Source organism: Conger conger, chromosome 3 (assembly GCF_963514075.1).
Source record: "Conger conger chromosome 3, fConCon1.1, whole genome shotgun sequence".
Lineage (NCBI taxonomy): Eukaryota > Metazoa > Chordata > Actinopteri > Anguilliformes > Congridae > Conger > Conger conger.
Window position 1 is genome coordinate 48,820,280 of NC_083762.1, and position 549,613 is coordinate 49,369,892.

The following is a 549,613-nucleotide window of genomic DNA, read 5'->3' on the forward strand; positions in this document are numbered from 1 at the left end:
TGTCCCAGTCCTTTACCTTAACCACTACACTACAGGCCGCCCTATGATGTCTTGATGATGTCTTGATGTCTTGATGATGATTTCTCGATGATGTCTTGATGATGATGTCTTGATGATGTCTTGATGATGTCTTGATGATGATGTCTTGATGATGTCTTGATGATGATGTCTTGATGATTATGTCTTGATGATGTCTTGATGATTTCTTGATGATGTCTTTCGTGATGATGTCTTGATGATGTCTTTCTTGATGATGTCTTGATGATGTCTTGGTGATGATTTCGTGATGATGTCTTTCTTGATGATGTCTTGATGATGATGTCTTGATGATGTCTTTGATGTCTTGATGATGTCTTGATGATCATGTCTTGATGATGTCTTGATGATGTATTGATGATGTCTTGATGATGATGTTTGATGATGTCTTGATGATGTCTTTCTTGATGACGTCTTTCTTGATGATGTCTTGATGAGTTCTTGATGATGTCTTTCTTGATTATGTCTTGATGATATCTTGATGATGTCTTTCTTGATGATGTCTTGATGATGTCTTTCTTGATGTCTTGATGATGTCTTGATGGTGTCTTGATGATGTCTTTGATGTCTTGATGATGTCTTGAGGATGTCTTGATGATCTCTTAATGATGTGTTGACAATGTCTTGATGATGTCTTGATGAGGATGTCTTGATGATGATGTCTTGATGATGTCTTGATGATGTCTTGATGTCTTTCTTCAGGATGCCTTGATGATGTTTTTCTTGATGATGTCTTGATGATGACTTTCTTGATTATGTCTTGATGATGTCTTGATGATGTATTGATGATGATGTCTTGATGATGTCTTTCTTGATGATGTCTTTCTTGATGATGTCTTTCTTGATGATGTCTTGATGATGTCTTTCTTGATGATGTCTTGATGATGTCTTTCTTGATGAAGTCTTTCTTGTTTTTGTCTTTCTTGATGTCTTGATGATGTCTTGATGGTGTCTTGATGATGTCTTGATGATGTCTTGATGAGGATGTCTTGATGATGTCTTGATGATGTCTTGATTGATGATGTCTTGATGGTGTCTTGATGTCTTGATTGACCATTTCTTTCTTGATGATGTCATTCTTGATGATGTCTTGATGATGTCTTTCTTGATGATGTCTTTCTTGATTATGTCTTGATGATGTCTTTCTTAAAGACGTCTTTCTTGATGATGTCTTGATGATGTCTTTCTTGATGATGTCTTGATGATGTCTTGATGATGTCTTTCTTGATTATGTCTTGATGATGTCTTGATGATGTCTTTCTTGATGATGTCTTGATGATGTCTTGATGATGTCTTTCTTGATGATGTCTTCCTTGATGATGTCTTGATGATGATGTCTCAATGATGTCTTGATGATGATGTCTTGATGATGTCTTGATGATGTCTTGATGATGTCTTGATGATGATGTCTTGAGCATGTCTTGTTGATGTCTTGATGATGTCTTGATGATGTCTTTCTTGATGATGTCTTGATGATGATGTCTTGATGATGTCTTGATGATGTCTTTCTTGATGATGTCTTGATGATGTGTTGATGATGTCTTGATAATTTCTTGATGATGTCTTTCTTGATGATGTCTTGATGATGTCTTGATGATGTCTTGATGATGATGTCTTTATGATGTCTTGATGATGTCTTGATGATGATGATATCATGATGATGTCTTGATGATGATGTCTTGATGATGTCTTGATGATGTCTTTCTTGATGATGTCTTCCTTGATGATGTCTTTCTTGATGATGTCTTCCTTGATGATGTCTTTCTTGATGATGTCTTGATGATGTTTTTCTTGATGATGTTTTTCTTGATGATGTCTTGATGATGATGTCTCAATGATGTCTTGATGATGATGTCTTGATGATGTCTTGATGATGATGTCTTGATGATGTCTTGATGATGTCTTGATGATGATGTCTTGAGCATGTCTTGTTGATGTCTTGATGATGTCTTGATGATGTCTTTCTTGATGATGTCTTCATGATGATGTCTTGATGATGTCTTGATGATGTCTTTCTTGATGATGTCTTGATGATGATGTCTTGATGATGTCTTGATGATGTCTTTCTTGATGATGACTTGATGATGTCTTGATGATGTCTTGATAATTTCTTGATGATGTCTTTCTTGATGATGTCTTGATGATGTCTTGATGATGATGTCTTTATGATGTCTTGATGATGTCTTGATGATGATGATATCATGATGATGTCTTGATGATGATGTCTTGATGATGTCTTGATGATGATGTCTTGATGATGTCTTGATGATGTCTTGACGATGATGTCTTGATGATGTCTTGACGATGATGTCTTGACGATGATGTCTTGATGATGTCTTGATGATGTCTTATGATGATGTCTTGATGATGTCTTGATGATGATGTCTTGATGATGTCTTTCTTAATGATGTCTTTCTTGATGATGTCTTTCTTGATGATGTCTTTCTTGATGATGTCTTGATGATGATGTCTCGATGTATTGATGATGATTTCTTGATGATGTCTTGATGATGATGTCTTGATGATGTCTTGATGATGATGTGTTGATGATGATGTCTTGATGATGTCTTGATAATTTCTTGATGATGTCTTTCGTGATGATGTCTTTCGTGATGATGTCTTGATGATGTCTTTCTTGATGATGTCTTGATGATGTCTTGATGATTTCTTGATGATGTCTTTCTTGATGATATCTTGATGATGTCTTGATGAAGTCTTTCTTCATGATGTTTTGATGATGTCTTGATGAAGTCTTTCTTGATGATGTCTTGATGATGTCTTGATGAGGTCTTGATGATGATGTCTTGATGATTTCTTAATGATGATGATGTCTTGATGATGTCTTGATGATGATGTCTTGATGATGTCTTGATGATGATGTCTTGATGATGTGTTGATGATGTCTTGATGATGATGTCTTGATGAAGTCTTTCTTGATGATGTCTTGATGATGTCTTGATGAGGTCTTGATGATGATGTCTTGATGATGTCTTGATGATGTCTTAATGATGATGATGTCTTGATGATGTCTTGATGATGATGTCTTGATGATGTCTTGATGACGATGTCTTGATGATGTGTTGATGATGTCTTGATGAAGTCTTGACGATGTCTTGATGATGATGTCTTGATGTCTTGATGACATCTTGATGATGTCTTGATGAGGTCTTGATGATGATCTCTTGATGATGTCTTGATGATGATGAGGTCTTGATGATGTCTTGATGATGATGGTTTCTTGATGATGATCTCCTGATGATGTCTTGATGATGATGATGTCTTGATGATGTCTTGATGATGATGGTTTCTTGATGATGTCTTGATGATGATGTCTTGATGATGTCTTGAGGATGATGTCTTGATGATGTCTTGATGATGTCTTGATGATGATGTCTTGACGATGATGTCTTGATGATGTCTTGATGATGATGTCTTGATGATGATGTCTTGATGATGATGTCTTGATGATGTCTTGATGATGATGTCTTGATGTCTTGATGATGATGTCTTGATGATGTCTTTCTTGATGATGTCTTCCTTGATGATGTCTTTCTTGATGATGTCTTCCTTGATGATGTCTTTCTTGATGATGTCTTGATGATGTTTTTCTTGATGATGTTTTTCTTGATGATGTCTTGATGATGATGTCTCAATGATGTCTTGATGATGATGTCTTGATGATGTCTTGATGATGATGTCTTGATGATGTCTTGAGGATGTCTTGATGATGTCTTGATGATGTCTTGATGATGATGTCTTGAGCATGTCTTGTTGATGTCTTGATTATGTCTTGATGATGTCTTTCTTGATGATGTCTTGATGATGATGTCTTGATGATGTCTTGATGATTTCTTGATGATGATGTCTTGATGATGTCTTGATGATGATGTCTTGATGTCTTGATGATGATGTCTTGATGATGTCTTTCTTGATGATGTCTTTCTTGATGATGTCTTGATGATGTTTTTCTTGATGATGTTTTTCTTGATGATGTTTTTCTTGATGATGGTGTCTCGATGTTGTCTTGATGATGATGTCTTGATGATGTCTTGATGATGATGTCTTGATGATGTCTTGAGGATGTCTTGATGATGTCTTGATGATGATGTCTTGAGCATGTCTTGTTGATGTCTTGATGATGTCTTGATGATGTCTTGCTGATGATGTCTTGATGATGTCTTGATGATGTCTTTCTTGATGATGTCTAGATGATGTCTTTATGATTATGTCTCGATGATGTCTTTCTTGATGATGTCTAGATGATGTCTTTATGATTATGTCTCGATGATGTCTTGATGATGATGTCTTGATGATGTCTTGATGATGTCTTGATGATGTCTTTCGTGATGATGTCTTGATGATGTCTTTCTTGATGTCTTGATGATGTCTTTATGATTATGTCTCGATGATGTCTTGATGATGATGTCTTGATGATGTCTTGATGATGTCTTGATGATGATGTCTTGATGATGTCTTGATGATGATGTCTTGAGCATGTCTTGTTGATGTCTTGATGATGTCTTGATGATGTCTTTCTTGATGATGTCTTGATGATGATGTCTTGATGATGTCTTGATGATTTCTTGATGATGATGTCTTGATGATGTCTTGATGATGTCTTGATGATGATGTCTTGATGATTTCTTGATGATGATGTCTTGATGTCTTGATGATGATGTCTTGATGATGTCTTGATGATGATGTCTTGATGATGTCTTTCTTGATGATGTCTTTCTTGATGATGTCTTGATGATGTTTTTCTTGATGATGTTTTTCTTGATGATGGTGTCTCGATGATGTCTTGATGATGATGTCTTTATGATGTCTTGATGATGTCTTGATGATGTCTTTCGTGATGATGTCTTGATGATGTCTTTCTTGATGTCTTGATGATGTCTTTATGATTATGTCTCGATGATGTCTTGATGATGTCTTGATGATGATGTCTTGATGATGTCTTGATGATGATGTCTTGAGCATGTCTTGTTGATGTCTTGATGATGTCTTGATGATGTCTTTCTTGATGATGTCTTGATGATGATGTCTTGATGATGTCTTGATGATTTCTTGATGATGATGTCTTGATGATGTCTTGATGATGTCTTGATGATGATGTCTTGATGATATCTTGATGATGATGTCTTGATGTCTTGATGATGATGTCTTGATGATGTCTTGATGATGATGTCTTGATGATGTCTTTCTTGATGATGTCTTTCTTGATGATGTCTTGATGATGTTTTTCTTGATGATGTTTTTCTTGATGATGGTGTCTCGATGATGTCTTGATGATGATGTCTTGTTGATGTCTTGATGATGATGTCTTGATGATGTCTTGAGGATGTCTTGATGATGTCTTGATGATGATGTCTTGAGCATGTCTTGTTGATGTCTTGATGATGTCTTGATGATGTCTTGCTGATGATGTCTTGATGATGTCTTGATGATGATGTCTTGATGATGTCTTCCTTGATGATGTCTTTCTTGATGATGTCTAGATGACGTCTTTATGATTATGTCTCGATGATGTCTTGATGATGATGTCTTGATGATGTCTTGATGATGTCTTGATGATGTCTTTCGTGATGATGTCTTGATGATGTCTTTCTTGATGTCTTGATGATGTCTTTATGATTATGTCTCGATGATGTCTTGATGATGATGTCTTGATGATGTCTTGATGATGTCATGATGATGATGTCTTGATGATGTCTTGATGATGATGTCTTGAGCATGTCTTGTTGATGTCTTGATGATGTCTTGATGATGTCTTTCTTGATGATGTCTTGATGATGATGTCTTGATGATGTCTTGATGATTTCTTGATGATGATGTCTTGATGATGTCTTGATGATGATGTCTTGATGTCTTGATGATGATGTCTTGATGATGTCTTTCTTGATGATGTTTTTCTTGATGATGGTGTCTCGATGATGTTTTTCTTGATGATGTTTTTCTTGATGATGTTTTTCTTGATGATGGTGTCTCGATGTTGTCTTGATGATGATGTCTTGATGATGTCTTGATGATGATGTCTTGATGATGTCTTGAGGATGTCTTGATGATGTCTTGATGATGATGTCTTGAGCATGTCTTGTTGATGTCTTGATGATGTCTTGATGATGTCTTGCTGATGATGTCTTGATGATGTCTTGATGATGATGTCTTGATGATGTCTTGATGATGATGTCTTGATGATGTCTTCCTTGATGATGTCTTTCTTGATGATGTCTAGATGATGTCTTTATGATTATGTCTCGATGATGTCTTGATGATGATGTCTTGATGATGTCTTGATGATGTCTTTCGTGATGATGTCTTGATGATGTCTTTCTTGATGTCTTGATGATGTCTTTATGATTATGTCTCGATGATGTCTTGATGATGATGTCTTGATGATGTCTTGATGATGTCTTGATGATGATGTCTTGATGATGTCTTGATGATGATGTCTTGAGCATGTCTTGTTGATGTCTTGATGATGTCTTGATGATGTCTTTCTTGATGATGTCTTGATGATGATGTCTTGATGATGTCTTGATGATTTCTTGATGATGATGTCTTGATGATGTCTTGATGATGTCTTGATGATGATGTCTTGATGATTTCTTGATGATGATGTCTTGATGTCTTGATGATGATGTCTTGATGATGTCTTGATGATGATGTCTTGATGATGTCTTTCTTGATGATGTCTTTCTTGATGATGTCTTGATGATGTTTTTCTTGATGATGTTTTTCTTGATGATGGTGTCTCGATGATGTCTTGATGATGATGTCTTTATGATGTCTTGATGATGTCTTGATGATGTCTTTCGTGATGATGTCTTGATGATGTCTTTCTTGATGTCTTGATGATGTCTTTATGATTATGTCTCGATGATGTCTTGATGATGTCTTGATGATGATGTCTTGATGATGTCTTGATGATGATGTCTTGAGCATGTCTTGTTGATGTCTTGATGATGTCTTGATGATGTCTTTCTTGATGATGTCTTGATGATGATGTCTTGATGATGTCTTGATGATTTCTTGATGATGATGTCTTGATGATGTCTTGATGATGTCTTGATGATGATGTCTTGATGATATCTTGATGATGATGTCTTGATGTCTTGATGATGATGTCTTGATGATGTCTTGATGATGATGTCTTGATGATGTCTTTCTTGATGATGTCTTTCTTGATGATGTCTTGATGATGTTTTTCTTGATGATTTTTTTCTTGATGATGGTGTCTCGATGATGTCTTGATGATGATGTCTTGTTGATGTCTTGATGATGATGTCTTGATGATGTCTTGAGGATGTCTTGATGATGTCTTGATGATGATGTCTTGAGCATGTCTTGTTGATGTCTTGATGATGTCTTGATGATGTCTTGCTGATGATGTCTTGATGATGTCTTGATGATGATGTCTTGATGATGTCTTCCTTGATGATGTCTTTCTTGATGATGTCTAGATGACGTCTTTATGATTATGTCTCGATGATGTCTTGATGATGATGTCTTGATGATGTCTTGATGATGTCTTGATGATGTCTTTCGTGATGATGTCTTGATGATGTCTTTCTTGATGTCTTGATGATGTCTTTATGATTATGTCTCGATGATGTCTTGATGATGATGTCTTGATGATGTCTTGATGATGTCATGATGATGATGTCTTGATGATGTCTTGATGATGATGTCTTGATGATTTCTTGATGTCTTTCGTGATGATGTCTTGATGATGTCTTGATGATGATGTCTTGATGATGTCTTTGATGTCTTGATGATGTCTTGATGATTTTTTGATGATGTCTTTCGTGATGATGTCTTAATGTCTTTCTTGATGTTCTGATGATGTCTTTATGATTATGTCTCGATGATGTCTTGGTGATGATGTTTGATGATGTCTTGATGATGTCTTGATGATGTCTTTCTTGATGATGTCTTGATGATGTCTTGATGATGATGTCTTGATGTCTTGATGATGATGTCTTGATGATGTCTTGATGATGATGTCTTGATGATGTCTTTCTTGATGATGTCTTTCTTGATGATGTCTTGATGATGTTTTTCTTGATGATGTTTTTCATGATGATGTTTTTCTTGATGATGGTGTCTCGATGATGTCTTGATGATGATGTCTTGATGATGTCTTGATGATGATGTCTTGATGATGTCTTGAGGATGTCTTGATGATGTCTTGATGATGATGTCTTGAGCATGTTTTGTTGATGTCTTGATGATGTCTTGATGAGGTCTTGCTGATGATGTCTTTATGATGTCTTGATGATGATGTCTTCATGATGTCTTGATGATGATGTCTTGATGATGTCTTCCTTGATGATGTCTTTCTTGATGATGTCTAGATGATGTCTTTATGATTATGTCTCGATGATGTCTTGATGATGTTGTCTTGATGATGATGTCTTGATGATGTCTTTGATGTCTTGATGATGTCTTGATGATCAAGTCTTGATGATGTCTTTATGATTATGTCTCGATGATGTCTTGATGATGATGTCTTGATGATGTCTTGATGATGATGTCTTGATGATGTCTTGATGATTTCTTGATGTCTTTCGTGATGATGTCTTGATGATGTCTTTCTTGATGATGTCTTGATTATGTCTTGGTGATGATGTCTTGATGATGTCTTTCTTGATGATGTCTTGATGATGTCTTGATGATGATGTCTTGATGATGTCTTTGATGTCTTGATGATGTCTTGATGATTTTTTGATGATGTCTTTCGTGATGATGTCTTAATGTCTTTCTTGATGTTCTGATGATGTCTTTATGATTATGTCTCGATGATATCTTGGTGATGATGTTTGATGATGTCTTGATGATGTCTTGATGATGTCTTTCTTGATGATGTCTTGATGATGTCTTGATGATGATGTCTTGATGTCTTGATGATGATGTCTTGATGATGTCTTGATGATGATGTCTTGATGATGTCTTTCTTGATGATGTCTTTCTTGATGATGTCTTGATGATGTTTTTCTTGATGATGTTTTTCTTGATGATGTTTTTCTTGATGATGGTGTCTCGATGATGTCTTTATGATGATGTCTTGATGATGTCTTGATGATGATGTCTTGATGATGTCTTGAGGATGTCTTGATGATGTCTTGATGATGATGTCTTGAGCATGTTTTGTTGATGTCTTGATGATGTCTTGATGATGTCTTGCTGATGATGTCTTTATGATGTCTTGATGATGATGTCTTCATGATGTCTTGATGATGATGTCTTGATGATGTCTTCCTTGATGATGTCTTTCTTGATGATGTCTAGATGATGTCTTTATGATTATGTCTCGATGATGTTGTCTTGATGATGTCTTGATGATTTCTTGATGATGTCTTTCGTGATGATGTCTTGATGATGTCTTTCTTGATGTCTTGATGATGTCTTTATGATTATGTCTCAATGATGTCTTGATGATGATGTCTTGATGATGTCTTGATGATGTCTTGATGATGATGTCTTGATGATGTCTTGATGATGATGTCTTGAGCATGTCTTGTTGATGTCTTGATGATGTCTTGATGATGTCTTTTTTGATGATGTCTTGATGATGATGTCTTGATGATGTCTTGATGATTTCTTGATGATGATGTCTTGATGATGTCTTGATGATGTCTTCATGATGATGTCTTGATGATGTCTTGATGATGATGTCTTGATGTCTTGATGATGATGTCTTGATGATTTCTTGATGATGATGTCTTGATGATGTCTTTCTTGATGATGTCTTTCTTGATGATGTATTGATGATGTTTTTCTTGATGATGTTTTTCTTGATGATGTTTTTCTTGATGATGGTGTCTCGACTATGTCTTGATGATGATGTCTTGATGATGTCTTGATGATGTCTTGAGGATGTCTTGATGATGTCTTGATGATGATGTCTTGAGCATGTCTTGTTGATGTCTTGATGATGTCTTGATGATGATGTCTTGATGATGTCTTGATGATGATGTCTTGATGATGTCTTGATGATGATGTCTTGATGATGTCTTCCTTGATGATGTCTTTCTTGATGATGTCTAGATGATGTCTTGATGATGTCTTGATGATGTCTTTTCGTGATGATGTCTTGATGATGTCTTTCTTGATGTCTTGATGATGTCTTTATGATTATGTCTTGATGATGTCTTGATGATGATGTCTTGATGATGTCTTGATGATGTCTTGATGATGATGTCTTGATGATGTCTTGATGATTTCTTGATGATGTCTTTCGTGATGATTTCTTAATGTCTTTCTTGATGTCTTGATGATGTCTTTATGATTATGTCTCGATGATGTCTTGATGATGATGTCTTGATGATGTCTTGATGATGTCTTGATGATGATGTCTTGATGATGTCTTGATGATTTCTTGATGTCTTTCGTGATGATGTCTTGATGATGTCTTTCTTGATGATGTCTTGATGATGTCTTGGTGATGATGTCTTGATGATGTCTTTCTTGATGATGTCTTGATGATGTCTTGATGATGATGTCTTGATGATGTCTTTGATGTCTTGATGATGTCTTGATGATCAAGTCTTGATGATGTCTTTATGATTATGTCTCGATGATGTCTTGATGATGATGTCTTGATGATGTCTTGATGATGTCTTGATGATGATGTCTTGATGATGTCTTGATGATTTCTTGATGTCTTTCGTGATGATGTCTTGATGATGTCTTTCTTGATGATGTCTTGATTCTGTCTTGGTGATGATGTCTTGATGATGTCTTTCTTGATGATGTCTTGATGATGTCTTGATGATGATGTCTCGATGATGTCTTTGATGTCTTGATGAGGTCTTGATGATCAAGTCTTGATGATGTCTTGATGATGTCTTGATGATTTCTTGATGATGTCTTTCGTGATGATGTCTTAATGTCTTTCTTGATGTCTTGATGATGTCTTTATGATTATGTCTCGATGTTGTCTTTCTTGATGATGTCTTGATGATGTCTTTCTTAATGTCTTGATGATGTCTTTCTTGATGACGTCTTTCTTGATGATGTCTTGATGTCTTGATGATGTCTTTCTTGATCATGTCTTGATGATATCTTGATGATGTCTTTCTTGATCATGTCTTGATCATGTCTTTCTTGATGTCTTTGATGTCTTGATGATGTCTTGATGATCTCTTGACGATGTTTTGACAATGTCTTGATGTCTTGATGATGATGTCTTGATGATGTCTTGATGATGTTTTGATGATGTCTTTCTTGATGATGTTTTTCTTGAGGATGTCTTGATGATGTCTTGATGATGATGTCTTGATGATGTCTTGATGATGATGTCTTGATGATGTCTTTCTTGATTATGTCTTTCTTGATGATGTCTTGATGATGTCTTGATGATGTCTTTCTTGATGATGTCTTGATGATGTCTTTCTTGATGATGTCTTGATGATGTTTTTCTTGATGATGTCTTGATGATGTCTTGATGATGTCTTTCTTGATGATGTCTTGATGATTTCTTGATGATGATGTCTTGAGGATGTCTTGATGATGTCTTGATGATGTCTTGATTGATGATGTCTTGATGATGTCTTGATGTCTTGATGACGTCTTGATTGACGATGTCTTGATGGTGTCTTGATGTCTTGATGATGTCTTTCTTGATGATGTCATTCTTGATGATGTCTTGATGATTTCTTGATGATGTCTTTTGTGATGATGTCTTGATGATGTCTTTATGATTATGTCTCGATGATGTCTTGATGATGATGTCTTGATGATGTCTTGATGATTTCTTGATGATGATGTCTTGATGATGTCTTGATGATTTCTTGATGATGTCTTTTGTGATGATGTCTTGATGATGTCTTTCTTGATGATGTCTTGATGATGTGTTGGTGATGATGTCTTGATTATGTCTTTCTTGATGATGTCTTGATGATGTCTTGATGATGATGACTTGATGATGTCTTTGATGTCTTGATGATGTCTTGATGATCAAGTCTTGATGATGTCTTGATGATCTATTGATGATGTCTTCATGATGATGTTTGATGATGTCTTGATGATGTCTTTCTTGATGATGTCTTGATGATGTCTTTCTTAATGTCTTGATGATGTCTTGATGATGTCTTTCTTGATCATGTCTTAATGATATCTTGATGATGTCTTTCTTGATCATGTCTTGATCATGTCTTTCTTGATGTCTTTGAAGTCTTGATGATGTCTTGATGATCTCTTGATGGTGTCATGATGATGTCTTGATGATCTCTTGACGATGTGTTGACGATGTCTTGATGTCTTGATGATGATGTCTTGATGAAGATGCTTTGATGTCTTCATGATGTCTTGATGGTGTCTTTCTTCAGGATGGCTTGATGATGTCTTGATGATGTCTTGATTATGATGTCTTGATGATATCTTGATGATGATGTCTTGATGATGTCTTGATGATGTCTTTCTTGATGATGTCTTGATGATGTCTTTCTTGATGATGTCTTGATGATGTCTTTCTTGATGATGTCTTTCTTGATGATGTCTTGATGATGTCTTGATGATGTCTTGATTGATGATGTCTTGATGATGTCTTGATGTCTTGATGATGTCTTGTTTGACGATGTCTTGATGGTGTCTTGATGTCTTGATGATGTCTTTCTTGATGATGTCTTTCTTGATGACGTGTTGATGATGTCTTGATGATGTCTTGATGATGGCTTGATGATGTCTTCATGATGTCTTCATGATGTCTTGATTGATGATGTCTTGATGATGTCTTGATGATGATGTCTTCATGTCTTGATGATGTCTTGCTGATGATGATGTCTTGATGATGATGTCTTGATGATGTCTTGATGATGATGTCTTGACGATGATGTCTTGATGATGATGTCTTGATGATGTCTTGATGATGATGTCTTGATGATGTCTTGATTGATGATGTCTTGATGATGTCTTGATGTCTTGATGATGTCTTGATTGACGATGTCTTGATGGTGTCTTGATGTCTTGATGATGTCTTTCTTGATGATGTCTTGATGATGTCTTTCTTGATGATGTCTTGATGATGACGTCTCGATGATGTCTTGATGATGATGTGTTGATGATGTCTTGATGATGATGTCTCGATGATGATGTCTTGATGATGTCTCGATGATGATGTCTTTATGATGTCTTGATGATTTCTTGATGATGTCTTTCGTGATGATGTCTTGAAGTCTTTCTTGATGATTTCTTGATGATGTCTTGATGATGTCTTTCTTGATGATGTCTTGATGATGTCTTTGATGTCTTGATGAGGTCGTGATGATGATGTCTTGAGCATGTCTTGATGATGTATTGATGATTTCTTGATGATGATGTTTGATGATGTCTTGATGTCTTGATGATGTCTTTTTTAATGATGTCTTTCTTGATGTCTTCATGATGTCTTTCTTGATGACCTCTTTTTTGATGATATCTTGATGATGTCTTGATGATATCTTTCTTGATGATGTCTTTCTTGATGTCTTGATGATGTCTTTCTTGATGATGTCTTTTTTGATGATGTCTTTGATGTCTTGATGATGATGTCTTGATGATGATGTCTTGATGATGTCTTGATGATGTCTTTCTTCAGGATTGCTTGATGATGTCTTGATAATGTCTTGATGATGTCTTTATTGATGATATATTGATGATGTCTTGATGTCTTTCTTGATGATGTCTTTCTTGATGTCTTGATGATGTCTTTCTTGATGACGTCTTTTTTGATGATGTCTTTCTTGATGATGTCTTTTTTGATGATGTCTTGATGATGTCTTGATGATGTCTTTCTTGATGATGTCTTTCTTGATGATGTCTTGTTGATATCTTGATGATGTCTTGATGATGTCTTTTTGGATGTCTTGATCATGTCTTGATGGTGTCTGGATGATGTCTTTGATGTCTTGATGATGATGTCTTGATGATGTCTTGATGATGTCTTTCTTCAGGATGGCTTGATGATGTCTTGATAATGTCTTGATGATGTCTTTCTTGATGATGTCTTGATGATGTCTTGATGATGTCTTTCTTGATGATGTCTTGATGATGTCTTGATGTCTTTCTTGATGATGTCTTGATGATGTCTTGATGATGTCTTGATGGTGTCTTGATGATGTCTTTGATGTCTTGATGATGTATTGATGATGTCTTGATGATGATGTCTTGAGGATGTCTTGATGTTGTCTTGATTGATGATGTCTTGATGATGTCTTGATGTCTTCTTGATGTCTTGATTGATGATGTCTTGATGGTGTCTTGATGTCTTGATGATATCTTTCTTGATGATGTCTTGATGTCTTTCTTGAGGATGTCTTGATGATGTCTTGATGATGTCTTGATGATGATGTCTTGATGATGTCTTGATGATGTCTTTCTTGATGATGTCTTTCTTGATGATGTCTTGATGATTTCTTGATGATGTCTTGATGTCTTGATTATGTCTTGATGATGTCTTGATGAAGTCTTGATGATGTCTTTCTTGATTATGTCTTGATGATGTCTCGTTGATGTCTAGTTGATGTTTCTTTGATGTCTCATTGATGTCTCGATGATGATGTGTCGAAGATGTCTCGATGATGATGTCTCGATGTCTTGATGATGTCTCAATGATGATGTCTCGATGTTGTCTTGATGATGATGTCTCGATGATTTCTCGATGATGTCTCGATGATGATGTCTCGATGATGTCTTGATGAAGTCTCAACGATGTCTCGACAATGTCTCGACGATGTCGATGATGTCTCGATGATATATCAATGATCATGTCTCGATGATGATGTCTCGATGATGTCTCAATGTTGATGTCTCCATGATGTCTCGATGATGTCTCCATGATTTCTCGATGATAATGTCTCCATGATGTCTCCATGATGTCTCAATGATGATGTCTTCATGATGTCTCAATGATGTCTCGAAGATGATGTCTCGATAACGTCTCGATGACGTCTCAATGACGTCTCGATGATGTCTCGACGATGATGTCTCGACGATGATGTCTCGACGATGATATCTTGATGATGTCTCATGGATGTCTAATTGATGTCTCAATGTCTCGATGATGATGTCTCGATGATGATGTCTCGATGATGTCTCGATCATGTCTCAATAATGATGTCTCGAGGATGTCTTGATGATGTCTCAATGATGTCTCGATGATGTCACGAGGATGATATCTCGTTGATGTCTCCTTGATGTCTCATTGATGTCTCGGTGATTTCTCGATGTTTCTCAATGATGATGTCTTGATGATGTCTCGATGATGATGTCTCGACGATGTTTTGATGATGTCTCGAAGATGTATCGATGATGATGTCTCGATGATGTCTCGATGATGATGTCTCGATGTTGTCTCGATGATGTCTCGATGTCTCCCTGCTGTATCCGTGATGTCTCGGTGATGTCTCGATGACGACTCGATAATGATGTCTCGATGATGTCTCGTTGATGTCTCATTGATGTCTCCATGATATCTCGATAATGATGTATCGATGAAGTCTCGATGATGTCTCGATGATGATGTCTCGGTGATGTCTCGATGTCTCAATGATGATGTCTCGATTATTATGTCTCGATGATGATGTCTCGATGATGTGTCGATGATGATGTCTCAATGATGATGTCTCGATGTTGTCTCGATGATGTCTCATTGATGTCTCGATATCTCGATGATGTCTCGATGATGTCTCGAAGTCTCTGTGATGTCTCGGTGATGTCTCGATGACGTCTCGATAATGATGTCTCGATGATGTCTCATTGATTTCTCATTGATGTCTCATTGATGTTTCTATGATGTCTCATTGATGTCTCGATGATGTCTAATTGATGTCTCATTGATGTCTCGATGATGATGTCTCGTCGCGGTGATGTCTCGATGATGTCTCAATAATGATGTCTCGATGATGTCTGGATGATGATGTCTCGATGATGTCTAATTGATGTCTCGTTGATGTCTCGTTGATGTTTCTATGATGTCTCATTGATGTCTCAATGATGTCTAATTGATGTCTCATTGATGTCTCGATGATGATGTCTCTGTCTCGATGATGATATCTCGATGATGTCTCGATGATGTCTCGATAAAGATGTTTCCATGATGTCTCGATGATGTCTCGATGATGTCTCATTGATGTTTCGTTGATGTCTCATTGATGTCTCATTGATGTCTCGATGTCTCGTTGATGTCTCGTTGATGTTTCTATGATGTCTCATTGATGTCTCGATGATGTCTAATTGATGTCTCATTGATGTCTCGATGATGATGTCTCTGTCTCGATGATGAAATCTTGATGATATCTCTATGATGATGTCTCGATGATGATGTGTCGATGACGACTCGATGACGTCTCGATGATGTCTCGATGATGATATGTCGATGATGTCTCATTGATGTCTCGATGATGATGTCTTGATAATGTCTCGATGATGTCTCGATAAAGATGTCTCCATGATTTCTCGGTGATGTCTCGGTGATGTCTCGATGATGATGTCTCGATGTCTCAATAATGATGTCTCGATGATGTCTCGTTGATGTCTCATTGATTTCTCATTGATGTCTCGATGTCTAGATGATGTCTCGATAATGATGTCTCAATGATGATGTCTCATTGATGTCTCGTTGATGTCTCGTTGATGTCTCGTTGATGTCTCGGTGATGTCTCGATGATGTCTCAATGATGATGTCTCGATGATGTCTCATTGATGTCTCGTTGATGTTTCATTCATGTCTCATTGATATCTCGATGATGATGTCTCGATGTCTCGATGATGATGTCTCGATGATGTCTCGATGATGTCTCGATAAAGATGTCTCAATGTCTCGATGATGTCTCGATGATGTCTCGTTGATGTTTCGTTGATGTCTCATTGATGTCTCATTGATGTCTTGAAGTCTCAATGATGATGTCTCGATTATGATGTCTCGATGATGATGTCTCGATGATGTGTCGATGATGATGTCTCGATGATGATGTCTCGATGATGTCTCGATGATGTCTTGATAAAGATGTCTCCATGATGTCTCCATGATGTCGCGTAGATATCTCGATGTTGTCTCAATGATGATGTCTCGATGAAGTCTCGATGATGATTTCTCAATGATGTCTCATTGATGTCTCGTTGATGTCTCATTTATGTTTCTTTGATGTCTCATTGATGTCTCCATGATGATGTCTCGATGATGTCTTGATGATGATGTCTCGATGATGTCTCGACGATGTCTCAATGATGATGTCTCGATGTTGTCTCGATGATGATGTCTCGATGATTTCTCGATGATGTCTCGATGATGATGTCTCGATGATGTCTTGATGAAGTCTCAACGATGTCTCGACAATGTCTCGACGATGTCGATGATGTCTCGATGATATATCGATGATGATGTCTCGATGATGATGTCTCGATGATGTCTCGATGTTGATGTCTCCATGATGTCTCGATGATCATGTCTCCATGATGTCTCGATGATGATGTCTCCATGATGTCTCGATGATGTCTCAATGATGATGTCTTCATGATGTCTCAATGATATATCGATGATGATGTCTCGATGATGATGTCTCGATGATGTCTCGATGTTGATGTCTCCATGATGTCTCAAAGATGATTTCTCGATGATGTCTCGATGACGTCTCAATGACGTCTCGATGACGTCTCGACGATGATGTCTCGACAATGATGTCTCGCCGATGATGTCTCGACAATGATGTCTCGCCGATGATGTCTCGACGATGATGTCTCGACGATAATATCTCGATGATGTCTCATGGATGTCTAATTGATGTCTCAATTTCTCGATGATGATGTCTCGATGATGATGTCTCGATGATGTCTCGATGATGTCTCAATAATGATGTCTCGAGGATGTCTTGATGATGTCTCGATGATGTCTCGATGATGTCTCGAGGATGATATCTCGTTGATGTCTCGTTGATGTCTCGGTGATTTCTCGATGTTTCTCAATGATGATGTCTTGATGATGTCTCGATGATGATGTCTCGACGATGTCTTGATGATGTCTCGATGATGATTTATCGATGGCTTATCATCTGGTTTATCTTGTTTATTTATCTGGTTTACCTGGTTTATCTGGTTTATCATCTGGTTTATTATCTGGTTCATCAGGTTTATCTGGTTTATCTTGTTTATTTATCTGGTTTATCTGGTTTATCTGGTTTATCATCTGGTTTATCTGTCTGGTTTATCTGGTTCATCGTCTGGTTTATCTGGTTTATCTATCTAGTTTATTTATCTGGTTTATCTGGTTTATCTGGTTTATCATCTGGTTTATCTATCTGGTTTATCTGGTTTATCATCTGGTTTATCTGGTTTATCATCTGGTTTATCTGGTTTATCATCTGGTTTATCGATCTGGTTTATCTGGTTTATCATCTGGTTTATCGATCTGGTTTATCTGGTTTATCATCTGGTTTATCTGGTTTATTTATCTGGTTTACCTGGTTTATCTGGTTTATCATCTGGTTTATTATCTGGTTCATCAGGTTTATCTGGTTTATCTTGTTTATTTATCTGGTTTATCTGGTTTATCTGGTTTATCATCTGGTTTATCTGTCTGGTTTATCTGGTTCATCATCTGGTTTATCTGGTTTATCTATCTAGTTTATTTATCTGGTTTATCTGGTTTATCTGGTTTATCATCTGGTTTATCTATCTGGTTTATCTGGTTTATCATCTGGTTTTTCTGGTTTATCATCTGGTTTATCTGGTTTATCATCTGGTTTATCGATCTGGTTTATCTGGTTTATCATCTGGTTTATCTGGTTTATCTGGTTTATCATCTGGTTTATCTGGTTTATTTATCTGGTTTATCTGGTTTACCTGGTTTACCAGGTTTATCGATCTGGTTTATCATCTGGTTTATCTGGTTTATCATCTGGTTTATCTATGTGGTTTATCTATCTGGTTTATCTGGTTCATCATCTGGTTTTTCTGGTGTATCTTGTTTATTTATCTGGTCTATCTGGTTTATCATCTGTTTTATCTATCTGGTTTATCTTTCTGGTTTAACTGGTTTATCATCTGGTTTATCTGGTTTATCATCTGGTTTATCTGGTTTATCTAGTTTATTTATCTGGTTTATCTGGTTTATCATCTGGTTCATCTATCTGGTTTATCTGGTTTATCATCTGGTTTATCTGGTTTATCTGGTGTATCATCTGGTTTATCTGGTTTATTTATCTGGTTCATCTGGTTTACCTGGTTTACCTGGTTTATCGATCTGGTTTATCATCTGGTTTATCTGGTTTATCATCTGGTTTATCTATGTGGTTTATATATGTGGTTTATCTATCTGGTTCATCTGGTTTATCATCTGGTTTATCTGGTGTATCTTGTTTATTTATCTGGTTTATCTGGTTTATCATCTGGTTTATCTATCTGGTTTATCTGGTTTATCATCTAGTTTATCAATCTGGTTTATCTGGTTTATCTGGTTTATCATCTGGTTTATCTACCTGGTTTATTTATCTTGCTTATCTGGTTTATCTGGTTTAACTTGTTTATTTATTTGGTTTATCTGGTTTATCTATCTGGTTTATATATCTGGTTCATTTGGTTTATCTGGTTTATCATCTCGTTTATCTATCTGGTTTATCTGGTTTATCATCTGGTTTATCTATCTGGTTTGTCTATCTGGTTTGTCTATCTGGTTTATCTATCTGGTTTATCTGGTTTATCATCTGGTTTATCTATCTGGTTTATCATCTGGTTTATCTGGTTTATTCATCTGGTTTACCTGGTTTATTTGGTTTATCTGGTTTCTCATCTGGTTAATCTTGTTTATCTATCTAGTTTATTTATCTGGTTTATCTGGTTTATCTGGTTTATCATCTGGTTTATCATCTGGATTATCATCTGGTTTATCTGGTTTATCATCGGGTTTATCTATCTGGTTTATCTGGTTTATCTAGTTTATCATCTAGGTAATCTGGTATATCTGGTTTATCTGGTTTATCTGGTTTATTATCTGGTTTATCTGGTTCATCTGGTTTATCTATCTAGTTTATTTATCTGGTTTATGTGGTTTATCATCTGGTTTATCTGGTTTATCATCAGGTTTATCTGGTTTATCATCTGGTTTATCTTGTTTATTTATCTGGTTTATCTGGTTTATCATCTGGTTTATCTGGTTTATCTAGTTTATCATCTAGGTAATCTGGTATATCTGGTTTATCTGGTTTATCTGGTTTATTATCTGGTTTATCTGGTTCATCTGGTTTATCTATCTAGTTTATTTATCTGGTTTATGTGGTTTATCATCTGGTTTATCTGGTTTATCATCAGGTTTATCTGGTTTATCATCTGGTTTATCTTGTTTATTTATCTGGTTTATCTGGTTTATCATCTGGTTTATCTATCTGGTTTATCTGGTTTATTTATCTATTTTACCTAGTTTATCTGGTTTATCATCTGGTTTATTATCTGGTTCATCTGGTTTATCATCTGGTTTATCTGGTTTATCTGGTTTATCATCTGGTTTACCTGGTTTATCTGGTTTATCATCTCTTTTATCTGGTTTATCATCTGGTTTATCTGGTTAATCATCTGGGTTATCTGGTTTATCTTGTTTATTTATCTGGGTTATCTGGTTTATCTGGTTTATCATCTGGTTTATCTGTCTGGTTTATCTGGTTCATCATCTGGTTTATCTGGTTTATCTATCTAGTTTATTTATCTGGTTTATCTGGTTTATCTGGTTTATCGATCTGGTTTATCTGGTTTATCTGGTTTATCATCTGGTTTATCTGGTTTATCTGGTTTATCTGGTTTATCATCTGGTTTATCTGGTTTATCTGGTTTATCATCTGGTTAATCTTGTTTATCTATCTGGTTTATGTAATTAATCTGGTATATCTGGTTTATCTGGTTTATTTGGTTTATCATCTGGATTATCATCTGGTTTATGTGGTTTATCATCGGGTTTATCTATCTGGTTTATCTGGTTTATCTAGTTTATCATCTAGTTAATCTGGTATATCTGGTTTATCTGGTTTATCTGGTTTATTATCTGGTTTATCTGATTTATCTGGTTTATCTGGTTTATCTATCTAGTTTATTTATCTGGTTTATGTGGTTTATCATCTGGTTTATCTATCTGGTTTATCATCTGGTTTATCTGGTTTATCATCTGGTTTATCTGGTTTATCATCAGGTTTATCTGGTTTATCATCTGGTTTATCTTGTTTATTTATCTGGTTTATCTGGTTTATCATCTGGTTTATCTATCTGGTTTATCTGGTTTATTTATCTATTTTACCTAGTTTATCTGGTTTATCTGGTTTATCATCTGGTTCATCTGGTTTATCTGGTTTATCATCTGGTTTATCTGGTTTATCATCTGGTTTATCTGGTTTATCATCTGGGTTATCTGGTTTATCTTGTTTATTTATCTGGTTTATCTGGTTTATCATCTGGTTTATCTGGTTTATCTTCTGGTTTATCTATCTGGTTTATCTGGTTTATCATCTGGTTTATCTGGTTCATCATCTGGTTTATCTATGTGGTTTATCTATCTGGTTTATATATCTGGTTTACCTGGTTTATCTGGTTTATCATCTGGTTTATCTGGTTTATCGATCTGGTTTATCACCTGGTTTATCTGGTTTATCATCTGGTTTATCTGGTTTATCATCTGGTTTATCTGGTTTATCATCTGGTTTATTTGGTTTATCATCTGGTTTATCTGGTTTATCATCTGGTTTATCTGGTTTATCGATCTGGTTTATCTATCTGGTTAATCTGGTTTATCATCTGGTTTATCTGGTTTATCTTCTGTTTTATCTGGTTTATCATCTGGTTCATCTGGTTTATGTTGTTTGTCATCTGATTTATCTGGTTTATTATCTGGTTTATCTGGTTTATCTGGTTTTTCTATCTAGTTTATTTATCTGGTTTATGTGGTTTATCATCTGGTTTATCTATCTGGTTTATCATCTGGTTTATCTGGTTTATCATCTGGTTTATCTTGTTTATTTATCTGGTTTATCTGGTTTATCATCCTTTTTATCTATCTGGTTTATCTTTTTTATTTATCTATTTTACCTAGTTTATCTGGTTTATCATCTGGTTTATCATCTGGTTTATCATCTGGTTTATCTATCTGGTTTATCTGGTTTATCTGGTTTATCATCTGGTTTATCTGGTTTATCATCTGGTTTATCTGGTTTATCGATCTGGTTTATCTATCTGGTTTATCTGGTTTATCATCTGGTTTATCTGGTTTATCATCTGGTTTATCCGGTTTATCATCTGGTTTATCTGGTTTATCTTGTTTATCATCTGGTTTATCTGCTTTATCTTGTTTATCTGGTTTATCATCTGGTTCATCTGGATCATCTGGTTTATCTGGTTTATCATCTGGTTTATCTGGTTTATCATCTGGTTTTTCTGATTTATCTTTTTTATTTATCTGGTTTATATGGTTTATCATCTGGTTTATCTGGTTTATCATCTGGTTTATCTATGTGGCTTATATATCTGGTTTATCTATCTGGTTTATCTGGTTTATTTATCTATTTTACCTAGTTTATCTGGTTTATCATCTGGTTTATTATCTGGTTCATCTGGTTTATCATCTGGTTTATCATCTGGTTTATCTGGTTTATCTGGTTTATCATCTGGTTTATCTGGTTTTTCATCTGGTTTATCTATCTGGTTTATCTTGTTTATCTGGTTTATCATCTGGTTTATCAGGTTTATCTGGTTTATCTGGTTTATCATCTGGTTTATCAGGTTTATCTGGTTTATCTGGTTTATCATCTGGTTTATCTGGTTTATCGATCTGGTTTATCTATCTGGTTTATCTGGTTTATCATCTGGTTTATCTGGTTTATCATCTGGTTTATCCTGTTTATCATCTGGTTTATCTGGTTTATCTTGTTTATCATCTGGTTTATCTGCTTTATCTTGTTCATCATCTGGTTTATCTGGTTTATCTGGTTTATCTGGTTTATCATCTGGTTCAACTGGATCATCTGGTTTATCTGGTTTATCATCTGGTTTATCTGGTTTATCATCTGGTTTTTCTGGTTTATCTTTTTTATTTATCTGGTTTATTTGGTTTATCATCTGGTTTATCTGGTTTATCATCTGGTTAATCTATCTGGTTTATCTATCTGGTTTATTCATCTGGTTTACCTGGTTTATCTGGTTTATCATCTGGTTTATCTGGTTTATCGATCTGGTTTATCATCTAGTTTATCTGGTTCATCATCTGGTTTATCTATCTGGTTTATCTGGTTTATCATCTGGTTTATCTGGTTTATCATCTGGTTTATCTGGTTTATTGATCTGGTTTATCTATCTGGTTTTTCTGGTTTATCATCTGGTTTATCTGCTTAATCATCTGGTTTATCTGGTTTATCATCTGGTTCATCTGGTTTATCTTGTTTGTCATCTGATTTATCTGGTTTATCTGGTTTATCATCTGGTTCATCTGGTTTATCTGGTTTATCATCTGGTTTATCTGGTTTATCATCTGGTTTATCTGGTTTATCTGGTTTATCATCTGGTTTATCTGGTTTATCTTGTTTATTTATCTGGTTTATCTGGTTTATCATCTGGTTTATCTGGTTTATCATCTGGTTTATCTGGTTTATCTTGTTTATTTATCTAGTTTATCTGGTTTATCATCTGGTTTATCTATCTGGTTTATCTGGTTTATCATCTGGTTTATCTGGTTTATCTGGTGTATCATCTGGTTTATCTGGTTTATGTATCTGGTTCATCTGGTTTACCTGGTTTACCTGGTTTATCGATCTGGTTTATCATCTGGTTTATCTGGTTTATCATCTCGTTTATCTATGTGGTTTATCTATCTGGTTTATCTATCTGGTTTATCTGGTTTATCATCCGGTTTATCTGGTGTATCTTGTTTATTTATCTGGTTTATCTGGTTTATCATCTGGTTTATCTATCTGGTTTATCTGGTTATCTGGTTTATCATCTGGTTTATCTACCTGGTTTATTTATCTTGCTTATCTGGTTTATCTGGTTTACCTTGTTTCTTTATTTGGTTTATCTGGTTTATCATCTGGTTTATCTGGTTTATCATCTGGTTTATCTGGTTTATCTTGTTTATTTATCTGGTTTATCTGGTTTATCATCTGGTTTATCTGGTTTATCTTCTGGTTTATCTATCTGGTTTATCTATCTGGTTTATATATCTGGTTTACCTGGTTTATCATCTGGTTTATCTGGTTTATCGATCTGGTTTATCATCTGGTTTATCTGGTTTATCATCTGGTTTATCTGGTTTATCATCTGGTTTATCTGGTTTATCATCTGGTTTATCATCTGGTTTATCATCTGGTTTATCTGGTTTATCGATCTGGTTCATCTATCTGGTTTATCTGGTTTATCATCTGGTTTATCTGGTTTATCATCTGGTTTATCTGGTTTATCATCTGGTTCATCTGGTTTATGTTGTTTGTCATCTGATTTATCTGGTTTATCTGGTTTATCATCTGGTTTACCTGGTTAATCTGGTTTATCATCTGTTTCATCTGGTTTATCTGGTTTATCCTCTGGTTTATCTGGTTTATCATCTGGTTTATCTGGTTTATCATCTGGTTTATCTGGTTTATCTTGTTTATTTATCTGGTTTATCTGGTTTATCATCTGGTTTATCTGGTTTATCTTCTGGTTTATCTATGTGGTTTATCTGGTTAATCATCTGCTTTATCTGGTTTATCATCTGGTTTATCTATCTGGTTCATCTATCTGTTTTATTTATCTGGTTTACCTGGTTTATCTGGTTTATCATCTGGTTTATCATCTGGTTCGTCTGGTTTATCTGGTTTATCATCTGGTTTATCTGGTTTATCGATCTGGTTTATCATCTGGTTTATCTGGTTTATCTGGTTTATCATCTGGTTTATCTGGTTTATCTATCTGGTTTATCATCTGGTTTATCTGGTTTATCATGTGGTTTATCTATCTGGTTTATTCATATGGTTTACCTGGTTTATCTGGTTTATCATCTGGTTTATCATCTGGTTCGTCTGGTTTATCTGGTTTATCATCTGGTTTATCTGGTTTATCGATCTGGTTTATCATCTGGTTTATCTGGTTTATCTATCTGGTTTATCTGGTTTATCTGGTTTATCATCTGGTTTATCTGGTTTATCTATCTGGTTTATCATCTGGTTTATCTGGTTTATCATCTGGTTTATCTATCTGCTTCATTTATATGGTTTTCCTGGTTTATCTGGTTTATCATCTGGTTTATCATCTGGTTCGTCTGGTTTATCTGGTTTATCATCTGGTTTATCATCTGGTTTACCTGGTTTATCTGGTTTATCATCTGGTTTATCATCTGGTTTATCTGGTTTATCATCTGGTTTATCTTTCTGGTTTACCTGGTTTATCTGGTTAATCATCTGGTTCATCTGGTTTCTCATCTGGTTTATCTGGATTATCGATCTGGTTGATCATCTGGTTTATCTGGTTCATCAATCTGGTTTATCATCTGGTTTATAATCTGGTTCATCTGGTTTATCTGGTTTATCTATCTGGTTTATCTATCTGGTTTATCATCTGGTTTATCATCTGGTTTATGTAGTTAATCTGGTATATCCGGTTCATCATCGGGTTTATCTATCTGGTTTATCTGGTTCATCATCTAGTTGATCTGGTATATCTGGTTCATCTGGTTTATCTGGTTCATCATCTGGTTTATCTCGTTTATCATCTGGTTTATCTGGTTTATTTATCTGGTTTATCTGGTTTATCATCTGGTTTATCTGCTTTATCTTGTTTATCATCTGGTTTATCTGGTTTCTCTGGTTTATCATCTGGTTCATCTGGATCGTCTGGTTTATCTGGTTTATCATCTGGTTTATCTGGTTTATCATCTGATTTTTCTGGTTTATCTTTTTTATTTATCTGGTTTATTTGGTTTATCATCTGGTTTATCTGGTTTATCATCTGGTTTTTCTGGTTTATCTTTTTTATTTATCTGGTTTATTTGGTTTATCATCTGGTTTATCTGGTTTATCATCTGGTTTATCTATCTGGTTTATCTGGTTTATCATCTGGTTTTTCTGGTTTATCATCTGGTTAATCTATCTGGTTTATCTATCTGGTTTATTCATCTGGTTTACCTGGTTTATCTGGTTTATCATCTGGTTTATCTGGTTTATCGATCTGGTTTATCATCTAGTTTATCTGGTTCATCATCTGGTTTATCTATCTGGTTTATCTGGTTTATCATCTGGTTTATCTGGTTTATCATCTGGTTTATCTGGTTTATCGATCTGGTTTATCTATCTGGTTTTTCTGGTTTATCATCTGGTTTATCTGGTTAATCATCTGGTTTATCTGGTTTATCATCTGGTTCATCTGGTTTATCTTGTTTGTCATCTGGTTTATCTGGTTTATCTGGTTTATCATCTGGTTTATCTGGTTTATCATCTGGTTTATCTGGTTTATCATCTGGTTTATCTGGTTTATCATCTGGTTTATCGGGTTTATCTTGTTTATTTATCTGGTTTATCTGGTTTATCATCTGGTTTTTCTGGTTTATCATCTGGTTTATCTGGTTTATCTTGTTTATTTATCTAGTTTATCTGGTTTATCATCTGGTTTATCTTTCTGGTTTATCTGGTTTATCATCTGGTTTATCTGGTTTTTCTGGTGTATCATCTGGTTTATCTGGTTTATGTATCTGGTTCATCTGGTTTACCTGGTTTACCTGGTTTATCGATCTGGTTTATCATCTGGTTTATCTGGTTTATCATCTGGTTTATCTATGTGGTTTATCTATGTGGTTTATCTATCTGGTTTATCTGGTTTATCATCTGGTTTATCTGGTGTATCTTGTTTATTTATCTGGTTTATCAGGTTTATCATCTGGTTTATCTATCTGGTTTATCTGGTTTATCATCTAGTTTATCAATCTGGTTTATCTGGTTATCTGGTTTATCATCTGGTTTATCTACCTGGTTTATTTATCTTGCTTATCTGGTTTATCTGGTTTAACTTGTTTCTTTATTTGGTTTATCTGGTTTATCATCTGGTTTATCTGGTTTATCATCTGGTTTATCTGGTTTATCTTGTTTATTTATCTGGTTTATCTGGTTTATCATCTGGTTTATCTGGTTTATCTTCTGGTTTATCTATCTGGTTTATCTGGTTTATCATCTGGTTTATCTGGTTTATCATCTGGTTTATCTATCTGGTTTATCTATCTGGTTTATATATCTGGTTTACCTGGTTTATCATCTGGTTTATCTGGTTTATCGATCTGGTTTATCATCTGGTTTATCTGGTTTATAATCTGGTTTATCTGGTTTATCATCTGGTTTATCTGGTTTATCTGGTTTATCATCTGGTTTATCATCTGGTTTATCATCTGGTTTTTCTGGTTTATCGATCTGGTTCATCTATCTGGTTTATCTGGTTTATCATCTGGTTTATCTGGTTTATCATCTGGTTTATCTGGTTTATCATCTGGTTCATCTGGTTTATGTTGTTTGTCATCTGATTTATCTGGTTTATCTGGTTTATCATCTGGTTTACTTGGTTTATCTGGTTTATCATCTGTTTCATCTGGTTTATCTGGTTTATCCTCTGGTTTATCTGGTTTATCATCTGGTTTATCTGGTTTATCATCTGGTTTATCTGGTTTATCTTGTTTATTTATCTGGTTTATCTGGTTTATCATCTGGTTTATCTGGTTTATCTTCTGGTTTATCTATGTGGTTTATCTGGTTAATCATCTGCTTTATCTGGTTTATCATCTGGTTTATCTATCTGGTTTATCTATCTGTTTTATTTATCTGGTTTACCTGGTTTATCTGGTTTATCATCTGGTTTATCATCTGGTTCGTCTGGTTTATCTGGTTTATCATCTGGTTTATCTGGTTTATCGATCTGGTTTATCATCTGGTTTATCTGGTGTATCTGGTTTATCATCTGGTTTATCTGGTTTATCTATCTGGTTTATCATCTGGTTTATCTGGTTTATCATGTGGTTTATCCATCTGGTTCATTTATATGGTTTACCTGGTTTATCTGGTTTATCATCTGGTTTATCATCTGGTTCGTCTGGTTTATCTGGTTTATCATCTGGTTTATCTGGTTTATCGATCTGGTTTATCATCTGGTTTATCTGGTTTATCTATCTGGTTTATCTGGTTTATCTGGTTTATCATCTGGTTTATTTGGTTAATCTGGTTTATCATCTGTTTCATCTGGTTTATCTGGTTTATCCTCTGGTTTATCTGGTTTATCATCTGGTTTATCTGGTTTATCATCTGGTTTATCTGGTTTATCTTGTTTATTTATCTGGTTTATCAGGTTTATCATCTGGTTTATCTATCTGGTTTATCTGGTTTATCATCTAGTTTATCAATCTGGTGTATCTGGTTATCTGGTTTATCATCTGGTTCATCTACCTGGTTTATTTATCTTGCTTATCTGGTTTATCTGGTTTACCTTGTTTCTTTATTTGGTTTATCTGGTTTATCATCTGGTTTATCTGGTTTAGCATCTGGTTTATCTGGTTTATCTTGTTTATTTATCTGGTTTATCTGGTTTATCATCTGGTTTATCTGGTTTATCTTCTGGTTTATCTATCTGGTTTATCTGGTTTATCATCTGGTTTATCTGGTTTATCATCTGGTTTATCTATCTGGTTTATCTATCTGGTTTATATATCTGGTTTACCTGGTTTATCGTCTGGTTTATCTGGTTTATCGATCTGGTTTATCATCTGGTTTATCTGGTTTATCATCTGGTTTATCTGGTTTATCATCTGGTTTATCTGGTTTATCTGGTTTATCATCTGGTTTATCATCTGGTTTATCATCTGGTTTATCTGGTTTATCGATCTGGTTCATCTATCTGGTTTATCTGGTTTATCATCTGGTTTATCTGGTTTATCATCTGGTTTATCTGGTTTATCATCTGGTTCATCTGGTTTATGTTGTTTGTCATCTGATTTATCTGGTTTATCTGGTTTATCATCTGGTTTACCTGGTTAATCTGGTTTATCATCTGTTTCATCTGGTTTATCTGGTTTATCCTCTGGTTTATCTGGTTTATCATCTGGTTTATCTGGTTTATCATCTGGTTTATCTGGTTTATCTTGTTTATTTATCTGGTTTATCTGGTTTATCATCTGGTTTATCTGGTTTATCTTCTGGTTTATCTATGTGGTTTATCTGGTTAATCATCTGCTTTATCTGGTTTATCATCTGGTTTATCTATCTGGTTCATCTAGCTGTTTTATTTATCTGGTTTACCTGGTTTATCTGGTTTATCATCTGGTTTATCATCTGGTTCGTCTGGTTTATCTGGTTTATCATCTGGTTTATCTGGTTTATCGATCTGGTTTATCATCTGGTTTATCTGGTTTATCTGGTTTATCATCTGGTTTATCTGGTTTATCTATCTGGTTTATCATCTGGTTTATCTGGTTTATCATGTGGTTTATCTATCTGGTTTATTTATATGGTTTACCTGGTTTATCTGGTTTATCATCTGGTTTATCATCTGGTTCGTCTGGTTTATCTGGTTTATCATCTGGTTTATCTGGTTTATCGATCTGGTTTATCATCTGGTTTATCTGGTTTATCTATCTGGTTTATCTGGTTTATCTGGTTTATCTATCTGGTTTATCATCTGGTTTATCTGGTTTATCATCTGGTTTATCTATCTGGTTCATTTATATGGTTTTCCTGGTTTATCTGGTTTATCATCTGGTTTATCATCTGGTTCGTCTGGTTTATCTGGTTTATCATCTGGTTTATCATCTGGTTTACCTGGTTTATCTGGTTTATCATCTGGTTTATCATCTGGTTTATCTGGTTTATCTGGTTTATCATCTGGTTTATCTTTCTGGTTTACCTGGTTTATCTGGTTAATCATCTGGTTCATCTGGTTTCTCATCTGGTTTATCTGGATTATCGATCTGGTTGATCATCTGGTTTATCTGGTTTATCAATCTGGTTTATCATCTGGTTTATAATCTGGTTCATCTGGTTTATCTGGTTTATCATCTGGTTTATCTATCTGGTTTATCATCTGGTTTATCATCTGGTTTATGTAGTTAATCTGGTATATCCGGTTCATCATCGGGTTTATCTATCTGGTTTATCTGGTTTATCATCTAGTTGATCTGGTATATCTGGTTCATCTGGTTTATCTGGTTCATCATCTGGTTTATCTCGTTTATCATCTGGTTTATCTGGTTTATTTATCTGGTTTATCTGGTTTATCATCTGGTTTATCTGCTTTATCTTGTTTATCATCTGGTTTATCTGGTTTTTCTGGTTTATCATCTGGTTCATCTGGATCATCTGGTTTATCTGGTTTATCATCTGGTTTATCTGGTTTATCATCTGGTTTTTCTGGTTTATCTTTTTTATTTATCTGGTTTATTTGGTTTATCATCTGGTTTATCTGGTTTATCATCTGGTTTATCTATCTGGTTTATCTGGTTTATCATCTGGTTTTTCTGGTTTATCATCTGGTTAATCTATCTGGTTTATCTATCTGGTTTATTCATCTGGTTTACCTGGTTTATCTGGTTTATCATCTGGTTTATCTGGTTTATCGATCTGGTTTATCATCTAGTTTATCTGGTTCATCATCTGGTTTATCTATCTGGTTTATCTGGTTTATCATCTGGTTTATCTGGTTTATCATCTGGTTTATCTGGTTTATCGATCTGGTTTATCTATCTGGTTTTTCTGGTTTATCATCTGGTTTATCTGGTTAATCATCTGGTTTATCTGGTTTATCATCTGGTTCATCTGGTTTATCTTGTTTGTCATCTGGTTTATCTGGTTTATCTGGTTTATCATCTGGTTCATCTGGTTTATCTGGTTTATCATCTGGTTTATCTGGTTTATCATCTGGTTTATCTGGTTTATCATCTGGTTTATCTGGTTTATCTTGTTTATTTATCTGGTTTATCTGGTTTATCATCTGGTTTATCTGGTTTATCATCTGGTTTATCTGGTTTATCTTGTTTATTTATCTAGTTTATCTGGTTTATCATCTGGTTTATCTATCTGGTTTATCTGGTTTATCATCTGGTTTATCTGGTTTATCTGGTGTATCATCTGGTTTATCTGGTTTATGTATCTGGTTCATCTGGTTTACCTGGTTTACCTGGTTTATCGATCTGGTTTATCATCTGGTTTATCTGGTTTATCATCTGGTTTATCTATGTGGTTTATCTATGTGGTTTATCTATCTGGTTTATCTGGTTTATCATCTGGTTTATCTGGTGTATCTTGTTTATTTATCTGGTTTATCAGGTTTATCATCTGGTTTATCTATCTGGTTTATCTGGTTTATCATCTAGTTTATCAATCTGGTTTATCTGGTTATCTGGTTTATCATCTGGTTCATCTACCTGGTTTATTTATCTTGCTTATCTGGTTTATCTGGTTTAACTTGTTTCTTTATTTGGTTTATCTGGTTTATCATCTGGTTTATCTGGTTTATCATCTGGTTTATCTGGTTTATCTTGTTTATTTATCTGGTTTATCTGGTTTATCATCTGGTTTATCTGGTTTATCTTCTGGTTTATCTATCTGGTTTATCTGGTTTATCATCTGGTTTATCTATCTGGTTTATCTATCTGTTTTTTTTATCTGGTTTACCTGGTTTATCTGGTTTATCATCTGGTTTATCATCTGGTTCGTCTGGTTTATCTGGTTTATCATCTGGTTTATCTGGTTTATCGATCTGGTTTATCATCTGGTTTATCTGGTTTATCTGGTTTATCATCTGGTTTATCTGCTTTATCTATCTGGTTTATCATCTGGTTTATCTGGTTTATCTTGTGGTTTATCTATCTGGTTTATTTATATGGTTTACCTGGTTTATCTGGTTTATCATCTGGTTTATCATCTGGTTCGTCTGGTTTATCTGGTTTATCATCTGGTTTATCTGGTTTATCGATCTGGTTTATCATCTGGTTTATCTAGTTTATCTATCTGGTTTATCTGGTTTGTCTGGTTTATCATCTGGTTTATCTGGTTTATCTATCTGGTTTATCATCTGGTTTATCTGGTTTATCATCTGGTTTATCTATCTGGTTCATTTATATGGTTTTCCTGGTTTATCTGGTTTATCATCTGGTTTATCATCTGGTTCGTCTGGTTTATCTGGTTTATCATCTGGTTTATCATCTGGTTTACCTGGTTTATCTGGTTTATCATCTGGTTTATCATCTGGTTTATCTGGTTTATCTGGTTTATCATCTGGTTTATCTTTCTGGTTTACCTGGTTTATCTGGTTAATCATCTGGTTCATCTGGTTTCTCATCTGGTTTATCTGGATTATCGATCTGGTTGATCATCTGGTTTATCTGGTTTATCAATCTGGTTTATCATCTGGTTTATAATCTGGTTCATCTGGTTTATCTGGTTTATCATCTGGTTTATCTATCTGGTTTATCATCTGGTTTATCATCTGGTTTATGTAGTTAATCTGGTATATCCGGTTCATCATCGGGTTTATCTATCTGGTTTATCTGGTTTATCATCTAGTTGATCTGGTATATCTGGTTCATCTGGTTTATCTGGTTCATCATCTGGTTTATCTCGTTTATCATCTGGTTTATCTGGTTTATTTATCTGGTTTATCTGGTTTATCATCTGGTTTATCTGCTTTATCTTGTTTATCATCTGGTTTATCTGGTTTATCTGGTTTATCATCTGGTTCATCTGGATCATCTGGTTTATCTGGTTTATCATCTGGTTTATCTGGTTTATCATCTGGTTTTTCTGGTTTATCTTTTTTATTTATCTGGTTTATTTGGTTTATCATCTGGTTTATCTGGTTCATCATCTGGTTTATCTATCTGGTTTATCTGGTTTATCATCTGGTTTTTCTGGTTTATCATCTGGTTAATCTATCTGGTTTATCTATCTGGTTTATTCATCTGGTTTACCTGGTTTATCTGGTTTATCATCTGGTTTATCTGGTTTATCGATCTGGTTTATCATCTAGTTTATCTGGTTCATCATCTGGTTTATCTATCTGGTTTATCTGGTTTATCATCTGGTTTATCTGGTTTATCATCTGGTTTATCTGGTTTATCGATCTGGTTTATCTATCTGGTTTTTCTGGTTTATCATCTGGTTTATCTGGTTAATCATCTGGTTTATCTGGTTTATCATCTGGTTCATCTGGTTTATCTTGTTTGTCATCTGGTTTATCTGGTTTATCTGGTTTATCATCTGGTTCATCTGGTTTATCTGGTTTATCATCTGGTTTATCTGGTTTATCATCTGGTTTATCTGGTTTATCTTGTTTATTTATCTGGTTTATCTGGTTTATCTGGTTTAACTTGTTTCTTTATTTGTTTTATCTGGTTTATCATCTGGTTTATCTGGTTTATCATCTGGTTTATCTGGTTTATCTTGTTTATTTATCTGGTTTATCTGGTTTATCATCTGGTTTATCTGGTTTATCTTCTGGTTTATCTATCTGGTTTATCTGGTTTATCATCTGGTTTATCTGGTTTATCATCTGGTTTATCTATCTGGTTTATCTATCTGGTTTATATATCTGGTTTACCTGGTTTATCATCTGGTTTATCTGGTTTATCGATCTGGTTTATCATCTGGTTTATCTGGTTTATCATCTGGTTTATCTGGTTTATCATCTGGTTTATCTGGTTTATCTGGTTTATCATCTGGTTTATCATCTGGTTTATCATCTGGTTTATCTGGTTTATCGATCTGGTTCATCTATCTGGTTTATCTGGTTTATCATCTGGTTTATCTGGTTTATCATCTGGTTTATCTGGTTTATCATCTGGTTCATCTGGTTTATGTTGTTTGTCATCTGATTTATCTGGTTTATCTGGTTTATCATCTGGTTTACTTGGTTAATCTGGTTTATCATCTGTTTCATCTGGTTTATCTGGTTTATCCTCTGGTTTATCTGGTTTATCATCTGGTTTATCTGGTTTATCATCTGGTTTATCTGGTTTATCTTGTTTATTTATCTGGTTTATCTGGTTTATCATCTGGTTTATCTGGTTTATCTTCTGGTTTATCTATGTGGTTTATCTGGTTAATCATCTGCTTTATCTGGTTTATCATCTGGTTTATCTATCTGGTTTATCTATCTGTTTTATTTATCTGGTTTACCTGGTTTATCTGGTTTATCATCTGGTTTATCATCTGGTTCGTCTGGTTTATCTGGTTTATCATCTGGTTTATCTGGTTTATCGATCTGGTTTATCGATCTGGTTTATCATCTGGTTTATCTGGTTTATCTGGTTTATCATCTGGTTTATCTGGTTTATCTATCTGGTGTATCATCTGGTTTATCTGGTTTATCATGTGGTTTATCTATCTGGTTAATTTATATGGTTTACCTGGTTTATCTGGTTTATCATCTGGTTTATCATCTGGTTCGTCTGGTTTATCTGGTTTATCATCTGGTTTATCTGGTTTATCGATCTGGTTTATCATCTGGTTTATCTGGTTTATCTATCTGGTTTATCTGGTTTATCTGGTTTATCATCTGGTTTATCTGGTTTATCTATCTGGTTTATCATCTGGTTTATCTGGTTTATCATCTGGTTTATCTATCTGGTTTATTTATATGGTTTTCCTGGTTTATCTGGTTTATCATCTGGTTTATCATCTGGTTCGTCTGGTTTATCTGGTTTATCATCTGGTTTATCATCTGGTTTACCTGGTTTATCTGGTTTATCATCTGGTTTATCATCTGGTTTATCTGGTTTATCTGGTTTATCATCTGGTTTATCTTTCTGGTTTACCTGGTTTATCTGGTTAATCATCTGGTTCATCTGGTTTCTCATCTGGTTTTTCTGGTTTATCGATCTGGTTGATCATCTGGTTTATCTGGTTTATCAATCTGGTTTACCATCTGGTTTATAATCTGGTTCATTTGGTTTATCTGGTATATCCGGTTCATCATCGGGTTTATCATCTGGTTTATCTATCTGGTTTATCATCTGGTTTATCATCTGGTTTATGTAGTTAATCTGGTATATCCGGTTCATCATCGGGTTTATCTATCTGGTTTATCTGGTTTCTCATCTAGTTGATCTGGTATATCTGGTTCATCTGGTTTATCTGGTTCATCATCTGGTTTATCTCGTTTATCATCTGGTTTATCTGGTTTATTTATCTGGTTTATCTGGTTTATCATCTTGTTTATCTGGTGTATCCTTTTTATTTATCTGGTTTATCTGGTTTATCATCTTGTTTATCAACTGGTTCATCTGGTTTATCTATCTGGTTTATCTGGTTTATCTGGTTTATCATCTGGTTTTTATGGTTTATCGATCTGGTTTATCTATCTGGTTTATCTGGTTTATCATCCGGTTCATCTGGTTTATCATCTTGTTTATCAACTGGATCATCATCTGGTTTATCTGGTTTATCGATCTGGTTTATCTATCTGGTTTATCTGGTTTATCATCTGGTTTATCTGGTTTATCATCTTGTTTATCAACTGGTTCATCTGGTTTATCTATCTGGTTTATCTGGTTTATCTGGTTTATCATCTGGTTTTAATGGTTTATCATCTGGTTCATCTGGTTTATCTGGTTTATCATCTGGTTTATCGATCTGGTTTATCGATCTGGTTTATCGATCTGGTTTATCTGGTTTATCATCTGGTTTATCTGGTTTATCATCTGGTTTATCTGGTTTATCATCTTGTTTATCAACTGGTTCATCTGGTTTATCTATCTGGTTTATCTGGTTTATCTGGTTTATCATCTGGTTTTAATGGTTTATCATCTGGTTCATCTGGTTTATCTTGTTTATCATCTGGTTTATCTGGTTTATCGATCTGGTTTATCTGGTTTATCATCTGGTTTATCTGGTTTATCATCTGGTTTATCTGGTTTATCATCTGGTTTATCTATCTGGTTTATCTGGTTTATCATCTGGTTTATCTGGTTGATCATCTGGTTTATCTGGTTTATCTGGTTTATCTGGTTTATCGATCTGGTTTATCTATCTGGTTTATCTGGTTTATCATCTGGTTTATCTGGTTTATCATCTGGTTTATCTGGTTCATCATCTGGTTTATCTGGTTTATCTTGTTCATCATCTGGTTTATCTGGTTTATCTTGTTTATCATCTGGTTTATCTGGTTTATCTGGTTTATCATCTGGTTCATCTGGTTCATCTGGTTTATCTGGTTTATCATCTGGTTTATCTGGTTTATCATCTGGTTTATCTGGTTTATCATCTGGTTTATCTGGTTTATCATCTTGTTTATCAACTGGTTCATCTGGTTTATCTATCTGGTTTATCTGGTTTATCTGGTTTATCATCTGGTTTTAATGGTTTATCATCTGGTTCATCTGGTTTATCTGGTTTATCGATCTGGTTTATCTGGTTTATCATCTGGTTTATCTGGTTTATCATCTGGTTTATCTGGTTTATCATCTGGTTTATCTATCTGGTTTATCTGGTTTATCATCTGGTTTATCTGGTTGATCATCTGGTTTATCTGGTTTATCTGGTTTATCTGGTTTATCGATCTGGTTTATCTATCTGGTTTATCTGGTTTATCATCTGGTTTATCTGGTTTATCATCTGGTTTATCTGGTTCATCATCTGGTTTATCTGGTTTATCTTGTTCATCATCTGGTTTATCTGGTTTATCTTGTTTATCATCTGGTTTATCTGGTTTATCTGGTTTATCATCTGGTTCATCTGGTTCATCTGGTTTATCTGGTTTATCATCTGGTTTATCTGGTTTATCATCTGGTTTATCTGGTTTATCATCTGGTTTATCTGGTTTATCATCTTGTTTATCAACTGGTTCATCTGGTTTATCTATCTGGTTTATCTGGTTTATCTGGTTTATCATCTGGTTTTAATGGTTTATCATCTGGTTCATCTGGTTTATCTGGTTTATCATCTGGTTTATCGATCTGGTTTATCGATCTGGTTTATCGATCTGGTTTATCTGGTTTATCATCTGGTTTATCTGGTTTATCATCTGGTTTATCTGGTTTATCATCTTGTTTATCAACTGGTTCATCTGGTTTATCTATCTGGTTTATCTGGTTTATCTGGTTTATCATCTGGTTTTAATGGTTTATCATCTGGTTCATCTGGTTTATCTTGTTTATCATCTGGTTTATCTGGTTTATCGATCTGGTTTATCTGGTTTATCATCTGGTTTATCTGGTTTATCATCTGGTTTATCTGGTTTATCATCTGGTTTATCTATCTGGTTTATCTGGTTTATCATCTGGTTTATCTGGTTGATCATCTGGTTTATCTGGTTTATCTGGTTTATCTGGTTTATCGATCTGGTTTATCTATCTGGTTTATCTGGTTTATCATCTGGTTTATCTGGTTTATCATCTGGTTTATCTGGTTCATCATCTGGTTTATCTGGTTTATCTTGTTCATCATCTGGTTTATCTGGTTTATCTTGTTTATCATCTGGTTTATCTGGTTTATCTGGTTTATCATCTGGTTCATCTGGTTCATCTGGTTTATCTGGTTTATCATCTGGTTTATCTGGTTTATCATCTGGTTTATCTGGTTTATCATCTGGTTTATCTGGTTTATCTTTTTTATTTATCTGGTTTATCTGGTTTATCATCTGGTTTATCTGGTTTATCATCTGGTTTATCTGGTTTATCATCTGGTTTATCTGGTTTATCATCTGGTTTATCTATCTGGTTTATCTATCTGGTTTTTTTATCTGGTTTATCTGGTTTATCATCTGGTTTATCTGGTTTATCTTCTGGTTTATCTGGTTTATCATCTGGTTTATCTGGTTTATCATCTGGTTTATCTATCTGGTTTATCTATCTGGTTTATATATCTGGTTTACCTGGTTTATCTGGTTTATCATCTGGTTTATCTGGTTTATCGATCTGGTTTATCATCTGGTTTATCTGGTTTATCTGGTTTATCATCTGGTTTATCTGGATTATCTGGTTTATCATCTGGTTTATCTGGTTTATCGATCTGGTTTATCTATCTGGTTTATCTGGTTTATCATCTCGTTTATCTGGTTTATCATTTTGTTTATCAACTGGTTCATCATCTGGTTTATCTGGTTTATCGATCTGGTTTATCTATCTGGTTTATCTGGTTTATCATCTGGTTTATCTGGTTTATCATCTTGTTTATCAACTGGTTCATCTGGTTTATCTATCTGGTTTATCTGCTTTATCATCTGGTTTTCATGGTTTATCATCTGGTTTATCTATCTGGTTTATCTGGTTTGTCTGGTTCATCTAGTTTATCATCTGGTTCATCTATGTGGTTTATCAGGTTTATCTGGTTTATCATCTGGTTTATCTGCTTTATCTGGTTTATCATCTGGTTTATCTGGTTTATCTGGTTTATCATCTGGTTTATCAATCTGGTTAATAATCTGGTTCATCTGGTTTATCAGGTTTATCATCTGGTTTATCTGGTTTATCGATCTGGTTTATCGATCTGGTTTATCTGGTTTATCATCTGGTTTATCTGGTTTATCATCTGGTTTATCTGGTTTATCTTGTTTATTTTTCTGGTGTATCTGGTTTATCATCTGGTTTATCTGGTTTATCATCTGTTTTATCTATCTGGTTTATCTGGTTTATCATCTGGTTTATCTGGTTTATTATCTGGTTTATCTGGTTTATCTGGTTTATCATCTGGTTTATCTGGTTTATCGATCTGGTTTCTCTATCTGGTTTATCTGGTTTATCATCTGGTTTATCTGGTTTATCATCTGGTTTATCTGGTTTATTATCTGGTTTATCTGGTTTATCTCGTTTATCATCTGGTTTATCTGGTTTATCGATCTGGTTTCTCTATCTGGTTTATCTGGTTTATCATCTGGTTTATCTGGTTTATCATCTGGTTTATCTGGTTTATCATCTGGTTTATCTGGTTTATCTGGTTTATCATCTGGTTTATCTGGTTTATCGATCTGGTTTATCGATCTAGTTTATCTGGTTTATCATCTGGTTTATCTGGTTTATCATCTGGTTTATTTGGTTTATCATCTTGTTTATCATCTGGTTTATCTGGTTTATCATCTGGTTTATCTGGTTTATCATCTGGTTTATCTGGTTTATCATCTGGTTTATCTGGTTTATCATCTGGTTTATCTATCTGGTTTATCTGGTTTATCATCTGGTTTATCTGGTTGATCATCTGGTTTATCTGGTTTATCTGGTTTATCTGATTTATCATCTGGTTTATCTGGTTTATCATCTGGTTTATCTGGTTTATCATCTGGTTTATCTGGTTTATCATCTGGTTTATCTGGTTCATCATCTGGTTTATCTGGTTTATCTTGTTTATCATCTGGTTTATCTGGTTTATCTTGTTTATCATCTGGTTTATCTGGTTTATCTGGTTTATCATCTGGTTCATCTGGTTCATCTGGTTTATCTGGATCATCATCTGGTTTATCTGGTTTATCGATCTGGTTTATCTATCTGGTTTATCTGGTTTATCATCTGGTTTATCTGGTTTATCATCTTGTTTATCAACTGGTTCATCTGGTTTATCTATCTGGTTTATCTGGTTTATCTGGTTTATCATCTGGTTTTAATGGTTTATCATCTGGTTCATCTGGTTTATCTGGTTTATCATCTGGTTTATCTGGTTTATCGATCTGGTTTATCGATCTGGTTTATCTGGTTTATCATCTGGTTTATCTGGTTTATCATCTGGTTAATCTGGTTTATCATCTTGTTTATCAACTGGTTCATCTGGTTTATCTATCTGGTTTATCTGGTTTATCTGGTTTATCATCTGGTTTTAATGGTTTATCATCTGGTTCATCTGGTTTATCTGGTTTATCATCTGGTTTATCTGGTTTATCGATCTGGTTTATCTGGTTTATCATCTGGTTTATCTGGTTCATCATCTGGTTTATCTGGTTTATCATCTGGTTTATCTATCTGGTTTATCTGGTTTATCATCTGGTTTATCTGGTTGATCATCTGGTTTATCTGGTTTATCTGGTTTATCTGGTTTTTCAGCTGGTTTATCTGGTTTATCGATCTGGTTTATCTATCTGGTTTATCTGGTTTATCATCTGGTTTATCTGGTTTATCATCTGGTTTATCTGGTTCATCATCTGGTTTATCTGGTTTATCTTGTTTATCATCTGGTTTATCTGGTTTATCTTGTTTATCATCTGGTTTATCTGGTTTATCTGGTTCATCATCTGGTTCATCTGGTTCATCTGGTTTATCTGGTTTATCATCTGGTTTATCTGGTTTATCATCTGGTTTATCTGGTTTATCATCTGGTTTATCTGGTTTATCTTTTTTATTTATCTGGTTTATCTGGTTTATCATCTGGTTCATCTATCTGGTTTATCTGGTTTATCATCTGGTTTATCTGGTTTATCATCTGGTTTATCTATCTGGTTTATCTATCTGGTTTATTTATCTGGTTTATCTGGTTTATCATCTGGTTTATCTGGTTTATCTTCTGGTTTATCTGTCTGGTTTATCTGGTTTATCATCTGGTTTATCTGGTTTATCATCTGGTTTATCTATCTGGTTTATCTATCTGGTTTATATATCTGGTTTACCTGGTTTATCTGGTTTATCGTCTGGTTTATCTGGTTTATCGATCTGGTTTATCATCTGGTTTATCTGGTTTATCTGGTTTATCATCTGGTTTATCTGGATTATCTGGTTTATCATCTGGTTTATCTGGTTTATCTGGTTTATCGATCTGGTTTATCTATCTGGTTTATCTGGTTTATCATCTGGTTTATCTTGTTTATCATCTTGTTTATCAACTGGTTCATCATCTGGTTTATCTGGTTTATCGATCTGGTTTATCTATCTGGTTTATCTGGTTTATCATCTGGTTTATCTGGTTTATCATCTTGTTTATCAACTGGTTTATCTGGTTTATCTATCTGGTTTATCTGGTTTATCATCTGGTTTTCATGGTTTATCATCTGGTTTATCTATCTGGTTTATCTGGTTTATCATCTGGTTTATCATCTGGTTCATCTGGTTCATCTGGTTTATCTGGTTTATCATCTGGTTTATCTGGTTTATCATCTGGTTTATCTGGTTTATCATCTGGTTTATCTGGTTTATCTTTTTTATTTATCTGGTTTATCTGGTTTATCATCTGGTTCATCTATCTGGTTTATCTGGTTTATCATCTGGTTTATCTGGTTTATCATCTGGTTTATCTATCTGGTTTATCTATCTGGTTTATTTATCTGGTTTATCTGGTTTATCATCTGGTTTATCTGGTTTATCTTCTGGTTTATCTGTCTGGTTTATCTGGTTTATCATCTGGTTTATCTGGTTTATCATCTGGTTTATCTATCTGGTTTATCTATCTGGTTTATATATCTGGTTTACCTGGTTTATCTGGTTTATCGTCTGGTTTATCTGGTTTATCGATCTGGTTTATCATCTGGTTTATCTGGTTTATCTGGTTTATCATCTGGTTTATCTGGATTATCTGGTTTATCATCTGGTTTATCTGGTTTATCTGGTTTATCGATCTGGTTTATCTATCTGGTTTATCTGGTTTATCATCTGGTTTATCTTGTTTATCATCTTGTTTATCAACTGGTTCATCATCTGGTTTATCTGGTTTATCGATCTGGTTTATCTATCTGGTTTATCTGGTTTATCATCTGGTTTATCTGGTTTATCATCTTGTTTATCAACTGGTTTATCTGGTTTATCTATCTGGTTTATCTGGTTTATCATCTGGTTTTCATGGTTTATCATCTGGTTTATCTATCTGGTTTATCTGGTTTATCATCTGGTTTATCATCTGGTTCGTCTGGTTTATCTGGTTTATCATCTGGTTTATCATCTGGTTTACCTGGTTTATCTGGTTTATCATCTGGTTTATCATCTGGTTTATCTGGTTTATCTGGTTTATCATCTGGTTTATCTTTCTGGTTTACCTGGTTTATCTGGTTAATCATCTGGTTCATCTGGTTTCTCATCTGGTTTTTCTGGTTTATCGATCTGGTTGATCATCTGGTTTATCTGGTTTATCAATCTGGTTTATCATCTGGTTTATAATCTGGTTCATCTGGTTTATCTGGTATATCCGGTTCATCATCGGGTTTATCATCTGGTTTATCTATCTGGTTTATCATCTGGTTTATCATCTGGTTTATGTAGTTAATCTGGTATATCCGGTTCATCATCGGGTTTATCTATCTGGTTTATCTGGTTTATCATCTAGTTGATCTGGTATATCTGGTTCATCTGGTTTATCTGGTTCATCATCTGGTTTATCTCGTTTATCATCTGGTTTATCTGGTTTATTTATCTGGTTTATCTGGTTTATCATCTTGTTCATCTGGTGTATCCTTTTTATTTATCTGGTTTATCTGGTTTATCATCTTGTTTATCAACTGGTTCATCTGGTTTATCTATCTGGTTTATCTGGTTTATCTGGTTTATCATCTGGTTTTTATGGTTTATCGATCTGGTTTATCTATCTGGTTTATCTGGTTTATCATCCGGTTTATCTGGTTTATCATCTTGTTTATCAACTGGATCATCATCTGGTTTATCTGGTTTATCGATCTGGTTTATCTATCTGGTTTATCTGGTTTATCATCTGGTTTATCTGGTTTATCATCTTGTTTATCAACTGGTTCATCTGGTTTATCTATCTGGTTTATCTGGTTTATCTGGTTTATCTGGTTTATCATCTGGTTTTAATGGTTTATCATCTGGTTCATCTGGTTTATCTGGTTTATCATCTGGTTTATCTGGTTTATCGATCTGGTTTATCGATCTGGTTTATCTGGTTTATCATCTGGTTTATCTGGTTTATCATCTGGTTTATCTGGTTTATCATCTTGTTTATCAACTGGTTCATCTGGTTTATCTATCTGGTTTATCTGGTTTATCTGGTTTATCATCTGGTTTTAATGGTTTATCATCTGGTTCATCTGGTTTATCTGGTTTATCATCTGGTTTATCTGGTTTATCGATCTGGTTTATCTGGTTTATCATCTGGTTTATCTGGTTTATCATCTGGTTTATCTGGTTTATCATCTGGTTTATCTATCTGGTTTATCTGGTTTATCATCTGGTTTATCTGGTTGATCATCTGGTTTATCTGGTTTATCTGGTTTATCTGGTTTATCATCTGGTTTATCTGGTTTATCGATCTGGTTTATCTATCTGGTTTATCTGGTTTATCATCTGGTTTATCTGGTTTATCATCTGGTTTATCTGGTTCATCATCTGGTTTATCTGGTTTATCTTGTTTATCATCTGGTTTATCTGGTTTATCTTGTTTATCATCTGGTTTATCTGGTTTATCTGGTTTATCATCTGGTTCATCTGGTTCATCTGGTTTATCTGGTTTATCATCTGGTTTATCTGGTTTATCATCTGGTTTATCTGGTTTATCTTTTTTATTTATCTGGTTTATCTGGTTTATCATCTGGTTTATCTGGTTTATCATCTGGTTTATCTGGTTTATCATCTGGTTTATCTGGTTTCTCATCTGGTTTATCTATCTGGTTTATCTATCTGGTTTATTTATCTGGTTTATCTGGTTTATCATCTGGTTTATCTGGTTTATCTTCTGGTTTATCTGTCTGGTTTATCTGGTTTATCATCTGGTTTATCTGGTTTATCATCTGGTTTATCTATCTGGTTTATCTATCTGGTTTATATATCTGGTTTACCTGGTTTATCTGGTTTATCATCTGGTTTATCTGGTTTATCGATCTGGTTTATCATCTGGTTTATCTGGTTTATCTGGTTTATCATCTGGTTTATCTGGATTATCTGGTTTATCATCTGGTTTATCTGGTTTATCGATCTGGTTTATCTATCTGGTTTATCTGGTTTATCATCTCGTTTATCTGGTTTATCATTTTGTTTATCAACTGGTTCATCATCTGGTTTATCTGGTTTATCGATCTGGTTTATCTATCTGGTTTATCTGGTTTATCATCTGGTTTATCTGGTTTATCATCTTGTTTATCAACTGGTTCATCTGGTTTATCTATCTGGTTTATCTGGTTTATCATCTGGTTTTCATGGTTTATCATCTGGTTTATCTATCTGGTTTATCTGGTTTGTCTGGTTCATCTAGTTTATCATCTGGTTCATCTATGTGGTTTATCAGGTTTATCTGGTTTATCATCTGGTTTATCTGCTTTATCTGGTTTATCATCTGGTTTATCTGGTTTATATGGTTTATCATCTGGTTTATCAATCTGGTTAATAATCTGGTTCATCTGGTTTATCAGGTTTATCATCTGGTTTATCTGGTTTATCGATCTGGTTTATCGATCTGGTTTATCTGGTTTATCATCTGGTTTATCTGGTTCATCATCTGGTTTATCTGGTTTATCTTGTTTATTTTTCTGGTGTATCTGGTTTATCATCTGGTTTATCTGGTTTATCATCTGGTTTATCTATCTGGTTTATCTGGTTTATCATCTGGTTTATCTGGTTTATTATCTGGTTTATCTGGTTTATCTGGTTTATCATCTGGTTTATCTGGTTTATCGATCTGGTTTCTCTATCTGGTTTATCTGGTTTATCATCTGGTTTATCTGGTTTATCATCTGGTTCATCTGGTTTATTATCTGTTTTATCTGGTTTATCTGGTTTATCATCTGGTTTATCTGGTTTATCGATCTGGTTTCTCTATCTGGTTTATCTGGTTTATCATCTGGTTTATCTGGTTTATCATCTGGTTTATCTGGTTTATCATCTGGTTTATCTGGTTTATCTGGTTTATCATCTGGTTTATCTGGTTTATCGATCTGGTTTATCGATCTAGTTTATCTGGTTTATCATCTGGTTTATCTGGTTTATCATCTGGTTTATCTGGTTTATCATCTTGTTTATCATCTGGTTTATCTGGTTTATCATCTGGTTTATCTGGTTTATCGATCTGGTTTATCTGGTTTATCATCTGGTTTATCTGGTTTATCATCTGGTTTATCTGGTTTATCATCTGGTTTATCTATCTGGTTTATCTGGTTTATCATCTGGTTTATCTGGTTGATCATCTGGTTTATCTGGTTTATCTGGTTTATCTGGTTTATCATCTGGTTCATCTGGTTTATCGATCTGGTTTATCTATCTGGTTTATCTGGTTTATCATCTGGTTTATCTGGTTTATCATCTGGTTTATCTGGTTCATCATCTGGTTTATCTGGTTTATCTTGTTTATCATCTGGTTTATCTGGTTTATCTTGTTTATCATCTGGTTTATCTGGTTTATCTGGTTCATCATCTGGTTCATCTGGTTCATCTGGTTTATCTGGATCATCATCTGGTTTATCTGGTTTATCGATCTGGTTTATCTATCTGGTTTATCTGGTTTATCATCTGGTTTATCTGGTTTATCATCTTGTTTATCAACTGGTTCATCTGGTTTATCTATCTGGTTTATCTGGTTTATCTGGTTTATCATCTGGTTTTAATGGTTTATCATCTGGTTCATCTGGTTTATCTGGTTTATCATCTGGATTATCTGGTTTATCGATCTGGTTTATCGATCTGGTTTATCTGGTTTATCATCTGGTTTATCTGGTTTATCATCTGGTTTATCTGGTTTATCATCTTGTTTATCAACTGGTTCATCTGGTTTATCTATCTGGTTTATCTGGTTTATCTGGTTTATCATCTGGTTTTAATGGTTTATCATCTGGTTCATCTGGTTTATCTGGTTTATCATCTGGTTTATCTGGTTTATCGATCTGGTTTATCTGGTTTATCATCTGGTTTATCTGGTTCATCATCTGGTTTATCTGGTTTATCATCTGGTTTATCTATCTGGTTTATCTGGTTTATCATCTGGTTTATCTGGTTGATCATCTGGTTTATCTGGTTTATCTGGTTTATCTGGTTTATCAGCTGGTTTATCTGGTTTATCGATCTGGTTTATCTATCTGGTTTATCTGGTTTATCATCTGGTTTATCTGGTTTATCATCTGGTTTATCTGGTTCATCATCTGGTTTATCTGGTTTATCTTGTTTATCATCTGGTTTATCTGGTTTATCTTGTTTATCTATCTGGTTTATCTGGTTTATCATCTGGTTTATCTGGTTTATCATCTGGTTTATCTGGTTCATCATCTGGTTTATCTGGTTTATCTTGTTTATCATCTGGTTTATCTGGTTTATCTTGTTTATCATCTGGTTTATCTGGTTTATCTGGTTTATCATCTGGTTCATCTGGTTCATCTGGTTTATCTGGATCATCATCTGGTTTATCTGGTTTATCGATCTGGTTTATCTATCTGGTTTATCTGGTTCATCATCTGGTTTATCTGGTTTATCATCTTGTTTATCAACTGGTTCATCTGGTTTATCTATCTGGTTTATCTGGTTTATCTGGTTTATCATCTGGTTTTAATGGTTTATCATCTGGTTCATCTGGTTTATCTGGTTTATCATCTGGTTTATCTGGTTTATCGATCTGGTTTATCGATCTGGTTTATCTGGTTTATCATCTGGTTTATCTGGTTTATCATCTGGTTTATCTGGTTTATCATCTTGTTTATCAACTGGTTCATCTGGTTTATCTATCTGGTTTATCTGGTTTATCTGGTTTATCATCTGGTTTTAATGGTTTATCATCTGGTTCATCTGGTTTATCTGGTTTATCATCTGGTTTATCTGGTTTATCGATCTGGTTTATCTGGTTTATCATCTGGTTTATCTGGTTCATCATCTGGTTTATCTGGTTCATCATCTGGTTTATCTGGTTTATCATCTGGTTTATCTATCTGGTTTATCTGGTTTATCATCTGGTTTATCTGGTTTATCTGGTTTATCTGGTTTATCAGCTGGTTTATCTGGTTTATCGATCTGGTTTATCTATCTGGTTTATCTGGTTTATCATCTGGTTTATCTGGTTTATCATCTGGTTTATCTGGTTCATCATCTGGTTTATCTGGTTTATCTTGTTTATCATCTGGTTTATCTGGTTTATCTTGTTTATCATCTGGTTTATCTGGTTTATCTGGTTCATCATCTGGTTCATCTGGTTCATCTGGTTTATCTGGTTTATCATCTGGTTTATCTGGTTTATCATCTGGTTTATCTGGTTTATCATCTGGTTTATCTGGTTTATCTTTTTTATTCATCTGGTTTATCTGGTTTATCATCTGGTTTATCTATCTGGTTTATCTGGTTTATCATCTGGTTTATCTGGTTTATCATCTGGTTTATCTATCTGGTTTATCTATCTGGTTTATTTATCTGGTTTATCTGGTTTATCATCTGGTTTATCTGGTTTATCTTCTGGTTTATCTGTCTGGTTTATCTGGTTTATCATCTGGTTTATCTGGTTTATCATCTGGTTTATCTATCTGGTTTATCTATCTGGTTTATATATCTGGTTTACCTGGTTTATCTGGTTTATCATCTGGTTTATCTGGTTTATCGATCTGGTTTATCATCTGGTTTATCTGGTTTATCATCTGGTTTATCTGGATTATCTGGTTTATCATCTGGTTTATCTGGTTTATCTGGTTTATCGATCTGGTTTATCTATCTGGTTTATCTGGTTTATCATCTGGTTTATCTGGTTTATCATCTTGTTTATCAACTGGTTCATCATCTGGTTCATCTGGTTTATCGATCTGGTTTATCTATCTGGTTTATCTGGTTTATCATCTGGTTTATCTGGTTTATCATCTTGTTTATCAACTGGTTTATCTGGTTTATCTATCTGGTTTATCTGGTTTATCATCTGGTTTTCATGGTTTATCATCTGGTTTATCTATCTGGTTTATCTGGTTTGTCTGGTTCATCTAGTTTATCATCTGGTTCATCTATGTGGTTTATCAGGTTTATCTGGTTTATCATCTGGTTTATCTGGTTTATCTGGTTTATCATCTGGTTTATCTGGTTTATCTGGTTTATCATCTGGTTTATCAATCTGGTTTATAATCTGGTTCATCTGGTTTATCAGGTTTATCATCTGGTTTATCTGGTTTATCGATCTGGTTTATCGATCTGGTTTATCTGGTTTATCATCTGGTTTATCTGGTTTATCATCTGGTTTATCTGGTTTATCATCTGGTTTATCTGGTTTATCTTGTTTATTTTTCTGGTGTATCTGGTTTATCATCTGGTTTATCTGGTTTATCATCTGGTTTATCTATCTGGTTTATCTGGTTTATCATCTGGTTTATCTGGTTTATTATCTGGTTTATCTGCTTTATCTGGTTTATCATCTGGTTTATCTGGTTTATCGATCTGGTTTCTCTATCTGGTTTATCTGGTTTATCATCTGGTTTATCTGGTTTATCATCTGGTTTATCTGGTTTATCATCTGGTTTATCTGGTTTATCTTGTTTATCATCTGGTTTATCTGGTTTATCTGGTTTATCTTGTTTATCATCTGGTTTATCTGGTTTATCATCTGGTTCATCTGGTTCATCTGGTTCATCTGGTTTATCTGGTTTATCATCTGGTTAATTTGGTTTGTCATCTGGTTAATCTGGTTTATGATCTGGTTTATCTGGTTTATCTTTTTTATTTATCTGGTTTATCTGGTTTATCATCTGGTTTATCTGGTTTATCATCTGGTTTATCTATCTGGTTTATCTGGTTTATCATCTGGTTTATGTGGTTTATCATCTGGTTTATCTATCTGGTTTATCTATCTGGTTCATTTATCTGGTTTACCTGGTTTATCTGGTTTATCATCTGGTTTATCTGGTTCATCGATCTGGTTTATCATCTGGTTTATCTGTTTTATCATCTGGTTTATCTGGTTTATCATCTGGTTTATCTGGTTTATCATCTGGTTTATCTATCTGGTTTATCTGGTTTATCATCTGGTTTATCTGGTTTATCATCTGGTTTATCTGGTTTATCATCTGGTTTATCTGGTTTATCATCTGGTTTATCTATCTGGTTTATCATCTGGTTTATCTATCTGGTTTATCTGGTTTATCATCTGGTTTATCTGGTTTATCATCTGGTTTATCTGGTTTATCTGGTTTATCATCTGGTTTATCTGGTTTATCGATCTGGTTTCTCTATCTGGTTTATCTATCTGGTTTATCTGGTTTATCATCTGGTTTATCTGGTTTATCATCTGGTTTATCTGGTTTATCTGGTTTATCTTGTTTATCATCTGGTTTATCTGGTTTATCTGGTTTATCTTGTTTATCGTCTGGTTTATCTGGTTCATCTGGTTTATCATCTGGTTCATCTGGTTTATCTGGTTTATCTGGTTTATCATCTGGTTAATCTGGTTTATCATCTGGTTTATCTGGTTTATCATCTGGTTTATCTGGTTTATCATCTGGTTTATCTATCTGGTTTATCTGGTTTATCATCTGGTTTATCTGGTTTATCATCTGGTTTATCTGGTTTATCTGGTTTATCATCTGGTTAATCTGGTTTATCATCTGGTTTATCTGGTTTATCATCTGGTTTATCTGGTTTATCTTTTTTATTTATCTGGTTTATCTGGTTTATCATCTGGTTTATCTAGTTTATCATCTGGTTTATCTATCTGGTTTATCTGGTTTATCATCTTGTTTATGTGGTTTATCATCTGGTTTATCTATCTGGTTTATCTATCTGGTTTTTTTATCTGGTTTACCTGGTTTATCTGGTTAATCTTGTTTGTCATCTGGTTTATCTGGTTCATCTGGTTTATCGATCTGGTTTATCTATCTGGTTTATCTGGTTTATCATCTGGTTTATCTGGTTTATCATCTTGTTTATCAACTGGTTTATCTGGTTTATCTATCTGGTTTATCTGGTTTATCATCTGGTTTTCATGGTTTATCATCTGGTTTATCTATCTGGTTTATCTGGTTTGTCTGGTTCATCTAGTTTATCATCTGGTTCATCTATGTGGTTTATCAGGTTTATCTGGTTTATCATCTGGTTTATCTTGTTTATCTGGTTTATCATCTGGTTTATCTGGTTTATCTGGTTTATCATCTGGTTTATCAATCTGGTTTATAATCTGGTTCATCTGGTTTATCAGGTTTATCATCTGGTTTATCTGGTTTATCGATCTGGTTTATCGATCTGGTTTATCTGGTTTATCATCTGGTTTATCTGGTTTATCATCTGGTTTATCTGGTTTATCATCTGGTTTATCTGGTTTATCTTGTTTATTTTTCTGGTGTATCTGGTTTATCATCTGGTTTATCTGGTTTATCATCTGGTTTATCTATCTGGTTTATCTGGTTTATCATCTGGTTTATCTGGTTTATTATCTGGTTTATCTGCTTTATCTGGTTTATCATCTGGTTTATCTGGTTTATCGATCTGGTTTCTCTATCTGGTTTATCTGGTTTATCATCTGGTTTATCTGGTTTATCATCTGGTTTATCTGGTTTATCATCTGGTTTATCTGGTTTATCTTGTTTATCATCTGGTTTATCTGGTTTATCTGGTTTATCTTGTTTATCATCTGGTTTATCTGGTTTATCATCTGGTTCATCTGGTTCATCTGGTTCATCTGGTTTATCTGGTTTATCATCTGGTTAATTTGGTTTGTCATCTGGTTAATCTGGTTTATGATCTGGTTTATCTGGTTTATCTTTTTTATTTATCTGGTTTATCTGGTTTATCATCTGGTTTATCTGGTTTATCATCTGGTTTATCTATCTGGTTTATCTGGTTTATCATCTGGTTTATGTGGTTTATCATCCTGTTTATCTATCTGGTTTATCTATCTGGTTCATTTATCTGGTTTACCTGGTTTATCTGGTTTATCATCTGGTTTATCTGGTTTATCGATCTGGTTTATCATCTGGTTTATCTGTTTTATCATCTGGTTTATCTGGTTTATCATCTGGTTTATCTGGTTTATCATCTGGTTTATCTATCTGGTTTATCTGGTTTATCATCTGGTTTATCTGGTTTATCATCTGGTTTATCTGGTTTATCATCTGGTTTATCTGGTTTATCATCTGGTTTATCTATCTGGTTTATCATCTGGTTTATCTATCTGGTTTATCTGGTTTATCATCTGGTTTATCTGGTTTATCATCTGGTTTATCTGGTTTATCTGGTTTATCATCTGGTTTATCTGGTTTATCGATCTGGTTTCTCTATCTGGTTTATCTATCTGGTTTATCTGGTTTATCATCTGGTTTATCTGGTTTATCATCTGGTTTATCTGGTTTATCTGGTTTATCTTGTTTATCATCTGGTTTATCTGGTTTATCTGGTTTATCTTGTTTATCGTCTGGTTTATCTGGTTCATCTGGTTTATCATCTGGTTCATCTGGTTTATCTGGTTTATCTGGTTTATCATCTGGTTAATCTGGTTTATCATCTGGTTTATCTGGTTTATCATCTGGTTTATCTGGTTTATCATCTGGTTTATCTATCTGGTTTATCTGGTTTATCATCTGGTTTATCTGGTTTATCATCTGGTTTATCTGGTTTATCTGGTTTATCATCTGGTTAATCTGGTTTATCATCTGGTTTATCTGGTTTATCATCTGGTTTATCTGGTTTATCTTTTTTATTTATCTGGTTTATCTGGTTTATCATCTGGTTTATCTAGTTTATCATCTGGTTTATCTATCTGGTTTATCTGGTTTATCATCTTGTTTATGTGGTTTATCATCTGGTTTATCTATCTGGTTTATCTATCTGGTTTTTTTATCTGGTTTACCTGGTTTATCTGGTTTATCTTGTTTGTCATCTGGTTTATCTGGTTTATCTGGTTTATCTGGTTTATCATCTGGTTCATCTGGTTCATCTGGTTTATCTGGTTTATCATCTGGTTTATCTGGTTTATCATCTGGTTTATCTGGTTTATCTGGTTTATCTTGTTTGTCATCTGGTTAATCTGGTTTATCTGGTTTATCATCTGGTTTATCTTGTTTATCTTCTGGTTTATCTATCTGGTTTATCTCGTTTATCATCTGGTTTATCTGGTTTATCATCTGGTTTATCTATCTGGTTTATCTATCTGGTTTATATATCTGGTTTACCTGGTTTATCTGGTTTATCGATCTGGTTTATCATCTGGTTTATCTGGTTTATCATCTGGTTTATCTGGTTTATCATCTGGTTTATCTGCTTTATCTGGTTTATCATCTGGTTTATCTATCTGGTTTATCTGGTTTATCATCTTGTTTATGTGGTTTATCATCTGGTTTATCTATCTGGTTTATTTATCTGGTTTACCTGGTTTATCTGGTTTACCTGGTTTATCTGGTTTATCTTGTTTGTCATCTGGTTTATCTGGTTTATCATCTGGTTTATCTGGTTTATCAGGTTTATCATCTGGTTCATCTGGTTTATCTGGTTTATCATCTGGTTTATCTGTCTGGTTTATCTGGTTTATCATCTTGTTTATGTGGTTTATCATCTGGTTTATCTATCTGGTTTATTTATCTGGTTTACCTGGTTTATCTGGTTTACCTGGTTTATCTGGTTTATCTTGTTTGTCATCTGGTTAATCTGGTTTATCATCTGGTTTACCTGGTTTATCTGGTTTATCATCTGGTTTATCTGGTTTATCGATCTGGTTTATCATCTGGTTTATCTGGTTTATCATCTGGTTTATCTATCTGGTTTATCTGTTTTATCATCTGGTTTATCTGGTTTATCATCTGGTTTATCTGGTTTATCATCTGGTTTATCTGGTTTATCGATCTGGTTTATCTATCTGGTTTATCTGGTTTATCATCTGGTTTACCTGGTTTATCATCTGGTTTATCTGGTTTATCATCTGGTTTATCTTTCTGGTTTATCTGGTTTATCATCTGGTTTATCTGGTTTATCATCTGGTTTATCTGGTTTATCTGGTTTATCATCTGGTTTATCTGGTTTATCATCTGGTTAATCTGGTTTATCATCTGGTTTATCATCTGGTTTATCTATCTGGTTTATTCATCTGGTTTACCTGGTTTATCTGGTTTATCATGTTTGTCATCTGGTTTATCTGGTTTATCTGGTTTATCATCTGGTTTATCTGGTTTATCTGGTTTATCATCTGGTTTATCATCTGGTTCGTCTGGTTTATCTGGTTTATCATCTGGTTGATCTGGTTTATCGATCTGGTTTATCATCTGGTTTATCTGGTTTATCAGGTTTATCATCTGGTTTATCTGGTTTATTATCTGGTTTATCAGGTTTATCATCTGGTTTATCTGGTTTATCATCTGGTTTATCATCTGGTTTACCTGGTTTATCTGGTTTATCATCTGGTTTATCATCTGGTTTATCATCTGGTTTATCTGGTTTATCAATCTGGTTTATCATCTGGTTCATCTGGTTTATCTGGTTTCTCATCTGGTTTATCTGGTTTATAGATCTGGTTTACCTGGTTTATCTGGTTTATCATCTGGTTTATCAATCTGGTTTATCTATCTGGTTTATTTATCTGGTTTACCTGGTTTATCTGGTTTATCATCTGGTTCGTCTGGTTTATCTGGTTTATCATCTGGTTGATCTGGTTTATCGATCTGGTTTATCATCTGGTTTATCTGGTTTATCAGGTTTATCATCTGGTTTATCTGGTTTATTATCTGGTTTATCAGGTTTATCATCTGGTTTATCTGGTTTATCATCTGGTTTATCATCTGGTTTACCTGGTTTATCTGGTTTATCATCTGGTTTATCATCTGGTTTATCATCTGGTTTATCTGGTTTATCAATCTGGTTTATCATCTGGTTCATCTGGTTTATCTGGTTTCTCATCTGGTTTATCTGGTTTATAGATCTGGTTTACCTGGTTTATCTGGTTTATCATCTGGTTTATCAATCTGGTTTATCTATCTGGTTTATTTATCTGGTTTACCTGGTTTATCTGGTTTATCATCTGGTTCGTCTGGTTTATCTGGTTTATCATCTGGTTGATCTGGTTTATCGATCTGGTTTATCATCTGGTTTATCTGGTTTATCTATCTGGTTTATCTGGTTTATCAGGTTTATCATCTGGTTTATCTGGTTTATTATCTGGTTTATCTAGTTAATCTGGTATATCTGGCTCATCTGGTTTATCTGGTTTATCATCTAGTTAATCTGGTTTATCATCTGGTTTATCTATCTAGTTTATCTGGTTTATCATCTGGTTTATCTGGTGTATCTTGTTTATTTATCTGGTTTATCTGGTTTATCATCTGGTTTATCATCTGGTTCATCTGGTTTATCTATCTGGTATATCTGGTTTATCATCTGGTTTATCTCTGTGGTTTATCTATCTTGTTTATCTATCTGGTTTATCTGGTTTATCATCTGGTTTATCTATCTAGTTTATCTGGTTTATCATCTGGTTTATCTGGTGTATCTTGTTTATTTATCTGGTTTATCTGGTTTATCATCTGGTTTATCATCTGGTTCATCTGGTTTATCTATCTGGTATATCTGGTTTATCATCGGGTTTATCTATCTAGTTTATCTGGTTTATCATCTAGTTAATCTGGTATATCTGGTTCATCTGGTTTATCTGGTTTATCTATCTGTTTTATCTGGTTCATCATCTGGTTTATCTATGTGGTTTATCTATCTGGTTTATCTGGTTTATCATCTGGTTTATCTGTCTGGTATATCTATCTGTTTAATCTGGTTAATCATCTGGTTTATCTGGTGTATCTTGTTTATTTATCTGGTTTATCTGGTTAATCATCTGGTTTATCTGGTTTATCATCTGGTTTACCTGGTTTATCGATCTGGTTTATCTATCTGGTTTATCTGGTTTATCATCTGGTTTATCTGGTTTATCATCTGGTTTATCTGGTTTATCATCTGGTTTATCTATCTGGTTTATCATCTGGTTTATCTATCTGGTTCATCTGGTTTATCTTTTTTATTTATCTGGTTTATCTGGTTTATCATCTGGTTTATGTGGTTTATCATCTGGTTTATCTATCTGGTTTATCTATCTGGTTCATTTATCTGGTTTACCTGGTTTATCTGGTTTATCATCTGGTTTATCTGGTTTATCGATCTGGTTTATCATCTGGTTTATCTGTTTTATCATCTGGTTTATCTGGTTTATCATCTGGTTTATCTGGTTTATCATCTGGTTTACCTGGTTTATCGATCTGGTTTATCTATCTGGTTTATCTGGTTTATCATCTGGTTTATCTGGTTTATCATCTGGTTTATCTGGTTTATCATCTGGTTTATCTATCTGGTTTATCATCTGGTTTATCTATCTGGTTCATCTGGTTTATCTGGTTTATCTGGTTTATCATCTGGTTAATCTGGTTTATCATCTGGTTTATCTGGTTTATCATCTGGTTTATCTGGTTTATCATCTGGTTTATCTATCTGGTTTATCTGGTTTATCATCTGGTTTATCTGGTTTATCATCTGGTTTATCTGGTTTATCTGGTTTATCATCTGGTTAATCTGGTTTATCATCTGGTTTATCTGGTTTATCATCTGGTTTATCTGGTTTATCTTTTTTATTTATCTGGTTTATCTGGTTTATCATCTGGTTTATCTAGTTTATCATCTGGTTTATCTATCTGGTTTATCTGGTTTATCATCTTGTTTATGTGGTTTATCATCTGGTTTATCTATCTGGTTTATCTATCTGGTTTTTTTATCTGGTTTACCTGGTTTATCTGGTTTATCTTGTTTGTCATCTGGTTTATCTGGTTTATCTGGTTTATCTGGTTTATCATCTGGTTCATCTGGTTTATCTGGTTTATCATCTGGTTTATCTGGTTTATCATCTGGTTTATCTGGTTTATCTGGTTTATCTTGTTTGTCATCTGGTTAATCTGGTTTATCTGGTTTATCATCTGGTTTCTCTTGTTTATCTTCTGGTTTATCTATCTGGTTTATCTGGTTTATCATCTGGTTTATCTGGTTTATCATCTGGTTTATCTATCTGGTTTATCTATCTGGTTTATATATCTGGTTTACCTGGTTTATCTGGTTTATCGATCTGGTTTATCATCTGGTTTATCTGGTTTATCATCTGGTTTATCTGGTTTATCATCTGGTTTATCTGCTTTATCTGGTTTATCATCTGGTTTATCATCTGGTTTATCTATCTGGTTTATCTGGTTTATCATCTTGTTTATGTGGTTTATCATCTGGTTTATCTATCTGGTTTATTTATCTGGTTTACCTGGTTTATCTGGTTTACCTGGTTTATCTGGTTTATCTTGTTTGTCATCTGGTTTATCTGGTTTATCATCTGGTTTATCTGGTTTATCAGGTTTATCATCTGGTTTATCTAGTTAATCTGGTATATCTGGCTTATCTGGTTTATCTGGTTTATCATCTAGTTAATCTGGTTTATCATCTGGTTTATCTATCTAGTTTATCTGGTTTATCATCTGGTTTATCTGGTGTATCTTGTTTATTTATCTGGTTTATCTGGTTTATCATCTGGTTTATCATCTGGTTCATCTGGTTTATCTATCTGGTATATCTGGTTTATCATCTGGTTTATCTCTGTGGTTTATCTATCTTGTTTATCTATCTGGTTTATCTGGTTTATCATCTGGTTCATCTATCTAGTTTATCTGGTTTATCATCTGGTTTATCTGGTGTATCTTGTTTATTTATCTGGTTTATCTGGTTTATCATCTGGTTTATCATCTGGTTCATCTGGTTTATCTATCTGGTATATCTGGTTTATCATCGGGTTTATCTATCTAGTTTATCTGGTTTATCATCTAGTTAATCTGGTATATCTGGTTCATCTGGTTTATCTGGTTTATCTATCTGTTTTATCTGGTTCATCATCTGGTTTATCTATGTGGTTTATCTATCTGGTTTATCTGGTTTATCATCTGGTTTATCTGTCTGGTATATCTATCTGTTTAATCTGGTTAATCATCTGGTTTATCTGGTGTATCTTGTTTATTTATCTGGTTTATCTGGTTAATCATCTGGTTTATCTATCTGGTCTATTTGGTTTATCATCTGGTTTATCTGGTTTATCAGGTTTATCATCTGGTTTATCTGGTTTATCATCTGGTTTATCATCTGGTTTACCTGGTTTATCTGGTTTATCATCTGGTTTATCATCTGGTTTATCTGGTTTATCATCTGGTTTATCTGGTTTATCTGGTTTATCTTGTTTATCATCTGGTTTATCTGGTTTATCATCTGGTTCATCTGGTTCATCTGGTTCATCTGGTTTATCTGGTTTATCATCTGGTTAATTTGGTTTGTCATCTGGTTAATCTGGTTCATGATCTGGTTTATCTGGTTTATCTTTTTTATTTATCTGGTTTATCTGGTTTATCATCTGGTTTATCTGGTTTATCATCTGGTTTATCTATCTGGTTTATCTGGTTTATCATCTGGTTTATGTGGTTTATCATCTGGTTTATCTATCTGGTTTATCTATCTGGTTCATTTATCTGGTTTACCTGGTTTATCTGGTTTATCATCTGGTTTATCTGGTTTATCGATCTGGTTTATCATCTGGTTTATCTGTTTTATCATCTGGTTTATCTGGTTTATCATCTGGTTTATCTGGTTTATCATCTGGTTTACCTGGTTTATCGATCTGGTTTATCTATCTGGTTTATCTGGTTTATCATCTGGTTTATCTGGTTTATCATCTGGTTTATCTGGTTTATCATCTGGTTTATCTATCTGGTTTATCATCTGGTTTATCTATCTGGTTCATCTGGTTTATCTGGTTTATCTGGTTTATCATCTGGTTAATCTGGTTTATCATCTGGTTTATCTGGTTTATCATCTGGTTTATCTGGTTTATCATCTGGTTTATCTATCTGGTTTATCTGGTTTATCATCTGGTTTATCTGGTTTATCATCTGGTTTATCTGGTTTATCTGGTTTATCATCTGGTTAATCTGGTTTATCATCTGGTTTATCTGGTTTATCATCTGGTTTATCTGGTTTATCTTTTTTATTTATCTGGTTTATCTGGTTTATCATCTGGTTTATCTAGTTTATCATCTGGTTTATCTATCTGGTTTATCTGGTTTATCATCTTGTTTATGTGGTTTATCATCTGGTTTATCTATCTGGTTTATCTATCTGGTTTTTTTATCTGGTTTACCTGGTTTATCTGGTTTATCTTGTTTGTCATCTGGTTTATCTGGTTTATCTGGTTTATCTGGTTTATCATCTGGTTCATCTGGTTTATCTGGTTTATCATCTGGTTTATCTGGTTTATCATCTGGTTTATCTGGTTTATCTGGTTTATCTTGTTTGTCATCTGGTTAATCTGGTTTATCTGGTTTATCATCTGGTTTCTCTTGTTTATCTTCTGGTTTATCTATCTGGTTTATCTCGTTTATCATCTGGTTTATCTGGTTTATCATCTGGTTTATCTATCTGGTTTATCTATCTGGTTTATATATCTGGTTTACCTGGTTTATCTGGTTTATCGATCTGGTTTATCATCTGGTTTATCTGGTTTATCATCTGGTTTATCTGGTTTATCATCTGGTTTATCTGCTTTATCTGGTTTATCATCTGGTTTATCATCTGGTTTATCTATCTGGTTTATCTGGTTTATCATCTTGTTTATGTGGTTTATCATCTGGTTTATCTATCTGGTTTATTTATCTGGTTTACCTGGTTTATCTGGTTTACCTGGTTTATCTGGTTTATCTTGTTTGTCATCTGGTTTATCTGGTTTATCATCTGGTTTATCTGGTTTATCAGGTTTATCATCTGGTTCATCTGGTTTATCTGGTTTATCATCTGGTTTATCTATCTGGTTTATCTGGTTTATCATCTTGTTTATGTGGTTTATCATCTGGTTTATCTATCTGGTTTATTTATCTGGTTTACCTGGTTTATCTGGTTTACCTGGTTTATCTGGTTTATCTTGTTTGTCATCTGGTTAATCTGGTTTATCATCTGGTTTACCTGGTTTATCTGGTTTATCATCTGGTTTATCTGGTTTATCGATCTGGTTTATCATCTGGTTTATCTGGTTTATCATCTGGTTTATCTATCTGGTTTATCTGTTTTATCATCTGGTTTATCTGGTTTATCATCTGGTTTATCTGGTTTATCATCTGGTTTATCTGGTTTATCGATCTGGTTTATCTATCTGGTTTATCTGGTTTATCATCTGGTTTACCTGGTTTATCATCTGGTTTATCTGGTTTATCATCTGGTTTATCTTTCTGGTTTATCTGGTTTATCATCTGGTTTATCTGGTTTATCATCTGGTTTATCTGGTTTATCTGGTTTATCATCTGGTTTATCTGGTTTATCATCTGGTTAATCTGGTTTATCATCTGGTTTATCTGGTTTATCATCTGGTTTATCTATCTGGTTTATTCATCTGGTTTACCTGGTTTATCTGGTTTATCATGTTTGTCATCTGGTTTATCTGGTTTATCTGGTTTTATCATCTGATTTATCTGGTTTATCTGGTTTATCATCTGGTTTATCATCTGGTTCGTCTGGTTTATCTGGTTTATCATCTGGTTGATCTGGTTTATCGATCTGGTTTATCATCTGGTTTATCTGGTTTATCAGGTTTATCATCTGGTTTATCTGGTTTATTATCTGGTTTATCAGGTTTATCATCTGGTTTATCTGGTTTATCATCTGGTTTATCATCTGGTTTACCTGGTTTATCTGGTTTATCATCTGGTTTATCATCTGGTTTATCATCTGGTTTATCTGGTTTATCAATCTGGTTTATCATCTGGTTCATCTGGTTTATCTGGTTTCTCATCGGGTTTATCTGGTTTATAGATCTGGTTTACCTGGTTTATCTGGTTTATCATCTGGTTTATCAATCTCGTTTATCTATCTGGTTTATTTATCTGGTTTACCTGGTTTATCTGGTTTATCATCTGGTTCGTCTGGTTTATCTGGTTTATCATCTGGTTGATCTGGTTTATCGATCTGGTTTATCATCTGGTTTATCTGGTTTATCTATCTGGTTTATCTGGTTTATCAGGTTTATCATCTGGTTTATCTGGTTTATTATCTGGTTTATCTAGTTAATCTGGTATATCTGGCTTATCTGGTTTATCTGGTTTATCATCTAGTTAATCTGGTTTATCATCTGGTTTATCTATCTAGTTTATCTGGTTTATCATCTGGTTTATCTGGTGTATCTTGTTTATTTATCTGGTTTATCTGGTTTATCATCTGGTTTATCATCTGGTTCATCTGGTTTATCTATCTGGTATATCTGGTTTATCATCTGGTTTATCTCTGTGGTTTATCTATCTTGTTTATCTATCTGGTTTATCTGGTTTATCATCTGGTTTATCTATCTAGTTTATCTGGTTTATCATCTGGTTTATCTGGTGTATCTTGTTTATTTATCTGGTTTATCTGGTTTATCATCTGGTTTATCATCTGGTTCATCTGGTTTATCTATCTGGTATATCTGGTTTATCATCGGGTTTATCTATCTAGTTTATCTGGTTTATCATCTAGTTAATCTGGTATATCTGGTTCATCTGGTTTATCTGGTTTATCTATCTGTTTTATCTGGTTCATCATCTGGTTTATCTATGTGGTTTATCTATCTGGTTTATCTGGTTTATCATCTGGTTTATCTGTCTGGTATATCTATCTGTTTAATCTGGTTAATCATCTGGTTTATCTGGTGTATCTTGTTTATTTATCTGGTTTATCTGGTTAATCATCTGGTTTATCTATCTGGTCTATTTGGTTTATCATCTGGTTTATCTGGTTTATCAGGTTTATCATCTGGTTTATCTGGTTTATCATCTGGTTTATCATCTGGTTTACCTGGTTTATCTGGTTTATCATCTGGTTTATCATCTGGTTTATCTGGTTTATCATCTGGTTTATCTGGTTTATCTGGTTTATCTTGTTTATCATCTGGTTTATCTGGTTTATCATCTGGTTCATCTGGTTCATCTGGTTCATCTGGTTTATCTGGTTTATCATCTGGTTAATTTGGTTTGTCATCTGGTTAATCTGGTTTATGATCTGGTTTATCTGGTTTATCTTTTTTATTTATCTGGTTTATCTGGTTTATCATCTGGTTTATCTGGTTTATCATCTGGTTTATCTATCTGGTTTATCTGGTTTATCATCTGGTTTATGTGGTTTATCATCTGGTTTATCTATCTGGTTTATCTATCTGGTTCATTTATCTGGTTTACCTGGTTTATCTGGTTTATCATCTGGTTTATCTGGTTTATCGATCTGGTTTATCATCTGGTTTATCTGTTTTATCTTCTGGTTTATCTGGTTTATCATCTGGTTTATCTGGTTTATCATCTGGTTTACCTGGTTTATCGATCTGGTTTATCTATCTGGTTTATCTGGTTTATCATCTGGTTTATCTGGTTTATCATCTGGTTTATCTGGTTTATCATCTGGTTTATCTATCTGGTTTATCATCTGGTTTATCTATCTGGTTTATCTGGTTTATCATCTGGTTTATCTGGTTTATCTGGTTTATCATCTGGTTTATCTGGTTTATCGATCTGGTTTCTCTATCTGGTTTATCTATCTGGTTTATCTGGTTTATCATCTGGTTTATCTGGTTTATCATCTGGTTTATCTGGTTTATCTGGTTTATCTTGTTTATCATCTGGTTTATCTGGTTTATCTTGTTTATCGTCTGGTTTATCTGGTTTATCTGGTTTATCATCTGGTTCATCTGGTTCATCTGGTTTATCATCTGGTTAATCTGGTTTATCATCTGGTTTATCTGGTTTATCATCTGGTTTATCTGGTTTATCATCTGGTTTATCTATCTGGTTTATCTGGTTTATCATCTGGTTTATCTGGTTTATCATCTGGTTTATCTGGTTTATCTGGTTTATCATCTGGTTAATCTGGTTTATCATCTGGTTTATCTGGTTTATCATCTGGTTTATCTGGTTTATCTTTTTTATTTATCTGGTTTATCTGGTTTATCATCTGGTTTATCTAGTTTATCATCTGGTTTATCTATCTGGTTTATCTGGTTTATCATCTTGTTTATGTGGTTTATCATCTGGTTTATCTATCTGGTTTATCTATCTGGTTTATTTATCTGGTTTACCTGGTTTATCTGGTTTATCTTGTTTGTCATCTGGTTTATCTGGTTTATCTGGTTTATCATCTGGTTTATCTGGTTTATCTGGTTTATCATCTGGTTCATCTGGTTTATCTGGTTTATCATCTGGTTTATCTGGTTTATCATCTGGTTTATCAGGTTTATCTGGTTTATCTTGTTTGTCATCTGGTTAATCTGGTTTTTCTGGTTTATCATCTGGTTTATCTTGTTTATCTTCTGGTTTATCTATCTGGTTTATCTCGTTTATCATCTGGTTTATCTGGTTTATCATCTGGTTTATCTATCTGGTTTATCTATCTGGTTTATATATCTGGTTTACCTGGTTTATCTGGTTTATCGATCTGGTTTATCATCTGGTTTATCTGGTTTATCATCTGGTTTATCTGGTTTATCATCTGGTTTATCTGCTTTATCTGGTTTATCATCTGGTTTATCATCTGGTTTATCTATCTGGTTTATCTGGTTTATCATCTTGTTTATGTGGTTTATCATCTGGTTTATCTATCTGGTTTATCTATCTGGTTTATTTATCTGGTTTACCTGGTTTATCTGGTTTTCCTGGTTCATCTGGTTTATCTGGGTTATCTTGTTTGTCATCTGGTTTATCTGGTTTATCATCTGGTTTATCTGGTTTATCAGGTTTATCATCTGGTTCATCTGGTTTATCTGGTTTATCATCTGGTTTATCTATCTGGTTTATCTGGTTTATCATCTTGTTTATGTGGTTTATCATCTGGTTTATCTATCTGGTTTATCTATCTGGTTTATTTATCTGGTTTACCTGGTTTATCTGGTTTACCTGGTTTATCTGGTTTACCTGGTTTATCTGGTTTATCTTGTTTGTCATCTGGTTTATCTGGTTTATCATCTGGTTTACCTGGTTTATCTGGTTTATCATCTGGTTTATCTGGTTTATCGATCTGGTTTATCATCTGGTTTATCTAGTTTTTCATCTGGTTTATCTATCTGGTTTATCTGTTTTATCATCTGGTTTATCTGGTTTATCATCTGGTTTATCTGGTTTATCATCTGGTTTATCTGGTTTATCGATCTGGTTTATCTATCTGGTTTATCTGGTTTATCATCTGGTTTATCTGGTTTATCATCTGGTTTATCTGGTTTATCATCTGGTTTATCTTTCTGGTTTATCTGGTTTATCATCTGGTTTATCTGGTTTATCATCTGGTTTATCTGGTTTATCTGGTTTATCATCTGGTTTATCTGGTTTATCATCTGGTTAATCTGGTTTATCATCTGGTTTATCTGGTTTATCATCTGGTTTATCTATCTGGTTTATTCATCTGGTTTACCTGGTTTATCTGGTTTATCTTGTTTGTCATCTGGTTTATCTGGTTTATCTGGTTTATCATCTGGTTTATCTGGTTTATCTGGTTTATCATCTGGTTTATCATCTGGTTCGTCTGGTTTATCTGATTTATCATCTGGTTGATCTGGTTTATCGATCTGGTTTATCATCTGGTTTATCTGGTGTTTCAGGTTTATCATCTGGTTTATCTGGTTTATTATCTGGTTTATCAGGTTTATCATCTGGTTTATCAGGTTTATCATCTGGTTTATCATCTGGTTTACCTGGTTTATCTGGTTTATCATCTGGTTTATCATCTGGTTTATCTGGTTTATCATCTGGTTTATCAATCTGGTTTATCATCTGGTTCATCTGGTTTATCTGGTTTCTCATCTGGTTTATCTGGTTTATCGATCTGGTTTTTCTATCTGGTTTATCTGGTTTATCATCTGGTTCATCAATCTGGTTTATCTATCTCGTTTATTTATCTGGTTTACCTGGTTTATCTGGTTTATCATCTGGTTCGTCTGGTTTATCTGGTTTATCATCTGGTTGATCTGGTTTATCGATCTGGTTTATCATCTGGTTTATCTGGTTTATCTATCTGGTTTATCTGGTTTATCTGGTTTATCAGGTTTATCATCTGGTTTATCTGGTTTATTATCTGGTTTATCTAGTTAATCTGGTATATCTGGCTTATCTGGTTTATCTGGTTTATCATCTAGTTAATCTGGTTTATCATCTGGTTTATCTATCTAGTTTATCTGGTTTATCATCTGGTTTATCTGGTGTATCTTGTTTATTTATCTGGTTTATCTGGTTTATCATCTGGTTTATCATCTGGTTCATCTGGTTTATCTATCTGGTATATCTGGTTTATCATCTGGTTTATCTCTGTGGTTTATCTATCTTGTTTATCTATCTGGTTTATCTGGTTTATCATCTGGTTTATCTATCTAGTTTATCTGGTTTATCATCTGGTTTATCTGTCTGGTTTATCTATCTGTTTAATCTGGTTAATCATCTGGTTTATCTGGTGTATCTTGTTTATTTATCTGGTTTATCTGGTTTATCATCTGGTTTATCTATCTGGTCTATTTGGTTTATCATCTGGTTTATCTGGTTTATCAGGTTTATCATCTGGTTTATCTGGTTTATCATCTGGTTTATCATCTGGTTTACCTGGTTTATCTGGTTTATCATCTGGTTTATCATCTGGTTTATCTGGTTTATCATCTGGTTTATCTGGTTTATCTGGTTTATCTTGTTTATCATCTGGTTTATCTGGTTTATCATCTGGTTCATCTGGTTCATCTGGTTCATCTGGTTTATCTGGTTTATCATCTGGTTAATTTGGTTTGTCATCTGGTTAATCTGGTTTATGATCTGGTTTATCTGGTTTATCTTTTTTATTTATCTGGTTTATCTGGTTTATCATCTGGTTTATCTGGTTTATCATCTGGTTTATCTATCTGGTTTATCTGGTTTATCATCTGGTTTAGGTGGTTTATCATCTGGTTTATCTATCTGGTTTATCTATCTGGTTCATTTATCTGGTTTACCTGGTTTATCTGGTTTATCATCTGGTTTATCTGGTTTATCGATCTGGTTTATCATCTGGTTTATCTGTTTTATCATCTGGTTTATCTGGTTTATCATCTGGTTTATCTGGTTTATCATCTGGTTTACCTGGTTTATCGATCTGGTTTATCTATCTGGTTTATCTGGTTTATCATCTGGTTTATCTGGTTTATCATCTGGTTTATCTGGTTTATCATCTGGTTTATCTATCTGGTTTATCATCTGGTTTATCTATCTGGTTTATCTGGTTTATCATCTGGTTTATCTGGTTTATCATCTGGTTTATCTGGTTTATCTGGTTTATCATCTGGTTTATCTGGTTTATCGATCTGGTTTCTCTATCTGGTTTATCTATCTGGTTTATCTGGTTTATCATCTGGTTTATCTGGTTTATCATCTGGTTTATCTGGTTTATCTGGTTTATCATCTGGTTTATCTGGTTTATCTTGTTTATCGTCTGGTTTATCTGGTTTATCTGGTTTATCATCTGGTTCATCTGGTTCATCTGGTTTATCATCTGGTTAATCTGGTTTATCATCTGGTTTATCTGGTTTATCATCTGGTTTATCTGGTTTATCATCTGGTTTATCTATCTGGTTTATCTGGTTTATCATCTGGTTTATCTGGTTTATCATCTGGTTTATCTGGTTTATCTGGTTTATCATCTGGTTAATCTGGTTTATCATCTGGTTTATCTGGTTTATCATCTGGTTTATCTGGTTTATCTTTTTTATTCATCTGGTTTATCTGGTTTATCATCTGGTTTATCTAGTTTATCATCTGGTTTATCTATCTGGTTTATCTGGTTTATCATCTTGTTTATGTGGTTTATCATCTGGTTTATCTATCTGGTTTATCTATCTGGTTTATTTATCTGGTTTACCTGGTTTATCTGGTTTATCTTGTTTGTCATCTGGTTTATCTGGTTTATCTGGTTTATCATCTGGTTTATCTGGTTTATCTGGTTTATCATCTGGTTCATCTGGTTTATCTGGTTTATCATCTGGTTTATCTGGTTTATCATCTGGTTTATCAGGTTTATCTGGTTTATCTTGTTTGTCATCTGGTTAATCTGGTTTATCTGGTTTATCATCTGGTTTATCTTGTTTATCTTCTGGTTTATCTATCTGGTTTATCTCGTTTATCATCTGGTTTATCTGGTTTATCATCTGGTTTATCTATCTGGTTTATCTATCTGGTTTATATATCTGGTTTACCTGGTTTATCTGGTTTATCGATCTGGTTTATCATCTGGTTTATCTGGTTTATCATCTGGTTTATCTGGTTTATCATCTGGTTTATCTGCTTTATCTGGTTTATCATCTGGTTTATCATCTGGTTTATCTATCTGGTTTATCTGGTTTATCATCTTGTTTATGTGGTTTATCATCTGGTTTATCTATCTGGTTTATCTATCTGGTTTATTTATCTGGTTTACCTGGTTTATCTGGTTTTCCTGGTTCATCTGGTTTATCTGGTTTATCTTGTTTGTCATCTGGTTTATCTGGTTTATCATCTGGTTTATCTGGTTTATCAGGTTTATCATCTGGTTCATCTGGTTTATCTGGTTTATCATCTGGTTTATCTATCTGGTTTATCTGGTTTATCATCTTGTTTATGTGGTTTATCATCTGGTTTATCTATCTGGTTTATCTATCTGGTTTATTTATCTGGTTTACCTGGTTTATCTGGTTTACCTGGTTTATCTGGTTTATCTTGTTTGTCATCTGGTTTATCTGGTTTATCATCTGGTTTACCTGGTTTATCTGGTTTATCATCTGGTTTATCTGGTTTATCGATCTGGTTTATCATCTGGTTTATCTAGTTTTTCATCTGGTTTATCTATCTGGTTTATCTGTTTTATCATCTGGTTTATCTGGTTTATCATCTGGTTTATCTGGTTTATCATCTGGTTTATCTGGTTTATCGATCTGGTTTATCTATCTGGTTTATCTGGTTTATCATCTGGTTTATCTGGTTTATCATCTGGTTTATCTGGTTTATCATCTGGTTTATCTTTCTGGTTTATCTGGTTTATCATCTGGTTTATCTGGTTTATCATCTGGTTTATCTGGTTTATCTGGTTTATCATCTGGTTTATCTGGTTTATCATCTGGTTTATCTGGTTTATCATCTGGTTCATCTGGTTCATCTGGTTCATCTGGTTTATCTGGTTTATCATCTGGTTAATTTGGTTTGTCATCTGGTTAATCTGGTTTATGATCTGGTTTATCTGGTTTATCTTTTTTATTTATCTGGTTTATCTGGTTTATCATCTGGTTTATCTGGTTTATCATCTGGTTTATCTATCTGGTTTATCTGGTTTATCATCTGGTTTAGGTGGTTTATCATCTGGTTTATCTATCTGGTTTATCTATCTGGTTCATTTATCTGGTTTACCTGGTTTATCTGGTTTATCATCTGGTTTATCTGGTTTATCGATCTGGTTTATCATCTGGTTTATCTGTTTTATCATCTGGTTTATCTGGTTTATCATCTGGTTTATCTGGTTTATCATCTGGTTTACCTGGTTTATCGATCTGGTTTATCTATCTGGTTTATCTGGTTTATCATCTGGTTTATCTGGTTTATCATCTGGTTTATCTGGTTTATCATCTGGTTTATCTATCTGGTTTATCATCTGGTTTATCTATCTGGTTTATCTGGTTTATCATCTGGTTTATCTGGTTTATCATCTGGTTTATCTGGTTTATCTGGTTTATCATCTGGTTTATCTGGTTTATCGATCTGGTTTCTCTATCTGGTTTATCTATCTGGTTTATCTGGTTTATCATCTGGTTTATCTGGTTTATCATCTGGTTTATCTGGTTTATCTGGTTTATCATCTGGTTTATCTGGTTTATCTTGTTTATCGTCTGGTTTATCTGGTTTATCTGGTTTATCATCTGGTTCATCTGGTTCATCTGGTTTATCATCTGGTTAATCTGGTTTATCATCTGGTTTATCTGGTTTATCATCTGGTTTATCTGGTTTATCATCTGGTTTATCTATCTGGTTTATCTGGTTTATCATCTGGTTTATCTGGTTTATCATCTGGTTTATCTGGTTTATCTGGTTTATCATCTGGTTAATCTGGTTTATCATCTGGTTTATCTGGTTTATCATCTGGTTTATCTGGTTTATCTTTTTTATTCATCTGGTTTATCTGGTTTATCATCTGGTTTATCTAGTTTATCATCTGGTTTATCTATCTGGTTTATCTGGTTTATCATCTTGTTTATGTGGTTTATCATCTGGTTTATCTATCTGGTTTATCTATCTGGTTTATTTATCTGGTTTACCTGGTTTATCTGGTTTATCTTGTTTGTCATCTGGTTTATCTGGTTTATCTGGTTTATCATCTGGTTTATCTGGTTTATCTGGTTTATCATCTGGTTCATCTGGTTTATCTGGTTTATCATCTGGTTTATCTGGTTTATCATCTGGTTTATCAGGTTTATCTGGTTTATCTTGTTTGTCATCTGGTTAATCTGGTTTATCTGGTTTATCATCTGGTTTATCTTGTTTATCTTCTGGTTTATCTATCTGGTTTATCTCGTTTATCATCTGGTTTATCTGGTTTATCATCTGGTTTATCTATCTGGTTTATCTATCTGGTTTATATATCTGGTTTACCTGGTTTATCTGGTTTATCGATCTGGTTTATCATCTGGTTTATCTGGTTTATCATCTGGTTTATCTGGTTTATCATCTGGTTTATCTGCTTTATCTGGTTTATCATCTGGTTTATCATCTGGTTTATCTATCTGGTTTATCTGGTTTATCATCTTGTTTATGTGGTTTATCATCTGGTTTATCTATCTGGTTTATCTATCTGGTTTATTTATCTGGTTTACCTGGTTTATCTGGTTTTCCTGGTTCATCTGGTTTATCTGGTTTATCTTGTTTGTCATCTGGTTTATCTGGTTTATCATCTGGTTTATCTGGTTTATCAGGTTTATCATCTGGTTCATCTGGTTTATCTGGTTTATCATCTGGTTTATCTATCTGGTTTATCTGGTTTATCATCTTGTTTATGTGGTTTATCATCTGGTTTATCTATCTGGTTTATCTATCTGGTTTATTTATCTGGTTTACCTGGTTTATCTGGTTTACCTGGTTTATCTGGTTTATCTTGTTTGTCATCTGGTTTATCTGGTTTATCATCTGGTTTACCTGGTTTATCTGGTTTATCATCTGGTTTATCTGGTTTATCGATCTGGTTTATCATCTGGTTTATCTAGTTTTTCATCTGGTTTATCTATCTGGTTTATCTGTTTTATCATCTGGTTTATCTGGTTTATCATCTGGTTTATCTGGTTTATCATCTGGTTTATCTGGTTTATCGATCTGGTTTATCTATCTGGTTTATCTGGTTTATCATCTGGTTTATCTGGTTTATCATCTGGTTTATCTGGTTTATCATCTGGTTTATCTTTCTGGTTTATCTGGTTTATCATCTGGTTTATCTGGTTTATCATCTGGTTTATCTGGTTTATCTGGTTTATCATCTGGTTTATCTGGTTTATCATCTGGTTAATCTGGTTTATCATCTGGTTTATCTGGTTTATCATCTGGTTTATCTATCTGGTTTATTCATCTGGTTTACCTGGTTTATCTGGTTTATCTTGTTTGTCATCTGGTTTATCTGGTTTATCTGGTTTATCATCTGGTTTATCTGGTTTATCTGGTTTATCATCTGGTTTATCATCTGGTTCGTCTGGTTTATCTGATTTATCATCTGGTTGATCTGGTTTATCGATCTGGTTTATCATCTGGTTTATCTGGTGTTTCAGGTTTATCATCTGGTTTATCTGGTTTATTATCTGGTTTATCAGGTTTATCATCTGGTTTATCTGGTTTATCATCTGGTTTATCATCTGGTTTACCTGGTTTATCTGGTTTATCATCTGGTTTATCATCTGGTTTATCTGGTTTATCATCTGGTTTATCAATCTGGTTTATCACCTGGTTCATCTGGTTTATCTGGTTTCTCATCTGGTTTATCTGGTTTATCGATCTGGTTTTTCTATCTGGTTTATCTGGTTTATCATCTGGTTCATCAATCTGGTTTATCTATCTGGTTTATTTATCTGGTTTACCTGGTTTATCTGGTTTATCATCTGGTTCGTCTGGTTTATCTGGTTTATCATCTGGTTGATCTGGTTTATCAGGTTTATCATCTGGTTTATCTGGTTTATCATCTGGTTTATCATCTGGTTTACCTGGTTTATCTGGTTTATCATCTGGTTCATCTGGTTTCTCATCTGGTTTATCTGGTTTATCAGGTATATCATCTGGTTTATCTGGTTTATCACCTGGTTTATGTAGTTAATCTGGTATATCCGGTTTATCATCTGGTTTATCTATCTGGTTTATTTGGTTCATCATCTAGTTGATCTGGTATATCTGGTTCATCTGGTTTATCTGGTTTATCTATCTGGTTTATCTGGGTTATCATCTGGTTTATCTATGTGGTTTATCTATGTGGTTTATCTATCTGGTTTATCTGGTTTATCATCTGGTTTATCTGTCTGGTTTATCTATGTGGTTTATCGATCTGGTTTATCTGGTTAATCATCTGGTTTATCTGGTGTATCTTGTTTATTTATCTGGTTTATCTGGTTTATCATCTGGTTTATCTATCTGGTCTATTTGGTTTATCATCTGGTTTATCTGGTTTATCATCTGGTTTATCTGGTTTATCATCTGGTTTACCTGGTTTATCTGGTTTATCATCTGGTTTATCATCTGGTTTATCTGGTTTATCTGGTTTATCATCTGGTTTATCTTTCTGGTTTACCTGGTTTATCTGGTTTATCATCTGGTTCATCTGGTTTCTCATCTGGTTTATCTGGTTTATCGATCTGGTTGATCATCTGGTTTATCTGGTTTATCAATCTGGTTTATCATCTGGTTTATAATCTGGTTTATCTGGTTTATCTGGTTTATCAGGTATATCATCTGGTTTATCTGGTTTTTCATCTGGTTTATGGAGTTAATCTGGTATATCTTGTTTGTCATCTGGTTTATCTATCTGGTTTATCTGGTTTATCATCTGGTTTATCTGGTTTATCTGGTTTATCATCTGGTTCATCTGGTTTATCTGGTTCATCATCTGGTTTATATTTTTATCATCTGGTTTATCTGGTTTATCTTGTTTATTTATCTGGTTTATCTGGTTTATCATCTGGTTTATCTATCTGGTTTATCTGGTTTATCATCTGGTTTATCTATCTGGTTTATCTGGTTTATCATCTGGTTTATCTGGTTTATCATCTGGTTTATCTATCTGGTTTATATATCTGGTTTACCTGGTTTATCTGGTTTATCATCTGGTTTATCTGGGTTATCGATCTGGTTTATCATCTGGTTTATCTGGTTTATCATCTGGTTTATCTTGTTTATCATCTGGTTTATCTGGTTTATCATCTGGTTTTTCTGCTTTATCTGGTTTATCATCTGGTTTATCTGGTTTATCGATCTGGTTTATCTATCTGGTTTATCTGGTTTATCTGGTTTATCATCTGGTTTATCTGGTTCATCATCTTGTTTATCAACTGGTTTATCATCTGGTTTATCTGGTTTATCGATCTGGTTTATCTATCTGGTTTATCTATCTGGTTTATCTGGTTTATCATCTGGTTTATCTGGTTTATCATCTTGTTTATCAACTGGTTCATCTGGTTTATCTATCTGGTTTATCTGGTTTATCTGGTTTATCATCTGGTTTTTATGGTTTATCATCTGGTTTATCTATCTGGTTTATCTGGTTTGTCTGGTTCATCTAGTTTATCATCTGGTTTATCTATGTGGTTTATCAGGTTTATCTGGTTTATCATCTGGTTTATCTGGTTTATCTGGTTCATCATCTGGTTTCTCTGGTTTATCTGGTTTATCATCTGGTTTATCAATCTGGTTTATCATCTGGTTCATCTGGTTTATCTAGTTTATCATCTGGTTTATCTGGTTTATCGATCTGGTTTATTTTTCTGGTTTATCTGGTTTATCATCTGGTTTATCTGGTTTATCATCTGGTTTATCTGGTTTATCATCTGGTTTATCTGGTTTATCGTCTGGTTTATCTTGTTTATCATCTGGTTCATCTGGTTTATCTGGTTTATCTGGTTAATCATCTGGTTCATCTGGTTCATCTGGTTTATCTGGTTTATCATCTGGTTAATCTGGTTTATCATCTGGTTTATCTGTTTTATCATCTGGTTTATCTGGTTTATCTTTTTTATTTATCTGGTTTATCTGGTTTATCATCTGGTTTATCTGTTTTATCATCTGGTTTATCTGGTTTATCTTGTTTATCATCTGGTTTATCTGGTTTATCTTGTTAATCATCTGGTTTATCTGGTTTATCTGGTTTATCATCTGGTTCATCTGGTTTATCTGGTTTATCATCTGGTTAATCTGGTTTATCATCTGGTTTATCTGGTTTATCATCTGGTTAATCTGGTTTATCATCTGGTTTATCTGTTTTATCATCTGGTTTATCTGTTTTATCGATCTGGTTTATCTATCTGGTTTATCTAGTTTATCATCTGGTTTATCTGGTTTATCATCTGGTTTATCTGGTTTATCATCTGGTTTATCATCTGGTTTATCTGGTTTATCTTGTTTATCATCTGGTTTATCTGGTTTATCTGGTTTATCATCTGGTTCATCTGGTTCATCTGGTTCATCTGGTTCATCTGGTTTATCTGGTTTACCTGGTTTATCTGGTTTATCATCTGGTTTATCTGGTTTATCGATCTGGTTTATCATCTGGTTTATCTGGTTTATCATCTGGTTTATCTTGTTTATCATCTGGTTTATCTGGTTTATCATCTGGTTTTTCTGCTTTATCTGGTTTATCATCTGGTTTATCTGGTTTATCGATCTGGTTTATCTATCTGGTTTATCTGGTTTATCTGGTTTATCATCTGGTTTATCTGGTTCATCATCTTGTTTATCAACTGGTTTATCATCTGGTTTATCTGGTTTATCGATCTGGTTTATCTATCTGGTTTATCTATCTGGTTTATCTGGTTTATCATCTGGTTTATCTGGTTTATCATCTTGTTTATCAACTGGTTCATCTGGTTTATCTATCTGGTTTATCTGGTTTATCTGGTTTATCATCTGGTTTTTATGGTTTATCATCTGGTTTATCTATCTGGTTTATCTGGTTTGTCTGGTTCATCTAGTTTATCATCTGGTTTATCTATGTGGTTTATCAGGTTTATCTGGTTTATCATCTGGTTTATCTGGTTTATCTGGTTCATCATCTGGTTTCTCTGGTTTATCTGGTTTATCATCTGGTTTATCAATCTGGTTTATCATCTGGTTCATCTGGTTTATCTAGTTTATCATCTGGTTTATCTGGTTTATCAATCTGGTTTATTTTTCTGGTTTATCTGGTTTATCATCTGGTTTATCTGGTTTATTGATCTGGTTTATCTATCTGGTTTATCTGGTTTATCATCTGGTTTATCTGGTTTATCATCTGGTTTATCTGGTTTATCGTCTGGTTTATCTTGTTTATCATCTGGTTCATCTGGTTTATCTGGTTTATCTGGTTAATCATCTGGTTCATCTGGTTCATCTGGTTTATCTGGTTTATCATCTGGTTAATCTGGTTTATCATCTGGTTTATCTGTTTTATCATCTGGTTTATCTGGTTTATCTTTTTTATTTATCTGGTTTATCTGGTTTATCATCTGGTTTATCTGTTTTATCATCTGGTTTATCTGGTTTATCTTGTTTATCATCTGGTTTATCTGGTTTATCTTGTTAATCATCTGGTTTATCTGGTTTATCTGGTTTATCATCTGGTTCATCTGGTTTATCTGGTTTATCATCTGGTTAATCTGGTTTATCATCTGGTTTATCTGGTTTATCATCTGGTTAATCTGGTTTATCATCTGGTTTATCTGTTTTATCATCTGGTTTATCTGTTTTATCGATCTGGTTTATCTATCTGGTTTATCTAGTTTATCATCTGGTTTATCTGGTTTATCATCTGGTTTATCTGGTTTATCATCTGGTTTATCATCTGGTTTATCTGGTTTATCTTGTTTATCATCTGGTTTATCTGGTTTATCTGGTTTATCATCTGGTTCATCTGGTTCATCTGGTTCATCTGGTTCATCTGGTTTATCTGGTTTATCATCTGGTTTATCTGGTTTATCATCTGGTTTATCTGGTTTATCTTTTTTATTTATCTGGTTTATCTGGTTTATCATCTGGTTTATCTGGTTCATCATCTGGTTTATCTATCTGGTTTATTTATCTGGTTTACCTAGTTTATCTGGTTTATCATCTGGTTTATCTGGTTTATCGATCTGTTTTATCATCTGGTTTACCTGGTTTATCATCTGGTTTATCTATCTGGTTTATCTGGTTTATCATCTGGTTTATCTGGTTCATCATCTGGTTTATCTATCTGGTTTATCTATCTGGTTTATATATCTGGTTTACCTGGTTTATCTGGTTAATCGATCTGGTTTATCATCTGGTTTATCTTGTTTATCTTCTGGTTTATCTATCTGGTTTATCTCGTTTATCATCTGGTTTATCTGGTTTATCATCTGGTTTATCTATCTGGTTTATCTATCTGGTTTATATATCTGGTTTACCTGGTTTATCTGGTTTATCGATCTGGTTTATCATCTGGTTTATCTGGTTTATCATCTGGTTTATCTGGTTTATCATCTGGTTTATCTGCTTTATCTGGTTTATCATCTGGTTTATCATCTGGTTTATCTATCTGGTTTATCTGGTTTATCATCTTGTTTATGTGGTTTATCATCTGGTTTATCTATCTGGTTTATCTATCTGGTTTATTTATCTGGTTTACCTGGTTTATCTGGTTTTCCTGGTTCATCTGGTTTATCTGGTTTATCTTGTTTGTCATCTGGTTTATCTGGTTTATCATCTGGTTTATCTGGTTTATCAGGTTTATCATCTGGTTCATCTGGTTTATCTGGTTTATCATCTGGTTTATCTATCTGGTTTATCTGGTTTATCATCTTGTTTATGTGGTTTATCATCTGGTTTATCTATCTGGTTTATCTATCTGGTTTATTTATCTGGTTTGCCTGGTTTATCTGGTTTACCTGGTTTATCTGGTTTATCTTGTTTGTCATCTGGTTTATCTGGTTTATCATCTGGTTTACCTGGTTTATCTGGTTTATCATCTGGTTTATCTGGTTTATCGATCTGGTTTATCATCTGGTTTATCTAGTTTTTCATCTGGTTTATCTATCTGGTTTATCTGTTTTATCATCTGGTTTATCTGGTTTATCATCTGGTTTATCTGGTTTATCATCTGGTTTATCTGGTTTATCGATCTGGTTTATCTATCTGGTTTATCTGGTTTATCATCTGGTTTATCTGGTTTATCATCTGGTTTATCTGGTTTATCATCTGGTTTATCTTTCTGGTTTATCTGGTTTATCATCTGGTTTATCTGGTTTATCATCTGGTTTATCTGGTTTATCTGGTTTATCATCTGGTTTATCTGGTTTATCATCTGGTTAATCTGGTTTATCATCTGGTTTATCTGGTTTATCATCTGGTTTATCTATCTGGTTTATTCATCTGGTTTACCTGGTTTATCTGGTTTATCTTGTTTGTCATCTGGTTTATCTGGTTTATCTGGTTTATCATCTGGTTTATCTGGTTTATCTGGTTTATCATCTGGTTTATCATCTGGTTCGTCTGGTTTATCTGATTTATCATCTGGTTGATCTGGTTTATCGATCTGGTTTATCATCTGGTTTATCTGGTGTTTCAGGTTTATCATCTGGTTTATCTGGTTTATTATCTGGTTTATCAGGTTTATCATCTGGTTTATCTGGTTTATCATCTGGTTTATCATCTGGTTTACCTGGTTTATCTGGTTTATCATCTGGTTTATCATCTGGTTTATCTGGTTTATCATCTGGTTTATCAATCTGGTTTATCACCTGGTTCATCTGGTTTATCTGGTTTCTCATCTGGTTTATCTGGTTTATCGATCTGGTTTTTCTATCTGGTTTATCTGGTTTATCATCTGGTTCATCAATCTGGTTTATCTATCTGGTTTATTTATCTGGTTTACCTGGTTTATCTGGTTTATCATCTGGTTCGTCTGGTTTATCTGGTTTATCATCTGGTTGATCTGGTTTATCAGGTTTATCATCTGGTTTATCTGGTTTATCATCTGGTTTATCATCTGGTTTACCTGGTTTATCTGGTTTATCATCTGGTTCATCTGGTTTCTCATCTGGTTTATCTGGTTTATCAGGTATATCATCTGGTTTATCTGGTTTATCACCTGGTTTATGTAGTTAATCTGGTATATCCGGTTTATCATCTGGTTTATCTATCTGGTTTATTTGGTTCATCATCTAGTTGATCTGGTATATCTGGTTCATCTGGTTTATCTGGTTTATCTATCTGGTTTATCTGGGTTATCATCTGGTTTATCTATGTGGTTTATCTATGTGGTTTATCTATCTGGTTTATCTGGTTTATCATCTGGTTTATCTGGTTTATCATCTGGTTTATCTGGTTTATCGATCTGGTTTATCTATCTGGTTTATCTGGTTTATCATCTGGTTTATCTGGTTTATCATCTGGTTTATCTGGTTTATCATCTGGTTTATCTTTCTGGTTTATCTGGTTTATCATCTGGTTTATCTGGTTTATCATCTGGTTTATCTGGTTTATCTGGTTTATCATCTGGTTTATCTGGTTTATCATCTGGTTAATCTGGTTTATCATCTGGTTTATCTGGTTTATCATCTGGTTTATCTATCTGGTTTATTCATCTGGTTTACCTGGTTTATCTGGTTTATCTTGTTTGTCATCTGGTTTATCTGGTTTATCTGGTTTATCATCTGGTTTATCTGGTTTATCTGGTTTATCATCTGGTTTATCATCTGGTTCGTCTGGTTTATCTGATTTATCATCTGGTTGATCTGGTTTATCGATCTGGTTTATCATCTGGTTTATCTGGTGTTTCAGGTTTATCATCTGGTTTATCTGGTTTATTATCTGGTTTATCAGGTTTATCATCTGGTTTATCTGGTTTATCATCTGGTTTATCATCTGGTTTACCTGGTTTATCTGGTTTATCATCTGGTTTATCATCTGGTTTATCTGGTTTATCATCTGGTTTATCAATCTGGTTTATCACCTGGTTCATCTGGTTTATCTGGTTTCTCATCTGGTTTATCTGGTTTATCGATCTGGTTTTTCTATCTGGTTTATCTGGTTTATCATCTGGTTCATCAATCTGGTTTATCTATCTGGTTTATTTATCTGGTTTACCTGGTTTATCTGGTTTATCATCTGGTTCGTCTGGTTTATCTGGTTTATCATCTGGTTGATCTGGTTTATCAGGTTTATCATCTGGTTTATCTGGTTTATCATCTGGTTTATCATCTGGTTTACCTGGTTTATCTGGTTTATCATCTGGTTCATCTGGTTTCTCATCTGGTTTATCTGGTTTATCAGGTATATCATCTGGTTTATCTGGTTTATCACCTGGTTTATGTAGTTAATCTGGTATATCCGGTTTATCATCTGGTTTATCTATCTGGTTTATTTGGTTCATCATCTAGTTGATCTGGTATATCTGGTTCATCTGGTTTATCTGGTTTATCTATCTGGTTTATCTGGGTTATCATCTGGTTTATCTATGTGGTTTATCTATGTGGTTTATCTATCTGGTTTATCTGGTTTATCATCTGGTTTATCTGTCTGGTTTATCTATGTGGTTTATCGATCTGGTTTATCTGGTTAATCATCTGGTTTATCTGGTGTATCTTGTTTATTTATCTGGTTTATCTGGTTTATCATCTGGTTTATCTATCTGGTCTATTTGGTTTATCATCTGGTTTATCTGGTTTATCATCTGGTTTATCTGGTTTATCTGGTTTATCATCTGGTTTACCTGGTTTATCTGGTTTATCATCTGGTTTATCATCTGGTTTATCTGGTTTATCTGGTTTATCATCTGGTTTATCTTTCTGGTTTACCTGGTTTATCTGGTTTATCATCTGGTTCATCTGGTTTCTCATCTGGTTTATCTGGTTTATCGATCTGGTTGATCATCTGGTTTATCTGGTTTATCAATCTGGTTTATCATCTGGTTTATAATCTGGTTTATCTGGTTTATCTGGTTTATCAGGTATATCATCTGGTTTATCTGGTTTTTCATCTGGTTTATGGAGTTAATCTGGTATATCTTGTTTGTCATCTGGTTTATCTATCTGGTTTATCTGGTTTATCATCTGGTTTATCTGGTTTATCTGGTTTATCATCTGGTTCATCTGGTTTATCTTGTTCATCATCTGGTTTATATTTTTATCATCTGGTTTATCTGGTTTATCTTGTTTATTTATCTGGTTTATCTGGTTTATCATCTGGTTTATCTATCTGGTTTATCTGGTTTATCATCTGGTTTATCTATCTGGTTTATCTGGTTTATCATCTGGTTTATCTGGTTTATCATCTGGTTTATCTATCTGGTTTATATATCTGGTTTACCTGGTTTATCTGGTTTATCATCTGGTTTATCTGGTTTATCGATCTGGTTTATCATCTGGTTTATCTGGTTTATCATCTGGTTTATCTTGTTTATCATCTGGTTTATCTGGTTTATCATCTGGTTTTTCTGCTTTATCTGGTTTATCATCTGGTTTATCTGGTTTATCGATCTGGTTTATCTATCTGGTTTATCTGGTTTATCTGGTTTATCATCTGGTTTATCTGGTTCATCATCTTGTTTATCAACTGGTTTATCATCTGGTTTATCTGGTTTATCGATCTGGTTTATCTATCTGGTTTATCTATCTGGTTTATCTGGTTTATCATCTGGTTTATCTGGTTTATCATCTTGTTTATCAACTGGTTCATCTGGTTTATCTATGTGGTTTATCAGGTTTATCTGGTTTATCATCTGGTTTTTATGGTTTATCATCTGGTTTATCTATCTGGTTTATCTGGTTTGTCTGGTTCATCTAGTTTATCATCTGGTTTATCTATGTGGTTTATCAGGTTTATCTGGTTTATCATCTGGTTTATCTGGTTTATCTGGTTCATCATCTGGTTTCTCTGGTTTATCTGGTTTATCATCTGGTTTATCAATCTGGTTTATCATCTGGTTCATCTGGTTTATCTAGTTTATCATCTGGTTTATCTGGTTTATCGATCTGGTTTATTTTTCTGGTTTATCTGGTTTATCATCTGGTTTATCTGGTTTATCATCTGGTTTATCTGGTTTATCATCTGGTTTATCTGGTTTATCGTCTGGTTTATCTTGTTTATCATCTGGTTCATCTGGTTTATCTGGTTTATCTGGTTAATCATCTGGTTCATCTGGTTCATCTGGTTTATCTGGTTTATCATCTGGTTAATCTGGTTTATCATCTTGTTTATCTGTTTTATCATCTGGTTTATCTGGTTTATCTTTTTTATTTATCTGGTTTATCTGGTTTATCATCTGGTTTATCTGTTTTATCATCTGGTTTATCTGGTTTATCTTGTTTATCATCTGGTTTATCTGGTTTATCTTGTTAATCATCTGGTTTATCTGGTTTATCTGGTTTATCATCTGGTTCATCTGGTTTATCTGGTTTATCATCTGGTTAATCTGGTTTATCATCTGGTTTATCTGGTTTATCATCTGGTTAATCTGGTTTATCATCTGGTTTATCTGTTTTATCATCTGGTTTATCTGTTTTATCGATCTGGTTTATCTATCTGGTTTATCTAGTTTATCATCTGGTTTATCTGGTTTATCATCTGGTTTATCTGGTTTATCATCTGGTTTATCATCTGGTTTATCTGGTTTATCTTGTTTATCATCTGGTTTATCTGGTTTATCTGGTTTATCATCTGGTTCATCTGGTTCATCTGGTTCATCTGGTTTATCTGGTTTACCTGGTTTATCTGGTTTATCATCTGGTTTATCTGGTTTATCGATCTGGTTTATCATCTGGTTTATCTGGTTTATCATCTGGTTTATCTTGTTTATCATCTGGTTTATCTGGTTTATCATCTGGTTTTTCTGCTTTATCTGGTTTATCATCTGGTTTATCTGGTTTATCGATCTGGTTTATCTATCTGGTTTATCTGGTTTATCTGGTTTATCATCTGGTTTATCTGGTTCATCATCTTGTTTATCAACTGGTTTATCATCTGGTTTATCTGGTTTATCGATCTGGTTTATCTATCTGGTTTATCTATCTGGTTTATCTGGTTTATCATCTGGTTTATCTGGTTTATCATCTTGTTTATCAACTGGTTCATCTGGTTTATCTATCTGGTTTATCTGGTTTATCTGGTTTATCATCTGTTTTTTATGGTTTATCATCTGGTTTATCTATCTGGTTTATCTGGTTTGTCTGGTTCATCTAGTTTATCATCTGGTTTATCTATGTGGTTTATCAGGTTTATCTGGTTTATCATCTGGTTTATCTGGTTTATCTGGTTCATCATCTGGTTTCTCTGGTTTATCTGGTTTATCATCTGGTTTATCAATCTGGTTCATCATCTGGTTCATCTGGTTTATCTAGTTTATCATCTGGTTTATCTGGTTTATCGATCTGGTTTATTTTTCTGGTTTATCTGGTTTATCATCTGGTTTATCTGGTTTATTGATCTGGTTTATCTATCTGGTTTATCTGGTTTATCATCTGGTTTATCTGGTTTATCATCTGGTTTATCTGGTTTATCGTCTGGTTTATCTTGTTTATCATCTGGTTCATCTGGTTTATCTGGTTTATCTGGTTAATCATCTGGTTCATCTGGTTCATCTGGTTTATCTGGTTTATCATCTGGTTAATCTGGTTTATCATCTGGTTTATCTGTTTTATCATCTGGTTTATCTGGTTTATCTTTTTTATTTATCTGGTTTATCTGGTTTATCATCTGGTTTATCTGTTTTATCATCTGGTTTATCTGGTTTATCTTGTTTATCATCTGGTTTATCTGGTTTATCTTGTTAATCATCTGGTTTATCTTGTTAATCATCTGGTTTATCTGGTTTATCTGGTTTATCATCTGGTTCATCTGGTTTATCTGGTTTATCATCTGGTTAATCTGGTTTATCATCTGGTTTATCTGGTTTATCATCTGGTTAATCTGGTTTATCATCTGGTTTATCTGTTTTATCATCTGGTTTATCTGTTTTATCGATCTGGTTTATCTATCTGGTTTATCTAGTTTATCATCTGGTTTATCTGGTTTATCATCTGGTTTATCTGGTTTATCATCTGGTTTATCATCTGGTTTATCTGGTTTATCTTGTTTATCATCTGGTTTATCTGGTTTATCTGGTTTATCATCTGGTTCATCTGGTTCATCTGGTTCATCTGGTTCATCTGGTTTATCTGGTTTATCATCTGGTTTATCTGGTTTATCATCTGGTTTATCTGGTTTATCTTTTTTATTTATCTGGTTTATCTGGTTTATCATCTGGTTTATCTGGTTCATCATCTGGTTTATCTATCTGGTTTATTTATCTGGTTTACCTAGTTTATCTGGTTTATCATCTGGTTTATCTGGTTTATCGATCTGTTTTATCATCTGGTTTACCTGGTTTATCATCTGGTTTATCTATCTGGTTTATCTGGTTTATCATCTGGTTTATCTGGTTCATCATCTGGTTTATCTATCTGGTTTATCTATCTGGTTTATATATCTGGTTTACCTGGTTTATCTGGTTAATCGATCTGGTTTATCTATCTCGTTTATCTGGTTTATCATCTGGTTTATCTGGTTTATCATCTGGTTTATCTGGTTTATCTGGTTTATCATCTGGTTTATCTGGTTTATCATCTGTTTCATCGGGTTTATGTTGTTTGTCATCTGATTTATCTGGTTTATCTGGTTTATCATCTGGGTTACCTGGTTTATCTGGTTTATCATCTGGTTCATCTGGTTTATCTGGTTTATCATCTGGTTTATCTGGTTTATCATCTGGTTTATCTGGTTTATCTGGTTTATCATCTGGTTTATCATCTGGTTTATCTGGTTTATCGATCTGGTTTATCTATCTGGTTTATCTGGTTTATCATCTGGTTTATCAACTGGTTTATCATCTGGTTTATCTGGTTTATCGATCTGGTTTATCTATCTGGTTTATCTGGTTTATCATCTGCTTTATCTGGTTTATCATCTTCTTTATCAACTGGTTCATCTGGTTTATCTATTTGGTTTATCTGGTTTATCTGGTTTATCATCTGGTTTTTATGGTTTATCATCTGGTTTATCTATCTGGTTTATCTGGTTTGTCTGGTTCATCTAGTTTATCAAATGGTTTATCATCTGGTTTGTCATCTGGTTTATCTGGTTTATCTGGTTTATCATCTGGTTTATCAATCTGGTTTATCATCTGGTTCATCTGGTTTATCTGGTTTATCATCTGCTTTATCTGGTTTATCGATCTGGTTAATCTATCTGGTTTATCTGGTTTATCATCTGGTTTATCTGGTTTATCATCTGGTTTATCTGTTTTATCATCTGGTTTATCTGTTTTATCGATCTGGTTTATCTATCTGGTTTATCTAGTTTATCATCTGGTTTATCTGGTTTATCATCTGGTTTATCTGGTTTATCATCTGGTTTATCATCTGGTTTATCTGGTTTATCTTGTTTATCATCTGGTTTATCTGGTTTATCATCAGGTTTATCTGGTTTATCATCTGGTTTATCTGGTTTATCGTCTGGTTTATCTTGTTTATCATCTGGTTCATCTGGTTTATCTGGTTTATCTGGTTAATCATCTGGTTCATCTGGTTCATCTGGTTTATCTGGTTTATCATCTGGTTAATCTGGTTTATCATCTTGTTTATCTGTTTTATCATCTGGTTTATCTGGTTTATCTTTTTTATTTATCTGGTTTATCTGGTTTATCATCTGGTTTATCTGTTTTATCATCTGGTTTATCTGGTTTATCTTGTTTATCATCTGGTTTATCTGGTTTATCTTGTTAATCATCTGGTTTATCTGGTTTATCTGGTTTATCATCTGGTTCATCTGGTTTATCTGGTTTATCATCTGGTTAATCTGGTTTATCATCTGGTTTATCTGGTTTATCATCTGGTTAATCTGGTTTATCATCTGGTTTATCTGTTTTATCATCTGGTTTATCTGTTTTATCGATCTGGTTTATCTATCTGGTTTATCTAGTTTATCATCTGGTTTATCTGGTTTATCATCTGGTTTATCTGGTTTATCATCTGGTTTATCATCTGGTTTATCTGGTTTATCTTGTTTATCATCTGGTTTATCTGGTTTATCTGGTTTATCATCTGGTTCATCTGGTTCATCTGGTTCATCTGGTTTATCTGGTTTACCTGGTTTATCTGGTTTATCATCTGGTTTATCTGGTTTATCGATCTGGTTTATCATCTGGTTTATCTGGTTTATCATCTGGTTTATCTTGTTTATCATCTGGTTTATCTGGTTTATCATCTGGTTTTTCTGCTTTATCTGGTTTATCATCTGGTTTATCTGGTTTATCGATCTGGTTTATCTATCTGGTTTATCTGGTTTATCTGGTTTATCATCTGGTTTATCTGGTTCATCATCTTGTTTATCAACTGGTTTATCATCTGGTTTATCTGGTTTATCGATCTGGTTTATCTATCTGGTTTATCTATCTGGTTTATCTGGTTTATCATCTGGTTTATCTGGTTTATCATCTTGTTTATCAACTGGTTCATCTGGTTTATCTATCTGGTTTATCTGGTTTATCTGGTTTATCATCTGTTTTTTATGGTTTATCATCTGGTTTATCTATCTGGTTTATCTGGTTTGTCTGGTTCATCTAGTTTATCATCTGGTTTATCTATGTGGTTTATCAGGTTTATCTGGTTTATCATCTGGTTTATCTGGTTTATCTGGTTCATCATCTGGTTTCTCTGGTTTATCTGGTTTATCATCTGGTTTATCAATCTGGTTCATCATCTGGTTCATCTGGTTTATCTAGTTTATCATCTGGTTTATCTGGTTTATCGATCTGGTTTATTTTTCTGGTTTATCTGGTTTATCATCTGGTTTATCTGGTTTATTGATCTGGTTTATCTATCTGGTTTATCTGGTTTATCATCTGGTTTATCTGGTTTATCATCTGGTTTATCTGGTTTATCGTCTGGTTTATCTTGTTTATCATCTGGTTCATCTGGTTTATCTGGTTTATCTGGTTAATCATCTGGTTCATCTGGTTCATCTGGTTTATCTGGTTTATCATCTGGTTAATCTGGTTTATCATCTGGTATATCTGTTTTATCATCTGGTTTATCTGGTTTATCTTTTTTATTTATCTGGTTTATCTGGTTTATCATCTGGTTTATCTGTTTTATCATCTGGTTTATCTGGTTTATCTTGTTTATCATCTGGTTTATCTGGTTTATCTTGTTAATCATCTGGTTTATCTTGTTAATCATCTGGTTTATCTGGTTTATCTGGTTTATCATCTGGTTCATCTGGTTTATCTGGTTTATCATCTGGTTAATCTGGTTTATCATCTGGTTTATCTGGTTTATCATCTGGTTAATCTGGTTTATCATCTGGTTTATCTGTTTTATCATCTGGTTTATCTGTTTTATCGATCTGGTTTATCTATCTGGTTTATCTAGTTTATCATCTGGTTTATCTGGTTTATCATCTGGTTTATCTGGTTTATCATCTGGTTTATCATCTGGTTTATCTGGTTTATCTTGTTTATCATCTGGTTTATCTGGTTTATCTGGTTTATCATCTGGTTCATCTGGTTCATCTGGTTCATCTGGTTTATCTGGTTTATCATCTGGTTTATCTGGTTTATCATCTGGTTTATCTGGTTTATCTTTTTTATTTATCTGGTTTATCTGGTTTATCATCTGGTTTATCTGGTTCATCATCTGGTTTATCTATCTGGTTTATTTATCTGGTTTACCTAGTTTATCTGGTTTATCATCTGGTTTATCTGGTTTATCGATCTGTTTTATCATCTGGTTTACCTGGTTTATCATCTGGTTTATCTATCTGGTTTATCTGGTTTATCATCTGGTTTATCTGGTTCATCATCTGGTTTATCTATCTGGTTTATCTATCTGGTTTATATATCTGGTTTACCTGGTTTATCTGGTTAATCGATCTGGTTTATCTATCTCGTTTATCTGGTTTATCATCTGGTTTATCTGGTTTATCATCTGGTTTATCTGGTTTATCTGGTTTATCATCTGGTTTATCTGGTTTATCATCTGTTTCATCGGGTTTATGTTGTTTGTCATCTGATTTATCTGGTTTATCTGGTTTATCATCTGGGTTACCTGGTTTATCTGGTTTATCATCTGGTTCATCTGGTTTATCTGGTTTATCATCTGGTTTATCTGGTTTATCATCTGGTTTATCTGGTTTATCTGGTTTATCATCTGGTTTATCATCTGGTTTATCTGGTTTATCGATCTGGTTTATCTATCTGGTTTATCTGGTTTATCATCTGGTTTATCAACTGGTTTATCATCTGGTTTATCTGGTTTATCGATCTGGTTTATCTATCTGGTTTATCTGGTTTATCATCTGCTTTATCTGGTTTATCATCTTCTTTATCAACTGGTTCATCTGGTTTATCTATTTGGTTTATCTGGTTTATCTGGTTTATCATCTGGTTTTTATGGTTTATCATCTGGTTTATCTATCTGGTTTATCTGGTTTGTCTGGTTCATCTAGTTTATCAAATGGTTTATCATCTGGTTTGTCATCTGGTTTATCTGGTTTATCTGGTTTATCATCTGGTTTATCAATCTGGTTTATCATCTGGTTCATCTGGTTTATCTGGTTTATCATCTGCTTTATCTGGTTTATCGATCTGGTTAATCTATCTGGTTTATCTGGTTTATCATCTGGTTTATCTGGTTTATCATCTGGTTTATCTGTTTTATCATCTGGTTTATCTGTTTTATCGATCTGGTTTATCTATCTGGTTTATCTAGTTTATCATCTGGTTTATCTGGTTTATCATCTGGTTTATCTGGTTTATCATCTGGTTTATCATCTGGTTTATCTGGTTTATCTTGTTTATCATCTGGTTTATCTGGTTTATCTGGTTTATCATCTGGTTCATCTGGTTCATCTGGTTTATCATCTGGTTCATCTGGTTTATCTGGTTTATCATCTGGTTTATCAGGTTTATCATCTGGTTTATCTGGTTTATCTTTTTTATTTATCTGGTTAATCTGGTTTATCATCTGGTGTATCTGGTTCATCATCTGGTTTATCTATCTGGTTTATTTATCTGGTTTACCTAGTTCATCTGGTTTATCATCTGGTTTATCTGGTTTATCGATCTGTTTTATCATCTGGTTTACCTGGTTTATCATCTGGTTTATCTATCTGGTTTATCTGGTTTATCATCTGGTTTATCTGGTTTATCATCTGGTTTATCTATCTGGTTTATCTATCTGGTTTATATATCTGGTTTACCTGGTTTATCTGGTTAATCGATCTGGTTTATCTATCTCGTTTATCTGGTTTATCATCTGGTTTATCTGGTTTATCATCTGGTTTATCTGGTTTATCTGGTTTATCATCTGGTTTATCTGGTTTATCATCTGTTTCATCTGGTTTATGTTGTTTGTCATCTGATTTATCTGGTTTATCTGGTTTATCATCTGGGTTACCTGGTTTATCTGGTTTATCATCTGGTTCATCTGGTTTATCTGGTTTATCATCTGGTTTATCTGGTTTATCATCTGGTTTATCTGGTTTATCTGGTTTATCATCTAGTTTATCATCTGGTTTATCAGGTTTATCGATCTGGTTTATCTATCTGGTTTATCTGGTTTATCATCTGGTTTATCTGGTTTATCATCTTGTTTATCAACTGGTTTATCATCTGGTTTATCTGGTTTATCGATCTGGTTTATCTATCTGGTTTATCTGGTTTATCATCTGGTTTATCTGGTTTATCATCTTGTTTATCAACTGGTTCATCATCTGGTTTATCTGGTTTATCTTGTTTATCATCTGGTTAATCTGGTTTATCATCTGGTTTATCTGGTTTATCATCTGGTTAATCTGGTTTATCATCTGGTTTATCTGTTTTATCATCTGGTTTATCTGTTTTATCGATCTGGTTTATCTATCTGGTTTATCTAGTTTATCATCTGGTTTATCTGGTTTATCATCTGGTTTATCTGGTTTATCATCTGGTTTATCATCTGGTTTATCTGGTTTATCTTGTTTATCATCTGGTTTATCTGGTTTATCTGGTTTATCATCTGGTTCATCTGGTTCATCTGGTTTATCTGGTTTACCTGGTTTATCTGGTTTATCATCTGGTTTATCTGGTTTATCGATCTGGTTTATCATCTGGTTTATCTGGTTTATCATCTGGTTTATCTTGTTTATCATCTGGTTTATCTGGTTTATCATCTGGTTTTTCTGCTTTATCTGGTTTATCATCTGGTTTATCTGGTTTATCGATCTGGTTTATCTATCTGGTTTATCTGGTTTATCTGGTTTATCATCTGGTTTATCTGGTTCATCATCTTGTTTATCAACTGGTTTATCATCTGGTTTATCTGGTTTATCGATCTGGTTTATCTATCTGGTTTATCTATCTGGTTTATCTGGTTTATCATCTGGTTTATCTGGTTCATCATCTTGTTTATCAACTGGTTCATCTGGTTTATCTATCTGGTTTATCTGGTTTATCTGGTTTATCATCTGTTTTTTATGGTTTATCATCTGGTTTATCTATCTGGTTTATCTGGTTTGTCTGGTTCATCTAGTTTATCATCTGGTTTATCTATGTGGTTTATCAGGTTTATCTGGTTTATCATCTGGTTTATCTGGTTTATCTGGTTCATCATCTGGTTTCTCTGGTTTATCTGGTTTATCATCTGGTTCATCTGGTTTATCTGGTTTATCATCTGGTTTATCAGGTTTATCATCTGGTTTATCTGGTTTATCTTTTTTATTTATCTGGTTAATCTGGTTTATCATCTGGTGTATCTGGTTCATCATCTGGTTTATCTATCTGGTTTATTTATCTGGTTTACCTAGTTTATCTGGTTTATCATCTGGTTTATCTGGTTTATCGATCTGTTTTATCATCTGGTTTACCTGGTTTATCATCTGGTTTATCTATCTGGTTTATCTGGTTTATCATCTGGTTTATCTGGTTTATCATCTGGTTTATCTATCTGCTTTATCTATCTGGTTTATATATCTGGTTTACCTGGTTTATCTGGTTAATCGATCTGGTTTATCTATCTCGTTTATCTGGTTTATCATCTGGTTTATCTGGTTTATCATCTGGTTTATCTGGTTTATCTGGTTTATCATCTGGTTTATCTGGTTTATCATCTGTTTCATCTGGTTTATGTTGTTTGTCATCTGATTTATCTGGTTTATCTGGTTTATCATCTGGGTTACCTGGTTTATCTGGTTTATCATCTGGTTCATCTGGTTTATCTGGTTTATCATCTGGTTTATCTGGTTTATCATCTGGTTTATCTGGTTTATCTGGTTTATCATCTAGTTTATCATCTGGTTTATCAGGTTTATCGATCTGGTTTATCTATCTGGTTTATCTGGTTTATCATCTGGTTTATCTGGTTTATCATCTTGTTTATCAACTGGTTTATCATCTGGTTTATCTGGTTTATCGATCTGGTTTATCTATCTGGTTTATCTGGTTTATCATCTGGTTTATCTGGTTTATCATCTTGTTTATCAACTGGTTCATCATCTGGTTTATCTGGTTTATCTTGTTTATCATCTGGTTAATCTGGTTTATCATCTGGTTTATCTGGTTTATCATCTGGTTAATCTGGTTTATCATCTGGTTTATCTGTTTTATCATCTGGTTTATCTGTTTTATCGATCTGGTTTATCTATCTGGTTTATCTAGTTTATCATCTGGTTTATCTGGTTTATCATCTGGTTTATCTGGTTTATCATCTGGTTTATCATCTGGTTTATCTGGTTTATCTTGTTTATCATCTGGTTTATCTGGTTTATCTGGTTTATCATCTGGTTCATCTGGTTCATCTGGTTTATCTGGTTTACCTGGTTTATCTGGTTTATCATCTGGTTTATCTGGTTTATCGATCTGGTTTATCATCTGGTTTATCTGGTTTATCATCTGGTTTATCTTGTTTATCATCTGGTTTATCTGGTTTATCATCTGGTTTTTCTGCTTTATCTGGTTTATCATCTGGTTTATCTGGTTTATCGATCTGGTTTATCTATCTGGTTTATCTGGTTTATCTGGTTTATCATCTGGTTTATCTGGTTCATCATCTTGTTTATCAACTGGTTTATCATCTGGTTTATCTGGTTTATCGATCTGGTTTATCTATCTGGTTTATCTATCTGGTTTATCTGGTTTATCATCTGGTTTATCTGGTTCATCATCTTGTTTATCAACTGGTTCATCTGGTTTATCTATCTGGTTTATCTGGTTTATCTGGTTTATCATCGGTTTTTTATGGTTTATCATCTGGTTTATCTATCTGGTTTATCTGGTTTGTCTGGTTCATCTAGTTTATCATCTGGTTTATCTATGTGGTTTATCAGGTTTATCTGGTTTATCATCTGGTTTATCTGGTTTATCTGGTTCATCATCTGGTTTCTCTGGTTTATCTGGTTTATCATCTGGTTTATCAATCTGGTTTATCATCTGGTTCATCTGGTTTATCTAGTTTATCATCTGGTTTATCTGGTTTATCGATCTGGTTTATTTTTCTGGTTTATCTGGTTTATCATCTGGTTTATCTGGTTTATTGATCTGGTTTATCTATCTGGTTTATCTGGTTTATCATCTGGTTTATCTGGTTTATCATCTGGTTTATCTGGTTTATCGTCTGGTTTATCTTGTTTATCATCTGGTTCATCTGGTTTATCTGGTTTATCTGGTTAATCATCTGGTTCATCTGGTTCATCTGGTTTATCTGGTTTATCATCTGGTTAATCTGGTTTATCATCTGGTTTATCTGTTTTATCATCTGGTTTATCTGGTTTATCTTTTTTATTTATCTGGTTTATCTGGTTTATCATCTGGTTTATCTGTTTTATCATCTGGTTTATCTGGTTTATCTTGTTTATCATCTGGTTTATCTGGTTTATCTTGTTAATCATCTGGTTTATCTTGTTAATCATCTGGTTTATCTGGTTTATCTGGTTTATCATCTGGTTCATCTGGTTTATCTGGTTTATCATCTGGTTAATCTGGTTTATCATCTGGTTTATCTGGTTTATCATCTGGTTAATCTGGTTTATCATCTGGTTTATCTGTTTTATCATCTGGTTTATCTGTTTTATCGATCTGGTTTATCTATCTGGTTTATCTAGTTTATCATCTGGTTTATCTGGTTTATCATCTGGTTTATCTGGTTTATCATCTGGTTTATCATCTGGTTTATCTGGTTTATCTTGTTTATCATCTGGTTTATCTGGTTTATCTGGTTTATCATCTGGTTCATCTGGTTCATCTGGTTCATCTGGTTCATCTGGTTTATCTGGTTTATCATCTGGTTTATCTGGTTTATCATCTGGTTTATCTGGTTTATCTTTTTTATTTATCTGGTTTATCTGGTTTATCATCTGGTTTATCTGGTTCATCATCTGGTTTATCTATCTGGTTTATTTATCTGGTTTACCTAGTTTATCTGGTTTATCATCTGGTTTATCTGGTTTATCGATCTGTTTTATCATCTGGTTTACCTGGTTTATCATCTGGTTTATCTATCTGGTTTATCTGGTTTATCATCTGGTTTATCTGGTTCATCATCTGGTTTATCTATCTGGTTTATCTATCTGGTTTATATATCTGGTTTACCTGGTTTATCTGGTTAATCGATCTGGTTTATCTATCTCGTTTATCTGGTTTATCATCTGGTTTATCTGGTTTATCATCTGGTTTATCTGGTTTATCTGGTTTATCATCTGGTTTATCTGGTTTATCATCTGTTTCATCGGGTTTATGTTGTTTGTCATCTGATTTATCTGGTTTATCTGGTTTATCATCTGGGTTACCTGGTTTATCTGGTTTATCATCTGGTTCATCTGGTTTATCTGGTTTATCATCTGGTTTATCTGGTTTATCATCTGGTTTATCTGGTTTATCTGGTTTATCATCTGGTTTATCATCTGGTTTATCTGGTTTATCGATCTGGTTTATCTATCTGGTTTATCTGGTTTATCATCTGGTTTATCAACTGGTTTATCATCTGGTTTATCTGGTTTATCGATCTGGTTTATCTATCTGGTTTATCTGGTTTATCATCTGCTTTATCTGGTTTATCATCTTCTTTATCAACTGGTTCATCTGGTTTATCTATTTGGTTTATCTGGTTTATCTGGTTTATCATCTGGTTTTTATGGTTTATCATCTGGTTTATCTATCTGGTTTATCTGGTTTGTCTGGTTCATCTAGTTTATCAAATGGTTTATCATCTGGTTTGTCATCTGGTTTATCTGGTTTATCTGGTTTATCATCTGGTTTATCAATCTGGTTTATCATCTGGTTCATCTGGTTTATCTGGTTTATCATCTGCTTTATCTGGTTTATCGATCTGGTTAATCTATCTGGTTTATCTGGTTTATCATCTGGTTTATCTGGTTTATCATCTGGTTTATCTGTTTTATCATCTGGTTTATCTGTTTTATCGATCTGGTTTATCTATCTGGTTTATCTAGTTTATCATCTGGTTTATCTGGTTTATCATCTGGTTTATCTGGTTTATCATCTGGTTTATCATCTGGTTTATCTGGTTTATCTTGTTTATCATCTGGTTTATCTGGTTTATCTGGTTTATCATCTGGTTCATCTGGTTCATCTGGTTTATCATCTGGTTCATCTGGTTTATCTGGTTTATCATCTGGTTTATCAGGTTTATCATCTGGTTTATCTGGTTTATCTTTTTTATTTATCTGGTTAATCTGGTTTATCATCTGGTGTATCTGGTTCATCATCTGGTTTATCTATCTGGTTTATTTATCTGGTTTACCTAGTTCATCTGGTTTATCATCTGGTTTATCTGGTTTATCGATCTGTTTTATCATCTGGTTTACCTGGTTTATCATCTGGTTTATCTATCTGGTTTATCTGGTTTATCATCTGGTTTATCTGGTTTATCATCTGGTTTATCTATCTGGTTTATCTATCTGGTTTATATATCTGGTTTACCTGGTTTATCTGGTTAATCGATCTGGTTTATCTATCTCGTTTATCTGGTTTATCATCTGGTTTATCTGGTTTATCATCTGGTTTATCTGGTTTATCTGGTTTATCATCTGGTTTATCTGGTTTATCATCTGTTTCATCTGGTTTATGTTGTTTGTCATCTGATTTATCTGGTTTATCTGGTTTATCATCTGGGTTACCTGGTTTATCTGGTTTATCATCTGGTTCATCTGGTTTATCTGGTTTATCATCTGGTTTATCTGGTTTATCATCTGGTTTATCTGGTTTATCTGGTTTATCATCTAGTTTATCATCTGGTTTATCAGGTTTATCGATCTGGTTTATCTATCTGGTTTATCTGGTTTATCATCTGGTTTATCTGGTTTATCATCTTGTTTATCAACTGGTTTATCATCTGGTTTATCTGGTTTATCGATCTGGTTTATCTATCTGGTTTATCTGGTTTATCATCTGGTTTATCTGGTTTATCATCTTGTTTATCAACTGGTTCATCTGGTTTATCTATCTGGTTTATCTGGTTTATCTGGTTTATCTGGTTTATTTGGTTTATCATCTGGTTTTTATGGTTTATCATCTGGTTTATCTATCTGGTTTATCTGGTTTGTCTGTTTCATCTAGTTTATCATATGGTTTCTCATCTGGTTTATCATCTGGTTTATCTGGTTTATCTGGTTTATCATCTGGTTTATCAATCGGGTTTATCATCTGGTTCATCTGGTTTATCTGGTTTATCATCTGGTTTATCTGGTTTATCGATCTGGTTAATCTATCTGGTTTATCTTGTTTATTTTTCTGGTTTATCTGGTTTATCATCTGGTTTATCTGGATTATCATCTGGTTTATCTGGTTTATCTGGTTTATCTGGTTTATCGATCTGGTTTCTCTATCTGGTTTATCTGGTTTATCATCTGGTTTATCTGGTTTATCATCTGGTTTATCTGGTTTATCATCTGGTTTATCTGGTTCATCATCTGGTTTATCTGGTTTATCTTGTTTATCATCTGGTTTATCTGGTTTATCTGGTTTATCATCTGGTTCATCTGGTTCATCTGGTTTATCTGGTTTATCATCTGGTTAATCTGGTTTATCTGGTTTATCATCTGGTTTATCTGGTTTATCTTTTTTATTTATCTGGTTTATCTGGTTTATCATCTGGTTTATCTGGTTTATCATCTGTTTTATCTGGTTTATCATCTGGTTTATCTGGTTTATATTGTTTATCATCTGGTTTATCTGGTTTATCTTGTTTATCATCTGGTTTATCTGGTTTATCTGGTTTATCATCTGGTTCATCTGGTTTATCTGGTTTATCATCTGGTTAATCTGGTTTATCTTCTGGTCTATCTGGTTTATCATCTGGTTTATCTAGTTTATCTTTTTTATTTATCTGGTTCATCTGGTTTATCAGCTGGTTTATCTGGTTTATCATCTGGTTGATCTATCTGGTTTATCTGGTTTATCATCTGGTTTATCTGGTTTATCATCTGGTTTATCTATCTGGTTTATCTATCTGGTTTATTTATCTGGTTTACCTGGTTTATCTGGTTTATCGATCTGGTTTATCATCTGTTTTATCTGGTTTATCATCTGGTTTATCTATCTGGTTTATCTGGTTTATCTTGTTTATTTATCTGGTTTATCTGGTTTATCATCTGGTTTATCTGCTTTATCTTCTGGTTTATCTATCTGGTTTATCTGGTTTATCATCTGGTTTATCTGGTTTATCATCTGGTTTATCTATCTGGTTTATCTATCTGGTTTACCTGGTTTACCTGGTTTATCTGGTTTATCATCTGGTTTATCTGGTTTATCGATCTGGTTTATCATCTGGTTCATCTGGTTTATGTTGTTTGTCATCTGATTTATCTGGTTTATCTGGTTTATAATCTGGTTTACCTGGTTTATCTGGTTTATCATCTGGTTCATCTGGTTTATCTGGTTTATCATCTGCTTTATCTGGTTTATCATCTGGTTTATCTGGTTTATCATCTGGTTTATATGGTTTATCTGGTTTATCATCTGGTTTATCTATCTGGTTTATCTATCTGGTTTATTTATCTGGTTTACCTGGTTTATCTGGTTTATCTGGTTTATCATCTGGTTTATCTGGTTAATCATCTGGTTTATCTATCTGGTTTATCTATCTGGTTTATTTATCTGGTTTACCTGGTTTATCTGGTTTATCTGGTTTATCATCTGGTTCGTCTGGTTTATCTGGTTTATCATCTGGTTTATCTGGTTTATCGATCTGGTTTATCTGGTTTATTATCTGGTTTATCATCTGGTTTATCTGGTTTATCGATCTGGTTTATCTGGTTTATTATCTGGTTTATCTATCTGGTTTATCTATCTGGTTTATCTATCTGGTTTATTTATCTGGTTTACCTGGTTTATCTGGTTTATCTGGTTTATCATCTGGTTCGTCTGGTTTATCTGGTTTATCTATCTGGTTTATCTGGTTTATCGATCTGGTTTATCTGGTTTATTATCTGGTTTATCATCTGGTTTACCTGGTATATCTGGTTTATCATCTGGTTCATCTGGTTTATCTATCTGGTTTATCTAGTTAATCTGGTATATCTGGTTTATCTGGTTTATCTGGTTTATCATCTAGTTAATCTGGTTCATCATCTGGTTAATCTCTGTGGTTTATCTATCTGGTTTATCTATCTGGTTTATCTGGTTTATCATCTGGTTTATCTATCTGGTTTATCTGGTTTATCATCTGGTTTATCTGGTGTATCTTGTTTATTTATCTGGTTTATCTGGTTTATCATCTGGTTTATCATCTGGTTTATCATCTGGTGCATCTGGTTTATCTATCTGGTTTATCTGGTTTATCTGGTTTATCATCTGGTTTATATGGTTTATCATCTGGTTTATCTATCTGTTTAATCTGGTTTGTCTGGTTCATCTTGTTTATCAATGTGGTTTATCTGGTTTATCATCTGGTTTATCTGGTTTATCTGGTTTATCATCTGGTTTATCTATCTGGTTTATCTATCTGGTTTATTTATCTGGTTTACCTGGTTTATCTGGTTTATCATCTGGTTCGTCTGGTTTATCTGGTTTATCATCTGGTTTATCTGGTTTATCGATCTGGTTTATCATCTGGTTTATCTGGTTTATCTATCTGGTTTATCTGGTTTATCATCTGGTTTATCTGGTTTATTATCTGGTTTATCGTCTGGTTTACCTGGTGTATCTGGTTTATCATCTGGTTCATCTGGTTTATCTATCTGGTTTATCTAGTTAATCTGGTATATCTGGTTTATCATCTAGTTAATCTGGTTTATCATCTGGTTAATCTCTGTGGTTTATCTATCTGGTTTATCTATCTGGTTTATCTGGTTTATCATCTGGTTTATCTATCTGGTTTATCTGGTTTATCATCTGGTTTATCTGGTGTATCTTGTTTATTTATCTGATTTATCTGGTTTATCATCTGGTTTATCATCTGGTTTATCATCTGGTGCATCTGATTTATCTATCTGGTTTATCTGGTTTATCTGGTTTATCATCTGGTTTATATGGTTTATCATCTGGTTTATCTATCTGGTTAATCTGGTTTGTCTGGTTCATCTGGTTTATCAATGTGGTTTATCTGGTTTATTTGGTTTATCATCTGGTTTATCTGGTTTATCTGGTTTATCTGGTTTATCATCTTGTTTATCTATCTGGTTTATCATCTGGTTCATCTGGTTTATCTGGTTTATCATCTGGTTTATCTGGTTTATCGATCTGGTTTATCTATCTGGTTTATCTGGTTTATCATCCGGTTTATCTGGTTTATCATCTGGTCTATCTGGTTTATCATCTGGTTTATCTTGTTTATTTAATTTGGTTTATCTGGTTTATCATCTGGTTTATCTGGTTTATGATCTGGTTTATCTATCCGGTTTATCTGGTTTATCATCTGGTTTATCTGGTTTATCTTGTTTATTTATCTGGTTTATCTGGTTTATCATCTGGTTTATCTATCTGGTTTATCTGGTTTATCATCTGGTTTATCTGGTGTATCTTGTTTATTCATCTGGTTTATCTGGTTTATCATCTGGTTTATCATCTGGTTTATCATCTGGTGCATCTGGTTTATCTATCTGGTTTATCTGGTTTATCTGGTTTATCATCTGGTTTATATGGTTTATCATCTGATTTATCTATCTGGTTTATCTGGTTTGTCTGGTTCATCTGGTTTATCAATGTGGTTTATCTGGTTTATCTGGTTTATCATCTGGTTTATCTGGTTTATCTGGTTTATCATCTGGTTTATCTGGTTTATCATCTGGTTTAACAATCTGGTTTATCTGGTTTATGATCTGGTTTATCTGGTTTATGATCTGGTTTATCTTGTTTATCATCTGGTTTATCTGGTTTATCTGGTTTATCATCTGGTTTATCAGGTTTATCTGGTTTATCATCTGGTTCATCTGGTTTATCTGGTTAATCATCTGGTTTATCTGGTTTATCATCTGGTTTATGATCTGGTTTATCTTGTTTATCATCTGATTTATCTGGTTTATCTGGTTTATCATCTGGTTTATCAGGTTTATCTGGTTTATCATCTGGTTCATGAGGTTTATCTGGTTAATCATCTGGTTTTTCTGGTTTATCATCTGGTTTATCTGGTTTATCGTCTGGTTTATCATCTGGTTTATCTGGTTTATCTTGTTTATCATCTGGTTTATCTGGTTTATCTTGTTCATCATCTGGTTTATCTGGTTTATCTGGTTTATCATCTGGTTAATCTGGTTTATCTTCTGGTTTATCTGGTTTATCATCTGGTTTATCTGGTTTATCTTTTTTATTTATCTGGTTCATCAGCTGTTTTATCTGGTTTATCATCTGGTTTATCTATCTGGTTTATCTGGTTTATCATCTGGTTTATCTGGTTTATCATCTGGTTTATCTATCTGGTTTATCTATCTGGTTTATTTATCTGGTTTACCTGGTTTATCTGGTTTATCGATCTGGTTTATCATCTGTTTTATCTGGTTTATCATCTGGTTTATCTGGTTTATCATCTGGTTTATATGGTTTATCTTGTTTATTTATCTGGTTTATCTGGTTTATCATCTGGTTTATCATCTGGTTTATCATCTGGTGCATCTGGTTTATCTATCTGGTTTATCTGGTTTATCTGGTTTATCATCTGGTTTATATGGTTTATCATCTGATTTATCTATCTGGTTTATCTGGTTTATCTGGTTTGTCTGGTTCATCTGGTTTATCAATGTGGTTTATCTGGTTTATCTGGTTTATCATCTGGTTTATCTGGTTTATCTGGTTTATCATCTGGTTTGTCTGGTTTATCTGGTTTATCTGGTTTATCATCTTGTTTATCTATCTGGTTTATCATCTGGTTCATCTGGTTTATCTGGTTTATCATCTGGTTTATCTGGTTTATCGATCTGGTTTATCTATCTGGTTTATCTGGTTTATCATCCGGTTTATCTGGTTTATCATCTGGTTTATCTGGTTTATCATCTGGTTTATCTTGTTTATTTATTTTGTTTATCTGGTTTATCATCTGGTTTATCTGGTTTATCATCTGGTTTATCTATCCGGTTTATCTGGTTTATCATCTGGTTTATCATCTGGTTTATCTGGTTTATCATCTGGTTTATCTGGTTTATCTTGTTTATTTATCTGGTTTATCTGGTTTATCATCTGGTTTATCTGGTTTATCATCTGGTTTAACAATCTGGTTTATCTGGTTCATGATCTGGTTTATCTGGTTTATCATCTGGTTTATATGGTTTATCATCTGATTTATCTATCTGGTTTATCTGGTTTGTCTGGTTCATCTGGTTTATCAATGTGGTTTATCTGGTTTATCTGGTTTATCATCTGGTTTATCTGGTTTATCTGGTTTATCATCTGGTTTGTCTGGTTTATCTGGTTTATCTGGTTTATCATCTTGTTTATCTATCTGGTTTATCATCTGGTTCATCTGGTTTATCTGGTTTATCATCTGGTTTATCTGGTTTATCGATCTGGTTTATCTATCTGGTTTATCTGGTTTATCATCCGGTTTATCTGGTTTATCATCTGGTTTATCTGGTTTATCATCTGGTTTATCTTGTTTATTTATTTTGTTTATCTGGTTTATCATCTGGTTTATCTGGTTTATCATCTGGTTTATCTATCCGGTTTATCTGGTTTATCATCTGGTTTATCATCTGGTTTATCTGGTTTATCATCTGGTTTATCTGGTTTATCATCTGGTTTATCTGGTTTATCATCTGGTTTAACAATCTGGTTTATCTGGTTTATGATCTGGTTTATCTGGTTTATGATCTGGTTTATCTTGTTTATCATCTGGTTTATCTGGTTTATCTGGTTTATCATCTGGTTTATCAGGTTTATTTGGTTTATCATCTGGTTCATCTGGTTTATCTGGTTAATCATCTGGTTTATCTGGTTTATCATCTGGTTTATGATCTGGTTTATCTTGTTTATCATCTGATTTATCTGGTTTATCTGGTTTATCATCTGGTTTATCAGGTTTATCTGGTTTATCATCTGGTTCATAAGGTTTATCTGGTTAATCATCTGGTTTTTCTGGTTTATCATCTGGTTTATCTGGTTTATCATCTGGTTTATCATCTGGTTTATCTGGTTTATCTTGTTTATCATCTGGTTTATCTGGTTTATCTGGTTTATCATCTGGTTTATCTGGTTTATCTTTTTTATTTATCTGGTTCATCAGCTGTTTTATCTGGTTTATCATCTGGTTTATCTATCTGGTTTATCTGGTTTATCATCTGGTTTATCTGGTTTATCATCTGGTTTATCTATCTGGTTTATCTATCTGGTTTATTTATCTGGTTTACCTGGTTTATCTGGTTTATCGATCTGGTTTATCATCTGTTTTATCTGGTTTATCATCTGGTTTATCTGGTTTATCATCTGGTTTATATGGTTTATCTTGTTTATTTATCTGGTTTATCTGGTTTATCATCTGGTTTATCATCTGGTTTATCATCTGGTGCATCTGGTTTATCTATCTGGTTTATCTGGTTTATCTGGTTTATCATCTGGTTTATATGGTTTATCATCTGATTTATCTATCTGGTTTATCTGGTTTATCTGGTTTGTCTGGTTCATCTGGTTTATCAATGTGGTTTATCTGGTTTATCTGGTTTATCATCTGGTTTATCTGGTTTATCTGGTTTATCATCTGGTTTGTCTGGTTTATCTGGTTTATCTGGTTTATCATCTTGTTTATCTATCTGGTTTATCATCTGGTTCATCTGGTTTATCTGGTTTATCATCTGGTTTATCTGGTTTATCGATCTGGTTTATCTATCTGGTTTATCTGGTTTATCATCCGGTTTATCTGGTTTATCATCTGGTTTATCTGGTTTATCATCTGGTTTATCTTGTTTATTTATTTTGTTTATCTGGTTTATCATCTGGTTTATCTGGTTTATCATCTGGTTTATCTATCCGGTTTATCTGGTTTATCATCTGGTTTATCATCTGGTTTATCTGGTTTATCATCTGGTTTATCTGGTTTATCTTGGTTATTTATCTGGTTTATCTGGTTTATCATCTGGTTTATCTGGTTTATCATCTGGTTTAACAATCTGGTTTATCTGGTTCATGATCTGGTTTATCTGGTTTATCATCTGGTTTATATGGTTTATCATCTGATTTATCTATCTGGTTTATCTGGTTTGTCTGGTTCATCTGGTTTATCAATGTGGTTTATCTGGTTTATCTGGTTTATCATCTGGTTTATCTGGTTTATCTGGTTTATCATCTGGTTTGTCTGGTTTATCTGGTTTATCTGGTTTATCATCTTGTTTATCTATCTGGTTTATCATCTGGTTCATCTGGTTTATCTGGTTTATCATCTGGTTTATCTGGTTTATCGATCTGGTTTATCTATCTGGTTTATCTGGTTTATCATCCGGTTTATCTGGTTTATCATCTGGTTTATCTGGTTTATCATCTGGTTTATCTTGTTTATTTATTTTGTTTATCTGGTTTATCATCTGGTTTATCTGGTTTATCATCTGGTTTATCTATCCGGTTTATCTGGTTTATCATCTGGTTTATCATCTGGTTTATCTGGTTTATCATCTGGTTTATCTGGTTTATCATCTGGTTTATCTGGTTTATCATCTGGTTTAACAATCTGGTTTATCTGGTTTATGATCTGGTTTATCTGGTTTATGATCTGGTTTATCTTGTTTATCATCTGGTTTATCTGGTTTATCTGGTTTATCATCTGGTTTATCAGGTTTATTTGGTTTATCATCTGGTTCATCTGGTTTATCTGGTTAATCATCTGGTTTATCTGGTTTATCATCTGGTTTATGATCTGGTTTATCTTGTTTATCATCTGATTTATCTGGTTTATCTGGTTTATCATCTGGTTTATCAGGTTTATCTGGTTTATCATCTGGTTCATAAGGTTTATCTGGTTAATCATCTGGTTTTTCTGGTTTATCATCTGGTTTATCTGGTTTATCATCTGGTTTATCATCTGGTTTATCTGGTTTATCTTGTTTATCATCTGGTTTATCTGGTTTATCTTGTTTATCATCTGGTTTATCTGGTTTATCATCTGGTTCATCTGGTTTATCTGGTTTATCATCTGGTTAATCTGGTTTATCTTCTGGTTTATCTGGTTTATCATCTGGTTTATCTGGTTTATCTTTTTTATTTATCTGGTTCATCAGCTGTTTTATCTGGTTTATCATCTGGTTTATCTATCTGGTTTATCTGGTTTATCATCTGGTTTATCTGGTTTATCATCTGGTTTATCTATCTGGTTTATCTATCTGGTTTATTTATCTGGTTTACCTGGTTTATCTGGTTTATCGATCTGGTTTATCATCTGTTTTATCTGGTTTATCATCTGGTTTATCTATCTGGTTTATCTGGTTTATCATCTGGTTTATCATCTGGTTTATCTGGTTTATCTTGTTTATTTATCTGGTTTATCTGGTTTATCATCTGGTTTATCTGCTTTATCTTCTGGTTTATCTATCTGGTTTATCTGGTTTATCATCTGGTTTATCTGGTTTATCATCTGGTTTATCTATCTGGTTTATCTATCTGGTTTATATCTATCTGGTTAGGGCTTGAGCCAGGTTGTTTGTCTATTACCTGTTAATCACTTCTACTGGTTGCATACCTGTAGAGTGATTGAACATTTGTCTTAAGTAACTTAAATAGCTGTGGAATTTATCAGTAGATTAGCTTTGATTTGGTATTGCTTGTGAGCAATTGTAGGCCATTTAAATAGGCGTGTCAGAGCAACGCTAGCGTCGCTCCGTCCCCGTTTGTGATGTTATGTTTCTCCCCATCCCAGTCTGCTCTCTCCCTCGAAGACCCCCCCTGCGACGTGGGCCTCCACGGCGTCGGAACCCCTCAAACCTCAGCTATCCCCCGCTGACCCCCTGTGAGGACTTTGCTGTCACAGGGGGACTATGGAACTGCCAGTCTGCCACTCGGAAGGCTGACTTCATCCCTGCGTATGCCTCCCTCCAGTCCCTACAATTCCTTGCCCTAACTGAGACCTGGATCACACCTGACAACACCGCCACTCCCGCTGCCCTCTCATCCTCCTTCTCCTTCTCGCACACTCCCCGGCCTTCCGGCCGTGGCGGTGGTACTGGTCTTTTAATTTCCCCCTCGTGGAAATTCTCTGTTCTCCCCCTCTCTGACCTGTCCATATCCACTTTTGAATTCCATTCTGTTGCAGTATCCTACCCTACTAACCTTTTCATTGCAACTTCCTTGATGAGCTAGACACCCTTCTCAGCTCCTTCCCTGAGGATGGCACCCCACTGATTCTCCTTGGAGACTTCAACATCCACCTAGAAGCCTCCCAGTCTGCTGCCTTCCTACCGCTAATCCACTCCTTCGGCCTCTCCCTGCAACACTCTCCTCCGACCCACAAGGCGGGCAATGTCCTAGACCTTGTCTTTGTAAGGAACTGCTCATGCTCCAATTTCACGGTTACCCCTCTGCATACATCTGATCACCACTTCATCTCATTCTCCCTCCCTCTTCCTCCCCATCCTCCTCTCCCTCCTCCCTCCCACACTTCCTCAGCCCGCCGTAACCTCCGCTCCCTCTCACCCTCTTCCTTTGCCAGCACCGTCACCGCCTCACTCCCCCCTCTCGAATCCTTCTCCAAACTCCCCGCTGACTCTGCATCTGCCACCCTCCTTTCATCTCTCTCCTCCGCCTTTGACTCTCTCTGTCCCCCTGTCTCAAAGCCACCTCGCACATCCCCTCCCAATCCTTGGATATCTGACACCCTCCGTACCTCCAGGGCCAGCCTCCGCGCAGCGGAGAGGAAGTGGGGGAAATCCAGAGACGCTTCCGACCTCATGACTTACCAGTCTCTCCTGGCGGCATTCTCTTCCGATGTCACTGCCGCCAAAGCAAAATACTATCAAACGCAAATTCAGAACTCTGCTTCTAACCCCCGGAAACTGTTCTCCATTTTCTCCTCTCTCCTCAACGCACCGCCTCCTCCTCCTCAGTCCTCCTTCGCTGCTGATGACTTTGCTGATTTCTTCGATGAGAAGGTCGCAGTCATCCGCAGATCCTTTACAACCGCCGCCCCCCTCACTGTGCCCTTCCCCCCCTCTAGGCCCATCCCTTCCTTTTCCACTTTCTCCCCCCTTACAGACTCTGATGTTTCTCAACTCCTGCTCTGCCACCGCCCTACAACCTGTGCCCTTGACCCTATCCCCTCTTCTCTTCTCCAAACTATCACACCTGACATTCTCCCATTTGTCACCTCCCTTGTCAACTCCTCCCTGTCTTCCGGCTGTTTTCCGGCATCCTCCAAGAGGGCCCACATCACTCCGCTGCTAAAAAAGCCTACCCTGGACCCCTCCATCATCCAGAACTACCGCCCGGTATCTCTTCTTCCTTTCCTTTCTAAAACTATAGAACGAGCCGCTTCTACTCAACTTTCTTCCTTCTTTTCTAACAACAACCTGCTAGACCCCCATCAGTCTGGCTTCAGATCGGGCCACTCGACAGAGACTGCACTCCTCTCCGTCAGTGAGTCACTTCATGCCGCACGAGCAGCCTCCCTCTCCTCTGTCCTCATTCTTCTAGATCTCTCTGCTGCCTTTGACACTGTGGATCACTCCATCCTCCTGTCTGCCCTGTCAGCAACGGGCATCTGTGGCACAGCCCTGGACTGGATTGAGTCCTACCTCTCTGGTCGCTCCTTCCAGGTTGCCTGGGCTGGTTCGGTATCGACACCTCGGCCCCTCGCCACAGGAGTTCCCCAGGGCTCAGTCCTTGGCCCGCTTCTTTTTTCTCTCTACACTCGCTCCCTTGGCCCTGTGATCACTGCACATGGGCTATCCTACCACTGCTATGCGGACGATACCCAACTCTTCGTCTCGTTCCCGCCGTCTGATACGCAGGTTTCAGCCCGTATCTCTGCTTGCCTGAGGGACATCCAGAGCTGGATGGACAACCACCATCTAAAGCTCAACCCAGGTAAAACTGAAATGATATTCATCCCTGCTAATACCTCTCCCCATCTGGATCTCTCCATTTCCCTCGGGGATACCACACTCACGCCGTCACCCAGTGCAAGGAACCTCGGCGTGGTGATGGACAGCAGACTGTCCCTTTCCGAGAACATTGCGGCGGTGACCCGGTCTTGCAGGTTCTTCCTATACAACATACGGAGAATCCGCCCCTTTCTCACCCCCTACTCGACCCAGCTCCTGGTCCAAGCGATGGTTCTGTCCCGCCTGGACTACTGCAATTCCCTCTTGGCTGGCCTCCCAGCGTCTGCCATCAGACCCCTCCAACTCATCCAGAATGCAGCAGCTCGTCTGGTCTTCAACCTTCCCAAATACTCACACGTCACCCCCCTGCTTACTTCCCTCCACTGGCTGCCTGTCATGGCTCGCATCAAATTCAAAACATTGGTGCTAGCCTTCCAAGCAGTTAAAGGGTCTTCCCCAGCTTATCTGCAAAAAATCATCAGACCCTACACCCCTGCCAGACCTCTTCGTTCAGCCTCCACAGGCCGCTTGGCACCTCCCCCTCTCAGAACCTCCACCTCACGCTCACGACTACTGTCTGTTCTGGCTCCACGGTGGTGGAACGAACTCCCCGTTGAGGTCAGAACTATAGAATCCCTCCCCACCTTCAAGCGCAAGCTGAAGACACACCTCTTCAAACAGCACCTCTCCCCATCCCTCCCTACCTCCCTGTGAACCTTAATTGTTGTCTCTGTGACTTGTGTATCAGTATTTTAGTTGGCTAGGTAAGCAGTGTTTGGATAGTTAACTTTGGTGACTTTTGCTCTGTTTGTTTGTTTGTTCAAAAAAAAAAAAAAAAAAAATGGCCCTTGTCCTTATCTTTGTTGTACAGGTAGCAGTTGAAATTGTACTTACCTCTAGGGTCTTTCAGCGAACTTATCCCTGGTTATGGGTATGCACTTTGTTGTACGTCGCTCTGGATAAGAGCGTCTGCCAAATGCCAATAATGTAATGTAATGTAATGTAATCATCTGGTTAATCTGGTTTATCTTCTGGTTTATCTGGTTTATCATCTGGTTTATCTAGTTTATCTTTTTTATTTATCTGGTTCATCTGGTTTATCAGCTGGTTTATCTGGTTTATCATCTGGTTTATCTATCTGGTTTATCTGGTTTATCATCTGGTTTATCATCTGGTTTATCTATCTGGTTTATCTATCTGGTTTATTTATCTGGTTTACCTGGTTTATCTGGTTTATCGATCTGGTTTATCATCTGTTTTATCTGGTTTATCATCTGGTTTATCTATCTGGTTTATCTTGTTTATTTATCTGGTTTATCTGGTTTATCATCTGGTTTATCTGCTTTATCTTCTGGTTTATCTATCTGGTTTATCTGGTTTATCATCTGGTTTATCTGGTTTATCATCTGGTTTATCTATCTGGTTTATCTATCTGGTTTATATATCTGGTTTACCTGGTTTATCTGGTTTATCATCTGGTTTATCTGGTTTATCGATCTGGTTTATCATCTGGTTCATCTGGTTTATGTTGTTTGTCATCTGATTTATCTGGTTTATCTGGTTTATAATCTGGTTTACCTGGTTTATCTGGTTTATCATCTGGTTCATCTGGTTTATCTGGTTTATCATCTGGTTTATCTGGTTTATCATCTGGTTTATCTGGTTTATCATCTGGTTTATATGGTTTATCTGGTTTATCATCTGGTTTATCTATCTGGTTTATCTATCTGGTTTATTTATCTGGTTTACCTGGTTTATCTGGTTTATCTGGTTTATCATCTGGTCTATCTGGTTAATCATCTGGTTTATCTATCTGGTTTATCTATCTGGTTTATTTATCTGGTTTACCTGGTTTATCTGGTTTATCTGGTTTATCATCTGGTCCGTCTGGTTTATCTGGTTTATCATCTGGTTTATCTGGTTTATCGATCTGGTTTATCTGGTTTATTATCTGGTTCATCATCTGGTTTATCTGGTTTATCGATCTGGTTTATCTGGTTTATTATCTGGTTTATTTATCTGGTTTACCTGGTTTATCTGGTTTATCTGGTTTATCATCTGGTTCGTCTGGTTTATCTGGTTTATCTATCTGGTTTATCTGGTTTATCGATCTGGTTTATCTGGTTTATTATCTGGTTTATCATCTGGTTTACCTGGTATATCTGGTTTATCATCTGGTTCATCTGGTTTATCTATCTGGTTTATCTAGTTAATCTGGTATATCTGGTTTATCTGGTTTATCTGGTTTATCATCTAGTTAATCTGGTTCATCATCTGGTTAATCTCTGTGGTTTATCTATCTGGTTTATCTATCTGGTTTATCTGGTTTATCATCTGGTTTATCTATCTGGTTTATCTGGTTTATCATCTGGTTTATCTGGTGTATCTTGTTTATTTATCTGGTTTATCTGGTTTATCATCTGGTTTATCATCTGGTTTATCATCTGGTGCATCTGGTTTATCTATCTGGTTTATCTGGTTTATCTGGTTTATCATCTGGTTTATATGGTTTATCATCTGGTTTATCTATCTGTTTAATCTGGTTTGTCTGGTTCATCTGGTTTATCAATGTGGTTTATCTGGTTTATCTGGTTTATCATCTGGTTTATCTGGTTTATCTGGTTTATCATCTGGTTTATCTATCTGGTTCATCTATCTGGTTTATTTATCTGGTTTACCTGGTTTATCTGGTTTATCATCTGGTTCGTCTGGTTTATCTGGTTTATCATCTGGTTTATCTGGTTTATCGATCTGGTTTATCATCTGGTTTATCTGGTTTATCTATCTGGTTTATCTGGTTTATCATCTGGTTTATCTGGTTTATTATCTGGTTTATCGTCTGGTTTACCTGGTGTATCTGGTTTATCATCTGGTTCATCTGGTTTATCTATCTGGTTTATCTAGTTAATCTGGTATATCTGGTTTATCATCTAGTTAATCTGGTTTATCATCTGGTTAATCTCTGTGGTTTATCTATCTGGTTTATCTATCTGGTTTATCTGGTTTATCATCTGGTTTATCTATCTGGTTTATCTGGTTTATCATCTGGTTTATCTGGTGTATCTTGTTTATTTATCTGATTTATCTGGTTTATCATCTGGTTTATCATCTGGTTTATCATCTGGTGCATCTGATTTATCTATCTGGTTTATCTGGTTTATCTGGTTTATCATCTGGTTTATATGGTTTATCATCTGGTTTATCTATCTGGTTAATCTGGTTTGTCTGGTTCATCTGGTTTATCAATGTGGTTTATCTGGTTTATTTGGTTTATCATCTGGTTTATCTGGTTTATCTGGTTTATCTGGTTTATCATCTTGTTTATCTATCTGGTTTATCATCTGGTTCATCTGGTTTATCTGGTTTATCATCTGGTTTATCTGGTTTATCGATCTGGTTTATCTATCTGGTTTATCTGGTTTATCATCCGGTTTATCTGGTTTATCATCTGGTCTATCTGGTTTATCATCTGGTTTATCTTGTTTATTTAATTTGGTTTATCTGGTTTATCGTCTGGTTTATCTGGTTTATGATCTGGTTTATCTATCCGGTTTATCTGGTTTATCATCTGGTTTATCTGGTTTATCTTGTTTATTTATCTGGTTTATCTGGTTTATCATCTGGTTTATCTATCTGGTTTATCTGGTTTATCATCTGGTTTATCTGGTTTATCTTGTTTATTTATCTGGTTTATCTGGTTTATCATCTGGTTTATCATCTGGTTTATCATCTGGTGCATCTGGTTTATCTATCTGGTTTATCTGGTTTATCTGGTTTATCATCTGGTTTATATGGTTTATCATCTGATTTATCTATCTGGTTTATCTGGTTTGTCTGGTTCATCTGGTTTATCAATGTGGTTTATCTGGTTTATCTGGTTTATCATCTGGTTTATCTGGTTTATCATCTGGTTTATCTGGTTTATCTGGTTTATCATCTTGTTTATCTATCTGGTTTATCATCTGGTTCATCTGGTTTATCTGGTTTATCATCTGGTTTATCTGGTTTATCGATCTGGTTTATCATCTGGTTAATCTGGTTTATCGATCTGGTTTATCTATCTGGTTTATCTGGTTTATCATCCGGTTTATCTGGTTTATCATCTGGTTTATCTGGTTTATCATCTGGTTTATCTTGTTTATTTATTTTGTTTATCTGGTTTATCATCTGGTTTATCTGGTTTATCATCTGGTTTATCTATCCGGTTTATCTGGTTTATCATCTGGTTTATCATCTGGTTTATCTGGTTTATCATCTGGTTTATCTGGTTTATCTTGTTTATTTATCTGGTTTATCTGGTTTATCATCTGGTTTATCTGGTTTATCATCTGGTTTAACTATCTGGTTTATCTGGTTTATGATCTGGTTTATCTGGTTTATGATCTGGTTTATCTTGTTTATCATCTGGTTTATCTGGTTTATCTGGTTTATCATCTGGTTTATCAGGTTTATCTGGTTTATCATCTGGTTCATCTGGTTTATCTGGTTAATCATCTGGTTTATCTGGTTTATCATCTGGTTTATGATCTGGTTTATCTTGTTTATCATCTGATTTATCTGGTTTATCTGGTTTATCATCTGGTTTATCAGGTTTATCTGGTTTATCATCTGGTTCATAAGGTTTATCTGGTTAATCATCTGGTTTTTCTGGTTTATCATCTGGTTTATCTGGTTTATCATCTGGTTTATCATCTGGTTTATCTGGTTTATCTTGTTTATCATCTGGTTTATCTGGTTTATCTGGTTTATCATCTGGTTCATCTGGTTTATCTGGTTTATCATTTGGTTAATCTGGTTTATCTTCTGGTTTATCTGGTTTATCATCTGGTTTATCTGGTTTATCTTTTTTATTTATCTGGTTCATCTGGTTTATCAGCTGTTTTATCTGGTTTATCATCTGGTTTATCTATCTGGTTTATCTGGTTTATCATCTGGTTTATCTGGTTTATCATCTGGTTTATCTATCTGGTTTATCTATCTGGTTTATTTATCTGGTTTACCTGGTTTATCTGGTTTATCGATCTGGTTTATCATCTGTTTTATCTGGTTTATCATCTGGTTTATCTATCTGGTTTATCTGGTTTATCATCTGGTTTATCTGGTTTATCTTGTTTATTTATCTGGTTTATCTGGTTTATCATCTGGTTTATCTGCTTTATCTTCTGGTTTATCTATCTGGTTTATCTGGTTTATCATCTGGTTTATCTGGTTTATCATCTGGATTATCTATCTGGTTTATCTATCTGGTTTATATATCTGGTTTACCTGGTTTATCTGGTTTATCATCTGGTTTATCTGGTTTATCGATCTGGTTTATCATCTGGTTCATCTGGTTTATCTTGTTTATTTATCTGGTTTATCTGGTTTATCATCTGGTTTATCATCTGGTTTATCATCTGGTGCATCTGATTTATCTATCTGGTTTATCTGGTTTATCTGGTTTATCTGGTTTATCATCTGGTTTATCTGGTTTATCATCTGGATTATCTATCTGGTTTATCTATCTGGTTTATATATCTGGTTTACCTGGTTTATCTGGTTTATCATCTGGTTTATCTGGTTTATCGATCTGGTTTATCATCTGGTTCATCTGGTTTATGTTGTTTGTCATCTGATTTATCTGGTTTATCTGGTTTATAATCTGGTTTACCTGGCTTATCTGGTTTATCATCTGGTTTATCTGGTTTATCATCTGGTTTATCTGGTTTATCATCTGGTTTATATGGTTTATCTTGTTTATTTATCTGGTTTATCTGGTTTATCATCTGGTTTATCTGGTTTATCTTCTGGTTTATCTATCTGGTTTATCTGGTTTATCATCTGGTTTATCTGGTTTATCATCTGGTTTATCTATCTGGTTTATCTATCTGGTTTATTTATCTGGTTTACCTGGTTTATCTGGTTTATCTGGTTTATCATCTAGTTAATCTGGTTCATCATCTGGTTAATCTCTGTGGTTTATCTATCTGGTTTATCTATCTGGTTTATATATCTGGTTTACCTGGTTTATCTGGTTTATCATCTGGTTTATCTGGTTTATCTTCTGGTTTATCTATCTGGTTTATCTGGTTTATCATCTGGTTTATCTATCTGTTTTATCTGGTTTATCATCTGGTTTATCTGGTGTATCTTGTTTATTTATCTGGTTTATCTGGTTTATCATCTGGTTTATCATCTGGTTTATCATCTGGTGCATCTGATTTATCTATCTGGTTTATCTGGTTTATCTGGTTTATCATCTGGTTTATATGGTTTATCATCTGGTTTATCTATCTGGTTAATCTGGTTTGTCTGGTTCATCTGGTTTATCAATGTGGTTTATCTGGTTTATTTGGTTTATCATCTGGTTTATCTGGTTTATCTGGTTCATCTGGTTTATCATCTTGTTTATCTATCTGGTTTATCATCTGGTTCATCTGGTTTATCTGGTTTATCATCTGGTTTATCTGGTTTATCGATCTGGTTTATCTATCTGGTTTATCTGGTTTATCATCCGGTTTATCTGGTTTATCATCTGGTCTATCTGGTTTATCATCTGGTTTATCTGGTTTATGATCTGGTTTATCTATCCGGTTTATCTGGTTTATCATCTGGTTTATCTGGTTTATCATCTGGTTTATCTGGTTTATCTTGTTTATTTATCTGGTTTATCTGGTTTATCATCTGGTTGATCTATCTGGTTTATCTGGTTTATCATCTGGTTTATCTGGTGTATCTTGTTTATTCATCTGGTTTATCTGGTTTATCATCTGGTTTATCATCTGGTTTATCATCTGGTGCATCTGGTTTATCTATCTGGTTTATCTGGTTTATCATCTGGTTTATATGGTTTATCATCTGATTTATCTATCTGGTTTATCTGGTTTGTCTGGTTCATCTGGTTTATCAATGTGGTTTATCTGGTTTATCTGGTTTATCATCTGGGTTATCTGGTTTATCTGGTTTATCATCTGGTTTATCTGGTTTATCTGGTTTATCATCTTGTTTATCTATCTGGTTTATCATCTGGTTCATCTGGTTTATCTGGTTTATCATCTGGTTTATCTGGTTTATCGATCTGGTTTATCTATCTGGTTTATCTGGTTTATCATCCGGTTTATCTGGTTTATCATCTGGTTTATCTGGTTTATCATCTGGTTTATCTTGTTTATTTATTTTGTTTATCTGGTTTATCATCTGGTTTATCTGGTTTATCATCTGGTTTATCTATCCGGTTTATCTGGTTTATCATCTGGTTTATCATCTGGTTTATCTGGTTTATCATCTGGTTTATATGGTTTATCTTGTTTATTTATCTGGTTTATCTGGTTTATCATCTGGTTTATCTGGTTTATCATCTGGTTTATCTATCCGGTTTATCTGGTTTATCATCTGGTTTATCATCTGGTTTATCTGGTTTATCATCTGGTTTATCTGGTTTATCTTGTTTATTTATCTGGTTTATCTGGTTTATCATCTGGTTTATCTGGTTTATCATCTGGTTTAACTATCTGGTTTATCTGGTTTATGATCTGGTTTATCTTGTTTATCATCTGGTTTATCTGGTTTATCTGGTTTATCATCTGGTTTATCAGGTTTATCCTGTTTATCATCAGGTTCATCTGGTTTATCTGGTTAATCATCTGGTTTATCTGGTTTATCATCTGGTTTATGATCTGGTTTATCTTGTTTATCATCTGATTTATCTGGTTTATCTGGTTTATCATCTGGTTTATCAGGTTTATCTGGTTTATCATCTGGTTCATCTGGTTTATCTGGTTAATCATCTGGTTTATCTATCTGGTTTATCTGGTTTATGATCTGGTTCATCTGGTTTATGATCTGGTTTATCATCTGGTTAATCTGGTTTATCATCTGGTTTATCTGGTTCATCATCTGGTTTATCTGGTTTATCTTTTTTATTTATCTGGTTTATCTGGTTTATCATCTGGTTTATCTGGTTTATCATCTGGTTTATCTGGTTTATCTTGTTTATCATCTGGTTTATCTGGTTTATCTTGTTTATCATCTGGTTTATCTGGTTTATCTTGTTAATCATCTGGTTTATCTGGTTTATCATCTGGTTCATCTGGTTTATCTGGTTTATCATCTGGTTAATCTGGTTTATCATCTGGTTTATCTGGTTTATCATCTGGTTAATCTGGTTCATCATCTGGTTTATCTGGTTTATCATCTGGTTTATCTGGTTTATCTTTTTTATTTATCTGGTTTATCTGGTTTATCATCTGGTTTATCTGGTTTATCATCTGGTTTATCTATCTGGTTTATCTGGTTTATCATCTGGTTTATCTGGTTTATCATCTGGTTTATCTATCTGGTTTATTTATCTGGTTTACCTAGTTTATCTGGTTTATCATCTGGTTTATCTGGTTTATCGATCTGGTTTATCATCTGGTTTACCTGGTTTATCATCTGGTTTATCTATCTGGTTTATCTGGTTTATCATCTGGTTTATCTGGTTTATCATCTGGTTTATCTATCTGGTTTATCTATCTGGTTTATATATCTGGTTTACCTGGTTTATCTGGTTTATCATCTGGTTTATCTGGTTTATCTGGTTTATTATCTGGTTTATCTGGTTTATCATCTGTTTCATCTGGTTTATGTTGTTTGTCATCTGATTTATCTGGTTTATCTGGTTTATCATCTGGGTTACCTGGTTTATCTGGTTTATCATCTGGTTCATCTGGTTTATCTGGTTTATCATCTGGTTTATCTGGTTTATCATCTGGTTTATCTGGTTTATCTGGTTTATCTGGTTTATCATCTGGTTTATCTGGTTTATCGATCTGGTTTATCAATCTGGTTTATCTGGTTTATCATCTGGTTTATCTGGTTTATCATCTTGTTTATCAACTGGTTTATCATCTGGTTTATCTGGTTTATCGATCTGGTTTATCTATCTGGTTTATCTGGTTTATCATCTGGTTTATCTGGTTTATCGATCTGGTTTATCAATCTGGTTTATCTGGTTTATCATCTGGTTTATCTGGTTTATCATCTTGTTTATCAACTGGTTCATCTGGTTTATCTATTTGGTTTATCTGGTTTATCTGGTTTATCATCTGGTTTTTATGGTTTATCATCTGGTTTATCTATCGGGTTTATCTGGTTTGTCTGGTTCATCTAGTTTATCAAATGGTTTATCATCTGGTTTATCATCTGGTTTATCTGGTTTATCTGGTTTATCTGGTTTATCATCTGCTTTATCTGGTTTATCGATCTGGTTAATCTATCTGGTTTATCTGGTTTATCATCTGGTTTATCTGGTTTATCATCTGGTTTATCTGTTTTATCATCTGGTTTATCTGGTTTATCTGGTTTATCATCTGCTTTATCTGGTTTATCGATCTGGTTAATCTATCTGGTTTATCTGGTTTATCATCTGGTTTATCTGGTTTATCATCTGGTTTATCTGTTTTATCATCTGGTTTATCTGGTATATCGATCTGGTTTATCTATCTGGTTTATCTGATTTATCATCTGGTTTATCTGGTTTATCATCTGGTTTATCTGGTTTATCATCTGGTTTATCATCTGGTTTATCTGGTTAATCTTGTTTATCATCTGGTTTATCTGGTTTATCTGGTTTATCATCTGGTTCATCTGGTTCATCTGGTTCATCTGGTTTATCTGGTTTATCTGGTTTATCATCTGGTTTATCTGGTTTATCTTTTTTATTTATCTGGTTTATCTGGTTTATCATCTGGTTTATCTGGTTCATCATCTGGTTTATCTATCGGGTTTATCTGGTTTATCATCTGGTTTATCTGGTTTATCATCTGGTTTATCTATCTGGTTTATCTATCTGGTTTATTTATCTGGTTTACCTGGTTTATCTGGTTTATCATCTGGTTTATCTATCTGGTTTATCTGGTTTATGATCTGGTTCATCTGGTTTATGATCTGGTTTATCATCTGGTTAATCTGGTTTATCATCTGGTTTATCTGGTTCATCATCTGGTTTATCTGGTTTATCTTTTTTTTTTTTATCTGGTTTATCTGGTTTATCATCTGGTTTATCTGGTTTATCATCTGGTTTATCTGGTTTATCTTGTTTATCATCTGGTTTATCTGGTTTATCTTGTTAATCATCTGGTTTATCTGGTTTATCTGGTTTATCATCTGGTTCATCTGGTTTATCTGGTTTATCATCTGGTTAATCTGGTTTATCATCTGGTTTATCTGGTTTATCATCTGGTTAATCTGGTTTATCATCTGGTTTATCTGGTTTATCATCTGGTTTATCTGGTTTATCATCTGGTTTATCTGGTTCATCTTTTTTATTTATCTGGTTTATCTGGTTTATCATCTGGTTTATCTGGTTTATCTGGTTTATCATCTGGTTTATCTATCTGGTTTATCTGGTTTATCATCTGGTTTATCTGGTTTATCATCTGGTTTATCTATCTGGTTTATTTATCTGGTTTACCTAGTTTATCTGGTTTATCATCTGGTTTATCTGGTTTATCGATCTGGTTTATCATCTGGTTTACCTGGTTTATCATCTGGTTTATCTATCTGGTTTATCTGGTTTATCATCTGGTTTATCTGGTTTATCATCTGGTTTATCTATCTGGTTTATCATCTGGTTTATCGATCTGGTTTATCTATCTGGTTTATCTGGTTTATCATCTGGTTTATCTGGTTTATCATCTGGTTTATCTGGTTTATCTGGTTTATCATCTGGTTTATCTGGTTTATCATCTGTTTCATCTGGTTTATGTTGTTTGTCATCTGATTTATCTGGTTTATCTGGTTTATCATCTGGGTTACCTGGTTTATCTGGTTTATCATCTGGTTCATCTGGTTTATCATCTGGTTTATCTGGTTTATCATCTGGTTTATCTGGTTTATCTGGTTTTTCATCTGGTTTATCTGGTTTATCGATCTGGTTTATCTATCTGGTTTATCTGGTTTATCATCTGGTTTATCTGGTTTATCATCTGGTTTATCTATCTGGTTTATCTATCTGGTTTATTTATCTGGTTTACCTGGTTTATCTGGTTTATCGATCTGGTTTATCATCTGTTTTATCTGGTTTATCATCTGGTTTATCTATCTGGTTTATCTGGTTTATCTTGTTTATTTATCTGGTTTATCTGGTTTATCATCTGGTTTATCTGCTTTATCTTCTGGTTTATCTATCTGGTTTATCTGGTTTATCATCTGGTTTATCTGGTTTATCATCTGGTTTATCTATCTGGTTTATCTATCTGGTTTATATATCTGGTTTACCTGGTTTATCTGGTTTATCATCTGGTTTATCTGGTTTATCGATCTGGTTTATCATCTGGTTCATCTGGTTTATGTTGTTTGTCATCTGATTTATCTGGTTTATCTGGTTTATAATCTGGTTTACCTGGTTTATCTGGTTTATCATCTGGTTCATCTGGTTTATCTGGTTTATCATCTGGTTTATCTGGTTTATCATCTGGTTTATCTGGTTTATCATCTGGTTTATATGGTTTATCTGGTTTATCATCTGGTTTATCTATCTGGTTTATCTATCTGGTTTATTTATCTGGTTTACCTGGTTTATCTGGTTTATCTGGTTTATCATCTGGTTTATCTGGTTAATCATCTGGTTTATCTATCTGGTTTATCTATCTGGTTTATTTATCTGGTTTACCTGGTTTATCTGGTTTATCTGGTTTATCATCTGGTCCGTCTGGTTTATCTGGTTTATCATCTGGTTTATCTGGTTTATCGATCTGGTTTATCTGGTTTATTATCTGGTTCATCATCTGGTTTATCTGGTTTATCGATCTGGTTTATCTGGTTTATTATCTGGTTTATTTATCTGGTTTACCTGGTTTATCTGGTTTATCTGGTTTATCATCTGGTTCGTCTGGTTTATCTGGTTTATCTATCTGGTTTATCTGGTTTATCGATCTGGTTTATCTGGTTTATTATCTGGTTTATCATCTGGTTTACCTGGTATATCTGGTTTATCATCTGGTTCATCTGGTTTATCTATCTGGTTTATCTAGTTAATCTGGTATATCTGGTTTATCTGGTTTATCTGGTTTATCATCTAGTTAATCTGGTTCATCATCTGGTTAATCTCTGTGGTTTATCTATCTGGTTTATCTATCTGGTTTATCTGGTATATCATCTGGTTTATCTATCTGGTTTATCTGGTTTATCATCTGGTTTATCTGGTGTATCTTGTTTATTTATCTGGTTTATCTGGTTTATCATCTGGTTTATCATCTGGTTTATCATCTGGTGCATCTGGTTTATCTATCTGGTTTATCTGGTTTATCTGGTTTATCATCTGGTTTATATGGTTTATCATCTGGTTTATCTATCTGTTTAATCTGGTTTGTCTGGTTCATCTGGTTTATCAATGTGGTTTATCTGGTTTATCTGGTTTATCATCTGGTTTATCTGGTTTATCTGGTTTATCATCTTGTTTATCTATCTGGTTCATCTATCTGGTTTATTTATCTGGTTTACCTGGTTTATCTGGTTTATCATCTGGTTCGTCTGGTTTATCTGGTTTATCATCTGGTTTATCTGGTTTATCGATCTGGTTTATCATCTGGTTTATCTGGTTTATCTATCTGGTTTATCTGGTTTATCATCTGGTTTATCTGGTTTATTATCTGGTTTATCGTCTGGTTTACCTGGTGTATCTGGTTTATCATCTGGTTCATCTGGTTTATCTATCTGGTTTATCTAGTTAATCTGGTATATCTGGTTTATCATCTAGTTAATCTGGTTTATCATCTGGTTAATCTCTGTGGTTTATCTATCTGGTTTATCTATCTGGTTTATCTGGTTTATCATCTGGTTTATATATCTGGTTTATCTGGTTTATCATCTGGTTTATCTGGTGTATCTTGTTTATTTATCTGATTTATCTGGTTTATCATCTGGTTTATCATCTGGTTTATCATCTGCTGCATCTGATTTATCTATCTGGTTTATCTGGTTTATCTGGTTTATCATCTGGTTTATATGGTTTATCATCTGGTTTATCTATCTGGTTAATCTGGTTTGTCTGGTTCATCTGGTTTATCAATGTGGTTTATCTGGTTTATTTGGTTTATCATCTGGTTTATCTGGTTTATCTGGTTTATCTGGTTTATCATCTTGTTTATCTATCTGGTTTATCATCTGGTTCATCTGGTTTATCTGGTTTATCATCTGGTTTATCTGGTTTATCGATCTGGTTTATCTATCTGGTTTATCTGGTTTATCATCCGGTTTATCTGGTTTATCATCTGGTCTATCTGGTTTATCATCTGGTTTATCTTGTTTATTTAATTTGGTTTATCTGGTTTATCGTCTGGTTTATCTGGTTTATGATCTGGTTTATCTATCCGGTTTATCTGGTTTATCATCTGGTTTATCTGGTTTATCTTGTTTATTTATCTGGTTTATCTGGTTTATCATCTGGTTTATCTATCTGGTTTATCTGGTTTATCATCTGGTTTATCTGGTTTATCTTGTTTATTTATCTGGTTTATCTGGTTTATCATCTGGTTTATCATCTGGTTTATCATCTGGTGCATCTGGTTTATCTATCTGGTTTATCTGGTTTATCTGGTTTATCATCTGGTTTATATGGTTTATCATCTGATTTATCTATCTGGTTTATCTGGTTTGTCTGGTTCATCTGGTTTATCAATGTGGTTTATCTGGTTTATCTGGTTTATCATCTGGTTTATCTGGTTTATCATCTGGTTTATCTGGTTTATCTGGTTTATCATCTTGTTTATCTATCTGGTTTATCATCTGGTTCATCTGGTTTATCTGGTTTATCATCTGGTTTATCGATCTGGTTTATCATCTGGTTTATCTGGTTTATCGATCTGGTTTATCTATCTGGTTTATCTGGTTTATCATCCGGTTTATCTGGTTTATCATCTGGTTTATCTGGTTTATCATCTGGTTTATCTTGTTTATTTATTTTGTTTATCTGGTTTATCATCTGGTTTATCTGGTTTATCATCTGGTTTATCTATCCGGTTTATCTGGTTTATCATCTGGTTTATCATCTGGTTTATCTGGTTTATCATCTGGTTTATCTGGTTTATCTTGTTTATTTATCTGGTTTATCTGGTTTATCATCTGGTTTATCTGGTTTATCATCTGGTTTAACTATCTGGTTTATCTGGTTTATGATCTGGTTTATCTTGTTTATGATCTGGTTTATCTTGTTTATCATCTGGTTTATCTGGTTTATCTGGTTTATCATCTGGTTTATCAGGTTTATCTGGTTTATCATCTGGTTCATCTGGTTTATCTGGTTAATCATCTGGTTTATCTGGTTTATCATCTGGTTTATGATCTGGTTTATCTTGTTTATCATCTGATTTATCTGGTTTATCTGGTTTATCATCTGGTTTATCAGGTTTATCTGGTTTATCATCTGGTTCATAAGGTTTATCTGGTTAATCATCTGGTTTTTCTGGTTTATCATCTGGTTTATCTGGTTTATCATCTGGTTTATCATCTGGTTTATCTGGTTTATCTTGTTTATCATCTGGTTTATCTGGTTTATCTGGTTTATCATCTGGTTCATCTGGTTTATCTGGTTTATCATTTGGTTAATCTGGTTTATCTTCTGGTTTATCTGGTTTATCATCTGGTTTATCTGGTTTATCTTTTTTATTTATCTGGTTCATCTGGTTTATCAGCTGTTTTATCTGGTTTATCATCTGGTTTATCTATCTGGTTTATCTGGTTTATCATCTGGTTTATCTGGTTTATCATCTGGTTTATCGATCTGGTTTATCATCTGGTTCATCTGGTTTATCTTGTTTATTTATCTGGTTTATCTGGTTTATCATCTGGTTTATCATCTGGTTTATCATCTGGTGCATCTGATTTATCTATCTGGTTTATCTGGTTTATCTGGTTTATCTGGTTTATCATCTGGTTTATCTGGTTTATCATCTGGATTATCTATCTGGTTTATCTATCTGGTTTATATATCTGGTTTACCTGGTTTATCTGGTTTATCATCTGGTTTATCTGGTTTATCGATCTGGTTTATCATCTGGTTCATCTGGTTTATGTTGTTTGTCATCTGATTTATCTGGTTTATCTGGTTTATAATCTGGTTTACCTGGCTTATCTGGTTTATCATCTGGTTTATCTGGTTTATCATCTGGTTTATCTGGTTTATCATCTGGTTTATATGGTTTATCTTGTTTATTTATCTGGTTTATCTGGTTTATCATCTGGTTTATCTGGTTTATCTTCTGGTTTATCTATCTGGTTTATCTGGTTTATCATCTGGTTTATCTGGTTTATCATCTGGTTTATCTATCTGGTTTATCTATCTGGTTTATTTATCTGGTTTACCTGGTTTATCTGGTTTATCTGGTTTATCATCTAGTTAATCTGGTTTATCATCTGGTTAATCTCTGTGGTTTATCTATCTGGTTTATCTATCTGGTTTATATATCTTGTTTACCTGGTTTATCTGGTTTATCATCTGGTTTATCTGGTTTATCTTCTGGTTTATCTATCTGGTTTATCTGGTTTATCATCTGGTTTATCTATCTGGTTTATCTGGTTTATCATCTGGTTTATCTGGTGTATCTTGTTTATTTATCTGGTTTATCTGGTTTATCATCTGGTTTATCATCTGGTGCATCTGATTTATCTATCTGGTTTATCTGGTTTATCTGGTTTATCATCTGGTTTATATGGTTTATCATCTGGTTTATCTATCTGGTTAATCTGGTTTGTCTGGTTCATCTGGTTTATCAATGTGGTTTATCTGGTTTATTTGGTTTATCATCTGGTTTATCTGGTTTATCTGGTTCATCTGGTTTATCATCTTGTTTATCTATCTGGTTTATCATCTGGTTCATCTGGTTTATCTGGTTTATCATCTGGTTTATCTGGTTTATCGATCTGGTTTATCTATCTGGTTTATCTGGTTTATCATCCGGTTTATCTGGTTTATCATCTGGTCTATCTGGTTTATCATCTGGTTTATCTTGTTTATTTAATTTGGTTTATCTGGTTTATCATCTGGTTTATCTGGTTTATGATCTGGTTTATCTATCCGGTTTATCTGGTTTATCATCTGGTTTATCTGGTTTATCATCTGGTTTATCTGGTTTATCTTGTTTATTTATCTGGTTTATCTGGTTTATCATCTGGTTTATCTATCTGGTTTATCTGGTTTATCATCTGGTTTATCTGGTGTATCTTGTTTATTCATCTGGTTTATCTGGTTTATCATCTGGTTTATCATCTGGTTTATCATCTGGTGCATCTGGTTTATCTATCTGGTTTATCTGGTTTATCATCTGGTTTATATGGTTTATCATCTGATTTATCTATCTGGTTTATCTGGTTTGTCTGGTTCATCTGGTTTATCAATGTGGTTTATCTGGTTTATCTGGTTTATCATCTGGGTTATCTGGTTTATCTGGTTTATCATCTGGTTTATCTGGTTTATCTGGTTTATCATCTTGTTTATCTATCTGGTTTATCATCTGGTTCATCTGGTTTATCTGGTTTATCATCTGGTTTATCTGGTTTATCGATCTGGTTTATCTATCTGGTTTATCTGGTTTATCATCCGGTTTATCTGGTTTATCATCTGGTTTATCTGGTTTATCATCTGGTTTATCTTGTTTATTTATTTTGTTTATCTGGTTTATCATCTGGTTTATCTGGTTTATCATCTGGTTTATCTATCCGGTTTATCTGGTTTATCATCTGGTTTATCATCTGGTTTATCTGGTTTATCATCTGGTTTATCTGGTTTATCTTGTTTATTTATCTGGTTTATCTGGTTTATCATCTGGTTTATCTGGTTTATCATCTGGTTTATCTATCCGGTTTATCTGGTTTATCATCTGGTTTATCATCTGGTTTATCTGGTTTATCATCTGGTTTATCTGGTTTATCTTGTTTATTTATCTGGTTTATGTGGTTTATCATCTGGTTTATCTGGTTTATCATCTGGTTTAACTATCTGGTTTATCTGGTTTATGATCTGGTTTATCTGGTTTATGATCTGGTTTATCTTGTTTATCATCTGGTTTATCTGGTTTATCTGGTTTATCATCTGGTTTATCAGGTTTATCCTGTTTATCATCTGGTTCATCTGGTTTATCTGGTTAATCATCTGGTTTATCTGGTTTATCATCTGGTTTATGATCTGGTTTATCTTGTTTATCATCTGATTTATCTGGTTTATCTGGTTTATCATCTGGTTTATCAGGTTTATCTGGTTTATCATCTGGTTCATCTGGTTTATCTGGTTAATCATCTGGTTCATCTATCTGGTTTATCTGGTTTATGATCTGGTTCATCTGGTTTATGATCTGGTTTATCATCTGGTTAATCTGGTTTATCATCTGGTTTATCTGGTTCATCATCTGGTTTATCTGGTTTATCTTTTTTATTTATCTGGTTTATCTGGTTTATCTGGTTTATCTGGTTTATCATCTGGTTTATCTGGTTTATCTTGTTTATCATCTGGTTTATCTGGTTTATCTTGTTTATCATCTGGTTTATCTGGTTTATCTTGTTAATCATCTGGTTTATCTGGTTTATCATCTGGTTCATCTGGTTTATCTGGTTTATCATCTGGTTAATCTGGTTTATCATCTGGTTTATCTGGTTTATCATCTGGTTAATCTGGTTCATCATCTGGTTTATCTGGTTTATCATCTGGTTTATCTGGTTTATCTTTTTTATTTATCTGGTTTATCTGGTTTATCATCTGGTTTATCTGGTTTATCATCTGGTTTATCTATCTGGTTTATCTGGTTTATCATCTGGTTTATCTGGTTTATCATCTGGTTTATCTATCTGGTTTATTTATCTGGTTTACCTAGTTTATCTGGTTTATCATCTGGTTTATCTGGTTTATCGATCTGGTTTATCATCTGGTTTACCTGGTTTATCATCTGGTTTATCTATCTGGTTTATCTGGTTTATCATCTGGTTTATCTGGTTTATCATCTGGTTTATCTATCTGGTTTATCTATCTGGTTTATATATCTGGTTTACCTGGTTTATCTGGTTTATCATCTGGTTTATCTGGTTTATCTGGTTTATCATCTGGTTTATCTGGTTTATCATCTGTTTCATCTGGTTTATGTTGTTTGTCATCTGATTTATCTGGTTTATCTGGTTTATCATCTGGGTTACCTGGTTTATCTGGTTTATCATCTGGTTCATCTGGTTTATCTGGTTTATCATCTGGTTTATCTGGTTTATCATCTGGTTTATCTGGTTTATCTGGTTTATCTGGTTTATCTGGTTTATCATCTGGTTTATCTGCTTTATCGATCTGGTTTATCAATCTGGTTTATCTGGTTTATCATCTGGTTTATCTGGTTTATCATCTTGTTTATCAACTGGTTTATCATCTGGTTTATCTGGTTTATCGATCTGGTTTATCTATCTGGTTTATCTGGTTTATCATCTGGTTTATCTGGTTTATCGATCTGGTTTATCAATCTGGTTTATCTGGTTTATCATCTGGTTTATCTGGTTTATCATCTTGTTTATCAACTGGTTCATCTGGTTTATCTATTTGGTTTATCTGGTTTATCTGGTTTATCATCTGGTTTTCATGGTTTATCATCTGGTTTATCTATCTGGTTTATCTGGTTTGTCTGGTTCATCTAGTTTATCAAATTGTTTATCATCTGGTTTATCATCTGGTTTATCTGGTTTATCTGGTTTATCATCTGGTTTATCAATCTGGTTTATCATCTGGTTCATCTGGTTTATCTGGTTTATCATCTGCTTTATCTGGTTTATCGATCTGGTTAATCTATCTGGTTTATCTGGTTTATCATCTGGTTTATCTGGTTTATCATCTGGTTTATCTGTTTTATCATCTGGTTTATCTGGTATATCGATCTGGTTTATCTATCTGGTTTATCTGATTTATCATCTGGTTTATCTGGTTTATCATCTGGTTTATCTGGTTTATCATCTGGTTTATCATCTGGTTTATCTGGTTAATCTTGTTTATCATCTGGTTTATCTGGTTTATCTGGTTTATCATCTGGTTCATCTGGTTCATCTGGTTCATCTGGTTTATCTGGTTTATCTGGTTTATCATCTGGTTTATCTGGTTTATCTTTTTTATTTATCTGGTTCATCTGGTTTATCATCTGGTTTATCTGGTTCATCATCTGGTTTATCTATCGGGTTTATCTTGTTTATCATCTGGTTTATCTGGTTTATCATCTGGTTTATCTATCTGGTTTATCTATCTGGTTTATTTATCTGGTTTACCTGGTTTATCTGGTTTATCATCTGGTTTATCTATCTGGTTTATCTGGTTTATGATCTGGTTCATCTGGTTTATGATCTGGTTTATCATCTGGTTAATCTGGTTTATCATCTGGTTTATCTGGTTCATCATCTGGTTTATCTGGTTTATCTTTTTTATTTATCTGGTTTATCTGGTTTATCATCTGGTTTATCTGGTTTATCATCTGGTTTATCTGGTTTATCTTGTTTATCATCTGGTTTATCTGGTTTATCTTGTTAATCATCTGGTTTATCTGGTTTATCTGGTTTATCATCTGGTTCATCTGGTTTATCTGGTTTATCATCTGGTTAATCTGGTTTATCATCTGGTTTATCTGGTTTATCATCTGGTTAATCTGGTTTATCATCTGGTTTATCTGGTTTATCTTGTTAATCATCTGGTTTATCTGGTTTATCTGGTTTATCATCTGGTTCATCTGGTTTATCTGGTTTATCATCTGGTTAATCTGGTTTTTCATCTGGTTTATCTGGTTTATCATCTGGTTAATCTGGTTTATCATCTGGTTTATCTGGTTTATCATCTGGTTTATCTGGTTTATCATCTGGTTTATCTGGTTCATCTTTTTTATTTATCTGGTTTATCTGGTTTATCATCTGTTTTATCTGGTTTATCTGGTTTATCATCTGGTTTATCTATCTGGTTTATCTGGTTTATCATCTGGTTTATCTGGTTTATCATCTGGTTTATCTATCTGGTTTATTTATCTGGTTTACCTAGTTTATCTGGTTTATCATCTGGTTTATCTGGTTTATCGATCTGGTTTATCATCTGGTTTACCTGGTTTATCATCTGGTTTATCTATCTGGTTTATCTGGTTTATCATCTGGTTTATCTGGTTTATCATCTGGTTTATCTATCTGGTTTATCATCTGGTTTATCGATCTGGTTTATCTATCTGGTTTATCTGGTTTATCATCTGGTTTATCTGGTTTATCATCTGGTTTATCTGGTTTATCTGGTTTATCATCTGGTTTATCTGGTTTATCATCTGTTTCATCTGGTTTATGTTGTTTGTCATCTGATTTATCTGGTTTATCTGGTTTATCATCTGGGTTACCTGGTTTATCTGGTTTATCATCTGGTTCATCTGGTTTATCTGGTTTATCATCTGGTTTATCTGGTTTATCATCTGGTTTATCTGGTTTATCTGGTTTTTCATCTGGTTTATCTGGTTTATCGATCTGGTTTATCAATCTGGTTTATCTGGTTTATCATCTGGTTTATCTGGTTTATCATCTTGTTTATCAACTGGTTTATCATCTGGTTTATCTGGTTTATCGATCTGGTTTATCTATCTGGTTTATCTGGTTCATCATCTGGTTTATCTGGTTTATCATCTTGTTTATCAACTGGTTCATCTGGTTTATCTATTTGGTTTTTCTGGTTTATCTGGTTTATCATCTGGTTTTCATGGTTTATCATCTGGTTTATCTATCTGGTTTATCTGGTTTGTCTGGTTCATCTAGTTTATCAAATGGTTCATCATCTGGTTTATCATCTGGTTTATCTGGTTTATCTGGTTTATCATCTGGTTTATCAATCTGGTTTATCATCTGGTTTATCTGGTTTATCTGGTTTATCATCTGCTTTATCTGGTTTATCGATCTGGTTAATCTATCTGGTTTATCTGGTTTATCATCTGGTTTATCTGGTTTATCATCTGGTTTATCTGTTTTATCATCTGGTTTATCTGGTATATCGATCTGGTTTATCTATCTGGTTTATCTGATTTATCATCTGGTTTATCTGGTTTATCATCTGGTTTATCTGGTTTATCATCTGGTTTATCATCTGGTTTATCATCTGGTTTATCTGGTTTATCTGGTTTATCATCTGGTTCATCTGGTTCATCTGGTTCATCTGGTTTATCTGGTTTATCTGGTTTATCATCTGGTTTATCTGGTTTATCTTTTTTATTTATCTGGTTTATCTGGTTCATCATCTGGTTTATCTGGTTCATCATCTGGTTTATCTATCGGGTTTATCTGGTTTATCATCTGGTTTATCTGGTTTATCATCTGGTTTATCTATCTGGTTTATCTATCTGGTTTATTTATCTGGTTTACCTGGTTTATCATCTGGTTTATCATCTGGTTTATCATCTGGTTTATCTGGTTTATCGATCTGGTTTCTCATCTGGTTTATCATCTGGTTTATCTGGTTTATTGATCTGGTTTCTCATCTGGTTCATCTGGTTTATCATCTGGTTTATCTATCTGGTTTATCTGGTTTATCATCTGGTTTATCTGGTTTACCATCTGGTTTATCTGGTTTATCATCTCGTTTATCTATCTGGTTTATCTGGTTTATCATCTGGTTTATCTGGTTTATCATCTGGTTCATCTGGTTTATCTTGTTTGTCATCTGGTTTATCTGGTTTATCTGGTTTCTCTGGTTTATCATCTGGTTCATCTGGTTTATCTGGTTTATCATCTGGTTTATATTTTTATCATCTGGTTTATCTGGTTTATCTTGTTTATTTATCTGGTTTATCTGGTTTATCATCTGGTTTATCTATCTGGTTTATCTGGTTTATCATCTGGTTTATCTGGTTTATCATCTGGTTTATCTATCTGGTTTATCTATCTGGTTAATTTATCTGGTTTACCTGGTTTATCTGGTTTATCATCTGGTTTATCATCTGGTTTATCATCTGGTTTATCTGGTTTATCGATCTGGTTTCTCATCTGGTTTATCATCTGGTTTATCTGGTTTATCGATCTGGTTTCTCATCTGGTTCATCTGGTTTATCATCTGGTTTATCTATCTGGTTTATCTGGTTTATCATCTGGTTTATCTGGTTTACCATCTGGTTTATCTGCTTTATCATCTGGTTTATCTGGTTTATCTATCTGGTTTATCTGGTTTATCATCTGGTTTATCTGGTTTATCATCTGGTTTATCTGGTTTATCATCTGGTTCATCTGGTTTATCTTGTTTGTCATCTGGTTTATCTGGTTTATCTGGTTTATCTGGTTTATCATCTGGTTTATCTGGTTTATCTGGTTTATCATCTGGTTCATCTGGTTTATCTGGTTTATCATCTGGTTTATATTTTTATCATCTGGTTTATCTGGTTTATCTTGTTTATTTATCTGGTTTATCTGGTTTATCATCTGGTTTATCTATCTGGTTTATCTGGTTTATCATCTGGTTTATCTATCTGGTTTATCTGGTTTATCATCTGGTTTATCTGGTTTATCATCTGGTTTATCTATCTGGTTTATATATCTGGTTTACCTGGTTTATCTGGTTTATCATCTGGTTTATCTGGTTTATCGATCTGGTTTATCATCTGGTTTATCTGGTATATCATCTGGTTTATCTTGTTTATCATCTGGTTTATCTGGTTTATCATCTGGTTTATCTGCTTTATCTGGTTTATCATCTGGTTTATCTGGTTTATCGATCTGGTTTATCTATCTGGTTTATCTGGTTTATCTGGTTTATCATCTGGTTTATCTGTTTCATCATCTTGTTTATCAACTGGTTCATCATCTGGTTTATCTGGTTTATCGATCTGGTTTATCTATCTGGTTTATCTGGTTTATCATCTGGTTTATCTGGTTTATCATCTTGTTTATCAACTGGTTCATCTGGTTTATCTATCTGGTTTATCTGGTTTATCATCTGGTTTTTATGGTTTATCATCTGGTTTATCTATCTGGTTTATCTGGTTTGTCTGGTTCATCTAGTTTATCATCTGGTTTATCTATGTGGTTTATCAGGTTTATCTGGTTTATCATCTGGTTTATCTGGTTTATCTGGTTCATCATCTGGTTTATCTGGTTTATCTGGTTTATCATCTGGTTTATCAATCTGGTTTATCATCTGGTTCATCTGGTTTATCTGGTTTATCATCTGGTTTATCTGGTTTATCGATCTGGTTTATCTATCTGGTTTATCTGGTTTATCATCTGGTTTATCTGGTTTATCATCTGGTTTATCTGGTTTATCATCTGGTTTATCTGGTTTATCTTGTTTATTTTTCTGGTTTATCTGGTTTATCATCTGGTTTATCTGGTTTATCGATCTGGTTTATCTATCTGGTTTATCTGGTTTATCATCTGGTTTATCTGGTTTATCATCTGGTTTATCTGGTTTATCATCTGGTTTATCTGGTTTATCTTGTTTATCATCTGGTTTATCTGGTTTATCTGGTTTATCATCTGGTTCATCTGGTTCATCTGGTTTATCTGGTTTATCATCTGGTTAATCTGGTTTATCATCTGGTTTATCTGGTTTATCATCTGGTTTATCTGGTTTATCTTTTTTATTTATCTGGTTTATCTGGTTTATCATCTGGTTTATCTGGTTTATCATCTGGTTTATCTGGTTTATCTTTTTTATTTATCTGGTTTATCTGGTTTATCATCTGGTTTATCTGGTTTATCATCTGGTTTATCTGGTTTATCTTGTTTATCATCTGGTTTATCTGGTTTATCTGGTTTATCATCTGGTTCATCTGGTTCATCTGGTTTATCTGGTTTATCATCTGGTTAATCTGGTTTATCATCTGGTTTATCTGGTTTATCATCTGGTTTATCTGGTTTATCTTTTTTATTTATCTGGTTTATCTGGTTTATCATCTGGTTTATCTGGTTTATCATCTGGTTTATCTAGTTTATCTTGTTTATCATCTGGTTTATCTGGTTTATCTTGTTTATCATCTGGTTTATCTGGTTTATCTAGTTTATCATCTGGTTCATCTGGTTCATCTGGTTTATCTGGTTTATCATCTGGTTAATCTGGTTTATCATCTGGTTTATCTGGTTTATCATCTGGTTTATCTGGTTTATCTTTTTTATTTATCTGGTTTATCTGGTTTATCATCTGGTTTATCTGGTTCATCATCTGGTTTATCTATCTGGTTTATCTGGTTTATCATCTGGTTTATCTGGTTTATCATCTGGTTTATCTATCTGGTTTATTTATCTGGTTTACCTAGTTTATCTGGTTTATCATCTGGTTTATCTGGTTCATCGATCTGGTTTATCATCTGGTTTACCTGGTTTATCATCTGGTTTATCTTTCTGGTTTATCTGGTTTATCATCTGGTTTATCTGGTTTATCATCTGGTTTATCTATCTGGTTTATCTATCTGGTTTATACATCTGGTTTACCTGGTTTATCTGGTTTATCATCTGGTTTATCTGGTTTATCGATCTGGTTTATCTATCTGGTTTATCTGGTTTATCATCTGGTTTATCTGGTTTATCATCTGGTGTATCTGGTTTATCATCTGTTTCATCTGGTTTATGTTGTTTGTCATCTGATTTATCTGGTTTATCTGGTTTATCATCTGGGTTACCTGGTTTATCTGGTTTATCTTCTGGTTCATCTGGTTTATCTGGTTTATCATCTGGTTTATCTGGTTTATGTATCTGGTTTATCTGGTTTATCATCTGGTTTATCTGGTTTATCATCTTGTTCATCAACTGGTTTATCATCTGGTTTATCTGGTTTATCGATCTGGTTTATCTATCTGGTTTATCTGGTTTGTCTGTTTCATCTAGTTTATCATATGGTTTCTCATCTGGTTTATCATCTGGTTTATTTGGTTTATCTGGTTTATCATCTGGTTTATCTGGTTTATCATCTGGTTTATCTATCTGGTTTATCTGGTTTATCATCTGGTTTATCTATCTGGTTTATCTGGTTTATCATCTGGTTTATCTGGTTTATCATCTGGTTTATCTATCTGGTTTATATATCTGGTTTACCTGGTTTATCTGGTTTATCATCTGGTTTATCTGGTTTATCGATCTGGTTTATCATCTGGTTTATCTGGTATATCATCTGGTTTATCTTGTTTATCATCTGGTTTATCTGGTTTATCATCTGGTTTATCTGCTTTATCTGGTTTATCATCTGGTTTATCTGGTTTATCGATCTGGTTTATCTATCTGGTTTATCTGGTTTATCTGGTTTATCATCTGGTTTATCTGTTTCATCATCTTGTTTATCAACTGGTTCATCATCTGGTTTATCTGGTTTATCGATCTGGTTTATCTATCTGGTTTATCTGGTTTATCATCTGGTTTATCTGGTTTATCATCTTGTTTATCAACTGGTTCATCTGGTTTATCTATCTGGTTTATCTGGTTTATCATCTGGTTTTTATGGTTTATCATCTGGTTTATCTATCTGGTTTATCTGGTTTGTCTGGTTCATCTAGTTTATCATCTGGTTTATCTATGTGGTTTATCAGGTTTATCTGGTTTATCATCTGGTTTATCTGGTTTATCTGGTTCATCATCTGGTTTATCTGGTTTATCTGGTTTATCATCTGGTTTATCAATCTGGTTTATCATCTGGTTCATCTGGTTTATCTGGTTTATCATCTGGTTTATCTGGTTTATCGATCTGGTTTATCTATCTGGTTTATCTGGTTTATCATCTGGTTTATCTGGTTTATCATCTGGTTTATCTGGTTTATCATCTGGTTTATCTGGTTTATCTTGTTTATTTTTCTGGTTTATCTGGTTTATCATCTGGTTTATCTGGTTTATCGATCTGGTTTATCTATCTGGTTTATCTGGTTTATCATCTGGTTTATCTGGTTTATCATCTGGTTTATCTGGTTTATCATCTGGTTTATCTGGTTTATCTTGTTTATCATCTGGTTTATCTGGTTTATCTGGTTTATCATCTGGTTCATCTGGTTCATCTGGTTTATCTGGTTTATCATCTGGTTAATCTGGTTTATCATCTGGTTTATCTGGTTTATCATCTGGTTTATCTGGTTTATCTTTTTTATTTATCTGGTTTATCTGGTTTATCATCTGGTTTATCTGGTTTATCATCTGGTTTATCTGGTTTATCTTTTTTATTTATCTGGTTTATCTGGTTTATCATCTGGTTTATCTGGTTTATCATCTGGTTTATCTGGTTTATCTTGTTTATCATCTGGTTTATCTGGTTTATCTGGTTTATCATCTGGTTCATCTGGTTCATCTGGTTTATCTGGTTTATCATCTGGTTAATCTGGTTTATCATCTGGTTTATCTGGTTTATCATCTGGTTTATCTGGTTTATCTTTTTTATTTATCTGGTTTATCTGGTTTATCATCTGGTTTATCTGGTTTATCATCTGGTTTATCTAGTTTATCTTGTTTATCATCTGGTTTATCTGGTTTATCTTGTTTATCATCTGGTTTATCTGGTTTATCTAGTTTATCATCTGGTTCATCTGGTTCATCTGGTTTATCTGGTTTATCATCTGGTTAATCTGGTTTATCATCTGGTTTATCTGGTTTATCATCTGGTTTATCTGGTTTATCTTTTTTATTTATCTGGTTTATCTGGTTTATCATCTGGTTTATCTGGTTCATCATCTGGTTTATCTATCTGGTTTATCTGGTTTATCATCTGGTTTATCTGGTTTATCATCTGGTTTATCTATCTGGTTTATTTATCTGGTTTACCTAGTTTATCTGGTTTATCATCTGGTTTATCTGGTTCATCGATCTGGTTTATCATCTGGTTTACCTGGTTTATCATCTGGTTTATCTTTCTGGTTTATCTGGTTTATCATCTGGTTTATCTGGTTTATCATCTGGTTTATCTATCTGGTTTATCTATCTGGTTTATACATCTGGTTTACCTGGTTTATCTGGTTTATCATCTGGTTTATCTGGTTTATCGATCTGGTTTATCTATCTGGTTTATCTGGTTTATCATCTGGTTTATCTGGTTTATCATCTGGTGTATCTGGTTTATCATCTGTTTCATCTGGTTTATGTTGTTTGTCATCTGATTTATCTGGTTTATCTGGTTTATCATCTGGGTTACCTGGTTTATCTGGTTTATCTTCTGGTTCATCTGGTTTATCTGGTTTATCATCTGGTTTATCTGGTTTATGTATCTGGTTTATCTGGTTTATCATCTGGTTTATCTGGTTTATCATCTTGTTTATCAACTGGTTTATCATCTGGTTTATCTGGTTTATCGATCTGGTTTATCTATCTGGTTTATCTGGTTTGTCTGTTTCATCTAGTTTATCATATGGTTTCTCATCTGGTTTATCATCTGGTTTATTTGGTTTATCTGGTTTATCATCTGGTTTATCAATCTGGTTTATCATCTGCTTCATCTGGTTTATCTGGTTTATCATCTGGTTTATCTGGTTTATCGATCTGGTTAATCTATCTGGTTTATCTTGTTTATTTTTCTGGTTCATCTGGTTTATCATCTGGTTTATCTGGTTTATCATCTGGTTTATCTATCTGGTTTATCTGGTTTATCATCTGGTTTATCTGGAGTATCATCTGGTTTATCTGGTTTATCTGGTTTATCTGGTTTATCATCTGGTTTATCTGGTTTATCGATCTGGTTAATCTATCTGGTTTATCTTGTTCATTTTTCTGGTTCATCTGGTTTATCATCTGGTTTATCTGGTTTATCATCTGGTTTATCTATCTGGTTTATCTGGTTTATCATCTGGTTTATCTGGATTATCATCTGGTTTATCTGGTTTATCTGGTTTATCTGGTTTATCGATCTGGTTTCTCTATCTGGTTTATCTGGTTTATCATCTGGTTTATCTGGTTTATCATCTGGTTTATCTGGTTTATCATCTGGTTTATCTGGTTTATCTTGTTTATCATCTGGTTTATCTGGTTTATCTTGTTTATCATCTGGTTTATCTGGTTTATCTGGTTTATCATCTGGTTCATCTGGTTCATCTGGTTTATCTGGTTTATCATCTGGTTAATCTGGTTTATCTGGTTTATCATCTGGTTTATCTGGTTTATCTTTTTTATTTATCTGGTTTATCTGGTTTATCATCTGGTTTATCTGGTTTATCATCTGGTTTATCTGGTTCATCATCTGGTTTATCTGGTTTATCTTGTTTATCATCTGGTTTATCTGGTTTATCTTGTTTATCATCTGGTTTATCTGGTTTATCTGGTTTATCATCTGGTTCATCTGGTTTATCTGGTTTATCATCTGGTTAATCTGGTTTATCTTCTGGTTTATCTGGTTTATCATCTGGTTTATCTGGTTTATCTTTTTTATTTATCTGGTTCATCTGGTTTATCAGCTGGTTTATCTGGTTTATCATCTGGTTTATCTATCTGGTTTATCTGGTTTATCGTCTGGTTTATCTGGTTTATCATCTGGTTTATCTATCTGGTTTATCTATCTGGTTTATCTATCTGGTTTATTTATCTGGTTTACCTGGTTTATCTGGTTTATCGATCTGGTTTATCATCTGTTTTATCTGGTTTATCATCTGGTTTATCTATCTGGTTTATCTGGTTTATCATCTGGTTTATCTGGTTTATCTTGTTTATTTATCTGGTTTATCTGGTTTATCATCTGGTTTATCTGCTTTATCTTCTGGTTTATCTATCTGATTTATCTGGTTTATCATCTGGTTTATCTGGTTTATCATCTGGTTTATCTATCTGGTTTATCTATCTGGTTTATATATCTGGTTTACCTGGTTTATCTGGTTTATCATCTGGTTTATCTGGTTTATCGATCTGGTTTATCATCTGGTTCATCTGGTTTATGTTGTTTGTCATCTGATTTATCTGGTTTATCTGGTTTATCATCTGGTTTACCTGGTTTATCTGGTTTATCATCTGTTTCTTCTGGTTTATCTGGTTTATCATCTGGTTTATATGGTTTATCATCTGGTTTATCTATCTGTTTAATCTGGTTTGTCTGGTTCATCTGGTTTATCAATGTGGTTTATCTGGTTTATCTGGTTTATCATCTGGTTTATCTGGTTTATCTGGTTTATCATCTGGTTTAACTATCTGGTTTATCTATCTGGTTTATTTATCTGGTTTACCTGGTTTATCTAGTTTATCATCTGGTTCGTCTGATTTATCTGGTTTATCATCTGGTTTATCTGGTTTATCGATCTGGTTTATCATCTGGTTTATCTGGTTTATCTATCTGGTTTATCTGGTTTATCATCTGGTTTATCTGGTTTATTATCTGGTTTACCTGGTGTATCTGGTTTATCATCTGGTTCATCTGGTTTATCTATCTGGTTTATCTAGTTAATCTGGTATATCTGGTTTATCATCTAGTTAATCTGGTTTATCATCTGGTTAATCTCTGTGGTTTTTTTATCTGGTTTATCTATCTGGTTTATCTGGTTTATCATCTGGTTTATCTATCTGGTTTATCTGGTTTATCATCTGGTTTATCTGGTGTATCTTGTTTATTTATCTGGTTTATCTGGTTTATCATCTGGTTTATCATCTGGTTTATCATCTGGTGCATCTGATTTATCTATCTGGTTTATCTGGTTTATCTGGTTTATCTGGTTTATCATCTGGTTTATATGGTTTATCATCTGGTTTATCTATCTGGTTAATCTGGTTTGTCTGGTTCATCTGGTTTATCAATGTGGTTTTTCTGGTTTATTTGGTTTATCATCTGGTTTATCTGGTTTATCTGGTTTATCTGGTTTATCATCTTGTTTATCTATCTGGTTTATCATCTGGTTTATCTGGTTTATCATCTGGTTTATCTGGTTTATCGATCTGGTTTATCTATCTGGTTTATCTGGTTTATCATCCGGTTTATCTGGTTTATCATCTGGTTTATCTGGTTTATCATCTGGTTTATCTTGTTTATTTATTTTGTTTATCTGGTTTATCATCTGGTTTATCTGGTTTATCATCTGGTTTATCTATCCGGTTTATCTGGTTTATCATCTGGTTTATCATCTGGTTTATCTGGTTTATCATCTGGTTTATCTATCTGGTTTATCTGGTTTATCATCTGGTTTATCTATCTGGTTCATCTGGTTTATCATCTGGTTTATCTGGTGTATCTTGTTTATTTATCTGGTTTATCTGGTTTATCATCTGGTTTATCATCTGGTTTATCATCTGGTGCATCTGATTTATCTATCTGGTTTATCTGGTTTATCTGGTTTATCATCTGGTTTATATGGTTTATCATCTGGTTTATCTATCTGGTTAATCTGATTTGTCTGGTTCATCTGGTTTATCAATGTGGTTTTTCTGGTTTATTTGGTTTATCATCTGGTTTATCTGGTTTATCTGGTTTATCTGGTTTATCATCTTGTTTATCTATCTGGTTTATCATCTGGTTCATCTGGTTTATCTGGTTTATCATCTGGTTTATCTGGTTTATCGATCTGGTTTATCTATCTGGTTTATCTGGTTTATCATCCGGTTTATCTGGTTTATCTGGTTTATCATCTGGTTTATCTTGTTTATTTAATTTGGTTTATCTGGTTTATCATCTGGTTTATCTGGTTTATGATCTGGTTTATCTATCCGGTTTATCTGGTTTATCATCTGGTTTATCTGGTTTATCATCTGGTTTATCTGGTTTATCTTGTTTATTTATCTGGTTTATCTGGTTTATCATCTGGTTTATCTATCTGGTTTATCTGGTTTATCATCTGGTTTATCTGGTGTATCTTGTTTATTCATCTGGTTTATCTGGTTTATCATCTGGTTTATCATCTGGTTTATCATCTGGTTTATCATCTGGTGCATCTGGTTCATCTATCTGGTTTATCTGGTTTATCTGGTTTATCATCTGGTTTATATGGTTTATCATCTGATTTATCTATCTGGTTTATCTGGTTTGTCTGGTTCATCTGGTTTATCAATGTGGTTTATCTGGTTTATCATCTGGTTCATCTGGTTTATCTGGTTTATCATCTTGTTTATCTATCTGGTTTATCATCTGGTTCATCTGGTTTATCTGGTTTATCATCTGGTTTATCTGGTTTATCGATCTGGTTTATCTATCTGGTTTATCTGGTTTATCATCCGGTTTATCTGGTTTATCATCTGGTTTATCTGGTTTATCATCTGGTTTATCTTGTTTATTTATTTTGTTTATCTGGTTTATCATCTGGTTTATCTGGTTTATCATCTGGTTTATCTATCCGGTTTATCTGGTTTATCATCTGGTTTATCATCTGGTTTATCTGGTTTATCTGGTTTATCATCTGGTTTATCTTGTTTATTTAATTTGGTTTATCTGGTTTATCATCTGGTTTATCTGGTTTATGATCTGGTTTATCTATCCGGTTTATCTGGTTTATCATCTGGTTTATCTGGTTTATCATCTGGTTTATCTGGTTTATCTTGTTTATTTATCTGGTTTATCTGGTTTATCATCTGGTTTATCTATCTGGTTTATCTGGTTTATCATCTGGTTTATCTGGTGTATCTTGTTTATTCATCTGGTTTATCTGGTTTATCATCTGGTTTATCATCTGGTTTATCATCTGGTTTATCATCTGGTGCATCTGGTTCATCTATCTGGTTTATCTGGTTTATCTGGTTTATCATCTGGTTTATATGGTTTATCATCTGATTTATCTATCTGGTTTATCTGGTTTGTCTGGTTCATCTGGTTTATCAATGTGGTTTATCTGGTTTATCATCTGGTTCATCTGGTTTATCTGGTTTATCATCTTGTTTATCTATCTGGTTTATCATCTGGTTCATCTGGTTTATCTGGTTTATCATCTGGTTTATCTGGTTTATCGATCTGGTTTATCTATCTGGTTTATCTGGTTTATCATCCGGTTTATCTGGTTTATCATCTGGTTTATCTGGTTTATCATCTGGTTTATCTTGTTTATTTATTTTGTTTATCTGGTTTATCATCTGGTTTATCTGGTTTATCATCTGGTTTATCTATCCGGTTTATCTGGTTTATCATCTGGTTTATCATCTGGTTTATCTGGTTTATCATCTGGTTTATCTGGTTTATCTTGTTTATTTATCTGGTTTATCTGGTTTATCATCTGGTTTATCTGGTTTATCATCTGGTTTAACTATCTGGTTTATCTGGTTTATCTGGTTTATCTGGTTTATGATCTGGTTTATCTTGTTTATCATCTGGTTTATCTGGTTTATCTGGTTTATCATCTGGTTTATCAGGTTTATCTGGTTTATCATCTGGTTCATCTGGTTTATCTATCTGGTTTATCTAGTTAATCTGGTATATCTGGTTTATCATCTAGTTAATCTGGTTTATCATCTGGTTAATCTCTGTGGTTTATCTATCTGGTTTATCTATCTGGTTTATCTGGTTTATCATCTGGTTTATCTATCTGGTTTATCTGGTTTATCATCTGGTTTATCTGGTGTATCTTGTTTATTTATCTGGTTTATCTGGTTTATCATCTGGTTTATCATCTGGTTTATCATCTGGTGCATCTGATTTATCTATCTGGTTTATCTGGTTTATCTGGTTTATCATCTGGTTTATATGGTTTATCATCTGGTTTATCTATCTGGTTAATCTGGTTTGTCTGGTTCATCTGGTTTATCAATGTGGTTTTTCTGGTTTATTTGGTTTATCATCTGGTTTATCTGGTTTATCTGGTTTATCTGGTTTATCATCTTGTTTATCTATCTGGTTTATCATCTGGTTCATCTGGTTTATCTGGTTTATCATCTGGTTTATCTGGTTTATCGATCTGGTTTATCTATCTGGTTTATCTGGTTTATCATCCGGTTTATCTGGTTTATCTGGTTTATCATCTGGTTTATCTTGTTTATTTAATTTGGTTTATCTGGTTTATCATCTGGTTTATCTGGTTTATGATCTGGTTTATCTATCCGGTTTATCTGGTTTATCATCTGGTTTATCTGGTTTATCATCTGGTTTATCTGGTTTATCTTGTTTATTTATCTGGTTTATCTGGTTTATCATCTGGTTTATCTATCTGGTTTATCTGGTTTATCATCTGGTTTATCTGGTGTATCTTGTTTATTCATCTGGTTTATCATCTGGTTTATCATCTGGTTTATCATCTGGTGCATCTGGTTTATCATCTGGTTTATATGGTTTATCATCTGATTTATCTATCTGGTTTATCTGGTTTGTCTGGTTCATCTGGTTTATCAATGTGGTTTATCTGGTTTATCATCTGGTTTATCTGGTTTATCTGGTTTATCATCTGGTTTATCTGGTTTATCTGGTTTATCATCTTGTTTATCTATCTGGTTTATCATCTGGTTCATCTGGTTTATCTGGTTTATCATCTGGTTTATCTGGTTTATCGATCTGGTTTATCTATCTGGTTTATCTGGTTTATCATCCGGTTTATCTGGTTTATCATCTGGTTTATCTGGTTTATCATCTGGTTTATCTATCCGGTTTATCTGGTTTATCATCTGGTTTATCATCTGGTTTATCTGGTTTATCATCTGGTTTATCTGGTTTATCTTGTTTATTTATCTGGTTTATCTGGTTTATCATCTGGTTTATCTGGTTTATCATCTGGTTTAACTATCTGGTTTATCTGGTTTATGATCTGGTTTATCTGGTTTATGATCTGGTTTATCTTGTTTATCATCTGGTTTATCTGGTTTATCTGGTTTATCATCTGGTTTATCAGGTTTATCTGGTTTATCATCTGGTTCATCTGGTTTATCTGGTTAATCATCTGGTTTATCTGGTTTATGATCTGGTTTATGATCTGGTTTATCTTGTTTATCATCTGATTTATCTGGTTTATCTGGTTTATCATCTGGTTTATCAGGTTTATCTGGTTTATCATCTGGTTCATCTGGTTTATCTGGTTAATCATCTGGTTTTTCTGGTTTATCATCTGGTTTATCTGGTTTATCATCTGGTTTATCATCTGGTTTATCTATCTGGTTTATCTGGTTTATGATCTGGTTCATCTGGTTTATGATCTGGTTTATCTATCTGGTTTATCTGGTTTTGAGATGGGTGTGTGGGGGTTGGACCAAAAATGCACGACTCAGAAACAATAGTAATATAAAGACCCCTCAGGGCTTTATTCGGGACGAATCCCAGGAGAGTAGTCAACACAAGCAAAGTCCATACACGTAGATCCAGCCAAACAAAAAGTAAACAAAGAAAAAGCACGGTGCCGAGGGAAGAGGCAAACTCGTAGTCGGTAGACGTGCAGGGAGGTCCGGTAGCAGGAGAGCTGTCAGCGGGGCAGATGAACAGACGGACGGCAGGCAGAGGCGTAGTCGTGGACGAAGCGGGAGTCGAAACCATGAAACGATCAGCGGGGCAAAAGTACAAAAACGGTAGGCGGGGACGTAGTCAATAAACAAACGAAGGTCACAAAACAGAAATCAATAATCGATGGTCAGTAAACAGGCGTGGATCGTAACGTGTAATCAAACAGTAAATAATGCTCAAGAGTTGCGTGGAAAACAGAGGCAGACAATTTCGCAGTGAACAGTTGCGCGACTGGGCTATAAATGCAGATGTAGACAAGTGTGGACAATTAGTTAGAGCGTAGCAAGGAAATGGAAAACAGGTGCGATGGATGACAAGTTTAACAAGGAGATTAGTAATCGTTAGTAATAAACCTATCCTGCCCTAGCATTAGTAAATTAGTAAATGACATGCACGAGAAACGTAAGGTAACATGAACACATGATTAGTCTTGTTAGTTTCTACCCAATCCTGATCTAGCGTTAGTAGTTTTAGTAAATAGACAAATAGAAACATTAGGGGAGTGAAGGACAGAACGAGAGAGAGAGAAAAGGCGGAACGCAAGGTTTGCGGAAAACATGTAAAAGTGTATGCATAACAGCGACCAGTTAACGTAACAATAAACATAAATCGAAACATAACACAAAGCGAAACTAAGACGATAATCACTCAACATAACCAGGTAAAATAATCGTAACGAAACATAACTAGACATGACGAGAAAATAAATCGTAATGAAACATAACTAAACAACATGACGAACCTAGACTAACATAATACATGAAGACACTACGTGACTAATACAACATGAATAAACATAAAACATGGCGAGACAGACCTGAAACGTGACAGGTTTATCCGGTTTATCATCTGGTTTATCTGGTTCATCGATCTGGTTTATCATCTGGTTTATCTATCTGGTTTATCTGGTTTATCATCTGGTTTATCTGGTTTATCATCTGGTTTATCATCTGGTTTATCTGGTTTATCTGGTTTATCATCTGGTTTATCTGGTTTATCGATCCGGTTTATCTATCTGGTTTATCTGGTTTATCATCTGGTTTATCTGGTTTATCATCTAGTTCATCTGGTTTATCTTGTTTGTCATCTGGTTTATCTGGTTTATCTGGTTTATCATCTGGTTTATCTGGTTTATCTGGTTTATCATCTGGTTCATCTGGTTTATCATCTGGTTTATCTGGTTTATCATCTGGTTTATCTGGTTTATCATCTGGTTTATCTGGTTTATCTTGTTTATTTATCTGGTTTATCTGGTTTATCATCTGGTTTATCTGGTTTATCTTCTGGTTTATCTATCTGGTTTATCTGGTTTATCATCTGGTTTATCTGGTTTATCATCTGGTTTATCGATCTGGTTTATCTATCTGGTTTATTTATCTGGTTTACCTGGTTTATCTGGTTTATCATCTGGTTTATCATCTGGTTCGTCTGGTTTATCTGGTTTATCATCTGGTTTATCTGGTTTATCGATCTGGTTTATCATCTGGTTTATCATCTGGTTTATCTGGTTAATCTATCTGGTTTATCTGGTTTATCAGGTTTATCATCTGGTTTATCTGGTTTATTATCTGGTTTATCTAGTTAATCTGGTATATCTGGCTCATCTGGTTTATCTGGTTTATCATCTAGTTAATCTGGTTTATCATCTGGTTTATCTCTGTGGTTTATCTATCTTGTTTATCTATCTGGTTTATCTGGTTTATCATCTGGTTTATCTGGTTTATCATCTGGTTTATCTGGTGTATCTTGTTTATTTATCTGGTTTATCTGGTTTATCATCTGGTTTATCATCTGGTTCATCTGGTTTATCTATCTGGTATATCTGGTTTATCATCGGGTTTATCTATCTGGTTTATCTGGTTTATCATCTAGTTAATCTGGTATATCTGGTTCATCTGGTTTATCTGGTTTATCATCTGGTTTATCTGGTTTATCATCTGGTTTATCTGGTTTATCATCTGGTTTATCTATCTGGTTTATCTATCTGGTTCATTTATCTGGTTTAACTGGTTTATCTGGTTTATCGAATAAACATAAAACATGGCGAGACAGACCTGAAACGTGACAGGTTTATCCGGTTTATCATCTGGTTTATCTGGTTCATCGATCTGGTTTATCATCTGGTTTATCTATCTGGTTTATCTGGTTTATCATCTGGTTTATCTGGTTTATCATCTGGTTTATCATCTGGTTTATCTGGTTTATCTGGTTTATCTGGTTTATTTATCTGGTTTATCTGGTTTATCATCTGGTTTATCTATCTGGTTTATCTGGTTTATCATCTGGTTTATCTGGTTTATTTATCTGGTTTATCTGGTTTATCATCTGGTTTATCTATGTGGTTTATCTATGTGGTTTTTCAATCTGGTTTATCTATATGGTTTATCTGGTTTATCATCTGGTTTATCTATCTGGTTTATCTATCTGGTTTATCTGGTTTATCATCTGGTTTATCTGGTGTATCCTTTCTATTTATCTGGTTTATCTGGTTTATCATCTTGTTTATCAACTGGTTCATCTGGTTTATCTATCAGGTTTATCTGGTTTATCTGGTTTATCATCTGGTTTTTATGGTTTATCATCTGGTTTATCGATCTGGTTTATCTGGTTTGTCTGGTTCATCTAGTTTATCATCTGGTTTATTTATGTGGTTTATCTGGTCTATCTGGTTTATCATCTGGTTTATCTGGTTTATCATCTGGTTTATCTGGTTTATCTGGTTTATCATCTGGTTTATCTATCTGGTTTACCATCTGGTTCATCTGGTTTATCATCTGGTTTATCTGGTTTATCGATCTGGTTTATCTATCTGGTTTATCTGGTTAATCATCTGGTTTATCTGGTTTATCATCTGGTTTATCTGGTTTATCATCTGGTTTATCTGGTTTATCTTGTTTATTTTTCTGGTTTATCTGGTTTATCATCTGGTTTATCTGGTTTATCATCTGGTTTATCTATCTGGTTTATCTGGTTTATCTGGTTTATCATCTGGTTTATCTGGTTTATCATCTGGTTTATCTATCTGGTTTATCTGGTTTATCATCTGGTTTATCTGGTTTATCATCTGGTTTATCTGGTTTATCTTGTTTATTTATCTGGTTTATCTGGTTTATCATCTGGTTTATCTGGTTTATCTATCTGGTGTATCTATCTGGTTTATCTGGTTTATCATCTGGTTTATCTGGTTTATCATCTGGTTTATCTTTCTGGTTTATCTATCTGGTTTATCTGGTTTATCATCTGGTTTATCTGGTTTATCATCTGGTTTATCTGGTTTATCTGGTTTATCATCTGGTTTATCTGGTTTATCTGGTTTATCTTGTTTATTTATCTGGTTTATCTGGTTTATCTGGTTTATCATCTGGTTTATCTATCTGGTTTATCTGGTTTATCATCTGGTTCATCTGGTTTATTTATCTGGTTTATCTGGTTTATCATCTGGTTTATCTACGTGGTTTATCTATGTGGTTTATCTATCTGGTTTATCTATATGGTTTATCTGGTTCATCATCTGGTTTATCTATCTGGTTTATCTGGTTTATCATCTGGTTTATCTGGTGTATCCTTTCTATTTATCTGGTTTATCTGGTTTATCATCTTGTTTATCAACTGGTTCATCTGGTTTATCTATCTGGTTTATCTGGTTTATTTATCTGGTTTATCATCTGGTTCATCTGGTTTATTTATCTGGTTTATCTGGTTTATCATCTGGTTCATCATCTGGTTTATCTATCTGGTTTATCTGGTTTATCATCTGGTTTATCTGGTGTATCCTTTCTATTTATCTGGTTTATCTGGTTTATCATCTTGTTTATCAACTGGTTCATCTGGTTTATCTATCTGGTTTATCTGGTTTATCTGGTTTATCATCTGGTTTTTATGGTTTATCATCTGGTTTATCGATCTGGTTTTTCTGGTTTGTCTGGTTCATCTAGTTTATCATCTGGTTTATCTATGTGGTTTATCTGGTTTATCTGGTTTATCATCTGGTTTATCTGGTTTATCTGGTTTATCATCTGGTTTATCTGGTTTATCTGGTTTATCATCTGGTTTATCTATCTGGTTTACCATCTGGTTCATCTGGTTTATCTGGTTTATCATCTGGTTTTTCTGGTTTATCATCTGGTTTATCATCTGGTTTATCTGGTTTATCATCTGGTTTATCTGGTTTATCTTGTTTATCATCTGGTTTATCTGGTTTATCTGGTTTATCATCTGGTTTATCAGGTTTATCTGGTTTATCATCTGGTTCATCTGGTTTATCTGGTTTATCATCTGGTTTATCTGGTTTATCATCTGGTTTATCTGGTTTATCATCTGGTTTATCTGGTTTATCTTGTTTATTTATCTGGTTTATCTGGTTTATCATCTGGTTTATCTGGTTTATCTATCTGGTTTATCTATCTGGTTTATCTGGTTTATCATCTGGTTTATCTGGTTTATCATCTGGTTTATCTTTCTAGTTTATCTATCTGGTTTATCTGGTTTATCATCTGGTTTATCTGGTTTATCATCTGGTTCATCTGGTTTATGTTGTTTGTCATCTGGTTTATCTGGTTTATCTGGTTTATCATCTGGTTTATCTGGTTTATCTGGTTTATCATCTGGTTCATCTGGTTCATCTGGTTTATCTGGTTTATCATCTGGTTTATCTGGTTTATCATCTGGTTTATCTGGTTTATCATCTGGTTTATCTTGCTTATTTATCTGGTTTATCTGGTTTATCATCTGGTTTATCTATCTGGTTTATCTATCTGGTTTACCTGGTTTATCTGGTTTATCATCTGGTTCATCTGGTTTATCATTTTGTTTATCTGGTTTATCGATCTGGTTTATCATCTGGTTTATTGATCTGGTTTATCATCTCGTTTATCATCTGGTTTATCTGGTTTATCAGGTTTATCATCTGGTTTATCTGGTTTATCATCTGGTTTACCTGGTTTATCTGGTTTATCATCTGGTTTATGTAGTTAATCTGGTATATCTGGTTTATCATCGGGTTTATCTATCTGGTTTATCTGGTTTATCATCTTGTTAATCTGGTATATCTCATTTAGCTGGTTTATCTGATTTATCATCTGGTTTATCTATCTAGTTTATTTATCTGGTTTATCATCTGGTTTATCATCTGGTTTATCTAGTTTATCATCTGGTTTATCTGGTTTATCTGGTTAATCTTGTTTATTTATCTGGTTTATTTGGTTTATCATCTGGTTTATCTGGTTTATCATCTGGTTTATCTGGTTTATCATCTGGTTTATCTTGTTTATTTATCTGGTTTATCTGGTTTATCATCTGGTTTATCTATCTGGTTTATCTGGTTTATTTATCTATTTGACCTGGTTTATCTGGTTTATCATCTGGTTTATCATCTGGTTTATCTGGTTTATCTGGTTTATCATCTGGTTTATCATCTGGTTTATCTGGTTTATCATCTGGTTTATCTTGTTTATTTATCTGGTTTATCTGGTTTATCATCTGGTTAATCATCTGGTTTATCTGGTTTATTTATCTGGTTTATCTGGTTTATCTGGTTTATCATCTCGTTTATCTATGTGGTATATCTATGTGGTTTATCTATGTGGTTTATCTATCTGGTTTATCTGGTTTATCATCTGGTTTATCTATCTGGTTTATCTGGTTTATCATCTGGTTTATCTGGTTTATCATCTGGTTTATCATCTGGTTCATCTGGTTTATCTATCTGGTTTATCTGGTTTATCTGGTTTATCATCTGGTTTATATGGTTTATCATCTGGTTCATCTATCTGGTTTATCTGGTTTGTCTGGTTTATCTTGTTTATTTATCTGGTTTATCTGGTTTATCTGGTTTATCTGGTTTATCATCTGGTGTATCTGGTTTATCATCTGGTTTATCTGGTTTATTTATCTGGTTTACCTGGTTTATCTATCTGGTTTATCTGGTTTATCATCTGGTTCATCTGGTTTATTTATCTGGTTTATCTGGTTTATCATCTGGTTTATCTATGTGGTTTATCTATGTGGTTTATCTATCTGGTTTATCTATATGGTTTATCTGGTTCATCATCTGGTTTATCTATCTGGTTTATCTGGTTTATCATCTGGTTTATCTGGTGTATCCTTTCTATTTATCTGGTTTATCTGGTTTATCATCTTGTTTATCAACTGGTTCATCTGGTTTATCTATCTGGTTTATCTGGTTTATCTGGTTTATCATCTGGTTTATCATCTGGTTTATCTATCTGGTTTATCTGGTTTATCATCTGGTTTATCTATCTGGTTTATCTGGTTTATCATCTGGTTTATCTGGTGTATCTTGTTTATTTATCTGGTTTATCTGGTTTATCATCTGGTTTATCATCTGGTTCATCTGGTTTATCTATCTGGTTTATCTGGTTTATCTGGTTTTTCATCTGGTTTATATGGTTTATCATCTGGTTTATCTATCTGGTTTATCTGGTTCATCTGGTTTATCATCTGGTTTATCTATGTGGTTTATCTGGTTTATCTGGTTTATCATCTGGTTTATCATCTGGTTTATCTAGTTTATCATCTGGTTTATCTGGTTTATCTGGTTAATCTTGTTTATTTATCTGGTTTATTTGGTTTATCATCTGGTTTATCTGGTTTATCATCTGGTTTATCTGGTTTATCACCTGTTTTATCTATCTGGTTTATCTGGTTTATCTGGTTTATCATCTGGTTTATCTGGTTTATCATCTGGTTAATCATCTGGTTTATCTGGTTTATTTATCTGGTTTATCTGGTTTATCTGGTTTATCATCTCGTTTATCTATGTGGTATATCTATGTGGTTTATCTATGTGGTTTATCTATCTGGTTTATCTGGTTTATCATCTGGTTTATCTATCTGGTTTATCTGGTTTATCATCTGGTTTATCTGGTTTATCATCTGGTTTATCATCTGGTTCATCTGGTTTATCTATCTGGTTTATCTGGTTTATCTGGTTTATCATCTGCTTTATATGGTTTATCATCTGGTTTATCTATCTGGTTTATCTGGTTTGTCTGGTTTATCTCTTTTATTTATCTGGTTTATCTGGTTTATCTGGTTTATCATCTGGTGTATCTGGTTTATCATCTGGTTTATCTGGTTTATTTATCTGGTTTACCTGGTTTATCTGGTTTATCTGGTTTATCTGGTTTATCTGGTTTATCATCTGGTTTATCTGGTTTATCATCTGATTTATCTTGTTTATTTATCTGGTTTATCTGGTTTATCAGCTGGTTTATCTATCTGGTTTATCTGGTTTATTTATCTATTTTACCTGGTTTATCTGGTTTATCATCTGGTTTATTATCTGGTTCATCTGGTTTATCATCTGGTTTATCATCTGGGTTATCTGGTTTATCTGGTTTATCTGGTTTATCATCTGGTTTATCATCTGGTTTACCTGGTTTATCATCTGGTTTATCTGGTTTATCTGGTTTATCATCTGGTTTATCATCTGGTTTATCTGGTTTATCATCTGGTTTATCTTGTTTATTTATCTGGTTTATCTGGTTTATCATCTGGTTAATCATCTGGTTTATCTGGTTTATTTATCTGGTTTATCTGGTTTATCTGGTTTATCATCTCGTTTATCTATGTGGTATATCTATGTGGTTTATCTATGTGGTTTATCTATCTGGTTTATCTGGTTTATCATCTGGTTTATCTATCTGGTTTATCTGGTTTATCATCTGGTTTATCTGGTTTATCATCTGGTTTATCATCTGGTTCATCTGGTTTATCTATCTGGTTTATCTGGTTTATCTGGTTTATCATCTGGTTTATATGGTTTATCATCTGGTTCATCTATCTGGTTTATCTGGTTTGTCTGGTTTATCTTGTTTATTTATCTGGTTTATCTGGTTTATCTGGTTTATCTGGTTTATCATCTGGTGTATCTGGTTTATCATCTGGTTTATCTGGTTTATTTATCTGGTTTACCTGGTTTATCTATCTGTTTTATCTGGTTTATCATCTGGTTCATCTGGTTTATTTATCTGGTTTATCTGGTTTATCATCTGGTTTATCTATGTGGTTTATCTATGTGGTTTATCTATCTGGTTTATCTATATGGTTTATCTGGTTCATCATCTGGTTTATCTATCTGGTTTATCTGGTTTTCATCTGGTTTATCCGGTGTATCCTTTCTATTTATCTGGTTTATCTGGTTTATCATCTTGTTTATCAACTGGTTCATCTGGTTTATCTATCTGGTTTATCTGGTTTATCTGGTTTATCATCTGGTTTATCATCTGGTTTATCTATCTGGTTTATCTGGTTTATCATCTGGTTTATCTATCTGGTTTATCTGGTTTATCATCTGGTTTATCTGGTGTATCTTGTTTATTTATCTGGTTTATCTGGTTTATCATCTGGTTTATCATCTGGTTCATCTGGTTTATCTATCTGGTTTATCTGGTTTATCTGGTTTTTCATCTGGTTTATATGGTTTATCATCTGGTTTATCTATCTGGTTTATCTGGTTCATCTGGTTTATCATCTGGTTTATCTATGTGGTTTATCTGGTTTATCTGGTTTATCATCTGGTTTATCATCTGGTTTATCTAGTTTATCATCTGGTTTATCTGGTTTATCTGGTTAATCTTGTTTATTTATCTGGTTTATTTGGTTTATCATCTGGTTTATCTGGTTTATCATCTGGTTTATCTGGTTTATCACCTGTTTTATCTATCTGGTTTATCTGGTTTATCTGGTTTATCATCTGGTTTATCTGGTTTATCATCTGGTTAATCATCTGGTTTATCTGGTTTATTTATCTGGTTTATCTGGTTTATCTGGTTTATCATCTCGTTTATCTATGTGGTATATCTATGTGGTTTATCTATGTGGTTTATCTATCTGGTTTATCTGGTTTATCATCTGGTTTATCTATCTGGTTTATCTGGTTTATCATCTGGTTTATCTGGTTTATCATCTGGTTTATCATCTGGTTCATCTGGTTTATCTATCTGGTTTATCTGGTTTATCTGGTTTATCATCTGCTTTATATGGTTTATCATCTGGTTTATCTATCTGGTTTATCTGGTTTGTCTGGTTTATCTTGTTTATTTATCTGGTTTATCTGGTTTATCTGGTTTATCATCTGGTGTATCTGGTTTATCATCTGGTTTATCTGGTTTATTTATCTGGTTTACCTGGTTTATCTGGTTTATCTGGTTTATCTGGTTTATCTGGTTTATCATCTGGTTTATCTGGTTTATCATCTGATTTATCTTGTTTATTTATCTGGTTTATCTGGTTTATCATCTGGTTTATCTATCTGGTTTATCTGGTTTATTTATCTATTTTACCTGGTTTATCTGGTTTATCATCTGGTTTATTATCTGGTTCATCTGGTTTATCATCTGGTTTATCATCTGGGTTATCTGGTTTATCTGGTTTATCTGGTTTATCATCTGGTTTATCATCTGGTTTACCTGGTTTATCATCTGGTTTATCATCTGGTTCATCTGGTTTATCTGGTTTATCATCTGGTTTATATGGTTTGTCATCTGGTTTATCTGGTGCATCTTGTTTATTTAACTGGTTTATCATCTGGTTTATCTATCTGGTTTACATTTTTACATTTTACATTTTAGTCATTTGGCAGACGCTTTTAATCCAAAGCGACTTACAAGTGCATAGCTTCTACCACAAGTCAAAGCATCACATCCAGAACTAGAAAAATACACCTGGACTGCTGTTCTAAACATATAGTCGTCATCATAAGTGCAATTTTTTTTTTTTTTTTTTTTTTTTTGGGGGGGTTAGACAGGGATAGGGGTATCAGAAGGGGGGGGCGGGGTAAATCAGGAGGGGGGACTAAGGTAGAGTTTGAACAGGTGTGTTTTGAGTCTGCGTCGAAATAGGGGGAGGGATTCTGCTGTCCTGACAGTGGTAGGCAAGTCATTCCACCACTGAGGAACCAGAACGGAAAACAGGCGTGAACGTGCAGCTCGACCGGTTTATCTGGTTTATCATCTAGTTTATCTATCTGGTTTATCTGGTTTATCATCTGGTTTATCTATCTGGTTCATTTATCTTGCTTATCTGATTTATCTGGTTTAACTTGTTTATTTATTTGATTTATCTGGTTTATCTATCTGGTTTATCTATCTGGTTTATCTGGTTTATCTGGTTTATCATCTGGTTTATCTATCTGGTTCATCTGGTTTATTATCTGGTTAATCTGGTTTATCTGTCTGGTTTATCTAGTTAATCTGGTATATCTGGTTTATCTGGTTTATCTGGTTTGTCATCTTGTTCATCATCTGGTTTATCTGGTTTCTCATCGGGTTTATCTATCTGGTTTAGCTGGTTTATATAGGTTAGCATCTAGTTAATCTGCTATATCTGGTTTATCTGGTTTATCATCTGGTTAATCTGGTTTATCTATCTGGTTTATCTAGTTAATCTGGTATATCTGGTGTATCTGGTTTATCTGGTTTATCATTTGGTTTATCATCTGGTTTATCTGGTTTATCATCAGGTGTATCTATCTGGTTTATCTGGTTTATCATGTAGTTAATCTGGTTTATCTGGTTTATCTTGTTTATCTGGCTTATTATCTGGTTTATCTGGTTTATCATCTGGTTTATCTGGTTTATCTATCTAGTTTATTTATCTGGTTTTTATCATCGGGTGTATCTATCTGGTTTATATGGTTTATCTAGTTTGTCATCTAGTTAATCTGGTTTATCTGGTTTATCTGGTTTATCTGGCTTATTATCTGGTTTATCTGGTTTATCATCTGGTTTATCTGGTTTATCTATCTAGTTTATTTATCTGGTTTATCTGGTTTATCATCTGGTTTATCTATCCGGTTTATCTATCTGGTTCATCTGGTTTATCTGGTTTATCATCTGGTTTATCTGGTTTATCATCTGGTTTATCTGGTTTATCATCTGGTTTATCTTGCTTATTTATCTGGTTTATCTGGTTTATCATCTGGTTTATCTATCTGGTTTATCTGGTTTATTTATCTATTTTACCTGGTTTATCTGGTTTATCATCTGGTTTACCTGGTTTATCATCGGGTGTATCTATCTGGTTTATATGGTTTATCTAGTTTGTCATCTAGTTAATCTGGTTTATCTGGTTTATCTGGCTTATTATCTGGTTTATCTGGTTTATCAACTGGTTTATCTGGTTTATCTATCTAGTTTATTTATCTGGTTTATCTGGTTTATCATCTGGTTTATCTATCTGGTTTATCTGGTTTATTTATCTATTTTACCTGGTTTATCTGGTTTATCATCTGGTTTATCATCTGGTTTACCTGGTTTATCATCGGGTGTATCTATCTGGTTTATATGGTTTATCTAGTTTGTCATCTAGTTAATCTGGTTTATCTGGTTTATCTGGTTTATCTGGCTTATTATCTGGTTTATCTGGTTTATCAACTGGTTTATCTGGTTTATCTATCTAGTTTATTTATCTGGTTTATCTGGTTTATCATCTGGTTTATCTATCCGGTTTATCTATCTGGTTCATCTGGTTTATCTGGTTTATCATCTGGTTTATCTGGTTTATCATCTGGTTTAACTGGTTTATCATCTGGTTTATCTTGCTTATTTTTCTGGTTTATCTGGTTTATCATCTGGTTTATCTATCTGGTTTATCTGGTTTATTTATCTATTTTACCTGGTTTATCTGGTTTATCATCTGTTTTATCATCTGGTTTATCTGGTTTATCTGGTTTATCATCTGGTTTATCATCTGGTTTACCTGGTTTATCACCTGGTTTATCGTCTTGTTCATCTGGTTTATCTGGTTTATCATCTGGTTTATCTGGTTTATCTGGTTTATCATCTGGTCTATCTGGTTTATTTATCTGGTGTATCTGGTTTACCTGGTTTACCTGGTTTATCGATCTGGTTTATCATCTGGTTTATCTGGTTTATCATCTGGTTTATCATCTGGTTTATCTATGTGGTTTATCTATCTGGTTTACCTGTTTTATCATCTGGTTTATCTGGTGTATCTTGTTTATTTATCTGGTTTATCACCTGGTTTATCTATCTGGTTTATCTGGTTCATCATCTAGTTTATCTATCTGGTTTATCTGGTTTATCTGGTTTATCATCTAGTTTATCTATCTGGTTTATCTTGTTTATTTGGTTTATCATCTGGTTTATCTATCTGGTTTATCTATCTGGTTTATCTGGTTTATTATCTGGTTAATCTGGTTTATCTATCTGGTTTATCTAGTTAATCTGGTATATCTGGTTTATCTGGTTTATCTGGTTTATCTGGTTTATCATCTTGTTCATCATCTGGTTTATCTGGTTTATCTGGTTTATCATCTGGTTTATATGGTTTATCATCTGGTTCATCTATCTGGTTTATCTGGTTTGTCTGGTTTATCTTGTGTATTTATCTGGTTTATCTGGTTTATCTGGTTTATCTGGTTTATCATCTGGTGTATCTGGTTTATCATCTGGTTTATCTGGTTTATTTATCTGGTTTACCTGGTTTATCTATCTGTTTTATCTGGTTTATCATCTGGTTCATCTGGTTTATTTATCTGGTTTATCTGGTTTATCATCTGGTTTATCTATGTGGTTTATCTATGTGGTTTATCTATCTGGTTTATCTATATGGTTTATCTGGTTCATCATCTGGTTTATCTATCTGGTTTATCTGGTTTATCATCTGGTTTATCTGGTGTATCCTTTCTATTTATCTGGTTTATCTGGTTTATCATCTTGTTTATCAACTGGTTCATCTGGTTTATCTATCTGGTTTATCTGGTTTATCTGGTTTATCATCTGGTTTATCATCTGGTTTATCTATCTGGTTTATCTGGTTTATCATCTGGTTTATCTATCTGGTTTATCTGGTTTATCATCTGGTTTATCTGGTTTCTTTATCTGGTTTATCCATCTGGTTTATCATCTGGTTTATCTATCTGGTTTATCATCTGGTTTATCATCTGGTTTATCATCTGGTTTATCTGGTTTATCTGGTTTATCTGGTTTATCATCTGGTTTATCTATCTGGTTTATTTATCTGGTTTATTTATCTGGTTTACCTGGTTTACCTGGTTTATCTGGTTTATCATCTGGTTTATCTGGTTTATCATCTGGTTTATCTGGTTTATCATTTGGTTTATCTGGTTTATCATCTGGTTTATCAATCTGGTTCATCATCTGGTTTATCTGGTTTATCATCTGGTTTATCTGGTTCATCATCTGGTTTATCTGGTTTATCATCTGGTTTATCTGGTTTATTTTTCTGGTTTATCTGGTTTACCTGGTTTACCTGGTTTATCGATCTGGTTTATCATCTGGTTTATCATCTGGTGTATCATCTGGTTTATCTATGTGGTTTATCTATGTGGTTTATCTGGTTTATCATCTGGTTTATCTATCTGGTTTATCTGGTTTATCATCTAGTTTATCTATCTGGTTTATCTGGTTTATCTGGTTTATCTGGTTTATCATCTGGTTTATCTATCTGGTTTATTTATCTTGCTTATCTGGTTTATCTGGTTTAACTTATTTATTTATTTGGTTTATCTGGTTTATCTATCTGGTTTATCTATCTGGTTTATCTGGTTTATCTTGTTTTTCATCTGGTTTATCTGGTTTATTTATCTGGTTTATCTGGTTTATCATCTGGTTTATCTGGTTTATCATCTGGTTTATCTATCTGGTTTATCATCTGGTTCATCATCTGGTTCATCTGGTTTATCTGGTTTATCATCTGGTTTATCTATCTGGTTTATTTATCTGGTTTACCTGGTTTATCTGGTTTATCATCTGGTTTATCTGCTTCATCATCTGGTTTATCTAGGTGGTTTATCTATGTGGTTTACCTATCTGGTTTATCTGGTTTATCATCTGGTTTTTCTGGTTTATCATCTGGTTTATCTTGTTTATTTATCTGGTTTATCTGGTTTATCATCTGGTTTATCTGGTTTATCTGTTTTATCATCTGGTTTATCTGGTTTATTTATCTATTTTACCTGGTTTATCTGGTTTACCATCTGGTTTATTATCTGGTTCATCTGGTTTAGCATCTGGTTTATCTGGTTTATCTGGTTTATCATCTGGTTTATCATCTGGTTTATCATCTGGTTCATCTGGTTCATCTGGTTCATCTGGTTTATCTGGTTTATCATCTGGTTTATCTGGTTTATCATCTGGTCTATCTGGTTTATTTATCTGGTTTATCTGGTTTACCTGGTTTACCTGGTTTATCGATCTGGTTTATCATCTGGTTTATCATCTGGTTTATCTATCTGGTTTATCTATCTGGTTTATCATCTTGTTTATCTGGTGTATCTTGTTTATTTATCTGGTTTATCTGGTTTATCATCTGGTTTATCTATCTGGTTTATCTGGTTTATCATCTAGTTTATCTATCTGGTTTATCTGGTTTATCTGGTTTATCATCTGGTTTATCTGGTTTATCTGGTTTATCATCTAGTTTATCTGGTTTATTTATCTGGTTTATCTGGTTTACCTGGTTTACCCTGTTTATCGATCTGGTTTATCATCTGGTTTATCTGGTTTATCATCTGGTTTATCTATATGGTTTATCTATGTGGTTTACCTATCTGGTTTATCTGGTTTATTTATCTATTTTACCTGGTTTATCTGGTTTACCATCTGGTTTATTATCTGGTTCATCTGGTTTATCATCTGGTTTATCATCTGGTTTATCATCTGGTTTATCTGGTTTATCTGGTTTATCATCTGGTCTATCTGGTTTATTTATCTGGTTTATCTGGTTTACCTGGTTTATTTGGTTTATCGATCTGGTTTATCATCTGGTTTATCATCTGGTTTATCTATCTGGTTTATCATCTTGTTTATCTGGTGTATCTTGTTTATTTATCTGGTTTATCTGGTTTATCATCTGGTTTATCTATCTGGTTTATCTATCTGGTTTATCATCTAGTTTATCTATCTGGTTTATCTGGTTTAACTTGTTTATTTATTTGGTTTATCTGGTTTATCTATCTTCTGTATCTATCTGGTTTATCTGGTTTATCTGGTTTATCATCTGGTTTATCTATCTGGTTTATTTGTCTTGCTTATCTGGTTTATCTGGTTTAACTTCTTTATTTATTTGGTTTATCTGGTTTATCTATCTTGTGTATCTTTCTGGTTTATCTGGTTTATCTATCTGGTTTATTTATCTTGCTTATCTGGTTTTTCTGGTTTAACTTGTTTATTTATTTGGTTTATCTGGTTTATATATCCGGTGTATCTATCTGGTTTATCTGGTTTTTCATCAGGTTTATCTGGTTTATTTATCTGGTTTATCATCTGGTTCATCATCTGGTTTATCTATCTGGTTTATCATCTGGTTTATCTGGTTTATCTGGTTTATCATCTGGTTTATCTATCTGGTTTATCTGGTTTATCATCTGGTTTATCTGGTTTATCTTGTTTATTTATCTGGTTTATCTGGTTTATCATCTGGTTTATCTGGTTTATCACCTGGTTTATCTATCTGGTTTATCTGGTTTATCATCTGGTTTATCTGGTTTATCATCTGGTTTATCTGGTTTATTTATCTGGTTTATCTGGTTCACCTGGTTTACCTGGTTTATCGATCTGGTTTATCATCTGGTTTATCTGGTGTATCATCTGGTTTATCTATGTGGTTTATCTATCTGGTTTCCCTATCTGGTTTATCTGGTTTATCATCTGGTTTATCTGGTGTATCTTGTTTATTTATCTGGTTTATCATCTGGTTTATCTATCTGGTCTATCTGGTTTATCATCTGGTTTATCTATCTGGTTTATCATCTGGTTTATCAAAGTGGTTTATCTATCTGGTTTATCTATCTGGTTTATCATCTGGTTTATCTATGTGGTCTATCTATCTGGTTTATCTATCTGGTTTATCTATCTGGTTTATCTGGTTTATCATCTGGTTTATCTATCTGGTTTATCTGGTTTATCATCTGGTTTATCTGTTGTATCTTGTTTATTTATCTGGTTTATCTGGTTTATCATCTGGTTTACCTTGTTTATCATCTGGTTTATCATCTGGTTTACCTGGTTTATCTGGTTTATCATCTGGTTTATCTGGTTTATCTCGTTTATCATCTGGTTTATCTATCTGGTTTATCTATCTGGTTCATCTGGTTTATCTGGTTTATCGATCTGGTTTATCTATCTGGTTTATCATCTGGTTTATCTCGTTTATCATCTGGTTTATCTGGTTCATCATCTGGTTTATCTGGTTTATCTTGTTTATTTATCTGGTTTATCTGGTTCATCATCTGGTTTATCTGGTTTATCATCTGGTTTATCTATCTGGTTTATCTGGTTTATCATCTGGTTTATCTGGTTTATCATCTGGTTTATCTGGTTTATTTATCTGGTTTATCTGGTTTACCTGGTTTACCTGGTTTATCGATCTGGTTTATCATCTGGTTTATCTGGTTTATCTATCTTGTGTATCTATCTGGTTTATCTGGTTTATCTGGTTTATCATCTGGTTTATCTATCTGGTTTATTTGTCTTGCTTATCTGGTTTATCTGGTTTAACTTCTTTATTTATTTGGTTTATCTGGTTTATCTATCTTGTGTATCTTTCTGGTTTATCTGGTTTATCTATCTGGTTTATTTATCTTGCTTATCTGGTTTTTCTGGTTTAACTTGTTTATTTATTTGGTTTATCTGGTTTATATATCCGGTGTATCTATCTGGTTTATCTGGTTTTTCATCAGGTTTATCTGGTTTATTTATCTGGTTTATCATCTGGTTTATCATCTGGTTTATCTATCTGGTTTATCATCTGGTTTATCTGGTTTATCTGGTTTATCATCTGGTTTATCTAGCTGGTTTATTTATGTGGTTTATTTATCTGGTTTACCTGGTTTATCTGGTTTATCATCTGGTTTATCTGGTTTATCATCTGGTTTATCTGGTTTATCTTGTTTATTTATCTGGTTTATCTGGTTTATCATCTGGTTTATCTGGTTTATCACCTGGTTTATCTATCTGGTTTATCTGGTTTATCATCTGGTTTATCTATCTGGTTTATCATCTGGTTTATCTGGTTTATCTGGTTTATCATCTGGTTTATCTATCTGGTTTATTTATCTGGTTTATTTATCTGGTTTACCTGGTTTACCTGGTTTACCTGGTTTATCTGGTTTATCATCTGGTTTATCTGGTTTATCATCTGGTTTATCTGGTTTATCATCTGGTTTATCAATCTGGTTTATCATCTGGTTTATCATCTGGTTTATCATCTGGTTTATCTGGTTTATCTGGTTTATCTGGTTTACCTGGTTTATCATCTGGTTTATCTGGTTCATCATCTGGTTTATCTGGTTTATTTTTCTGGTTTATCTGGTTTACCTGGTTTACCTGGTTTATCGATCTGGTTTATCATCTGGTTTATCATCTGGTGTATCATCTGGTTTATCTATGTGGTTTATCTATGTGGTTTATCTGGTTTATCATCTGGTTTATCTATCTGGTTTATCTGGTTTATCATCTAGTTTATCTATCTGGTTTATCTGGTTTATCTGGTTTATCATCTGGTTTATCTATCTGGTTTATTTATCTTGCTTATCTGGTTTATCTGGTTTAACTTGTTTATTTATTTGGTTTATCTGGTTTATCTTGTTTTTCATCTGGTTTATCTGGTTTATTTATCTGGTTTATCTGGTTTATCATCTGGTTTATCTGGTTTATCATCTGGTTTATCATCTGGTTTATCTATCTGGTTTATCATCTGGTTCATCATCTGGTTCATCTGGTTTATCTGGTTTATCATCTGGTTGATCTATCTGGTTTATTTATCTGGTTTACCTGGTTTATCTGGTTTATCATCTGGTTTACAATCTGGTTTATCATCTGGTTCATCTGGTTTATCATCTGGTTTATCAATACGGTTTATCATCTGGTTTATCATCTGGTTTATCATCTGGTTTATCTGGTTTCTTTATCTGGTTTATCTATCTGGTTTATCTGGTTTATCATCTGGTTTATCTATCTGGTTTATCATCTGGTTAATCTGGTTTATCTATCTGGTTTGTCTGTCTGGTTTATCTGGTTTATCATCTGGTTTATTTATCTGGTTTATCTATCTGGTTTATCTTGTTTATTTATCTGGTTTATCTGGTTTATCATCTGGTTTATCATCTGGTTTATCTGGTTTATCTGGTTTCTTTATCTGGTTTATCTGGTTTATCATCTGGTTTATCTATCTGGTTTATCATCTGGTTTATCTGGTTTATCATCTGGTTTATCTGGTTTATCGTCTGGTTTATCTGGTTTTATCTAGTTCATCTGGTTTATCTGCTTTTATCTGGTTCATCATGTTTTTTTATTTAATTTATTTGGTTTATCTGGTTTATCTATCTGGTTTATCTGGTTTATGTATCTGGTTTATCTATCTGGTTTATCTGGTTTATCATCTGGTTTATCCATCTGGTTTATCTGGTTTATCATCTGGTTTATCTGGTTTATCTGGTTTATCATCTGGTTTATCATCTGGTTTATCTATCTGGTTTATCTGGTTTATCAGGTTTGTCTGGTTCATCTGGTTTATCATCTGGTTTATATATGTGGTTTATCTTGTTTATCTGGTTTATCATCTGGTTTATCTGGTTTATCTGGTTTATCATCTGGTTTATCATCTGGTTCATCTGGTTTATCTGGTTTATCATCTGGTTTATCATCTGGTTTATCTCGTTTATCATCTAGTTTATCATCTGGTTCATCTGGTTCATCTGGTTTTTCATCTGGTTTATCTGGTTTATTTATCTGGTTTATCTGGTTCATCATCTGGTTTATCTATCTGGTTTATCATCTGGTTTATCTGGTTTATCATCTGGTTTATCTATCTGGTTTATTTATCTGGTTTTCCTGGTTTATCTGGTTTATCATCTGGTTTATCTGGTTTATCATCTGGTTTTCCTGGTTTATCTGGTTTATCATCTGGTTTATCTGGTTTATCATCTGGTTTATCATCTGGTTTATCTATCTGTTTATCTATCTGGTTCATCATGTGGTTTATCTGGTTTATCATCTGGTTTATCATCTGGTTTATCTATCTGGTTTATCATCTGGTTCATCTGGTTCATCTGGTTTCTTTATCTGGTTTATCTATCTGGTTCATCATCTGGTTTATCATCTGGTTTATCTGGTTTCTTTATCTGGTTTATCCATCTGGTTTATCATCTGGTTTATCTATCTGGTTTATCATCTGGTTTATCATCTGGTTTATCATCTGGTTTATCTGGTTTATCTGGTTTATCTGGTTTATCATCTGGTTTATCTATCTGGTTTATTTATCTGGTTTACCTGGTTTACCTGGTTTATCTGGTTTATCATCTGGTTTATCTGGTTTATCATCTGGTTTATCTGGTTTATCATTTGGTTTATCTGGTTTATCATCTGGTTTATCAATCTGGTTCATCATCTGGTTTATCTGGTTTATCATCTGGTTTATCTGGTTCATCATCTGGTTTATCTGGTTTATCATCTGGTTTATCTGGTTTATTTTTCTGGTTTATCTGGTTTACCTGGTTTACCTGGTTTATCGATCTGGTTTATCATCTGGTTTATCATCTGGTGTATCATCTGGTTTATCTATGTGGTTTATCTATGTGGTTTATCTGGTTTATCATCTGGTTTATCTATCTGGTTTATCTGGTTTATCATCTAGTTTATCTATCTGGTTTATCTGGTTTATCTGGTTTATCTGGTTTATCATCTGGTTTATCTATCTGGTTTATTTATCTTGCTTATCTGGTTTATCTGGTTTAACTTATTTATTTATTTGGTTTATCTGGTTTATCTATCTGGTTTATCTATCTGGTTTATCTGGTTTATCTTGTTTTTCATCTGGTTTATCTGGTTTATTTATCTGGTTTATCTGGTTTATCATCTGGTTTATCTGGTTTATCATCTGGTTTATCTATCTGGTTTATCATCTGGTTCATCATCTGGTTCATCTGGTTTATCTGGTTTATCATCTGGTTTATCTATCTGGTTTATTTATCTGGTTTACCTGGTTTATCTGGTTTATCATCTGGTTTATCTGCTTCATCATCTGGTTTATCTAGGTGGTTTATCTATGTGGTTTACCTATCTGGTTTATCTGGTTTATCATCTGGTTTTTCTGGTTTATCATCTGGTTTATCTTGTTTATTTATCTGGTTTATCTGGTTTATCATCTGGTTTATCTGGTTTATCTGTTTTATCATCTGGTTTATCTGGTTTATTTATCTATTTTACCTGGTTTATCTGGTTTACCATCTGGTTTATTATCTGGTTCATCTGGTTTAGCATCTGGTTTATCTGGTTTATCTGGTTTATCATCTGGTTTATCATCTGGTTTATCATCTGGTTCATCTGGTTCATCTGGTTCATCTGGTTTATCTGGTTTATCATCTGGTTTATCTGGTTTATCATCTGGTCTATCTGGTTTATTTATCTGGTTTATCTGGTTTACCTGGTTTACCTGGTTTATCGATCTGGTTTATCATCTGGTTTATCATCTGGTTTATCTATCTGGTTTATCTATCTGGTTTATCATCTTGTTTATCTGGTGTATCTTGTTTATTTATCTGGTTTATCTGGTTTATCATCTGGTTTATCTATCTGGTTTATCTGGTTTATCATCTAGTTTATCTATCTGGTTTATCTGGTTTATCTGGTTTATCATCTGGTTTATCTGGTTTATCTGGTTTATCATCTAGTTTATCTGGTTTATTTATCTGGTTTATCTGGTTTACCTGGTTTACCCTGTTTATCGATCTGGTTTATCATCTGGTTTATCTGGTTTATCATCTGGTTTATCTATATGGTTTATCTATGTGGTTTACCTATCTGGTTTATCTGGTTTATTTATCTATTTTACCTGGTTTATCTGGTTTACCATCTGGTTTATTATCTGGTTCATCTGGTTTATCATCTGGTTTATCATCTGGTTTATCATCTGGTTTATCTGGTTTATCTGGTTTATCATCTGGTCTATCTGGTTTATTTATCTGGTTTATCTGGTTTACCTGGTTTATTTGGTTTATCGATCTGGTTTATCATCTGGTTTATCATCTGGTTTATCTATCTGGTTTATCATCTTGTTTATCTGGTGTATCTTGTTTATTTATCTGGTTTATCTGGTTTATCATCTGGTTTATCTATCTGGTTTATCTATCTGGTTTATCATCTAGTTTATCTATCTGGTTTATCTGGTTTAACTTGTTTATTTATTTGGTTTATCTGGTTTATCTATCTTCTGTATCTATCTGGTTTATCTGGTTTATCTGGTTTATCATCTGGTTTATCTATCTGGTTTATTTGTCTTGCTTATCTGGTTTATCTGGTTTAACTTCTTTATTTATTTGGTTTATCTGGTTTATCTATCTTGTGTATCTTTCTGGTTTATCTGGTTTATCTATCTGGTTTATTTATCTTGCTTATCTGGTTTTTCTGGTTTAACTTGTTTATTTATTTGGTTTATCTGGTTTATATATCCGGTGTATCTATCTGGTTTATCTGGTTTTTCATCAGGTTTATCTGGTTTATTTATCTGGTTTATCATCTGGTTCATCATCTGGTTTATCTATCTGGTTTATCATCTGGTTTATCTGGTTTATCTGGTTTATCATCTGGTTTATCTATCTGGTTTATCTGGTTTATCATCTGGTTTATCTGGTTTATCTTGTTTATTTATCTGGTTTATCTGGTTTATCATCTGGTTTATCTGGTTTATCACCTGGTTTATCTATCTGGTTTATCTGGTTTATCATCTGGTTTATCTGGTTTATCATCTGGTTTATCTGGTTTATTTATCTGGTTTATCTGGTTCACCTGGTTTACCTGGTTTATCGATCTGGTTTATCATCTGGTTTATCTGGTGTATCATCTGGTTTATCTATGTGGTTTATCTATCTGGTTTCCCTATCTGGTTTATCTGGTTTATCATCTGGTTTATCTGGTGTATCTTGTTTATTTATCTGGTTTATCATCTGGTTTATCTATCTGGTCTATCTGGTTTATCATCTGGTTTATCTATCTGGTTTATCATCTGGTTTATCAAAGTGGTTTATCTATCTGGTTTATCTATCTGGTTTATCATCTGGTTTATCTATGTGGTCTATCTATCTGGTTTATCTATCTGGTTTATCTATCTGGTTTATCTGGTTTATCATCTGGTTTATCTATCTGGTTTATCTGGTTTATCATCTGGTTTATCTGTTGTATCTTGTTTATTTATCTGGTTTATCTGGTTTATCATCTGGTTTACCTTGTTTATCATCTGGTTTATCATCTGGTTTACCTGGTTTATCTGGTTTATCATCTGGTTTATCTGGTTTATCTCGTTTATCATCTGGTTTATCTATCTGGTTTATCTATCTGGTTCATCTGGTTTATCTGGTTTATCGATCTGGTTTATCTATCTGGTTTATCATCTGGTTTATCTCGTTTATCATCTGGTTTATCTGGTTCATCATCTGGTTTATCTGGTTTATCTTGTTTATTTATCTGGTTTATCTGGTTCATCATCTGGTTTATCTGGTTTATCATCTGGTTTATCTATCTGGTTTATCTGGTTTATCATCTGGTTTATCTGGTTTATCATCTGGTTTATCTGGTTTATTTATCTGGTTTATCTGGTTTACCTGGTTTACCTGGTTTATCGATCTGGTTTATCATCTGGTTTATCTGGTTTATCTATCTTGTGTATCTATCTGGTTTATCTGGTTTATCTGGTTTATCATCTGGTTTATCTATCTGGTTTATTTGTCTTGCTTATCTGGTTTATCTGGTTTAACTTCTTTATTTATTTGGTTTATCTGGTTTATCTATCTTGTGTATCTTTCTGGTTTATCTGGTTTATCTATCTGGTTTATTTATCTTGCTTATCTGGTTTTTCTGGTTTAACTTGTTTATTTATTTGGTTTATCTGGTTTATATATCCGGTGTATCTATCTGGTTTATCTGGTTTTTCATCAGGTTTATCTGGTTTATTTATCTGGTTTATCATCTGGTTTATCATCTGGTTTATCTATCTGGTTTATCATCTGGTTTATCTGGTTTATCTGGTTTATCATCTGGTTTATCTAGCTGGTTTATTTATGTGGTTTATTTATCTGGTTTACCTGGTTTATCTGGTTTATCATCTGGTTTATCTGGTTTATCATCTGGTTTATCTGGTTTATCTTGTTTATTTATCTGGTTTATCTGGTTTATCATCTGGTTTATCTGGTTTATCACCTGGTTTATCTATCTGGTTTATCTGGTTTATCATCTGGTTTATCTGGTTTATCATCTGGTTTATCTGGTTTATTTATCTGGTTTATCTGGTTCACCTGGTTTACCTGGTTTATCGATCTGGTTTATCATCTGGTTTATCTGGTGTATCATCTGGTTTATCTATGTGGTTTATCTATCTGGTTTCCCTATCTGGTTTATCTGGTTTATCATCTGGTTTATCTGGTGTATCTTGTTTATTTATCTGGTTTATCATCTGGTTTATCTATCTGGTCTATCTGGTTTATCATCTGGTTTATCTATCTGGTTTATCATCTGGTTTATCAATGTGGTTTATCTATCTGGTTTATCTATCGGGTTTATCATCTGGTTTATCTATGTGGTCTATCTATCTGGTTTATCTATCTGGTTTATCTATCTGGTTTATCTGGTTTATCATCTGGTTTATCTATCTGGTTTATCTGGTTTATCATCTGGTTTATCTGTTGTATCTTGTTTATTTATCTGGTTTATCTGGTTTATCATCTGGTTTACCTGGTTTATCATCTGGTTTATCATCTGGTTTACCTGGTTTATCTGGTTTATCATCTGGTTTATCTGGTTTATCTCGTTTATCATCTGGTTTATCTATCTGGTTTATCTATCTGGTTTATCTATCTGGTTCATCTGGTTTATCTGGTTTATCGATCTGGTTTATCTATCTGGTTTATCTGGTTTATCATCTGGTTTATCTCGTTTTTCATCTGGTTTATCTGGTTCATCATCTGGTTTATCTGGTTTATCTTGTTTATTTATCTGGTTTATCTGGTTCATCATCTGGTTTATCTGGTTTATCATCTGGTTTATCTATCTGGTTTATCTGGTTTATCATCTGGTTTATCTGGTTTATCTGGTTTATCATCTGGTTTATCTGGTTTATTTATCTGGTTTATCTGGTTTACCTGGTTTACCTGGTTTATCGATCTGGTTTATCATCTGGTTTATCTGGTTTATCATCTGGTTTATCTATGTGGTTTATCTATGTGGTTTATCTATCTGGTTTATCTATCTGGTTTATCTGGTTTATCATCTGGTTTATCTTGTTTATTAATCTGGTTTATCTGGTTTATCATCTGGTTTATCTATCTGGTTTATCTGGTTTATTTATCTATTTTACCTGGTTTATTTGGTTTACCATCTGGTTTATTATCTGGTTCATCTGGTTTATCATCTGGTTTATCATCTGGTTTATCTGGTTTATTTATCTGGTTTATCTGGTTTACCTGGTTTACCTGGTTTATCGATCTGGTTTATCATCTGGTTTATCTATGTGGTTTATCTATGTGGTTTATCTATCTGGTTTATCTATCTGGTTTATCTGGTTTATCATCTGGTTTATCTTGTTTATTAATCTGGTTTATCTGGTTTATCATCTGGTTTATCTATCTGGTTTATCTGGTTTATTTATCTATTTTACCTGGTTTATTTGGTTTACCATCTGGTTTATTATCTGGTTCATCTGGTTTATCATCTGGTTTATCATCTGGTTTATCTGGTTTATCTGGTTTATCACCTGGTTTATCTATCTGGTTTATCTGGTTTATTTATCTATTTTACCTGGTTTATCTGGTTTACCATCTGGTTTATTATCTGGTTCATCTGGTTTATCATCTGGTTTATCATCTGGTTTATCTGGTTTATCTGGTTTATCATTTGGTTTACCTGGTTTATCATCTGGCTTATCATCTGGTTCATCTGGTTTATCTGGTTTATCATCTGGTTTATCTGGTTTATCTGGTTTATCAACTGGTCTATCTGGTTTATTTATCTGGTTTATCTGGTTTACCTGGTTTACCTGGTTTATCGATCTGGTTTATCATCTGGTTTATCATGTGGTTTATCTATCTTGTTTATCTATCTGGTTTATCTGGTTTATCATCTGGTTTATCTGGTGTATCTTGTTTATTTATCTGGTTTATCTGGTTTATCATCTGGTTTATCTATCTGGTTAATCTGGTTTATCATCTAGTTTATCTATCTGGTTTATCTGGTTTATCATCTAGTTTATCTATCTGGTTCATTTATCTTGCTTATCTGGTTTATCTGGTTTAACTTGTTTATCATCTGGTTTATCTATCTGGTTTATCTATCTGGTGTATCTATCTGGTTTATCTGGTTAATCTGGTTTTTCATCTGGTTTATTTATCTGGTTTATCTGGTTTATCATCTGGTTTATCTGGTTCATCTGGTTTATCTGGTTTATCATCTGGTTTATCTGGTTTATCATCTGGTTTATCTGGTTTATTTTTCTGGTTTATTTCTGGTTTATCTGGTTTATCTGGTTTACCTGGTTTATCGATCTGGTTTATCATCTGGTGTATCATCTGGTTTATCTGGTTTATCATCTGGTTTATCTGGTTTATTTATCTGGTTTATCTGGTTTACCTGGTTTACCTGGTTTATCGATCTGGTTTATCATCTGGTTTATCTGGTTTATCTATCTTGTGTATCTATCTGGTTTATCTGGTTTATCTGGTTTATCATCTGGTTTATCTATCTGGTTTATTTGTCTTGCTTATCTGGTTTATCTGGTTTAACTTCTTTGTTTATTTGGTTTATCTGGTTTATCTATCTTGTGTATCTTTCTGGTTTATCTGGTTTATCTATCTGGTTTATTTATCTTGCTTATCTGGTTTTTCTGGTTTAACTTGTTTATTTATTTGGTTTATCTGGTTTATATATCCGGTGTATCTATCTGGTTTATCTGGTTTTTCATCAGGTTTATCTGGTTTATTTATCTGGTTTATCATCTGGTTTATCATCTGGTTTATCTATCTGGTTTATCATCTGGTTTATCTGGTTTATCTGGTTTATCATCTGGTTTATCTATCTGGTTTATTTATGTGGTTTATTTATCTGGTTTACCTGGTTTATCTGGTTTATCATCTGGTTTATCTGGTTTATCATCTGGTTTATCTGGTTTATCATCTGGTTTATCGATCTGGTTTATCATCTGGTTTATCTGGTTTATCATCTGGTTTATCTGGTTTATCTTGTTTATTTATCTGGTTTATCTGGTTTATCATCTGGTTTATCTGGTTTATCACCTGGTTTATCTATCTGGTTTATCTGGTTTATCATCTGGTTTATCTGGTTTATCATCTGGTTTATCTGGTTTATTTATCTGGTTTATCTGGTTCACCTGGTTTACCTGGTTTATCGATCTGGTTTATCATCTGGTTTATCTGGTGTATCATCTGGTTTATCTATGTGGTTTATCTATCTGGTTTCCCTATCTGGTTTATCTGGTTTATCATCTGGTTTATCTGGTGTATCTTGTTTATTTATCTGGTTTATCATCTGGTTTATCTATCTGGTCTATCTGGTTTATCATCTGGTTTATCTATCTGGTTTATCATCTGGTTTATCAATGTGGTTTATCTATCTGGTTTATCTATCTGGTTTATCATCTGGTTTATCTATGTGGTCTATCTATCTGGTTTATCTATCTGGTTTATCTATCTGGTTTATCTGGTTTATCATCTGGTTTATCTATCTGGTTTATCTGGTTTATCATCTGGTTTATCTGTTGTATCTTGTTTATTTATCTGGTTTATCTGGTTTATCATCTGGTTTACCTGGTTTATCATCTGGTTTATCTGGTTTATCTCGTTTATCATCTGGTTTATCTATCTGGTTTATCTATCTGGTTTATCTATCTGGTTCATCTGGTTTATCTGGTTTATCGATCTGGTTTATCTATCTGGTTTATCTGGTTTATCATCTGGTTTATCTCGTTTTTCATCTGGTTTATCTGGTTCATCATCTGGTTTATCTGGTTTATCTTGTTTATTTATCTGGTTTATCTGGTTCATCATCTGGTTTATCTGGTTTATCATCTGGTTTATCTATCTGGTTTATCTGGTTTATCATCTGGTTTATCTGGTTTATCTGGTTTATCATCTGGTTTATCTGGTTTATTTATCTGGTTTATCTGGTTTACCTGGTTTACCTGGTTTATCGATCTGGTTTATCATCTGGTTTATCTGGTTTATCATCTGGTTTATCTATGTGGTTTATCTATGTGGTTTATCTATCTGGTTTATCTATCTGGTTTATCTGGTTTATCATCTGGTTTATCTTGTTTATTAATCTGGTTTATCTGGTTTATCATCTGGTTTATCTATCTGGTTTATCTGGTTTATTTATCTATTTTACCTGGTTTATTTGGTTTACCATCTGGTTTATTATCTGGTTCATCTGGTTTATCATCTGGTTTATCATCTGGTTTATCTGGTTTATCTGGTTTATCACCTGGTTTATCTATCTGGTTTATCTGGTTTATTTATCTATTTTACCTGGTTTATCTGGTTTACCATCTGGTTTATTATCTGGTTCATCTGGTTTATCATCTGGTTTATCATCTGGTTTATCTGGTTTATCTGGTTTATCATCTGGTTTACCTGGTTTATCATCTGGCTTATCATCTGGTTCATCTGGTTTATCTGGTTTATCATCTGGTTTATCTGGTTTATCTGGTTTATCAACTGGTCTATCTGGTTCATTTATCTGGTTTATCTGGTTTACCTGGTTTACCTGGTTTATCGATCTGGTTTATCATCTGGTTTATCATGTGGTTTATCTATCTTGTTTATCTATCTGGTTTATCTGGTTTATCATCTGGTTTATCTGGTGTATCTTGTTTATTTATCTGGTTTATCTGGTTTATCATCTGGTTTATCTATCTGGTTAATCTGGTTTATCATCTAGTTTATCTATCTGGTTTATCTGGTTTATCATCTAGTTTATCTATCTGGTTCATTTATCTTGCTTATCTGGTTTATCTGGTTTAACTTGTTTATCATCTGGTTTATCTATCTGGTGTATCTATCTGGTTTATCTGGTTAATCTGGTTTTTCATCTGGTTTATTTATCTGGTTTATCTGGTTTATCATCTGGTTTATCTGGTTCATCTGGTTTATCTGGTTTATCATCTGGTTTATCTGGTTTATCATCTGGTTTATCTGGTTTATTTTTCTGGTTTATTTTTCTGGTTTATCTGGTTTACCTGGTTTACCTGGTTTATCGATCTGGTTTATCATCTGGTGTATCATCTGGTTTATCTATGTGGTTTATCTATGTGGTTCATCTGGTTTATCATCTGGTTTATCTATCTGGTTTATCTGGTTTATCATCTAGTTTATCTATCTGGTTTATCTGGTTTATCATCTGGTTTATCTATCTGGTTTATCTGGTTTATCATCTGGTTTTCCTGGTTTATCTGGTTTATCATCTGGTTTATCTGGTTTATCATCTGGTTTATCATCTGGTTTATCTATCTGGTTTCTCATCTGGTTCATCTGGTTTCTTTATCTGGTTTATCTATCTGGTTTTTCTGGTTTATCTATCTGGTTTATCATCTGGTTTATCTGGTTTGTCTATCTGGTTTATCTGGTTTATCTATCTGGTTTATCTTGTTTATTTATCTGGTTAATCTGGTTCATCTATCTGCTTTATCATCTGGTTCATCTGGTTTATCATCTGGTTCATCTGGTTTATCATCTGGTTTATCTATCTGGTTCATCGTCTGGTTTATCATCTGGTTTATCTGGTTTCTTTATCTGGTTTATCTATCTGGTTTATCTGGTTTATCATCTGGTTTATCTATCTGGTTTATCATCTGGTTTATCATCTGGTTTATCATCTGGTTTATCTGGTTTATCTGGTTTATCATCTGGTTTATCTATCTGGTTTATTTATCTGGTTTATTTATCTGGTTTACCTGGTTTACCTGGTTTACCTGGTTTATCATCTGGTTTATCTGGTTTATCATCTGGTTTATCTGGTTTATCATCTGGTTTATCAATCTGGTTTATCATCTGGTTTATCTGGTTTATCTGGTTTACCTGGTTCATCATCTGGTTTATCTGGTTTATCATCTGGTTTATCTGGTTTATTTTTCTGGTTTATCTGGTTTACCTGGTTTACCTGGTTTATCGATCTGGTTTATCATCTGGTCTATCATCTGGTGTATCATCTGGTTTATCTATGTGGTTTATCTATGTGGTTTATCTGGTTTATCATCTGGTTTATCTATCTGGTTTATCTGGTTTATCTGGTTTATCTGGTTTATCATCTGGTTTATCTATCTGGTTTATTTATCTTGCTTATCTGGTTTATCTGGTTTAACTTGTTTATTTATTTGGTTTATCTGGTTTATCTATCTGGTTTATCTATCTGGTTTATCTGGTTTATCATCTGGTTTATCTATCTGGTTTATCATCTGGTTTATCATCTTGTTTATCTATCTGGTTTATCTTGTTTATTCATCTGGTTTATCTATCTGGTTTATCTATCTGGTTTATCATCTGGTTTATCTATCTGGTTTATCATCTGGTTTATATATCTGGTTTATCTGGTTTATCATCTGGTTTATATTGTTTATTTATCTGGTTTATCATCTGGTTTTTCGTCTGGTTTATCTGGTTTATTTATCTGGTTTATCTGGTTTACCTGGTTTATCATCTGGTTTATTTATCTGGTGTGTCTGGTTTATCTGGTTTATCATCTGGTTTATCTGGTTTATCATCTGGGTTTATCATCTGGGTTTATCATCTGGTTTATCTATCTGGTTTATCCTCTGGTGTATCTGGTTTATCTTGTTTATCTATCTGGTTTATCATCTGGTTTATCATCTGGTTTATCATCTGGTTTATCATCTGGTTTATCTGGTTTATTTATCTGGTTTACCTGGTTTATCTGGTTTATCATCTGGTTTATCTGGTTTATTTATCTGGTTTACCTGGTTTATCTGGTTTATCATGTGGTTTATCTATCTGGTTTATCTGGCGTATCTGGTTTATCCTCTGGTGTATCTGGTTTATCTTGTTTATCTATCTGGTTTATCATCTGGTTTATCATCTGGTTTATCATCTGGTTTATCATCTGGTTTATCTGGTTTATTTATCTGGTTTACCTGGTTTATCTGGTTTATCATCTGGTTTATCTGGTTTATCATCTGGTTTATCATCTGGTTTACCTGGTTTATCTGGTTTATCATCTGGTTTATCTGGTTTATCTCGTTTATCATCTGGTTTATCTATCTGGTTTATCTATCTGGTTTATCTATCTGGTTCATCTGGTTTATCTGGTTTATCGATCTGGTTTATCTATCTGGTTTATCTGGTTTATCATCTGGTTTATCTCGTTTTTCATCTGGTTTATCTGGTTCATCATCTGGTTTATCTGGTTTATCTTGTTTATTTATCTGGTTTATCTGGTTCATCATCTGGTTTATCTGGTTTATCATCTGGTTTATCTATCTGGTTTATCTGGTTTATCATCTGGTTTATCTGGTTTATCTGGTTTATCATCTGGTTTATCTGGTTTATTTATCTGGTTTATCTGGTTTACCTGGTTTACCTGGTTTATCGATCTGGTTTATCATCTGGTTTATCTGGTTTATCATCTGGTTTATCTATGTGGTTTATCTATGTGGTTTATCTATCTGGTTTATCTATCTGGTTTATCTGGTTTATCATCTGGTTTATCTTGTTTATTAATCTGGTTTATCTGGTTTATCATCTGGTTTATCTATCTGGTTTATCTGGTTTATTTATCTATTTTACCTGGTTTATTTGGTTTACCATCTGGTTTATTATCTGGTTCATCTGGTTTATCATCTGGTTTATCATCTGGTTTATCTGGTTTATCTGGTTTATCACCTGGTTTATCTATCTGGTTTATCTGGTTTATTTATCTATTTTACCTGGTTTATCTGGTTTACCATCTGGTTTATTATCTGGTTCATCTGGTTTATCATCTGGTTTATCATCTGGTTTATCTGGTTTATCTGGTTTATCATCTGGTTTACCTGGTTTATCATCTGGCTTATCATCTGGTTCATCTGGTTTATCTGGTTTATCATCTGGTTTATCTGGTTTATCTGGTTTATCAACTGGTCTATCTGGTTCATTTATCTGGTTTATCTGGTTTACCTGGTTTACCTGGTTTATCGATCTGGTTTATCATCTGGTTTATCATGTGGTTTATCTATCTTGTTTATCTATCTGGTTTATCTGGTTTATCATCTGGTTTATCTGGTGTATCTTGTTTATTTATCTGGTTTATCTGGTTTATCATCTGGTTTATCTATCTGGTTAATCTGGTTTATCATCTAGTTTATCTATCTGGTTTATCTGGTTTATCATCTAGTTTATCTATCTGGTTCATTTATCTTGCTTATCTGGTTTATCTGGTTTAACTTGTTTATCATCTGGTTTATCTATCTGGTGTATCTATCTGGTTTATCTGGTTAATCTGGTTTTTCATCTGGTTTATTTATCTGGTTTATCTGGTTTATCATCTGGTTTATCTGGTTTATCATCTGGTTTATCTGGTTTATCATCTGGTTTATCTGGTTTATTTTTCTGGTTTATTTTTCTGGTTTATCTGGTTTACCTGGTTTACCTGGTTTATCGATCTGGTTTATCATCTGGTGTATCATCTGGTTTATCTATGTGGTTTATCTATGTGGTTCATCTGGTTTATCATCTGGTTTATCTATCTGGTTTATCTGGTTTATCATCTAGTTTATCTATCTGGTTTATCTGGTTTATCATCTGGTTTATCTATCTGGTTTATCTGGTTTATCATCTGGTTTTCCTGGTTTATCATCTGGTTTATCTGGTTTATCTGGTTTATCATCTGGTTTATCTATCTGGTTTATTTATCTGGTTTATTTATCTGGTTTACCTGGTTTACCTGGTTTACCTGGTTTATCATCTGGTTTATCTGGTTTATCATCTGGTTTATCTGGTTTATCATCTGGTTTATCAATCTGGTTTATCATCTGGTTTATCTGGTTTATCTGGTTTACCTGGTTCATCATCTGGTTTATCTGGTTTATCATCTGGTTTATCTGGTTTATTTTTCTGGTTTATCTGGTTTACCTGGTTTACCTGGTTTATCGATCTGGTTTATCATCTGGTCTATCATCTGGTGTATCATCTGGTTTATCTATGTGGTTTATCTATGTGGTTTATCTGGTTTATCATCTGGTTTATCTATCTGGTTTATCTGGTTTATCTGGTTTATCTGGTTTATCATCTGGTTTATCTATCTGGTTTATTTATCTTGCTTATCTGGTTTATCTGGTTTAACTTGTTTATTTATTTGGTTTATCTGGTTTATCTATCTGGTTTATCTATCTGGTTTATCTGGTTTATCATCTGGTTTATCTATCTGGTTTATCATCTGGTTTATCATCTTGTTTATCTATCTGGTTTATCTTGTTTATTCATCTGGTTTATCTATCTGGTTTATCTATCTGGTTTATCATCTGGTTTATCTATCTGGTTTATCATCTGGTTTATATATCTGGTTTATCTGGTTTATCATCTGGTTTATATTGTTTATTTATCTGGTTTATCATCTGGTTTTTCGTCTGGTTTATCTGGTTTATTTATCTGGTTTATCTGGTTTACCTGGTTTATCATCTGGTTTATTTATCTGGTGTGTCTGGTTTATCTGGTTTATCATCTGGTTTATCTGGTTTATCATCTGGGTTTATCATCTGGGTTTATCATCTGGTTTATCTATCTGGTTTATCCTCTGGTGTATCTGGTTTATCTTGTTTATCTATCTGGTTTATCATCTGGTTTATCATCTGGTTTATCATCTGGTTTATCATCTGGTTTATCTGGTTTATTTATCTGGTTTACCTGGTTTATCTGGTTTATCATCTGGTTTATCTGGTTTATTTATCTGGTTTACCTGGTTTATCTGGTTTATCATGTGGTTTATCTATCTGGTTTATCTGGCGTATCTGGTTTATCCTCTGGTGTATCTGGTTTATCTTGTTTATCTATCTGGTTTATCATCTGGTTTATCATCTGGTTTATCATCTGGTTTATCTGGTTTATTTATCTGGTTTACCTGGTTTATCTGGTTTATCATCTGGTTTATCTGGTTTATTTATCTGGTTTACCTGGTTTATCTGGTTTATCATGTGGTTTATCTATCTGGTTTATCTGGCGTATCTGGTTTATCTATCTGGTTCATCTGGTTTATCATCTGGTTTATCATCTTGTTTATCTATCTGGTTTATCTTGTTTATTCATCTGGTTTATCTATCTGGTTTATCATCTGGTTTATCATCTGGTTTATCTGGTTTTTCATCTGGTTTATCTTGTTTATTTATCTGGTTTATCATCTGGTTTTTCATCTGGTTTATCTTGTTTATTTATCTGGTTTATCTGGTTTACCTGGTTTATCTGGTTTATCATCTGGTTTATCTGGTTTATCATCTGGTTTATCATCTGGTTTATCTATCTGGTTTATTTATCTGGTTTATCTATCTGGTTTATCATCTGGTGTATCTGGTTTATCTATCTGGTTTATCTTGTTTATCTATCTGGTTTATCATCTGGTTTATCTATCTGGTTTATCTGGCGTATCTGGTTTATCTATCTGGTTCATCTGGTTTATCTGGTTTATTTATCTGGTTTATCTGGTTTATTTATCTGGTTGATCTGGTTTATCAGGTTTATCATCTGGTTTATCATCTGGTTTATCTGATTTATCTATCTGGTTTATTTATCTGGTTTATTTATCCGGTTGATCTGGTTTATCAGGTTTATCATCTGGTTTATCTATCTGGTTTATCTGGTTCATCTGGTTTATCTATCTGGTTTATCTGGTGTATCTATCTGGTTTATCTATGTGGTTTATCATCTGGTTTATCTGGTTCATCATCTGGTTTATCTATGTGGTTTATCTATCTGGTTCATCTGGTTATCTCGTTTATCATCTGGTTTATTTATCTGGTTTATTTATCTGGTTTATCATCTGGCTTATTATCTGGTTTATCCTCTGGTTTATCTATCTGGTTTATCTATCTGGTTTATTTATCTGGTTTATCATCTGGTTTAGCTATCTGGTTTATCATCTGGTTTATCTATCTGGTTTATCTGGTTTATCTGGTTTATCATCTGGTTTATCTGGTCAGATTTCAAACCCCTAATGCTGTTTTAGGCCGAAAGTTGGCTTATACGGCAGTCAACCTCCTACCATCAGTCATTTTCTCCTGTGGAGGGAAAGTATACATTCTTGACTCAAGAATGCACAACTTGAAAAACTGTCTTCCTGAAGGCGGGAAAAGTTGAAGTGTTCATTCTGCTCATATCTCAAGCTCCAAAAGCCTAACATAGCTGCATTATGTGGATATGACAGAAAACCTTCAACCATTATTCATATGTGATTTGAAAGCACCTTGTCTATTCTCTCTTCAAGATATGCAGATTATGGTCAATTAAGTTCCTGTTAGCGGGAAAAGTTGAATTGGTCATTCTGGTCATACCTCAAGCCACTATGTACACCTTTTGGAGCCTTTTATGACCTTTACATGCTGAAATCTGGCATTGTGCCTTGAACTTGAAGACATGTGAATACATATAAGGTAAACTATTGCCAATACCAGGTTAACAGAACAGCTCACCAATCTTCCATTAAAAAGGTTTTTTTTATTAAAGAGGAAATGACAAGATGGCTTTTTATGCAAGTTATATACATCTGTGCTATACAAATCAAGGATAACATAAAATGTCAGTTCTAAAGATGGCACACTCAAGACAAATCCTTGGCGTACTCTCTTCTCGAGGAAGAAAATAAAGTTAAACATCCTTATTATTTTGCCAACACTGAGGACTGTGGCAAAACATGACTCACAGAAGCTCCAAGTTCAGTGGCAAACACAGCACTACTCACCTACACAGGATAAATCTGGGCTTTGGGAAGTTATTTTCAACCTGGCCTCATCAACAGAGACACAATCCAAGCACAGTTGCACAACCTTGCTATCACAATTATCATGGTTTTAATAGCTTGCAAAACGAAAAGTCAGAAATTGTCTTTCTGTATTAATTTGTCTCTGAGTAACCTCTGATAGGGTAACAGCCTGACAAACAAATCCAGTCTGTGAAGACAAAAGTCACTATGAAAAGACAAAACACAAAACCGTAAAAAAGAAACTGCATGTTAATAAAAGGTCAAACAAATAATGTCTGTTCTTTGCATTGTCATGTTTGCTACAAATAATATTTATAATAATATATTTTTACATGAAACTACACGAATTAACAAAGACACTGGGGGAAAAAACCTTTAAGCACAATTATTGTGTAAGATGTATACATGTTCACAGTAAATGAGTTTTAAACAAAGGAAAATGAGTGCGAAAAAATTTAAAATGAAACGCCATGTATAATTTAACAAAAATATCAAACATCCATCACATCAGAGATAAAGCTCTCTGACACTGAACCACACATCACTTAACAGTACTGTGACCTGGCCCTACTGAGAGGAATAATTATTTCATTTTATTACATTTTTTTTCAGTCATTTTATTTTCTTATATTGTATTGGATGCAATGTACAGAGTCTGTGGTAGCCTTATGGGCCATTGATGAGTAAAAGTTACATATTAGAGCTGCGTCGCCCCCTGCTGGTTCCAAGAGAAGCACGCAGGCGTGGGTCTCTGGCCTTATAGTGCTCATTAAAATCCAGCCGAAAGCTGAGGAACTGCAGGCTCTCATCCGAACTGGTCATCAGCAACACTAGAAACTGCTGTACTATCCCCTGAGAGAAGGACAAAGGGAAATACAGAGATTCTCATTACCCTCCAAAAGTTTTCATGATCTGTGTGTGTGTGTGTGTGTGTGTGTGTGTGTGTGTGTGTGTGTGTGTGTGTGTGTGTGTGTGTGTGTGTGTGTGCGCGCGCGTGCGTGCGTGTGTGGAGAAAAACTAAAAACTGCAAATTGGATCACAGCCACTCAAAAAGTGCCCCCATATGCTACACACAGCACTTGACCACATGGTGGGGATATTTAATGTACATGAATGAAAAAAGGGAATCCTATGAGATACCTGGTAGAAATGTGTGAGTATTCTCAGCTGAGAGCGCATTTTTGGTATGGTTTCCTGGAACCCTTGAACACGTCTGCCCTCCTCTGCCTCCTGTTCAGTTGTCACGCCCCATTCACCCTAAAAACATGCATAGGGAAAAACTCCAATCACCTGCCAGTCATACCAAAATGAAATGGATACCCTCCATTTCCATCCTAAAAACTGACACCCATCACTCTGTCGAACATATCATGATGCACTGCCTAGTCGTGAGCCATCCCTCCCTCCTAAGTACAGCCCTGGCTGCTCCCTCCTGGATGCAGTCCTAGCCTGATACCTCCTCCTGGCGCTGTCTCTTCCTCTCCTGAAACTGGAGCCTGAGCTGTAGCTCTTCCAGGCCAGAGCGATACAGAGCATCCTGGGCATTCTGGAACTCTATGATCTGGTCAAAGATGGCCCTCAGCTGGTTCAACAAGGACTGGGGGAGAGAAAGAGAGATTATCCGTCTCATAAAACTGACACTATGATTAGTGCCTGTGCATGCAAATTGTTGCTGGATGTGTGTGTATATGCCTGTGTGCCAAGGTTAAGTGTAGTGACTTGATACTGAGAGAGAGAGAGAGTTTTGATACCAATACCAAGCTAAAAATAATTTTGCTATAGCTTCTACTGGTCCTTCAGAACACTTGACACTATTATGACAAATGAAACAATTAACTATAGAACAACTTTAACTATAGAAAAGCTTGCATGTATACATAAAGCTTAGCTTAATGGAGTTGAGCTTCTTTCGTGATACAAGCCCCAGTCCAGGCTGTATTCCTGCTTCTCTCCCATTGCACAATGGGAGACTCCTGCCCCCGCATGCTTTGTGTGCTTGCATGTGCAAGACTCTGTGCTCTACCCTGTTGTTTGCATCCAGCAGGCAACGGGTGATGATGGTATTGAGGAAGACCTCGTGGGCGGCAATGATGTGATCCAGATCCTGTGCGTGCTGCACCTTATTCCACAGCTCATCCCAGGAGCACTCCAGGACCTACACAAACACACACATGATAGACACAAATACATACATGTGTGTACACAAGTCTGCATATATTTTCTCTCTCACACACACACACACACACACATACACACAGGTCTATGTAACTAAGAAGCGACTATCACTCTATACCTGCCAAGAGGGCTCCATAGTTTTCACATACTCCTACAACAGCTACAACATTAAATCAACTTAATTTTCTTGATAAAAAATGCTTTAAACTGTATAATATAAACTAAATGCAAATCTTGTAAGCATTGTTTGTCCATCTTAACAGGTGCTCCAGGACCTGTAGAATTAGGATCTATTCCCACATGTTTCACCACATGCAGTACCATGTAATTCCACTGGAGGAAAGAAGGGTGAAAATAGGATTTAATGCATGCAGGCTTGCATTTTTAAATAAGGCAGGTGGTCTTTAGTTTTTCCGAATATGAAAAATTGGTCCCAGAGCACCTGTGAAGATAGACATCATCATGAACACCAGTATGTACCAAGATATTTAAATAAGAAAATGAGCTTACAAGATTTCATTTTCATTTAAAAATTCCAACTTTGAATTAAATCCACTTATGATTATCTGCTTATATAAGTATACATATCATATAATCAAATATTAAGTGTTTATAGATAAGTGCATACAGTTTAAAACATTTTTAATCATGGAAAAACTGGTTTAAAAAAGGAAAACCTGTTTTATTTATTAAAAAATCAGAAAATCCAAAGTGTGCAAAATCCAATGGTGATAGGCAGAACTAGTAAAGATAAATTAAGCAAAATGTAAGCAGTGCAGCATAGTGTCCCTTAATGTCTCCAAATCTATCTATTCAAAAGGTGAAATTGTGCATATATATTTTAACAATTTTTTTTGTCTCATGAAACTCATCTTCTGTATCATTTCCAATTTCCATTTAAAATATCTAGAGGTCCAAAAAGCTATCAAAACCATTCTGTCCATTATAAAGCATAGACACTCACTGAGCACTTTATTAGGCATTTAGCACCTATTACTGCAAAAAAATAAAAAATACTGCTGTAGCCTACCATTGAGAGTTATGATGCATTGTGTGTTCAGAGATTGAATTACTGTCACCTTCCTGTTAGCTTTGACCAGTCTGGCCATTCTTCTATGACGTCTCATTAACAAGGTCAGCAGAACTGCTGCTCACTGGATTAAAAAATTATAATAATTTTTCACCATTGCAAACTCAAGAGACTAGAAAATGGATGGAAATCCCACGAGATCAGCAGTTTCTGAGATACTCAAACCAAAACTCAAAGTTTAACAGGATGAAGGTCTGAATACTTTCTGTAGCCACTGTATAGCCAAAAGTATTGAGTATAAATCTAAAGAAGTTGGATACAATAGCTTTGTCAGACCACACTTGGGGGCAGATATACTAAGCCTTATGTGACCATTTTCACACGCACCTACAGTAGCTTCAGAAAGTATTCTTTCTGCATGCTTTATTGTGATTCAATTTTAAATAGATAGAATTGGCAATTTTGTGAATGTAAAAAAGAAAAGAAAAAGAAAAACCTACACACGATAACCCAAAATGACAAGGTAAAAACATTTTGGGCATTTTAGCAAATGTATTAATTATCAAAAACTGAAATTTATATATAGGTATTCAGACCCTTAATTTCGTACTTGTTCATTGATTCACTGTAGATGTCCCTTTGGCAGCAATTACAGCTTTGAGTCTTCTTAGGCAAGTCTCTACAAGCATCACACACCTGGATTTGGGAAGTTTAACCCATTCCACCTGGCAGACCTGGCTCGGTCATATTGGATGGGAAGTCTCTGCGAAATGCCATCTTCAGGTCTCTCCACAGATGTTCTATGGGGTTTAAGTCTGGGCTTCGGCTGGGTCAGAGACTTGTTTGTCCCTACTTACTAAAGAATTAAAAAGCCTCTACTTTTTGCACACTTGTAATTTTATGTAATTTCTGCAGAGATAGGAGAGCCCGTTGGAAAGACAAACATCTCAGCAATACACCATCAATCAGGCCTTTATGAGTCAATCAAATGGTACAACCAGGGAGCCACGATGGCACATGGCTAAAGCATTTAGCAGTTGTTCCAGACATTCCAAGGTGTTGTACAAGCAATGCTTAATTTCCCCTTTTTTCTAATCTTAAAAAATGGCTTGCTTTTCCCCCAAAGAGAGCTCTCTGGTCTTCATGTTGGTTTATCTTTTCTCACACAAATGCAGTCTTCACAGACAAAACCCAAGGCTAAAACAGCATTTGGCAATAGGTTATGCTGAAGGCTCACCAGTCTAGTTAACCGATTTCCCCTGAAAAAGTCCCAGATTAAAACATTTACATTTTTTGTTTCATGGGAATTGTTTTGGTTTAGATTTTTCCGATTGGTCCGTGGGTGTATTCAAGCGCACTGGCCTGGGCGAGAGAGTGGAGTTGTTGTGTGTGTTTTGAAAGAGAGCACGGTCTCTTTTGGAAACCTGGACAAACAAGAGAGTTCATGTAATTTTCTTCCATGCAACAGGAAGCAAATGCCTAAGGACTCTAAGCCATTAAATTGGGTGTTATAATTACCAGCTTTGGCCCTGGAATTGAGAAGGAATAGTGATTCACTTATCTGTTCCAACTACGGTTTGAAGACAGAAGCAGGAAAAATGAACACTGCGAAATGAATACCAATTTTTGCCTGATTCATGTCGTCTGTGAAGTTGTAAAATGCATAGAAGTTGCGCCCTTGCTTTGTCACTGCACTTTATTAAATAAGTGGCATAGTAAAATAGTTTACACAAATAAAACCATTAGTTTTATTGCTTTCACTATTAACAATGATTGAATGGAAATAAATGGACTAAAGGGATTAAACAGGATTCCTAAATATTTTGGATTAGAATCACTTCATCCTTATGATGGCAATGTTAGGCCTACTTCTTGTACATGACACTGTGCAAACGTCATTAATTGTGCACTTCCATCAACAAAGCCTATCCATATTTTTGATATTTACATGGAATTATGTCCTGTTAATTCACATAACGACCTTTGCGAAAAGCATAACAAAAAACTCAACTACAGCTTAAACCTGGGGTTTCATAGGACACTTGCCCCTGTAACAAATTGTGAACCATCTTTGTGAAACGGAAAATCTTGACTTTAAGTAATTTGAACAAACTAATCTGGCTGACTGAGTTGCCACATACATGAATCAGTACCCTGATCTTCAGGAATGCGGTGGTATTGACATGATAGGGATTTTTCTGCCTCCCCTATGAAGCGGTTGAGTGTGAGACGGTTGAGCAGTTGAGTGTCTGGAGTTTGCATATGTGTATACTGTAAATAGTATAAAGTTAACTTTTGTTCACAATTGCATGACAAGTTACCCCAAACTTCAGCACTCTGGATTCATCTATAGACTTAATCAGAAGTTTAATGACCTGATAACTGAAATTTTCAAATAATTAAAGTACTGCAATATAGACAAAATGCACCCTGAATACTAATTATTTTTGTATGGCTTTATTATTTTACCTACAGCTACCTGGACATTTTATGGGTGTATTTACAGTAGAATAAAACAAAATATGTGTTCACCTGATTGAAATATTAAATGTGCTGTATTGCATGTTATTTAACTTCTTTGTATACTTTGAATTCTGCTATAAGTTGGAGAAACTATGAAGGCAAGAACTTAGTCAAAAATAGTTTCACAGATTATTATTGTTTCATTAATTTAATGACAAAAGTTATCAAACATCCACGTCTCCCCTGTGACACTAGAGCGAAATAACAGCCTCACGGTTGTATGCCTCTGCCAACCAGTTATGTTGCAGTTTGCATCCCTGTCTGTCCAGCAATAACAAACTTCTAAAATTGATGAAGTTGAGCTTAATGTATTTTTATTATTTTTATAAATTTAATTAAAGAAATGTAGTTTCTTTGTGATTTATGTTAGATTAAATGTTGAATAAATTATCTGGATATTTAGTTAAAGGCAGAGTAGGGGAATGACAAGACCAAGAAAAATATTTGATAGTTTGCATTTCTTAATAAAATTGCACGTTTAAACATTGTATGAATTTATTTGCTTTGGACCATCATTTTTTTCTGTCAAACCAACAGCAATTGCAGAATATTCAAACAAAAAGTGTTTGATACTAACTCTAAAATATCAGCTAATGATTACATCACCAATCAATGAACAAAATAACCCAAGATTTTTCTCAGCTAGAGTGGTAAGCAAAACTTTATGTCACAGTGAAGTTGACCTTTGATCTTTAATCTTTTGGATATTAAATGTTATCACTTCATAATTTTATCCTGGCGACCTGTCCAGGGTGTATTCCTGCCTTTCGCCCAATGTATGCTGGGATAGGCTCCAGCCCCCCTGCGACCCTGTTCAGGATAAGCGGGTTAAGATGATGGAATTTTATCCTATTAAAATTTGTGTGAAATTTTGTCAATTAGCGTAATAATTATTGAGTTATATACGTCTTTTGGGAGATCACGACAGGCCAGCCACTCCACTGCTCCAATTGTTCCTTATTTGGAGATAATGGCTCTCATCTGATGTCCCAGAGCCTTAGAAATGGCTTTGTAACCCTTTTCAGATTGATTCATTGATTCCTTTGATCATGGCCTACCAAACATATGAATTAGTCAGAATTGAAGCAGTTCTGCAAAGATGGCAGTTAAAAAAAAATTGTTTTGCGTTCACCCGGATTCATTTTTTCATTTCGCCTACAGATCCAAAACCATTCTGTATGAAAAATACAAAATAACGGAAATCAGGAAGGGGAGAAATACTTTTTCATGGTGCATAAGTATTTGGTCAGCACAAAGTTGCCTTAGAATGTGGAATTAGAAATTATATAGAATCTTTACATATACAGTGTAGTGCATAAGTATTTAGGCAGTGACACAATTTTTGGTGTTTTGCCTCAGTATACTAGCACATTGACATTGATTTGAAATTAAATGATGAATATGAGATTAAAGTGCAGAGTCCTCTTAAATTTGAGGGTATTTACATATACTTAAGTATGTGAAGACAATGAGTATGCAGATATGTTATACTGCAAATATTAAATATTACAGCTGAAGTATAATGTAAAACCACTATACAATTTATCAGAAGTGAATATTCCTTTTATGGATTTTGAGTGAATCCTTTCTATTTATTTGATTTCCGAGAACCACATATGTACTGTTTCAGTATGTTGTTATTACTACAGTACTTATTACATCCTGGACATTTACAATATTACAAAACAAAAAATAAATATATTTTAAAAATCTATCTTTGAATGGAAGTAATCTATCAGCCATTTATGAATGAGAAAAAACAGGTAATTATCCATCTAAAATTAGTGTGAGACTTGGCAAATCATAATTTATTATTTGAGAGAAATAATACTTAGTCTGTGACTAAAATTCCAGCTCCAGTCTACAGGGGCAGCAGAGAATGGAAGTTACACCAGTAACACACATCCAGTCCCCTCTTGTTCATTTTCATAAAATGTCACTGAGGGGTGTCAACTCATCATTTTAACATGATTTAAATGCGCACGTGCGGACGCACGCACGCACGCACGCACAGGCCGAATCCGAAACAGCTTCCCAACTACTGTGTCCTTAAAATATGCTAATATAAAATATACTGCTTTACTTGATACTAACTATATTATAATCATGAAAAGTAAACTGATTAGCTAGATCAGGGGTGCCCAATACGTCGAACATGATCGACCGGTCGATCGCAAAGGTAGTGTGGGTAGATCACATGGCATTAAAAAAATTTTGATAGCCTATCATCCATCCTCACTATGGCACATGCCACTTGATTGGCGTACCGGGCAGCCAGTCTGAGATCGCGGTCGCATGGTCAACCACACGAGCTACTGCAAAAATGCGGGCAAGCTAATAACCTAGTTAGCTCCAATTTATCTCTACTAAAGAAAGGGTATAAAAATGAGTGGGGGAGCTGGACCAAGTAAGAAACCAAAAACTTACCACTTCCATCCCGAATGGGAGGAGGGCTTTTTTTTCACAATGTCATATTCAAAGTGCATTTGTCTGATCTGCCAATCTACCATCGCTATTCCAAAGAAGGGAAATGTGGAGCGGCACTTTCGGACAGTTCATAAAAACTACGACACTGACTTCCCTCCGAAAAGCGAGCTGAGAAAGAGAAAAGTGAAGGAACTAAAATCACAGTTGTCCGGACCGCAGTCATTTTTCTCACAGCTGAGCTCAAAAGCTAAGGCAGCCGGGTGAGTCACTCCATCATTAAGCAAAAGAAGTCTTTCCAAGATGGAGAGATAAGAGGCCTTCGTTGAAGCGGCTGACTCGTTGTTTCGGGACTTTAAAAACAAACCAGAAATATTATCTTCAATCAAAGCTCTCCAGCTATCAAGAGGTACAGTGACACGGCGCTGTGAAGTCATGGCCGAGGACTTGACACAGCAGCTCTGGAAGGACATTGCGGCCTGCGAGTGTTTCTCACTGCAATTGGACGAGTCTACAGACGTAAGTGATACAGCCCAATTGTGCATTTTTATTCGGATGGTGTTTACAGATATGACTGCAAAAGAGGAGCTGTTAACAATAACACACACGGGGAGAGGACATTTTTCAGTCTTTCAAAAACTTTATAGAGAAAACCCAGCTCCCAGTGTGCAAATTGGTGTCAATCACCACAGACGGTGCGCGCCCGCAATGGTTGGCCGCTCGAATGGATTTATTGCCAAGTGCAGGGAGGACGATGCAACATCTATCCTCAAAGCTGCAGCGCCATGATTTGGGGAAATTCCAAAACCTCGCGTCAGTGCTGGAGATACAATAGAAGGTGTGTGCACAACTTGACAGTGCGCGCTACACAGAGCAGATTGACAATTGTCTGTCAGAGTTTGACAAACGCTTTTCAAGCTTTGCTTTACTCAAGCCAGTCGCTACATTTATGTGCTACCCATTTCGGGAAGAAATTGAGTCCTCTGGAGCAGCGAGCCAATTATGCTGCTCCATGAGAGCCGGTCAAACTTGGCTTTTGGCAGGACCGGGAATCAAACCCCGGTGCAACTGCAGCGAACTGCAACCGCAAGTTGGCTTTAACGGCTTTTATAGGCAAATGCAATGGGGTTCTTGGTAATGAAAGCACAAATCTTGGTTTTAAACCGGTTTTCTGTGCGGTAAGCCACATAGTGGCTTTCTGGTGTTTTGAAAATTGATATTACATTACATTACATTATTGGCATTTGGCAGACGCTCTTATCCAGAGCGCTGTGGGAGAGATATCATCTATATATATACGAAAGACTACATTTTGCGCTCATTTAAAGATGATGTTTTTGCGGGCATGCCCACTCTTAACGACTCGATCAACAAGAGGGGCAGAGTTTGGGAGTTAGTTTGCTTATGTTTATGCAGGTTTTCACCCTGACACCATGGCATGGATTGGGGTGCGGCTCAAACAAAACTTTTCAGTCAGGGTTGCTATTTGTTTACACAAAATGGAGTGGTATGGCTTAATTCGATTTTAAAAACCAAACAAACAATAACAAAAAAAAAAACAATAATGTTATCTATAAATCAGAGGCAAGACCCGCAGCATTAAAACTGAAAAAAAAAGAAAAGTGATTTAGGGTTTATTACCCCTTTAATAAACGAAGAGGTGGAGTCATCTTTAGGTCAAATCACAGTCCAATAGATCATAAAAGGAAGGGTGAGGGCTTTTTATAATGGCGAGTGTCTTACAACACATCTGGCATACCGTTGGAAAACAGCATGGTGATATGCCAGTCTGCAGTATGTTTTTTTTTATTATTATTATTTTTTAGAAACATATTTTGAGGCCACAATAGTTCTGGCCACACCCACACTGAGTGTATAACCTGGGAATAAGGACATAATCAATATTACATTGAGATAAACGTTTTTGAGAAACTACTTTCTCATCTAGTGTACACAATTTATGTATGCAACAGTAAGCAAGCTGTTTCGGACACTGCCACAGTTGAGGTTGAGGGTACCATAGAAATGCCAGGCCCACCTCGAAGGTGATATAATACTGCATCTGGTGTATGAAGTGGACCATCTCGGAAGCCAGGATGTGACATTGATGCAGCACTCCAGACAGCTCTGCAATGATGGAAAGGAAGTACAGTAGAATGTCAAAGAACCAAACACATCAGGAACGAAGGACACTGAAAGTGAAATTGAGATGCGACAGTTTTACGAAATTAAACACTTCAAATTTCAGCTGGATATACTCCAGTGCGACAGTCTCTCACTTTTGTTACATGTCAGTGTACGATGTAGCCCCGACAAAATCCCATTTTCCATCACTGTAACTTTGCGCGATAAGATTGTGTCACTTGTGTCATTCCTGCCTAGTTTTACCAGAAAGCACTCACTGGGAAGTGAGTTTTTTCGAAGACGTTTGAAAAACAAATTATATCGAGCCTTTCGACAATCAAAGCTTGTCATCATTTTTATTTTAATGTTTACAAAAGAAAAAAGTCACCCAAAGGCATCTGACTAGGGTCTGGGTCAAAAGTCGGTGATGTCACTTACCCTGCGAATTAACATGTGCAGAAAGAATATTTATATCCAAAGAAAGTAGTCGGTTTAAGTGTTTACATGGCATATATTCACCTGTTAAATGGATTGTCAAAAGGTGCAGACTACCCCTTTTATACCGAATAAAATTTCAATCGGAATAGGATAATTTGTTCCAATTGAGTGGTTACGAGGCATTTTTATTCTGTGTTCCTGAAATTGTCCATGTATGTGCACCCATCGTTTTATATTAGGGGTGTGAACGGTTGAACGTTTAACCGATAACAAATATTTATATTACTCAGTTTATAATAAATGCACGTTCACCACCAGGCACATTATTGTGGCTTATATCCTAAACTAGCAATCGACAAGCTACAGTAGTTCTCGCAAGCAATCTGAAATTTCAGGGGGTTTAAAATGCAAACACCACAAGGAATCAAATGCGTTATCAAATAATTTCCGTAGCTGCTGCTTGACTTATGACTTAATTGTTGTCATTTCTTAAGGTTCACAGAAAATCTGTGTTTTTTTATTTCCTCTAGGGTCCTCATTGCACTTGGCCCCTGTGTTTGATTTGCACTTTATTTTATGTCGCTCTGGATAAGAAAGCAAAAAAAAAAAAAAGGTGAAAAATGGACCAAATTCGGAACATGTAAATGCGGAAATTAAATAAAGTTACCAATATTAATGGTAAAATATATTTTGAAGTTCTTCGAAAGACTGATTTGACTTGGTTCTCATGTCCATGTGAGATTAAAACAGACACCGCTTTAATAAAATAAATATAGCGATCAAGAAATAATTAGTGGGTTACACGACTACCAGCGACATTAGTTAAGAGTTCTGAGTGGGAGTGTTACAGAGTTAGCGAGAGAGAGGAGAGGAGCGAGAGAGGCTGTGCGTAGTTTCATTCTGTGCATACTCGCAAACTGATTCAAAGGAAGTATACAGCTAACAGAATGCAGTCAAATGATTTTTTTTTAAAAGACAAATAGAAACAAAGATTCACTATCTCTGTTAAGACTAAGCTAAACACTGGCTATTGTCTGGAAAGTTTGTTCAGACATTACATTACATTACATTACATTGACATGACTTACTGAGTCTGTTAATGCGCATCTTTTTCTCCAAGGGCAGCTGTTGGTTGTCCTTTGAGAAGCAACGCAGAGCCATGAATTATGGATGTCGAAGGGCATAAGCGCAAAGCTGCGCCCCCAATGTCATCTGGTCTGTTCCGTCATTGAAAGATGTCCTCTGGTCTTTTTCCATGTGGAAAAGTTTTTTAACTGCAGTTCAAGGTTTGTTCTGCAGTTCCTTGTGGTCAACTGGTGCACGAACGTGCACGAGCAAGGTTCAACTTTGTTAGTAATAGGCCTAGATTAGCCGTGTCTGTGAGGCCTAGTCGCCGTGGAGAACTCGTCCTCTGTCCGTGTCGGGAGCAGAAGGGCGAGTCCCCAGAAGAGAACAAAGAGACTGGACTGGATTGCTCTAGCTCTCATAGTGTAAAAGTTTGTTGCTTCCGGCATTACAGTATTGGTTTGACTAACTAGACTTCATGCCAAAATGTTATGGAAGTTCCCTTTGGCCTTCTGGGAAATCTGGTCCTGGGGTCCCTACAATACGGAAGTTATGGTATACTGTTATCATAGCGACATGAAATGGGCCCATTCATTCATTCAAATTTTCTTCTGGCACTGAACTCAGTGGAAGGATGCCACAGTTTGGCTCTCGTTGCTGCGTCTTCATTGATTAACTTATTCAAAGTTGCTTCCTCCTGGAGAGTTTGAGTTAGGGTTTCTTTGTGTAACCTGGCTTTACAAAACCAAACACTATCAGGCTTAACCGGTACTATGAAGGTGGTTACCAACTTGCTAAGTGAAAAAGGGCTTTGTTAACATTGTACAGCTGTACAAACATGGATTTCTTTGTAAAGGGTGAAATTTCTGTCTCTTTTTCCTCAGAATGCGGACAACCCCGGTGGAAAATCCAGCTATGACCAATTTGAAATGATAAACTACCAGCTGTTTCAAAATATAGCTTTAGCTGTTCAAACAATGTTGAGTATGGAGCTGGGGGTATACTAAGAATCGAGATTATGGGGTTAGCGAGCTAACCTAAGCGCTAACCCTGGGTTTTCTTTACTACAAAGCTGAGTTATTTCAAATCAGGGTATATCGCCATGGCTAACCTGGTCTGGGGCAAATGTTCAGGCCAAAGCCATAGAAAGAGAGGGTTGCATATTAAAAGCGTTGGAACAGCAAGGCCAATTCCTTTGTTTTGGCAATACACTGATTACATTTGGGGTGAGATGAGACAAGTTCAGAATTTTAGCTTTTATTTCCCAGTATTTACACCTAAATGTGTTAAGCTACTCAGAACATAGTATTTAAGAAATAAAGTAAATAAGACTTAATATTTGGTAGCATATCTCTTGCTTGCAATAAGTGCATCAAGCCCTGCAACCCATTGACTATACCATTGACTATACAGTGCACTAGTCTTTAAGATTCTGAATTCTTTGAGGTTTGAATCTTGGAACAATCTGTCCAGTGGCGAGCACATGTTGTTTGACGTAAAGTACATAATATGCAAGGCAACAGCAGTTGTCAGATCTGTGTTAATGCACCTAGGTGGAGAGCAGGCTGTTAGTTAAGGCTATTTAGAGTTAGATTAATTTAATTCCCTGTCTTTTGATGCTTTCAGCAAATGCAAACATTTCACTTAAAACATTTTTTTGTGATGAAATGTGCTAAAATAAAAATAAAATAAAAACATTTGCTTGACTCATTAATTGATTAATTATAACGGCAGTGTTACTGTCCCGTATTACCATATTGATTTCTGCAGGCACAGCAACCTAATTTCATTAGATTATGAAACCAAACGCAAAACTATTTTATTGAAATAAGTGAATCAATTTGTAGAAGCATCATAATGCAATGGCTGTACCCTACTGCACTTGGAGCAATATTGCTAACTAGCTAACACATAACGGACAGCACTAGACAACATAAGAAACATGTTAAATTTGATCAATGCAAACTTAATTAAAAAAACTATGTTTTCTTTATTTGTTTGAACAAAATGTCGGAGGCATTGCCAGTATTCAGTACCTGCTTAACTATTTGCTGCCCGATTACTGTGAGAAAAAACAATTTCTTTCTGGAGTCGATTTTATGGAATGTCAAAAACGCAGTTCTTTTAAACCCAACTATTTAGGAAAAGTTGTGGAAAGGAAGGTATTTACTGTCTGGGGACCCCTGAGGTTCTACTGTACCATCAACAGAAATTGAAGTCACAGATAAGGATCATTGGAACCCAATGGCTCACCAGGCATGTTCTTCAGCAGTTTGGCATTGCACATCTGGCCTTTCCAGATATCCGTCAGTGTGTACTCCATGCGCTTCGCCCGCCACAGGAAGTTGAACACCCTCAAGTAGTGGCTCATGCACTCTCGTGTGAACACCTGTGACAGGCAGATAGAGCATTCATTTTCTGCACAGATCACACTTCTTTCAACAAATCAGAAAAGAGCTTCCCTGTGAGAGGGCCAGTACTCCTTTATGAAAAGAGAGGTTCCTGAGAAAAACAGCCTCTTTCCAAGAGCTACAGAAGCACCATATGTTCAATGATGAGGTTTCCTTTAAGGGTAAGAACCACATGACGACACAATGCACAGATACAAGACAAATTATTTTCATCGTAGAGGTTTTGCATTAAATTATGCTGAAATTGCAGTGAATTCTAATTCTTAGTGTTCTAGTTGCCACAAGGGTTCACAGGTTTTTATCCATGTGATCGCTCTAGCACTTGGAACCACCCTCCAAGATTTTCAGTGCACTTGTCAGAAATGTAATGTCATGTGAATGGATAAATGCATTTGGCAAAACATACAATTTCCCACTCCCTTTGTCATGACTGTATTTATAGTTCTGCTTTGTGAGCAGCAGGAGCTCAGGCTGTTTCTTCCCGTTTAAACAAAGAGAAAGAAAATCTGACAAGCTATGACCAAACATCAGGCAACAAAAAAAGTCTGAAGAAAAACCCCTAAACATCAGTCAGCGACATGACAATTTCCACAGGGCAGGGGTGAAGGTATTTCAATCAACTGTTCGAAGAAGACTTGGAGAGCAGCAAAATAGAGGCTATACCAAAAGATGCAAATCACTCATCAGTAGAAAGAATCAGAAGGCGAGATTACAATTTGCAAAGAAGGACAGAGTTGGAACAAAGTTTTATGGACTGATTGGTAGAGGCGCAACTTGGCCTAAAGTCATGGAAAGGCCAAAGTGTGGAGAAATAATGGATATGGTCATGATCCAAAACATACAAGCTCATCTGTGAAGCAAGGTGGAGGAAGTGTCATGGCTTGGGCATGCATGCAGTTTCTGACAGCAGACTTAAATAAATAAATATAGGATACAATAAAAATTACCTGAATTAATGATAAAGATAAAGCTCAAGGCTTGATAAAGATAATGACTGTTGTGGTGAAACTGTGCCTTGAAAAGGAAAACCTGAGATCAAATATTAATGAAAACAATTAATTTCAGGGACATGGACATCAATTACCAGACAGAGACAAATCCCCCAGATAAAACAGATTGAACATTACATTACAGGTATTTGGCAGATGCTGTTATCCAGAGCGAAGTACAACAAAGTGCATAACTGTAACCAGGGACAAGTGCGCCAAAAGACCCGAGGGAAGTACCGTCTCAAGTGCTAAGAATCCAACAAAGATAAGGTCTTGAGCCTTGTAGATTAATCTGAAAACGGATTATGACTGTTTTTATACAACACAAAAGACAGATATGCGCTTACGTAGGAACAGCAATAAACATCTTACACAGCCACGAAAGTAACGAAAGGTGCAATAAAACGATCCTCGCAATAATAAAAAGCATAATTTCCAATTAGAGATTACAGCGAGGTAGGGAGGGGGTGGGGAGAGGTGGAGCTTGAAGAGGTGCATCTTCAGTCTGTGCTTGAAGGTGGTCAGAGTGTCTACTGTTCTGACCTCAGAACAGCATGTGAAATAAATGCGTGTGTTACCAGAGCAAGCAACGCGTAGCTACACACCCCAAGCCACACTTGAGCACTTTTGTTTTCTTTATTTTGCTTTCATGTAAACACTGCCATTTTGTCACTGGATGCACATCAAAAATAGACACCACTTAAAAATAAATAAACAAAACAAGCAAAGTGCTGGTAAGTATGCCTATAACAAGGGTCAGGAAAGTCACAAAATATGTTTCAGAATCTAAATGCAAATGATCAAACACTGCCTAGGGAGGTGAAAAAATCCGTAGCCTACTCAGTTGTAGCCTAATCCATACATTAAAAAATATACCCTTTAATAAATGGAAAAAATGTTAGTATTTGTCCGAAACATTATAGGCTACTGTATAGTATGACAATTCACCAAAGAAAGACAACACAACTTAAAAATAATGTTTTGAAAGATTGAGGGATGTGTCCATCTGCTGAATTCTGTAAGCAATGATAATGTACTGTTTTTACTTTAATTGGTTAGTACATACAAACTACGTTAGCCATTAAATTGCAAGATGGCTAGCCCCTTTACTAAATACCGAGAATACCGATTTCCGCGTTGGGTCCGTGGTGAAAACATGTCGTCCACCCCATGTTTCCAAGTCCAACTCTGGGAGTGGTTTGAATAGTCATAGTGTAATAGCAAAGTGCATTGTAAAGCCACAAGCCTTTACAAAAGAGTTGTTTTCCATTCCTAAAGGCTTTGCCATTTGACAAAACATGCATTTTTTGTCACTGTTGGAAAGTTGGATGTTGTATGTTATTCCTACATAGATCACTTATTGTAATACTCTGCACTTTAACCTCATATTCATCGTTTCATTTCTAATCCTACATGCTGGAGAACTGAGCCAAAACAGAAACTGTACCACTGTCCAAAAACCTACAGACTGCACTATATACATACAGTATATAGCCAGCTCTAGAATTATTGGCACCCTTGATAAACATGAAGGAAAAAGGCTGCATATAATAAACACAGATTATACATTTACATTTTACATTTTAGTCATTTGGCAGATGGTTTTAATCCAAAGCGATTTACAATTGCATAGGTCCTTCCACAAGTTAAAGCATCACATCCATAACCAGTAAAATACATATGAAGTGCTGTTCTAAACATACAGTCATCATAAGTGCAATTCTTTTTTTTTTGGGTTAGACAAGAGGGAATCGGGAGGCAAATCAGGAGGTAGGATTAAGGTAGTTTGAAAAGGTATAATTCAGTGTTTTTCTTTTTACCAACGTACAATAAACAAACAAGGCAGAGCAAACATTTGTGTGTGTGATGGAGAGATAGCAACTGCAACTATGATCTGCTAGTTAGCCTGCTGCAAGAGTCACAGCTAATATGATAAAACGGCTTGCGAACAGGGTTCTATTCTAAATCAGGAATCACAGCACCTTGCCTGCTCAATTCAGTTGAAGGGTAGCCTTATTAATTAGCAGAGTAGTTTATCAACTCTAGTTTTTAAATAAACACTTCTGTAAAAGAAAAATTTTCAATAGTTCATTTTTAAAATAGACATTACCCAACCTTCAGGTCGAGACAGAGATTACATTACATTATTGGCATTTGGCAGACGCTCTTATCCAGAGCGACGTATAGTTGATTAGCAGGAGACAATCTTCCCCTGGAGCAATGCAGGTTTAAGGGCCTTGCTCAAGGGCCCAACGGCTCTACAGATCTTATTGTGGCTACACCGGGATTCGAACCACCGACCTTGCGGGTCCCAGTCATAATAACATTGCGGGAATAGGATATTTTACCTAAATTGATGTTTTTTTTCATTCACTGAAAGTATTTTGAGCATTTCCATACCAAGTTGACATTTGTACGATGAGTAGTTTTTGAGAATGAGAGCTTTGTTTGACACCTGCAGCAGTCTTCATCTGCACCGGCAGTCCGGCGGTACACTGACGTTAAATCATTAAATTAAATCACTTAAACACATTCTCACCAGATGGACGGACAGACGACAGACAGACAGACACTCAGCACCAGGGTCAAGTAACGTTAACTAGCTAGCTAGCTCTGTGTCTTGTATATAATTTGTATAGATAGCTAGATCAAATTAATTTATAATGATAGAAAGAAAGCAAAATGCACAATGTGATACAATGCACTGATAAAATTATATATACATACATATATCATTACTTTACTGGTGCTGAATATCTATCAATCTATCTATCTCTAAATCTAATCTAAATGTCATTTATTTATAAACTGCTGTCTGTCTATCGATCGATCGATCGATCGAATGAAAATGTGTTCAAGTGATTTAACGTAACGTCAGAGGACCGCCAGACTTAGCGCAGGTGTCAAACAAAGCTCTCGTTCTCAAACTACCCATCGTAAAAATGTCAATTTGGTATGGAAATTCTCAAAATACTTTCAGCTTGCCTGACATATAATGAAAAGAACATTGGAATTTGTTGTCAAAAGTTATAGCTAATTGAAGTAAAATATTCTATTCTATTCTATATTTTTACCCCCAAGGGGGGTGGCTATGGCGGTGACATGTTGCCGGTCTGGTCTATGAAGTAACGTTACTCAAAAAACGACTGAACCAAAGCTGTGTAGAAACAGTTAGCTAGTTAACTATGCCGAAATCGTGTTGTGTTTGGGACTGTAATGCCAAATGTAATCTGGCACACAGTGAATCGGGATTTTTCCGATTCTTAAAAGGGAGGATAACCCAGATTCTACAGTCCGTTTACTATAAATTACAGGACGGCTTCAGGTGCTTGGCACAGTCAATGACACCCGAAACAGAGACGCTCAACCTACGTTTCAAAGTGCCAGAAACATTGGGGTAAAACAAAAAACAAAACTTCTAACGTTAATTGTATTGCTCAAGACATGTCCTTCACAAATGTTGCTAGCACCTAACGTTAGCTAATAAACACCAGATGCTCATCGGCAGCCGTAGGGGCGACATGGCTCAGGCAGTAAGAGCAGTTGTCCGGCAGTCGGGAAGGTTGCCGGTTCGATCCCCAGCCCGGGCTGTGTCGAAGTGTCCCAGAGCAAGACACCTAACCCCCAAATGCTCCTGACGAGCTGGTCGGCGCCTTGCATGGCAGCCATTGTTTACATTTATGGATCTTGAAAATGGAGACGTAACCATAGCTTTTACTGGTTGACTTCACACACTCATACATGGCAGTTGGTGGCAGTTGGTACTCTCAGAATTCTGACAGTATCCTGGTCAATATTTTCGCTGGACACTCCACCGACCTCGATAAACTAACCATGGATAAATCCAAAAAAAGAAAAGTCTCGGAGGAAAATAGAGAGTTTAATTCTGCATGGACAGATTAATTTGCTTTCACTGCCAACGATGCTGGCTTACCTGTATGCTAGATATGTGGTGAGAAATTAGGCAACAAGAAAAAATGTAATGTTGAAAGACATTTCCTGAACAAGCACACAGCATTTGCTGAAAAGTACCAAGCTGGAGATGAACGGAAAAGAGTAATTTCAGAACTATTGCGGAAAGCTGAGCAGAGCAAATATAGAAGTGGATCAAGTCTCCAAACTCAACTATTGCTGCTAGTTTTGTGGCAGCCCATGAGATTGTAAGGTGTGGAAAGCCGTTCACAGACAGAGAATACTTTAAATAATCGTTCATTAAAACATCTATTCACGGACTTCAAAAACAAATGTGAAATTGCTGAGAAAATTTGAGATATGCCTCTCTCAAGTCAAGTGATATAAAGATATTGAGTAGACAGCGCTGTTATGCAGATACGTGAACTCTGATGGGCCACAGGAAGAAATCATTGAGTTGATACCGCTAAAAGGCCAAACACGGAAGATCCAGATTGGCTGGAAAAGTTGCACTTCATGGTGGATATGACAAGTCACTTAAACACACTGAACAAAAGTCTCCAGGGAAATGGAAGCACGGCCATGCAGATGCTGGAGGATGTTTTGGCATTTGAGCGCAACATGACAGTTTGCCAGAGATATACAGAGAGGTACGCTCTTTCACTTGCCCCTCCCTGAGAGAATTCAAAGAAGAATGTAATCACTTAAATTGTGAGTATTTACAGCGTGTGATCATCGTAATGCAAACCACGTTTGGGGAAAGATTCAGCAAGTTCAGAAAGGAAAAAAAACACATTATCCTTTCCATGTCACACCCCTGGACATCGACCCATCCCTGCTGAACATATCCGCATTCACAGAAGTAAGTCAACCAGATCTTGAAATTTAACTGCCCGACATAGCTGACTTATGGGTGTCCAAATTCAAAAGCCTGATGGCTGATCTCGAAGATGTCGCCCGTCAGAAGGCCATTCTCGCTCAAAAGTGGAGCGATATTGAAAACCTCCCCAAACCCGACAAACTTCTGTTTGAAACATGGAATGCCATTCCCAACACTTATATGAACATGAAGAAGTATGCATTTGGAATCCTATCCATCTTTGGATCAACATACTTATCTCAAGCATGAACTACATAAAATCCAAATATCACTCCCACCTCACAGATGACAGCCTGCAGTCCTGTGAGAAGATCAAAGTCACATCTTACAGCCCTGATATAGAGAAGATATGCAGTGATTTTCAGAAACAGAAATCACATTAAACAGGTGAACACATCAGCCATGCGGTTAGGCCAAAACTGAGGACAGGAAAATGGCCAAATCCAAGAGGTCAGCAACACAAAAGGCACACACCTTGCAGATGAATAGATTAACAACCATCTCTTTCTACAATCAGCGACACCACCGGCATTCCGTCTCCTCTCCAGGTGCATTCGCCCCATTTTCAAACCTGGTTTCGCGCATTCCAGCAGCCTCACCAAGAAACGCGTCACACATGGTCAGATGCACTTCACAATAACCACCATGACCATACCTTATCTCAAGCCAAGCCTTCGTAACCACTAATAATCATAATAAATCGCATCATGTGGGATTCACATATCTAAATAACAAAATAAATAAATATAGGTCTAAAAGGGGCATGACCATTAGGGAACGACCGTAACATTAGCCTAAAGAAATACAGGCAGTAGCCCAACGTGGGGATGCGCTACCACAACAAAACATTTTTAATTATATGAATAAGACCACTGCGATTTCTTAATCTTTACTAATTAATATGTGAATTACGCTCAGCGTGAATTCCAGCCCATCTTATTCACATTGAAACAAGGTGATAATTATTTTCTGGCAGGGGAGGGGTGATGCCATGTGTGAGAATGCCAACTGTAAAGCACGATATGACATACAAAAGCATAGGCTATTCACTTTTTTGAGGTAAACAGTTTTCATCACGGAACGTTTCATTACGGAAAATGCCACAAATGACTGGACTCCTCAAGAAGACGTGACCGACTCATTACCCTTTACTCATGTCATTTCGAACAGTGAAAGGTTCTAGCTTGAGTACGTGCATTTCTTTCATGTGTATTGGAACTTCTCCAGGTTCATTTGAATATTCAGTAATAAGCAAGTTTATAAATTAACACACAGCTAAACAGGAACTGTTTTGAAAAATGGCATGCAAAATTTGTGTTTGTGAATGGCATCTTCATTGTAAATAGTTCCAGAATCAAAAAATGTATTCGTTTCTGTCTTCTAAATAGACAGTCACAAAATAATCAGACATTCAAAACAGAACAAGACTAAACAAACAAAATAAAACAAACCAGCAAACAACCAGAGAGAGGAAAAACAAATTCAAGGTTTGTTTATTCATTTCTTTTTTATTTATTTTATATTATTTTATTATATCCGATTTTTTCCCTTTTTCTCCCAATTTGGTAGCCAATTGGACCCCGTCTGATTCAATTAGAGCTAGTATTAGATACACCGCCCACACCCCGTCCCTCGGCAGGAGAGCGACACGCCTTCTTCAAGCCGTCTCGTCTCACAAGTCGTGACCGTGATTCCGAGGCGCTCGAGGTGCTTCTTTTGTGCGGCGATCTACTAACCCTGCCAAGTCCCTCCCTCTGGAGCAGTGAGCCAATTATTGCTGCTCCACGTGAGCTGGACCGAGGACAGAGAATCGAACCCCGGTCCCCGGTGTGCAACCGCAGCAAACTGCAACCGCAAGTCTGCTGCGTCTTAGCCTGTTGGCTCCCCAAGGTTTGTTTCTTACTTGAGGCAGATATCGAATACATATCAATGGAAAAACTAAGTAGATTGTTGTAATATTGATTGTGTTCCTTGATTTCCAATTCATGATGATAGTTTTCTTGCTGATGATTAGGGCTTTGGAGAGTATTCTGGATATGTTGTTTACATTTATTTTGGATATGTCTCCAAGTAAGCAGAGAGGATGGGAGAGTGGGATGCAGCAGCCCAAAAGAAGGGAGAGGTTGTCTGTGATGTCCTGCCAGAATTGTTTAATTGGTGTGCAATCCCATGTGGCATGGATATAGCTGTCTGTGGTGTTTTGTGTAGTGTAGATAAATCTCAGAGCGTGTAAAACAGATTTTGAGCATCCTTTCCCCTGAGTAGTGTACTCTATGAATAATCTTGTATTGAATGAGTTTCATGTTTGTGTTGGTGGATATAGAGATGTTTTTGCAGAGTTGGGTCCAGAAGCACCGGGAGTAGGTCTTGTTCCAATTTTTTTGAAGGGATGGATATTGTTAAATCAGACATGGAAATTCTTGTAGATTTCGGATAGTATTTTTTTTTCCTGTTCGTTGTATTTCTTTTTTTGTGTGTGGAATATAATATGATTTTACCTCTCATTACCGCTTTTCCCGTTTCCCAAAGTAGTGATGGTGCTATTTCCAGTGAATAATTTATTTCAAGGAAGGAAGCCAACCGTCTTTAAATATAATGATCAAAGTCGGGCACATCAAGTAAGGATGTATTAAATCACCATCAGTTGGATGGTTTGCGAGAATGGTTAATATTCCCACTGAGGGAGAAGGGAGTGGTAATGGGGTGTATTAATATGTTGGAGATTTGGGAAATAATTATTGGGGAGTCAGAAAAATTGGAAAGAGAGCTGAAAAGGCTGTGGAAAAAGGATGGGTCATCATTATTTGGGCCAAAGATACATACAATAGTGAGTAGGCTGTTATGTATTGTGAAATTAAACATGCCTTCTACAAGAAATTCATTTATCTGCTTTTAATTTGTTTATGTGATTAAGCACCTTAAGTCCTTTTGCCTGTCTACCACTTCCACAATTGTTCCAAGTTATGAACTTAAGCAAATTCATGGTGACAAGACATGGGAGTCTTTAGTTTGAATGGTTTTTGAGTTTTATGCATGTCTATGTGTGAGTGTGTGTGCGTGCATATGTATGGCCATATGCACATATGTGTCTGCTATGTTTGCATGTAGATGGGTGTGTGTGTGTGTGTGTGTGTGTGTGTGTGTGTGTGTTTATCGTTGGAAAGAGAGGTGAAAGCATAACCAGTCATGGTCTGGTGGCGACCGTCCCAAGCCTGCCCTCATGGCTATGTTGGCCACTGCCTCCGTTTCCCTTAGTTATGCTGCCATAGCCTTATTATGCCAGGGTTTTCCTTATCGCACACAGGTATCTCTCCCTCCTGCTGTGATTGACTAATTACTATCTATTACCCCCTAACAATGTTACTTTCCTCTTCTCCTTGCTCTGGGCACCTGCCCGGAGCGCTAGCCCAACATTTTCAGAAATACCAGAAATACCAGAGCCAGCAGAGTTCTGGAAAAAGGTCTTATGGACAGATGAGGCCAAGATTGACTTGTGTCAGAGTGACGGCAAGAAGCTAAAAGTGTGGAAGCTAAAAGGAACTGTCCAAGAGTCAAAGCACACACTGTCACAAAAATGATATCCCCCTTGCAAAACTTATCCCCTCCGGGGTCTCGTTTCCGGTTTCCAGTTACCTTCCCCTCATGCGTAAGTTAGCGTCAAGTCGACAGCGCGGTTGCTAAGCTTTATCTGTTGGTTGCTATGATGCGACCTATGAGATACATTCCCCTTATGCCTACGGTAGAGTCAACTGGCTAGCGTGTCTTTTTGTGTCATTACTCTGTCAGAAACCATTTATTTAGTCCAGTAGAATGAAGACGAGATGCTGAAAGCTCTTATACGTGCACTCAGGAAGCAATTGAATACACCAGACAAATCAGAAACAGTGGAGAAGCAAACTGCACTTTTTGTCCAATAAAATGGGCGGACTATATATAAAAATGGATGCAATTCCTAAAAAGATCACCCTATATGAATACCTTCAAATTAAAACTGACATTCTGCTGTTTAACTCCATATTCAAATCCAATGTGTTGGATTACAGAGCCAGCAGAACAAATTGTACCACTGTCCAAATACTTAGACCTGTATTTACTGGCTAAACAAACCAAACAATAATGAACTGAGTGCTCTCAAGTGCATTAGGAGACAAACGATATACACACGGTTGTCTGGACAAGTACTGTTACCGTGGCAATGGGTCCATCCACATGGTAGTCCAGACTGAAGACGTCCCAGCCCGTATCACCAGGGGAAACCTGAAAGAGACAGGTGAGATCGCAGTTGATGCATTGCAAGTTGCACACAGTGAGCATCACAGTGAACTGCAATGCTGAAATTGCCGACACCACCACAAAGTACATGGCATCTGTTTTTGTTTTCATTGTAGATGAGTGTGGGAAAAGCACATTTGCATCACAAATAAAATAAGTAAGCTAGCAGCACTGCCCCATGCATGGGAGCCCTGTATGGAGAGGGGTGAAAATCATACTTCGAGCAGCCGCACATCCAGTCTCTTGAGGATCTCAGGGCTGTCGAACTGGGCATTGGTGGCCCTGACGGCCGTCTCCAGGATCCCGGTCAGGTTGTGCTGGTACAGAGTGGTGGCAGGACGTGCCAGTTCAGGCCTGAACAGAGACAATGCCCAAAATAAGATCAGTGACACAGTTTTTTTATTTTTATTTATTTTTATTTATTTTTTATTTTTTGGAGCAATGAAGAGCTGCAGGGTTTTTACGGTTACTCAGCTCTTAATTGAACAAATAAAGCAGTTGATGGCACAGTTAACTACGTTAAAAATAGCAGACAGCTGTACCTCTGCAGGACCAGGTTTAGCCCACCTATTATACAATACCCTAAGCCGTATTTTAATATAGCTATATTATTAAAGTCAGAGAATAATTAAGTAACTGTGACCAATTTTCTGGTAGTGAAAATGCTTGAGTAGAGATTGAACGTGGGTAGATTGGTATGCTATCGCTAGTATTGGTACTTTTGAAAAGAAGATGAAAATAATGGAGATAAATAAGTCGGCACATACAGATAAAATGGTTACTGAAACAAAGTTAGAGAACTTCAACAGCGTGCACGTGGAAGCTTTTTCCCCCCCTCACTGAAAAGTGTTTATGATTTGAAGGGATACAGATGCTTGAGGCTGTGCCAGGAGGGCTGACAAATACAATGAAGCCACAACACTGCACAAATGCCCTTTCAGATTTGATGACAATATCACCAAAAATTCTGCATTCTGCATTGCTTTTTCAAGTTATGTCTAGGGCGGTTTTCCAAAAAGGCCATTTGGAGACTCCAAAAGGACACATGGTAATCAAATGATATTATGGGTTTTAAGAGGTGTAAAATATAGATTGTCTACTGAAATTGTTTCCTGAAATACTCCTGAAAAGAGTGTTCTCATTCCTCCCCCTGCCTTTCATACTCAAAAATTTCCTCTCCCCTCTGATAGCAGCAGGTTGAGAAAATGAACTACAAAAAGTACAATACAATAACAATAATTACAATAAATTTAGTATACTAATATATAATTGGTCCATTGATTGGTCAAATACCCATCTCCATCAAACATTAATACATCATTTCTCACGGCATTTATTATTCAAACTGCGGCTGGCATGATGTGAAAGTCGCCCTGTGGCAGCAGAGCGGAGAGGTTGAGCATTTGATTGCCTGTTCTGTCAAAAACACAGTGAAATACAACAAGTGATTTGCTATTTATTGTTTTTGTGACAAAATGATTTCATTGCATTTCGTTCTGTGGCCACTGTGTTCTGCATGGAACGTGTCAGACAACAATCCTTGTCATTGAATTTTTAAACACTTGAGTGCCCTGTATTTGCTTTTCAACATCAGTGTGCTGCTTTAGAGCCAATATTAAAATTAAATTCACACCATTACATTTCGCTCTGAGATCTGATTGCATTTATCGAAGTACCACAATGTTTTCGTGCCTTAAACCCTCTGGGGTCGGTGGTCGGCAGATCAGATCAACTTTCCTTTCTATTAGGATGATTCACTTTGTGAGATTTTACCATACAGATGAAACAAACACATTGACAGAAACCTTAGAATCTTGAATCCATCTATCCATCCATTATCTTAACCCGCTTATCCTGAACAGGAAAGATGGAGCCTATCCCAGCATACATTGGGCGATAGGCAGGAATACACCCTGGACAGGTCGGCAGTCCATCGCAGGGCATACACACCATTCACTCACACACCCATACCCACGGGCAATTTACATTCTCCAATCACCATAACCGGCATGTCTTTGGACTGTGGGAGGAAACTAGAGTACCTGGAGGAAACCCACGCAGACACGGGGAGAACATGCAATGTAATGCCTCACAGCAAGGCCCCAGCCAACCGGGATTCAAACCCAGGACCTCCTTGCTGTGAGGCGGCAGTGCAGCACTTAATAGTTTTAAAACGAACCTCCATAAGACAATAAATGACAATAACAACAAAATAGTTGTTATTGTAATTAAAACGAACCTCCATAAGACCGCTGCGATTTCTTAACTCATTAATATGTGATCTTTGCTCATCGTGAATTTCAGCCCATATCATTCAAATCGAGGTGATAATTATTCTCTGGCAGGGGTTGGGCGATTCCATGTGTGAATGCCAACTGTAAAGCATGATACAATGACATACAGAAGCATAGGCTATTTACTTCTTTTGAGGTAAATATTTTTCATCATGGAACCCGTTTCATTACAGAAAATGGCTCGGATGACTGGACGTCATGAGTAAGTACATTTCTTCCGGATGTACTGGAAATTCTCCAGCTTCATTTCAATATTCAACAATATGCGCATTTGTAAATCTCCCAGACCTGGATCAGGGCATCAGAGCTCGTGGACAGTCGGTGGCGGTACTTGGCGGTGTCGGATGCACCGATGCATAATGTCCCATAGGTGCTCAATTGGGTTTAAGTCAGGGGAACGTGAAGGCCAGTCAATGGCACTAATGCCTGCCTCATCCAGGAACTGCCTACACACTCTGGCCACATGAGACATGGGCATTGTCCTGCACCAGGAGGAACCCAGGGCCCACTGCATCAGCAAGAAGGTCTGACAATCGGTCTGAGGGAGTCAGGGTACCTTTGGCTATGACATGGAGAAATGTGCAACCCTTTGAGACATTCACTGTGCCTCCCCAGACTATCACTGACCCATCGCCAAACCGGTCATGCTGGATGATGTTACAGGCAGCATAACGTTCAGCACAGCTTCACATGTGCTCAGTGTGAACCTGCTCTCATCTGTGAAGAAAACAGAGTGCCAATGGCGGACCTGCCAATTCTGTTGGTCTCTTGCAAATGCCAATCGAGCTGCACGGTGCTGGGCTGTGAGCACAGGTCCTCATGCCACCCTCATGGAGTTCGTTTCTGACAGTTGGGTCAGAAACATGCACACCAGTAGCCTGCTGGAGGTCATTTTGTAGGGCTCTGGCAGTGCTCCGCCTGTTCCTTCTCGCACAAAGGAGCAGATACTGGTCCTGCTGCTGGGTTGATGCCCTTCTATGGCCCTGTCCAGCTCTCCATGTGTAACGGCCATCTCCTGGTATCTCCTCCATGCGCTTGAGACTGTGCTGGGAGACACAGCAAACCTTCTTGCGACCGCACGTATGGATGTGCCATCCTGAAGGAGCTGGACTACCTGTGCAACCTGATTGGGCTGCAGGCACTGCCTCATGCTACCAGCAGTGACAAGGACACTAGCAGAACACAAAACTAGAGAAGAATCAGTCAGGAAGGATAAGGAGAGAGCAATTGTCTGGCCACCACATGCAAAACCATTACACCTTTTTGGGGGTTGTCTTGCTTTTGCATCTCCATTGCACCTGTTGCATTTGGGTTGAATTATGCAACAAAATATTTTTTTAAATTGCCTAAATCAAATTGAAAGAATGCCAAAGCCTCCTATCTCTTTCATATAGATTTTCAAATGCAGCCCAAGTGGCCAGTCAATATCCCAGCATAAACCATAAAGAGACGATTGTAAATTGAAACCTTATTCAAATACACATTGGCCAAATTCTGTTTTATTGACACAAAGATAAATGTGAAGGTGGATCTCCTAGCATTCCGGAAGAAGCACCAATCCACATATCCTCTTCTCTTTGCTGCCATGGGTAATGTTGTGCATACTAGGGGGGTGCAAAACTCACATTGTTCATGGCCAATTGGTGGGGGGTATGAATGAATAACCGATTATTCTGTTTTTGCCGACATTCACAAAGGCTGAAATTTATTGTGGGCAAACCATTACTTCAACACACTATGGTGAAAAGCTATTCCATTCCTTATTCCAGGCCTATTGTTAACTTAATTATCAATAATTTCTTAAGGTGTGCCTAAATAATACTGAATTAAAAATCAAGGGGACAAAACAGAACAAACAATATTTACCGGTTGCTCTGACTTCGCCGAGTTATGGCACGGCTCCACTGTAGCCATTAATGTCTAGCTCACTTAATATTGGTTGTCGACAGCTATGCAAGCATTAGACTAGGCAACGATGCTCTGGTTCAGTTGTAACCAGCTAATTTATTTCAATTACAGACTGATGATGTAGCCGATGTGAATGGCCGCTAACTTTATAATTTGAATAGAATTAAATAAGAAAAAACAAGCAGAACTACATTTCTCATTAAAATCAATTCACTATATGGGAATGAACGTGTGCATCAATCATTGAGAAATGAACCCCTGCGATTCTCCAACTTTGACACAATGTGACACGATGGCTACAATAGAGCTGCTGTCATTAATCACAACGGTTTCATTCCCTAAACTTCTGATGGCTGATGCCGATTGCTGATGTTGATGGCTTCAGTGGAGCAGAGCCCTGAGAGGACAAGCTTTTTAATTTTGACATAGCAATACATCCTTACAGTTTTGAACCAGTTTATTCATACATTTGCGTGTTGCAATATTGCAATGAATCTCCTGGATATTATATAAACTCCATGTTTGGTCCATGTTCCTCCACTGTCTGTCTCTCGCTCATGCAATTCTTCCTCTCTAAATTCCGGTTCAAAACCGTAAGGTTGTATTTCGTTGGAGTGTCGTGTGCTAGCCTGGATGGGTGGCCGCCTATAAACCAGGCTCTACTTTCAAGGGTGGAGTTTGAGCACACGTTACCTTCTGGGTAACACAGGCCAGAGATTCAAGCCAAACACGTCCAGTGATGTCACATGTGGGTGGTAAAACAAGCCTTTATCCAAAGCGCTGTACAATTGATGCTTCTCATTCACCCATTCATACACACACTCACACACCAACGGCGATTGGCTGCCATGCAAGGCACCAACCAGCTCGTCAGGAGCATTTGGGGGTTAGGTGTCTTGCTCAGGGACACTTCGACACAGCCCGGGCGGGGATCGAACCGACAACCCTCCGACTGCCAGACGACTGCTCTTACACTGCCTGAGCCATATCGCCCTAGTGTCCAGTGGACCAAATGCATATTACAGTTATTTGTCAGGTTTCCCGCCCACTTCGGGATTCTGTTTAAATCTTCCTGGACTACTTTAAGTAGATTAAAAACTGTTAGCTAAACTTTCTAGTTTAGTATAATCTGCAAATTTAACTAAAGTACTAAAGTCACCATCTCTGTCAAGGTCATTTATATAAATAAGGAAGAGCAGCACCAAACCCTGTGGGACTCAACTTCAATATATAAGAAATCCAGGAAACTACAGTGTTATGTCTGCACACAGGGTTATCAGTGATGCATCAAGTTATCACATTATTCTACTATACTGCAATCATTGTATTATGCCTAAGTGATGGATATTGAATTGTGTTGCTCTGGTCAAGTGTGATCGCGAATGCGGAAGTAAACACTGTGTTCATGCTACGTGTCATGGTGTGATCCTTTTAAACACAATATACAGGCCTGTCAGTCTAACTTGCATCACATGTAAAATGCTGGAATCTATCATAAGGGAAAAATTGGAAATATTGAAAATAATAACTTTCCATGGTACAGCCAAAATCACAAGGGTACTGTACGTCATGCCTTTTCTCCAAGTCTGTGTTCCATCACATAATCAGTTCCGAACCCACTCAGAAATGGCTCCTGTAATTCCTACCATCCTCATTTTAATAATGAAATGCTTTTTGGAAATCTATACATTTGCGATAGCTGGCACGTCCATTCAAAACAGCCGTTTCACAACCAATCTCAATGGCATTTTGCAGGCCTACTACAATGGCAACACGCCTGCCAACTACCAACTTGGTATTGCTACCATGCGCCATTTCTGTGTAATGGATACCCTTATAAATTTGTATAAAACAAAGACTTTTGCGCAAAAATAACTACATTACATTACATTACGTGGCATTTAGCAGACGCTCTTATCCAGAGCGACGTACAACAAAGTGCAAATCAATCACAAGAACAAGTGCAAAAGTAGACCTGAGAGGACAGTACAGTTCCGAGTCCTAGTGTAAACATACAGAAATTCAGAACCCTCGAAGAGTACAATCAACATTCAAACTAGCATACCACTGTTAGCAGCTAGAATACAACAACAGCCAATAAAAACCTAAATACCTAAACAAGTAACGATATCTATACATAAGTGCCATTACGGTCTAAGGCTAATCACAGTGATTGTGAGTTGGGGAGGGAAAGGTGTAGCCTGAAGAGATGGGTCTTCAGTCTGCGCTTGAAGGAGGTCAGAGACTCTGCTGTTCTGACATTCACCGGGAGGTCGTTCCACCACCGTGGGACCAGGACAGACAGCAGTCGTGAGCGTGAAGTGCAGGTGTGGCGAGGGGGAGGCGCCAGACGGCACAAAGTGGCAGAACGGAGGGGTCTTGTTGGTGTATAGGTCTTGATAAGGGATTGAATATACACAGGGGCTGATCCTTTAACTGCCTGGTATGCGAGCACCAAAGTTTTAAATTTGATGCGAGCCATAACAGGCAGCCAGTGGAGGTTGCTCAGCAGGGGGGTGACATGCGAATGTCTGGGAACATTGAATACCAGAAGGGCTGCAGCATTCTGGATGAGTTGTAGGGGTCTGATGGCAGATGCTGGAAGGCCAGCCAGCAGGGAATTGCAATAGTCTAGGTGGGACAGGACCATTGCTTGAACAAGGAGCTGAGTGGAGTAGGTTGTGAGAAAACTCCATTAAACTACATTTAAATCAACAGATCCTGACACAAGACCACTCATTCTGGGGGAAATTTGATTACATTTGAATTGGACCTAAATTTGGGCCCACAGACATGGCAGAGACATGCTAACACTAATTAGGCGAATTGTACATTCTATTATTAAATGGACATGAGAATCAGTATTGCGAGTAGGCAGTAGACGACAATGCAATAGCAGTGAAAATGGCCAACAGGATATGTAGCCAGGTGTATTGAGTATAAGTCTAAGGAAGTTATATAATACCCTTGTTAGACCACACTGTGGGCAGTTCTGGGGACTGCACTATAAGAAAGATATAAAGGCGCTAGAAAAGGTTCAGTGAAGGGCAACCAGTTTGATTCATTGTATAAAAGTTAAGGGTTACATCCCAATATGGCCTATATGAATGAGATCATAGCAATATACACTTTATTGCAGGATCAATAAATGAATCACACTGGTTTAAAAATTGCTAAGTACTAAGTACCAGAGATGGGGACTCGAGTCGCACATACACAGACTCATCCAAGAATGACTCGAATCAGACTCGTCAATAAGGACTTGTGAACAATAAGAGTCTGCCAAATGGCACTGTGAAAATGATGACGAGAATAATGTCAATTATTTATATGAAAGATATTCCTTCGTTAAAACGCACCCAACATCGTTTTACGCAACACACTGTGCGCCTGTTAGTTGCAACCATCGCAACATCCTACGCTGTATTTCTTGCAGCATAGCTCGCAAAGACTACAATTCCGCTTCTTGTGGCCTCATCGAGCCAAACAAAATGATTGCAACTAGCAAAATGTGGAAACACCGGGGATCGAACCACCGACCTTGCGGGTCCCAGTCAGGTACCTTAACCACTATGCTACAGGCCGCCGTAAGACTTGACTTGGACTCTAGCTCGGAGATTTGAGACTTGACTTGGACTTGCACTTGATGACTTGTAAACATCTCTGCTGAGTACCGACAGTTTGTGCGCAAGCTATGTTGATACAAGAGTGATACAAGATATGTGGTCCCAAAGAGGACACATTCAACGTGTTGGAAAAAAATCAAGCTTTAGAAAAGTGCTAAAGTATATATTGCCTTGAACTTTAATATGCAAAATTGCCCATACAGTGCACTACTCTAAGATTTAATTCTTTGAGAGGTTTGAATCTTAAACAATCTGCCCAGTGGTGACACATATTGTTTGACGTAGACGTTGTACATAGCTGTAAGATGCGAGCAATTTATATGTTGTTATTCCATTAGACTATGGCAGTTATATCATTATACATGAAAAATAAACTGCCTTTCTGAAAAATTGCTCAAACGGGTTTGCCCTCATTACTAACTGACGTTAGCTAGCTAGGTCAGTGAACATTAATTTACTGATTGGACTGGTGTGTACGGACATGCGCTACATGAAATTATTCGGGCATTTGAATGTTGTGTTCCAATTAATCACAACCAAATTTGTCAGTTTTTTTGTAGATATACCCTCATGCTTACACTTTTTTTTTTTACACTGCAAAGTAGGCCGGCTGGCTGGCTGGCTCTCTCTTTCTCTCTCTCTCTCTCTCTCTCTCTCTCTCTCTCTATTATTAAATTAAATCACATATATATGTTACATGTAGATTAAGCATGGGTTCTATCACGCAATACTACTATGCAGTATTCAGAGTGCTGAACATTTTACAAAGGGCATTGATTGTTGCCAATGCTGGATTCAGAAAATACTTTTTTTTTAAACCATGTTCATTTAAGATCAGCAACTGTATTCAGTGTCATTAAATAGTAGAATTTTTTATTATACATCTATTGTAACCATACGAAATACATTTTGCTAAATCTAAAAGTTAAATGTGCTTTGCATTTAGTATATGCAATTAAAAATGCATTTATTCTTTAATTTAACCAATTTTTCCTGATTTTGTGAGAGTAGTAGGATGCTTCATAGGATGAAAATATTTCCACAGCTCGCCCACTGGCTACTCACTTCAGCAGGTCCATCAGGTGTCTAATGAAGTCCCCCTGTCCCAGGAGCAGGTAGCGCCTCATGGCTTGCAGGTGTTCCAGCAGGAGGTAGTTCCGGTTCAGGACGTTCAACAGGTATTTGCTGGTGTCAAAATATGCAGCATCAATCTTGCCTTGAAACGTCCCCTCCAGGTCAGTGAAGAGCTCAGCAGCTGAGGAGCAGTAAGGAATAGTAAAAATAAATTTGACATGGTATTCCCGTGCATACAAGCTGAATGATGACTTGCCATTGCAAAGGCTGTCATGTGCCCAGACTGGTTGGCGGTCATATTTAAAATAATATATAAATTAATAATTTTACTGGCAATTGGAGTAGATAACAGGTAGATATAGCTTGCAATGTTTCAACTTGATTGGTAAAACATACACTGGATACACTCACTGAGCACTTTATTAGGAACGAATAAATATGTGATTATCTAATCAGCCAATCGTGTGGCAGCAGTGCAATGCTTAAAATCATGCAGATGAGGGCCAGGAGCTTCAGTTAATGTTCACATCAACCATCAAGATGGGGGGGGGGAAAATTTGATCTCAGTGACTATGACGTTGGAATGATTGTTGCTGTCAGACTGGGTGGTTTGAGTATCTCAGAAACTGCTGATCTCCTGGGATTTTCACAGACACTAGTCTCTACAGTTTGCAAGAATTGTGCAAAAAAATAAATGAATCCAGTGAGCAGCAGTTCTGCAGACAGAAATGCCTTGTTAATGAGACGTCAGAGGAGAAAGGCCAGACTGGTCAAAGCTGACAGAAGGTGATAGTAACGCAAATAACCACACATTACAACAGTGGTATGCAGAAGAGCATCTCTGAACACACAAGGCATCATAATTCTTACTTCTATCTGAAAAGAGGACTGTCAATGGATAGGCTTCAGCCGTAGAAGTCTAAATACCTGCCGCTCAGTGAGTGTATATCGCATAAACAGCAGGTCTCTTAAGATCAGATAAGTTTCAACTAAAGTAGAGGTAGAGGTTTTTTACAGTTTATTAAGGTTGAAAACACTACAGGAGAGGGACTTACCAATTTGCTATTCGATTGACTTGCTGAGCACAACATAGAAATCGAACACTGTAGAGGGCAATGTTATGATAATGGTGCCAACATGAAGGGAGTCCATCGTGGGGTTCAAGCGAGAATCCGTGAGATCAACAAGCTTTATACATACCCTGCTGCCCTCATTATTGGAACCTCGCACTGCAGCGTGCTGCAGAATCCTCTGTTGAAGCCACGGCTTTGTATATTGAACAGGCCATACACAATCTTTTTGAAGTCAGCAAAACATTGGGAAATTCTGCAACAGCATTTCACTAAGTTCATTTTAAAATCGCTCTCTGAAACGGTAGAGTGCTCATGCTGGGACCACAAAAGCAGTTTATGAATGGGACCCTCAATGAATCTGGGTGTACAATGCTATTTTTTGACAGTGGTGTTCGCTAAATTTCAACATTATGTTCTCATTGTCCAGTTTTAATAAAATAGAAAAATCACAAAAATCTAAGATTGCATTTTGAATGTGGTTTGAGCTGGCTATAGTATTGCCCTATCTTTATGTTTTTTGTGTGACTGGAAAGGGGTAGCCTACATTATTCATGCACTTCATTTTTATATCAATTAGGTTACTTTCTCACTTTTTGTTAGAGGGACGGCTCAAAAAAGTAGAATATCGTGGAAGAGTTCATTTTTTCCCCCACAATTTAATTGAAAAAGCGAAAATTTCATATATTCTAGATTCATTACACAAAGTGAAATATTTCAAGTCTTTTTTTGTTTTAATCTTGATAATTACAGCTTACAGTGTATGAATCAAAAATCTAGTATCTCTAAATATTAGAATATTACATAAGACGAATCAAAAAAAGGATTTTTAATACAGAACTGTCGATCTTCGAAAAGTATGTTAATTTATGCACTCAATATTTGGTCGGGGCTCCTATTGCATGAATTACTGCATCAATGTGGTGTGGTATGGACAATCAACCTGTGGCACAGCTGAGGTGTTGTGGAAGCCTTTGATAGCGGCCTTCAGCTTGTCTGTATTGTTGGGTCTGGTTTCATATCTTCCTCTTGACAGGTCAGGTGAGTTGGCTGGCCAATCTAGCAGAGTAATACCATGGTCAGCAAACTAGTTACTAGTAGTTTTGGCACTGTGGGCAGGTGCCAATTCCTGCTGAAAAAGGAAATCAGCATCTCCATAAAGCTTGTCAGGAGATGGAAGCATGAAGTGCTCAAATCTCCTGGTAGATGGCTGTGTTGACTCTGGACTTGATGAAACACAGTGGGACCAACACCAGCAGATGACACGGCTCCCCAAACCATCACTGACAGTAGAAACACTGGACTTCAAGAAACTCGGATTCTGCTTATTTCTATCTGAAAAGGGCACTTCTGGAGTGGCTTGACGCTAGGAATGCGACACTTGTAGCCCATTTCCCGGACACGTCTGTGCTTGATGCACTGACTCCAGCCTCAGTGTACTCCTTGTGAAGCTCCCCAAGTTCTTGAATTGGCTTTGCTTGACAATCCTCTCAAGGCTGCGGTCATCCCTGTTGCTTGTGCACATTTTCCTACACAGATGCCCCACAAATGAGATATACAAATGAGAACTCTTCCTCCCACTCCTCGTGAAATTGATGTCTTTTCTTTCGCTTTTCTACAGTTGCTCTTGCTTGACATCGTAGTTGGCTTAGCCGACTGATATCATCATGGGCAGCAGGCTGTCGCACTGTCACAGAGTGAATGACGCGGATGTAGCGACGTAACGTCAAACTAAACTTTGACCCCAGACGGATCAAAATAGTTATAAATTATGCATACACAATAAAGGTTTTAAAAACATTATATGCAATGTTAAACCAATTATTTTCTACATTCATGCAAGTGTTACTGTGGGACGGGAGGAAGGAAAAAAAGAAGCAAGCGCCACAGCGCCGCCCTGTGGGCAACCAGGCGCCGTGTTGGCTACCACTGGCCTACAATATTAACAATTTTCACTTTCTGAAATAACTGACAAGAAATATTGAACTATTCCACGATATTCAATTTTTTTTTTTAGATGCACCTGTATGTTTTTCAGGGTTTAAATAGAAAGCTATATACTGAGTACAATGGGAAGTCATGTTCTGCGTTTTTAGATCACCAGGATAGATCGCCCACAATGCTTTCCCTTTGATAGTGACGAAATATCCACAATTGGACTATCCTAATGCCACCGACAGGCTTAACTGGCATGATTCTAACTTAGAAACTTGATTACAACTAGGATACATTCATGTAATCAGTGACCTATCAATGGCAATGCAACCAAAGTCTAGCGAATGCGTTTGTACATCCTGTGAGATTGGCCATCCCAGGATATATAACGTCATCTTTGTTCTTATATTTGGGATACAAATCTGACCGTATGGTCATAACTACAAAATATTTTAAAAAGTAATGAAAAGCTGCATAGCAATAATTTATGGATGATCTGGAGCCTTGTAATTTTGTGTTTGTAGAACACAAATGTAATGCTTAATTTCCATATATTAAATTCTTGTTACCGTCTATGATGAAGTCCGCTAGCATAGAACTTAGCATAGCATAGAGCTGTATACTGGAAATGCCATTCAGTTCCGCTTTACCTCCCAATTGTCTGCATTGATTTGTTTAAGAAACTTGTGGTGACTGGTGCAGTGTAGCAACATGTCACCATTCATAGCCTATTGACCAGAACAGGTCAGCCAGCCGGCTTTAGTGTTGGTATCCTTACGTTTCACATGAAATTTGTGGCGACTGTTACAGCATAGCAATGTTACAGTTCGTATAAATCAGAACAAGCTAGCCAGCTTTAGTGCCAGGTTCCCCTTAAATTAAATGTGAAACTCGCAGGGAGCAATTAAGGTTATTGTATTAACGTCTTTCATGACAATGGAACTAATGAATGGGGAACTAAAATTTGAAATGCGGGACAATGTTTACGTGGGAATTCAAATCTGATTGGTTGCCGCAAGGTGTGGTGGTGTTGCCAGGCGCTTGGAGATAAAATTCCCAGCTTTTTACCCGCATCAGTGTAATTAGAATGCGCAAAAATCAAATATGACACATGCAATGATGTTGTGTCCTCTGTGAAATACACCTTGTGTGAATACAGACAGACGGGTCTCATTGCAATCCAAGAGGGGAAAGCACTGGCTGGGAAGAACACTTAACAAGGCGCAGAAAATCGCTTCCAAGTCAATTGTCTGCAGATGAGCCATTGAATGAATGGCAAAAATTTGAGGAGAACTTTTTTTTAACTGGACACCATCTTGATGGAGACAGAGGAATGTTTTTCCTATTTTCAGGAAGTTGATGAACAATTCAGGAAACACAAATCTGAGACATTATAATGGTTTGCGGGAAAGAAGGTAGGGGTAGAGAATTATAAAGCATTTGAAGGCGGATCACGCGAAAGAGCACAATGAGTTCACTAAGGCAACGTGGAACTGAGTTGTAAACTTTTACAAAACAATTGCTACTAACTGCCTATAACCAATCATATTTTTATGAAGCTGAAATGGTAAACTCCGTTTAAAATAAATGCATGTTCACCACCAGGGGTATTATTGCGTTTTAAATTCTAAACTAGCAACAGTAGTGCACTGGCCATTTCAGGGGGTATAAAATGCAAGCACCACAGGGAATTGAATGCTACAGTATTATAGTTAGCCTATCAAAGAATTTCTGTAGCTGCTGGTTGACTTATGGCTTATTGTATGTTGTTTCTTAAGGTTCACAGAAGATCTGTGTTTATTCGTTGACACGCAAATTCAAACTACCGGCAAATTGAACGTAGCTTTCCACTATGCTGTATCGAGGATTTGCTGACCAAATCCTCAACTCCATTTGCAGAAATGCAGCCCCAAACCTGCAAGGAACCTCCACTGCTGCCTGCAGACACTCATTCTTGTACAGCTCTCCAGCCCTTTGGCAAACAAACTGCCTTCTGCTACAGCCAAATATTTCATTTGGACTCATCCAGGGAACCTGCTGCCACTTTTCTGCACCCCAGTTCCTGTGTTTTCGTGCATAGTTGAGTTGCTTGGCCTTGTTTCCAAATCGGAGGTATGGCTTTTTGGCCGCAATTCTTCCATGAAGCCCACTTCTGACCAGACTTCTTCGCACAGTAGATGGGTGTACCTGGGTCCCACTGGTTTCTGCCAAGTCTGAGCTGATGGCATGGCTGGAGATCTTCCGATTGCGAAGGGAAGTAAGCATGATGTGTCTTTCATCTGCTGCATTAGTTTCCTTGGCCAACCACTGCGTCTATGGTCCTCAATGCGTTAAATGTATGCAGTCGTCCAACAATGAGTAAATTGAAAACCTAACACTACTTAAATAATTGCACATTAACTGAGCACTGTAAATAATATATATCCTCAGAGATTGGTTACATTAGTTATATTCCAATGGTTATAATGGCAAATATAGCGGACATATTACTCCTATATGTACACTGCTCAACAAAATTAAGGGACCACTTAATCATCACAGTGTAACACCAAGTCAGGTAAACTTGTGATTGTGAATCAATTTCACCTGCTTTGGTGCAAATCAAAGTGAAAACAGGTGCAATGGAGATGCAAAAGCAAGTCAACCCCCAAAAAGATTATGGTTTTGCAGTGGTGGCCACAGACAATTGCTCTCTCCTTATACTTCTTGACTGATTCTTCTCTAGTTTTGTGTTCTGCTAGTGTCACAACTGGTAGTAAGAGGCGGTACCTGCAGCCCAATCAGGTTGCAAGAAGATTTGCTGTGTCTCCCACGTTCCCATGCCCTAAATCCAATTGCGCACCTATGAGCAGGGCCGTGTTAAGACCTTTTGATTTGTTAAAGAAGACACCAAAATTAACAGATTCTTTTTTTTTAAGATATTTTTTAGGCCTTTTTCAGCTTTATTGGACAGTATATAGAGACAGGAAGAATGGGGGCGAGAGAGAGGGAAAGACATGTGACAAATTGTCAGACGGTCGGATTCGAACCGTTGACATCGTGGCTCACAATGAGAATGCGGTCAGTGCTCTGCAGGCTGCGCCACCGAGACACCAACAGATTCTTTTAAATCACAAAGCCAACCGGCCGGGCCGACAAGTTCTGATGTTGTTCATGAAGAAGAGCCAGGAACTTCAACATTAGCATTAACAAATATCAGCGCAGAAGAAGGCCCAAATATTTGCCTGGAAAAATCAGAGGTAGGCAGGGGCCTAATAACACTAACAGACAGCAATGGCACCATCGAGAAAAAAATATCATTAGATGCTGCATGCTGGGGAGTAATTACACTAGTTGCATTCCTACTGAGTCAATAAAGGGATTACGGCCTCCACACAGTGTCAGAACATTGTTCACACGCACGCATGGGGAAAACTGCCTTGTTTATTCCTCATCCTCTGGGAATGTTTATTGTTTTTTGTAAGCTATTTAGCGAGACAACCTCATCTGCTTTTGGTCATTCTGGTTTTTCGGATTGGAAACATGCAGTTTGCCAGGTGGAGGAGCAGGAAGCAGGCCAGCCACATAGAAACGCCATGCTCACTTGGCTTGCTCGCACACAGGTGAATGGGATAGACTCCTGGCTAAAGGTACAGTGCAAAGACAAGGATAAATATAGCTGCAAGCAGCAATGCGCGGGCCCAAGCACCATGGGCGCAACTGCCTTGGTGGCATAGTTGTGCCAATGACATGTTTAACAATATGTACACACTTTGGAAATAATCACTTTCCTGGGCAACGTATAGTGTGCACAGGAATTCCCCTTTGATGAATGAAGATGTTGGTGCTGCAATTGGAATGCATCAATGATATAAGCCTCACTTCCTGAAATATCAGCCCGATCAGACGAGCTAGAATGAAATTACGGCCACTTCCTGTTGATGCGGCGAGACGTAAAATTGTACGCCTCACCATGGCCGTACCGTTTGAGATATAAAAACGATCCTGGCAATTTAGGATGATTACTATCCTGAGACATTTCTGACCACATTTGGTGTGAATGTGATGAACCCCCTAGGAGGAGTATTTCAGAGTTAGGTACGTGTAAAAACACTTAAAAACACACAAAATCCAGAATAGCTCACTTCCTGTTTGGAAAAGTTAAGGGATGCAAATGAGAAATGTGTGTGTCTTGAGGAGACCCATATGCATAAAATATTCGGTGAATTTACGTGAAAGTATATGTCCACAATATTAGAAAAGAACCATAGGGGGCGCTGCGTAGCCACGCCCAGATGTATGTGGATATGGATGTGATTGCACTCCAACAGTGAATGTATCTGTAAAATATCAGCCCAATCAGACGATGTAGAACGGAATTAAGCCCACTTCCTGTTTTTGCTCGTAACGTGTGTATTGTACGCCTCGCCATTGCCAAACCGTTTGAGATATCAAAAATCCATTTGGCTTTTAGGGTCAGGACTATCCTAAGATCATGCTGACTACATTTGGTGTGAATGTGATGAATACCCTAGCAGGAACGCATACAAATATGATAAAAACCTCACTTCCTGTTGCCAGATGGTGGCGCTATAACATTGACTTCTTCTTGGGACATGGATGTGAGTATACTCACGTAATGAACATATTTGTAAAATATCAGCCAGATCAGACGATGTAAACCACAAAATTATGGCCACTTCCTTTTGGCGCGGCGTGACATAAAAATTGTACGCCTCGCCATGACCATACCGTTTGAGATATCAAAAATATCCTGGCAATTTAGAATCATGACTATCTTGAGACCATTCTTACCCCATTTGGTGTGAATGCGATGAACCGCCTAGGAGGAGTACTTAAAAGTGTAGTACATGTGAAAACGCACAAAATTCAAAATGGCTGACTTCCTGTTCGCATATTTGCATCAATGCGAATTAGAAATGTGTTTCAATTGAGGAGCCACACATGCATAACAAATTAGGTTCATGTAGCTCAAAGTGCCTGCCCACAATAGACAACAATGCAGGGGGGGGGGGGGGGGGGCAGCGCAATAGGGGGCGCTGTGGAGTCCCTCGGCCACACCCAGGTCTGAGCATCTGATAGATCCTGACGGCCACCACTTCTGATGTGTCTGCAAAATTTCAAGACTTTTTAGCCATGGCAAGGCCCTCAAAAATGCCCATTTGATGGAAGAGAAAGAATAATAATAATAAATATAGCTGCAAGCAGCAATGAACGGGCCCAAGCACCATGGGCGCAACCGCCTTGGTGGCATAGTTGTGCCAATGACATGGTTAACAATATGTACACACTTTGGAAATAATCACCTTCCTTGGCAACGTATAGTGTGCACAGGAATTCCCCTTTGATCAATGAAGATGTTGGTGTTGCTATTGGAATGCATCAATGATATAACACTCACTTCCTGTTGCCAGATGGTGGCGCTATAGTATTGAGCCGTGTATGGTTTTTGAATTTGATTACACTCCAATAATAAACCTATTTCTAAATTTTCAGCCACATTGGAAGATGTTGAGTGAAATGAAGGTCAATTCAATGTTCTAGTTTCCAGATGGTGGCGCTATAACATTGAGTCATTTTTGGAATATGGATTTAATTACACTCCAACAATATACATATTTCTAAATTTTCGGCCACATCGGAAGATGTCGAGTAAAATTAAGGCCTCTTCCTTTTGCCAGATGGTGGCGCTATAACATTGAGTCATTTTTGGGATATGGATGTGATTACACTCCCACAACGAACATATCTGTGTAATATCAACCAGATCAGACCATCTAGAATGAAATTACGACCACTTCCTGTTGCCGCGGCGAGACCTCAAATTGTACGCCTCCCCATAGCCGTACCGTTTGACATATCAGAAATATCCTTTCAATTTAGCATCAGGATTATCCTGAGACCATTCTCACCACATTTGGTGTGAATGTGATGAACCCCCTAGGAGGAGTATTTCAGAGTTTGGTACGTGTAAAAACACTTAAAAACACACAAAATCCAGAATAGCTCACTTCCTGTTTGGAAAAGTTAAGGGATGCAAATGAGAAATGTGTGTGTCTTGAGGAGACCCATATGCATACCATATTCGGTGAATTTACGTGAAAGTATATGTCCACAATATTAGAAAAGAACCATAGGGGGCGCTGTGTAGCCACGCCCAGATGTATGTGGATATGGATGTGATTGCACTCCAACAGTGAATGTATCTGTAAAATATCAGCCCAATCAGACGATGTAGAACGGAATTAAGCCCACTTCCTGTTTTCGCTCATAACGTGTGTATTGTACGCCTCGCCATTGCCAAACCGCTTGCGATATCAAAAATCCGTTTGGCTTTTAGGGTCAGGCCTATCCTAAGATCATGCTCACTACATTTGGTGTGAATGTGATGAATACCCTAGCAGGAACGCATACAAATATGATAAAAACCTCACTTCCTGTTGCCAGATGGTGGCGCTATAACATTGACTTCTTCTTGGGATATGGATGTGAGTATACTCACATAATGAACATATTTGTAAAATATCAGCCAGATCAGACGATGTAAACCACAAAATTATGGCCACTTCCTTTTGGCGCGGCGTGACATAAAAATTGTACGCCTCACCATGACCATACCGTTTGAGATATCAAAAATATCCTGGCAATTTAGAATCATGACTATCTTGAGACCATTCTTACCACATTTGGTGTGAATGCGATTAACCGCCTAGGAGGAGTACTTAAAAGTGTAGTACATGTGAAAACGCACAAAATTCAAAATGGCTGACTTACTGTTCGCATATTTGCATCAATGCGAATGAGAAATGTGTTTCAATTGAGGAGCCACACATGCATACCAAATTAGGTTCATGTAGCTCAAAGTGCCTGCCCACAATAGACAACAATGCAATGGCGGGGGGGGCAGCGCAATAGGGGGCGCTGTGGAGTCCCTCGGCCACACCCAGGTTTGAGTATCTGATAGATCCTGACGGCCACCACTTCTGATGTGTCGGCAAAATTTCAAGACTTTTTAGCCATGGCAAGGCCCTCAAAAATGCCCATTTGACGGAAGAGAAAGAATAATAATAATAAATATAGCTGCAAGCAGCAATGAACGGGCCCAAGCACCATGGGCGCCACCGCCTTGGTGTCATAGTTGTGCCAATGACATGTTTCACAATATGCACACACTTTGGAAATAATCAGCTTCCTGGACAACGTATAGTGTGCACAGGAATTGCCCTTTGCTCAATGAAGATGTTGCTGCTGCTATTGGAATGCATCAATGATATAAGCCTCACTTCCAATTGCCAGTTGGTGGCGCTATAATATTGAGCCGTGTATGGTTCATGGATTTGATTACACTCCAATAATTAACATATTTGTACATTTTCAGCCAAATTGGAAGATGTCGAGGAAATTTAAAGTCACTTCCTGTTGCCAGATGGTGGCGCTATAACATTGAGCCATTTTTGGTATATGGATTTAATTACACTCCAATAATTAACATATTTGTACATTTTCAGCCAAATTGGAAGATGTCAAGTAAAATTAAAGCCACTTCCTGTTGCCAGATGGTGGCGCTATGCCATTGAGCCTTTCTTGGTATATGGATGAGATTACACTCCAAAAATGAACATGTGTGAAGTTTCTGCCACATCAGACAATGTAGAATGAAACAAAAATTACTTCTTGCTTGCACATTGTGATAACATGCTCCAGTCCTGTATGGAGAGCAGAGATTAATTAATTTCCATAGATTTTACAGCGGGAGGCACAATTTATGCTTGAGAAGTCATTCGGTTATAAATATGCGCTCAAAATAAAACCATTGGCGTAAAGAAACTATTCAACTTTATTGTGGCCGCACCGGGGATGGAACCGCGGACCGTGCATGTCTTACTCCACTGCGTGAACCATTAAGCTATACTGCCCTCTTATACACGGGCGCCGTCTATTGGCCAAAAGTTGTATGTTTCCTTTTATCTTGGTTAAATAATTTCTCTATGAAGTGTCTAATAATATTGCATTAAACGTCGCGTTAGCCAGCATCATTCTTTTCCATTTCACCGGTAATTATGCTGCCTGAAACGCATTTGTTCAGCCAAATCTAAAGGAGATGCCAAGTCTCTGCCCTCAATCCGGTATTTTCATATTAAGTCAAAAATTCCTAGCGAAATTGTATGTTCTCTTAATTCGTGTTTAATGACAAGCAAAATAAACTAACATAGCTGGCGATTTAACTGAAAGTTTTCTATTCCTGTAAACCAACGTAGCTGACCTGTTTTTTGACTCACACAGACAGTGGACAGGCTGGCTGCTGTTAGCCCATGCCTCTCATCTCGCAACGACCTGCATGAGATACCTTTGTTGAACATAACGGTCTCATGTTAACACAGAGTTCGACCAGAGCCACCTCAAACGCTCACGTTTCTTTTTGAATTCATGTCTTACTCTTTTAAATATATGATACTCTCCTGCCAGTTAAAGACAGTCATTAAATGTCTTTAATATTTATTTCAGATATTCTATTCATATAATGAAAATAGATGCAAAGAAACGTCGGGCTGGGTGTTGTCAATACATTTTGTCACGTAGGCTGCAGCTGTAAATCATACATCGTTATGCCTACTGGCTCGCTAGAAAAAAAACAAAAACCTATCGTTGAAAAATCAGTTGAAGGAAGAAAAATATAAAAGTTCCACTTTCTGCCAATAAATGGAATCCCCGTATCAGAAATGGGGGGAAGTTACAGCGACGCAGTTAGTCTGTGAGTAGAATAGATTGCGTAGACAACTTCACTGTTTCCACAAAGGAACCAAAAATGTGCTTTTTAACAGGACTTGGTCAGTGTAATGATATAAATGCTAGCATTCGATTATGGTCAACGGTACCGAAAATGCCCGTTGCACCAGCCATCATAACAAATGTCCCAATATAGGATCGATTTAAACCTCTATATATTTTTATTTCACGTTGACAGTGTAGGCTATTATGTGTATTCCGACGCGAATTACATTTAATTGGGTTACGGCATTCACTTCAATCGAATGAAGTGAAATAGAAACGGCTCGAAATCCTTAATAAGGCTTCTTGGTTTTCAAGCTAACTTTCCGAACAGCTGTTTTTTATTGAGTCCTTAAAATGCTACAACACGGTTTTTTATAAACCAAATAACATTGAACGTCATTGCAAGATATGCATTATATGTGTTAATCTTTGAAATATATGATACTTTCCTGCCAGTAAAAGCCTGTCTTTTATTTTAGTTATTCAATCCATATAATTAAGGTGGATGAGAAAAAACGTTGCTGTGGGCTGGGTGTTGTCAGTACATTTTGTCACGTAGGCTGCCGCTGTTACTCATACACCGTTATGGTTACTGGCTCGCAAAAAGAAACAAAACTTGTATTTGAGAAATCACTTGAGAAACAATACCAAGTTTTGCCAGTAGATGGCAGTCGCGTATTAGAAATGGGAGAGTCATTTGCGACTTGCCTTGAAGTTTTAAGACTGGATATAATGAGTCTCCAGCGAAAATAGTGAACTATTATTGCTTAATGGATGTGATGACACTCCAACAATGAACATATATGAAAAGTTGTAGCCTCAAAATCAGGCAATGTAGAATTTAATACCTTTTTGAAATGATTTAATACATAATTGTATTAAAACATGAACTGTTTGGGCAGCATTACAAGTTAATTTTAAGGCTGACCATAGCCATACCATTCCAAGATATTAAAAATCAGTTCATAGTTGTGTGTCAGGGCTATAATATCATGCTGACCACATTTTGTGTGAATGTGATGAACCCCCTAGGAAGAGTATTTCAAAGTTTGGTACGTGAAAAAACACTTAAAAACACACAAAATCCAAAATAGCTCACTTCCTGTTGGGAAAAGTTAAGGGATGCAAATGAGAAATGTGTGTGTCTTGAGGAGACCCTTATGCCAACCAGACGTGGTGCATTTACGTGAAAGTATATGTCCACAATATTAGAAAAAAGCCATAGGGGGCGCTGTGTAGCCACGCCCAGATGAATGTGGATATGGATGTGATTGCACTCCAAAAGTGAATATATTTGCAAAATATCAGCCCGATCAGATGATGTAGAACGGAATTAAGCCCACTTCCTGTTTTTGGGTGTAACGTGTGTATTATACGCCTCGCCATTGCCAAACCGTTTGAGATATCAAAAATCCTTTCGTCATTTAGGGTCAGGACTATTCTAAGATCATGATGACTACATTTGGTGTGAATGTGATGAATACCTTAGCAGGAACGCATACAAACATGATAAAAACCTCACTTCCGTTGCCAGATGGTGGCGCTATAACATTGACTACTTCTTGGTATATGGATGTGATTACACTCTAACAGTGAACATATTTCTAAAATATCAGCCAGATCAGACAATGTAGACCATGAATTTATGGCTACTTCCTGTTGGCGCGGCGTGACATGAAAATTGTACGCCTCGCCATGACCATACCGTTTGAGATATCAAAAATATCCTTTGGAATTAGTATCATGACTATCCTGAGACCACTTTGACCACATTTCCTGTGAATGCAATGAACCCCCTAGGAGAAGTACTTAAAAGTGTAGTACGTGTAAAATGCACAAAATTCAAAATGGCTGACTTCCTGTTCACATATTTGATTTAATGCGAATGAGAAATGTGTTTGGCAAGAGGAGCCCCACATGCATACCAAATTAGGTGAAGGTAGGTCAAAGTGCCTGTCCACAATAGAAGACAATGCAATAGGGGGCGCTGTGGAGTCCCTCGGCCACGCCCAGGTCTGAGCATCTGATACTTCCTGACAGCCAACACTTCTCATGTGTGTGCAAAATTCCGTGAGTTTTCATCCATGGCAAGCACCTCAAAAATGCAAAATACATTGAAAAAAAAGAGAATAATAATTATAGGGGGCGCTGTCTAGCCACGCCCCGATTGATATGTATATATTTCATATTGTACTCCAACAGTGAACATATTTGTAAAATATCAGCCAGATCGGACGATGTCGAAAAAAAAGTCATTTTTTTGCACGCAATATGTGTACTGTACGACTCGCCATTTCCATACCGTTTGAGATATCAAAAATCCCTTCACAGCTTATGGTCATGACTATCCTAAGATCATGCTGACCACATTTCGTGTGAATGTGATGAATGCCCTAGCAGGAAGGCATACAAATATGATAAAGACCTCACTTCCTGTTGCCAGATGGTGGCGCTATAATATTGACCCGTTCTTGGGATATGGATATGATTATACTCCAACAATAAACGTATTTCTAAAATATCAGCCAGATCAGACAATGTAGACCATGACATTACGGCCACTTCCTGTTGGCGCGGCGTGACATAAAAATTCTACGCCTCCCCAGGACCGTCCCGTTTGAGCTATCAAAAATATCCTGGCAATTTAGCATCATGAATATCCTGAGACCATTCTGACCACAGGTGGTGTGAATGTGATGAACCCCCTAGGAGGAGTACTTAAAAGTGCAGTACATGTAAAACGCACAAAATCCAAAATTGCTGACTTTCTGTTTGTATATTTGATTAGATGCAAATTATAAATGTTTTTGGTCCGAGGAGTGCTATATGCATACTAAATTTTGTGAAGGTAGCTCAAAGTGCCTGCCCACAATAGATTACAATGCGATAGGGGGCGCTGTGGAGTCTCTCGGCCACGCCCAGGTCTGAGCATCTAATCAATCCTGAAGGTCCTCATTTCTGATGTGTGTGCAAAATTCCCAGACTTTTTATGCATGGCAAGCACCTCAAAAAGGCCCATTTGCATATAGAAAAAAGAATAATAATAATAAATATAGCTGCAAGCAGCAATGAACGGGCCCAAGCCCCATGGGGGCAACCGCCTTGGTGGCATAGTTCTGCCAATGACATGTTTCACAACATGTACACACTTTGGAAATAATCACCTTCCTGGACAACGTATAGTGTGCACAGGAATTTCCCTTTGATCAATGAAGATGTTGGCGCTGCTATTGGAATGCATCAATTATATAAGCCTCACTTCCTGTTGCCAGATGGTGGCGCTATATTATTGATCCGTGTATGTTTTTTGAATTTGATTACACTCCAGAAATAAACATATTTGTACATTTTCAGCCACATCGGAAGATGTTCAGCGAAATTAAGGTAAATTCCTGTTTCCAGATGATGCTGCTGTAGGGGTCCTCGCACGGGACTCCAAATTATGTAGGGTCCTCGCACGGGCCGCCAAATAACGCAGGGATTTTACTCTCTACGAAACCGGGGCGCCAGTTAAACGTTGTGTAGCAGTATAACTGCAAAAAGTAATCAGTCTCATAAAATTACTATTATCAGGAATATCTAACCACAAATTTAGTATTTTAATTAATAATTAAAATAACCAATACTAATGATTAAACATACCGATAACCTGAAGGTTGGAAGTTCTTCGAAAGACTGCTTTAACTCGGCTCTCATGTCTATGCGATTCCAAAACGGACACCGGGGTTTAATAAAATATATTTATTAAACAAACATACAAACACATAACAGATAAACTAACGGGAAGTTAGTAAGGAAATTTAGTTTGGTATGTGTGTGTGCGTGTGTGTGCGTGTGTGTGGCGCGCGCAAGCGCGCGTGTCGCTAGAGTTCTGGGTGTGGTAATGAGTTAGAGTTAGCTGTGAGAAGGGACTACTTGCGTAGTTTTACTCTATATATGCGCAAAAGACGGCGAATCAATTCACGTACATATATATGTAGCTAACCAAACACATTACAATGGTTGGATGGTAAATATTGAAACACAGATTCACAAAAACAGTTAAGACTAAACTAAACACTGGCTATGCCTGAATGTTTGTTTTCTTACTGAGTCCATACGCATTGCTGGATCCAAAAGACATGCTGTCCTTGTAGAAGCGGCGATGGTGCTGTGAATGGTGTCCGGGAGAGATGCGCAGGCTGGGGTGTTCCCGTCTTAGCAGCGCGTTGTCGTCTGATCCGCTGGTCCTTTTCCAGGTGTAAAAGTTCGTTGCTGTTTCGTTGTTGTGAGCTTTGCAGGAGTAAACTGATGTAGCGTTCCGCGTACACCAGTTTCCACTCGCTATAGGCCACGAAGTTACCGCGAGGTAACGGGGTGTGTCCGTAGGCCTGGTAGTGCGCTGTGCAGCATTCAGCCTCTGTCCGAGTCTCGGAGCAGATGAGCTGAAGCGAATGGCCAAAAAGGGTGCGTCGAAGAGAAGAAGCAGAAGAGGCAGAAAAAGCAGAAGAGAGATCCCAAGAACGTGTCTTGCTCTTATACGGGACCGTTTATTGCTCCCGCCATTACGGGATTGGCTGAACCAAGTTAGACGTCATTCGTGGTGGACGTCGCAGAATTTTCCTGTGGGAATGTGGAAGTTGTAGTCCCTACACTGCTATAACATTGAGTCGTTTTTGGAATATGGATTTGATTACACTCCAACACTGAGCATCTGTGTAAAGTTGCAGTCACATCAGACATTGGAGAATTTAAGTATGACCACTTCCTGTTTGTCTGGCATGATGTGTTTTTTATGTGCCTGACCATAGCTATATCATCCCAGTAAATCAAAAATCTGTTTTGTCAGGACCATCCTAGCATCATGCTGACCACATTTACCGTGAATGTCATGAACCCATTGAAAAATAATGCTTAAGAATGCAATATAAGGCTCACTTCCTGTTGCCAGCGGGTGGCGCTTTGCCATTTAGCCTTTATTGGAAAATGGATGAGATTACACTCCAAAAATGAACGTGTGAAGTTTCAGCCACATCAGACAATGTAGAATGAAATAAAAATAACGTCTTGCTTGCACATTGTGATAACATGCTACAGTCCTGTATGGAGAGCAGAGATTAATTAATTTCCATAGTTTTTACACGGGGAGGCACAATTTATGCTTGAAAAGTCATTAGGCCATAAACATGCACTCAAAATGAAAACAATTGGCTTCAAGAAACTATTCAAATTCATTGTGGCTGCAGCGGGGATCGAACGGCTGAATTTGCGTGCCTTAATCCACCGCCCTAACCATTACGCTATACTGCCCGCTTATACACGGGTGCCATCTATTGGCCAAATGTCTCCTTTTATCTTGGTTTAATAATTTCTCTACGAAGTGTCGGATAATATTGCACGAAACGTCTAGTTAACCTGCATCATTCTTTTCCATTTCACTGGTAATTATGCTGCCTGAAACGCATTTGTTCAGCCAAATCTAAAAGAGATGCCAACTCTCTGCCCTCAATACAGTATTTTCATATTCATTTACCATTCCTAGCGAAATTGTATGTTCTCTTAATTCGTGTTTAATGACAAGCCTAATAAACTAACATAGCTGGCGATTTAACTGAAAGTTTTCTATTCATGTAAACCAACGTAGCTGACCTGTTTTTTGACTCACACAGACAGTGGACTGGCTGGCTGCTGTTAGCCCGTGCGTGTCATCTCGCAACGACCTGCATGTGATACCTTTGTTGAACAAAACGGTCTCATGTTAACACAGCGTTCGAGCAGAGCCACCTCAGACGCTAAAGTTTCTTTTTGACTTCATGTGTTAATCTTTTAAAAATATGATACTCTCCTGCCAGTTAAAGCCTGTCTTTAAGTCTTTAAATGTCTTTAATATTTATTTTAGTTATTCAATTCAGGTAATGAAAATAGATGCAAAGAAACGTCGGGCTGGGTGTTGTCAATACATTTTGTCACGTAGGCTGCAGCTGTAAATCATACATCGTTATGCCTACTGGCTCGCTAGAAAAAAACAAAAACCTATCGTTGAAAAATCACTTGAAGGAAGAAAAAAATGAAAGTACCACTTTCTGCCAATAAATTGAATCGCCGTATCAGAAATGGGGGGAAGTTACAGCGACGCAGTTACTCTGTGAGTAGAACAGATTGTGTAGACAACTTCACTGTTTCCACAAAGGAACCAAAAATGTGCTTTTTAACAGGACTTGGTCAGTGTAATGATATAAATGCTAGCATTCGATTATGGTCAACGGTACCGAAAATGCCCGTTGCACCAGCCATCATAACAAATGTCCCAATACAGGATCGATTTAAACCTCTATATATTTTCATTTCACGTTGACAGTGTAGGCTATTATGTGTATTCCGACGCGAATTACATTTAATTGGGTTACGGCATTCACTTCAATCGAATGAAGTCAAATAGAAACGGCTCGAATTCCTTAATAAGGCTTCTTGGTTTTCAAGCCAACTTTCCGAACGTTGCTGTGGGCTGGGTGTTTTCAGTACATTTTGTCACGTAGGCTGCCGCTGTTACTCATACATCGTTATGGTTACTGGCTCGCAAAAAGAAACAAAACTTGTCGTTGAGAAATCACTTTATCCAAGAAAAAGAGAAACAATACCGAAACTTAGAAAGAATACTAACCTTTGCCACTAGATGGCAGTCGCGTATTAGAAATGGGAGAGTCAGTTGCGACTTGAGTTGAAGTTTTAAGACTGGAGATAATGAGTCTCCAGCGAAAATAGTAAACTATTATTGCTTAATGGATGTGATGACACTCCAACAATGAACATATGTGAAAAGATGTAGCCTCAAAATCAGGCAATGTAGAATTTAATACCTTTTTGAAATTATTTAATATATAATTTTCCTATTTGGGCAGCATTACAAGTTAATTTTAAGGCTGACCATAGCCATACCATTCCAAGATATTAAAAATCAGTTCATAGTTGTGTGTCAGGGCTATAATATCATGCTGACCACATTTTGTGTGAATGTGATGAACCCCCTAGGAAGAGTATTTCAAAGTTTGGTACGTGAAAAAACACTTAAAAACACACAAAATCCAAAATAGCTCACTTCCTGTTGGGAAAAGTTAAGGGATGCAAATGAGAAATGTGTGTGTCTTGAGGAGACCCTTATGCCTACCAGACGTGGTGCATTTACGAGAAAGTATATGTCCACAATATTAGAAAAAAGCCATAGGGGGCGCTGTGTAGCCACGCCCAGATGAATGTGGATATGGATGTGATTGCACTCCAAAAGTGAATATATTTGTAAAATATCTGCCCGATCAGATGATGTAGAACGGAATTAAGCCCACTTCCTGTTTTTGGGCGTAACGTGTGTATTATACGCCTCGCCATTGCCAAACCGTTTGAGATATCAAAAATCCTTTTGTCATTTAGGGTCAGGACTATTCTAAGATCATGATGACTACATTTGGTGTGAATGTGATGAATACCTTAGCAGGAACGCATACAAACATGATAAAAACCTCACGTCCGTTGCCAGATGGTGGCGCTATAACATTGATTTCTTCTTGGTATTTGGATGTGATTACACTCTAACAGTGAACATATTTGTAAAATATCAGCCAGATCAGACAATGTAGACCATGAATTTATGGCAACTTCCTGTTGGCGCGGCGTGACATGAAAATTGTACGCCTCGCCATGACCATACCGTTTGAGATATCAAAAATATCCTTTGGAATTAGTATCATGACTAACCTGAGACCACTTTGACTACATTACGTGTGAATGCAATGAACCCCCTAGGAGGAGTACTTAAAAGTGTAGTACGTGTAAAATGCACAAAATTCAAAATGGCTGACTTCCTGTTTACATATTTGATTCAATGCGAAAGAGAAATGTGTTTGTCCAGAGGAGCCCCACATGCATACCAAATTAGGTGAAGGTAGCTCAAAGTGCCTGTCCACAATAGAAGACAAAGCATTAGGGGGCGCTGTGGAGTCCCTCGGCCACGCCCAGGTCTGAGCATCTGATACATCCTGACAGCCAACACTTCTCATGTGTGTGCAAAATTCTGTGAGTTTCCATCCATGGCAAGCACCTCAAAAATGCAAAATACATTGAAAAAAAAGAGAATAATAATTATAGGGGGCGCTGTCTAGCCACGCCCCGATTGATATGTATATATCTGATATTGTACTGCTACAATGAACATATTTGTAAAATATCAGCCAGATCGGACGATGTCGAAAAAAAAGTCATTTTTTTGCACGCAATATGTGTACTGTACGACTCGCCATTTCCATACCGTTTGAGATATCAAAAATCCCTTCACAACCTAGCGTAAGGACTATCTTAACATCATGCTGACCGCATTTGGTGTGAATGTGCTGAATGCCCTAGCAGGAATGCATACAAATATGTTAAAGACCTCACTTCCTATTGCCAGATGGTGGCGCTATAACACTGACCTGTTCTTGGGATATGGATGTGATTACACTCCAACAATAAACAAATTTCTAAAATATCAGCCAGATCAGACAATGTAGACCATGAAATTATGGCCACTTCCTGTTGGCGTGGCGTGACATAAAAATTGTAATCCTCCCCGTGACTGTCCCGTTTGAGCTATCAAAAATATCCTGGCAATTTAGCATCATGACTATCCTGAGACCATTCTGACCACAGTTGGTGTGAATGCGATGAACCCCCTAGGAGGAGTACTTAAAAGTGTAGTATGTGTAAAACTCAGAAAATCCAAAATGGCTGACTTCCTGTTTGGATATTTGATTAGATCCGAATGAGAAATGTGTTTAGACCGAGGAGCGCTATTTGGCCACCAAATTAGGTGCAGGTAGCTCAAAGTGCCTGCCCACAATAGAAGACAATGCAATAGGGGGCGCTGTGGAGTCCCTCGGCCACGCCCAGGTCTGAGCATCTGAGAGCTCCTGACAGCAACCACTTCTGATGTGTGTGCAAAATGTCAAGACTTTTTACGCATGGCAAGGCCCTCAAAAAAGCCCATTTGCCTGAAGAAAAAGAATAATAATAATAATAATAATAATAATAATAATAATAATAATAATAATCCTTCCAATAACAATAGGGTCCTTCGCACCCTACGGTGCTTGGGCCCTAATAATAATAATAATAATAATCTTTACAATAACAATAGGGTCCTTCGCACCCTACGGTGCTTGGGCCCTAAATATAGCTGCAAGCAGCAATGAACGGGCCCAAGCACCATGGGCGCAACCGCCTTGGTGGCATAGTTGTGCCAATGACATGTTTAACAATATGTATACACTTTGGAAATAATCACCTTCCTTGGCAATGTATAGTGTGCACAGGAATTCCCCTTTGATCAATGAAGATGTTGGTGTTGCTATTGGAATGCATCAATGATATGAGACTCACTTCCTATTGCCAGATGGTGGCGCTATAATATTGAGCCGTGTATGGTTTTTGAATTTGATTACACTCCAATAATATACATATTTCTAAATTTTCGGCCACATCGGAAGATGTCGAGTAAAATTAAAGCCACTTCCTGTTGCCAGATGGTGGCGCTATAACATTGAGTCGTTTTTGGGATATGGATGTGATTACACTCCCACAACAAACATATCTGTGTAATATCAACCAGATCAGACCATCTAGAATGAAATTACGACCACTTCCTGTTGCCGCGGCGAGACCTCAAATTGTACGCCTCGCCATAGCCGTACCGTTTCACATATCAGAAATATCCTTTCAATTTAGCATCAGGATTATCCTGAGACCATTCTCACCACATTTGGTGTGAATGTGATGAACTCCCTAGGAGGAGTATTTCAGAGTTTGGTACGTGTAAAAACACTTAAAAACACACAAAATCCAGAATAGCTCACTTCCTGTTTGGAAAAGTTAAGGGGGCGCTGTGGAGTCCCTCGGCCACACCCAGGTCTGAGCATCTGATAGATCCTGACGGCCACCACTTCTGATGTGTCTGCAAAATTTCAAGACTTTTTAGCCATGGCAAGGCCCTCAAAAATGCCCATTTGACGGAAGAGAAAGAATAATAATAATAATAATAATAATAATAATCCTTCCAATAACAATAGGGTCCTTCGCACCCTACGGTGCTTGGGCCCTAAATATAGCTGCAAGCAGCAATGAACGGGCCCAAGCACCATGGGCGCAACCGCCTTGGTGGCATAGTTGTGCCAATGACATGTTTCACAACATGTACACACTTTGGAAATAATCACCTTCCTGGACAACGTATAGTGTGCACAGGAATTCTCCTTTGATCAATGAAGATGTTGGCGCTGCTATTGGAATGCATCAATGATATAAGCCTCACTTCCTGTTACCAGATGGTGGCGCTATATTATTGATCCGTGTATGTTTTTTGAATTTGATTACACTCCAGAAATAAACATATTTGTACATTTTCAGCCACATCGGAAGATGTTCAGCGAAATTAAGGTCAATTCCTGTTTCCAGATGATGCTGCTATAACATTGAGTCGTTTTTGGAATATGGATTTGATTACACTCCAACACTGAGCATCTGTGTAAAGTTGCAGAAATGGGGGGAAGTTACAGCGACGCAGTTAGTCTGTGAGTAGAACAGATTGTGTAGACAACTTCACTGTTTCCACAAAGGAACCAAAAATGTGCTTTTTAACAGGACTTGGTCAGTGTAATGATATAAATGCTAGCATTCGATTATGGTCAACGGTACCGAAAATGCCCGTTGCACCAGCCATCATAACAAATGTCCCAATACAGGATCGATTTAAACCTCTATATATTTTTATTTCACGTTGACAGTGTAGGCTATTATGTGTATTCCGACGCGAATTACATTTAATTGGGTTACGGCATTCACTTCAATCGAATGAAGTCAAATAGAAACGGCTCGAATTCCTTAATAAGGCTTCTTGGTTTTCAAGCCAACTTTCCGAACAGCTGTTTTGTATTGAGTCCTTAAAATGCTACAATACGGTTTTTTTAAAATCCAAATAACATTGAACATCAAAGCAATATATGCATTATATGTGTTAATCTTTTCAATATATGATACTTTCCTGCCAGTAAAAGCCTGTTTTTTATTTTAGTTATTCAATCGAGTTAATTAAGATAGATGAGAAAAAACCTTGCTGTGGGCTGGGTGTTTTCAGTACATTTTGTCATGTAGGCTGCCGCTGTTACTCATACATCGTTATGGTTACTGGCTCGCAAAAAGAAACAAAACTTGTCGTTGAGAAATCACTTTATCCAAGAAAAAGAGAAACAATACCGAAAATTAGAAAGAATACTAACCTTTGCCACTAGATGGCAGTCGCGTATTAGAAATGGGAGAGTCAGTTGCGACTTGCGTTGAAGTTTTAAGACTGAGATAATGAGTCTCCAGCGAAAATAGTAAACTATTATTGCTTAATGGATGTGATGACACTCCAACAATGAACATATGTGAAAAGTTGTAGCCTCAAAATCAGGCAATGTAGAATTTAATACCTTTTTGAAATTATTTAATATATAATTTTCATATTTGGGCAGAATTACAAGTTAATTTTAAGGCTGACCATAGCCATACCATTCCAAGATATTAAAAATCAGTTCATAGTTGTGTGTCAGGGCTATAATATCATGCTGACCACATTTTGTGTGAATGTGATGAACCCCCTAGGAAGAATATTTCAAAGTTTGGTACGTGAAAAAACACTTAAAAACACACAAAATCCAAAATAGCTCACTTCCTGTTGGGAAAAGTTAAGGGATGCAAATGAGAAATGTGTGTGTCTTGAGGAGACCCTTATGCCAACCAGACGTGGTGCATTTACGTGAAAGTATATGTCCACAATATTAGAAAAAAGCCATAGGGGGCGCTGTGTAGCCACGCCCAGATGAATGTGGATATGGATGTGATTGCACTCCAAAAGTGAATATATTTGTAAAATATCAGCCCGATCAGATGATGTAGAACGGAATTAAGCCCACTTCCTGTTTTTGGGCGTAACGTGTGTATTATACGCCTCGCCATTGCCAAACCGTTTGAGATATCAAAAATCCTTTCGTCATTTAGGGTCAGGACTATTCTAAGATCATGATGACTACATTTGGTGTGAATGTGATGAATACCCTAGCAGGAACGCATACAAACATGATAAAAACCTCACTTCCGTTGCCAGATGGTGGCGCTATAACATTGATTTCTTCTTGGTATATGGATGTGATTACACTCTAACACTGAACATATTTGTAAAATATCAGCCAGATCAGACAATGTAGACCATGAATTTATGGCTACTTCCTGTTGGCGCGGCGTGACATGAAAATTGTACGCCTCGCCATGACCATACCGTTTGAGATATCAGAAATATCCTTTGGAATTAGTATCATGACTATCCTGAGACTGCTTTGACCACATTTCGTGTGAATGCAATGAACCCCCTAGGAGGAGTACTTAAAAGTGTAGTATGTGTAAAATGCACAAAATTCAAAATGGCTGACTTCCTGTTCACATATTTGATTCGATGCGAATGAGAAATGTGTTTGTCCAGAGGAGGCCCACATGCATACCAAATTAGGTGAAGGTAGCTCAAAGTGCCTGTCCACAATAGAAGACAAAGCATTAGGGGGCGCTGTGGAGTCCCTCGGCCACGCCCAGGTCTGAGCATCTGAAAGTTCCTGACAGCCAACACTTCTCATGTGTGTGCAAAATTCCGTGTGTTTTCATCCATGGCAAGCACCTCAAAAATGCAAAATACATTGAAAAAAAGAGAATAATAATTATAGGGGGCGCTGTCTAGCCACGCCCAGATTGATATGTATATATCTGATATTGGACTGCTACAGTGAACATATTTGTAAAATATCAGCCAGATCGGACGGTGTCGATAAAAAAGTCATTTTTTTGCACGCAATATGTGTACTGTACGACTCGCCATTTCCATACCGTTTGAGATATCAAAAATCCCTTCACAACTTAGCGTAAGGACTATCTTAAGATCATGCTGACCACATTTGGTGTGAATGTGCTGAATGCCCTAGCAGGAATGCATACAAATATGTTAAAGACCTCACTTCCTATTGCAAGATGGTGGCGCTATAACATTGACCTGTTCTTGGGATATGGATGTGATTACACTCCAACAATAAACAAATTTCTAAAATATCAGCCAGATCAGACAATGTAGACCATGAAATTATGGCCACTTCCTGTTGGCGCGGCGTGACATAAAAATTGTACTCCTCCCCATGACCGTCCCGTTTGAGCTATCAAAAATATCCTGGCAATTTAGCATCATGACTATCCTGAGACCATTCTGACCACAGTTGGTGTGAATGCGATGAACCCCCTAGGAGGAGTACTTAAAAGTGTAGTACGTGTAAAACTCAGAAAATCCAAAATGGCTGACTTCCTGTTTGGATATTTGATTAGATCCGAATGAGAAATGTGTTTGGACCGAGGAGCGCTATATGGCCACCAAAGTAGGTGCAGGTAGCTCAAAGTGCCTGCCCACAATAGAAGACAATGCGATAGGGGGCGCTGTGGAGTCCCTCGGCCACGCCCAGGTCTGAGCATCTGAGAGCTCCTGACAGCAACCACTTCTGATGTGTGTGCAAAATGTCAAGACTTTTTACGCATGGCAAGGTCCTCAAAAAAGCCCATTTGCCTGAAGAAAAAGAATAAATATAGCTGCAAGCAGCAATGAACGGGCCCAAGCACCATGGGCGCAACCGCCTTGGTGGCACAGTTGTGCCAATGACATGGTTAACAATATGTACACACTTTGGAAATAATCACCTTCCTTGGCAACGTATAGTGTGCACAGGAATTCCCCTTTGATCAATGAAGATGTTGGTGTTGCTATTGGAATGCATCAATGATATGAGACTCACTTCCTGTTGCCCGATGGTGGCGCTATATTATTGAGCCGTGTATGGTTTTTGAATTTGATTACACTCCAATAATAAACCTATTTCTAAATTTTCAGCCACATCGGAAGATGTTGAGTGAAATTAAGGTCAATTCAATGTTCTAGTTTCCAGATGGTGGCGCTATAACATTGAGTCGTTTTTGGAATATGGATTTAATTACACTCCAACAATATACATATTTCTAAATTTTCGGCCACATCGGAAGATGTCGAGTAAAATTAAGGCCACTTCCTGTTGCCAGATGGTGGCGCTATAACATTGAGTCATTTTTGGGATATGGATGTGATTACACTCCCACAACGAACATATCTGTGTAATATCAACCAGATCAGACCATCTGGAATGAAATTAAGACCACTTCCTGTTCCCGCGGCGAGACCTCAAATTGTACGCCTCGCCATAGCCGTACCGTTTCACATATCAGAAATATCCTTTCAATTTAGCATCAGGATTATCCTGAGACCATTCTCACCACATTTGGTGTGAATGTGATGAACCCCCTAGGAGGAGTATTTCAGAGTTTGGTACGTGTAAAAACACTTAAAAACACACAAAATCCAGAATAGCTCACTTCCTGTTTGGAAAAGTTAAGGGATGCAAATGAGAAATGTGTGTGTCTTGAGGAGACCCATATGCATAAAATATTCGGTGAATTTACGTGAAAGTATATTTCCACAATATTAGAAAAGAACCATAGGGGGCGCTGCGTAGCCACGCCCAGATGTATGTGGATATGGATGTGATTGCACTCCAACAGTGAATATATCTGTAAAATATCAGCCCAATCAGACGATGTAGAACGGAATTAAGCCCACTTCCTGTTTTCGCTCGTAACGTGTGTATTGTACGCCTCGCCATTGCCAAACCGTTTGAGATATCAAAAATCCCTTTGGCTTTTAGGGTCAGGACTATCCTAAGATCATGCTGACTACATTTGGTGTGAATGTGATGAATACCCTAGCAGGAACGCATACAAATATGATAAAAACCTCACTTCCGTTTCCAGATGGTGGCGCTATAACATTGATTTCTTCTTGGTATATGGATGTGATTACACTCTAACAGTGAACATATTTGTAAAATATCAGCCAGATCAGACAATGTAGACCATGAATTTATGGCTACTTCCTGTTGGCGCGGCGTGACATGAAAATTGTACGCCTCGCCATGACCATACCATTTGAGATATCAAAAATATCCTTTGGAATTAGTATCATGACTATCCTGAGACCGCTTTCACCACATTTCGTGTGAATGTAATGAACCCCCTAGGAGGAGTACTTAAAAGTGTAGTACGTGTAAAATGCACAAAATTCAAAATGGCTGACTTCCTGTTCACATATTTGATTCAATGCGAATGACAAATGTGTTTTTCCAGAGGAGGCCCACATGCATACCAAATTAGGTGAAGGTAGCTCAAAGTGCCTGTCCACAATAGAAGACAAAGCATTAGGGGGCGCTGTGGAGTCCCTCGGCCACGCCCAGGTCTGAGCATCTGATACATCCTGAGAGCCAAAACTTCTCATGTGTGTGCAAAATTCCGTGAGTTTTCATCCATGGCAAGCACCTCAAAAATGCAAAATACATTAAAAAAAAAGAGAATAATAATTATAGGGGGCGCTGTCTAGCCACGCCCCGATTGATATGTATATATTTCATATTGTACTCCAACAGTGAACATATTTATAAAATATCAGCCAGATCGGACGATGTCGAAAAAAAAGTCTTTTTTTTGCACGCAATATGTGTACTGTACGACTCGCCATCTCCATACCGTCTGAGATATCAAAAATCCCTTCACAGCTTATGGTCATGACTATCCTAAGATCATGCTAACCGCATTTGGTGTGAATGTGATGAATGCCCTAGCAGGAATGTATACAAATATGATAAAGACCTCACTTCCTGTTGCCAGATGGTGGCGCTATAACATTGACCCATTCTTGGGATATGCATGTGATTATACCCCAACAGTAAACGTATTTATAAAATATCAGCCAGATCAGACGATGTAAACCATGAAATTACGGCCACTTCCTGTTGGCGTGGCGTGACATAAAAATTGTACGCCTCGCCATGACCATACCGTTTCAGATATCAAAAATATCCTGGCAATTTAGAATCATGACTATCTTGAGACCATTCTTACCCCATTTGGTGTGAATGCGATGAACCGCCTAGGAGGAGTACTTAAAAGTGTAGTACATGTGGAAATGCACAAAATTCAAAATGGCTGACTTCCTGTTTGCATATTTTCATCAATGCGAATGAGAAATGTGTTTGCATTGAGGAGCCACACATGGTTACCAAATTATGTTCATGTAGCTCAAAGTGCCTGCCCACAATAGACAACAATGCAATGGGGGGGGGGGGGGGGGGGGGGCAGCGCAATAGGGGGCGCTGTGGAGTCCCTCGGCCACACCCAGGTCTGAGCATCTGATAGATCCTGACGGCCACCACTTCTGATGTGTCTGCAAAGTTTCAAGACTTTTTAGCCATGGCAAGGCCCTCAAAAATTCCCATTTGACGGAAGAGAAAGAATAATAATAATAATAATAATAATAATAATAATAAATATAGCTGCAAGCAGCAATGAACGGGCCCAAGCACCATGGGCGCAACCGCCTTGGTGGCATAGTTGTGCCAATGACATGTTTAACAATATGTACACACTTTGGAAATAATCACCTTCCTTGGCAATGTATAGTGTGCACTGGAATTCCCCTTTGATCAATGAAGATGTTGGTGTTGCTATTGGAATGCATCAATGATAAAAGACTCACTTCCTGTTGCCAGATGGTGGCGCTATGATATTGAGCCGTGTATGGTTTTTGAATTTGATTACACTCCAATAATAGATCTATTTCAATATTTTCAGCCACATCGGAAGATGAAATTAAGGTCAATTCAATGTTCTAGTTTCCAGATGGTGGCGCTATAACATTGAGTCATTTTTGGAATATGGATTTAATTACACTCCAACAATATACATATTTCTAAATTTTCGGCCACATCGGAAGATGTCGAGTAAAATTAAAGCCACTTCCTGTTGCCAGATGGTGGCGCTATAACATTGAGTCATTTTTGTGATATGGATGTGATTACACTCCCACAACGAACATATCTGTGTAATATCAACCAGATCAGACCATCTAGAATGAAATTACGAACACTTCCTGTTGCCGCGGCGAGACCTCAAATTGTATGCCTCGCCATAGCCGTACCGTTTGACATATCAGAAATATCCTTTCAATTTAGCATCAGGATTATCCTGAGACCATTCTCACCACATTTGGTGTGAATGTGATGAACTCCCTAGGAGGAGTATTTCAGAGTTTGGTACGTGTAAAAACACTTAAAAACACAAAAAATCCAGAATAGCTCACTTCCTGTTTGGAAAAGTTATGGGATGCAAATGAGAAATGTGTGTGTCTTGAGGAGACCCATATGCATCCCATATTCGGTGAATTTCCGTGAAAGTATATGTCCACAATATTAGAAAAGAACCATAGGGGGCGCTGCGTAGCCACGCCCAGATGTAAGTGGATATGGATGTGATTGCACTCCAACAGTGAATATATCTGTAAAATTTCAGCCCAATCAGACAATGTAGAACGGAATTAAGCCCACTTCCTGTTTTCGCTCGTAACGTGTGTATTGTACGCCTCGCCATTGCCAAACCATTTGAGATATCAAAAATCCGTTTGGCTTTTAGGGTCAGGACTATCCTAAGATCATGCTGACTTCATTTGGTGTGAATGTGATGAATACCCTAGCAGGAACACATACAAATATGATAAAAACCTCACTTCCTGTTGCCAGATGGTGGCGCTAAAACATTGACTTCTTCTTGGGACATGGATGTGAGTATACTCACACAATGAACATATTTGTGAAATATCAGCCAGATCAGACGATGTAAACCACAAAATTATGGCCACTTCCTTTTGGCGCGGCGTGACATAAAAATTGTACGCCTCGCCATGACCATACCGTTTGAGATATCAAAAATATCCTGGCAATTTAGAATCATGACTATATTGAGACCATTCTTACCCCATTTGGTGTGAATGCGATGAACTGCCTAGGAGGAGTACTTAAAAGTGTAGTACATGTGAAAACGCACAAAATTCAAAATGGCTGACTTCCTGTTCGCATATTTGCATCAATGCGAATGAGAAATGTGTTTCAATTGAGGAGCCACACATGCCAACCAAATTAGGTTCATGTAGCTCAAAGTGCCTGCCCACAATAGACAACAATGCTCCCTTTGATCAATGAAGATGTTGGCGCTGCTATTGGAATGCATCAATGATATAAGCCTCACTTCCTGTTGCCAGATGGGGGCGCTATATTATTGATCCGTGTATGTTTTTTGAATTTGATTACACTCCAGAAATAAACATATTTGTACATTTTCAGCCACATCGGAAGATGTTCAGCGAAATTAAGGTCAATTCCTGTTTCCAGATGATGTTGCTATAACATTGAGTCGTTTTTGGAATATGGATTTGATTACACTCCAACACTGAGCATCTGTGTAAAGTTGCAGTCACATCAGACATTGGAGAATTTAAGTATGACCACTTCCTGTTTGTCTGGCATGATGTGTTTTTTATGTGCCTGACCATAGCTATATCATCCCAGTAAATCAAAAATCTGTTTTGTCAGGACCATCCTAGCATCATGCTGACCACATTTACCGTGAATGTCATGAACCCATTGAAAAATAATGCTTAAGAATGCAATATAAGGCTCACTTCCTGTTGCCAGCGGGTGGCGCTTTGCCATTTAGCCTTTATTGGAAAATGGATGAGATTACACTCCAAAAATGAACGTGTGAAGTTTCAGCCACATCAGACAATGTAGAATGAAATTAAAATAACGTCTTGCTTGCACATTGTGATAACATGCTACAGTCCTGTACGGAGAGCAGAGATTAATTAATTTCCATAGTTTTTACACGGGGAGGCACAATTTATGCTTGAAAAGTCATTAGGCCATAAACATGCACTCAAAATGAAACAATTGGCTTCAAGAAACTATTCAAATTCATTGTGGCTGCAGCGGGGATCGAACGGCTGAATTTGCGTGCCTTAATCCACCGCCCTAACCATTACGCTATACTGCCCGCTTATACACGGGTGCCATCTATTGGCCAAATGTCTGCTTTTATCTTGGTTTAATAATTTCTCTACGAAGTGTCGGATAATATTGCACGAAACGTCTAGTTAACCAGCATCATTCTTTTCCATTTCACTGGTAATTATGCTGCCTGAAACGCATTTGTTCAGCCAAATCTAAAAGAGATGCCAACTGTCTGCCCTCAGTACAGTATTTTCATATTAATTTACCATTCCTAGCGAAATTGTATGTTCTCTTAATTCGTGTTTAATGACAAGCCAAATAAACTAACATAGCTGGCGATTTAACTGAAAGTTTTCTATTCATGTAAACCAACGTAGCTGACCTGTTTTTTGACTCACACAGACAGTGGACTGGCTGGCTGCTGTTAGCCCGTGCGTGTCATCTCGCAACGACCTGCATGTGATACCTTTGTTGAACAAAACGGTCTCATGTAAACACAGCGTTCGAGCAGAACCACCTCAGACGCTAAAGTTTCTTTTTGACTTCATGTGTTAATCTTTTAAAAATATGATACTCTCCTGCCAGTTAAAGCCTGTCTTTAAGTCTTTAAATGTCTTTAATATTTATTTTAGTTATTCAATTCATGTAATGAAAATAGATGCAAAGAAACGTCGGGCTGGGTGTTGTCAATACATTTTGTCACGTAGGCTGCAGCTGTAAATCATACATCGTTATGCCTACTGGCTCGCTAGAAAAAAACTAAAACCTATCGTTGAAAAATCACTTGAAGGAAGAAAAAAATGAAAGTACCACTTTCTGCCAATAAATTGAATCGCCGTATCAGAAATGGGGGGAAGTTACAGCGACGCAGTTAGTCTGTGAGTAGAACAGATTGTGTAGACAACTTCACTGTTTCCACAAAGGAACCAAAAATGTGCTTTTTAACAGGACTTGGTCAGTGTAATGATATAAATGCTAGCATTCGATTATGGTCAACGGTACCGAAAATGCCCGTTGCACCAGCCATCATAACAAATGTCCCAATACAGGATCGATTTAAACCTTTATATATTTTTATTTCACGTTGACAGTGTAGGCTATTATGTGTATTCCGACGCGAATTACATTTAATTGGGTTACGGCATTCACTTCAATCGAATGAAGTCAAATAGAAACGGCTCGAATTCCTTAATAAGGCTTCTTGGTTTTCAAGCCAACTTTCCGAACAGCTGTTTTGTATTGAGTCCTTAAAATGCTACAATACGGTTTTTTTAAAATCCAAATAACATTGAACGTCAAAGCAATATATGCATTATATGTGTTAATCTTTTAAATATATGATACTTTCCTGCCAGTAAAAGCCTGTTTTTTATTTTAGTTATTCAATCGAGTTAATTAAGATAGATGAGAAAAAACGTTGCTGTGGGCTGGGTGTTTTCAGTACATTTTGTCATGTAGGCTGCCGCTGTTACTCATACATCGTTATGGTTACTGGCTCGCAAAAAGAAACAAAACTTGTCGTTGAGAAATCACTTTATCCAAGAAAAAGAGAAACAATACCGAAAATTAGAAAGAATACTAACCTTTGCCACTAGATGGCAGTCGCGTATTAGAAATGGGAGAGTCAGTTGCGACTTGCGTTGAAGTTTTAAGACTGGAGATAATGAGTCTCCAGCGAAAATAGTAAACTATTATTGCTTAATGGATGTGATGACACTCCAACAATGAACATATGTGAAAAGATGTAGCCTCAAAATCAGGCAATGTAGAATTTAATACCTTTTTGAAATTATTTAATACATAATTGTATTAAAACATGAACTGTTTGGGCAGCATTACAAGTTAATTTTAAGGCTGACCATAGCCATACCATTCCAAGATATTAAAAATCAGTTCATAGTTGTGTGTCAGGGCTATAATATCATGCTGACCACATTTTGTGTGAATGTGATGAACCCCCTAGGAAGAGTATTTCAAAGTTTGGTACGTGAAAAAACACTTAAAAACACACAAAATCCAAAATAGCTCACTTCCTGTTGGGAAAAGTTAAGGGATGCAAATGAGAAATGTGTGTGTCTTGAGGAGACCCTTATGCCTACCAGACGTGGTGCATTTACGTGAAAGTATATGTCCACAATATTAGAAAAAAGCCATAGGGGGCGCTGTGTAGCCACGCCCAGATGAATGTGGATATGGATGTGATTGCACTCCAAAAGTGAATATATTTGTAAAATATCAGCCCGATCAGATGATGTAGAACGGAATTAAGCCCACTTCCTGTTTTTGGGCGTAACGTGTGTATTATACGCCTCGCCATTGCCAAACCGTTTGAGATTTCAAAAATCCTTTCGTCATTTAGGGTCAGGACTATTCTAAGATCATGATGACTACATTTGGTGTGAATGTGATGAATACCTTAGCAGGAACGCATACAAACATGATAAAAACCTCACTTCCGATTGCCAGATGGTGGCGCTATAACATTGATTTCTTCTTGGTATTTGGATGTGATTACACTCTAACAGTGAACATATTTGTAAAATATCAGCCAGATCAGACAATGCAGACCATGAATTTATGGCTACTTCCTGTTGGCGCGGCGTGACATGAAAATTGTACGCCTCGCCATGACCATACCGTTTGAGATATCAAAAATATCCTTTGGAATTAGTTTCATGACTATCCTGAGACCAATTTGACCACATTTCGTGTGAATGCAATGAACCCCCTAGGAGGAGTACTTAAAAGTGTAGTACGTGTAAAATGCACAAAATTCAAAATGGCTGACTTCCTGTTTACATATTTGATTCGATGCGAATGAGAAATGTGTTTGTCCAGAGGAGCCCCACATGCATACCAAATTAGGTGAAGGTAGCTCAAAGTGCCTGTCCACAATAGAAGACAATGCGATAGGGGGCGCTGTGAAGTCCCTCGGCCATGCCCAGGTCTGAGCATCTGAGAGCTCCTGACAGCAACCACTTCTGATGTGTGTGCAAAATGTCAAGACTTTTTACGCATGGCAAGGCCCTCAAAAAAGCCCATTTGCCTGAAGAAAAAGAATAATAATAATAATAATAATAATAATAATAATAATAATCCTTCCAATAACAATAGGGTCCTTCGCACCCTACGGTGCTTGGGCCCTAATAATAATCCTTCCAATAACAATAGGGTCCTTCGCACCCTACGGTGCTTGGGCCCTAATAATAATAAATATAGCTGCAAGCAGCAATGAACGGGCCCAAGCACCATGGGCGCAACCGCCTTGGTGGCACAGTTGTGCCAATGACATGTTTCACAATATGTACACACTTTGGAAATAATCACCTTCCTGGACAACGAATAGTGTGCACAGGAATTCCCCTTTGATCAATGAAGATGTTGCTGCTGCTATTGGAATGCATCAATGATATAAGCCTCACTTCCTATTGCCAGATGGTGGCGCTATAATATTGAGCTGTGTATGGTTTATGGATTTGATTTCACTCCAAAAATGAACATATTTGTACATTTTCAGCCAAATTGGAAGATGTCGAGTAAAATTAAAGCCACTTCCTGTTGCCAGATGGTGGCGCTATAATATTGAGCCGTGTATGGTTCATGGATTTGATTACACTCCAATAATTAACATATTTGTACATTTTCAGCCAAATTGGAAGATGTCAAGTAAAATTAAAGCCACTTCCTGTTCCCAGATGGTGGCGCTATGCCATTGAGCCTTTCTTGGTATATGGATGAGATTACACTCCAAAAATGAACATGTGTGAAGTTTCTGCCACATCAGACAATGTAGAATGAAACAAAAATTACTTCTTGCTTGCACAGTGTAATAATATGCTCCAGTCCTGTATGGAGAGCAGAGATGAATTAATTTCAATAGATTTTACAGCGGGAGGCACAATTTACGCTTGAGAAGTCATTCGGTTATAAATATGCACTCAAAATAAAACCATTGGCGTAAAGAAACTATTCAACTTTATTGTGGCCGCACCGGGGATGGAACTGCGGACCTTGCATGTCTTAATCCACAGTCTGAAGTTATACTGCCCTCTTATACACGTACGCCATCTATTGGCCAAAAGTTGTATGTTTCCTTTTATCCTGGTTAAATAATTTCTCTCCGAAGTGTCGGATAATATTGCATTAAACGTCGAGTTAGCCAGCATCATTCTTTTCCATTTCACCGGTAATTATGCTGCCTGAAATGCATTTGTTCAGCCAAATCTAAAGGAGATGCCAAGTCTCTGCCCTCAATCCGGTATTTTCATATTAAGTCAAAAATTCCTAGCAAAATTGTATGTTCTCTTAATTCGTGTTTAATGACAAGCAAAATAAACTAACATATCTGGCGATTTAACTGAAAGTTTTCTATTCATGTAAACAAACGTAGCTGACCTGTTTTTTGACTCACACAGACAGTGGACAGGCTGGCTGCTGTTAGCCAACGACCTGCATGCCATACCTTTTTTGAACATAACGGTCTCATGTTAACACAGAGTTCGACCAGAGCCATCTCAAACGTTAACGTTTCTTTTTGACTTTTGACTCTTTTAAATATATGCTACTCTCCTTCCGCCAGTTAAAGACAGTCATTAAATGTCTTTAATATTTATTTCAGATATTCTATTCATATAATGAAAATAGATGCAAAGAAACGTCGGGCTGGGTGTTGTCAATACATTGTGTCACGTAGGCTGCAGCTGTAAATCATACATCGTTATGCGTACTGGCTCGCTAGAAAAAAAACAAAAACCTATCGTTGAAAAATCACTTGAAGGAAGAAATATATAAAAGTACCACTTTCTGCCAATAAATGGATTCCCCGTATCAGAAATGGGGGGAAGTTACAGCGACGCAGTTAGTCTGTGAGTAGAATAGATTGTGTAGACAACTTCACTGTTTCCACAAAGGAACCAAAAATGTGCTTTTTAACAGGACTTGGTCAGTGTAATGATATAAATGCTAGCATTCGATTATGGTCAACGGTACCGAAAATGCCCGTTGCACCAGCCATCATAACAAATGTCCCAATATAGGATCGATTTAAACCTCTATATATTTTTATTTCACGTTGACAGTGTAGGCTATTATGTGTATTCCGACGCGAATTACATTTAATTGGGTTACGGCATTCACTTCAACCGAATGAAGTCAAATAGAAACGGCTCGAATTCCTTAATAAGGCTTCTTGATTTTCAAGCTAACTTTCCGAACAGCTGTTTTGTATTGAGTCCTTAAAATGCTACAACACGGTTTTTTTTAAACCAAATAACATTGAACGTCATTGCAAGATATATGCAATACCAACTTTTGCCAGTAGATGGCAGTCGCGTATTAGAAATGGGAGAGTCATTTGCGACTTGCGTTGAAGTTTTAAGACTGGATATAATGAGTCTCCAGCGAAAATAGTGAACTATTATTGCTTAATGGATGTGATGACACTCCAACAATGAACATATGTGAAAAGTTGTAGCCTCAAAATCAGGCAGTGTAGAATTTAATACCTTTATGAAATTATTTAATACATAATTGTATTAAAACATGAACTGTTTGGGCAGCATTTCAAGTTAATTTTAAGGCTGACCATAGCCATACCATTCCAAGATATTAAAAATCAGTTCATAGTTGTGTGTCAGGGCTATAATATCATGCTGACCACATTTTGTGTGAATGTGATGAACCCCCTAAGAAGAGTATTTCAAAGTTTGGTACGTGAAAAAACACTTAAAAACACACAAAATCCAAAATTGCTCACTTCCTGTTGGGAAAAGTTAAGGGATGCAAATGAGAAATGTGTGTGTCTTGAGGAGACCCTTATGCCTACCAGACGTGGTGCATTTACGTGAAAGTATATGTCCACAATATTAGAAAAAAGCCATAGGGGGCGCTGTGTAGCCACGCCCAGATGACTGTGGATATGGATGTGATAGCACTCCAAAAGTGAATATATTTGTAAAATATCAGCCCGATCAGATGATGTAGAACGGAATTAAGCCCACTTCCTGTTTTTGGGCGTAACGTGTGTATTATACGCCTCGCCATTGCCAAACCGTTTGAGATATCAAAAATCCTTTCGTCATTTAGGGTCGGAACTATTCTAAGATCATGACGACTACATTTGGTGTGAATGTGATGAATACCTTAGCAGGAACGCATACAAACATGATAAAAACCTCACGTCCGTTGCCAGATGGTGGCGCTATAACATTGATTTCTTCTTGGTATTTGGATGTGATTACACTCTAACAGTGAACATATTTGTAAAATATCAGCCAGATCAGACAATGTAGACCATGAATTTATGGCAACTTCCTGTTGGCGCGGCGTGACATGAAAATTGTACGCCTCGCCATGACCATACCGTTTGAGATATCAAAAATATCCTGTGGAATTAGTATCATGACTATCCTGAGACCACTTTGACCACATTTCGTGTGAATGCAATGAACCCCCTAGGAGGAGTACTTAAAAGTGTAGTACGTGTAAAATGCACAAAATTCAAAATGGCTGACTTCCTGTTTACATATTTGATTCGATGCGAATGAGAAATGTGTTTGTTCAGAGGAGCCCCACATGCATACCAAATTAGGTGAAGGTAGCTCAAAGTGCCTGTCCACAATAGAAGACAAAGCATTAGGGGGCGCTGTGGAGTCCCTTGGCCACGCCCAGGTCTGAGCATCTGATACATCCTGACAGCCAACACTTCTCATGTGTGTGCAAAATTCTGTGAGTTTCCATCCATGGTAAGCACCTGAAAAATGCAAAATACATTGAAAAAAAAGAGAATAATAATTATAGGGGGCGCTGTCTAGCCACGCCCCGATTGATATGTATATATCTGATATTGTACTGCTACAGTGAACATATTTGTAAAATATCAGCCAGATCGGACGATGTCGAAAAAAAAGTCATTTTTTTGCACGCAATATGTGTACTGTACGACTCGCCATTTCCATACCGTTTGAGAAATCAAAAATCCCTTCACAACTTAGCGTAAGGACTATCTTAAGATCATGCTGACCGCATTTGGTGTGAATGTGCTGAATGCCCTAGCAGGAATGCATACAAATATGTTAAAGACCTCACTTCCTGTTGCCAGATGGTGGCGCTATAACATTGACCTGTTCTTGGGATATGGATGTGATTATAGTCCAACAATAAACGTATTTCTAAAATATCAGCCAGATCAGACGATGTAGACCATGAAATTATGGCCACTTCCTGTTGGCGCGGCGTGACATAAAAATTGTACTCCTCCCCATGACCGTCCCGTTTGAGCTATCAAAAATATCCTGGCAATTTAGCATCATGACTATCCTGAGACCATTCTGACCACAGGTGGTGTGAATGCGATGAACCCCCTAGGAGGAGTACTTAAAAGTGTAGTACGTGTAAAACTCAGAAAATCCAAAATGGCTGACTTCCTGTTTAGATATTTGATTAGATCCGAATGAGAAATGTGTTTGGACCGAGGAGCGCTATAGGGCCACCAAATTAGGTGCAGGTAGCTCAAAGTGCCTGCCCACAATAGAAGACAATGCGATAGGGGGCGCTGTGGAGTCCCTCGGCCACGCCCAGGTCTGAGCATCTGAGAGCTCCTGACAGCAACCACTTCTGATGTGTGGGCAAAATGTCAAGACTTTTTACGCATGGCAAGGCCCTCAAAAAAGCCCATTTGCCTGAAGAAAAAGAATAATAATAATAAATATAGCTGCAAGCAGCAATGAACGGGCCCAAGCACCATGGGCGCAACCGCCTTGGTGGCATAGTTGTGCCAATGACATGTTTCACAATATGTACACACTTTGGAAATAATCAGCTTCCTGGACAACGTATAGTGTGCACAGGAATTCCCCTTTGATCAATGAAGATGTTGCTGCTGCTATTGGAATGCATCAATGATATAAGCCTCACTTCCAATTCCCAGTTGGTGGCGCTGTAATATTGAGCCGTGTATGGTTCATGGATTTGATTACACTCCAATAATTAACATATTTGTACATTTTCAGCCAAATTGGAAGATGTCGAGTAAATTTAAAGTCACTTCCTGTTGCCAGATGGTAGCACTATAACATTGAGCAATTTTTGGTATATGGATTTAATTACACTCCAATAATAAAAATATTTCTATATTTTCAGCCACATCGGAAGTTGTCCAGTGAAATTACGGCCACTTCCTGTTGCCAGATGGTGGCGCTATGCCATTGAGCCTTTATTGGTATATGGATGAGATTACACTCCAAAAATGAACATGTGTGAAGTTTCAGCCTCATCAGACAATGTAGAATGAAATAAAAACAACTTCTTGCTTGCACATTGTGATAACGTGCTACAGTCCTGTCTGGAGAGCAGAGATGAATTAATTTCCATAGATTTTACAGCGGGAGGCACAATTTATGCTTGAGAAGTCATTTGGTTATAAATATGCACTCAAAATAAAACCATTGGCTTAAAGAAACTATTCAACTTTATTGTGCTTTATTGTGTTTAATCCACTGCCTGAACTATTAAACTATACTGCCCTCTTATACACGTAGGCCATCTATTGGCCAAAAGTTGTATGTTTCTTTTTATCTTGGTTAAATACTTTCTCTCCTAAGTGTCGGATAATATTGCATTAAACGTCTAGTTAGCCAGCATCATTCTTTTCCATTTCACCGGTAATTATGCTGCCTGAAACGCATTTGTTCAGCCAAATCTAAAAGAGATGCCAAGTCTCTGCCCTCAATCCGGTATTTTCATATTAAGTGAAAAATTCCTAGCGACATTGTATGTTCTCTTAATTCTTGTTTAATGACAAGCAAAATAAACTAACATATCTGGCGATTTAACTGAAAGTTTTCTATTCATGTAAACAAACGTAGCTGACCTGTTTTTTGACTCACACAGACAGTGGACAGGCTGGCTGCTGTTAGCCAATGCGCGTCATCTCGCAACGACCTGCATGCGATAACTTTGTTGAACATAACGGTCTCTTGTTAACACAGCGTTCGAGCAGAGCCACCTCAAACGCTACCGTTTCTTTTTGACTTCATGTGTTACTCTTTTAAATATATGACACTCTCCTGCCAGTTAAAGACAGTCATTAAATGTCTTTAATATTTATTTTAGATATTCAATTAAAATAATGAAAATAGATGCAAAGAAACGTCGGGCTGGGTGTTGTCAATACATTTTGTCACGTAGGCTGCAGCTGTAAATCATACATCGGTATGCCTACTGGCTCGATATAAAAAACGAAAACCTATCGTTGAAAAATCACTAGAAGGAAGACAAAAATCAAAGTACCACTTTTTGCCAATAAATGGAATCCCCGTTTCAGAAATGGGGGGAAGTTACAGCGACGCAGTTAGTCTGTGAGTAGAATATATTGTGTAGACAACTTCACTGTTTCCACAAAGGAGTCTAAAATGTGCTTTTTAACAGGACTTGGTCAGTTTCCATCCATCCATCCATTATCTGAACCCGCTTATCCTGAACAGGGTCGCAGGGGGGCTGGAGCCTATCCCAGCATACATTGGGCGAAAGGCAGGAATACACCCTGGACAGGTCGCCAGTCCATCACAGGGCACACACACCATTCACTCACACACTCATACCTACGGGCAATTTAGACTCTCCAATCAGCCTAACATGCATGTCTTTGGACTGTGGGAGGAAACCGGAGTACCCGGAGGAAACCCACGCAGACACGGGGAGAACATGCAAACTCCGCACAGAGAGGCCCCGGCCGACGGGGATTCGAACCCAGGACCTCCTTGCTGTGAGGCGGCAGTGCTACCCACTGCACCATTCGTGCCGCCACTTGGTCAGTTTAATGATATAAATGCTAGCATTCGATTATGGTCAATGGTACCGAAAATGCCCGTTGCACCAGCCATGATAACAAAAGTCCCAATATAGGATCGATTTAAACCTCTATATATTTTTATTTCACGTTGACAATGTAGGCTATTATGTGTATTCCGACGCGAATTCCATTTAATTGGGTTACGGCATTCACTTCAATCGAATGAAGTCAAATAGAAACGGCGCGAATTCCTAAATAAGGCTTCTTGGTTTTCAAGCTAACTTTCCGAACAGCAGTTTTGTATTGAGTCCTGAAAATGCTACAATACGTTTTTTTTTAACAAAATACCATTTAACGTCAATGCAAGATATGCATTATATGTGTAAATCTTTTAAATATATGATACTCTCCTGCCAGTTAAAGCCTGTCTTTAAGTCTTTAAATGTCTTTAATATTTATTTTAGATATTCAATTCATATAATGAAAATAGATGCAAAGAAACGTCGGGCTGGGTGTTGTCAATACATTTTGTCACGTAGGCTGCAGCTGTAAATCATACATCGTTATGCCTACTGGCTCGCTAGAAAAAAACAAAAACCTATCGTTGAAAAATCACTTGAAGGAAGAAAAAAATAAAAGTACCAATTTCTGCCAATAAATGGAATCCCCGCATCAGAAATGGGGGGAAGTTACAGCGACGCAGTTAGTCTGTGAGTAGAATAGATTATGTAGACAACTTCACTGTTTCCACAAAGGAACCAAAAATGTGCTTTTTAACAGGACTTGGTCAGTGTAATGATATAATTGCTAGCATTCGCTTATGGTCAACGGTACCGAAAATGCCCGTTGCACCAGCCATCATAACAAATGTCCCAATATAGGATCGATTTAAACCTCTATATATTTTTATTTCACGTTGACAGTGTAGGCGATTGTGTGTATTGTGACGCGAATTACATTTAATTGGGTTACGGCATTCACTTCAATCGAATGAAGTCAAATAGAAACGGCTCGAATTCCTTAATAAGGCTTCTTGGTTTTCAACCCAACTTTCCGAACAGCTGTTTTGTGTTGAGTCCTTAAAATGCTACACTACGTTTTTTTTTAACGTAGTAATAACATTGAACTTCAATGCAAGATCTGCATTATATGTGTTAATCTTTTAAATATATGATACTTTCCTGCCAGTAAAAGCCTGTCTTTTATTTTAGTTATTCAATCCATATAATTAAGGTAGATGAAAAAAACGTTGCTATGGGCTGGGTGTTGTCAGTACATTTTCTCACGTAGGCTGCCGCTGTTACTCATACATCGTTATGGTTACTGGCTCGCAAAAAGACACAAAACTTGTCATTGAGAAATCACTTTATCCAAGAAAATTAGAAAGAATACTAACCTTTGCCACTAGATGGCAGTCGCGTATTAGAAATGGGAGAGTCAGTTGCGACTTGCGTTGAAGTTTTAAGACTGGATATAATGAGTCTCCAGCGAAAATAGTGAACTATTATTGCTTAATGGATGTGATGACACTCCAACAATGAACATATGTGAAAAGTTGTAGCCTCAAAATCAGGCAATGTAGAATTTAATACCTTTTTGAAATTATTTAATACATAATTGTATTAAAACATGAACTGTTTGGGCAGCATTACAAGTTAATTTTAAGGCTGACCATAGCCATACCATTCCAAGATATTAAAAATCAGTTCATAGTTGTGTGTCAGGGCTATAATATCATGCTGACCACATTTTGTGTGAATGTGATGAACCCCCTAGGAAGAGTATTTCAAAGTTTGGTACGTGAAAAAACACTTAAAAACACACAAAATCCAAAATAGCTCACTTCCTGTTGGGAAAAGTTAAGGGATGCAAATGAGAAATGTGTGTGTCTTGAGGAGACCCTTATGCCTACCAGACGTGGTGCATTTACGTGAAAGTATATGTCCACAATATTAGAAAAAAGCCATAGGGGGCGCTGTGTAGCCACGCCCAGATGAATGTGGATATGGATGTGATTGCACTCCAAAAGTGAATATATTTGTAAAATATCAGCCCGATCAGATGATGTAGAACGGAATTAAGCCCACTTCCTGTTTTTGGGCGTAACGTGTGTATTATACGCCTCGCCATTGCCAAACCGTTTGAGATATCAAAAATCCTTTCGTCATTTAGGGTCAGGACTATTCTAAGATCATGATGACTACATTTGGTGTGAATGTGATGAATACCTTAGCAGGAACGCATACAAACATGATAAAAACCTCACGTCCGTTGCCAGATGGTGGCGCTATAACATTGATTTCTTCTTGGTATTTGGATGTGATTACACTCTAACAGTGAACATATTTGTAAAATATCAGCCAGATCAGACAATGTAGACCATGAATTTATGGCAACTTCCTGTTGGCGCGGCGTGACATGAAAATTGTACGCCTCGCCATGACCATACCGTTTGAGATATCAAAAATATCCTTTGGAATTAGTATCATGACTATCCTGAGACCACTTTGACCACATTTCGTGTGAATGCAATGAACCCCCTAGGAGGAGTACTTAAAAGTGTAGTACGTGTAAAATGCACAAAATTCAAAATGGCTGACTTCCTGTTTACATATTTGATTCGATGCGAATGAGAAATGTGTTTGTCCAGAGGAGCCCCACATGCATACCAAATTAGGTGAAGGTAGCTCAAAGTGCCTGTCCACAATAGAAGACAAAGCATTAGGGGGCGCTGTGGAGTCCCTTGGCCACGCCCAGGTCTGAGCATCTGAAACATCTTGACAGCCAACACTTCTCATGTGTGTGCAAAATTCTGTGAGTTTCCATCCATGGCAAGCACCTCAAAAATGCAAAATACATTGAAAAAAAAGAGAATAATAATTATAGGGGGCGCTGTCAAGCCACGCCCCGATTGATATGTATATATCTGATATTGTACTGCTACAGTGAACATATTTGTAAAATATCAGCCAGATCGGACGATGTCAAAAAAAAAGTCATTTTTTTGCACGCAATATGTGTACTGTACGACTCGCCATTTCCATACCGTTTGAGATATCAAAAATCCCTTTACAAATTAGCGTAAGGACTATCTTAAGATCATGCTGACCGCATTTGGTGTGAATGTGCTGAATGCCCTAGCAGGAATGCATACAAATATGTTAAAGACCTCACTTCCTATTGCCAGATGGTGGCGCTATAACATTGACCCGTTCTTGGGATATGGATGTGATTACACTCCAACAATAAACAAATTTCTAAAATATCAGCCAGATCAGACAATGTAGACCATGAAATTATGGCCACTTCCTGTTGGCGCGGCGTGACATAAAAATTGTACTCCTCCCCATGACCGTCCCGTTTGAGCTATCAAAAATATCCTGGCAATTTAGCATCATGACTATCCTGAGACCATTCTGACCACAGTTGGTGTGAATGCGGTGAACCCCCTAGGAGGAGTACTTAAAAGTGTAGTACGGGTAAAACTCAGAAAATCCAAAATGGCTGACTTCCTGTTTGGATATTTGATTAGAACCGAATGAGAAATGTGTTTGGACCGAGGAGCGCTATTTGGCCACCAAATTAGGTGCAGGTAGCTCAAAGTGCCTGCCCACAATAGAAGACAATGCAATAGGGGGCGCTGTGGAGTCCCTCAGCCACGCCCAGGTCTGAGCATCTGAGAGCTCCTGACAGCAACCACTTCTGATGTGTGTGCAAAATGTCAAGACTTTTTACGGATGGCAAGGCCCTCAAAAAAGCCCATTTGCCTGAAGAAAAAGAATAATAATAATAATAATAATAATAATAATAATAATAATCCTTCCAATAACAATAGGGTCCTTCGCACCCTACGGTGCTTGGGCCCTAATAATAATAATAATAATAATAATAATAATAATCCTTCCAATAACAATAGGGTCCTTCGCACCCTACGGTGCTTGGGCCCTAATAATCCTTCCAATAACAATAGGGTCCTTCGCACCCTACGGTGCTTGGGCCCTAATAAATATAGCTGCAAGCAGCAATGAACGGGCCCAAGCACCATGGGTGCAACCGCCTTGGTGGCATAGTTGTGCCAATGACATGTTTCACAATATGTACACACTTTGGAAATAATCACCTTCCTGGACAACGTATAGTGTGCACCGGAATTCCCCTTTGATCAATGAAGATGTTGGTGTTGCTATTGGAATGCATCAATGATATAAGTCTCACTTCCTGTTGCCAGATGGTGGCGCTATAACATTGAGTCATTTTTGGGATATGGATGTGATTACACTCCCACAACGAACATATCTGTGTAATATCAACCAGATCAGACCATCTAGAATGAAATTACGACCTCTTCCTGTTGCCGCGGCGAGACCTCAAATTGTACGCCTCGCCATAGCCGTACCGTTTGACATATCAGAAATATCCTTTCAATTTAGCATCAGGATTATCCTGAGACCATTCTCACCACATTTGGTGTGAATGTGATGAACTCCCTAGGAGGAGTATTTCAGAGTTTGGTACGTGTAAAAACACTTAAAAACACACAAAATCCAGAATAGCAAATGAGAAATGTGTGTGTCTTGAGGAGACCCATATGCATACCATATTCGGTGAATTTACGTGAAAGTATATGTCCACAATATTAGAAAAGAACCATAGGGGGCGCTGCGTAGCCACGCCCAGATGTATGTGGATATGGATGTGATTGCACTCCAACAGTGAATATATCTGTAAAATATCAGCCCAATCAGACGACGTAGAACGGAATTAAGCCCACTTCCTTTTTTCGCTCGTAACGTGTGTATTGTACGCCTTGCTATTGCCAAACCGTTTGAGACATCAAAAATCCCTTAGGGTCAGGACTATCCTACGATCATGCTGACTACATTTGGTGTGAATGTGATGAATACCCTAGCAGGAACGCATACAAATATGATAAAAACCTCACTTCCTGTTGCCAGATGGTGGCGCTAAAACATTGACTTCTTCTTGGGACATGGATGTGAGTATACTCACACAATGAACATATTTGTAAAATATCAGCCAGATCAGACGATGTAAACCACAAAATTATGGCCACTTCCTTTTGGCGCGGCGTGACATAAAAATTGTACGCCTCGCCATAACCATACCATTTGAGATATCAAAAATATCCTGGCAATTTAGAATCAAGACTATCTTGACACCATTCTTACCACATTTGGTGTGAATGCGATGAACCGCCTAGGAGGAGTACTTCAAAGTGTAGTACATGTGAAAACGCACAAAATTCAAAATGGCTGACTTCCTGTTCGCATATTTGCATCAATGCGAATGAGAAATGTGTTTCAATTGAGGAGCCACACATGCATACCAAATTAGGTTCATGTAGCTCAAAGTGCCTGCCCACAATAGACAACAATGCAATGGGGGGGGGGGGGTCAGCGCAATAGGGGACGCTGTGGAGTCCCTCGGCCACACCCAGGTTTGAGCATCTGATAGATCCTGACGGCCACCACTTCTGATGTGTCTGCAAAATTTCAAGACTTTTTAGCCATGGCAAGGCCCTCAAAAATGCCCATTTGACGGAAGAGAAAGAATAATAATAATAATAATAATAATAATAATAATAAATATAGCTGCAAGCAGCAATGAACGGGCCCAAGCACCATGGGCGCATCCGCCTTGGTGGCATAGTTGTGCCAATGACATGTTTCACAACATGTACACACTTTGGAAATAATCACCTTCCTGGACAACGTATAGTGTGCACAGGAATTCCCCTTTGATCAATGAAGATGTTGGTGCTGCTATTGGAATGCATCAATGATATAAGCCTCACTTCCTGTTGCCAGATGCTGGCGCTATAATATTGAACCATGTATGGTTTTTGAATTTGATTACACTCCAATAATAAACCTATTTCTAAATTCTAAGACACATCAGAAGATGTTGAGTGAAATTAAGGCCGCTTCCTGTTGCCAGCAGGTGGCGATGTAACATTGAGCATTTATTGGAACATGGATGTGATTATAATCCAACATGGAACATATCTCTAAAGCAGGGGTCACCAACACGGTGCCCGCGGGCACCAGGTCGCCCCCAAGGACCACATGAGTCGCCCGCAGGCCTGTTCTAAAAATAGCACAACTCACTAGTGAGCTGCATCTAAAATTTAATTTTATTCTGTTGCTATTTATTTTTAATCACACTTGCATTTATATAGATTTAAAAATGACAATATCTTAAAAATATGTTTACTATCCATGAAGTTGAAAAGTTTAGGTGAACTCTGACCTACTCTAGTTCAAAGGTCAGTATTGTGCACGTGACAAAAGAAACTGGTAGCGCTTAGTATGACTCAGTACCCATGAAGTAGCTCTCAGTTTCAAAAAGGTTGGTGACCCCTGCTCTAAAGCGTCAGCAAAATCAGACGATGTGAAATGAAATGAAGCCACACTTCCTGTTCCCAGGAGGTGGTGCTATGCCAATGAGCCTTTATTGGGATATGGATGAGATTACATTCCAAAAATGAACATGAGTGAAGTTTCAGCCACATGAGACAATGTAGAATGAAACAAAAATAACTTCTAGCTTGAACATTGTGAGAACATGCTACAGTCCTGTATGGAGAGCAGAGATGAATTAATTTCCATAGTTTTTACACGGGGAGGCACAATTTATGCTTGAAAAGTCATTAGGCTATAGATATGTACTCAAAATAAAACCATAACCTTCAAGAAACTGTTCAATTTTATTGTGGCTGCAGCGGGGATGGAACCGATGAATTTGCGTGCCTTAATCCACCGCCCGAACCATTACGCTGCACTGCACGCTGATACACGGGTGCCATCTATTGGCCAAAAGTTGTATGTTTCCTTTTATCTTGGTTAAATAATTTCTCTCCGAAGTGTCGGATAATATTGCATGAAACGTCTAGTTAGCCAGCATCATTCTTTTCCATTTCACCGGTAATTATGCTGCCTGAAACGCATTTGTTCAGCCAAATCTAAAAGAGATGCCAACTCTCTGCCCTCAATACAGTATTTTCATATTAAGTTACCATTCCTAGCGAAATTGTATGTTCTCTTAATTCGTGTTTAATGACAATCTAATAAATTAACATAGCTGGCGATTTAAGTGAAAGTTTTATATTCATGTAAACCAACGTAGTTGACCTGTTTTTTGACTCACACAAACAGTGGACAGGTTGGCTGCTGTTACCCTGTGCGTGTCATCTGGCAACGACCTGCATGCGATACCTTTGTTGAACATAACGGTCTCATGTTAACACAGCGTTCGAGCAGAGACACCTCAAAGGCTGACGTTTCTTTTTGACTTCATGTGTTCATGTTTTAAATATATGATACTTTCGTGCCAGTTAAAGCCTGTCTTTAAGTCTTTAAATGTGTTTAATATTTATTTTAGTTATTCAATTCATATAATGAAAATAGATGCAAAGAAACGTCGGGCTGGGTGTTGTCATTACATTTTGTCACGTAGGCTGCAGCTGTAAATCATACATCGTTATGCATACTGGCACGCTATAAAAATAAAAAAACCTATCGTTGAAAAATCACTTGAAGGAAGAAAAAAATGAAAGTACCATTTTTTGCCAATGAATGGAATCCCCGTATCAGAAATGGGGGAAGTTACAGCGACGCAGTTAGTCTGTGATTAGAGTAGACCGTGTAGACAACTTCACTGTTTCCAGAAGGGAGCTTAAAATATTCTTTTTAACGGTTCTTGGTCAGTGTAATGATATAAATGCTAGCATTCGATTATGGTCAACATTACCGAAAATGCCCGTTGCACCAGCCATCATAACAAAAGTCCCAATATAGGATCGATTTAAACCTCTATATATTTTTATTTCACGTTGACAGTGTAGGCTATTATGTGTATTCCGACGCGAATTACTAATTGGGTTATGGCATTCACTTCAATCGAATGAAGTCAAATAGAAACGGCTCGAATTCCTTAATAAGGCTTCTTGGTTTTCAAACTAACTTTCCGAACAGCCGTTTTGTATTGAGTCCTTAAAATGCTACAATACGATTTTTTAACACCATTTAACGTCAATGTAATATATGCATTATATGTGTTAATCTTTTACATATATGATACTTTCCTGCCAGTAAAAGCCTGTTTTATATTTTAGTTATTCAATCGAGTTAATTAAGGTAGATGAGAAAAAACGTTGCTGTGGGCTGGGTGTTGTCAGTACATTTAGTCACGTAGGCTGCCGCTGTTACTCATACATCGTTATGGTTACTGGCTCGCAAAAATTAATAAAACCTGTCGTTGAGAAATCACTTTATCCCAGAATACGAGAAACAATACCTTTTTTTTGCCAATAGATGGAAGTCGCGTATTAGAAATGGGAGAGTCAGTTGCGACTTGCGTTGAAGTTTTAAGACTGGATATAATGAGTCTCCAGCGAAAATCGTGAACTATTATTGCTTAATGGATGTGATGACACTCCAACAATGAACAGATGTGAAAAGTTGTAGCCTCAAAATCAGGCAATGTAGAATTTAATACATTTTTGAAATGATTTAATACATAATTTTCCTGTTTGGGCAGCATTACAAGTTAATTTTAAGGCTGACCATATGCCCGTTGCACCAGCCATCATAACAAAAGTCCCAATATAGGATCGATTTAAACCTCTATATATTTTTATTTCACGTTGATAGTGTAGGCTATTATGTGTATTCCGACGCGAATTACTAATTGGGTTACGGCATTCACTTCAATCGAATGAAGTCAAATAGAAACGGCTCGAATTCCTTAATAAGGCTTCTTGGTTTTCAAACTAACTTTCCGAACAGCCGTTTTGTATTGAGTCCTTAAAATGCTACAATACGATTTTTTAACACCATTTAACGTCAATGCAATATATGCATTATATGTGTTAATCTTTTACATATATGATACTTTCCTGCCAGTAAAAGCCTGTTTTTTATTTTAGTTATTCAATCGAGTTAATTAAGGTAGATGAGAAAAAACGTTGCTGTGGGCTGGGTGTTGTCAGTACATTTAGTCACGTAGGCTGCCGCTGTTACTCATACATCGTTATGGTTACTGGCTCGCAAAAATTAATAAAACCTGTCGTTGAGAAATCACTTTATCCCAGAATACGAGAAACAATACCTTTTTTTTGCCAATAGATGGCAGCCGCGTATTAGAAATGGGAGAGTCAGTTGCGACTTGCGTTGAAGTTTTAAGACTGGATATAATGAGTCTCCAGCGAAAATCGTGAACTATTATTGCTTAATGGATGTGATGACACTCCAACAATGAACATATGTGAAAAGTTGTAGCCTCAAAATCAGGCAATGTAGAATTTATTACCTTTTTGAAATGATTTAATACATAATTTTCCTGTTTGGGCAGCATTACAAGTTAATTTTAAGGCTGACCATAGCCATACCATTCCAAGATATTAAAAATCAGTTCATAGTTGTGTGTCAGGGCTATAATATCATGCTGACCACATTTTGTGTGAATGTGATGAACCCCCTAGGAAGAGTATTTCAAAGTTTGGTACGTGAAAAAACACTTAAAAACACACAAAATCCAAAATAGCTCACTTCCTGTTGGGAAAAGTTAAGGGATGCAAATGAGAAATGTGTGTGTCTTGAGGAGACCCTTATGCCTACCAGACGTGGTGCATTTACGTGAAAGTATATGTCCACAATATTAGAAAAAAGCCATAGGGGGCGCTGTGTAGCCACGCCCAGATGAATGTGGATATGGATGTGATTGCACTCCAAAAGTGAATATATTTGTAAAATATCAGCCCGATCAGATGATGTAGAACGGAATTAAGCCCACTTCCTGTTTTTGGGCGTAACGTGTGTATTATACGCCTCGCCATTGCCAAACCGTTTGAGATATCAAAAATCCTTTCGTCAATTAGGGTCAGGACTATTCTAAGATCATGATGACTACATTTGGTGTGAATGTGATGAATACCTTAGCAGGAACGCATACAAACATGATAAAAACCTCACGTCCGTTGCCAGATGGTGGCGCTATAACATTGATTTCTTCTTGGTATATGGATGTGATTACACTCTAACAGTGAACATATTTCTAAAATATCAGCCAGATCAGACAATGTAGACCATGAATTTATGGCTACTTCCTGTTGGCGCGGCGTGACATGAAAATTGTACGCCTCGCCATGACCATACCGTTTGAGATATCAAAAATATCCTTTGGAATTAGTATCATGACTATCCTGAGACCACTTTGACCACATTTCGTGTGAATGCAATGAACCCCCTAGGAGGAGTACTTAAAAGTGTAGTACGTGTAAAATGCACAAAATTCAAAATGGCTGACTTCCTGTTTACATATTTGATTCAATGCGAATGAGAAATGTGTTTGTCCAGAGGAGCCCCACATGCATACCAAATTAGGTGAAGGTAGCTCAAAGTGCCTGTCCACAATAGAAGACAAAGCATTAGGGGGCGCTGTGGAGTCCCTCGGCCACGCCCAGGTCTGAGCATCTGATACGTCCTGACAGCCAACACTTCTCATGTGTGTGCAAAATTCTGTGAGTTTTCATCCATGGCAAGCACCTCAAAAATGTAAAATACATTGAAAAAAAAGAGAATAATAATTATAGGGGGCGCTGTCTAGCCACGCCCCGATTGATATGTATATATTTAATATTGTACTCCAACAGTGACCATATTTGTAAAATATCAGCCAGATCGGACGATGTCGGAAAAAAAGTCATTTTTTTGCACGCAATATGTGTACTGTACGACTCGCCATTTCCATACCTTTTGAGATATCAAAAATCCCTTCACAGATTATGGTCATGACTATCCTAAGATCATGCTGACCACATTTCGTGTGAATGTGATGAATGCCATAGCAGGAAGGCATACAAATATGATAAAGACCTCACTTCCTGTTGCCAGATGGTGGCGCTATAACATTGACCCGTTCTTGGAATATGGATGTGATTATACTCCAACAATAAACGTATTTCTGAAATATCAGCCAGATCAGACGATGTAGACCCTGAAATTACGGCCACTTCCTGTTGGCGTGGCGTGACATAAAAATTGTACTCCTCCCCATGACTGTCCCGTTTGAGCTATCAAAAATATCCTGGCAATTTAGTATCATGACTATCCTGAGACCATTCTGACCACAGTTGGTGTGAATGCGATGAACCCCCTAGGAGGAGTACTTAAAAGTGTAGTACGTGTAAAACGCACAAAATCCAAAATGGCTGACTTCCTGTTTGCATATTTGATTAGATGTGAATTAGAAATGTGTTTGGCCTGAGGAGTGCTATATGAATGCTAAATGAGGTGCAGGTAGCTCAAAGTGCCTGCCCACAATAGAAAACAATGCGATAGGGGGCGCTGTGGAGTCCCTCAGCGACGCCCAGATCTGAGCATCTGAGAGATCCTGACAGCCACCACTTCTGATGTGTGTGCAAAATTCTGTGAGTTTTCATTCATGGCAAGCACCTCAAAAATGCACAAAACATTGAAAAAAAAAGAATAATAATAATAATAATAATAATAATAATAATAATAATCCTTCCAATAACAATAGGGTCCTTCGCACCCTACGGTGCTTGGGCCCTAAATATAGCTGCAAGCAGCAATGAACGGGCCCAAGCACCATGGGCGCAACCGCCTTGGTGGCATAGTTGTGCCAATGACATGTTTAACAATATGTACACACTTTGGAAATAATCACCTTCCTTGGCAATGTATAGTATGCACAGGAATTCCCCTTTGATCAATGAAGATGGTGGTGTTGCTATTGGAATGCATCAATGATATGAGACTCACTTCCTGTTGCCAGATGGTGGCGCTATGATATTGAGCCGTGTATGGTTTTTGAATTTGATTACACTCCAATAATAAACCTATTTCAAAATTTTCAGCCACATCGGAAGATGTCAAGTAAAATTAAAGCCACTTCCTGTTGCCAGATGGTGGCGCTATAACATTGAGTCATTTTTGGGATATGGATGTGATTACACTCCCACAACGAACATATCTGTGTAATATCAACCAGATCAGACCATCTAGAATGAAATTACGACCACTTCCTGTTGCCGCGGCGAGACCTCAAATTGTACGCCTCGCCATAGCCGTACCGTTTCACACATCAGAAATATCCTTTCAATTTAGCATCAGGATTATCCTGAGACCATTCTCACCACATTTGGTGTGAATGTGATGAACTCCCTAGGAGGAGTATTTCAGAGTTTGGTACGTGTAAAAACACTTAAAAACACACAAAATCCAGAATAGCTCACTTCCTGTTTGGAAAAGTTAAGGGATGCAAATGAGAAATGTGTGTGTCTTGAGGAGACCCATATGCATACCATATTCGGTGAATTTACGTGAAAGTATATGTCCACAATATTAGAAAAGAACCATAGGGGGCGCTGCGTAGCCACGCCCAGATGTATGTGGATATGGATGTGATTGCACTCCAACAGTGAATATATCTGTAAAATATCAGCCCAATCAGACGATGTAGAACGGAATTAAGCCCACTTCCTGTTTTCGCTCGTAACGTGTGTATTGTACGCCTCGCCATTGCCAAACCGTTTGAGATATCAAAAATCCGTTTGGCTTTTAGTGTCAGGACTATCCTAAGATCATGCTGACTACATTTGGTGTGAATGTGATGAATACCCTAGCAGGAACGCATACAAATATGATAAAAACCTCACTTCCTGTTGCCAGATGGTGGCGCTATAACTTTGACTTCTTCTTGGGAGGTGGATGTGAGTATACTCACACAATGAACATATTTGTAAAATATCAGCCAGATCAGACGATGTAAACCACAAAATTATGACCACTTCCTTTTGGCGCGGCGTGACATAAAAATTGTACGCCTCGCCATGACCATACCGTTTGAGATATCAAAAATATCCTGGCAATTTAGAATCATGACTATCTTGAGACCATTCGTACCACATTTGGTGTGAATGCGATGAACCGCCTAGGAGGAGTACTTAAAAGTGTAGTACATGTGAAAACGCACAAAATTCAAAATGGCTGACTTCCTGTTCGCATATTTGCATCAATGCGAATGAGAAATGTGTTTCAATTGAGGAGCCACACATGCATACCAAATTAGGTTCATGTAGCTCAAAGTGCCTGCCCACAATAGACAACAATGCAGGGGGGGGGGGGGGGGGGGTCAGCGCAATAGGGGGCGCTGTGGTGTCCCTCGGCCACACACAGGTCTGAGCATCTGATAGATCCTGACGGCCACCACTTCTGATGTGTCTGCAAAATTTCAAGACTTTTTAGCCATGGCAAGGCCCTCAAAAATGCCCATTTGACGGAAGAGAAAGAATAATAATAATAAATATAGCTGCAAGCAGCAATGAACGGGCCCAAGCACCATGGGCGCAACCGCCTTGGTGGCATAGTTGTGCCAATGACATGTTTCTCAATATGTACACACTTTGGAAATAATCACCTTCCTGGACAACGTATAGTGTGCACAGGAATTCCCCTTTGATCAATGAAGATGTTGCTGCTGCTATTGGAATGCATCAATGATATAAGCCTCACTTCCTATTGCCAGATGGTGGCGCTATAATATTGAGCCGTGTATGGTTTTTGAATTTGATTACATTCCTGAAATAAATATATTTGTACGTTTTCAGCCACATCGGAAGATGTTGAGCGAAATTAAGGTTAATTCCTGTTTCCAGATGATGCTGCTATAACATTGAGTCGTTTTTGGAATATGGATTTGATTAGACTCCAACACTGAGCATCTTTGTAAAGTTGCAGTCACATCAGACATTGGAGAATTTAAGTATGACCACTTCCTGTTTGTCTGGCATGATGGGTTTTTTATGTGCCTGACCATTGCTATATCATCCCAGTAAATCAAAAATCTGTTTTGTCAGGTATGGTTCATGGATTTGATTACACTCCAATAATGAACATATTTGTACATTTTCAGCCAAATTGGAAGATGTCAAGTAAAATTTAAGCCACTTCCTTTTGCCAGATGGTGGCGGTATAATATTGAGCCGTGTATGGTTTATGGATTTGATTACACTCCAATAATTAACATATTTGTACATTTTCAGCCAAATTGGAAGATGTCAAGTAAAATTAAAGCCACTTCCTGTTCCCAGATGGTGGCGCTATGCCATTGAGCCTTTCTTGGTATATGGATGAGATTACACTCCAAAAATGAACATGTGTGAAGTTTCTGCCACATCAGACAATGTAGAATGAAACAAAAATTACTTCTTGCTTGCACAGTGCAATAATATGCTCCAGTCCTGTATGAAGAGCAGAGATGAATTAATGTCAATAGATTTTACAGCGGGAGGCACAATTTACGCTTGAGAAGTCATTCGGTTATAAATATGCACTCAAAATAAAACCATTGGCGTAAAGAAACTGTTCAACTTTATTGTGGCCGCACCGGGGATGGAACCGCGGACCTTGCATGTCTTAATCCACTGTCTGAACCATTAAGCTATACTGCCCTCTTATACACGTACGCCATCTATTGGCCAAAAGTTGTATGTTTCCTTTTATCCTGGTTAAATAATTTCTCTCCGAAGTGTCGGATAATATTGCATTAAACGTCTAGTTAGCCAGCATCATTCTTTTCCATTTCACCGGTAATTATGCTGCCTGAAACGCATTTGTTCAGCCAAATCTAAAGGAGATGCCAAGTCTCTGCATGCCATACCTTTGTTGAACATAACGGTCTCATGTTAACACAGAGTTCGACCAGAGCCATCTCAAACGTTAACGTTTCTTTTTGACTCTTTTAAATATATGCTACTCTCCTGCCAGTTAAAGACAGTCATTAAATGTCTTTAATATTTATTTCAGATATTCTATTCATATAATGAAAATAGATGCAAAGAAACGTCGGGCTGGGTGTTGTCAATACATTTTGTCACGTAGGCTGCAGCTGTAAATCATACATCGTTATGCCTACTGGCTTGCTAGAAAAAAACCAAAAACCTATCGTTGAAAAATCACTTGAAGGAAGAAAAATATAAAAGTTCCACTTTCTGCCAATAAATGGAATCCCCGTATCAGAAATGGGGGGAAGTTACAGCGACGCAGTTAGTCTGTGAGTAGAATAGATTGTGTGGACAACTTCAATGTTTCCACAAAGGAACCAAAAATGTGCTTTTTAACAGGACTTGTGTAACAGGTCAGTGTAATGATATAAATGCTAGCATTCGATTATGGTCAACGATACCGAAAATGTCCGTTGCACCAGCCATCATAACAAATGTCCCAATATAGGATCGATTTAAACCTCTATATATTTTTATTTCACGTTGACAGTGTAGGCTATTATGTGTATTCCGACGCGAATTCCATTGCATTGGGTTACGGCATTCACTTCAATCGAATGAAGTCAAATAGAAACGGCTCGAATTCCTTAATAAGGCTTCTTGGTTTTCAAGCCAAATAACATTGAACGTCATTGCAAGATATGCATTATATGTGTTAATCTTTTAAATATATGATACTTTCCTGCCAGTAAAAGCCTGTCTTTTATTTTAGTTATTCAATCCATATAATTAAGGTAGATGAGAAAAAACGTTGCTGTGGGCTGGGTGTTGTCAGTACATTTTGTCACGTAGGCTGCCGCTGTTACTCATACATCGTTATGGTTACTGGCTCGCAAAAAGAAATAAAACTTTTCATTGAGAAATCACTTCATCCAAGAAAAAGAGAAACAATACCAACTTTTGCCAGTAGATGGCAGTCGCGTATTAGAAATGGGAGAGTCATTTGAAACTTGCGTTGAAGTTTTAAGACTGGATATAATGAGTCTCCAGCGAAAATAGTGAACTATTATTGCTTAATGGATGTGATGACACTCCAACAATGAACATATGTGAAAAGTTGTAGCCTCAAAATCAGGCAATGTAGAACTTAATACCTTTCTGAAATTATTTAATACATAATTGTATTAAAACATGAACTGTTTGGGCAGCATTACAAGTTAATTTTAAGGCTGACCAGAGCCATACCATTCCAAGATATTAAAAATCAGTTCAAAGTTGTGTGTCAGGGCTATAATATCATGCTGACCACATTTTGTGTGAATGTGATGAACCCCCTAGGAAGAGTATTTCAAAGTTTGGTACGTGAAAAAACACTTAAAAACACACAAAATCCAAAATAGCTCACTTCCTGTTGGGAAAAGTTAAGGGATGCAAATGAGAAATGTGTGTGTCTTGAGGAGACCCTTATGCCTACCAGACGTGGTGCATTTACCTGAAAGTATATGTCCACGATATTAGAAAAAAGCCATAGGGGGCGCTGTGTAGCCACGCCCAGATGAATGTGGATATGGATGTGATTGCACTCCAAAAGTGAATATATTTGTAAAATATCAGCCCGATCAGATGATGTAGAACGGAATTAATCCCACTTCCTGTTTTTGGGCGTAACGTGTGTATTATACCCTCGCCATTGCCAAACCGTTTGAGATATCAAAAATCCTTTCGTCATTTAGGGTCAGGACTATTCTAAGATCATGATGACTACATTTGGTGTGAATGTGATGAATACCCTAGCAGGAACGCATACAAACATGATAAAAACCTCACTTCCGTTGCCAGATGGTGGCGCTATAACATTGATTTCTTCTTGGTATTTGGATGTGATTACACTCTAACAGTGAACATATTTGTAAAATATCAGCCAGATCAGACAATGTAGACCATGAATTTATGGCTACTTCCTGTTGGCGCGGCGTGACATGAAAATTGTACGCCTCGCCATGACCATACCGTTTGAGATATCAAAAATATCCTTTGGAATTAGTATCATGACTATCCTGAGACCACTTTGACCACATTTCGTGTGAATGCAATGAACCCCCTAGGAGGAGTACTTAAAAGTGTAGTACGTGTAAAATGCACAAAATTCAAAATGGCTGACTTCCTGTTCACATATTTGATTCGATGCGAAAGAGAAATGTGTTTGTCCAGAGGAGCCCCACATGCATACCAAATTAGGTGAAGGTAGCTCAAAGTGCCTGTCCACAATAGAAGACAAAGCATTAGGGGGCGCTGTGGAGTCCCTCGGCCACGCCCAGGTCTGAGCATCTGATACATCCTGACAGCCAACACTTCTCATGTGTGTGCAAAATTCCGTGAGTTTCCATCCATGGCAAGCACCTCAAAAATGCAAAATACATTGAAAAAAAAGAGAATAATAATTATAGGGGGCGCTGTCTAGCCACGCCCCGATTGATATGTATATATTTCATATTGTACTCCAACAGTGAACATATTTGTAAAATATCAGCCAGATCGGACGATGTCGAAAAAAAAGTCATTTTTTTGCACGCAATATGTGTACTGTACGACTCGCCATTTCCATACCGTTTGAGATATCAAAAATCCCTTCACAGCTTATGGTCATGACTATCCTAAGATCATGCTGACCACATTTCGTGTGAATGTGATGAATGCCCTAGCAGGAAGGCATACAAATATGATAAAGACCTCACTTCCTGTTGCCAGATGGTGGCGCTATAACATTGACCCGTTCTTGGGATATGGATGTGATTATACTCCAACACTAAACATATTTCTAAAATATCAGCCAGATCAGACGATGTAGACCATGAAATTATGACCACTTCCTGTTGGCGTGGCGTGACATAAAAATTGCACGCCTCGCCATGACCATCCCGTTTGAGCTATCAAAAATATCCTGGCAATTTAGCATCATGAATATCCTGAGACCATTCTGACCACAGTTGGTGTGAATGCGATGAACCCACTAGGAGGAGTACGTAAAAGTGTAGTACGTGTAAAACACACAAAATCCAAAATAGCTCACTTCCTCTTCGCATATTTGCATCAATGCGAATGAGAAATGTGTTTGAATTGAGGAGCCACACATGGTTACCAAATTAGTTTCATGTAGTTCAAAGTGCCTGCCCACAATAGACAACAATGCAATGGGGGGGGGGGGGGTCAGCGCAATAGGGGGCGCTGTGGAGTCCCTCGGCCACACCCAGGTCTGAGCATCTGATAGATCCTGACGGCCACCACTTCTGATGTGTCTGCAAAATTTCAAGACTTTTTAGCCATGGCAAGGCCCTCAAAAATGCCCATTTGACGGAAGAGAAAGAATAATAATAATAAATATAGCTGCAAGCAGCAATGAACGGGCCCAAGCCCCATGGGGGCAACCGCCTTGGTGGCATAGTTCTGCCAATGACATGTTTCACAACATGTACACACTTTGGAAAGAATCACCTTCCTGGACAACGTATAGTGTGCACAGGATTTTCCCTTTGATCAATGAAGATGTTGGCGCTGCTATTGGAATGCATCAATGATATAAGCCTCACTTCCTGTTGCCAGATGGTGGCGCTATATTATTGATCCGTGTATGTTTTTTGAATTTGATTACACTCCAGAAATGAACATATTTGTACATTTTCAGCCACATCGGAAGATGTTCAGCGAAATTAAGGTCAATTCCTGTTTCCAGATGATGCTGCTATAACATTGAGTCGTTTTTGGAATATGGATTTGATTACACTCCAACACTGAGCATCTGTGTAAAGTTGCAGTCACATCAGACATTGGAGAATTTAAGTATGACCACTTCCTGTTAGTCTGGGATGATGTGTTTTTTATGTGCCTGACCATAGCTATATCATCCCAGTAAATCAAAAATCTGTTTTGTCAGGACCATCCTAGCATCATGCTGACCACATTTATCGTGAATGTCATGAACCCATTGAAAAATAATGCTTAAGAATGCAATATAAGGCTCACTTCCTGTTGCCAGCGGGTGGCGCTTTGCCATTTAGCCTTTATTAGAAAATGGATGAGATTACACTCCAAAAATGAACGTGTGAAGTTTCAGCCACATCAGACAATGTAGAATGAAATAAAAATAACGTCTTGCTTTCACATTGTGATAACATGCTACAGTCCTGTATGGAGAGCAGAGATTAATTAATTTCCATAGTTTTTACACGGGGAGGCACAATTTATGCTTGAAAAGTCATTAGGCCATAAACATGCACTCAAAATGAAAACAATTGGCTTCAAGAAACTATTCAAATTCATTGTGGCTGCAGCGGGGATCGAACGGCTGAATTTGCGTGCCTTAATCCACCGCCCTAACCATTACGCTATACTGCCCGCTTATACACGGGTGCCATCTATTGGCCAAATGTCTCCTTTTATCTTGGTTTAATAATTTCTCTACGAAGTGTCGGATAATATTGCACGAAACGTCTAGTTAACCTGCATCATTCTTTTCCATTTCACTGGTAATTATGCTGCCTGAAACGCATTTGTTCAGCCAAATCTAAAAGAGATGCCAACTCTCTGCCCTCAATACAGTATTTTCATATTAATTTACCATTCCTAGCGAAATTGTATGTTCTCTTAATTCGTGTTTAATGACAAGCCTAATAAACTAATATAGCTGGCGATTTAACTGAAAGTTTTCTATTCATGTAAACCAACGTAGCTGACCTGTTTTTTGACTCACACAGACAGTGGACTGGCTGGCTGCTGTTAGCCCGTGCGTGTCATCTCGCAACGACCTGCATGTGATACCTTTGTTGAACAAAACGGTCTCATGTTAACACAGCGTTCGAGCAGAGCCACCTCAGACGCTAAAGTTTCTTTTTGACTTCATGTGTTAATCTTTTAAAAATATGATACTCTCCTGCCAGTTAAAGCCTGTCTTTAAGTCTTTAAATGTCTTTAATATTTATTTTAGTTATTCAATTCATGTAATGAAAATAGATGCAAAGAAACGTCGGGCTGGGTGTTGTCAATACATTTTGTCACGTAGGCTGCAGCTGTAAATCATACATCGTTATGCCTACTGGCTCGCTAGAAAAAAACAAAAACCTATCGTTGAAAAATCACTTGAAGGAAGAAAAAAATGAAAGTACCACTTTCTGCCAATAAATTGAATCGCCGTATCAGAAATGGGGGGAAGTTACAGCGACGCAGTTAGTCTGTGAGTAGAATAGATTGTGTAGACAACTTCACTGTTTCCACAAAGGAACCAAAAATGTGCTTTTTAACAGGACTTGGTCAGTGTAATGATATAAATGCTAGCATTCGATTATGGTCAACGGTACCGAAAATGCCCGTTGCACCAGCCATCATAACAAATGTCCCAATACAGGATCGATTTAAACCTCTATATATTTTTATTTCACGTTGACAGTGTAGGCTACTATGTGTATTCCGACGCGAATTACATTTAATTGGGTTACGGCATTCACTTCAATCGAATGAAGTCAAATAGAAACGGCTCGAATTCCTTAATAAGGCTTCTTGGTTTTCAAGCCAACTTTCCGAACAGCTGTTTTGTATTGAGTCCTTAAAATGCTACAATACGGTTTTTTTAAAATCCAAATAACATTGAATGTCAAAGCAATATATGCATTATATGTGTTAATCTTTTAAATATATGATACTTTCCTGCCAGTAAAAGCCTGTTTTTTTATTTTAGTTATTCAATCGAGTTAATTAAGATAGATGAGAAAAAACGTTGGTGTGGGCTGGGTGTTTTCAGTACATTTTGTCACGTAGGCTGCCGCTGTTACTCATACATCGTTATGGTTACTGGCTCGCAAAAAGAAACAAAACTTGTCGTTGAGAAATCACTTTATCCAAGAAAAAGAGAAACAATACCGAAAATTAGAAAGAATACTAACCTTTGCCACTAGATGGCAGTCGCGTATTAGAAATGGGAGAGTCAGTTGCGACTTGAGTTGAAGTTTTAAGACTGGAGATAATGAGTCTCCAGCGAAAATAGTAAACTATTATTGCTTAATGGATGTGATGACACTCCAACAATGAACATATGTGAAAAGATGTAGCCTCAAAATCAGGCAATGTAGAATTTAATACCTTTTTGAAATTATTTAATATATAATTTTCCTATTTGGGCAGCATTACAAGTTAATTTTAAGGCTGACCATAGCCATACCATTCCAAGATATTAAAAATCAGTTCATAGTTGTGTGTCAGGGCTATAATATCATGCTGACCACATTTTGTGTGAATGTGATGAACCCCCTAGGAAGAGTATTTCAAAGTTTGGTACGTGAAAAAACACTTAAAAACACAAAAAATCCAAAATAGCTCACTTCCTGTTGGGAAAAGTTAAGGGATGCAAATGAGAAATGTGTGTGTCTTGAGGAGACCCTTATGCCTACCAGACGTGGTGCATTTACGTGAAAGTATATGTCCACAATATTAGAAAAAAGCCATAGGGGGCGCTGTGTAGCCACGCCCAGATGAATGTGGATATGGATGTGATTGCACTCCAAAAGTGAATATATTTGTAAAATATCAGCCCGATCAGATGATGTAGAACGGAATTAAGCCCACTTCCTGTTTTTGGGCGTAACGTGTGTATTATACGCCTCGCCATTGCCAAACCGTTTGAGATATCAAAAATCATTTCGTTATTTAGGGTCAGGACTATTCTAAGATCATGAAGGCTACATTTGGTGTGAATGTGATGAATACCTTAGCAGGAACGCATACAAACATGATAAAAACCTCACGTCCCTTGCCAGATGGTGGCGCTATAACATTGATTTCTTCTTGGTATTTGGATGTGATTACACTCTAACAGTGAACATATTTGTAAAATATCAGCCAGATCAGACAATGTAGACCATGAATTTATGGCAACTTCCTGTTGGCGCGGCGTGACATGAAAATTGTACGCCTCGCCATGACCATACCGTTTGAGATATCAAAAATATCCTTTGGAATTAGTATCAGGACTATCCTGAGACCAATTTGACCACATTTCGTGTGAATGCAATGAACCCCCTAGGAGGAGTACTTAAAAGTGTAGTACGCGTAAAATGCACAAAATTCAAAATGGCTGACTTCCTGTTTACATATTTGATTCGATGCGAATGAGAAATGTGTTTGTCCAGAGGAGCCCCACATGCATACCAAATTAGGTGAAGGTAGCTCAAAGTGCCTGTCCACAATAGAAGACAAAGCATTAGGGGGCGCTGTGGAGTCCCTTGGCCACGCCCAGGTCTGAGCATCTGATACATCCTGGCAGCCAACACTTCTCATGTGTGTGCAAAATTCTGTGAGTTTCCATCGATGGCAAGCACCTCAAAAATGCAAAATACATTAAAAAAAAAGAGAATAATAATTATAGGGGGCGCTGTCTAGCCACGCCCCGATTGATATGTATTTATCTGATATTGTACTGCTACAGTGAACATATTTGTAAAATATCAGCCAGATCGGACGATGTCGAAAAAAAAGTCATTTTTTTGCACGCAATATGTGTACTGTACGACTCGCCATTTCCATACCTTTTGAGATATCAAAAATCCCTTCACAACTTAGCGTAAGGACTATCTTAAGATCATGCTGACCGCATTTGGTGTGAATGTGCTGAATGCCCTAGCAGGAATGCATACAAATATGTTAAAGACCTCACTTCCTATTGCCAGATGGTGGCGCTATAACACTGACCTGTTCTTGGGATATGGATGTGATTACACTCCAACAATAAACAAATTTCTAAAATATCAGCCAGATCAGACAATGTAGACCATGAAATTATGGCCACTTCCTGTTGGCGTGGCGTGACATAAAAATTGTAATCCTCCCCGTGACTGTCCCGTTTGAGCTATCAAAAATATCCTGGCAATTTAGCATCATGACTATCCTGAGACCATTCTGACCACAGTTGGTGTGAATGCGATGAACCCCCTAGGAGGAGTACTTAAAAGTGTAGTACGTGTAAAACTCAGAAAATCCAAAATGGCTGACTTCCTGTTTGGATATTTGATTAGATCCGAATGAGAAATGTGTTTGGACCGAGGAGCGCTATTTGGCCACCAAATTAGGTGCAGGTAGCTCAAAGTGCCTGCCCACAATAGAAGACAATGCGATAGAGGGCGCTGTGGAGTCCCTCGGCCACGCCCAGGTCTGAGCATCTGAGAGCTCCTGACAGCAACCACTTCTGATGTGTGTGCAAAATGTCAAGACTTTTTACGCATGGCAAGGCCCTCAAAAAAGCCCATTTGCCTGAAGAAAAAGAATAAATATAGCTGCAAGCAGCAATGAACGGGCCCAAGCACCATGGGCGCAACCGCCTTGGTGGCACAGTTGCGCCAATGACATGTTTCACAATATGTACACACTTTGGAAATAATCACCTTCCTGGACAACGTATAGTGTGCACAGGAATTCCCCTTTGATCAATGAAGATGTTGCTGCTGCTATTGGAATGCATCAATGATATAAGGCTCACTTCCTATTGCCAGATGGTGGCGCTATAATATTGAGCCGTGTATGGTTCATGGATTTGATTACACTCCAATAATTAACATATTTGTACATTTTCAGCCAAATTGGAAGATGTCAAGTAAAATTAAAGCCACTTCCTGTTCCCAGATGGTGGCGCTATGCCATTGAGCCTTTCTTGGTATATGGATGAGATTACACTCCAAAAATGAACATGTGTGAAGTTTCAGCCACATCAGACAATGTAGAATGAAACAAAAATTACTTCTTGCTTGCACAGTGTAATAATATGCTCCAGTCCTGTATGGAGAGCAGAGATGAATTAATTTCAATAGATTTTACAGCGGGAGGCACAATTTACGCTTGAGAAGTCATTCAGTTATAAATATGCACTCAAAATAAAACCATTGGCGTAAAGAAACTATTCAACTTTATTGTGGCCGCACCGGGGATGGAACTGCGGACCTTGCATGTCTTAATCCACTGTCTGAACCATTAAGTTATACTGCCCTCTTATACACGTACGCCATCTATTGGCCAAAAGTTGTATGTTTCCTTTTATCCTGGTTAAATAATTTCTCTCCGAAGTGTCGGATAATATTGCATTAAACGTCGAGTTAGCCAGCATCATTCTTTTCCATTTCACCGGTAATTATGCTGCCTGAAATGCATTTGTTCAGCCAAATCTAAAGGAGATGCCAAGTCTCTGCCCTCAATCCGGTATTTTCATATTAAGTCAAAAATTCCTAGCGAAATTGTATGTTCTCTTAATTCGTGTTTAATGACAAGCAAAATAAACTAACATATATGGCGATTTAACTGAAAGTTTTCTATTCATGTAAACAAACGTAGCTGACCTGTTTTTTTTACTCACACAGACAGTGGACTGGCTGGCTGCTGTTAGCCCGTGCGCGTCATCTCGCAACGACCTGCATGCCATACCTTTGTTGAACATAACGGTCTCATGTTAACACAGAGTTCGACCAGAGCCATCTCAAACGTTAACGTTTCTTTTTGACTTTTGACTCTTTTAAATATATGCTACTCTCCTGCCAGTTAAAGACAGTCATTAAATGTCTTTAATATTTATTTCAGATATTCTATTCAAAAATGAAAATAGATGCAAAGAAACGTCGGGCTGGGTGTTGTCAATACATTTTGTCACGTAGGCTGCAGCTGTAAATCATACATCGTTATGCCTACTGGCTCGCTAGAAAAAAAAAAAAAACCTATCGTTGAAAAATCACTTGAAGGAAGAAAAATATAAAAGTTCCACTTTCTGCCAATGAATGGAATCCCCGTATCAGAAATGGGGGGAAGTTACAGCGACACAGTTAGTCTGTGAGTAGAATAGATTGTGTAGACAACTTCACTGTTTCCACAAAGGTGATGTGCTTTTTAACAGGACTTGGTCAGTGTAATGATATAAATGCTAGCATTCGATTATGGTCAACGGTACCGAAAATGCCCGTTGCACCAGCCATCATAACAAATGTCCCAATATAGGATCGATTTAAACCTCTATATATTTTTATTTCACGTTGACAGTGTAGGCTATTATGTGTATTCCGACGCGAATTACATTTAATTGGGTTACGGCATTCACTTCAACCGAATGAAGTCAAATAGAAACGGCTCGAATTCCTTAATAAGGCTTCTTGGTTTTCAAGCTAACTTTCCGAACAGCCGTTTTGTATTGAGTCCTTAAAATGCTACAACACGGTTTTTTTTAAACCAAATAACATTGAACGTCATTGCAAGATATATGCAATACCAACTTTTGCCAGTAGATGGCAGTCGCGTATTAGAAATGGGAGAGTCATTTGCGACTTGCGTTGAAGTTTTAAGACTGGATATAATGAGTCTCCAGCGAAAATAGTGAACTATTATTGCTTAATGGATGTGATGACACTCCAACAATGAACATATGTGAAAAGTTGTAGCCTCAAAATCAGGCAATGTAGAATTGAATACCTTTTTGAAATTATTTAATACATAATTGTATTAAAACATGAACTGTTTGAGCAGCATTACAAGTAAATTTTAAGGCTGACCAGAGCCATACCATTCCAAGATATTAAAAATCAGTTCATAGTTGTGTGTCAGGGCTATAATATCATGCTGACCACATTTTGTGTGAATGTGATGAACCCCCTAGGAAGAGTATTTCAAAGTTTGGTACGTGAAAAAACACTTAAAAACACACAAAATCCAAAATAGCTCACTTCCTGTTGGGAAAAGTTAAGGGATGCAAATGAGAAATGTGTGTGTCTTGAGGAGACCCTTATGCCTACCAGACGTGGTGCATTTACGTGAAAGTATATGTCCACAATATTAGAAAAAAGCCATAGGGGGCGCTGTGTAGCCACGCCCAGATGAATGTGGATATGGATGTGATTGCACTCCAAAAGTGAATATATTTGTAAAATATCAGCCCGATCAGATGATGTAGAACGGAATTAAGCCCACTTCCTGTTTTTGGGCGTAACGTGTGTATTATACGCCTCGCCATTGCCAAACCGTTTGAGATATCAAAAATCCTCTCCTCATTTAGGGTCAGGACTATTCTAAGATCATGATTACTACATTTGGTGTGAATGTGATTAATACCCTAGCAGGAACGCATACAAACATGATAAAAACCTCACTTCCGTTGCCAGATGGTGGCGCTATAACATTGATTTCTTCTTGGTATTTGGATGTGATTACACTCTAACAGTGAACATATTTGTAAAATATCAGCAAGATCAGACAATGTAGACCATGAATTTATGGCTACTTCCTGTTGGCGCGGCGTGACATGAAAATTTTACGCCTCGCCATGACCATACCGTTTGAGATATCAAAAATATCCTTTGGAATTAGTATCATGACTATCGTGAGACCAGTTTGACCCCATTTCGTGTGAATGCAATGAAGCCCCTAGGAGGAGTACTTAAAAGTGTAGTACGTGTAAAATGCACAAAATTCAAAATGGCTGACTTCCTGTTCACATATTTGATTCGATGCGAATGAGAAATGTGGTTGTCCAGAGGAGTCCCACATGTGTACCAAATTAGGTGAAGGTAGCTCAAAGTGCCTGTCCACAATAGAAGACAAAGCATTAGGGGGCGCTGTGGAGTCCCTTGGCCACGCCCAGGTCTGAGCATCTGATACATCCTGGCAGCCAACACTTCTCATGTGTGTGCAAAATTACATGAGTTTTCATCCATGGCAAGCACCTCAAAAATGCAAAATACATTGAAAAAAAAGAGTATATTAATTATAGGGGGCGCTGTCTAGCCACGCCCCGATTGATATGTATATATTTCATATTGTACTCCAACAGTGAACATATTTGGAAAATATCAGCCAAATCGGACGATGTCGAAAAAAAAGTTATTTTTTTGCACGCAATATGTGTACTGTACGACTCGCCATTTCCATACCGTTTGAGATATCAAAAATCCCTTCACAGCATATGGTCATGAGTATCCTAAGATCATGCTAACTACATTTCCTGTGAATGTGATGAATGCCCTAGCAGGAAGGCATAGAAATATGATAAAGACCTCACTTCCTGTTGCCAGATGGTGGCGCTATAACATTGACCCGTTCTTGGGATATGGATGTGATTATACTCCAACAATAAACGTATTTCTAAAATATCAGCCAGATCAGACAATGCAAACCATGAAATTACGGCCACTTCCTGTTGGCGCGGCGTGACATAAAAATTCTACGCCCCCCTAGGACCGTCCCGTTTGAGCTATCAAAAATATCCTGGCAATTTTGCATCATGAATATCCTGAGACCATTCTGACCACAGGTGGTGTGAATGTGATGAACCCCCTAGGAGGAGTACTTAAAAGTGCAGTACGTGTAAAACGCACAAAATCCGAAATAGCTGACTTTCTGTTTGTATATTTGATTAGATGCGAATTTGAAATGTGTTTGGTCCGAGGAGTGCTATATGCATACAAAATTTGGTGAAGGTAGCTCAAAGTGCCTGCCCACAATAGATGACAATGCGATAGGGGGCGCTGTGGAGTCCCTCGGCGACGCCCAGGTCTGAGCATCTAATAGATCCTGAAGGTCCTCATTTCTGATGTGTGTGCAAAATTCGCAGACTTTTTATGCATGGCAAGCACCTCAAAAAAGCCCATTTGCATATAGAAAAAAGAATAATAATAATAAATATAGCTGCAAGCAGCAATGAACGGGCCCAAGCACCATGGGCGCAACCGCCTTGGTGGCATAGTTGGGCCAATGACATGTTTCACAATATGTACACACTTTGGAAATAATCACCTTCCTGGACAACGTATAGTGTGCACAGGAATTCCCCTTTGATCAATGAAGATGTTTCTGCTGCTATTGGAATGCATCAATGATATAAGCCTCACTTCCTATTGCCAGATGGTGGCGCTATAATATTGAGCCGTGTATGGTTTATGGATTTGATTTCACTCCAATAATTAACATATTTGTACATTTTCAGCCAAATTGGAAGATGTCACGTAAAATTTAAGCCACTTCCTGTTGCCAGATGGTGGCGGTATAATATTGAGCCGTGTATGGTTCATGGATTTGATTACACTCCAATAATTAACATATTTGTCCATTTTCAGCCAAATTGGAAGATGTCAAGTAAAATTAAAGCGTCTTCCTGTTGCCAGATGGTGGCGCTATGCCATTGAGCCTTTCTTGGTATATGGATGAGATTACACTCCAAAAATGAACATGTGTGAAGTTTCTGCCACATCAGACAATGTAGAATGAAACAAAAATTACTTCTTGCTTGCACAGTGTAATAATATGCTCCAGTCCTGTATGGAGAGCAGAGATTAATTAATTTCAATAGATTTTACAGCGGGAGGCACAATTTACGCTTGAGAAGTCATTCGGTTATAAATATGCACTCAAAATAAAACCATTGGCGTAAAGAAACTATTCAACTTTATTGTGGCCGTACCGGGGATGGAACCGCGGACCTTGCATGTCTTAATCCACTGTCTGAACCATTAAGCTATACTGCCCTCTTATACACGTACGTTATCTATTGGCCAAAAGTTGTATGTTTCCTTTCATCCTGGTTAAATAATTTCTCTCCGAAGTGTCGGATAATATTGCATTAAACGTCTCGTTAGCCAGCATCATTCTTTTCCATTTCACCGGTAATTATGCTGCCTGAAACGCATTTGTTCAGCCAAATCTAAAGGAGATGCCAAGTCTCTGCCCTCAATCCGGTATTTTCATATTAAGTCAAAAATTCCTAGCGAAATTGTATGTTCTCTTAATTCGTGTTTAATGACAAGCAAAATAAACTAACATATCTGGCGATTTAACTGAAAGTTTTCTATTCATGTAAACAAACGTAGCTGACCTGACAGTGGACAGGCTGGCTGCTGTTAGCCAATGCGCGTCATCTCGCAACGACCTGCATGCCATACCTTTGTTGAACATAACGGTCTCATGTTAACACAGAGTTCGACCAGAGCCATCTCAAACGTTAACGTTTCTTTTTGACTTTTGACTCTTTTAAATATATGCTACTCTCCTGCCAGTTAAAGACAGTCATTAAATGTCTTTAATATTTATTTCAGATATTCTATTCAAAAATGAAAATAGATGCAAAGAAACGTCGGGCTGGGTGTTGTCAATACATTTTGTCACGTAGGCTGCAGCTGTAAATCATACATCGTTATGCCTACTGGCTCGCTAGAAAAAAAAAAAAAACCTATCGTTGAAAAATCACTTGAAGGAAGAAAAATATAAAAGTTCCACTTTCTGCCAATAAATGGAATCCCCGTATCAGAAATGGGGGGAAGTTACAGCGACGCAGTTAGTCTGTGAGTAGAATAGATTGTGTAGACAACTTCACTGTTTCCACAAAGGTGATGTGCTTTTTAACAGGACTTGGTCAGTGTAATGATATAAATGCTAGCATTCGATTATGGTCAACGGTACCGAAAATGCCCGTTGCACCAGCCATCATAACAAATGTCCCAATATAGGATCGATTTAAACCTCTATATATTTTTATTTCACGTTGACAGTGTAGGCTATTATGTGTATTCCGACGCGAATTACATTTAATTGGGTTACGGCATTCACTTCAACCGAATGAAGTCAAATAGAAACGGCTCGAATTCCTTAATAAGGCTTCTTGATTTTCAAGCTAACTTTCCGAACAGCTGTTTTGTATTGAGTCCTTAAAATGCTACAACACGTTTTTTTTTAAACCAAATAACATTGAACGTCATTGCAAGATATATGCAATACCAACTTTTGCCAGTAGATGGCAGTCGCGTATTAGAAATGGGAGAGTCATTTGCGACTTGCGTTGAAGTTTTAAGACTGGATATAATGAGTCTCCAGCGAAAATAGCGAACTATTATTGCTTAATGGATGTGATGACACTCCAACAATGAACATATGTGAAAAGTGTTAGCCTCAAAATCAGGCAATGTAGAATTTAATACCTTTTTGAAATTATTTAATACATAATTGTATTAAAACATGAACTGTTTGGGCAGCATTTCAAGTTAATTTTAAGGCTGACCATAGCCATACCATTCCAAGATATTAAAAATCAGTTCATAGTTGTGTGTCAGGGCTATAATATCATGCTGACCACATTTTGTGTGAATGTGATGAACCCCCTAGGAAGAGTATTTCAAAGTTTGGTACGTTAAAAAACACTTAAAAACACACAAAATCCAAAATAGCTCACTTCCTGTTGGGAAAAGTTAAGGGATGCAAATGAGAAATGTGTGTGTCTTGAGGAGACCCTTATGGCTACCAGACGTGGTGCATTTACGTGAAAGTATATGTCCACAATATTAGAAAAAAGCCATAGGGGGCGCTGTGTAGCCACGCCCAGGTGAATGTGGATATGGATGTGATTGCACTCCAAAAGTGAATATATTTGTAAAATATCAGCCCGATCAGATGATGGAGAACGGAATTAAGCCCACTTCCTGTTTTTGGGCGTAATGTGTGTATTATACGCCTCGCCATTGCCAAACCGTTAGAGATATCAAAAATCCTTTCGTCATTTAGGGTCGGAACTATTCTAAGATCATGACGACTACATTTGGTGTGAATGTGATGAATACCTTAGCAGGAACGCATACAAACATGATAAAAACCTCACGTCCGTTGCCAGATGGTGGCGCTATAACATTGATTTCTTCTTGGTATTTGGATGTGATTACACTCTAACACTGAACATATTTGTAAAATATCAGCCAGATCAGACAATGTAGACCATGAATTTATGGCAACTTCCTGTTGGCGCGGCGTGACATGAAAATTGTACGCCTCGCCATGACCATACCGTTTGAGATATCAAAAATATCCTGTGGAATTAGTATCATGACTATCCTGAGACCAATTTGACCACATTTCGTGTGAATGCAATGAACCCCCTAGGAGGAGTACTTAAAAGTGTAGTACGTGTAAAATGCACAAAATTCAAAATGGCTGACTTCCTGTTTACATATTTGATTCGATGCGAATGAGAAATGTGTTTGTTCAGAGGAGCCCCAGATGCGTACCAAATTAGGTGAAGGTAGCTCAAAGTGCCTGTCCACAATAGAAGACAAAGCATTAGGGGGCGCTGTGGAGTCCCTTGGCCATGCCCAGGTCTGAGCATCTGATACATCCTGACAGCCAACACTTCTCATGTGTGTGCAAAATTCTGTGAGTTTCCATCCATGGTAAGCACCTGAAAAATGCAAAATACATTGAAAAAAAAGAGAATAATAATTATGGGGGGCGCTGTCTAGCCACGCCCCGATTGATATGTATATATCTGATATTGTACTGTTTCAGTGAACATATTTGTAAAATATCAGCCAGATCGGACGATGTCGAAAAAAAAGTCATTTTTTTGCACGCAATATGTGTACTGTACGACTCGCCATTTCCATACCGTTTGAGAAATCAAAAATCCCTTCACAACGTAGCGTAAGGACTATCTTAAGATCATGCTGACCGCATTTGGTGTGAATGTGCTGAATGCCCTAGCAGGAATGCATACAAATATGTTAAAGACCTCACTTCCTGTTGCCAGATGGTGGCGCTATAACATTGACCTGTTCTTGGGATATGGATGTGATTATAGTCCAACAATAAACGTATTTCTAAAATATCAGCCAGATCAGACGATGTAGACCATGAAATTATGGCCACTTCCTGTTGGCGCGGCGTGACATAAAAATTGTACTCCTCCCCATGACCGTCCCGTTTGAGCTATCAAAAATATCCTGGCAATTTAGCATCATGACTATCCTGAGACCATTCTGACCACAGGTGGTGTGAATGCGATGAACCCCCTAGGAGGAGTACTTAAAAGTGTAGTACGTGTAAAACTCACAAAATCCAAAATGGCTGACTTCCCGTTTGGATATTTGATTAGATCCGAATGAGAAATGTGTTTGGACCGAGGAGTGCTATATGGCCACCAAATTAGGTGCAGGTAGCTCAAAGTGCCTGCCCACAATAAAAGACAATGCGATAGGGGGCGCTGTGGAGTCCCTCGGCCACGCCCAGGTCTGAGCATCTGAGAGCTCCTGACAGCAACCACTTCTGATGTGTGGGCAAAATGTCAAGACTTTTTACGCATGGCAAGGCCCTCAAAAAAGCCCATTTGCCTGAAGAAAAAGAATAATAATAATAATAATAATAATAATAATAATAATAATAATAATAATAATAATAATCCTTCCAATAACAATAGGGTCCTTCGCACCCTACGGTGCTTGGGCCCTAAATATAGCTGCAAGCAGCAATGAACGGGCCCAAGCACCAGGGGCGCAACCGCCTTGGTGGCATAGTTGTGCCAATGACATGTTTCACAATATGTACACACTTTGGAAATAATCACCTTCCTGGACAACGTATAGTGTGCACAGGAATTCTCCTTTGATCAATGAAGATGTTGCTGCTGCTATTGGAATGCATCAATGATATAAGCCTCACTTCCTGTTGCCAGATGGTGGCGCTATAATATTGAGCCGTGTATGGTTTATGGATTTGATTACACTCCAATAATTTACATATTTGTACATTTTCAGCCAAATTGGAAGATGTCGAGTAAAATTAAAGTCACTTCCTTTTGCCAGATGGTGGAGCTATAACATTGAGCCATTTTTGGTATATGGATTTAATTACACTCCAATAATAAAAATATTTCTACATTTTCAGCCACATCGGAAGATGTCGAGTGAAATTAAGGCCACTTCCTGTTGCCAGATGGTGGCGCTATGCCATTGAGCCTTTATTGGTATATGGATGAGATTACACTCCAAAAATGAACATGTGTGAAGTTTCAGCCACATCAGACAATGTAGAATGAAACAAAAACAACAAACACATTGCGATAACGTGCTACAGTCCTGTATGGAGAGCAGAGATGAATTAATTTCCATAGATTTTACAGCGAGAGGCACATTTTATGCTTGAAAAGTCATTCGGTTATAAATATGCACTCAAAATAAAACCATTGGCTTAAACAAACTATTCAACTTCATTGTGACCGCACTGGGGACAGAACCGCCGACCTTGCATGTCTTAATCCACTGCCTAAACCATTAAGGTATACTGCCCTCTTATACACGGGCGCCATCTATTGGCCAAATGTTGTATGTTTCCTTTCATCTTGGTTAAATAATTTCTCGCCGAAGTGTCGGATAATATTGCATTAAAAGTCTAGTTAGCCAGCATCATTCTTTTCCATTTCACGGGTAATTATGCTGCCTGAAACGCATTTGTTCAGCCAAATCTAAAGGAGATGCCAAGTCTCTGCCCTCAATCCGGTATTTTCATATTAAGTCAAAAATTCCTAGCGAAATTGTATGTTCTCTTAATTCGTGTTTAATGACAAGCAAAATAAACTAACATAGCTGGCGATTTAACTGAAAGTTTTCTATTCATGTAAACCAACGAAGCTGACCTGTTTTTTGACTCACACAGACAGTGGAAAGGCTACGCAACGACGTGCATGCGATACCTTTGTTGAACATAACGGTCTCTTGTTAACACAGCGTTCGAGCAGAGCCACCTCAAACGCTACCGTTTCTTTTTGACTTCATGTGTTACTCTTTTAAATATATGACACTCTCCTGCCAGTTAAAGACAGTCATTAAATGTATTTAATATTTATTTTAGATATTCAATTAAAATAATGAAAATAGATGCAAAGAAACGTCGGGCTGGGTGTTGTCAATACATTTTGTCACGTAGGCTGCAGCTGTAAATCATACATCGTTATGCCTACTGGCTCGATATAAAAAACGAAAACCTATCGTTGAAAAATCACTAGAAGGAAGAAAAAAATCAAAGTACCACTTTTTGCCAATAAATGGAATCCCCGTTTCAGAAATGGGGGGAAGTTACAGCGACGCAGTTAGTCTGTGAGTAGAATATATTGTGTAGACAACTTCACTGTTTCCACAAAGGAGTCAAAAATGTGCTTTTTAACAGGACTTGGTCAGTTTAATGATATAAATGCTAGCATTCGATTATGGTCAATGGTACCGAAAATGCCCGTTGCACCAGCCATGATAACAAAAGTCCCAATATAGGATCGATTTAAACCTCTATATATTTTTATTTCACGTTGACAATGTAGGCTATTATGTGTATTCCGACGCGAATTCCATTTAATTGGGTTACGGCATTCACTTCAATCGAATGAAGTCAAATAGAAACGGCGCGAATTCCTAAATAAGGCTTCTTGGTTTTCAAGCTAACTTTCCGAACAGCAGTTTTGTATTGAGTCCTGAAAATGCTACAATACGTTTTTTTAAAAAAAAAATACCATTTAACGTCAATGCAAGATATTCATTATATGTGTAAATCTTTTAAATATATGATACTCTCCTGCCAGTTAAAGCCTGTCTTTAAGTCTTTAAATGTCTTTAATATTTATTTTAGATATTCAATTCATATAATGAAAATAGATGCAAAGAAACGTCGGGCTGGGTGTTGTCAATACATTTTGTCACGTAGGCTGCAGCTGTAAATCATACATCGTTATGCCTACTGGCTCGCTAGAAAAAAACAAAAACCTATCGTTGAAAAATCACTTGAAGGAAGAAAAAAATAAAAGTACCAATTTCTGCCAATAAATGGAATCCCCGTATCAGAAATGGGGGGAAGTTACAGCGACGCAGTTAGTCTGTGAGTAGAATAGATTATGTAGACAACTTCACTGTTTCCACAAAGGAACCAAAAATGTGCTTTTTAACAGGACTTGGTCAGTGTAATGATATCATTGCTAGCATTCGCTTATGGTCAATGGTACCGAAAATGCCCGTTGCACCAGCCATGATAACAAATGTCCCAATATAGGATCGATTTAAACCTCTATATATTTTTATTTCACGTTGACAGTGTAGGCGATTGTGTGTATTGCGACGCGAATTACATTTAATTGGGTTACGGCATTCACTTCAATCGAATGAAGTCAAATAGAAACGGCTCGAATTCCTTAATAAGGCTTCTTGGTTTTCAAGCTAACTTTCCGAACAGCAGTTTTGTATTGAGTCCTGAAAATGCTACAATACGTTTTTTTTTAACAAAATACCATTTAACGTCATTGCAAGATATGCATTATATGTGTAAATCTTTTAAATATATGATACTCTCCTGCCAGTTAAAGCCTGTCTTTAAGTCTTTAAATGTCTTTAATATTTATTTTTTATATATCTAATTCATATAATGAAAATAGATGCAAAGAAACGTCGGGCTGGGTGTTGTCAATACATTTTGTCACGTAGGCTGCAGCTGTAAATCATACATCGTTATGCCTACTGGCTCGCTAGAAAAAAACAAAAACCTATCGTTGAAAAATCACATGAATGAAGAAAAAAATAAAAGTACCAATTTCTGCCAATAAATGGAATCCCCGTATCAGAAATGGGGGGAAGTTACAGCGACGCAGTTAGTCTGTGAGTAGAATAGATTATGTAGACAACTTCACTGTTTCCACAAAGGAACCAAAAATGTGCTTTTTAACAGGACTTGGTCAGTGTAATGATATCATTGCTAGCATTCGCTTATGGTCAATGGTACCGAAAATGCCCGTTGCACGAGCCATGATAACAAATGTCCCAATATAGGATCGATTTATACCTCTATATATTTTTATTTCACGTTGACAATGTAGGCTATTATGTGTATTCCGACGCGAATTCCATTTAATTGGGTTACGGCATTCACTTCAATCGAATGAAGTCAAAAAGAAACGGCGCGAATTCCTAAATAAGGCTTCTTGGTTTTCAAGCTAACTTTCCGAACAGCAGTTTTGTATTGAGTCCTGAAAATGCTACAATACGTTTTTTTTTAACAAAATACCATTTAACGTCATTGCAAGATATGCATTATATGTGTAAATCTTTTAAATATATGATACTCTCCTGCCAGTTAAAGCCTGTCTTTAAGTCTTTAAATGTCTTTAATATTTATTTTAGTTATTCAATTCATGTAATGAAAATAGATGCAAGGAAACGTCGGGCTGGGTGTTGTCAATACATTTTGTCACGTAGGCTGCAGCTGTAAATCATACATCGTTATGCCTACTGGCTCGCTAGAAAAAAACAAAAACCTATCGTTGAAAAATCACTTGAAGGAAGAAAAAAATGAAAGTACCACTTTCTGCCAATAAATTGAATCGCCGTATCAGAAATGGGGGGAAGTTACAGCGACGCAGTTAGTCTGTGAGTAGAATAGATTATGTAGACAACTTCACTGTTTCCACAAAGGAACCAAAAATGTGCTTTTTAACAGGACTTGGTCAGTGTAATGATATAATTGCTAGCATTCGCTTATGGTCAACGGTACCGAAAATGCCCGTTGCACCAGCCATCATAACAAATGTCCCAATATAGGATCGATTTAAACCTCTATATATTTTTATTTCACGTTGACAGTGTAGGCGATTGTGTGTATTGCGACGCGAATTACATTTAATTGGGTTACGGCATTCACTTCAATCGAATGAAGTCAAATAGAAACGGCTCGAATTCCTTAATAAGGCTTCTTGGTTTTCAACCCAACTTTCCGAACAGCTGTTTTGTATTGAGTCCTTAAAATGCTACAATACGTTTTTTTTTAACAAAATACCATTTCACGTCATTGCAATATATGCATTATATGTGTTAATCTTTTAAATATATGATACTTTCCTGCCAGTAAAAGCCTGTTTTTTATTTTAGTTATTCAATTGAGTTAATTAAGATAGATGAGAAAAAACGTTGCTGTGGGCTGGGTGTTTTCAGTACATTTTGTCACGTAGGCTGCCGCTGTTACTCATACATCGTTATGGTTACTGGCTCGCAAAAAGAAACAAAACTTGTCGTTGAGAAATCACTTTATCCAAGAAAAAGAGAAACAATACCGAAAATTAGAAAGAATACTAACCTTTGCCACTAGATGGCAGTCGCGTATTAGAAATGGGAGAGTCAGTTGCGACTTGAGTTGAAGTTTTAAGATTGGAGATAATGAGTCTCCAGCGAAAATAGTAAACTATTATTGCTTAATGGATGTGATGACACTCCAACAATGAACATATGTGAAAAGATGTAGCCTCAAAATCAGGCAATGTAGAATTTAATACCTTTTTGAAATTATTTAATACATAATTGTATTAAAACATGAACTGTTTGGGCAGCATTACAAGTTAATTTTAAGGCTGACCATAGCCATACCATTCCAAGATATTAAAAATCAGTTCATAGTTGTGTGTCAGGGCTATAATATCATGCTGACCACATTTTGTGTGAATGTGATGAACCCCCTAGGAAGAGTATTTCAAAGTTTGGTACATGAAAAAAAACACTTTAAAACACACAAAATCCAAAATAGCTCACTTCCTGTTGGGAAAAGTTAAGGGATGCAAATGAGAAATGTGTGTGTCTTGAGGAGACCCTTATGCCTACCAGACGTGGTGCATTTACGTGAAAGTATGTGTCCACAATATTAGAAAAAAGCCATAGGGGGCGCTGTGTAGCCACGCCCAGATGAATGTGGATATGGATGTGATTGCACTCCAAAAGTGAATATATTTGCAAAATATCAGCCCGATCAGATGATGTAGAACGGAATTAAACCCACTTCCTGTTTTTGGGTCTAACTTGTGTATTATACGCCTCGCCATTGCCAAACCGTTTGAGATATCAAAAATCCTTTTGTCATTTAGGGTCAGGACTATTCTAAGATCATGCTGACTACATTTGGTGTGAATGTGATGAATACCCTAGCAGGAACGAATACAAACATGATAAAAACCTCACTTCCTGTTGCCAGATGGTGGCGCTATAACATTGACTTCTTCTTGGTATATGGATGTGATTACACTCTAACAGTGAACATATTTGTAAAATATCAGCCAGATCAGACAATGTAGACCATGAATTTATGGCAACTTCCTGTTGGCGCGGCATGACATGAAAATTGTACGCCTCGCCATGACCATACCGTTTGAGATATCAAAAATATCCTTTGGAATTAGTATCATGACTATCCTGAGACCGCTTTCACCACATTTCGTGTGAATGCAATGAACCCCCTCGGAGGAGTACTTAAAAGTGTAGTACGTGTAAAATGCACAAAATTCAAAATGGCTGACTTCCTGTTCACATATTTGATTGGATGCGAAAGAGAAATGTGTTTGTCCAGAGGAGCCCCACATGCATACCAAATTAGGTGAAGGTTGCTCTAAGTGCCTGTCCACAATAGAAGAAAAAGCATTAGGGGGCGCTGTGGAGTCCCTCGGCCACGCCCAGGTCTGAGCATCTGATACTTTCTGACAGCCAACACTTCTCATGTGTGTGCAAAATTCTGTGCATTTTCATCCATGGCAAGCACCTCAAAAATGCAAAATACATTGAAAAAAAAGAGAATAATAATTATAGGGGGCGCTGTCTAGCCACGCCCCGATTGATATGTATATATTCCATATTGTACTCCAACAGTGAACATATTTGTAAAATATCAGCCAGATCGGACGATGTCAAAAAAAAAGTCATTTTTTTGCACGCAATATGTGTACTGTACGACTCGCCATTTCCATACCGTTTGAGATATCAAAAATCCCTTCACAGCTTATGGTCCTGACTATCCTAAGATCATGCTGACCACATTTCGTGTGAATGTGATGAAAGCCCTAGCAGGAAGGCATACAAATATGATAAAGACCTCACTTCCTGTTGCCAGATGGTGGCGCTATAACATTGACCCGTTCTTGGGATATGGATGTGATTATACTCCAACAATAAACGTATTTCTAAAATATCAGCCAGATCAGACGATGTAGACCATGAAATTACGGCCACTTCCTGTTGGCGTGGCGTGACATAAAAATTATACGCCTGCCCAGGACCGTCCCGTTTGAGCTATCAAAAATATCCTGGCAATTTAGCATCATGAATATCCTGAGACCATTCTGACCACAGGTGGTGTGAATGTGATGAACCCCCTAGGAGGAGTACTTAAAAGTGCAGTACGTGTAAAACGCACAAAATCCAAAATGGCTGACTTCCTGTTTGTATATTTGATTAGATGCGAATGAGAAATGTGTTTGGACCGAGGAGTGCTATAAGCGTACTAAATTTTGTGATGGTAGCTCAAAGTGCCTGCCCACAATAGATGACAATGCGATAGGGGGCGCTGTGGAGTCTCTCGGCCACGCCCAGGTCTGAGCATCTAATCGATCCTGAAGGTCCTCATTTCTGATGTGTGTGCAAAATTCCCAGACTTTTTATGCATGGCAAGCACCTCAAAAAGGCCCATTTGCATATAGAAAAAAGAATAATAATAATAAATATAGCTGCAAGCAGCAATGAACGGGCCCAAGCACCATGGGCGCAACCGCCTTGGTGGCACAGTTGTGCCAATGACATGTTTCACAATATGTACACACTTTGGAAATAATCACCTTCCTGGACAACGAATAGTGTGAACAGGAATTCCCCTTTGATCAATGAAGATGTTGCTGCTGCTATTGGAATGCATCAATGATATAAGCCTCACTTCCTATTGCCAGATGGTGGCGCTATAATATTGAGCTGTGTATGGTTTATGGATTTGATTTCACTCCAAAAATGAACATATTTGTACATTTTCAGCCAAATTGGAAGATGTCCAGTAAAATTAAAGCCACTTCCTGTTGCCAGATGGTGGCGCTATAATATTGAGCCGTGTATGGTTTATGGATTTGATTACACTCCAATAATTAACATATTTGTACATTTTCAGCCAAATTGGAAGATGTCAAGTAAAATTAAAGCCACTTCCTGTTGCCAGATGGTGGCGCTATGCCATTGAGCCTTTCTTGGTATATGGATGAGATTACACTCCAAAAATGAACATGTGTGACGTTTCTGCCACATCAGACAATGTAGAATGAAACAAAAATTACTTCTTGCTTGCACATTGTAATAATATGCTCCAGTCCTGTATGGAGAGCAGAGATGAATAAATTTCAATAGATTTTACAGCGGGAGGCACAATTTACGCTTGAGAAGTCATTCGGTTATAAATATGCACTCAAAATAAAACCATTGGCGTAAAGAAACTATTCAACTTTATTGTGGCCGCACCGGGGATGGAACTGCGGACCTTGCATGTCTTAATCCACTGTCTGAACCATTAAGCTATACTGCCCTCTTATACACGTACGCCATCTATTGGCCAAAAGTTGTATGTTTCCTTTTATCCTGGTTAAATAATTTCTCTCCGAAGTGTCGGATAATATTGCATTAAACGTCGAGTTAGCCAGCATCATTCTTTTCCATTTCACCGGTAATTATGCTGCCTGAAACGCATTTGTTCAGCCAAATCTAAAGGAGATGCCAAGTCTCTGCCCTCAATCCGGTATTTTCATATTAAGTCAAAAATTCCTAGCGAAATTGTATGTTCTCTTAATTCGTGTTTAATGACAAGCAAAATAAACTAACATATCTGGCGATTTAACTGAAAGTTTTCTATTCGTGTAAACAAACGTAGCTGACCTGTTTTTTTGACTCACACAGACAGTGGACTGGCTGGCTGCTGTTAGCCCGTGCGCGTCATCTCGCAACGACCTGCATGCCATACCTTTGTTGAACATAACGGTCTCATGTTAACACAGAGTTCGACCAGAGCCATCTCAAACGTTAACGTTTCTTTTTGACTTTTGACTCTTTTAAATATATGCTACTCTCCTGCCAGTTAAAGACAGTCATTAAATGTCTTTAATATTTATTTCAGATATTCTATTCAAAAATGAAAATAGATGCAAAGAAACGTCGGGCTGGGTGTTGTCAATACATTTTATCACGTAGGCTGCAGCTGTAAATCATACATCGTTATGCCTACTGGCTCGCTAGAAAAAAAACAAAAACCTATCGTTGAAAAATCACTTGAAGGAAGAAAAATATAAAAGTTCCACTTTCTGCCAATAAATGGAATCCCCGTATCAGAAATGGGGGGAAGTTACAGCGACAGTTAGTCTGTGAGTAGAATAGATTGTGTAGACAACTTCACTGTTTCCACAAAGGAACCAAAAATGTGCTTTTTAACAGGACTTGGTCAGTGTAATGATATAAATGCTAGCATTCGATTATGGTCAACGGTACCGAAAATGCCCGTTGCACCAGCCATCATAACAAATGTCCCAATATAGGATCGATTTAAACCTCTATATATTTTTATTTCACGTTGACAGTGTAGGCTATTATGTGTATTCCGACGCGAATTACATTTAATTGGGTTACGGCATTCACTTCAACCGAATGAAGTCAAATAGAAACGGCTCGAATTCCTTAATAAGGCTTCTTGGTTTTCAAGCTAACTTTCCGAACAGCCGTTTTGTATTGAGTCCTTAAAATGCTACAACACGTTTTTTTTTAAACCAAATAACATTGAACGTCATTGCAAGATATGCAATACCAACTTTTGCCAGTAGATGGCAGTCGCGTATTAGAAATGGGAGAGTCATTTGCGACTTGCGTTGAAGTTTTAAGATTGGATATAATGAGTCTCCAGCGAAAATAGTGAACTATTATTGCTTAATGGATGTGATGACACTCCAACAATGAACATATGTGAAAAGTTGTAGCCTCAAAATCAGGCAATGTAGAATTGAATACCTTTTTGAAATTATTTATTACATAATTGTATTAAAACATGAACTGTTTGAGCAGCATTACAAGTTAATTTTAAGGCTGACCAGAGCCATACCATTCCAAGATATTAAAAATCAGTTCATAGTTGTGTGTCAGGGCTATAATATCATGCTGACCACATTTTGTGTGAATGTGATGAACCCCCTAGGAAGAGTATTTCAAAGTTTGGTATGTGAAAAAACACTTAAAAACACACAAAATCCAAAATAGCTCACTTCCTGTTGGGAAAAGTTAAGGGATGCAAATGAGAAATGTGTGTGTCTTGAGGAGACCCTTATGCCTACCAGACGTGGTGCATTTACGTGAAAGTATATGTCCACAATATTAGAAAAAAGCCATAGGGGGCGCTGTGTAGCCACGCCCAGATGAATGTGGATATGGATGTGATTGCACTCCAAAAGTGAATATATTTGTAAAATATCAGCCCGATCAGATGATGTAGAACGGAATTAAGCCCACTTCCTGTTTTTGGGCGTAACGTGTGTATTATACGCCTCGCCATTGCCAAACCGTTTGAGATATCAAAAATCCTTTCGTCATTTAGGGTCAGGACTATTCTAAGATCATGATGACTACATTTGGTGTGAATGTGATGAATACCCTAGCAGGAACGCATACAAACATGATAAAAACCTCACTTCCGTTGCCAGATGGTGGCGCTATAACATTGATTTCTTCTTGGTATTTGGATGTGATTACACTCTAACAGTGAACATATTTGTAAAATATCAGCCAGATCAGACAATGTAGAGCATGAATTTATGGCTACTTCCTGTTGGCGCGGCGTGACATGAAAATTGTACGCCTCGCCATGACCATACCGTTTGAGATATCAAAAATATCCTTTGGAATTAGTATCATGACTATCCTGAGACCGCTGAGACCACATTTCGTGTGAATGCAATGAACCCCCTAGGAGGAGTACTTAAAAGTGTAGTACGTGTAAAATGCACAAAATTCAAAATGGCTGACTTCCTGTTCACATATTTGCTTGGATGCGAAAGAGAAATGTGTTTGTCCAGAGGAGCCCCACATGCATCCCAAATTAGGTGAAGGTAGCTCCAAGTGCCTGTCCACAATAGAAGACAAAGCATTAGGGGGCGCTGTGGAGTCCCTCGGCCACGCCCAGGTCTGAGCATCTGATACATCCTGACAGCCAACACTTCTCATGTGTGTGCAAAATTCTGTGAGTTTTCATCCATGGCAAGCACCTCAAAAATGCAAAATACATTGAAAAAAAAGAGAATAATAATTATAGGGGGCGCTGTCTAGCCACGCCCCGATTGATATGTACATATTTCATATTGTACTCCAACAGTGAACATATATGTAAAATATCAGCCAGATCGGACGATGTCGAAAAAAAAGTCATTTTTTTGCACGCAATATGTGTACTTTACGACTCGCCATTTCCATACCGTTTGAGATATCAAAAATCCCTTCACAGCTTATGGTTATGACTATCCTAAGATCATGCTGACCACATTTCGTGTGAATGTGATGAATGCCCTAGCAGGAAGGCATTCAAATATGATGAAGACCTCACTTCCTGTTGCCAGATGGTGGCGCTATAACATTGACCCGTTCTTGGGATATGGATGTGATTAGCCTCCAACAATAAACGTATTTCTAAAATATCAGCCAGATCAGACGATGTAGACCACGAAATTACGGCCACTTCCTGTTGGCGTGGCGTGACATAAAAATGATACGCCTCCCCAGGACCGTCCCGTTTGAGCTATCAAAAATATCCTGTCAATTTAGCATCATGAATATCCTGAGACCATTCTGACCACGGGTGGTGTGAATGTGATGAACCCCCTAGGAGGAGTATTTAAAAGTGCAGTACGTGTAAAACGCACAAAATCCAAAATAGCTGACTTCCTGTTTGTATATTTGATTAGATGCGAATGAGAAATGTGTTTGGTCCGAGGAGTGCTATATGCATATAAAATTTGTTGAAGGTAGCTCAAAGTGCCTGCCCACAATAGATGACAATGCGATAGGGGGCGCTGTGGAGACCCTCGGCGACGCCCAGGTCTGAGCATCTAATAGATCCTGAAGGTCCTCATTTCTGATGTGTGTGCAAAATTTGCAGACTTTTTATGCATGGCAAGCACCTCAAAAAGGCCCATTTGCATATAGAAAAAAGAATAATAATAATAATAATAATAATAATAATAATAATAATCTTTACAATAACAATAGGGTCCTTCGCACCCTACGGTGCTTGGGCCCTAAATATAGCTGCAAGCAGCAATGAACGGGCCCAAGCACCATAGGCGCAACCGCCTTGGTGGCATAGTTGTGCCAATGACATGTTTCACAATATGTACACACTTTGGAAATAATCACCTTCCTGGACAACGTATAGTGTGCACAGGAATTCCCCTTTGATCAATGAAGATGTTGCTGCTGCTATTGGAATGCATCAATGATATAAGCCTCACTTCCTATTGCCAGATGGTGGCGCTATAATATTGAGCCGTGTATGGTTCATGGATTTGATTACACTCCAATAATGAACATATTTGTACATTTTCAGCCAAATTGGAAGATGTCGAGTAAAATTAAAGCCACTTCTTGTTGCCAGATGGTGATGCTATAACATTGAGCAATTTTTGGTATATGGATTTAATTACACTCCAATAATAAAAATATTTCTACATTTTCAGCCACATCGGAAGATGTCGAGTGAAATTAAGGCTACTTCCTGTTGCCAGATGGTGGCGCTATGCCATTGAGCCTTTATTGGTATATGGATGAGATTACACTCCAAAAATGAACATGTGTGAAGTTTCAGCCTCATCAGACAATGTAGAATGAAATAAAAACAACTTCTTGCTTGCACATTGTGATAACATGCTACAGTCCTGTCTGGAGAGCAGAGATTAATTAATTTCCATAGATTTTACAGCGGGAGGCACAATTTATGCTTGAATAGTCATTCGGTTATAAATATGCACTCAAAATAAAACCATTGGCTTAAAGAAACTATTCAACTTTATTGTGCTTTATTGTTTTTAATCCACTGCCTGAACCATTAAACTATACTGCCCTCTTATACACGTACGCCATCTATTGGCCAAAAGTTGTATGTTTCCTTTTATCTTGGTTAAATAATTTCTCTATGAAGTGTCTGATAATATTGCATTAAACGTCTCGTTAGCCAGCATCATTCTTTTCCATTTCACCGGTAATTATGCTGCCTGAAACGCATTTGTTCAGCCAAATCTAAAGGAGATGCCAAGTCTCTGCCCTCAATCCGGTATTTTCATATTAAGTCAAAAATTCCTAGCGAAATTGTATGTTCTCTTAATTCGTGTTTAATGACAAGCAAAATAAACTAACATAGCTGGCGATTAAACTGAAAGTTTTCTATTCTTGTAAACCAACGTAGCTGACCTGTTTTTTGACTCACACAGACAGTGGACAGGCTGGCTGCTGTTAGCCCATGCCTGTCATCTCGCAGGGACCTGCATGCGATACCTTTGTTGAACATAACGGTCTCTTTTTGACTTCATGTGTTACTCTTTTAAATATATGCTACTCTCCTGCCAGTTAAAGACAGTCATTAAATGTCTTTAATATTTATTTCAGATATTCTATTCATATAATGAAAATAGATGCAAAGAAACGTCGGGCTGGGTGTTGTCAATACATTTTGTCACGTAGGCTGCAGCTGTAAATCATACATCGTTATGCCTACTGCTGCTAGAAAAAAAACAAAAACCTATCGTTGAAAAATCAGTTGAAGGAAGAAAAAAATAAAAGTTCCACTTTCTGCCAATAAATGGAATCCCCGTATCAGAAATGGGGGGAAGTTACAGCGACGCAGTTAGTCTGTGAGTAGAATAGATTGTGTAGACAACTTCACTGTTTCCACAAAGGAACCAAAAATGTGCTTTTTAACAGGACTTGGTCAGTGTAATGATATAAATGCTAGCATTCGATTATGGTCAACGGTACCGAAAATGCCCGTTGCACCAGCCATCATAACAAATGTCCCAATATAGGATCGATTTAAACCTCTATATATTTTTATTTCACGTTGACAGTGTAGGCAATTATGTGTATTCCGACGCGAATTACATTTAATTGGGTTACGGCATTCACTTCAATCGAATGAAGTCAAATAGAAACGGCTCGAATTCCTTAATAAGGCTTCTTGGTTTTCAAGCTAACTTTCCGATCAGCTGTTTTGTATTGAGTCCTTAAAATGCGACAACACGGTTTTTTTAAACCAAATAACACTGAACGTCATTGCAAGATATATACAATACCAACTTTTGCCAGTAGATGGCAGTCGCGTATTAGAAATGGGAGAGTCATTTGCGACTTGCGTTGAAGTTTTAAGACTGGATATAATGAGTCTCCAGCGAAAATAGTGAACTATTATTGCTTAATGGATGTGATGACACTCCAACAATGAACATATGTGAAAAGTTGTTGCCTCAAAATCCGGCAATGTAGAATTTAATACCTTTTTGAAATTATTTAATATATAATTTTCCTATTTGGGCAGCATTACAAGTTAATTTTAAGGCTGACCATAGCCATACCATTCCAAGATATTAAAAATCAGTTCATAGTTGTGTGTCAGGGCTATAATATCATGCTGACCACATTTTGTGTGAATGTGATGAACCCCCTAGGAAGAGTATTTCAAAGTTTGGTACATGAAAAAAAACACTTTAAAACACACAAAATCCAAAATAGCTCACTTCCTGTTGGGAAAAGTTAAGGGATGCAAATGAGAAATGTGTGTGTCTTGAGGAGACCCTTATGCCTACCAGACGTGGTGCATTTACGTGAAAGTATGTGTCCACAATATTAGAAAAAAGCCATAGGGGGCGCTGTGTAGCCACGCCCAGATGAATGTGGATATGGATGTGATTGCACTCCAAAAGTGAATATATTTGCAAAATATCAGCCCGATCAGATGATGTAGAACGGAATTAAACCCACTTCCTGTTTTTGGGTCTAACTTGTGTATTATACGCCTCGCCATTGCCAAACCGTTTGAGATATCAAAAATCCTTTTGTCATTTAGGGTCAGGACTATTCTAAGATCATGCTGACTACATTTGGTGTGAATGTGATGAATACCCTAGCAGGAACAAATACAAACATGATAAAAACCTCACTTCCTGTTGCCAGATGGTGGCGCTATAACATTGACTTCTTCTTGGTATATGGATGTGATTACACTCTAACAGTGAACATATTTGTAAAATATCAGCCAGATCAGACAATGTAGACCATGAATTTATGGCTACTTCCTGTTGGCGCGGCGTGACATGAAAATTGTACGCCTCGCCATGACCATACCGTTTGAGATATCAAAAATATCCTTTGGAATTTGTATCATGACTATCCTGAGACCGCTTTCACCACATTTCGTGTGAATGCAATGAACCCCCTCGGAGGAGTACTTAAAAGTGTAGTACGTGTAAAATGCACAAAATTCAAAATGGCTGACTTCCTGTTCACATATTTGATTGGATGCGAAAGAGAAATGTGTTTGTCCAGAGGAGGCCCACATGCATACCAAATTAGGTGAAGGTTGCTCTAAGTGCCTGTCCACAATAGAAGAAAAAGCATTAGGGGGCGCTGTGGAGTCCCTCGGCCACGCCCAGGTCTGAGCATCTGATACATTCTGACAGCCAACACTTCTCATGTGTGTGCAAAATTCTGTGCATTTTCATCCATGGCAAGCACCTCAAAAATGCAAAATACATTGAAAAAAAAGAGAATAATAATTATAGGGGGCGCTGTCTAGCCACGCCCCGATTGATATGTATATATTCCATATTGTACTCCAACAGTGAACATATTTGTAAAATATCAGCCAGATCGGACGATGTCAAAAAAAAAGTCATTTTTTTGCACGCAATATGTGTACTGTACGACTCGCCATTTCCATACCGTTTGAGATATCAAAAATCCCTTCACAGCTTATGGTCCTGACTATCCTAAGATCATGCTGACCACATTTCGTGTGAATGTGATCAAAGCCCTAGCAGGAAGGCATACAAATATGATAAAGACCTCACTTCCTGTTGCCAGATGGTGGCGCTATAACATTGACCCGTTCTTGGGATATGGATGTGATTATACTCCAACAATAAACATATTTCTAAAATATCAGCCAGATCAGACGATGTAGACCATGAAATTACGGCCACTTCCTGTTGGCGTGGCGTGACATAAAAATTATACGCCTCCCCAGGACCGTCCCGTTTGAGCTATCAAAAATATCCTGGCAATTTAGCATCATGAATATCCTGAGACCATTCTGACCACAGGTGGTGTGAATGTGATGAACCCCCTAGGAGGAGTACTTAAAAGTGCAGTACGTGTAAAACGCACAAAATCCAAAATGGCTGACTTCCTGTTTGTATATTTGATTAGATGCGAATGAGAAATGTGTTTGGACCGAGGAGTGCTATAAGCGTACTAAATTTTGTGAAGGTAGCTCAAAGTGCCTGCCCACAATAGATGACAATGCGATAGGGGGCGCTGTGGAGTCTCTCGGCCACGCCCAGGTCTGAGCATCTAATCGATCCTGAAGGTCCTCATTTCTGATGTGTGTGCAAAATTCCCAGACTTTTTATGCATGGCAAGCACCTCAAAAAGGCCCATTTGCATATAGAAAAAAGAATAATAATAATAAATATAGCTGCAAGCAGCAATGAACGGGCCCAAGCACCATGGGGGCAACCGCCTTGGTGGCATAGTTCTGCCAATGACATGTTTCACAACATGTACACACTTTGGAAATAATCACCTTCCTGGACAACGTATAGTGTGCACAGGAATTCCCTTTTTATCAATGAAGATGTTGGCGCTGCTATTGGAACGCATCAATGATATAAGCCTCACTTCCTATTGCCAGATGGTGGCGCTATATTATTGAGCCATGTATGGTTTTTGAATTTGATTACACTCCAGAAATAAACATATTTGTACATTTTCAGCCACATCGGAAGACGTTGAGCGAAATTAAGGTCAATTCCTGTTTCCAGATGATGCTGCTTTAACATTGAGTCGTTTTTGGAATATGGATTTGATTACACTCCAACACTGAGCATCTGTGTAAAGTTGCAGTCACATCAGACATTGGAGAATTTAAGTATGACCACTTCCTGTTTGTCAGCATGATGTGTTTTTTATGTGCCTGACCATAGCTATATCATCCCAGTAAATCAAAAATCTGTTTTGTCAGGACCATCCTAGCATCATGCTGACCACATTTACCGTGAATGTCTTGAACCCATTGAAAAATAATGCTTAAGAATGCAATATAAGGCTCACTTCCTGTTGCCAGCGGGTGGCGCTTTGCCATTGAGCCTTTATTGGAAAATGGATGAGATTACACTCCAAAAATGAACATGTGTGAAGTTTCTGCCACATCAGACAATGTAGAATGAAACAAAAATTACTTCTTGCTTGCACATTGTAATAATATGCACCAGTCCTGTATGGAGAGCAGAGATGAATTAATTTCAATAGATTTTACAGCGGGAGGCACAATTTACGCTTGAGAAGTCATTCGGTTATAAATATGCACTCAAAATAAAACCATTGGCGTAAAGAAACTATTCAACTTTATTGTGGCCGCACCGGGGATGGAACCGAGGACCTTGCATGTCTTAATCCACTGTCTGAACCATTAAGCTGCCCTCTTATACACGTACGCCATCTATTGGCCAAAAGTTGTATGTTTCCTTTTATCTTGGTTAAATAATTTCTCTCCTAAGTGTCGGATAATATTGCAATAAACGTCTAGTTAGCCAGCATCATTCTTTTCCATTTCACCGGTAATTATGCTGCCTGAAACGCATTTGTTCAGCCAAATCTAAAGGAGATGCCAAGTCTCTGCCCTCAATCCGGTATTTTCATATTAAGTTAAAAATTCCTAGCGAAATTGTATGTTCTCTTAATTCGTGTTTAATGACAAGCAAAATAAACTAACATATCTGGCGATTTAACTGAAAGTTTTCTATTCATGTAAACAAACGTAGCTGACCTGTTTTTTGACTCACACAGACAGTGGACAGGCTGGCTGCTGTTAGCCAACGACCTGCATGCCATACCTTTTTTGAACATAACGGTCTCATGTTAACACAGAGTTCGACCAGAGCCATCTCAAACGTTAACGTTTCTTTTTGACTTTTGACTCTTTTAAATATATGCTACTCTCCTGCCAGTTAAAGACAGTCATTAAATGTCTTTAATATTTATTTCAGATATTCAATTCATATAATGAAAATAGATGCAAAGAAACGTCGGGCTGGGTGTTGTCAATACATTTTGTCACGTAGGCTGCAGCTGTAAATCATACATCGTTATGCCTACTGCTGCTAGAAAAAAACAAAAACCTATCGTTGAAAAATCACTTGAAGGAAGAAAAAAAAAAAAGTACCACTTTCAGCAAATAAATGGAATCCCCGTATCAGAAATGGGGGGAAGTTACAGCGACGCAGTTAGTCTGTGAGTAGAATAAATTATGTAGACAACTTCACTGTTTCCACAAAGGAACCAAAAATGTGCTTTTTAACAGGACTTGGTCAGTGTAATGATATAAATGCTAGCATTCGATTATGGTCAACGGTACCGAAAATGCCCGTTGCACCAGCCATCATAACAAATGTCCCAATATAGGATCGATTTAAACCTCTATATATTTTTATTTCACGTTCCCAGTGTAGGCGATTGTGTGTATTCCGACGCGAATTACATTTAATTGGGTTACGGCATTCACTTCAATCGAATGAAGTCAAATAGAAACGGCTCGAATTCTTTAATAACGCTTCTTGGTTTTCAAGCCAACTTTCCGAACAGCTGTTTTGTATTGAGTCCTTAAAATACTACAACACGGTTTTTTATAAACCAAATAACATTGAACGTCATTGCAAGATATATACAATACCAACTTTTGCCAGTAGATGGAAGTCGCGTATTAGAAATGGGAGAGTCATTTGCGACTTGCGTTGAAGTTTTAAGACTGGATATAATGAGTCTCCAGCGAAAATAGTGAACTATTATTGCTTAATGGATGTGATGACACTCCAACAATGAACATATGTGAAAAGTTGTAGCCTCAAAATCAGGCAATGTAGAATTTAATACCTTTTTGAAATTATTCAATACATAATTGTATTAAAACATGAACTGTTTGGGCAGCATTACAAGTTAATTTTAAGGCTGACCATAGCCATACCATTCCAAGATATTAAAAATCAGTTCATAGTTGTGTGTCAGGGCTATAATATCATGCTGACCACATTTTGTGTGAATGTGATGAACCCCCTAGGAAGAGTATTTCAAACTTTGGTACGTGAAAAAACACTTAAAAACACACAAAATCCAAAATAGCTCACTTCCTGTTGGGAAAAGTTAAGGGATGCAAATGAGAAATGTGTGTGTCTTGAGGAGACCCTTATGCCTACCAGACGTGGTGCATTTACGTGAAAGTATATGTCCACAATATTAGAAAAAAGCCATAGGGGGCGCTGTGTAGCCACGCCCAGATGAATGTGGATATGGATGTGATTGCACTCCAAAAGTGAATATATTTGTAAAATATCAGCCCGATCAGATGATGTAGAACGGAATTAAGCCCACTTCCTGTTTTTGGGCGTAACGTGTGTATTATACGCCTCGCCATTGCCAAACCGTTTGAGATATCAAAAATCCTTTCGTCATTTAGGGTCAGGACTATTCTAAGATCATGATGACTACATTTGGTGTGAATGTGATGAATACCCTAGCAGTAACGCATACAAACATGATAAAAACCTCACTTCCGTTGCCAGATGGTGGCGCTATAACATTGATTTCTTCTTGGTATTTGGATGTGATTACACTCTAACAGTGAACATATTTGTAAAATATCAGCCAGATCAGACAATGTAGACCATGAATTTATGGCTACTTCCTGTTGGCGCGGCGTGACATGAAAATTTTACGCCTCGCCATGACCATACCGTTTGAGATATCAAAAATATCCTTTGGAATTAGTATCATGACTATCCTGAGACCACTTTGACCATATTTCGTGTGAATGCAATGAACCCCCTAGGAGGAGTACTTAAAAGTGTAGTACGTGTAAAATGCACAAAATTCTAAATGGCTGACTTCCTGTTCACATATTTCATTCGATGCGAATGAGAAATGTGTTTGTCCAGAGGAGTCCCACAAGCATACCAAATTAGGTGAAGGTAGCTCAAAGTGCCTGTCCACAATAGAAGACAAAGCATTAGGGGGCGCTGTGGAGTCCCTTGGCCACGCCCAGGTCTGAGCATCTGATACATCCTGACAGCCAACACTTCTCATGTGTGTGCAAAGTTCTGTGAGTTTTCATCCATGGCAAGCACCTCAAAAATGCAAAATACATTGAAAAAAAAGAGAATAATAATTATAGGGGGCGCTGTCTAGCCACACCCCGATTGATATGTATATATTTCATATTGTACTCCAACAGTGAACATATTTGTAAAATATCAGCCAGATCGGACGATGTCAAAAAAAAAGTCATTTTTTTGCACGCAATATGTGTACTGTACGACTCGCCATTTCCATACCGTTTGAGATTTCAAAAATCCCTTCACAGCTTATGGTCATGACTTTCCTAAGATCATGCGGACCACATTTCGTGTGAATGTGATGAATGCCCTAGCAGGAAGGCATACAAATATGATAAAGACCACACTTCCTGTTGCCAGATGGTGGCGCTATAACATTGACCCGTTCTTGGGATATGGATGTGATTATACTCCAACAATAAACGTATTTCTAAAATATCAGCCAGATCAGACGATGTAGACCATGAAATTACGGCCACTTCCTGTTGGCGTGGCGTGACATAAAAATTCTACGCCTCCCCAGGACCGTCCCGTTTGAGCTATCAAAAATATCCTGGCAATTTAGCATCATGACTATGCTGAGACCATTCTGACCACAGGTGGTGTGAATGTGATGAACCCCCTAGGAGGAGTACTTAAAAGTGCAGTACGTGTAAAACGCACAAAATCCAAAATGGCTGACTTCCTGTTTGTATATTTGATTAGATGCGAATGAGAAATGTGTTTGGATCGAGGAGTGCTATATGCGTACTAAATTTTGTGAAGGTAGCTCAAAGTGCCTGCCCACAATAGATGACAATGCGATAGGGGGCGCTGTGGAGTCCCTCAGCCACGCCCAGGTCTGAGCATCTGAGACAACCTGACAGCCACGACTTCTGATGTGTGTGCAAAATTCTGTGAGTTTTCATCCATGGCAAGCACCTCAAAAATGCACAAAACATTGAAAAAAAAAGAATAATAATAATAATAATAATAATAATAATAATAATAATCCTTCCAATAACAATAGGGTCCTTCGCACCCTACGGTGCTTGGGCCCTAATAATAATAATAATAATAATCTTTACAATAACAATAGGGTCCTTCGCACCCTACGGTGCTTGGGCCCTAATAATAATAATAATAATCTTTACAATAACAATAGGGTCCTTCGCACCCTACGGTGCTTGGGCCCTAATAATAATAATAATAATAATAATAATAATAATAATAATCTTTACAATAACAATAGGGTCCTTCGCACCCTACGGTGCTTGGGCCCTAATAATAATAATAATAATAATAATAATCTTTACAATAACAATAGGGTCCTTCGCACCCTACGGTGCTTGGGCCCTAATAATCCTTCCAATAACAATAGGGTCCTTCGCACCCTACGGTGCTTGGGCCCTAATAATCCTTCCAATAACAATAGGGTCCTTCGCACCCTACGGTGCTTGGGCCCTAATAATAATAATAATAATCTTTACAATAACAATAGGGTCCTTCGCACCCTACGGTGCTTGGGCCCTAATAATCTTTACAATAACAATAGGGTCCTTCGCACCCTACAGTGCTTGGGCCCTAATAATAATAATAATCCTTCCAATAACAATAGGGTCCTTCGCACCCTACGGTGCTTGGGCCCTAATAATAATCCTTCCAATAACAATAGGGTCCTTCGCACCCTACGGTGCTTGGGCCCTAATAATAATCTTTACAATAACAATAGGGTCCTTCGCACCCTACGGTGCTTGGGCCCTAATAATAATCCTTCCAATAACAATAGGGTCCTTCGCACCCTACGGTGCTTGGGCCCTAATAATAATAATAATAATAATAATAATAATAATAATAATCCTTCCAATAACAATAGGGTCCTTCGCACCCTACGGTGCTTGGGCCCTAATAATAATAATAATCCTTCCAATAACAATAGGGTCCTTCGCACCCTACGGTGCTTGGGCCCTAATAATAATAATAATAATAATAATAATAATAATAATAATAATCCTTCCAATAACAATAGGGTCCTTCGCACCCTACGGTGCTTGGGCCCTAATAATAATAATAATAATAATAACAATAATAATCCTTCCAATAACAATAGGGTCCTTCGCACCCTACGGTGCTTGGGCCCTAATAATAATAATAATAATAATAATAATCTTTACAATAACAATAGGGTCCTTCGCACCCTACGGTGCTTGGGCCCTAATAATAATAATAATAATAATAATAATAATAATAATCCTTCCAATAACAATAGGGTCCTTCGCACCCTACGGTGCTTGGGCCCTAATAATAATAATAATAATAATAATCTTTACAATAACAATAGGGTCCTTCGCACCCTACGGTGCTTGGGCCCTAATAATAATAATAATAATAATAATAATAATAATAATCCTTCCAATAACAATTGGGTCCTTCGCACCCTACGGTGCTTGGGCCCTAATAATAATAATCATAATAATAATAATAATAATCCTTCCAATAACAATAGGGTCCTTCGCACCCTACGGTGCTTGGGCCCTAATAATAATAATAATAATAATAATAATCTTTACAATAACAATAGGGTCCTTCGCACCCTACGGTGCTTGGGCCCTAATAATAATAATAATAATAATAATAATAATAATAATAATCCTTCCAATAACAATAGGGTCCTTCGCACCCTACGGTGCTTGGGCCCTAATAATAATAATAATAATAATAATAATAATAATAATCCTTCCAATAACAATAGGGTCCTTCGCACCCTACGGTGCTTGGGCCCTAATAATAATAATAATAATAATAATAATCTTTACAATAACAATAGGGTCCTTCGCACCCTACGGTGCTTGGGCCCTAATAATCCTTCCAATAACAATAGGGTCCTTCGCACCCTACGGTGCTTGGGCCCTAATAATAATAATAATAATAATCTTTACAATAACAATAGGGTCCTTCGCACCCTACGGTGCTTGGGCCCTAATAATCCTTCCAATAACAATAGGGTCCTTCGCACCGTACGGTGCTTGGGCCCTAATAATCCTTCCAATAACAATAGGGTCCTTCACACCCTACGGTGCTTGGGCCCTAATAATAATAATAATAATAATCCTTCCAATAACAATAGGGTCCTTCGCACCCTACGGTGCTTGGGCCCTAATAATAATCCTTCCAATAACAATAGGGTCCTTCGCACCCTACGGTGCTTGGGCCCTAATAATCTTTACAATAACAATAGGGTCCTTTGCACCCTACAGTGCTTGGGCCCTAATAATAATAATAATAATAACAATCCTTCCAATAACAATAGGGTCCTTCGCACCCTATGGTGCTTGGGCCCTAATAATAATAATAATAATCCTTCGAATAACAATAGGGTCCTTCGCACTCTACGGTGCTGGGCCCTAATAATAATCCTTCCAATAACAATAGGGTCCTTTGCACCCTACTGTGCTTGGGCCCAAATAATCCTTCCAATCACAATAGGGTCCTCCGCACCCTACAGTGCTTGGGCCCTAATAATCCTTCCAATAACTATAGGGTCCTTCGCACCCTACGGTGCTTGGGCCCTTGTTACGTCCCAGTGTTTTGGGATGTATAATGCTGTTGCTTTTTGGCTGTTTTGGGCTGCGTACTGCTGTGTTTTTGTGTTTCCCTACAGGTGGAGGGGAGTATGCATTCCATTGCTGAGAGACACACTTGGACGAAGAGGATGCAGCATCTCGTCACGTTGGAGACCGGACCAGATGCAGCCGTTGCTAAGAATGCCGGCGGTCGTCGCGGAGCAACACATGCCAAGAAGAATGCAACTATATAGGAGCTGCACGCTGTCAAGAGCGTGCCTACATCAATTCACATGCAGCTGGAAGCTACGCCGTTTTGACCCCGTTACCAACAAGTTGTCTGTGACTTTAAGAGAACGAACTTTGGAGAAGTTTCACCCCGTTGTAGAACAACTTATTCGGTGAGATTTCCGAATCACGGACCTTTGATTAACAAGGATATTATTAGTATAGGACTCTGTTTAGCGTTGTAATTATTAAACATTCTCTTACTTCCTTATAACGCTGCGTACTGGTTACTACTTTCTGAAGGGTTTGTGACAGTGAATGTTACGCCGTAATCAACTCTCTTTGTTATTGAAACATCGGTGAGTACCAGGTCGTAACAGCCCTAATTACTAGAGAGAAGTTTTGAGGCGAGTTGTGGCAGCTAATACAGTTTATCGGAATGTGGCCTTGCATTCTGAGGAGAAAATTAACATTTAGGTTCTCCCCATAATGGCAATTATTTGGGGATTTTGTAACTACTCAGCCAATTTGACCCTTTCCTCGCAGAGCACATAAAAAAAATACGGCAACAAGGGTACAGGGATTTATCTTCCACTATCTGTGAAGAATTTATCCGTCTAATGGGTCAACGGGTTAAATCTAAAATAATTAAGCAGCTGCAGAAAGCTTTTCTTTACTTGTTGATTCTACCCCCGATTTAAGTCACATAGACCAGTTAACATATGTGGTGCGCTATGTTTCTCAGGAGGGTGTTTTCTGAAATTTTTGCCAATCTTTAGTCATACAGGTGAATCCCTGTTTGAATCGGTTACCAATGTCCTACTGAACATGAACGTTGATATAAAGAATTGCAGGGGACAGTGTTACGATAACGCGTCTAATATGTCAGGGACATCCATTACATTACATTACATTATTGGCATTTGGCAGACGCTCTTATCCAGAGCGACGTACAACAAAGTGCATACCCATAACCAGGGATAAGTGCGCTGAAAGACCCTAGAGGGAAGTACAATTTCAATTGCTACCTGTACCACTAAGATAAGGACCAGGGCCTATTTTTTTTATTTTTTTTTAAACAACAAATAAACAAACAACAAAGCAAAAAGTGACCAAACTTAACTATCCAAATACTGCTTACCTAGCCAACTAAAAAATACCGAAGCACAACGTAAATCACAAAGACAACAATTACGGTTCACAGGGAGGTAGGGAGGGATGGGGAGAGGTGCTGCCAAGGGATTGAGGGCTCGTATTCAGGAAATATGCCCACTTTCTGATTGGATTCCGTGTGCAGATCACTCCCTGAACCTAGTAGGAGAGCAGTGTAGATTGCTGCAGTGAGGCTCATTTGTTTTTTTAGACTAGTCCAATCTATTTTTAACTTTTTCTCAGCCTCGCCTGGCCGCTGGAAAATATGAATGAATGGGCTAGACTCGAACTAGAATAAACGTATCGAGAGAGTGAAAGGACTGTCATCAACAAGATGGTGTGCACATGCAGACTCTTTGTTTAAATTGCAGAAATATTTACAATACTCTAACACACATAACAGAAGATGACACTCATAATGCTGTTGTGCGTGATGAGGCACGTTCCCTGGCAAAAAAAATGTATAGATTGTTAACGGCATTTCTAATTATATTACGGGACACAATGCTGCAACGATTTCAGCCTATGAGCATGGCCCTCCAGAATGTTGCGTTGGACCTAGTTAACGCTGTGGAATTGATTAATTCACTCATCAAATTTGTATCAGATTTGCGCCCCCAGTTCAATGACTTTGAATCCAAAGCTAAGGTGGTGTCAATGTCACAAGAATACAGATCTGCTACGACTCGACAGGCTAAAAGGAAGCCCCGATGAGATGACTCCAATGTGCCTATCCCTATTCATATTGGCGAAGACAAATTTCATATAGAGACATTTTATATCATAATAGACAAACTGGTTAGTGCTCTGCAACAGAGACACGTAGCCTATAAGGAGACATGCAGGTATTTCAGTTTTCTCACACAACTCGGGAATCTATCCAATAGTGAAATACGTGAAGCAAGCCTCAAATTGCAAAGCAAGTATAACACCGATCTACATGAGGATTTTCCTGATGAACTAATTCAATGTCAGTTTCTCAGCTGGTGCAGTCAGTGACCCAACACCAAGGAACCTACTTATTTTAATAAAAGAGAGACAGCTCCAAAGTTTTCCCCAATGTTGACATAGCACTGGGACATACCTAACGTTGCCCATCAACAATGTCAATGCCATTTTCAAAATTGGCTATTATAAAACATAGACTGAGGACCTCAATGGCTGAGGACAGACTGAACAATTTGACTTTGATGTCAATTGAGCATGATTTACGTCAGCAACTGGATTCTGGAGACCTCATTGACGACTGTCTACAGGAAGAGCAGGAAAAGGGCTCTTTAACATCAGTGGTGAGTCAGATATTATTAGTCACGAGTAGGCCTTGGCCTATAGCTTCAATTGTAAAGTATTTTAAATATTTCTAGTGCCGACTAGGCTATTTCAAAAATAATGTAATATTCTGACAATGGTGTAAGGCGTCTGTCTGCCTCTCTGTCATTGTGTTTTGGGTTTTGTGGAATTGTGTTATTCTCTGGCTGTTCAGTTGGGTTATTATGTGCAATACAGCTATTACCTGTTTGTTGGTTTAGCAGGCCTAAATGTGCTTTGGCTGCAAAACAGTATTGCTTTGTTATTAAAGGTTTAGTAGGCCAGCGTGTGTTTTGGCTGCATAACAGTACTGATCTGTTATTAAAGCTATACATCACCAATATGATTGTTTTATCGTGGCTGTGAAGCTGACAGCCTATAAGCTTGTCTAATAGTGTCTTTGTGTATGATTAGAATTATAACAAAACAGTTCTGTTGCCTGGACCTTGATGTACTGCTGTATAAACAAATATGTTGTACCGCCTCGATTGCAGTGCGCAAGCCCAGGGGGCAGATAAGATAGATAGCCCAGGGTCATGGGATGGCTTAACCCGACCCTGCCTATGGGACGTTATGTATTGCCGCATCCAACGCCGCCAAGTACCGCCACTGACTGTCCAGGAGCTCACTGATGCCCTAATCCAGGTCTGGGAGGAGATCCCCCAGGACACTATCCACCGACTCATTAGGAGCTACCCAGGTTTTGGATCAGCCTGTGATTATAAATTTTTTATTTAGATTTTTGGTGTGATTTTGAATCCAGCCCTCAAGGGGTTGATGATTTTTGTTTCCTTGGACCGTTGTTACGTAATTTTGTTCTCAATAAATTATACAATGTACATCAGTAAAGATTTTCAACTTGAATAAATCGTTCATCATGATCTGATGTGTCCATTAAGTGTTCCCTTCATTTTTTTGAACAGTGTATTTTTTTGACACACAGTAAAAACAAACATAGCCTATGTGAATTGCGATATTCTTGCATTATATTACATTACATTATAGTCATTTGGCAGACACTGTTATCCAGAGAGACATACAATACGACCTATTTCACAAGATAGCGACCAAGACCGGAAGGAGTGTGGATGTTCTTCCATAACTGGAGATGCCAGTATCTTAACACCTAAAACCAATAAGATTATCAGGCTAGTTAGCTGTACGCATCTTAAATCTTTTTCACACATGGAACGTTGCATCATGGGAGTTTGTATTTTATACCTTTGGTAGAGGTTGGAAAAACAAGGGAGTGTGCTTTTAAATGGAAGATGATTTTTTTGTCCGTCATTTTCATCCTCACTGTTTTTTTTTGTTTTTTGTTTTTCACTACAATTCAAATAGCATATCGTACCATCCTTTGGCAAGCCAACAGAAATCTATACAGGATAGTTAGATTTGGCTAGCATTACCATGTGAGGGAGCAACAATAGGGAAATGGAAACTATTAAATAACGTGAGGTGGAAGCTAGTAGCCAAGTGTACCATATAGATGTCTATTTAGCTGGCTAGTAGTTACTCTTTGCAGTCTCACAGAAACAGTTTGTATACCATAATAGCGTACCACTAAGCAAGCTATAAAATGAGCACTCTCCAACTAAATCATATCTTAAATTTACCAAAGTGTGTCACAGATTATATTGCTTGCCTTGGCCAACTAGCTAGTTATCTACCCCTCATTTTATTAATCTCTTTTTCGCCAATTCCAATTAGTGGGGTCCAATTTCCAATGCAACCCTGTTCCCCATCACTGCACAACTCCATCGCTTGCTAATGTTAGCCAAGTAACTTGCATAACAGAGCCGTACTTGGGTCAGGCCATGGGCCATACCAAGAGTCAGCAAGCAATTTTCACAAATAGCAATGCGGCTGTGGCGTGCAGTTTTGGTGCGGCTGTTCAGAAGACATTTTTATGCAAACAAGTGGCTTCTCATCTAACTAGCCTTCTGACTGGTTATCAAGCCAGCCAATCAGAAATGAAGTCATCCATCACTGGCTGGCCGAACTTGTTGCACAATTGTAACGCTGTGCATGTTGAATCTATGCAAAGGCAAAGGTTCCAGAGCCCATCGTGATGTTGAGAGCAAGGGAGACATTTTGCATGCAGAACTACATGGAGTCTTTGTAGATTTCAAAAAAATAAAATAAAATTTGAATCTGTGGTGACAATAACTTTCTTTACAGAATTACATTTCTGCGCAAAATACCCTCTCACACGCACAGATATTTCACACAAAAATAACTATACTCTGGAAAAAAATAAAATAATGTCTGTAAATTGTGCTCAATTTTTTATTTAGATTTTTGTTGTGATTTTGAATCCAGCCCTCAAGGGGTTGATGATTATTGTTTCCTTGGACCGTTGTTACGTAATTTTGTTCTCAATAAATTATACAATGTACATCAGTAAAGATTTTCAACTTGAATAAATTGTTCATCATGATCTGATGTGTCCATTAAGTGTTCCCTTCATTTTTTTGAACAGTGTATTTTTTTGACACACAGTAAAAACAAACATAGTGTTAGATTTTGATGTTTTCTTTAGTAATACATTTGTATTCACAGCCTCAATAGTAAAAACCTGTATGTCTCCACTCCTTATCTTATCTCTGTCTGGGTGTGAAGTACCTTTTGTAATGCAAGCTCCCCCCAATAAACTTAGGAGCCGAGAGCCATTTGGAAAGCAACCCCAGGTGATTGAATTATCACATGTATGAGACTTCCTCCTAGCTGGATCCCCTTTTGTTTAGAAATTGTGTTTTATTATTTCGCTGATAAACGAATGGTAAAATTCACTGTTGGTACGGTTGTATTTTAGGAAATAGAAAGGAAATACCTGCTTTGGTGTTGACATCGAATACCATTGTATGTTGGATAAGCAAAGCGTGTAGTTCATAAGTACAGAAGCTGAGCACTAAGTTGTTGTTCAGGGGACCCCACGTACACGGGTAAGTTAAATAAATCCTCCATTTGAGTGGTCATCGTTTTCAGAGAGCTTTGACCGCAATAGAGCGTTGAGGGGACGTCCGTGATTCAACGTTGGTACCCGATTGTTAGACCGTGACGTGCGTACCCCCGGGACGTACTCTTAGAAGTTGTGGAAGCAGTACTACTATTTCTTGCGGAAGGCAAGAGTGCTCCATGGGAGCAAGGTTAAGGGGAATCCCAAGGAAATAGGCGAGCAAAGCACATTTCGTTAATTTTAAGAAGTAAATTAATGAAACCTCCATTGAGCGATTGACGGTTTTCAGAGAACCAATAAATTGCAACAGGGTGTTTGTGGCGACGTTTGTGATTTAACGTTGGCGCGCGCTTGTTCGGCCTTACTATTAGAGGGGATTCCATGTAGATGGGAAAAGCAGGGCACAATTCACTAATTTAAAGAAGTAAATTTAGTGAAACCTCCGGTGAGTAAAAAGGGATTTTCAGAGGATTCCTGATTACAAGAGCTGTCAGTGGCAGCGTTTGTGATTTTAACGCTGGTGTATAAAACTTGCTCTACCCTGACGTGTGTATGAGAAATTATCCGTTGTCATTATCGTGGTTGTTTGTTTAACGTTTAATGTTTAAGTGTTTCATACTTGTGTCTGGTATACCGTTTGGTAAAAAAATAGCTTGTGCATTTTTTGGCATTCATTTTGGTAGTTGTGTTGTTTAGTTTCAGAGTCCTAATTAATACAAAGGAGTGCTAACATTAAGTCGTGCCAATTGTGTATCCTAGCCTAAATAATAATAATAATATAAAAACGGTAATCGGTGAGTAACGCGTGAATAGCTTTTGAAAGTTCAAATTTGAGTTGTCAGTAATTTTAATTTTGCAACTTTATAATTTTGTAATTATGTTTGGGAAACGTGATAAGTCAGGTTCCCACTTCTGAGAAAGGCGGAAAGGCCGTACCTGACGTTACCAGTGACTCCCTTATCAAAGACACAAAAAGTTTTATATACTCACATTTGAAGTTGGAGGACATGGAAAGGTATATTGAAAATAAGTATGGGTTTGAAATTCACGAAGATAAGATGTGGAGTTTGGATAGTATAAAGAAAGCGTACAGGAAATTTCTACGCATGTCGGATAAATGTAAACTTCCCCTCGCCGTGCTTATTGTTAGTCATATGCGAAGGCGGAATGAAATGAATGCCAAGTTTGACACCAACCGCCTCCTTGACATTGAGAGAGAAAAAATAAAAAATACAGCCGAGGAACTAAAAAACGTTAAAATAAAGAGGGCTAAGAAAGACGCCGAAATTTGTGAATTAAAAGAACAGATTAAACATTTGCAGAATGTTCAGTCATTGGCTCCTGAGAGTGGGGTATTCGCCGGGTCAGTTCAGCCTTCTGCTCCACCTTGTTATGAAGTTAGGAAGTCTGTCATCTTAGCTCGTCATGATGAATGGACTAGCAGTGATAGTGACAACGAAAACTCCGACAACGACACGACACCAGTAGCGCCACAATTAAGAGCCTTAACACAAAGACGTGTAGCAGGCGACCTTCAGTACGGTCACAAACCAACCAACCCCCAAGACATTGACAAGTGGTCGCAGGATTTAAAACATCCGCGTGTGGCCGGCATGGACACCTGGGCTAAAATTAATCGTTTAAAAACTATTTATTGTCTACATCCGTATGACGGTGTACAGCTTATGGCCACGGTGATAACCCCCACAGAGGTTAGCAAACTTAATTTGTCTGTTACTATTGCGTTGGAAAATAATGGTCAAAATCTTGGTAAGGGATGGGAAGTAATTGAGGAATTTATACGGCAAGCTACACATGCATCTACAAATTGGGGGAAAGTGGCCGCCTGTATTCAAAAGACTGGCGAGGCGGTTGATGTTTTTTCTGAACGTTTTTCTGAAACCTTTTTAAGGCATTCAGGAATTAAGGAAATTTAACGCGACAATTTTTTCTCCAGTATAAATGGTCCCCTGAAAACGACCTTTATGCAAGCATTGTTGCCAGAAATAAGATCCGCCACCGAGCTTAACAAACCCGACTGGCAAGATGAAACCATCACGTTTGATCAGCTATTATCCGCAGCTAGAAGGGTAGAATTGGATAAGGAATGTAAGATCCGGGCCTTGAATAGTTATGGACAAAATCGCGCAGATGGTAGGCACAACAATAACTGTCATAATTGTGGGAAACCTGGACATTTTTGGAAACAGTGGAGGGTACCAAAGCGACACAGAAATAATGTCCCCTCCACGCGTAATTATGCAGATCGGGATACAGAGGATTTAGACAAACGTTTTTCAAGCTTGAATGACAGTCAGAAACAGGCCATTCTTTCTGCGTTTCCTTTAAACGAGAGGACGCCTCACTGCGACACATAGCGGCAGCAGTGAGGCAATCAAAAGACGGGCTTTACGTGTGTGCGACCATTAACTGGAAAATTGACGTTGATTTCCTTATAGACACTGGCGCTGAACTCATTGTTTTACCTGCTTCATATGCAAATAATAATATCTTACATTTAACAGACCGTGTACAACGATGCTACGGCGTAGAGGGGCAGCCTGTGACTTTGCGCTTTTGTTCAAAACCGGAGTTTTGCCAAAAAAAGTCCCCTGCCATATTTTGCTCCCCTTCGCATGATTCGCTTGTAGGTCGGGCTGTGGGGGTGCTAGAGACATGAGCCTGTGGTTATTGTTATGCGCCTGAGTCTCCTGAACATGTAGAGATCAACCCCGAGTCGATCAGACCTTCCTAGGCCGAGCTATTTTTTTTCCGCACCTACCCCCTACCGGTGAATGCCTCATTTTTGCGGTTTTCCGGAGGTATTGTGCGGTTGGTGCGGGAAAGTTACCACAGGCTCATAACAATAACCACAGGCGTTCCGTGGCCTGATGCGTTACCTGCTGTTTTGTGTCGTTTACGGGCGACATAACAAAGAGACAGGTTTGAGCCCATTTGAAGTGATAACGGGTAGACCGATGTCACTTGCCGGGACCATTGATTTACGGAATGCGATTGTGCATATGACATCAGATGCTCTGGTGTCATACTGTAAACAATTGACTGAAGCAGTCAAGACTGCTGCTCAGCAAGTATCCGATGCATGGATAGAACCACCGGAGAGAGGTCACTATCGTTCCAGGGCAATGGGTAATGGTATACAAGCCGCAACGCATAACGTCAGAGGCGAAATGGGATGGACCATTTCAGGTCCTTTTGACAACTGACGCGGCGGTTAAGCTACAAGGAAAAAATAGATGGATCCATGCTAGTTTTTGTAAACTTACTGAGCACCCCAGTAATGTGACATAATGTGACAGCCTATTAGAAGTGTCAAAATGGAACCAATTGTGCAAATTCGTTGTCGTACAGTTTAAATTATAATGTTGTACATAGATTACAAGACGTGTCAAGATCTCCTTGATGCTGCCGTGTTTCTTCTCTGATCTGTTTTCAGATTTGAGACGAACAAAGATCCCCGCCACTGTGATGTCATAACAGTCGACTGTCCTACGCCAAGACGACGAGGTCTCCGAGGAAAGAACATTCACCACCGGAAACCTTGGACAACCACAAACTCTTGCCGTGAATGGGACCAGAGACTTAGACAATCACAGCCATATACTGACATGCACCACACACCCTAGCTCACACGCATAACTTGCTGACCGTCCCGTAAATAGTATATCACCAACATAATGTTTATATTTTTGTTAGCAATTTCTCTGGGAGTCCAGGCATCCTACGATAGCCATAATGACGCGCCCAGAGATAATACCTTTTTAGCTACAACTGCCGCCTTCGCTCAGGCAAAGGGTTACAACTCATGCTGGGTCTGTGGCCTGTTACCCATCTCCTCAGACACCTACCCATACATGGCGATCCCGTTCACTCTGATTGATGTCACTGCCTACAAAAATTACATGAGCCGTTTTTATCGAAATAATATCATATTATACGAAAGACCATTAACCAACAACCGCCCAGAACAAGTGAAGATTAGTTATGCGCCTAAGGGATTATTATGTTGGGTCAGTAATCCAGAACTCGATCGTATAGTTTTAGGACAAAGCGTATGCGATTTTTATATACCCGTAGGACAGACAAGTGCCATAATCATGGCACAATAATAATGAAACTTTAGTTCTGCCTAAACATATACGCGCCGCCATGAACGGCACCATGTTCGTTTGTGGCAAGTACGCTTACTCACAGCTTCCTGAGGAATGGTCTGGGACTTGTTATTTAGCCTACGTGGTACCAGCTATGCGAGTGACCCATTCGCATCCCAGAACTCACAAAGTAAAACGGGATGTACTCAATAGCAAAGAAGTTATCGCCTCTCCTACTCAACAATTCTTTTCAGCAATGATTCCGTTTTATGGAGTAACGGTCGCTCTCGACGAAATTAGACAAGTCGCACATGTAATCGAGAAAATTGCCAATGATACTGCAGGGGCTCTGTCCTCCATCAACAATGAATTATATTCTATACGACAGATGGTGTTACAGAATCGCATGGCTCTGGACATCATGCTAGCCGATAGAGGTGGTGCTTGTGGAGTTATACAAGCCCAGTGTTGTACATATATACCAAATGGTAAAAATAATATAACTGCTTATGTAAATGATATCTATAAGCAAGTGGCCACTTTGAGAGAACCCCCGAGCAGGAATTTAGACGCCTGGCTGAAATCATGGGGAGGAGCGTCATTTGCTTATTTTATCCAGATGCTTATACCTTTTCTTATACCCGTCATCGCCGTATATATCATCATCCACATGTAAGGATTCAAACGCCGCAGTACGACTTGCTCCCGTTTCCACCACCGATCCTCTCGGACTGAAAGATCACGTCAAACTAACCCTTTAACGCCAAACTCCCAAAACTGCTTGTGACTAGACGCATCCATCCACTTACACTGATTCCCTCCATTTTTTCCTTTTTTTATTTTTTATTTTATCCTTTTGTTTTTATTTGCTCTTACTGTCGTTTTCTCCCTCTCGGGCAGCACGGTGGGGCAGTGGATAGCACTGCCGCCTCACATCATAAGGCCTCAGGCTCGAATCCTGGCTGAGAGCCTTTACTGTGTGGAGTTTTGAACATGTTCTCCCCGTGTCTGCGTGGGTTTCCACACCAAAGAAAATAAAACGTGTGCATATATATATATATATATATTGATGAAAGACAATTGTAATGCATTTTCCAATCATGTTTTGTATACTCCAACTGATGGCCAGCATACATATTTGATATCCATTTCTGTACCCCCCTTTTCGAAAATATGTTTTGATCATAGATGTACAAGTGATCATATGATCAGAGGGGGAAATTGTTAGATTTTGATGTTTTCTTTAGTAATACATTTGTATTCACAGCCTCAATAGTAAAAACCTGTATGTCTCCACTCCTTATCTTATCTCTGTCTGGGTGTGAAGTACCTTTTGTAATGCAAGCTCCCCCCAATAAACTTAGGAACCGAGAGCCATTTGGAAAGCAACCCCAGGTGATTGAATTATCACATGTATGAGACTAACTCCTAGCTGGATCCCCTTTTGTTTAGAAATTGTACTTAAGCTGTGCCATGCTTCAATATTGGTTGTGTTAGATTGAAGAGCTGACGAATAAAGAGATTGTCTTTCACCCTCGAACTTCGAGTAACGACTTTTTTCTTTCCTGAAACGCAATTCGAAGTACCAGCAGCGAAACAGTTATAGTATTGAAGAAGAAACAAGAAGTTCTTCAATAGCCTATGTGAATTGCAATATTCTTGCATTATATTACATTACATTATAGTCATTTGGCAGACACTGTTATCCAGAGAGACAATAACTTTCTTTACAAAATTACATTTCTGCGCAAAATACCATCTCACACGCACAGATATTTCACACAAAAATAACTATACTCTGGAAAAAATAAAAATAATGTCTGTAAATTGTGCTCTACGGTTGCATTTGTGCCTGCTTGCATTTGGTCTACATTGTGCAAAATAATATACAATGCATCAGGAGGGTACCGTTGCACCCAGTTGCTGAAATACATTTTTGGGTTTGCCATTCCATCCATGTTAGATTCCTCTCTCAATTCTGATAAACCATGTGTTTTATGACGGTCATAATTTCACTAATTGTATAAACAGTCAAGTGATTGTCCCAATCCAGTACAGAAGGTGCCTTGTGCGGATTTAAATGGTAATACAGGTCAGGTATGTGCCCAAGACAAATTGTATTCATATTCATCAAAGAAAATGTACCGTCTCTAGGCGAGTCCGTGGACTTTGATGCAGTTTTCCCAGGTGGAGTTCGGTCATGACACACCTGATGCAAGAAGTTGATTGACTTGCCGATAAGCAGGACCTGTTTTGAAGAGAGAGGGTGTCAGTTTTACTGGGAATTTTTAACACATTGGACATTGAGATTGTTCTAAATACAGACAAAAACACACTGTTTGAAACACCTAGCATAACATTGAGGGCTTGTGACTCTCCCCCAATAAAGAGGAATTAATAGGTTTAGATTAGATGAGTGTATGGGCTGCGCTGGGATTGGGACAAAACAATATATGCAAAGTTGACTGGAATTGTTTGTTGCCAGTGATGAAGTACCTTATTGGCCTGGTCCATAGTGATGAAGGAAGGGATCATGGACTTCCTCAGGGTGTATTTATCATGCCACAAGCGGTCCGTCTTCACTGAAGGGTCAGAGGCCACAAAGAACTACAGGGAGAGGAGCACCATGTATTAACAGCGTACACACGCATACAGTTCTGTGTAAAGGTCTTAAGCACATACAAAAATAATAATCATAAAAAGACATTAATGCGGATTCAGCCTTTACACTGTCGCATGCAGACAGACAACAGAATGAATGCCAAGTTTTGTGCCAAACATTAAAGCATTCACAAATGAGTTGTTTGACCTATTATGGCCATGGCTGTAACAGCTCATTGGCAGCAGGTCAACATTTTTGCTGACAGCCGAATTTGTTGCCTTCCACCTAACGATTAAAAACTGAAAAGGCAGCAGTAATCAGTGTTAAAACATGAATCCATTAAAGGAGCACTGTCACGCTTGGTTCAGTAGACCTTATTTGGATTAAATGCTTAAATTAACCTTATAAGGGTGAATGCATGCAGTGATATCAGGATGGGTTTGGCTTGAATCTCCAGCCTGCATTTCCCAGAAGCTCAAACTCCACCATTGAATGCAGAGACTGGTTTTTGGACAGCCACCCATCCAGGCGATCACATGACACTCCCACAAAAACACGATAACGTCAGCATACAAATATCACGGAACCTAACTTGGCTAGCCTGAGCGATATGACAGACAGAGTTAGGAAATATTTTGACGAGGAACTACAACCTGACACTTTTGAACCGGAATTTACTGAAGAATTGCGTGAACGAGAGAGACAGATAGTGGAGGATGAGGCAGCTGAAGCTAACTGAGCACAGAGAAGTAGAAACACAACTGGTGCCAGGGTGGGAAATGTTAACCCATGCCTAACGTTATACCAAGACGGCGAGCCTTTGCTGCCGCAAATGGGATTGAGGGCAACTGAAGACGGAGTGTGCATCACTGCCAATAGTAACTTTCAACCCTTGCAGAATCTTCTTCTGTAGCAATCGGAGGATTAACTGGAAGTATCCACAACTAAGGGGTCCATGAGAGCAACTAAGTGATGAGTAAATTAATATATAGCTTTGATCTTTTTCTGTCAAAAATATAGTTTAAATCTCAGGTCAATGACAAAGCATATTACATTACATTACATTATTGGCATTTGGCAGACGCTCTTATCCAGAGCAAAGTACAACAAAGTGCATATCCATAACCAGGGATAAGTTCGCTGAAAGACCCTAGAGGGAAGTACAATTTCAACTGCTACCTGTACAACAAAGATAAGGACGAGGGCCCTTTTTTATTTATTTTTTTTTTTTTGAACAAAGAAACAAACAAACAGAGCAAAAGTGACCAAAGTTAATATTAATACAGTAATAACAAAGATTTAGTATTGTTAATATCTAAGCAGTTCATGGCTGCTCAAATTGAGCTGTTCGGGAGAGAAAAGTATTTTTTTCGTTGATAAAGAAATGAACATGAGAAAAAGAGTTCAGAATCTCAGCTATAATTTCATGGTGTTTACACCTAGATGTGTTAAACTACTTAGAACCTAGCACCTTTGGTTTCAGACCACCCAATTTCTAGGTAGTATTGGAACAGAGAGTATAAGAAAATGAAAGTAAATAACACTTAATATTTGGTAGCATATCCCTTGCTTGCAATAACTGCATCATGCCTATGACATCACCAAACTATTGCATTCTTCTTTTGCCATGCTTTACCAGGGTTTTACTGCTGCTTCTTTCAGTTGTTTTCCCCTTCAATCTCCTCTTCAGGAGGTGAAATGCAATTGGGTTGGCAGTGTGTTTTGGGTCATTGTCTTCCTGCATGATGTAGTTAGGATTCATTTCTCACACACCAAATGTTTTTGTAGACTTCTCAATTCATCCTGCTGCTACAATTTTGAATTACATTACTGATAAAGATTAGTGAGCCCACTCCAGAGGCAGCCATGCAAGCCCAAGCCATGTTTTACAGATGAGCTTGTATGTTTTGGATCATGAGCAGATCCCTTCTTTCTCCACATTTTGGCCTTTCCGTCACTTTGGTTGAGGTTAATCTTGGTCTCATCAGTCCATAAAAGTCTTCTTTGAACAGTTGATTGAGATACCTTCACCCCTGCCACGGTGACGTCACCGACTGATGTATTGGGGTTTTTCTTTGCAGCTCTTACAATGTTTGTCATCAACTGCTGTTGTTTTCCTTGGTCGACCAGTCTGTTGCTCAATACGCCAACGGTTTCTTTGTTTTTCAGGCCATTCCAAGTTCTTGTACAAGTTATCCCCAATGCTTGTGCAATGGATCTGCCTTGATTTCCCGTTTTCTAAGCTTCAAACTGGCTTGTTTTTCTCCCAAAGACAGATCTCTGGTCTTCATGTTGGTTCATCTTTTCTGACACAAATGCAGTCGTCACAGGCAAAACCCATGGCTAAAACCAAGAGTAGACATTCAGAACTACTTCTTGTTTAACCAATCAATCTAACAGGACACATCTGGGCAACAAGAAACACCTTTCACGTGTTCCAATACCTTTGCACACCTAAAAATTGGGAGGTCTGATAGAAAAGGAGATAACTTATAAGTTTGGAAATTTCTGAAATTTGGATCTGTCATCTCACATCTTTTGACCTCATACTCAATTGTCTTCAATGTATAGCAAAAACAAAGTAATTGACCTTGCTGTTCCAATACTTTGGGAGGGGACTGTATGTGACTGGTGTTGTGTAATACTGTCAAATTCACATGTATCAGTATGTGCAATGTACACTGTAGGCTAAAATAATTTAAAGTTTAGAAATTAGTCATCTGAATAATTTGCGCTTTGTACGCACATGCCTACAGACAACATCAGGCATTAAAGCCAGGCTATCTTTATTGTTCCTTTTTGTCTCGTTTGGTTCATTTTTTTTTCTCTTTGCATCCGGCATGAAAACATTTTTTTTTTTAATTTGAATGTTGCAAACCGTGGGTCGGCAGTATGCTGGTCGCATTGTGTATATAGCCAAAACCAGCCTTTAAATTGCAAAAGCAATCTTCAGGGAAAAACAACACAACTTATAACACAAGAAAGGAGTAAAATGGTGGTTGAATGTGACACTTGCCAGTTGTCTTTCGGCAACAACAAATGTGCATTTATTTTACCATTTAGTCATTGAAATGCATTTTAAAACTTATTTTTCTAAGCTTAAAATTTCCACAATAAAATTTCACCCAAACTGTCTGGGTGTGGAAATATTGCGGTCAGACATGCTCTGGTCCTTACCGTATATGGTATAGTGATGAAATCTAAAGCAGGTTATGCTTTGCTTCATATATATTTTGCTTTTGGGGGGGGGGGGGGATTTACAAACATTTCATTCATTCAATCCCAAAACCTGCGTATAAATTTGATTCATTTCTTTTATTACAAATGAATCATTCATTGTAGTATTAGTCATGACTCTCTGCACAAGATGCTGACCTCCTGGGCCCATACTCTGGCTTTATTCATGAATTTTCAGAATTTCTCTGTCACATAGTTATAAGCTATGCAAAGTGGTGATGTAAGGTGACTTTAATGTTTGAAAATATAGATCTTTTTACATCAGCCTTTGTGAATATTTTAGAATCAGTTGGCTTCACTCAAAATGTTTTTCGGCCCCGTGCATTATCACGGACATATTTTAGATATTGATTTACGCAAAAAACTTAATGCTCCATCAAAAAGTACAGGCTAAGATGCAGCGGACTTGTGGTTGCAGTTGCCTCAGTTGAACACCGGGGACGAGGGTTCGATTCCTGGTCCTGCCAAAAGCCAAGTTTGGCCGGCTCACGTGGAGCGGCATAATTGGCTCACCGCCCCAGAGGTAGGGTCTTAGCAAGGTTAGCTGATCGCCGCACAATAAGCGCCTCGGACGCCTTGGAACCACAGACACAATTAGAGAGATGAGACGTTTTGAAGAAGGCATGTCGCTCTTTCTTGGCTCGCGAGGGGGCGGGGTGTAGACGGCGTATCTAACACTAACTCAAATTGAATTAGAGGGGGGTACAATTGGCTACTAAATTGGAAGGGAAAAAAAAAAGAAAAATCTGAAGAAAAAAAAAAAAAAAAAAATTGCCCATTGGTATACTCACCACACAGGTTTTCAAACAAAAGTCTTGCCAATTGGAACTTAGGTGGCACCCGACTACACTGCAGGTTTCTCTTGGCTTGGAAAAAGAGCCTTGCTGCTTCTAAGCTTGCTCTCTCTAGCGCTAGGTCTTCTTATTGCAAAGCTTATCCAAGAAAATAAAAACAATCCCTAATAATCATGCAGTAACCAATCCTCAACTTCCAGATTCTTCCAGTAATATTGATTTCTTTAATTTCTTTTGTGATAAGATAATTGGAATTCGAGACAAGACATCGGTCTCTACACCAGTTAAGGGACCACGTCCCAGATAAACAGAACAACTTCAATACCTTACTCCTATTCCTCCGAGCGAACTCATCAAATTAGTTTCTTCTTCCAAATCATCCACGTCTCCTTTACCCTATGACTAGAAAGTTATTGAAGGAGCTTCTGGCTGTACTTTGTAAAACAATCCTTAAAAGTTATGGGGACATAATATAAGATGGCAGAAATCAAGCCAAAAAGAAACAAATGTGGATCCCACTGTATTTCGATTCATTTCAAACCTCCCTTTTTTATGAAAGATCCTTGAGAAATGTGTAGCTCATCAGCTTTCGTCTTTCCTGCAGGCGAACAAGATATGAGAAGTTTCAGTGTGGGTTCAGGAAGTACCATAGCACTGAAACAGCCCTCACCTTATTTATGATCAACTATTTGTTCCCCTCCCTGGATTGTGGCTGCATCTTCATGTATCTTCATCTTTTAAGCCAGGTGAAGCTTTCCAGCTTCTTTTATTACATTCAGATAAGGCAGAAAGATTCATTCCTGCAGTTTTCATTGAAATTAGATGGTTTCTTGGTGTAATGATTGATTCAGAACAGTCTTCCCAAGCCCATATTAATAATATGACCAGAGTGGCCTTCTTCCACCTTAACATTTCCAAATTAATCTATTAAAGTCTAAAGTGCCCGATAGAAACCCCGTAGAAAGGCCTAGGAATCACAATGCATTTTAACGGCCATGTGTGTTGAATAAGACATATTATAAAATACAACACTGCCGTTGCATCCATCTGTTAACGTACAGGTCGCATCCACTCATAAGGGGTTAAGGAAGTTATTGTTCCTCCAGAACATTGAACAGATGGGTGCATGCATTTGTTACCTCACAGTTGGATTATTGAAATGTTTTACTGTTGAACTAATTCAGCTCTGAAACACCTACAACTCGTACAGAATGCAGCCGCTGGGTTTTTAGTAGAACTAAGAAATGCGAGCAGGCTGGTGCTCAAAACCCTTGGCTGCCTATTCTATTCAGAATTGATAAGATCCTCTTGTTAACTTTAAAAGGCTTGGCTCCAGAATATCTCAGTGAGCTACTCAATGCGTACTTTCCTCCAAGACTACTTCATTCTCAAGATGCTGGTTATTTAAAAATTCCAAGTATATCTAAAATCACGATGGAAGGAAGAGCCTTCTCTAATAATCTCTAGTAATCTCCCCAGCCATATTCGGGCTTGACACATTCTCCATCTTTAAATGTCGGTTCAAATCTTTGTTTTGTCAATCCTATAGCTAAACGGTGTACAGTGCTGGAGATGGTTGGTCGATCCAACAGTGCATATTTAAAAATCCATGTGGATCCACGTTGGCACTGAACATGCACCAAGGGTGCCAGTGGGTTTAGTCACCGTGGAGGCTCCTGTCTCAAGATTTCTTCCCCTCGAGGAGTTTATTCTTGCCACTGTTTTAGGGTTCTCTCCTACTAGGGAGTCGTTTACCTCATGTACTACTTGGGGGTTAAGGGCTGATAGCACACAGGAGGGAAGAAAAATTGTCTCTGTCTGCTGCAAATACAATTTAATTTTGCTTCAAAATTTTATTTCGTTTGTATTGATGACGGGAGAGTTGAACCACGCCATAAAGTCCTCCTCCAGTACATCCCAAAGACTTTCAATGAGGTTGAAAGGTCAGGACTCTGTGGTGGCCAATTCATGTGTGAAAATGATTCCTCATTGAACCACTCATTCACAATTTGAGCCCGAAGAGCCATCAGTGAAGAAAAAAAACTCCATTGATGGGATAACCTGGTCATTCAGCACATTCAGGTACTCAGCAGACTTAATTTTATTGCCACATGACGTTTCTGAGCCTAGACCTGACCTATTGAAGCAACCCCAGATCATAACACTGCATTCAGAGGCTTGTACAGTGGGCACTATGCATGATTGGTGCATTGCTTCATGCGCTTCCCTTCTGACCTTAACGCACGCCTTTTTCTGTTTACTGCTGCAAATCATCCTTCAACTATTCAACTTTAATGCCACCTTTTGAATGATTACGCCATGTGTATGGTGAAATTGGTATTAATTATCATTTCTATTCTCTGGAGTCGATTTTCTCAGAACCTGATTTTACACAATATTACAGGACTTTTTTCCCCTCTCAGTGCATACAACCCAAATTATGGAATCAGCACACTTAGAGGATGTTCATCCAGCCTTTTTACTTCATAGCAAATAAAAAAATAAGAGATCTGACACAAAACGATTTCTGTTTAACATTCTGGCTTGGTGAAACGTAGCTCAAATAAATGAAATGGATTTATTTGAACTAAAAGATTATTAGAGGAAAAAAATATGGAATCACTCAATGTTGAGGGAAAAAAAGTATGGAATCATCAACAAAAAAAACATCACAATTAGTACTTTGTTGCTCCTCCTTGGGCTTTTATGACAGCCTGAATTCTTTGAGGCATGGACTGCCCTAATGAAATAATATATTATTTCTCCATCAAGCTGGTTCCAACTTTCTTGCCCAGGAAACCAGAACGAATCCGACGAGGAAATCAAACAGAAGGCCTCAAGTAAGGTTGTAACTCTGGATATACAGCTAGAAACTCAACCATAACTTCTGTAACTGAAAGTACATCAACAACTGTTTTAATGCTCAATGTATTGTATGGTTACTGTACTACATTTTCTTTTGGTTGTACCACATTTTCTTTTGTTGGCCAGTCAGTCAGTCAAGTTAAGGTCACAACCAACCAACCAACCAAAACAATCTTGTTTTCTTCTGTTTAGGTGTTAGTGCTGGTATTCGGATGGCTTTTCTGAATGTACATCCCATTTCATTCAGCCGACTTCTTACAGTTCTGTCACAAATACTGACTCCTGTTTCCGCCCATTTGTTTTATTGAGCATTTTCTATTTTCAAGGCATATTGCTTTGAGTTTTCTATCCTGACGCTGACGTCTTCCGTGGTCTACCTGTATGTTTTCCTTTTATAATCCTCCCATTTTGTTTATACTTGCACCAAATTTTAGACACAGCTGAATCCTTTCCATCGTTTCAACTGACAGCTCTCTTGAAGCAAACAGCTTGTTAAGGTCTGCAAACACTCTTTTAAGAGCAGACTAATTTGCACATTCAGACTTGTGCTGGTATTTGTTTTAGAAACACAAATTCAAAAGTGATTCCGTAATTTCCTCCTCAACATTGAGTGATTCCATAATTTGTGTTTCATTACATTACATTATTGGCATTTGGCAGACGCTCTTATCCAGAGCGACGTACAACAAAGTGCATACCCATAACCAGGGATAAGTTCGCTGAAAGACCCTAGAGGGAAGTACAATTTCAACTGCTACCTGTACAACAAAGATAAGGACAAGGGCCATTTTTTTTTTTTTTAAATTTTTTTTTTAACAAACAAACAGAGCAAAAGTGACCAAAGTTAACTATCCAAACACTGCTTACCTAGCCAACTAAAAATACCGATACACAAAGCAGTCAGAGACAACAATTAAGGTTCACAGGGAGGTAGGGAGGGATGGGGAGAGGTGCTGCTTGAAGAGGTGTGTCTTCAGCTTGCGCTTGAAGGTGGGGAGAGATTCTATAGTTCTGACCTCAATGGGGAGTTTGTTCCACCACCATGGAGCCAGAACAGACAGTAGTCGTGAGCGTGAGGTGGAGGTTCTGAGAGGGGGAGGTGCCAAGCGGCCTGTGGAGGCTGAACGAAGAGGTCTGGCAGGGGTGTAGGGTCTGATGATTTTTTGCAGATAAGCTGGGGAAGACCCTTTAACTGCTTGGAAGGCCAGCACCAATGTTTTGAATTTGATGCGAGCCATGACAGGCAGCCAGTGGAGGGAAGTAAGCAGGGGGGTGACGTGTGAGTATTTTGGAAGGTTGAAGACCAGACGAGCTGCTGCATTCTGGATGAGTTGGAGGGGTCTGATGGCGGACGCTGGGAGGCCAGCCAAGAGGGAATTGCAGTAGTCCAGGCGGGACAGAACCATCGCTTGGACCAGGAGCTGGGTCGAGTAGGGGGTGAGAAAGGGGCGGATTCTCCGTATGTTGTATAGGAAGAAGTAGAGGAAACCCCAGATCAAGTTTCCTCTACTTGATCTGGGGAAAAAACTTTGCAAACATTAATCCATATTGAGCAGAGTGTTTTGAGCCAATTATTGTCTTGTTATAAGATTTAGGGGCGAGTAAAACATCATTTCTAGAAAAATGACAGTAACTGGGTACTGGTGATTAAAATTTTTTTTTTTTTTTTAAATCTTCAAACATGTCTTTAGAATCTGAAATCATTAATTATAACAATATCTTACTTGGTTCAGATTATAGTCTGCTACAAAAATGTTTGAATGAGTAATTTCTGCCATCTTGAGTATGCAAATCAGCTAATTTACAAATTTTTGTCCATACATATTGATAATTTAAGTATGTACCTCTGAAATGATCTGAAAGACGAATGATTCGTTTTTGGTGGAACATAACCTTAAAACAAGCTTCGGTTTATGAGACAATAGACTATTTGCAAAGCGCTTTGTAGATCAATATGGAAAGTGGTAAAATTAGGCTACATTTCTGACCGGTTTGTTCATGATGACACCCCTGCTGTATCTGGTCAGGTTTATTTAGAAAATTCAGGATTTGCCGACAACGTCTATCATCAGCTGGACTAAGCCTACGATACTGATGACATGACACCTAATTTACCCATGAAAAGAACCTATAACGGTTGCTTTGTCCTGTGACTAAAAACCATTAATGATATTAGTGATAATGAGAAGGAGAGGGAACATGGTCATGCAAACAAAAAGTAGCTGTATTCATTTATGCAGTTCAATGAAATGGCAGACAGAATCACTCCAAGGTTAGTCAAAATGCCCAGTCCACCGCCGAAAAGTTCATACAAAAAACAAAAAGATATAATAGTCCACAATACGAAGGGCAAAAAGAAAAAGGTTAGATCTCACCCCTCTGTGGTTTGGAAGTCCATCATTTCAGTTCTTATAATCCAGTAATCCACCGAAAAAGAAAAGGCTTTTAAATCCAATGGGCCTTTGTCTTTCCTTTTCCCAATGGTTCAATCAGTCCAATAAAGCAATCCTTGTCCTTGTTTCTTTAGTGATCCCCAACCAGCCTAACTAGGCCTGAGCCCAAAACCATCTTCCCCACTCCACCAAACATTTTTTCCTTTGTTCCCTTTAGCACCCCCCTTCCTGTCTCTAGCACACCCCCTTCCTGACTCCTGGTGGTGAGAAAAAGTATAGCTATAAAGAGATAGGGAAGAGTTTACAGGCCCTGCTAACTGATGGAACCCTATTCCTTAACAGGGTTACATATACCCCCCCTTTCAAGATGAGGCTCAGATGGGCCGAAATACAGTTTCAGATTCTGTACATGGAAAACATCACTGTTATCAGGCCGGTCAGTAAAAGCTACTTGGACCAAGTTTTTTCAAAACCAGCACAGGACCTTTCCATTTTGGTGCCAATTTGGCCATGAAGCCTGCCTCCCCCCTAGACAGTGGATGGTCTTTGACCCACACCAGATCATTGCATTGAAGAGACACCGAACGTGAAAGACAAACATCAATTGCCATGAAGCTGTAAGAGTTGTGTTGAAGTTTTGAAGTTTCATGTTCTGTTGAAATTAATTATTACCATTACGTGCTTGTATTGTATTGCTATCAATTGTTGACGAATATTCCTAATTGATGTTTATGCTTTTGTTCCGCTTACCCAGGCTATTTGGGTGAACATGATTTAGATGTGCTCATTGAGGTGAGAGTAACAGGTGGCTCAGTGAAGTGAAAGGGAATCCTGCATTGCGTAAAGTGTATGGACACTGTCTGTGTGAACCGGTTTCAGACTTGGCATTGAAAAGCTGATACAGTTGTGCACCACTACATGTGTACATGGAATATAAGTCCAGAGTAACAGATAGAAAATGGTTAGTGGCTATGTAGATGAGTAAAGAATGGCTGTTTTTTTTGTGCACTCAGCCGATTGAATCGACTGCTGGCAATCACTCACAACAATGCAAAAGGAAATTCAAAGGTTTTTAATAAAGGTTCACCGACACCATTATTTCAGAAGCGATACGAGTACCAAGTACTAAATTAAGTGGATCGGCCGATATCGATCGGCGTAGGCTACATATTAGGCTATGTTAATGATTCATGCAGACGTTTGGAAGGCGTTCTCATCCGTGCATGGATTGTTGTAGTGTTTGCCATTTTGCCTTGCCAGTGCTCAATACTGCAGTTTCATTGTAGTGAATTCATCGTGCTCATTTGGGTGCAGAGCCATTTGATGTTTTATTAGGTCCAACGTGTTAAGTTACATTGAGCCTCAAACCCCCAATCATAAAAAATACGTAGAAGGTGTTGGATCAAAAATATAGGCATTAAATGCTTTAATTTTCTTTCTCCAACTGAAACATTTTGCCAACTACACACGATTGGGGACAGCAATCAGTATTGAAAGAGACAAATTAATTACAGGTACTTAAGGGCATCGGCACCAAAACCGATGCTTCAGATGGTATCGTTCTACCTCTAGTTTTGAAATTATATCAGTAACATGGGCTGGAGCTTTAAAAAACAATATGATTAATCATTTAGAGGTTTTCCAAAATGTTTAGCATTTCTCTTAAGAGATTAAACATTAGCAAACAACCCTAATGTGGAGTGTGTAAATGCATGATTGGTTGGGACCATGCATGTTTATTTCTGATTAAACTGGACAGAGCATGTTTATTTCAGATTAGCGAAGACAGAGCATGTTTATTTCAGAGTATCTCATCCATTTGAGACAGGACAGTTTGTTTATCTGCAATAGGACAGGACTGTGCATGCTTTTCTTCTGAATGTGTTCAGTTCCATTGGTTCCTGACTCGGCACTCACCTCATGGAAGGTGTCCTCCAGCTCACCGTCATAGATCCAGCGGTACAGAAAGTTGAGGATGGGGTGGGACACCAGGCCCAGGATGTGTTGTACCAACGCCCGCATATAGGGGTCCCCTGTCATTCCGTAGGCATGCACAGCTGAGGCCAGCTCACCTCCTTTCCGCCCTGCGAGAGAAACAAGCGTCCACACACTGAGACACCCAAAAAACCTTCCCACCATCTGCTGTGAATAGAAAGAGAAAGTCGGATGCTTTACTGTGATATCATTGTAAAGCCGATGACACCCAACTCTTTCTCTCCTTCCCCCCATCAGACACACAGGTCTCTTCCCGTATTTCTGCTTGCCTGAGAGACATCCAGAGCTGGATGGGCAACCACCATCTAAAGCTCAACCCAGGTAAGACGGAGGTAATCTTCATCCCTGCTCTAACCTCTCCCTTCTCCGATTTTTCCATCTCACTAGGGGATACCACAATGACCTCATCCCCGAGTGCAAGAAACCTTGGAGTGGTGATGGACAACAGGCTGTCCTACTCTGAGAACATCGCTACGGTGACCCTGGCATGCAGGTTCTTCCTGTACAACATCCAGAGAATCCGACCCTCTCACCACTCTTGTCCAAGCAATGGTCCTGTCCCGCCTGGACTATTGCAAGTTTCTGCTGGCTGGCCTTCCAGCATCGGCCATCAGACCCCTACAACAGATCCAGAATGCTGCAGCCCGTCTGGTATTCAATATTCCCAGACATTCACGTCACCCCCCTGCTCAGCAACCTCCACTGGCTGCCTGTTATGGCTCGTATCAAATTTAAAACTTTGGTGCTTGCGTAGCAGGCAGTTAAGGGATCAGCCCCAGTATATATTCAATCACTTATCAAGACCTATACTACTACTTCGTATCGTCTGGCGCCTCCCCCTCGCCACAACTGCACTTCTCACTCACAACTGCTGTCTGTCCTGGTCCCACGGTGGTGGAATGACCTCCCGGTGGATGTCAGAACGGCAGAGTCTCTGACCTCTTTCAAGCGCAGACTGAAGACTCATCTCTTCAGGCTACACCTTTCCCTCCCTAACTCACCACCATGATTAGCCTTATATATGCCATAGACTGTAATGGCACTTACATAGTTGTATAGATATTGTTGTTTTTTTTGTATTAGCTATTGTATTGTTGTACTCGGGGTATTCTAGCTGCCAACTGTAGTATGCTAGTTTGGAAGTTGATGTATTCTTCAAGGGTTGATGTATTCTTCAAGGGTTCCGATAGTATCTGTATGGTTACACTAGGACTCGGAACTGTACTGTCCCTCTCAGGTCCTCTTCACACTCGTACTTGTGTTTGATTTCCACTTCGTTGTACGTCGCTCTGGATAAGAGCGTCTGCTAAATTCCTTGCAATGTAATGTAATGTAATATATATTAATTATACACATCGCCATGGTGAAAGCCAATGATGAAATTGTACACCCTGCCATTGTTCCTATGGCCCATACTAAAGCACAACTGAAAAAAAGTTTTCTATAGCAGATAATTACATTACATTAAGGCATTTAGCACATGCTCTTTCCCCGAGCGACGTACAATGAAGTGATGTACAATAATGTATAGCCTACATAGCTAGTACAGGACCAACAATTAGCTGAATGATTTTAAAGCCTGTTGCTAGCTGCTGATCAATGGAAATATGGATCAAATAATGTTTATTCTGTTTATGCTATGTTTATTCTGGTTTTCTACAGCTAGACTACACTTAAATATCATTGTTAGAGAACCAATGACATTCCACATAGGAGAAAGTGGCCTACCTGTGCTAGCTGTTATCAAACAAATACATCCGCTATATGCAACAGTCAGCTTTCCAGTGGCTGTAGACCCCTTGAAAGTGTACCATTACCGCTGATTCTGCAATGACCATGCAGAATCAGAACAACTTCCAAGATTGTTAGATCACCATACTTTGATATATCCTACATTATGGCAAATCTGTTTGGTACATAGCTGGTGAATGTATTCAGTACATATGCTAGTAATATACTCCATCTTGGTCTTGCAAAGGCCATTAATACAATGGTTAATTCCTATAAATCTTGAGAGCAGTTTCGATATGTTTTAGCTAGCCAAATAATGTTAGCTAGTTAAAATACTTATACTTATAGCTAGCTAGTTTCTAGCTACGATGACTTTATTCAATCATGTTATACTTCAGGTTAATGCTATTGAAATATTTGTATAATTTCATAAAAATAAACATTTTACAATTGGATTGACGATAAACAGCTCTAACTGTGTAACTAAACTTTTAAGTACATTTTTAATGAAAATGGTACATTCACGTAGTAGTACTACTAGTTTTCTTTCATCTTCGATGCATGACTGGGGAAAGTTAGAACAGAATGTGTCAGTTAATAGCAGCATACCTCCTAACAAGTGGTAGTTTGAGAATTCACACAATTCTTCATGATGTGCATGCAAAATAAATTAATCATGTATTAATAAAATTTTGGTCTTGGCCGATACCATTAGCAGGTACCAAGAGCCAGACCATGATCATGTTTTTTGTGGTCTCGAGACAAAGACCGCGAGATGGAGACTCCAGCTCTACTAGAAGCATAACATTATCCGACATTATCCAACATTAGCAAGCACTTCTTGGGATAACGATAACGTATGGAGTAGGATTAACTTTTTTATTTTTTAAAATATTTCCAGTTTTACTGTTGTACATCATTTACGATTGCATCAAACATAAATACTTTCGAAGACATTGAATTATTGTGCCCACTGTCTCATCAGTGAGTGGGGTTAGAGAGTTGGGAGAGGACAGACTAACTACAAATTTCAATGCAGACTCAACGTGTGCTAGCTTTAGAGCGTCTCTCATCCTGTAGTGCTCTAAATTTGTATGAGCTAGCTAAGCCCCTTCAGTTAGTCACAAACTGGTTCACTGAACCGACGATTGAGGTCTCTGAGAATGACGCGGCAGAGAAGAACCAGTTTGTGGAGTGGCGAAATGTTGTTTAAGTAGGTCAATAGCATTGTAAATGTAGAATTGCAGAGAGTTCCAATATGCTTTAACAAGAGTGCATGCTCAACCCAGTCTGCTACGTTCTCCAAGCCAGCAGCTAGGAGGTACATCTCAAACAAAGATATACAGGGAATCCACAAAAAAAAAAAGTTGCTCTCATATTAGTTGGGGCTATGCTTAGGTCTACGGGAAGACTGGGTTGTGAAACTATGACAGCATTGATCTAAAAATGAAACACAATTTTGCAGTTAATTTAATGTGTTTATCTATACTAGGTCTGCCACTTGACAGCACACCCTTAAGAGTATATACTGTTGAGACAGCGACACCAATAGAAAAATTTTGGAAAAGAATGATAGTTTTATTGAGTCCAAAGGGGAAATAGGCTTTTTCAGCAAAAATAGAGGTATCACAAGGGGCTGACTTCATATCAATTGGTGAATCAGATTGAAAGCTGGCCCCTTGGTCATGCCGGCAAGGGTGAGCTCACTGCTTAACAGACAGCTGTGGACACCTTTGCCACCTAGTGGTGGTCGTATAGAAAACGAGTGGTTACATTGGAAGAACCAAAAAAAAAAAACGCGCTTGCTTCTGCCAAGAAGATCTCCAGGGGATGAGAAATTAACCTTAAATCACTATGGATTATGGGCAATTTTGCTACAAAAAAAAAAACCTGGCAGCCGCAGCGGTTATATTGGGGCAGAGTCAGCCAGAGCTGAACTCACTCTCCTTCAATGGTAAATTTAAATTTAATTTTTAATTCTCCCAGTGACAGAAATTATGAGATGCTCAATTGAATATTTTATCGTAATTGTTTACATTGATTTGTTGCAGATAAATAACAGATAACCAGAAATCATCATATGGAACTCATAGTCAGAGTCATTTAAAATGAGTAATCCACAAGGCATAAAGCTTTTATGTCTATTAAACAGTATTTTTTTTTTATAGATTTTGGTTTGCAAAACCAAGTGTACAGATTAGGCCACAACCGAGAGTAGGCTACGGATTATGCACCTCCCTAAGCAGTGTTTGAGCAATTGTGCATCCTGTGAATAAGAGACAAAACTGCACCGGTTTAAATTATTTGAGTGTTAAAATCAACCGCAAGTTAGCACTTCTGATTCACTATAAAGCGTTTCAGTAGCCAACGTATGCTAACATGTATAGTGAATATCCCCGAGGCAGAATTGTAACATAAAATAAAAATAACATCAAAACATAGTTGCTACAGTAACTACTTTGGTTTATTGCCTACACAAACTAGAGGCCACAAAGGACTGGAATGTAGCCATTCAGTGTGTGGTGTAAAATGGGGGTAATTTGCAGATACATATACAATCCCTTCTTAGCACTCACATATGGAGAATAGGCTATTCAGGACAAAGATCTGTAATGTGTTGAGTTATTACTGATTTAGTTATTGCTGGTTATGTGGTAGATAACTGCATATTTAAGTGTAGGCTACATAGTGATTAAAACTTATCTGAAAAGTAAACCCTTGAGGTATCTACTGCTTATCTGTAGTGACAGTGTTGATTGACGGTGATTGAGGTTGGTTTAATACCCTTAATACCTGGAACGTTGATGACTTAAAGCCATTTAGCCAAAAAATGTGTTCCATACTGTATCAGTTGCATGTGAATCGAGTCCCATCCTCAAATTCCCACTGAGAGCCAAAAGAAAAATACCCTTTAATAAAAAATACCCTTTAAAATCTGAGTGTGAATTCACCACAGGTGAATTGTTTGATTACAAAGGAGGAAATGACTGACATTTTCTTTTTATTAATTATTCAACATTAAACATTATTCTGAGGGAGGGACTCGAGACACACACAAGATGTCGAGCGTGAGAACACAAGATCATCTTTCATGAAAAATATTGTTATGGTATCTTCTTAGGTTTGGTTTCAATGGCAGCTTCAAAAAACTCATGCTGTACCAAACAAGAGAAAATGGAATGGTCCAAAATAACTTTTGAGCTGAAATTTAGTTTTGTATAGTTCTGTATAGCCCATGTTGTTCTGGGGGCTGTACATACCTTGGCAATAGTCCACAAGGGCTGCCAGGGTTTTGAGTCTGACTTTGGGGTCATAGGTCCAGACCAGGAGGCGGCGTAGGGTCAGATTGCTCTCTGCCGCAAGATTCATCCCTTGGTCATCTTCAACCTGCAGCTGTGGGGGGAAAAACAAAAAAAAGAAACAAAGGAACAGGTTGCTCCTGCAGCAGCTACCCTGCATTTAGTCCTGGTAAGAAGGCAAGCTGCTGCATTTCAAACCTGCTGTAAATGAGCCACAGCTTCTTGACTGGACAATAGTCCAATCGTGATGATACAAGAGCAGTCTTTTCTGTTTCTAAGTTTAGCAACATTTCTTAACGTAAAATACAAGACTGAAGAAGTTTATTTGCAGTGTGAAATTGAAGGAGGGATAAAAAAAATAAATAAAATAAAATAAAAAACACCTAGGTTCTAGGAAAAAAGTCTAACATTAGCAGCTAGAGGACCAAAAGCTTTTTGCACTTTCCTAGAAAGTTCCTTGGGACCAATAACAAGAATTACAATCACAAAAAGTTTTTTGATCATTCAATTTCAGAAAGTTAAGACATCCGGTCTTTAATGGCTGCAAGACAATCAGTTAGATTTGTGAATCTACTGCGGCCCTAGTGTTTCAGACATAAAGCCGTGTATCATCAGCATAAAAATGAAAAGATCTGTTAAAACAACATATTAAATGACCCAGGGGAAGCATAAAAAGAGAAAATAATATAGGGCCAAGAATAGACCCTTGGGGCATCCCACATGGAGGACATCTTAATAGTAAAAGAGTAGGAAAAACGTAGAATCTGGATATAAATCCGTTAATCCGATCAGCAGAAATTAAAAATCCATATGTATTTCTGACGTTGAGTGCTTGAACCCCTTAATTGCTGCTTGCAGCTATATTTTTGTTTTTCTTACATAAATGTTTCATTATTTGGTGCCAAAACGCTCGCCTATTACCGCTTCTCTGTTGGCCTCACATTCTCACTTAACAGTGCAGTGATACCTTGACTTACGAGTGCACCGATTTACGAGTTTTCCAAGTTACGAGCCGTCGCTCGGCCAATTTTTTGCTTTGTGTTGCAACTCAAAATTTGAGGTACGAGCGAGCGAAAGTGAATGTGGGAGAGATTTTCATAGTTTATTGAAAGGAAACATCTGGAAAAAGTTGAAACTGGCCGTGCGTCGGCGCTATTTAATGACACCTGCCAAACTCATTTCCGAAACATTCTGAAAGGGAGGAAGAAACAAACCTCCTTGGACAGGTTTTTATTGAAACGCCTTGCAGATGAAAGTGAGGAAAGCGTGGCGAAAAAGCCAAAAAAACAGTTAAGAAGATTAAGTTCAGCGAAAGTGAAGTGAATTTTTTTTATTTATAATTGTAGCAATTAAGGAAAACCAGTTTATTTCTTTACATTCTCTTTCATTATGTTTTATTATGTTTTTATACAATACAGTGCTATTTCGTCTTATTTAAAACACGTAACAAAAAAATTGGGCATTTCAATGAATTTCAATGGGGAAAATGTATTTGATATACGAGGAAATTGAGTTACGAGCTCGGTCACGGAACGAATTAAACTCGTAAGTCAAGGTACCACTGTATTTAATTAGGTCAAGTGAGCACACATGCTCATTCACAGCAACACCCTGTTAAATCCCCCCCCACCCCCTCAACAAATCAACAAATTGTTTACATCCCTACATTATATTTCTTATCAGCTGATCAGGACACTACAATCAGTACCTGAGGGTCATTATGTCAAATCCAAGATGGGTTCCCACACAGTCTAATGTCACCATGGGGAAAATGTGCATACAATTGTGCATTGCGCATTTTTCATGAGAACACACAAAGGCAGAAGCACAGAACACTGTTGTGGCCAGGGATGAGTTGACCATACCTGGGAGTGCAGCACAGATAGCAGTCTGTAGTACTCCTTCAGCTCCTGGTGAAGTGAAGCACAGAAACTCTGGGGAGAGAAGATTCTTTGACACACTGAACATTGCATGGCTGAATGTGAGCCTTTCAATTTTCTCAAATCCTGAAAGTGCCGGGCTGCAGGGAGGTCTCACCTGGCCCACAAGGCCAAAGGCTCGGTCCAAACTACGGGCGTCCGTGTACTTCCTCACTTTGCTATGGAGCCAGCCAAGTTCAGCCAGCCTGCTGCTTATGTCTCTCAGAGACCTTGAGAGAGGAACCTGAAACACACGCAAAGTGTGGCTGTTAATGGAACAGGTCACAGAACGGGGGTTGCAAATTCATTACCACATTAGGGGGTCACACAACATTATATTGCCTGGTCGGGACCACAAAATGTACTTTGAAAGCGGGACATTCGGGTTGAAAACCAGGCATCTGGTAACTGAACTGGTGTGGTCTGCCAAGAGGACACTGCAGGTCTGTCTGTACAGAAAACTCCCACAAAACAAATTATATCTTTTATCACATCTTGTATTGCGTCGTGTTATATGCCAATGTCTTTCTGCCTTTATGCTGACCCCCTGAGTTTGCATGGTCAAAATCAGCCGCTGATTAGGTAGCATAACTGGAATGACATTTCCCACGTGAAATAAGTTTACACAGGTTTCGATAGTAAAACTTTTGGGTATGCTGCAAGAGAATAAATTACACAAAACTCATCTGCATAACAATTTCTGAATTCCATGTAAAGTCAACTTAGGAGTTTTTTTCATTTCCATGTATGTTTTTTATTGGGTCAGAGTTTGTCTGCAACTGAAGGCACTGTTATACTTTTATATACTTTTAAACTAATACAAATAGTTTAACAAATAAAGTCATCCACAGAGATTGCAGAAAGCTGCAGAGTAAAATTATTGCTTAAAAAATTATATTGACCATTAAAATTTTCACTAATGTTTATTGTTATTTACGCCATGAAATGAATTCATTATATCCACTAATTCTAACCTTCTAACCTCAAACGTCAGATTTTGTATTTGCAGTATGAATACAGGGAAGCTAAGCAGAGCTCTCCAGGCTTAGTCAACTGTTTCTGCAACTAACTAGTTGTTTGCATCATGCAGTGTATCCTTTGTAGATCAGGAGGAGAGGAGTCACAGGCACAACCATGCCTGGCTCCTGAAGAACATTTCTGATCTCTTGGACAGGTGTTACAATAGTGCCGGTTAAAATCTACGACAGCTTTGCCATTGCCAATGCCAATAGCTTTTTGTGATGGTTCAACCATTCATTGTGTCAATGAAATGGTCGCTTTTTTGCCAATTCAAAGTTTCAGGACTTCAAACACCTCTGTGAACACCTCCCCTTTCCCCACACCACTCCTAAGAACAATGGCAATTAATTTACAGCCATCAGAAGTCCATCAGCAGTCTGAGCCAAGTAGTGAGAACACATTTTTGATACTAGCTTTGATATAAAACAATAGGGAGAGCAACTGTTAATGGACTGAAGTCACAGAATGATGAAGGAAGAATATAGGCCTATATATTTTTTAATCAGAGCTTATACTGAAATTTAGACCATCATACTGTGGGCGCGAGGGCATGCTGAAAATCACAGTAGGTCAACAACATCAACAAAAACATTATCAAAGCTGTCTTTTGGAGAAAAGCAAGGGGGAACCATTGCACAAGTATTGGGGATAGCTTGCAAAACAAGTTGGAACATCTTGAAAAAAGTACAGAGAAGAGCCACAAAAGTTCTGAAATTTTATGAACTGATTAATCTCTACCAAAGCCATTTTTGCAATTGATTTTCCATTTCTGAGCCTTATGACAGCCAGCTTAATTTGCAACAACACTGCTGTATTCCTCATGTTGTCACACCCCAACAACGATTTCCAAAGGCAAATGCAAAGTCTAGACATCAGAAGCATCTCTCCCGCATTCATTAATGACACGAATGAATACACCTGCCTAATGAAAAGCATCTGTGAAGCCAATTCTACAAATACTTGTAGTACCTTAAAATGGGGCGACCATGTAGAAAAGGTGCTGTCATTTCTAAACTGTTCATCTGATATGGAAATGAAAATGCCCTTAAATTAAAGATGAGACTGCACTTCAACCACATTGTATCCTTTGGAACTCAAAGTGCTAGAGTACAGAAGCAAAATAACAAAAGCTGTAGGGGAAAATTCACAGAATGAAAGATCTCCCTCCTAAAAGCATGATAACCAATCACAAGTCAAAATCAGACTCCGCCTTAGTGAGCAGGCTGGTTCCTCCAAAACTCTCGACGATGTGTGCTAAAAGTTTATCAATATATCTGTATGATATGTACCCTGTATAGTTTCAAACTGATTAACTGCTAAATTGTGCTAGGATTACACAGTGAGCCCAGCCAGCTGGCAGGGGGGGGCCGTCTTGAACTGTGTAGACCAAACTGTCAAGGACACGGGCAGAGCAAGATATGACTGTACAGCTGATTTCTCCGGGACTCTCAATGTTTTATGCCAGGAGTGGATCTATTTGACCTAGAACATTAATTATAGCTGAGCTTATGAAAACGCAAGAAACCACAGTGAAAACTGTTGAAATGAGAGCAAAGAATGCTACGTACATTTATTCCCTTAGAAGAGAATAATTAATCAAATGTTTAGTATGTTTGTATATTAGAAAAGTATATTAGAAGTGAATATTAATGAAATGTTTAGTTTGTCTGTATATGTTCAATGATTACTGCTGCTTAGTTCGTCTTATAAAAAGCGAAAGATACAGAGTGACGTGTATGGATGACGTGTTAGAGGGAGGGCATCCAGAACTTTATGAGGTCTGGTAGTTTGCCAAGAGCAGGTGCGGGGTGAAGTGAGGACACGTAGTTGGCAGAATGCCCTGAACTTTGTACAGAGTTGGCAGAGCATAAGGACCGTTGGCAATTTGCCACAATGACGTTGTGGGAGGAGCGTTACGATACGAGAGTTACGATAAGAAAAGTGTGGGTGATTTGCCAGAATGAGGTTTGAGGAGGAGTTGTAGGTGGAGTAACTGTGTATAAAATGGGTGTACAAATGCCAGTCGGGGTTCAGTTCTGGAGAGCTGATCCGGCTTTATGCACGTGTGCTAATAAAGTCTGATTTTCCTGAAGATCTTGCTGCCTGGTATCGTCTTTTCCCTCGCGAAGATGTTTTTCGACAAATTGAAGATTTGGACTCTGTCGTTTCCTAGACACGACAAAGCATGTGTCACTGTCCAATGAATTATGGTGGTTTCCGAACAACAAACTAAGAAACCTGATGTCACAGTCAGATCAGACCTAGGCTAAACGGTCCAAGCTGTCTATGCCTTAGTCCACAATAAAGATCTAGGTGGTATTAAGAAAATTAGGTTACCATCTTTTAGTTTGCAATGAAATGCTGAGAGTCGCAAATGTAGAACATTTCCTCAGACATAAAACCCAGTACGCAAAATCTGAGGGTGACAGCCATGCGTAACTATGCTAAAGAGCTGTGAAGAAAAACCTACCCTGGTGTCTACCCTTGGTGTCTCCAAATCTACAGTACTGTGCAAAAGTTTTAGGCAGGCGTGAAAAATGCTGTAAAGTAAGAATGCTTTCAAAAATAGAAATGTAGATTGTTTATTTTTTATCAATTAACAAAAAGCAAAGTGAGTGAACAGAAGAAAAATCTAAATCAAATGAATATTTGGTGTGACCACCCTTCGCCTTCAAACCAGCATCAACTCTTCTCGGTACACTTGCACAAAGTCAGGGATTTTGTAGGCATATTGTCAGGTGTGTGGTTAACCAATTATACCAAACAGGAGCTAATGATCATCAGTTTAATATGTAGGTTGAAACACAATCATTAACTGAAACAGAAACAGCTGTGTAAGGAGGGTTAAAACTGGGTGAGGAACAGAAACTCTGCTTCCAAGGTGAGGCTGCTGAAGACAGTAATGTCAGAAGTCATACACCATGGCAAGTCTGAACACAGCAACAAGACACAAGGTAGTTATACTGCATCAGCAAGGTCTCTCCCAGGCAGCAATTTCAAGGCAGACAGTGGTTTCCAATGTGCTGTCCAAGCTGTTGAGGAAGCACAAAGTAACGGGTAATGTGGAGGACCGTAGACGCAGTGGTCAGCCAAGGAAACTTAGTGCAGCAGATGAAAGATGCATGCTTACTTCCCTTCGCAATTGGAAGATGCCCAGCACTGCCATCAGCTCACAATTGGCAAAAACCAGTGGGACCCAGGTACACCCATCTACTGTGCAGAGAAGTCTGCACTGCCATCAGCTCACAATTGGCAGAAACCAGTGGGACCCAGGTACACCCATCTACAGTGCAGAAGAATTGTGGCCAAAAAGCCAAAGTGTGAGTCAAAATGTGAAATATTTGGCAGAAGCGGTACAAGAATGAGTGTCTGCAGGCAACAGTGCAGCATGTTGGAAGTTCCTTGCAAGTTTGGGGCTGCATTTCCGCAAATGGAGTTCAGGATTTGGTCAGAATTGATGGTCTCCTCAACGCTGTGTAGGGTCCTCGCACGGGCCACCAAATAATGTAGGGATTTTACTCTCTACGAAACCGGGGCGCCAATTAATGTACTGTAGCAGTATAACTGCAAAAAGTAATCAGTCTCATAAAAATACTGTTAGAAATATGTAACCACAAATTTAGTATTTTAATTAAAATAACCAATATCAATGATGATCAAGGTTGGAAGACTACTTTAACTCGGCTCTCATCACCAAAACAGAAACCGGGTTTAATAAAATATATTTATTAAACAAACATAAAAACACAGAACAGGTGAACTAACGAGAAGTTCGTTGGGTAAGTTAGTAGGGTAAGGTAGTAGGATATGTGTGTGTGTGTGTGTGTGTGTGTGTGTGTGTGTATGTGTATGTGTATGTGTGTGTGTGTGTGTGTGTGTGTGTGTGTGTGTGTGTGCGCGCGCACGCACGTCCCTTGAACAAAGGAAAGGTAAGAGTGGGAGTGTTAGAGTGTTAGCTGTAGTAACACAAAGACAAATAGAAAAATACAAATTCACAGTATCAGTTAAGACCAAGCTAACACTGGCTATGCCTGCAAATGCTTGTTTAGTCTTACTGAGTCCATACGCATGCTGGATCCAAAAGATGTGGTGTCGGAGCCACGATGGTGCGGTGAATGATGTCCTGGAGGTGCGCAAAGCTGGGATGTTCCCGTGGGCTGCGTGTTGCCTTCTGGTCAGTTCGGTTCTGGAAAAAATGTCCGCAGGTTCTTTTTCCGGGTGGAAAAGTGAATTGCTGTGGTTTGCAGTGGTTCCGCGTACACCAGCTTCCACTCGCTATAGGCCACTAAATTACCACAAGGTAACTAGGTGTGTCCGTAGGCCTGGTAGAGCGCTGTAGAGTTCAGCCTCTGCCCGAGTCTCGGAGCACATGAGGTGAAGAGAACAGTGTCGAAAGAGAGTGTGTCCAAAAAAAAACTAAACAAAAAAACTATTCCCAAGTGCTTGCCATGCTCTTATACAGGGAAAGTTTATTGCTCCCGCCATTTGGGGATTGGCTCAACCAAACTAGACGTCATGCAGGGTGGACGTTGCGGAATTGTCCTGTGGGATTGTGGTAAATATGGTCCCTAGAGCTGAGAAGTACAGGCAGATACTTAGCCATCATGCAATACCATCAGGGAGACCCCAAATTTATTCTGCAGCAGGACAACGACCCCAAACATACAGCCAATGTCATTGAGAAGTCCTGGAAGTGATGGTATGGCCCCTGCAGAGCCCTGATCTCAACATCATTGAGTCTGTCTGGGATTACATGAAGAGACAGAAGCATTTGAGGCTGCCTAAATCCACAGAAGAACTGAGGCTAGTTCTCCAAGACGTTTGGAACAACCTACCAGCAGAGTTCCTTCAAAAACTGTGTGCAAGTATATCTAGAAGAACTGATGCTGATTTGAAGGCAAATATTGATTTAATTTAGATTGGTGTCATCACAATGTCCAAGAGCGACTGTATAGAGAAGCTGGCCTAATCATAGCTTTATATAGTGTTGCCAACAGTTCAGTAAACGCAGAATCAAGTGTCCAATCAAGTTAATTATTGGTGACTCTATTATTAGAAACGTTAGATGCAAAGGGGCTCTTCCCTGGTGCCTTGTAAACAAAATCTCATAATCAAATCCCACCCGGATGCAGGATTATTTTATATATTGGAACAAATGACACTCTTAGCCAGCAGTCCGAAGTTATAAAAAGGGATTCTGTTCAGAAAGTTGAACAGCTGACCAAAATCTCTTTTTAGAAATCAGTGGGCTAGGTGGAAGCAATGTAATAGAGACTAGGACCGGGGAACGTCAATGTTTCACAAACCATTCCACAGGAACTGTACGCTTTTCTTTTTCTTTTCTTGCACCCTTATAGGCTTTTCTTGTCTGGCCCAATCCCCACGTTCGGTCATGGCGTGGGTCGTTTTAGCAGGTTGATCACTTGCCTCTCATCTGCCTGCGCTGCACACTGTGTAACCCTCAGATAACCTTTCTGGGAACGGGGTCATTTTTCAGAAGGTGTTCACCCCAATAAAGCGGGTGCAAGGGTGCTTTCTGCCAAATTATGCTATGGCATACAGCATTCTTTACTTGCCACTGGTAAAGTATCCTGCAACTTCTGCCCTAACAAATGGGCGGAACAGTCCGTGAAACATTGACGTTCTCAGGGACCTATTACCTTGGTTCCACCTCGCCCACTGTTACATTTTCTACTGGGCTCAGACCATCTAATGGCATTTTAAACATCCCTGTCAGTAATAGTGCTCATTTTTGTGGTGCCGCTGCATATCCCAACAAGAAAATCGCTTGTACCCGTTTGCCTCGGCAGAAATGTAGACCTAGGGGTGTTACTAATCTTACATGAATTCATATTCAGCCACCTGTTATGATTGTAATGGTCTCATCCGTAGTGCTAACACCAGTTGCCTTTTCAAACACATAAATGTGGATGGGAAATACTGAGTCTTAACGAGTTTTATTTTATTATATATTTTTTTTGAGATTTTATTCGGCCTTTGGTGCTACGAAGCAACCCTGATGTAGGAGGAGGGGCAGTGATATTTGTTTGGATGGTGTTTACAGATATGACTGCAAAAGAGGAGCTGTTAACAATAACACACACGGGGAGAGGACATTTCAGTCTTTCAAAAACTTAATCGAGAAAACCCAGCTCCCAGTGTGCAAATTGGTGTCAATCACCACAGACGGTGCGCCCGCAATGGTTGGCCGCTCTAATGGATTTATTGCCAAGTGCAGGGAGGACGATGCTTTCTCCGACTTCAATTACCACTGCACAATACACCAACAAGCATTATGCGCAAAAATGCTAAACATGAAAGAGATAATGGATGTGGCAATGCCTGTTCTATTCAAGCTAGATCTCTTCAAAGACGGCTGTTCCATGCTCATCTGGAGATGGCTGACTGCGACCACACTGAGTTGTTGCTACACACTAACGTGAGATGGTTTAGTAGGGGGAAATTCCTGCAGAGATTCCAAGAGCTCTGTCCAGAGATAAAGGAGTTTCTCCTTGTATTCTGCATGCAGAATACAACCAACTAAATGACGATCAGTGGTTGCTAGACTTGGCATTTTTAACCGATCTGACCAACATGTTGAATGAGCTTAATTTAGAGCTGCAAGGAAAAGACAAAACCGTGGTCAATATGATCAGCTCAGTGAATGCTTTCAAACGAAAAATGCAACATCTATCCTCAAAGCTGCAGCGCCATGATTTGGGGAAATTCCAAAACCTCACGTCAGAGCTGGAGACGCAACAGAATGCGCAACTTGACAGTGTGCGCTACACAGAGCAGATTTATGTGCTACCCATTTTGAGAAGATGTAGAGGTTGATTCACTCGCATTAAAAATTGCAACGCAGTTTCACCTGAACTTGTCTGGAGTGGAGGATGAGATTTTGACACTACAAGCTGACATTCAGCTGAAGTCCAGGGCTCATGGACAGTTCTGGAACTTACTCACAGAGGAAAAGTACCCAAACATGAGGGAAATGTGCTACCTCCTTGACTGCATTATTCGGCTCCACTAATTTATGTGATGTACAGAGTTGTATTGTGTCATACGGGTTCATGCAGTTATGCAAGGTACACCAACATATATTGTATATATGGTGTACTCCGAATATATATATAAATAAAAATATGTTTAGCATTTTTAATGTAGGTAGATCATTTTGACTTTCGCAAGCTGAAAAAGTCAGGGCACCCCTGCAGTAGACCATACAATCGTAATAAAAAATGCAGGGTTAAGGGCCTAGCTCAAGGGCCCAACGGCTGTGCGGATCTTATCGTGGCTACACCGGGATTAGAACCACCGACCTTGCGTGTCCCAGTGGTTTACCTTAACCACTACAGGCAGCCCCATATTTTTTAATTGCAGTACTACTTATCGTTAGATCACTTGGGCAGTTGCCTCTCTGACATCACCTGCTGAAGACCCAGAGTAGACCATCTTTGAAAAAAAAAAAAAAAAAAAAAAAAAAAAAAATCATCCAGATTCGTTTTTTTTTTTGTTTTTTTTGTTTTTTTTACTAGAAGTGCAAGAAAAGTAACAGTAAGTGTCAGAATTAGTTTGCAGTTGCACAATTTTACACAGACTAGAAAATTACAATTCGATTTTATATTTCTACTTATTGACACAAATATAATATTAACAATATAGCTGTAAGCAGCAATGAACGGGCCCAAGCACCATGGGCGCAACCGCCTTGGTGGCATAGTTGTGCCAATGACATGTTTCACAATATGTACACACTTTGGAAATAATCACCTTCCTGGACAACGTATAGTGTGCACAGGAATTCTCCTTTGATCAATGAAGATGTTGCTGCTGCTATTGGAATGCATCAATGATATAAGCCTCACTTCTTATTGCCAGATGGTGGCGCTATAATATTGAGCTGTGTATGGTTTATGGATTTGATTTCACTCCAAAAATGAACATATTTGTACATTTTCAGCCAAATTGGAAGATGTCGAGTAAAATTAAAGCCACTTCCTGTTGCCAGATGGTGGTGCTATAACATTGAGCAATTTTTGGTATATGGATTTAATTACACTCCAATAATAAAAATATTTCTACATTTTCAGCCACATTGGAAGATGTCGAGTGAAATTAAGGCCACTTCCTGTTGCCAGATGGTGGCGCTATGCCATTGAGCCTTTATTGGTATATGGATGAGATTACACTCCAAAAATGAACATGTGTGAAGTTTCAGCCTCATCAGACAATGTAGAATGAAATAAAAACAACTTCTTGCTTGCACATTGTGATAACATGCTACAGTCCTGTCTGGAGAGCAGAGATGAATTCCATAGATTTTACAGCGGGAGGCACAATTTATGCTTGAATAGTAATTCGGTTATAAATATGCACTCAAAATAAAACCATTGGCTTAAAGACACTATTCAACTTTATTGTGCTTTATTGTGTTTAATCCACTGCCTGAACTATTAAACTATACTGCCCTCTTATACACGTACGCCATCTATTGGCCAAAAGTTGTATGTTTCCTTTTATCTTGGTTAAATAATTTCTCTATGAAGTGTCTGATAATATTGCATTAAACGTCTCGTTAGCCAGCATCATTCTTTTCCATTTCACCGGTAATTATGCTGCCTGAAACGCATTTGTTCAGCCAAATCTAAAGGAGATACCAAGTCTCTGCCCTCAATCCGGTATTTTCATATTAAGTCAAAAATTCCTCGCGAAATTGTATGTTCTCTTAATTCGTGTTTAATGACAAGCAAAATAAACTAACATAGCTGGCGATTTAACTGAAAGTTTTCTATTCTTGTAAACCAACGTAGCTGACCTGTTTTTTGACTCACACAGACAGTGGACAGGCTGGCTGCTGTTAGCCCATGCCTGTCATCTCGCAAGGACCTGCATGCGATACCTTTGTTGAACATAACGGTCTCATGTTAACACAGAGTTCGACCAGAGCCACCTCAAACGCTCACGTTTCTTTTTGACTTCATGTGTTACTCTTTTAAATATATGATACTCTCCTGCCAGTTAAAGACAGTCATTAAATGTCTTTAATATTTATTTCAGATATTCAATTCATATAATGAAAATAGATGCAAAGAAACGTCGGGCTGGGTGTTGTCAATACATTTTGTCACGTAGGCTGCAGCTGTAAATCATACATCGTTATGCCTACTGCTGCTAGAAAAAAACAAAAACCTATCGTTGAAAAATCACTTGAAGGAAGAAAAAAGTACCACTTTCAGCAAATAAATGGAATCCCCGTATCAGAAATGGGGGGAAGTTACAGCGACGCAGTTAGTCTGTGAGTAGAATAGATTATGTAGACAACTTCACTGTTTCCACAAAGGAACCAAAAATGTGCTTTTTAACAGGACTTGGTCAGTGTAATGATATAAATGCTAGCATTCGATTATGGTCAACGGTACCGAAAATGCCCGTTGCACCAGCCATCATAACAAATGTCCCAATATAGGATCGATTTAAACCTCTATATATTTTTATTTCACGTTCAGAGTGTAGGCGATTGTGTGTATTCCGACGCGAATTACATTTAATTGGGTTACGGCATTCACTTCAATCGAATGAAGTCAAATAGAAACGGCTCGAATTCTTTAATAACGCTTCTTGGTTTTCAAGCCAACTTTCCGAACAGCTGTTTTGTATTGAGTCCTTAAAATGCTACAACACGGTTTTTTATAAACCAAATAACATTGAACGTCATTGCAAGATATATACAATACCTAATTTTTCCAGTAGATGGCAGTCGCGTATTAGAAATGGGAGTCATTTGCGACTTGCGTTGAAGTTTTAAGACTGGATATAATGAGTCTCCAGCGAAAATAGTGAACTATTATTGCTTAATGGATGTGATGACACTCCAACAATGAACATATGTGAAAAGTTGTAGCCTCAAAATCAGGCAATGTAGAATTTAATACCTTTTTGAAATTATTTAATACATAATTCTATTAAAACATGAACTGTTTGGGCAGCATTACAAGTAAATTTTAAGGCTGACCATAGCCATACCATTCCAAGATATTAAAAATCAGTTCATAGTTGTGTGTCAGGGCTATAATATCATGCTGACCACATTTTGTGTGAATGTGATGAACCCCCTAGGAAGAGTATTTCAAAGTTTGGTACGTGAAAAAACACTTAAAAACACACAAAATCCAAAATAGCTCACTTCCTGTTGGGAAAAGTTAAGGGATGCAAATGAGAAATGTGTGTGTCTTGAGGAGACCCTTATGCCTACCAGACGTGGTGCATTTACGTGAAAGTATATGTCCACAATATTAGAAAAAAGCCATAGGGGGCGCTGTGTAGCCACGCCCAGATGAATGTGGATATGGATGTGATTGCACTCCAAAAGTGAATATATTTGTAAAATATCAGCCCGATCAGATGATGTAGAACGGAATTAAGCCCACTTCCTGTTTTTGGGCGTAACGTGTGTATTATACACCTCGCCATTGCCAAACCGTTTGAGATATCAAAAATCCTTTCGTCATTTAGGTTCAGGACTATTCTAAGATCATGATGACTACATTTGGTGTGAATGTGATGAATACTCTAGCAGGAACGCATACAAACATGATAAAAACCTCACTTCCGTTGCCAGATGGTGGCGCTATAACATTGATTTCTTCTTGGTATATGGATGTGATTACACTCTAACAGTGAACATATTTGTAAAATATCAGCCAGATCAGACAATGCAGACCATGAATTTATGGCTACTTCCTGTTGGCGCGGCGTGACATGAAAATTTTACGCCTCGCCATGACCATACCGTTTGAGATATCAAAAATATCCTTTGGAATTAGTATCATGACTTTCCTGAGACCACTTTGACCACATTTCGTGTGAATGCAATGAACCCCCTAGGAGGAGTACTTAAAAGTGTAGTACGTGTAAAATGCACAAAATTCAAAATGGCTGACTTCCTGTTCACATATTTCTTTCGATGCGAATGAGAAATGTGTTTGTCCAGAGGAGGCCCACATGCTTACCAAATTAGGTGAAGGTAGCTCAAAGTGCCTGTCCACAATAGAAGACAAAGCATTAGGGGGCGCTGTGGAGTCCCTCGGCCACGCCCAGGTCTGAGCATCTGATACATCCTGACAGCCAACACTTCTCATGTGTGTGCAAAATTCTGTGAGTTTTCATCCATGGCAAGAACCTCAAAAATGCAAAATACATTGAAAAAAAAGAGAATAATAATTATAGGGGGCGCTGTCTAGCCACGCCCCGATTGATATGTATATATTTCATATTGTACTCCAACAGTGAACATATTTGTAAAATATCAGCCAGATCGGACGATGTAAAAAAAAAAGTCATTTTTTTGCACGCAATATGTGTACTGTACGACTCGCCATTTCCATACCGTTTGAGATATCAAAAATCCCTTCACAGCTTATGGTCATGACTATCCTAAGATCATGCGGACCACATTTCGTGTGAATGTGATGAATGCCCAAGCAGGAAGGCATACAAATATGATAAAGACCTCACTTCCTGTTGCCAGATGGTGGCGCTATAACATTGACCCGTTCTTGGGATATGGATGTGATTATACTCCAACACTAAACATATTTCTAAAATATCAGCCAGATCAGACGATGGAGACCATGAAATTACGGCCACTTCCTGTTGGCGTGGCGTGACATAAAAATTCTACGCCTCCCCAGGACCGTCCCGTTTGAGCTATCAAAAATATCCTGGCAATTTAGCATCATGAATATCCTGAGACCATTCTGACCACAGGAATGTGATGAACCCCCTAGGAGGAGTACTTAAAAGTGCAGTACGTGTAAAACGCACAAAATCCAAAATGGCTGACTTTCTGTTTGTATATTTGATTAGATGCGAATGAGAAATGTGTTTGAACCGAGGAGTGCTATATGCGTACTAAATTTTGTGAAGGTAGCTCAAAGTGCTTGCCCACAATAGATGACAATGCGATAGGGGGCGCTGTGGAGTCCCTCAGCCACGCCCAGGTCTGAGCATCTGAGACAACCTGACAGCCACCACTTCTGATGTGTGTGCAAAATTCTGTGAGTTTTCATCCATGGCAAGCACCTCAAAAATGCACAAAACATTGAAAAAAAAAGAATAATAATAAATATAGCTGCAAGCAGCAATGAACGGGCCCAAGCACCATGGGCGCAACCGCCTTGGTGGCATAGTTGTGCCAATGACATGTTTCACAATATGTACACACTTTGGAAATAATCACCTTCCTTGGCAACGTATAGTGTGCACAGGAATTCCCATTTGATCAATGAAGATGTTGGTGCTACTATTGGAATGCATCAATGATATAAGACTCACTTCCTGTTGCCAGATGGTGGCGCTATAATATTGAGCTGTGTATGGTTTTTGAATTTGATTACACTCCAATAATAAACCTATTTCAAAATTTTCAGCCACATCGGAAGATGTTGAGTGAAATTAAGGTCAATTCAATGTTCTAGATTCCAGATGGTGGCGCTATAACATTGAGTCATTTTTGGGATATGGATGAGATTACACTCCCACAACGAACATATCTGTGTAATATCAACCAGATCAGACCATCTAGAATGAAATTACGACCACTTCCTGTTGCCGCGGCGAGACCTCAAATTGTATGCCTCGCCATAGCCGTACCGTTTGACATATCAGAAATATCCTTTCAATTTAGCATCAGGATTATCCTGAGACCATTCTCACCACATTTGGTGTGAATGTGATGAACTCCCTAGGAGGAGTATTTCAGAGTTTGGTACGTGTAAAAACACTTAAAAACACACAAAATCCAGAATAGCTCACTTCCTGTTTAGAAACGTTAAGGGATGCAAATGAGAAATGTGTGTGTCTTGAGGAGACCCATATGCATACCATATTCGGTGAATTTACGTGAAAGTATATGTCCACAATATTAGAAAAGAACCATAGGGGGCGCTGCGTAGCCACGCCCAGATGTATGTGGATATGGATGTGATTGCACTCCAACAGTGAATATATCTGTAAAATATCAGCCAAATCAGACGATGTAGAACGGAATTAAGCCCACTTCCTGTTTTCGCTCGTAACGTGTGTATTGTACGCCTCGCTATTGCCAAACCGTTTGAGATATCGAAAATCCATTTGGCTTTTAGGGTCAGGACTATCCTAAGATCATGCTGACTACATTTGGTGTGAATGTGATGAATACCCTAGCAGGAACGCATACAAATATGATAAAAACCTCACTTCCTGTTGCCAGATGGTGGCGCTATAACATTGACTTTTTCTTGGGACATGGATGTGAGTATACTCACATAATGAACATATTTGTAAAATATCAGCCAGATCAGACGATGTAAACCACAAAATTATGGCCACTTCCTTTTGGCGCGGCGTGACATAAAAATTGTACGCCTTGCCATGACCATACCGTTTCAGATATCAAAAATATCCTGGCAATTTAGAATCATGACTATCTTGAGACCATTCTGTCCCCATTTGGTGTGAATGCGATGAACCGCCTAGGAGGAGTACTTAAAAGTGTAGTACATGTGAAAACGCACAAAATTCAAAATGGCTGACTTCCTGTTCGCATTTTTGCATCAATGCGAATTAGGAATGTGTTTCAATTGAGGAGCCACACATGCATACCAAATTAGGTTCATGTAGCTCAAAGTGCCTGCCCACAATAGACAACAATGCAGGGGGGGGGGGGGGGGGCAGCGCAATAGGGGGCGCTGTGGAGTCCCTCGGCCACACCCAGGTCTGAGCATCTGATAGATCCTGACGGCCACCACTTCTGATGTGTCTGCAAAATTTCAAGACTTTTTAGCCATGGCAAGGCCCTCAAAAATGCCCATTTGACGGAAGAGAAAGAATAATAATAATAATATAGCTGCAAGCAGCAATGAACGGGCCCAAGCACCATGGGCGCAACCGCCTTGGTGGCACAGTTGTGCCAATGACATGTTTCACAATATGTACACACTTTGGAAATAATCACCTTCCTGGACAACGTATAGTGTGCACAGGAATTCCCCTTTGATCAATGAAGATGTTGCTGCTGCTATTGGAAAGCATCAATGATATAAGCCTCACTTCCTATTGCCAGATGGTGGCGCTATAATATTGAGCCGTGTATGGTTCATGGATTTGATTACACTCCAATAATTAACATATTTGTACATTTTCAGCCAAATTGGAAGATGTCAAGTAAAATTTAAGCCACTTCCTGTTGCCAGATGGTGGCGCTATAATATTGAGCCGTGTATGCTTTATGGATTTGATTACACTCCAATAATTAACATATTTGTACATTTTCAGCCAAATTGGAAGATGTCAAGTAAAATTAAAGCCATTTCCTGTTGCCAGATGGTGGCGCAATGCCATTGAGCCTTTCTTGGTAAATGGATGAGATTACACTCCAAAAATGAACATGTGTGAAGTTTCTGCCACATCAGACAATGTAGAATGAAACAAAAATTACTTCTTGCTTGCACATTGTAATAATATGCTCCAGTCCTGTATGGAGAGCAGAGATGAATTAATTTCAATAGATTTTACAGCGGGAGGCACAATTTACGCTTGAGAAGTCATTCGGTTATAAATATGCACTCAAAATAAAACCATTGGCGTAAAGAAACTATTCAACTTTATTGTGGCCACACCGGGGATGGAACCGCGGACATTGAATGTCTTAATCCACTGTCTGAACCATTCAGCTCTACTGCCCTCTTATACAAGTACGCCATCTATTGGCCAAAAGTTGTAAGCTTCCTTTTATCTTGGTTAAATAATTTCTCTCCGAAGTGTCGGATAATATTGCATTAAACGTCGAGTTAGCGAGCATCATTCTTTTCCATTTCACCGGTAATTATGCTGCCTGAAACGCATTTGTTCAGCCAAATCTAAAGGAGATGCCAAGTCTCTGCCCTCAATCCGGTATTTTCATATTAAGTCAAAAATTACTAGCGAAATTGTATGTTCTCTTAATTCGTGTTTAATGACAAGCAAAATAAACTAACATATCTGGCGATTTAACTGAAAGTTTTCTATTCATGTAAACAAACGTAGCTGACCTGTTTTTTGACTCACACAGACAGTGGACAGGCTGGCTGCTGTTAGCCAATGCGCGTCATCTCGCAACGACCTGCATGCCATACCTTTGTTGAACATAACGGTCTCATGTTAACACAGAGTTCGACCAGAGCCATCTCAAATGTTAACGTTTCTTTTTGACTTTTGACTTTTTTAAATATATGCTACTCTCCTGCCAGTTAAAGACAGTCATTAAATGTCTTTAATATTTATTTCAGATATTCTATTCATATAATGAAAATAGATGCAAAGAAACGTCGGGCTGGGTGTTGTCAATACATTTTGTCACGTAGGCTGCAGCTGTAAATCATACATCGTTATGCCTACTGGCTCGCTAGAAAAAAAACAAAAACCTATCGTTGAAAAATCACTTGAAGGAAGAAAAATATAAAAGTTCCACTTTCTGCCAATAAATGGAATCCCCGTATCAGAAATGGGGGGAAGTTACAGCGACGCAGTTAGTCTGTGAGTAGAATAGATTGTGTAGACAACTTCACTGTTTCCACAAAGGTGATGTGCTTTTTAACAGGACTTGGTCAGTGTAATGATATAAATGCTAGCATTCGATTATGGTCAACGGTACCGAAAATGCCCGTTGCACCAGCCATCATAACAAATGTCCCAATATAGGATCGATTTAAACCTCTATATATTTTTATTTCACGTTGACAGTGTAGGCTATTATGTGTATTCCGACGCGAATTACATTTAATTGGGTTACGGCATTCACTTCAACCGAATGAAGTCAAATAGAAACGGCTCGAATTCCTTAATAAGGCTTCTTGATTTTCAAGCTAACTTTCCGAACAGCTGTTTTGTATTGAGTCCTTAAAATGCTACAACACGGTTTTTTTTAAACCAAATAACATTGAACGTCATTGCAAGATATATGCAATACCAACTTTTGCCAATAGATGGCAGTCGCGTATTAGAAATGGGAGAGTCATTTGCGACTTGCGTTGAAGTTTTAAGACTGGATATAATGAGTCTCCAGCGAAAATAGTGAACTATTATTGCTTAATGGATGTGATGACACTCCAACAATGAACATATGTGAAAAGTTGTAGCCTCAAAATCAGGCAATGTAGAATTTAATACCTTTATGAAATTATTTAATACATAATTGTATTAAAACATGAACTGTTTGGGCAGCATTTCAAGTTAATTTTAAGGCTGACCATAGCCATACCATTCCAAGATATTAAAAATCAGTTCATAGTTGTGTGTCAGGGCTATAATATCATGCTGACCACATTTTGTGTGAATGTGATGAACCCCCTAGGAAGAGTATTTCAAAGTTTGGTACGTGAAAAAACACTTAAAAACACACAAAATCCAAAATAGCTCACTTCCTGTAGGGAAAACTTAAGGGATGCAAATGAGAAATGTGTGTGTCTTGAGGAGACCCTTATGCCTACCAGACGTGGTGCATTTACGTGAAAGTATATGTCCACAATATTAGAAAAAAGCCATAGGGGGCGCTGTGTAGCCACGCCCAGATGAATGTGGATATGGATGTGATTGCACTCCAAAAGTGAATATATTTGTAAAATATCAGCCCGATCAGATGATGTAGAACGGAATTAAGCCCACTTCCTGTTTTTGGGCGTAACGTGTGTATTATACGCCTCGCCATTGCCAAACCGTTTGAGATATCAAAAATCCTTTCGTCATTTAGGGTCAGGACTATTCTCAGATCATGATGACTACATTTGGTGTGAATGTGATGAATGCTCTAGCAGGAACGCATACAAACATGATAAAAACCTCACTTCCGTTGCCAGATGGTGGCGCTATAACATTGATTTCTTCTTGGTATATGGATGTGATTACACTCTAACAGTGAACATATTTGTAAAATATCAGCCAGATCAGACAATGTAGACCATGAATTTATGGCTACTTCCTGTTGGCGCGGCATGACATGAAAATTGTACGCCTCGCCATGACCATACCGTTTGAGATATCAAAAATATCCTTTGGAATTAGTATCATGACTATCCTGAGACCACTTTGACCTACATTTCGTGTGAATGCAATGAACCCCCTAGGAGGAGTACTTAAAAGTGTAGTACGTGTAAAATGCACAAAATTCAAAATGGCTGACTTCCTGTTCACATATTTTATTCGATGCGAATGAGAAATGTGTTTGGCCAGAGGAGCCCCACATGCATACCAAATTAGGTGCAGGTAGCTCAAAGTGCCTGTCCACAATAGAAGACAAAGCATTAGGGGGCGCTGTGGAGTCCCTCGGCCACGCCCAGGTCTGAGCATCTGATACATGCTGACAGCCAACACTTCTCATGTGTGGGCAAAATTCTGTGAGTTTTCATCCATGGCAAGCACCTCAAAAATGCAAAATACATTGAAAAAAAAAAGATAAATAATTATAGGGGGCGCTGTCTAGCCACGCCCCGATTGATATGTATATATTTCATATTGTACTCCAACAGTGAACATATTTGTAAAATATCAGCCAGATCGGACGATGTCAAAAAAAAAGTCATTTTTTTGCACGCAATATGTGTACTGTACGACTCGCCATTTCCATACCGTTTGAGATATCAAAAATCCCTTCAGAGTTTTTGGTCATGACTATCCTAAGATCATGCGGACCACATTTCGTGTGAATGTGATGAACCCCCTAGGAGGAGTACTTAAAAGTGCAGTACGTGTAAAACGCACAAAATCCAAAATGGCTGACTTCCTGTTTGTATATTTGATTAGATGTGAATGAGAAATGTGTTTGGACCGAGAAGTGCTATATGCGTACTAAATTTTGTGAAGGTAGCTCAAAGTGCCTGCCCACAATAGATGACAATGCGATAGGGGGCGCTGTGGAGTCCCTCAGCTACGCCCAGGTCTGAGCATCTGAGACAACCTGACAGCCACCACTTCTGATGTGTGTGCAAAATTCTGTGAGTTTTCATCCATGGCAAGCACCTCAAAAATGCACAAAACATTGAAAAAAAAAGAATAATAATAATAAATATAGCTGCAAGCAGCAATGAACGGGCCCAAGCACCATGGGTGCAACCGCCTTGGTGGCATAGTTGTGCCAATGACATGTTTCACAATATGTACACACTTTGGAAATAATCACCTTCCAGGACAACGTATAGTGTGCACAGGAATTCCCCTTTGATCAATGAAGATGTTGCTGCTGCTATTGGAATGCATCAATGATATAAGCCTCACTTCCTATTGCCAGATGGTGGCGCTATAATATTGAGCCGTGTATGGTTCATGGATTTGATTACACTCCAATAATTAACATATTTGTACATTTTCAGCCAAATTGGAAGATGTCAAGTAAAATTTAAGCCACTTCCTGTTGCCAGATGGTGGCGCTATAATATTGAGCCGTGTATGCTTTATGGATTTGATTACACTCCAATAATTAACATATTTGTACATTTTCAGCCAAATTGGAAGATGTCAAGTAAAATTAAAGCCATTTCCTGTTGCCAGATGGTGGCGCAATGCCATTGAGCCTTTCTTGGTAAATGGATGAGATTACACTCCAAAAATGAACATGTGTGAAGTTTCTGCCACACCAGACAATGTAGAATGAAACAAAAATTATTTCTTGCTTGCACATTGTAATAATATGCTCCAGTCCTGTATGGAGAGCAGAGATGAATTAATTTAAATAGATTTTACAGCGGGAGGCACAATTTACGCTTGAGAAGTCATTCGGTTATAAATATGCACTCAAAATAAAACCATTGGCGTAAAGAAACTATTCAACTTTATTGTGGCCGCACCGGGGATGGAACCGCGGACATTGAATGTCTTAATCCACTGTCTGAACCATTCAGCTCTACTGCCCTCTTATACACGTACGCCATCTATTGGCCAAAAGTTGTAAGCTTCCTTTTATCTTGGTTAAATAATTTCTCTCCGAAGTGTCGGATAATATTGCATTAAACGTCGAGTTAGCGAGCATCATTCTTTTCCATTTCACCGGTAATTATGCTGCCTGAAACGCATTTGTTCAGCCAAATCTAAAGGAGATGCCAAGTCTCTGCCCTCAATCCGGTATTTTCATATTAAGTCAAAAATTCCTAGCGAAATTGTATGTTCTCTTAATTCGTGTTTAATGACAAGCAAAATAAACTAACATATCTGGCGATTTAACTGAAAGTTTTCTATTCATGTAAACAAACGTAGCTGACCTGTTTTTTGACTCACACAGACAGTGGACAGGCTGCTGTTAGCCAATGCGCGTCATCTCGCAACGACCGGCATGCCATACCTTTGTTGAACATAACGGTCTCATGTTAACACAGAGTTCGACCACAGCCATCTCAAATGTTAACGTTTCTTTTTGACTTTTGACTTTTTTAAATATATGCTACTCTCCTGCCAGTTAAAGACAGTCATTAAATGTCTTTAATATTTATTTCAGATATTCTATTCATATAATGAAAATAGATGCAAAGAAACGTCGGGCTGGGTGTTGTCAATACATTTTGTCACGTAGGCTGCAGCTGTAAATCATACATCGTTATGCCTACTGGCTCGCTAGAAAAAAAACAAAAACCTATCGTTGAAAAATCACTTGAAGGAAGAAAAATATAAAAGTTCCACTTTCTGCCAATAAATGGAATCCCCGTATCAGAAATGGGGGGAAGTTACAGCGACGCAGTTAGTCTGTGAGTAGAATAGATTGTGTAGACAACTTCACTGTTTCCACAAAGGTGATGTGCTTTTTAACAGGACTTGGTCAGTGTAATGATATAAATGCTAGCATTCGATTATGGTCAACGGTACCGAAAATGCCCGTTGCACCAGCCATCATAACAAATGTCCCAATATAGGATCGATTTAAACCTCTATATATTTTTATTTCACGTTGACAGTGTAGGCTATTATGTGTATTCCGACGCGAATTACATTTAATTGGGTTACGGCATTCACTTCAACCGAATGAAGTCAAATAGAAACGGCTCGAATTCCTTAATAAGGCTTCTTGGTTTTCAAGCTAACTTTCCGAACAGCTGTTTTGTATTGAGTCCTTAAAATGCTACAACACGGTTTTTTTTAAACCAAATAACATTGAACGTCATTGCAAGATATATGCAATACCAACTTTTGCCAGTAGATGGCAGTCGCGTATTAGAAATGGGAGAGTCATTTGCGACTTGCGTTGAAGTTTTAAGACTGGATATAATGAGTCTCCAGCGAAAATAGTGAACTATTATTGCTTAATGGATGTGATGACACTCCAACAATGAACATATGTGAAAAGTTGTAGCCTCAAAATCAGGCAATGTAGAATTTAAAACCTTTTTGAAATTATTTAATACATAATTGTATTAAAACATGAACTGTTTGGGCAGCATTACAAGTTAATTTTAAGGCTGACCATAGCCATACCATTCCAAGATATTAAAAATCAGTTCATAGTTGTGTGTCAGGGCTATAATATCATGCTGACCACATTTTGTGTGAATGTGATGAACCCCCTAGGAAGAGTATTTCAAAGTTTGGTACGTGAAAAAACACTTAAAAACACACAAAATCCAAAATAGCTCACTTCCTGTTGGGAAAAGTTAAGGGATGCAAATGAGAAATGTGTGTGTCTTGAGGAGACCCTTATGCCTACCAGACGTGGTGCATTTACGTGAAAGTATGTGTCCACAATATTAGAAAAAAGCCATAGGGGGCGCTGTGTAGCCACGCCCAGATGAATGTGGATATGGATGTGATTGCACTCCAAAAGTGAATATATTTGCAAAATATCAGCCCGATCAGATGATGTAGAACGGAATTAAGCCCACTTCCTGTTTTTGGGTGTAACGTGTGTATTATACGCCTCACCATTGCCAAACCGTTTGAGATATCAAAAATCCTTTCGTCATTTAGGGTCAGGACTATTCTAAGATCATGATGACTACATTTGGTGTGAATGTGATGAATACCCTAGCAGGAACGTATACAAACATGATAAAAACCTCACGTCCGTTGCCAGATGGTGGCGCTATAACATTGATTTCTTCTTGGTATATGGATGTGATTACACTCTAACAGTGAACATATTTGTAAAATATCAGCCAGATCAGACAATGTAGACCATGAATTTATGGCTACTTCCTGTTGGCGCGGCGTGACATGAAAATTGTACGCCTCGCCATGACCATACCGTTTGAGATATCAAAAATATCCTTTGGAATTAGTATCATGACTATCCTGAGACCGCTTAGACCACATTTCGTGTGAATGCAATGAACCCCCTAGGAGGAGTACTTAAAAGTGTAGTACGTGTAAAATGCACAAAATTCAAAATGGCTGACTTCCTGTTCACATATTTGCTTGGATGTGAAAGAGAAATGTGTTTGTCCAGAGGAGCCCCACATGCTTACCAAATTAGGTGAAGGTAGCTCCAAGTGCCTGTCCACAATAGAAGACAAAGCATTAGGGGGCGCTGTGGAGTTCCTCGGCCACGCCCAGGTCTGAGCATCTGATACATCCTGACAGCCAACACTTCTCATGTGTGTGCAAAATTCTGTGAGTTTGCATCCATGGCAAGCACCTCAAAAATGCAAAATACATTGAAAAAAAAGAGAATAATAATTATAGGGGGCGCTGTCTAGCCACGCCCCGATTGATATGTACATATTTCATATTGTACTCCAACACTGAACATATTTGTAAAATATCAGCCAGATCGGACGATGTCGAAAAAAAGGTCATTTTTTTGCACGCAATATGTGTACTTTACGACTCGCCATTTCCATACCGTTTGAGATATCAAAAATCCCTTCACAGCTTATGGTTATGACTATCCTAAGATCATGCTGACCACATTTCGTGTGAATGTGATGAATGCCCTAGCAGGAAGGCATTCAAATATGATGAAAACCTCACTTCCTGTTGCCAGATGGTGGCGCTATAACATTGACCCGTTCTTGGGATATGGATGTGATTAGCCTCCAACAATAAACGTATTTCTAAAATATCAGCCAGATCAGACGATGTAGACCATGAAATTACGGCCACTTCCTGTTGGCGTGGCGTGACATAAAAATTATACGCCTCCCCAGGACCGTCCCGTTTGAGCTATCAAAAATATCCTGCCAATTTAGCATCATGAATATCCTGAGACCATTCTGACCACAGGTGGTGTGAATGTGATGAACACCCTAGGAGGAGTACTTAAAAGTGCAGTACGTGTAAAACGCACAAAATCCAAAATGGCTGACTTCCTGTTTGTATATTTGATTAGATGCGAATGAGAAATGTGTTTGGACCGAGGAGTGCTATATGCCTACTAAATTTTGTGAAGGTAGCTCAAAGTACCTGCCCACAATAGATTACAATGCGATAGGGGGCGCTGTGGAGTCCCTCAGCCACGCCCAGGTCTGAGCATCTGAGACAACCTGACGGCCACCACTTCTGATGTGTGTGCAAAATTCTGTGAGTTTTCATCCATGGCAAGCACCTCAAAAATGCACAAAACATTGAAAAAAAAAGAATAATAATAATAAATATAGCTGCAAGCAGCAATGAACGGGCCCAAGCACCATGGGCGCAACCGCCTTGGTGGCACAGTTGTGCCAATGACATGTTTCACAATATGTACACACTTTGGAAATAATCACCTTCCTTGACAACGTATAGTGTGCACAGGAATTCCCCTTTGAGCAATGAAGATGTTGCTGCTGCTATTGGAATGCATCAATGATATAAGCCTCACTTCCTATTGCCAGATGGTGGCGCTATAATATTGAGCTGTGTATGGTTTATGGATTTGATTTCACTCCAAAAATGAACATATTTGTACATTTTCAGCCAAATTGGAAGATGTCGAGTAAAATTAAAGCCACTTCCTTTTGCCAGATGGTGGCGCGATAAGATTGAGCCGTGTATGGTTCATGGATTTGATTACACTCCAATAATTAACATATTTGTACATTTTCAGCCAAATTGGAAGATGTGAAGTAAAATTAAAGCCACTTCCTGTTCCCAGATGGTGGCGCTATGCCATTGAGCCTTTCTTGGTATATGGATGAGATTACACTCCAAAAATGAACATGTGTGAAGTTTCTGCCACATCAGACAATGTAGAATGAAACAAAAATTACTTCTTGCTTGCACATTGTAATAATATGCTCCAGTCCTGTATGGAGAGCAGAGATGAATTAATTTCAATAGATTTTACAGCGGGAGGCACAATTTACGCTTGAGAAGTCATTCGGTTATAAATATGCACTCAAAATAAAACCATTGGCGTAAAGAAACTATTCAACTTTATTGTGGCCGCACCGGGGATGGAACTGCAGACCTTGCATGTCTTAATCCACTGTCTGAACCATTAAGCTATTCTGCCCTCTTATACACGTACGCCATCTATTGGCCAAAAGTTGTATGTTTCCTTTTATCTTGGTTAAATAATTTCTCTCCTAAGTGTCGGATAATATTGCATTAAACGTCTAGTTAGCCAGCATCATTCTTTTCCATTTCACCGGTAATTATGCTGCCTGAAACGCATTTGTTCAGCCAAATCTAAAGGAGATGCCAAGTCTCTGCCCTCAATCCGGTATTTTCATATTAAGTCAAAAATTCCTAGCGAAATTGTATGTTCTCTTAATTCATGTTTAATGACAAGCAAAATAAACTAACATATCTGGCGATTTAATTGAAAGTTTTCTATTCATGTAAACAAACGTAGCTGACCTGTTTTTTTGACTCACACAGACAGTGGACAGGCTGGCTGCTGTTAGCCAATGCGCGTCATCTCGCAACGACCTGCATGCCATACCTTTGTTGAACATAACGGTCTCATGTTAACACAGAGTTCGACCAGAGCCATCTCAAACGTAAACGTTTCTTTTTGACTTTTGACTCTTTTAAATATATGCTACTCTCCTGCCAGTTAAAGACAGTCATTAAATGTCTTTAATATTTATTTCATATATTCTATTCAAAAATGAAAATAGATGCAAAGAAACGTCGGGCTGGGTGTTGTCAATACATTTTGTCACGTAGGCTGCAGCTGTAAATCATACATCGTTATGCCTACTGGCTCGCTAGAAAAAAAAAAAAAACTATCGTTGAAAAATCAGTTGAAGGAAGAAAAATATAAAAGTTCCACTTTCTGCGAATAAATGGAATCCCCGTATCAGAAATGGGGGGAAGTTACAGCGACGCAGTTAGTCTCTGAGTAGAATAGATTGTGTAGACAACTTCACTGTTTCCACAAAGGTGATGTGCTTTTTAACACGACTTGGTCAGTGTAATGATATAAATGCTAGCATTCGATTATGGTCAACGGTACCGAAAATGCCCGTTGCACCAGCCATCATAACAAATGTCCCAATATAGGATCGATTTAAACCTCTATATATTTTTATTTCACGTTGACAGTGTAGGCTATTATGTGTATTCCGACGCGAATTACATTTAATTGGGTTACGGCATTCACTTCAACCGAATGAAGTCAAATAGAAACGGCTCGAATTCCTTAATAAGTCTTCTTGGTTTTCAAGCTAACTTTCCGAACAGCTGTTTTGTATTGAGTCCTTAAAATGCTACAACACGGTTTTTTTTAAACCAAATAACATTGAACGTCATTGCAAGATATATGCAATACCAACTTTTGCCAGTAGATGGCAGTCGCGTATTAGAAATGGGAGAGTCATTTGCGACTTGCGTTGAAGTTTTAAGACTGGATATAATGAGTCTCCAGCGAAAATAGTGAACTATTATTGTTTAATGGATGTGATGACACTCCAACAATGAACATATGTGAAAAGTTGTAGCCTCAAAATCAGGCAATGTAGAATTTAATACCTTTTTGAAATTATTTAATACATAATTGTATTAAAACATGAACTGTTTGGGCAGCATTACAAGTTAATTTTAAGGCTGACCATAGCCATACCATTCCAAGATATTAAAAATCAGTTCATAGTTGTGTGTCAGGGCTATAATATCATGCTGACCACATTTTGTGTGAATGTGATGAACCCCCTAGGAAGAGTATTTCAAAGTTTGGTACGTGAAAAAACACTTAAAAACACACAAAATCCAAAATTGCTCACTTCCTGTTGGGAAAAGTTAAGGGATGCAAATGAGAAATGTGTGTGTCTTGAGGAGACCCTTATGCCTACCAGACGTGGTGCATTTACGTGAAAGTATGTGTCCACAATATTAGAAAAAAGCCATAGGGGGCGCTGTGTAGCCACGCCCAGATGAATGTGGATATGGATGTGATTGCACTCCAAAAGTGAATATATTTGCAAAATATCAGCCCGATCAGATGATGTAGAACGGAATTAAGCCCACTTCCTGTTTTTGGGTGTAACGTGTGTATTATACGCCTCGCCATTGCCAAACCGTTTGAGATATCAAAAATCCTTTCGTCATTTAGGGTCAGGACTATTCTAAGATCATGATGACTACATTTGGTGTGAATGTGATGAATACCCTAGCAGGAACGCATACAAACATGATAAAAACCTCACTTCCTGTTGCCAGATGGTGGCGCTATAACATTGATTTCTTCTTGGTATATGGATGTGATTACACTCTAACAGTGAACATATTTGTAAAATATCAGCCAGATCAGACAATGTAGACCATGAATTTATGGCTACTTCCTGTTGGCGCGGCGTGACATGAAAATTGTACGCCTCGCCATGACCATACCGTTTGAGATATCAAAAATATCCTTAGGAATTAGTATCATGACTATCCTGAGACCACTTTGACCACATTTCGTGTGAATGCAATGAACCCCCTAAGAGGAGTACTTAAAAGTGTAGTACGTGTAAAATGCACAAAATTCAAAATGGCTGACTTCCTGTTCACATATTCGATTCGATGCGAAAGAGAAATGTGTTTGTCCAGAGGAGGCCCACATGCATACCAAATTAGGTGAAGGTAGCTCAAAGTGCCTGTCCACAATAGAAGACAAAGCATTAGGGGGCGCTGTGGAGTCCCTCGGCCACGCCCAGGTCTGAGCATCTGATACGTCCTGACAGCCAACACTTCTCATGTGTGTGCAAAATTCCGTGAGTTTCCATCCATGGCAAGCACCTCAAAAATGCTAAATACATTGAAAAAAAAGAGAATAATAATTATAGGGGGCGCTGTCTAGCCACGCCCCGATTGATATGTATATATTTCATATTGTACTCCAACAGTGAACATATTTGTAAAATATCAGCCAGATCGGACGATGTCGAAAAAAAAGTCATTTTTTTGCACGAAATATGTGTACTGTACGACTGGCCATTTCCATACCGTTTGAGATATCAAAAATCCCTTCACAGCTTATGGTCATGACGATCCGAAGATCATGCTGACCACATTTCGTGTGAATGTGATGAATGCCCTAGCAGGAAGGCATACAAATATGATAAAGACCTCACTTCCTGTTGCCAGATGGTGGCGCTATAACATTGACCCGTTCTTGGGATATGGATGTGATTATACTCCAACACTAAACATATTTCTAAAATATCAGCCAGATCAGACGATGTAGACCATGAAATTATGACCACTTCCTGTTGGCGCGGCGTGACATAAAAATTGCACGCCTCGCCATGACCATCCCGTTTGAGCTATCAAAAATATCCTGGCAATTTAGCATCATGAATATCCTGAGACCATTCTGACCACAGTTGGTGTGAATGCGATGAACCCCCTAGGAGGAGTACTTAAAAGTGTAGTACGTGTAAAACACACAAAATCCAAAATAGCTCACTTCCTGTTCGCATATTTGCATCAATGCGAATGAGAAATGTGTTTAAATTGAGGAGCCACACATGGTTACCAAATTAGTTTCATGTAGTTCAAAGTGCCTGCCCACAATAGACAACAATGCAATGGGGGGGGGGGTCAGCGCAATAGGGGGCGCTGTGGAGTCCTTCGGCCACACCCAGGTCTGAGCATCTGATAGATCCTGACGGCCGCCACTTCTAATGTGTCTGCAAAATTTCAAGACTTTTTAGCCATGGCAAGGCCCTCAAAAATGCCCATTTGACGGAAGAGAAAGAATAATAATAATAATAATAATAATAATAATAATAATAATAATAATAATCCTTCCAATAACAATAGGGTCCTTCGCACCCTACGGTGCTTGGGCCCTAAATATAGCTGCAAGCAGCAATGAACGGGCCCAAGCACCATGGGCGCAACCGCCTTGGTGGCACAGTTGTGCCAATGACATGTTTCACAATATGTACACACTTTGGAAATAATCACCTTCCTGGACAACGTATAGTGTGCACAGGAATTTCCCTTTGATCAATGAAGATGTTGGCGCTGCTATTGGAATGCATCAATGATATCAGCCTCACTTCCTGTTGCCAGATGGTGGCGCTATATTATTGATCCGTGTATGTTTTTTGAATTTGATTACACTCCAGAAATAAACATATTTGTACATTTTCAGCCACATCGGAAGATGTTCAGCGAAATTAAGGTCAATTCCTGTTTCCAGATGATGCTGCTATAACATTGAGTCGTTTTTGGAATATGGATTTGATTACACTCCAACACTGAGCATCTGTGTAAAGTTGCAGTCACATAAGACATTGGAGAATTTAAGTATGACCACTTCCTATTTGTCTGGCATGATGTGTTTTTTATGTGCCTGACCATAGCTATATCATCCCAGTAAATCAAAAATCTGTTTTGTCAGGACCATCCTAGCATCATGCTCACCACATTTACCGTGAATGTCATGAACCCATTGAAAAATAATGCTTAAGAATGCAATATAAGGCTCACTTCCTGTTGCCAGCGGGTGGCGCTTTGCCATTTAGCCTTTATTGGAAAATGGATGAGATTACACTCCAAAAATGAACGTGTGAAGTTTCAGCCACATCAAACAATGTAGAATGAAATAAAAATAACGTCTTGCTTGCACATTGTGATAACATGCTACAGTCCTGTATGGAGAGCAGAGATTAATTAATTTCCATAGTTTTTACACGAGGAGGCACAATTTATGCTTGAAAAGTCATTAGGCCATAAATATGCACTCAAAATGAAAACAATTGGCTTCAAGAAACTATTCAAATTCATTGTGGCTGCAGCGGGGATCGAACGGCTGAATTTGCGTGCCTTAATCCACCGCCCTAACCATTACGCTATACTGCCCGCTTATACACGGGTGCCATCTATTGGCCAAATGTCTCCTTTTATCTTGGTTTAATAATTTCTCGACGAAGTGTCGGATAATATTGCACGAAACGTCTAGTTAACCAGCATCATTCTTTTCCATTTCACTGGTAATTATGCTGCCTGAAACGCATTTGTTCAGCCAAATCTAAAAGAGATGCCAACTCTCTGCACTCAATACAGTATTTTCATATTAATTTACCATTCCTAGCGAAATTGTATGTTCTCTTAATTCGTGTTTAATGACAAGCCTAATAAACTAACATAGCTGGCGATTTAACTGAAAGTTTTCTATTCATGTAAACCAACGTAGCTGACCTGTTTTTTGACTCACACAGACAGTGGACTGGCTGGCTGCTGTTAGCCCGTGCGTGTCATCTCGCAACGACCTGCATGTGATATCTTTGTTGAACTAAACGGTCTCATGTTAACACAGCGTTCGAGCAGAGCCACCTCAGACGCTAAAGTTTCTTTTTGACTTCATGTGTTAATCTTTTAAAAATATGATACTCTCCTGCCAGTTAAAGCCTGTCTTTAAGTCTTTAAATGTCTTTAATATTTATTTTAGTTATTCAATTCATGTAATGAAAATAGATGCAAAGAAACGTCGGGCTGGGTGTTGTCAATACATTTTGTCACGTAGGCTGCAGCTGTAAATCATACATCGTTATGCCTACTGGCTCGCTAGAAAAAAACAAAAACCTATCGTTGAAAAATCACTTGAAGGAAGAAAAAAATGAAAGTACCACTTTCTGCCAATAAATTGAATCGCCATATCAGAAATGGGGGGAAGTTACAGCGACGCAGTTAGTCTGTGAGTAGAACAGATTGTGTAGACAACTTCACTGTTTCCACAAAGGAACCAAAAATGTGCTTTTTAACAGGACTTGGTCAGTGTAATGATATAAATGCTAGCATTCGATTATGGTCAACGGTACCGAAAATGCCCGTTGCACCAGCCATCATAACAAATGTCCCAATACAGGATCGATTTAAACCTCTATATATTTTTATTTCACGTTGACAGTGTAGGCTATTATGTGTATTCAGACGCGAATTACATTTAATTGGGTTACGGCATTCACTTCAATCGAATGAAGTCAAATAGAAACGGCTCGAATTCCTTAATAAGGCTTCTTGGTTTTCAAGCCAACTTTCCGAACAGCTGTTTTGTATTGAGTCCTTAAAATGCTACAATACGGTTTTTTAAAAATCCAAATAACATTGAACGTCAAAGCAATATATGCATTATATGTGTTAATCTTTTCAATATATGATACTTTCCTGCCAGTAAAAGCCTGTTTTTTATTTTAGTTATTCAATCGAGTTAATTAAGATAGATGAGAAAAAACGTTGCTGTGGGCTGGGTGTTTTCAGTACATTTTGTCACGTAGGCTGCCGCTGTTACTCATACATCGTTATGGTTACTGGCTCGCAAAAAGAAACAAAACTTGTCGTTGAGAAATCACTTTATCCAAGAAAAAGAGAAACCATACCGAAAATTAGAAAGAATACTAACCTTTGCCACTAGATGGCAGTCGCGTATTAGAAATGGGAGAGTCAGTTGCGACTTGAGTTGAAGTTTTAAGACTGGAGATAATGAGTCTCCAGCGAAAATAGTAAACTATTATTGCTTAATGGATGTGATGACACTCCAACAATGAACATATGTGAAAAGATGTAGCCTCAAAATCAGGCAATGTAGAATTTAATACCTTTTTGAAATTATTTAATATATAATTTTCCTATTTGGGCAGCATTACAAGTTAATTTTAAGGCTGACCATAGCCATACCATTCCAAGATATTAAAAATCAGTTCATAGTTGTGTGTCAGGGCTATAATATCATGCTGACCACATTTTGTGTGAATGTGATGAACCACCTAGGAAGAGTATTTCAAAGTTTGGTACGTGAAAAAACACTTAAAAACACACAAAATCCAAAATAGCTCACTTCCTGTTGGGAAAAGTTAAGGGATGCAAATGAGAAATGTGTGTGTCTTGAGGAGACCCTTATGCCTACCAGACGTGGTGCATTTACGTGAAAGTATATGTCCACAATATTAGAAAAAAGCCATAGGGGGCGCTGTGTAGCCACGCCCAGATGAATGTGGATATGGATGTGATTGCACTCCAAAAGTGAATATATTTGTAAAATATCAGCCCGATCAGATGATGTAGAACGGAATTAAGCCCACTTCCTGTTTTTGGGCGTAACGTGTGTATTATACGCCTCGCCATTGCCAAACCGTTTGAGATATCAAAAATCCTTTTGTCATTTAGGGTCAGGACTATTCTAAGATCATGATGACTACATTTGGTGTGAATGTGATGAATACCTTAGCAGGAACGCATACAAACATGATAAAAACCTCACGTCCGTTGCCAGATGGTGGCGCTATAACATTGATTTCTTCTTGGTATTTGGATGTGATTACACTCTAACAGTGAACATATTTGTAAAATATCAGCCAGATCAGACAATGTAGACCATGAATTTATGGCTACTTCCTGTTGGCGCGGCGTGACATGAAAATTGTACGCCTCGCCATGACCATACCGTTTGAGATATCAAAAATATCCTTTGGAATTAGTATCATGACTATCCTGAGACCACTTTGACCACATTTTGTGTGAATGCAATGAACCCCCTAGGAGGAGTACTTAAAAGTGTAGTACGTGTAAAATGCACAAAATTCAAAATGGCTGACTTCCTGTTCACATATTTGATTTGATGCGAATGAGAAATGTGTTTTTCCAGAGGAGGCCCACATGCATACCAAATTAGGTGAAGGTAGCTCAAAGTGCCTGTCCACAATAGAAGACAAAGCATTAGGGGGCGCTGTGGAGTCCCTTGGCCACGCCCAGGTCTGAGCATCTGATACATCCTGACAGCCAACACTTCTCATGTGTGTGCAAAATTCTGTGAGTTTCCATCCATGGCAAGAACCTCAAAAATGCAAAATACATTGAAAAAAAAGAGAATAATAATTATAGGGGGCGCTGTCTAGCCACGCCCCGATTGATATGTATATATCTGATATTGTACTGCTACAGTGAACATATTTGTAAAATATCAGCCAGATCGGACGATGTCGAAAAAAAAGTCATTTTTTTGCACGCAATATGTGTACTGTACGACTCGCCATTTCCATACCGTTTGAGATATCAAAAATCCCTTCACAACTTAGCGTAAGGACTATCTTAAGATCATGCTGACCGCATTTGGTGTGAATGTGCTGAATGCCCTAGCAGGAATGCATACAAATATGTTAAAGACCACACTTCCTGTTGCCAGATGGTGGCGCTATAACATTGACCTGTTCTTGGGATATGGATGTGATTATACTCCAACAATAAACGTATTTCTAAAATATCAGCCAGATCAGACAATGTAGACCATGAAATTATGGCCACTTCCTGTTGGCGCGGCGTGACATAAAAATTGTACTCCTCCCCATGACCGTCCCGTTTGAACTATCAAAAATATCCTGGCAATTTAGCATCATGACTATCCTGAGACCATTCTGACCACCGTTGGTGTGAATGCGATGAACCCCCTAGGAGGAGTACTTAAAAGTGTAGTACGTGTAAAACTCAGAAAATCCAAAATGGCTGACTTCCTGTTTGGATATTTGATTAGATCCGAATGAGAAATGTGTTTGGACCGAGGAGCGCTATTTGGCCACCAAATTAGGTGCAGGTAGCTCAAAGTGCCTGCCCACAATAGAAGACAATGCGATAGGGGGCGCTGTGGAGTCCCTCGGCCACGCCCAGGTCTGAGCATCTGAGAGCTCCTGACAGCAACCACTTCTGATGTGTGTGCAAAATGTCAAGACTTTTTACGCTTGGCAAGGCCCTCAAAAAAGCCCATTTGCCTGATGAAAAAGAATAATAATAATAAATATAGCTGCAAGCAGCAATGAACGGGCCCAAGCCCCATGGGGGCAACCGCCTTGGTGGCATAGTTCTGCCAATGACATGTTTCACAACATGTACACACTTTGGAAATAATCACCTTCCTGGACAACGTATAGTGTGCACAGGAATTTCCCTTTGATCAATGAAGATGTTGGCGCTGCTATTGGAATGCATCAATGATATAAGCCTCACTTCCTGTTGCCAGATGGTGGCGCTATATTATTTATCCGTGTATGTTTTTTGAATTTGATTACACTCCAGAAATAAACATATTTGTACATTTTCAGCCACATCGGAAGATGTTCAGCGAAATTAAGGTCAATTCCTGTTTCCAGATGATGCTGCTATAACATTGAGTCGTTTTTGGAATATGGATTTGATTACACTCCAACACTGATCATCTGTGTAAAGTTGCAGTCACATCAGACATTGGAGAATTTAAGTATGACCACTTCCTGTTTGTCTGGCATGATGTGTTTTTTATGTGCCTGACCATAGCTATATCATCCCAGTAAATCAAAAATCTGTTTTGTCAGGACCATCCTAGCATCATGCTGACCACATTTACCGTGAATGTCATGAACCCATTGAAAAATAATGCTTAAGAATGCAATATAAGGCTCACTTCCTGTTGCCAGCGGGTGGCGCTTTGCCATTTAGCCTTTATTGGAAAATGGATGAGATTACACTCCAAAAATGAACGTGTGAAGTTTCAGCCACATCAGACAATGTAGAATGAAATAAAAATAACGTCTTGCTTGCACATTGTGATAACATGCTACAGTCCTGTATGGAGAGCAGAGATTAATTAATTTCCATAGTTTTTACACGGGGAGGCACAATTTATGCTTGAAAAGTCATTAGGCCATAAACATGCACTCAAAATGAAAACAATTGGCTTCAAGAAACTATTCAAATTCATTGTGGCTGCAGCGGGGATCGAACGGCTGAATTTGCGTGCCTTAATCCACCGCCCTAACCATTACGCTATACTGCCCGCTTATACACGGGTGCCATCTATTGGCCAAATGTCTCCTTTTATCTTGGTTTAATAATTTCTCTACGAAGTGTCGGATAATATTGCATTAAACGTCTAGTTAACCAGCATCATTCTTTTCCATTTCACTGGTAATTATGCTGCCTGAAACGCATTTGTTCAGCCAAATCTAAAAGAGATGCCAACTCTCTGCCCTCAATACAGTATTTTCATATTAATTTACCATTCCTAGCGAAATTGTATGTTCTCTTAATTCGTGTTTAATGACAAGCCTAATAAACTAACATAGCTGGCGATTTAACTGAAAGTTTTCTATTCATGTAAACCAACGTAGCTGACCTGTTTTTTGACTCACACAGACAGTGGACTGGCTGGCTGCTGTTAGCCCGTGCGTGTCATCTCGCAACGACCTGCATGTGATACCTTTGTTGAACAAAACGGTCTCATGTTAACACAGCGTTCGAGCAGAGCCACCTCAGACGCTAAAGTTTCTTTTTGACTTCATGTGTTAATCTTTTAAAAATATGATACTCTCCTGCCAGTTAAAGCCTGTCTTTAAGTCTTTAAATGTCTTTAATATTTATTTTAGTTATTCAATTCATGTAATGAAAATAGATGCAAAGAAATGTCGGGCTGGGTGTTGTCAATACATTTTGTCACGTAGGCTGCAGCTGTAAATCATACATCGTTATGCCTACTGGCTCGCTAGAAAAAAACAAAAACCTATCGTTGAAAAATCACTTGAAGGAAGAAAAAAATGAAAGTACCACTTTCTGCCAATAAATTGAATCGCCGTATCAGAAATGGGGGGAAGTTACAGCGACGCAGTTAGTCTGTGAGTAGAACAGATTGTGTAGACAACTTCACTGTTTCCACAAAGGAACCAAAAATGTGCTTTTTAACAGGACTTGGTCAGTGTAATGATATAAATGCTAGCATTCGATTATGGTCAACGGTACCGAAAATGCCCGTTGCACCAGCCATCATAACAAATGTCCCAATACAGGATCGATTTAAACCTCTATATATTTTTATTTCACGTTGACAGTGTAGGCTATTATGTGTATTCCGACGCGAATTACATTTAATTGGGTTACGGCATTCACTTCAATCGAATGAAGTCAAATAGAAACGGCTCAAATTCCTTAATAAGGCTTCTTGGTTTTCAAGCCAACTTTCCGAACAGCTGTTTTGTATTGAGTCCTTAAAATGCTACAATACGGTTTTTTTTAAATCCAAATAACATTGAATGTCAAAGCAATATATGCATTATATGTGTTAATCTTTTAAATATATGATACTTTCCTGCCAGTAAAAGCCTGTTTTTTATTTTAGTTATTCAATCGAGTTAATTAAGATAGATGAGAAAAAACGTTGCTGTGGGCTGGGTGTTTTCAGTACATTTTGTCACGTAGGCTGCCGCTGTTACTCATACATCGTTATGGTTACTGGCTTGCAAAAAGAAACAAAACTTGTCGTTGAGAAATCACTTTATCCAAGAAAAAGAGAAACAATACCGAAAATTAGAAAGAATACTAACCTTTGCCACTAGATGGCAGTCGCGTATTAGAAATGGGAGAGTCAGTTGCGACTTGAGTTGAAGTTTTAAGACTGGAGATAATGAGTCTCCAGCGAAAATAGTAAACTATTATTGCTTAATGGATGTGATGACACTCCAACAATGAACATATGTGAAAAGATGTAGCCTCAAAATCAGGCAATGTAGAATTTAATACCTTTTTGAAATTATTTAATATATAATTTTCCTATTTGGGCAGCATTACAAGTTAATTTTAAGGCTGACCATAGCCATACCATTCCAAGATATTAAAAATCAGTTCATAGTTGTGTGTCAGGGCTATAATATCATGCTGACCACATTTTGTGTGAATGTGATGAACCCCCTAGGAAGAGTATTTCAAAGTTTGGTACGTGAAAAAACACTTAAAAACACACAAAATCCAAAATAGCTCACTTCCTGTTGGGAAAAGTTAAGGGATGCAAATGAGAAATGTGTGTGTCTTGAGGAGACCCTTATGCCTACCAGACGTGGTGCATTTACGTGAAAGTATATGTCCACAATATTAGAAAAAAGCCATAGGGGGCGCTGTGTAGCCACGCCCAGATGAATGTGGATATGGATGTGATTGCACTCCAAAAGTGAATATATTTGTAAAATATCAGCCCGATCAGATGATGTAGAACGGAATTAAGCCCACTTCCTGTTTTTGGGCGTAACGTGTGTATTATACGCCTCGCCATTGCCAAACCGTTTGAGATATCAAAAATCCTTTCGTCATTTAGGGTCAGGACTATTCTAAGATCATGATGACTACATTTGGTGTGAATGTGATGAATACCTTAGCAGGAACGCATACAAACATGATAAAAACCTCACGTCCGTTGCCAGATGGTGGCGCTATAACATTGATTTCTTCTTGGTATTTGGATGTGATTACACTCTAACAGTGAACATATGTGTAAAATATCAGCCAGATCAGACAATGTAGACCATGAATTTATGGCAACTTCCTGTTGGCGCGGCGTGACATGAAAATTGTACGCCTCGCCATGACCATACCGTTTGAGATATAAAAAATATCCTTTGGAATGAGTATCATGACTATCCTGAGACCAATTTGACCACATTTCGTGTGAATGCAATGAACCCCCTAGGAGGAGTACTTAAAAGTGTAGTACGTGTAAAATGCACAAAATTCTAAATGGCTGACTTCCTGTTTACATATTTGATTCGATGCGAATGAGAAATGTGTTTGTCCAGAGGAGCCCCACATGCCTACTAAATTAGGTGAAGGTAGCTCAAAGTGCCTGTCCACAATAGAAGACAAAGCATTAGGGGGCGCTGTGGAGTCCCTTGGCCACGCCCAGGTCTGAGCATCTGATACATCCTGAAAGCCAACACTTCTCATGTGTGTGCAAAATTCTGTGAGTTTCCATCCATGGCAAGCACCTCAAAAATGCAAAATACATTGAAAAAAAAGAGAATAATAATTATAGGGGGCGCTGTCTAGCCACGCCCCGATTGATATGTATATATCTGATATTGTACTGCTACAGTGAACATATTTGTAAAATATCAGCCAGATCGGACGATGTCGAAAAAAAAGTCATTTTTTTGCACGCAATATGTGTACTGTACGACTCGCCATTTCCATACCGTTTGAGATATCAAAAATCCCTTCACAACTTAGCGTAAGGACTATCTTAAGATCATGCTGACCGCATTTGGTGTGAATGTGCTGAATGCCCTAGCAGGAATGCATACAAATATGTTAAAGACCTCACTTCCGGTTGCCAGATGGTGGCGCTATAACACTGACCTGTTCTTGGGATATGGATGTGATTACACTCCAACAATAAACAAAGTTCTAAAATATCAGCCAGATCAGACAATGTAGACCATGAAATTATGGCCACTTCCTGTTGGCGTGGCGTGACATAAAAATTGTAATCCTCCCCGTGACTGTCCCGGTTGAGCTATCAAAAATATCCTGGCAATTTAGCATCATGACTATCCTGAGACCATTCTGACCACCGTTGGTGTGAATGCGATGAACCCCCTAGGAGGAGTACTTAAAAGTGTAGTACGTGTAAAACTCAGAAAATCCAAAATGGCTGACTTCCTGTTTGGATATTTGATTAGATCCGAATGAGAAATGTGTTTGGACCGAGGAGCGCTATTTGGCCACCAAATTAGGTGCAGGTAGCTCAAAGTGCCTTCCCACAATAGAAGACAATGCGATAGGGGGCGCTGTGGAGTCCCTCGGCCACGCCCAGGTCTGAGCATCTGAGAGCTCCTGACAGCAACCACTTCTGATGTGTGTGCAAAATGTCAAGACTTTTTACGCATGGCAAGGCTCTCAAAAAAGCCCATTTGCCTGAAGAAAAAGAATAATAATAATAAATATAGCTGCAAGCAGCAATGAACGGGCCCAAGCACCATGGGCGCAACCGCCTTGGTGGCAAAGTTGTGCCAATGACATGTTTAACAATATGTACACACTTTGGAAATAATCACCTTCCTTGGCAACGTATAGTGTGCACAGGAATTCCCCTTTGATCAATGAAGATGTTGGTGTTGCTATTGGAATACATCAATGATATGAGACTCACTTCCTGTTGCCAGATGGTGGCGCTATATTATTGAGCCATGTATGGTTTTTGAATTTGATTACACTCCAATAATAAACCTATTTCTAAATTTTCAGCCACATCGGAAGATGTTGAGTGAAATTAAGGTCAATTCAATGTTCTAGTTTCCAGATGGTGGCACTATAACATTGAGTCGTTTTTGGAATATGGATTTAATTACACTCCAACAATATACATATTTCTACATTTTCGGCAACATCGGAAGATGTCGAGTAAAATTAAGGCCACTTCCTGTTGCCAGATGGTGGCGCTATAACATTGAGTCATTTTTGGGATATGGATGTGATTACACTCCCACAACGAACATATCTGTGTAATATCAACCAGATCAGACCATCTGGAATGAAATCAAGACCACTTCCTGTTCCCGCAGCGAGACCTCAAATTGTACGCCTCGCCATAGCCGTACCGTTTGACATATCAGAAATATCCTTTCAATTTAGCATCAGGATTATCCTGAGACCATTCTCACCACATTTGGTGTGAATGTGATGAACCCCCTAGGAGGAGTATTTCAGAGTTTGGTACGTGTAAAACCACTTAAAAACACACAAAATCCAGAATAGCTCACTTCCTGTTTGGAAAAGTTAAGGGATGCAAATGAGAAATGTGTGTGTCTTGAGGAGACCCATGTGCATACTATATTCGGTGAATTTACGTGAAAGTATATATTAGAAAAGAACCATAGGGGGCGCTGCGTAGCCACGGCCACATGTATGTGGATATGGATGTGATTGCACTCCAACAGTGAATATATCTGTAAAATATCAGCCCAATCAGACGATGTAGAACGGAATTAGGCCCACTTCCTGTTTTCGCTCGTAACGTGTGTATTGTACGCCTCGTCATTGCCAAACCGTTTGAGATATCAAAAATCCCTTTGGCTTTTAAGGTCAGGACTATGCTAAGATCATGGTGACTACATTTGGTGAGAATGTGATGAATACCCTAGCAGGAACGCATACAAATATGATAAAAACCTCACTTCCTGCTGCCAGATGGTGGCGCTATAACATTGACTTCTTCTTGGGAAATGGATGTGAGTATACTCACACAATGAACATAATTGTGAAATATCAGCCAGATCAGATGATGTAAACCACAAAATTATGACCACTTCCTTTTGGCGCGGCGTGACATAAAAATTGTACGCCTCGCCATGACCAGACCGTTTGAGATATCAAAAATATCCTGGCAATTTAGAATCATGACTATCTTGAGAACATTCTTACCGCATTTGGTGTGAATACGATGAACCGCCTAGGAGGAGTACTTAAAAGTGTAGTACATGTGAAAACGCACAAAATTCAAAATGGCTGACTTCCTGTTCGCATATTTGCATCAATGCGAATTAGAAATGTGTTTGGTCCGAGGAGTGCTATATGCGTACTAAATTTGGTGAAGGTAGCTCAAAGTGCCTGCCCACAATAGACAACAATGCAGGGGGGGGGGGGGGTGTCAGCACAATAGGGGGCGCTGTGGAGTCCCTCGGCCAAACCCAGGTCTGAGCATCTGATACATCCTGACGGCCACCACTTCTGATGTGTCTGCGAAATATCAAGACTTTTTAGCCAGGGCAAGGCCCTCAAAAATGCCCATTTGACGGAAGAGAAAGAATAATAATAATAATAATGATAATAATAATAATAATAATAATAATAATAATAATAATAATAATCCTTCCAATAACAATAGGGTCCTTCGCACCCTACGGTGCTTGGGCCCTAATAATAATAATAATAATAATAATAATAATAATAATCCTTCCAATAACAATAGGGTCCTTCGCACCCTACGGTGCTTGGGCCCTAAATATAGCTGCAAGCAGCAATGAACGGGCCCAAGCACCATGGGCGCAACCGCCTTGGTGGCATAGTTGTGCCAATGACATGTTTCACAATATGTACACACTTTGGAAATAATCACCTTCCTGGACAACGTATAGTGTGCACAGGAATTCCCCTTTGATCAATGAAGATGTTGCTGCTGCTATTGGAATGCATCAATGATATAAGCCTCACTTCCTATTGCCAGATGGTGGCGCTATAATATTGAGCCGTGTATGGTTCATGGATTTGATTACACTCCAATAATTAACATATTTGTACATTTTCAGCCAAATTGGAAGATGTCAAGTAAAATTTAAGCCACTTCCTGTTGCCAGATGGTGGCGCTATAATATTGAGCCGTGTATGGTTTATGGATTTGATTACACTCCAATAATTAACATATTTGTACATTTTCAGCCAAATTGGAAGATGTCAAGTAAAATTAAAGCCACTTCCTGTTGCCAGATTGTGGCGCTATGCCATTGAGTATTTCTTGGTATATGGATGAGATTACACTCCAAAAATGAACATGTGTGAAGTTTCTGCCACATCAGACAATGTCGAATGAAACAAAAATTACTTCTTGCTTGCACATTGTAATAATATGCTCCAGTCCTGTATGGAGAGCAGAGATGAATTAATTTCAATAGATTTTACAGCGGGAGGCACAATTTACGCTTGAAAAGTCATTCGGTTATAAATAAGCACTCAAAATAAAACCATTGGCGTAAAGAAACTATTCAACTTTATTGTGGCCGCACCGGGGATGGAACCGCGGACCTTGCATGTCTTAATCCACTGTCTGAACCATTAAGCTATACTTCCCTCTTATACACGTTCGCCATCTATTGGCCAAAAGTTGTATGTTTCCTTTTATCTTGGTTAAATAATTTCTCTCCGAAGTGTCGGATAATATTGCATTAAACGTCTAGTTAGCCAGCATCATTCTTTTCCATTTCACCGGTAATTATGCTGCCTGAAACGCATTTGTTCAGCCAAATCTAAAGGAGATGCCAAGTATCTGCCCTCAATCCGGTATTTTCATATTAAGTCAAAAATTCCTAGCGAAATTGTATGTTCTCTTAATTCGTGTTTAATGAGAAGCAAAATAAACTAACATAGCTGGCGATTTAACTGAAAGTTTTCTATTCTTGTAAACCAACGTAGCTGACCTGTTTTTTGACTCACACAGACAGTGGACAGGCTGGCTGCTGTTAGCCCATGCCTGTCATCTCGCAAGGACCTGCATGCGATACCTTTGTTGAACGTAACGGTCTCATGTTAACACAGAGTTCGACCAGAGCCACCTCAAACGCTCACGTTTCTTTTTGACTTCATGTCTTACTCTTTTAAATATATGATACTCTCCTGCCATTTAAAGACAATCATTAAATGTCTTTAATATTTATTTCAGATATTCAATTCATAGAATGAAAATAGATGCAAAGAAACGTCGGGCTGGGTGTTGTCAATACATTTTGTCACGTAGGCTGCAGCTGTAAATCATACATCGTTATGCCTACTGGCTCGCTAGAAAAAAAAAAAAAACCTATCGTTGAAAAATCACTTGAAGGAAGAAAAATATAAAAGTTCCACTTTCTGCCAATAAATGGAATCCCCGTATCAGAAATGGGGGGAAGTTACAGCGACGCAGTTAGTCTGTGAGTAGAATAGATTGTGTAGACAACTTCACTGTTTCCACAAAGGAACCAAAAATGTGCTTTTTAACAGGACTTGGTCAGTGTAATGATATAAATGCTAGCATTCGATTATGGTCAACGGTACCGAAAATGCCCGTTGCACCAGCCATCATAACAAATGTCCCAATATAGGATCGATTTAAACCTCTATATATTTTTATTTCACGTTGACAGTGTAGGCTATTATGTGTATTCCGACGCGAATTACATTTAATTGGGTTACGGCATTCACTTCAATCGAATGAAGTGAAATAGAAACGGCTCGAAATCCTTAATAAGGCTTCTTGGTTTTCAAGCTAACTTTCCGAACAGCTGTTTTGTATTGAGTCCTTAAAATGCTACAACACGGTTTTTTATGAACCAAATAACATTGAACGTCATTGCAAGATATGCATTATATGTGTTAATCTTTGAAATATATGATACTTTCCTGCCAGTAAAAGCCTGTCTTTTATTTTAGTTATTCAATCCATATAATTAAGGTGGATGAGAAAAAACGTTGCTGTGGGCTGGGTGTTGTCAGTACATTTTGTCACGTAGGCTGCCGCTGTTACTCATACATCGTTATGGTTACTGGCTCGCAAAAAGAAACAAAACTTGTATTTGAGAAATCACTTGAGAAACAATACCAAGTTTTGCCAGTAGATGGCAGTCGCGTATTAGAAATGGGAGAGTCATTTGCGACTTGCCTTGAAGTTTTAAGACTGGATATAATGAGTCTCCAGCGAAAATAGTGAACTATTATTGCTTAATGGATGTGATGACACTCCAACAATGAACATATATGAAAAGTTGTAGCCTCAAAATCAGGCAATGTAGAATTTAATACCTTTTTGAAATGATTTAATACATAATTGTATTAAAACATGAACTGTTTGGGCAGCATTACAAGTTAATTTTAAGGCTGACCATAGCCATACCATTCCAAGATATTAAAAATCAGTTCATAGTTGTGTGTCAGGGCTATAATATCATGCTGACCACATTTTGTGTGAATGTGATGAACCCCCTAGGAAGAGTATTTCAAACTTTGGTACGTGAAAAAACACTTAAAAACACACAAAATCCAAAATAGCTCACTTCCTGTTGGGAAAAGTTAAGGGATGTAAATGAGAAATGTGTGTGTCTTGAGGAGACCCTTATGCCAACCAGACGTGGTGCATTTACGTGAAAGTATATGTCCACAATATTAGAAAAAAGCCATAGGGGGCGCTGTGTAGCCACGCCCAGATGAATGTGGATATGGATGTGATTGCACTCTAAAAGTGAATATATTTGTAAAATATCAGCCCGATCAGATGATGTAGAACGGAATTAAGCCCACTTCCTGTTTTTGGCCGTAACATGTGTATTATACGCCTCGCCATTGCCAAACCGTTTGAGATATCAAAAATCCTTTTGTCATTTAGGGTCAGGACTATTCTAAGATCATGATGACTACATTTGGTGTGAATGTGATGAATACCCTAGCAGGAACGCATACAAACATGATAAAAACCTCACTTCCGTTGCCAGATGGTGGCGCTATAACATTGATTTCTTCTTGGTATATGGATGTGATTACACTCTAACAGTGAACATATTTGTAAAATATCAGCCAGATCAGACAATGTCGATCATGAATTTATGGCTACTTCCTGTTGGCGCGGCGTGACATGAAAATTTTACGCCTCGCCATGACCATACCGTTTGAGATATCAAAAATATCCTGTGGAATTAGTATCATGACTATCCTGAGACCACTTTGACCACATTTCGTGTGAATGCAATGAACCCCCTAGGAGGAGTACTTAAAAGTGTAGTACGTGTAAAATGCACAAAATTCAAAATGGCTGACTTCCTGTTCACATATTTCATTCGATGCGAATGAGAAATGTGTTTGTCCAGAGGAGGCCCACATGCATACCAAATTAGGTGAAGGTAGCTCAAAGTTCCTGTCCACAATAGAAGACAAAGCATTAGGGGGCGCTGTGGAGTCCCTCGGCCACGCCCAGGTCTGAGCATCTGATACATCCTGACAGCCAACACTTCTCATGTGTGTGCAAAATTCCGTGAGTTTTCATCCATGGCAAGCACCTCAAAAATGCAAAATACATTGAAAAAAAAGAGAATAATAATTATAGGGGGCGCTGTCTAGCCACGCCCCGATTGATATGTATATATTTCATATTGTACTGCAACTGTGAACATATTTGTAAAATATCAGCCAGATCGGACGATGTCAAAAAAAAAGTCATTTTTTTGCACGCAATATGTGTACTGTACGACTCGCCATTTCCATACCGTTTGAGATATCAAAAATCCCTTCACAGCTTATGGTCATGACTATCCTAAGATCATGCGGACCACATTTCGTGTGAATGTGATGAATGCCCTAGCAGGAAGGCATACAAATATGATAAAGACCTCACTTCCTGTTGCCAGATGGTGGCGCTATAACATTGACCCGTTCTTGGGATATGGATGTGATTATACTCCAACAATAAACGTATTTCTAAAATATCAGCCAGATCAGACAATGTAGACCATGAAATTACGGCCACTTCCTGTTGGCGCGGCGTGACATAAAAATTCTACGCCTCCCCAGGACCGTCCCGTTTGAGCTATCAAAAATATCCTGGCAATTTAGCATCATGAATAGCCTGAGACCATTCTGACCACAGGTGGTGTGAATGTGATGAACCCCCTAGGAGGAGTACTTAAAAGTGCAGTACATGTAAAACGCACAAAATCCAAAATTGCTGACTTCCTGTTTATATATTTGATTAGATGCAAATTATAAATGTTTTTGTTCCGAGGAGTGCTATATGCGTACTAAATTTTGTGAAGGTAGCTCAAAGTGCCTGCCCACAATAGATGACAATGCGATAGGGGGCGCTGTGGAGTCTCTCGGCCACGCCCAGCTTTGAGCATCTAATCAATCCTAAAGGTCCTCATTTCTGATGTGTGTGCAAAATTCCCAGACTTTTTATGCATGGCAAGCACCTCAAAAAGGCCCATTTGCATATAGAAAAAAGAATAATAATAATAAATATAGCTGCAAGCAGCAATGAACGGGCCCAAGCACCATGGGCGCAACCGCCTTGGTGGCATAGTTGTGCCAATGACTTGTTTCACAATATGTACACACTTTGGAAATAATCACCTTCCTGGACAACGTATAGTGTGCACAGGAATTCCCCTTTGATCAATGAAGATGTTTCTGCTGCTATTGGAATGCATCAATGATATAAGCCTCACTTCCTATTGCCAGATGGTGGCGCTATAATATTGAGCCGTGTATGGTTTATGGATTTGATTTCACTCCAATAATTAACATATTTGTACATTTTCAGCCAAATTGGAAGATGTCACGTAAAATTTAAGCCACTTCCTGTTGCCAGATGGTGGCGGTATAATATTGAGCCGTGTATGGTTCATGGATTTGATTACACTCCAATAATTAACATATTTGTCCATTTTCAGCCAAATTGGAAGATGTCAAGTAAAATTAAAGCCACTTCCTGTTGCCAGATGGTGGCGCTATGCCATTGAGCCTTTCTTGGTATATGGATGAGATTACACTCCAAAAATGAACATGTGTGAAGTTTCTGCCACATCAGACAATGTAGAATGAAACAAAAATTACTTCTTGCTTGCACAGTGTAATAATATGCTCCAGTCCTGTATGGAGAGCAGAGATTAATTAATTTCAATAGATTTTACAGCGGGAGGCACAATTTACGCTTGAGAAGTCATTCGGTTATAAATATGCACTCAAAATAGAACCATTGGCGTAAAGAAACTATTCATCTTTATTGTGGCCGCACCGGGGATGGAACCGCGGACCTTGCATGTCTTAATCCACTGTCTGAACCATTAAGCTATACTGCCCTCTTATACACGTACGTTATCTATTGGCCAAAAGTTGTATGTTTCCTTTAATCCTGGTTAAATAATTTATCTCCGAAGTGTCGGATAATATTGCATTAAACGTCGAGTTAGCCAGCATCATTTTTTTCCATTTCACCGGTAATTATACTGCCTGAAACGCATTTGTTCAGCCAAATCTAAAGGAGATGCCAAGTCTCTGCCCTCAATCCGGTATTTTCATATTAAGTCAAAAATTCCTAGCGAAATTGTATGTTCTCTTAATTCGTGTTTAATGACAAGCAAAATAAACTAACATATCTGGCGATTTAACTGAAAGTTTTCTATTCATGTAAACAAACGTAGCTGACCTGTTTTTTTGACTCACACAGACAGTGGACAGGCTGGCTGCTGTTAGCCAATGCGCGTCATCTCGCAACGACCTGCATGCCATACCTTTGTTGAACATAACGGTCTCATGTTAACACAGAGTTCGACCACAGCCATCTCAAACGTTAACGTTTCTTTTTGACTTTTGACTCTTTTAAATATATGCTACTCTCCTGCCAGTTAAAGACAGTCATTAAATGTCTTTAATATTTATTTCAGATATTCTATTCAAAAATGAAAATAGATGCAAAGAAACGTCGGGCTGGGTGTTGTCAATACATTTTGTCACGTAGGCTGCAGCTGTAAATCATACATCGTTATGCCTACTGGCTCGCTAGAAAAAAAACAAAAACCTATCGTTGAAAAATCACTTGAAGGAAGAAAAATATAAAAGTTCCACTTTCTGCCAATAAATGGAATCCCCGTATCAGAAATGGGGGGAAGTTACAGCGACGCAGTTAGTCTGTGAGTAGAATAGATTGTGTAGACAACTTCACTGTTTCCACAAAGGAACCAAAAATGTGCTTTTTAACAGGACTTGGTCAGTGTAATGATATAAATGCTAGCATTCGATTATGGTGGTCAACGGTACCGAAAATGCCTGTTGCACCAGCCATCATAACAAATGTCCCAATACAGGATCGATTTAAACCTCTATATATTTTTATTTCACGTTCACAGTGTAGGCTATTATGTGTATTCCGACGCGAATTACATTTAATTGGGTTACGGCATTCACTTCAATCGAATGAAGTCAAATAGAAACGGCTCGAATTCCTTAATAACGCTTCTTGGTTTTCAAGCCAACTTTCCGAACAGCTGTTTTGTATTGAGTCCTTAAAATGCTACAACACGGTTTTTTTAAAACCAAATAACATTGAACGTCATTGCAAGATATGCATTATATGTGTTAATCTTTTAAATATATGATACTTTCCTGCCATTAAAAGCCTGTCTTTTATTTTAGTTATTCAATCCATATAATTAAGGTAGATGAGAAAAAACGTTGCTGTGGGCTGGGTGTTGTCAGTACATTTTGTCACGTAGGCTGCCGCTGTTACTCATACATCGTTATGGTTACTGGCTCGCAAAAAGAAACAAAACTTTTCATTGAGAAATCACTTCATCCAAGAAAAAGAGAAACAATACCAACTTTTGCCAGTAGATGGCAGTCGCGTATTAGAAATGGGAGAGTCATTTGAGATATCAAAAATCCTTTCGTCATTTAGGGTCAGGACTATTCTAAGATCATGATGACTACATTTGGTGTGAATGTGATGAATACCCTAGCAGGAACGCATACAAACATGATAAAAACCTCACTTCCGTTGCCAGATGGTGGCGCTATAACATTGATTTCTTCTTGGTATTTGGATGTGATTACACTCTAACAGTGAACATATTTGTAAAATATCAGCCAGATCAGACAATGTAGACCATGAATTTATGGCTACTTCCTGTTGGCACGGCGTGACATGAAAATTGTACGCCTCGCCATGACCATACCGTTTGAGATATCAAAAATATCCTTTGGAATTAGTATCATGACTATCCTGAGACCACTTTGACCACATTTCGTGTGAATGCAATGAACCCCCTAGGAGGAGTACTTAAAAGTGTAGTACGTGTAAAATGCACAAAATTCAAAATGGCTGACTTCCTGTTCACATATTTGATTCGATGCGAAAGAGAAATGTGTTTGTCCAGAGGAGCCCCACATGCATACCAAATTAGGTGAAGGTAGCTCAAAGTGCCTGTCCACAATAGAAGACAAAGCATTAGGGGGCGCTGTGGAGTCCCTCGGCCACGCCCAGGTCTGAGCATCTGATACATCCTGACAGCCAACACTTCTCATGTGTGTGCAAAATTCCGTCAGTTTCCATCCATGGCAAGCACCTCAAAAATGCAAAATACATTGAAAAAAAAGAGAATAATAATTATAGGGGGCGCTGTCTAGCCACGCTCCGATTGATATGTATATATTTCATATTGTACTCCAACAGTGAACATATTTGTAAAATATCAGCCAGATCGGACGATGTCGAAAAAAAAGTCATTTTTTTGCACGAAATATGTGTACTGTACGACTCGCCATTTCCATACTGTTTGAGATATAAAAAATCCCTTCACAGCTTATGGTCATGACTATCGTAAGATCATGCTGACCACATTTCGTGTGAATGTGATGAATGCCCTAGCAGGAAGGCATACAAATATGAAAAAGACCTCACTTCCTGTTGCCAGATGGTGGCGCTATAACATTGACCCGTTCTTGGGATATGGATGTGATTATACTCCAACACTAAACATATTTCTAAAATATCAGCCAGATCAGACGATGTAGACCATGAAATTATGGCCACTTCCTGTTGGCGCGGCGTGACATAAAAATTGCACGCCTCGCCATGACCATCCCGTTTGAGCTATCAAAAATATCCTGGCAATTTAGCATCATGAATATCCTGAGACCATTCTGACCACAGTGGGTGTGAATGCGATGAACCCCCTAGGAGGAGTACGTAAAAGTGTAGTACGTGTAAAACACACAAAATCCAAAATAGCTCACTTCCTGTTCGCATATTTGCATCAATGCGAATGAGAAATGTGTTTCAACTGAGGAGCCACACATGCTTACCAAATTAGGTTCATGTAGCTCAAAGTGCCAGCCCACAATAGACAACAATGCGGGGGGGGGGGGGGGGTCAGCGCAATAGGGGGCACTGTGGAGTCCCTCGGCCACACCCAGGTCTGAGCATCTGATACATCCTGACGGCCACCACTTCTGATGTGTCTGCAAAATTTCAAGACTTTTTAGCCATGGCAAGGCCCTCAAAAATGCCCATTTGACGGAAGAGAAAGAATAATAATAATAAATATAGCTGCAAGCAGCAATGAACGGGCCCAAGCCCCATGGGGGCAACCGCCTTGGTGGCATAGTTCTGCCAATGACATGTTTCACAACATGTACACACTTTGGAAATAATCACCTTCCTGGACAACGTATAGTGTGCACAGGAATTTTCCTTTGATCAATGAAGATGTTGGCGCTGCTATTGGAATGCATCAATGATATAAGCCTCACTTCCTGTTGCCAGATGGTGGCGCTATATTATTGATCCGTGTATGTTTTTTGAATTTGATTACACTCCAGAAATAAACATATTTGTACATTTTCAGCCACATCGGAAGATGTTGAGCGAAATTAAGGTCAATTCCTGTTTCCAGATGATGCTGCTATAACATTGAGTCGTTTTTGGAATATGGATTTGATTACACTCCAACACTGAGCATCTGTGTAAAGTTGCAGTCACATCAGACATTGGAGAATTTAAGTATGACCACTTCCTGTTTGTCTGGCATGATGTGTTTTTTATGTGCCTGACCATAGCTATATCATCCCAGTAAATCAAAAATCTGTTTTGTCAGGACCATCCTAGCATCATGCTGACCACATTTACCGTGAATGTCATGAACCCATTGAAAAATAATGCTTAAGAATGCAATATAAGGCTCACTTCCTGTTGCCAGCGGGTGGCGCTTTGCCATTTAGCCTTTATTGGAAAATGGATGAGATTACACTCCAAAAATGAACGTGTGAAGTTTCAGCCACATCAGACAATGTAGAATGAAATAAAAATAACGTCTTGCTTGCACATTGTGATAACATGCTACAGTCCTGTATGGAGAGCAGAGATTAATTAATTTCCATAGTTTTTACACGGGGAGGCACAATTTACGCTTGAGAAGTCATTAGGCCATAAATATGCACTCAAAATGAAAACAATTGGCTTCAAGAACCTATTCAAATTAATTGTGGCTGCAGCGGGGATCGAACGGCTGAATTTGCGTGCCTTAATCTACCGCCCTAACCATTACGCTATACTGCCCGCTTATACACTGGTGCCATCTATTGGCCAAATGTCTCCTTTTATCTTGGTTTAATAATTTCTCTACGAAGTGTCGGATAATATTGCACGAAACGTCTAGTTAACCTGCATCATTCTTTTCCATTTCACTGGTAATTATGCTGCCTGAAACGCATTTGTTCAGCCAAATCTAAAAGAGATGCCAACTCTCTGCCCTCAATACAGTATTTTCATATTAATTTACCATTCCTAGCGAAATTGTATGTTCTCTTAATTCGTGTTTAATGACAAGCCTAATAAACTAACATAGCTGGCGATTTAACTGAAAGTTTTCTATTCATGTAAACCAACGTAGCTGACCTGTTTTTTGACTCACACAGACAGTGGACTGGCTGGCTGCTGTTAGCCCGTGCGTGTCATCTCGCAACGACCTGCATGTGATACCTTTGTTGAACAAAACGGTCTCTTGTTAACACAGCGTTCGAGCAGAGCCACCTCAGACGCTAAAGTTTCTTTTTGACTTCATGTGTTAATCTTTTAAAAATATGATACTCTCCTGCCAGTTAAAGCCTGTCTTTAAGTCTTTAAATGTCTTTAATATTTATTTTAGTTATTCAATTCAGGTAATGAAAATAGATGCAAAGAAACGTCGGGCTTGGTGTTGTCAATACATTTTGTCACGTAGGCTGCAGCTGTAAATCATACATCGTTATGCCTACTGGCTCGCTAGAAAAAAACAAAAACCTATCGTTGAAAAATCACTTGAAGGAAGAAAAAAATGAAAGTACCACTTTCTGCCAATTAATTGAATCGCCGTATCAGAAATGGTTACAGCGACGCAGTTAGTCTGTGAGTAGAACAGATTGTGTAGACAACTTCACTGTTTCCACAAAGGAACCAAAAATGTGCTTTTTAACAGGACTTGGTCAGTGTAATGATATAAATGCTAGCATTCGATTATGGTCAACGGTACCGAAAATGCCCGTTGCACCAGCCATCATAACAAATGTCCCAATACAGGATCGATTTAAACCTCTATATATTTTTATTTCACGTTGACAGTGTAGGCTATTATGTGTATTCTGACGCGAATTACATTTAATTGGGTTACGGCATTCACTTCAATCGAATGAAGTCAAATAGAAACGGCTCGAATTCCTTAATAAGGCTTCTTGGTTTTCAAGCCAACTTTCCGAACAGCTGTTTTGTATTGAGTCCTTAAAATGCTACAATACGGTTTTTTAAAAATCCAAATAACATTGAACGTCAAAGCAATATATGCATTATATGTATTAATCTTTTAAATATATGATACTTTCCTGCCAGTAAAAGCCTGTTTTTTATTTTAGTTATTCAATCGAGTTAATTAAGATAGATGAGAAAAAACGTTGCTGTGGGCTGGGTGTTTTCAGTACATTTTGTCATGTAGGCTGCCGCTGTTACTCATACATCGTTATGGTTACTGGCTCGCAAAAAGAAACAAAACTTGTCGTTGAGAAATCACTTCATCCAAGAAAGAGAAACCATACCGAAAATTAGAAAGAATACTAACCTTTGCCACTAGATGGCAGTCGCGTATTAGAAATGGGAGAGTCAGTTGCGACTTGAGTTGAAGTTTTAAGACTGGAGATAATGAGTCTCCAGCGAAAATAGTAAACTATTATTGCTTAATGGATGTGATGACACTCCAACAATGAACATATGTGAAAAGATGTAGCCTCAAAATCAGGCAATGTAGAATTTAATACCTTTTTGAAATTATTTAATATATAATTTTCCTATTTGGGCAGCATTACAAGTTTATTTTGACCATAGCCATACCATTCCAAGATATTAAAAATCAGTTCATAGTTGTGTGTCAGGGCTATAATATCATGCTGACCACATTTTGTGTGAATGTGATGAACCCCCTAGGAAGAGTATTTCAAAGTTTGGTACGTGAAAAAACACTTAAAAACACACAAAATCCAAAATAGCTCACTTCCTGTTGGGAAAAGTTAAGGGATGCAAATGAGAAATGTGTGTGTCTTGAGGAGACCCTTATGCCTACCAGACGTGGTGCATTTACGTGAAAGTATATGTCCACAATATTAGAAAAAAGCCATAGGGGGCGCTGTGTAGCCACGCCCAGATGAATGTGGATATGGATGTGATTGCACTCCAAAAGTGAATATATTTGTAAAATATCAGCCCGATCAGATGATGTAGAACGGAATTAAGCCCACTTCCTGTTTTTGGGCGTAACGTGTGTATTATACGCCTCGCCATTGCCAAACCGTTTGAGATATCAAAAATCCTTTCGTCATTTAGGGTCAGGACTATTCTAAGATCATGATGACTACATTTGGTGTGAATGTGATGAATACCTTAGCAGGAACGCATACAAACATGATAAAAACCTCACGTCCGTTGCCAGATGGTGGCGCTATAACATTGATTTCTTCTTGGTATTTGGATGTGATTACACTCTAACAGTGAACATATTTGTAAAATATCAGCCAGATCAGACAATGTAGACCATGAATTTATGGCAACTTCCTGTTGGCGCGGCGTGACATGAAAATTGTACGCCTCGCCATGACCATACCGTTTGAGATATCAAAAATATCCTTTGGAATTAGTATCATGACTATCCTCAGACCACTTTGACCACATTTCGTGTGAATGCAATGAACCCCCTAGGAGGAGTACTTAAAAGTGTAGTACGTGTAAAATGCACAAAATTCAAAATGGCTGACTTCCTGTTTACATATTTGATTCGATGCAAATTAGAAATGTGTTTGTCCAGAGGAGTCCCACAAGCCTACCAAATTAGGTGAAGGTAGCTCAAAGTGCCTGTCCACAATAGAAGACAAAGCATTAGGGGGCGCTGTGGAGTCCCTTGGCCACGCCCAGGTCTGAGCATCTGATACATCCTGACAGCCAACACTTCTCATGTGTGTGCAAAATTCTGTGAGTTTCCATCCATGGCAAGAACCTCAAAAATGCAAAATACATTGAAAAAAAAGAGAATAATAATTATAGGGGGCGCTGTCTAGCCACGCCCCGATTGATATGTATATATCTGATATTGTACTGCTACAGTGAACATATTTGTAAAATATCAGCCAGATCGGACGATGTCGAAAAAAAAGTCATTTTTTTGCACGCAATATGTGTACTGTACGACTCGCCATTTCCATACCGTTTGAGATATCAAAAATCCCTTCACAACTTAGCGTAAGGACTATGTTAAGATCATGCTGACCGCATTTGGTGTGAATGTGCTGAATGCCCTAGCAGGAATGCATACAAATATGTTAAAGACCTCACTTCCTGTTGCCAGATGGTGGCGCTATAACATTGACCTGTTCTTGGGATATGGATGTGATTACACTCCAACAATAAACAAATTTCTAAAATATCAGCCAGATCAGACAATGTAGACCATGAAATTATGGCCACTTCCTGTTGGCGCGGCGTGACATAAAAATTGTACTCCTCCCCATGACCGTCCCGTTTGAACTATCAAAAATATCCTCGCAATTTAGCATCATGACTATCCTGAGACCATTCTGACCACCGTTGGTGTGAATGCGATGAACCCCCTAGGAGGAGTACTTAAAAGTGTAGTACGTGTAAAACTCAGAAAATCCAAAATGGCTGACTTCCTGTTTGGATATTTGATTAGATCCGAATGAGAAATGTGTTTGGACTGAGGAGCGCTATATGGCAACCAAATTAGGTGCAGGTAGCTCAAAGTGCCTGCCCACAATAGAAGACAATGCGATAGGGGGCGCTGTGGAGTCCCTCGGCTACGCCCAGGTCTGAGCATCTGAGAGCTCCTGACAGCAACCACTTCTGATGTGTGTGCAAAATGTCAAGACTTTTTACGCATGGCAAGGCCCTCAAAAAAGCCCATTTGCCTGAAGAAAAAGAATAATAATAATAATAATAATAATAATAATAATAATAATAATAATAATAATAATAATCCTTCCAATAACAATAGGGTCCTTCGCACCCTACGGTGCTTGGGCCCTAATAATAATAATAATAATAATAATAATAATCTTTACAATAACAATAGGGTCCTTCGCACCCTACGGTGCTTGGGCCCTAAATATAGCTGCAAGCAGCAATGAACGGGCCCAAGCCCCATGGGGGCAACCGCCTTGGTGGCATAGTTCTGCCAATGATATGTTTCACAACATGTACACACTTTGGAAATAATCACCTTCCTGGACAACGTATAGTGTGCACAGGAATTTCCCTTTGATCAATGAAGATGTTGGCGCTGCTATTGGAATGCATCAATGATATAAGCCTCACTTCCTGTTGCCAGATGGTGGCGCTATATTATTGATCCGTGTATGTTTTTTGAATTTGATTACACTCCAGAAATAAACATATTTGTACATTTTCAGCCACATCGGAAGATGTTCAGCGAAATTAAGGTCAATTCCTGTTTCCAGATGATGCTGCTATAACATTGAGTCGTTTTTGGAATATGGATTTGATTACACTCCAACACTGAGCATCTGTGTAAAGTTGCAGTCACATCAGACATTGGAGAATTTAAGTATGACCACTTCCTGTTTGTCTGGCATGATGTGTTTTTTATGTGCCTGACCATAGCTATATCATCCCAGTAAATCAAAAATCTGTTTTGTCAGGACCATCCTAGCATCATGCTGACCACATTTACCGTGAATGTCATGAACCCATTGAAAAATAATGCTTAAGAATGCAATATAAGGCTCACTTCCTGTTGCCAGCGGGTGGCGCTTTGCCATTTAGCCTTTATTGGAAAATGGATGAGATTACACTCCAAAAATGAACGTGTGAAGTTTCAGCCACATCAGACAATGTAGAATGAAATAAAAATAACGTCTTGCTTGCACATTGTGATAACATGCTACAGTCCTGTATGGAGAGCAGAGATTAATTAATTTCCATAGTTTTTACACGGGGAGGCACAATTTATGCTTGAAAAGTCATTAGGCCATAAATATGCACTCAAAATGAAAACAACTGGCTTCAAGAACCTATTCAAATTCATTGTGGCTGCAGCGGGGATCGAACGGCTGAATTTGTGCTCCCTGAAACGCATTTGTTCAGCCAAATCTAAAAGAGATGCCAACTCTCTGCCCTCAATACAGTATTTTCATATTAATTTACCATTCCTAGCGAAATTGTATGTTCTCTTAATTCGTGTTTAATGACAAGCCTAATAAACTAACAAAGCTGGCGATTTAACTGAAAGTTTTCTATTCATGTAAACCAACGTAGCTGACCTGTTTTTTGACTCACACAGACAGTGGACTGGCTGGCTGCTGTTAGCCCGTGCGTGTCATCTCGCAACGACCTGCATGTGATACCTTTGTTGAACAAAACGGTCTCTTGTTAACACAGCGTTCGAGCAGAGCCACCTCAGACGCTAAAGTTTCTTTTTGACTTCATGTGTTAATCTTTTAAAAATATGATACTCTCCTGCCAGTTAAAGCCTGTCTTTAAGTCTTTAAATGTCTTTCATATTTCTTTTAGTTATTCAATTCATGTAATGAAAATAGATGCAAAGAAACGTCGGGCTGGGTGTTGTCAATACATTTTGTCACGTAGGCTGCAGCTGTAAATCATACATCGTTATGCCTACTGGCTCGCTAGAAAAAAACAAAAACCTATCGTTGAAAAATCACTTGAAAGAAGAAAAAAATGAAAGTACCACTTTCTGCCAATTAATTGAATCGCCGTATCAGAAATGGGGGGAAGTTACAGCGACGCAGTTAGTCTGTGAGTAGAACAGATTGTGTAGACAACTTCACTGTTTCCACAAAGGAACCAAAAATGTGCTTTTTAACAGGACTTGGTCAGTGTAATGATATAAATGCTAGCATTCGATTATGGTCAACGGTACCGAAAATGCCCGTTGCACCAGCCATCATAACAAATGTCCCAATACAGGATCGATTTAAACCTCTATATATTTTTATTTCACGTTGACAGTGTAGGCTATTATGTGTATTCCGACGCGAATTACATTTAATTGGGTTACGGCATTCACTTCAATCGAATGAAGTCAAATAGAAACGGCTCGAATTCCTTAATAAGGCTTCTTGGTTTTCAAGCCAACTTTCCGAACAGCTGTTTTGTATTGAGTCCTTAAAATGCTACAATACGGTTTTTTTTTAATCCAAATAACATTGAACGTCAAAGCAATATATGCATTATATGTGTTAATCTTTTAAATATATGATACTTTCCTGCCAGTAAAAGCCTGTTTTTTATTTTAGTTATTCAATCGAGTTAATTAAGATAGATGAGAAAAAACGTTGCTGTGGGCTGGGTGTTTTCAGTACATTTTGTCACGTAGGCTGCCGCTGTTACTCATACATCGTTATGGTTACTGGCTCGCAAAAAGAAACAAAACTTGTCGTTTGAGAAATCACTTTATCCAAGAAAGAGAAACCATACCGAAAATTAGAAAGAATACTAACCTTTGCCACTAGATGGCAGTCGCGTATTAGAAATGGGAGAGTCAGTTGCGACTTGAGTTGAAGTTTTAAGACTGGAGATAATGAGTCTCCAGCGAAAATAGTAAACTATTATTGCTTAATGGATGTGATGACACTCCAACAATGAACATATGTGAAAAGATGTAGCCTCAAAATCAGACAATGTAGAATTTAATACCTTTTTGAAATTATTTAATATATAATTTTCCTATTTGGGCAGCATTACAAGTTAATTTTAAGGCTGACCATAGCCATACCATTCCAAGATATTAAAAATCAGTTCATAGTTGTGTGTCAGGGCTATAATATCATGATGACCACATTTTGTGTGAATGTGATGAACCCCCTAGGAAGAGTATTTCAAAGTTTGGTACGTGAAAAAACACTTAAAAACACACAAAATCCAAAATAGCTCACTTCCTGTTGGGAAAAGTTAAGGGATGCAAATGAGAAATGTGTGTGTCTTGAGGAGACCCTTATGCCTACCAGACGTGGTGCATTTACGTGAAAGTATATGTCCACAATATTAGAAAAAAGCCATAGGGGGCGCTGTGTAGCCACGCCCAGATGAATGTGGATATGGATGTGATTGCACTCCAAAAGTGAATATATTTGTAAAATATCAGCCCGATCAGATGATGTAGAACGGAATTAAGCCCACTTCCTGTTTTTGGGCGTAACGTGTGTATTATACGCCTCGCCATTGCCAAACCGTTTGAGATATCAAAAATCCTTTCGTCATTTAGGGTCAGGACTATTCTAAGAAAATGATGACTACATTTGGTGTGAATGTGATGTATACCCTAGCAGGAACGCATACAAACATGATAAAAACCTCACGTCCGTTGCCAGATGGTGGCGCTATAACATTGATTTCTTCTTGGTATTTGGATGTGATTACACTCTAACAGTGAACATATTTGTAAAATATCAGCCAGATCAGACAATGTAGACCATGAATTTATGGCTACTTCCTGTTGGCGCGGCGTGACATGAAAATTGTACGCCTCGCCATGACCATACCGTTTGAGATATCAAAAATATCCTTTGGAATTAGTATCATGACTATCCTGAGACCACTTTGACCACAATTCGTGTGAATGCAATGAACCCCCAAGGAGGAGTACTTAAAAGTGTAGTACGTGTAAAATGCACAAAATTCAAAATGGCTGACTTCCTGTTTACATATTTGATTCGATGTGAATGAGAAATGTGTTTGTCCAGAGGAGCCCCACATGCATACCAAATTAGGTGAAGGTAGCTCAAAGTGCCTGTCCACAATAGAAGACAAAGCATTAGGGGGCGCTGTGGAGTCCCTTGGCCAGGCCCAGGTCTGAGCATCTGAAACATCCGGACAGCCAACACTTCTCATGTGTGTGCAAAATTCTGTGAGTTTCCATCCATGGCAAGAACCTCAAAAATGCAAAATACATTGAAAAAAAAGAGAATAATAATTATAGGGGGCGCTGTCTAGCCACGCCCCGATTGATATGTATATATCTGATATTGTACTGCTACAGTGAACATATTTGTAAAATATCAGCCAGATCGGACGATGTCGAAAAAAAAGTCATTTTTTTGCACGCAATATGTGTACTGTACGACTCGCCATTTCCATACCGTTTGAGATATCAAAAATCCCTTCACAACTTAGCGTAAGGACTATCTTAAGATCATGCTGACCGCATTTGGTGTGAATGTGCTGAATGCCCTAGCAGGAATGCATACAAATATGTTAAAGACCTCACTTCCTGTTGCCAGATGGTGGCGCTATAACATTGACCGGTTCTTGGGATATGGATGTGATTACACTCCAACAATAAACAAATTTCTAAAATATCAGCCAGATCAGACAATGTAGACCATGAAATTATGGCCACTTCCTGTTGGCGCGGCGTGACATAAAAATTGTACTCCTCCCCATGACCGTCCCGTTTGAACTATCAAAAATATCCTGGCAATTTAGCATCATGACTATCCTGAGACCATTCTGACCACCGTTGGTGTGAATGCGATGAACCCCCTAGGAGGAGTACTTAAAAGTGTAGTACGTGTAAAACTCAGAAAATCCAAAATGGCTGACTTCCTGTTTGGATATTTGATTAGATCCGAATGAGAAATGTGTTTGGAACGAGGAGCGCTATTTGGCCACCAAATTAGGTGCAGGTAGCTCAAAGTGCCTGCCCACAATAGAAGACAATGCGATAGGGGGCGCTGTGGAGTCCCTCGGCCACGCCCAGGTCTGAGCATCTGAGAGCTCCTGACAGCAACCACTTCTGATGTGTGTGCAAAATGTCAAGACTTTTTACGCATGGCAAGGCCCTCAAAAAAGCCCATTTGCCTGAAGAAAAAGAATAAATATAGCTGCAAGCAGCAATGAACGGGCCCAAGCACCATGGGCGCAACCGCCTTGGTGGCATAGTTGTGCCAATGACATGTTTCACAATATGTACACACTTTGGAAATAATCACCTTCCTGGACAACGTATAGTGTGCACAGGAATTCCCCTTTGATCAATGAAGATGTTGCTGCTGCTATTGGAATGCATCAATGATATAAGCCTCACTTCCTATTGCCAGATGGTGGCGCTATAATATTGAGCCATGTATGGTTTTTGAATTTGATTACATTCCTGAAATAAACATATTTGTACGTTTTCAGCCACATCGGAAGATGTTGAGCGAAATTAAGGTTAATTCCTGTTTCCAGATGATGCTGCTATAACATTGAGTCATTTTTGGAATATGGATTTGATTAGACTCAAACACTGAGCATCTTTGTAAAGTTGCAGTCACATCAGACATTGAAGAATTTAAGTATGACCACTTCCTGTTTGTCTGGCATGATGGGTTTTTTATGTGCCTGACCATTGCTATATCATCCCAGTAAATCAAAAATCTGTTTTGTCAGGTATGGTTCATGGATTTGATTACACTCCAATAATGAACATATTTGTACATTTTCAGCCAAATTGGAAGATGTCAAGTAAAATTTAAGCCACTTCCTGTTGCCAGATGGTGGCGGTATAATATTGAGCCGTGTATGGTTTATGGATTTGATTACACTCCAATAATTAACATATTTATACATTTTCAGCCAAATTGGAAGATGTCAAGTAAAATTAAAGCCACTTCCTGTTCCCAGATGGTGGTGCTATGCCATTGAGCCTTTCTTGGTATATGGATGAGATTACACTCCAAAAATGAACATGTGTGAAGTTTCTGCCACATCAGACAATGTAGAATGAAACAAAAATTACTTCTTGCTTGCACATTGTAATAATATGCTCCAGTCCTGTATTGAGAGCAGAGATGAATTAATTTCAATAGATTTTACAGCGGGAGGCACAATTTACGCTTGAGAAGTCATTCGGTTATAAATATGCACTCAAAATAAAACCATTGGCGAAAAGAAACTATTCTACTTTATTGTGGCCGCACCGGGGATGGAACTGCGGACCTTGCATGTCTTAATCCACTGTCTGAACCATTAAGCTATACTGCCCTCTTATACACGTACGCCATCTATTGGCCAAAAGTTGTATGTTTCCTTTTATCTTGGTTAAATAATTTCTCTCCTAAGTGTCGGATAATATTGCATTAAATGTCTAGTTAGCCAGCATCATTCTTTTCCATTTCACCGGTAATTATGCTGCCTGAAACGCATTTGTTCAGTCAAATCTAAAGGAGATGCCAAGTCTCTGCCCTCAATCCGGTATTTTCATATTAAGTCAAAAATTCCTAGCGAAATTGTATGTTCTCTTAATTCGTGTTTAATGACAAGCAAAATAAACTAACATATCTGGCGATTTAACTGAAAGTTTTCTATTCATGTAAACAAACGTAGCTGACCAGTTTTTTTGACTCACACAGACAGTGGACAGGCTGGCTGCTGTTAGCCAATGCGCGTCATCTCGCAACGACCTGCATGCCATACCTTTGTTGAACATAACGGTCTCATGTTAACACAGAGTTCGACCAGAGCCATCTCAAACGTTAACGTTTCTTTTTGACTTTTGACTCTTTTAAATATATGCTACTCTCCTGCCAGTTAAAGACAGTCATTAAATGTCTTTAATATTTATTTCAGATATTCTATTCAAAAATGAAAATAGATGCAAAGAAACGTCGGGCTGGGTGTTGTCAATACATTTTGTCACGTAGGCTGCAGCTCTAAATCATACATCGTTATGCCTACTGGCTCGCTAGAAAAAAACAAAAACCTATCGTTGAAAAATCACTTGAAGGAAGAAAAAAATGAAAGTACCACTTTCTGCCAATAAATTGAATCGCCGTATCAGAAATGGGGGGAAGTTACAGCGACGCAGTTAGTCTGTGAGTAGAACAGATTGTGTAGACAACTTCACTGTTTCCACAAAGGAACCAAAAATGTGCTTTTTAACAGGACTTGGTCAGTGTAATGATATAAATGCTAGCATTCGATTATGGTCAACGGTACCGAAAATGCCCGTTGCACCAGCCATCATAACAAATGTCCCAATACAGGATCGATTTAAACCTCTATATATTTTTATTTCACGTTGACAGTGTAGGCTATTATGTGTATTCCGACGCGAATTACATTTAATTGGGTTACGGCATTCACTTCAATCAAATGAAGTCAAATAGAAACGGCTCGAATTCCTTAATAAGGCTTCTTGGTTTTCAAGCCAACTTTCCGAACAGCTGTTTTGTATTGAGTCCTTAAAATGCAACAATACGGTTTTTTAAAAATACAAATAACATTGAACGTCAAAGCAATATATGCATTATATGTGTTAATCTTTTAAATATATGATACTTTCCTGCCAGTAAAAGCCCGTTTTTTATTTTAGTTATTCAATCGAGTTAATTAAGATAGATGAGAAAAAACGTTGCTGTGGGCTGGGTGTTTTCAGTACATTTTGTCATGTAGGCTGCCGCTGTTACTTATACATCGTTATGGTTACTGGCTCGCAAAAAGAAACAAAACTTGTCGTTGAGAAATCACTTTATCCAAGAAAAAGAGAAACAATACCGAAAATTAGAAAGAATACTAACCTTTGCCACTAGATGGCAGTCGCGTATTAGAAATGGGAGAGTCAGTTGCGACTTGAGTTGAAGTTTTAAGACTGGAGATAATGAGTCTCCAGCGAAAATAGTAAACTATTATTGCTTAATGGATGTGATGACACTCCAACAATGAACATATGTGAAAAGATGTAGCCTCAAAATCAGGCAATGTAGAATTTAATACCTTTTTGAAATTATTTAATATATAATTTTCCTATTTGGGCAGCATTACAAGTTAATTTTAAGGCTGACCATAGCCATACCATTCCAAGATATTAAAAATCAGTTCATAGTTGTGTGTCAGGGCTATAATATCATGCTGACCACATTTTGTGTGAATGTGATGAACCCCCTAGGAAGAGTATTTCAAAGTTTGGTACGTGAAAAAACACTTAAAAACACACAAAATCCAAAATAGCTCACTTCCTGTTGGGAAAAGTTAAGGGATGCAAATGAGAAATGTGTGTGTCTTGAGGAGACCCTTATGCCTACCAGACGTGGTGCATTTACGTGAAAGTATATGTCCACAATATTAGAAAAAAGCCATAGGGGGCGCTGTGTAGCCACGCCCAGATGAATGTGGATATGGATGTGATTGCACTCCAAAAGTGAATATATTTGTAAAATATCAGCCCGATCAGATGATGTAGAACGGAATTAAGCCCACTTCCTGTTTTTGGGCGTAACGTGTGTATTATACGCCTCGCCATTGCCAAACCGTTTGAGATATCAAAAATCCTTTCGTCATTTAGGGTCAGGACTATTCTAAGATCATGATGACTACATTTGGTGTGAATGTGATGAATACCTGAGCAGGAACGCATACAAACATGATAAAAACCTCACGTCCGTTGCCAGATGGTGGCGCTATAACATTGATTTCTTCTTGGTATTTGGATGTGATTACACTCTAACAGTGAACATATTTGTAAAATATCAGCCAGATCAGACAATGTAGACCATGAATTTATGGCAACTTCCTGTTGGCGCGGCGTGACATGAAAATTGTACGCCTCGCCATGACCATACCGTTTGAGATATCAAAAATATCCTTTGGAATTAGTATCATGACTATCCTGAGACCACTTTGACCACATTTCGTGTGAATGCAATGAACCCCCTAGGAGGAGTACTTAAAAGTGTAGTACGTGTAAAATGCACAAAATTCAAAATGGCTGACTTCCTGTTTACATATTTGATTCGATGCGAATGAGAAATGTGTTTGTCCAGAGGAGTCCCACATGCATACCAAATTAGGTGAAGGTAGCTCAAAGTGCCTGTCCACAATAGAAGAAAAAGCATTAGGGGGCGCTGTGGAGTCCCTTGGCCACGCCCAGGTCTGAGCATCTGATACATCCTGACAGCCAACACTTCTCATGTGTGTGCAAAATTCTGTGAGTTTCCATCAATGGCAAGCACCTCAAAAATGCAAAATACATTGAAAAAAAAGAGAATAATAATTATAGGGGGCGCTGTCTAGCCACGCCCCGATTGATATGTATATATCTGATATTGTACTGCTACAATGAACATATTTGTAAAATATCAGCCAGATCGGACGATGTCGAAAAAAAAGTCATTTTTTTGCACGCAATATGTGTACTGTACGACTCGCCATTTCCATACCGTTTGAGATATCAAAAATCCCTTCACAACTTAGCGTAAGGACTATCTTACGATCATGCTGACCGCATTTGGTGTGAATGTGCTGAATGCCCTAGCAGGAAGGCATACAAATATGTTAAAGACCTCACTTCCTATTGCCAGATGGTGGCGCTATAACACTGACCTGTTCTTGGGATATGGATGTGATTACACTCCAACAATAAACAAATTTCTAAAATATCAGCCAGATCAGACAATGTAGACCATGAAATTATGGCCACTTCCTGTTGGCGTGGCGTGACATAAAAATTGTAATCCTCCCCGTGACTGTCCCGTTTGAGCTATCAAAAATATCCTGGCAATTTAGCATCATGACTATCCTGAGACCATTCTGACCACAGTTGGTGTGAATGCGATGAACCCCCTAGGAGGAGTACTTAAAAGTGTAGTACGTGTAAAACTCAGAAAATCCAAAATGGCTGACTTCCTGTTTAGATATTTGATTAGATCCGAATGAGAAATGTGTTTGGACCGAGGAGCGCTATTTGGCCACCAAATTAGGTGCAGGTAGCTCAAAGTGCCTGCCCACAATAGAAGACAATGCGATAGGGGGCGCTGTGGAGTCCCTCGGCCACGCCCAGGTCTGAGCATCTGAGAGCTCCTGACAGCAACCACTTCTGATGTGTGTGCAAAATGTCAAGACTTTTTACGTATGGCAAGGCCCTCAAAAAAGCCCATTTGCCTGATGAAAAAGAATAATAATAATAATAATAATAATAAATATAGCTGCAAGCAGCAATGAACGGGCCCAAGCACCATGGGCGCAACCGCCTTGGTGGCATAGTTGTGCCAATGACATGTTTCACAATATGTACACACTTTGGAAATAATCACCTTCCTGGACAACGTATAGTGTGCACAGGAATTCCCCTTTGATCAATGAAGATGTTTCTGCTGCTATTGGAATGCATCAATGATATAAGCCTCACTTCCTATTGCCAGATGGTGGCGCTATAATATTGAGCCGTGTATGGTTTATGGATTTGATTTCACTCCAATAATTAACATATTTGTACATTTTCAGCCAAATTGGAAGATATCAAGTAAAATTTAAGCCACTTCCTGTTGCCAGATGGTGGCGGTATAATATTGAGCCGTGTATGGTTCATGGATTTGATTACACTCCAATAATTAACATATTTGTACATTTTCAGCCAAATTGGAAGATGTCAAGTAAAATTAAAGCCACTTCCTGTTGCCAGATGGTGGCGCTATGCCATTGAGCCTTTCTTGGTATATGGATGAGATTACACTCCAAAAATGAACATGTGTGAAGTTTCTGCCACATCAGACAATGTAGAATGAAACAAAAATTACTTCTTGCTTGCACAGTGTAATAATATGCTCCAGTCCTGTATGGAGAGCAGAGATTAATTAATTTCAATAGATTTTACAGCGGGAGGCACAATTTACGCTTGAGAAGTCATTCGGTTATAAATATGCACTCAAAATAGGACCATTGGCGTAAAGAAACTATTCATCTTTATTGTGGCCGCACCGGGGATGGAACCGCGGACCTTGCATGTCTTAATCCACTGTCTGAACCATTAAGCTATACTGCCCTCTTATACACGTACGTTATCTATTGGCCAAAAGTTGTATGTTTCCTTTCATCCTGGTTAAATAATTTCTCTCCTAAGTGTCGGATAATATTGCATTAAACGTCGAGTTAGCCAGCATCATTCCATTGGCGTAAAGAAACTATTCAACTTTATTGTGGCCGCACCGGGGATGGAACCGCGGACCTTGCATGTCTTAATCCACTGTCTGAACCATTAAGCTATACTGCCCTCTTATACACGTACGTTATCTATTGGCCAAAAGTTGTATGTTTCCTTTCATCCTGGTTAAATAATTTCTCTCCGAAGTGTCGGATAATATTGCATTAAACGTCGAGTTAGCCAGCATCATTCTTTCCATTTCACCGGTAATTATGCTGCCTGAAACGCATTTGTTCAGCCAAATCTAAAGGAGATGCCAAGTCTCTGCCCTCAATCCGGTATTTTCATATTAAGTCAAAAATTTCTAGCGAAATTGTATGTTCTCTTAATTCGTGTTTAATGACAAGCAAAATAAACTAACATATCTGGCGATTTAACTGAAAGTTTTCTATTCATGTAAACAAACGTAGCTGACCTGTTTTTTTGACTCACACAGACAGTGGACAGGCTGGCTGCTGTTAGCCAATGCGCGTCATCTCGCAACGACCTGCATGCCATACCTTTGTTGAACATAACGGTCTCATGTTAACACAGAGTTCGACCAGAGCCATCTCAAACGTTAACGTTTCTTTTTGACTTTTGACTCTTTTAAATATATGCTACTCTCCTGCCAGTTAAAGACAGTCATTAAATGTCTTTAATATTTACTTCAGATATTCTATTCAAAAATGAAAATAGATGCAAAGAAACGTCGGGCTGGGTGTTGTCAATACATTTTGTCACGTAGGCTGCAGCTGTAAATCATACATCGTTATGCCTACTGGCTCGCTAGAAAAAAAACAAAAACCTATCGTTGAAAAATCACTTGAAGGAAGAAAAATATAAAAGTTCCACTTTCTGCCAATAAATGGAATCCCCGTATCAGAAATGGGGGGAAGTTACAGCGACGCAGTTAGTCTGTGAGTAGAATAGATTGTGTAGACAACTTCACTGTTTCCACAAAGGTGATGTGCTTTTTAACAGGACTTGGTCAGTGTAATGATATAAATGCTAGCATTCGATTATGGTCAACGGTACCGAAAATGCCCGTTGCACCAGCCATCATAACAAATGTCCCAATATAGGATCGATTTAAACCTCTATATATTTTTATTTCACGTTGACAGTGTAGGCTATTATGTGTATTCCGACGCGAATTACATTTAATTGGGTTACGGCATTCACTTCAACCGAATGAAGTCAAATAGAAACGGCTCGAATTCCTTAATAAGGCTTCTTGATTTTCAAGCTAACTTTCCGAACAGCTGTTTTGTATTGAGTCCTTAAAATGCTACAACACGGTTTTTTTTAAACCAAATAACATTGAACGTCATTGCAAGATATATGCAATACCAACTTTTGCCAGTAGATGGCAGTCGCGTATTAGAAATGGGAGAGTCATTTGCGACTTGCGTTGAAGTTTTAAGACTGGATATAATGAGTCTCCAGCGAAAATAGTGAACTATTATTGCTTAATGGATGTGATGACACTCCAACAATGAACATATGTGAAAAGTTGTAGCCTCAAAATCAGGCAATGTAGAATTTAATACCTTTATGAAATTATTTAATACATAATTGTATTAAAACATGAACTGTTTGGGCAGCATTTCAAGTTAATTTTAAGGCTGACCATAGCCATACCATTCCAAGATATTAAAAATCAGTTCATAGTTGTGTGTCAGGGCTATAATATCATGCTGACCACATTTTGTGTGAATGTGATGAACCCCCTAAGAAAAGTATTTCAAAGTTTGGTACGTGAAAAAACACTTAAAAACACACAAAATCCAAAATAGCTCACTTCCTGTTGGGAAAAGTTAAGGGATGCAAATGAGAAATGTGTGTGTCTTGAGGAGACCCTTATGCCTACCAGACGTGGTGCATTTACGTGAAAGTATATGTCCACAATATTAGAAAAAAGCCATAGGGGGCGCTGTGTAGCCACGCCCAGATGAATGTGGATATGGATGTGATTGCACTCCAAAAGTGAATATATTTGTAAAATATCAGCCCGATCAGATGATGTAGAACGGAATTAAGCCCACTTCCTGTTTTTGGGCGTAACGTGTGTATTATACGCCTCGCCATTGCCAAACCGTTTGAGATATCAAAAATCCTTTCGTCATTTAGGGTCGGAACTATTCTAAGATCATGACGACTACATTTGGTGTGAATGTGATGAATACCTTAGCAGGAACGCATACAAACATGATAAAAACCTCACGTCCGTTGCCAGATGGTGGCGCTATAACATTGATTTCTTCTTGGTATTTGGATGTGATTACACTCTAACAGTGAACATATTTGTAAAATATCAGCCAGATCAGACAATGTAGACCATGAATTTATGGCAACTTCCTGTTGGCGCGGCGTGACATGAAAATTGTACGCCTCGCCATGACCATACCGTTTGAGATATCAAAAATATCCTATGGAATTAGTATCATGACTATCCTGAGACCACTTTGACCACATTTCGTGTGAATGCAATGAACCCCCTAGGAGGAGTACTTAAAAGTGTAGTACGTGTAAAATGCACAAAATTCAAAATGGCTGACTTCCTGTTTACATATTTGATTCGATGCGAATGAGAAATGTGTTTGTTCAGAGGAGCCCCACATGCATACCAAATTAGGTGAAGTTAGCTCAAAGTGCCTGTCCACAATAGAAGACAAAGCATTAGGGGGCGCTGTGGAGTCCCTTGGCCACGCCCAGGTCTGAGCATCTGACACATCCTGACAGCCAACACTTCTCATGTGTGTGCAAAATTCTGTGAGTTTCCATCCATGGTAAGCACCTGAAAAATGCAAAATACATTGAAAAAAAAGAGAATAATAATTATAGGGGGCGCTGTCTAGCCACGCCCCGATTGATATGTATATATCTGATATTGTACTGCTACAATGAACATATTTGTAAAATATCAGCCAGATCGGACGATGTCGAAAAAAAAGTCATTTTTTTGCACGCAATATGTGTACTGTACGACTCGCCATTTCCATACCGTTTGAGATATCAAAAATCCCTTCACAACTTAGCGTAAGGACTATCTTACGATCATGCTGACCGCATTTGGTGTGAATGTGCTGAATGCCCTAGCAGGAAGGCATACAAATATGTTAAAGACCTCACTTCCTATTGCCAGATGGTGGCGCTATAACACTGACCTGTTCTTGGGATATGGATGTGATTACACTCCAACAATAAACAAATTTCTAAAATATCAGCCAGATCAGACAATGTAGACCATGAAATTATGGCCACTTCCTGTTGGCGTGGCGTGACATAAAAATTGTAATCCTCCCCGTGACTGTCCCGTTTGAGCTATCAAAAATATCCTGGCAATTTAGCATCATGACTATCCTGAGACCATTCTGACCACAGTTGGTGTGAATGCGATGAACCCCCTAGGAGGAGTACTTAAAAGTGTAGTACGTGTAAAACTCAGAAAATCCAAAATGGCTGACTTCCTGTTTGGATATTTGATTAGATCCGAATGAGAAATGTGTTTGGACCGAGGAGCACTATTTGGCCACCAAATTAGGTGCAGGTAGCTCAAAGTGCCTGCCCACAATAGAAGACAATGCGATAGGGGGCGCTGTGGAGTCCCTCGGCCACGCCCAGGTCTGAGCATCTGAGAGCTCCTGACAGCAACCACTTCTGATGTGTGTGCAAAATGTCAAGACTTTTTACGCATGGCAAGGCCCTCAAAAAAGCCCATTTGCCTGATGAAAAAGAATAATAATAATAATAATAATAATAATAATAATAATAATAATAATCCTTCCAATAACAATAGGGTCCTTCGCACCCTACGGTGCTTGGGCCCTAATAATAATAATAATAATAATAATCCTTCCAATAACAATAGGGTCCTTCGCACCCTACGGTGCTTGGGCCCTAAATATAGCTGCAAGCAGCAATGAACGGGCCCAAGCACCATGGGCGCAACCGCCTTGGTGGCACAGTTGTGCCAATGACATGTTTCACAATATGTTCACACTTTGGAAATAATCACCTTCCTGGACAACGAATAGTGTGCACAGGAATTCCCCTTTGATCAATGAAGATGTTGCTGCTGCTATTGGAATGCATTAATGATATAAGCCTCACTTCCTGTTGCCAGATGGTGGCGCTATAATATTGAGCTGTGTATGGTTTATGGATTTGATTACACTCCAATTATTAACATATTTGTACATTTTCAGCCAAATTGGAAGATGTCAATAAAATTAAAGCCAGTTCCTTTTGCCAGATGGTGGCGCTATGCCATTGAGCCTTTCTTGGTATATGGATGAGATTACACTCCAAAAATGAACATGTGTGAAGTTTCTGCCACATCAGACAATGTAGAATGAAACAAAAATTACTTCTTGCTTGCACATTGTAATAATATGCTCCAGTCCTGTATGGAGAGCACAGATGAATTAATTTCCATAGATTTTACAGCGGGAGGCAAAATTTACGCTTGAGAAGTCATTCGGTTATAAATATGCACTCAAAATAAAACCATTGGCGTAAAGAAACTATTCAACTTTATTGTAGCCGCACCGGGGATGGAACCGCGGACCTTGCATGTCTTAATCCACTGTCTGAACCATTAAGCTATACTGCCCTCTTATACACGTACGCCATCTATTGGCCAAAAGTTGTATGTTTCCTTTTATCCTGGTTAAATAATTTCTCTCCGAAGTGTCGGATAATATTGCATTAAACGTCGAGTTAGCCAGCATCATTCTTTTCCATTTCACCGGTAATTATGCTGCCTGAAACGCATTTGTTCAGCCAAATCTAAAGGAGGTGCCAAGTCTCTGCCCTCAATCCGGTACTTTCATATTAAGTCAAAAATTCCTAGCGAAATTGTATGTTCTCTTAATTCGTGTTTAATGACAAGCAAAATAAACTAAAATTATCTGGCGATTTAACTGAAAGTTTTCTATTCATGTAAATAAACGTAGCTGACCTGTTTTTTGACTCACACAGACAGTGGACAGGCTGGCTGCTGTTAGCTAATGCGCGTCATCTCGCAACGACCTGCATGCCATACCTTTGTTGAACATAACGGTCTCATGTTAACACAGAGTTCGACCAGAGCCATCTCAAACGTTAACGTTTCTTTTTGACTTTTGACTCTTTTAAATATATGGTACTCTCCTGCCAGTTAAAGACAGTCATTAAATGTCTTTAATATTTATTTCAGATATTCTATTCATATAATGAAAATAGATGCAAAGAAACGTCGGGCTGGGTGTTGTCAATACATTTTGTCACGTAGGCTGCAGCTGTAAATCATACATCGTTATGCCTACTGGCTCGCTAGAAAAAGAAAAAAAAACCTATCGTTGAAAAATCAGTTGAAGGAAGAAAAATATAAAAGTTCCACTTTCTGCCAATAAATGGAATCCCCGTATCAGAAATGGGGGGAAGTTACAGCGACGCAGTTAGTCTGTGAGTAGAATAGATTGTGTAGACAACTTCACCGTTTCCACAAAGGAACCAAAAATGTGCTTTTTAACAGGACTTGGTCAGTGTAATGATATAAATGCTAGCATTCGATTATGGTCAACGGTACCGAAAATGCCCGTTGCACCAGCCATCATAACAAATGTCCCAATATAGGATCGATTTAAACCTCTATATATTTTTATTTCACGTTGACAGTGTAGGCTATTATGTGTATTCCGACGCGAATTACATTTAATTGGGTTACGGCATTCACTTCAATCGAATGAAGTCAAATAGAAACGGCTCGAAATCCTTAATAAGGCTTCTTGGTTTTCAAGCTAACTTTCCGAACAGCTGTTTTGTATTGAGTCCTTAAAATGCTACAACACGGTTTTTTATAAACCAAATAACATTGAACGTCATTGCAAGATATGCATTATATGTGTTAATCTTTGAAATATATGATACTTTCCTGCCAGTAAAAGCCTGTCTTTTATTTTAGTTATTCAATCCATAAAATTAAGGTGTATGAGAAAAAACGTTGCTGTGGGCTGGATGTTGTCAGTACATTTTGTCACGTAGGCTGCCGCTGTTACTCATACATCGTTATGGTTACTGGCTCGCAAAAAGAAACAAAACTTGTATTTGAGAAATCACTTGAGAAACAATACCAAGTTTTGCCAGTAGATGGCAGTCGCGTATTAGAAATGGGAGAGTCATTTGCGACTTGCGTTGAAGTTTTAAGACTGGATATAATGAGTCTCCAGCGAAAATAGTGAACTATTATTGCTTAATGGATGTGATGACACTCCAACAATGAACATATATGAAAAGTTGTAGCCTCAAAATCAGGCAATGTAGAATTTAATACCTTTTTGAAATTATTTAATACATAATTGTATTAAAACATGAACTGTTTGGGCAGCATTACAAGTTAATTTTAAGGCTGACCATAGCCATACCATTCCAAGATATTAAAAATCAGTTCATAGTTGTGTGTCAGGGCTATAATATCATGCTGACCACATTTTGTGTGAATGTGATGAACCCCCTAGGAAGAGTATTTCAAAGTTTGGTACGTGAAAAAACACTTAAAAACACACAAAATCCAAAATAGCTCACTTCCTGTTGGGAAAAGTTAAGGGATGCAAATGAGAAATGTGTGTGTCTTGAGGAGACCCTTATGCCTTCCAGACGTGGTGCATTTACGTGAAAGTATATGTCCACAATATTAGAAAAAAGCCATAGGGGGCGCTGTGTAGCCACGCCCAGATGAATGTGGATATGGATGTGATTGCACTCCAAAAGTGAATATATTTGTAAAATATCAGCCGGATCAGATGATGTAGAACGGAATTAAGCCCACTTCCTGTTTTTGGGCGTAACGTGTGTATTATACGCCTCGCCATTGCCAAACCGTTTGAGATATCAAAAATCCTTTCGTCATTTAGGGTCAGGACTATTCTACGATCATGATCTCTACATTTGGTGTGAATGTGATGAATACCTTAGCAGGAACGCATACAAACATGATAAAAACCTCACGTCCGTTGCCAGATGGTGGCGCTATAACATTGATTTCTTCTTGGTATTTGGATGTGATTACACTCTAACAGTGAACATATTTGTAAAATATCAGCCAGATTAGACAATGTAGACCATGAATTTATGGCAACTTCCTGTTGGCGCGGTGTGACATGAAAATTGTACGCCTCGCCATGACCATACCGTTTGAGATATCAAAAATATCCTTTGGAATTAGTCTCATGACTATCCTGAGACCAATTTGACCACATTTCGTGTGAATGCAATGAACCCCCTAGGAGGAGTACTTAAAAGTGTAGTACGTGTAAAATGCACAAAATTCAAAATGGCTGACTTCCTGTTTACATATTTGATTCGATGCAAATGAGAAATGTGTTTGTCCAGAGGAGTCCCACATGCATACCAATCTAGGTGAAGGTAGCTCAAAGTGCCTGTCCACAATAGAAGACAAAGCATTAGGGGGCGCTGTGGAGTCCCTTGGCCACGCCCAGGTCTGAGCATCTGATACATCCTGACAGCCAACACTTCTCATGTGTGTACAAAATTCTGTGAGTTTCCATCCATGGCAAGCACCTCAAAAATGCAAAATACATTGAAAAAAAAGAGAATAATAATTATAGGGGGCGCTGTCTAGCCACGCCCCGATTGATATGTATATATCTGATATTGTACTGCTACAATGAACATATTTGTAAAATATCAGCCAGATCGGACGATGTCGAAAAAAAAGTCATTTTTTTGCACGCAATATGTGTACTGTACGACTCGCCATTTCCATACCGTTTGAGATATCAAAAATCCCTTCACAACTTAGCGTAAGGACTATCTTACGATCATGCTGACCGCATTTGGTGTGAATGTGCTGAATGCCCTAGCAGGAAGGCATACAAATATGTTAAAGACCTCACTTCCTATTGCCAGATGGTGGCGCTATAACACTGACCTGTTCTTGGGATATGGATGTGATTACACTCCTACAATAAACAAATTTCTAAAATATCAGCCAGATCAGACAATGTATACCATGAAATTATGGCCACTTCCTGTTGGCGTGGCGTGACATAAAAATTGTAATCCTCGCCGTGACTGTCCCGTTTGAGCGATCAAAAATATCCTGGCAATTTAGCATCATGACTATCCTGAGACCATTCTGACCACAGTTGGTGTGAATGCGATGAACCCCCTAGGAGGAGTACTTAAAAGTGTAGTACGTGTAAAACTCAGAAAATCCAAAATGGCTGACTTCCTGTTTGGATATTTGATTAGATCCGAATGAGAAATGTGTTTGGACCGAGGAGCGCTATTTGGCCACCAAATTAGGTGCAGGTAGCTCAAAGTGCCTGCCCACAATAGAAGACAATGCGATAGGGGGCGCTGTGGAGTCCCTCGGCCACGCCCAGGTCTGCGCATCTGAGAGCTCCTGACAGCAACCACTTCTGATGTGTGTGCAAAATGTCAAGACTTTTTACGCATGGCAAGGCCCTCAAAAAAGCCCATTTGCCTGATGAAAAAGAATAATAATAATAATAATAATAATAATAATAATAATAATAATAATCCTTCCAATAACAATAGGGTCCTTCGCACCCTACGGTGCTTGGGCCCTAAATAATAATAATAATAATAATAATAATAATAATCCTTCCAATAACAATAGGGTCCTTCGCACCCTACGGTGCTTGGGCCCTAATAATAATAATAATAATAATAATAATCCTTCCAATAACAATAGGGTCCTTCGCACCCTACGGTGCTTGGGCCCTAATAAAAATAATAATAATAATCCTTCCAATAACAATAGGGTCCTTCGCACCCTACGGTGCTTGGGCCCTAATAATAATAATAATAATAATAATAATCTTTACAATAACAATAGGGTCCTTCGCACCCTACGGTGCTTGGGCCCTAATAATAATAATAATCTTTACAATAACAATAGGGTCCTTCGCACCCTACGGTGCTTGGGCCCTAATAATAATAATAATAATAATAATCTTTACAATAACAATAGGGTCCTTCGCACCCTACGGTGCTTGGGCCCTAATAATCCTACGGTGCTTGGGCCCTAATAATAATAATAATCCTTCCAATAACAATAGGGTCCTTCGCACCCTACGGTGCTTGGGCCCTAATAATAATAATAATAATAATAATAATCCTTCCAATAACAATAGGGTCCTTCGCACCCTACGGTGCTTGGGCCCTAATAATAATAATAATAATCCTTCCAATAACAATAGGGTCCTTCGCACCCTACTGTGCTTGGGCCCTAATAATAATAATAATAATAATAATAATAATCCTTCCAATAACAATAGGTTCCTTTGCACCATACAGTGCTTGGGCCCTAATAATAATAATCCTTCCAATAACAATAGGGTCCTTCGCACCCTACGGTGCTTGGGCCCTAATAATCTTTCCAATAACAATAGGGTCCTTCGCACCCTACGGTGCTTGGGCCCTAATAATCCTTCCAATAACAATCGGGTCCTTCGCACCCTACGGTGCTTGGGCCCTAATAATAATCCTTCCAATAACAATAGGGTCCTTCGCACCCTATGGTGCTTGGGCCCTAAATATTGATAATATTGATCATGAGCCATGAAATTGATTAATGACTGTAAATGCTGTGTAGTGTGGATGCCTACTATAGTAAACTAGTAGGGCGAGTCACCTACATGCATTTAATTTATTGACTCATTACAGCTACTTTATTATCTTGAAATAATATAACACCCAACAGTTACTATGACATTTCTTTTCATTATACACAATTCATCAATGCCTCCAGCTACATGAAATTAACGAGATTATCTGATGGAGAGGGGCTGCACTATGATACAGATTACTTGCAGATGCTTGCAATTCCAACAGCCCAGTCCAATTACAACAATTAACATGGCTGTATTTACATTAATACAACAGCTCTAACTTGATTTCAGATATGCGTGCGGTTTTAGGATAATTTCACTAAAAACAACACACAATTTAATACAGCTTATTCAATGACTTGTCTGAGAATAGCAATGTTGTTGAAAACGTTACAGAGCTACATGCACATAACATGGCATGGTATTTGTGCATGGCTGTCATGCTGCTGTGATCTGCACCTGGGTTTTTTCTAAAAGAATTCCCACACTTTGGATACTGGTTTGGTTTTATGGATGCACTCTCTCTCGCAGCTGGGTTTACCGCCGCCATGTTAAAAACAATGAGACATGTCTGTCATGAATATGCACATTGGCAAAATTACATGTTCAACGTCCTATTCCAGATAATTTGCTCCTCTGTTCTCCACCACCACACATCAAATATCCACCACTGCCCCAGTGTCCACCGGAAGACATCGGAGAGGGGGTCATTTGGTCCCAGCATTAAATTCTAGCAGGCCAGTTATAGTTTTTATGGGCCCAATGGTACAGCCTGGAGCAAACACTGATGCATTCAAAGGCAACTACGCAGCGCACACTGGTACTAATGAGTTTTCAGCTTGTGCAGCTGTAAGCGTGCCGTCAGATGGTGATCAGCAATGTATTATTTTGTCATATATATATATTTTTTTAATTTGCCTTGCAATTTTTAAATGCTGCTGAACAAGATACGACCACTCACCAGAGCTTCCATTCGGCTTTCTTCTGGCCGTCCTGTAGACGTTCAAAACTATTCCATCTTGATGTATTTGTGACATATAACAGCTGATAAAATTGCTTCCATGTATTAAGGTGAACTTGCATGCCATCTTGTGCATTCGGTATGCTTGGTTATCTTGGACAGTGAGTTGTGTCACATTACCATTGTGACACATTGTGCAGTTGATAATAAAGATAAAAATTCAAGCTTGTATTAAAATAAGAATGTAAATGAGTACTTTCTTCCATTCAAATCCAAGTGCAGCGGGAATGTTTATCTCAAGTTGCTACTGCCTATTATACTACTGCACATTAACAGTTCACAAAATTGCACAATCGCTATGATAACATCCCATGATGAGAATCACTCATAAAAAACAGCAACATGAATACAGTGCCGAAAGGAATGGCGATGCATGTATGCAAACACAGTGACTGAATCATGTCATGCAAGGGGGTCCCATTTTTGTACCAAGATTTTTTTTTTGTGCATAAATATGGCCAGTTTAGTCATTTCAGTTGTCCAATGTGCTGGTTAGGTAAGACATGGTGTTTATGCATAAATCCAATGTGCTGGTTAGGTAAGACATGGTGTTTATGCATAAAACACAACATATCATGAGCTACATTCACTTACCGAGACACTTTCTGTTTCTGAATGTTCCTAACCAATGCGTAAGGCTGTACTCGCGTAACATGCCCTGGTGAGCAGTGTCACATGGGTTACAACATCCCTTGAGTGAGTACCTGAATGCACTGAGCCACTTAGTGTGCCCCCAGCCACATATGCATGCCGTGGGTAAAAATGAAAGGGGGGGGGGGTAATCAAAGACATTCGACTGAATAAACAAATGAAGAAACTTACCTTTTCATCAATTTTATAGCAGTTAGCCTGGTTGCACATTTTAATGAACTTGCCATCGATTCCCTGGAAGACATAAAGAATGTCTCTGACGAGGGCAGCTTCCCCAATTTCAGCTGTGGGGAGAGTAGCAGAAAGCGAGATGGAAAAACCTTAATCATGACTGAAAAGTTACCATTGTCCAAGACGGCTGTCCGAGAATCTGGTAAACGGGTGTGAAGGGAGAATATTTTGTTCTCCTGTCCCTTGCCAGTCTGTGACATCCAAACATAATACTTACCAAAAATGGCTGGAGTCAGCACAAGATAAAATCAGACAAGGGAGTTGAATAATATATTAAGCATCCAGCAGCCTGGTCGGACACTTTTCTCTCTCTCTCTGTGCATTATATCCAATGAATATTCAATATCAGGTATAAAAATACACAGACAGACTACTGGGAAATGGGGCCTTCGGAGACAGCTTCCAAACCAGGGAAACAACAACTGGGATTTGAAGGTAAAATTCAATTTATATTTGAACAACCACAAGTTTCAGAATTTCTAAACGGCCAAAAGACCATTCATTTAGGCGCAAAGGACAAAGATTAGATTAGATGTTTCCACAGAACTTTGTGTATCAAAAAAATGCATTGTTAAGAAAAGAGGGACATAACATAAGGCGTGTTTAACACACACATACTGTACAAAACTGTATAAAACCATTTATTTCATTGATCCAAGCACTGAGTAGGTCAATTCTGGCTGTCTTGGAAGCCTTGGATTATGGGTTTGCCAGTTACCTTGAAGGCCATTTTCTGAAGGCCTGTACCATTACACTGTTGAATCAAACAATGCTGCAGCACAGTGTGTTTCAACACTCTGTACAGTGGAGCAGTAGAATGGGTGTAGTATTTTCTGGCCGGCCTCCAAAGATGTGTCCTTAGCAAGTACATACGCTGCTGTACTTTAGCGAAAATCCATTTTAACAGACCACCTGATGGTCCATCTGGACTCCCAGATTCTTGTCGGATTCTACTTGCTCTTATAGGCTTGTTATGGATGGTTGTTGCATTGTGGTCAACAATGGACTTCGGGTGAAAGATCACCTCCTGTGGGAGAAGGTTATTTACCTAAGGCAGCTGAGTTCTATCTGTCAAGAATGAGTGATACCAGTGAATGATGTGTGAATTTACGCATGTGCAACTGTTGCATTTTATCCAAGTGTATGTGTGGTTTAATAGTGTTAAATACTGAGGAAAAGTCAACAAAGAGGGCTCTTGCAAATGTTTGAGTATTAGCGTGTGGCATTCTATGGCATTGCTATGGCATTCACAAAAAAAAAATAATAATAAATAAAGTAAAATATATATATTTTTTAAATTAAACTTGCGCATTAAAATAAGTGAAAAGGAAGATTATTAATAATAAGGTACAGACTAGTAGTGGGGTGAGGACAGGAAAATCAGGCTAAGAGGGAAAAGGAGATATATATCTGATCACCACTTCATCTCATTCTCCCTCCCTCTTCCTCCCCATCCTCCTCCCCCCTCCCACCCACACTTCCTCAGCCCGCCGTCCGCTCTCACCCTCTTCCTTTGCCACCACTGTCACCGCCTCACTCCCCCCCTCTCAAATCCTTCTCCAAACTCCCCACTGACTCTGCATATGCCACCCCCTCCTTTCATCTCTTTCCTCCGCCTTTGACTCTCTCCTTGTCTCAAAGCCACCTCGCGCATCCCCTCCCAGTCCTTGGATATCTGACGCCTATCTTCATACCTCCAGGGCCAGCCCCAAAGTAAAATACTATCAAACACAAATTCAGAACTCCACTTCCTCGTAAATTGTTCTCTATTTTCAGTACACTGCCTCCTCCACCCTCAGTCCTCCATCGCTGCTCATGACTTTGCTGATTTTTTTCAATGAAGGTCACAGACATCCGCAGATCCTTTACAACCACCGCCCCCCTCTCTGTGCCCTTCCCCCCTCTAGGCCCATCCCTTCCTTTTCCACTTTCTCCCCGCTTACAGACACTGATGTTTCTCAACTCCTGCTCTCCCACCGCCCTACAACCTGTGCCCTTGACCCTATCCCCTCTTCTCTTCTCCAGACTGTCACACCTGACATTCTCCCATTTGTCACCTCCCTGTCTTCTGGCTGTTTTCCAGCATCCTCCAAGAGGGCCCACATCACCCCGCTGTTAAAAAAGCCTACTCTGGGATCCCTCCATCATCCAGAACTACCGCCCGGTATCTCTTCTTCCTTTTCCATCTAAAACCATAGAACGAGCTGCTTCTAGTCAACTTTCTTCTTTCTTTTCGAACAACAACCTGCTAGACCACCACCAGTCTGGCTTCAGATCTGGCCACTCGACAGAGACCGCGCTCCTCTCCGTCAGTGAATCACTCCATGCCGCACGAGCAGCCTCCCTCCTCTCTGTCCTCATTCTTCTAGATCTCTCTGCTGCCTTCGACACTGTGGATCACTCCATCCTTCTGTCCTCCCTGTCAGCAACGGGCATCTGTGGCACAACCCTGGACTGGATTGAGTCCTACCTCTCTGTACGCTCCTTCCAGGTTGCCTGGGCTGGTACGGTATCAACACCTCGGCCCCTTGCCGGCTCAGTCCTAGGCCCGCTTCTTTTTTCTCTTTACACTCGTTCCCTTGGCCCTGTTATCACTGCACATGGTCTATCCTACCACTGCTATGCGGACGATACCCAACTCTTCATCTTATTCCCACCATCTGATACACAGGTTTCAGCCCGTATCTCTGCTTGCCTTGTGACATCCAGAGCTGGATGGACAACCACCATCTAAAGCTCAACCCAGGTAAGACTGAAATGATATTCATCTCTGCTATTACCTCTCCCCATCTGGATCTCTCCATTTCCCTAGGGCAGGCCTGGCCAACCTGCGGCTCTTTGCCCGGTTTCACGCGGCTCTTACGTTCATATTGAAGTTTGTATTAGTGTTTTTCTAATTTGCGTGTTCACTTCGCTTGAGTTCAATATGGTATTTTCATCAAACGTGCATGTGCGTGGGATGAAAATACCTCAAAGTTTCCCAGTAGGAGTAAGATCATTTGAGTAAACAATTTGTGTCAAGTTCGCTCTCAAAATGGCAGGGAAAAAATGCACAGTAAAACGAAAACATTAAGATGAACACAGGACGTTTTTAACAGTGGGAGAGTTTATTTTTTTGTTGAACGTAATGGCAAGCCATTCTGCCTTATATGTCAGGCGCCATTAGCGCATTTCAAAGCTTCAAATCTTCAGCGCCACTTCAGCTCACTCCATTCTAACATCGACCAGGAATTTCCAAAAGGGAGTGAACTTCGCAAGCACAAGTTGGTCACTTTGAAAAGTCAGGCAGAAAAGCAGATACAGTTTTTCCAAAAATTTACGAAGCACTCAGAGACTGTAACGCTTGCATCTTATCAACTGGCTTGGAACATTGCACGGGTTAAAAAGCCATACAATGAAGGGGAGTTTATTAAAAAATGCCTCGGTGATGTTGTTGAAATCTTGACTCCTGAAAACGACAAACTAAAACGAATGGTCCAATTGTCCCGCCACACTGTTGAACACAGAATATCGGACATTAACACGGCTATTGAATCACAGTTGCACTCTGACCTTCAAGCATGTAAGTATTTTAGTGTCGCATTGGATGAGAGTTGTGACATACAAGACAAGCCTCAGTTGGCAATATTTGCACGGTCTTTGTCAAACGATTGTTTGATCAAAGAAGAACTCCTTGATATTGTGCCATTAAAAGACAAAACCCGTGGCATAGATGTGAAAGAAACAATGATGGCTGCATTTGTGAAAGCAAATCTGCCCATACCAAAACTAACTGCAATAGCCACGGATGGAGCGCCAGCCATGATCGGATCTGTGAACAGACTTGTGGGGCTATGTAAAGCTGACCAAACATTTCCCGAGTTTTGGAATTTCCACTGCATCATCCACAGGGAGCAACTCATATCTAAATCATTGAATTTAGACAACGTCATGAAGCCTGTGATGGAAATCGTCAACTACATCCGCACACATGCGCTTAACCACCGGCAATTCAAGAATCTCATCGCTGAGCTGGACCAAGGGCTTCCAGGTGACTTGCCGCTGCCCTGCACGGTGAGGTGGCTGTCAAAAGGCCAGGTACTCTCGAGCTCTCGGACCTCGAGTGGATTACGTTCCTCGTCGACCCATTTAATGCTGAGACGGACTGTTTGAAAGCCCCGCTAGTCACAGATGAGGCTGCGGCTGAGTTGGAGATGATCGATCTTTGTGAGGAGGATCAACTAAAACCTGCTTTAATGGAAGGGACCATTGAGTTCTGGAAAAGGGTGCCAATGGAAAAATACCTCAATGTAAAACGGGCTGCGCTTAAGATACTGTCAATGTTTGGGTCAACATATGTCTGTGAGTCTGTATTTTATACCCTGAAACACGTGAAATCAAAGCATCGATCTGTTCTGACTGACACCCATGTGAAAGAATTGCTTCGAGTGGCAACAACAGAATATAAGCCAGATTTGAAGAGGAGTGTTCAAGGCAAGGAATGCCAGAAGTCCCACTAAGCAACATGCATAGTAAAAGAAAAACGCTATTGTAAATTATTTGATTTTTGTTTGTGTCTTGGTTGAACGGAGAGTTTGTGTGCGAGAGACAGTGCGCACAATGCTCATTGTTAAAAATGACTGGCCTGTGGTCTTAGTAGTGTAGGAGTCAATTTCTGCCATTATCATGTTGGTGTGTGACATTTACAATAAATCTGGTTGAGCAGAGGTCTGTGTGTGTGTGAGGAAGGGATGGGTGATGTTTATGTGTGCCCATGTGTGTGATGTGGCTCTTTGCAGTAACACAGTAAAAAAGGTGGCTCTTGGTCTCTGACTGGTTGGCCACCCCTGCCCTAGGGGATACTGTTATGTATGCGTCACACCAGTGTGACTGTTCCTTTAAGAGGCACGGGGAAGTTGAGTGACGTACCAGGAAGACATGTGTTGTTGCTGTCTGTAGAGTCGGTGCGTACGAAATAAAAACAGTGTCAGAGCAACGTCGTAGTCTGAAGGTTATTTATATACAACAGATACCACACTTATGCCAGCACCCAGTGCAAGGAACCTCGGCGTCGTGATGGACAGCAGACTGTCCCTCTCCGAGAACATTGCGGCGGTGACCTGGTCATTGCAGGTTCTTCCTACACAACATATGGAGAATCCGCCCCTTTCTCACCACCTACTCGACCCAGCTCCTGGTCCAAGCAATGGTTTTGTCCTGCCTGGACTACTGCAATTTCCTCTTGGCTGGCCTCCCAGCGTCCGCCATCAGACCCCTCCAACTTATCCAGAATGCAGCAGCCCGTCTGGTCTTCAACCTTCCCAAATACTCACGTCACCCCCCTGCTTACTTCCCTCCACTGGCTGCCTGTCATGGTCCGCATCAAATTCAAAACATTGGTGCTAGCCTTCCAAGCAGTTAAGGGGTCTCCCCCAGCTTACCTACAAAAAATCATCAGACCCTACACCCCTACCAGACCTCTTCGTTCAGCCTCCACAGGCCGCTTGGCACCTCCCCCTCTCCGAACTTCCACCTCACGACTACGGTCTGTTCTGGCTCCACAGTGGTGGAATAAACTCCCCGTTGAGGTCAGAACTGTAGAATCTCTTCCCATCTTCAAGCGCAAACTGAATACGCACCTCAACAATTGTTGTCTTTCTGTGATTTACTTTCTGTGTACCAGTATTTTTAGTTTGGCTAGGTAAGCAGTGTTTGGCTAGTTAAGGGGTTTGTTCATACATTTGCGTGTCGCGGTTTTTTTTTAAAATAATAAATAAATAAATAAATCAAATGGACCCTGGTCCTTATCTTTGTTGTGCAGTTGAAATTGTACTTCTCTCTAGGATCTTTCAGCGCACTTATCCCTGGTTATGGGTATGCACTTTGTTGTACTTCGCTCTGGATAAGAGCATCTGCCAAATGCCATTAATGTAATGTAATGCAAAAATCCACAGCGGTGAAACCGCCACAAAAAAAATTAAAATGGCAGTGTTACCTACTGCTGTGCATTCCAGCTGCTCTTTTTATCCAAATTTAGCACAGCTCGGCAGCTTACACAAAATTGACTTGGACCTAGATTGCCCTGTGTGTCCACCAGACTACTATCAGCAACACCCGACACAGCAAGGAGCTGCCCCTGCAAACCCCCAACCACGGAGGAGCAGATTCCAGCTCTGCGAGACCCCCACTTTCCAGCAGTGGGGCTGCGGATAGCTGAGTCAGGCAACAGCCTCAGTAAGTCCAGATTCCACAAGAAACGTAATTTCCACCACGGGCGAACAGCACAAAATGCCGAACCCCAGAGTGGGTCAGGAAGACCAGGGTCTGACAGTCCTGGTGTATCGTCCCTGGAAGCTGTCAGAGTGGCAGGCCGTGTGTGAGGACCAGCCTGATCCAACTCAGGCGGGTGGAGAAAATTTTATGAAAGCTTTGAAACTGGTGAAAATGTTAATGATGTTCTTGAGAGACTTACAGAAAAGTATGGCTTCCGAACCCTGGCAGCCAAACTGAATTACAAGGACAATGAAGGTGTGCTGGGAAGGACGAGATGCATACACGGGGTGGTGAGTCCGTGGGTTTTCTATATCGAACGACCCCAAATTCATTACCAATCTGGTTGTTACAAGTCAATAGCCAAGCTTTAACCTTAATTATAAATACGAGGGCTGGTCATTCTGTAATAACAGCAAAATTGTGGGGATCAAAGCCTCCACCTTGTGGAAAAACTATGGTCAGTCAAGATGCGGTAAAGTGAGATCTCGCTCGATGCCTGCGCGAGCTGCAGGTGAGATCTCGCTCGACGCCTGTCCAGGCCGTCGGTGAGGTCCAGCTCCGCTTTCGAGGCTCAAGGCGCCGTAATTGGACCGTAACATTAGACGGCTGCATGTCCTATTCGGTGGCGTCGTTTGCAGTAAACATTGGTTTTAGAGAGGCAGCCACATTTCTCACCACAGTGACTTTGATCTCCATTTTCATGTAGGCGACATGGCTCAGGCAGTAAGAGCACTCGTCTGGCAGTCGGAGGGTTGCCGGTTCGATCCCCTGCCCAGGCTGTGTCGAAGTGTCCCTGAGCAAGACACCTAACCCCCAAATGCTCCTGATGAGCTGGTCGGCGCCTTGCATGGCAGCCAATCGCCGTCGGTGTGTGAGTGTGTGTATGAATGGGTGAATGCATCAATTGTACAGCGCTTTGGATAAAGGCGCTATATGAATGCCAACCATTTACCATTTACCATTAATACGACATAAGTTTACAATTCCTTTCCTGGTTCAGGATAACAATGCAGGTTCTACAATAATTTTAAAACATGCATTTATATTCTCGCCTGTATGTCTGGTAAACCTGCTCGGCAGAGATTTGATGTGCAGATTCAGATTGGTTGTAGAATGCACAAATGACAGTTTAACAATTACAGAATTGACAGTGCAGAAAACTTTGATATGTACTTCTATGCGGGGGTCTAGACAGATGCCCAGGCATAGCTAAGGCCATGTAAACAAGCCAGAGATGAAAACTGCATGTAGTCGGGGTTGAGATTGGGAATATGAGGAGAAATGGCACGGTGAAATTAAACTGTCTACTACATTGTTTTTGGTAGGACAAGATTTTAGCACATTGCCTGTGCAATTGAGCTCAGCACAAGGGTATTCTCTGCTGCTCTACAGGACAATTTGGACAATTCCAGTTCTCTTCAGGGCGCAGTACACTAATTCAGTATGTTGATGACATTCTTGTCTGCTCACTAGATAAGGACACCAAGCTTGAGCTGCTAACAAGGTGAAACAAGAAACTCCAGTTCAGCCTGATTGAAGTTATATCTAGGCCACAAAATTTCTAAAGTGGGAAAATATTTGGGAACTGACAGAATTCAGGCGATTCTTGATCTTCCTAAACCCCAAAGTAAAACATTTTTATTATCTTATCTAGGCATGACGGGTTATTGTAGACCAGGGCTGCGCAATCCAGTTCCTGGAGATCTACATTCCTCTATGTTTTCACTTCAACCCTAATGTGACACACCTGATTCTACTAATTAGGAGCTCAACAAGTTGGTGAATATGATGTGCTTTATTAGGGTTGGAATGAAAACCTACAGGACGGGGTTGGGCAGCCCTGCTGTAAACAATAAGGCCCCACTGTCCAACCTTTTACGGGAATTTCCTTACCCAGTAAATATTCAGCAGTATAAAATTATGTATTATTATCATTGTCATTATTATCATTATTATTATCATTATTGTTATCGTTATCGTTGTTGTCATAATTGTAACAATGGGGATTAGGATTATCTGTGTGAATTGTCCAAACATTAGGATTAAAATGTCCAATCACAGTCCCTGCTAAAATATAAATATGAATTAGTAAATCGCAATCTTACTGTCAATCAGATATCATTTATACCAGGGCTGCCCAACCCCATTTCTGGAGATCTACCGTCCTGCAGGTTTTCATTCCAACCCTAATAAAGCACATCATATCCACCAGCTTCAGGGTGTTGCTGTTGGCATTCATGGACACAATCAGAGATGGCATATGCTGCTTGGGCTGTACAGACACTGTGGCCTGGCAAGATGTGGAGTTGAGTAGTGCTGGGCTAGATTCAATTAAATTCAATTGTATTTGTATAGCGCTTTTTACAATACAAGATTGTCACAAAGCCGCTTTACAAATGTAGGGATGTAGGGATCGCGGGATCACATTTCCCTGGATTCCACAGGGAAATTTCAAGATATTTACAAAACCGCCTTGGCGTGATGTCTAGTTACAATTAAACCAATACTGTAACACTGGAAGCAATAAACGTTTGCAGTATGAGAGCTAGGACAATCGCATTGTGTGTTTCTCTTTGTTATCAATAGAATGCCTTCTGTTTGCTGTGTGTTTACGTGAATAGGTTTGCGGTATGTAGAGTTAAACTACACAAGTAGCGCCTCTCTCCTCGCAGCTCACCATCTAATACTCCCACTCAGAACTCTAGCTAACCACCCTCACTAGCTACCTTTACCTTTCCTTTGTTCAAAGAACAACTTGCATGCGTGTGCACATGCACACATGTACCATACATTCTTTTGCCTAGCTTCCCAGTTAGCTCAACCCTGTTTTGTGTTTGTACATCTGTTGAATACATTGTTTTTATTAAACCCGGTGTCTGTTCTTGTATCACGTGAACTTGAGAGCTGAGTCAAATTAGCCTAAGGACAGAAATGTCTTAATTATCAATACTCAATCTACACATGGCGTGTATGCCCTACACAAAGAGACCCCCTCAGAGCAAGCCTAGGGTGACAGTGGCAAGGAAAAACTCCCTGAGGTCAGGGTCAGGTTGTGGTACTTGAGCTACAGCTCCTGGCCGGAGCAGGGAGCAGGGAGCAGGGAGAGGAAAGAAGAAACAAAACAATGATGAGTAGATGGTAAGCGCTAAGATTAAGGAGAAGCAGGACAGCAGAAAAGGGGGGAAAGAGGTGCTTGTGTGCAATAAGGAAAACCCCAGCAGAATAACACTATGGCAGCATATAAGAGCCAAGGAGGCACATAAGGGCGACCCTAAGGTTATCAACACCAGACCACGGCTAGATCCACTTAACACAGAGGGTCCATGCCATGATATGACAGCAATGACCACTTAGACCACCAGAGCTACAGCTAAAACACAGAGACAGTCTGCTACACAAATTTCAGTGGGTAAATCGTTCTACAGGAGTGGTACTCGATTGGAAAAGGCTCTGCAGTCTACAGTACATCTACCTACTCTTTGGAAACACTGAGTTTGTGGAGGAATGTATTGGTGGAGGAGGTCCTTAAGATAGAGAGGGCCAGGCCCATTTAAGGCCTTAAATGTGAGAACTACTTTGAAAGCAATGCTAAATTTAATAGGTAGTCAATGGGGAGATGCTAACACTGGGGAAAAGTGCTCAAAGCGTTTTGTTTATGTTAGAATATGAGCATCTGCATTTTGAACTAGCTGTAGGGGCTAAGGAGGCACTTGCACATCCTGACGAGAGGGCATTACAATAATTAAATCTGTACAGCTGGGTATCATCTGCAGAACTGTGGAAGTTAATGCCATGTTACGGATGATGTTGCCAAGAGGTAACACTGTATACAAGGAGAAAAGCAGCGGTCCAAGCATGGATCCTTGTGGTATTCCATATCTTACTCTAGAGCAATATGTGGACTCATTGGTAGTATAAACAAATTGATGTTGTTCTGACAGATAGGACCTGAACCAGGAGAGAGCCTGTCCACTTCGGCCGACAAGATTTTTGAGTCGGTCTATGAGAATAAGGTATTCGATAGTATCAAAGGCTGCACTTAGGTCTAGAAGCACAAGTAAGGAGATACAGCCATTGTCAGAGGAGGAATCCACTTTCAGAACTCCCATTAACCACTTAGAGAAGAGCAGATTCAGTCCTGAGATGGGGTCTAAACCCCAGAATGAAATACTTCCAGAGTGCTATTGAATTGTAGAAAGGAGCAGAGTTGCTTTATTACAGCCTTTAAGACAGGAACGGGTGGGCATGCTTATAGCTTGTGAGACTTTCCTTTCCATGCCAGAAAGAAAAAGTGTTTGGCTGAACGCCATTTTCCACAAAGTTTCCACAAAGCACGTTTGCGTTTGAGAGCACGCGTATGTTTTTGTGTGAGACTTTCTTCTTTTTATGAGGTGAAACAGCATCGTGGGTGTGGCGCAGAGTGAACCCTAATTAATTTTAGCCAAACTAGGGTTTGCAGTTATAAGGGAGTCTTCATTGCCCAGATTGTATGATCAATAAAGCACATCAATAAAGGCATTAGCAGTATCAGAGAAGCTATATGGCTAATTTCAGCGCCATGCGTTAACACCAGATCAAGAGTATGGTTGCAGCAATGGGTGGGAAAGAAAGGCTTTGCCAAAATGTTGGCTCAGACATGGTAGTTCATTGATATATGAATAAATGAATGAAATAACCACAATTTTTTGATAATACCGTTTCTTCGGTTGTCACACACTTGATGTCATAAACAAAATATGCCTTCTACAGTTCTGGTTTCTATATGTTCAATTAGCAAAGGCATAGTGATGAATTTCTATAGTCATTCTGTTATTTAGGCTGCACCCTACTGGAGACTTGAGATTTGACCTCGTCCTTCAGAGACAATGAGAATTGACTGGGACTTGCATTTGGTGACTTGTGAATATCTCTGACGGACGTTACCTCGGTGAGTTTACATTAACCCACTCGCTTTGCTGCAAAGGCTCTGCTGGGATTTGTCTAGGGGAAAGGCTAGCTGAAGGATCCGTGACAGAAAAAGCTTTAATATAAGGTGCAGATGCGTGTTTCTAGCTCTGCAATCTTCCCTGTCAACCTAGCATTAAGCTCACACTCAGTACAGATAAAATTAGAGCTACAGGTGGAGAAAGAGTAACTAAACCTATTGCACACAGAGGAAGGGAGACCACAAGGAGGGGGGGGGGCAAGGATGGGTGAAACTGGAGAGCCAAGAGAAACCATGGTAGCAGGACAGGCTACCTACATGTAGTTCCCACATTTAGTCATTTCAGAACGCATATAAAATAAAAAAAATAATTTAATAATCTTTTTTCAAGGCACACCCACTGCAACAATAGAAAATGTAGTGATGCTGACCATTCTAGCCATTCAGAATGGTCAATTGTTTTAATGGGTAACAAGGCCATCAGACATCCATTTTCGTTTGATGTCTTTTACTGAATGTGGGTCAATTTTATTTCCTATAAAATGACATGCCACTTGTTGCTGTGCGAAAGCGCTACACGATAAGAGCAAGGGTGCAATCTTTTCAAATGTTGAAGAGCAGCAGTTTCTTTTTATATAGGTAGCAGGAGACCTATTTATTGTCCTCCAACTTCTCAAAATGTTGCCATAGTTCAGAATGAATTTACAAAATGAAGCAGCGCTCCATCGCGACAGCTGTGGCTTACTAGGCCAATCACAACAGTGCATGTCAACAGTTACAAGGAACATGGACTGGAGCATTTGGATAAGTGATTGGCACTTAGTGTTCATTTATCCATGCAAAAAACACAAGTTGTATTATGTATTGATTCCACCGCGTTATCAATAATTCAGAATAAGTAAGCCCTAGTTAAAACTAGGCAACTTGATCATGTTTGAAACTCACAGCTGTTGCAGCTGGTATTGGACCCTTTGCAGTTTCCTATGTAGTTTCAGTCGTACCAGGAGCAAGAGGTTCAGTTTAGCATTGCATCTGAAAGATCTAGAACACCTGTGGTGGTGACATCTAGCCAACGATTTGTCAAATCATCCACGAGGGATGTGGATTTTCCAGATGAGAAGGAAATGCTGATTAGGGCCCTAATATTGGTTTAATGCTAAACATTAAATCAGAAAAGGTTCTGATTGTAAATGTACTCTTCTTCCTCTGGTTGAGGTACTTAGTGTTCAAAATTCAGTACTGGCAGATTAATCTGGCAAGATCCAGTACAATCCTATCCCTGCAGATCGATTTCTAAAATGAAGTACACACCATTGCTGTCCCCATCCCTCCGTTGCCGTGGTGCAGCCCTTGCAGGAGGGGTGATGAGCAGAAGTGGGCCCCGTGAAGCAGGTGCAGAAGAGGGGGAGGAATTGGGGAGTAGGTTCCAGCCAAGGTGGGACCCCAGGGTCTGGCGAAGAGTATCCCCAGCAGTCTGCTGCCTGGAGATGGGGAACACAGAGTGTTCGGAGACCACCATATTTAAATGTTAGCTTGCATGAAGTACTTCTTATTCATCATTGGAATTCTGATTTCTAAAATAATTATCAATATTGCTAACATTTTTCTAAGAGGGTGTTAAGAGCAGTTTAGTGATGGGGCGTGGGAGATGGGCGACTCACCCTGCCAACAGAATCTGTGGTGCAGCCGTCGGTCCATTGACGCTGTACACCCCCAGGCTGCTGAACCCACTGGTGCCCATGCTATTGGGGTTCTGAGCAAGGCCAGATCTTTCAGGGTGGCTAAGCGACAGGCTCTGGGGGCGGGCGCAGTAGAAGGGGGTTGAGTGAGTGTCTCGGTGCAGGGCCTGTGCAAACAGCGCCCCATAGCTGGCACCCTGCCGAGGACAAAACTGTTGGCATTAAGACCACTGTACCCGTGAGAAAGGTAGACCACCTACAGTGGCTTCAGAAAAGTCAGCCCCTTTCACTTTTTGCACACTTTGTGTTGTAGATTTCATTTTTGCCTATCAATCTACATTCAATAACCCATAATGACAAAGTGAAAACACTTTAAGAAATGTTAGCTAATTTATTAAATCAAAAACTTAAATCTCTCATTTATACAAGTATTCAGACCCTTAATCCAGTACTTTGTAGAGGCCCTTTTTGCAGAAATTACAGCTTCAGATCTTCTAGGGCAATTCTTTACAAGCTTTGCACAAACACTGTCAGATTGGAGAGGAAGCGTCTGAACTGCCATTTTCAGGTCACTACACTGAAAGGTGAACCGTCACTCCTAGTCTGAGGTCGCGTGCACTCTGGAGCAGGTTTTCTTCAAGGAACTCTCTGCATTTGGTTGCATTCATCCTTCCCTCGATGACCAGTCTCCCTGCCCTGCCGCAGAGACGCACCCCCATAGCATGATGCAGCCACCACCATGCTTCACCATAGGAATGGTATTAGCCAGGTGATGAGCAATACAGTGTCACCTTGGCTGTATGTTCAGGTCACACTGATGTGTGCCTTTCTAAACCATGTCAAATCAATTAAATTTACTACAGGTGGAATCCAATCCAGTTCTCGACACATCAAGAATAATTAGAGCAAAGGGTCTGAACACTTATGTAAATGAGATTTCTGTTTTTGATTTAATGTTTTCGCTTTGTCATTATGGGTTATTGTGTAGGTTGATGGGCACATTTTTTATTTTATCCATTTAAAATTGAATCTACAACACAAAGTGTGCAAAATGTGAAAGGGGCTGAATACTTTCTGAAGCCACTGTATATTCAGTTCTACAAAAAATATAATATTTGTTACAGCCATCATCCTAGGGAAAGGCATTTGCTGAAAAAAATCATTCCATCAACAACTTTGAAAACTTTGGTATATTTACATTAATATATGGTACGTATTCACCAAAGCCCTAGAGCAGGACATTTATAAGTACTGTTGAATTGAGTAGGGTCAATCGTTTTTAATTCAGATTTAAAAATAGTGACTATTACTAATAATGACTTAATACCAATTGGTGCACATCAACTGAACCTCAATTTTGAAATTACACAATTCAACTCATGTTAAATGCTGAAGTAAAATACAGCATAAGAATTTTCTATTACAGATTCAAAGTTGTACTGAAAGATTGACATGGTAGACACAGCAAGTTAAATTGCTGTATAATGAAGATCTCACTGATAGAGCATGAATGAGTACCCTGGATGGTTTATGGGGGTCTTCACAAAGACTGAGCAGCAGGTACAGGATCGACCATCTGTGCTTCAGCACCCCCTGCTCAGCAAACACAAAAAAATCAGGGCAAAAATGTAACAGCAGTTTCATCATCCATTTCTAAACTGTCCACAAGTGCAATTCAATGAGCATACAAAGCCATTATTATAGTTATGAGTTACAATAGGCGTAAGAAGTTGTGTCGTCATTCCCCAAAATATCTATGGTTCATTAGCATTTCCTAAACTTCCATGACATATAGAACATGGGCTGCGATTAAGGATGCAAATTTTAATAAAAAAATGTCCCTCCATTAGACAGCTGGCAGCATCTGCTTGAATTAAGATGGTTTTTGGAAGTATAATCCAGTATCTTTGTGTTTTTTGGCTGGATGTAATCATACGTATAGTAATGTATAGTATTAAGTAGGAAATACTAGAAATATTGAAAAATGAAGCCATTGAAAAATGAAGCCATTGGGCAAGAATATTTTGATATTCTCCATCATGGATTTCTCAAGGGCTCATTCGAGAGTGCCATGTCAGATTCAACAAACACAGCGAACTCCAGACAACCGTCGTAAATTAAAATTATTTAACGTTATAATACAGAATTATAAAGTACGATAGGTGGGTTCTGTGAGACAGATGGCCAATGGGATTAACAAGAAAAATCCATGATTGTGGTTCCTTTGTTTCTGGAAAAATATAATAAATAATATGCCAAGCCATTGCGATGCTCATAACTTTGCTAAAGAAATGGAAAGCATCATCTTAATTTAGTGGACCCAGTACCTCTTAACCCATTATGGACTAAGGCGCCCTATAGAAAACCCATAGAAAGGCCTAGGAATCACAATGCATTTCATCGGTCATGTGTCTTGAAAAACAGTCATATGATCAAATACAATGTTGGCATCCGTCTGTTAAAGGAGTAACATGCAAGTCGCATCTGTCCATAAGGGGTTAAGAAAGAAATGAGTCCGGATAAAAACGTATTAAAGTATTAAATGGCACTGTGACAGACAGTTACGTAAAAATCTGATAAAATCTGTGGTTTGATCAGGAAATCCATATACGGGCAAAGGTTTTGCTCTAGGTTATGCCAGACTTCCAAGGTCTATGATGAACTTCTAACTCAAGTCAATTGATATTCAGTTTGGACTACAAAGTTTGCTGAATGTTCTGCAAAGGCAGAATTTCTATCACAATAGAATTCCATGTACCTGACGTAGTATTTGATTACATAGGTGTCAATTTGCATTAGAAAATTGCAAGGTCATAAATGAGGCAGAGTCGTATAGGGTGTTCAAGTCTAGGATTGGTGCAATCAAATTCTTCGGTAAATGTGAAGCCAAATTGGGCTGAGTGGGCCTTTCTTGTCATAATGGGTTGCGTTCAAAGCAAAGCAACCAGAGTGTTTGGCAGACCTTTGCAGTGATTCCCACAAACCCTGATCATAACATGTTAGCTGTGCGGAGGCAATGCCCTGACCTGCGTCTGGAGCTTCCTGTGCAGCTCAGAGAATAGGGCAGCATCTGCTTCCCTCCTCTGCTTCAGAACTGAAAAGCCATGGAGAAGAGAGTAAGCAAGTCAGTAAAGTCGAGCCTCACACCCAAGAACACCTTGCTGTCCCCCTCCAAGCACAAACGCTTATATCCCTCAAACTCGGATCAATACAGGTGCCATAAAAGTAATAAAGCGCTCTTCGCCAAAAAACCCCCCAAAAAAAACAATCTACAGTTCCAACTAGTGTAAGGCTGCCCAGGACTAAAAAATGTTTACCGTCCCGAACAGTTGGTTTGTTTTAAAAAGACTCAACATATGAACATAGCCATACATTCAATAGCTCTTGGGGGTAATCAATTCATTCAGAAAATGCTCATTATATTTTACATAGATTCTACCAACTTACATTTGTGACCAGAATCATATTCCTGAATGAGATCTACCATTCACCTAAATTTTAAAATTCAAATAGCATGACATTGATTGGGACTATTTTGTAGTATTGGGACTACTTGGTCCTCCAAGCTGTGATAAACATAAGAAACAGGCTTTGACTCACCATATATTTTTGTAAGTTTGTCATTGATATGTGACCTGCTCTATCAAAATACTGACCCCAAACATATTGAGTTTTAGAAACTATTAGAAAGACGAGAATGTAAGCCTTCTAAAGATACCAAAGTTCTTTCTACTCCAGATATCAAGGGAGTTGTATCCCCTTGCATTGAGTGCCACAAACCATGTTCTTGAGAAAAACAGCTTTAAAGCATTTAGTGAGACAGTAGTTAGGTGGGAGACTACAGACTATAGGCTATCGAAACTCTGGGGCCATATCTTGTCATCTGGCGTATAAACCCTTTAAAACTATTTTTAGTCTTAACATTTACTCTTGACATAAAGAAATACGGACCACAAAAGCAAATGGATGTTTTTAGGAAAATCCGATGAAACTAAATAGCTACATTAACTTGTAGCCATGAACACAGCTGATGTGGTTGTTAGCCAGATGACTGGTGAACAGCTACCTCGTCATCTTTTTTTAAACACTTATGAAAGCAAAGACAGATGTAACCAAAAACATTACCTGTGAAAGCAGCTGACAAGAATGTGTTACGACATGGTGATGGTCAGTGACAAGCTGGCTAACCTCTAAACAATGCACAACTCTGGCTCTACCTTCACTTTGACATATTAAAAAATACAGATTATGAAAGCCAAGAGATTGTTCAACAAAATGAAGATTAAAGCCTAAAACTGACGAAAATTTCTTTTTTTTGATTGATGTGAAATTGGCCTTCATGACTTCCGACTGATGATGATAGAATGGGTCACATATAGTTTGAAAGATGGATATCATACTTCATCGGTCTGCGAGCACAAGTTGCAGTATAGCACAACACTGTTTATTATTATAAACTATTCTTGGTTAAGATACGACCATTCATTCTTCTACTTTTTGAAATTACAGTTACGTTCACACTACAACTATTAGCTACTATAAATGTAGCAAAATAATTTGGGACTGGAACAATTCCCAGTGTATGGAAAGCTGCTCATTTTCTTCCATTATTCAAAGGTGGTGATACCAGTTCAGTAAACAGCTATCGGCCCATCTCAAAATTGTCTAGCCTGGCTAAGATCTTGAAATCACTTAAGCAACAACTATGTAGCTTGGTCATAGCACCATTACAGCATCTTCATTGGTTATAAATGACAGTTACAGCGTTGGATAGTAAACAAAAACGTGCAGCCCTTTTTATCAAAAGCTTTTGATACAATAGACCATAACAATCTTAATAAAAAAAGTTGTCCTCCATCTGACTTGATAACTTCGCCCGTTCATGGTTCCAGGATTACCTTTCAAATAGAACTCAAGCTATTATGCTTGGGGACGTGAAGTCAAAAAAAATAATTTTTGTAAAAAAAAGGAGTACCCCAAGGATCCATACTTGGACCAATTTTATTTACAGTCTATATACAGTCAGGTCCAGAATTATTGGCACCCTTGATGAAAATTAGCAAAAAAGACTATAAAACTAATAATACCATTACTCAGATATATTGTAACATGTGGAAAATATTTTACTTTATTAATGATTTAATGGAATTGACCAAAATTACACATTTTTCAAATTATAAATTTATTTACCAAAAAATTAAAATAAGATAAAATAAAAAAATAAAAAGGTTTCACAATTACTGGCACCCCTGTTTTTAGTACTTGGTGCAGCCTCCCCCTGGCAAGGATAACGGCACTGAGCCTATTTCTATCATGTTTCATAAGGTTGGACAAGACATTTGGAGGGATCTTGGACCATTCCTCCATGCAGAACTTTTCAAGATCCTTCATATCCTTAGGTATGCGCTTATGGAATGCCCTCTTCAATTCAGACCACATGTTTTCGATAGGGTTTAATGTTTTGCATTGCAAAACATTGATTTTGTTTACACAGAACCATTTCTGTGTTGATTTTGAACAGGGTTCCCACGCTTGCCTTGAAATTTTCCATGCTACCTCCTGATTTTCCAGGTACCATATTAAGTGATGATCTATAGGCCCCTGAAGCTTTCCGCCCCCATCCGCACCCCTCTCCCCTCACACACACAACCCCCTAGGACACCTGACTACTTACTTGATTTAAAAGATGTGCCAGTTAAGTCTACATTGTAAATGCTTAGAGATTATGTCTTATTGATAATATCAATGCATGAAATAATGCAACAAGCTGTAGATGAACAACAATTTATTGAACTGGAACTTTGAGACACATGAGCACTGGGATTGATGCATGTTCTCTCTTCCACTCCTCTCCTATCTCATCCTGTCCTCCTCTCTCCACACCTCCCCTCTCGTGTCCGCTCCTGTCTTCTCTTCCTACTCTTCTCAACTCCTCTCCACTCTTCTCCCTTTTCCTCTGTCATCCTCTACTCTCTTATCCTCCTCTCTTCTTCTCCTCTTTCATCTTCTCCCCTCTTCTCTTCCTCCTCCGTCTTTCCTTCTGTGCCCTCCTGGCTCCTCCCCCTCCACTCCTCTTCCTCCTCCTCTCTACAGTCTGAAGATCTGAAACAGAATGTTATTTTGAGTTAAAATTGGTCATCTCCATAAGCTAAAACAGTGTAATAAATAAATGTAAATAAATATTACAATCTTTCATACATCCATAAAGGCTATTGCACATACCTCATTGCTTTAACTTATTGACAGACTCTTGCAGCTCTTCAGGGCTTTGTCTAGAGCTGCCACCTCTTCCTTTTTATCAGCAACCCCTTTCCGATAGGCATTTGATTTTGACAGCAGTGTAAAATCGTGCTTCTTCTCTGCCATGACTGCCATTTCATGTGCTTCTTTCTCCATTGTTTCAGCGCTTGTCATTACTTTTTGCCGCTTTGTTTTCACTTTCTGGATTTCCTGGCAGAGCTCCTTTCTTTTCTTCTCTTTGGTGGTTTGCTCTCTCAACTTCTTCTGGTCTTCCAGATACATCTCATATCTTGTCCTTGCTCCTCTGCAGTGTTGCTTGAGGTCTTTTGGAAGAGCTTCATCTGTGTGCCCAGCCATTGCAACGTGGACCAAGCGCATTGCTATTAGCGTCTTCTCCTGTAGGTTTTCAACAAGCATATCCTTGTTAACAGAGTAACCCCTTTCTACTGCAGCTTGTCCATGAGACAGCGTGAAGAGACATTTCATGATGTTCCACAGTTCTGCATACCCTTCTTTGCCACTGAGATATCTTCCGAAGAATTCATCAAGTCTGCAGCTGTAAACAAATTCTTGGAACTCTGCTTTGTGGTTTGTGTTGACATCGAGTGAGAATGCTTTATACTGAGAAAGGACTTTGTCACACTCTGTGGCAGGGCACCATCCAGCATTGAGGAGAACCTGAAGGAGTTTCTCAAACATTTCTGTTGCACTTTCGGTTTCTGTCACAATCATCACAGGGTCAAGGGACCTCATATGCCGCACAGCTGGATACATGAGAGGACTTCTCTCCATCATTTTCTTGCAGGTCATTGCGAGTAAGGAGACACATTCTTTTTTGAACTCTACAATTTTCACTGGATTTTCCTGGAGCTTCTCAGATGCCTTCTGCAAAGCCTGCTTGGTTGAAAATCCTATGTCCAGGTGTTTGAGTGGGACATGGATTTGCTTCTCTTGGGGGTCCAGTTTAGTGAGCTGGAGAGGTGTCTTGATCTTTGCCAGCTCTTCTCTCTTGATAAAGCATGACAGCAGGCCTGTCAGGGTGCTTTGGAGCTCCTTTGCCAAGAATGGCACCGTTGGGGCATCTGTCTGAAATACCTCCAAAAAATGCTTCAGCTGTCTTGCAACAAAAGTGAAAAACTCAAGTTTAGCCAGGAAAAGAGGGTCTTCGGTTGCCTTCTTGACTGTCAAGTAGGACGCAGATGTTGGCACTTTACTCTTCGGAAGTTTCTTGTGGCTGTGGATGTACGCCGTCACAGCTGGCCACACTTCAATTGCCCGCTCAGCAACTTGCAAGTCTTCAACCCATCGAGTAGCACAGAACTTCAGAGGAAATCTTGCCGTTTTAGTCAGCTCACTGAAATCCTCTCGCCTTGCTGGCGAGTCATGGAACACCTGCCAAAGCGCTCTCAGTGCATCTCCGATTTTCCAACCTGTTTTCCTCTCTCCGGTCTGGAAACTTCCATGCACAACATGCAGACCACAACTTCCCAGGTTGATGAGCTTTAATGCATCTGGGTCCTCTTTGCTCTTGTCCTCTTGGAATATTCTTAAGAACTTACAATTCACTGTAGGGCCGTCCATCGATATTTACAGGAGCTTCTTGGGGTCCAGAGGTGACAGGGATCTGTTGATACCCTCCAAGAGCTTCTCTGCCTGAGTGTGTCCTAGGAACTCTGAAGTGAAGTATCGCACAGCTACTTTCCCTTCGCGTTCACTCCAGTAGCGCAGAATAATATCCATCTTTTCTGTTTGTGTCACTTTGTTAAGGCATTCGTCAAAAGACACTACATGACACTTTGCTTTTCTTACATCTTCTATCAGCTGCTCTTTAAAATGAGGATACAAGCCAAAACATATAAGGTAAGCCGATTTTGTTGCGCCACATGTAAATTGTTTGGCAATTTCGCTGTCTGGGAACATCTGAGCAAATGTGTCTGAAATGTCAGAGTTGGAGTTGAACGAGAAGTGTGACCTGACCATCTTCATGATCCAGCGAATCTCTGCTTCAAATACAGCTTGGCTTGAAAAAATAACACGGTTTTAGGAAAAGTCAATGAGTGAAATACATATGGGGATCAAACATAGTTCTAGTATTTTAAAAGCAAGGTAAAAATTACCTCAACAATTCTAGTGTAAGCTGCTAGCTAGCAAGCTAGTTAGCAAGATTGCACTGCTTACTAACTAACGTTGATAAACCCAGGTTTACCACACAGTTAAAACACAGCTACTTACATTTGAGGATAAACTTGCATAAGAAGTTTCACTGTAGATGTCAAGGCTCCCGTGTTGGCTGGGAAATGCATGTATTTGACCCTTCTATTGAGATCGCGAGTAACGTTTCTCGGTTATTATTCCCGAAGTCCACCAATCCGAAACTATACTTTCAAAGTCCATATCACCAGGTTGCCTGCATCAAATTCCAACATCCAATATACCAGATAGGATGCCAAGAGCATGCTCTACGACATGGGATCATCCATTTGCATCTACAGTAAAAGCTGTTCACATGTTAACTCATCTTAATTCTGTGCTCAATAGTTTCATTTTATTACAATTTTACACATCATCCAATAAAATATTCCAGGACAACCGTTTCAATTTCCATGTAAGTGTTCACTTTTGCTCAGTTTCCATGACTTTTTTTGGTCATTGTCTTGGTTTTTGGTCATTGTCTTGTTGGATGGTCCACCTATGGCCAAGTCTCAGCTTCCTGGCAGAGGCAACCAGGTTTTTGGCTAAAATGTCCTGGTACTCAGTGGAATTCATTATGCCGTTGATCTTAACAAGAGCCCCTGGACCACTGGCAGCAAAACAGCCCCAAAGCATCAATGATCCACCACCATATTTGATGGTAGGTATGAGGTGCTTTTCCTTGTGTGCATCCCTTTTTTGACAAACATGGCCAACAAGTTCAATTTTGGGATCGCTTGTGGTTGCTCTCAGTAAGGGCTTTCTTGGTATGGTGGTGGCGTCTTATGGTTGATTTTGAGACTTTGTGACCACAAGACACAACTGAAGTCTGCAGTTCTTGAACTGTGGTCCTTGGATTCTTCTTTGCCTCCCTCACCATCTTTCTCACTGTGTGCGGGGGCAACATGCACTTGCGTCCTCTTCCTGGCAAGTTTGCAACTGTTCCAGATGTTTTGAAACTTTTTGATTAAACAGTGGTTAGTGGTATCTTTAACCCTTTAGCTATTTTTATTTTTTTGTACCCATTAGCTGACTTGTGTAGGTCAACAACCATCCGTCTCTTGATTTGACAGTTCTTTGACTTTCCCCATGGTGATGGATGACAAAGAGATTTTACATGTGCGTTACCTAATTTTTATACCCTAGGGAAACAGGAAGTGATGGAAGGCCACAATACAGTTCTTTAAGACTGAGATTAACTTAAATCCGTAGAATTATACTGCAGATTTAATTTTGTTTGGTTTTAAAATAATCTTTAAGGGCGCCAATAATTTTAACACCTACATTTTTCAAAAAAAAATACTCAATATTTATTACTCAAGAAAGTTTTTATTTTTTATTTATTTTTTTTATAATTGTGTTAGGATAAAAGTATATAGTTCTCCCATAGGTTTGGACATAAAATATAGCTCATTATCTGTGTTGTTTATTTTTATACAGCCTTTTCTGCTAATTTTCATCAAGGGTGCCAATAATTCTGGACCTGACGGTAAATGATATTGCTAACAAGATAGCAAATTGTAAGGCTCATTTTTATGCTGATGACACTCCTCAGCACCAATGGGCACCCAGGCCCTAGGGCACAGCATGCTCTAGCTGGTCTTAAACTTGTTTTGAATACAGAAAAAACTAAGTACATGATATTTTCTACACGGAATACAACTATGCCAGGACTGGTGCTCAAATTGAGCTAGTTCAGTACAACAAATAATTAGGTATCTCGCTGGATCATGATTTCTCGATTAAAACTCAAGTCATCCAGAAATATTAAGACCAAACCATTTTCTTTACAGAAATAGATCCTGTTTTTCATTGGACAACAGGAAGAGGATTGTGTAGGTGACAATTTTACCCTTATTTGACAACGGAGTCCTTTACAGGCATGCCTCTAACAGTAACGGCTACACTGACTGATTTTAAAAACGCCTACACACATAATTTAAGCATTGTAAAAGTGTAAAAATGTAAAAGTTCAAATGAATGAAAAACAAGAAAGCCTAACTAACAAATCCCAGTGTTTACTATTAAATAACTAAACTGCAGCAGCCAGCCACAGTTTAGTTTGTCCCACAGCAGTTGCAGAATGAAGCTAAATTTGTACTCTCATAAACATAAAAGATCTCTCCAGGGCCATTCTGTGTGTCTGTCGAAGTGCACCCGAGCAATCTTTTTTTTATTATTATTATGTGGTTTTTTTTTTGTTTTGTTTTTTTTTTTGTAGGGTGAAATTCGCAGAACTCCGTTGTTGTGCAAGAATTATTGCTCTTATGGTTAGCAATTTCTGAAAATGTATTTCTGGGTTGTTAATGACTTCAACTGAAACTAATGGCTTCTTCACGGTCAGATGTTAAATAGGGCAATAAGAACATGTCAAAGTCCTGAGACTTTGACATTGTCAGGTTTGTGTTGACAATACTGGAAAGAAAATGACCAGTGAAGCTTTCAAAGAGCAGGTCACAGTATTTTAGTCAAAAAAGCAACTGTATTATTCTATGAACATCCATCTATTATCACCCGCTTATCCGGAGTCGGGTTGCGGTGGCAGTAGGCCAAGCTGGGTATTCCAGGCGTCCCTCCCAGCCACCCTACGGAGGAGGATCATTTCAGGCGCTTGTATCCACGATCTCGTTCTTTCGGTCACTACCCAAAGCTTGTGACCATAGATGAGGGTTGGGACGTAGATTGACCGGTAAATCGAGAGCTTCGCCTTCCGACACAGCTCCCTCTTCACCACGACGGTCCGGCACAACGCTCGCATTAACTGCTGACGCTGCACCGATCCGCCTGTCGATCTCACGCTCCCTTCTACCCTCACTCGTGAACAAGACCCCGAGATACTTGAACTCCTTCACTTGGGGCAATGTCTCGTTCCCAACCCGGAGGGAGCAATCCACCGTTTTCCGGCAGAGAACCATGGCCTCGGACTTGGGAGGTGCTGACTCATGCGCCTTGAGATCCTGTCCATGAATATCACAAACAGGACCGGTGACAAGGGGCAACCTTGGGGGAGTCCCACACCCACTGGAGACGTGCTGGACTTTGTGCTGAGGATGCTGACACAGCTCTCACTTTGGTTATACAGTGACCGGATGGCTCTTAACAACGGCCCCGGTACCCCATACTGCCACAGTACCCCCAACAGGGTTCCCCGGGGGAAACGGTCGAAAGCACATATGGAGTGGATGGGCAAACTCCTATGACCCCGGCAGCAACCCCTCCAAGGTAAAGAGCTGGTCCACTGCTCCACCACCAGGACGGAAGCCACATTGCTCCTCCTGAATCCGAGGTTCGACCATTGGTCGGAACCTCCTTTCCAGCACCCTAGAGTAAACTTTCCCGGGGAGGCAGAGGAGTGTGATACCCTGATAATTGGAGCACACCCTCCGGTCCCCTTTCTTGAAAATGAAAATGAATATTCTATGAACATTTTTATTATAATATAAAAACTGATGTAGCCTAAATTTTTAGCCGGTTTTCGATAAAATTTGCTGACACTCAGGATGAGAAAAAGGTGGTGGTCAACGGTGACTGGAGTTGTAGGTGAACGTTTAGCAAAAGGATGCGTCTATGGATTCAATTCATTTATCTATCAATAACAGAGTGACTCATCAATTATTTGCAAATTCACATAGGCCACTTTACATAACAGTGACAGGATTAGCAAACCACATTTATGATTATGGTTGCTTAGTGGCGATCCCAAACACAAAAACACTTGGATACATGTGAATTTTTCAGAACCGTGTCAGCCCACAATGTTCCGAAAAGCACCTGAAGCACAACTAGTTACTACAGTTTTGTACTCTGTTGAGCAGGCACATCTCTATTAAATCTTTATCTGGTTAATCTTAGTTACAAACTGATACCGTCTATATAAAACAATGTGTGTAGGTGCGTGAACAATTTTACAAGGAACACTTTTTGTCATCCAAACCAGTTCGTCATTACATTAGATTAATGGCATTTGGCAGACGCTCTTATCCAGAGCTACGTACAACAAAGTGCATACCCATAACCAAGGATAAGTGCGCTGAGAGACCCCAGAGGGAAGTACAATTTCAACTGCTACCAGTACAACAAAGATAAGGACCATGGCCAATTTTAATGTTTTTTTGGGGTTTTTTTGACAAACAAACAAAACGCAAAAAGTATGACCAAACCCCTTAACTAACCAAACACTGCTTACCTAGCCAAACTAAAAATACTGATACACAAAAAAATTAATCACAGAAAGACAACAATTAAGGTTTACAGGGAGGTGAGGTGGGGAGGGACGGGGAGAGGTGCAGCTTGAAGAGGTGCATCTTCAGTTTGCGCTTGAAGGTGGGAAGAGATTCTACAGTTCTGACCTCAACGGGGAGTTCATTCCACCACTGTGGAGCCAGAACAGACAGTATTTGTGAGCGTGAGGTGGAAGTTCGGAGAGGGGGAGGAGCTAAGCGGCCTGTGGAGGCTGAACGAAGAGGTCTGGCAGGGGTGTAGAGTCTGATGATTTTTTGTCGGTAAGCTGGGGAAGACCCCTTAACTGCTTGGAAGGCTAGCACCAATGTTTTGAATTTGATGCGAGCCATGACAGGCAGCCAGTGGAGGGAAGTAAGCAGGGGGGTGACGTGTGAGTATTTGGGAAGGTTGAAGACCAGACGAGCTGCTGCATTCTGGATAAGCGGGAGAGGTCTGATGGCGGACGCTGGGAGGCCAGCCTAGAGGGAATTGCAGTAGTCCAGGCAGGACAGAACCATCGCTTGGACCAGGAGCTGGGCCGAGCAGGGGGGGGGGGAAAGGGGCGGATTCTCCGTATGTTGTATAGGAAGAACCTGCATGTCACCGCCGCAATGTTCTCGGAGAGGGACAGTCTGCTGTCCATCACAACGCCGAGGTTCCTTGCACTGGGTGATGGCGTAAGAGTGGTATCCCCTAGGGAAATGGAGAGATCCAGATGGGGAGAGGTAATAGCAGAGATGAATATCATTTCAGTCTTACCTGGGTTGTGCTTTAGATGGTGGTTGTCCATCCAGCTCTGGATGTTACTCAAGCAAGCAGAGATACGGGCTGAAACCTGTGTATCAGATGGTGGGAATGAGATGAAGAGTTGGGTATCGTCCGCATAGCAGTGGTAGGATAGACCATGTGCAGTGATAACAGGGCCATGGGAATGAGAGGAAAGACAAAAAAGAAGCGGCCTAGGACTGAGCCCTGGGGAACTCCTGTGGCAAGGGGCCGAGGTGTCGATATCGTACCAGCCCAGGCAACCTGGAAGGAGCGACCAGAGAGGTAGGACTCAATCCAGTCCAGGGCTGTGCTACAGATGCCCGTTGCTGACAGGGCAGACAGGAGGATGGAGTGATCGACAGTGTCGAAGGCAGCAGAGAGATCTAGAAGAATGAGGACAGAGGAGAGGGAGGCTGCTCATGCAGCATGGAGTGATTCACTGACGGAGAGGAGCGCGGTCTCTGTCGAGTGGCCAGATCTGAAGCCAGACTGGTGGGGGCCTAGCAGGTTGTTGTTAGAAAAGAAAGAAGAAAGTTGACTAGAAGTGGCTCGTTCCATGGTTTTAGATAGAAAAGTAAGAAGAGAACCGGGCGGTGGTTCTGGATGATGGAGGGATCCAGAGTAGGTTTTTTTTAGCAGCGGGGTGATGTGGGCCCCCTTGGAGGATGCTGGAAAACAGCCTCTTCTGGGGGGGAGGAGTTGACAAGGGAGGTGACAAATGGGAGAATGTCTGGTGTGATAGTCTGGAGAAGAGAAGAGGGGATAGGGTCAAGGGCACAGGTTGTAGGGCGGTGGGAGAGCAGGAGTTGAGAAACATCAGAGTCTGTAAGGGGGGAGAAAGTGGAAAAAGAAGGGATGGGCCTAGAGGAGGGGTGGTTGTAAAGGATCTGCGGATGTCCGTGACCTTCTCATCGAAAAGATCAGCAAAGTCATCAGCAGCGAAGGAGGACTGAGGTGGAGGAGGCGGTGTGTTGAGGAGAGAGGAGAAAATAGAGAACAGTTTCCGGGGGTTAGAAGTGGAGTTCTGAATTTGTGTTTGATAGTATTTTACTTTGGCGGCAGTGACAGCGGAAGAGAATACCGCCAGGAGAGACTGGTAAGTTGTGAGGTCTGAAGGGTCTCTGGATTTTCCCCACTTCCTCTCCGCTGTGCGGAGGCTGGCCCTGGAAGTACAAAGGGCGTCAGATGTCCAAGGACTGGGAGGGGATGTGCGAGGTGGCTTTGAGAAAGGGGGACAGAGAGAGTCAAAGGCAGAGGAGAGCGATGAAAGGAGAGTGGCAGATGCAGACTCAGTGGGGAGTTTGGAGAACGATTCGAGAGGGGGGAGTGAGGCGGTGACAGTGGTGGCAAAGGAAGAGGGTGAGAGGGAGTGGAGGTTACGGCAGGCTGAGGAAGTGTGCAGGGAGAGGCCGAAGGAGTGGAGTAGCGGTAGGAAGGCAGCAGCCTGGGAGGCTTCAAGGTGGATGTTGAAGTCTCCAAGGAGAATCAGTGGGGTGCCATCCTCAGGGAAGGAGCTGAGAAGGGTGTCTAGCTCATCAAGGAAGCTTCCCAGGGGCCCTGGAGGACGATAGATAACTGCAATAAAAAGGTTAGTAGGGTAGGATACTGCACCAGAATGGAATGCAAAAGTGGATATGGACAGGTCAGAGAGGGGAGAACAGAGAATTTCCATGAGGGGGGAATTAAAAGACCAGTACCACCGCCACGGCCGGAAGGCCAGGGAGTGTGAGAGAAGGAGGAGGAGGAGGAGGAGGAGGATGAGAGGGCAGCGGGAGTGGCGGTGTTGTCAGATGTGATGCAGGTCTCCATTAGGGCAAGGAATTGTAGAGACTGGAGGGAGGCATATGCGGGGATGAAGTCAGCCTTCCAAGTGGCAGACTAGCAGTTCCATAGTCCCCCTGTGACCGCAAAGTCCTCACAGGGGGTCAGCGGGGGGTAGCTGAGGTTCCGCTGCCGTGGAGGCCCACGTCGCAGGGGGTGTCTTCGAGGGAGAGAGCAGACTGGGATGGGGTGAAACATAACATAACAAACTGGGACGGAGCGTCGCTCTGAGCACACCTATTTCAATCGCCTACAATCGCTTACAAGCAATATCAAATCAAAGCTAATTCCAGTGCTATTTAAAACAAACGTTCAATCACTTGACAGCTATGCGGCCTGTAGCCTAGTGGTTAAGGTAAATGACTGGCACACGCAAGGTCACTGGTTCTAATCCCGGTGTAGCCACAATAAGATCCGCACAGCCGTTGGGCCCTTGAGCAAGGCCCTTAACCCTCCATTGCTCCAGGGGAGGATTGTCTCCTGCTTAGTCTCATCAACTGTACGTCGCTCTGGATAAGAGCGTCTGCCAAATGCCAATAATGTAATGTAATGTAATGTATGCAACCAGTTTCAGTGATTAACACAGCGATAAAAACAAACTAGCTCCAGCCCTAACCTCTGCCGTTTAAAATAGCAATTACAAATTTACTTTACCGCGTCTAGTGGACGGCCCGCAGCGATACCAGCACACCTGGTTAAAATTATGCACTTACTGACTTAACGATAACTTTCCCGAGTCTAATATACTCAGCGTCGCTCGGAGCACACCTTTTTCAATCACCTACAATCGCTTACAAGCAATATCAAATCAAAGCTAATCTACGGTCATCGCTCGTTAGCAACAGCTTCCCCACCACAGCCACAGAAACATTTTCTATAAGTTAATGCGACGATGCAACGCTTTGGACAATGCTCACTTCAGACACGAACACCTTCAGTTTTAAGCTACTAGTAGCACACTGTTCAAAGGCACTTTGCCAGCTAAGCCTTAGTAGCGTTCCGCTAACCGGAAAATGCAGAAATTGAATCCTACCTTTCCAAAGGTCAGAAATATCGTATACTTCCACTTTATATACCATATCCCTAGTTCATGTTACCTTGTCCGCATAAAAAAATATATATATATTGAATATTGAATAATTCCATTGGCAATCGGATTGGACATATTGAAATTTCCTGTAGTCATCTAATATATGTTTAGACACAAGCTACAAGGCCAGTCGCACAGAATGATTCTTTTTTATTATTATTATATATATTTTTTTTTTTAAACGAGCACTTCTATTCACACTCACGCTCCTTCTTGATCTTCTCGGAGACTAGAAACTCATCCCGTTCAATGGTGGGGGCGTAGTTGCTCCCAATCACACGCACTGCATACTGGAACTGGTGAGCAACGTCAGCTGAAATGAATTAAATCACAATGTCATGTACAAAATGTGTTACATTTAACACCACGCATAGGATACATTTCAGCAAACAGACCACCACAGTAAGAATGAACATCATGCGAACACAAAGACTACCACATAAATGTTTTTAAGGCTTTAAAACGTATAATTGACTAAATAAAATACAAAATAACATTTCATGAAAATGCGTACAACTGTGAGCTATTATAAATGAAACATTGAAACAGAGCATAATGTCTAATTGATCAACTTGGTGGGCATTAAGGATGCTGCCCTGGATTTGTACTCATCTCACCAGCAAAATGTTCTCATTATCAATCATATTGCTCAGACTAGCTAAATTAGGTTCTGTGGTATTTGTATGCTAACGTCACCGTATTTTCCTGGTAGGGTCATGTAATTGCCTGGATGGGAGGCCATCCAGAAACCAGTCTCTGCGTTCAAGGGTGGAGTTTGAGCACCCGTTACCCCGAAGGTAACACAGGCTGGAGATTAAAGCCAAACACGTCCAGGTTTGTTTTGAGAAGTTTTGCCCAATATCTAGAAAAAATGGCTACACTGACAGATTGAAAAAATGCCTACACACAATTTAAGCATTTGATCCAAATAAGCTCAAGAGAAAAAAGGTGTGACAGCGCTCCTTTAAGCTTGCTCAGGTACTTGTCCTTCTGGCAAGTGAAACTTGTCTATTACTTGCCCAGGACCTCAAGTCACTAGTCTGAACACACTTGTTTGCTGATGTCATGAGCCTCGATAATATTGTGTCGAAATTAAGGTGTTCCTGTGCACAAGGAGGATGTGCTGAAATAAGAACATCAATATGGGAATTAATAAAGCATTTCCCTCCAGAATTGACTTAAGAACACTGAAAATTACAACGCACGCACACACACAGTAACTAGCTTGCAAACTAAATAAGTAACTCTAGCCATAATATTACCTGAAGCCCCTGATTCAGTGGAATGTTGAGGCAATACTGGCAGCAACATTAGAAATTAGAATTCAGGGGTGTCTCGGTGGCGCAGCCTGTAGAGCACTGACCGCATGCTCATTGCGAGCCGCGACGTCAGCGGTTCGAATTCGACCGTCCGACATTTGTCTCACGTCTTCCCCTCTTTCTCGCTCCCATTCTTTCTGTCTCTCTATACTATATACTGTCCAATAAAGCTGAAAAAGGCCTAAAACATTTCTTAAAAAAAAAAAGAAATTAGAATTAATTTGAGAAACCAATAATTATTACAATTTCCTGGCTCTAGTCACTCCTAACGATTGGCTAATTCTTTCCATTGCCTGCACTACTGCCTCAAACATTTCGCATGGTGTTACCTGGTACTGACAGGAAAGTAACATCATGTTTCGACTCACTAGTTAGCTTAGGTCAGGGTTGCCAACTGTCATGCTTTTGACAAGAAACAGTTTCAGGCTGTTTCAGACTCCGTCGCACACTCTCATGCTACCCGAACACATCTCACACCAATTAAATACGAAGCAGCTCCCTGATGATGCCATAGACATTGCATAGAACTGGCAAGGCAATTTTATTTTCTGCACAGCAAACAGATTGTTTCATAAACAATACAGTGAGGTTGTCAATTGGCTATGTATTAGGGGTATGAATGCTTAAACGGTTAACTGAAACGGAGTTGATTGATAACCGATAATTTATTTCTGAAGCTGAAATGGTAAGCTCAGTTTAAAATAAATTTGCGCTCACCGTCAGGTGTATTATTGCAGTTTACATTTTAAACTGGCAACTGACAAGCTACAGTAATTCTAGCAAGCAATTTTGGCCATTTCCGGGGGTTTTAAATGCAAACACCACAGGCAATTGAATGTATTAAGTATTAAGAGATTTTTGTAGCTGACTTATGGCTTATTGTACATGCATGCATGCATACATACATACATATATACATACATACAGTGGTGTGAAAGTGATTGCCCCCTTCCTGATTTCATTATTTATTTATTTTTTTTTATTTTTTTGTTTTTTTGTTTTTTTTGCATGTTTGTCACTTAAATGTTTCAGATCATCAAACAAATTTAAATATTAGTCAAAGACAACACAAGTAAACACAAAATGCAGTTTTTAAATGAAGGTTTTTATTGTTAAGGGAGAAAAAACCAAACCTACATGGCCCTGTGTGAAAAAGTGATTGCCCCCTAAACCTAATAACTGGTTGGGCCACCCTTAGCAGCAACAACTGCAATCAAGCGTTTGCGATAACTTGCAATGAGTCTCTTACAGCACTGTGGAGGAATTTTGGCCCACTCATCTTTGCAGAATTGTTGTAATTCAGCCACACTGGAGGGTTTTCGAGCATGAACCGCCTTTTTAAGGTCATGCCACAGCATCTCAATAGGATTCAGGTCAGGACTTTGACTAAAAGTTCAAAACTTGAACTCAAAACAAAAAGTCTTCATTTTGCTTTTCTTCAGCCATTCAGAGGTGGACTTGCTGGTGTGTTTTGGATCATTGTCCTGCTGCAGAACCCAAGTTCGTTTCAGCTTGAGGTCACGAACAGATGGCCGGACATTCTGCTTCAGGATTTTTTGGTAGACCGCAGAATTCATGGTTCCATTTATCACAGCAAGTCTTCCGGGTCCTGAAGCAGCAAAACAGCCCCAGACCATCACACTACCACCATCATATTTTACTGTTGGTATGATGTTCTTGTTCTGAAATGCAGTGTTACTTTTACGCCAGATGTAATGGGACACACACCTTCCAAAAAGTTCAACTTTTGTCTCGTCAGACCACAGAGTATTTTCCCCAAAAGTCTTGGGGATCATCAAGATGTTTTCTGGCAAAATTGAGACAAGCCTTAATGTTCTTTTTGCTCAGCAGTGGTTTTCGTCTTGGAACTCTGCCATGCAGGCCATTTTTGCCCAGTCTCTTTCTTATGGTGGAGTCATGAACACTGACCTTAACTGAGGCAAGTGAGGCCTGCAGTTCTTTGGATGTTGTTGTGGGGTCTTTTGCGACCTCTTGGATGAGTCGTCGCTGCGCTCTTGGGGTAATTATGGTCGGCAGGCCACTCCTGGGAAGGTTCACCACTGTTCCATGTCTTTGCCATTTGTGGATAATGGCTCTCACTGTGGTTCGCTGGAGTCCCAAAGCTTTAGAAATGGCTTTATAACCTTTTCCAGACTGATAGATCTCAATTACTTTCTTTCTCATTTGTTCCTGAATTTCTTTAGATCTCGGTATGATGTCTCGCTTTTGAGGATCATTTGGTCTACTTCACTTTGTCAGGCAGGTCCTATTTAAGTGATTTCTTGATTGAGAACAGGTATGGCAGTAATCAGGCCTGGGTGTGGCTAGAGAAATAGAACTCAGGTTTGATAAACCACAGTTAAGTTATGTTTTAACAGGGGGGGGCAATCACTTTTTCACACAGGGCCATGTAGGTTTGGATTTTCTTTCTCCCTTAATAATAAAAACCTTCAATTAAAAACTGCCTTTTGTGTTTACTTGTGTTGTCTGACTAATATTAAAATTTGTTTGATGATCTGAAACATTTAAGTGTGACAAACATGCAAAAAAAATATTAATAAAAAGAAAAAGAACATACATACATGGCATAGTGGAAAGCCATGTTCAGTCTGCCAGTAGCTAGTTTGAATTCATGTGTCAAAGAATAAACACGGATCCTCTGAACCTTAAAAAAAAAAAAGCAGCAGCATTCTATCAATCAGGCCTTAATGGTAGAGTGGCTAGACAGAAGTCACTCTTTAGTAAACGGCATATGACAGCCCACTTGGAGTTTGCCAAAAATACTTGAACTCAAAACAAAAAGTTGGGCAGTACAAGGACTATGCGCCTGGCAAACACCAGGCACTGCTGATCACCTGGCTAATACCATCCCTACAGGGAAGCATGGTTGTGGCAGCATCATGCGATGGGGGTGCTCCTCAGCACCAGTGACAGGGAGACTGGTCAGAAGGGAATGGATGGATGAATGAATGAATGAATGCAGCCAAATACAGAGATGTCCTTGAAGAAATCCTGCTCCAGAGTGCACGTGACCTCAGAATGGGGCGACGGTTCACCTTTCAGCACAATAATGACCTGAAGCATACAGCAAAGACAGCGATGGAGTCGCTTCGGGACAAGTCTCTAACTGTCCCGGAGTAGCCCGGCCAAAGCCCATGCTTAAATTCCATATAATATCTGTGGAGAGGCCTGAAGATGGAAGTTCACAGATGCTTCCCATTCAATCCTATAGTGCTAGAGAGGATCTGCCAGGAAGAATGGGATAAACCGCCTAATGTAGAGACTTTCCCCAAGAAGCTATAATTGCTGCCAAAGGTGCTTCTACAAAGCACTGAATTAAGGGTCTGAATACTAACAAAAGATTTCAGTTTTAGAGTTTTTAAATAAATCTCAAATGTTAAAAACATGTATTCACTTTGTCATTATGGGCTATTGAGTAGATTGACAGGCAAAAATGCCAATTTTATCCATTTCAAATTAAATCTACAAGTGTGTGTTGCAACTGGCCTACAATATAACAGTAGTGAAATTACTTTGATAGAGGATTCTCGGAGTAGCAGAAAATGAGAGATGAGACAATTAGTAGGCATGGGTCGGTTTCCGGTTTTCAGGGGTCCATGCACGGGCTCCAAAATATGTAGGGGTCTTCGCACGGGCTCCAAAATATGTAGGGGTCTTCGCACGGGGCTCCAAATTATGTAGAACTAAAAAAAGTAATCAGTCTCATAAAATGACTTATCAGAAATATCCAACCACAAATTTAGTATTTCAATTAATAATTAAAATAACCAATATTAATGATTGAACACACCGATAACCTGAAGGTTGGAAGTTCTTCGAAAGACGGCTCTCATGTCTATGTGATTCCAAAACGGACACCAGAGTTAAATAAAATATATTTATTATTAATAAAATCTATTTAATAAACAACGTACAAACACAGAACAGATAAATTAACGGGAATTAGTAGGGGAAGTTAGGGTGTGTGTGTGCATGTGTGTGTGGGTGCGCGTGAGCGTTCCGCGTACACCAGTTTCCACTCGCTATAGGCCACGAAGTTACCGCAAGGTAACTGGATGTGTCCGTAGGCCTGGTAGTGCGCTGTGCAGCATTCAGCCTCTGTCCGAGTCTCGGAGCAGATGAGCTGAAGGGACTGGCCAAAAAGGGTGCGTTGAAGAAGTGGGCGAAGAGAGTGAAGAGAAGAGAAGAAGCAGAAGAGAGATCCCAAGAACGTGTCTTGCTCTTATACGGGAAGGTTTATTGCTCCCGCCATTACGGGATTGGCTGAACCAAGCGAGACGTCATGCGGGGTGGACGTCACAGAATTGTCCTGTGGGAATGTGGAAGTTGTAGTTCCTACAATGGCATACCTCGGTTTGAAAAAGGCACGGTTCGAAAACCACTCAAATTTCCTGTCATACTGTTCCGGCAGTATGAGCTCTGATTGTTGATACCACTTTTTTTTTTTACGATACCACTGTTTTAGCAATAATGTTTCCTTAGTTTGTGCGGTAACAAAACTTGTATGGGGGGATGACATGAATCAGGTGAATTGATATTCTTTTCATGGTGTTACCTTTTCCTGCTCATCTCCAAACCATAGTTGGGAAACACAGGGGAACCGAACCACTATTCCTTTTCAATTCCAGGACCAAAGCTGCAAATTATAATAAGTTAGCTGTAGTTGCACCGTTCACTCGACAGCAACTTGACGACTTAGCTGGTTTAAGCTGCAAAAACGAGGACTCCTTAAGCATTCGCTGCTTTTATTGCACCAAAGAAAATGACATTAACTCCCTTGTACTACCGTCTTTTCTCTGTGACCATGCTCCCGTTCAAAACGCACACACAACGGGCACAAAAAACCACACACTCACCATTCCCAGTGGCCTCACATAAACACATGGACCAATCACCTGATTCCCACTCTTAAAGCTGCATACCCTCATTCATGAACAACAGCAATGGTTTAGAGAACAAAATCCATAATAGACTTTAATTCCAAAAACACTTAAACGGCGGTGAAATCGGTTACCGACAATGAAGAGCTTTGACTAAGGTGTATGAAATGAGTTGCATAAATAAAAGATGACTGGTTTACATGCTTAAACTTGCAACATATTAATATTTTATAATGAAATAAATCCCCAGAAGAATTCTAGTAGCATTTAACGTGATCCCAAAACAATAACCCCTATTTAGAGATTCTTTCATGGATGTATGCAGTAAAATATAAAATCTGGTTTAAAAAGTTTCCACAGTGGCTTTACTGATCATGGCAACAGAAATTGAAAAAAGTTAGATTTTAGGGGTATGACAGGAATGTAAAGATGTATGAAGTTGGGATAGTTGCAAGAGTTATATAAACAAAACCAAAGCTAATTCTTTCTAGAAAAGTTAAAGATGTAACATGAACATATCCAAAGTATAGAGTAGAGTAACATTTCTGACACTGGTTTCTGTGCAGGTCTAAATGTGCGAAAAGTTACCAAATTGAATACTTCATGGGCCATATCCTAGCTAATGTTATTAGTAACTAGGGGTGTGAAAGGTTTAATGTTCAACGGTCAACCGAAAATGATTTGTAAACGGTTACAAAAAATTGCTAACCAATATTTTTTTCTGAAACTGAAATGGTAAGCTGTTGGTTGACTTATGGCTTCTTGTAAAGTTATGTCGTTTCTTGAGGTTCACAGAAGATCCATGTTTATTCGTAGACACCCAAATTCAAACTACCGGAAAATTGAATGTAGTTTTCCACTATGCCGCATCTACATAAAAATAAACAAAGCAACACATCATTGGAAAATGTTGCACGCAATAGTAAAATATGCTGTTTAGCAAAGCAATCTGCGGCCATTTCAGAAGGTTAAGAATGCAAACACGGCAGGGAACCGTACTGTACTGTAACCTACTGTACTCTAGTTATCAAATAATTTCTGTGTGTTTTAAATCTGTAGCTGTAAGTTCACTTATGGCTGATTGTATAGAGTTTTTTCATCCGTGTTTATTCGTTGACATGCTAATTAAAACTACCGGCAAACTGAACTTTGCTTTCCATTATGTGGGATCTACATATAAATAAAGCAATACATCATCATAAGCCTGATTTTTACTTCTGCGTCGAATCTACGCGGAGGCTAGACCATAGCCTAAGCAAGTACCCTACGTCGTTGAGAGCATTTATATTTGTGCGTTGGGGCTGCAATTACACCGCCAAAACACTAGTTTTTGTCATAATTATATTCCATAATAATTTCCGATTAACTGTATGGATCTTACTTCTGTTAAATTAATGGCGGCTGAAAACAGCGGCAGAGTTCACAAAGAACTGTAAAAGAGCTTGTCCATTGCAACAAGCTCTTTTAAAGTTTTTCACTGTGACACCTGGCAAACTTTAAATGTGTCTACCGGGAAAATGAAATAGAGTATGAAACTGAAGTTTTCAGGAATTTTATCTCATAATTGTCTGCCAACACACAAAAAGAGAAAAAAGTGGTGCTATGATGCAACCTCCTGGAGTTGGCATGGAATGGCCCCTTACTAATGTTCTATATGTTAACCCAGGGGCTCCCAAGCCCCGGGCCGCAAACCGGCAGCAGGCCGTGAAGCATCAGCTGCCAGTCCGTGGCTTGACTACTAAAATAAATACAATAATAGATAAATAAATAATCATTTCAATACAAAAATGTTAAATATAGTTTTTAATTCATCCAAAATACATGTAATACTCATTTATTTAATCCAAAACATTCCATTTGAATAATTCTGCAGCACACTTTTAGTGACACCCACAACGTGCAGATTGGCTGCGTCAATGACTTTGAATGCTAACAGTTAGCACGCTTCATTTGTTTTGCTTTGATCAAAGCAGTTGGCCTACTTCAGAGAAAAGATGAGTGGCCTTCAGCAAACATCCATGGACTGTTTCCTCACAAGCAGCTCAGCTAAAAGGGACAGTGAACGTGATCTGCAACCTGAAAATTTAAAGAAAAGTAAAGCGAGTTTCAATCAGAAGTACGATTCCTCGTACATAAAGTATGGATTTGTCGCAACGGGTGATTCTTAGGCACCGAACCCATTGTTCGTCTTGTGCACAAACTCAATGAAGCAATGAAACCGTCAAAGCTTCTTAGGCACTTGGAAACCTAGCACTTCTGGTCTCTATATCTTCAATCAGCATAGGAATCGTAATGAATTTCTATAGCCATACTGTTGTTTAGGCTGCACCATTTGGCAGACTTGAGACTTGACTTGGACTCCTGCTCAGAGACTTGAGACTTCATTTGATGATTTGTGAACATCTCTGGTGGAATGTGTGTTATTGCTATACTTTTGAGGATAATTAGGGAAGTAAAGCCGGTTCTTCTGGGCTGAGTAAAGAGCAAATATTGGGTAAAACTGAGCGTACTTCAGGGAATGCCACGCTGGCAGTTAAACAAGCTACATTACTACACAACAACAAAGATTCTATGTCCGACAGAAAAAATATTTTCTGTTGACAGCAACAATCATCACTTGAACTGCAAGGCTCACAAACAGATTTAAAGGCATACTATGCAGGATTAGCTACTTTCTTTGCTTCACTCCATCACAGTAATACTCATTTATCACTCTATCACAGCAATGAGGAAGCATGCGTTTAATAATATTTTCAAGGTGAAAATACTGCACAGTTTACCTTTCACGTAACTGAATTTTATGAACTCATGAAACAATAGCAGAAATCAAAGCATCACCAAGAGAATCAATGTCCAAACCTATTGTTTCTGGTTTTTTGAGCAATTTGGAATCGATGGTTGATTACTTAAGAAATTTAATTTGATCGATAAAATTACATGATCAAATTTGGTGTATATCAACTGTTGCATTTTGGTGAAATTCAGTTATAATCTGTCTTGGAGTACATACTTAACTTTTTTAATATGCAGGACATTGCAGGAATAGAATACAAATATGCAATATGAATACAAGAATGCATTTCAATGCAAATGTGGAGGCTACATTAGGAACTGATCTCACAGAATTGTTTGATTACAAATCTAAAATTGTGGAGTACAGAAACAAACATTGAGCACACTGTAAAAAGAGAAACCATTTCTCTAAGGTGAAACCAAATTGGTAAAAAAACACCCTTTCTGAGAATCTGTACATTAAGCACGTGTATGGTTTGATCAATTTGATTTAATAAATGTTAATTTACCTAATGTTAACATCAATGTTAGGGAAACTGCCCATCATCTTTAACATAGCCTAAGTATGGTGAAATTGTAACTAGACAACATCATATTAATTTGTTGAAACCAAGCCGTTTCTATCGACATATGGGAAAAAAAACTGATTGAAAACGGCATCTTAAACAAGGGATATGGAAGCCCGTTTACATTTTTGTTCTTTGTGGTGGGCGACAATTTCTTAAAAGCGAAAACATAACACCTGTCTTGTCAAGACAGACAGACTACTTTTTACTGGACTGTCCGGCAGACTGTCCATCATAATAATTATAGTATCCATACGTGCTAAAAAGAAAGGTTTTTTGGAGAATCCTTTCTTTTTAGAATTTTGTTGACGGGTTGTTGCTAGATAACGTTGACCGAATTGATGCCATTATGTTCAGTTGTGAATGGAACCTTCAATAGTGTTGAATGAGCTTTCGTATTAATTTCGAACGGCGATTAGGCCACTTTCACTGCAACTACTTCATAGCCAGAGTTGTGTTGAACCACATGTCTATGTCCAAACATGCAACGGTCTCCACACACATATTAATCTAATGTCTGAAGCCATTCTGACTTAGCAGTGTTATGCAAGACTCATCTTTGCAAAATATTTGTCTACAGGGTAGGGATCAACACCACCAGTAAGATTAATATTTTCTTTGCTGTCCCTGTTATATTTGCCATATTTATTAGTTCGCTGTTGGAAAAACCTATCGACTGTGGCCAATCTAAAGTCAGTAACAATTTTTTTGTGTGCGACTTCCTACACGGACTTTGTGTGCGACGTCTTCCTCCTGCTGCTAAGTTTAGCTTGGCCTACCGCTTTACTTTCATATGGTCAGAAAATAAATAACAAAAAGCAGAAAAATGGACACTAAGTGAAACACTGAAATATAAAAGGAATTAAATTTACCAGTAATTAATTTACTTTAAGAAATTTTAATTTGCTGCTGTCGGTCGCTACTTATCTTTCACTTAACCGACATTCGTCACACTGGGTTTGTGATTAAACAACCGATGCAATCTCATTTACTGACATAAGGCAATGCACAAGTGACTTTTTATATGTTGAGATGATTTTAACTTGAATGGGGAAAAGAAGAAAAGGCAGTAAAGCTTTGTTCACGGACACGACACAAGACAAGCTAACGTTGCACGAGCCTGTTGCTACCAACAACCCAGCAATCATGCAGGATTTAGAGGAACCAAAGCTAACTTTAACTTCCAATTTGATGACATTGCGTTTCCACCCTTAGAAACTCCAACAAAACCAACAAAAAAGACAAAACGTGATAGTGGAGATAATGCCGAGATTCTAGCAGCAATCCATTCGCTCTCTGAAAAGCACGATGAAACTTTCCAAAAAATCTCTGCCATTGAAAAAACAACGGAGTCTACTTCAAGACAGGTGGAGAAGTTAGCAGACAGCCCAGCAGCTTACTTTGGACGTTAATCAACAGAAGCGAACACTGGAAAGCATGAATAACGAGATTCATAAACTGCAAACAGAAAACAAGGCACTGAAGACTGCTGTCGCCGACAGTCAGCGTTACAGCCGAAAGTGGTCCCTAAAGATCCATGGCGTGAGAGAGGAAGATGGGGAAGACATCAGGAGAAAGATCGTTGACATCCTCGGGAAAACGGCTCCCAATATTCGTGATAGTTTGAAGGAGGGGGTCGATATCGTCCATCGCGTTGGGCAACAATGACAAGACAACTCCGCTAGATCAATCATCGTCCTGTTTGCAATGAGACGTTACCGTGATATTGTATGGCGAGAGGCGAAAGGTGCAAAATTTCTTATTGATAACAAACTGAGAATCACCGAAGCTCTGTCCCTAGAGGATAGAGCTGCATGAGAAGCTTTGGCCCTTAGTGAAGAAAGCGAGGGAAGAAGGGAAGAAAGCCTCATTGAGGCCCTTGTCTTCATAAATGGGAAAAGGAATGACTGCTCAGAGGTAACATGGGTAGCCCACTCAGTGTCTGATAAATTATCAGTTTAGCTGAGAAGTGTTGCATGCTTAGCTGTGCTCTTATAGTCCTTGGGCCAAACCATTTTTCGGTACCATCTGGGTGGGCAAATTCTAGATGTGATTTTTTTAGTCCTATACATCCCTAGATTATGTTTTGATATGATAGACCTTTTGGTTTGGCAGCTTATTAGTGGTTATCACCTCCTAAAGGTATGGACTGCTTTCGTTCAAAACCGGAGTTTTGCCAAAAAAAGTCCCCTGCCATATTTTGCCCCCTTTCGCATGATTCACTTGTAGGTCGGGCTGTGGGGGTGCTAGAGACATGAGCCTGCCGAGCTATGAGCTAGGCCGAGCTATGGTCACTTTTCCCGCACCTACCCCCTACCGGTGAATGCCTAATTTTTGCGGTTTTCCGGAGGTATTGTGCGGTAGGTGTGGGAAAGTTACCATAGCTCAGCGTAGGAAGCTCTCGGGGTTGGTCTCTACGTGTTCAGGAGACTCAGGCGCATAAAGAACAGGTCTCTATCAACCACAGCCCAACCACAGCCCGAGCTATGAGCAAATAACCCGAAGGGGAGCAAAATATGGCAGGGGACTTTTTTGGCTCCACCAGAAAAGTTAAAAAGGGTAAAACATTTTACCTAATAGATATCACCATGATACTTCCTCAGTTGGTTACTTACATAAAGACTATTATTTTTTGTATTAAAAGTTTAAATATGCAAATGATGCATTATCTACTTAAAATATGTGTTAATTTACACATACAATACATAAACCCTTCTTGAAGGTTTTGTATATGTCCAGGTTTCAGTTCAGTGAGTGAGTCTAGTGGCTGGTAGGACCATAGGCAGATGCCTTGTTGGTAAGTAATTTGTTCAAAGTACTTAAAACAAATAAAGTGTGTGTTTACCCCCTCAAATGAATTTATTTATTTATTTATTTATTTATTATTTATTTAATTTATCTCCAGCCAGATCTATATTTAGAGGTAAGTTACCTTAGGTAACTTTAGCTAGCAAGCTAGTTTAGAGTTAGCGGTAATGTATATTACATAGATACGCTCCCGTTAATAACTAGCTAGTTAATAACGAGTTAATCACCGCCAGCGGGCCGAAAGAAATACCGGCTTGATCCATCACTAGAAAACATAATAAAACAGGGCACTGGTGTTTATTTTCAACTGTTGCTCAAAGTTTAGACCCTAATGTTCAAATGTTCGTCATAAAACACGATCGAAAGTGCAGGCTACAGTGGAGTCCAGTGGGCAAACGCAAAGACTGTTCCTGTTTACGTTATTTGAATGTGCAATAGTTGTTTTCAAGAGTACATTGTTTACACTAATTGTGATATTTTTGTTTTCTAATTGCACATTGACATTGATCACTTTTTATTTGGTTATTCTATTATTGGAGTGGACATTTTATATTGCACATTGGCATTCGTTTTTACTTTATATTTGGATATTATATTATTGTATATCATATTTAGTTGGTATAATAAAACTACTCCATTTGGAGACAAGGCTGTGCCATATCCAAAAGCTCCAGTAGATGGCAATAGACTCCTGTAATGGACATAAGTTGTATTTTCCAGCCAGTTTCCATTGGAAGTGGAAAATAACCCAGTTGGCACACTTTGGTGCCAAATTGTGCCAAATTGAGTGTCCGCCTGGTAGTATCCTTACTAAAACCTTTGTGGAGGCTTTGCCCTTTGCTCAAATTCTATCTAAATGTGGTACATTTGTAGTCAAGGCGAGGATAGAAATTTCACATTTCTCCTTTAGTTTATTCCAATTTACTCAGGCATAGTAACAGTCACAATCTTTTCACACATTGGGAATACATCTCTGAGGTCCCTAGATGTCCATAGACACCAAGAACATGCATATGAACCTTACTATTGTGGAGCAATTCTTCATTTACTTTGGGTATGTCTTTTTAGGTGTTTTTTCTGAAAATATGGCTAGGGCTTAACAGGTTAATGTAACTTAATTTACATTACATTTACAGAAGATTCCTTGTTTGTAGCCCCCCTAAGTTGTAATGAGATCTGCGCCCTTGATTGGCAGCACTGAGCCAGCAGGCAGGGCCCCAATTACTGCACCCTGACAATATTTTAGTTTAGAATAAGGTTGATAATTTTATGTCAAACTATATTTATTACTCTATGTCAGAGACCCACATCGTCAGCAGTAGTGTAATGATGGATCCAACCTCAGGCGAATGCAGCAGCAACCTGCCAAGAAAGCGGGCCCGCATGGACTGCATCATCCACTGCTCTGATGATGATTCCAACTCAAACCTGGTGTCACCCCAAAACCTGGACTCATGGAGAACTTTGTTGAGGGCGGCAGAAATCAGACAACATCTCCCAATTTTGGACTTAGCCAAATACTTGTGTGAGGGAGATATTCCACCAGTGCAGTATCATTACCGCTGCCGTAGTATTTTCACATTGAAAAAATCCCTGCATTCTATCACAAAAAAAAAAAAAACTGCCTCTGACTCGGGAACCGAAGAAGTAAGTTCAAGAAGACTGTCTAGAGATGTGCCAAGCAAAGTGAATGATGAAGTGTGTATCTTCTGTGAGAAATCAACAAAGTATCTGAAGGGCAAAAATACGAGGGAACCTCTCGTACAGTGTTCAGAGTTGCGCGCAGATGACAGGATCCGAGAAGCAGCAGTCACCAAACTGGACCAAAGGATGCTTGCTGTCACTAGTAGAGAGCTTGTTGCTGCTGAGGGCCATTATCATAGGTCCTGCTACCGAGCATATACACGCGGAGAGCCTGCTGCCAACTCTAAGTCAAGGGAACAAAGTGGAGATGCAGATGCTCCATATGAGGTAGCAGAAAAACATACCTACGAGGAACTGTTCTCATACATTAGGAATGAACTCTTTCCCAACCCAGAAGTACTACCCATGACATACCTCTCATCAAGACTACAATCATCCATGACGTCTCTTGGTATCAGCCAGATCAAGGACTCAACCAAGAAACACCTCCGCCGTAGGATGGAAACAGAGTTCGGTGGAACCATCCATATATTTCCTGATGACAGTGGGAGGCTTCTTCTGTACCCAGACAACCTTTCAAAGACTGAGCTGGCCAAAACTGTGTACTCCTTGAATATGGAACTACAGCATACCAGATCTGTCAGAGGTGATATAACAGAAGCAGCTTTGCTGATAAGAAATGAGATAAAAAAACAATACACCCAAGTGTGGCCACCTGATGTAGAACAAAATGAATTCATCCTTCCCAAATCCATCACTCAGTTCCTGCAAAGTCCATCTGAAAGAGTCAAGCGACTTACCACCTCCTTTGGCAGTGACTTGGTCTTTGCAGTCACCAGTGGCAGAATCAAGCCTCCAAAACACCTACTTCTGCCGTTTGCTGTGAAGTCCTTGACAGGAAACACAGAACTTGAACACACCTTGAATCGGCTCGGACACGGTGTGTCCTATTCACAGGCTGAAGAGATTGACACAGCACTGTGTCTGCAGAAGATGGAACTGTCAAGGGACGGCATACCACTACCAACAGACATATACCAAAATGTCTTCACCACCCTGGCTTATGACAACATAGACGGACTAGAGGAGACGGTTAGTGGAGCAGGAACCTCTCACCGAGTCAATGGCATAGCTGTCCAGGCAAAAGTAATTGGACCTGTACCTCAAAGGATCATGCCTACAGTCACTAAGTCAAAGAAGCGGAGCATCAGCCCCAAAGCACTGATGCTACCCACCTACAATTCTGGACAGAGAGTGGGGCCAACAAACGCCCCAAGTGTAGATGCCAACACTACCACACAGGTACATGATGCAAAGGCAAAGAACGTTGTCTGGCTGCTTGCTCGAATGTTTGCCCCAGAAGCTCACACCGTGAGCAGCTGGACTGGATTCAACATCCAGACCCGCAACGATGTCACAGTGGTCCAGGATACTGTGAGCTACATGCCAACAATCAATGCCCCTGCTACAGAACTGTCTACTGTGTACGAGATGCTAAACCAGACAGTATGCATCATGGAGTCCCTGCAGTTAAAGACAATTGTCTGCGTGTTTGACCAAGCACTCTACGCCAAGACAGCAGAAATAGTGTGGAAGCATGACAAGTTCAAAAACATTGTCATCAGGATGGGGGTGTTCCACACCATTTGCAACCTACTTTCCATTCTGGGGAAACGATTCCAAGATGCAGGGTTGAGAGACATCTGTGTGGAGTCTGGTGTTATTGCTGAAGGGTCGGTAGCTGGTGTGATGGAAGGAAGAAAGTACAACAGAGCTGTCAGGCTGCACAAGCTGGTCTACGAAGCATTAATGAGGCTTGCCTGGAAAGGCTTCCTTCTGTGGATAAAGGACAAACATCCCACACAGGTTCGCAACCTGGAAGAAGCCCTGAGGGGCATTGGCAGCTTCCATGGTGATGTCTGTCAGGTGTCACTCACAGAGCTTCTTGAGAATGCCTCATTCACCCTCACCATGGAGCTGTTCCAAGTCTACCTGGACTCTCTCCAAAGCCAACATGGTCTTTCAGCTTTCTGGATGTCCTACCTTGATATGACAGAGATCCTGTTGGGCCTGATTCGTGCTTCTAGAGAAGGCAACTGGATGTTGCACCTTGCATGCATCAGAGAGATGATCCCTTGGTGTTTTGCTTACGACAAGCTCAATTACGCCCGCTACCTTTCCTACTACTATGCAACCATGTCACAACTGCCTGCTGATCACCCTGAAGTACATGCCCACTTCCTGCAGGGAGGCTTCTCTGTCCAAATTGGCAGCAGAAATCCTTTTGGGCGAATTCCTGTCGACCAGACCATTGATGAGACTGTCAACAAGGACACACACACACCTGGAGGAACAAAAGGCTTCAGTCTCAGGCTTGGGGCTGTCAACAAGTACTACTTGACTTCAGAGTATCGCAGTGCCTACCTGAGGCAGCTGAGGGAGATGGTCGGTCAAGGCGATTCTCTGCTCAATCACCCAGACTTACAGCTGCCCAGGATCAGAAGAGATGAGGCTGATGTACAGTCCATTGTTGATATCCTGGAAACCTGCTGGGTGAATCCACTCAGTCCAGACCAATGTGAGTTTGTCAGCTTGTCAAATGCAACTGTTGCCCCGCCAGATGTGGTCAAGGACCTGCTTGATGCCCGGGAGATAGGAGAGCAAGCATATCAAGCCTTCAAACATGACCGTCTCGAGACAACTCCGCCAACTACACAGTTCCATGACAAGATGACAAAGCTGAAAACATTCTCAGAGATCCAAAAGAAACCATGCAGCAAAGGGAAAGACAAGGAAGTAGCCCTGAAGGCAGAGGGGAAACTCTTTGGCCACATGGTTCTGGTGGCCCAGAGCCGAGAGCTACACATGAGTGATGTGTTGGCTCATCCCTTGGGACCACTGCCATGGGCCCTAGCTAATGGGGATGGATCTCTCCGCAAGACAAACAAGGCAGCTCTCGCCAGAGAGTTGGAGAAGAGTGTTGCCCCAGCAGATGTCATCCCAGAACCATCAACAACCATCATCGATGGAATGAGTTTGGTACAAAAGATGAAAGGGAATGATAAGACATTTGCACAGCTGGCAGAATCAACCCTAGCCAAGGTCCAGCATGAAGGAGGCAAGAGTGAACGCATTGATGTTGTCTTTGATGTTTACAAGGACATGTCAATCAAAAATTCAGAAAGGGTGAACAGAGGTGCAGATGCGGGGATCCAGTTCAAGAATATTGTTTCTGGCCACAACATCCAGCAGTGGAGGAAACTGCTCTGCAGCGCTGCCAGCAAAGCCAGTCTGATAAAGTTCTTGGTTGAGGAATGGAAAGGACCCAATCACAGAAATAAACTACAAGACAAGACCCTATATGTTACCTGTGAAGAAGTCTGCTTCAAAATCAGCAAGACCCAGTGGAAGGAGGTAACACAGCTCAAATCCTCTCAGGAAGAAGCTGACACCCGCATGCAATTGCATGCTCTCCATGCAGCAGAGTCTGGCTACAAGGCGGTGATCATCACGGCTGACGACACAGATGTTCTGGTGTTGACTCTGGGTTTGAGCAAGGACATCCCATGCAGAGTGTACCAAAAATGTGGCACACAGAACAGGACACAATTCCTGGACATCACAAAACTATGCCAATCGCTTGGCGATAGTGTTGCTTGTGCCTTGATTGGCATGCACGCATTCACTGGCTGTGACACTGTCAGCGCGTTTGCAGGACGTGGGAAAGTGGGCACCCTCAAACAGTTGAAGTCAGACAGGACATACCAAGATGCCTTCCTTGAGCTCGGTCGTACTTGGGATGTCTCCGATGAGCTCTTCAAGAAGCTGCAGGAAGTCACATGCCGCATGTATGTACCCTCTACGAAAACAACATCTGTCAACCTTCTTCGGTACCAACTTTTCTGCACCAGACATAGAGAGGTCGAGTCCAGCCAGCTTCCACCTTGTGAGGATTGCCTATGTATGCATTCCATTCGGGCCAACTATCAGGCTGCAATCTGGAGACGGTCTCTTCAAACCCAGCCATCTGTACCAAGCCCCAAGGACCACGGGTGGACCACAGATGATCAAGGGCAGCTGGAAATCCAGTGGATGCGCGGTTCCCCAGCACCAGATGCTGTCTTGCAGTTTCTCTCCTGCAAGTGTGTGAGGTTGTGCAAACCACCACAGTGCACATGCATCAACAATGGCCTGAAGTGCACAAACCTGTGCAAACTACAAACCTGTGCCAACCAACACAGTGAGGAAGAGCCTGCTGCACATCTGACAGACTCAGATGTGGATGATGATGCAGATGATGATCTGTGCTGAAATACACCCCCACCTCTGCTTCATCCCGTGGTAATGTATTCCTAGTGTTTCATATTGTGATCTTGGTCTGTGGTTGCGCTCCTGCCTTACTGTGTATTCTACTCTGTCCACAGGATCTTCACCTCCCTTCGTCTGTTGTGCACCAAATGTGGATGTTAATAAATGTGCACCAAATGTGCACCAAATGTGGATGTTAATAAATGTTTCCACCACAAAAATAATCTCATCATGTATTGCTTTTGTCCCTATTACTTAATGAAGCATTGTGTAGCAATAGCAATCGATTGGTTTATAATATATTATGTGAGAAATTAATCTCTTAATCTAATCTATTGTTAGCCTATTCCTGCAAATATCAGGACAGAAGAATAATCTATATCACTTTTAATACAGTAAAAAGTACAAATAGTTTCTGGCATCCAACAGGTCAAGATGTGAATGAAGAGGTAACAGTGACACCTATAGCGGCCTGGAGGCTACAAGTAACAATTGATAAGTTATACAGTAGGGGCCTGTCTTATACACAATATAATAGTACTGCTTAAAGAGATGCTAGTGTGAGTGACATGCACTGGAAAAACTTCATTAAGAAGATGTTGGTGTGCTGAAGAAGGGAGTCATGAGGCAAATGAGATAGTGGTTTTATTAACCAAAAATAACCAACAAAAATCAGGAAACATAAATTTGCAGCCCTGGGATGCTACAAATATAATTTAAATCAAAACCACTTCCACAGCCTCACAGGACGCTGTACTCTCTCTCACCAAGGTCAGAATGACCAGCTTATATACATCTTCCTCAGCCCTACATTGGTTGGACTGAACCATTATCCCAGGTACAGGGTAGGCTATACAAGAGGAGGTATCATAAATGTTCTTAAGATGTAAATGAAAAATATATTTTCAAACATTATATAGGTTGACTGTTGGGACTCCATACACCTACAGGTTTCACTGCCTTGTGGGCTAAATAAATGTATCTGTGGTCCGTGGATAAACCAACAAGGTCTATCACATCAAAAGATAATCTAGGGATGTATAGTAATTAATTACTGGCTTTATCCAATGTTCTGGAAAGATATGCAAATTAACACATATTTTAAGTAGATAATGCATCATTTGCATATTTAAACATAAAAATTCAGAAAACTTTTAATACAAAAAATAATAGTCTTTATGTAAGTAACCAACTGAGGAAGTGTCATGGTGATATCTATTAGGTAAAATGTTTTACCCTTTTTAACTTTTCTGGTGGAGCCAAAAAAGTCCCCTGCCATATTTTGCTCCCCTTCGGGTTATTTGCTCATAGCTCGGGCTGTGGTTGGGCTGTGGTTGATAGAGACATGTTCTTTATGCGCCTGAGTCTCCTGAACACGTAGAGACCAACCCCGAGTCGATCAGAGCTTCCTACGCTGAGCTATGGTAACTTTCCCGCACCTACCGCACAATACCTCCGGAAAACCGCAAAAATTAGGCATTCACCGGTAGGGGGTAGGTGCGGGAAAAGTGACCATAGCTCGGCCTAGGAAGGTCTGATCGACTCAGGGTTGGTCTCTACGTGTTCAGGAAACTGCAGGCTCATGTCTCTAGCACCCCCACAGCCCGACCTACAAGCGAATCATGCGAAGGGGGGCAAAATATGGCAGGGGACTTTTTTTGGCAAAACTCCGGTTTTGAACGAAAGCAGTCCATACCTTTAGGAGGTGATAACCACTAATAAGCTGCCAAACCAAAAGGTCTATCATATCAAAACATAATCTAGGGATGTATAGGACTAAAAAAATCACATCTAGAATTTGCCCACCCAGATGGTACCAAATCGTCCAATTTTGGGGTTTGGCCCAAGGACTATTATTTGAAAGTGATAAAGTAATAGGCCTACTTTCGTTCAAGTGAGACTGAAACTTCACTCTTATTGATTCGCTCATTGACAAGCTCTTCTTTTCGTTGTTCCAAGAACATTTCATACGAGACTATACTGAGAGTTATATTCTCATGGACGTTTAGTTGTTTGTACGAGTAATGCTTATGTGATTGACTCGTGAACTATATTCACGGGCTTTTTTATTTTAAGTTTACCTAATGGACCTGCACTAGTTACATACATTTTCAAGCACATAGGCAAGTATATTTTAGTTTCTCTTCTTCAGTTGTTTGTATCTTGGTTGCTGCCTTTTTTATTGCGTCTGTCTACAGGATCGTTCAAATTATTATTTTACTTTGATCCCATATTAGACATGGTTATATAGTATTTTTCTCTGTCACTATGTGTTAAGCCAGTTCAAATGGTTGTTTATCACCACCTCGTTCTTGGTAGTATTCTTCATCTTAAGGTTTTCGGCGTTTACAGGTAAACTTAATTTTCTTATCTTTTTTATTTTCTATGGATTTTACGTTTAACTCTCTTAAATTATTGTTATGTCTTTAAATGTCAGGGGTATTAGGAATCTTACTAAGAGGAAAGCTGTTTTTTTGCTGTGCAAGAGAACTGAGGCTGATTCCATTTTACTTCAGGAAACACATTCTTGTGAATCGGATACAAAATTCTGGAAAGCCCTATGGGGTAACTTAGCTCATTTTAGTCATGGTACTAATCATTCTGCTGGGGTTTTAATTTTTTTGCATAGATTTAAAGGGGATGTTCTTGAAACAGTGCCTTCTTGCGATGGTAGATGGATTGCCTTGATAGTCAAGCAAGACAATGCTATCTTAATTGTTTGTAATGTATACGGATTTAACTCCCATGCTTTTAACAAGATCTTATATTTAGTGAAATATCATCCAAGTTGAAGCAACTTAATAAGTATCAAGGCTCATACATCATTCTTTGTGGTGACTTTAATGAATGTCCGGATGATATAAAAGATAGATTTCCTCCTAGGCTCAGCCAAACCTCTCAGAGCAATAACCTTGTTTCGATGCTCTGTTCTCTCTCTGACCTCTCTTTGACTGATGCATGGCGTTTCTTTAACCCTGATGCAATAGGAATCACTTGGTGTAATAGAAAGCTAACCTTAAAATCAAGAATTGACTTATTTTTAAACCCTTCAGTGGATCAATTTTATGCCCCTTTATCGGATCATAACCAAATTATTTTGAAATTAAGTGCTACCCATGAGACCTCTGGTATGCGAGGTTATTGGAAATTTAACAATTCCCTTTTAAATGACTCTTTCAACGATTCTATAAAAAAAAACTAGTAGAGGAAATCCTTGATGATGGCTTAAATAATGATAATAGGAAAAAATGGTAATTCTTTAAATATAAGGTCAGACATATTGCGATTAAAAGATGCAAGGAATTAAAGAAAAGGAAAAATAGCCTCGAAGTTGATTTGATGAATAAAATTGACCTTTTACTGAAGAAAGAAAATATTACCTTAGAAGAACTCCAATTGAAGGACGGCCAGCTACAGTTAGATCAAATTTATTTAGATATGGCAAAAGGAGCATTCATTAGGTCTAGAGCTAAGTGGCTAGAGGATGGTGAAAGGAATACAACTTGTTTTTTTGCTCTTGAGAAAAGAAATTCTAAGAGAAAATCATTACCTGCCCTTAAAAAAGACTCCTTCTAATGACCCAAAGTTTATTTCTAATTTTATATGAATCCAACTAGATGAATCCAACTTTAATGCAAAGGATAGCGCTAATTTTATGGAAAAAATTAATACTAATATCCCCTCAATCAATGAAGATTTTAAATCTATTTGTGATTCTGAATTGTCAACTAGGGAAATTAAAGATGTATTATTTTCAATGAAGAAAGGCAAATCACCAGGTTTATCTGTCAAATTTTATTTACACTTTTGGGAACTTATAAGTGGTCCATTAATCTCTATGTATAGAGGGTGCATCAGTCGGAGAGAGATGACAGTTACAATGAAACAGGGCATTATATATCTTATCCCCAAACGCGATAAAAAGACCCTTTATTGATAGATAATTTCTGTCCTATCACTCTTTTGGCAATAGATTATAAGATATTGGCCTTAACATATTCAAACAGATTAAAGAAATGTCTAGATTCCATTAGTTGTAACATTAGACTCATTTTGGACCTGCTGGATTATGCAGACGATTCTAAGGCTCTTATTTTGCTTTTAGACTTTTATAAGGCCTTTGACGCAGTTGAGCATACTTTTCTTTTACAATCTCTCAAGGCATTTGGCTTTGGTAATAACTCTGTTGACATTTCCCATATGTTTTACAAAGATATTAACAGCTCAGTTATAATTAACTTTAACACTTCTCATAGATTTAAAATTAATAGAGGGGTCAGACAGGGTTGCCCTATTTCTCCCTTTTTATTTATTTTAGTTACCGAATTATTGTCAATTAATATTGTAAATGACAGAAAGTTTAAAGGAATTTCAATTTTTTGGAGGAATTTAAAAATCTCTCAATTGGCAGATGATACCACGCTTTTTCTAAAAGAAAAGACACAAGTGTCCAATGCTATTGATTTGGTTAACCAATTTTCCAATGCTTTGGGTTTAAGGTTGAATATGTCCAAGTGTGAAATTTTAGCTTTGCATGATTGTGAGGATATTGCAATTGAAAATATCCCGATTAAGGACTCTGTTAAATATTTAGGAATATTCATGACAAAAAAATCTTATAGCTAGACAACATCTAAATTTCTCAGGTAGACTAAAGAAGACCAAGTTAATTTTCAATATTTGGTTTCAAAGAGATTTGTCTATCCTAGGTAGAGTTCTCCTTTATAAAGCAGAAGGCCTTTCTCGTTTTGTGTATCCTTCTTTATCCTTATTTGTGAAAGATTCAACAGCAACAGATGTAAATAAAATTTTTCTAGATTTTATTTGGAAAAAGTCCCATAAACTTGAAAAATGTGTTCTGTCCAATAGTAAAGCAGAGGGTGGTCTTGAAATCCTGGATTTCATTGATACTGTTAACACTTTTAAGGTCAATTGGTTAAAAAGATGTCTTAAGAATCCGGTTTCTGTTTGGTATTTCATCCCAAATTATATTTTCAGCAAAGTTGGAGGTCTTTCTTTTCTTTTGTCATGCAACTTTCTTCCAAACAGATTGCCCATCAAGTTATCAAATTTCACCAGCAAGCCCTTCTAGCTTGGAAGCTGTCCTTTGTACACAATTTCTCGCCTCACAAAGGTTTTCTCTGGAATAATTGTGACATAATGATCAGAAACAAATCCTTATTCTTTTCTAGATGGTTCCAAAGAGGTATAAATTATGTTCTTCATCTTTTCGATGACTTTGGTGTAATATGCTGTCCTATGAACGGTTTATATCTGTGCACAGTTTCCCTATTCCCTTCAAAGATTTAAAATCTTTAACTCGTGCTATTCCAGCTGGAATAACTCAATTTGTAAAAAGCCATTTAAGTTATAGTGAGAATTTTATGACACAGCCTCTTTTGATGTTAGATGGAATTGAACTAACAGATATTAAGTGTAATAATAAGCATATTCGGCAGACTTTTCAAAGAAAGAATAAGACTGTTCCTACAGGCAAATTTTTCTGGAGATCTCAATTTGAAAATATTAATTGGAGAAGGGCTTGGCTCGTACCCTATAAGTACTGTATTCTAAACAAAGCTAAGATAGTGCACTTCAATATTTTACATAAGATATACCCTGTTAATTGCCTTATTGCAAAGTTTGTAGACATTTTTCTTGCTCTTTTTGCAATCATAATATAGAAACAATATCTCATCTGTTCTTTGACTGTGAAATATCCCACAAATTTTGGAAAGACCTAGAATCTCATGTTTTTGAAGCTGCTAACTCTGTTTATTATTTTACTCTAAAGGACAGACTTCATAAACAGAAGTTTGCCAGGTCATTACCTGAAATATCTCATTTTCTCATTGAATTAAAATTTCTCCTCAAATCTCTCAATTTGTTTAAAAATGCAAAGAATGACAAATTATTGAAACATTAAAGATCCCTGAAACCTCTGGCTAAATGCGTTTCATTTGTGCATGCATTTTTTTATTTTTGTTTTTAAGTAACTGTATGTGAATATGGTATATTCCTACTATGACCTTTCATGTTATGTATGTGCTAATATTGTTTACCTCATTGTTTGTATTATCTGTTCTTTCATTTAAAAAATCATCGATCGGACCAGCGCAATGTTAATATTCATTCTGATTGTTGATTGGTAGGTAGGTATATCTCCGTTGGCTCGTCATTTTATGTGTTTTAGCCAATAAGGAGTTGGTAGTTTTTTCCCCCCAAAGAAGAGTGAAAAATGCTTTTTGAAATGACACAACGAGGAAAAAAATAAAATAAAAAGTAAATTACTTCTTTCAAAATTTGGTCTCCGTTTCTTCTCAATGTAATACCTCCCCTACCTCTACCAGCCCCATCAGACGTACACATGTAGCAAGCTATAGCTAAGTTAGCGCCCCACAAGCTAGCGGTCAGTGTAACGTTTATAAAAATACCGCAGTCTTATATATACCAGCTAAGGTTATAGGTCTCGCGTGGTCGATTTAGCAAACACTGTCGTCGACGGAAAACAACAACACACGTGTGCTCTAGTTTCTATCGATTCACGTTTGAGATCAAAGTTTTCACGTTTGCTATCAACGCTAGCTAGTCAACTAAAATCTATGTCGTGGCCTCGGAAAGACGGCACTCGCGCAGTCAGTTTAGCCTGTCGCTTGACCAGCAGTCCGAAAGTTAACGAACCACTTCTTCATTCGTGTAGCAAATGTTAGCCTATATGTCATGTTCCCGGTGCATACCGTTAGCCAAGTAACGTTAGCTATCTAAGATAAGAACCACACAAAATGGCCTTTATCGGACTCGGTCTTTTTCAGCGCCGGTGTACTGTGTAGTTATGTGGCTCATAACTATATCCAGCCGTTAGCTAGCTGGCTAGACTTGAAGTTAGCTACCTAGGTACTTTGCTGTCATGCAGTGAATGTTACCTTCACTCTTTCCGATGATCCTGCAGCACAGACTCTGCAAAAGGACATTCGGCGATTTTTGATCCAGGCTAGCCATGGCGCTGAACTTTTCGATTTTAACAGAGCTTCTACCTTCTGTCGTTATTCTTCTGGTGGCTTTCTGCACTGAGCAACAGCGCCATTTTTATCGAACCCGCCGAAAACGGTTTCTACTCTTTTGTTTTTTTTACTCCTAACCCGGAAATCGATCGAGGTCCGCCATCCGCCTAGTTCTTCTTCTTCTTCTTCTTCTTTTGGTTTTAAGGCGCGAGAAACAATTATTTATACGGTGCATAGCGTCACCTACTGTACCGGAGTATGTAGTATGGTATATTGCTCAGGACTACTTTATATCATTATCACTCACTAAATTTTATGGTATGATCTTATCTCCTTCAGATATTCCACAACCGCTTTCTGTGTCATCTCCTGTTGTTCCCAGAATACCCACAAGATTCTATTCTCTTCCTGCCTTACCTATCTTTTGCGCAAATCTTATCCTCTCTTCCCTATACGTTCAACATTGCATGAGTACATGTTCCGCATTCTCTGTTCTTTTACATTGCAAGCATTCATCTGATATACTTTTTCCTATTAAATATAGTGTTTTATTAAATCCTGTGTGGTCAAACCGTAGTCTAGTTATAACCGTTTCCTCCCTTCTACTTCCTCTAAACACACCCTGTGCATTGATGGTTTTCTGCACGCTATAATATTTCCTTCCGCTGTTGTCCCTGTCCCATATATCCTGCCATTTCTTCATTGTTTCTTTTTTGAGCATCGCCTTCATTTCTCCTTTGCCAAAAGGTATGTCTATGACATCTCTCATCCTGGTTGCTTTTTTGGCAATTTTATCTACTCCTTCGTTCCCTTTTATGCCTACATGAGCAGGTACCCAACAGAATCGCACTTCCACCCCAAGCCTTTGTATTCTGAATAAACTTTGCTAGATTCCTCCACCCACTGTAGGCCTATGATATCATATGATATGATATCGTGCATCATTTCTGCTGTATAAACTGACATCTGATCTGGTATTCTTTTCCCTATACTAACATTCATTGAGCGTATAGATATATATTCCAATGCCTATGTACGGACTACAATTTCCACATTCCCACAGGAAAATTCCGCGACGTCCACCACGAATGACGTCTAACTTGGTTCAGCCAATCCCGTAATGGCGGGAGCAATAAACGGTCCCGTATAAGAGCAAGACACGTTCTTGGGATCTCTCTTCTGCTTCTTCTTCTGCTTCTTCTCTTCGACGCACCCTTTTTGGCCATTCGCTTCAGCTCATCTGCTCCGAGACTCGGACAGAGGCTGAATGCTGCACAGCGCACTACCAGGCCTACGGACACACCCAGTTACCTCGCGGTAACTTCGTGGCCTATAGCGAGTGGAAACTGGTGTACGCGGAACGCTACATCAGTTTACTCCTGCAAAGCTCACCATCGAACAACAGCAACAAACTTTTACACCTGGAAAAGGACCAGCGGATCAGACGACAACGCGCTGCTAAGACGGGAACACCCCAGCCTGCGCATCTCTCCCGGACACCATTCACAGCACCATCGCCGCTTCTACAAGGACAGCATGTCTTTTGGATCCAGCAATGCATATGGACTCAGTAAGAAAACAAACATTCAGGCATAGCCAGTGTTTAGTTTAGTCTTAACTGTTTTTGTGAATCTGTGTTTCAATATTTACCATCCAACCATTGTAATGTGTTTGGTTAGCTACATATATATGTACGTGAATTGATTCGCCGTCTTTTGCGCATATATAGAGTAAAACTACGCAAGTAGTCCCTTCTCACAGCTAACTCTAACTCATTACCACACCCAGAACTCTAACTTATTACCACACCCAGAACTCTAGCTTACTCAAGCTAGCTACTCCCACCTTTCCTTTATTCAAGCGACACGCGCGCTCGCGCGCGCCCACACACACACATACACGCCCTAACTTAACCTACTAAATTTCCTTACTAACTTCCCGTTAGTTTATCTGTTATGTGTTTGTATGTTTGTTTAATAAATATATTTTATTAAACCCCGGTGTTCGTTTTGGAATCGCATAGACATGAGAGCCGAGTTAAAGCAGTCTTTCGAAGAACTTCCAACCTTCAGGTTATCGGTATGTTTGATCATTAATATCGGTTATTTTAATTATTAATTAAAATACTAAATTTGTGGTTAGATATTTCTGATAATAGTAATTTTATGAGACTGATTACTTTTTGCAGTTATACTGCTACACAACGTTTAACTGGCGCCCCGGTTTCGTAGAGAGTAAAATCCCTGCGTTATTTGGCGGCCGGTGCGAGGACCCTACATAATTTGGAGTCCCATGCGAGGACCCCTACATATTTTGGTGCCCCGTGTGAGGGAGGCTAGCTTTGGCTCAAATTTCATGTCTTGTGACTTCATAACGAATTCCCCTTCCTAATTTGGAGCTCTGCGTGAGAAAGACGAGCTTTGGCTCATGTCACGTGACTCCAGAACGAATTCTCGGCATTCTTTCTCAGCTAAATTGCCACAAGTGCAATTTCCTTAAAAGACCACTAGATGTCACCCTTGTACCATTTTTGAAAGCCTGCATGAGCCGCTTTCTCAATATACTGCCCCCTCGTGTAATATTGTGGCATTACATTCGTAATCTTACATGGTAGTTTGTTGATTGGCATTTACCTTCCGATATAATACGTATTATCAATAATAGTATTATTAGCCGCACTGTATTATTAATTATAATTACTTTGTCAAAGTAATTTTAATAATTAATTGAATTTTACATTTAAATCCAAATTTAATTGTAATTTCAACCAATCACATTCTGGTAATTAGGATTAATGTGATCAGCATCACAGTTCCTATTTTACGGTCTAAATATCCGCCATATGTTCGGTCATTTTGCTGTTGTTGCATTGCAGTACCGCTAGCGCAACTCGAGTCCCTGTGTGATGCTATAGCCACCTTGTACTATAGTTAGAGAATATTCAAAGAGCGTTTTAAATTATTTATCCTTCATCACAACTTGTATGTTGGATTGTGATATTGGGAAACAATTCATTGCCAACTGTTAGGAGCTCAAGGCCCTTGTCAAATTGTTAACTTCAAGAGTACCCTCTTAAGTTACTGATTTTAGCTTTTAGCTTTATTTGGCTTGAGATATGGAACCCATATCTATTGATGAGTACCTTTCCTTTTTAGCCCAAGGTTTAGCACCTGGCTACATAGCTTTCCTGAATCAGATGAACCTCACTGATTGTAGGAAAGAAATGTTCTCCTTAATCAACGAGAAAGGTCACTCCCCCACCCAGTCAAAAGACCCAATTCTAAGTTGTCTGGTCTTGAATTTTGCCAGACAGATTAGTCTTGCTCTTCAGAGCAACAAAAACTTAGAATCAGAGATGGCATACCTCAAAGGACAACACACCAGTGTTTTACTTGAGCTTCAAACTGTTGGCAAGAAAGCAGTACAATACTTCATTGTACTGCATTCAGCCGAATCAGATCTTTGTTCCTACAGAGAGGAACTATTTCAGTTGAAGAGTGGATGCCACAAGCTACCACATCCACTCTCTTCTGTAAGCCTGCTTTCTCAGGCTTGCCCAACTCCAGCTTCTCCTGCTTCCTCCTTACATCACAAGGCAGGGGAAGGGGGGTCACAAATTGATTCGGGTTTGTCAGATCCCGGTTCCACAGCTTGCTCTGATGGAGACTCGTCAGTCTCCTCAGATTGCAGTGCTGTTGACCACCCATGCAATGGTTTGCCCACCTCTTCCCTGGAGAGGGAAAGGGGGGACTCCATCCCAACGGTGGTCCATCTCCGCAAGGGAGAAACAGTCAGGCAAGTACAGGACTGCACCTTCCATGCCCACCCCTCTCATGAGGAGGTCAGGGAACCCTCCCGTGGACACGGTAGAGGAGATCTAACGTTATTAATTGGGCACACAAAAAGCAACACTAATCCCGCTAGCTTTCCCTTTATAACTGAGAGGATAGGTGACAGCTCTGTTCAGTACACTGACAGCGACAATTCATCTTCTGCCAACCATTGTGAGAATGACTGTTTTGTAGCTCCGCCCCCTAAACCAAACCGAGGACGTCGAGCTCCGCATGAAACGCATTCACATTCAAATGTGATTTCAGTCTCTCCTTCTCCAAACAGGCAGACTAGTGCAACTTCACAGGGTCTTCGCTTTGAGGAGCTAGAGGCCATGGCGAAGTATGTCCACATATTTTACCCCAAGGACTCCAAATTTAACATTCAGAGTTACTTGAGAGAAGTTGACAACTGTCTCTCGGATCTGCCCAGGGCAACCGATCGAGAAAAGGTCCGACTTGTATGGAAAACCTCTACCAGAGAGATCCATACATTTATGGAACAACTTCCACCACAGGTTCGTTCCAGCTATCCCAAGGTTTGTGAAGCGTTGGTAGCTGAGTACCTGCCATGGTTTGATCAGGCCACAGCCATGATCAAATCTGTGGAGGTTAAACATAGCCGTACAGAACGACCAAAACGACTTAAACATGCATTTTTCCAGGGCAGAAACGGACCAGGCTTGAACGGACCCGTGCGAGGACCCCTACACCTACTTTAGCCTTCTCATCTTTGGACCCTTCTGTATACATATCTAAGTATCCTGTGTATTTTGCTAGTTTCCTGTGTATTTTGCTAGTTTCTGGATGTGATGCTCTGACTTATGGTAGAACCTATGCACTTGTAAGTCGCTTTGGATTAAAAGCGTCTGCCAAATGACTAAAATGTAAAATGTAAATGTAAGTATTTATAATATCTGCTTCTTCTATAATGGCTTGCTATATGTCCTTCCCCACTCTCTTCCCATTCTCTTTTTATTTCCATTATGATTATGTGTATTTCAGGTCCCGGAAATAGCCGGGGGGGATGTTACTAAGAGGGGTAGGGGAGTTAATACCAATATTCTCCAGTTTATATACTCCTCTGATTTAGCCTTTGTTACCATTACCTTGGAGTCTGCTGTATTTCCAACATTCTTGAATTACGCTCTTGGTAGAATTTCTATTGCTGCTCCCCCGTGGACGGCTCCAATACATAAGCATAAGTTTCTCTCTTCTTAGATCTAAGGGTACTTCTCCTAATTCTACCTGGATTGCCTTAATCGGCTTGGATCTCATTGCACCCGCACAAATTCTTAGTGCTTTGTTTATGACTCTATCGATTTTGTTTAAGTGTATTTTGGCTGCCGCACCATATACAAAACAGCCGTAACCTATTGTCGACCTCATCAGAGCCCTATATATATATATATACATCAGTGCTTGTTTGTCAGCTCCCCATTCTTGCCCAACTACCGTTCTCAATAAATTAACAACTTTTTTGCATTTTGATTCCACCTTCTCCACATGCGTTTTCTATGTATGTCACGCCAGGGGGAACAGAGGAACCAGAAGCAGACACAGGGGTGTGGAAGATGACAGGTTTACTAGCAGGTGGAGGGGCAGACAGAGCGTAGTAACAAACAGGCAAAATATCAAAAACCAGGGGGTCAGTCCACAGGCAAAAGTACAGAGGTTGATCCAACAGAATAGTCAGGCAGCCAGTGGAGGTTGCTGAGCAGGGGGGTGATATGTCAATGTCTGGGAACACTGAATACCACACGGGCTGCAGCATTCTGGATCCGTTGTTGGGGTCCGATGGCAGATGCTGGAAGGCCAGCCAGCAGAGAATTGCAATAGTCCAGGCGGGACAGGACCAATGCTTGGACAAGGAGCTGAGTGGAGTAGGTGGTGAGAAAGGGTCGGATTCTCCGGATGTTGTACAGGAAGAACCTGCATGCCTGGGTCACCGTAGCGATGTTCTCGGAGAAGGACCTGTTGTCCATCACCACTCCAAGGTTTCTTGCACTCAGGGATGAGGTCATTGTGGTATCCCCTAGTGAGATGGAAAAATCGGAGAAGGGAGAGGTTAGAGCAGGGATGAAGATTACTTCCGTCTTACCTGGGTTGAGCTTTAGATGGTGGTTGCCCATCCCGCTCTGAATGTCTCTCAGGCAGGCGGAGATACGGGTAGAGACCTGTGTGTCTGATTGGGGAAAGGAGAGAAAGAGTTGGGTGTCATCGGCATAACAATGATATGAGATGCCATGAGCAGAGATAACAGGGCCAAGGGATGTTGTGTAAATGGAGAAGAGGGGTCCGAGGACTGAGCCCTGGGGGACTCCTGTAACAAGGGGGTGAGGGGTTGACAGTCTTCCAGCCCAGGAGACCTGGGAGGACCGGCCAGAGAGATAAGATTTAATCCAGTCTAAGGCTGTGCCACAGATCCCTGTAGATGCCAGGGAGGCTAAGAGGATGGAGTGGTTGACCATGTCGAACACTGTAGAGAGGTCAAGAAGGATCAGGACAGAGGAGAGGGAGGCTGCTCGTGCAGCCTGAAGCCTGCTTGTGCGGTCTCCGCCGAGTGGCCAGGTCTGAAGCCGGACTGGTGGGGGTCCAGCAGATTATTCTGTGAGAGGAAGGAAGAGAGCTGGTTGGAGGCAGCTCGTTCAATGGATTTGGATAGAAAAGGAAGGAGAGATGGTAGTTTTGAATGCAGGAGGGGTCTAGAGTGGGTTTCTTTAGGAGTGGGGTGATGTAGGCCCTCTTGAATGAGGGAAAGCAAGGAGGGAGGTGACAAACGGGAGGATGTCAGGCGTGATTACCTGAAGGAGGTTTGAGGGGATGGAGTCCAGGGCACAAGTATGTGGGGCGGTGGGAGAGCAGGAGGTGAGACACATCAGCATCTGTAAGGGGACAGAAAGAGGAGAAACAGGGGGCAGGCACAGAAAGGGAGGCAGGCACAGAGGTGGTGGTGGTTGCGAAGGTGCTGCGGATATCTAGCAGGCCTGGAGACAAGAGGACAGAGAGAGTCAAGGGCTGAGGAGAGAGAGGAAAGCAGGGCGGAAGATGCGGAATCGGTGGGTAGTTTTGTAGGGAAAAATACATTTCCTGCTTCATTGTTCTTGGATGGTCACCTAACACCTCAATAGTACTGAATGATCAAGGGGGGTTAGGAAGCCCATACTGAATGATCAAGGGGGGTTCACTGTCTGCTTTGCTGACAATGACCATTTGGTTTCCTTGGTCACATCATATGCATACAAAATAATGTGTATTCGTCTGCCTGTCCCCCAATCAGGGACAAGTACCTGTATTTTACATCAGGAGGTTTGGGGCATAAAAGCTCATTCCTTTCTAACATGAGTTTTGTAATTGAACTGCCTTGCTTTTACCCGGTATGCTTCAGACTGTAATTAAATACTGTTTTTGCTATATTAATACATTGTTGCTAACCTGAATATCGGACTTCACAAAGGACCAAATTCCTTCAAGAGGAGGGAGAGAAGCGGTGACTCTGGGGGCAAGCAAGGAGGATGATAGAGAGCAGACGTTACAGCGGACAGAAACAGTGGGGGTGAGAAAAGGGGATGGAGGCAGGGGAGCTAGGGGGATGGAGAAGGAAATGGAGTGGTGATCAGACATGTGTAAAGGGGTAACAGTGGGGTTAGAAGAGGAGCAGTTCCTCAGAAAGATCAGGTATAGAAGGTTTCCAGCCTTGTGAGTTGGGGGAGAGTGCTGCAGGGAGAGGTCAAAGGAGTGAAGTAGTGATAAGAAGGCAGCAGACTGGGAGGCTTCCAGGTGGATGTTGAAATCTCCCAGGAGGATAAGTGGGGTGCCATCCTCCTGAGTAGAGTGTCAAGCTCATCAAGTAAACTTCCCAGGGGACCTGGAGGACGATAAACAACGACAATATAAAGTTTAACTGGCTGAGCCAGTGTGGCATTCAAAGGTGGATAGGGATAGGTCAGTGAGGGAGAATGCAGAGAATTTCCAGGAGGGGGAGATCAGCAAGCCAGTGCCACCTCCACGGTCAGATGGCCCGGGGGTGTGTAAGAAGGCTAAGGAGGATGAGAGGGCATCGGGGGTGGCGGTGTTCTCTGGTGTAATCCAGGTCTCAGTGAGGGTAAGGAACTGTAGGGACAGGAGCGAGGCATAACCAGTAATGAAGTCAGACTTCCATGTGGCAGATTGGCAGTTCCATAGCCCCCCTGCAACTGTGAAGTTGTCACAGGGGGTCAGTGAGGGTTAGCAGAGGTTGGTGGGGTTCCGTCGCCGTGGAGGGCCATGTTGCTGGAAGTGCGTTCTGTAGGTGAGAGAGCAGACTGTAATGGGGTACTGACACACCATACCATACCAAATGGGAGCATGCCTATATAAACTGCTAATTACCAATGCAATCTAACGATCTAACAATTACCCTAACAATTGCAGCATCCAAAGTATCTAACTGATTCTGATCACCTAATCAGAATAACAGTAGCGAGCGAAACTCCTTGCGGCTGGTGGAAAATGCACTAGATTCGCTAACTAACAACAAAATGCAACACACCTGGTCTAACTAACACAGCAATCTGACGAACAAATCTACCACAGCTGATAAACTCACAAGGTTTCCTTAATACCTAATGCTCACACGCAAAAAACAGAAACAATACTTAAGCTCTGTCTTCAACAACTACACGCGCCTAGTGGAAAAAATGCACTTCTCTTAATCCAGTCTAAGGTGTGCCACAGATCCCTGTAGATGCCAGGGAGGATAGAAGGATGGAGTGGTTGACCTTCTGAACCTGGCGACTTACACACAGTTCTTTTCCCATGTGCCACTGGGGCCACCAACCACCACCCTTTGTGGTTATGTCTACCTTCAGCTGCCGGTGAGGTATGGAGAGAAGACACTGCCAGTCTTCAGGTTCAATATTGCACGCCAAGGGACCAACCTCCTCGACCTCTTCAACGGCCTCGGTTTCACCCTGTCGGACACCGCTGGCTCAGACATTCCATCCCCTGGCAGCAACAGTGGCCTGCACTGTTCAGCGGGGTAGACTGCCTCAGTGTTTTCACTCAGCAGCCCCTGCTAGACCCAAAGGTGACACCTGCCATTCAGCCCCTATGGTGCTCCCCCCTGGCTCTCTACGATGACATCTCCTCTGAGCTACAGAGCATGCTCGATGGCGACATCATCAAGCAGGTGAAGGCCTCGCCCTGGATCTCTCCAATCTGTTGGTGGCAAAGAAGAAGTCTCGGGGGCTGCGACTCTGCGTGGACTTGAGAGCGGTAAACAAGGCCATCATCCCTAACAAATACTCCCTGCCAACGACAGAGGAGCTCACCGCCCAGTTCCACGGGTCCATTATTTTCTCCAAACTGGACCTCCCTAAGGGATACCTCCAGGTGCCACTATACCCTGAGAGCCGCAACCTAACCGCATTTATCACCCACAAAGGGGTCTTCCACTACAAACGCATGCCTTTTTGCCTGAGCTCCAAAAGATCATGGCCTCCATCTTCGCTGGGATCCTGGGTGTGGCCATCTATATTGACGACATTGTGGTTCACGGGGCCACTGTTGAGAGCCATGATGAGCGCCTCCATAACGTGTTCAGTGCGATGGTCAAGCACAACCTCACACTCAATGGCGAGAAGTGTGTCTTTGCCGCTTCAGCCATTGAATTTGTGGGCTTCCGTCTCTCGGCTGATCGCATGTACCCGCTTCACCTGAACATAGAGGCCATTCACCATGTCCCAGAGCTCACCTCAGCTGCTCAGGTAGCCCCCTTCCTGGGCATGATGGCATATTACCTCAGCTTCCTGCCACAGTACTCAACCACGACCGTGCCACTGCGAAAGCCTGCTCGGACGCCGTGCACCTCCTGAAGTCCCAGCTCACCTCCCCACCAGTCCTGGTGTTCTTCGACCTGGCCAGCCCCACCCCATGCCACACCTCCGCCATAGCCATTGTTCAACACTTCCTGTAACTGTTCAGAAATCAATTAGTGTAGGCTAATCAGGAACGTTTGGTAACTCATAGTGTCAGTCTTAACAGACTCAGTTTATTGCAAATATTCTCAAACACAATAAATCACATGCAAGTCCAGAATCCATGAAATAACAACTTGCCAGACACGCCTTCATGAACAATAACAATTTAGCGTAGATAACAGCAAGTTAAGGATCTTTTTTTCCTGAAGTGCGTTTTATTGTGAGACATGCGTTTCGTTTGGAGCAGCATACCGGTAGGCTATCAAAAGATTTTCGCTTTGGTTTGGGATTTAATTAACTTTTGTACTGTTTGATTCTATTGCTAAATGTTGGGACTGATGGGCACTGAAATTTGGGGGGTATTTGATGGTTTACTGTTAAGTTTTATGTAGTTGAAAGAGTGTCGGGATTTCCACCCATCTGTTTATTGCGAGCCAAGGCAAACGCTTTCATTCATTCATTGAACGTGCGCTGAGCTGTAAATACATGGAAACCTTATTGCGTAGCGAAGTAGCCTAAATTGAGTTCATTTTTAATTTTGCCTGATTTACTTTTCATTAAATTCGTAGGCTGGAATGCCTCGCGGCAACAACTGTGTTTAAATGTATACTGCTTCAGCCTTTGGCAAGCTACTCAGAAGGGGGCGGCAAGCGACTGGTAGCTTAGAGCAACGTGTTGGAGACCCATGGTGGAGGACAACGACTTTTCATTGGCAACAGTATTAAACCAACCAACAATATAAAATATTAAGAAGAGCTCTTTTATTTCATTGAGTTAAATCGAAACAATTCTTCTAGTGCTCATGGACTGAAAGCCCTACTGGTAGGCAATATTACCCCGGCTTGTATTTGGGGGCCGGCCTTTATTTGTCCAAATCGACCACGCCCCCGGCTATTATCCGAGGCCCGGCTTCAAATAGAATCCCGGACACAATTTGAGGATTTACGGGAGGCCAACTGTTAATTTTACTAAAGTTCAATGCTACGTTTATTGTTACAACTAATTCACATGATGCAGCAGCACATATACAGGAAAGCAAGCACAGCTTAATATTCAAAGCAGTTTATTATGCTTTAAATGTATAAAATACATGTATTCTTTGTTTACTTTAAATGTTTTTGTAAATTGCATATGTAGCTACAACATGCCAGTAAAGCTCATTTTTGTCACCACCAATTTATTAGGTTAGGTTATGTTATAGAGTGAGAGAGACAGCAAGTTCAAACACCAGACAAACATATTAGGAAACGATAATACTTACCCTTCCCCCTCACAGTTTATAGCGAAGAAATATTAACCAAAATAAGAACATAAATTCTTATGAAGACAAAACACAGCAAAAGCATTTCACAGAAGTTTTCCAGCCAGGTTGCTTTACTTTGATGTTCAGTGTCACAGACAGTGTCACAGACCTGCTCGCTTTCTGTGTGCTCCGGTCTCAGCCTGGCACCATGGAGATTGGAGAAGAGCATAATGTAAAGCACCGGACTGATTTGTGAGCACAACCCACATACGTGTGTGAGTAGATTTGGCTGAAACTGCTCAAGGCCACCTCCACTGGATGGAGCGCCATAAGGCACTACTGATACAGTAGATTTGGAAATGTTCTCAACTGTTTTGCATTACTTTCGGTGGTGCACCAATAAATAGCTTGCTACTTACTTAGCCAAAGTGACCGAAATAGCGATCAGAGAGATAATCGTTGTGAGGCAAATCTGTCTCGTGTTAACTTCAGCCAATTTTGTAATAAATTCTAAACAAATTCAAAATGGTAGCAAGCTAGTAGTAATGTGGTACTTGCCTAAACGAACCACTCACCTTCCTGCATGTTGTGGAAGTGACTTCAGATGCGCAAGTAGCGTCTGCCGCATGAGGTAATCTGCGTAGTGCTGCCAAACTACAAAACAATGTACACTCCCCCATTCAAGTAAAAGTCCCTGCCGTATTCATTGTACATAAATTAATCCCACTTGGCTCCTCTACAGTAAATCTGCTTTTGAACATTATTGCTTGTTTTCTTTCACTTTTTATAAAAGCTAGCTACTAGCTAACTAGCTTGCTATTTACTAACTTGCGAGAGGGGACAATGTTGTATTCACTTGTTTATGACTATCAACGTTAGATTTCTGTGGGAATTTCTGTGAGTTTTCGTCGGAGTTCTGCGTCCGCGGATTCCGTGCGGGCCTACTGATCACCTTCGCTTCACAAGCTCTAAGTCCCATGGAACAGAGGTACTTGGTAGGAGAGCAGGAGGCCCTAGCGTTCCTCTGGGCATGTGAGCGCTGGCACATCTACCTCTACGGACGCTCATTCACGCTGAGGACAGACCACCAGGCCCTCACCACCCTCCTGGCCATGTCGGGCACCGGCTACAAACCACTCCATCTCCTCAGTGGCTACAGTTCATGCTCAATCCCCAGCTCACCCTCGGCCCCACCTTTGGGCCGCAAACGGGACCAGGCTGAGCATGCTGTCCAGCTCCTCCACACTCCCCTTCAGGAGACGGTGTCACTGTGGGAGCTCCAGGACACCTCAGCTGATGACCCCGCCCTCTCTACACTCTCAACCTACATCAGGCAGGGCTGGCTGGCAAGGGTAACTGACGAGCTGCTCCCCTACTTCAGGATCAGGGATGAGTTGTCATGCTGGAACGACACCTTGTGCACTCTGCACTGTGGTCCCAAGTGCCCTTCGGGCGCGTATCCTTGCTATGGCGCATGAGGGCCACTTGGGCATAGTCAGGCTCAAACGACGGTGCTGCGATGTTGTGTGGTGGCCAGGCATCAACAGGGAAATCAAGACCCTGGTCAAGGACTGCACTGCCTCTCTTCTTAGCGGTAAGACCAGGGCCACCTCCGCCCATGCAGACCCAACACGCCACTTCAGGAGTCCATCCAGCCTCCCTCATGCTGGGGCGGGAGCTTCATTTTCCTCTGGATAGGCTCAGGCCCCGGTCCACCTGGTTGACACCACAGTTGCCACATGCCAGCCTGTTTTTTGGATCGCATTATTGGATCTTCCCTTTGATATAAAGCCTGCCTTTTACTATATCCCTGAGTCTGCTATTGGTTCCCTGTGTCCCACATTCCTGACACTAATGACCATAATGAAGTCTATGTAGGCTCTAGCAATGTTCATAGGCCATTTAGGGTAACTGGTGAAAACTGCCCTCATCTTCCCAAAGTCATAGAAGCATGACATTTTAAGCAAAATTAATCTTCCTGGTCCTGTCAAAAGGCAGAGTTTGGCCGGCTCTCGTGGAGCGGCATAATTGGCTTGCTGCAGGGTTAGTGGGATCGCTGCATACAGCACCTCGGGCGCCTCAGCGTAACGGTCTAATTTAGACGAGACAGCTTGGAGAAGGTGTGTCGCTCTCAGGATCGCAAGATCCTTCTGGGCCGCTCAGGGATGGGGTCGTAAGGCACTGTATCCCCAGCTAGCACTAACTGGATAAGAAAGGGTGTAATTGGCTACCAAATTGGAAACTGTGACTTTAGTACAAATAATGTCAGAACCAGATCTCAAGCTAAAAATAAAATGTGCAATATATTCTTTCAGCAGGGGGCACAACTTAAATTGCAGAGTTAACACACAACACTTTCCACAGTGATCCTTAGAGTCCAGCCAAGTCAGAAAACATCACTTATAAGAAAATTGCATAGCTATAGTTAAACGTACTTAGAATAAGTAGTCTTCTCGGCTGCTATAAAGATATTAGTGAGCCATCACTGGACAATTATAGCCTATGTATTTGCTATAGAACTACAATTCCCTGTAATATGTTGTAATATGAAAATGGTGCCGAAATTTGTCTCAATACAACTGCGACAATGCATTAATATGGAAAAAAACGAATTGTGGAAATAAATATAAAAAAGATTATTTGGGTGTGTTTTGTCAGTCTTAATGTTAATACATTAATGTGCACGCTAGAGTGTGACATCATGATCACTAACTCCATAACTCATAAGAGTTGGCCAGATCAAGAACACTCTCCAGGAGGTAGGTGTATGTGTGTCAAAGTCAACAATCAAGAGAAGACTTCACCAGAGTGAATACAGAGGGTTCACCACAAGATGTAAACCATTGGTGAGCCTCAAAAACAGGAAGACCAGATTAGAGTTTGCCAAACAACATCTAAAAAAACCTTTACAGTTCTGGAACAACATCCTATGGACAGATGAGACAAAGATCAACTTGTACCAGAATGATGGGAAGAGAAGAGTATGGAGAAGGAAAGGAACTGCTCATGATCCAAAACATACCACCTCATCAGTGAAGCATGGTGGTGGTAGTGTCATGGCGTGGGCATGTATGGCTGCCAATGGAACTGGTTCCCTTGTATTTATTGATGATGTGACTGCTGACAAAAGCAGCAGGATGAATTCTGAAGTGTTTCGGGCAATTATCTGCTCATATTCAGCCAAATGCTTCAGAACTCATTGGACGGCGCTTCACAGTGCAGATGGCAGATGGACTGCGAAAGCAACCAAAGAGTTTTTTAAGGCAAAGAAGTGGAATGTTATGCAATCGCCAAGTCAATCACCTGACCTGAATCCGATTGAACATGCATTTCACTTGCTGAAGACAAAACTGAAGGGAAAATGCCCCAAGAACAAGCAGGAACTGAAGACAGTTGCAGTAGAGGCCTGGCAGAGCATCACCAGGGATGAAACCCAGCGTCTGGTCTTGTCTATGCGTTCCAGACTTCAGGCTGTAATTGACTGCAAAGGATTTGCAACCAAGTATTAAAAAGTGAAAGTTTGATTTATGATTGTTAGTTTGTCCCATTACTTTTGGTCCCTTCAAAAGTGGGAGGCACATATACAAACTGTTGTCATTCCTACACCGTTCACCTGATTTGGATGTAAATACCCTCAAATTAAAGCTGAAAGTCTGCAGTTAAAGCACATCTTGTTCATTTCATTTCAAATCCATTGTGGTCAAATCCAGAGCCAAAAAGAGGAGAATTGTGTCGATGTCCCAATATTTATGGACCTGACTGTACGTGCATGTGAGACAACATGAACAGTCAGACACAGAAAACATTACACAACATCTAAACAATCATGAGAACATATTGCAAGAGTGCATAACACAATTTCCCAAAAAATCCAAAAAATATTAAAATAAAATCATAATTTGTATAGCACATTTCTCAAACAATTGTCATACATACTTCAATTCAAATCAAATCAAATTTATTTGTAAAACACATTTAAAAACAACCCACATTGAGCAAAGTGCTATACAATCAGAGCAGGCAGTGAAATCATAGTTAAAAATCACAATAAAAAAGACTAAGAGCAAAATCACCTACGTAAGCAACACTACACACAGCACACAGGTACAGAATGACATAGGCACATATAAAACCACATCAGGGTCCAAACACTAAAGAATAAAAGTAAGTTTTAAGCCTGGACTTGAAGGAATCAGTGGAGGGGGCAGATCTGATAGAGAGGGGGATGCTATTCCACAGTCTAGGGCACAGGTATCAAACTCCAGTCCTGGAGGGCCGTAGTGTCTGCTGGTTTTTGGGGTATTCTGGGTTCATTCAGTCGTTGATTGGTTAAAGTATCCACACGCCTTGTTCTCAAGGCCTTAATTGGCCTTAATTGAAACTGATTGAAAGGAAACCACAAAAACCCACAGACACTGAGGCCCCCTGGGAATTCAGTTTGACACCCCTGGTCTAGGGGCTGCAACCCCTGAGCTTGAGCTTAGATCGCGGGACAACCAGAAGCCCCAAGTTAGATGACCTGAGCGACCTGGAGGTGGAATAAGAGGTTAAGAGGTCTGAGATATAGGAGGGGGCCTGCCCATACTGGGCTTTGAAAACAAACAGGAGAACCTTAAAATCAGTTCGGAACCGCACTGGAAGGCCAGAATAGGGCAAATATGGTCTCTCTTCCGGGTACCCATCAGGAGCCTGGCAGCGGCGTTCTGAACCAGTTGCAGACGGGACAGGCATGACTGACTAATCCCAGTATACAGGGAACTACAATAGTCTAAGCGGGAGGATATGAAGGCATGGATGACTTTCTCAAAATCTTTGAAAGAGAGAAAAGACTTGATTTTTTGCAATGGTACGAAGCTGGAAAAAACTGGCTTTTACTACTGCATTTACCTGCTTGTCAAACTTGAAGGTGGAGTCAAATTTCTAACATAGGGTTTGACAAGAGTGGACAGGTTGCCTAGGCTGTTGGAGATCAATTTGATGGAGTCAGGGACAACTTCGGTCTTGCTTTCATTCAGCCGCAGGAAGTTTTGTGCCATCCAACACTTGATTTCCTCAAGGCAGTCCATGAGACTGTTTAGATTGCATTGGTCATTTGGTTTCAGGGGGAGATAAAGCTGTGTGTCATCTGCATAGCAATGGAAGGAAATGTTGTACTTTTGAATAATTTTACTGTAGCGTTGGAAGCTAAGCGGAGAGCCAGGGGCGACCAAAGGTAGAACCTTTTTTAACCGACACGCGAACGTGTCAGTCACTAAATCCCAGGGAGAACCGAAATAGGGATACCCAGCTAGGAACAGGACTTCTCCCGGAACAATGGGAGGAAAGGAAATTAAACAAACCAAACTTAGAAATCGTAAACAGAGAAGTAGCTCAAAAACGGCTAGAGAACGTAAAACAACCCTTAAATAACTAGGGCGAACCAATACTTTGGTACCATGCCAAATAGCTGGGCACTGAGTGAAAACCAAAAGAAAATACAACCTAGCGAGAAAAACTAGGCACGAAAATAAAAACCTCGAGGCGCAGCTCGGGACAAAAATGCAAAACAAAATACAACACCGGGGACAACGTCCCTCTACCATCGACTCACACGAGTCCAAAAGAAAAACAAAACCCTTGAGGAAGGCGCCAGCACCCACAACACTTCCAGCTGTACGCCTTCCTTACCTTTTAGATATTTCTCCTTTTTAGCAATGAGAGAATTATCCACCAGCACCGTACCTGACTCGTATAGGTTTAGAGTCTACCGGGCGCTTTACCGGCTTTGTGCCAAGGGCGAACGGTTGAACACAAAAGCACAGAAACTAGTCCATGCTGGTCTTTAATACTCTCCCGGGAGGTAATTCCCCTGGCGAAAACGAGGAACAGGTGGAAACAATTATCCTCGGCCAACTAGTGGCACCCGTGAGAATTACCTCCCACCATGACAGGACCCCCCTACTAAGGAGCGACCCCAGACGCTCCTTTAGCCCCCCGCCTGTGAAACTCACGAATCAGTTCGGGGTCTAAAATACCCCTAGAGGGAACCCAACAGCGTTCCTCCGGCCCGAAACCTTCCCAATCTATAAGGTATTGTCTCCCTCTGCCTACGCGACGTTCCGCCAGGATGCGACGGACGGTGTAGGCCGGGCCCCCGTCAATTAATCGAGGGGGTGGTGGAGGAACTTCCGCAGGTGCCAGTACGCTCGTCGACACGGGCTTGAGATGGGAAACATGGAAGGTAGGGTGGATCCTCATAGAGCGAGGCAACTGGAGGCGCACCGTGACGGGGTTGATCTTCCTAATAATTTTAAAAGGCCCCACGTATCGAGGGGCAAGCTTACGCGACTCGACCCTCAATGGCAGATCACGTGTGGACAGCCATACCCGCTGCCCCACCCTATAGCAGGGCGCTGCTCGACGACGCCTGTCGGCCAGCCTTTTCTGGTTGGCCGTAGCTCTTAAAAGGGCCACTCGCACTTTCCTCCATGTGGCCCGGCACCGCCGAACAAAGGCCTCAGCAGAGGGCACTGCGCCCCCTCTCTCTAGCTCCGGGAACAGAGGCGGGGGATAGCCAAATTGTACCTCAAACGGTGAGAGACCTGTGGACACATTTAGTAACGTATTGTGGGCGTACTCCGCCCACGTGAGCTGGCGGCTCCATGACGTGGGGTTGTCCATAGCCAGACACCGGAGCGTGTTCTCGAGAGTTTGGTTAGTGCGTTCTGTCTGTCCGTTGGTCTCTGGGTGGAAGCCAGACGAAAGGCTCACCGAGGCCCCCAACAGAGAACAGAACGCACGCCAGAACCGGGAAGCGAACTGGGGTCCGCGATCAGAAACCACGTCCTGTGGGAGACCGTGAAGTCTAAACACATGATCTACCACCAACCTAGCGGTCTCCCCTGCCGATGGTAATCCTGGCAGTGCCACAAAATGAGCCGCCTTGGAAAAACGGTCCACCACCACTAGAATGACCGTTTTACCGTCCGATGGTGGCAACCCCGTGATAAAGTCTAGCGCGATGTGACTCCATGGGCGCTTCGGGATGGGTAACGGACGTAGCCACCCTGATGGTGGTCGATGGGAGCCCTTGCTGCGTGCGCAAACTGGACACGCGGCTACGAATTCCCGGACATCCTTTTCCATCCCGGGCCACCAGAACCGTCGAGACACCAAATCTTTGGTGCGGTGGACCCCGGGATGCCCCGCCAGCCGTGAGGCATGTCCCCATTGTAGTACTTGGGAACGGACCCCCGCAGGCACAAAAAGGCTACTAGGTGGACCCCCCCCTGGACCCGGATCTTGGCGCAGTGCTCTCCGCACTGCCGACTCCACCTTCCAAACCACAGGCGCCACAATTTGAGCCCCGGACAGAATGGGTTCAGGCTCGTGCTCCCTATCCGCCTTGTCAAAAACCCGTGAGAGGGCATCTGGCTTGGTGTTCTTGGATCCGGGGCGGTACGTCATAGTAAAAGAAAAACGCGCAAAAAACAGCACCCAGCGGGCCTGGCGCGAGTTGCGAATCTTAGCCGATTGAATATACTCCAAGTTTTTATGGTCCGTCCACACTATGAACGGATGCTCCGCCCCCTCCAGCCAATGCCGCCACTCCTCCAAAGCTAGTTTGACCGCTAGCAGCTCCCTGTCTCCCACATCGTAGTTTCTCTCGGGTTGGGACAGCGACCGCGAGAAAAACGCACAAGGGTGCACCTTTTGGTCTTGGGGGGACCGTTGAGACAAAATAGCCCCTACCCCCAGCTCAGAGGCGTCAACCTCTACAATGAATGGTAGGGAGGGATTCGGAGTTATTAAAATAGGTTCCGAACAGAACCTATTCTTTAACTCACTGAACGCAGCTTCCGCACGAGCTGTCCATACAAAACGCGTCGGGCCCTTCTTTGTGAGCGCGGTAATGGGTGCGACTACGGTGCTAAAATTACGGATAAAACGACGGTAAAAATTGGCGAAGCCTAGGAACCTCTGCACTTGCTTAACCGATTCCGGGGTAGGCCAATTCTTTACCGCAGAGATTTTATTCTGGTCCATCTCTGTTTTCCCCGCAGATACAATGAACCCCAGGAAAGATCCCGAATTAGCGTGAAACACGCACTTTTCAGCCTTCACAAAAAGGCGAGCCTCCAAAAGACGCGACAACACTAGTCTCACGTGGCGAATATGCTCAGAAATAGTGGCGGAGAAGATCAGGATATCATCCAGATAGACGAATACAAACCTCTCCAGCATTTCTCTGAGCACATCATTTACTAACGCCTGAAACACTGCGGGGGCGTTGGTAAGACCGAATGGCATGACGCGATACTCATAATGGCCAGAGTGTGTGTTAAACGCGGTCTTCCATTCGTCGCCCTCTCGTATGCGTACCAAATTGTACGCGTTGCGGAGATCTAATTTAGTGAACACCGATGCCGCCTGCAGGCGCTCAAACGCAGAGTTCATCAGCGGTAAGGGATATCTATTCTTGACTGTGATCGCGTTTAGTCCCCGGTAATCAATACATGGCCTAAGACTTCCATCCTTTTTTTTAACAAAAAAAAATCCCGCTCCCGCTGGTGACGACGATGGTCTGATAAAACCATTCGCTAAGGCTTCGCGAATGTATTCTTTCATTGCCTTGCTCTCAGGCACTGACAAAGAATAGAGTGCGCCCCGGGGTGGGACTGTCCCTGGGTGTAACTCGATCACACAGTCGTATGACCGATGCGGTGGTAGTGTGGTCACGCGCTGCTTGCTGAATACTTCTGCCAGCTCGCCATATACCCTCGGAACGTTGGTTGGTAGCGGAACTTCGATAGCCCCAACCATACGTTCCTCACCCCCACTACCTGAGGTCTGAAACAAGCTCTCAGTGTCCCAATCAGAGCCCTCACTGCCCTCCCCGTCGTCAGTAAGACGATTCCAATCACACATGGAGTCCCACTCCAGACTCCCCTCCTGCTCCTCCTCCCCCTCAGGTACCCTGACACTAGGATTATGGGGCTCCCTAGCCTCCTCCTCGTCCAATTCGGACCCTATGTCAGTCTCAATAGGAGGGGTCGAGGAGTTATACACATGATTGGAGTGCTCATCACACTGCGGACCCCACCGGGACACCGGGTTGCTCCCGTTACCCCAGTTTATTTGTGGCTGATGTTTTACCAACCAGACATGTCCTAAAATAATTGGATAAACCGGAGATTCCACCAAATAAAAATATATACGTTCCCGGTGCCCCCCAAACGGGATACGCATAACCACTCGCTCCGTTTTGTGACGAACCACCCCGGAACCCAATGGGCGGCCGTCCAGCGCCGTAATGGATTGGGGCTGCGGTATAGACTGAACCGGCAGATTATTTTGCCTAGCCCACTGACGGTCAATAAAGTTGTCCACTGCCCCAGAGTCGATAAACGCTTCCGTCCTCACTACGGCCCCCTTCCACGTCAGTTCGACGGGAAGCACTGTGCGAAAGCTAATACCTGCACCTGGTCCCACTAGTGACTCTCGCTCCACTAGTGGGACTGCTCTTTTGCTTTCCGGTTAGGACAGTTTTTTATTAAGTGCCCTGGCCGTTTACAAAAGAAGCACAACCATTCTCTCCCAGGCCGCCTCCTAGGACGCGCCAGCGTGGTGCTGTCAAGCTGCATGGGTTCCTCCATTTTGTGTACCCCCTGTCTCTGCTGCGCCTCTGTAAACTGGCTCAGGGAGGGCGGAACCGGCCAATTGAAACTGCCCATTCTGCCGGCTCTCTCTCGCTCACGTTCCCGAACCCGGTTATCAATGCGAATCGCTGTCGATATTAGTGAGCCTAAATTCCCCGGTGGCTCCACTGTGGCCAGCGCGTCCCTGACCGAGTCTGACAGTGCACATGTAAAGAGTGTCATTAGCGGTTCGTCCGCCCACCCCGTCTCCCCTGCCAGAGCCTGGAACGCCACTGAAAACTCTGCCACACTCTGAGTTCCCTGCCTCATCCATGTTAATCGGGCCGCCGCCTCTTTACCCGTGACATTGTGGTCGAATACTCTTGTCATCTCCTGCATTAGGAGCTGGGAGCTGCTCATTAGGGGGGATTGTGCCCGAATCAGCGGATCTGCCCAGGCCAGAGCGGTCCCGGTCAACAGGGATAAAATAAACGCTACTTGGGAATCCTCGGTTGAGAATCGTGAGGGTTGGGCTTTAAAAAAAATCAAGCACTGGGAAAGAAACCCCCTACATCTACCCGCCTCTCCCCCGTACCGCAACGGCAACTGTAACTTAGGTTCCCGTATTAGTGGTGAACTGGGCTGGGATGCGGATCCCGTAGATGGGGAGGAAGTGAGTGGCTGAGGGTTGTAGGGATGTGGTGCCTGAGCCTGTGGGGAATGGAACTCGCTTGCCAGTAATCGTAAACTATCGGCAAGCTCCATCAACACATCTTGCTGCCTGCCCAGCCTAGACAGGATCTCGTCCTGCCTCTGAAAAACCATGGTCTGCTGCTCGGTGGTAGCTGTCTGCTGGGTGTGCAATTCCTGCAACGCCTGCCCCTGCCTAGCTAGCATAGCCTGCTGAGCGACTACCACCGCTTCTAATGGGGAGTCTCCCATCTCCCTTCCAGTACTGGTCGCTGGTCTCTCCATGGTGGCTTTTGTGTTCTGTAGCGTTGGAAGCTAAGCGGAGAGCCAGGGGCGACCAAAGGTAGAACCTTTTTTAACCGACACGCGAACGTGTCAGTCACTAAATCCCAGGGAGAACCGAAATAGGGATACCCAGCTAGGAACAGGACTTCTCCCGGAACAATGGGAGGAAAGGAAATTAAACAAACCAAACTTAGAAATCGTAAACAGAGAAGTAGCTCAAAAACGGCTAGAGAACGTAAAACAACCCTTAAATAACTAGGGCGAACCAATACTTTGGTACCGTGCCAAATAGCTGGGCACTGAGTGAAAACCAAAAGAAAATACAACCTAGCGAGAAAAACTAGGCACGAAAATAAAAACCTCGAGGCGCAGCTCGGGACAAAAATGCAAAACAAAATACAACACCGGGGACAACGTCCCTCTACCATCGACTCACACGAGTCCAAAAGAAAAACAAAACCCTTGAGGAAGGCGCCAGCACCCACAACACTTCCAGCTGTACGCCTTCCTTACCTTTTAGATATTTCTCCTTTTTAGCAATGAGAGAATTATCCACCAGCACCGTACCTGACTCGTATAGGTTTAGAGTCTACCGGGCGCTTTACCGGCTTTGTGCCAAGGGCGAACGGTTGAACACAAAAGCACAGAAACTAGTCCATGCTGGTCTTTAATACTCTCCCGGGAGGTAATTCCCCTGGCGAAAACGAGGAACAGGTGGAAACAATTATCCTCGGCCAACTAGTGGCACCCGTGAGAATTACCTCCCACCATGACATTTACAGAGGGGAAGCATGTAAATAGAGAACAGAATGGGACCAAGGATAGAACCCTGTGGGACCCTGCAGGAGAGGCTAGCTGGGGGAGAGGGGAAATTGCCAAAGTTGACAGAGAAACTTCTATTGCTAAGGTAGGATGTGAACCAGGTCAAGGCAGTGCCACCAACACCGACCCCGTATTGGAGACAGTCAATTAAAATGTCATGATCCACTGTGTCAAACGCTGCGCTGAGGTCAAGAAGAATCAGGACGGCACAGTCACCGGAATCAATAGAGAGGAGCAGGTCATTGGACACTTTCAACAAGGCAGACTCTGTACTATGGTGGGCCCTAAAATCTCTCCAAGATGTTATTTTGGTGTAGGTGTAGGTAGGGCAGCAATTGACAGAGAATCACCTTTTCAAGAACCTTTGACAAAAATGGAAGCTTAGAGATTGGTCTGTAGTTACTACGCAAGGTGGGGTCTACGTTGTTTTTTTCCAGGAGGGGCTGGACCACTGCGTGCTTGAAGCAGGTTGGAACACTGCCAGTGGCCAGAGAGCTGTTATATTATAGAAAGGATGCTAGGACCAGCTACGTCCATGACATCCTTCAGGAGAGCAGTGCGGACAATATCAAGGGGGCAGGTTGCAGATATCATAGAAGAAACAGTCTCTATAAAGGAGGGTAGCGTGATGGGTTGGAAACAGTCCAAGTCAGATGGGCAGAGCAGTGAAACAGCTAGGTCACGTGAGGAGGGGGAAATGTTCATCTTGATGTCCTCAGCTTTGCGAATGAAAATGTTCCTCAGTGCTGAGATGGGGAGGATGGTTTTTCCCTTTTTTCTCCCAATTTAGTAGCCAATTGTATCCTCCTCTAATTCAATTCGAGTTAGTGTTAGATACACCGCCCACACCCCGGCCCCTGGCTGGGAAGAGCAACACTCCTTCTTCAAGACATCTCATCTCTCTAATCGTGTCTGTGGTTCCAAGGCGTCCGAGGCACTTATTGTACGGCGATCAACTAACCCTGCCAAGGCCCTCCCTCTGGAGCGGCGAGCCAATTAATGTCACTCCACATGAGCCGGCCAAACTTGGCTTTTGGCAGGACCTGGAATCGAACCCCGGTCCCCAGTGTGTAACTGCAGTGAACTGCAACCGCAAGTCTGCTGCATCTTAGTCTGTTGCACCACTGCAGCCCTCATGCTTTAAGAGTTTTTAATTTTTAATTCATTATTAGTCAAACAGACCCCTAACACATACATGAAGATGAAAATAAGATATATATATATATATATATATATATATATATATATATATATACACATGTTTTTGTTAGTTTTTTGAAGTAAAAGCATATTAAGACACTTTTTTAATTAGCAGAAACATCTAGACATGTGTATATAATACATTTATAAACATTTATAGACAGAAAGAGGTATTTTAGAGAGAGAAATACTCTCTCAGTCGCAGTGCAAAAGCTTGTCCGGACTCACGTTGGTGAAATACTGTGGGCAGTCTGGAGATGTTCTCGGTCCACGAGCCAATTGGAAATGAACAGAGACAGAGAGCTGAAGGATGTGACATGTGCATAGCCATGTGACATGAATGGGTAGCCAATGGCGTAGTGAGGTCATGGAAAGGTTTATTTTTTATTTTTTTAAAAGCAACATTCTGGGGGGCGTATGCATTGACATATGTTGTAAAGGTGTACACCTAAACCACCCATCAGGTTGTATATAAAGCTTGGGTTTTTACCAAGTCCTAACATCTCAGAAACGATCAACAGTTCTGGGAATACCAAACTTTGTTTGTTCCAGTGCTTATCGTCCTGATTCTAACATGTCTACTAATTCAGCACTTACCTCATCAGAAGCTAGGGCCATGCCACAGACTGTTCTGCGGAGTCCCAAGAAAGCTTTAGCAGCGATATCGAGAGTTGCTGCTGGCTCACTAGACCTAGAGTGGGTTTCATCCCAGGACGAGGGTCCTGGCTGCGGGTATCACATTACCATGGATGGCGATGCGCTCAAAATGTGTTTTCTTTAACCAATGGAAAGACGAGGATTGCCTCTTTATTACAGACCGCGGTGTTGTGTGCGATGCTTGGGACTGGTTTGGTTTGAAAAGATGTTACGATGAGGTCACCAGCGGATCAAGGAGGTGAAATAAATTTTTAACCAGGGACACTGATGATACGCATTAGCGGCCTGTAGCGTAGTGGTTAAGGTAAAGGACTGGAACATGCATGGTTGGTGGTTCTAATCCCGGTGTAGCCACAAAGCCGTTGGGCCCTTGAGCAAGGCCCTTAACCCTGCATTGCTCCAGGGGAGGATTGTCTCCTGCTTAGTCTCATCAACTGTACGTCGCTCTGGATAAGAGCGTCTGTCAAATGCCAATAATGTAATGTAATGTAGCGTTGGATCACTGTCATGATGTCTAGGACACTAGGTGCTAAAAGGAAATTTGTTCTTGGAGACATTGTTTTTGTGGCAGCATCCTATCTCCACAGAATACCGGATTACTGGATCTGGTGAACAGTGCGTTTGTGCAAGTCGACAACGTTATTGAAGATTACCATCTTTTGAGATCCTGTGAAAGTCAACCTATTTGAGAAGTTCATGGAAATGGTACACAATACAGCATAAAATGTGTCTGAGGAAAAAGAAGAAGAGACTGTTTATGAATAACGCAGTCTTGCTTCATTAAATGAACAAAAAAAAAACTTTCAAAAATTGTATTGTTGTATTTAGGCTCTGTAAATTACAAACAGTTGCATGCATAATATGTTGTGAATGTCTTTTTTAGCATTTGTGTTTTATGAGAGTTTATTTTTTTAAATAAAACCTCTTTTTTATATTTGATGTTGTTTTGATCCATTATTATAATAATATTAATTATAATTATTTTTATTATTATTATTAAGGTGTTTTAAGGCTATAACATAATAAAACAAAATTCACACACACACACACCCCTCACAATTCATAGCCTGAGGCTTTCTTTAAGGCATGGCTATACGTGTGAGGGCTTTTAAAAACCCCCGGCCACAGAGACAAAATTTAAAACTGGCTCTAGTCCTCAAGTATGTCTCAGACTGTGTATACAACGTATAGATCATTCAGCTTACATCACAGGTGTCAAACCAGTGTCTGCTGGTTTTTGGGGTGTTCTGGGTTCATTCAAGTCATTGATTGGTTAAAGTATCCACACGCCTTGTTCTCAAGGCCTTAATTGGCCTTAATTGGCAGCTGATTGAAAGGAAACCACAAAAACCAATGTCCACCCGAGCCAGAGGAGGCACAGTTGTCTGTTTGTGCCTGAGGCCTTCTGAAGCCCACTTTGACCATCTGGTGAGCAAAGTCAAGACACACTGGTTGGCAGACCTACTCTCCAAGGCACTCAAAGTGTTTGGGGTGAGACCAAGCCCCATGCGCATCCAGGGAGCTGTGGACACAATTGTTGCAGAGCTCAAGGACGAGCCACACATCTGGGAGAAACTGCGGAAAATCAAGCAGATCGAGCTGGGGGCTTTCAGTAACAAGATTGTGGAGGAGGTCCGGAAGGATTTCTTCACTGTAATTTAAGTAATTGACTGAATGGACGGAACACCTACCATGCGACAGCTAGAGAGAGACGCCAGGAACCCAGACAGAGGACCACCGCGTACAAATACTATAAACAACAACGTAATTTTAAGTCGAGTTACCAATTAACCTGTGTACGGTAGAAAGGAGGAAAAGGTAAACAGCCTACCTGAATGCAAGATTGTTGAGCACACAAGCAACAAAGTTGACGAGCACGAAAGTAACGAGGCAACCCAGCAATAAGATCCAGGAAATGCAGCACGCCACGGCGGCTGCATTTAAACAGGACATTCTAAATTCTCCGACTCAGAGAACCAAAAGCATTACAAGACGGATAAATGTGCATACTTGTAACCCAATGGCAACCCGTACGGAAGATTGAAAAGAGGGGCGAGAGTTGTTTTATTGGTTTTTATAATTTCATACAATTTAAAATCTTTTTTCTTTTTTTAAAACACACTCAATAACACAAAATAATAATTTTAACAAAAACAAGCACTACTTTCTAAACTAGACAACAATTCTAAATTAAATGAAACATAACTTTCAACAAAGGTGTGCAAACAGATGATTAAACAAAGGTGAAACAAGTCTTTAGAAAAATCATATCAAAACAAAAGAAAAGCAACAAAGTGAGTTTTTAAGAAAACCCAAAGCGGGCAAGGATATTTAAAAATGGGGTCCATCTTGCTCGGGTTCAGCAGGTGTTGAGGACCTCTTGCCCCTCTTGGGAGCGTTACAATTTGGCCAGATCTTAAATGAGCCATGATCATTTTGTAGCTCCACAAGGTTAGGCCAGCCCTGGGCAGACCCGTCCTTCAGGGCTCGGTAGGGGGGGTCCCAGCTATAGGGTATGGTGAGGTCCAGCACACCCAAGCCCATTGCTCTGAGGAAGGGGGTGGCATAGTACCTGGCAAAGGTACCAGAGGCCTTACCCACCTTCTGGACAAGGGTGGTCAGACCCTGCACCCTAATGATGGTTACAATGTCTGGGACCCCCTGCCCCCCATTCTGCTCCTCCTTGAGGAGGGTGACACATTTCAGTTTTTCCATAGTGCTCCCCCAGACAAAGCGGAAAACCATCCGGGTGATTAACTCCCCGGTGGCTTTGTCTGGGGGAAACACCCTCCCCACATAGAGCAGAATGGGTAGGACAATTTCCTTCAGGACAAGGATCTTACCCTCCATGGTCAAGGGCCGTACACTCCAGCTCCTGATTTTATTTTGGACGTGGCGGAGGGCTCCCTCCCAGCTGGTTCTCCCTCCTCCGTCAGCCTGGAAGGTCACCCCCAGGAGCTTGATGGTATTCCTACGCACAGGGAAGGAAATGGTCAGCTCCTCACTCCAATGTGGAGACAGAAACATTTCACTCTTGTCCCTGTTGACCAGGGCGCCAGTGGCCACACAGAAGTCGTCCAACACCTTGGTGGCACAAGCGATAGAACGACTATCTGTGGCGACGATGGCAATGTCGTCCATGTACACCATCACCTTTAGCCGTTCCCCCCCTGGCTCCAGGTAGTGGGTAGCCCACCACCCCTGGATTGGCCCTGAGGGCCTGGAGGAACGGTTCCAGGTAGATGACATACAGGAGAGATGCTAGAGGGCACCCCTGCCTAACGCCAGACCTGACATCGAACGGGGCAGAGGGCTGCTGATTGACAACCACTCTGCCCGTTATGTCTGTCAGACAGATTTTTGTCCAGCGCAGGAGGGGGCCAGGAATGTTCATTTTCTCTAGCACTCTCTCCAAGCACACATGACTCACCCGGTCAAATGCCTTCTCTTGATCGAGGCTGAGAAGGCACAAGGGAGACCTCCGCTCCCCGGAGTGGATGATTAGATCCCTCACGAGGAGCAGGTTGTCATTTATGGACCTCCCCTGCACACTGCAGGTCTGGTCCGGTCCGATCACCGATGTTATCAGGCCTTGGAACCTCCCCATCAGCGCCTTCACCATGATCTTATAATCGACTGAGAGGAGGTTGATCGGCCGCAAGTTGCGGAGGTCCTTCAGGTCCCCCTTCTTTCTTATTTGTTGTTAAAAAAAAAACATTGTACTTCCCTCTAGGGTCTTTCAGCGCACTTATCCCTGGTTATGGGTATGTACTTTGTTGTACGTCGCTCCGGATAAGAGAGTCTGCCAAATGCCAATAATGTAATGTAATGTAATATTTTTCCATGAGTCTATCAAGGTCCTCAGTTTAGAAAATAAAAGTTTGTTTTTAGCCTGGTTATTGAAGTCATACATTGACCAAAATGTAATGATAGTGGTTTTGAACTAAAATGACCATGAGTCAGTGACCCTCAGTATCAAGTTTATGGTCAATCACATCCCCTGCAAAATGGTTAAATAATATAGCTACACCAGCTAAATATGATGTACCATGACAGAAAATTTACTTGTCTCCTCATTGAGTTTTCCAGAATTTTTCCTCCATCTCAGTAGAATGTACTTCTTTTTTGCTCCTTCAGAAAAAGAAAAATAGCCTTGCTTTTAGTAAATGGTAAATGACAGGCATTTATATAGCGCCTTTATCCAAAGCGCTGTACAACTGATGCTTCTCCATTCACCCATTCATACACACACTCATACACCGACGGCGATTGGCTGCCATGCAAGGCCCCGACCAGCTCATCAGGAGCATTTGGGGGTTGGGTGTCTTGCTCAGGGACACTTCGACACAGCCCGGGCGGGGGATTGAACTGCTCTTACTGCCTGAGCCATGTCACCCAGTAACACTAAACAGAGCCATGTCGCCCCGTTTAGTATTATCTCTAATCCCCCTGACATTTAAAGATAATAAAGTAAGAGACATTGCTATGCCTGTCCTCTCAGGTCCTCTTCATACTTGTACTTGTGTTTGATCTGCACTTCGTTGTACATCGCTCTGGATAGGAGCGTCTGCTAAATGCCTTGTAATGTAATGTAATAATGCCTATGAAAATAGAATAAAACTAAGAAAAAAGAATAAAAGTAACCTATTAACCTGAAAGCGTCCACTAATTTCTTGGAACACAGGACTGAACGATGACCTTCATAAGAATATGACCAATTGCGCAAAATGTACTTTTGCAACACAAAAAAAACCCCCCAGCGTTTAACAAACCCGCTAAATACTTTTTTGTTTCATACTATTAATTAAACAGTCTGAATATAGTACCACTTTTAACTTCTCAAAAGTAGGCCTATCAGGTACCTTGTACTCATTAAATGTCATTTTTTGTATCCGCTTCCGTATTGACAGTCTAAACATGATTACACTGATTCATGCATAGGCCTATAGCCTAAATGTTACCTCTTCGGTAGGCCTAATGATGTAGCGACCACAAGAGCGAAGTCCGAGTCAGTTATTTCAGTATGGTTGATCGCACTGCTCAACCTAAACATCCACTTGAAGTCCATCGATGACTGCATATCCTTCCCTCAGGTATGCTTTCTGTCGTCTCTTTCTGGCTTCGTCTACCTTTGGCATGATTCTCCCTGTCTTCCTGACAGAAGTCTTCAGCAAAACCAATGCTCATCTCCCAACAGATAGCCACATTCATTTTGACAGTCCACACCTTATCACGCACCATTCTCATACCAAATTGCATAATTATTTGCCGGGGCCTGTCTGTGGGGGCTTTTCTTTGACCCAGATGGTGCACTGTGTCTTCTGTATCGCGTAGCTTGTTGTCTGAAAGGGGATCACTTTAGCTCGCATCTTTATGACCATATCACAAGTGTTTTCCCCCTCCCATTCTGGACCACCATTCAGATGTAAACCCCATCTGCACTCATAGCTGGCATTGTCCAGACATGAGTCTTTCAGGGAAGAATTTTCTGTCCACCTGTCGTTTGAGTGACGAAATATCACCCGTAATCTCTTTCAAACTAGCGGTAACTAAATCTAAATTTCACCTTCCGATAGCGTCTTTATTCTCCTTCAATTGCCATTCACCTTAATTACCTCTGACTGATCGTGAAATTTGCAGTTTAAGGTTTGGATGGTGTTAAATATAACAGCACTGGAAACCTCTGTTTCAGAATCTTTAGCCACACCAGCCTTCATTCTCTTCGGGCCAGGAATTTTAATGGAGTATGAGGCATGCTAGGTGATGCAATATCCTGGGAATCCTGTCGCAATGTTTCCTCCATGGGCTCAACGCCATCCGATTGGAGTGAGTAATTGTGTTCGCCTTTTTTATTAGGTGATTTAATGTTAGCCATCTTAGCCATTTTCAAAGTGATACCAAAATAAAGAATTTCTAAACTAAACGGAAAAGTGTGTAAAAGGTAATCAAATTGTAATATACTCAGTTTGTGTATATTTCATCACTGTTGATTTACATCCGTTCAGCAGGTTTTAGCTAAATTTGTTTAGCACACCTGCAAAACTTTTGACCGTTCACTCTACCATCTTAGCTCCCCCCCTTGCATGTGGAATGTGCTGCGACCAAAATTAAGATAGCTTGAATGCACATCTGCCACAATGTAATCAGGTCGGGACTTCTCAAGGTAAGAATACATTTCACAACAACGTTAGTTTCACTTTAGCTAACTTAACTTAATAATGTAGCATTAGTGTGTAGGAACAAGTTAGTTAGCTAGCTAATGTTGACGTTAAGTAGGAGTCAAAACTGTATTAACCGTTTTGTTATACGTTTCTGCAACATTGAACTAATGGAAAATTGAAACTACTTTATTCCTTTCATGCTGCAAGAATACTGAGCTGGAAAGTCTACGTTCCCATCACTATCATCAGTCAGGCTATCATCTGCAGTGTTGTCAGATTGGACAGGCAGGTTTCTACCCAATCAGGTCTGAAAACGCGCCCATTTCAACAAAAAACCGGCCAATAATGATTTGGCTAATAGGAAACCATTTCATTTATTTGCTTTCAACTTAGAATGTCTCTGAGAATATATAAATACATTATTATTATTTAACATGAATAATGGTAGGCTTTGCATTAAAAAAAATCTTATATCGGTGTTTTTTAACCTTTAACTCCTTTCTGAAGTGCGGTGCCAGGACAGACTTAATGACAGCAGTACATTTAGTTCTGTGCATCTCAAATTTGCCAAATTCATCTTGCAAGCTTGTCCACAATGTTGATGGAAGGAAGTATGGTAAGCAACATAATATTGCGGATCTCGCTTTTGCAGTATATACTCGCAACGGGCCTTTGAGGGATCTTGTGGAACAGGTGCAGTCCATGTTTTTAAATCAATATCTGACTGCCATTCCTTCCTCTAAAACTTTTTGTATTTTGTATTTTGTATTTGACATTGCTATCCAACTTGAAAAACTGATGGCGTGTGCTGTATTAACGCTAGCCTTGATTTCTGAATGTATCATTATCAGAGATCAATGCAGAAGCAAAAGCAATTGAAAACAAACCAATTTATAATATGTTTTATATATGTATTTATTGTTTCATAAGAATTTCTTTGGTTATAATGCGTCATTTGTCAGAAAACAGAAACTGCCCAATATTGTAAAAAGTAGGCCAAATTTAATCTACCTGCCTAAAGCCTTTGCCCCCCATCAGTTGGAGACAAAAAACACTCAATTGGGCGGACACCCCCGCCCAATCTGGAAACACTGATCATCAGAGATCACATCGTTGGCTGCTGTCTACCTTTGTCTGTGGTGGAAAATGAACACTTTAGACATTTTTTAAATATCATTAATGAAAGATACACACCTATTGCAAGATCCACTATAGGCGATAAACAAATCTCCCTGCTGGTTACTAAAGTGAAAGATTATCAGAAATGAACTAGCAAGTTACATTACATTACATTACATTACATGGCATTTAATGGCATGGCAGTACAACAAAGTGAGGGGTCAGGGGTCTGTCAGGGGTCTGTCTCAGTAACAACAGACCTTTGGTCAGATCGCACAATGCGATTGTACCTGGCAATAACAGCACACGTTTGCAGCACTACCAGTAAAGGGTATGAATTTAAGTCCTTTTTTCTGGAGTGTAGGAGGTTTAAGGGTCATCACATTGCCGACAACATTTCAGCAGCTTTTGATGAGATATTGGACGAATACAAGATAGCTGACAGACTGAAGACTTCATAATAACAGACAATGCAGCAAACATGAAATGTGCTTTTAAAGTAGCACTGACTTTAAAAGCTCACTCAGATAGCAGTGAACAGTGAAGATGACATGGAGGCCATAGATTATGAAGACATTTAGGAAAATGTAATACACCAGGAGGCCTCTCTTTATTCAATGCAGAGCTGTCTTGTTTCACACTCACTTGTTGTGGCGGATGGTGATTAAGTGCTTTTCACAAGCAATCACTAAAGTGTCTAAGCTAGCACCTTTAGCAGCAAGGTTTGAGGCTTGATTTGGCAGTGGCAAAACTATTCCAGTTGCAAATGTAACACATTAGAATTCAGAATTTGGCAAGTGGAGGCGGTTACTGAGCTAGATCACATTGCTTTAACACAGATATTCTCTGTGAATTAAAAAAATGTAATCATCACCACAAGAGAGTGGGGCCAGTTGAAAGAACTTTCTATTATCCTTTGACCATTTGCTGAAGCTATTGAGCTAACAGAAGGATATAAGTTTGTCACGATCAGCATGATAGTTACTACTGTGCTAGACTTGAATTCATACCTGAAGCAGATGGAGGCAACAAAGAGTCTGTGCAGGCACTTGGCCAAGGCTCTCTGACCGTCTCCTCAGAAACGATTCTTGGGGATCTTTGTCGGCATGTACATGGCTGAGAGCCAGCAAGAGGAGGAGTCATTTTTCCACCAAATCTACCTCCAAGCAGTGACGTTAGATCCTCAGTTTGGCATCAGCTGGACTGATATGGAAGTAAGGACTACTGGCACTGTCACTGCCCTTATTTTCATCATTTATGTTTGTTGCTGCTTTTGTCTTCTGGGAAACCTTGAAAGAAAGAAAAAATTGAGCTGGAGGACATCCAAGCAGACTGAGATACTGAGATCGCAGGCCCTCCAACCCCCAACCTCCACGTTCAGACAACTCTTGGCTCGATACCACATGCACAGGAAAGGGACAAGCACTCCCAATGATTCAAGCATCTCAGTGATCAAGGACTTCCAAGACATACAGAACTATGCAATAGAGGAGTCCAAAAACAAGCAAAAATACCCTAATTTGCATGCATTAGCTATCAAAGTTCTGTCTGTCCCTGCTTCTTCAGCACCTGTTGAAAGAGTTTTTAGTGCAGGAGGGCTTATTATGAGGCCAAATCGGGCAAGTCTGGGGTCAAAAATGCGGTCTGCCCTTGTGTTTCTCATGTGCATTTGCACACTTTTATAGTCACACAGCAGCCAGATACTAAAGACTGATTGTGCGTTATAGAAAGTAATTCATTTGTTACTGTTTTCACAAAGTAATATGTTTGTAAGCAGGTCAGGCTCTCTGGCCTGGTGTCTCTCAATGCAATCACACACTTGTAGTCAGACAGCAGCCACTAAAGATTGAAAGTGCACTTCTTGGAAAGTTATAGGCTGTGATTTAAATGCAGGAAATGCAGTGTTAGCTCTGAAAATGTAACCATAATGTCTGTGAGAGCGCAGCCTAATTGTCTTATCTGTACAGGGCAACACAGTACATTTGCCAATATCATTTACATTAACCTGACACCCTTGACAGCATATTGCATCCTGTGAAACGTTCGTTCTTTGCCAAAAAATACACTAGTCATATCAACATGTTTGGAAGCCGACATCACCATGGTCATGGATAAAGGGAAATAAATGAAACATTGAAAAGTAAGTTCGCATTTTGAAAAGCAGGGCAACTTAGAACGTAGGCTATGAAAAGTTTAGAAAACTAAATAAATAATTTTAATTGTTTTTTTCAATGCAATGTTTCCAGTAATCTAAGGGCTATATATTTACTTGATGTATAAAGAGACAATTAGGCTGTACCAATTAGGAGACATTATGGTTAAATTTTCACAGTATAAAAAAAAGCATTTGCAGTGCTTAATGCCATAAAACGTTTTATATTTAAGTAATATGTTTGTGCGCCTGGTGAATGTTTAGGGTTCCGTTTGTTTGACTCTCTCACCTAGCGTGCCTAGTGCTGCCCCCTTCCCCTTCATGTCCTTCACCAGTGACAGTGATTTTAGTGACCTACACAGTGGCCAATAGCTACTTATCTGGCCAGCACTTGTGTGAAGGCCGATAGGCTTACTGAAATGCTAATGAGACAAGGGCAATTGAACGGCCATACATTCATATTTCAGGCGCGGTGAGCCGTAGAGCAACTGCTGAGCCAGTGAACGAGAAGTGACCGAAAGGAGCCATTGAATGAGTGAGCCAAAAGAGCCATTGAATGACTCAATGACCGAGAAGCCAGATAGCAAGAAGAGAGCCAGAGCTGCTAAATGACAGAGCCATGAGCTGGTGTTGAACTGAAAGTGCGGCAAGCACATTTCATTAGGAGAGTCTGTTCTGGCTCCATGGTGGTGGAAAGAACCCCCCCCCCCGTGGAGTTCAGAACAGCAGAATCCCTCTTTGCACTTTGTTGTACGGAGTCCTAGCATGACAACATAGATACAAGTTGAACCCTTAAAGAATACACCAACTTGAATACATCAACTATACATCAACTAGCATACCATGGTTGGCAGCTAGGATACCCCAAGTACAACAATAACTATATTTAAGTGCTTGTATAATCTATGGCATACACAAGGCTAATCATGGTGGTGAAGTAGGGAGGGAAAGGTGCAGCCTGAAGAGATGAGTTTTCAGTCTGTGCTTGAAAATAATCTAATGACATTCGCAGGAAGGTCATTCCACCACCGTAGGGCCAGAACAGACGGAAGTTGTGACCTATAAGTGCTGGGGCAGCGAGGGGGAGGTGCCAGGCATCCCGAAGTAGCAGAATGGAGGGGTCTGGCTGGTGTATAGGTTCTGATAAGTAATTGAATACAGTGGTGTGAAAAAGTGTTTGCCCCCTTCCTGATTTCTTATTTTTTTGCATGTTTGTCACACTTAAATGTTTCAGATCATCAAACAAATTTAAATATTAGTCAAAGACAACACAAGTAAACACAAAATGCTGTTTTTAAATGAAGGTTTTTATTATTAAGGGAGAAAACATGGCCCTGTGTGAAAAAGTGATTGCCCCCCCTGTTAAAACATAACTTAACTGTGGTTTATCAAACCTGAGTTCAATTTCTCTAGCCACACCCAGGCCTGATTACAGCCATACCTGTTCTGAATCAAGAAATCACTTAAATAGGACCTGCCTGACAAAGTGAAGTAGACCAAATGATCCTCAAAAGCCAGACATCATGTCGAGATCTAAAGAAATTCAGGAACAAATGAGAAAGAAAGTCATTGAGATCTATCAGTCTGGAAAAGGTTATAAAGCCATTTCTAAAGCTTTGGGACTCCAGCGAACCACAGTGAGAGCCATTATCCACAAATGGCGAAAACATGGAACAGTGGTGAACCTCCCCAGGAGTGGCCTGCCGACCAAAATTACCCCAAGAGCGCAGCGACGACTCATCCAAGAGGTCACAAAAGACCCCACAACAACATCCAAAGAACTGCAGGCCTCACTTGCCTCAGTTAAGGTCAGTGTTCATGACTCCACCATAAGAAAGAGACTGGGCAAAAATGGCCTGCATGGCAGAGTTCCAAGACGAAAACCACTGCTGAGCAAAAAGAACATTAAGGCTCGTCTCAATTTTGCCAGAAAACATCTTGATGATCCCCAAGACTTTTGGGAAAATACTCTGTGGTCTGACGAGACAAAAGTTGAACTTTTTGGAAGGTGTGTGTCCCATTACATCTGGCGTAAAAGTAACACCGCATTTCAGAAAAAGAACATCATACCAACAGTAAAATATGGTGGTGGTAGTGTGATGGTCTGGGGCTGTTTTGCTGCTTCAGGACCTGGAAGACTTGCTGTGATAAATGGAACCATGAATTCTGCTGTCTACCAAAAAATACTGAAGGAGAATGTCCGGCCATCTGTTTGTGACCTCAAGCTGAAACGAACTTGGGTTCTGCAGCAGGACAATGATCCAAAACACACCAGCAAGTCCACCTCTGAATGGCTGAAGAAAAACAAAATGAAGACTTTGGAGTGGCCTAGTCAAAGTCCTGACCTGAATCCTATTGAGATGCTGTGGCATGACCTTAAAAAGGCGGTTCATGCTCGAAAACCCTCCAATGTGGCTGAATTACAACAATTCTGCAAAGATGAGTGGGCCAAAATTCCTCCACAGCGCTGTAAGAGACTCATTGCAAGTTATCGCAAACGCTTGATTGCAGTTGTTGCTGCTAAGGGTGGCCCAACCTGTTATTAGCTTTAGGGGGCAATCACTTTTTCACACAGGGCCATGTAGGTTTGGATTTTTTTTCTCCCTTAATAATAAAAACCTTTATGTTTACTTGTGTTGTCTTTGACTAATATTTAAATTTGTTTGATGATCTGAAACATTTAAGTGTGACAAACATGCAAAAAAGTAAGAAATCAGGAAGGGGGCAAACACTTTTTCACACCACTGTATATGCAGAGGCTGATCCCTTAACTGCCTGGTATGCGAGCAGCAACGTTTTGATGTGAGCCATAACAGCCAGCCAGTGGAGGTCGCTGATCAGGGGGGTGACGTGTGAATGTCTGGGGAAACTGAATACCAGACAAGCTGCGGCATACTGGATCAATTGTAGGGGTCTGGAAGGCCAGCCAGCAGAGAACTACAGTAGTCCAGGCAGGACAGGACCATTGCTTGAATGAGGAGCTGAGTGGAGTAGGTAGTGAGGAAGGGTCGGATTCTCTGGGTGTTGTACATGAAGAACCTGCATGCCCGGGTCACCACAGCGATGTTCCCGGACAAGGACACCCTGTTGTCCATCACCACTCCAAGGTTTCTTGCAATAGGGGATGAGGTCACTGTGGTATCCCCCAGTGAGATGGAAAAAGGGAAGGGAGAGGTTAGAGCAGGGATGAAGATTACCTGCTTTAGATGGTGGTTGCCCATCCAGCTCTGGATGTCTCTCAGTCAGGCGGAGATACGGGTAGAGACCTGTGTGTCTGATGGGGGGAAGGAGAGAAAGAGTTGGGTGTCATCGGAATAACAATGATATGAGATGCCATGAGCAGAGATAACAGGGCCAAGGGATCTTGTGTAAATGGAGAAGAGGAGGGGTCCGAGGACTGAGCCCTGGGGGACTCCTGTAACAAGGGGGCGAGGGCTTGACACTCTTCCAGCCCAGGTCACCTGGGAGGACCGGCCAGAGAGATAAGATTTAATCCAGTCTAAGTCTGTGTCACAGATCCCTGTAGATGCCAGCGAGGATAGGAGAATGGAGTGGTTGACCGTGTCACAGGCTGCAGAGAAGGGACTCATTGACGGAGAGGAGTGCGGTCTCCATCGAGTGGCCAGGTCTGAAGCCGGACTGGTGGGGGTCCAGCAGGTTATTCTGTGAGAGGAAGGAAAAGAGTTGGTTGGAGGCAGCTCGTTCAATGGATTTTTAATGGACGGTAGTTCTGAATGCAGGAGGGGCCCAGAGTGGGTTTCTTCAGGAGTGGGGTGATGTAGGCCCTCTTGAATGATGAGGGAAAGCAGCCAGAGGACAGAGAGGAGTTAACAAGGGAGGTGACAAACGGGAGGATGTCAGGCGTGATTGCCTGAAGGAGGTTTGAGGGGATGGAGTCCAGGGCACAAGTAGTAGGGCAGTGGAAGAGCAGGAGGTGAGACACATCAGCATCCAAAACTTATTTTGGTGCGGTGTAAACAATATACTAAATTAATGATACTAATAGTGCAAATGATTAATCAATTCCAGAAAACTGGAATTTGGAGTCACGAGTGGGCACCTTGCTTGGGGAGTAGCCTACACTATGAATGAACAATGAACTGAGGAACATACGAGTGACTCATGCACGTACTTTCCGGAAGGACTAGTGAACGAACGAGTGAGCCAAATGAACAAATATTTGAACAAAAGGCGGTTGAAATTGTACTTCCCTCTAGGGTCTTTCAGCGAACTTATCCCTGGTTATGGGTATGCACTTTGTTGTACGTCGCTCTGGATAAGAGCGTCTGCCAAATGCCAATAATGTAATGTAATGTAATGTAACAAACAGAGCCAAAAGATCCGGCACACCGAACGGCTCACCAAGATTCCACTCACTGAACATTCCCATCACTAATGCAATAAATACAATGTTGTAAGGTTTGGGAATGCTGTATTCATGCCATTAGCAACAAGGCTAAAACCTGACCAGTTGCCAACTCATCATTTTGTTCCTAAAGTAAACTTCTATATATGTACCGAAAGAAGAAGTATTCATCATGCACATCTGATGCACAGGCATCACCATAATAAACTGCTAGCTCGGTTATATAGACATTCTATCTTCCTATGTGGACGTTTGACTGGCATCTGATAACAGATAAATAAATAAAAAACATGAATAATATGTTCATATTAGGCTATCACTGTTAAAAGACTTGTCAATTACGTGAAACCCCGTGCAGTGTCATAACAGGAGGCGGAATTAATAAAACATAGGCAAAATAGCCCAAAGTGTTGTATTATATCCAGAATGATGTGGTGGTATATATTTCAACAAGAAACGTTGCTATTATTATATACCTTGTGTATCAAAAAATATATATATTTCAGTTTATTTAGAACGGACAGACGCAGTTAGCTACCAGTATCAGCATATAACCGTATACAGTGATCATTACAGCTGTATATGTATATATATATGTAGGCTGTATATTATATTTTGGTGAAAGTAAATCTATTTTAAGAGATGTATTTTTCAACTGGTAGCCTACACATAATACAGAGAAATGTCTGAAATATAGCCATCCTCCTGTTTTTGTAGGGTGCCTTAGCAGTGGGTATAGCAGGTGACCTCTGCTGGTCACTTGAGGTAGCTGGAACAAGTTTCCACATAGCCAAGTGATACAAAACTAAACTATATCTTAAATAATAATAATAATAGTTAACATATATTACTACTACCCTAGGCTACATATCACAACAACTAGTTCACGTTAACTTAATCTGAAGTTATAGGTCACCAATAGCCTATGTGCTTACGTTCTCCCTAACAACACATTGCATAGACTTATTTACACTTCACTTCTGGTTCACCCCCGCTGTCTGTCCACTGTTCTCCATTCTTCAATTCAAAAAGAAAAATGATAAAAGAATTTCCCAAAAACTGAATTTGGTTTTTCGTTTTTTTATTCTGACAACAAAAATTAAAAAACGACTCTGTTTTCCGATTTTGGATTTGAAACAAATTTACAGATTTACCGTTTTACAAATGAACTACAGAAAATCTGATGATACCTATACCGACCAATTTCCTATTCCTGTAGAACTTGAAAGAGACTCTTGGTAGATAAAAATGAGTTTTAATCAAATTATCAGGCTCTCATTAAACAAGATTACATAATTGAAGAATCACTTTATGATCAAAATGGTTATGTCATAGAGTATAATAAGTGCTACATCTACAGTTAAGTTTATAATTGTTTCAATAAAGGCTGTATTCTGATAAAGATTGTATAGTCTCATAAGATACAGTCTCACGTCTCAATTAAGAAATTCCCCTCTCCTCGCCAAATCTTAATATAATCTCCAGCCCTTCTTGAGCTGTCTCCTCTACTTCCTCCCCTATTATTACATCCACTACTCCTGACTTTCTTTGCACTGGTCGGGGCGATATTATTTCCTCTTTTCTCCATCATTCTCTCATTACAGTCTCCCAGCTTGTGCCATCAAGTCCCTCCAAGACCCTCCAGCTTGTCCAGATTGCTGCAGCCTGCCTGATCACCGATCAGCCCAGGTCGGCTCATCTCACCCCACTCCTCATTGGCCTCCACTGGCTTCCTATTGCCGCATGCATCCGCTTCAAGGCCCTAGTGTTGGCATTTCAGGCTGCTAAGGGGACTGCCCCACCTTACATCCAATCCTTAATCACTCCCTACTCCCCAGCAAGACCACTGCCAGCTCTGGTCGCCTTATGGTTCCCTCACTACGAGCACCTGGTGGTCGAGCTGCATGTTCACGCCTGTTTTCCTTTCTGGTTCCTCAGTGGTGGAATGACTTGCCTACGACTGTCAGGACAGCAGAATCCCTCCCCCTATTTAGACTAAAAACACACCTTTTCAAACTGTACCTTAGTCCTCCCTCCTGATCCCCCCCTCCCCTTTTCCGATGTCCCTCTTGTCTAACCCAAAAAAAAAATGCTGCACTTACGATGACTCCATTTTTTGTTTAGAACAGCACTTCATGTGTATTTTACTAGTTATGGATGTGATGCTTCAACTTGTGGAAGAACCTATGCACTTGTAAATCGCTTTGGATTAAAAGCGTCTGCCAAATGACTAAAATGTAAATCTAATTACCTTGGCTTATCTGCATACTATCATCACTGTCAACTATGTCAGAATATCCCCCACTCTGGCCTGTTAACAACACAGTTGCGCCTACACGCCAGTTTTCTTCAGCTCATTGGGTTTCCCCATTATTGTTACTTCTCCTCGTCTCTGACCTCCAACTGAGAAAAATGTGCCTATTTCCCAGGATAATCTGTCAGATTTCGCTGATTGTTTTGTTGCAAATGTTTAACCATATATTCGCACAAAACCAACGAGGCTGTTGTTTGTCGTTCCGCTTCTCACACGCGGATGCTACTATCTGTCGTTGCTTAGGTACAATAGGTAATTTCGGACTCCTAACGGTCAAGAGAGGAATTGCAGCAACAAATTGCAGCTAAACACGGATGATTGAACACGTAAAGAGATACAGGGAACATGTAGCTGCCCAACACTTGTGCGATCGCTAGAATGTTTGTATTGCCTCAGGTGGATATTTGTAACTTCGCTTGTCTGGAGTGCAATTTGGGCAGCGACAGGAACAATCAGAATAAGCCCCCACCCCATTGGTTGTGGCAGTCAGAACCAATTTTCAACCAATGAGCTTGAATTATTGTACAGCTGTAGCCTACAATGTTTTGGTACAAAGTGACGGCTGTCAACTTGTCGTGTCTAGGAAACGACAGAGTCCAAATCTTCAATTTGTCGAAAAACATCTTCGCGAGGGAAAAGACGACACCAGGCAGCAAGATCTTCAGGAAAATCAGACTTTATTAGCAGACGTGCATAAAGCCGGATCAGCTCTCCAGAACTGAACCCCGACTGGCATTTGTACACCCATTTTATACACAGTTACTCCACCTACAACTCCTCCTCAAACCTCATTCTGGCAAATCACCCACACATTTCTTATCGTAACTCCTCCCAACGCTCCTCCCACAACGTCATTGTGGCAAATTGCCAACGGTCCTTATGCTCTGCCAACTCTGTACAAAGTTCAGGGCATTCTGCCAACTACGTGTCCTCACTTCACCCCGCACCTGCTCTTGGCAAACTACCAGACCTCATAAAGTTCTGGATGCCCTCCCTCTAACACGTCATCCATACACGTCACTCTGTATCTTTCACTTTTATAAGACGAACTAAGCAGCAGTAATCATTGAAAATATACAGACAAACTAAACATTTCATTAATATTCACTTCTAATATACTTTTCTAATCTACAGACATACTAAACATTTGATTAATTATTCTCTTCTAAGGGAGTAAATGTAAGTAGCATTCTTTGCTCTCATTTCGACAGTTTTCACTGTGGTTTCTTGCGTTTTCATAAGCTCAGCTATAATTAATGTTCTAGGTCAAATAGATACACTCCTGGCATAAAACATCGAGAGTCCTGGAGAAATCAGCTGTACAGTCATATCTCACTCTGCCCGTGTCCTTGACAGTTTGGTCTACACAGTTCAAGACGGGGCCCCCCCCTGCCAGCTGGCTGGGCTCACCGTGTAATCCTACCACAATTTAGCAGTTAATCAGTTTGAAACTATACAGAGTACATATCATACTTTAATACAGATATATTGATAAACTTTTAGCACACATCGTCGAGAGTTTTGGAGGAACCAGCCTGCTCACTAAGGTGGAGTCTGATTTTGACTTGTGATTGGTTATCATGCTTTTAGGAGGGAGATCTTTCGTTCTGTGAATTTTCCCCTACATTCCCCCCTTTCGGGGTCAAAACCTATGGCCCCGAATATCTCCCTTGGCCAATGCACCATACTAAGTTGGGTTCCTGCACATCCCCTGCTGCTATAGCAGCATCCAATTGCCTCAGACTCAATATAACAGCGTTTCCATGGTTCCTCCAACACTCTCTGCACAAGTGCATCCCGCGTAATTTGACTGGCCATAGCCGTATCACAGCTGTATGTATTATCCTAAGTGACTCAACTATTAAAATTATCACACACTTCTTTTAATTTTGTTAACATGTTGATTCGTAGCACGAGGAATTGCCATAGTCCATGTAACAGGTGGGCTCCTGGATCCAACCAGTGGATGTGGTCTGCACGTCCCTCCACTGGTGAGCTGGCTTGATCTTCCAACCAGTGGATGTGGTCTGCACGTCCCTCCACTGGTGAGCCGGCTTGCAATTCTCGTACTGGGTCCGCTGGGGCACTGTTGGTGCTTCTGGCACTCCCAGCTGTAAGCGGGAATAAAGTGACCCTAAAAAACCAAAACCAAAATAACAACATACAACCCAGAAAAAACACTAGGCACGGAAATAAAGAACCATGAGACGCAGCTCAGGAAAAAACACAAACCAAAATACAAATACCGGGGACAACGTCCCTCACCCACAAGCTCACACGAGCAAGAAAATAAAAAGAGACAAAGAACCTTTAGGAAGGCGTCTGGCTCTATGTGTTACTACTCTGTCTAAGTTCACCAAGTTTACTTTTATTTTTACTTTGATTATCTACTCCAATTAGAATCAGATAAATACCAGCTATCATAAATACTACCCCTACCAGCATCATCAAAATTGCGCTGACTCTGCTGCCCTTTCCACTGATTGGTTTGCCCACCATTCCCTGGCCCTCCCTTCATTTGGTTCCCACCCATTTGTAGTTCCCCCCCTTGTATATTACCTTGCATGGCCACTGGGTGAGGGATGCCGGAGAAGTTGTAGACCACCGCTGGCCGGGGCGCCATTGGGCTGCTCCATGGTTCAGGTGTGGGGGGTGCTTTTGTTCTTTGGCTTCCAGCTCCTTCAGCTGCACAGTAGTTTTCTTTGAATGTCTTTAGCTTGATCTTCCAGCTTTTTTCCTCTTCTCGCTGTCTCTACAGCGTGCGCCACATGATCCACAAACTCCCTGTGTGTCATGGTGTTCATTCCCACCACCTCATCGAGGCGGCACCGCACTCCTGGTGACATCCCCTCCCGTATGGCTTTACGGCATTATGGGATCTGTTTGTGCGTCCCTTTCGGTTATCAGCCTCCACCTGCGCAGCACGTACATTGTCAAATGGCCCACTGTCCACTGCTGTAGGTTTGCATCTGGGCTCTGACAACGCCAGCCTGCTCGAATATGTCCAGCATTGTTTCCATCCCCACAACCTTCCCCAGGAGAGCCTTCAGGCCCCCGACAGCCAAGATTCAGCCGCTCATCTCCTTCTCCAGCACCCTGAACCAGTGGCTCACTCCATTCTGTAACTCAGGGAGATTTGTTATTACATGTTGCATGCCCTGAGTGGACCAGGGAATGTATCGAGGTACAGCAACCCTAATTAATAATGGCCCTACTATTTTGGGGAGCTCCTCCTTATCGCAAAACCGTATGGGTTTCTGTGTTGTTCTTGTTTTATTTAAAAAAAATTATAGTTCTGTATCACCCAGCTAAGTCCCTCTGCACCTGTTTTGACCCCCCTTCTCCACACTCCTCTTTCCCAAGGCCACACGTCATACGGAGGCGGAGTCGCCTCTTCGCTTCAGTTTCTACCCGCCGCCATTACGCTCTCCTTCTCCTCTGCATATTTTTCTTATCAAACGGCCATTTTGCCACCATTTTCTTAGTTCTTTTTTTGTTTCCACTTATCGGAGATAGTTTCTATCTCCTGTATACATTTAAGATACACCCCCGCTATTATCTCAATCGCAGTTTTCTTTCCCTTTTTCATTTTCATATACTGCCCGTAATACTTTTATATTATTATCTATTTATTTATATTTTTTCCGCCTATTATTATCTATATTATTATGTCTTTAACCTTTATTTTCCCTATTATTATCTATATTATTATATATTTTATCTTTATTTTTCCGCCAGAGCCTGTATTTTCTCCCGTTAATACTTTTATTCACTCTTTGCGTTTATCTTACACATACATAAATAACGATTTTTACCTCCGTTGTCTCAATACAACGGTATATCCGCACACGCACAAGCATTCTAAGCCTCAGCACAGCGTTATTTTTACCTTTGTTGCCTCAATACAACATTATATTCGCACAAGCCTTCGAAGCATCAGCACAGCGTAACAGTATTTTCTCTTACATCACAGCAATTTTTCTCTTACATCACACCTTGAGGTAACTACCTAGATATAGCTTGCAGGATCCCCTTTTTGGGTTTCTTTCCTTCCAAGTCTCTGGCACCTCTTATCACATAACTTAAAATCGTTAGCAGCAACAATATAACTTCAGTCCGCAGTATCAATATACTTTTTAGACTTAATACAAGTTCTGCTAAAAAAACATTTTCCAACACAATTAATAAATTCCCACACCGTTTACTCACAATTCACCTCGCGCACGTTTCCTGAAAAGTTTGCTACGTTTGTCCCCTTAATTTAGTTGCCGGGTTAATTATACGAGAGAATGTTGCCTCCGGCGTCCGGGAGAGGAGATCAGAGTCCTTGAATACTTTCATTCCCTGATAAGCTGCAGCTGCAGCCTATCAAAAAGTACTCTCCGCCCTGGTCTCCAGTCGCCGGGAGCTTCTCTCTTTCGTATCCCGGACGAGCCCCCAAATGTCGTGTCTAGGAAACGACAGAGTCCAAATCTTCAATTTGTCGAAAAACATCTTTGCGAGGGAAAAGACGACACCAGGCAGCAAGATCTTCAGGAAAATCAGACTTTATTAGCAGACGTGCATAAAGCCGGATCAGCTCTCCAGAACTGAACCCCGACTGGCATTTGTACACCCATTTTATACACAGTTACTCCACCTACAACTCCTCCTCAAACCTCATTCTGGCAAATCACCCACACTTTTCTTATCGTAACTCCTCCCAACGCTCCTCCCACAACGTCATTGTGGCAAATTGCCAACGGTCCTTATGCTCTGCCAACTCTGTACAAAGTTCAGGGCATTCTGCCAACTACGTGTCCTCACTTCACCCCGCACCTGCTCTTGGCAAACTACCAGACCTCATAAAGTTCTGGATGCCCTCCCTCTAACACGTCATCCATACACGTCACTCTGTATCTTTCACTTTTATAAGACGAACTAAGCAGCAGTAATCATTGAAAATATACAGACAAACTAAACATTTCATTAATATTCACTTCTAATATACTTTTCTAATCTACAGACATACTAAACATTTGATTAATTATTCTCTTCTAAGGGAGTAAATGTAAGTAGCATTCTTTGCTCTCATTTCGACAGTTTTCACTGTGGTTTCTTGCGTTTTCATAAGCTCAGCTATAATTAATGTTCTAGGTCAAATAGATACACTCCTGGCATAAAACATCGAGAGTCCTGGAGAAATCAGCTGTACAGTCATATCTCACTCTGCCCGTGTCCTTGACAGTTTGGTCTACACAGTTCAAGATGGGGCCCCCCCCTGCCAGCTGGCTGGGCTCACCATGTAATCCTACCACAATTTAGCAGTTAATCAGTTTGAAACTATACAGAGTACATATCATACTTTAATACAGATATATTGATAAACTTTTAGCACACATCGTCGAGAGTTTTGGAGGAACCAGCCTGCTCACTAAGGTGGAGTCTGATTTTGACTTGTGATTGGTTATCATGCTTTTAGGAGGGAGATCTTTCGTTCTGTGAATTTTCCCCTACAAACTGTATATTTTGAAACCCGAATTTAAGAACTATAAACATAGGCAGAGAGTGAGTCAACATATAAGTGAGCCTTTTTGCAATGATAGGAAGGGATTTACAATGGTATTGTAACAATGTTTTAACACAAAAATCTTACCTATTGTCCCTTTAAGTCCCTAATATGGCAGAGACGGGTACTTAAGTCTCGATCCCTGGCCCCCAGTTAGCTTCCATCGCATGTGCCGGCTATCGTAATTTACAAATCATAACATACAAATATGCTTTTACGTTAGGCTGGCTCGCTTTATTTAGCAAATATGCTTCATTACGAGCTAGGTGGATATCATAAATGAAATGTCATTTCCGTGCTAATTTCCTCAGAAGGATTTCTGTCACGACAGGAACGCTTCCATCCAGCCAGGGGCGCCTGACTCGCCAGGGACCCGTGTCTTATGAATCTGTAGTTGGGTGCTATCTGTGGTCTAATGACGAGGTAGTTTCCCACGCATGCTCATTTCGAATGAGTGCAACCTTACATAAGGCCGTGAGGACAAGCGTCTCTTTCCACCTTCAGCCATTTTAACCATGCTGGGAATAGTTGGACGTTCCTGCTCCGGGGCTCTGCAGGCTCTAAAGCCTGGAATCAACCCTCTGAAAGCGTTTACTAGCGCGCCAGCTGTTCTTCATCCACGTAAGTTCATAATTGGCGTATATTGTTTCGAATTAATTTGATCTTTTCCGCAATATTACATTAATTGTCTTAGGTATGGGGGGAATGATTTGCCGCATTTTCCCGAACAAGTAAACATTTATAAAGTCAAGATTTTGCATCCTGGAGTAACCTTTACTGGTATTCGAATGAACGTACCGGTTTACGAATATATTTCATTCGAGTTTGTGAACGTAGTTAATCATGAGCACCGATGACCTTTATTTGTTACGACTGGCTCTTGGGTAGGTTAAGCTGGCTACCTAGCCAAGTTGATGCTGCATGGGTGTCAACCTCTGGAGAGGGCAGCTCTTATTTTCACCCCTTTAGAACCATATAAATTTGTATATAACGGTATTTATTCCTAAAAAATATTCACCGCCGTAGTTTAGTTAAGTTTAATATCTCCTGTAAATTTTCGCTTGCTAATATAATAACCTTGTGTACTAGGCCTATGTACGCTGAATACGTATAAATTCAGCAACGTTTACACTGATCGTTCTTTGCCAATTTGCTTTTAGTTAGCTAGCTTCACAAGAACTTGTGTATTTTTCGTTGTAACTATTGATTGCTCCACTAGCAAAATGCATGTTTATTGGCACTTGTGTTGCAAATTGAACGAACGAATCTTTTTTTGAACGATTCATTTTTTATACTCTGTACGTTACGAACGTTGTATAACGTCCATTTCAGCTGCTGGACTGATTCAATTCGACACGATCTGAACTCCCTCCTCCGCAGGCCCCATTGGTCCGCGCCCTGCCCTGACTCGTTCATGTTCCCTATGCTCCATATTAATAGCCTAATGACAAGTGCAAGCATCAGGCTCCCATTATGAATCGCTAGGTTATACAAACCGAATGTTTCGTATTTGTAAAGTATGTGTGTATTCATTTATATTGGGATGCCATCGGGAAACATGATGGGAACCTATGCGTTTCATCTTGGCCTATTTGAATATAATCTGGCTTCAACAAAGGTAATTGGGACAAGGAATTAATCTAAAACTGGAATTCAGTGTATAGAATTCATAAACTGAAATAAACCTTTTAATAATGCAATTAAACAAATGCAATAAATGAAATAGTTTAATGTTTAATTTCATTTGTAGCCATTTACTTGTAGCGTATAGCTATAAGCTATAATTTTCCTGCAGACCCTACGTAGTAAAGCAGACTATGGCTTTTCTTATTCCTGTCCATTACATCACCCGGATTTCCAATTAAGGGCACAAGTTTCTAGTTTTCCCGGTGGGCTATATAGTTTGGGTGATGTAAACATTTTAGCCTGACCTTGATCTAAGCGGGTTTATGTGTGGCAATTTAGTTTAGTGGTTAAGGTACGTGACTGGGACACGCAAGGTTGGTGTTCGATCCCCAGTATAGCCACAATAAGATCCGCAGCTGTTGGGCCCTTGGAAGGCCCTTGAATCCTGCATTGCTCCAGGGGAGGATTGTGTCCTGTTTAGTCTAATCAGCTGTACTGTACACCAAATGCCATTAATTTAATGTATGGTCGTAGTCATGCCTTTTGGCACAGAAGTGTAACTGGACCCTCACTTGGGCATTTCCATTTCAATAGGCACCACTTACTTGCTCCAGAAGATGTAGGAATGTTGACACCTGTAGGTACCTGTTTGAATGACTTTGTACCTAATGGTTTTCATGATCATGTATATCTTAACCGGTATATTCTATAGGTCCTGGAACATTGTGACATTTTTGTTCCTGTCATGTAATTGCAAAAAGTGACATCCAATGTATTTTCTTTTACAGGCAGGACCTATGCTGCAGCAGCTGCCCCCTCAGCCAAGGCTGCCACTGCCTCTGGTCGTATTGTAGCGGTCATTGGTGCTGTTGTGGATGTTCAGTTTGATGAAGGTCTTCCTCCCATTCTCAATGCTCTGGAAGTTGCAGGGCGTGAGACCAGACTTGTGCTGGAGGTTGCACAGCACCTTGGTAAATGTCTGAGCATTACATTTAAATGTTTTTTCCACTCCCTGATATGTGTTTTGGTTGTGGGGATGGAGTCTGTTTTGTGGATAGAAAAGTGCAGTGCCTTGAAAGTTGTTGTGTCTCCTCACCAGGGGAGAACACTGTGCGTACCATTGCCATGGATGGTACTGAGGGTCTTGTTCGTGGACAGCAGGTCCTGGATACTGGTGCACCCATCCGTATTCCTGTGGGCCCAGAGACCTTGGGCAGGATCATGAATGTCATTGGAGAGCCCATTGATGAGAGGGGACCGATAACCACCAAACAGTATGTGAATACCTGTGTGAGAAGCAGACTGTCTGAGATTGAACTTAGTTTTTCATGGCTTTCATTTTTAATGAAAGCATTTTTAAAAATCTGGATAACTTGTAAATTATGCTCTTAGGAAAAGTGTTAAAATTTTGCAACTCCATTGCTACTTACGGTAGCAAAATGAAGTGGCTGTTCACGGTCATTATGGCAAATGTATTAACCCCTTTGCACATGCCCCGTGGTTCTGGTGCCGTGAGACCGCTAAACTTGGACATTCAGTGCTCCTGCAACCAAACTGAGTGGAAGAGTGTCCCATATTCATTACTAAATGAAACATGAAAGGTAAATCAAATAGTTTTCTGAAGTTCCACCATTGTCCCCTAGTTCGGCCGGTTAACAAACAGCCCATGCCCAGTCTGATCAGCAACTAGCACGACCCTTTTGGCAATGGCGTCTATCTGGGAGCATTAACTCAATTATGTATATGAACATTTCAACACCAAAAATGAGTATTCCGTCATGGTAAAGTAAAGCCAAAAAAATATCCCAAAGGTATTTAAATATAGCGGTGAAATGCTGATCACTGAATGGCAAAATGAATGAGGCATTCTTCTGTATTCATACAAAATCATTCTGTTTATCTGCACCTATATTCTCTTACCATTCGTTTTTCCTCAATGTCCCTTTCATGATTCAGTGGTCATTGTCGTAAACAATCCAATGGATAAATATGGGATGGAGGAGAACTGCAAAATCAGGGGCGGCAAGGCCTCTGTGGCTGTGAGATTACCTTTTTAAAGGGACATTGAGGCCAAAGAGCAGGGCAAGATATGGTTCTCTACTGTTGCTTGTAGGGGTCTTTGTCTAGCGAGCCTTTTCACCTTTTCACCTGTCCTACATTAATGCAGGGAAGTCTGAATATTCTGCATCCCACAATGCCAAATATAAAGTTTTGGCAGTTTGCTTGTAACTGATCTTAAGTGTTGCCCCCCCTAAATTTTGGAAGGCTCTAGCACAAAAATGAAGCTCACATTTTCAGGAGTTTTATTCATCGTCTTTGCCTGCCACCACACAAATTGTAGAGATAAAAGCGAGTTGACTCTGAATAGCCAATATGTTATGTCCCTCTGTATCCGTGTCCATACTCAAATCTGGGTGTGGCTTCCGCTGGAAGTTGGTGGACTTCTGTCCAGTAGCAGTTTGATCAGTCCCGTCCCCGGGGGGGGGCGGCGGAGAGAGAGGAAATCATACAGTATTAAGATGATGAGGAAAGGCTAACTGCTTTAAGATGTCAAACTCTGAACGGGGCCAAATTGACTCCAAACATAATTGGAGGGTTGAACTGCACTCTGTCCTTTCCAACTTGGGATCCACAGTGTGTTCCAATGCGGTGTTTGAGGTGGTTTTGTTTTTTCAGAACTGCTCCCATCCATGCTGAGGCTCCTGAATTTACAGATATGAGTGTGGAACAGGAGATCTTGGTGACTGGCATCAAGGTGGTTGACCTACTTGCCCCATATGCCAAGGGTGGTAAGATTGGTAAGTGAAGACCTTACTGTTCATGTTTTTCTTGACTTTGGCTTGTAAGAAGTGCGTTTGTTTGAATGGTCAGGTAAAGAAACCGCCCTCTGTCCAAAGCCGAGAATGAATGCAATTCCATTCTGTCGGATGTTTGGTTAAGATTGTTGCTCTAACTGCAAAATGTTTTCTCAGGTCTTTTTGGTGGTGCGGGTGTGGGCAAGACTGTGCTCATCATGGAGCTGATTAACAATGTAGCCAAGGCTCATGGTGGTTACTCTGTGTTTGCTGGAGTGGGAGAGCGTACCCGTGAGGGAAATGACCTGTACCATGAAATGATCGAGTCTGGTGTCATCAATTTGAAGGATACCACATCGAAGGTGAATTGTCATTATTGCATGAGCATTTTGGTGCCCTTCATTTCAATTAATTTTACCCATCTTTATTGTTTTAACGTACAAAACTTCATCCCGATTGTAGTCAACATGCAATGTTGTGGGTTTATTTTCTATTTTCTTCTTTCCCCTTTCTCTAGTAGTGAAGCACTTGTCTCCCATTATGAATTTCTTTCACTTGGCCATTACGATTACTCACACATTGCAGTCTGATGAGAAAGGAAGTGGATTGTTCTGCCTGGGCACTATTGGGAAATTGCCCTGCTCTGCACTTCATCTCTAGATGCCTTTTGATTGGGTGGAATGACTGTTTTATGCAAAGTTGGAGGCTGTGATATAGCCCTGCCAGACGGTGGCTGTATTCCTCGATCAGATGCCATTCATAATATTATAATATACAATATGAGGCCTACACTGTCATTTTCATGAGTGATGCAGTTAGGAACGAGGCACTTTGCACTGAGTTCCGTTAGTTTCATTGAAGTACAGAAGAACACCCTTGAGTGCAACTGCAATTATACAACTTTTGAAGAGGTTATGTTTTGTTTTTTGGGTCATTCATTTTGATGGGCTATAATAATGAAAATGTAGGTTTGTTGCGTGTTTGTAAAGTGCAATAGTTATGTGAACGATATTTAAGTTTTTATATACTTAACCATCTAATGTTCGTAATGAATTAAGTATTGGAATGAAGCATATGACTGGTGCATTTTAAAATCGGTCCACATTGTTCCATCTAAAAAATGTCCATCCCCCGCCGCCTTTTGCCCTTTTGCCACTGCAAAATAATTTCACAACCTTTTGTCTGTTGCAGGTTGCATTGGTGTATGGTCAAATGAATGAGCCCCCAGGTGCCCGTGCAAGAGTTGCCTTGACTGGTCTTACTGTTGCTGAATACTTCCGTGATCAAGAGGGGCAGGATGTGCTTCTCTTCATCGACAACATCTTCAGGTTCACTCAGGCAGGTTCAGAGGTAAGCGGTGAAACCTTGCAATTAGATTGAAGTGGGTTTTTTTTTTCTTTAAAATTTTTTTTTTTTTTTTTCTTCCCTTTCTCCCTCTTCTATGATTGTCAAATGACAATTTGCAGTGTTAAATGAGTGCATCTGTTCAGTCTGCTACTGTTACAGGTCTCTCTACAATGATGTATTTTTATGTAACGGTAACATTGCATTGTATATGGCGCGGGACAATCGTGGTGGTGACATTAACGTGGTCCATTTCTCGCTGAAAGCAGGGAGTTTTCGCTTTCAATATCTGATGGATAAATGGCCTAATGATAATGTATTGCTTTTTATTTTTATGTACATACCGCATAGTGGAAAGTGATCAATATGCCTGTAGTTTGAATTCCATGTCAACAAACATGGATGAAGAAACCCCATACAATGAGCCATAAATGAACCTATGGCTACAGATTTAAAAACGCACCAATTCTTTAACTATAGTACTTTGCAAACACAGCAGGGAATTGAATGCTATTCTTAAAACAGTCTTGGTACAATCATGTTTAACCCTGATAAGACTTCCAGGTATTATGCATTCGCTTTGCTACCATCATGATTCTTCACCGGAAATCACAAACCTCAATTACTACTTTAGTTTCCCCAAGGCTTGCATTTTTCACATGTTAAAACGGTTATCCTGATACTATTATATTATATTGCCTATTTGCAAAGCTCTCCATTGTAGAACAATATGGAAATTGATATGGTTTGGCTATGTTCCTTAACTGTTCAGGACACCCCTGTCAAAGGTTGTAGCTGGTCAGATTTTTGAAAACATGAGCCTGAAATGAATTGTAGGAAAAAAATAAAATAAAATAAAAAAACTTCCACTAGTCTGTTCTTTCACAGGAACACAACTACAATTTAGGCACAGCAAAAATTGCTGAGTTGCGTTCTTGCCTACCCGTTTTCAGTGGTAACAATACAAGACTGACATTTTACTTGCGGAAAGAACATGAACATGAAAGGCTAACCTCAATTGTGATGAAGCTGTAGGAGTTTAATATTTTACTGAAATGAATTGTGCTTGTATTATTGCCATCACTTGGCTAATTCTTAATTGATGCTTATGTTAGTTACTTTGCCTATCCATTTGATTGAACGTGACTGAGGCGATACATGGGATTTTAGATCTTGCCCCAACTTTGACCTTTTGTTACCTGACATGCCCTTTTAGGTGTCTGCATTGCTGGGTCGTATACCGTCTGCTGTGGGTTATCAACCCACTCTAGCCACTGACATGGGTACCATGCAGGAGCGTATCACTACCACCAAGAAGGGATCAATCACCTCTGTGCAGGTGAGCAGGTTTGAGTGACATGAGACATGGTACTTTTATATTACAAGTGTATGAAGATGACATGCTTTTCTGTCAAAGGCTATTTATGTGCCTGCTGATGATTTGACTGACCCTGCTCCTGCCACCACCTTCGCTCACTTGGATGCCACTACTGTGCTGTCTCGTGCCATTGCTGAGCTGGGCATCTACCCTGCTGTGGACCCCCTTGATTCCACCTCCCGTATCATGGACCCAAACATCGTTGGAGCGGAGCACTATGATGTTGCCCGTGGAGTGCAGAAGATCCTGCAGGTACAAGGGGCATATGTTCAGATAGAATGGTAATTTAGAGGGGGCATGCATGTCTGCACATTTACATCTGTTTTTGCACATGATTTCATTTAAGGGGTCACATCATGGACTAAGTAGTCTTGTAGACTTAATTTAAAATCATCCAAAACTTTTTTTTCAGGACTACAAGTCTCTCCAGGATATTATTGCCATCTTGGGTATGGATGAGTTGTCAGAAGAAGACAAGCTGACTGTGGCTCGTGCCCGCAAGATACAGCGTTTCCTCTCCCAGCCCTTCCAGGTGGCTGAAGTCTTCACTGGCCATATGGGGAAACTGGTACCCCTCAAAGATACAATCAAAGGATTCCAGAGCATTTTGGGAGGTATGTGCTTGATTTATCTGCAATGCATGACTTGAAATGTAGGGAGACTCTGCATGTAGCCTTTGTCTAGGTCTGTTTACACATGCATTTTCTTCGCCACTTCTGAATTCTTCTGTGGTATCCTGAATTTAATTTATATTTCAGGCGAGTATGACACCTTGCCTGAACAGGCTTTCTATATGGTGGGCCCCATTGAAGAAGTCGTCCAGAAGGCTGAGAAACTTGCTGAAGAACATTCTTAGCTGATTTTGACAGTGTGAGGTGTCAATGTTCAGGGGGGGGGGCTTCTTGGTTTGAAAGTTGGTATTCAGAACTTAATGTCCTGTCACTCGAGTTCTATTTAATGTTCCTTCTAAAGTGAAATAAATGTCTGTCTTATCATTGTGCTTTTATTCCTGCTTTAAAAAAAAAGATTTAACTGGGCCATTGGCTACATTAATGTAGCCTACTTACGGAAAAGCCTGCTAACAAAACTGAATTACAGACATTGTGCCCAGAACTGTTATGTTTGAAATGCTAGCTATCGAGCTGTAATTATAGCTAGTCAGTTGGCAAGGTAGAATTGTTCTACTGTCTGGTAGCCTACTAGAAGCCTGTAAAATGCTGCGAAGAAAACAAAGTTGGTGTGCATGCGCATCTGTTCAGAAAGTAAATGATTGATTCAGGAATTCTCACGGCCGAGCCATAGAGTCCGGACCTTTTTATATTATCTGCAGGTGTGATGACTGAATTAAAGGTGTGATTAAATCTCGGTTTTCAGGATGCAAGATCACTGATTCGATCCCACCTTGATGCTTTTCATTAAAGTTTCATGTGTAGCATATAGTTTTCTTTTTGTGAGGGATTCATTATCTAATATGATTTTAAATGCTCCCTGCTACGATGGAATTATTTTCAGCGGGTGATGTTTATTTTCCATTTATGTATTTGATTCATTCTGAGAGGATAGCCTTACAAAAAAACAAAATGTATAGCCTACATGTCATATGGGCTGTCTCTCGGTCTCTCTCTCCTACGACATGCTGTAGATCATAATTTGTCAGATACATTTGATCAGTACATTCTAACTCATTGTCCAGGAAATAAGACACTTTGCAATTTGCTCACATTATTTTAGCAAATCTTGCAAAGAAAGAAGAATCACAATCACACAATGACAAGATAAAGGTAAGAAGATGACAATAACAAAGTAAAACGCAATGCATTACCTAAAACAAGAGCGTGTATCCGGCAAGACCTCGTTTAAAATAATTATCGAACCCTTCACGTTATTTCGGTGATCCAGTTTTATGATGTCCTGTATACGGTTCCACTTATGAAGAGCGTAATTAAGATGCTTTCCCCAGTTATGTACTCATAAGACTGGTATGAAGTAATGTAGCATGACCCTAACAGCGAGTAGGCTAAACTAACTGATCTGAACCATAAGACTGAAGCATTACACGCTTGCTTAAAAGTGCCCCGTAAATAAACAGCGTGGACCAATAATGTTACTCTTTTAAATCTACAATTTCGGAGACAATAGCTTGTGTATAGGCTAACGTTACGGGTAGGGCTTTTTTTAATCTAAAGTTTGCTCTAGAGTTGACTATAGTCGTCTTAAAAAAAAATAAGAAAGAAAAACGAAACTTCCGCCGTGGAAACACCTTTTTAAACTACAGGCACTCACGGTAAAAACTAATCGAAGGACCTCTCAAGTCGAATGTGCTGCGACCAAAACGAAGATCGCAATTTAGCTTGCAAGCACATCTGGGCGGAATGTAAACAGGTCGGGGCTTCTCACGGTAAGAATACATTTTATGACGCTAGCTAGTTAGCAAGGGTCAGTTCATGTCATTGTCCTGCTTGCTATAGGCTAATAGTAAAAATATTTTTCATTGCTTTTATAGCGAATGTCATCAACCGCCGTCTCCTGCTCGATATTCTTCCATTTTCTGTAGAATTCCTCCTCGGCGACAGACGTCTCAAACATCGTGACAAGTGACATTCGGATGCCGGGAGTTAAAAAATGTGGCTCTCGCAACCACACAGTTCTGTGCTCGCAACTGTTTGGATACTGTCTCAGTGCTGGGTGGGACTTCTAGTGACAACCCTTGCTTGATTTGTCAAGAGGTTTCCGTTCGTAAGCAGGCAGAAGTGCGAAAGCTTTCTCGATCAACAGAGCACAGATCTATTTCTGGTCACCGTAGCCGAAAACATAGACATTGTATACACAAATGCCGCATCAACCGAGTCCGCCCGCTGCTGCGATGCGAGAACCGTCCGCCATATTGGTCCGGGCAAGCCTGTCCTGTAAACACATACAAGTAAACGGGGAAGTTGCGGTCTTTCTGGATAAAAAGCACTATAAAGTACATAATACATAAAACAACATAACGGGACTGAGTCATCTCTTTGGAGATGAGTCGGGAAAATGAAGACAGGTGGTTTAGTTCCATCTCTGATCCTGACAAGCTGGCTGTATTCACTGCAGAGCACGGACTACTCACTGGCTGAAAAACCTTCCCTTCTTACAGCTACAGTAAATCCTCAAAGTGTCCGGGATTCTATTTGAAGCTGGGCCTTGGATAATAGCCGGGGGCGTGGTCGATTCGAACAAATAAAGGCCGGCCCCCAAATACAAGCCGGGGTAATATTGCCTACCAGTAGGGCTATCAGTCCATGAGCACTAGAATACATTGTTTCGATTTAACTCAATGAAATAAAAGAGCTCTTCTTAATATTTTATATTGTTGGTTGGTTTAATACTGTTGCCAATGAAAAGTCGTTGTCCTACACCATGGGTCTCCAACACGTTGCTCTCAAGTTACCAGTCGCTTGCCGCCCCCTTCTGAGTAGCTTGCCAAAGGCTGAAGCAGTATACATTTAAACACAATTGTTGCCGCGAGGCATTCCAGCCTATGAATTTAACAAAAAGTAAATCAGGCAAAATTAAAAATGAACTCAATTTAGGCTACTTGGCTACGCAATAATGTTTCCATGTATTTACAGCACAGAGCAGGTTCAATGAATGAATGAAAGCGGCTGCCTTGGCTCGCAATAAACAGACGGGTGGAAATCCTGACACTCTTTCAACTACATAAAACTTAACAGTAAACCATGAAATACCCCCCAAATTTCAGTGCCCATCAGTCCCAACATTTAGCAATAGAATCAAACAGTCCAAAAGTAAATTAAATCCCAAACCAAAGCGAAAATCTTTTGATAGCCTACCGGTATGCTGCTCCAAACGAAACGCATGTCTCACAATAAAACGCACTTTAGGAAAAAAAAAGATCCTTAACTTGCTGTTATCTACGCTAATTTGTTATTGTTCATGAAGGCGTGTCTGGCAAGTTGTTATTTTATGGATTCTGGACTTGCATGTGATTTATTGTGTTTGAGAATATTAGCAATAAACTAAGTCTGTTAAGACTGACACTATGACTTACCAAACGGTGTTCCTGATTAGCCTACACTAATTGATTTCTGAACGGTTACAGGAAGTGTTGAACAGTGTTGGCCCACTTTAAGTGTAGCCTTTTACTTTATTTCTAAGAATAAAATTCTACAACAGAAGCCAAATAAGAAATAAAGGCCTGCCTCGAATACAAGCCTGCCCCAAATAAAGGCCTGTGCGTTGTGCAGCCTAAGTAAATAAAAGACCCCTGGCCACAATTTGAGGATTCACGGTATTTCCCACTGCCTCCTCAACTCCTTCTGTTTGGGAAACCTTCAGTGTGAGAAAAAAGTTATCTAGCCAGCAAACTACAATCAGATTCATGACATGTCAGTCGCTCAGTCGAAACGATAAGCTTGTCATAAAAATCGGTTTGGAGAAAAGCGCCACAATAGATGAAAATATCGATATGGGCCCATAATCAATATTCTATAAATCAAATAAACTTACTTTTAAAAATGTACTTTTAGTTTATTTGTTTTCTAAAGTCTCAGCTTTCATACCTACACCTAGCGTTATCGCTATCGTTAGCTATTGTCTGACTGGTGTTCAACTAGTTCGTTCTCAAAATAATGTTATAATGCCCAAATACAAACAAAAACCCCGACATCTGTTTTGGATTGTGCGACGGTTCATACAGCCCCAGGCTACACACGACTCAGGCATCTTTATCCAGTACTGTCCAGTCTATTCCTGAGTAGAGTTATGGTAAATTGCCCGGACCAATATGGCGGCGACGTCGACGTCGACGTACGATTCAGCAGTCGATGCGGCGTCTATGTATGCTTGTCTGTCTATCCCAAAACCTGTCGTTGCTTGAAGTCCCTACTATTTCCGGGCCACGGCAGCCATGTTGAGGCGGAAGGACGGGACCACGTGACCGCGTTCCCTTTTGGTTCTTATACAGACCACTGAACAAACACGCTGATTTGTGGGACAAGTGCTTGCTGCCTGAACAAGCAGTTTTGCGCGAAAAGAAGTGGGAAAATCGCTGTACGTAAAGGCGTTTGTTTGTAGATATTAGCTGTTCGGTGTTCCCACTTATGGAACTTACGATCGTTTATAGATTATTTTCCACGTTTCAGTGTTTAACTAGCTTGCTATTTGTTAGTTATTGTGCTGAGTAAAGTGTCGATGTGTTCTTCATACTCACTACCGTTTTATAATTATTATTTACATTACTAAAACGTGAATTGTTAGTAACAAGTTGTATGTACAGATCCGTACCAATTCAAAACGTTGGTCAAATATATTATTGCTGGCAGTGTTCACTTAAAACGTAACGGACACGTGTGTCGCATTATCCCTGCCTCGTGGAGGAAATGTTGGCTGCTCAGTTGGATGAAACTGAGTGGTGTGTCGATAGGACACGGTTATTTCGTTTTTACAGCTATGCAACCTCGATTGAAATTGCACTGAACGTTATATTTTGCTGTATTAAGTTAAGGTTGCAGTCATTCTTTACGAACCCTGATAACTATGTTGCTTGCTAAAAGAAAATGTGGGAAATTGTGAATACAACTGCATTGTAAATGGTCTTTCTCCCCTTTGAGACATCGAAATGGCAGAAATGCAGGAATTTACTCCCCTTGAAAAGAAGGTGGCTGAACAAATCGAGGTAAATACAGATTGTCGTACAACAGGGATGTTACAAAGGGGCAAAATTCCGGCAACATTTTTCTTTTAATTAAAATGCTGCTGCTCTTTTTCTACACCTTGGAGTTTTCAGTAATGAAGATTATCATGCTAAACTGTGTTATAGAATAATTACATGTGTTCTTCATTTTAATTTAGCAAATGTTGATTCTGTTTTGGACCCTGTCTGTTTGTAGTATTACTTTGGAGACCACAATCTTCCAAGAGACAAGTTCCTGAAGGAGCAGCTTCAGTTGGATGATGGATGGGTGAAACTTGAAACCATGATTAAATTTAACAGGTACATAAGGTGAAGGGCAAGTGCTCTGTGGTCCTTGCTGGACTGTAAGACGGTTTGTTAATGACATGCAACTTTACTTAGTGCACTATTAGAACTGTAATGGATATGATGCAACTCTTGTGAGGATGATTTGTAATGGATAAGAAAGAACTCTTGTGCGGGTGATTCATAAACCAAAAACTGCCCTCTACCTCTTTTAGGCTCAAGTGCTTGACAACAGATTTCAACATTATCATCAACTCTCTGAGAAAATCGAAAACTGCCCTTTTGGAAATCAATGAAGACATGACAAAAATTAGGAGATGTCCTGATAAACCCCTGCCAGAACTGAATGAGGAATATAAAGATGCTGTCAAACACAAGTCGGTCTACATTGTAAGTCTCCAAAAATATAGTCTGCACAATTGCTATGTCCTCATCTGCCCACTTCGTAGGGTAAAGGGCTATAGAGAAATTCTGTGAGGAGGATGTTGATGTTAAAAATGAAAATGACAGGTTCAAGCCCCAATCGGATATGTTGAGATTCTCAGAATTTCAGATAATTTGAAAAAGGAAAGTTGTAATTGAACAAAAATCCAACATGCTCCACCAATTCACAATTTAAGCAGACAAATGTCTAAGGTTTCTTGTTTTGATAAAAAATTACTCCGCATTCTGTTGGGGGGAAAAGACCAAAGATGTGGTACAATCGAAACTGTAGCATTGTTCAGTTTGTGGTGTCAACTGCAAATGGGGAATTAAAATCACAGTACTTTCCATGCGATTTAAAGTTTTATTTTTATTTTTATTATTTGCAAGGAAGGAAGGCTGAAATTTTCATCCAAAACAGGATGCAGGATGGCAGGATTGCAAAATATTAAGAATCTCAATCGATTTGCTAACATTAATAAACGGTCAAGTAATCGTTAACAAAACATGTTGACCGAATAACCTTTCTTTGTGACTGCTAAGGGTTGTTAAAGGGTTTTAACGCATAATGCTGCCTTCATGGAGTGCTTAAAATCCTTTAACCTCCTCGTTGTGGATTATTCCTGTTATATCATCTTTTTCCAAATATGAAAATATAAGTAGGAGTCGTTAATATTTTTGGGCAATTCACCCTAAAACCTTCTTTTTTTTTTTTTTTGCGCAGGCATTTACTACTTTAAATCATTAAGGTGGCTACTGTTTTATGTTGCTATGGTTACATACACTCAGCGATCACTTTGAGGTAGACCTGTACACCAAGTTGTTAATGCAAATATTTAATCAGCCAATCAAGTGGCAGCAACTCAATGCATAAAAGCATGCAGATGTGATTCAGTTGTTTTTCAGACCAAATGTCAGAGGGGAATAAATGTGATCTAAGTGACTTTGACCGTTGAATGATTGTTGGTGCCAGACAGGGTGGTTTGAGTATCATCGAAACTGCTGATCTGCTGGGATTTCCACGCACGACAGTCTCATAAAGCATCTCGTGAGCAGCAGTTCTGCGGGCAAAAATGCTAAAGTCTAAAATATCTGAAAGTGCTCACTGAGTGCATGTTGATATGAAGTTCAGCTCCAAATAGAGACGGTGGAACTCTGGTTTTGATTTTTAGCTTCGTTAAATTCAAGATTTTAAACAAGGCATAGCTGTTTTTTCCCGCAACTTCTTATTTGTAATTTCTGGTCTACTTTTAATTTTTTGGAACGTTTTGCAGCCAGCTGATTATTATTTGGCATAGACTATCACACAATTTAGCCAACGTAGCCAGCTTTTTTGTGCTTGTGCTATAACTATTAAAGGTAAAGATTGTAGCTAATGGAGTTGTCTGTTTATCTCGATGTAATGCTACTGTAGCCTACTTCACACTAACTTGACCTGCACTACCTGCCAAGCATTGAACAATAATACAAATTTAATCACCACCTAGTATCCAATCGGAATTAAATGAGTAATGAAGAATGATCGCTCACTGATTAATCTTGTAGGTCCCAAGTGCATTGTGCCAAGTCCAACAGAGGGCAGTGTGGGTTACAGATGCAGCATGTCGTGCATATTGCCTCTCTTGTTACTGTCATAGGAAAATAACATATGTATTCCACAGAAAGGCTTTCCAACAGAAACATCCCTTGATGAAATTAAGGAATGGCTGGATGGCAAAGGTAAAATTGAAAGTATTCAGATGAGGAGAAATCTGCAGAAGAATTTCAAAGTAAGTCTCCTGCTCAAGGAGGTGCTTACATTTCCAGGTGTTTAAAGGTGACTTGTTTCAGGGTTTGTACAAGGTGCTTAAATGCTTGAAATTGGTGCCCAGAAATGTAAATACTGGAATACCTTGAAACGTAGACCCTTTTTCATGTAGTGCATGAAAAGGTCCTTCAAAGGAAAATGGTCTAGTCTGAAATGAGGAATGCTGCATTTTAGACAAATGCTGTGTGGCAATTTCCCATTAAATCTTTCATTAGAATCATCAGAACCAGTTGTTGCATAGCTGTCCATGTGACAAGCTCCAATGCACACCAATGTGGCGAGCGGTTATAGTAAGCTTGGGAAGTGGTGTTTGGAGCCAGATTAGGGTTATACATTTTGGAGTGAATTTGCATTCTATCAAAAAATGTTTGATTTGATTGCTGAAGTACAAGGGATTTTGATATGTGGGGGTGATTTAACGAAGCTTGATACAAGTCTGGTCATATTGCCAAGTCATTGCATAAGAAGATAAAAATGGATGAAATGGGTATAATAGATGTTTGGAGAAATAGATACCCTAGTGGACGGGATTATACTCACTATTCTTTCCCTCATTTAACCTATTGTAGGATTGACTACTTTTTAGTATTTAAAAGAGAGATCCATGGAATAAGGGATTACGATATTGGTAGGATTGACCTTTCGGACCATGTACATTTTTCATTAACTGTAGGGCTTAGTAATAACTGTAGAAATGCAATGTGGAAGATTAACTTTAGTATTTATAAAAATGTATACACACAACCACATGCAGGAGATGAACAACAGATAACAGGCTCTCAAGTCACTGCATTTGCCTATTCTTACAGCGGAGAAAAATGATATACGAAAGGCAGAAATGACCTCTGAGGAATTGATGGCAACAATTACAAGGCTCAAGGCAAATAAAGCCAGGCTATTTCACTAGGAGTGGAACAAAACTTTTTGCACAGAGTTAGTACCAACCCTTCTTTCTGCGTGTAACTTGGTATTATGGGAAGGGAAAACTCCATCTTGGAGAGAAACCATCATTTCTGTTATTCCCAAAGAGGGAAAGAATTGATTGGAATGCAGATTGTACAGACCTATCAGTTCTTAATGTAGATTAGTGTACACAGCTATCCTGGCTGATAGCCTATAGAGGCTTTATAAAAGATGGACAAACAAATTATGCTATGTCCTCCTTATATTTAAGGTGCACTTTGCATGTCATCACCCATATTCAGAATAACAATTTGAGGTCTGCCTTGGTTGGCTTCAATGCAGAAGGCTTTTGATTCAGTCAGCTAGAGGTGTCTTTATGAAGTTTTAAACCGATTTGTGATTCCATTGGGAGTTTATAAAGTATTCAAGCAATATGAAAAACCAACTGCACAAATTAAACTACAACGGACAACTGTCAGACAACATTGCTTTCAAAAGAGACAGGACAAGGCTGCCCCCTTTTCCCCCTTCCATTTAACATAACATAAGGTAATGGTGAGAACAGGCCATTCAGCCCAGCAATGCTCGCCTTTTCCTACCCCTAAGTGTACCTACTGCCTAAATTGCCTAAAAGCTAAATACAATTTAACACTGTATCAAGCCTGGTCTTGAAAACCCCCAGTGTTTCTGCCTCCACTACATGTGCTGGCAAGCTATTCCACACATTGACCACTCACTGTGGAAAAAAATACTGTGTGTGTGTATTATAATCATTTTTTCCCTTTCCCTTGTCCTCTCGTTCTGCTAACCAAACTCAACCTGAAGAATCCCCAATACTTCACTTTGTTAATCCTTTAATTACTTTAAAAGCCTCTATCAAATCCCCTCCTTAGCCTCCTTTTACTGAGCTTAAAGAGATTAAGCATCCTAAGTCGACCCACGTAACTCTTTTATACATAGAATCAATCTGGTTGCCCTTCTCTGAACCTTTTGTAGTGCCTCTATGTCCTTATAGAGTGGTCCCCAGAACTGCATACAGTACTCCAAGTGTGGTCTTATGAGTATTGTATAAGGTGAGTATTTATAATCAATACTCCTGGCTATGTATCCTAACATCCCCCCCCCCCCCCCCCCCCCCCCCCCAAGTCTTTTTCCGCTTCAGCACAATCAAATTTTGTACCCCCCAAGAAGAAGTAATCCTGCTTTATATTTTTTTATTTCCCACATGTAGAACATTACATTTAGTTGTATTGAATTTCATTTGCCAGGTTTCCGCTCACTTCTGGATTCTGTTCAAGTCTTCCTGGATTACTTTAGTGTAGTCTATACTATTAGCTAAACCTCCAAGTTTTGTATCGTCTGCAAATGTAATTAAATTACTTTCAATGCCCATGTTTATGTCCTGTAATTCAATACTCAGAATGTTTTGGCCAATATTGAGATAAAAAGTACTTGACATAAACGGCACATTTTTTGAAACTGCAGGAATACCGGACGACTGGAAACAAGGTAATATAATACAAATATTTAAGAAAGGGGACCATATTGATCCAGGAAACTACAGGCCTGTCAGTTTTACTTAAATACTTAATTCCAGTTTGTCTAATGATACTGTAGATTTGTGAATTTTGATGTTAACACGGCTTATATTATATACTTGGTTTTTTTACAGGAGGTATTTCAGAGTGGGTTCAGAACTGCTTACGGGATGGAACACAGTAGTTATAGGCGGAATCTTGTCTGGGTATTGTGAGAAGTGGAGTCCCACAAGGATTGTGGGGACGACTGCTCTTCCTCATTTACTTGAAAAGGTTTAGCTCACTGTTTGGAATCTACTAACCTGGCCAATTAAATTAAACTAAATGCAAAAGTTCTTCACGTGAGAAATAAAAACATTAGAAAGGATTACTTTATGGGTGGTAAGAAATCGGGGCACTGGAAAAGGTTCAAAGAAGGGCAACCCATGTATAGAACACAAAACTTATGAGGAAAATCTAAATATCTATATACCTTCTTAAAAGGAGACTTGGGGGGTGATTTAAGTATTGCAAAATTCATGAAAGGGATTAAAGTGAACTACAGGCTATTCTTCAGGATGTGGTCATTGTGTGGAATAGCTTGCCCAGGACACGTAGTAGAGATAGAAAGACTGGGGGTTTTCAAGACTACCTTTAAGGCGATACTATTTAGCTTTTGGGCAAACTAAGCAGTAGTTGCACTTTCGTGGTAGGAAAAGCTGAACTGCATCTATATAGCGCCATTATGCAAAGCGCTGTAGAATTGATGCTTCTCATTCACCCATTCATAGACACACTCAGAGACCAACAGCGATTGGCTGCCTTGCTTATAGGCTTAGGACAAGTAAGCATTGGTACAAATATTAGGTTAACAAAGGATCAAGCTTTAACATTCATTATTGATAAACAAGCACGGATGTGGAAATGGTCGTGTTAAGCTACTTATGTCCTTGAATTTAATTTCATTATGTTTGTATGAATCCTGTTATCCGTTTTATGCAGGGTTCCATATTCCTCATATTGGACTCTGAAGAATCCGCAAAGCAGTTTGTTGCACATCCTGATTTGAAATCGTTCAAAGACAATGAAATGATTGTTCTTTTGAAGTAAGCCATTTCAAAGCTGTTTCAAAGCTGTTATCAAATAGTCATAGTGGCAGACTGCCTGGTATTGGGTTAGCACTTAGTTACAATTATTGATACTATTTCTTTTTACAGAGATGCTTATGTTACAAAGAAAATGGAAGAACGGAAACATCTCCGAGCGGAGGCAAAGGCCAAAGCCAAACAGTAAGTATTCTGCTTAGTTATTTGAAGTAACAGTGCGGAGTAGGGGAGCACAGGGTAAATTGTCACATGGGTAAGAGGTCACACGTAATGGTGAGAGCAATAATCTTTTCAGGGCAAAAATCAAGTAATGATGGCTTGGCACAGCAGGGAGTGAGGGAACAGGAAAGGATGTGTAGAAGCAACAAACTGAAATGTCTGTTTAAATGCTAGAAGCATAAAAAAAAATAATAATAATTTTGGAACTTGAGGCAGGTATTATTAGTGGGGGATATGACATTGTAGGGATTACAGGAGACATGGCTTGGGGATGAATATAATAGAGGGATATAAACTTATTAAGAAGGACAGATCTAGTAAGAGAGGTGGGGGTGTTGCTTTACGCAAGAGAAAATCTTAGTGTGCAAGAGATTGCAGAAATTGACCAACACGGGCCTAGTGAGGATATTTGGATTGAGCTTATTGGGGAGGAAGATGAAGGTCTTAACATTGGAGTGTGTTACTGACCACCATCTTGAGATAGTAGTGTAAATACAATGCTTTTTAAAAATATAAAAGAAGCTTGCCAGGGAGGCGAGACTATTATCATGGGAGACTTCCATTACCCAAATATTCTTCTTTTGAAGAATCTTTTTTTGACACAGTGTGTCAGTTCAGCCTAAAAGATGGCAATCAATTTTAGATCTGGTAATATGTAATGATTCAGACTGAATTAGAAGGATAGAGGTAATGGAACCACTTGGGACAAGTGACCATTCCACAATAAGTTTTGATGTATTTTGGCAAATTTAATAGAGGCTTTTTTATTTTAGGCAGGCCAACTTTAAAAAGATGCCATCAAATTTAAATAATGCAGACTGGGAGCAAGGTCTTGATTGCAGGACTGTGAATGAAAAGTGGAGCAGGTTCAAAAGGGTTATACTTGACGCAGTGTAAATTTATTCCTAAGGTGCAGAAATGTAAATTGAGAACAATCTCCACAGTGGATGAATACAGCTATATGTAAGAGTTTCTTTTTTTTGCAAACTATCACATATATATATATATATATATATATATATATATATATATATATATATATATATATATATATATATATATATATATATATATAGCACAGAGTAATAAAGCTGAATATTGTAATATGCATGCTAAGGTTAAAAAAATAACTAAGGTTAGCCAAAAGGCAATTTGAAAGGAAAATCGCCAATGATGCGAAATGCCATCCCAAACGCTTCTTTCAATACTGCAGAGAACTGGAGGAGAACTGCTGTATTAGAATAAAGATATTGCTGAGGCCTGAAATGGCTATTTTGTTGTTCTACCAGGGAGGAGGTAGGCATACTCAATACTAGCAATGTTTAGCCAATATTGAGATGATAAAGAAATATTGGATAAATTGCATAAACTAAAGACAGATAAGGCAGCAGGCCCAGATGGCATATTCCCAAGGGTACTCAGAGTTAAGTGAGATTAAGTATTTTTAGACAGTCTTTGAAAACTGGAGAAATACCGGATTACTGGAAACAAGGCAATATAATGCCAATATTTAAAGAAAGGGGGCCGCACCGATCTAGGAAACTACAGGCCAGTCAGTCTAACTTGTATCACATGTAAAATACTGGAATCTATAATTAGGAACAAACTGGAATTATTTATTGAAAATAATATTCTAAGGGATAGCCAGCATGGTTTTCAAAGGGTAGGTCATACAGGCCTGACATACCTTTTGACATACTATGAGGAAGCTACTAAGTATTTTGATGATAGCAGGACACAAAAAGTAGTAGTAGGAGGGGCCTTATCCCAGCGGGGTATTGTGGGAACTGGAGTCCCACAGGGATCGGAGCTGGGGCCACTGCTTTTCCTCATTTACATAAATGACCTAGATATAGGCATTGAAAGGAATTTAGAATTTAGTAAATTTGCAGATGATACAAAACTCGGAGGTTTAGCTAATAGTATAGACCAGGGGTCTCCAATCTTATCCTAAAAGGGCCGGCGTGGGTGCAGGTTTTTGTTTTAACCCAGCAGTAACACACCTGATTATACTAATGAACTAATCGTGGTCTTTAATCAAGACCTAGATGAGTAGAATCAGCTGTCTTAGTCCTGTGCTAAAACAACAACCTGCTCACACACCGGCCCTTTCTGGATAAGATTGGAGACCCCTGGTATAGACTATATTAAAAGTAATCCAGGAAGACTTGAACAGAATCCAGAAGTGGGTGGAAACCTGGCAAATGAAATTCAGTAAGTGAAGTATCGGGGATTCTTCCGGTTGAGTTCGGTTAGCAGGACGAGAGGACACAAATGGAAATTAGCAAAGGAGAAATATACACTAATGTGCAAATGTTTTATGCAGGTTTATTTTTTATCAATGAACGAAATGCATGAACAGGAAGTGAATGAACAAAAGAAACATCTAAATCAAATCAATATTTGGTGTGACCACCCAGAACTCAGCAGGTAGGTTGTTCCAAACATTCTGTGGATTTAGGCAGCCTCAAATGCTTCTGTCTCTTCATGTAATCCCAGACAGACTCGATGATGTTGAGATCAGGGCTCTCTGGGGGCCATACCATCACTTCCAGGACTCCTTGTTGTTCTTTATGCTGAAGATGATTCTTAATGACGTTGGCTGTATGTTTGGGGTCATTGTCCTGCTGCAGAATAAATTTGGGGCCAATCCGATGCCTCCCTGATGGTATTGCATGATGGATAAATTATCTGCCTGTACTCAGCATTGAGGAGACCATTAATCCCCAACAACATTTGCAGAAATGCAGCCCCAAACTTGCAAGGAACCTCCACCATGCTTCACTGTTGCCTGCAGACACTCATTCTTGTACCACTCTCCAGCCCTTCGGTGAACGAACTGCCTTCTGCTACAGCCAAATATTTCAAATTGACTCATCAGTCCAGAGAACCTGCTGCCATTTTTCTGCACCCCAGTTCCTGTGTTTGCGTGCATAGTTGAGTCGCTTGGCCTTGTTTCCACGTCGGAGGTATGGCTTTTTGGCCGCAATTCTTCCATGAAGCCCACTTCTGACCAGACTTCTCTACACAGTAGATGGGTGTACCTGGGTCCCACTGGTTTCTGCCAATTCTGAGCTGATGGCACAGTTCTGTTCACTCTTGCATTTTGTTAATTGATAAAAATAAACTATTAACATTTATATTTTTAAAAGCATTCTTGCTTTACAGCATTTTTTCACACCTACCTAAAACCTTTGCACAGTACTGTGTATATGTATGAGTTTGTCCGTCTTTTATAAAGCCTCTTTTGTCATAATGTATTAATTGAATCTTCTCAATATCTTTAGCCAGGATAGCTGTGTACACTAATCTACATTAAGAACTGATAGGTCTGTACAATCTGCATTCCAATCTATTCTTTCCCTCTTTGGGAATAGCAGAAATGATGGTTTCTCTCCAATGTCTCGAATGTTCAAAAGTAGGTTTTTGTGTGGAGTACACATTCTACTGTCATTTGTTATAGAGATTGTTGATGGGAAATGGGAGAGGAAGGGGATGTTTTGCTGTTGCTCATCATGGGGAAATGTGGGGAAAGCGCCGGTGGATCAATATGACAGGTTAGCCACACACCAGTGGCTTATAATGCATGTATCACATTTAAATGTGTGTGCTCTAACATGTATACAGTTTAGATATGTTCAGCATTGGGGAATGTGATTGAATGGGTTATTGTTGCTATAAACAGTGATTATAAGAATTCACAAAATGGCCATTTTCTCAAAATGAGTTGTTTTCAATACTCTGAACCAAAAATCTCAACTTGTAGAGAACTTCCATTAACTAAACTTTACATTTACTTTAATTCTCAGCACTATTCTGAAAATTATTACAGAAGGATTTGTTCATATGCTGTCTGATTTTTTTATGCATTTTGTTCTTAAAAACATGCCCAAAACGCATATTTTGTACCTGTACATAGTATTTTCAGATTTCTAAAATGAAAAAAGGATGTATCCAAAATCTGTTCTGAAAAACTTTATTCTCTTAATTTGTTGTAAAAAGGAAATAAAGATTTTAAGTCTGGCTTTATCCAATATCTAGATTTTTGGTTTTAAATATATGCAAATTTACAGAATTAGATATTCCCTAATTTGCCTATTTAAACATAACATTTCAGAAAAGTAATCAACTGGGGAAGTTTCATGGTGATATCTATTGGTAAAAATTTTTACCCTATTCACCTACCATGTCTCTCGCCTTAAGCTTTTAAATGCAAGATGTCAGTAAGTAACACCAGAGTTGTGCATTGCTGCGTGAAGAAGAGTTCACAACTCGAAACGCGTTGCAATGATAGTGGTCTGCATTTATTAAGCCAGTGTGTGTTCGGTAACCTTCTGAAAACACTGAAAAGGGTGCGTATTTTTTAGGTTTTAAAATTGCTTTTTTGCAGTATTCCCTTTTCATTTTTTGTTTGGAGGCTAGCCAGCTTTTGCCAGACACAAACAACCACATAAGCTGCATTCAAGCAATACATATTAATGTATTTGCTTTCATGGTCTGTATGTCTTAATGTCGAGCCCCAAAATTTATAGCCCTGGAGTTTTGTTAGCCCAGTGTCTGTAGTCTCCCAGTCTCGCGTAACTCTCCCGGAAAAACTTTGAAGCCGTTTTTCTCAAAAACATGGTTTGGTGGCACTCAAAATGAAACGGGACACAACTCCCTTAATATCTGAAGTCGAGGGATGACTTTAGTATTGTTAGAAACCTTACATTCTACTCTTGAATCGTTTCTTAAGCTCAAAATACATTTTGAGGTCGCTACGAGCAGGTCACAAATGTTCTTTTCTAGGTTATGCCAGAATTATATCCAGCAAAATTTGGCATTCCTTGAACCATTTATGGTTAATTGTGGAAGTTAACAGGGTTAACATTACCAGTTGGGATCCCTGATACCAGAGTTCCCGAGTTGGAGGCATGTCCTCAGAGCAAAATGGTACAAGCCGTTTAAACCATGAAGTTAAGAGTGAGACACGTATATAGTGCAATCGGAAAGTATTTGGACAGTGGTACAATTTCTGTCTTTGGCTCTACACCAGCACATGATTTGAAAAGAAGAGGTTAAAATGCAGGCTGGCACCTTACATTTGAGGGTATTTACATTAATATTGGGCAATACATGCAGCAACTGCAACCCTTTTGATACAGTCCCTCCATTTTAGCACTTTAACTGGAGAGTCTGCTCTCCGCTGTTTCTGATTAGTCTGGTGTATTCAATCACTTAGTGTAGGTATAATGAAGCCCTGAGTTTCTTGATAGGGGTGGGAATCACAGAATCACTATGCTACCACAATACTTTGACCACAATACGGGTGATTCTGTGATACACCATATTGCAAGAAAATCATTTGCGATGCATCACGATATGTGTCACTGAAGAAAGTATTTTTCAAAAAGCAGGAATCAACCATATACTGTATTTGGGCAATTCCAGCATTATGGATGTGTCATTTGGACACAATGACAAATAAAATCCCTCAAAAAAAATTAACTTCTGAAGAATGTTAATGCATATTATCATAGCACCCACTTGGTTGAGGGGAGGGGCCAAAAAAAAATTGTAAAAAAATGAAAAAATGTGGATGTGATGCAAAAAGACAGGTATTTTGGGGGGACTATACACTTTCTAAAAAAATCATGTAATGTAGGAGGCTTGGCTGAACATATAAATGGTAATTTCTTTCTTATGTCTATGTCTGAAATGCACAATGTTGACATTGAGAACCATCTGAAATGGTTTTGAATGTTTTCAAGATGGCTGCCAAATACCATTGATTTCAATGGTAATGGGACAAATGAATTCATTTTTAAGCATTTTCTTGTTAGTCTACATTATCAGATTTCAGAATGGTCACAATCGACTGTTTTGGACATACTTACTTTCCAATTAAACGTATTAAGTTTATTTTTTCATGAAATTGCCCATTTACTCAGTTTATTTCACAAAGTGAGATGAAACGATGTATAAAAGTGTATAGAGTTTGCCCCTCTATACTGATTCAATAGTTATTTTTGGTGGAGAAGGATGGGGGGGACTGAGGCATGTTGCTAAATGTTTATAAAATATTCATAGACAAAAACCTATGAATGATCAGGTCACTGATATTTGTCAAAGCCTTTACCTCATACCGTCTAACCCACAGAAATCATATCTAACCATCTTCAACTGAAATGCCTCTGTTTGACAGAAAGAAAAGGAAAAGTATTAAATATAATTTGCTTAAATGTTTTTTTTCAGCAGTTATTTCATTAAGACATTCAGGATCTGAAAGCAAATCCTTTGAAAACGATTAATTCCATCTCTGACTTAGCCTATCATTCTAGTTGACCGGTATTCACCCTTTTACTGCTTATTGCACACCAGCACTTGTTAGTGGCTACAAATACTCAAGCTACAGTTATTTTCCACGATAAGACTATTAGTTTTACTACTAAAATAAAGGTAAATTGTTATTGCCGTGTACTAACTCCTCCCGATACATTTACGGAATTTAGAAATGTGAGCCTATCAACTGTTTGAAAATTCTAATTAAGCATATCTCAAGTTAAACTACTAGTAAAATGTTCTTGACCCAAGGGTATATTTCTGTGAACGGAACCTGCTCAACGTTAGCTTGGTTTAAAAAATAAAAATACATTAAAGTAGTGGAAGTTCCAGAATGGGCTGGTTCTTATCTACGGAGGGAGGCTTTTGGTCATACGAGTACAGGTGCTTATTTTTTCTCCACTTCAGGTACCGTTTCACTTAACTTGTTCAGTGAGTAGCTTATTGACATGTTCAGATGACAATGACAACGATCTCTGTATAGTGAAAGTAGCCTTTCACACTGGTATTACAGGAGACAAAGGACAAATGCGTTAATTTGCACTTTTTCACAGATTAATCTTTTTATTATTATTTTTAAATTATTATTAATCGTTTGCATTAACACTTTAAGGTTGACAGCGCTCCTGTGAACTAATGTTTAAGAGATGGCACTGGTTGTTTTCCAGATTTAGTCTGACCCTCATATGTTCCCAGGGAAATTAGGTCTTTCTTCCTAATAACCTTTACTTTAATATGCAAAACATCTGACGAAACGAATGGTTATAATTGTTTCACAAGTTATATAATTTTAATCCGCTCTAAGGATGGTCGTTCCTCACCTTGTGCCCTGCGTAAAAGTCATTACAAAAATAAGATGTATTATAAAATATAAAGCATATTTAGATCAACTATCAATACGTGCCTCCATTGTATTGCAGAAAAAAAGTATTGCGACACTAAACTGTTTCAATGTTTTCCCCCACTTCTAGCATCTTGCCCTGATTCTAGGATTTTGATTGCCTTTGGAGTCTTATGGCATTTTTCAACATGTGGTTGCTCATTGCTCATTTTTAAAAAAGTGACTTGATATGAATGAGAATCAAGATGGATTATTCAGATTCATTTTAAATGCAGCCTCCTTTTTTTCAGTGAAAAAGAGGAAAAACAGAAACTGGCAGAAGATGAGGAAATGGTAAGATCTTCACACAAATTTCCATGGATCATATGTGACTAACTCAATGAACTAACTCCTAGTTTCTTTTCTACAGAAGTCTTTGGATGAGCAGATGGGCTGCCTGCTAAAATTCTCGGGTGATCTTGAGCAGACTTCAAGAGAGGACTTTCATGAATTGTTTTCTGGGCATGGTCAAATTAAGTGGATTGATTTTGTTCGGGGTGCCAAGCAGGTAAGCCAGAACAACATTCATCCAAAAGTCTAGTTTACTAATTCAATCTATTTAGTGTTGCTAAATACTGCCCCCAGTGGTTGATAATATATGATCATTTATATAAAAATGTTACATAATCAAATACAATAACGGGCTGCGGTGGCGCAACAGGCTAAGATGCAGTAGACTTGCGGTTGCAGTTTGCTGCAGTTGCACACCAGGGACCGGTGTTCGATTCCCTGTCCTGCCGAAAGCCAAGTTTTGCGGGCTCATGTGGAGTGGTATTAATTGGCTCGCAGCTCCAGAGGGAGGGTCTTGGCAGGGTTAGCTAATCGCCGTACAATAAGCGCCTCGGACGCCTTGAAACCACGGACATGATTAGAGAGGCGTGTCGCTCTTCCTCGGCCCGCCGGGGGGCGCGGTGTGGGCGGTTTATCTTTTTATTTATTTTTTTTAAAGATATTTTTTTAGGCCATTTTTCAGCTTTATTGGACAGTATATAGTATAGACAGACAGGAAGAATGGGAGCGAGAGAGAGGGGAAGACATGCGACAAATGTCAGACGGTCGGATTCGAACCGCCGATGTCACGGCTTGCAATGAGCATGCGGTCAGTGCTCTACAGGCTGCGCCACCGAGACACCCGTGGATGGTGTATCTAACACTAACTCGAATTGAATTAGGGGAGGGTACAATTGGCTACTAAATTGGGAGAAAAAGGGAAAAATCTGAAAAAATTATAATAAATACAATAAAATAGTTGACAACACTCATTGATATCAAAGGATACGGAATTTATATTTTATGATTTTCTGGGAGTTGCCATGATGTACAGTGCCAAAATGAGCTACATCGGACTAAACGGACTTCGCCTTTCAATTAGCAGTCGCTGCTATGCAAAATCAGGGCCAGCATTTTCAGAAACTGCAAACAGGCATGACATAACTGGAAAGGAAGTTTAAATTAAAATGCACCTTGAAATCAAAACGAAGTTTTGTAGAATTGAAATGTGTTGCAATGATGCTTATTAATTTTTTTTAAATGCATTAATTCAATTTTAATTTACCATTTAAATCTTTTCACAATGTTTCTTGGTTTCAAATCTTTATATATATTTTTAAAACCAATTCATGGCCCTTGTGCTGCGTAGCTTGAGTATAACACCCTGAAGCCCTTTAATAGCCAAATAAGGCGGCTAAACAACAATAGTTTTCCCTCATATTTTTCACAAATGAGCTAGGGACTTGTTTGCCTGAACCTGTACCCCAGGGCTACAGACAAACTTTTTTTACTGGTGGTGCAGTCGCAATTTGTTGGCGCAACATTTTGTCCAACCATCTTGCTACTTTTTGCACTTGTCTGATTTTTTTATTTATTATGGAAATAACATGGTTTTATGCAAGTAACTTCTTTTCAGCATACATTGCATAAAACAAATAAGTGCAAATAATATTTGCCTAAAAGCAAACATTTTAACGTATCAAAATTAATTTATTTTAAAAAAGATTTATCAAAAATATGAATGAATAGACCGCTTCTGTGCCTTCCACATTTTTAAATGCACGTTATTGTCTGCCAAATGGCTGGTAAATGTTGCCACCAGCCATTAGGTAAACGACTTGTATTTGCTTCTGTGCCTTCCACATTTTTAATCTATTATTGCACCCTTAGGGAGAGGGGTGGAGAGTAGAGCTTAATTCACACCACATGCCCATATCAGAACAGCTTAAATTGAACAATGAAATGGTAAACAATTTAATAAATTCATTTTGTAGTACCTTAAATAAAAAATAACATTCCATAATGTGACTGTTCTCAACTAGTTGCAAGGCGTTTGTCTTTTAAATGTCTTATCTTCACTCTTACTTGTATTCTATAACTCTACAGGGAATCATTCTTTTCAAATCAAATGCCAGGGAAGCTCTCGACAAGGCCCAAGAAGCCAGTGAAGGAGACCTGAAAATAAATGGCAAAGATGTAAAGTGGGAGGTTCTGGGTGGGGATGTGGAAAAGGAGACTCTGAAAAAGATGATTGAAAACCAACAGGAGTCCCTTAACAAAAGGAAAAGCAAAGGTAATCACCTGATGATTGTTGTCCATCTCTTTTTATTGTTCTTTCGCAACACTTTGTTGTGTATCAGAGAGTGTGTTACAAAAATGTGTATTTGCCTCCTCTAATAAGGTGCAATAAGCATAAGAACAAAAATGTCTTAATTGTAGGGGGTTGGAAACCTGGAGGTCGGGGAAGAGGTGGCCGAAGAGAACGAGGTGCCAGGGATCAGGGCAATACACAGTACCAGGGCAGGAAGACCACATTTGACAGCGATGATGATACTGGTGAAGGTAAAGCTATTGCAAAGTGACCTGATCAATGTGAATCACAAAATGAATGCAATTTGGCTTTCTCATTGCCAAAGGCCAGTGAGAACACAGCCATGGCCAAATGTCAATTGAAAGTGGCAAGCCTTTGAGGTTTTCCCCAAGCATATTAATGTCGTCTGGGTGATTCCATGATTCGGGGTTCTATTTCTGTGCCACTGATATGAAATTTACAAATCAGTAAATTTGCATGTAAAGGAAACAAAAAAAGTGTCAGTACACCCAAAATGAAAGTTTCAACTTGAATACAATCTATCCACCCTGATATTTTTGCTGAGATGACTAGTTTTCTAGATTTGACAACCATGATAATGGGGTCCTAATTTTTTCTGGTAATGAATGTGCTGACAATTTACAAAAAGAAAACCCAACATCTCTTTCCAAATATAATGTCACTGTATAAAATAATTTAATTTGTAAGTGAACATAGTGGCTAGCCTTCCCATCTTCTTTTCCAACTGACAAATACTTAAATAGGCTGAGCCAAACCGTTTCACCAGGGTTCCAATTCAATTAACTCATTACATTAATTAACCAATTCAACAAGCTGGTGAAGGGTCACTCCTTCACATTTGCTCCCTCTTCTCCAGTCTTGCATACCACTGTTTGCAAGACAAAGGGCTGCCTACACAGTAATAAATATCAATTGCATGTAACAAGAGGGTGATTTCAAGTGACCAAACTTTTGCAACTTGTTGTGGTTCTAGCACAGAAATTATGAAATTAATTTCCCACTGGATATCACCAGCTATGTGTGCTTGATCCATCATGTACAAACATGTATAAACATGTATAAACATACTATATTAAATAAGGTTTGTATTTCACTACATCATTGTAAAAACAAAATGGCACCATTCACCATTCCACTGTTTACATGCAACAGGCTTTCAGTTTTATGTTCAATTGAGTAACGTTAATACATTTTTATGGGTTACTGGGTTTGGCTTCTGCTTGCTATATCATACTGGCTGTATAAGGCTTATAAAGACGACAGTACATTGGCACTTCTGAATTTAATCACCACTGCAGTGAAGTAAAGTCGACTACTTCCTGTGAGAAATGTATTTTTGAGCTCAAAAAATGGTCATAGTCAACAATGTAATTAATCCACAAGTTGCACACAGTACAGAGCTAGTCTACCCTGATTAATGCAAATGGTGGCTTTTTAAAGTAAAGCAAAGGCCATCACAGAGCAAAGATACACAATTGTAACCATAAGTATCAAGAATAGTGGAATTTTGCTGGTATTGGTGTCGCCTAATTCTGGTACCATGATATCCTTAACTTGATCTACCATGGTCTAGTAATTAAGCTTTTAACGATTCTCACCCATTCATGTGCCATGTTTTACCATTTGATCAATACCTTAACCATCAACCACATGGCTGTTTCACTCATAGCATTTTCTACATGGAAATGCTGGGCTTTGTTGTGGTGATGTCACAGGAATGAGTCCTATTAAATAGCCTAACCCACATAGGTAGGCTTGTTTAATAAAAACAAATAGTAGCCAACATTTGGGGCTGAATTTAATTTTGGTTTGGGGGTGGGGGGTGCATGGGCCCTGAACATTTGAGGGCACATTGGTTTAAAAGGTTGACAGCTGCTGTTTTAAAGCACGACCTCTAATACAGTATAAAACTGTCAGTGAAATTAATACCATTTGCTTTCTACAGGAGCAACTGTGAGCCCAAAGAAAAGGGTGCTGGAAGAAGGAAATGGGAAAGATGTCGGGGAACCAGCTGCAAAACAAGTGAAAACTGAAAATGGATCTGAAAAATAATCTCTCCATATTGTTTTAAGATTTTATTTGAAGTGTGGATGTAAGCAGCTTTGAATGCATTCCAGCTGTGGCTTCATTAAATGGAAAATCGCATGAAGTCCACCTCAATGTCGACCTACAGTTTAAATGTAAAGATGGAATGGTTACTTCTCCATTTCTACTTGCTTTGTAAGTTTGCAAATGCAAAACTGCGAATACTCAACAATAAACAAAATTACATGGACAGAATCATGAGTATCTAAAATGGTAGTATCAATGTTTCTATGATTCTGAGCACATCCTCTCTGGGTGTATTTTTCATTTTATTTTTTTCAGAGATGAATGCGAGTGTAACCATTTCGTACATTTTGTGTGGTCTTTCAAATGTAGTTTCCTTGTGTACAAATGTTTAAGGTTTTGTTCTTAAAAAAAACAAACATTGCATATAATAAATTTTGATCTTCAAAAGTGTTCTTTCTTGGTCAAGTATAGTTCTTGAAAATATTAACTAACAGAAATTGCCATGCAGAAATGGTTCCTTACCGATTTCTTCTTATGGAACTTGTATGATGCTGGCAAGTTGTATCTAAGTTCTGTTTAAAAAAGAAAAGGAAAAAAAAATCATGCATTATCTTTTACATGTAAACGTGCGTACATGTACATGTGTTCACACTTGCCTGCTACTACTTCCATTTTCACTTTCCAGTCACTGGCCTTCTTCTGTATGTGCTGCACATGAATGAGATTCATAGATACTCCTATAAGAATTTATTTTTTTCTTTAATTGTTTACAATGAACTAAATTCCACCAGCGACTTGCCTCTCGTGTTGCGGTTTTGTGAAGAGAGTAAACCGATGTCCTTGCCATATTTATTGCAGTCTTTAGGAATTGCATATCCATACCTTAACAGAAGAAAAATATTTTTACTCAATGATTTCTTGATTCCCCTGAATACCAAGAACTTAGTGCATACCTAAGGTTTTTTTTTTTCCCTTTTCCCCCTAGATACAAACTGCAATCCAAGCCATGCTTGCATACCACTGTTGTGTTTTGTTCCAAAGGGAGGGTTCATGATCACAGTGTCAAATTTCTTTGTGACTGCAGCTGGCACCAGGTTGCACACATCGCACTGTATGATGTCAATGTTTGGGAGTTCAAATTCTTCTGTGTTCATTCGGAACGTAGCCAATGCATCTTCATCAATGTCAAACCCAACACATAATCTGGAAACATTTCAGGACCGTTAGAATGAATGCAGCCAATAATGACATTCAGAATTTGTAGATCAAAAAACTTGGGTCAAGTCATCAAAGCGCTTACCCAGCATCCAGCATTGCAGCCCCAATGCTCAGAACTCCACATCCACATCCCAGGTCTGCCACCAACTTATTCTCAATGTCATCGAAGGTATTGTGAATAGTATAAATCATACATGCTGGAAAATATTTAAACAATGTTAAGAGTGTTATTCTACTATCCATTCAGTTCGACACGTAAAAAGGCTAGTAAACATCGAACAAAAAGTTCGGAAATTTGTGTGATAGATTATTTCTCTTTTGTAACAATGCTTCTTGGCAATACATTTTATACCGTTGGAAAGCCTGTTTATTTCCCTTTTAAATGGTGCCCCATTTGTAAGGAACATGCATTTGTGGGATGAGCAGCACAGCTGAGTATGTGGGTTGCGCTCATGAAAAATTTGCCGAATCTTATGAAACGGGGATGTCAGAGACAGACCGCGAAGTGGGCGTCCCAAGAAAACCAGTTCCTCACCCTTTCAGCACTTAGGAACCGTAGGCTGTCTTCTACAGATTTGCAGTCAAGGTTTGCAGGACGATATGACACACGGCTTTCGGCTCGGACAATCCGGAACAGACTGCACGCAGGCAATCTCAGGGCGGCCAGGAGGCCTGCCATGACTGCCCTTCACCGTCAGGCCCGTTTGCGCCGGTGTCGGCAACACCAACTGGAGGCAGTGTGATGGTGTGGGCAGCATCTCCAAAAACAAGGCTTGTCATCATTGGAGGCAATCTCAATGCAGAGAGATATCGAGATGAGATTCTGCAACCAGTGGCAATCCCATATCTCCACAGTCTGGGACCAAACTCCATCCTCCGAGATGACAATGGCTGCGACATGGCTCAGGCAGTAAGAGCAGTCGTCTGGCAGTTGGAGGGCTGCCGGTTCGATTCCCCGCCCGGGCTGTGTCGAAGTGTCCCTGAGCAAGACACCTAACCTCCAAATGCTCCTGACGAGCTGGTCGGCGCCTTGCATGATAGCCAATCGCCGTCGGTGTGCGAGTGTGTGTATGAATGGGTGAATGAGAAGCATCAATTGTACAGCGCTTTGGATAAAGGCGCGATATAAATGCCAACCATTTACCATTTACAATGCTCGCCCCCACAGAGCGGGGTTTATCAGAGACTACCTCCAGAATTTAGAAATAGAGAGAATGGAATGGCCTGCCAACAGTCCTGACCTCAACCCAATTGAACACCTGTGGGATCAGCTGAGGCGTGCTGTTCGTGCTAGAGTGACCAACACAACCACGTTGGCTGACAAGCAACAAATCCCGGTTGAGGAGTGGAATGCCAGCCCACAGCAGGGAGGTGCCAGGCTGTTGTGGCTGTGTATGGTTCCACATGCTACTGAGGGCTCCTGACTGTTTGTTAAATGAATAAATTGTCAAATTGCCAATATGTCTTGTTTCTTCCTTGTTACAGATAGACTTCAATCATCCAATCCACCAAACAACACCAAACAAGATTCAATAGCAGCAGCAGAATAAGCTGTTTGCATTGACAGAGAAGATTTGCCAGATTTTACATGATCGTTACCCACATACTCAGCTGTGCTGCTCATCCCACAAATGCATGTTCCTAACAAATTGGGTACCATTTAAAAGGGAAATAAACAGGTTTCCAACGGTATGAAATGTATTGCCAAGAATCATTGTTACAACAGAGAAATAATCTACCAAACACAAATTTCCGAACTTTTTGTTCGATGTTTATATAGCGATGAGCAATTTATTTCACCTGCAATATGAGGACTGGTAGGATACTGTTCGAGAAAAAGCTTTGGTTCCTCAAAAGGGTCCACTTGTTGAAGACAGCTCTCAAGTTCCTTCAGTTTCATGTTTACGATGACTAGTTAGTCGGCTAGGTAATGTCTTTGAAAGACAAGATCTGCGAACACAAGGTATGGACGGAAAATTACGTAAATTATAAACTTAAAACCTTTACTTGTGGCTGATTAGCTTTTAGCTTAGACGTACATATGTAGCTAGGTAGATGACCCGTGTAGATGTTCTATCGATCCCTTTCACTGCACTCTCCGGTCTAAATCCCCAATTCCAAATATGAACGTTAAAAAAAGATTAAACTCACATTGGCGACCTGCTGACCTCTCACATAGCTCGTAAAGATCGATCCAGGGTAGATACCTTTCCTCAAGGTATCTTGTGCACGTCCTCGTAATCGGATTAAATTTTGTAAATTATAATTACCATCAAATATTTAACAACAGAAATCTACAGGTACTTGTTCGCTCCCTACCGCCAAGGAGTAACGAAAAATAAGAGCTCCGTGAATCTAGCAACAATTAGACTTCCTGTACATAATTTCCGGTCAAACTTCCTGTGAATTCTCGTCAAAATAAAAGCTACAGAGTCACGTTAAAGATACAATAGGTAAGATTTTTGTGTTAAAACATTGTTACAAAACCACTGTAAATCCCTTCGTTGAAAAGGCCTCACTGACATGTCAACTCACCGTCTGCCTGTGTTTATAGTCCTTCAATTCTGGTTTAAAAATATGAAGTTGACGGGCCGTCACTGTACCAAAACATTGTACAGCTATACAATAATTCAAGCTCATTGGTTGAAAATGGCTTCTAATACCCACATCCAATGGCGTGGGGGCTTATTCTGGTTGTTCGCATGTAGCTGCTCAAAGTGCACTCCAGACAAACTATGACTGATATTCTGTATACTATTGCTTATTATCCAAGCGAAGACTACATATCTAGTTATAAAACTATACCAGTTCGCTATCGGTAGCAACAAGCAAATTAGCCATAGTTAGCTCGACGAATTTACAAATATCCACTAACACAGGACCGAGAGTTGCGAGCATAATCGCGCAAGCGTTGTGCCTCAGGTGGATATTTGTAAATAGCTTGTTGCTACCGATAACGAACTGGTATAGTTTTATAACTAGATACGTATTCCTTGCTTGGATAATAAGCAATATATAGAGTATATAGAGCTTCAGTGATTGCTTGTCTGGAGTGCAAATTTGGCAGCAAGTTCCTTTTATCTATTTACGTGTTCAATCATGCCTGTTTAGCTAAACCTTTATTTGTCTCAAACCGTAAGTTGCAGTTGCATCGTTCGTGGTACACTATAATATCTCAGTTATATATCCAGCTAGTTCCACAGCCGAATAAGGTACTTGCTCATAATATAGTTGGTTAGCTGAAGTGAAAACTTCAAAAAGAAAAATTTCATAAAGTCCGGCTAACATTTTCTTACTAGAACACTACGGAAAGACAGCAGGATCTGTCGCGTTTGTCACTGTCAACTTTCCAGAACAGTGCATGTTGTGGTTTGAGGGTGTTTGTTGCTGCAATTCCTCTCGGACTGTTATGAGTCCGAAATTACCTATTGTACCTTTAAATAATTAGAACATAGTTGCCACGTTTTCTGCGCTTTCTTACAGAATTACAATCGTTTAAATACATTTCTTATACAATTTATAAAAAAAACGAATTGCAACAGCAAGCAGCTACCTTGCTATTTGACTAGTTTCTATGATGTAGGCCAAGCATGCATTGCTTTGCACCGTTGGTACATTGCCAGCTAATTTGCATACCTGATTACCCGATTGTATGTAATAAAAATAATTACCAAATAAAAATGGGTATACATTAAATCTATAGACTGATATCTGTAATATTGTACTTTTAATTCTCTGAAATCATGCTCCCAGCAATTGTTGCTGAATTTCCTGTGTGACCCAGGCATGTTTTGTCTGTGAACGACCAGCTCATTTGCATTGTTAATTACTCAAAAACTATAAATTGTTACAAAGTGAAAGGGTTATACATGTAATCTATAGACTTATATCTTTAACATTCTACAGGGCTTTTTGTGAAATCATTTCCATTGTATTTCAATTGTGGGATGGCCATACATTGCTATAGACTGTCTCATTTGCATAGCTGATTACCCAAAAACGATAAATTGTTACCAAATTAAAGGGGGTATACATTTAATCTATAGGCCCATATCTTTAAAATTGTACAGTGCTTTCTGCAAAATCATATTCCCAGCAATTGTTGCAGTATTTCCAGGGTAATATGGGCATGCATTGCTATAGACTGCTGTTCACCAGCACCTCATTTGCATACAAGTTTCCTAAAGTATAAATTGTTACCTAATGAAAGGGGTATCCATTTAATCTATAGTCCTATAACTTTGTACAGTCTTTTCTGTGAAATCCAAAAAATGCATGGGTTGTTATAGGCTGCTATAGGTTGCTATGGCCGCTTATCCTCCATCATGTAATTGTCAAGGATATAGTTTCGTGATTTAAAACGATTCATATATAATTTGAGACAGGAATCCAATGTATGGATGGATTTGGGAGCGATTCAATGGCAAGAGAAATCAATTCATGGTAGGGTTGCCACCCATCCTGGATTTTCCGGGACTGTCCCGGATTTCTGTTGTCTGTCCTGGAAAAAATAATGAAACGAAATGTCCCGGAATCTAAGTATTTTCGAGTGTTGCATACATTACTATTGCTTAATGAAATGTAGACAGCGTATCCAGTGTTCGTTCCTAAATGTAATGTAACAAATGGTGCAGAGACGTTATTAACCTTCATGTATTACACTCTTAATTTTTTTAATGAAAGAGGTATTGGCACCAAGCACAAGGTAGTTGCACACCACATTCCTTCAGGCAACCCTAATTCATGGTGGCAACCATATTGGACTATGGGGTTTTTGGCACCAGAGGATGCACACTGGGTACCTAAATGGTTAGTATTTATATTGCGCTTTTATCAAAAGCACTGCACAATTGATGCTTCTCATTCACCCATTCACAAACACACTCACACACCAATGGCAATTGGCTGCCATGCAAGGCACCAACCAGCTGATCAGGAGCAATTGGGGAAGCGCTGGGACACTTCGATGAACCCAGGGTGGGATTGAACCGGCAACCCGACTGCCAGATGATGGTACAGGAATACATTTGGCTGAAAAGTGAAAGTTTTCTAGCAACTAGGACGTAGCCATGCTATATCCAGCTGAGCTCTATTTGGGTTAACCTAGTCCGTCTATATGTCAAAACGTCTCTCAACCTATATTACCACCCCCTAGATTACTGTTTTGCTCAACGCAGCGTTAATGTGAGCTAACTTCATTCTTACATTACTCAATCTTGTAATCATTAATTAGTCATAAGTCCGTAAATGTACTATACTCGCATTGCATTCAAATTAGCCAAGGAAGCTGCTCATTCTCCCAGCAGTTACCGTGAATTCGATTTGTTTGTTCAATTGTTGGACTGGTTTTCTGCTGTAAACCTAGTGTTCCACCAATGTTAAGTCAGGGGGCTGTTTTAAAAGACCTTATAATATAGAAAGTATAAATTGTATCCCTTAACAAAGAGGAAGCGATAGACCAAATAGGTCTGTTTAGTTTTATCAGCTTGAGAAGGAGCTATGTCCATAATAAGAATAAGTACCTGCAATAAATATAAATATACTGTGAATTTTTTAAATAATAATGATAAAGATAAAACAAGAGCTAAGAAAATAATTGGTTTTCATATATTAATTTATATTTTATTGGAAAAAATGCATTCAGTGAATTAGGCGTAAGAACACAGTGAATAATACATTCAGTGAATTTATTGTCTTGTGCTTTTCCTCTGATACTGACACGAGTAGCATAGGCCTAAGCTTTAGTTATGTGAACATCTCAACTGTCGTTAGCTGATTTGATTCTTTGACCATCCACGTTGGTCCATGGTTCTGACTTGATTAATACAAATGTTCAAAACGATGTAGCCTGTGTCCCAATAACCAAAGTTACTCATGAGCCATAGCCCAATTTTTCCTGAGCACCTCCTCCTGGCCCGGAGCTTCAGTTTAAGACCAGCTGTGCACGTCCATCCTGCCACTGCTGATTCAGTTGTAGCACCAAGCCTGTCCCCTTGCCTGACAGTACCACCCATTGGTGTTCCTGCCATCCCTCTTTTAACAACCAGCGGCAGATGGGTTCCCCTACTGAGTCAGGTTCTGCTCAAGGTTTCTTCCTGTTTGCCAGGGATTTTTTCCTTGTCACTGTTGCCTGAGGTGTACTCTTGGGGACTGGTTTCTCTGTAAAGCTTCTTTGTGACAGGCCCTTTGCTAAAAGCACTATACAAAAAAAATTGTCAAAAACATTGATAGATGGAGATAGATTGAGATTGCAGGAAAAGCATCACAAAAGAAGAATGCAACAGTTTGGTGCAATGGGTTGCAGGTTTGATACAGTTATTACAAGCAAGTGTTATTTACGTTCATTTTCTTTAATAATCTCTGTTCCAATACTTTTGCTCACCTAAAAGTCCAAAGGAGCCATGTTCGAAGTAGTTTAACACATCTTGGTGTATGTATACCATGAAATAAAAGCTGAAATTCTGAACTCTTGTCTCGTGATCTTTTCATCTCAACCCCGAATGTATTCAGTGTATTGCAAAAACCAAGGAATTGGCCTTGAAGTTCCAATACTTTTGGAGGTGGCTGTATATATATATATTGTGGTGGCCCGATCAGGAATCGGTACACCACTGGAGTGGAACGGCCCGTGCGCCGGCGCCAAGCACTGGGAAAGGTCTTTAATCACGTGTATTTCCCCTGTTCGTATCTAGCAGAGCCGCACCGAGGAGAGAGAGCCGGCGGGGAGAATCAGCACCATGGCCAGCGACACGGAGAAAAGACGCGTGAGGAATGCGAGCTAGGAATGAATTAACATTTCTAATTGGACAGGCGCAGCCGGACTGACTCCAAGGAGGAACGAGAGGCCCTACAAAAGACGGGGCGCAACCACAGAGCGGGGCTGAGTACGGAGGGAGACGGAGGCAAAGCCCAGTGAGTTGAAAAAACCAGCAATTAGAAACAAGCAACGACACCACGGTGGAACCGCGGGTCTTCGGAGGCCCTACCGAAAGGCGAAGGCGGAACGGACCACCCACAGTCACCGACGGACCGGTGTACCTAATTTTTTGGCCGGTTATTTTTTTTTCCCGTTTTTTGAGAACTGTTTGGTTGAAACTTTGTGAAAGTGCCCTGAAGGCACGTGGGAAAATAATTAAAACCTTATTTTTTGATCTACTCTTGCTCTCTCTGTCTCTCTCTCCCCATGGGGCGCCACATATGGTGGAGAATGCAGGCATAGAGACCCCAGCTATAAAAAGAGAGAGCAACTAAAAAAAAAAAAAAAAAAAAAAAAAAAATGGAGGACGCCATCAACGCCTTGCTCCGATCACAAGGCGCCCTACAGAAGGCCGTGGCAGAACTATGCCAAAAGTCCAGCACGGCGACAACCCACCGGACGCCCAAAGACGTATTGTTGAAGCAGACCCCTGATGACGAAATTGAGGCCTACCTCGAAACCTTCGAGCGGGCGGCGTACCTGGAGAAATGGCCTCAAGGCGCCTGGGGCTCCCTCCTGGCTCCATTCCTCAGCGGGGAGGCCCAGAAGGCTTACCGGGGGCTGCCTCCAGCCGAAGCCCACGACTACCCCACCCTAAAAGCTACCATCTTAGCCCAGTATGGCTACAGCCTCCCCGCCAGGGCACAGCGGTTCCACCAATGGGCCTATGACCCCGCCCTCCCGGCGCGAGGACAGGTGATGAGCCTGGGGAGGCTAACCAAAAGTTGGCTAGTCGAGGGCGACGGGCCGCCCCTGCTCGACCGGGTGGTGTTGGACCGCTGCGTCCGAGCCCTGGCCCCGGACGTCAGGAAATATGTGGCCCAGCAGGGGCCCTGCTCCATCGATGCCCTGGTCAACCTCCTGGAGAACCACCAGGTGGCACAAGAGATGACCAGGGGGACAAAAACGGAAAGCCCACGAAGAACCCCAATCGCTGTCCGACCAGAACCACAAACCAGGCCACAGTGGAGAGCGGACGACAGGGAGGAGGGCCTCAGACGGAGGGAGACCAGATGGTGCTTTGCCTGTGGCCGGGAGGGCCACCTGAGCCGGGATTGCCCAGGGAGGGAGGAGTCCATGGCCACTGCTCCTGAGACGGGCCGACCCTGCCACTACCTCACCACCTGCTGGGCCCACAAGGGCACTGCCGCCCCTAGGCTACCCGTCCGGATCGCGGGTCAGGACGCGGAGGCCTTACTAGACTCGGGGAGC

General features: G+C 38.7%; 4 protein-coding genes across 7 annotated transcripts; 2 read left to right on the forward strand and 2 right to left on the reverse strand.

Annotated features, from left to right (window-relative positions):
• Positions 1–172,413: 172,413 nt before the first annotated feature.
• tubgcp3 (tubulin gamma complex component 3) lies at positions 172,414–463,440 on the reverse strand. Of its 3 annotated transcripts, none has more exons than XM_061235117.1 (22): positions 463,219–463,440; positions 438,162–438,269; positions 424,653–424,720; positions 423,145–423,219; positions 421,609–421,823; positions 421,259–421,428; positions 408,712–408,824; positions 332,457–332,582; positions 332,285–332,353; positions 330,381–330,513; positions 325,312–325,478; positions 314,000–314,110; positions 313,649–313,751; positions 205,835–206,024; positions 197,160–197,295; positions 196,858–196,926; positions 186,731–186,866; positions 182,889–182,977; positions 174,722–174,853; positions 174,155–174,295; positions 173,839–173,955; positions 172,414–173,550 (listed from the first exon to the last, which is right to left on the reverse strand). In XM_061235117.1, the coding sequence occupies exons 1-22, from the start codon at positions 463,292–463,294 to the stop codon at positions 173,389–173,391; spliced, it is 2,706 nt and encodes a 901-aa protein (XP_061091101.1). In that variant the 5' UTR covers positions 463,295–463,440; the 3' UTR covers positions 172,414–173,388. The 3 variants fall into 3 exon arrangements, with proteins under 3 accessions (XP_061091101.1, XP_061091100.1, XP_061091102.1); XM_061235116.1 differs by having other exon boundaries at positions 421,609–421,838; positions 423,124–423,219; XM_061235118.1 differs by lacking the exon at positions 438,162–438,269 and having other exon boundaries at positions 421,609–421,838; positions 423,124–423,219.
• A 46,282-nt stretch (positions 463,441–509,722) lies between these two features.
• Positions 509,723–517,842, forward strand: atp5f1b (ATP synthase F1 subunit beta). The gene is made up of 10 exons (XM_061234708.1): positions 509,723–509,881; positions 511,675–511,857; positions 511,986–512,160; positions 513,563–513,684; positions 513,859–514,043; positions 514,873–515,031; positions 516,242–516,364; positions 516,443–516,655; positions 516,816–517,017; positions 517,162–517,842. Exons 1-10 carry the CDS (start codon positions 509,776–509,778, stop codon positions 517,257–517,259), a joined length of 1,566 nt encoding a protein of 521 aa, XP_061090692.1. The 5' UTR covers positions 509,723–509,775; the 3' UTR covers positions 517,260–517,842.
• A 3,421-nt stretch (positions 517,843–521,263) lies between these two features.
• On the forward strand, positions 521,264–540,657 carry ssb (small RNA binding exonuclease protection factor La). 2 transcript variants are annotated; one of them, XM_061234710.1, is made up of 12 exons: positions 521,264–521,449; positions 522,025–522,074; positions 522,289–522,392; positions 522,593–522,767; positions 524,462–524,569; positions 528,030–528,133; positions 528,245–528,316; positions 535,805–535,847; positions 535,924–536,061; positions 537,930–538,116; positions 538,263–538,385; positions 540,101–540,657. In XM_061234710.1, exons 2-12 carry the CDS (start codon positions 522,027–522,029, stop codon positions 540,205–540,207), a joined length of 1,209 nt encoding a protein of 402 aa, XP_061090694.1. In that variant the 5' UTR covers positions 521,264–521,449; positions 522,025–522,026; the 3' UTR covers positions 540,208–540,657. The 2 variants fall into 2 exon arrangements, with proteins under 2 accessions (XP_061090694.1, XP_061090693.1); XM_061234709.1 differs by having other exon boundaries at positions 521,265–521,449; positions 522,010–522,074.
• mettl5 (methyltransferase 5, N6-adenosine) lies at positions 540,218–543,779 on the reverse strand. Its single transcript, XM_061234711.1, has 8 exons — positions 543,577–543,779; positions 543,226–543,375; positions 541,508–541,622; positions 541,226–541,410; positions 541,007–541,089; positions 540,864–540,915; positions 540,730–540,779; positions 540,218–540,322 (listed from the first exon to the last, which is right to left on the reverse strand). The coding sequence occupies exons 2-8, from the start codon at positions 543,323–543,325 to the stop codon at positions 540,284–540,286; spliced, it is 624 nt and encodes a 207-aa protein (XP_061090695.1). The 5' UTR covers positions 543,326–543,375; positions 543,577–543,779; the 3' UTR covers positions 540,218–540,283.
• Positions 543,780–549,613: the final 5,834 nt, after the last annotated feature.

Bases quoted from the DNA above. Each gene is read 5' to 3' on its own strand.
- tubgcp3 (XM_061235116.1), bottom strand. From the start codon at position 463,294: ATGGCTAGCCTGGATCAAAAATCGCCGAATGTCCTTTTGCAGAGTCTG. The intron at 186,867-196,857 runs GTAACAGTACTT...TGCCTGTCACAG, and splicing joins TGGATGGACCCATTGCCACG to GTGTTCACACGAGAGTGCAT. The intron at 174,854-182,888 runs GTGGGCCTGGCA...GTGTTTGTGTAG, and splicing joins AGTATTATATCACCTTCGAG to GTCCTGGAGTGCTCCTGGGA.
- atp5f1b (XM_061234708.1), top strand. From the start codon at position 509,776: ATGCTGGGAATAGTTGGACGTTCCTGCTCCGGGGCTCTGCAGGCTCTA. The intron at 509,882-511,674 runs GTAAGTTCATAA...TTTCTTTTACAG, and splicing joins GCCAGCTGTTCTTCATCCAC to GCAGGACCTATGCTGCAGCA. The intron at 517,018-517,161 runs GTATGTGCTTGA...TTTATATTTCAG, and splicing joins ATTCCAGAGCATTTTGGGAG to GCGAGTATGACACCTTGCCT.
- ssb (XM_061234709.1), top strand. From the start codon at position 522,018: ATGGCAGAAATGCAGGAATTTACTCCCCTTGAAAAGAAGGTGGCTGAA. The intron at 524,570-528,029 runs GTAAGTCTCCTG...CGTTTTATGCAG, and splicing joins ATCTGCAGAAGAATTTCAAA to GGTTCCATATTCCTCATATT. The intron at 536,062-537,929 runs GTAAGCCAGAAC...ATAACTCTACAG, and splicing joins TTGTTCGGGGTGCCAAGCAG to GGAATCATTCTTTTCAAATC.
- mettl5 (XM_061234711.1), bottom strand. From the start codon at position 543,325: ATGAAACTGAAGGAACTTGAGAGCTGTCTTCAACAAGTGGACCCTTTT. The intron at 541,090-541,225 runs GTATGCAAGCAT...TCTTCTGTTAAG, and splicing joins TGGAACAAAACACAACAGTG to GTATGGATATGCAATTCCTA. The intron at 540,323-540,729 runs GTAAGGAACCAT...TTTAAACTGTAG, and splicing joins AGTTCCATAAGAAGAAATCG to GTCGACATTGAGGTGGACTT.